At 47.0% G+C, this 574,683-nt stretch overlaps 8 protein-coding genes across 14 annotated transcripts; 5 read left to right on the top strand and 3 right to left on the bottom strand.

The window, feature by feature from the left end:
- Window positions 1-5,550: 5,550 nt before the first annotated feature.
- On the top strand, window positions 5,551-55,013 carry FKBP4 (FKBP prolyl isomerase 4). Of its 2 annotated transcripts, none has more exons than XM_048509977.1 (10): window positions 5,551-5,804; window positions 7,835-7,979; window positions 15,435-15,577; window positions 18,274-18,394; window positions 23,317-23,473; window positions 27,134-27,224; window positions 30,533-30,616; window positions 39,600-39,785; window positions 41,716-41,955; window positions 54,951-55,013. In XM_048509977.1, the coding sequence occupies exons 1-10, from the start codon at window positions 5,739-5,741 to the stop codon at window positions 54,996-54,998; spliced, it is 1,281 nt and encodes a 426-aa protein (XP_048365934.1). In that variant the 5' UTR covers window positions 5,551-5,738; the 3' UTR covers window positions 54,999-55,013. The 2 variants fall into 2 exon arrangements, with proteins under 2 accessions (XP_048365934.1, XP_048365935.1); XM_048509978.1 differs by lacking the exon at window positions 54,951-55,013 and adding an exon at window positions 42,564-43,241.
- ITFG2 (integrin alpha FG-GAP repeat containing 2) lies at window positions 44,732-89,308 on the top strand. Its single transcript, XM_048509979.1, has 11 exons — window positions 44,732-45,101; window positions 46,370-46,411; window positions 50,078-50,255; window positions 50,720-50,859; window positions 55,244-55,395; window positions 63,417-63,511; window positions 72,907-72,960; window positions 74,355-74,446; window positions 76,732-76,849; window positions 80,000-80,173; window positions 87,933-89,308. Exons 1-11 carry the CDS (start codon window positions 45,099-45,101, stop codon window positions 88,070-88,072), a joined length of 1,188 nt encoding a protein of 395 aa, XP_048365936.1. The 5' UTR covers window positions 44,732-45,098; the 3' UTR covers window positions 88,073-89,308.
- Window positions 89,309-111,973: 22,665 nt separating this feature from the next.
- TEX52 (testis expressed 52) lies at window positions 111,974-124,592 on the bottom strand. The gene is made up of 2 exons (XM_048508890.1): window positions 124,075-124,592; window positions 111,974-112,649 (listed from the first exon to the last, which is right to left on the bottom strand). The coding sequence occupies exons 1-2, from the start codon at window positions 124,590-124,592 to the stop codon at window positions 112,412-112,414; spliced, it is 756 nt and encodes a 251-aa protein (XP_048364847.1). The 3' UTR covers window positions 111,974-112,411.
- Window positions 124,593-146,106: 21,514 nt separating this feature from the next.
- On the bottom strand, window positions 146,107-194,350 carry FOXM1 (forkhead box M1). Of its 3 annotated transcripts, none has more exons than XM_048508802.1 (8): window positions 192,960-194,350; window positions 188,802-189,382; window positions 177,186-177,331; window positions 176,868-177,071; window positions 176,032-176,160; window positions 155,062-155,140; window positions 152,957-153,105; window positions 146,107-150,399 (listed from the first exon to the last, which is right to left on the bottom strand). In XM_048508802.1, exons 2-8 carry the CDS (start codon window positions 189,334-189,336, stop codon window positions 149,413-149,415), a joined length of 2,229 nt encoding a protein of 742 aa, XP_048364759.1. In that variant the 5' UTR covers window positions 189,337-189,382; window positions 192,960-194,350; the 3' UTR covers window positions 146,107-149,412. The 3 variants fall into 3 exon arrangements, with proteins under 3 accessions (XP_048364759.1, XP_048364760.1, XP_048364758.1); XM_048508803.1 differs by having other exon boundaries at window positions 193,490-194,350; XM_048508801.1 differs by having other exon boundaries at window positions 193,180-194,349.
- On the top strand, window positions 191,372-230,900 carry TULP3 (TUB like protein 3). The gene is made up of 11 exons (XM_048509530.1): window positions 191,372-191,446; window positions 192,344-192,349; window positions 205,969-206,020; window positions 212,945-213,121; window positions 214,805-214,941; window positions 215,386-215,586; window positions 217,081-217,193; window positions 217,710-217,824; window positions 221,236-221,334; window positions 222,795-222,966; window positions 223,289-230,900. The coding sequence occupies exons 1-11, from the start codon at window positions 191,372-191,374 to the stop codon at window positions 223,420-223,422; spliced, it is 1,281 nt and encodes a 426-aa protein (XP_048365487.1). The 3' UTR covers window positions 223,423-230,900.
- On the bottom strand, window positions 226,068-244,407 carry LOC125440021 (basic salivary proline-rich protein 1-like). Its single transcript, XM_048509529.1, has 6 exons — window positions 244,358-244,407; window positions 236,731-236,772; window positions 236,484-236,619; window positions 236,268-236,283; window positions 233,498-234,305; window positions 226,068-226,339 (listed from the first exon to the last, which is right to left on the bottom strand). Exons 1-6 carry the CDS (start codon window positions 244,405-244,407, stop codon window positions 226,075-226,077), a joined length of 1,317 nt encoding a protein of 438 aa, XP_048365486.1. The 3' UTR covers window positions 226,068-226,074.
- TSPAN9 (tetraspanin 9) lies at window positions 233,588-442,033 on the top strand. 4 transcript variants are annotated; one of them, XM_048508806.1, is made up of 10 exons: window positions 233,588-233,870; window positions 275,667-275,760; window positions 285,536-285,658; window positions 330,880-330,959; window positions 414,017-414,208; window positions 415,905-415,979; window positions 422,201-422,302; window positions 423,384-423,521; window positions 428,979-429,062; window positions 431,893-442,033. In XM_048508806.1, exons 4-10 carry the CDS (start codon window positions 330,897-330,899, stop codon window positions 431,962-431,964), a joined length of 726 nt encoding a protein of 241 aa, XP_048364763.1. In that variant the 5' UTR covers window positions 233,588-233,870; window positions 275,667-275,760; window positions 285,536-285,658; window positions 330,880-330,896; the 3' UTR covers window positions 431,965-442,033. The 4 variants fall into 4 exon arrangements, with proteins under 4 accessions (XP_048364763.1, XP_048364764.1, XP_048364762.1 ...); XM_048508805.1 differs by lacking the exon at window positions 285,536-285,658 and having other exon boundaries at window positions 233,591-233,870; XM_048508807.1 differs by lacking the exons at window positions 275,667-275,760; window positions 285,536-285,658.
- Window positions 442,034-479,744: 37,711 nt separating this feature from the next.
- On the top strand, window positions 479,745-574,008 carry PRMT8 (protein arginine methyltransferase 8). Its single transcript, XM_048509900.1, has 8 exons — window positions 479,745-479,859; window positions 492,406-492,582; window positions 515,685-515,840; window positions 524,794-524,857; window positions 537,937-538,079; window positions 559,026-559,176; window positions 563,488-563,609; window positions 573,515-574,008. Exons 1-8 carry the CDS (start codon window positions 479,764-479,766, stop codon window positions 573,596-573,598), a joined length of 993 nt encoding a protein of 330 aa, XP_048365857.1. The 5' UTR covers window positions 479,745-479,763; the 3' UTR covers window positions 573,599-574,008.
- The last annotated feature ends 675 nt before the right edge of the window (window positions 574,009-574,683 follow it).

Raw genomic sequence — 574,683 nt, 5'->3', positions numbered from 1 at the left:
AATAGTTGGGCCCATCTGCAGAGGCTTATGGACCCGTTTCAGTTCCAGAATATCCTGCAGGAGTCTGTCAGAGACTCTCTTGAGGAGCTGCTAGGGAGCTGGGAGAGCAAGCTCTCTGAAGCGATTGAGATTGTCGCACCAAGACACCAGGAATTGGGACGGCTTGAATGAATGTGGCGGTGGTGTCATGATGAAGAGACGGGACACTTGTATAGGTCATTGATGAAGGCCTATGAGAGGGCAGTGAAGGAGACTAAGAACAAATTCTATGCCGCCTCCATTGCCTCTGCAAGCTCACGCCTGGCACAATTGTTTAGGATAATTCGGACTCTTACAACCTTTTCTATAGGTCCTAAAATGCAGGAATTGGCTTTTAGTGGTGAGGTTTTTGCGAGCTATTTTGTAGACAAAATCTCATCTCTCCGCCACAACCTGCCTGCCACGATTGATACAGTAAATGAACTAGAGGCCCCTTGTCTGTCTTCTGGTCTGTGTTTGGACCATTTCAGCCTGCTCAATTCCACTGTAGTCGACATTCTGGCTGCAGTTTGAGCAACTACCTGTCCTCTTGATCCGTGTCTTTCCTGGCTAGTGAAATCCAGCGGGGATGTGATACGGGACCCCCTGTTGAAAATTATAAATCTCTCCCTTGAGCAAGGAGTGTTTCCAGGGTGGCTGAAAGAGGCAGTGGTACATCCGCTCCTAAAAAGACTAACTCTGGATCAATCTGATCTGGCCAATTACCGCCCAGTTTTGAATCTCGTTTCTGGGAAAGGTAATTGAGAGAGCGGTTGTGGAGCAGCTAGTCCTTCCTGGATGAAGCTAAAGTGTTGGATCCCTTCCAGTCCGGCTTCCATGCTGGTCATGGGACAGAGACCATGTTCGTCGCCATCATGGATAAATTCCGCCTCCAGTTACACCAGGGTGGGTCGGCGCTGCTGGTGTTGTTAGATCTCAGCTCAACATTCGATATGCTGGACCATGATTTGCTGGTCCACTGCCTCGCCGATGCAGGAGTTCGAGCCTTGAGCTAGATTACCTTGTACCTTCAGAATGTAGTGTCGGGGGGAGGTCTCTGGGTGGCGCCCCATTATAGGGGGGGTGCGGCAGGGGGCCATCATTTCCCCACTGCTGTTTAATATCTATATGCAGCCCTTGGTGTGGAGCTTTGGGCTGGGATGTCATCAATATGCAGATGACACCCGGCACATTCTCACAATGGAGGGCCGGTCAGCCTCCCCCGCTGAGGCTCTCCAGCACTGTTTGGAGGCTGTAGCTGGTTGGTTGAGAACGAGCAGACTGAAATTAAATCCATCGAAGACAGAGATTCTATGGCTCGCCCGAGGGGATTGGCCCGGGAATTTCCGGTTGCCAACATTGGTGAGGTTCTCCGCTTTGCCTCAGAAAGGAGCCTGGGTGTGACTCTGGACTCCACCCTTTTGCTGGAGGACCAGGTCATTAAGACAACCCAGGCAGCTGACCTAACTCTCCCGAAGCAAATTGGCCACAGTAATGCATACAACGGTCACCTCTAGGTTAGACTACTGTAATTCACTCTGCGCTGGCCTACTTTTGAAGTTGATCCGGTTGTTGAAATGTGTACAGCATGCAGCTGCTAAGCTCCTAGCTCAGGGGTAGGGAACCTGCGGCTCTCCAGATGTTCAGGAACTACAATTCCCATCAGCCTCTGTCAGCATGGCCAATTGGCCATGCTGGTAGGGGCTGATGGGAATTGTAGTTCCTGAACATCTGGAGAGCCGCAGGTTCCCTACCCCTGTCCTAGCTGGAGCTTCTAGCCGGGACCATATTATACAGGCCTGAAAGATCTACGTTGGCTGACTGTCGAGTACCGGATCGTCTTCAAAGTTTTGGTCTTGGACCTGCATATCTGCATGACCGCCTCTCCCCATATTGCCCTCAAAGACCCCTCCAGTCTGCAGATGGGAACTTGCTGGTGGTCCCGGGTCCCAGGGATGTTCAGCTAGCCTTGACACTGGCCTGCTCTATCAGGTGACATCCGAGCCCTGCGGAGTCTGTCTCAGTTCTGAAGGGCATTTAAACAGAGTTATTCTGCCAGGCCAGCTGGACATCCCTTTCTTTAAAAGATCATTTCTGGTCCTCATCTGGATACAGTCCATGCATCCATTTTTTGAGCTCCCAAGTTAGGTTTCTTTTACACCATTTTCGTAATTTGTTTTAAATGATGTTATGTATAATGTTTTTAAATGCCTGTTTTAATGCCTGTTTTTATACTATTTATCATATTTCTTGTATGGACTGCTTTGTATGTTTTATTGTGAGCCGCCCTGAGTCCTGTTGGGAGAGTTGGCAGAATATAAATATAAAGAATAAATAAATAAGTGCAACCAACAGCTAATGTGTCCTCAAGCACAGGGCTATCGTCTGCAGCACACATACAAACACCTATGAGGCTCACTTGTAGGTGGTTGGGAGTAAGTGGTCCTTAAGGTATACTGGTCTCAAACTTCATAGAGCTTTAAAAGAAGAGTTTGGATTTATATTCCCCCTTTCTCTCCTGTAGGAGACTCAAAGGGGCTGACAACCTCCTTTTCCTTCCCCCCCCCCCCTCACAACAAACACCCTGTGAGGTGGGTGGGGCTGAGAGAGTTCCAAAAAGCTGTGACTAGCCCAAGGTCATGCAGCTGGCATGTGTTGGAGTGCTCAGGCTAATCTTAGTTCTTCAGATAAGCCTCCACAGCTCAAGTGGCAGAGCGGGGAATCAAACCCGGTTCCCCAGATTAGAGTGCACCTGCTCTTAACCACAACTACTTGAATTGGGCCTGGAGACAGACTGGGAGCCAATGAAAGGAGAACAAGACTGGTGCTGATGTGGTCATTCCAGTCCACTCCAGTCAGTATCCTGGCTCAACATTCTTGTAGTACTTGAAAATTCCAAACAAATGTCAAGGGCAGCCCCACTCAGAGCACCTTGCAGTAATCTTATCTAGATGTCATCATAGGCATGCATCACAGTGGCCAAGCCTTTTCTATGTGGGACAGGCCAGAGCTGGCTAGCCAGTTAAAGTTGGTAAAAGGCAGTCCTGACCACAGCCATCACCTGTTTATCCCATAGGAGGCTCAGGTCTAGCAGCACCAAGCTATGGACCAATCCCTTCAGGGAGAATGCAGCCCCATTCATAACAAGAGAAACCTTAATCCCAACAAGATAAAAACACTACTGGCAAGTAGTACCCTGTTTCTCCAAAAATAAGACATACCCTGAGAATGAGACGTAGTAGAGGTTTTGCTGAAGTGCTAAATATAAAACATCCCCCAAAAGTAAGACGTAGCAAAGTCTTTGGAAGCATGCCCGTCGAACAGAACACCAGAGCATGCAGCTGTGCAGCGGAAAAATAAGACATCCCCTGAAAATAAGACATAGTGCATCTTTGGGAGCAAAAACACGGTAGGACTAACCCAAGATTTCAGCTTCAGTTATATGAGTTCACGTTTACCCTAAACTTGTCTCTAGAGCAGTGTTTTCCAACCTTTTCAACGTCACGGTACCTTTGACCTCATTCTTCATATCTCATGGTACCCCTGCCATCCTCTCCCCACCTTCCCCTCCCAGTTCCCCTGTTTGCCACCCCCCACCTTCCCCTCCCAGGGTGAAAGGAAGCGTGGGGGCGAGTGGGAAGTGGCTGCTGACCTTGCAGCAGGTCCTGCCCCCTGGGCCAGCTCCATAACTTTGCTGGTGCCGGCAGGAGACACCACAAAAGTGAGGGGGGCCAGTAGCATTGCCGCGGTACCACTGGGACGTGTCCACGGCACCCCAGGGTACCACAGACCCCTGGTTGGGAATCGCTGCTCTAAAGTCCGGTCCAGGGTTTCTACAGCCATCCTGGAGATCCGGTTGAAGCGTGGGATGGAGCTTAGCATCCTCTTCATATTGGTCACAGCCCAAGTCAGATCTCCATATGCTTTCACCCAGTGGTTTCATGTAGATGTTGAAGAGCACGGGTGACTCTGTAAGCCAAAGGCTGAGGAGCTGAGCAACAGTCTGTCATCTTATTGAAACCAACCTTCCTGGTGGGCCCAAAACCATCCCAGAACAGTCATTTCCAGTCTCAGCTCCAAAAGGGGATCCAGAAGGATACCATGGCCAATTGTGTCAAAAGCTATTGAGGGGTCCTGAAGAATTATTTATGTATGCATTTATAGTTGCCCTTTCTCACTGAGACTCAAACACCAGGATTTCACTCCCTCTGTCCCCTTTGAAGTCAAAAAGAATAGAAATGTTTTAAATATCAGCTGAGTGAGAACTAGCTGAAGCCTGATTTCTCACTGCTGACAGTTCTTCCAGTGAGTTCTAAACTTATATGTCAGATTGAGTTAACAGTTTAAATTGGCAATTCGGTCAGACTTGGTTTGTGTCTCATAGCTATTGTTTGGAACTCTTAAATCTTCCAAAGCATTCCAGAGATCTTTGACCAATATCCTAGATTTTTGATGTTTCCCGTTCCCCACTTTTGCTCCCATTTTTAAATTTTTGATTTTTATTTTATTTTTTACTTTTTGCATATTGACTGTGGATGTGAAATACTGACCAATTTTTTTCCAAGGTCATGACTACAATCCTGTATAGCTTTAACCAATTTTGACATTTTTTCCACTTTTGGGCTCCAAACTGTGTTCATGAGACACTTTTGACTAACTTTGCAACGTTTGGGTTTCCCCCCCAACTTTTTTAGAGTCCTGACAATGGTCCGGTGAAGTTTTGACTAATTTTGCTATTTTTTATGTTTGTTTTTAAACATTTAAGGTCCAGAGAGCTGTGATGTGAAACTATGGACGATCTTTGCGATCCCCCCCCTCCCCTCCCGCTCTCTTTTTTTTTCCCTGCAGTCCTGTGAGACCCGGAGCAAGTGCAGGAGGCCCACTCTCCGCCTGGGTCCAACCACGTAGGACTGCAATCTCCCGCCCTAGGGGGCCGATGGGGTGGGCGTGGTTGGCGTTCAGAGAAGCAACATAGACTTCTACGGGATCTTGGGAAGCAGGCGCGCAAAGATGACGTCGGAGGCTGGAGGATTAATAATCCGGTATCGTTTGAGCGAGGACATGAACGACGTAGGCGGCCGAAAGTCGCAACGCCGCATTCCACGAAGTCTCCAAATACAGGCCTTCGTTTCCGGGGGCGCCACGGAAGTTGGGGCGCTGCCAGGGCCGCCGCCTGCTCCACGAGGGGCGGCCTTCAGGGAGGGAGGGAGGGCGTTCAGCAACCCAGGCCACAGCGAGGCCACCCCTGGCGGAGGACGGCGGCAGGGGAGACGTCCCAGAGCTGCTGCCCGCCGGCCTCAAAACCGGGCTTCCCGTCGCGCAGTTCTAGTCATGAGCACGACGCGCCTGCGTATTGGTGGACGGCCTGCCCCGTGGCGCCACTCCGGGCAGGGAAGGGACTGTGGGGCGCGCGCAGGCGCACATGCCGGCGCTCGGGGGGTTCCTCCCAGGCCCCCGATTGGCCAGAGGTTCCTCCCAGGCCCCCGATTGGCCAGTTGGAGCCCGCGCAAGGTTCGCGCGCCACATCCGGGTTCTTTGCTGGTCGCTCGGCGATGGAGGGCGGAGGCCTCAGCGGGCGCTTCTGAGCATGCGCCACCATCCACCTGCCCCTTCTCCCCGTTCCGACTGCGGTGCGCGGAGGCCGCTCTAGAAGCTTCTGGGGCGCTGTGGAGGCGGAAGACCGGCCGAGTTTCGCTGTAGTCGCCGAGGGTCTCGCCGCCATGACCGCCGAGGAGGCCGAGGCCGGCGTCGACATCACCCCCAAACGGGACGGCGGAGTCCTCAAGGTAGGCCCGGCCTCGTCCTGCTGGCGGCGGCGGCCTCCTCCTCCCTGCGGGGCCGGGCGGTTTCCAGCGCTGGGCCTCCCGCCAGCCGGCGTGTCGCGGGCGCCGTGTCTAAGCGGCCTGCCTGAGGGGGCGGGAGGGCGGACTCCTTTTGACCCGCGCCGGGATCGCGGGTGGGTGGGGATCTGCTGCCAGGGCCTTGTCCCGGGGAAGGATCGGCGGCCTCCGGGGACACCCTCCAGTTCAGGCCTTTGGGTCTCGCAGCGAACACTCGCTGCGCTTGCCCGGGGCTGGCGGGTCGGTGGCGCGGCTGTGTTGGAGCCCCCCCGCCGCCCTGGAAGCTCGCTGGGGGGCCTTGGGCCGATCGGCCTAGACCCCCTCGCAGGGTGGTTGTGAGAATAAAACGGGTTGTGGGGAATTCTCAAGTAGCCATCGTGCTGAAAAGGTATCGAGGCACTGAGCCTTTCGGGGGAGGGCGGTGTACAAATCGAATAATGCAGTACAACACAGTAAATAGCTGTGCACTGCCTGGCCTACTGTCCGGAGGCAACCCAAAATACCTTCCGTTATTCTCTTCTGTTTTATCTTTGCAGCAACCCTGTGAGGTAGGTTAGGTGGAGAGGGCGTGCCTGGCTCATTTGTCACCGTTTGTCATATTTATGCCTTTTTAAAGTATAAACATATTTGCTTTCTATAGCGAAAATTGCATGTTTATCCAGAACACAAGAGTTAAAAACTTATGCTACTATAATATATGTATTTTGATTTCTGCAAATCTGAGAGGAAGGAGGGAAACATCAGAGGTAAAAGAAAATAGACTCCGTAGTAAACAAATGAAAGTGTAGTGCTTGAACAGAAATTTGCTCAGTCACCAATAGAACCATCAGTTAAAACTTCATAAAATGAACATACTATATTTTAGTGTAGTACTAAAATATTGTTGCCCATATTTTCATTTTTAAAAATCTTGACTATTGTTCGTGCCTGCAGTGTTATTACACAATGCTATAAGTTGCCTTATGTAAAATTTGCAAAATTCACATTTTGAATAATATGTTAGCTTTCATTCATTTCAAAACAGGAAAACAAGGAAAGTCCTTGGACTCCTTCATACTTTCCTTTTTGAGTGTGAAAAACCTTGCTTTGAATACTTCACTCATACTAAAATAAACTATTGTGTGCATGTTTGCTAAGTTTCATGTGGCAAACCCATGAATTGAGGCCCTCCAGAACATCCGACCATTAACAGCCTTGCTCAGGGCTTGCAAACAGAGGGCTGTGGCTTCCCTTATGAATTGTTCTACATGTTGGTTCTTCATGTTTTACTGCTGCCTTCAACGTCTCGTGGCATCATTATCTTTTCCAGCGAGAGTTCAGGCTTGATTTGAGCTAGAAGCCACGTGATCTTTGGGCAGTATATGGTATCGATAAAACACTTTCCCAACACCATAGTTCAAATGAATCAACTTTCTTGTCTCCGTGCTTCATCGTCCAGCTTTCATAGTCATACATAGTAATAGGCAATACATAAAAACACATGAACCTGCCTTAGCTGAAGTCATGTCTTTGGTCCATCAAGGTCAGTTTTTTTTCTACTCAGACTGGCAGCAAATCTCCAGGCGCTCCAGTCTTTCATATCATCCTTTAATTGGAGATGTCAGGCAAGGAACCTGAGACCTTCTTGATGTCAAGCACATACTCTTACCACTGAGCCACAGTGCCTCTTACGAATCATCTTGGCCTTTGGTCAGAGCCACTTGTATGAATTACATTGATCTTTTCTAGTTCTGTTCCTTCACAGCTGCCTGTCGCAGTTGCCTGCTCTTCCATATTAGAGTCCAACCCACTTAACCACTACACTTTGTTATCTCTTTAAAGAAGAATTATTATAGCATTGCCAAGAGAAACTGAAAAATTGCTTCCCCCTCCTTGTCATCTAACAAATGTAGCTTTTCTTCTTTTGATAGTTTGGGCCTCTTGATGCTGAAATTACCATTTACCAAAATTCAAAATATCAATGTTTCATTCCACAGATTGTCAAGAAAGGAGGTGTTGGGACAGAATCTCCCATGATAGGTGATAAAGTGATGGTCCACTATACTGGATGGCTTCTGGATGGCACACAGTTTGACTCAAGCCGGGACAGAAAAGACAAGTTCTCATTTGACTTTGGAAAAGGTACTGTTCTTTGTGTCTGGTACACAATAGTGTTTGTTTCAATAATACATGTTACATAGTAAACAATCGCTTGCTTCATAACTTACAGGACTGGTGCTGCTTGTGACACACTTCTGTAGACATCTGTCTGGCCAATCGAGATAGTTGTCTTTAATGTTTATCTGTTGCTACCTATTCTGTGAACTGTTATATTGGCTGTTTTCTATATAAGCGGAAAAGCATCTTTTTCTGTTCACGGTCAGATTCTTTGCAATATAGCAGCACTTGAGATGTACATTGGCCCACACCAAGACAGATCTAGAATCCTGTAAGAGGAAAAGCTTCTGGAGAGGGGAGAGGAATGCTGCTGTTTGGAGTAGGACACCCCCCTTCCCCCATTGCTTCTTAGTTCAGAATGGCTCTCCAACTGCTTTTCATGAAGTAGTTTACAGGCATTTGCACCTAGGTTTATTTATTTATTTATTTATGCTTCAAATTTCTATCCCGCCCCGTCCCCGAAGGGCTCTGGGCGGTTGCCATTCAGAAATGGACAGCTACATACTGTTCGTTTTGCTGGAGCATTTGCTGTACCACCTGTTGCACCCTCATCTAGATGGTTAATAAAAACACACTGGGTCCAAAAACCAAATCTGTGACACCCCATTAAATACTGCTCCAATCAGACTACTCTGATTGCAGTTATCTGACCAATTCCTTACCCGCTCAACCATCCTAACATCAAATCCACAGCCCTCCAACTTGCTGATCAAATCAACATAGAGAACCTTATCAAATACTAAAATTCAAATATACAGCATGTTGTCGAAGGCTTTCACAACCGGATTCAACTGGTTTTGGTGGGTTTTCCGGGCTGTGTGGCCTGGTCTGGTGGATCTTGTTCCTAACGTTTCGCCTGCATCTGTGGCTGGCATCTTCAGAGGTGTATCACAGAGGGAAGTCAGTTACACATTGTGTCCAGTCTTCTCTTATAACAAACTTCCCAGGCCAGAACAATAAATCCTGCTCTTAATATCCCATAAAGGAGAGATTTCTAACAACCTGTGATCACCTTTCCCTAACATACCCTCCATTCTCACCGCATCCACTAGGTTTCTTTATTAAAAATAGCTGATTCCTAGTTGGCTCTTCTACCTTTTAAGAGAGGACGTTACATTGCATATAGATCAAGACACTATATGATCATAGGTTCTTGGAAGAATTAATCTCCCAACAAACATCAGGATTTTTTTTAATTGTGCAGCTTACAAAAAAGTGTTATTCGGACAGAGACACTTTTGTACAATCACAGTGTGTAAAACGTCCAACATATTTGGATTTCAGTGTATAGCCATGAACAGGCAAAACAAATCTTTCTGCAAATCTGAGAAAGAAAAAAAGACTTGCAGAAAAATTTGAAATTTTGAAAAATAAAATACAGATAAATTGAGGGGTTAAACTCCGTCTAGATCAATGGGAACATGCAAGAAGGACCTCAGTGGCTTGTTGCAAAGGTTGCTGAATGACTACAATGCTGCCAACCTTCAGAGTTGGGTTTTTGTCAGGGAGAGGCAGGGCCCCCTTTTCAGGGCTAATTTCTCTTCCACATCTTTTGCTCTTGATCTGGCTATAGATAGATTCTGATACACTTCAGGGTTTTTACATTCTGTAACATCAAGTCTGTTCAAGAACTCTTGTGAGATTAGCTTTGTGCTAATTTGGTTGACCTAATAAAATGTATTGCATTGATTTGTCTGTCTAGTCTAGCATTCTGTTTGACATGTTGAAGAGCCAACAGAGAATGCGGGCCAAAGACTTCTCCTAATATTGCTTCCTAGTTTTGACATTCTGATGCTTTTCATTTTGTCTCTCCTGGACCTGCTGCCTCTCTGCTTCATTGGGAGGAAAAAATCTCCACCTACCTTTCCTACCCTGTTTATACTATTCCCCCGTAGACTTTAAAAAACTGAACTGACACAAATGCTTAGCTTTGTTTCACAGGAAAGGACTTCTAACTCTTGGTTTGTCTCTTCTGAACTTTTTCCAGCTTTGCTGTATAATTCCTAATAATCTGGGGTGGGGATTGCTTTTTTCACTGTACAGTGACTTGACATTTTATTTGAGCTATTGAAGACAAGTCCCACATTGTCTTCTTCAAGCCTGAGGTTTGCATGCCGTCTCAAATACAAGATGGGTGGGTATAGGGGCAGGATTCAAAATGATCTGGACAGATTAGAGACCTGGACCAAAACTAACAAAATGAATTTCAACAGAGTTAAATGTAAGATTCTACACTTTGGCAGAAAAAAATGAAATGCACAGAAATAAGATGGGTGACACCTGGCATGACAACACTACATGTGAAAGGGATCTGGGAGGCCTAGTAAACCACAAACTGAAGATGAGTCAGCAGTGTGATGCAGCAGCCAAGAAAGCCAATGCAATTCTGGGATGCATCAATAAGAGTGTAGTGTCTAGATCATGGGAAGTGATTGTACCACTGTATTCTGCATTGGTCAGACCTCACCTGGAGTACTGTGTTCAGTTGTGAGCAACACAATTCAAGAAGGATATTGACCTAATAAAATGGAAGCTGGAACAGGAAGCTGGAGCAGGTTCAGAGGAGGGTGACCAAAATGGTAAAAGGTCTGGAATCTGTACCCTGTGAGGAGAGACTTAGGGGCTGGGGATGTTTAGTTCGGTGAAGAGACAGTTAAGGGGTGACATGATCGCCACGTTTAAATATTTGAAGGGATGCTATGTTGAAGAGAGAGCAAACTTGTTTTCTGCCACCTCAAAGATTAAGACATAGAGTAATAGTTTCAAGGTGCAGGAAAAGAGATTCCACCTAAACATTAGGAAGAATGTTTTGATTGTCAGGACTGTTTGACAGAAGAATTTACTTCCTCGGAGAGTGGTGGAGTCTCCTTCTTTGGAGGTTTTTAAACAGAGGCTGGATGACAATCTGTTGGGAGGGCTTTGATTGTGTATTCCTTCATGGCCCGGGGTTGGACTTAATGGCCTTTTTGGTCTCTTTCAACTCTATGATTCTTTAAGCTTCCTTTTGAGAGTCTGTTCCACAACCCAGAAGCCATCACTGTGAATTGAAGGGGCAACCGTTGCTGTTTACCACAAGAGCTATGTGAGACATCCATTCATACATCTCCCGGTGTCTTCTCCAGTTAAACCCTCAGTTTGAGAGTGTTGTATGCAGTGTGGTGTATTGTCTTTAGAGGAAGAAATATAAGAGAGGGAGAAAACGAATCAGTCTGGTTGAGTACACTCTGATCTTGACCTTATCAACAGAGCTGCTGGTAGCAATTCTGTGTGCTTTCTCAATAGTCTCACATTTTCAAAAGACATGATTAGTTACACTTTCTCCCTCTGAGCTTGGTGATTTCCACTGACCAACCAAGTACCTCTTCCTGTTTGACTTGGGACCATTCCCCCTTCATCTCAGTTCTTTTCCTACCTCACAGGGCATTGCAGCTAGCTCAATTACCTGCACTAGTTCTTCACTCTTTCTACCTTGTTTTTATTTCCCCTCGCTCCTTTCTTCCCTTTCCTACATTCTGGTGCTTTGATTTCCTCCACTTCTCTTGGTCTCATTGAGGTTGAGGGAAGGATTGCTCTCACCCTGGCTCAGATCCTTGGTTTGTAGGGGCTTCCCTAAAAGAAAAAAGATGAGAAGATATGCAGGATGGCTATTTGTCTGGGGATGACCTAGAAGCTTTGAGCATAGCAAGAGCCAAAGAAGTCTCAGACCCAGGGAGGCCTGCCTCTGCCTCGGAAACAGCTTAGTTGCCACCATCTTGCGACTCTCGTGCTCAGAAGAAGCACGAGAATAAAATGGCCACTTCCACACAGTCCCTTCTTCGTGTGGTTGATGGTGGCTGCAACGTGGAAACCTCTACTCATGAGGAAGTGAGTCGGGGAACTGCTAGCTTCAGAGCCAAGGGTCTACTCGGAGTAGGGGCAACAATAGTAGATTAATGGTCATGTAACTCCCTTTTGGCTGGGTCCCTATTTCTCTCCCCCAAATTCCTGATCCTGCTTACAGAGGACAAGGCAAGATTCTTGCATCAATAACAAATCAGTGTCCAAGGAGAAGGGCTGCCTTTGACTCTGTGCCGAGAGCACTTCTCTGGGCAAAACTGGCTGCCCTCAACATTGATGCCAGACTCCTGCTCTTAATTAGGCAACTGCACACAAATACCAGTTGCCGGATCAAGTGTTCCCACGAAGGCCTTTTGACAGACAGTATTCCAATTTCCAAAGGGGTCAAACAGGGCTGCGTCCTGGCCCCCACTCTTTTCAATCTTTTCTTCAGTGACCTCCCCTCTGCTCTCAGCAGTGAACAGCCATGCCCCAAAGAGCTAAAGTGTACATCCCTATGTACATCAGATTTCCTGCTCTATGCAGATGATGCTGTCCTTCTCTCTCGATCCAGAGTTGGCCTCAGACGCTTAATGAAGCGCTGTGTGGATTACTGTGAATCCAATAGACTGACAATTAATTATGAAAAAACCAATTTATTGGTCTTCTCTAGGTGCTTTAAGAAGCTCACATGGGCAATGAAAAGCACCCAAATTGAACAGGTTAAGTGCTATAAACACCTTGGTCTCTCATTCTCCTTTAATCTTTCATGGGCAACCCAGAGGAAGAGGCGTCAGCTCTCCTTACAAAAGCTACATCCTAACAGGTATGTCATATTGCATTACACTACGTTTCTTTTACAGCAGTGGCCACTCCTTTATCCCTCCTGCCCTCAAATTTTTCAATGCCAAAGTCGCCTCGAGATTGCTTTATGGAGTCCCAATTTGGATTCAAGCTATTAACCACTCCTTGAATTCTCTTCAATTTTTTTCATAAAATAACTGGACTCCCAAATTGCATGCCCTGTGCAGCCCTTTGTCTGGAGTTAGGTCAAAACTCATTGGAATCAGCCACTTGGCTCAGAGCTTTTAGATTCTGGCTGCGAATTCATTTTCTCTTAGACTGTAATTCCCTGGTCCACCGTCTGCTCTCTGACACCCATTCCAACCCCTGGTTTTCCATAATTGAAGAAAAAATGGCTTCTATTGGACTGTCAGTGGATTCACTTTGCCCTTTGTCCTATTCAGAAGCTTATAGAAAATTAAAAGGTCAACTATTGGATAGAGAGTTCTCTGCCCTAATCACCACAGCCAAGAAAACATGCTCCCCCCTGTATTTTTCTCTCCCATTTGAACGGGGCCACTTGGCACACTACCTGTATTGCTTAATAAACCCTGCTCAAAGGAGAGCCATAATGCTCGCCAGGTTTAATGTTATGCCTTCTGCCTTGTTACATGGCAGATTTAATAAGCAAGAAAAGGCTAAAAGATTGTGCCCATGTAATGATGGCTCAGTTGAATCTCTGGCCCACCAATTACTACACTGTCTCAGATTCAAGGAAATCAGATCCAAGTATGTGAATCTTACTCCTTTACATTTACCTGATCTCCCCGATTTAATTAGATTACACTACTTGTTGGACAATCCTGATCCTTCTCTCTGTATGATAGTGGCAGACTTTCTCCTGGAAATTACTAAAAGCCAGTAGATTTCCTTCGACCTAACATTTATTTCCTGTATTGTACATGCTTTTTAATCCGTTTTTTATTATTGTTGTACTGTTGTCTATGCCAATAAAGGCTTGCTAAATAAATAAAAAATAAAAAAAGTCAATGTCCCTCAACTACAGGACATCAGCTGCCCTTTCTCCCTTGTGTGCTCTAGGGACAGCAGCACCTGGAATATACCCCATAAGGGGGCGGGTAATTGAGATTATCCAGCAAGGCTACTCAAAAAAGGAGGAGGAAACAAGATAGAGAGGTCTCTGTTAGGTCTTGAACCTTAAGCTAATGAACGGACTTTGTGTTTTTGATCAGTAGCGTTTATAGATTAGTGTAAGGCTGAACACACTCAAACGCAGTTAATTTAGAGAAAAGAACTTTATTGATTTGCGTCGCCCTAAATACAGGGTGCTGGAACTGAGGATTCGTGTCCTCAGTTCCAGTATTTATTTTATTTCTGAATTCAACAACAATCAATTAGTTTTCTCCCCCACCACCCAGTCTCTGGCCTTTCATTGGCCGTGGAGCTCTTATGGGATGTAGCTTCTTAGTTAGTTTTCCCGCTCTTGTTGGAAAGAGGCAGGAGCCAGTGCATGCTGGGAGTTGTAGTCCTGACAGTGTCAGAGCACCAAAGCCTGGCAGTTCTGACAAACCTGGCTTTTGCTATCCCCTTTATTCCCTAAGATCCCCCACTCCCCGGCCTCCCGAATTCCCAAGAATCAGTGAAAAATAATCTCTGGAGCTTGAGGCGTCCCAGGGTCAGCGGCAGATAGTAAGAGAGAGCCACCTGGCTTCTTGCCCCCATAAGATAGAGGCTCCGCTTTCTGTGGGACCAGGGTGTCAGTAAAAAGCCTAGTGATCTACAAAGTGTGTGAAGCCATAAAGTTAAAGTTAAGGAAAGAATGCCCCAAGTGGCAGTGGTAACATATAGCAGGCTGGTTACATATATCTTTTAGCATCACTGATTTGTAGTGTCAAGCAGTTACATTGAGGCTGGAATGCATCTCAATCACTTAGATACAACCCCCCTGACAGTCTCCCAGTTATCTCACAGTGTTACTGAGTCCAAAGAGGAGGGAAAATTTATCTCTGCTGAGAGGGACAAGGAAGAGATTGGAGTCCTGGAACAACTCCTCAGGTTCTTTAAGGCCAAGGACCTTCAGTATCTTTTGTCCAAGATTTTAGCTACACTGAATTTAAAAGATGAACAGTCAAAGCCTGAAACTAAACCAAGACATGCTGGAAACAAAGGATTTTCTCCTTTTACCTCCATGAGTAAGAAGACCTTTCCCTTCCATCTGTTTTTTGAATGTCAGGTAAGGGCACTGTGGGCCAAGGCAGCGGCCAACAGGAAGATCCCAGGTTTCATAAAAAAGGTTTAATGAGTTTCCTTCATATACAAATGAGCTATTGCAAGGACCCCTTGTTGATGCTCCGGTAGCCCCACTGCAGTCAGCCTTATGGCTTTTGCAGGATGGAGGTGGCTACCTCTGGGACAGAGCTGACCGAAGTGCTGATCAGACAGCCAGAATGGTTCACAACGAGCTAATGGCCATGGCCATCGAGGCATCAGCTACAGCTTCAGTCGTGTCAGGGAGGTGTTGCAGTTTATCCCAGAGAACAAGCGCATCCAGAAGGGAGTCAGTTGACTTATCAAGGTGGCTTCCTTCATGGCCAGCGCCACTCTGGACGTGTAATGATGGATCCCTTTCCCTCAGCCTTCTTTTGGCTTTTTCCATTGTCTCCCTGCCACTGCCTTTTCTCCCTTTCTCTTGTGAGGGTTAAGGGGTGCCGTGACTTACAGTTTCTGAGCAAGAGTGTTGTTCCCTGATATGGAACTTTTTTTATTAATGATGTCATCAATTTCTTCCTTTTTGTGTAGGTGAAGTTATTAAAGCCTGGGACATTGCTGTGGGCACGATGACCGTTGGAGAGCTTAGTCGGATTACTTGCAAGCCAGAATATGCCTATGGGTCTGCTGGCAGCCCTCCCAAGATACCCCCCAATGCCACGCTGGTTTTTGAGGTGAGTGGCAGATGACCTCCTCAGCTTCTGTGGTGGAAACAGCTTGACCTGCTTGTGTGGGTGGGGGGGGGGGGATCACTTGCTGGGGGAAGCAGGATATGGTTTGAAGAGTGCAGGTTATGCAAGGAAAATATATGAAATGACTGGTTCTCAGTATGGAGGAGACTTTTGATTGTACAGCAGTTGGAGAGGGTTGGATAGATGAGAAAGTCTCTCCATTCCCCTTGTGGTATATGTAAATATTTTTGTGTTTTTTATTTCTGTGATTTAATTTGTGCATTTATTATGTATGTTGTGGGTTAAAATGTAGGGAGGTGGGTAGGAGACTGGAAGGTGTTATGATGGAATATGGGAGCTGTACCTGAGGGTTGATGGGTTTGTAGAGGGAACCGTTGGCCCAGTGTGCAGGTGGGAAAGTTATTAGCCTCAGTGGCAAGTAGTGAGAAAATAAGACTTTGTTGCCAGTCCTGTTTAAGAAACTTTATAGAAAGAATGTGCGCACCTGTCTGAAACTGTTAGCCTTGTGGAGCTGTGACACATTCATATTTCTGAACAAACACTACATTTAAGAGAAAACTTTTATTTAAAGGATCCTCTTTTACTTTAGAGCCATCTGCATAAACTGATTGATCTTTTATTCTCCCATTCTGTTATTTGGGTTCAACTAAGAAGTCTAAGGCAAGAGCCCTTGGTCTCAGTGCAAATAAACAGGAAATGCTAAGGGGGTAACATAACAACTGTTGCTTCAGAACACAACAGAGAGCAGCCTTTACAGGTATTATTTATAAGGAGTCTCAGAAAGGAGCAAAGCATTACACTCCCTTTTGTCCTGTGGCCCCCAACCACTCCAGTGTTATCTGATTCCCCATAATTTGTGGGCAGAGGCAAGGACCTGTGTACTCTGATCGTTCCAATGATAAAGATTCACTAGGCAACCGTAACAGCTGGGTTTGCCAGTATTCTAAATTAAATGCTGAAAGGCCTAGGAGGGTGCTGAATTCTGTATCCAGCTTTCCCTAACTGCTTGCATGAAAATTACATGGCCCGGACTATTAAGCAAAGGGCACCAAACTATGTCTCACTGGCCACATTCAGCCTGCTACAATATTTTATCCAGTCTTCAAAGCAGCCTTGAAGGCAGGAAAAATAGAAAAGGCAGACTACAGGAATTCCTTTCTAGGGTCTGGTTTTTACCCCCCGCCCCTCCATTTCCTGCACTCTGTATCCTGCCCTCGTCCCACGCCTTTTCCTCTTCAGTGCTTACAGTGTGAAGGAAATTGCAAGCTTAGTTTGTAGTGCAAATGGTAAGCTTCAAGTTTCATCGGGCATTGAGAGTGGGGTTAGAGGTGTCCCAAAGCAAGGTGGGGAGGGGAATTTGGAAAGGCTTCAGGGGCTCCTAGGCATTCACAGAAAAGCCAAGGCAGGGGAAGTCCTTCTCCACCCAAGTGAGATTGGCTGAGCTGTCTTTGGGGATTGCCACCGGCCATGTGTTCTAGAGCAGCATCACTGCAGCCCCACTGTGATCCATTGAGCTTGCTTTGGAGTTGTCCGCACAGAAACCTCTCTTCTGCATGGAGTAAAGTCTCCTGGCGGCCACAAAAATTCTGACTCGTATTCATAGAGCTAAGGTGCTGCCAAGATCAGTACTGATTTTTAGGGTGCAAACAGGGCATAGGATTGTGCAAGTCTCAAGTTTGGGGAAGCACTCCTGAAAAGCCCACCTTATAAGCTGCTCTTTAAGGGTAGCATTTAAGTGTAAGCATTTAAGCTTTGTAGAAGCCGGGGGAGTCCTTTTAGAAGGATCACAGAGGTCTCCCTAGGGCTGCTCTTGTAAGCTATGAGATATTAGCTGAGGCCTGTGCGTGCTGGAATTTGCACACACCCCCATGAGCTTTGTTTGGTTGATTCCTAGATACCCTGTTTCCCCAAAAATAAGACCTACCCCAAAAATAAGCCCTAGCATGATTTTTGGAGGATGCTTGAAATAGAAGCCCTACTTAAAAAACAAGCTCTAGTTACAGATTCCCTGGTGCAGCTGATCTGGTCACATGGGGGCCAAAATCATGGGGGGGAAAGACATCCCCTGAAAATAAGCCCCAACGCATCTTTTGGAGTAAAAATTAGTATAAGACCCTGTCTTATTTTCAGGGAAACACGGGTAAGAGTGGTCCTCTGCTGATTAGCTTCCAAAGAAATTCTGATAATTTCCTCAACCTTTCTTGCTAACCATGGTGGCTCCAAATTCTTTTGGACTGGGCACTGCCTTTCCTAACCTGCGGAACACATTCCACCGGAGCTTTTATTACTGTGTTTTTAAATAACCTCCAAGCATCTTGGAAAGTTTTGACTCTTGATTTTCCCTTTCAGCTTCCTGCGCACTATCCCCCTCATCTTTGAGAAATTTCCCTTTTTGAAGGCGAATGTAACTACATTAGTAGTTATTTTAATGTTTTCATGGGTGTAGTTTTGGGGATCATGATCAGTTAGAAAAGCAGCATAAGGATGTCTTAAATACAATTAATTTACATTAGAAATAAGTGAGCAGTTCCTCAACAGAGATGTGTTTTCACAGCACTCATCTGTTAATGCCATTTTTCCCTATTCTCTTACTTTATCTGAAGTAAGACTTCCTGCATTCTGCTACCCTTTTATCAGAAGTAAGCCTGACTTTTCAGTGTTCACTTTTTCCTCTGCAGATTGAGCTCTTTGACTTCAAGGGGAAAGACCTCACTGAAGATGAAGATGGTGGAATAATCCAAAGAATCCAGAAGAAGGGAGAAGGCTATTCCAAGCCAAACGAGGGAGCACTGGTGGAGAGTAAGTGCCTTTTGGGAAGACCAGCTGAGGAACTGTGAAGATGGTCATCTTGCATGGGAATATCAGGAATCCAGATCCCAAGGAGCGGATGCTGTTGGAGCCCATTGGGAACCAACTGCCAAAACAGCACCTGGAGTCTGGGGCGTACCTAGACAAACTGGCGCCCAGGGACAAAACCTGAGTTTGGCGCCCGCCCCCCCCAACCCTCCCCCACCATGACCAAACAATGATTTTTTGTACCAGCTCACAAAACACCTCCCACTCCCAGCAAAACATATATGGCTCTCTCCCCACCAACTCTTTTCCTAATTTCCTAATCACAACAACCCTATGAGGTAGGTTGTTAGCCTGAGAAACAACTCCAAGCCAGTGTAAGTCAGTATTAAGCATGTAAATCTCTCACAAATCACCCCCAGCAAAACATTTACCAAACAAATGTCAGCAGCATCTCTCACAAAACACCTCCAGTGGAATCCACCCCCAAACACCATCACTTTCAATGGTGTTTAAACTAGGGAGCTCAGATTCTTCTTTTAAATCCACCTTAAAGGGAGAGTCTGGGGTCCCCGGTTAAAACAAAATTGAAAGTGATGCTGTTTGGGGGTGGATTCTCCCCTACCCTGAAACAGCATCACTTTTGAGGGACATTCAGATGAAACAAATACCATATTTGGCTGGAATCTGGGCAAATTTGGGCACATTCGGACAAAAAATGTCCAATTATGTCCTGCCCAAATATGAACAAATGCGAATGCAAGGTATTTGGGCTTTTGGGGGTATTTTTGGTGTTTTTTAGCCTGCAGGGAGCGCATTTTTAAAGCTAGTGGCACCATGATTTCAGGGCATCATCCAGAGACTGCCCTGATGATACCACCCAAGTTTGGTGATGTTTGGTTCAGAGGCAGCAAAGTTATGGACTCCCAAATGGAATGCCCCCATCCCCATTGTTTTCAAAGGGAGCTAATGTGAGATGGGGGCTACCCATTTGAGGGACCATAACTTTGGTCCTCTTGAACCTAACTTCACCAAACTTGGGTGGAATCATAAGAATAGTTACCAGATGATACCCTGAAATTTTGGTGTCAGTAGCTTTAAAATGCATCCCTTCCAGGCACCCCAAGAAATTTGCCTGAGATTCTTTGTTTTGCAGTGACTTTGCTCCATTGTAGCCAATGAGGAATTTCTGAGGCAGGCTGCACATTTTTGAAGATAGAGACACCAGACTTTCAAGGTGGCTCCAGGAAGCTCTCCTGGTAATAGCATCCAGGCTTAGAGACCTTTGCTTCTGAGGGTCCAATTTTATGGGCCCCCAAAAGGCTTATTTGTTTCCCCGCTCCTGCACATGAAGCCTGATGGCTGAGTTCTCCCAGAACTTCTCAGCGCCCCCACCCACCCCCAAAAGCAAAGCTCACCAAGCTTGAATGCTATTAATTACAGGCCTCTTGGGAATTTAGCCACCTTGAAAGTCTGGCACCTCCTATCATCTCAAAAATGTGTGGTCACTGCTTACACACTTCAGAAATTCCCCAGAATCCGCCAGGCTCTTTCAGCCCAAGTTCTATGGGGCTATAGGACTTCAATGGGGCTTCTTGTTATGCCCAGCTCTGTGGCAGAGGTTTCAACAGGGAGGCACCCTGTAAGTGGTCTTGCTCTGGGTGGGGCACTTATTTCCACTGCAGGGCTGCTGGTGTGGACTTCCTGAAAGGAACCAGCCAACTTTGCTAAAAAAAGTTTTGCTCAGTGATGGCTGTAGATGCTGTGGGCATCGAGGTTTACTCTTCCAACTCAGTGCCTACAGCATTTTCCATCTTCCACACACATATTTCAGCAAATTTGGTTGGTTCAGCTTTTCAAGAGACTGACACTCAGTAGCCCTACAGGAAATGCCTCACCCAGAAAGCTACAAAGACCCCTACCACAGTGCCTCCCAAGTTGGAAACCTCTCTACCACAAAGCCATCTGGGCATAACAGAAAGCCCCATTGAAGTCTAAGCCCCATAGAACTTGCTGAAGAGCCTGGCAGATTCCTGGGGAATGGTCTGGAGTGTGTAAGCACTGGCTGCACATTTTGAAGATAGAGGTGCTAGACTTTCTGCTGTGGCTCCAAGAGGCCTTGTAGTGCATCGTAACCAAGCTTGGTGAGCTTTGCTTCTGCGCTGTGTGTGTGTGGGGGGGGGGGGGGCGAGTTGAGAGAGTTCTGAGAGAACTCATCCCGCACACAGGCTTTCATGTGCAGGAGCAAGGAAACAAAATAATAATAATAAGAGTTTGGATTTATATCCCTCCTTTCTCTCCTATAGGGGACTCAAAGGGGCTTACAATCTCCTTGCCCTTCCCCCCTCACAACAAACACTCTGTGAAGTAAATGGGGCTGAGAGAGCTCCGGAAAGCTGTGACTAGCCCAAGGTCACCCAGCTGGTGCATGTGTGGGAGCTTAAGATAGGCTAACTCCTACAGATTCCCCAGTGATAAGCCTGCCTCCACAACTCAGGCAGCAGAGCTGGGAATCAAACCCGGTTCCTCCAGATCAGAGTGCACCTGCTCCTAGCCACTACGCCACTGCTGCTTTTGGGGTCCCATAAAATTGAACCCCAAGCAGCAAAGGTCTCCAAACCTGGATGCTATTACCAGGAGGCCCTCCTGGAGCCACCCTGAAAGTCTGGTGTCTCTATCTTCAAAAATGGGCAGCCTGCCTACACACTCAGAAATTCCCCATTGGCTACAATGGAGCAAAGTCACTGCAAAAACAAAGAATCTCTTTGGGCCAAATTTCTTGCAGGGGTTCCTGAAGGGTGTATTTAAAGTTAAAGCTGTGACACCAAAATTTCCAGGGTATTATTCTGGTAAAGCCTTTATTCTTATGATCCCACCCAAGTTTGAGTGAAGTTAGTGTTTCAGGGGACCAAAAGTTATGAAAGTGCACTCCAAATGGGTAGCCCCCATCTCCTGTTAGCTCCCATTGAAAATAATGGGGATGGGGTGGGTCCATAATTTTGCTGCCTCTGAACCAAACATCACCAAATTCGGGAGGTATCATCAGGACAGTATCTGGATGGTACCCTGAAATTTCGGTGCCGCTAGCCTTAAAAATGCGCCCCCTGCAGGCCAAAATGTAAAAAAACACTTAAAAAATCTCTAAAACACAGTTCCGACTTTTGAATGTTGGCTTCCCCTACGTGACTGGGGCAAGCCTGGCACATAGGGTACCCCCTGTCCCTAGGCAGGTACGCCACTGCCTGGAGTCACTCCCCACCGGGGCATATTCTGCCCTCCTCTCTTCAGCTACGGTCAATCAGTTGTTCAGCACTGACTTGAGACTGGGATTCAGATTCTAGGTCACCTGTAGCTTCCAGATGCTCAGGAACTACAATTCCCATCAGCCCCTACCAGCATGGCCAATTGGCCATTGTGACAGAGGCTGATGGGAATTGTAGTTCCTGAACATCTGGAGAGCCGCAGGTTCCCTACCCCTGTTCTAGGTTAAGCACGGCACTGGTTAGCTTGGGTGCGGACAGGCTGTTTCCCAGTGGGGAGTTTGCCCCAGGAGCAAAGAGGCTGTGGGCAGATGGTTGGCTGGTTTGATAACGGCAGATGGCAGGGAGGCAGCATGAGCCCCTGGTTCCTGTTCTGTCACTGGCAGGACCTTGGCGTAGGCTACTCAGGTGGCTTTCCAGAGCTATGCAGCTATTTACCTCCTCAGCTTTTGTGGGCTGGAAGAAGTTTCTGTGTGTCAGAGAAGGATTGTCTTTTTCTTAAAAAATGAAGACAATTGCAGTGTTCAGTAGAAAACAGTTGCACGTGTCTGTGTCAAGTGCCATCAAGGCACAGCCAACTAGTGACAACCCAGTAGGGTTTTCAATGCAAGATACTAACAAGTGTTTGCCATTGGCTTCCTCTGCAAAACGACTCTGGTGTTCCTTGGGGGCCGCCATCCAAGTACTAACCACAAGGAGGATATATATGAACAGTTCAGAAAAATGAAAAATTGCCATTTAATCTTCCTCAAATTACAAGAAGCAAAGGCCAAAAATTAATGACCTGCAAGCTTTTATAAATCACCATAATAGCCATATGTACGACCTGAGGAACCCAGTGTACTGGGACAGCATAAAGATCAAATGAGTAACTGAAAGTGAAGGTGATGAGGGTTGGACTTGATGGCCATTGTGGTCTCTTCCAACTCTATGATTCTATGAACATGAAAATGTTTGAGTTCCTTTTGCAACTGAATAGCAGCTACACTCATCAGTGAACTGAGCAGGTTCAGCCCTCAGTCTGACCTGTCCCTCAGTACTTCAGGAGGGCTGCCCTGCAGGGCGTCATCTGCCCTTTGCGGCCTTTGTGTCTGCTGTTGCCCTCCAGGGACGACAGCCCCCCCCCCCCCCCCCCCAGAATTCCAGGTGAAGCGGAAGGGGAATGTGTGAATGCATCCTCACCCTCTGAAATGGTACATTCTCTTGGCCTGGTGAAAGTTAACAAAAACATTCTGCAGTTTCAGAAATTAATCTCTTGCTTTGTGTGGATCCTTGAGTCTGAAGGCAGCAATGCTGTTTGCTCTATTGGGGGTGGGGGGAACGGGGCTTTGAACTAAGGGATATGAGATCTGCAACCCTCCACCGCCACCCCATTCCCAAGGGGCAGTTGATTGTCGCACCACACAAGGTTTAGAGCCTTGCAGTGCAGCCTTCTCTCATCTCACTCAGCAAAAGTGGCAGTAGGAAGTAGAGTTGAGCAAACTATCACCCCACCCCACCCCAGAATTTGACCGTAGCTGCTCATTTTTGGAACCCATTTGTTTTCTTGAAGTGGTCACAGATATGTATAATAATTTTATTTACTGACTGGCAGATTTTTATAAATACGTTGAGCATTTTATGTACTCCGTCTCAACTCCATTTAAATCAGAGGCTCTTTTGTACCAGTTGAGATAGAAGGTCGGCATGGAGACAGAGTATTTGACAAGAGGGAGTTGCGATTTGAAGTGGGAGAAGGAGAAAACTACGACCTTCCCCCTGGCCTGGACAAAGCCCTGCAGAACATGGAGAAATCAGAAGAGTGTGTGGTGTATCTCAAGCCCAGGTATATCCGTGGCCCCTCCTTTCCACATGGGTATGGAAAGTGGGTGGGATGATTCCTCAACTATCTTTAAGAGTGCAATGTCAACATTAACCCAAACAAATTCAAAGATACACACGTTGCACTCTGGCTGGGTCTGCTCTTATATATTGATCTTATATTTAATTGAAACTCCATTCAAACACTTCTATTATTACTTACATTTCCCTTCTCTAATAAGACATCAGTCTTTCAACTCTTATAATTACCAAACATTACTAGTCTCTTTAGTCCATTCCAGTTCTCTATTTAGGAAAACAAAGCTTCCAGTTTCATATATTCATAGCCAAATCAGTAACCAAACTTCAGTTTCATGTAGCAGTTTCATAAATTCATACCAATCAGTAAACCAAAGCTTCACTTTCATCATATAGTCCATATAGAAAAGCTCCTGCCAGAGTAGAACGTTTTTTTTTTCGCATAGCCTTCCCTATAGTATGCCCATATGTTCAAACAACTTCCATCAGTTCCTTTGAGGCTCCTCAATGGGTATATCTGAAATTAAGATTAAGCACAGATACATATATTCTGGAAATCAAAATTATGCCTATTCCCTATCTTTCTTTGCACCAGTCCACCTCATCTATCTGTATTCCCATTACTCACTGGCTCTCTATTCAGAGTTGCTCTGCTTCCATCTCTGCCTTCCGCTTTGTCTCTTGCTGACTCTCATAGACTGGAGCTACATGTACCATTGCAGCCTTAATTGAAACCACCTGTCCAGCAGCCGTCAGCTAATCTTACCAGGGATGACATGCAAAATCCAGCGCTTTGTTAAGGACTCTATTCTATCTGTCTGGAATTTAAAGATATATCTATTTTCCATTTGTAACAACTTTTTTTCCACATTGCCCCTGGTAGAAAAATTCTTCTTCTGCATATGATATAATACACAAAAAACGTGAGGGTCCATTTCCTCTAACTGTGTTGTAGTTCCTGGAAATGCTCCACCAAGGAGCTTCCTGTTTGCCAGTTCTTGATGCAACTGCGATGCTCTGCCACTCCTGGTCTTAATCTGGCGTGAACGCCTTCCCTAATATAAAAGTTTTGGGCAAGGGGCAAAAATATTATATATACATCTCCTCGTGTGTCACATGACGATATAGGAGTTCAATCAGCCATTGCAAATTTAATCCAGGTATATCAATTGTTGCAAGTTGATAGAGAGTATTCGCGACTGTGCAATACTTCTCTGTTACTAAGGAAAATGGGGCGTCCAGATTACAAAGGCCAGCCAGAGCTGCTGGTCCATGTTTATCCAGCGCAAGCCTGCCCTGACCACTGTTTGTCTCAGATTTCTTTTGTTCAAGCGTAGACCTATTAATGGGGGTAAATCACATCCAGGTAAATCTCTAACCACGTGCCAATTCCTTAGTATGCTGTTCCTTATCACTTCATACATAGGTGTATAGTCCATTGACCACATCAGTCTGGATTTTTGTGTCCGTGATTTTGGTCTCAGTAATGCAATTCCCGGCTCATTTTAAGGCTATCCTATTCCAAGCACTTTGTAATAATCCAGTGGGATAACCCCTATTATAAAAATTCTTAAGCTGGTGGGTAGGGCAGACTTGCTGGATAAACATGGACCAGCCCTGACACAATTGTTGCCCTTCTGAGGGTTGTTGGCTGGGCCCAAGCCGGCTGTTCAGTGCAAGGACAGAGATGTCACCAAGTGTTGCTCTGCAGAGCTTGCTTTTCATGTAGCCTAAGAAGAGACTCAGAATTGAGAATCGGTGCTGCATTCCCTAGAGCAGCTGGCTTAGCCAGGCAATAGCTCTGGGAAAGAAGATTCCGCATCATCCTTCCCAGTGCTGCATTCCTGCAGAGTTTTTGTTCCATTTGACAACTGCTTTGTTATTGACAGGTTCACTTTTGAAAGCTCTGTGGAGCGTTTGCACGGACTGCTGTTCTTCACATTAAAACCCATTCATTTGGGCCCTTTTTCATGCATATAACCAGCAAGTCCTTTGGGAGCTGCTTCTCTTTATGGTGAAGTTGCAAGGCTCAAATAAGGATGGGATTTCCTTCTTACTGGAGCCTGAGTTCTTCGGAGTGTTCCTCTTCCTTGTGACTTGGACTGGCCATGCAAATATCATTGGCACAGTACAGGATTATTGGCTCCTGTTTTAAAAAGGTTCCTCAGTGGATTCGGAATATGCTACACGTTTTGACAGGAGCCAGAGTTTTCAGAATAAGCAGCACAATAAACCTCCCCAACCCTGAAAAGCAAGTCAGTAGTGTTCCTGTCTAGCAGCAGAGGGTTCCTTGCTGTTATCTGCATTGCGTTTGGGGTGTCCTGGTTTACAGCTCCTCGTGCTGTCATGCTTTGTAATGCACAGGAGGGGTGGAGCCTTGGTGCAAGGCCAAAAGCAGATTCAGAAAAGCCCCATAAACACAAAAGTGGCCTTTCTGTTTTTCATACCAGTCCTGGGAAAACAGCTGAAAAGAGTGTCAAGTGGCACATCTGAATTTGGTCATGGTACTCTTTGGGTGTTGCTTCATTTATAACACACCCCTTTCTTCCCATTGGAGGATTGTGAGCTGCAAGCCAGCAAGTCCCATGTTCACATTTGCCTTCTGGATTTGCTTTGCTGCCTTGGGCAAGGGTGTGTCTTCAGATAAAGATTTCCAATATACTTTAAATAGTACATTCAACCCAGTCCTTTGCCTGCCAGCTAAGAAATCATTCTCACTCTACTCAGTGGGTTTACTCCTGGCGAAGTGTGTGTAGAATTGCAGTCTGACCTTCAGATTTCACATGTGCTCTAAGAATTATGTTGATAATGTATTTAGAGAACTTTAATCACGGTGCCTCAGAGCAGAATTGTACTTTGGTGGTAAACGCTGCAGGCTGTTTTGGAGCAAGCTGTGTCGTGCTCATGGGGAGGCCTGCAGCTCAGGAGCAGATCCAGTCTCTGTTTACGAGAAACTTGGCAAGGCTTCAGCCAGAATGTCTAGATCAGGGGTAGGGAACCTGCGGCTCGAGAGCCGCATGCGGCTCTTCTGCCCTTGCACTGCGGCTCCACGAGCTGAGCCGCTGGCCCCATCCTGCCCTCGGCCCTGCAAGCAGGGTGGGTTGACTCAACCGCCCGCTGCGTCGCTGTCGCTACGCCATGGCTTCCTTCTCGCCTGCCCCGTTGGAGTGGGGCGGGCACTTTCCCAGCAGCCGGTGAGGCCGGAATCACTGTCTCTCATTTCCTTGCTCCTCTGCAGGCAGCAGGGCGGATTACATCCATGCTTCTCTGTGAATGTGAGCTAGTAAAGCGAAAAACCCCAATATATACAGTGTTATCTTTATTTTAAATGTCAAAAATTATTTGCGGCTCCAAGTGTTTTCTTTTCCCATGGAAAACGGGTCCAAATGGCTCTTTGAGTGTTAAAGGTTCCCTACCTCTGGTCTAGATGTCCCAATTCTGCGTGGCAGCTTCCACACTGGTCGGCTTCACCAATTATGGCAGCCATTTTATGAGTGTGCCTACTGCCACTGCTGCCCTTACTGGAAATTTCTAGGGTACCCAGGCTCAAAAAAGTTGGGCAGTTTTTAGCTGAGGGGTTTGTTTTTGAGAGCGATCAAGAACAGGGCAACCCAGATCTCTCACAACCTTTTCCTGTCACTCATAGCTATGGTTTCGGAAGCACTGGAAAAGAGAAGTTCCAGATCCCACCAGATGCCGATCTACAGTATGCTGTTAGGCTGAAAAGCTTTGAAAAGGTATGTCAGAAGGGTATTTTTTAATGAGAGGGGCTGTGCCTCGGTGGTAGGGTTTCTGCTTGGCAAGTGGTAGACTATTGCAATGCACTGTATCTGGGTCTCCCCCCTTCAGAATCAATTCAGAAACTTCCAATTGTTGCAGAATGCCAAAGTGTGGCAATTATCAGGAGCCAGATGACACGTGCATATTACTCCCATTCTGCAATCTCTCCACTGGCAGCCCATCGGTTACCAGGCTGAATTTGAAGTATTCGCTATCACATGTAAAGCCATTTGTGGCTTTGGACCTTCACATCTATGTCTCTCCCTTTATCCTTCATCTCGTCAAATTTGCTCATCCAAGCAAGGCTGTCTACAATTGGGCAAAATCAATGGTTCCCCATATGCTGTTGTGGCCCCACCTTGTGGAATGGCTCCCCTGAGGTAGTCAGGAAGGCTCCCACTCTCCTTTCGCAAACTGCAGAACTTAATCATTCAAGAGGGCTTTTCTACTCTGGCAAGAGGGTAGTACTGTACAAATTGATTCACAAAATTACTTGGATAAATAATTGGGGTCTGTATAATTTGTTGCAGGTTTGTTTAAGAACATAAGAACAAGCCAGCTGGATCAGACCAGAGTCCATCTAGTCCAGCACTCTGCTACTCGCAGTGGCCCACCAGGTGCCTTTGGGAGCTCACATGCAGGAGGTGAAAGCAATGGCCTTCTGCGGCTGTTGCTCCCAAGCACCTGGTCTGTTAAGGCATTTGCAATCTCAGATCAAAGAGGATCAAGATTGGTAGCCATAAATCGACTTCTCCTCCATAAATCTGTCCAAGCCCCTTTTAAAGCTATCCAGGTTAGTGGCCATCACCACCCTCCTTCTGTGGCAGTACATATTCCAAACACCAATCACACCGCTGCGTGAAGAAGTGTTTCCTTTTATTAATCCTAATTCTTCCCCCAGCATTTTCAATGAATGCCCCCTGGTTCTAGAATCGTGAGAAAGAGAGAAAAATTTCTCTCTGTCAACATTTTCTACCCCATGCATAATTTTATAGACTTCAATCATATCCCCCCTCAGACGCCTCCTCTCTCCAAACTGAAAGAGTCCCAAACGCTTTGTGCAGCCCCTCCCCCTCATAGGGAAGGTAAGTGTTCCGCAGTCCCTCAATCATCCTTTTGTTGCCCTTTCTCTCTGGCACTTTCTTTTTTCTATCTCCCCTCAATATTCCTTTTTTTGAGGATGCGGCGACCATGGTGAACTGGACATACAGTACTCCAAGTGCTGTCAGCGATCTCACTTGCTTTATATAAGGGCATGGACAATCTTTGGCAGTTTTATTCTCAATTCCTTTCCTCTAATTATCCCCAGCATAGAGTTTGCCTTTTTTTCACAGCCAAGCCATGCATTGAAGTTGACATTCCCATGGAACTATCTGGAACTAAGATGCCCAAATCCCCTTCTCCTGGTCTGTGACTGATAGCACTGACCCTTGTAGCTTGTATGTGAAGTTTGGATTTTTTGCCCCTATGTGCATCACTTTGCATTTTGCTACATTGAACTGCATTTGCCATTTCTTAGCCCACTCACCTAATTTATCAAGGTCCGCTTGGAGCTCTTCGCAATCCTTTGTGGTTCTCACCACCCTACATAATTTGGTATCATCTGCAAACTTGGCCACCACGCTACCCACCCCTACTTCCAGGTCATTTATGAATAAGTTAAAGAGCACTCGTCCCAAAACGGATCCTTGGGGGACACCACTCCCTACATCTCTCCATTGTGAGAACTTCCCATTTACACCCACTCTTTGCTTCCTGTTTCTCAACCAGTTTTTAATCCATAGGAGGACTTCCACTCTTATTCCTTGAATTGTTTATTTTGTGAGCTGTCCATTCCCTTATAGGCTCAGGGTACCTTCCAACATTGGACAAATACAATAAGACGATGCATAGCATCTATTGACCTAATTTATTTATAAAACTATATATTCAGTTGGCAGGGAAAACACATAACTCAAGACATAATAAATTGGCTCATTATGTAATTTTACATCATTTAATGTGTCATGTTAACATTTATGCTTTGCTTCAGTTCTGTTTTTTACACTCCTGGATGGATCCACAACCCAAATCCCGTTTCATTGTTGACTGAAGACCTGATTGTCTTTGCTGCCTCTGTGTCATCCTCCTGGAGTCCCAGTGAGAAAGGCCAACTATGCATGAATAGGTGGAAGAGCCCTGGTTGCCTTGTAGGTCATGTGACAGACCCTGGGGAGTCCCAGTCAGAGGAAGTTATGCTGACCTTGATACTCCAGTGGTTTGATTTAGTCAAAGCTGTATCCTGCGTTCATGTATAATAAAAAAGAATGGAGAAAGGTTTTTCTTCAGTTTGCCCTGTCAAGCGCTCTGTGTGTGCATTGCTTCTGGAGGAGGCAGGAGAAATTATATTTCATGTGTTAGCAAATTATTTAGTATATACTAAATGATGGAAAATGTGGCACATAAATTGCTTGTTATGAAATGTTTGGCTTGGGTGCTGTAACTTACCCACAGTTATTCAGCATTGCCCCTCTTTGTCAAGCTCCACTGAATGTAAATTGAAGCCTCTGATTCCTCCCCCCCTTCCCCAAAAAAGGTCTGTACCCTGTTAAAAGTCCTGGCTAATAAAATGGCCATGCGGCACCTCCTGAACTGGGCGTATGGGGGTCATGCAACATTACTGGTGTCACTACCTCACTTCTGGGTAATACCATAGAATTTTTGGCAATTCCTAAAGTTCCCTTTGACACACCTAGGAGTGACATAGCGATGTGGGGGGTATTGCTCCCCCCCTTCCAGTGTCCCTTGGAGTTGTGCCTTGCAGTGGAGCTTGTCGAGGAAGGCTTCCCACCATAGTTTTTCCATGGCTTCAGATTTTCTAGAAATATTGCATGTCTCTATCTGAGGTCCTTTTAAATGAAGATAATGGGACTCAACCTGGGTTCTGCCATTTGCAAAGTGTATGTTTTTTTCTGAGCTGTGTAAGTTGTCGTGCTTTCTACCACCACACTGGTGTGCAAGAGTGTGCAGATATAATTCCAGTGAGGCATATGGCATTCTTTTTAGCCACCAGACCTGAAAATACAATAAATGTGTGTGTAGAGGGAATAAATCTCCAGCCTGCCCTTTGCTGACCCTTGCAGAAACTAGAGGATGCTGCTCACATCTTTGGTGACTTTGTTGTGGCCTGTCCGGAAGCAGCATCAGGCAGTTTGTGATCCACTCAGTGCTCTTGTGAGTTCTCTCTTCAGAAGTAACTGAGCCGCTTGGTCTTTTCCTTGTATAGGCAAAGGAATCCTGGGAGATGAACACTGATGAGAAGCTGGAACAAGGCTTCATGGCCAAGGAAAGGGGCACCCAGCACTTCAAGGTATGTGGTCAGTCCCGGTTCAGTAGGTTTTTGGGTCTTGCACCTTGAATATTATTTATTTATTTATTTATCATATTTGATATACCGGCCCACCCCAAAATGGCTCTGGGCGGTGTACAAACCACAATTAAACATCAGAAAAACATAATAAAAGTTAAAACGACTCAGATGGCAAGCTCTAGCAAAACTTTCCTGGGGGTAGCCCCATCCTACTCTTATGTAGAGAATGGCACACACACATCATCAGCTGTCTCCCCCCAAAGACCCCGTGGAACAACTCTGTTTTACAGGCCCCGCAGAACTGCCCAAGGTCCTGCAGGGTCTGGATGACCGGAGGCAGAGTGTTCCACCAGGCTGGGGTCAAGGCACTAAAAGCCCTGGCCTGGGTAGAGGTCAGCCACATCATAGATGGGTCAGGGACCACCAGCAAGTTGGCCTCTGCAGAGTGCAGAAGCCGCGTGGGGACATAGGGGAAAAGGCGGTCCCTGAGATATGAGGGCCCCAGGCCATGGATAGCCTTAAAGGTAAGTACCAACACCCTGAAGGTGACCCGGTATTCCATTGGGAGCCAGTGCAAGTGGTGCAGAAAGGGGAGATGTATTCCCGTACAGAATTTCCCCTGATCAGCCATGCTGCCGCAGAGTGAACCAACTTCAATTTCCGGATCAACCACAAGGGAAGTCCCACGTAGAGCGAGTTACAATAGTCCAACCTGGAGGTGACCGTGGCATGGATCACTGAGGCTAGCTTCTAGATCTTTCTGGGAGAGAAACCTCAGACAGTGAGGACAAGGACCGGATAATCTGAAACAGTTGTGTTGGGCAAGAGCTTGTGGAGGCGAGAGAGGACAAAAAATGATCCCTTTTCGCCCTCTTCATCACCATCTCATAGGCCTTCATAAATGTTCTATAAGATTATCGTGTAGTTTCATCACGAGACTTCCTCCACATTATCTCTGGCCGTCTGAGTTCCCTCTTCATACAGCGTAGCTCCTCTGTATACCAAGGGGCCAGCCGTGAACGAGGGCGCAGAGGGCGCCAGGGAGTAATCTCCTTGATGGCCTGGAATTCCTGTCCCTAACATTGGTCAATGACATTGGTCATTGAGGGTGCCAATGGGCTCAAGATCCCGCAGAGCATTCAGGAAACCAATTGGATCCATAAGTCTCTGCTGGCGGGCAAAAATAGACCCATCGCCTAAACAGGGTTGGTGTGGTAGGCCCATCCGGACACTCCAGGCATAATGGTCAGACCCTGGCACTCATCAATACAATACAACCATATCAACACCTGAACTGAAGACCAAATCCAGAGTGTAATGTCTGGGGCCAGAGTTGATTAAGGAGAAGCCCAGCGTCACCAGGTCCATGGCCACTGAACATGAGGCAGAGTCCACATGGACATTGAAGTCCCCCAAAATAATACATTTGGGGAACTGCAGTGCCCAATTGGCCACTGCCTCCAGGAGCCGCGGCAGGCTGTCTTGATGGTATGCTAGGCAACCGGTACACCAACAAAACAGCCAGCTTCTCCATGGCCTCCCACACTAAGCCGGCACACTCGATACCGGTGATCCTTGGAACAGGGAGAGCCCTAAAGGGGATCGACTCTTGGATGAACATAGCCATCCCTCCCCCCTGGCCCTGTGTTCATGATTGGTGGATGCACGCGAAACCTGGGGGTGTGGCCTTGCATAAGGCAGCTGTTTCAGCATCATGCACCCAGGTCCTGTTGACACAAGCCAGGTCCATTCCTTGAACTCAAAGAAAATCCCGGAGCGTAGTGGTCTTGTTGTTAATGGATCTGGCATTGATCAACACCAAGGACAAAGCAGAGTTAGTCCTGAGCCCGTAGCCCTCATCACTCGGAATAGGTAGGAGATCAGAGGAAGGCCGAGCATAGCCACATCTCAGCCTGCCTCTCTCATCTGGCCCCCACCTACTGTCATATTTACCCCACACCAATAAAACTGGGATCCCTAGCCCCAGTGGTGCCATCCCTATAGACCACCCCCTAACCTAACGGCTACTAACCGAAAAGTCCTAACCCCACTACACAGCAGTGCCATCGATATAAAGGTCCCAATACTAAGACAACTATCTTAAGCTAATCCTAATACATAAGAATCCAATAAGCTAGCACTACTACTAAACTAACGAACCTACAACTATTGAACTAAGCTCAGTGATTAGTCAGCAAAGGAATACCTGACGTCCATTTATCTCAGCTGAGCAACTAGCTTACACAATCCTAACATAAATTACACAATACTAACTATTTAATAAACAGAGTACCCAACCTAAAAACCCACCACAGAAGGCCAAGAAATAAAGAGACAAGGGTTGTATGGGCTGAAAAGTAAAGTTGTCAAAACAAGCTCTCCAGTGTGAACAGCCATGATTCACTGGCCCTCCCACCATCAGAGAATTCCGACCCTTGGCTTCGCTGACGTCCTGTTCTCCAGGGAAATAACCCCAGCCGCAACTCCCGATCTATGGGTCTCAAGCCTTGGAGGCTTGCAGGCGCTGCCGCTGGCTCCCAAACCTCTTGCTGGTCAAGTGATGGAACTACAACCCGCGAACACCAGCTCTCCCACTGCTGTGCAGCTGTTAGTCTCGCAGTCCTGGATGGAGCCACCAGGGGTCTCTCATTACAGCCATGCAATCTAGCAGTAAACAGGGAGGAAGCCTCTCTCACCGCCCCCCCCCCCTTCCCATCAGTCAATGTTCCAGCTATAGCTGTAGGTCGCCGCTGTCCCAGGCGCCGGCACTGCCATTCTTTCCTTCAGCACAGCCACTGACGCTCTCACCGCCGGTGGGGCACAATTGTTGGTACTGACCAGGATGCCCTGCAGCTCGAAAATAACCTGGCAGCCCGCGCTCAGTGGTCGCTGCCACTGACCCACCTTTGTCAGCTTGCCAAGGTCTCGTGGTCATCCTGGCCCCACAGGTCCCAACGCCATCAGCAGTTCCCCCCACTCCCCTCCCCACTCGCCAAATAACAAGGTTAGGGTGGGTGGCGTCTTTGGCTCTTTGCAGGGCAGCAAAGTCCATGTCATAAAAGGAGGTTTTCCAGGCATATAACCAGTCTCTCTAAGACAGAGTGTGAAGAAAACAACAGCACCTCCCAAGAAGAACCAAGTCTTCTGGGTTAGAGCAGAAAGGGGGGGGGGGGCACACCACAGAGCGCTCCTATTGGTCATCCGCTCAGGGTGCCATCTTTAGGTCAGAAATACCAGAATAAACCAAGCCTTGTTGAAGATGAGATCTGTATCTCATGTTTCTCCTAAATTTAGATATTCTTCAATATTAGAGAATGTCCAAAATTGTGTGACACCAAAACTGCTTTTCTTATGGTTGGAGCTGATTTCTGGTTATGGCAGTCAGGAAATTTAAGGCCATGCAGGTATTTCACTAATTGTTGTTAATATTCTGAAATATGTAGCAGCACAGTGTGATATAGTGGTTAGTATGTTAAGTTTTACTTCCCATTCCACGGCCCAATCCAGGCAGCTAGGGATGGTGCCACTGCACCGCACCACTGCCTCCTCCAGAGGGCTTTCCAGCTACCCGGGGAGGCAGGACAAAAAAATAACACTGCCAGAAAGCTTGGTCACTTATGCCACCTACAATGGTTTTAGCAATGATTGTTTAACTGTTTTAAAATCTTTATTATGATTTTACAGTGTTTGTTTTAAAATGTTGTTGCAGCCCTGGGCTCCTTGGGGAAGGGCGGGGCACAAAGGGGCACTCCTGTGAGAGGGGCCAGCATTAGTCAGCTTCATGGACCCTTTTGGCCCGGAAATACCCCCCTTTGCTGACATAATGAACTTATGCCAGCAAAACAAGGTAACACAGCCCATTGGGCTGCCTCAGGCGCTTGCATGGAGGTCAGGGGAAGGTGCCTGTCAGTTTGCTGGCTACAGCACAGCAAGCATCTTCGGTGGTGCCACTGTTCCATGGGTGTGCTGGTTCCAGCTGCAGTGCACCTACCCCCACCCCTAGATTGCACTGCCCAAAGTGCCTTTCCGAACCTGTGGAATGCATTCTCTCTGGGCTTCAATTAGTGTAGTTTGAAATCGCTTTCAAACATTCTCTAGGGCAGTGGTGGCAGCCATGCTGGCAGGGGCTGATGGGAATTGTAGTCCATAACATCTGGAGTGCCAAAGGTTCGCCACCACGGCTCTAGGGATTTCACTCTCATGTGTTTCCCTTTCAGTTTCCTTGTAATGGTTCCCTGCATTTTTGTAAAGTTCCCTCTCTTGAAACCAAATGTTACAGTTTGGGACTTCAGTGGTAACTTTATGTTGACATGAATGATGAAAATAGCATCAGGGTCGCTGTTCCCAGCTGGTTCAGAAACCTCTACCTCTCACCAGGCATTCTGCTCAGAATCAAATTCATGACTACTCTCCTTTAGGTTGGCTCTGTGACCAACTGTTGCAGTGCACAGTCATTTATGATGTCTAGAAATGTCTACAGGGTGACTCCAGCCATATTTAGTTGAGGTCTGTCAGGATCATAACATTATCTGCTTTAGTCACCTCCCTTATTTCCTTCTCCATCTCGAGATCAGCCTCAAGGATTTGATCAGGTGGATGATACTATACCTCTCTTTGAAGTAACTATTAGGACCCATTATTTCCACCTATATTGCTTCAGTTGGGGAGTTAATTCCCCTGATAGTTTGCAACTTATTTGATTCTATGCCCTCTTTGATATACAAGACAAGTCCCTTCATGTCCTGCCTATAGAGATTACACCCAGGGACGATAGTATCCCATAGATTTTCTTCATTTCTCCATGTTTCTGAGATACCCACTATATCTAAATTGCCACTTAGCACCAATCACTCGAGTTCTCCTATCTTGCCTCTTCTAGCAATGGCACATAGACAACTATAATGTGTTTCCACCTCCAGCAACTCTTGTCTTCCTCAGCCCTTTGGTTGCCACCTATGGCCCTCCTTTGCCGCCACTTGTTCGCCTTACTCCCAAGTTCTGTTGAACTCCTTTCAGTATTCCCGAGTGTTTATGCAGTTCTCCGTTGGGACTGACTTACCTCAAACCGGAGGCTTAGTTTTAAGGTTCTCTGCCATTTTCGATGTTAATCACCAGCAGCCTGGCTCATTTTTGGTTCACAGCATTATAGAGTTGGAAGGGACCATAAAGGCCATTTAGTCCAACCCTCTGCTCAATTCAGGATCAACCTAAAGCATCCCTGACAAGTGTTTATCCCAACGTTGCTCACCTCCTCCCACTGGGAACAACTCTCACTGTCAAAGTTTTTTTCCCAAATGTCCAGTCACAACCTTTCTGCCCATGATTTCAGCCCATTATTGCGAGGCCTCTCCTCTACTGCTCACAGGAGCAGCTCCCTGCCCTTCCAATACCTCTTCTTTTACAGACTGAGCCTCTCCAAGTTCCCCAGCCTTTCCTCACAGGGCTTGGTCTCCAGGCAGGGCCTAACAGATCCGAATTCTTCCTCCTGGCCTGTGCATGGAGCCAGTAGAAACCTTTTTGATCCTGGTCTTGAATTTTCCGCCTAGTAAGCTGAATATTTCTTCCAGGACCACATAATTACATTTCCAGCATCATTCATGCCAGCAGACACCATGAAAGCTGACTCCTTCCCAGCATAGCCTGTCTAGACAACACATGATGTATCAGCCTTAGCTCGAGGCAGGCAGGTCAAAATACCTGTCACAGACCCTCCTCTCTATACTCCTAATAATCAAAAGCCCACTTCGTCCCAACTCCAGAGGAATATCCTTGGTATGAGAGGTTATTGATCTGATCACATCCTCTTGCTCAGACTGGCACCCTCCAACAACAAGACTCTCACTCTCCACAACAGCCGAAGAGCTGTCCGCACAGGAGTGGGACTGTTCTGGTAAGTCCCTGAAGATCTCATCCCCAAATCTCTCTCTCTCTCTCTGCCTCACCTTTTCCAGATCAGCAACCCTGGCCTCCAGGTGACAGTCTCAGTTGAACTGTAGGAGCTGCTTTGCCCTGAGCCACAGTGGTGTGATGTCATGACCCTTGGGGCTCAGGAAACCTACCCTTTTGCTGCCCAGTGGGTGGCTGTAGAGGACAGCTTCTGTCTTGGTCTTCTGCCCTTCTGCAGCCTGGGCATCAGTCAGTCATAGAACCAAGATGCTTTGCTCTGTCTTAAGATTGGTCTGGAGAATTGTAAACAGTATCAGAGGGTGGCTGAATTGAGTTACTTGACAGATAGTTTGAAACCCATATTTCCACATTTTTATTTGCAAATTTGAAAAATTTGATAAGCCTTGCTATTTGTACCTGGGAAACCTGAGTTTTTGAGAGCTAACAGTTTTCAAAATCAACACTTCAATAAGCAATCAAACTTTGAACAGTTTAGGAATGCAAGTCTTTCAAAGCTTTGGGCCAAGGCAGAATATCACATCCCATATTGCAGCCTTATTAGAAAATTTAAATGGGCTTTTGCCACTTTGACATGGAAGTTAGGGGGAGAAGACGAAGATGAGGCTGGCTCCCCCAATCATGCCCGGCACCCCGTTGCAGTCATGACAGAGGCTGGAGTGAGAGCAGAGCCAAGCTCTATCCCTGAAAGTCTCTGTCCATGGCAGCTGCTTCTGCTGCCAGCCCAGCGTACCTTCTTGGCTGCTAAGAAGGGGAGAACAGCCCTGATCTGGTGATAGCATCGGCTGAGCCAGCCTTGGGACATTCACCCACTCGCCCTGGGGGCTGTTCCAGGTAGCGACTGAAAGCACTGCCTTTATGGCCGTGCATTCCCAGGGCTGCCAAGGAGCCCAAGCGCAGTGCTACTGGTCTCGAACCCTGAAGCTGCCAAACAGACCTAGCATTGCTTGATCAGCAGTACTCTATGGGATCGGCCTCGAAGCACCCAGCTTGGCACAGCCAGTTCTGGTGAACCTGGTGTTTGCTGTCCCCCTCTATCCCTCGCCTATTCCCAAGAAATATGAGAAGTAGTTTGGAGCTGAGGCACCAGATAGAGAGCCACCTGTAATTCCTTCCCAATGTAAATAACAGGAACAATCCTGGTCCTCATGAGACCAAAGTGTCATAGCAAAATGAAGAAAAGGGATAGGATAGGGTCACTGCATGGAGAAGATGGTGAAATTCTAACGAGACAGAGAAAAGGCAGAACTACGCAATACCTTCTTTGCCTCGGTTTTTTCCCAAAAGAAAAACAGTGCTCAACTGGGGAGTAGCTTTTGGACTGTGAAGATATAATTAGCACTCCTAGGGACCAAATAAATGAAGAGTTAGTACAGGAATACCTGAATACTTTAAATGAATTTAAACCTCCAGGGCCAGATGAACTACATCCCAGGGTATTAAAAGAACTGGCAGAAGTAATCTCAGAACCACTTGCTATAACCTTGAGAGCTCCTGGAGAACAAGAGAAGTCCCACGGACTGGAGGAGAGCTAATGTTGTCCTCATCTTCAAAAAGGGGCAAGAGGAGGACCCAAACAATTACTGTCCAGTCAGGCCCACTCTCACTACCTGTAGTGACTAAACCTGGGGCAAAGGGTGCCTACTGCCTGGCTCTTCATCCTGGAGAGAAGTGACTAGTGGAGTGCCACAGGGTTCTGTTTTGGGCCCAGTGCTGTTCAGTATTTTTATTGATGACTTGAATAATTAAATAGAAGACATGTAAATAAAATTTGTAGATGATACTAAATTAGGAGGGGTAGCTAATACCCTGGAGGACAGGGGCAGGATTCAAAATGATCTGGACAGATGAGAGAGCTGGACAAAACTAACAAAATGAATTTCAACAGAGTTAAATGTAAGATTTTACACTTCGGTAGAAAAAAATGAAACGCACAGATGTAGGATGGGTAACACCTGGCTTGACAATACTACATGTGAAAGGGATATGGGAGTCTTAGTAGGCCACAGACTGAACATGAGTCAGCAGTGTGATATGGCAGCCAAGAAAGCCAGTTCAATCCTGGGATACATAGTGTCTAGATTGAGGGGAGTGAGGATTGAAATCTTAATTCTACTCTGTAATTACTGATCCTCTAACCTAGAGTATTGTGTTCAGTTCTGAGCACCGCAATTCCAGAAGGATATTGACAAGCTAGGTCCAGAGGAGGACAACCAAAATGGTAAAAGGACTGGAATCCATGCATTACGAAGAGAGGCTTAGGGAGCCGGGGATCTTTAGTCTGGAGAAGTGAAGGTTAAGAGGGGGACATGATAGCCATGTTTAAATATTTGACGGGATGTCATGTCAAAGAGGGAGCCAGCTGGTTTTCTGTTTCTCAGAGACCAGGACACGGAGTAATGGATTCAAGGTGAAGGAAAAGAGATCCCACCTAAACATTAGGAAGAACTTTCTGACTGTCAGAGCTATTTGACAGCGTAATTCGCTGCCTCAGAGTGGTGGAGTCTCCTTCTTTGGAGGTTTTTAAACAAAGGCTGGATGAACATATGATGGGAGAGCTTTGATAGTGTGTTCCTGCATTGCAGCAGGTTGGACTTGATGGCCCTTGTGGTCTCTTCCAACTATCATTCTATGACTCCACAGTGGGTGAAGCCTTAAAAGAAAGATCAAGGAAAGAATGCCCTAGAATGACTGTGGTAACATATAGCAGGCTGGTTACATTTAACTAGTAGCAATTACGTTGAGTAATTAGGAATGCCCCTCAGTCACATGGATACAATCTCCCTGACATGCAGCCTTGCTCCACACAGGAGGTGCCAGTCAGTACTGCAGAGCCATGTCTGATGTGTACCTCACGTCAGGCTGGCTGCAGAGCCGATGGCTGACTGCCTGCTTGAATTGCCCAAATGGGAGATGAGCAATCTCTGTGCCAGCTGCTCCCCACGAGAATCCTGGAATAAAGATTTAGAAAACTTTGGATCTCAGAATCACAGGCACTGGAAGGGGAGAAGAGTTTCTGTTCAGAGAACAGTGGGCAATTTGAGTTTGACATTTTTGCTGCAACTCCATTGCTTTCCAGGAGGGGAAGTACAAACGGGCAACATTGCAGTATAAAAAGATTGTGTCGTGGCTGGAACATGAATCGGGCCTGTCTGGTGCAGAGGAGCAGAAGGCCAGAAGCCTGAGGCTTGCTGCCCACCTTAACTTGGCCATGTGTCACCTGAAGCTGAAAGAGTATTCCCTGGCGTTGGAGAACTGCAACAAGGTAAATGGCCCATTCAGGTAAGTATATATGATCCTTGGCCCAGTCGGTGGCTCCTCCATGCTGGATGTGGCTTTGAGACCAAGGGAGATTGCTTAGTCCATCCCTTCACCTCAAGAGCCTGGCTCTGCCCAGAGGTTGAATTCCCCCTGGGAGCCTGAACTGGTCCTTGGTACAGCCTTTCCTTTTCCAGGGAACGGTGCTCACCTGGCTGGCACTACAGAAACCGAGTTGAGGTACAAGTCAACATGCAGCAACATTCCACATTCTTCACCATTTTTAAGTTGTCCTCTTCAAACTAGATTGGCTTTATAAAGCCTAACCTCCTTGCCTCCTCCTCCCTCCTCATTCCCTCTCTTGTGCTGTAATACTTTCTCCTTCTGAGAGAGGGAGGGTGGGGATGGAGCAACCCTGGCAAGGGATGCATTTGGGCGTGGGTGAGGGGCCCTGATCATCCCCTTTGGCTTTTCAGCTCAGAGAGATCTCAAGATTGCTTTTGATTCTTAAAAAGATTGGGCGAGTGATCCGTTTTGCTGGGATCTTAGCTGTATTTCTAGAGGGATGTGGTGGCAGGTTGCAGCCTGGGTAGCCATGATCATTCTGATCCATCATTAGGATCTAGAAGCCGTGTAATTATGAATGCCAGATTCTGGGGAAATGGTTATTTGCATGGCTGGCTGAGAGCATTCTAGAAACATCCAGCTGATCTGATTCTGCAGGGCACTCTATCACAACATTTCCCTCTTTATTCCTGTTTCCCCATTGCCTTTTCTTGTGGGTTGTCAAGAGTGGTGCCATCTGAGAGGAAAATTCCAGCAGAACTCCCCCCCCCCCCCCGGCACCTGATAGTTGCTAGTCAGCGTCATCTCCCAAGCCTGTTCATTAGCTCACACAGTTCAGGTGGGAATCTGGTAAGGGGCGGGGGGCTTCTGTTCCGTGACCATTTCAGATGTTCCAGGTATCAGTCCGCTATCACAATCCAGAGATGACCTACTTGACTGTGCTTGATGAGGCCCGATTTAGAATGTAAATTTTACAGAACTGGATTTTGAGACAGTTTAATCCAGGGGTGTCAAACTCACAGCCCTCCAGACATTCATGAACTACAATTTCCACTGGTCCCTTCCTAACATGAGTAATTACTTTGCACTGGTGCAAGGGGCTGTACTGGGAATCTGCTATTGCTCATGGATAATCTTGGGAGGGCTGCAAGTAGCTCTGACACCTGTGGTTTAATCCACTAAAGGACCATCAGTTTGTAAAATTATCAGTTCCAAGATCTGGGGGGGCTTTCTCCGGTCCACGATATTCCCTGGAGACAGTCCTGTGACTGGTTGAGGAAGGCCAGGAGGTTATGGCATGCATTTTCTGTAAAATGTAGCCTAGGATGGAAGAAGACACTTCTTTTTCCATTTCACTTCTTACTTTCCTCTACTGAGCCCATCTGAGCTGCCTGAAGACACTTGTTGCATGCTCTAGCACACCATGCTTTAGCTGTAAGAAACTGATATCTGTGCTGTACAAGTTGTAGTTAGCCAGTCTAACTTTCTTATTTTTCTGTGCCTTTTGACTGCTACTGAACGGCATGTGATGCTTTTAAAATCTTTTCTTGAATGTCTTCAATAAATGCTTCATGGTATCTATTGCTGAGGAGGGAAGTTAAGCTTGGTTCTGTTACTGCACCAAGGCAGGGTCTGCCTTGACACATGTAATTGGGGCTGATGCTGTTTTATCAATTCTTAGGTTTCTCCTCTCCCCACCCCCACCCCCCATTTTAGGTGTTTTGTATTTGGAATATGCTCCACACTTGGGCCCTGCCTTGCATCTCAAAGCCCTGAATTTCCCTGCAGCACCAGGGAAGCTTAGCTATGTGCCCCTCCTCACTGCCTGGAGTTCTCTTGCTCATTTGCACCTTGTCTTCCCTGACTACCAGGCCCTGGAGTTGGATGGCAGCAACGAGAAAGGCCTCTTCAGGCGTGGTGAAGCCCAGCTTGCTGTCAATGACTTTGAGTTAGCCAGAGCGGATTTCCAGAAGGTGCTGCAGCTCTATCCAAGCAACAAAGCAGCAAAAGCTCAGCTGATCATTTGTCAGCAGAAAATACGTGAGCAGCATGAGAGAGAAAAGAAGATGTATGCCAACATGTTTCAGAGGCTTGCGGATAAAGAAACCAAGGTAAATCAGAATCATGCTTATTTATTTATTTATTTATTGCTTAAACTTTTATACTGCCCCATCCCCGAAGGGCTTGCGTTTTGACTGGCAGATAGTGAAATTCAATATTTCGCCTCTATCCAGATTTCAATGGAAAATCCGGTAGCGGGGAGTCCAACACCATTCTACTACTGTCATTGCTCTAGGGTTGTGTATTGTGACCTTTTCCTGTGACCTGGCAGACTGGCCATTTATATTCTAATCTCTCTTTACCTTCTCATCTCATGGCCATTACGTTGAAGCGGATTTATGGTGACACCTGGTGAAGTTTTCAGAGGTGGTTTGCCATAGCCTGCATCTGCATAGTGGCCCTGGACCGACTAATCAGGTCTCACCCTGCTTTGCTTCAGAGATATGATGGTGTTGGCTTTATTTAGGTCAAGACATCCTTGTTTTATGCCATGAATATTAATACTGGTGGGCTTTAGATCTATTGATAGTGTTGCTGGTATTTGTCCATGTTACCTGCATTTATTGAATCTCAAGCTTTGAAACCTGCCTCACAAACAGCATGATGGAGGCCAAACAGACTGTCTTTCTCACTTTGGGCTTTTCCCCCCTCTCTCTAGCTGGAGCCGGGATACAGTCTCGTAAAGAAGACCTCGGCATGAAAGATGATACCAAAAACGGGAGCTGATGAAAAAAAACAGATCGCTGATGAAGTTTCTTCTGATACGTAAGATCCTCTTCCACTAGCTCCTGGTAAACCTAAAGAGCTTCCACACCCTAGACCCTTTATTCCTTCCATCCGCCCTGGACAAGGGGCAGAGACGGTGGTATCACTTTGTGTCTGCCTGTGTAGGAAATATTGTTGGCAGAACAGACCTGGTGTTATCTTAGGGACTTTTATTTATTCATTTTTGCATTCTGACTCTGGGGGAGTTCCCTCAGGATCTCTCCCTCTTAGAGTCCATTTCTCTCACTGGCCCTTCTCTCTTGTGCTCGTTCCATCTCAGCCTGATCTCAATCCTGCTGCTTCAGTTAGTTCCCTTGACTTTTTTTTTTAAGTAGTGGGCATATCCGTGCAAGAAAAAGTCATTGTACAGGAGACTTGTGAACGAAGACAACCACTGTGTCCCTCCTCCTGCTCCAGCCTTGTTCCGTCTTGTTTCCTGTCAGCGCAGGCCCTCTTCCTCCCATGGGCAAGTGTTTCCCCTTCTTGTAATGCCTCCTTCTTGGCACATTGCTGAAGGCAAAGACTTTGAAGTCCAAAGCTTGAGCAATAAAGCACCAAAAAATCCTGAGAAGATTGAATGGATTGTATGTTTGTTTGGCAAAATGTTGGTTTTCAATTACTAATTTCCTTTCCCATCCATGAAGTGAGCTAGACTTGCTAAAGTGAACTTCTTTCTGTTTGGTTGAAATGTGATGGAGCCAAGTCAAAACCATAAGTAGGCAGATGTCTATTTGGGTATCACAGACAATGGACATACCTTAAATTTTAAATGATGTATCCATCCGTTCCTCCATCACTATACTGTCAGCAAGTTCCCACTAGTAATTTCCACAGAGTACTTCTTTACCTTGCACTGAGGGTAAAAAATACACCCTAAAATCCTTCTCTTGGATTGGGAGCAAGGGAGCTCTAGCAGCTATGAACGTGTTGCATCTCAATCTGAAGCGCTTTGGAACAAAAGGCATACGGTCAGAGAAGTGAGCCTTCTCTATTGAGAAGGGAAGAATTCTACAACAGTAGTACACCTCAACAAACATCTGAAATGTGCCTGAATACATTAACAAACCCTGCTGTTGCACCTTCCCCCCCCCCCCCGAAAGGATGGTTGGACTATTGGGATTCATTGTGTGAGAAAAGCATAGTGTATAGTGGCTAGCATTGGACCAGGAATTGCTCCTCTGACTGCTTCACTAAAGGATGGGGAAGCATTTGTACATATGTGCAAAGATAGATTTTAGATGCAAAATGTTCTACCGTCCCTGCATTTGATATAAAGCTCATTCCTACACCATAGGAGTGTGTATACTGAGGCCTGTCCGAAGTTATAACAACATTCTCAGTCAGAAGTGATCTAATGCAAATGAGGGAAATGTTGGAAAGGGCCATTTGGCTAGCATGTATCCAGTACAACTGTGCCTGTCATTATGGCCCTGGGTTCAAACAAGTGGTATTCTTCTATTCAGTCCCAAGTTGATTTAGTCGATTTTGTGCTTGCTCCTGCAGAATACCAAAGTGCTACTTGTGAATCTAGGCACACGAGCCTTGCGTGGAGTGGGCCTAAAGCAGGAAGGGCCGCCCAGCCCAGGTTTTGCTCACTGGCCCGCCTGGTATCAAGTCCTAGACCCGGCTTCCTTTGTGGGGTGAGCTGGAGAAAGGCAGCCATATGACGAAGGAGAGGGGGCGCTGGCAGCGAACGTCACCCCCGGGAGCAGCTCTCCCTGGCCAGCGGCCCTCCGACCCTCCGCAATAACTAGTCCCGCCTTGTGCCCGCAGCAGCTGACCGGGGGGGGGGGGTCTCTCTAGGCCCGAGCGCGTCCACGCCGGCAGCAGCGGCCTCGTGCGGAACGAGCCCCCCCCCCCCTTCCTTGCCAGCCAACCGGGGCGGGCGGGCGGCGTCCTCTTCCAGCGAGGGGGCGGCCAGCGCTGGCACTTTAATAATGGAGGAGCTGCACCTGGGTCCCTGCCAGGAGGTATTTCGCTCGGTTTCCCCGTTCTTTGGCCTGGCCCCTCCGGCTAGAAGTTATAAGTAGCTTAAGCGCGGCATGACCCCCGGCAGCACCCGTAGGGGTGGGGCGGGGCTTGCTGTGCGCTGGGCTCGCCCTCCTCGGGCGGCGGCGGCGGCGGCGGCGAGATGCGGTCGGTGAGCTCGGTGCGGCGCCTGGTGCTGGACTTCGCGGGCGGCAGCCTGTTCCCGCACGCCGTGTGCCTGGGCGACGCCGACAACGACGCGGTCGGTGCGGGCGGGGGAGGGCGGGCGGGCGGGGGGGGGTCAGCCAAGGGGCAGCTCACCGCTCACCGCCTCCCTCCCCCCCCCCCCCCCGTGCCGCAGCTGAACGATTAAGTGGTATGCGACCTTGGCGGGAAGGTGCTCTATTCACAAGAGTAAGCCACGAGAGCGTAGTCTCCAGCGCTGCGCCTCTGCCACGGCATGGTCAGTATCGGGTCCTCGTGGCGTCCACAGCGCCTCCCTACTTCCTCCCCACTCGGAAAACCCGGGGGGTTCCTGGCCATGCTGGCAGGGGCTGATGGGAATTAGGTCCGGCTGGCAATCCGGAGTGCCAGCGCGCCCCTTTGAGCGGTGCCAGCCTGGCTCTAAAGCAGTAAGGTCGGCGTATCAGTCCTGGGCGTAAGTAACCGTCCGTTAGCGACCCCGCCGTAATAAAGGACAGCGTCGACTAATCGCCAGGCGCGGGATCTGTGGACGCTGCCGTCCTCCCCAGAGGGTCAGACCCTTTCCCCCCAACCTCGAGAGGCTGGAAGGCCGAGTCAGCCCGGCGCCGGTTGCCTGAAGCAGACTTCTGCCGAGATCCCACTGAGAAGAATTCGGGCTGCGGCCCTGCAGAGATCTCCCAACAAGCGCAGCCCCATTGCAAAGCACCCACTGACTCCCGCCCAATCACGTGACTTACCCGGGTGTCCCTGGTATTGGAAGGCCACAAGAAATCCACAAGGACCCTGGAGGTCCCACCAGCGGCCATCTGTTCCGTGGCACAGCTCATCCTGGACAATGGCGTCCAAAACCATAAGTAATTCCTTGGCTGAGGGTGTTGTGGTAATCCATTCTCCCGCAATCAGTCCCGGGGGTCTGGCTCCGCTAAATCCGGCCCCATGAAATGCTTTTGCGGCTGGAGATGAGGTCCTGCCTGCAAAGCAGAGATATCGTCCTCTCTGTGCAGGGAATTGTGTGTGATGGAATTCAGACCTGCAGCTTCAGACATCCAGCCCAAGAGGGTGCAGTTCATGTGCTGACCTTCTCTGTTGTTTGTGAAAACTAGGCCAGAGCCTACTCTGGGAGGAGGGGATGTGCTTCTATCTCTAGCGGAGCTGCTGTGCAAAAGCGTGAATCTGTAATTTGCGGAGTGGTGACTTTGTGGCTGGCTGCAATTTCCTTGGAATCTCGCCTGTGTAGCCAGGCGTAAGCCAAAGGAGGGGAGCAGCAGCTGAGCTGGCTGCTCCAACTACTTTCCATGTGCATGGAAGGAAACCATCATTGGGGAGGGGAGGTGGCTGATTAATCTTTGGGATAATTTGGATGTCCTGGTAGGGATTCTCGGAATCCTATTCTAGCTGAGAAATTCACTTCGCTTTAGTTTCTTTAGTTCCAGTGGTGGGTGCCTTTTCTGTCTTTCCCACTCTTCTTTAAACTGTTTCATTGACCATTTGTATTAGAATTAATTAAGAGAAAATATTCTCTTCCAGCTCACCTGTGTTGGTGTTGGAGATGTGTGCAATAAAGGAAAGGTAAACACTTTCTCTTCTGTTTTGTATTTGTCTCCTTGGTGTGCAGTGCTGCACTGTCATTGCTGGTCTAGTGGTCTGGAAGCTTCCAGCTCCTTTTCCAGCTATGGAAAAGGAACATGTCCGAGGGAATGCTCAGTGTGTGGGTTGCTGGACTTGCAGCCTCCTTTGGTTCCCTGCCTTTCGCTTGAGAACAGACGCGGCATGAGGTTGCTGCAAGGAGAGTGCAGGTTACACACTGTAATACCGTTATTAGGAAATGGGTCCGGTTGAAATCAGTGGGACCTGTATGCAAGTAGACAGTCAGAATCATTCTGAGAGAAGTGGTGCTTCCACCCCTGAACATCAGTGCTAGAGAGATCTGCAGAACCTCCTGGGTAGGAACTCTACAATCAAAAGCCCTTCAGTTTGCATGCTTTACCTACACTCTCAAAGTATGGGGATAGTAAGTGAAGCCATGACTTAACTACTGCCCTATGTCAGCACAGTACCAATGTATCTAATTCTGAACGTGAGTCCATGTATGGATGCTTAAATCTAGAGACTGCAGCCAAGTGGAATAGATGCTGTGATCTCTTCTAGAAATCCAAAGTTCCAGGGCTTGTGGTGAAAAATCCAAGGGGAAAAAAAGCACTGAGTGGGACCAGTCTCCCTAAAAGAATGGAAGGAACACTTGCAGTTCTAAGAAACAAATACCCTGTCAGTGGCCATTGCCAGGAAACTACAACAGTATTGCCAGCCTTTCAGCCTTGGTTTCTTCCAGTATAAAAACAGGTTGAGGTGTCAGGCCCTTTCTAGAGCTGTTTTGCCTTTGAGGGAGGACTCATCAAGGGGGCCAGGCTACCCTGCTACCATCTGATTTGCATAACTCACTACTTTTCAACAGCAGCCACTGCACAAAAGCCAATGTTCAGATGTTAGTTTCATCCTTAACTTTGCTATGGAAGCTTACTGAGTGACGCTTAGGTCAGCAGTTTTGATGTAAGAATGGTGGTCCAGAGGCAAAGAAATTTCCAAGGGAAATTACAGCACAAGATTGATGAATGAGATTAATTCACAAATGGACTTCACAGGCTGAATAGTAATGTGGGATTTTTATCTCACTACAGATGTTACTTTTCAGTCCCCGAGCAAATCTTCCCTCTTCTCTAATCAGGCTGATTGCAATATGCATTCTACCTTTGCATCTTTTAGGAACATTCTTTACAGCACCCCTTCCATCTTCTGACTGGGACACTCTCTGACAAAGGGAGCTTTGATTCTTGAAAGCTTATACTTTGACATTCTTGAATCTAATATCCTGTACAGTCCCTGTCAGGCGTTGATGTGACATCTTCCCAGTCTTGTAGAGACCCAGAATGACACACTGACATTCAATAGAGGATTCTTCTACAAGTGCTGCATTTTAATGTGGTAGGGTTTATATTCATTAGAGCCTGTATTAACTGATATTTAACGGATTTTAATCTGATATATGTGCTCTATTTTATATGTTGTTCACCGCCCTGAGCCCTTCGGGGGAGGGCGGTATATAAACATTATTATTATTATTATTATTATTATTATTATTATTATTATTATTATTATTATTATTATTAATAATAATAATAATAATAATAATAATAATAATAAATACATACACATTAAATAAATAAATAAATAAACAACAACAACAACAATAAATACAAATAAACAACAACAACAACAATAATAATAATAATAATAATAATAATAATAATAATAATAATAATAATAATAAAAAAAAAGTGCAGAGAATTGTCATGGTGCAAATTTCCGGGGTTTATATCACTTCTGATGATGACTATAGGAGAGGACAACGGTGTAAACTTTTTTTGGGTCTCTGCTGGAGAGAAAAGTGTGGCATAGGTTCAATAAATAAATAATAAATTGGACCTGAGTAATTGATTTCCTGCTGGTGAAACATTCTCTTCTGGCTTTGAAGCAGCAAAAAGATTAGGCTAGAGACATTTTTTGTTATGCAGATTTTTCAAGTGCTGCCTTTCCTGCCTTTGTGGGCCGCCTGTGTGCTTGCTGTGGCCCTGCCTTCAGTTTGAAAAGAACCGTTCTAGCAAGGCTGCTCTATGAGATGGGAGTCTTAGTAGACCACAAACTGAACATGAGTTGGCAGTGTGATTCTGGGCTGTATCAATGGGATTATAGTATCAAGATTGAGGAATGTAATTGTACCTCTCTATTCTGCATTGGTTAGACCTCACCTGTACACTTCAGGGCACCGCAATTCAAGAAGGATATTGACAAGCTGGAATGGGTCCAGAGGAGGGCAACCAAAATGGTAAAAGGTCTGGAATCCATGCCCTACGAGGAGAGATTTAGGGAGCTGGGGATGTTTAGTTTTGTGAAGGGAAGGTTAAGAGGTGACATGATAGTTTAGATATTTGAAGGGATGTCATGTTGGTGAGAGAGCAAGCTTGTTTTCTGCTGCTCCAGAGACTAGGACTAGGAGTAATGGGTTCAAGGTGAAGGAAAAGAGATTCCACCTAAACATCAGGAAAAACTTCCTCATAGTAAGGGCTGTTTGTCAGTGGAATGTACCACCTTGAAGTGTAGTGGAATCTCCTTTGGGAGTTTTTAAAGAGAGGCTGGATGGCCATCTGTCAGGAGTTCTTTAATTGTGTGATCCTGAATTGCAGGGGGTTGGACTTGATGGCCCTGGTGGTCTCTTCCAACTCTATGGTTCTATGTCTCTGCATATACATAAGAACATAAGAAAGAGCCTGCTGGATCAGACCAGAGTCCATCTAGTCCAGCACTCTGCTACTCGCAGTGGCCCACCAGGTGCCTTTGGGATCTCACATGCAGGAGGTGAAAGCAATGGCCTTCTGCTGCTGCTGTTCCCGAGCACCTGGTCTGCTAAGGCATTTGCAAACTCAGATCAAGAAGGATCAAGATTGGTAGCCATAGATCGACTTCTCCATAAATCTGTCCAAGCCCCTTTTAAAGCTATCCAGGTTAGTGGCCATCACCACCTCCTGTGGCAGCATATTCCAAACACCAATCACACGTTGCGTGAAGAAGTGTTTCCTTTTATTAGTCCTAATTCTTCCCCCAGCATTTTCAATGAATGCCCCCTGGTTCTAGTATTGTGAGAAAGAGAGAAAAATTTCTCTCTGTCAACATTTTCTATCCCATGCATAATATTATAGACTTCAATCATATCCCCCCTCAGAGGTCTCCTCTCCAAACTAAAGAGTCCCAAATGCTGCAGCCTCTCCTCATAAGGAAGGTGCTCCAGTCCCTCAGTCATCCTCGTTGCCCTTCTCTGCACTGTACATATTGGCTCGGCTTTGTTTGGTCTTTCAAGTTTCATCACTGGACTTTTGAGCTCAAAGGCTGAGATGAAAAACTGAGCCTTATTAGAACACAGGTTGTATTAAATGCCTTCCTCCTTCTCCTGATAAAATACAAGAAGCTTTGTATGTGAATCCACCAAATGAAAGCTGGTGCTGGTGCAGGGACTGATTCCACTCGTCTGTTTCTGCTCAAGGCTTCAGCAATCCCCCAGGCTTCCTTCACCTGGCCCTGCAGCCTTGTTAGGCTTTGCCTCACTGTTATCGCTCATTCCTGTCCTGCATGGAAGAACTGCTGCCTGTTTGTGTTGCTTCACTGATCATGAAACTTCTCTGTCAGAACCTGATTGTTGCAATGAGTGCCGAAGGCTGGTTTCATCTGTTTGACCTCACTCCCCCACCTGTGAAGCACCTGGATGCCTCTGGCCACCACGAGCCCCCAACAACTGAGGACCAGAAGCTGGGATTCAAGCAGCACATTCCTGCCAACACCAAAGTTATTTTGATCAGTGACATTGGTGAGCAAGGACTTTGGGGCACACACTATGTAGAAACGGGGAGGCAATTTGGTGTAAAATGCGGGGGGGGGGGGGCGGCAGAAGCCCAAGTGGGAGCAGAGTTCCCTCCAAGTGTCCCTTCTGGTCATGACCTCAGCTGTTCTTCCGAGACTTGGTCAGGAATGTTACTTGGGGTCCTTGGTCAGTGATATCGATCACCTTTCTGTAATAGAACAGAATTGGCATCAACAAGCCTGCCTTCCTCTTCTCCCACTAACAAAAACTAGTGACCCACTGATTAGTTTACTAATTGAGCTTTGCTGCTATATGGGATATATTTGCATACCTTCAGTTTCTTTGTTTATGGAATGTAGCATTTTGTGACGGCGTGAGCCACTTTTTCTGCCTCTGCCATGAGCACAAATTGTAATATTGCGATACTGACTTGAGACGAGGTTTTTGACTCTGTTTTGTGCTGTCAACAGATGGAGATGGGAAGAATGAGTTGGTGGTGGGCTATACAGACCGTGTCGTGCGAGCCTTTCGCTGGGAAGACTCACCTGAGAGTTCAGAGAATATTTCTGGTCAACTGGTGCTGCTCAAGAAGTGGCTGCTAGATGGACAGGTAGCAAATGCTGAGTGTGATCCAGGGTGGCGCAGTGGTTGAGAGCTCTAATCTTGCCCGGAGAACCGGGTTTGATTCCCCATTCCTGCACATGAATGGCGGGCTCTAATCTGGTAACCCAGGTTTGTCTCCCCACTCCTACATATGCTGGTATTAGGTCTCAGAACCTTAAGACAATAAACGGACTCTGAAGCATCAGTCAGCAGCATTTACTGATGAGGTTTCGAAGCACCGTACTTGGCAAAGCCTGTTCTAAAGAAACCGGCACTTGGTCAGGATGCCGTTTGCTGCGAGGGGGAAGTGTTGGGGAGAGCTTTTGCTTTTGCGGGTGCTGCTTATCTGTTTCTCTGGCCTTGGAGCTCTGTGGCTGGGACAAGCTCTCAGTCTGGGCTCTTTCTACTGTCTTCGTTCACATGGGAGGGGGGATTTGCTACAACATATTATCAACAGTTTTGGTGCCCTTTTGCCAGAACTGTCTTTCGCTGTTACTCCCATGTCTTCAGTAAAATCTTTGAACCCTTCAAGCGAGTTATTGTCTGAGCGGGGAGTTTGACACATTTACAAGCCCATAGATCCCCTAACGGATCCCCCTTCTCAACTTCCCAGAGGTAACCTCTGGAACAGAGACTGCCTCAAGGTCAGCAACAGATAGCAAAGGAGCCACCTGGTCTCCTGCCCACAACAGGATAGCAGTTGTAACTCTTTTCTCACGGGGCAGGAGACGCAGGGAATGCCTAGTTTACTACAAAGCATGCAAAGCCATAAAGCACAGGTCAAGGAAAGAATGCACAGATGGCAGTGTTAACATATAGAAGGCTGGTTACATATATCAAAGAGGCATTGATTGGTTATATCTGGCAAATACATAGTTTCAAGAATGCATTTTTTTCACTCAGATACACATCCCTGTTCCATTGGGTGACCTCGGGCCAGTCACTGTTCTCTCAGAACTCTCTCAACCCCACCTACCTCACAGGGTGTCTGTTGTGGGAGGGGAAAGAAAGGCAACTGTGAGACACTTTGGGATTCCTTGTGGTAGGTAATAGTGGGGTATAAAAACCAGCCTTCTTCTTTGCATACCTGTGCAGAAACAGGCTCTTCATAATCAAGGATGCCCCAGGTACACCAAGAAGAAGCAACCTAGGGGATAAAACCACATCCGTGTAGATGCTGAATTAAAATAGCCAGATCAGCCTAGTCCACTGATGGCGAACCTATGGCACGGGTGCCAGAGGTGGCACTCAGAGCTCTCTCTGTGGGCACACGCAAACAGGGGTGTAATGCCCATTGGGCAAGGTGGGCAGCTTCCCAGGGCGCCACCTTGGGGTGGGCACCAAAAATGCAGGGGTCGTTTTGGGGTATTTTTAGTGGTTTTCCATTTTTGGCCTGCAGGGGGCGCAGTTTTTAGGCTAGCAACACCAAAATTTCAGAGTATCTTAATGAGACTCTACTGATGACACCCCCCAGGTTTGGTGAGGTTTGGTTCATGGAGTTCAAAGTTATGGACTCCCAAAGGGGGTGCCTCATTGTTTCCAATGGGAGCTAATGAGAGCTAATGGGAGCTAATGAGAGCTAATGGGAGCTAATGAGAGATGGGGGCTACAGATTTGAGGGTCCATAACTTTGGCCCCCCTGAACCAAACTGCACCAAACCTGGGAGGTATCATTAGGGCAGTCTCCTGATGAGGCCATGAAAGTTTTGAGACTGTGCCTTCAGAAATGTACTACTCCTCGAAGAGTTTTCCAACCCCCATTGGATTAGAATGCAGAAAACTCGCAGAATAAAGATTCTTGATAGCCAACTGGTATGTTGCTGATTCATTTGGACGTATCAGCACCAGAATTTCAAGGTATCATCTGGATACTGTCCTGATGGCATCCCGCAAGCTTGGTGGAGTTTGGTTCAGGGGGGCCAAAATTATGGATCCTCAAAAGGATAGCACCCATCTCCTTAGCAAAGAATGGGGGATGGGGCACCCCCTTTGAGGGTGCATAACTTTGGTCCCCCTGAATCAAACTGCACCAAGCTTGGGGAGTGCCATCAGGATAGTCTCCAGATGATACCCTGAAAGTTTGGTGCCGATACGTCCAAAAATGCGCCCCCTGCAGGAACATCCCAGAAATTTGTCCAAGAATCTTTGTTCTGCGTTGAGTTTTCTGCATTGCTGTCAATGGGGGTTGCAGGCGGGGCGGGGGGGCACATTTCTGAAGGCACAATCTCAAAACTTTCAGGGTCTCATCAAGAGACTGCCCTGATGATACCCCCCAGGTTTGGTGCAGTTTGGTTCAGGAAGGCCAAAGTTATGGACCCTCAAAGGGGTGCCCCCATCCCCCATTCTTTCCAATGAGAGCTAAGGAGATGGGGCAACCCTTTTGAGGGTCCATAACTTTGTCCCCCCATAACCAAAATGCACCAAACTTGGGGGGTAGCATAAGGACAGTCTCCTGATGATACGCTGAAATTTTGGTGCCGATATATCTAAAAATGCACCACCTGCAGGCGCCAATGACCTGGTGCAAAAATGTTTTGCCTCATTACACCCCTGCATGCAAACAGAGTGCCCCCCCCACACACACACACACCCATCTAGGCTGGCCTGGGCCGCTGGGCTCGATTATTACCATTAAACCTATGACCTACTTTTGGGGAAGCAGTGTAGGTAACCCTGTTAAGCACTGTTAAACCCCACTGATTTTCATGCGAAGAACTGAAGCGCGATCCTTTACCTGAGAGTAAGCTCGGTTGCTGGCAATGGGGCTTGCTTCTGAGTAAACCCTCCTAGGGTCGTGATTCACCCATTGAAAGAGTTGCAGATTGCTTCAAAGCAAAGCAGCCGACTACCACCAAGCTTACTCTCGAGTAACGCACGCCTCGGAGCCAACCGTTTTTTCTAAACTAAAACCTCAGTATTCAGGTTAAATTGCCGCATTGGCACTTTGCGATAAATAAGTGGGTTTTGGGTTGCAATTTGGGCACTCGGTCTCAAAAAGGTTCGCCATCACTGGCCTAGTCGTTCATCCAGGCCAGCATCATGTTTTTCTCAGTGGCCACCAAATGCCCTTGAAGGCCCACAAAGGGAGGGGGGGCATAACATAGGTGCCAGATTTTGAAAGAACTACGGTGTTCTGTGCAAATTGTCATAGCTGTGAAATAGAGCCTTTAATTTCTGTACCTAACATACCCCAAATTCAACTTTCAAAACAAATCATAGAATCATGGAGTTGGAGGAGCCACCAGGGCCATCCAGTCCAACCCCCTGCAGCCATGCAGGAACACACCATCAAGGCACTCCCGACAGATGGCCTCCAAAGAAGGAGACTCCACAAAACTGCAAGGCAGCCTATTCCACTGTCAGACAGCCCTGATGGTCAGGAAGTTTGTCCTAATTTTTAAGTGGAATCTCTTTTCTTGTACATTGAATCCATTACTCCTTGTTCTAGTGTCTGGAGCAGCAGAAAATTAACTTGCTCCATCTTCAACATGACATCCCTTCAGATATTTAAACATGGCTATCATGTCACCCCTTAACCTTCACATCTCCAGACTAAACAATACCCAGCTCCCTCGCTCTCCTTGTAGGGCATGGACGCCAGAACTTTTACCATTTTGATTGCCCTCCTCTGGACCCGTTCCAGCTTGTCAATATCCTTCTTGAATTGTGGTGCCCAGAAGTGTATACAATGTTCCAGGTGAGATCTGACCAATGCAGAATAGACAGGTACTTGCTACGTCCCTCAATCTACTAAGATCCCTTTCACATATACTGTTGTCAAGCCAGGTGTCACCCATTCTGTATCTGTGCATTTCATAACCATAACCAAGGAGCTGTGCTAGCTATTGGTAGTTATGTGCTCATCATTAGTAGTTATGGTAGTTAGCTGTTCTATTAATTGGTAACTATGTGAACTTGCTGCAATATCTAGCATAGGCTGGTAGACTGATCTCTTGTTAGGGAGAATTATGTGGGCCCTGGAGTTTTTTTTCAGAGGAGGGATGGTAAGTAAACCATATGGCTGTGGCTGGTTGGAGAGATAAAGATGTGATTCCTTTCTTCAGCTGTTGAGACCTGGTGTGGCATTTCCTCTTAGAGCTGGAACCTGAATTAGCTTGCATTTCTGTGATTTTACCATTGTTGTGACCCTGCTCAACTACACGGACTTGCTCCTAGAAACTTGTGAACCTGTTTAGCCTGTTCTAGGTAATGCAATCGGCACTGCAGTTTGTCATTTCAAACCCTTCTTTGTTTTTTTCTTTTCTGATCAAGTTTCCATCCTTGTAGGAGGCAGGTGTTTGTGCTCTCACTAGCTCTCGCTGTTCCCTCTTTTCCAGAAGGCAAATGATATTTTCTGCTAGCGTTGTTTCTCCCTTTCTGTGCTAGAACAGGTAGACAGCCTGTCTGTGAATCCAGGCCCTGATGGTGCTCCCGAGATGATCATTTCTCAGCCTGGCTGTGGCTACGCAATCCTTCTCTGCACTTGGAAAGTGGGTCACCAGCAACCGGCAGAGGGGGAGGCAGACAGTGCTGCCGCTGGCCGGTAAGTCTTCCAGTATCCAGTGAAGGCAGGTGGGGACACTTCTAGCAGTATCTCTGTAGTTAGGTTATATGTGTTGTTACTGAATTTGGGGGGAAGAACTGTGGCTGTGTTTGTCATTGTAGTGTCTTTGGATTATGCAGTGTGTAGACATTGCTTAATCATTACTTTTACATGTCTAAACAAGAGGGGGATCCACAAGGAGTTATGGGGGAATCTCATTTTCCCCTCCCCCAGTATTTCCTCTTTCCCTTCCCCCAAAGCCCTCAAACCTCTCCCTTTTCCATACTTCCTGTTTTCTTCCCATCTACCAACCAGTCTACCTTTTATCTGCCACCCAACTTCAACAATACTTATTAAATTCATTTATACCCCACTTTTCTCTACAATGTGGACCCGAAGCAACCTGCGTCGTTTTTCTGTCATCCATTTTATCCTCACAACATTACTGTGAGGTAAGTTAGACTGAGAATGTGTAACTGTCCTAAGGTTACCCAGTGAGTTTCCTCAGCGTAGTGGTGATCCAAACCTGGGTCTTTCAGATGCTGCTCTAAAATGTCAACCACTTCCCCACACTGGCTTTTTTGAACAGTAGCCAGCATCTGGGCCTGGATGAGACATGCAGGTCGGATGATAGCAAGACTTCCACTAGTTGCTTTCTGGCCCGGCCCAAATGAATCCTCCTTCACAGCTGAAAACTGACAGAAGCTAAGCCTGGAGGTCTGACAATGTTGTTGTGGTTGCCTAGCAGTAACCATTGAGGGGTATTCATTTGTTAAAGCTACAAGCATAATATTTCTATTATTTGGGAGGCAGACTTTCAATATGTTAGGATTCCAGATTTTTCTGCAAACCAGCAACATTTTTCCAGTTTGCAGAAAGATGTGTTTTGTCTTTTTACAGTTCTGATCTGTGGATTTAAGTGTCCACAGATTTGGCTTTGTTGAGAATTAGATGTATTGGTGACAATGTATTGGTGAAAATCTTTTCAGTTAGTCTCTGGAACCAGCAGAGAAGAGGAGCAGTGGAGAAGAGGAGTGGGCCAGAAAGGGCTGAGTGAGCTCTGGTTTTTCTTTACAGAGGGCTTTTCTCAAAGCTACATCTTTTAAACAGTGTATTTTAAACAGGGGTTTTCTCTTTTTTTCTCCTTGTCCTGGGGCTGCTGATTGGTGGAGGCTGTTGAAGCTGCTGATTGGTGGGGCTGCTCAGGGGTGGGGCTTCTCAAATTTTTAAATCTTTTCAGTTAGTCTCTGGAACCAGCAGAGAAGAGGAGCAGTGGAGAAGAGGAGTGGGCCAGAAAGGGCTGAGGGTGCTGTGGGTTTTCTTTACAGTGGGCTTTTCTCAAAGCCACATCTTTTAAACAGTGTATTTTAAACAGGGGTTTTCTCTTTTTTTTCTCCTTGTCCTGGGGCTGCTGATTGGTGGACCTGCTGAGGGGTGGGGCTTCTCAAATTTTTAAATCTTTTCAGTTAGTCTCTGGAACCAGCAGAGAAGAGGAGCATGAGTGGGCCAGAAAGGAGGAGCTCTGGTTTTTTCTTTACAGTGGGCTTTTCTCAAAGCCACATCTTTTAAAACAGCGTATTTTAAACAGGGGTTTTTTTTTTTTTCTCCCTTGTCCTGGGGCTGCTGATCAGGACCCAAGGGGGGTGGGGCTTCTCAAATTTTTAAATCTTTTCAGTTAGTCTCTAGAACCAGCAGAGAAGAGGAGCAGTGGGGAAGAGGAGTGGGCCAGAAAGGGCTGAGTGAGCTCTGGTTTTTCTTTGCAGAGGGCTTTTCTCAAAGCCACATCTTTTAAACAGTGTATCTTAAACAGGGGTTTTCTCTTTTTTCTCCTTGTCCTGGGGCTGCTGATTGGTGGAGCTGCTGAGGGGTGGGGCTTCTCAGATTTTTAAATCTTTTCAGTTAGTCTCTGGAACCAGCAGAAAAGAAGAGCAGTGGAGAAGAGGAGTGGGCCAGAAAGGGCTGAGTGTTTTACTTAATAAAACATATTTTAAGGGATAGTAGAAGGTATAGAAACCTTAAGAGGGAGGCACTAATTAAAATCAGTATTTGAATATCTAAACAAAATTAGATATGAAGACAGGAAGCCAGCAGGGGGATGGGGGCTTTCCAGTGTTTTGCACTGAGTGTCACATGTATGGAATGTGTTCTGTAGGTTAGGAAAGGCAGCGCCCAGTCCAAAAGAAAGCCACCATGGTTAACAAGGGAAGTTGAGGAAATTATTAGGAAAAAAAAGATGTCTTTTAGAAAATGGAAGTCCAACTTAACTGATGAAGAATACCAGAGAGAACACAAATGGTGGCAAAAGAGAAGCAAGTTAGCTTTAAGGGAGGCAAAAAAAGGATTATGAGGAACGCATGGCTGCGAACATCAAGACCAGCAACAAACAGTTCTTCAAGTACATCAAAAGCAGGAAGCCAGCTAGGAAGCGGGTAGGTCTCGCTTAGGATGACGAAGGAACAAACGGTGTGCTAAAAGACGAGAGGGAGATTGCAGAGAAGCTGAATGAATTCTTTGCATCTGTCTTCACCCAAGAGGAGGTGAGGAAAATTCCTGCACCTGAACCAAGCTTCTTAGGAGGTGAATCCGAGGAACTAGCGAAGATAGTGGTAGACAAGGAAGAAGTTCTGGCAGCCATTGATAAACTAAATGCTACCAAATCCCCTGGCCCAGATTGCATTCATCCAAGAGCATGAAATTGCTGATGTTCTCACTTTAATATGCAACTTATCCCTGAAATCTGCCTCCATTCCTGAAGACTGGAAGATGGCCAATGTCACACCAATCTTTAAGAAAGGGTCTAGGGGGGACCCAGGAAATTACAGTGCTACTGCAGTTTGACAATCTGTTCCTGGTAAATTAGTAGAATCTATCATTAAAGGATAAAATTATAAAACATGTAGAAAAGCAAAGACCTGCTGAGGAAGAGTCAGCATGGCTTTTTTGCAGAGGCAAGTCCTGTCTTGCCAAACGTTGGAGGGTATAAACAGCGCATGTGGGATAAGGGGAAACCACAGTGGACATTGTCTACTTGGATTTCCAAAAGGCTTTTGACAAAGTTCCTCACTAGGGACTGTTGAGAAAACTCAGCAATGAAGGAGTAGGAGGGGAAGTCTTCCTATGGATTAAAAACTGGTTGAGGAACAGGAAACAAAGGGTGGGTATAAAATGTGGAAGTTCTCACAATGGAGAGATGTAGGGAGTGGTGTCCCCCAAGCGATCCGCTTTTGGGACCAGGTGCTCTTTAACTTATTCATAAATGACCTGGAAGTAGGGGTGGGTAGCGTGGTGGCCAAGTTTGCAAGATGATACCAAATTATGTAGGGTGGTGGGAACCACAAAGGATTGGCGTTGTTTCCAAGCTCATCCTTGACAAACAGCGATTGGGCTAAGCAATGGCAAAATGCAGTTCAAAGTAGCAAAATGCAAAGTGATGCACATAGGGGCAAAAAATCTAAACTTCACATACAAGCTGGCCAAGGGTCAGTGCTATCAGTCACAGACCAGGAAAGTATTTTAAAGCATCTTAGCCGATAGTTCCATGGGAGTATCAACTCACGCACGGCAGCTGCTAAAAAGGCAAACTCTATGCTGGGGATAACTAGGAAAGGAATTCGATACAAACTGCAAGGATTGTCATGCCCTTATAAAGTGCCGGGGTGCTAATTCACCTACTTGGAGAGTACTGTGTTCTCAGTTCTGGTCGCCACCCCAAAAAAGTGATATTGAGGAGATAGAAAAAGTGCAGAGACGGGCAACGAGGATGATTGAAGGATTGGAGCACCTTCCTTATGAGGAGAGGCTTCAGTGTTTGGGACTCTTGCGTTTGGAGAGGAGACTGAGGGGGGATATGATTGAAGTCTATAAAATTATGCATGGGGTAGAAAATGTTGACAGAGAGAAATTTTTCTCTCTTTCTCACAATACTAGAACCAGGGGGCATTCATTGAAAATGCTGCGTTAAGAATTAGGACTAATAAAAGCGATTATTGGTGTTTCTGGAATATGCCGCCACAGGAGGTGGTGATGGCCACCAACCCGGCGCTTTAAAAGTGTCTTGGACATATCTTTGGAGCAGTTCCATCTATGGTTACCAATCTGGATCCCCTCCTTGACTTCTGACGGTCAAATGCCTTAGCAGACCAGGTGCTCAGGAGGAGTGGCAGCAGTAGGCCATTGCTTTCACCTCCTGCATGTGAGCTCCCACTGGCACCTGGTGGGCCACTGTGAGTAGCAGAGTGCTGGACTAGATGGACTCTGGTCTGATCCAGCAGGCTAGTTCTTATATTCTTATGTTCTTAATGAACCATATAGACCATAGCTAAAGATTGGCTGCAAACCAGGATCTGAAATCATGATTTAAAGTGGGTTTGCATGAACCAGGAAATGTTATATCTGTTCTGAGCAAACCGTGGCTAAACAGTTCTTTCATGTACATACAGAACTATACAATAAAAGAAAGAAAAGAACCATACAGTAATCTCATACACCGTATAAAAGATAATACCATCAAGTTATGGTAAAGAAAACACAGAACAAAAAACAAGGGGTCCTTCCCTCCAAGATGGCTGAGACTTTACACGTTCATTTCTTTTAAAAAGACAAAAAACTATATATCCTCTGATAGAACTATTCAATATCTTTCCAAATGTTAATACTCCAACTACTAAAAAAAATCTTTAACAAGCATAGTATTTGCATCCATAAATGTTATTTGATTTATAAAGGAATCTCTACATCTAAAAAACATTTTTTTTGCTGAAGCAAATTTGGGATGGTGTCCAGTGGGAGTCAGTGGAGAGGTCTGTGGTTGTAAATACCGTTTTCCATTTCTTCCATACCAGTATAGGGCCATAAAGGATTTTAAGCAATTCTTCAGACACTATCATATAATAACTGAAACCCCCCCCCCCCAAAAAAAATTACATTTTTGTATAGCCAAGCTATTTCCTTGGGAAGAACAAATAAGAGATTAGATTACTCAATTGATATAAATCATAGTAGGGATAGAGAACTGGAATACCCCATCCTTCTTCTCAAATAGGGTGTTACCTGAGGAGTTCTTGACTTTTTAGAATTCTTGACTTTTTAGGATTAGAAATAAATTGGTCTAGTCTTAATTTCCAATCTTTCAGATGTTCTTGTGAAATATGAAGAGGTAACACATGGAATAGAAAGGATAATTTGGAAAAACAAACATTCTGATCATAGCAGCTTGAGTAGACGTGGTGGTTTTTGCTTTGCCCATTTCATAAGATCCTTTTATATCTGATTCCACATTTTTAATATGATTGTGTTGATAAGTTCTGTTTACATTTTTAGGGATGGATATTCTGAGGTATCTAAAACTCTTGTATGCTGGTGGCATATTTAGGGTTTGAGAGGATTTCAGTTGAATTATAGGGGGAAATGTTAAAAACAAAGTGATATTCTGAGTTGAGGAATGTGTATGTCAGCAAAAAGACTTAAAGGTCAGCCTGCGTCAGTCCAGGTGCAGATGAGATCACCTGAAATATGATCGGTGGAGACAACTATGTCACTAAACAGAATCCACTCCTGCTTCTTCTGCTTAGTGATTTTGGTGGAGTGTGAGTCACGTGTAATACTGTTCTACCGGAAGAAATATTTTGTACAGCACTGTGTTCTTGTTGTTTGAAACTGAAGATAAAGCCTTCCTTTGTTTGGAACAAGACCTGCTGTTTCTGTGTGGTTCTTTCATGCCTACTGTTGCCTCCTGATATACCAGATGTTTGAGTAGCTTGCTACGTTGCACATACGGTGCCAACAGAATATTACAGCAAAGCATATTAGATTTTGTGCAATTTACCCTAAGACTAGAAATTTGATTACATTTTGAAAGTTGTACACATTTTGTCAAATCTGTCTTCACAAGAGCAGATCATCTGCATACATTGTTAGCTGGACCTGCAGTGTGGGATGGTGTTAAAGAGCAGGTGCACTCTAATCTGGGGAACTGGTTTTGCCGCTTGAGCTGTGGAGGCTTATCTGATGAACCCACTCTGCCACTTGAGCTGTGGAGGCTTATCTGGTGAACTAGATTAGCCTGTGCACTTCAACACCAGGGACGTAGGTAAGGGGGGGTTATCGGGTTTAAACCCCCCCCATTGCATGTCCAGCAGGGGCGGGTGCTCCTGTGCGCCCACACAGGCACAGCCCGCATCGCACATTTGCAAGCTGCAAGCCAGCCGGAGCCCAGGAAAGAAAGTCTTGCCTCTTGCAAAGCAGGCCTCACAAGAGGCGAGACTTTCTTTCCTGAGCTCCTGCTGGTTTGCAGGCTGGAGGAGGGGCTTGGGGAGATGGGGTCACTCCCCCAGGGGTGGTTGGGGTAGGGTCCGCCCCCCGAACCCACCCCATAAAAATTCTACACCTACATCCCTGTCCAACACATGCCAACTGGGTGACCTTGGGTTAGTCAAAGCTCTTCATAGCTTTCTCAGCCCCACCTACCTCACAGGATATTTGTCGTGGGGGGGAAGGCAAGGACGTAGGTAAGGGTGGGTTCTCGGGTTCAAACCCCCCCATTGCATGTCCGAAACTCCGCCCCGTTTGTAGTTTTTTTGTATTTTTTGTGTTTTTTGGTTTTTGGCCTGCAGGGGGCACTGGTTTTAGGCTAGAAGCACCAAAATTTCAGGGATTTGTTGGGAGACTCTCCTGATGATTCTACCCAGGTTTGGTGAAGTTTGATTCAGGGGGTCCAAAGTTATGGACTCCCAAAATGGGTGTCCCCATCCCCCATAGTTTCTAATGGGAGCTAATAAAAGATGGGGGCTACACTTTTGAGGTTCCATAACTTTGGCCCCCATGAACCAAACTTCACCAAACCTGGGTAGAATCATCAGGAGAGTCTCTTACTGATACCACCCAGGTTTTGTGAAGTTTGGTCTGGGGGGTACAAAGCTATGGACTCCCAAAGGGAGTGCCCTTATCCCCCATTGTTTCCAATGAGAGCTAATAGAAGATGGGGGCTACACCTTTGAGGGTCCATAACTTTGGACCCCATAAACCAAACTTCACCAAACCTGGGTGGTATCATTAGGAGAGTCTCTTAAAGATACTCACTTCAAAAGTTCGGTGCTGCTAGCTTAACAATTGCACCCCTGACAGCAGGCACACCCCGAATTTCCCCAGATTCTCCTTTTAAATCCACCCCCACCCATTGGGGGGGTGGGCCCAAAACTCAGATTTTGCACCGGGCTCCATTTCCCCTAGCTACGCCTCTGCCCAGAGGGGAGGGCAGAAGGGGCTGCTGGCTGCCGGCTGGGAGCCCAGCTGGTGGGGCGGCGGGGGAGGGTAGGGCAGGGGAGTTTGCCATCCTCGACCTTGGTGAGCTGCTTTTATAAGCACTGAGGCCGGGGGCAGGGATTGGGGATTGTAAGCCTCTTTGAGTCTTCTTACAGGAGAGAAGGGGGGGATATAAATCCAAACTCCTACTACTACTACTCCTCTTCTGCATTTCCCCTGTATCAGAAAGTATCACTCCATTTCAGCCTCGTAAACATCCTGTCTCTTCTTCAAGTTCCTGGTGGTGCTTGTGTGGACCTGTGCTATGAAGTAGACAAAAAGTCCCACCATTTTCCTTGCTGTAACTTCTGTCTTCTTAACACAACTGTCACCCAGTTAAGCAAGCATTTTTTACCTTTAGTGATTCGTGGTATCTATTAAACTCTTCTCCAGCACCACATTTCAAGTGAATCAGTTTTCTTCCTGTCAGCTGTCTTCATTGTCCAACTTTCATAGCCATAATGGAGCATACAATATTAGTATGAATCATTGTGATCTTGGTATCTAGCCACAACTCCTTACAAAAGGGTCTTTTCTGGTTTCTTCATAGCTGTGCTTCCTAAGCTCAGTCTCTGATTTTTTGGATGCAGTGTAGCTTTTGATTGATGGTTAAGCCCAGGAATCAAAACATTTTAATAATTGTAGTTTTTTCATTGTCCACCTTAAAGCTGTGTAATTCCAATCAGATATCCTGTATAACTTTAGGCATTGGTTTCTTCTAGGGAAACCCCAGTTCGGGATGTGATTGTCCATCAGACATCAGGTAGAATTCATAACAAGAACGTTTCAACTCATCTTGTTGGCAACATTGGCAGAGGTGAGTGGCAGAAATTCTGGACCTGGCAAAACGAAGAAGCAGCCTCGGCACCGCCTGTCCATGAATTCCGGGCTCATGGTCTTACTTTTTTACATGAATGTAATTAATGTAATATCTACCTTTTTGATGTGGATTCATGGCAGATTACACAGAGGAAATACAATTGATGGGTAGAACATTTATTAAACAGTGCAGTCGGATTAGGGTTGTAGAACCAACCAGAAGTATAAAAACAGAACTGAATAAAGCATAAGCATTAATATGACAGATTAAATGATGCAAAGATGCATAGTAGGATTCTAGTTTCAGCAGACTACACGCAGTAGTGCACACCACAGTCTCTAATAATTTTTCCAAGTAACTTGTTCATTTGGTTTGGTGCGTCTCTGTTGCCTGTATAGAAAAGCCCTCCTGAAAATTCAGTTTTGCATTGTTTACACAAAGCCATGGGAGCGCGGGAGCCGCCTTGACCTGCTTAGGCAAGCTGCTCCACAAGGCAGAGGCCACAACAGAAAAGCTACTTCTCAAGGCCACCCCCAGATAAAGAAGCAGGTGCCCGGCCTGAGAAAGGCGCTGCAGTGAAACCCACACATTCCTACATAGCCCAGCTCTGGTTTAAACCACAGAACTCAGTACAGACAGACACAACCTCCTGGCCTCCCCTGGAGACATGGCAAGACCATTCAGCAAAACAGCTGGTCTTGACAGACAGGTCAGTACAGGCAGTTGTTGATTTTGTCCATTTGCAGGTTGGCACCTGATGAGCAGAATTGTCACAGTCCAACATAGGAGGTGATGCGGTCTCGCAGATAGGAGGGTCCGAGGCAATGGCTGTCGGGGTACATGGATTTGAGTTGTTCAAAAAAAACCCAGAAGGGTCGGAGAGAAGGCGGATTGGCCCTGTATGTGATGAGAGGGTTTGCTTGTCAGGAGACACTGGAGGAGGGGGACATCACCGTGGAAAGTATCTGGAAGAAGATAAGGGAAGGAAGGATGCACCACATCGTGGCTGGAGTCTGCTACAGACCTCCTGACCAGGGTGAGGAGGAGGATGGTGTCCCCCTCGAACAGCTTGACAGAGCATCCAGAAAACATGACGTGTGATTTTAACTTCGCTGTTGTGTGCTGGGGAACTAACTCTGAAAAGCATCCACAGTCACACAAGTTCCCGATCTGCCTGGCTGACAACTTCTTTCATTAAATGGTGGAGGAAGCTATGAGGTGCTCAGACAAGAGATGGGGACCTTGGGGAGAAGTGACTTTGTCCTTCTAGAATCGTTTTTGCTGTGGGGGACCAAGGAAGTTTGAAGCCACGCTTGCCTTTTAGATTCTAGTAGGGCAGATGTTAGTAAACTCAGAGGTACAATGAGAGTCATTCCGTGGACAAGATGGATGGAAAGGAAAGGAAGGGTCAGCTCTCCTAAAACAGGAGCTCTTGCTCAAGCCACCGCTTTTCCAGCAAGAAGGAAGTATGATAGGGGAACCAAGACTCGCTACAACAAGGAAGACTTCTTCAGATATGTGAGGAGCAAATGCAAGGTGAAGGAGGCAACAGGCCCACTGTTGCGTGGAAATGGAGAAACTCAAGCAGAAGGCGTGGAGAAAGGCGTGGAGGGATGACCCGGGAACTCACAGGCCAGCCAGTCTCACCTCTGTCCCAGGGAAGATACTGGAGCAGGTTTTGAAGGGATCGATCTGCAAGCATCTGAAGGACAACCTGTTGGTCCAGGGAAGGCAGCACGGATTTGTCCCCAGCAGGTTTTTCCTTCTATAATTGGAAGAAAAGAGAACTACATAATCAGCAAAAGTACAAGAAATGGAGGGACAGGGATACCTCTGAAGAAGCATATCTGTGGGTTGCCGGACACTGTAGGTCAGCCATCACAGAGGCTAAAGCTCACAGTGAGCTGATGCTTTGTAAGACTCGCTACAACAAGGAAGACTTCTTCAGATATGTGAGGAGCAAATGCAAGGTGAAGGAGGCAACAGGCCCACTGTTGCGTGGAAATGGAGAAACTCAAGCAGAAGGCGTGGAGAAAGGCGTGGAGGGATGACCCGGGAACTCACAGGCCAGCCAGTCTCACCTCTGTCCCAGGGAAGATACTGGAGCAGGTTTTGAAGGGATCGATCTGCAAGCATCTGAAGGACAGCCTGTTGGTCCAGGGAAGGCAGCACGGATTTGTCCCCAGCAGGTTTTTCCTTCTATAATTGCATTACGAGTCTACTAGATCGAGGGATGCTGTCGATGTTGTTACCTGGATTTCAGTAAAGCTTTTGACAGGGTTCCCCATGATGTCCTGATCAGTAAACTAGAAGATTGTGGACTGGATTCCAGGATGATAAGCAAATAGGGAACCACACTCGAAGAGTCAGTGGCATTTCATCCGAATGGAGGGAGGTGTCCCGTGGAGTGCCACAAGGCTCAGTTCTGGACCCAGCACTCTTCACTATTTGTATAAATGATAGATGAAGGTGTAGAGGGACTGCTCATTAAATTTGCAGATGATACCAAATTGGGAGCAGCAGCTGATACACCAGAATGTGGAGATAGAATTCAGTGAGATCTGAACACACTGGAAAAGTGGACGGATGTGACCAAGATGCAGTTCAGCAAGGATAAGTGCCGAGGTCTGCCTCTGGATGAGGGAAGCACTACTGAATATCAGTGTGTGCGAACAAGATCTTAGGATACAGGTGGACAGTAAGTTAAACATGAACAGCCAGTGTGATGCAGTGGCAAAAAAGGCTCCTGCAATCTCGGGGTGTATCAGCATCCCAATCACAAGATGTCACAGTCCCACTGTGCACCGCATCTGTCAGTCCTCACCTGGAGCGTCGTGTGCAGTTCTGGAGGCCTCACTTCAAAAAGGACGTGGGCAGAATGGAGCGGGTGCAGAGGATGATCAGGGGCCTCTCAGAGGAAACTGGGGAATGTCCACTCTGGAGAAGAGGAGGCTGAGCCGGGACAGGATTGCTCTCTTTTAAGTATTTGAAGGGCTGTCACTTTGAGGAGGGCAGAGAACAGTTCCTGTTGGCAACAGAGGACAGGACTCGCGACAATGGGTCTAAATCAGGGGTCCACAAACTACGGCCTGAAGGCATTTTTCCGGCCCGCGGGGCATGGCAGCGACGGCTCCATTCACGTGCAGTGGGGGCTCAAGGGAGAGGAGGAACCGGCCCCAACGGCCGTTGATGTGGGGCGCGGGTCTGGCGGTGAGGTGGGGCGGCTGAGGCCTCCCCGCATTCCAGTTCAGGAGATGCTTCCTTCCCCCTCCCCTTCCCACAGCGCATGCTCCAGCCCACCAACGGAACCCGCGCGCTTGCAGCAGCCTGGCCCTCCTCTGCCTCACGGCCTCCTCAGATCCATTTGCCACTCACCCCCCCCCTCCATAGCACGCTAAACCACTCAACGAGTGACCTGCTCACTGGGAGCCACCTGGCCCTCCACGCCCCCTGCCCGCGCCAGCTCTTTCTGGGAAGACACGAGGCCTCCGCCTCTCCCAGGACGCCTCCTCGCCCTGCTTTGAATTAGGGAAGCGAGAGGGATAAATTTGCACCCTGCCTTTTCCTTCTCTCTTTTGGAGGTGAGTTTGACTGGGCCCTCCCACTGTGTTCTCCTTGCCAGGGGGCAGGCGGCGAGCGATGGAGGCGGGGGGGGGGGCGGGGGTCCTGGTCCAGGAGGGCTGCCATCCTTGCAAAAGTCTTGCAGAGCATCCCTCCCTCCCGCCCGCATGCTCTGCATCCCTCCCGAGTCCCGCCTGCATTGTTCTGCAAGACTTTTGCAAGGACGGCGCCCTGCCTCCGTCATGGGTGGCTGCAGAAGGCCCCTGGCCAGCTCGGGGGAGTGGTGAGGTCAACGGGCGGGCGGGAGGTAGGGCTGTCCCCGCGTGAGTGCAGCAGACTCCTCGAGGAGGGCTGGCGCGAGGCGCTGCCTAAGGCGGGTGGGGATGTGAGTGAGCAGACCAGCTTGGAAGCGGCCGGGAACAGCACCCCTGGCACCTCCTGCGGCCCTTTGCCTGTGGGAGGAAGCGGGGGGAGGTGTGGGAATAGGGCAGCACCTGGTTGTCCTGCGGAGGGGGGGTTGGCCGGGAGGTCCCCAGGAATCCTTCTGGCTCCTCCTTGGCCAAAGCCCCCCACCCCACCCCCCCCACCCCCGCCGTCGCTTTGATCACAGGCGGCTGGTCTGTTTTCAGACACGCAGGAAAGTGTCTACTATGGAAACAGCCTCAAAGTGCTGGGGGGGTGGGGCGGCTGTGCAGAGGCAGCAGACCCCTCCTACGGCCCTAGTTCGGTGGTGCGCTTCCAGGCCCGAGTTGGGTGGGGTGGAGACCCGGGCACGGTCCCCGTGCGATGCTGCAGGCCCCCCTCCCGCCAGGAATGTCTGCGGGCACCAGCTCTGCTCTCTGCCCTTCATCCTGCAAGCGAATCCTTGGGCAGGGCGCTCTGCAGGCCGCGCCAGGGCAAAAGAGCGGGCCTCGTAGCAGCAGCAGCAGCAGATCCCGCTGAAACAGAAGCTCCGCGTGTCACGTGTGCCTTCAGCCGTTCTGCTGGGGCTGCGCGCTTGGAGCACGTGCTGAAGAACCAAGGGAAAATCAAGCTCATAGCTGGGTGGCAGGCAGGGAGAAGGAGAGGAACTCTGGGTCTGGGGTGGTCACTGCCGGGCTGTGGGCTCCAGTGGCACTTGGGGGGGCACGCGACTGCGACCCTGCAAGGCGAGCCCTGCATCTGGCAAGGAGCCAAGGAGTGGACCGAGGTAAAAACTTAGGAGCTGGCTGCGTTCATTTCCCCTCCTTGTTCTCTCCATTTCCTTCATTCTTCTGCCCTTTCTCTCTATTCCCTTCTTTCCCCCCATTCTGTTTTTCCTTACATTCCACCCCGCTCGTTCTGCTGCCCTTTCTCTTTATTTCCCTTTCTCTCCCTTCCGTCCCTCCATTATGTTCCTCCCCCCATATGCGCCGTGAAAGTTTGCTGGGTTACCTTATGCCAATCCCTTGGGAAAGGAACCCTCCAGAGTCACTGCTGCCTGCAGGGGGGGGGGGGTGTCAGAAGTTGGCAAAGATGGCACCCAGAGCAGGCGTGGCGGTCTGGTGCTCCAGTATTTTTGAAACCTTTGTAGGATTTTTGGCAATTAGGCAGCGTCTGAGGGGTTTTTTTACTTCAAAATAAGATATGTGCAGTGTGCATCGGAATTTGTTGATAGGTTTTTTTAAGTCCGGACCTTCAACAGTCTGAGGGACAGTGGACTGGCCCCCTGTTTAAAAAGTTTGGGGACCCCTGGTCTAAATGATGGACAAAAGGGACTGGATGTTAAGAACATTCTTGTCACAGTAAGAGTTGTGCAATAGTGGAATCAGGTGCCTGGTAGGTGGTGAACTCCTGCTCACTGGCAGTCCGCAAGCAGTTGGCCAGGATGCTCTAGGCCAGGGGGCGGGAACCTTTTTCACTCAAAGAGCCATTTGGCTCGCTCGCCCGCCCCCCGCTTGCCCCCCCGCCCGCTCGCCCCCACTCCCCCACCCGCTTTCCTGCTCACTGCTTGCTTGCCCCCCTGCCCACTCCCCCGCTCGCTTGCTTGCCCCCCCACCCGCCCCCTGCTCGCTTGCTCGCCCCCCCGCTCACTTGCCTGCCCGCTTGCCCCCACTCCCCCACCTGCTTTCCCCACTCCACTCCACTCACCGCTTTGCTTGCTCCCCGCCTCGCTTCCCGCCTCTCACGCTTGCCCTCGGGCCCCGCCACTCACTTGCTCCTCGTTCCCCCACTGGCCGCCTCGGGCTTTGCTTGCCCCCCACCTGCTCCCCCGCCGCTCACTTGCCCCCCCGCCTGCTCGCTTGCCTGCCCCCCCGCTCACTTGCCCGCCCACTCTCCCGCTCGCTCCCCTGCCTGCTCGCTCGCCCCCGCTCACTCGCTTGCCCGCCCACCCGCTTGCTCCCCCGCCCATTCGCTCGCCCTCGCTCGCTTGCCCACCCGCCCACCCGACCCCCCGCTCACTTGCCCGCCTCCCGCCCACTCGCTTGCCCCCGCCCCCGCTCCGCTCGCTCGCTCGCTTACCTGCTTGCCTCGCTGCCTTTAATTTCTGCCTGGGCTTGCCCGGGAAGGGGCAGCCACGCTGGGAGCCGCAGGAGAAGCAGTGAAGAGCCGCTTGCGGCTCCCGCAGCTCCCGACCCCTGCTCTAGGCTGACCCTGCATTGATGGCCTTTACAGCCCCTTCCAACTCTGTGATTCTGTGATTGTATTGATAGCACAACTTTAGGGATACCAGGATCAGGTCTTGGCACCAGTGCTCCTAGTATACCACACTAAAGGCGAGAGGTTTAAGTCTTTTATTTGGCAGTTGTCAAATAGATAAGATAAGGTAAACTTTAATGTCATTGTGCACACTCAACGAAAATACAAACATCCCTTGATGCACATTTCTGAAGTCCTCACGCCCCGTCTTCCACAATCCCTCTTCCAACCATCCCTACGCGGCCACAGCCATGTCAACGTGACACCGTGGAGTTCAGCACAGCCACAGATCTAGAATAGAAGCTGTCTCTGAGCCTGGTTGTCCTTGTTTTTATGATCCTATATTGTCCGCCGGATGGTAATATTTCAAAAGAAGAGTATGCCGGGTGAGACGGGTCTTTCAGAATGTTCTGAGCTTTCTTTAAGCACTACAAAAGGCAAAAGCCTCAAAACCACTCAAGGTCTCTACATTTCTACAGTCTGCCATGTTCTATTTTGATTACAGAGCTACTGACATCACTGTTTGCCCCCCTTCTATACATGCTACGTCGCCTGCATACCTCTTCGGGCACTGCATGTGAGTGGAGGTGCAGTCTAACTTCTAGCAGGGGTGTGAAATGTAAGATGCTCATGTGACCTCCGTGACTCCGCCTCTTGACCTGGGGTGCTTGGTGGTTATCACCACCAACTGACCTTGCCAGGCTCTGATGTCACATTCTCAGAGTTACTCCCCAGCTCCTCTGTGCCTACTTCACGCCCAGTGGTATTTTTCAGCACTATGAAGGGTTTTGAATGGGACAGCTGATCCCTGTAACTGATGGGCAGCCAGTGAAGTACCTGCAGGGTGGGAGTTCCGCCTGTGCTGCCTCTGGCTCCCCATGGTAGCCGAGCTGTGGTGTTCTTCAGTCATCCAAGTTGCTTCTGTTCTCTCAAATGCCATGAGCTTCCCCTGGTTTTTCACTGGGATCCCTTCCCCATTGCCTTCTCCCTCCAGCCTTGCTTGGACTTGACTGGTGGTGGTTTACAAGTGACACTCTTTTGTGGGAGGCAAAACAAAGCTGAGAGAGCAGGAGCTACGGAGGCAAAACACAGACAACCTTTTGGGACAGGCACACTTGCTCAGCAGTGTAGATCTTCATGCCAGTGGCAAGGCCCTCATGCATCCATAGCACAAGGAGAAGCAGGTGATGGGTGGGGAAAGAGAAGCAGAAGGGGGTGGGAGAGGAGCCTGGCTTCCTAGCATAGCCCATGCTTAGCAGAGGTGTGGGGCCCCCTGTGTCTTGGGCTGTTGGTTTTGGAGGATTCCCTGATTCACAGGCCTGGAAAAGGACCTGGGGGATGGGGGAGCAGTAGCTTCAGTCTGCTGCTAACAAGTCAGAGCAAAATAAATATGGGTTAAGTGGTACTTTCCTCAGAGGACGGCTTCTCTCTTGACCCTGATTTGAATAGTTTGCTGTAAGTTGGATCCTACTTTGTAATTTTACTGGATAACAATTAGATGTTGTCCTCAGGAAGGCTTGCCCTTGCGGATGAAGCCTGGGTGGGTCTGTTGCTTCGCAAGTCCTCCTGGCAGTGGCTGGGCATGCATCAACCAGAGCCTCAGCCACTCGTTCGCACAGCCTGAGAAGCAACGGTCACTTCTGCCAAGCAGGGCCTTGCTGCCTCCTCAGTTGTTTGGCAAAGCAAATTTAGCCAAGATGGAGTCAGAGCAGACAACACACACCTGGGACAGGAGTCCCTGGTGACCCCACGCTTCTTCCAGAGGACCTGTACAATGGCCAGGCTCTCTGTCCGCAGAACAACTCGCTTGGTGGGTTCAAGGATTTTATTCATGACGGCAGAGTAACAGCAGAAGTCGGTTCTGGCGAGATGGCGCCCAAACTGTTGATAATATGATGCAGCCATCCCCACCCTCGTGTGAACCAAAGTAGCAGTGAGAGTCCAGCCTGAGAGTCAGATTCAATCCCAGAACTTCAAGGGCAAGAATCGAAAGCAAAGCTCATCCCCACAGCTCCCCTCCCCCCGTAGGAATGGCATCCTGACAATGCTTGCGTAGCCCAAGCAACTCCACAGCCACGGAACTTCAGAGAGCAGCCTCACCCCAGCTGTCAACGTAAGGTATCCGCCTCCATACAGCTTACAGGTGTCTGCGAGATCAGGTTGTAACAACATGGCCTCTTTCACTTTTTGTAACATCCAGCATGATGTAGATTTCTTGTAAGCTTGAATGCTTGCAGAGGTTTTCGCGGTGACTTAGTTGATCCTGGAAAAGGTTTTTCATGGATTTCTTCCTTCCTTTTGGCATTTGCATGGGCCAGTCTGGCGGGCCAACTTTTCCAGCCTAGAATGGACCTTCCATCTTGAGGTTGGCTTTCCAGTGGGGCTGCCTGGGAGTAAGGGCCTCTTTCCGTGCCACTGGAACTCTCGCCACAGCCCTCTTCCTGGGGCAGAAGGTGGCCTCCTCATCCTCCTCTGGGCGTTCGTTGAGTCTTCTGCTCTTGGCTTGCTGTTGAGAGCCCCCTTGATTGTCTGCTTTTTGGAATTCTCTCTCATCTAAGTATTGAAATAGTGATCTCACCAAGGTCAGCAGTCCATTTTTGTTATTATGTGATTTTTTTTTAAATGTGGTGACCTGTTCTTTGTCCAGGGGGCCACGAGCAGACTGGCAGCTGTTTCAAACCTGCCCCGTTCTGCTGTGTTGCAGCAGGTTGTGAAAAGCTGAATTGTCCACTTTCAATTCCACCTGAGCTCTGTTCTCGGGCGCGGCCCTCCTCCTGCTCTTGCATCTTGAGCTTTTCCCGTTTGCCTGCAGGGCTCTGTCTTGAAATGTTGATGTTGTACACATTTTATAGCAATGGAAGGATCTGGTTAGAAGTAGTACTTTGCTTGAGAGACAGTAGAAACAGTGAAATTATTTTGATCTTAAAATGTTCTACCTGCCCTTGTGCACTGGAGCAAAGGCAGCAAATACAAATTTGAAAGCCATTGGAAGGTACAGTGTGAATGGGAAAGACATGAGCCGGAGCCCTTCCAAAGACAGAGGAGTTTGCTGGCCACTGCTCTGTAATGCAAAGGGATGGGGAAACTGCTTTCTAGCCATTGACCCTCACAATGCAGAAGGCTTTGGTTCTGCTGCTTTCTCAACTGTACCTACTTGTGTTCTGTCTCTTCAGGGGGTACCAAACAGCGCAGTGGCTCAGGCCTGTTTGCACTCTGCACATTGGATGGTAAGCCTTGCTGATTCCCTGGGGACAAGCAGAGGGGAAGGATTCTGTAGACTGGGAAGGCCAGAGTTCAAAATATCTTTCCAGCCTTGTCCTGATTTGGATAGCCCAGACCAGCCCAAGCTCCGCAGATCCCAGCAGCTAAGCAGTGTCGGCCACAGCTAGGACTTGGACGAGAGACCACCAAGGAGGTCCGGGGTTGCCAAGCAGCGGCAGGCAGTCTCAATCCCCTCTCGGCGTAGATTGCCTTGAAAACCCCACAGGGTCACCATAGTCAGCTGTGACTTATGGAGCAGGATGTGTCCACGTGCTCTGTGCACAGTGACTCCTTGCTCTTGTTGCTACCCTGTTTCCAAGAGTTCCGCTTTCTCCACAGGAATTAAAGGCAAATAAGTGGGATCGGGTCTGACATTTCCTGCCTTTAGTGACCGTGTCATTAAGAAGCCAGAGCCTGGATATTCTCTCTCCCACTCATATGAAGGGTTGGGGCCAAGTGGTTCAACCTTGATCTCTTTCCCCCTCAATGTATCACCCCCATACCGCAAGCATTCATTCCCACAGCTTTCAAATGCTGCAGTTGCTGAATGGGATGTTAACATCTGGGAACGATTCCACGTGCTTGAGCTTGTTGAGGGGAGTGGTGTTAGACTCCCTGACCTTCTGCAAGGACTAAAAGTGATTTTATTGGACACAGCTGTTGAGAAAGCAGAGAAGCTCTTAAGGTCCAAGCTGAGGCATAAGCCCAGAAGCAGGGCTGGACGGGTTGCACAAGCAGAGTTCCAGTCACTACTGAACACCTTTGTAGTTCTACCCCTTCTTGGTGCATTAGTGGGACTTCTTACACCTGATCAGGAAGAGTGTGCCGAGCCAATGGGCTATGAGCTTCAATTGGGAGTTGTTGCCATCTTGGATTGGAAGATGGGGAGCCAGAATCTGAGAGGCGGGTCCAGGCAGGAGGCCGTGGCCTCCAGGAAACGCAGGTTTTAAGGGTGGAGGTTCGTTCAGTAGCGGCTTCCCTAAAGTTCCCCACATTGGCATGGTCATCTTGAGGTCCTGAAGTGGAGTTTCTCTTTTCTGATCGTGCCTTGTGATATATCCCAGGTCCTGACAACTTAGCAAAGCAGGGATACCAGGACAACTGCTCCTGACAAGCTAACCTGCGTGTTTTCTGTGAAATACAGCCCTGTTTTGTCCTATCAGGCCTTGTGCTCTTAGGATTCCCTTTTCCCTCGTGTCCTGTCTTGCGGGTGCAAGAGCCCCAGAATGGAAATGGACAGTCTCCTGCAGTAACCTCCCTGCTATGTACTCTGTGCCATAGCTTTGAAGCAGATTGTTAGAGTTTTATTTTGTTAGAGCTGACATGTGCCCTCCTTCTCTCTTCCCTCACCCTTCTCCAGGAACACTGAAGCTGATGGAAAGAGCAGATAAGCTGCTGTGGTCAGTTCAGGTCGACCACCAACTTTTTGCTCTAGAAAAACTGGATGTTACCGTGAGTTCTACTCTAGGTTTGTTTCTAGGCTAACAGGATTAGGACTTCTGATCAAGTTGGTGCGTCTCCCGGTTGGGGGCGGAAGTAAACTGGGTCATTTGTCAGACAGAAAGGTGTAGATCAATGTGGGCCTTTTCAACCTCCTTCCCAGAGGAGCGTTGTCACCACCACCTGCTCACTGTTATGGTAGCGGCTGTGTCTTCCCTCCCTCAACTCGCGGGACAAGGATGTGGTAGGGCTGGGGATTAGGCAACTGTGGTAGCAGCATTCTCTTTGGGAAGAAGCAGTCTAGCTGAGCCCTACAGGCAGACCAAATCTGTTCAGCGAATCCTGTAAATGGGCCATGGTGACCACACCCCCTTCAGCAAAGAGCTGTGAGATGGGGGAGTTTCTGATTCATTGTAGTACTTATTCAGTATTTGTAGAAGGGCCAGAAATAGAGGGTGCCAATGAAGAAGACACGTGTCAAAGTGGGTTTGGTTTAAATAAAATGTATTTAAATCATTTGTCAGAAGACTTGATTTGAATCCTGGTTGCCTACATAAAAATTCATTCTTGCTGGGTGTGTACCCTCATGCACATTCATAAAGATAGGTGGAGGTACCCACATTTTTAGAGGGTACCCACTGTGCACTTTTACACAGTATACTGTCGAAGGCTTTCATGACCAGAATCACTAGGATGTTGTGGGGTTTCCGGGTTTTATGGCCATGTTCCAGTAGCATTTTCTCCTGACTTTTCTCCTGCATCTGTGGCTGGCATCTTCAGAGGCTTAGAAAGTTTCAAGTTAGTTTTGCAGCCAAATGAGAAAAGAATGATTGTCCCAGTTATTGACCAAAGGGAGCTGGAGCTTTGCAGTCGGCTTCCTTTTGCTGCTTCTGCTCCACTGGAAGGCCCGTGGAGCTGCCCCTGCTGCTCCACCTGGTCCTGCTGCTCTGGGGGGCCCTGCCCGACTGCTCCCTCTCTCGGTTTTCCCCGTGGTTCCTGAATCCTCTCCAGTCCAGTGAGTGGTAGGGAAGTGCCCAAGCTGACCGTATTCTTGCCTTCACAGCGACCTCACCTGCTCTCCTGAAAGGCCTGGCAGGCATCAGAGAGCTTTCTTGGGAAATGCCGACCCAAATAATCTGTGTAGAAGCCTCTGGGACAGCACAGAATCAGGCCCTTAAGAGTGAATGACTTACTGGAACTCATTTACAAAAACTTTCTTTAAGCATGATATGAATATATTGCCTCATACAGTACAAATTCCAAATTTGTTATCATTGTTTAAATTTTCTCAGCATAAGAAAAAAACATAAACACTTTCACACCACCACCACATCAATACGAAACCAAGTTGTTGTTGTTGTTGTTGCTGCTGCTGCTGCTGCTGCTGTTGTTTAGTTTTATATGCCGCCCTTCCCCAAAGAGCTCAGGGCGGTGTACAACATGGAAAATATAGACACATATAAACAAATAGAGCACATAACAACATACAAATATAAATATATATCAACACAGCTCTATTAGCATTAAAATAACTAAAAACCCATTAAAATACAGTGTTTCAATATATGATAACAACAAGCAAGTAGCACCCAACAACTAAACCCTCTTTGGAGGGGAACGGAAGATCCCATCGATGTTATAAAGAAAAATAAACACACACAAAAGAATTAAAACATAACTCATAAAATAACTAGACTCAACCTATTATTATTACTACTACTACTACTACTACTACTAATAATAATAATAATAATACACTTAACAATACAGCACAAGTGTCTGGAATTCATCATGTTGTTTTTGAGTGGCAGCTTGAATGAATGTTAGGCAGGGAAATCATGTGGCTGGATGGGAAAAATAAACCAGTCCTGCTCCCGATTGGTTTTTGCACGGTAGCAGGCACAAGCAGGGTCACACCAGGATTTTTGAAAAGAACTCCTAACTGGTGATTTTTGAAAATCCTGGGCTAAGGTAAATATCTGGGCAACTGTAACTGTAAACTGTAAGGTAAATATCTGGGCAACACTTGGGCAGACCCACGTTAGCACCAGGAACCGTGCGGAATTCTCGGCTACACAGGGATACTGTTTTTTGTCGTCATCCCCCTCTTCCCCATTTTGCAGGTTGCAGCTCTTGTATTTGTGATTGTTATACTTTCTTTTTTGAATCAACACTTCTGCTAAGTTGTTAACAGTGTGTCTGAGTGGATGCAGGAATGGGGATCCCTCTTACAGACCTATGGGATTTCCAACACATCAGAGAGAACTGTGCTAATTAGATACTTGGATCTCTTCCAGGGAAATGGCCACGAGGAGGTGATTGCTTGTGCATGGGATGGTCAGACGTATATCATAGACCACAGCCGGACAGTTGCCAGGTTCCAGGTTGATGAAAATGTGAGCGCCTTTTGTGCAGGTGAGCTGCAGATCTGTAGCCCAGGTCAGAATTTTTTGCTCTGAAGGGGCCTCAGGTGAGTGGTGATGTTTTGGGTCTTGGGAAGCAGAGATCTCAGTTGGGAGAGTTGCTGTGAGTTGGAGGAGACAGTTATTGGCACGGATGGGCCCATGGCCTCATTCAGTGTGAATGGTCATGAGCAAAGAATTGACTACAAGAATTGTCTCCTGCAGTTAGCAAGAGTTGCTCGCTATGTCAGCATCATCCACTGATGAATTGCCTGATGTCTTGCCTGACTTCCTCTGCCTGACATCTTGGATGAAGCTCTGTCAGGTAGATCCGTGACTGGGAAGCCCAGGAGTTGCTTTTCCCTGTCCTTTTGTGATGTAAAAAAAAAGAGTGATAGAGTATCCAACACTAGCATGGCTACTTTTGGGGCCTAGTGGGAGTCAAGCCTTTGCCCCAGCTTAGGTTACATCCAAGGGACAATTTGAAGGATGTGGAGTCCTTCCCTGTGCATCTCCCTCCCAGGCTACAGGGATAGCTGGTTCTTTGCTGTGCTTTTGTTTTAGGGGACTGCTTTGACATACGGTGTCAGCTCAGCATTGCCCAGCATCACCTCAGCTGCGCTGTCTCCCCATGAAATTCTATCAGTTGTGGCCCATACTCAGCTGCTCACTGTCTTGTGAGCAAATTTCCATCCAGCTCTGCTCCCATTCTTCTGCTTCAACAGAATCCCAGTCTGCTCAAGAAGGGCTTGTAGCCCACTCACTTAGCCAGTTCTTGTCTTTCCAAGAGGCCTGTAGGCAGGGTCCCATCCATGATCGATAGAAGATGATACGTGAGTATCCAAGGATAAGGCTGGCTCCTGATGCTCCCCCGGTCTATAGACTTGCTTAGAATTCTTCCCCTTGCAAGTTTGCCAAAGTCCTGCCCCCTGAGCAGCTGAGATTTGCACCATGGGACAGGGAGGGGGGTGTCTAGACACAATCAGGAGTTGTGCTAAGGGCTTCAGTCAGTAGCAGGGAGTCGGAGATGGGATGCCACACCCAATGAGAGCCTTGTGGCCATTCTTACCAGTGGGCACCTGCTGGAAGGGGTGGAGTCCCATGCAGGTGCCCTGTGGCATGGGCCCATCGTGTTGGCCTGGTGCTGTCGAGACTGTGCCTTCTAAAGTGGGCAAAACCCGTGTCCAGATGCTCAACTAGCAAGACATCTGCACTTCGCTTCAGTGCATTCATTCTCCTCCAGCCTGTTGTCATCTCCAGGCACCTGTTGAACGCACCCAGCATTCCAGCTTCCTCTGATGAAAAAGAAGACATCAGGGGGTCATCAGGACACCAGTGACTGACTCCCAATCTCCTGATCCTCAGATGGTCACATGTAGGAGTTAAAAAAAAAGGATCTAAGATCAGGTGTAATTTGTGTTGGTCCTCTATCAGTGCTCTCAACTGTCATCCTTGTGTCTTCATTCCCTTAAACTCCCCTAGATACCTTAAGTACCAGTTATGTCAGCTGCCTGCCATCTTCCCACTCCAGAAGTCAACAAGGGCTTCATTAGAAATCTTACAAGGGTTGTGTGAAAATCATCAGGATCCTGCTGTCTCCCAAGAGCAAACTAATTTACCTCTCTGATCTGCATCAGCCTATATTTTAGTATATAGTGATCTGTCCAACAGTGAGAGAATTTAAACAGTCTCTTCTCTGGATCATAATGTCCATGTTCAGTGGAGATAATCTCCAACCTGAGTGCCCACCCTGCATGTAGAAGCTCAGGTTGGGTAGCTGTTCACCAGTGTTCTGTCCCTGGCCACCAATGTGAAGAGCAAACAATGTAAACAAGTGTTGTGCTGGCCAAGGAACCTGGCAGGAGAGGTCTGGGTCTGTGCAGCTCAAATGGGAGGAGAACACACGGGACCTTCAGTCGCCTGCCCCATGAGGTTGCTTGACTCCACTGTGGCCCACACGACTGTTGGGAGCAGCGACTCAGAACCCCATTTCTCAACTGTTCCTTGAGATGAGAGTGGGGACTTGGGCTGTACACCCTTCCTCCCCCGCCCTGCCTTCAGTTTCTCCTTTTGCCAGTTTTGATGCCAGGGTGTTGCGGGAGCCTCCCTTATGCTACTTTGGTGAAATTGGAGCCTTCTGGCTAACAGTGGGGCCTAGAAGTAGATTGGCCTCAGTGGGAAGTGAAGTTTGAGGACCAGATAGGGAGTGGGAATGGCGACATGGGTCTGATGGAACTGTCCATGGCAAAGTGGGCCTTTGAGCTTGGAGCTGCTGCTGCTGCTGCTTGGGGTTGGGGGGTCATTGGTGTCTGGTCTGCAGTCCTGTGGCTCACCTCAGTGAATGGACTCCATGTCTGTTGTGGAATTTCTTCTTTAGATTTATTTGATTTGTCTATGATGAAGTCTCCACTGAAACTCCTCCGGATATTACAGAGTATACCAAACCTATTATAGAAAGCAACTTGGCACCCTTTTATTTGATCCAAGCTGTTCAGGCCCAGCAGCAACAGCAGCGTCAGAGGAAAGACCCCCCTCGGCCACCCTCTTGTCACCACAGGCTGTACATGGGCTGTTCTGCTCTTCCTGGAACGTGAAGGGCCCAGTGGTTATTTTTTACTGTCCGTTTTCTTCTGTACATGAGCACTCTTTTAAACTGCAGGCTTTATATCTTTTTTTTTCTGAAATGACACAAGAAGGACGAGAATTTGGATCCTGTTTATCTTCCTCTGACTTGTTTCCTACCCCCACCCTATCATGTTCTCTGTCTAACTGAAGCCAGGTCCAGACATGGAGCAGAACTGAGTGGTGAGGTCGGTTCTGTCCCCACAGATTTTGGATGGGGTTAGTTTCATGTTTAATGCTCTCCATGTGAAAACTATTTGCAAATTAAAACACACACATACATATCCGAGTGAATGGTTGTAGCCTAGCTTTTGAATGCTTTACAATTACAGGAGACAATTAATATGCAAAAACTTAGACAAGTATCATCCCTCCCCTGCAGTCTGGCGTGGTACAGCCTGCTTTGTCTCCTCATTCTGCTGCATATCTGTAGACCAGGTCCCCTTCGCTTTTCTGGAGTTCTCTGAGCCATTTCCTGGATCTCCCTGGATGTATCTGTTGGTTCTTCAGTAGCAGCTTCTCTTTGTCCTCATTCTTCCAGGTCTGTATGCCTGCAAGGGAGGCCGCAATAGTCCTTGCCTGGTCTATGTCAGCTTCAACCAGAAGATCTATATCTACTGGGATGTCCAGTTGGAGAGAATGGAGTCCACCAGTCTGTCGAAGATGCTAGATAGCAATTCTGAATACACAGAACTCCTGCAGCAGCTGGGCGTGGGTGCGTGAGTCGTCTCCGGTGACCACAGGATTGGGGGGAGGAGAAGGCCTTTAACCAGCACATTTAGCATTCCACATTGAAATTAACCAAATGTTTTGCTTGAAATGGCAGCAAATGTTAAATAGTTTCTCTAATACACCTACTCCAATATTCATAAGCAGAACTTTTGTATAAGAACCAGACTGTTAGAATCTGTAGCAAATGGGATGCATGGGCCGTTCTGCATGAATGGGATGCTTTTTAATACATCTGCTGTGCCACTGGTTTGCAGGCAGTTCTTGCCTCTGGAGTACAGGCCCAGGGCGTTGGAGGAGCCTTTGCATCAAGTTGCCTGCAGAGACCATGCTCTGTGCTCCACTCTCGCTTGAGCACACCAGCGAGCTGGCATTCCCTCCCCTTCCTGGCTCTGTTGGTGCCACAGACGAGCATCACTCATCAGGGAAGCCCTTGGTTTTCCTTGGATCCTGGTTGAGTTTTGTTCATCTTCCTCCTTCCCCACAAACTGATTTCTGCTATTATGTATTTTTGGGACTCCTGGTTTAATTGTGGGTTGGTCTTAGATAGTTTTCCTGCTGTTTGATAATACGGCAGTGTTTTTTATTATCTGCTGCATAAATAACACTGGCTTGTGTTTTTTTTTTTTAATTTTTTATTGTATCATTTGAATTTTACAATTTATGATAATAATTTCTTTCTTCATACATTTTCAAACAATACATTTTCCCCCTTTTCTCCCACCCCCCATTGCTTCTTCTTAGTTTTTTCACACAAACAGCAGTAAGTTCATTCTTTGTAGCCTCTTCTCCCATTTTTCTTCGATGACTCGAACTTCTTTCATCCAGTCCACGTATATTATCCATATTTTCAAAATTTCATTCTGTTTGTCTTGCCACGTCTTATTTTTGGTTAGTATATAAAAAATATCCAATGTCACTTGTTCCCAAATATATTCTAACCATTTCTGAATTGTCCATTTTTTCTTTTCTTTCCAGCCCAAGGCTATTGTTGCATGGGCTGCTTTAATCATTATTTTGTATATATAACTATATTGTTTTTCCACCCTTCTGTCTTCCATTACTCCCATAAACATTAAGTCATTATTTAAATCAATCTTTATCTTCACCAGTTTCTCGATATATATTAATACAGTTGTCCAAAAATTTTTTACTTCTGAACATTCTATCCACATATGGCTATAATATGCCTCTTGGTCTCCACAGTGCCAGCATTTTGAACTAAGTCGTTTTATCATGTAGGCTAGTTGTTTTGGTGTTCTATACCATTTTAATATCACTTTTCTTTCTAACTCCATATATTTCTCAATCTTTATATTTTTCCAACTGTCTATTAATTTTTCAATATTTCCAGTATCTAGAGATCCTTCCTTCTCCCATTTTTGTTTCAGTGTTCTTATCATAAAATCCTTATCATCTACCATATGATTGTATATGTGCCCCAAAATTTTCCCTTTATATTTTCCATATAATTCCAAACATTTCGACATTATACATTCTCCTTTTATCCGTGGAAGCCTTAATCCTTTCCCAAATGCCTCTCAAAACCAACCAGTTCTCATTTCCCTCGCTCTATAAAATTTTGTAGTGTTATAATTTCTCCTCCTTCCCTGATTAAATTTGCCACAGTTTGAATTCCTTTTCTTTTCAATATTTTTATAACTTTTTTTCCTTCTTTGCCAACCACACTCCCCAAAGGTGCCACATCCAGGGTGCCAGGCATCCATTTACCTCTCCATTTTTCCCATATATCTAGTAAGACCTTTCTTGGTCCTATTGCTTTTTGATTTCCTTTCTTCAACTCTATATTGAAGATACCATGTACGGCAACCTCCTTCATTTATTTTCATTTTCAAACTTAATCCATTTTTTTCTGACATTATCCTCAGATTTATACTCTCATCAGACTCTTAATCTGGAACGCCTTTCATAGTATTCTTTGCATTTTGGGATCCCCCAACCTAGAGAATTTTTTTGACATATATATAATCTTTATTCATGATTCTTTTTTTTTGGTTTTTTTTATTATTAAAATCACCTAATCTTAAGCTTTCAGCTTTCTATCCCATTCCTCAAAATTGTTTCCCCTCCTTAATTTCCAATGGAAGAGTTCGAAATAAATACAGAACATTTTCGGCATTATACACATTTTTAATGCTTTGATTTTCCCTGTGATCTATAAAAGGTCTTCTTTTATCCCATTCTTTTTTATTTGTTTTAATATTCTTTTTTTCCACCTTTACTTCATAGTGTTATATTTAAACATCTTCTCCTTTCTCTGTGTTATTATGATACCCAAATATTTAATCTCTTCTTTTTGAGTAATCCTCTCTCTATTTGACTTTTTTTTCCACATTAACCCCCCATTATTTCCTTGTTTTCTCCATGTTGACTTTTTAATCCTGAGTATTTCTTGAAAGTCTTCTAAAAAATTATTTTTAATTCTTTTTTATTGTATCAGCCAGATCTCACCTCTGTTATTACTGAGTATATCATCTGCAAATAAGTTTAGCCTCTTATTTCTTCTTAGTTTCACTTTATAACCTTTTATCCTTCCATTATTATTTATCCTTTCTGCCAAATATTCCATTTGCCAATATAAATAGATGTGGTGATAATGGACAACCTTGCTTTACTCCTCTTTCAATATTTACAATTCCTGACCACCCATCATTAATTCTTATTTTAGCCCTTCCTCCCTTTATAAATCTCTTGAATAAAATATTTATAAATTGTTTTCCCAAACTCAAAGAATTTTCTAGGAGTTTGAAATAAATAATTATGACTAACTGTATCAAACGGCTTTGTATACATCTAACTTTTATCATTGCATATTTTTTTTTTTTCATTTTGCCATGTTCTATTACATTGAGTACATTCCTTAATGGGTTGACTAATGTCTCTACCTCTCTCTTATAAAAGCCATATTGCTCTTGTCCAATTAACTTTTTGGAAGGATGTTTTTTTAGTCTATTCATAAAATTACTTTTCTAAAAAATCTTATAATCTTGGTTTAATAAACTTATTGGCCTATATGACTCCTCTAATACCTGCTCTGGATTCCGTCCTGGTTTTTAGCAATTGTTATTATTTCCGTGATCCCTCCATGTTTCTGGCACCCTGTGCTCCTCTTAGAATATGGTTAAACAATACCTGCATCTCTTGGGATTAATACTTCCTGACATATTTCTTTATAATATTCCGCGTTGAACCCATCTAACCCTGGGGATTTATTGGTTTTCAAATCTTTAATAACACTCTTGCTATTTCCCTCATGTGTAATACTCTTCTTGCATTTGTTCTCTCTCTTCCTGTGTTAACACCTTTTTGGGTTTCTCTCTCACTCATATTTTTCTCATTCTGGACTTGACTAAATAATTCTTTTATAAAATTCTCTCAAATGTCTTTCTTATTGCTTTCATTTTCTGTTATATATTTGTTACTGCCATCTTTTTATCCCTTTTATTCTCTGTTTCTCTTTCCTCTTTTCAGATAGTTAGCCAGATCTCTTTCATTGAATTTATATTTTGATCTTTGAAATTGGTTTTAACCCATATTTCCTTTTTCCACATTTCTACTTTATCCTAAATCATCTAGCTGTGCCTTGTAACTTATTTAATTCATTTTTATTCCTTTTTATCATATTTATCTTGAAGTTGAATCCTTCTAATTTTTAAATCCCTTCTATTAAATCTTTCCTTTCCCTGTTTTATTTCTTTTATTCCATCTTTACTTCTCTAGCTTATACAATACCCTCCTAATTACTGCCTTTAGATAAAGGAGTCCCAGAGAATATCGTCTTTTGACTGTTCCTTTTTATTCCCTCCTGGAAAAAAATAATGTCTTATTTTTTTTCTTTCAAATCTTTACTATCTTTCTCTATTTTTTCCATACAATGTTTTTGTATCTCCATCTATATTGTTTTTCCTCTCTCTCCACCCTGAATGCTTGGCAACCTAATTGGGGCATGATCTGAAACCCATTCCTTATGCGTCTCTATTTTCTGCGCTGTGAAGGTTACTCATATTTTTTTAATAAAACATATAGTCTATGTATGTAAATTTGCTGTGTCTATTTGAGAAGTGCAGGTTGGCTGTTTGAGATTCACCCAGTTCACTATACATATTTGATATGTTCCATTTTCTTTTTAACATTTCATGTCCCCTTAAATCCATATTACAATCTCCCGTAATTAACATTATCACCTGAAAATAATCCTTGAAGTTTCCTCAAATAGTTTTCCCAAGAACGCTCTTTTTTGTTTTTTATTTGGGGCATACACATTCATAATTGTTAACTGAAATCCATATAAATTCCCTTTAACAATGATCCAACGTAACCCGTTCCTGGATCTCTAGTTAACTCTTCTAACTGAAAATCCACATTCTCGCATTAAAATGGCAACTCCATTTCTTTTTTGCACTGCATCTAGATTCACCTATAATTTTCCACCCCTGGCACTTTTATTAAGTCTCTCTCATCTGTCTTCTTTTTTGTGAGATTCTTGAAGGCAGATAATTTCTGGGCTGATATTCTTGTTTGATAAATCTGGCAAGTTTATATCTTTTCGAAATGTCAAGAGTTTAGACCATTTACATTAATTGAAGCTATTTTTATCTTATTACCTGCCATAAGGTTTTTTGTAGACTTGATTTGTCAGACCTCTGCTGTTTGTGAAGTTTCAATTTCTTATTTCCCCTTTTCCCTTTCTTCCCCCCTCCCTTTCTCCAACTGGTCTTGTGGAGGCAAACTCCTCCCTCCATGTTGGAGTATTTCTGTTGGCCATTAGCGCACCCCTTTTAATCCCTCCCAGCATACACATACATCATAATTTTTTGTGGTACATTACCAACTATATAAAAACTTTTCTCCTAGCTGTTTATTCACTAAAACGCCCTTGTATCCAATTGTTATTGTTTACCATTATTTTATTTTTTACAGATATATGTTATTCTTTCTTGGCCGAAGTCTTCTGGGCATCCGGCCAATATCTATGTTTAGTCTAAACCACAGCTGGGTGTTATTTTAGCAATTAATTCAAGTTAGAAAACATAACACACCAAGTTAGATTGTTAGACATGTCTGTTAATATAGTTTTAAGTTGTTAATAATAGAAGTGAAAAAAGTTAATATAGACATATATAGCTTTTAAACCAGGGAAGAAGTCTTTAACTGGCTATTTCTGCTTCTTTCTTTGTTTCCATCTTTTCCCTTTTTTTTCCTTACTCATGCCGGGCCTCTGGAGTTAGTGTTGTCTATGTGACTGCTCCAGCCTCCCATAAGCGCATACTCTGCATCTGAATTTCTTGTATCGGGTGCTGCAATTCTGCCTTCTGGTAGAAAAAAAAAAAAAAAAAGTTTCTTGCTTTGTTCAGTCTTTTTTTTGGGTGCTTAATTTCTTTTTTCTCTTTGAGATGTTCGGATCTCTCAAGCTTCCCCTGTTTTCTTTATTTTTTTTCAGAACTGACTTCTCCAGCCCCAGTCCAGCTTTCTGCTTTGTAGGGTTTTTTTTTGAGAGTCCCATCCTCAACTTATCATCTTTTTCTTTAAGCTTCTCCCGGGATCTGATCCATTTGATCTCTCTATCATTTCTAAGCTTTGCCCAAAAAAGCACTGAAATTCAAAAGTTTACTGTCTTTACAAGCAAAGACCTTCAACTATCTCCTTGTATTTTGTTGTTCGGAAGTCTGCCCAGTCCCGTTTAGTGACCGGCTTGTTATTCTGCGTCATGTTCATTCTTTCTAGTTAATTGGCTTTTTAATGAATTATAAATCACTCACCGGCTTACTTCTTGCTTGGATAGATGCCCAGTGTCTTCTTGTTATTGGGGTTTCCAAGTATTTCCTTTGATTCAGCTATTTTTCCATTCTTTTTGCAATGTTTATTTTTGTTCTGCCGGGAGGATTTCGGCTTGTGACTTAATCTGAGTCACGCATGCGCAAAAGCCTCAACACTGGCTTGTGTTACACTTTTTATGCTATGTGATGAGTAATGATTTTGGCCATTTTCAACCGATAGGTTGTCTGGGCTCAGCCGCAGTGCCCGGACTTGCCCAGCTGGGTCACGCACGAGCTGGCACCGCGGGAGATGGGAAGGCTGCAGAGGAGCCTCTTGCAGGGACGGTGGAGGCCTTAGAGGCCTTGTTCAAAGAGGAAGGCAGAGAAGAGAGGAGTTTTAGGCCCATCCGGAACCGCCCGCCTACAGCTGAGGCAGATGCAGGAGATGGGCTGGGGAAGCAGCTGGGACAAGGAAGAGAAATGAGAGGGCAGAAGGGATATAAGGAAGTGGGAAAGGGCGAGTCTGGAGCTGCCGCAGCAGCAGGGAATGTGGGTGGGGGTGTGAAATGGCAAGGGAAGGGGACAGCTCCATGGTGGGAAGTGGGAAGGAGGGAAGAGGACCCTGGAGCCCAGACCCCCTGCCAGAACCTAGAGCACTGTTTAGGCTGGTCCCCACCCTGTGCAGTAACAGGGTGGGAGTCTTTCACACAGGCTGGAAACCCCTCTCCCTGTGAGGCCACAGGGGAGAGACGAAGCCCTGGAAACTCCTCTCCCTGTGAAGCAACAAGGGAGAGAGAGGGGGAGGGTGTGAAAGCTCAAGCCAGACAGGGGAAGGGGGCAAGGAGGCCTGCTAGGAGGAGGGTGGCGTGGGCAAGGGCTGCCACGTACACCAGGCGCCTTGTGGGCACGGTTGTCTCTTGGCCCAATTGGGAGAGTCACCGTCTGGGGAGACCAACCCCCAGGTTAGGGTAGGAGGGAAGGATATGCCACCCAAAGGGCCCGGGTGAGGAGGGGGAACGCCACATACGTATATCTTAAACAATAAGCAAAAGAGACCAATTTCTGTTGCAAGGAACTTAGAAAGGAAGTGGCACGTCTGGAGGAGCGAGGGCAGTCCTCGTGGGCAGAGGCTTTGTTGAAGGTGACTGGGGATGTGAATCTGGATTTCCCAGTCCCTGGTCTGACTCCTTCACCACCACACCACACAGACCCCCTGTCTGGGTGAAGGGAAGTCGCAGCCCTGGAACACAGCGACCCCTTCAAGCACCATCGTTCCACCTGAGAGCTTCTCTCATTGGCTAGGCTAGGCTAGGAGAGCGGCTTTGCTTTGTTAAACTAAAGGCCACCTGGTCCGTCAGTCAGTTTCCAGCTCCAGCCAGGAGGGGAGCTCCCAAGAAGGTCCCGGCGCAACCGCTTTTCCTTCTTACTTGTTCCAAGTGTCTGCTGTTCAAGGACTGTTGAGTTGACCTGCCCTCCACAGAACTTTTTTGTTCTAGAAAGGAAATACAAGGTTGCATTTATCCACTTGCCTGTCTGAGCACATACGACCAGACTTCTGCAGTCGCATCATGTTGCAGCTATATAGGATATTTAGCCTTGTCAGTGGATTGAGCATGGATGTAGTCACGCAGGGGCCATTTGGCAGGGGCTGATGGGAATTGTAGTCCATGAACATCTGAAGAGCCACAGGTTGCAGACCCCTGATCTAGTGGCCCAGTAAAGCTAACAGCTGCACCCATTCACAAAAAGAATTTTCCCTGAGGGGCCTCTTGCATATGGACGGCCTTCTGAATTCAACCTGATTATTACCAAAGCTATTGCCTGGCTTCATAGCAAGCAGAAAGTTACCCCACCTCCATGTATATTTAGATGGTCTCATGCGAAGGGGACAACATGCAGATTCTTAAATACATGTGTATGGCATCAATACTTGGCATTAGTATTAATGTGTGCACTTCTCATTCATAGCTGAAGATGATGTTTCTGCTATCAAAGATCTGATTCACAAGACCCTCTACTTTCCGGAACATCCGTCAAATATTCATCGACAGCAGAAGCCTCAGGCCAAAGCGGACTCCAGCTGCCACACAACCCCCCAAGCATCCTGACGGGTCAACTGTGCTGCTGCTCCTCTCTCGTCAGCCACTGTTCCCGGGGCCAGAGTGGCTGAGCAACATTCAGAAGGTGGATGTCACAGAGTGGAGCCACCGGCATTGATTCCAGAGGGAAGGGAAACGCCTCTCGCTGTCATGCTTGTCACTGTTTACATTGACTCCTCTTTTTTTTCCTCTTTCACACAAATTTGAATTGTAAAAATTGAAGTGTACAAAAAAGACAGTAATTAAATCAGGGCACAAAACTAGTTCTACGTCCCGAAGTGTGAAAACAGACTGGGGAAAACCAAGAGGTTGTTAAAACTGAAATTCATATTCTAACTTAAAGAACTTAAAATTTGAAAAATAGTAAAGTTTAAAAGGGTGGGGAGGGTTATATTTTAGCATTATAGACTCCAACTTAATATAATCTCACTTGAGAACCAACTGTTGTTTCAAAGGTCAGAATCCCACCCTTAATTGGGTCTAAGTCTGAAATGGCGATCCCCTCCCCAAATGTGAAGCTGAATTGAAAAGGAAAATTAGCCCACGTGTTTCAGCACTGAACCTGATGCGCCCCCTCCTCCGTCATGCAGCGCTTCTCCTGCACTTGGTCTCCAGGGAGCCTCAAGGAAGGTAATAGCCAAAAGCTGCTGAGGGGAAAATGGGCAGTAGAAATGAAGACTTGTGCTGACCCCATTTCTCTTCATCACAAACTGATGTGCACAGATACTTGACTGGGGAGGCTCATAAGAGAGGGGAGCGCCCGAGGGGAGCACCCATGAAGATTCCACAGTGGCCCTTGAGGCAAATCGGTTGGGCTGGGCAGTTGCAGTAAAAGTGCCCGGTGTTTATACTTGGAGCAGGGGTGAATGGGTAGCAACTTGAGGCTCCTCTTCAAGGATGAGTGTGATTTGATGAGGAATTTGTTGACGTTCCAGGGAAAAACCACAATATGAAGGTATCCTAGTTGAAGAATCATTTTGCAGAATCTAATCCAGACTCTTGAGAAGTGCCTCCATATTAACACAACCCTACTCAGGAACCAGCAGGAAAAGGGGATGTTTGGGACAGGAATCTTAGGGACCCTTCTGCCGTGTTAGGAATGAGATTTTTTTAGTAGTATTGTGCATTTATGAATCCCAAGTCCTGGAAAGCTCTTTTGGAAATGCCATTGGTGGAAAAATATTTTGTAGTATTGTGATATAATAAAGCTGGATTCTTATTTGTGAAAAAGAAACACAGACAAAAGGAAGTTGGTTGGTACATTGGTATTTGATTTGCAAGAGGCTTCAGTTCTTAGCCACAATGGAAGCCACCATAGAAGCATTAAAATGCACGATACCTGTCCTCTGATTTCTGGTTTCTTCCCTTGGCTGTTGTTGCCAAGTCCTGTTCTGGGTCAGAATCAGGCCGGAGATTCTGTTCTCTTGAATTACGTTGAGCTTTCATGTTTTCATCCTAATGATCTAACTTCTGTTTCCATCACAGTGATTTGGGGGGGGGGGGGGTTCACTCAATGGGAAGATGTTCTCCTGGACTGCAGTTGCGCCTGAAAATGATACAATCCAGATACTACATTGCCTCCGACAAATCTCAAATGCTCGTTCATATGATTATAGTGAACAAAAAAAATCTGGCCTAATCCCTGTGTGATTGAACCTGTTTTTTAAAATATATATATATTCCGCTCAGAGATGTGAAGGCCCAAGGAAAAAATGGAGAAATTCAGAGCTAGCCTGTTTTTTTCTATATTATCAAAGGCTTTTACAGCCGGAATCACTAGGATGTTGTGGGTTTTCTGGGTTGTATGGCCGTGTTCCAGTAGTATTTTCTCCTGACGTCTCGCCTGCATCTGAAGATGTCAGCCACAGATGCAGGCAAAACATCAGGAGACAATACTACTGGAACACGGCCATACAACCCAGAAAACCCACAACATCCTATTTTTTCTGGGCTTTTTCCTCTTATAGTCCTTTTTCCCAGTTTTTTTCTGGTTGGAAGAATTGCACAGTTGGAAAAGTACTGGGGGGCAGACTTCCAGTGTAATTTTTTTCTTTTAGAATGAGTGAAATACTTTTTAAAGACCAGATCTTAAATACATCTGTGCTCCAAGAAACCTACCCAACCCCGCAAGGGCAGCGAGCGCGGCTTCCACTGCTTCTGTGTGGCCCTTTTTACTTGACTCCCCTTGTGGTTGACCTTTTCACCTCTCCCTCAAGTAGGATTCCCAAACTCCAGGTGAAAGTGATAGTTTCCCCTGGAGAAAATGGCTGCTTTGGAAGATGGACTCCATGGCAGCATATCCCATTGAAGTCTTTCCCCTCCTTAACCCCTCCCACTGTCCACCCCCAAAATCTCCTGGTCTTTCCCAACCTGAGCTGGTAAACTTACCCTCAAACCATGGTCTTCTTCATAATGAGCTGATAGAACCTGGGTGCAAACCCTGATAGAAGGCCTGCTCACATCACCTATCCTTAGCAGAGTTGAATGATACACGCAGCAGAGATAAGAAATGTATATAGAGTTTTAAAAAGAAAGCAGGCTACAAAACATATATACAAAAGAAAGCAGTAAAAAACTTGAGTGCATAAGCACTGCCATAAAACATGAAGTCGTCACGGGCGACGCAACGAAGAGACGAGACGCAGCGATATCATCCGGTGGAGAGAAGCCAGTAGCGGGCTGATCTGGCTAATCTGCTGTGCTCTGGTCCCTGGCACCTTTTATTAGGGTTTTCGGGAGGCGGGAGAATATTGGGCAATACATGAATCATGCTAGGGGGGCTAGCAGTCACGTGCGGGAGGAAACGCAGCTCCTGTTCACAATAAGCCTAATCCGCACCCTGAGGGGGTGTGCACCTTTTGTCCCTTTGTCCAGGACACCTGGTGACCCGTGAGTCATGGGGGTCTTGTGATCGGTGAGTCTGCTTGCCCGGAGGGTAACAGATGGCGCAGGCATTCCCGTGCTCTTTCTGAGACCCTACGAGGTTCGCTGGCTCACCCCAACATCTCCCCATGTCTAACAATTTAAGGCAAGGACCGAATCAGCTAATAATTTGGAGGAGCGTTTACATCCCTGGGAACTCTCAAACTGATTGAGCTGTTTGTGTAGCATTAGAACTTGGTTCCTACGCAGAGGAAAGTCAAAGGGTTTCTTACACATATTACAAGCAAGGCTAGAAATACATTGAACGAAGCAAGTTCCAACAACAAAGCATACAAGAACTCCAATGAAGAACTGAATGATAACATGCCACCACCCACCAGGCAGCCAACTCCAAATTGCAGACCACCAGTGGGGTAGCACATCGTATTTCAAATTAGACACAATATTTTGCAATTCACGCACCTTAGTATGAATCAAATGAGAATTATCGGAAAGATTAAAACAACACATATTATTTACACTCTCACATCCTTGGTGACGCAACAACAACAAGTAATCAATAGCGGCACGATTATCTAAGGTCGCCTGGCAAAGTTCCTGTTGCTCGGAAGCCAATGCATCCAGAGCGGTTGAAGTGGAATCAATGGACTTAGCGAGAGCGCAAGCCAGGCGGCCGATAGTCTTAGCATTATAAGAAGCAAGTCCAGGGACTCCCACAAGGGAAATCGCGAGGGAAGCGTATTCTGCCATGGAAAGGGTTACCGCGTCGCTCCGGCAAGAAGGGTCGAGGGGGAGGGCGGAGCGGCTCCGGCTCCTGGGCTCCCTGGGCGGAGCCTGGGGCAGCACGATGGTGAGGTGGCTGAGGCAGCAAAGAGTCCCGGCAGAAAGATAGGTGGGGATGTAATTGAAGGTTCTTTCCCCACAAGTCCAAAACCAACCTTTAGGCAACAGGATGATTCCGTAAATGGAAGGGATGTCTTCGGTATGGGTGCAGTTCCAATTGGCTGAGCCGGTGAAAGGGCTGGGGCCGGCCTGTGCTCCCGCAGGGGCAATGATGTGGGCACAGGTGTTGGACTCGTGGTTGGCAACAGTCTTGGTGATGAGGGAGAGAGCGCCGACAGGGAGGGTTCTCACAACAGGCCCCCAGTCAGCGCTCATAGAATACTTGATAGAAGAAGCATTCATGAAGGGACTCAGGCCGGATTCTTCCAAGAAGTCCCCAGGGGCTTTGCAGACGCGAAGCAAGCAGGAATTCAGCAAACTTCCCACCCCTAGATACTGGCCCAAGCAGAAGGAGGAGACATTGGCGGCGGCGGCAAACCGCTCCCAGATGTTAGCTTGATTTAGATCCAAAAGGGGGTGACTGATTGTCACCGGAAGCAGGCAGCAAAACAAGTAGATGATGGTGACCGCGGAATTTCCAGTAATAACCGCAAAGATCGCAGCGCAGAGATTCTCGGGTGTCTCGGGGCGGCCTCGTTGTTGCAGCAGCTTCTGAGCCTGGCTGGTCATGGCCTTGACGTCCCCCCAGGTAATCCGGATCTTCTGCTCGTTCTGGCGCTGGTGGCGGTTCCGTCGGGGGGGCTGCTGGACTGGATCCTCCAGGGAGATCTGTTCCATCTCCGGGATGGGGTTGGTTTCCATCTGGTGCCACTCCATGTGCTGGCCGGACGTGGCAGGCAGGAATCCACAGAGGACCTGTAGGGAGAAGGACTCAAGCATATCCCCTCCCCCAGGTTATCAGGGGGGCTGGGCCCCGCCAGGTTCTATCTGGTAACTGGCGGTAATAGACTTGAGCATGGGGAAGAGGCTCTGATTGTCTGAAATACCTCTCTACAGGAGTGGCTTGCTGCCCTGAGGGGAGGGCGAGCAAATTTAAATGATTTATAGTGAAGAGTACTTTGAGCCACATGAGAGGAAGGGCGGTGGGCATGGTGTTATCCATCCCAGACTAAGGTCGTTTTGACCTGGCTCATAAGATCCCTTCCCCACAAGTTCACGTGGATGTCCAAAATGATGGGGCGGACTGTGAGCTGCCGCTCAAGTCCGGGGCTGCAGACCGTGAGTGGGCGGATGCTCTGTCTCGCGGTTTGCTTTCCCCCCACCCCCCAAACCCTGGGGCAAGCTTTGGCTGGCCACTGATCAGGCCAGTCAGCTGCTCTGATGACGGTCACGTCTGCGCCCGTGTCCACCAACCCCCGAAAAAGGCACCCTTCGATGGTGAGCTCCAAGTAGGGGCGAGAGCTACCAGTGGGTGTCTCCACCGCTGCTACGGTGGTTCCAGCTGCGCTGCGTTGATTACCTGTGCTCGTAGCCTTTATTGAATTGGATGCTGGCAGCGCGTTGGGCAAGAGGATCAGGTGGGCGCAGCTGATTCCGCTGGGCAACTCCTGGGGGATGTTTGTCCACACCTGGATGTGAATGGCGCCTTGGTGTGTGGAGTCAATGACCCCTGGAATCACAAACAATCCCTGCTCAGCGGCTGAGGCCTTGGGCAAGACCAACCCAATGGCCTCTGGGGGAATTGGATCGTTGTACTGAGTGGGGGTGATTACGATTTCATGAGGAAATTTGAGGGAAAGGGGTTGGAGACAGATGAGAGAAATGCCAGCAGAAAGAGGTCGTTCTGGCTTTTGAGCTGCAGGTTTTGGGTCCTGGGGCTGTTTTAGTACTCCCCTGTTTGTTCCTGGGCCAGGGAGAGGCCCGGACTCGAGTTTCCCGACCTGCACTCGCTTCTCCAGTGGAAGCCCTTTTGGCATATCAGACATCTTGTCTTGGGCTTCTCCTGGGGTCCCTGCCGTTTCGAGGTGGATCCTCCTCCGTCGGGGCGATAGGCCCCCCCTCCGGGAGACCTATAGTCCTTTCAGAAGTGTCCCTGCCTGCCGCAATTGAAGCATTCTCCTTGGGGCTTTTTACCGGACATGATGGCTGCGGCCAAGAGACTGGCTTGATGTGAGGGCGACCCAATATCCTGGCAAGCTTTGAGCATGTTGGCCAGTTCCGGGTCCTTCCCTAAGCCTGTGATCGCCCTGCGGCATTCGGTGGAGGCGTTCTCCTTAGCGAGGCGCATGAGAAGTTCTGTTTGAGCCACATCATTGTCAACTTGTCTCCTAAGAGCTTCCTGGAGCCTGTTCAGGAATTCTGCATAAGGCTCCTGAGGCTTCTGCCTGATGTTAGAGAAGCTGTGTGTTGGTCGTCCGGTGTTGGGTACCTTCAGAAACGCTTTGTAAGCGCCTTCAGAGGCAGCTGTAAGGGTGGCAGAACGATTTGATTGAGAGGTTTGGTGAAGTCTCCAGCGCCATAGAGCTGCTCTGCGGTGTAGGCTCCACCAGAAGCGGCTCCTCTAGCTTGGCACTGCTGCCGGAATTCACTTTCCCAGACCACATATTGTGCTGGGTTCAAAAGCATATGGAAAGTTGTTTTCCAGTCCTCGGGAACCATTAGGTGATTCCGCATGACCGCTTCCAACATGCCTCTCACATAGGGGCTGGTAATCCCCACGTCCCGTATCGCTTTACGAGTTCAGTGAGCACATTATAGCCTATCAGGCGATACTCAACAACTCTACGGATGCCACCATTTCCATCATCATGGTCAGTAAAGTGGACGGGGCATGCTGCTAAAATGTCGGCATCTTCTTCCGTCAGGGTCTCTTTTCTCTGCAGATCGGTGCTTATGCGTTCTGCTAGAGATTTGAAACGCGCGCCATTATGTGGTGCTGACAGAGGCATGATGGCTTCAGAAAGAGAAGGAGGCAGCAGAGCGGAAGGCAGAGAATGAGAAGGAGGCAGACACGCCACGAGAGTAGGAGCGGGAGAGTTTGAATAGGGCAAAGTAGCAGGCAAGGCAGGAGGAGGACAGACATCAGATTAGCAGCAGAAAAGTATTCCGGGGGTGAAATTGAAGGTGGAGGATCGAAAGGAGGGAGATTCTCGGCTGAGCGGCCGAGGATTTGCTGACTGATGGCGGCAAAGCATTGCCTCCACGTCAGTTACAGTTGTGCCGGCGCACGGGGTTCCTCATGCAGGATCCGCCCGATACTTTCCCAGTCCTTAAGATTCAATGTCCCCCTCTCAGGGTACCATGGACATTGCCTATCAATCTCTCCAACCAATTTGCGCAGATCCCTTTTCCTTACTGGGATTCTGGCGCTTTTCATCAGCACTTTCAAATCGTGGACGTGCTTGTCATAAGCAGTGCTTTGGCAAGCTCCCATCGGATGAGAGAGAGAGTCCTAGAACACGGGTCCGGGAACGTGTAGATCCGACGGACAAGAGGGTGCACCCTTGGGGCCTATTCCAGGCGACGGTAAGCGGGCAGCGGTTGGAGATTTCCCAGGTTTCGGCACCAGCATGAAGTCATCACGGGCGACGCAATGAAGAGACGAGACGCAGCGATATCATCCGGTGGAGAGAAGCCAGTAGCGGGCTGATCTGGCTAATCTGCCGTGCTCTGGTCCCTGGCACCTTTTATTAGGGTTTTCGGGAGGCGGGAGAATATTGGGCAATACATGAATCATAGGGGCTGCATACGTGCGGGAGGAAACGCTCCTGTCTGGGCCTAATCCGTACCTGGGGGTATGCACCTTTTGTCCCTTTGTCCAGGACACCTGGTGACCCGTGAGTCATGGGGGTCTTGTGATCGGTGAGTCTGCTTGCCTGGAGGGCAACAGATGGCGCAGGCATTCCCGTGCTCTTTCTGAGACCCTACAAGGTTCGCTGGCTCACCCCAACAAAAACATACACAGCAATATAAGGAAGAAGAATCATACACAGTAACATGCATGAACAGAGAGGTAGCAAAAGTAGCAGTAGGTGGGGATTTTTGGCAGAGGCGATTTAACGCAACAGTTGTACTCGTGGCAAGGAGAGAGTGGTGTAGTCTTCTTGCACACAACAGGAACCTTCTTCACTTATGGAAATAAACACTCTTCAGACATGTTCTTCTTTCCATAGGAAGGCCTTTACTTAATAAGTTGCAAGAATGTACAAGACTACCAATATAAACTAATCTAACTATGCAGAACACTTCTAATCTATGCAGCACACAGCTTTCTTTAAGCACACAGCTTACTCTACAGCAGTGGTTCTCAACCTGGGGGTCGAACGACCCTTTCACAGTGGTCGCCTAAGACCATCGGAAAATGGTCTTTTTATATTTTATATATACCAGTTTTATGGTTGGGGGTCACCACAACATGAACTGTATTAAAGGGTCGCGGTGTTGTGTCTCAAGAAGTCCAAAGTCAGGAGGATAAAATACAAGCCGTTTATTCTCTAACAGCTTCTCACAACAAGCATGCATCACTCTGCAGCTGCACTGGTTACATACAGATTGCGAACTGCCAATTACTGGCCCAACAGCTGCAGGCACTTACAGCCAATACATTACACCCCTTCCCCCTAACTCCGATAGTCTGGCGGAACTCTCTTCTGTTGCGACCGTCTTAATTCCCGTTCTGGTTCCTGGTTCTGTGTTGGTTCCTGATCCTGCATCACTGTTGGACTTTGCAATGCTTCCTCACCCTGTGTTGCATTCTGTATGGGTACCACCCTTGGTTCCTCGAGTACCTGGGCCCCCTGATCTCCATCTTGCCCCACCTTTTGGGCCTCACTCATTTGCTGCTCATCTCCCTGATCTACTGCTACTGTTGGGCCTAACATCCTTTTCCTCACTTGGTCCTCTTTCTTTGGTCGCTCATCAACCAAATCGGGATGCATCCGGTGCAACAACGTAGTCAGCCTCCGATTTCTCCCTGTGGCTGTACATGGTGTTATGTGCTGCATCAACAAATAGTTTGCCAACCTATGATGCCAATTCTCCTCTACTATCCACTTCAAAGCATCCTTTGTTCTATCACCATCCTCTCTGCCTGTCCGTTCGTAGCTGGGTGGAAAGGGGCTGATGTAACCTGGCGAATAATGGCATCTGCCAAAAATGTCCTAAACTCCTCAGACACAAATGATGTCCTATTGTCTGATACCACAGTATGCAAGAGGCCATGGGTTGCAAAAAGCTTACACAGTGCTCCAGTCACTCAGCACACACATATTTAAACTCTTCAAATAGTACTTCCCACCTTCGTCGCCAATATGTTATGTCTCAAGGAGGATAAAATACAAGCCGTTTATTCTCTTACCAGCTTCTCACAACAAGCATGCATCACCCTGCAGCTGCACCGGTTACATACAGATTGCTAACTGCCAATTACTGGCCCAACAGCTGCAGACACTTACGGCCAATACATTACACGCAGCATTAGGAAGGTTGAGAACCACTGCTCATTACAAAAGACAGCTCATTACAGAAGAACAAATGTGCAGAGTAGGAGGTAACATATAAAGGTTCCCAGCTCCAGTTTAGGCTCAGTCTCATACATTGGATACATTATCCTGCCTCAGCAACAAGCCCCCGATTGGTCCATAACTTTCCACCAATCCCTTCAAAGGTCTAAGCTTGTTACTTTTTTACTAAAGCCTAACTGTCATCTTGAACTTTTCATAACTTATAACTTTGTGATGCTTTCTGCTAATCTAGGAAGCTGAACATATCTCAGCCATCTTGTTTGTCAGCCATTTTACAAATCCTGGCAGGGATGAATGTAGAAGCCAAGCCCCAATTAAGCAGCTGGTAAAGGACACTCCAATTAGGCAGCTGCTCAGCCTTAACCCCTACAAAACTTAAATGTACATGGATGCCAAATATTATAACATGAGCATCAGTTCCAATCCTCACCGATCCTCTGTCCTTTTGCAGAGGTTGCAGTCATTGTATTGTCGAAGGCTTTCATGGCCAGTTTCAACTGGTTGTTGTGGGTTTTCCGGACTGTGTGGCTGTGGTCTGGTAGATCTTGTTCCTAATGTATCTGTGGCCTGCATCTGTGACTGGCATCTTCAGAGGTGTCTTCAGAGGTATCACGGAGAGAAGTCTGTTAAGGCCACACAGCCTGGAAACCCACAACAACCAGTTGAATTCTGTGTGGTCTGGAATTCAGGGGAAAATGGAACAGAAGATACAGTAGGGGGAAATCAGCACAGAATAAACAAAGAGGTGGTACAGGAATATTTGGCTACCTTATATGAATTCAAATCTCCAGGCCCTGATGAGCTACATCCCAGGGTATTAAAAGAACTGGCAGATGTAATCTCAGAACCAGGGACGTAGGTATAGATTTTTTTATGGGGGAGTTGGGGGGCTGGGCCACGCCCCCACCCACCCCAGGGGGGTGGCCACACCTTGCCAGGCCCCGCCCCAGCCTCAGTGTTTATAAAAGCAGCTCTCTGAGGCCAGGGATGGCAGACTCCCCTGCGCCACCCTCCACCACCCCCACCAGCTGGGGTCTCAGCCGGCAGCCCCTTCTGCCCTCCCCTCTGGGCAGAGGCGTAGCAAGGGAATATGGAGCCCGGTGCAAAATCTGAGTTTTGCGGGGGGGCCCCATGGGCAGCTGCTGTGATGCTGGAATCCACCCACAAACAGCATCACTTTCAATGGTGTTTAAACTAGAGAGCCCAGATTTTTCTTTTAAATCCACCTTAAAGGGAGAATCTGGGGTCCCCAGTTAAAACAACATTGAAAGTGTTGCTGTTTTGGTGTGGATTACCCCCCACCCTGAAACAGCATCACTTTCAATGTTGTTTTAACTGGGGACCCCAGATTCTCCCTTTAAATCTATGCTGAAGGGGGTGGATTTAAAAGGGGGTGGAATCTGGGGAAACTTGGGGGGTGCCTGCTGTCAGAGCTGCAATTGTTAAGCTAGCAGCACCAAACTTTCAGGGTATCTTTAGGTGACTCTCCTGATGATACCACCCAGGTCTGGTGAAGCTTGGTTCAGGGGGTCCAAAGTGATGGCCCCTCAAATGTGTAGCCCCCATCTTCTATTAGCTCCCATTGGAGACAATGGGGGATGGGGCACCACCATGAGAGTTCCCCAAAACATCCCTGAAATTTTGGTGCTGCTATCCTAAAATTGCGCCCCCTGCAGGCAAAAACCCAAAAAACACTTTAAAATATTAAAAAAACCCACAAATGGGGGGCCGGGGCTTCGGACATGTAATGGGAGGTTGAAACTGAGAACTCCCCCTTTACCTACGTCCATGCTCAGAACCATTTCTGAGAACTCCTGGAGAACAGGAGACGTCCCAGTGGACTGGAGGAGGGCTAATGTTATTCCCATCTTCAAAAAGGGGGAAAAAGAGGACCCAAATAATTACTATCCTGTAAGCCTGACATCAATACCAGAATGCTTTTGGAGCAAATCATTAGACAAGAGTGTAAGCACTTAGAAGGGAACAGCGTGATCACTGAAAGTCAACCAAATCATGCCAGACTAATCTCATCTCTTTTTTTTGATAGAGTGACACTCTTGGTAGACAAAGGGAATGCTGTTGCTGTAATATGCCTAGATTTTAGTAAAGCCTTTGATAAGTGTCCCCATGACATTCTTGCAAGTAAGCTAGTAAAATGTGGACTGGACAATGCTACTGTTAGATGGATTTGCAATTGGTTGACTGACAGAACCAAAGAGTGCTCATCAATGGCTCATCATCCTGGACAGAAGTGACTAGTGGGGTGCCACAGGGTTCTGTCCTGAGACCAGTGCTATTCAATATTTTTATCAATGACTTGGATGATGAAATAGAGGGCATGCTAATCAAATTTTCAGATGACACCAAATTAGGAGGAGTAGCTCCCCAGAGTTAGGATTCAAAATGACCTGGACAGGTTAGAGAGATGGGCCAAAGTTAACAAAATGAACTTCAACAGAAATAAATGTAAGATACTCCACTTAGGCAGAAAAAAATGAAATGCACAGATATAGAATATGCACCTGGTTCGACAACAGTAGATGTGGAAGGAATTTGAGAATCTTAGTAGACCGCAAACTGAACATGAGTCAGCAGTGTGACAGTGCGGCAGCCAAGAAATCCAATGCGATTCTGGGCTGCATCAACAGGAGTAGAGTGCCTAGATCAAGGGACGTAGTCGTACCACTCTATTTTGCATTGATCAGACCTCACATGGAATATTGTGTCCATTTCTGGGCACTGAAATTTATGAAGTATATTAACAAGCTGGACCGTGTCCAGAGGAGGGCTACCAAAATGGTAAAAGGTCTGGAATCAGGAGAGACGTTGGGAGCTGTATTTGTTTAGTCTGGAGAAGAGAAGGTTATGGGGTGACATGATAGCCATGTTTAAATATTTGAAGGGATGTCATGTTGAAGATGGAGCAACCTTGTTTTGTGCTGATGCAGAGACTAGGGCACAGAGTAGTGGATTCAAACTAGGAGAAAAGAGATTTCACCTAATCATTAGGAAGAACGTCCTGGTGGTAAGGGCTGTTTGACAGTGGAATACGCTGCCTCAGAGGGTGATGGAATCTTCTTTGGAGATTTTAAACATTAGCTTTAGGGGGCCATCTTGTCGAGAGTGCTTTGATTGTTCCTGCTTGGTGTGTGCGTGTGTGTGTGTGGGGGGGGCCTGATGGCCCTTGTGGCTTCTTCCAGCTCTATGATTCTAGAGTTGATCTGACTAAGGATAGTAAATAGTCGTTTAAATCTGGTTCACTTTTTTTCAAATTGGTTGATGCTGAACAGCATCATGAAATTTGTGATGTACTGGACTCTCTTATCTATTGCAAATATTTGCAATATTTAGTGTCCAGGACACACTTTTTCAGCTCAAATGAGTGAGTGGATGCCAGTCAAGTTCAGGCCCCCCGCTTAGTTAAAGTACTTCATAAAGCATACCTGTACCACCTGGGGGGAGTCCCTTAAGGGAGGCAGGAATGTCAAGACTGCATTTCTGGAAGGGGGCATTGTGTGGAAAGTTACTTTTGCTTTGGCAGGTACTTGGCCATCTTTGGTTTGGCCTTGGGAATCTACTGCTGGGATGGGCCTCTTGTCTGAACCTTTCTATGTTCCCCTGTTCCTATGAGGGGGTTGGGATGCACCAACTATATTATCAACTGCTTGGCTCCTTTTATGCCAGAATCGTCTTTCCTTGAAGTCAGTCAATAAAATCCTTGAAAACTATTGAGTGGTTTGTTGTCTGATTGTGCGCAGGGAAGGGGGTGCTCCACCCCCAGGGTGTAGATAAATGTAAAGTGATGCACATAGGGGCAAAAAATCCAAACTTCACATACACGCTACAGGGGTCAGTGCTATCAGTCACAGACCAGCAAAGGGATTTAGGTGTCTTAGTTGATAGTTCCATGGGAATGTCAACTCAATGCATGGCAGCTGTAAAAAAGGCAAACTCTATGCTGGGGATAATTAGGAAAGGAATTGAGAATAAAACTGCAAAGATTGTCATGCCCTTATATAAAGCAGTGGTGCGACCGCACTTGGAGTACTGTGTCCAATTCTGGTCGCCGCATCTCAAAAAGGATATTGAGGAGATAGAAAAAGTGCAGAGAAGGGCAACGAGGATGATTGAGGGACTGGAGCACCTTCCCTATGAGGAGAGGCTGCAGCATTTGGGACTCTTTAGTTTGGAGAGGAGGCGGCTGAGGGGGGATATGATTGAAGTCTACAAAATTATGCATGGGGTAGAAAATGTTGACAGAGAGACATTTTTCTCTCTTTCTCACAATACTAGAACCAGGGGGCATTCATTGAAAATGCTGGGGGGAAGAATTAGGACTAATAAAAGGAAACACTTCTTCACGCAACGTGTGATTGGTGTTTGGAATATGCTGCCACAGGAGGTGGTGATGGCCACTAACCTGGATAGCTTTAAAAGGGGCTTGGACAGATTTATGGAGGAGAAGTCGATTTATGGCTACCAATCTTGATCCTCCTTGATCTGAGATTGCAAATGCCTTAACAGACCAGGTGATCGGGAGCAACAGCCGCAGAAGGCCATTGCGTTCACATCCTACATGTGAACTCCCAAAGGCACCTGGTGGGCCACTGCGAGTAGCAGAGAGCTGGACTAGATGGACTTTGGTCTGATCCAGCTGGCTTGTTCTTATGTTCTTATGAGGGGGAGGCTGGAAAGAATGTCTGCCAAACAGATTTACCTGAAGAGAAATGGAGAGTAAAATCAAACTTCGTAAAAAGTCCTCCCGCTGCAACTGCTTGGCAGAAGGTTTCCCATGAGCTTTAAGAGCCGCCAAGTTCTTGTGATCAGTTCAGACCTCAGACTGCAAGGACGACCCCTCCAGCCCATGATGCCAAGTGGCTGAAGCTCTCTTAATAGCTCCTGTCTCTTTATCCCCCAGTGTCCAATTCAACTCAAGGCCTATGAACTTTCACAGCAAATAGGCACGAGGTGTAATTTCCCATCCTCCCCTCTCTGCAAGGGAGCCGCTCCCATTGCTTGGTCCAAAGCATCAACATGGACCACAAATGGTTTAGAGGGTCAGCATGACGAAGCACCAGCTCAGAGGTAAATGCCTCCTTAAGTTTCAGAAAAGCAGCCTCACACTGAGAATCCTACTTCAGCAGAGCCTCCGCTCCTTTATCTTTGGTGTAGAAGAGGCTGGTGATGGGGAGGGCGAACTATGCACAGTTCAGAATAAAGTAACAATAAAAATTAGCAAACCCCAGAAACATTTGTAGTTGTTTGTGCATTTGGGGGGCCGGCCAAGCTAAGACATCCTTGGGTCCATTTCAATCCCTGCTCCCGAAACTCAATATCCCAAAAAGTCAGGTTTATCTTTGTGAAATTCACATTTGGATAATTTCACATACAAGTCATTGTCCAAAAGCCTCTGAAGCACCTTCCGGACCAGTAGTACATGCTCCTCCATGGACTCCGAATAAATCAAGACATCATCCAAATATACAACCACTCCTTCAAACAATAAGTCCTGGGGGATCCCATTGATCAGATTCACAAAAAATCCCAGGGCCCCACTGAGGCCGAAGGGTACTTGGTACTTAAACTGATCTAGCGGGTGTTGAAAGCCATCATCCACTCCATTCCCTTGGCAATCCACACTCTATAATAAGCTTCCTGTAAATCCAATTTAGTAAAAATTCTCCCCTTGCCCAAACTTGCCAACAGGTCTTTGATGAGCAGCAGGAGGTATTTATTACACGTAGACTGCATTAAGACCATGATACATAACCGGAGGGACCCATCCTTCTTTTTCCGGAACAGTACTGGGACCACAAATTTGCTGGTGGCTTTGCAGATTAATTTGTGAGCCAAATTCTTATCCAAAAACTCCTTGAGGGCCACCACTTCCATTTGACTCATCGGGTACAACCACCCCTTAGGCAACTTGGCACCTGGAATTAATTTGATTTTACAATCCGTTTTTTGGTGAGGAGGCAATTTATCATACTCCCCCTCCTCAAAGACTGATTGCAAATACATATAGGATGCTGGGATAGCTGGCCCATCTTCCACCCCACTGGCTAACCCCGTCTCCAACTCCCCAGGCTCATGGGTTTCTGCCACATCTGAGCACCCCCAGCACTTCTAGATGGGAACCACCGGGGGGGGGGGGTCTTGGAAGTGGACAATATGCGATGACCACTCGATCAAAGGGTCGAGGTTCACTAACTAGGGCATTCCCAAAACCACTGGATATTTGACAGCATTGGCAATAATGAAACTCCGCCGATCCCTGTGTTGGCCACATTTCACCAACACCTTTTCTATTTTCTATTTTGCGCACCCCCGCATCCCTTTGCCATCCATCTGCTCAAACTGGATTGCTCATTTCAGTGGGATTCTCATCAATCCCAAACCACCTACAATGGTAGGATGCATTAGACATTTGGAGCAACCAGAGTCTATGAGGGCTTGAACCAGCATGTGGGTCCCCGTTCCCTGATTCATCAAAGTTAAGGGCAGGAGGGGTCCAGAGTTATTCATCCTTTTCTGCGTGCCCTTTGGAGGGGCCTGGCTGTGGGCACCATCTAGACCAGGTCGCTGTTGTTCCCGCCGGCTCTGCACTGGAATCTGATGCCTCCTCAGAGGTGGATGTATCCTCAGCCAATTCCAGGCTCAAACCCCTCCCACTGGAGGCTTTTTTCAAGCCTGATTTCTTAGGGGGGACTTCCTTCGGGTTACATTCCTTGGGAGCTGAGGTAGACGGACTCTTTTTCTCTGGGCAATGAGCTACCAGAGGCCCCGCTTCTCTGCAATGCAGACACAATCCTAGATGTCAGCGCCTCGCATATGGGGACTTGGGCGCCTCACATTTTTTGACACTTCTCGGGGCTGCCCGGTATGTCAGTGGCGACTTCCATTTGGGGCTGGTCCTATGCTTATATTTTTGAATTGAATGTCAGCCCACCCCAGCCTCTCCAGCTAACATAATCCACCCCATCAAAGTACAGTCATACCTCGGTTTTTGTTGGTAATCTGTCTGAATTACGTCGGCAAAAACCGAAACCAACAAAAACACCTGCGCCATTTGCGCAGGTGCAACGCAAATGGCGTAGCAACTTATGCAAAAGTCGCCTCGGATTTCGTTGGCATGCTGATGAAATCCAGGGCTACCGACGAAAACCGAAAGCAACAAACGGCTGGATCCCATCGGCAAAAACCGAAAGCAACAATTTGCAAAGGCAATGAAAACCTGTATGACTGTATCGGTATGACTGTATCGGGGTTATCAGCGACTATAGCCCAGTGGGCCATCTCCTGGTCCAGCACCTCATTAAACGTATGTACAAACCCATGCTTGGGCCAGTCATTGATGTGGCTAGCAAGCTGCCAGAATTCTGTGAAGAATTCGGCCACCAAGCAATTACCTTGCTTAAAGTGCTGTAGTTGTCACTTATCCTTTTCAGTCAAGAAGGGGTCCTTGAATCTCCGGCGCCGTCCCATCATAAACTGGTGGAACGATTGCAGCTCTGGGGACTGATTCCAAAACAGGCCCATATACCAGGCCGCAGCCTCACCTTTCAGTAAGGCCCCTACATTGTGGATTTGATCTGCCTCCTGTTCATACTCTGCAGCATTACTCTGCATATAGGTTTCCACCTGCACCAGGAAATAAGGGTTCCCATCAAATTTCACCTTCAATTTTCTGCACCGCCAGGACACTGGGGGGAGCGTGGGCCCCAGTATCGGCGGCCCAGAGGTAGCAGGGGTGGCCCCAGAATCAAGGGACCTGGAGATGCTGAGATTCCACCAGCTCTGGAATCCGGACCTCCAGGTGGGAGCCCTCCTGGCAGGAGCCCTGGTACTCCTGTGGTGGAACGGGTGGTACGGGAGGCTCTGCGGCACATCCCAACAGCAACTCGACCTGTTATTGAAGGATCCAGATCTCCTCCAGCATCACCTCCTTCTCGCGCCTCCAGCGGTCATGTCCCCTCCACGGGGCTTGGAACCCGAGCTCGCCATTCAACTCGTATCCCATCCAATCCATGACCTGGCTGAACCAGTCAGACTCTCTGATGTCAATACGTGTGTGTGTGTGTGTGTGTGTGTGTGTGTGTGTGTGTGTGTGTGTGTGTGTGTGTGTGTGTGTGTGTGTGTGTGTGTGTGTGTGTGTGTGTGTGTGTGTGTGTGTGTGTGTGTGTGTGTGTGTGTGTGTGTGTGTGTGTGTGTGGACTCCCTCCCAGATAGATGGGCAGAAGTGAGGAGACCAATGTCGGTGATCCGGTGAGGCTTGAGAGCGAGCCCATAATTCATTTCCTCTCTGCTGGGTCTGTTGGGTCGACTGGCTTGTCGACACTTCCATCAGGTTGACCAGGGTCTCTCGGCGTCGAGCCGTCATTTTTCTGGTCACCCTGTGAGGGGTCCGGGGGTTGAAGGAGTCCCCCAGCCCCATTGGTTCTGCCTGTGGCTCCATCCATCGGAGTGGACATGGAAGCAAGTGCGGAACTTAGGGAGAATTGGCTTGATTTCAAGTCCTGGATCTGAGACTATCAGTTCAAAATACTTTATTGGAAAGCATCAATAGCTAGCAGAAGAAAAGCCAATTCTAAATTGTCTTTTCCCAGACCCCCAATATATCACTCCAGGGCTCATCCCCTCTCCCATCTTTTCCCGCGCTACCCAACTGCAAAGGACAACTGTTAAATGGCGAGTCAGAACTCCCTGGCCAAAGGACGAGATAAGCAACCATCTGGCCTGGACACCCCTCCTTGTTTCAGCTGGGCAGAAGAGAAAGTGACTTCCCATCCAGACTCCTCGCTCCCCCTCCCAGTTGCAAACAGGCTTCCCTGACGCCAGGCTCCCGCTTGGGCTAGTAGCCACAGTTCTCTCGGAAGTCTGTCATCCCCACCGACCTCACCAGTGTCTGTTGTGGGCAGAGGAAGGGAAAGGAGCTTGTCAGTCACCTTGAGTCTCCTAACAGGACAGAAAGGTGGGGTATAAATTCAAAATCTTCTTCTATAGATGAATGCCCCCGTCTGAACTCGGTTCCATTCTGAGCATCTGTTATCTGCACGGGTCCTTATTAGGTACGGGATTTGATATAGTTGGCATCTTCTGATTGTGAAATTCCTGGAGATTTGGGGGCAAAGCCTGGGTAGGTGAAGTTTGAAACAGGGGGCAGCTCAGCAGGGATGAGAGACCATTCGGGTCCACCCTCCAAAACAGCCATTTTCTCCAGAGGAAGCGATCCATAAAGTCAGGTCAGTTGTAACTCTGGAAGTTGTTCAGGCCCCACCTGGAGCTCCGCAGCACCAGGATTTGAATATGTAGCATTTCGGTGTGGCCTGTTTTTCTCCTTGGCGGTCTTTGATTTGAGGCCATTTTAATATGATTTCTGCTGTTGTATGAGGGAAAGACAGGTGGGGATTTCCAAATGTTTACCTTGGTTTAGTTTGTTTTGCTGTTGGCAATTAGGGGAGTTGATGAGGCATTAATAATTATATTATGCAGAATTGGATTGTGGCGCAGTGATAACATTTTTCAAAGCATGACTGGTTGACAAAAGTAAGGTTCAAGGGCTGTGTAGCGACTGCGTTAGTTTCAATGCTGCAGTTCTTCACAGAGCAGACCACAGCTGGCAGAACACGTGTCCACTACTGAGCAAACCAAAAGAGAGTTTGAGAGTTTGAGAGTAGGAGGGGGCTGAACTATTAGACAATGTACAAGTGAAACAAATGCTCTCTCTCTCTCTCTCTCTCTCTCTCGCACACACACACCCCCTTGTAAACCCTAGGTATGGCCAGAGGTACAAATCTTACAAGGCAACACATAGTGTCATAGCTTTCCCAATAAACAGACTCAAATCCAATCAAAATTGATTGAATTGGAGCTCAAGCAGGTTACACGATAAGGTCTTTGCCAAGACTAAACGTTCGTACCAAGCTGTCCCACTTCCTCCTACTATCCCCTGTTGCTGGGCAGCATCTTCCTCTGTTAGCTCATTCACAAGCCTGCTCCACTGCTCAAGGCAGTCTCCAGGTAAAGAAGCAGGTGCCCGGCCTGAGAAAGGCATTGCAGTGAAGTCCACGCATTCCTACATAGCCCAGCTCTGGTTTAAGAGGCAGAACTCAGCACAAGCAGGCCCGACCTCCTGGCCTCCCCTGGAGATGTGGCAAGACCACGCAGCAAAACAGCCAGTCTTGACCCAGAGAAGTACTTGTTTTGGGCTGGTTATTTAACGTATATTGGTTTGTTCATGTCTTTTCCTTGTAAGCTGGTTTGGGACCTTTTAGGGAAAAAAGCAGGATATCGCTAATGCAATTGAGGAAGAGCTTTGCCAGGTGGCAACATCAAACTCCCAGCCAATCACCACGTACCAGTGAGGCTCGCAGCAGTCCCAGGGGGCGTGGCTTTGGGAGTGAGGCATGCGCCGATTCACTCCCCACTCCCACCGATCGGTGCCTCATAACTGGAAGGCAGCTGCTTTGTCATTCCCTCCCGCCTTTCCTTTCTCTGCCCGTTTGACCAAGATATGAGCCTGAGGCAACATTCTGAGCACAGGAGACAAACCTGCACACATGGGGGGAAGGATGAGGACGGCACACAGAGAAGCGAAAGAATAAGGGGGCGGGGTGAAGAATCCGTGGCTGGGAGCAGAGAGACCCCCCCTGGGGATGGGAGTGAGAAAGAGAGAAAGAAGCAGGCAGACAGAGGGGGCGAGTTCTTGTCTAGAACCCATGTTCTTTGTTCATAAAATGGGCTTTACTGCTAGTAAATAAGTAAAACACCAGTTGGTATAAAACAGTGGTGGCGAACCTATGGCATGGGTGCCAGAGGTGGCACTCAGAGCCCTCTCTGTGGGTACGCGCAGAGTGCCCCCCCCCCACATCTAGGCTGGCCTGGCCTGCTGGGCTCGATTATTAGCATTAAACCTAAGACCTAGTTTTGGGGAAGCAGTATAGGTAACCCTGTTAAGCACTGTTAAACCCCACTGATTTTCATGCAAAGAACAAAAGTGCAATCCTTTACCTGGGAGTAAGCTCGGTTGCTGGCAATGGGGCTTGCTTCTGAGTAAACCCTCCTAGGGTTGTGATTCACCCGTTGAAAGAGATGCACGGTTGCTTCAAAGCAAAGCCACCAACTACCCCCAAGCTTACTCCCGAGTAACGCACGCCTCGGAGCCAACCATTTTTTCTAAACTAAAACCACAGTATTCAGGTTAAATTGCCGTGTTGGAACTTTGCAATAAATAAGTGGGTTTTGGGTTGCAGTTTGGGCACTCGGTTTCAAAAAGGTTCGCCATCACTGGTATAAAATGTAGCAGCAAGACCTGTCTGGGCTCATTGACTCAAATCATCAACCATTCCAATTTGCTTCTGTATACAGTTTGCAGTGTAGATACCCTTCATAACCTGGGCTCCTGGTGCTTGTTTTCATTCTGTTTTTACATGTTTGTAGCTAGTTTTTTTTTAGCTACCTTGAATCTCAGGAGGTAATAACTCAAATGCATTAAACAACAATTATGTCCTCTTAAGGCTTCTCAGACAATAAATTGTGGATAACTTCAATGCCTGTGCATAGAGCAGTTTGCGTGAATATCAGACATTCCGGTTTTGGACCTTGATTAATTCAGGGTTCAGTGCATGTGGAGTGTATCTAGTTGCTCCCTGACCCCTTTTCTCAATATGTTCATCTGGACTAGTAGGAATGCATTAGAAGTTATATATTGTGAGGGGAGACTCCACAGATACAGAGGGGCACTGCTGACCCCAAAACTAGGTTTCTCGGTTTCTTAGTGGATAAGCCTCTGCTAGGAATAGAATGTTGAGGTATTTTTAAAAACAGATGGCTGTCAGTCTCTCAAAAGTACACACGCACACCTGCAAAAAAGAGTAAGAAAGATCATTGCTAGCACAAAAGCACCTCTCTTTGAATGAGGCTAAACTCTTGCTTGTGCATAGGATTAGCTCCAACTGCCAACCCCAGATGTAGGGGACAGATCAGGATGCTGGTTCTCTGAATCTGTGGGGAAGCACAAGAGTCCAGTAGCGCCTTAAAGACTGACAACATTTCTCGGAAGGTGTGAGCTTTCATGAATCCCAGCTCTGCTTCTCCGGGCCTGCCAGGGGTAATGGCTGTGCTCTTCTGGACAGAAGGTTGAAACATGGCAAGCAGATGCTGGGCTGCTGCTGATCTGGATTGGCCCAGCCTTGCCTCAATTCCCCACCCGACCCCCAATTACTTAAGGAGCATATAGGAAACAGCTGCTGGTGCAGGAAGAGGAGGGAGCCTGGGAGCATCAGAAGGTAGCAGTGGTGGACCTGCTGACCCTGGAGCGCAAGAGCTCACACTCTTTTTGAGCCTTCTGCCACCACCCCTGAAAAACGAATCCCTTCCTGATCCACAACTGGCTGCCAGAAGCCCCACTCTCCTGCACAGAACAGCTCCTGCCCATTCATGACATGCTAAGGAGGACAGCAGTGGGGGAGGGGGGGAGATTTGCCCTGTGAAAGAAGGTGGGGGTGTGAGCGTGGTCTCTTGGAGCTTGAGTACTACTGGACAGACCGCCCTGGATGGCAGGGCCACATCTATCCTAGGTTCAAACTGTAGGGAATTATATGAAGAAGTGCCTTGGTAGCTGAAGTTCTAACTATTTTTATTACACAAGTACATTTCTATGTGATTTATGTGTTCACGGTATTTTAATGGACAGTTGCACTGGTAATGGGGGTGGAGGGATCCTTGAAGGTTGGCAGTGGTAGGGGACACTGGTGGAGGATCTTTCATAGACAATGGCAGTGATGCTTCTGCCAGCCTTGGTTACTACTGCACAAAAGTCAGCAATGGCAACCCACTTCTGATCATCTCTACCCTGAAGACCCTATGATGAGACCAACCAAAAAGATAGATCAGTCGGTTCTAGATCAAATCAAGCCTGAACTCTCCAGACAAGCTAAAATGACCAGACTGAGGCAATTGTACTTTGGTTCCTTCAGGAGAAGCAAGAGTTCAGGAGAAGACAATAACACTATGAAAAGTTGACAGAAGCAACAAAAGAGGGAGACCCAGCATGAGATGGATTGGTTCAGTCCCAGCCCTTCACAAGGCCAAAGCAAGACTGATAATAATAGAACATTTGGGAACTAATTAATTCATAGGGATGCCACAAGTTGGCAGTGACTTGATAGCACTTCACACTCACTCACTCACTCACTCACTCACTCACTCACTCACTCACTCACTCACTCACTCACTCACTCACACACTCACTCACACCACTGAGTGCTGACTTAGGCTGCTTTGGACACCTCTTGTGCTGGCAAAGTGATTTAATCTTCTATATATATAAAAAGCTAACTGTTTTTGTTGATGATAGTATACCTCAGTAACTGCTGGGCCAATTCCTCTGAAAATTCCCAGCCACTATAGTCAGCTAGGCGAGAGTGTTTTTAGAGATTCACATACCTGAAATTTCACACCTGGCCCAGGTAAAACGCCTTTTTCCTGGTGCTTCATGGTGAAGGACATGCAGCTGCCTGTGTGTAACTGTCACCCTTAGAATGTTCGTGCTGCTTAGAATGTTCGCTCAGATGGCTAAATATGAGCAGTGGAAACAGTACATAGGCAGTAACTCGAGTGGAAGTGAAACACATACACACACATACACACGAGGGAGAGGGAAAGGAGGGAGAGGGAGGGGAGGCATGCAAGGGAAGAGAAGTGAGAGAGGGGAGAGAGGGAGGGGTGGCATGCAAGGGAGGGGAGGCAGGGGACCCAGCATCTTGATATGACCCACCCACCCTAGCGGAGGGAAAGGGAAGGGAGGGAGGGGGAGGGGTGACATGCAAGGAAAGAGAAGTGAGGGAGGAAAGACAGTGAAGGGCGACATGCAAGGGACGAGAGGGAGGGGCCTGGCATCCTAGATTCCCTGAATACTGCGGTTACAGTTAAGAAAACCAGGCACGCATTACTTAGGAGTGAGGTCAGTACACCAACCGTGACATACTTTGAATGGCTGCATCGCGCCCCTCAGAGGGTTTCCTCAGAAGCAACATCCATTGCCACCAACCAAACTTACTCCCAGGTAAAGGATTATGACCAGCTAGCCCAGATGTATGGGAGGGGTGCCTTTCCATTTCCACACCCCCCCAAGGAATGCGGGCACACACATCAATGACATCGCACAGTATCAGGCTGCGTGTTTCCATGAGCATGTACTGCTGGCCTCTGCAATTGATCTGCTGCTACTGTTCCTTTCCCATTTCACCACAATAAGCCACAGCAACGCGTGGCCGGGCCCCGCTAGTAACAAATAACATTATATAAGTGAATGGGGAAAATATGAAGCACCTTCCCAGTCTTGTAATGATGGTCACCACCAACTCTGATAGATGCCTACTGGCAGCCAGAAGACATCTTTGCACACAGAGGATAGGGGAGGTCCATGCAGACTTCAGGGCTGTTCCCTTTACACATATCCTGTGTTTTACTGGCAGTGCTTTCCAATAGGACCACATCTGTCCATGTAAAACCATTCTGGAATTAAAACTCCTGTGCTCAACACAGTAAGGCTGATCATTGACGAGAAAGTCATATAGCCCATTTACAAGAGAGATGAAGGCCAACTTAGCATCAAAACTGCTGAGAAGTGGAAATCCTCAAGAAAAAAATCTATTATATTGCACCATTTTTAATACTACAGTGGAAATTGAGAAAATTGTAAGCAACACTATCTCAGCCCTGGGGACAAACTACCTATTATGCAAATGTCTTTTATGAATTAGCTGACACCAGGTGGATTGTGAAGGACATGTAAATAGTTCAGAGATCTCTCCCTTAACCCTTTCCACTCCCAGCTGCAGTCAGCAAAGCCGCTCATAGTCCAAAGTCCTGGGTGAAAAGTAGACATTTTAAAACAGTTTCTTCTTAAATGTGGTGCCTTTGCTGAGCCCCTCCCTTTGGGATGGATGGCTACAACATGGCCTTCCTATTCAATGGCCCCAAGTCTGGAGGTGCTGGGAAGTGAGCAAGGATGGCTGTTTGTGTAGCTGCTGCAAAAGTCCAGGAATTGTCGATTATCCTGCAGTGATAAGTGTGATCTTCATTTTGAATATGTAAAAGGTAATGTTGGAACTCTCTATTGAAGCCATGAATTTCAGTTTTGTCCTCTTGTACGTATTTAGCTGGTGGGCGTACAGGGCCGGATTTTGCTGCCAGAAAGGAACAGTTGCTGATACTTCTCCACCACCTCCTGGTAAATCAGACTGCTATTCTTCAGGGCAAACTTGACAGCTGCTTCCTGGTAATGAGGCTCCAGACTTGGACACGGATGATCCCAGAAGTCTCTAGAAGGAGGCATCACTGCCTCCGGTTGGACACAGGAGGCCGGGCTTTTCCTTGAAAGTGCGCGCTTGTATCTGTTGAAAGGAAAAGTCATCATCACAGCCACAGTAACAGAGAGAGAAGTAACAGTATGCTTTTAGCATTTGTGTAGTGCATGTATGTGGGGGTTCAAAGCACTCCACGTGTATTATTTCTGTCATCTTTATATTGGCACCCCAAAAGGTAAAATTACATATTACAGACAGGAACACAGTCTGAAAGAATTATACGTTTTGCCTCAAGTGATCTGGTATCTTCTCTGCATTGTTATCGTTGAGCCAGGGACTCGCCAGGTCACACTCTCAGTCCCCGTGCATCACACAAGTTCCTTCTGCTGCCTCACCCAGCTGAGGGGCCTTTCATTTGCTGACCGCTCACTTGCCTTAGAATTAAAGGACTGACCCAAGTTGCTACTTAGAGCCAAACGGACAGTAGAAGTCTATAGAGATGGAATCCTTAAATTAGATCAAGATATGGGAGGATTTAAAAACAAAAAACACTTCTGATCATTTTGTCAATTTAAATTGCAAACGGTAACTTCAGGTTGAGGTATGAGAAAAGAAGACACTAAGATGACCACACCTTCTTTCTCACACTTTTACCAGGCACCTGAGTGCAAGTACAACGGCTTTATTTTTGCTCACTGTTGGTCTAAGGCAGGGATGGCCAACCTATAGCGCTCCAGATGCTCATGGACTACAATTCCCATCAGCCCCTGCCAGCATGGCCAATTGGCCGTGCTGGCAGGGGCTGATGGGAATTGCAGTCTATGAACATCTGGAGTGCCATAGGTTGGCCACCCCCGGTCTAAGGCCCCTTTTGGGCAGGCAGACTTCAAGAATCCTGAATCCATAGTAATTTCCCACTGTTGCAAGTGACAGTAAATACATTATATTAGCAGCGTGTTCAATGGAATCCATGTTGCCCATTGTAAAACAACAGCTGTATGTAACTTCTGGAAGACTTCCTAAGGTAGCACTCATGGACTTGCACAGTGTGGGGGCACTGTTGGGAACAAGCCAGATCTAGCTACAGAGGACCATGCACACTAAAATGAGGCAACCACCAATTGGTGTAAGGACCTTAGCAAGCACATATACTGCTGAAGGGAGAAATGCTCCTTCAGATACATGGGACCCTAGTGATAAAGGGCTTTATAGGTAAGAACCAGCACCTACGACTGAGTCCAGAACAAATAGTTAACCAATGCCTTGTGTGTGTAAAGTGCAGCCAACTTGTCATGAGCCAGCCCCTGGGTACTTACCAGGATACAAAGGACTATGAGGCAGAACCTGACAACATGGTGCAGTAGAGCCAACTCCCAGCCTTTCCCTGCCTGATGCTGTGCAGGTGGAGGAGTCTGCAGATCCTCCTACGGAACCCAGCAATGAGTCAGCTGTGCACAGGAGGCAGAAGCAGAGGCAGCTGCTGCAGGAGCAAAGGAGGAGTGCTCATTTTGCAGCAAGATATGGGAAGATAGAAGTGTCTGCATCTGATGAGGATTAACTCCTTGCAGAATCCCAACTCCTTGGACAAGGCTTGCTGTGAGCTTGCTTACGTCTGGGTGCAACCAGTGTGTTTCCTGTCACTGCCATGTGCCTGGTTCATCACTGATTCCCAGCCCGTTTATTGGTTCTCCTGTGGACTGTTATCTGACTATGCCTTGCCTGCCACCCGCCTTGACCCACTTGACTGTTATCTGACTATGTTTCACCTACCGCCTACCTTGACCCATTGGACTGCGCTTTGCCTGCTGCCCGTTTGGCCCTGCAAGGCTGGCCCTGACCATGCCCTGCCTGCCAGCAGCACACAACTCATGGCAACCCAGTAGGGGTTTCAAGGCAAGAGACTCACAGAGGTGGTTTGCCAAGGCCTTCCTCTGCACAGTGTCAGAGTCCTGGTTAATTACTTCCCACCTAATTCCTTCATAGCATCTTTTTACAGCTGCTGGCCATTTCAGCTACTAATCGCCTAATCCCTTTTACAGCTGTAGCAACCATTCCAGATTACTCATTGAGAGCAAGGGTTGGCCCAAGAGAATGCCCCCAAATGTATATATTGTTTGATAAAGACAGCTGTCAGGACTGCAACTCCCAGCATGCACTAGTTCCTGCCTTTTTCCAAAAAGGACGGGAAAACAAACTGAGAAGCTACATCCCACCGGAGCTTCAGAACCAATGAGAGGCCAGGAGCTGGGGGGAGGGGAAAAGTTGATTGGTTGCTGCCTATTTTTGTAAATAGAATAAATACTGGAACTGAGGACAAGAATCCTCAGTTCCAGCACCCTGTAGCTAGGGTGACATAGTTCAATAAAGTTCGTTCTTTTTTATTAAGCTGACTTTGTTTGAGTGTGTTCAGCCTTACATCAGCCTTATCCATACAGAACAGGTATACAAGGAGAGAGATGGCACCACCTGGAGCTTTTGTCAGAGACTTTCAGATGAACATCTGGAGCAAATACATGCTCCAAACAATGCACGAGAGAAATGTTTTGATTTTTTTCCAATCTATATTGGACATTAAATTGGACATAATTATTTTTGGAGTTATGCATAAGGTAATAAATCCAATAAAGACACAGATCATTGAAAAGCTGAAGGAGGCAGACTTCCCCAGAATGTCTTCACTTATATAGACAAGTTACAATTATAAGATGCTTGGCAGATTAAAAATCTGAATAGAAGACACGATATCTTTTTCTCTGACAAACATCCATCATACTGAAGGACGGATTTGCATTGGGTATCTAAAATGCTAATCAACAGCCCCTCTAACTGCGGTAGAGAACCACACGGAAGTTCCCTACCTCTGAGTGGAAGTGAGCCACCTGTGGGAGCTCCCCCTGCCAGCAGCAACCTAAGTTGTGCAGCACCAATACGGTGTCTGCATGGCCACGTGGCTGCACAGTTTACAAGGAACATTGACTCTAATGATTAATCTAGACAGTGTGAATATACAACCAAGGGGATTTGCAGATCACAAACCAGTAGAAGTAATTTGGCAAGGAAGGGAAGATGGAGATTAAACGATAATCTTTTTTTACAAGAAGAAATAGTAAAAAACTGCAGAAAAGATACAGACGACTTTAAAAAAAAAATGATTTCCCACTTGCAAATGATTTGGAAAGCCAGAAAACCCTATATGAAAGGGAGTTTAATAGCGATAGCTGCATAACAGAAAAAAGTAAAACTGAAATAAACTTTAAAAATTGGGTAGATTAAGAGCACTGAACAGAATAAAAATCACCTCATAAAACAACTCTAAAAGAGATTAAGCAATTAAAGAACCAATTATATCTTTTCCCACCAAAAGAACTCAGGAGATATGGGAATCAACCCACTACATCTTCCTGGATCTTCTTTGTGGTGCACTGCTCCGCTGAGGATCTAGTGCAGTGGCGGCAAACCTATGGCACGGGTGCCAGAGGTTGCACTCAGAGCCCTCTCTGTGGGCATGCACAAACAGAGTCCCCCCGCCCCCCCATCTAGGCTGGCCTGGGCCGCTGGGCTCAATTATTAGCATTAAACCTAAGACCTAATTTTGGGAAAGCAGTGTAGGTAATCCTGTTAAGCACCATTAAACCCCACTGATTTTCATGTGAAGAACTAAAGCGCGATCCTTTACCAGGGAGTAAGCTCAGTTGCTGGCAATGGGCCTTGCTTCTGAGTAAAGCCTTCTAGGGTCATGATTCACCTGTTGGAAGAGTTGCATGGTTGCTTCAAAGCAAAGCCACTGACTACCACCAAGCTTACTCCCGAGTAATGCCCGCCTTAGAGCCAACCGTTTTTTCTAAACTAAAACCTCAGTATTCGGGTTAAACTAACGTGTTGGCACTTTGTGATAAGAGGATTTTGGGTTGTAATTTGGGCACTCGGTCTCGAAAAGGTTCACCATCACTGTTCTAGTGCCTGTCTGCCAGAAGCGTATCTAGGCAAACTGGAGCCCGGGGACAAAACCTGAGTTTGGTGCCCCCCACCCCCTTATGGGCGGCCACCCTCCCCCACCATGACCAAACAATGATTTTTTGCACCAGCTCACAAAACACCTCCCACCCCCAGCAAAACATACATGGCTCTCTCCACACCAACTCCCTTTCCTAATTTTGTCCTCACACCAACCCTATGAGGTAGGTTGTTAGCCTGAGAAACAGCTTCAAGCCAGTGCAACTGGGTATTAAGCATGTACATCTCTCACAAATCACCCCCCGCAAAACATTTACCAAACAAATGTCAGCATCATCTCTCACAAAACACCTCCAGTGAAATCTACCCCCAAACAGCATCACTTTCAATGGTGTTTAAACTAGGGAGTCCAGATTCTTCTTTTAAATCCACCTTAAAGGGGTCCCCAGTTAAAACAACATAGAAAATGATGCTGTTTTGGGATGGATTCTCCCCCACCTTGAAACAGCATCACTTTCAATGTTTAAACTGGGGACCTCACATTCTCCCTTTAAGTCCATGCCGAAGGTAGTGGATTTAAAAGGAGAATCTGGGGAAATTTGGAGTGTGCCTGCTATCAGGGGTGCAATTGTTAAGCGAGAAACACCAAAATTTCAGTATATCTTTAGGAGATTCTCCTGATGATACCACCCAGGTTTGGTGAGGTTTGGTTCAGGGGGTTCAAAGTTATGGGCCCTCAAAGGTGTAGCCCCTATCTCCTATCAGTTCCCATTGGAAACAATGGGGGATGGGGCACTCCTTTTGGGAGTCCACAACTTTGGACTCCCTGAACCAAACCTCACCTAACTTGGGTGGTATCATAAGGAGAGTCTCCCAAAAAATCCCTGAAATTTTGGTGCTGCTATCCTAAAAATTGCACCCCCTGCAGGCCGAAAACTGAAAAAACACTAAAAATACAAAGAACACACAAACAAACCTGAAATTTTTGCACCCTCCACTAGTGGGAGCCCGGGGACATGGGCTACCCCATGTTCCCTAGGCAAATACGCCACTGCTGTTTGTCCCCTTCTGATTCTCATGCGGTATCTGATAATCATATTCAAGTGCCACCTCATCAAAATCATCGTATTGTGAATAAAGACATTTTATAGTGCCCCAGATGGCTATTACCTTTCTCTATAGTTGCACGGCACCTGCCATTTTTCTGCAAGAACCTAAATGATGGGTGCAACTATAGAGAAGGGTAAGTAATAGCCTTTCTTTACAGTATACAATATATGCTCTTTCTTTACAGTTTACAACAACAACACAACAACACAAGCCTTTATTGGCATATAAAACAGGACAAAATTTTAAAACAAAACAAGGTTAAGAAATACAGTTAAAATTACTAATTTCCAGTATAAAATTTGCAACAGTTTCACAAAAGAGCACATCAGAGCTGTTCAGGAGATTGGGTATCTTATAACACTCATGCCACTGAGAACATTGCAAGAAAATGGAATTCATGTATTTCATGCGTATCTTATTGTATTTAGGGCATAGAAACAGAGAATGGTCAAGTGTTTCGACCGTAGTCATATCACATGAACAAACTCTTTTAGAACGTTCCATATTCTTAAATCTTCCCTCCAGCAGAGCTGATGGCAGCACATGACATCTTGCAGTAGCCAAGGCTCTCCTCTGGGTGGGATTAATCAGCAGACGAAGATATGCTGCCATAATTCCACGCTCGCATGGGATTAATAAAGTAGTTGGAGAACAGGTTGTCTTGGCAGCACGAGTCAAATTATGAAAATCAAGGTCCAAGAGCCAGGACTTAGTACATTACTATTTTACTAGCATAGGGAATACCGATATTGATGAAGGTAGCACTGCAATAAGATTGTCAAACACTGCATGAAAATCTGCACTACTTTGAAGTGTGGAGACGTGCTGCTGTGACTTCCACTGCAGCACACACAGTTGTCATGTTCCCAAAGGCATTCTTATCATTTTATGCGGAAGCCTTAGTTGTCCCTTTATATAGAATGGGTTTGGCTGTGTTTTGTATAGCATTCAAAGGGAGGGAACCTCAGTTAGTTCTGTCCCTTTAAGAAGCCCTAGGGCTGGTGTTCTCCAGCAGTTTATTATCCAGCAACCCCTGTTTGGTTTGTCAGTTAGGTGCAACGGAAGCTGGGTGGCAGCAACAAGTCAGACAGTCATAGATGTTACAGGCTCACAGGATTTAAGTTAATAAGTTTCAGTACAGTGAAAGTCAGTAGTGTTACAGTTACAGCAAGTGGAAAAGAAGACAAACCCAGAAAGAGAATGGCGGGGAGAACTTGAGAGGACTCAGTCAGCATAATTTCCTAAAAGAAACCACAGAAGAGAGGGTTTGAATCCAGAAGACCTCCAGAAAGTTTCTGTAACAAAAGTAACGTTTATTTGGTTAGACCTGGGAGGAGTCTGGGTCTTTCCATATTGTTACAAATAAAGCTTTAAATGTTGAACTGAGCCAGTGAGTCTTACATTCTGCTTTAGCCGGGTGTGGACACCTAAACCACCACCTGGGGAGCAGAACAACAGTTGCACTTGGTTCTTGTATAAATATGTCTAAAACCAGGGAAATACAGAAGAAATTGATATTTTAAAAACCGGACATTTTGATCATGTACACAAACTTGTAAGATATCTGGCACACCACATAAGGAAAGAAACTGAAAAAGAATTCTGGACAATTCAGAAGGTTACTTTGTCAGATTGCACAGGGAGGCCATTGAAATTCCCAAACACCAAGACAACTTCAACAGGAAAGAAGAGACTCTGAGAATTAACAAAGCTTGGCTACCAGTACTTAAAAACATGCCCAAGGGCATGCTAAATTCATGAATAATGGACTCTACCCAAACACAGGATTTGCATTCACCAATAGAAGTATTTCATGCTGCAGGGCATGAAAATGTGAATCACTCCCTGGACTGATAAGCCCCACCCGTAATACAATACTATCAACCACATAACAAGAACATGGACAATATATACCCCACTAAACATTCCTTTCTCACTGACACAGTGTGTAACAGACTTCTCTCTGTGATATACCTCTGAAGATGCCAGTCACAGATGCAGGCAAAATGTTAGGAACAAAATCCACCAGACCACAGCCACACAGCCTAGAAAACCCACCAGAACCAGTTGAAAAAGAATAATTACATGTGTGAAGAAGGGAAATAGATTTACACGTGTAGAAAGAAATACAGGAACAGTTCGCTCTCTTCTTGCATTTATGAAGAAAATATCTTTCAACAGAAGATGGAAAGGAGGAGTATATCAAAGAAATGTTAATTGATACGTTCATTCATGAAAATGGAGATGTACTAAACCAATCTATTACAATTCAAGAAATGTCACAACCTATAAAAGAACAGAAAAAAAGACCAAGGACTGAGCCCAGGTGGACTTGCAGCTCACATAGGAACATCTGGAGGAGAATTTAATGCTACTTCTACTGAATAAAATAAGCAAAGAGAAAAATTTGCTGCCACTGCGGCAAGAAGCTTACCACAACCTTATAAACACATTTGACTATCAGATGTGGACCATAAACTTATTATTTCAATAATGGCAAAAAGACCAAGGAAACATATAGAAAAACTAATCCATGAAGATCAGACAGGCTTTGTTCTAAAAGATACATGAAGGACATTAACTTTGTAGTCAATGCAGTAGAATTTGTGAAAAAAGAGAAGAAAGCAGCATTTTTTTAGATACTGAAAAAGCTTGGTCCTTGATGCAAAGCTTGATGCAAAGCTTGATGCAAATTTAATCTGCTGCTCAAGACATGAACTGGATATAAAGTATGATGTACAAAACAACATACAAGAATCTTAATAAATGGAGCTTTAACTGATAGATAGTGTCCATCATCACCACTTTTGTTCACTCTTACGTTGGAAGTTTTGGCTACTAAAATTGGACATAATCCAAAATTAAAGGATTGAAGGTGGAGAAGAGTTTAAAATTAAAAGTTATGCCAATGATGTGGTACAGACAATCTCAAACCCACAATTGCCAATATAATGGAACTAACTGAAATATCTGGACAAAATGACACATTATAATAAAGATTATTGCCAAATGAAAAGGACAAAGATACAAGAAAAAATACAAAGATGGTTCAGATTAAAAATCTCATTAAGAAGTTCCACTGTCAAACTGAATATCCTGTGGATTTTTTTTAAATTTCAAAAATACCCATTCAAATTCTCTTGTGGGTTCTGTCAGCCAATCAGGAGTCCTCCATTGAGGAGCACTAGCAGGATGACCCCACTGCTCTGAAGCACCGGTCGACCGGGCCTCACGGGACACAGCCGGAGCTGGCCCAAGTCAAGAGTGCTTGCAGAAGCACCCCCAGCCACTGATGGTGAACATCCAGAGTTGGACACCCCTGACCGAAGGCATCACAGACAATGTTGTGAGTCAGCTCAGGATCAAGACATGAAAGACAGAGCTCTGGGACGTGGGCGTTGCAGGAGCAACCTTGTTGGAAGCCTTCCAGCCTCCTGCCACACCTGCTGGAAGACTCAGAACTCAGACCGGGCTGCCTGACCTGACCTGCATGGAACTTATTCCTCTGGACTCAGCATAAGGCTGCTTTCTCCCTCCTGCCAGCAGCTGTAACCTGACTCCCTGTGACCCTGGCAGGCCAGGACAAATGCAAGGGAAAAAATCTTGAAGGAATGGAAGAGATAAACAAGCTTATTTGGAAAGGCAAAAAGCCAAGGGTCAGGTGAGCAGTCAATCCAGAGCTGTCGGGCGGACAAGGATGGTGCCACTGGAGCAGCACCCCGCCCACGCCAGAGGGCTGTCAGCAGACCAGGAACCCCAAAAAGGTTCAAAACAAAATCCTACCTGAAACTCCCCCATAGGGGAGAATAGAGATACACTGTGGAAATGGCAGCTTATCTCTGCCGGCAACCAGGCCAGCGTACGGGGCCAAGAGGGCTCTGCAGACTAAGGTCACCCCCGCCCCCTGAAACATCCCTGGAATTCCCCCCAGAATGCCAGCATAACTCAGGGCAGTTGCAGGCATGCTAGCGAGAAGCTGGGCACCATGGCCGGGCATCCCACTGCAGCTGGGTGCTGGTGGATTTGCCCCTCTGTCGGCGTAAGTGCCCCGGAGAGGGCAAATGTGCTGGCATAAACCTGCACTACCTTCAGCAGGGAATCCACCCCCCGCCCCCGCCCCCTGGATCACGCTGTTAAAGTTTTACAAGATGAGAGAAAAAGAGAAGGCCTAGCAGGATCCAATATTAAATGATATCACCAGGCAGTTGGCCTAGTCTAGATTGTAGATTACAGTAAAAACCTAATAAAGTTAGACATGGCAGATTTGAAAGAAGGACTATGTAACCCCTCTGTTCAGAATGGGTTGACCCAGAAACGGGTGGAGACTCAAAGCAGCAGAAGGCTGCAAAAACTGGTGAAGTTGGAGGAAGCAAGGCTACCAGGCTGGGACCTTGATTGAATTCTTTATAAGCTCTTAACACCTTGTTTAAGAATTTATTGTTTCAGGGCTTGCTATGTATGTAGTTGGTGGGAGTTCGTTTGGGGACCTTCATCATCTTGGATCCCATTCACCAAGCCTCTGAAGTCTTCATAAGCCAACCACCAGCAGGAAGAATTGGACTTGGCATTTATCAGTAGATTGTCAAGATAAGGATCTGAAATGCAACCTAGAAGGACTGTAAATTGTTAATGTTAAATGTTAATGTTAAAAGGGTTATTTGTTAAGGAAGTAAACCATTTTGTTTTAAAATTTAGTTCTTTGCAACTCCTTCCAAGTTCTGCCCCACAGAACCCACAGTTAGAGGTTACAACTACACAACTGTTCATGAACAGGAAAAAAATCAGTGAAGGAAAGAAATACAGTGCAAAACGTCAGCCATGTAATCAGAGATGAATTGTTTAAAATTTGGAGGGGAAGGAATGAAGGAAAGAAATACAGTGCAAAACGTCAGCCATGTAATCAGAGATGAATTGTTTAAAATTTGGAGGGGAAGGAATGTGCCCACTCTGCTGGCCCCGGCTGAGAGCAGGCGAAGTTTCCCCCCAGCTGGGAATCAGACCTCCAGCATCTCCACTGATGTCACCAACATACGTTTATTATGACTTATGGAGATATGATAGATACTTTAGGAGAAACAAAGTCCTGGCAAAAAATAAAACTGGATATTGTAAATATATATAATGGCTGCTATATTTCCAGCTAATCTCAAGATTAAGGAATGAAATTAAGTCTGCAAGAGGTGCAATCAGGGGCCCTATAGAGTTTGAGAAGGCAGCTACAGAGCAGAACAAACATTTACTAGGATGGATTTATTTTTTTCCCCACTGGACATGCAACCTCATCTTGTGGGTTCTGTGGGGCAGTACTTGGAATGAGTTTGCAAAGGAGCAAATTTAAACAAAACAGTTTACTTCTCTTTACAAATAACACTTTAAAAACATTTAACATTTACAATTCAAGGTTCTGTTCAGGTTGCATTTCAAGTCCTTCTATTTACAGTCTACTGATATTGCCAAGTCCAAATTCTTCTTTGCAAGTTGGCTGGCTCCTGAAGACTCCAAGGGCTTGATGAACAGGTTGCAACATGATAGAAGGTTTCCAGGAGAACTCTCACCCATTACAACCACAAAAGAAAACCCTGAAACAATAAACTCCAACATTTACAACATAGCAAAAACAACAACTACCTTCCCAGTAGTTTCCAACAATATTGCAATTACCTTAACAAGGTGTTAAGGGCTTATAGAAATCAAGGTCCGAGTCTGGTAGCCTTGTCCTCTGCAAAAGAGCTCTTGCAACCTCTCTGCTGCTCCGAGTCTCCACCCCCTTACTGGGTCAACCCATTCTGGGCATGGGGGTTACAGACACATAACAGAACAAGTGAAAATGTTTAGATGGATGCAAATTTTGGAAGAAATATATTTCAACAATGGGAAGCTCTAAAGACAAAGCCCCCAGAACTGTAAAAAGTGAAGTGTAGTTGAGATGGTGGGTGCATGTTATTAATAATTTCTTAAAATATAGAAAATATTTCATTTAAAATGGATCAAAAGGAGAAAGATGAATGGAAAATGGACAATTGTGTTAAATTAGATGGTTATAATTTGACAATGAGTTATACTCAGTGAGAACATTTTTTGGAAATTATAATAGCAATCATATATTGGTGGTTTTTACCATTTTGCCATTTGAGGCAAACATTCAAACGGTTCCTTTCACAGTGATAGATAAACTTAATCAGTGGCCCTCTGTTGCCTTTTAATGGAAGTCCCAAACCTGTTATGTGGGGGCAGATGCCTTACAGTTGACACAGAGCTACGCATCCATATCATGGGCCTACAACTCAGAAAGGTGGTCTGTTTGCTCCAGGTAGCTCGTCTCTGGGGAAACCCCTGGGGTTGTTCAGGGTTAGGGTTAGGGCAGGTGCTCCCACACGGCTGCAGTCGCATCTGACTTGCACCCACATCCAAAGTGAAAGAATATGTTGAGGAGGGAACGACGTCTTACCGCTTGAATTCTTTGGGAGGCATAATATTTCCCTCAGTATCTAGAGGAGGGGCTCGGCATTCACTCCTCAGTTTGAGTTGTTCACACTGCTTCATTTCTTTCTTTGTTCGGGTCAGAACTCTTTCTTTGTGCCTCTGACTCACAAACAAGGCTTCCCCTTCGATGAACCTAATGTAGGTATTTCCATCCAAGTGTGATGGAGGGGGGACCGGGGGCTCGGCCATGGCGCCTGCCCTGGGAGCTGTGATCCATCGCCAGGTGTTGCTGTCAAAAGGCTTGTCAGGTCTTGGACGATAGATTGGTGGCAGTCTTCCAACATCTAGCCATGTGTGGTATCCCCAGATATGCCAGCGGGCGCTCTCTTCTGCTGGACAGCGCATTTTCTGACTAACCATGATTTTTGCATCTGTACATGGTGGTTTTTCAAAGGCTAGCTTATGGTAGGGTCTTGGAGAAAATCCAGGCCATGAAATATTTTTATCCTTATGCAGGAAGTGCATCTCTTTCCATGTGGTCATTTTGAGAAGAAATTCAGAAAATCCTGGAAAGGGGGGGGGGGTGTGTGAAATGAGGTTGGAGATATAATGAGTCTTCCCAGTACTGGGGTATCCTTATTGCTGTATTGTCAATATCCATTTGTTGAGGAATATCAGTTGTGACAAAAGTTGTTTATGCCCAATAAAGGTTTTTGGATTGGATTGGACAAAAGTTGACTTCAGCGTGTCCCTTTAATGCTACTCTGCAGCCCTTTTTGAAATAGCTTTCATCATCACACAAATTGAGCCTCAAATTATGTGCAAAGTTGAGTACATCATCAGTATGTGAGTACAATGAAAAGGCTCAGTTTTGATTATCTCACCTATCAGAGTTAAAGTCACAGTCGGAGCATTTTTAGTTAAAAATAGGCCATGTCCTCCTTAGTTTTATGATACTGCTCCATGAAAGTGCATTCTTTTTTCCTCAACTCCCCATCTGTTTTTCTGTACTACAGCACAGTTGGATAAATCTACTCCTGGGCTGCACCCACACATAGTTGCATCACTGTGCTAGCAAACATTTGCAACTGAATTGCCTGGTCCACACACAAGTATTCCGTTATGAATCTTTGCTATAGCACAACTGCCGCACAACATCCAGTGATGGGCGGATGGAGTCCTGGTGGCACACTCCCCAGCTGACAATACAAAGTCAATACAAAGTAACATGGTTATTTTACAGCATTTTTTCCAGAAATTTGTCTACTTGACAGTACTCACAGTGTGGCAAGTAGTGGGCATATAAAGCTACTCTACTCCTTCAGCCATCTTTGTTCTCCAAGTGATGCAGGACCCGGGCATGTTCAGAATAGCTAGTCTCATCATGCTATCTCATTTCCATCTGAAACATGAACTGGGGACATGCACACAACCTGCCATTAGGATAGAACAGGAACCTCACCCCACAACACAACTCTCCTAGGAGTGGGGCAGGTTTCATAAAACCAAAACAAGCATGACCTTTGGAATATTTGTGAATTTTTGACTGACAACAAAAAAAATGCAAAATACTAAAGACAAAAAGACAAAGCCTGTTTAATGGCTTGTTTTATTTTCATACTGATAACATATGATTTTATGATGTTTTAGTTGTAAGGTGCCTTGGGTAAGACCAGTGGTGGGATCCAAAAATTTTAGTAACAAGTTCCCATGATGGTGGGATTCAAACTGTGGCGTAGCGCCAATGGGGCTGGGCGGGGCACGACGTGGGCGTGACCGGGCATTCCGGGGGCGGGGCATTCCTGGGCGGGGCTGTGGCAAGGACGCAGCCGCTGTGCTGGTCCTTGGGCGGGAAACGGATGCACGCAGGCGCAGACTGCCACACCTCCTGCTAGACTGCTTCAAGTTCTGCGCACTACTGTTGAGAGGAGGGGCGTAACTAAGGCAAAAATCACGTGGCAAAATCACCAATTAGTAACCCCCTCTCGGCGCACACAAATAATTAGTAACCTACTCTCGGGAACCTGTGAGAACCGGCTGGATCACACCTCTAGGTAAGACTGCAGAGATTACTGAAGTTTTCTAAATAAATGTTGCCAACTCTGGAAGCAAGATCACTGTAAAACTATCGTAACTAGCAGTTTTAAACAGATTTTTTAAAAATGTGCCCAGAAGAGGTTTTTTAAATGAGTGCTACATCTCGAGATGATGCAACTATTGTCTAAATCCCATGAAGAATAGTGTGTACAAGCAGGGGACCTGTCAGGACTTGTGGGGGGCGGGGGAGCATCTCACCCTCCCTGGCAGCCCCCAGAGCCTCTCACATTTTCCTGCATCTTTTTCTCTTTCCTACCCAGCAGCCAACCTGCCTTTAGTGGCCCCTCCTTTCCTCCACTTGGCACCTTCTCCCTAAGAAATGTTTGGATCAGTTGTGTGGTGCAGATCCTCAGACCAGGCCTAGTCACACAACTGGAAACTTGCAAGGATTTGTGGGAGCATCTCATGTTCCCCTGCATCCCATCCCCCACTCTATTTCTTCTTTTTCTCCTCTTGGCAACCTCCATTCTTTTTCTACATCCTTCTTTCCTTCCCAGCCACCAACAAATCGACCTTTCATCAACCTCCCCATTTTTATCTATATTTAATATTTAATTACTTAATTTATGCCCCACCTTTCTCTATAGTGGGAACCCAAAGCAGCTTGTGTCGTTGTTTTCCTCTATTTTATCCTCACAACAACCCCATCAGACAAGTTACGCTGAGAATGTGTAAATGACCAAGGACAAGACTGAGATTGGTGAGCGCTCAGGAAAATCAGTTCTGGTGGCTGGTGAGCAAGGGACACAGCTGGGTGGAGGCTAACAAGGTGCGATATTTTTGTGATGGCCTGAACAAAAAGATATTGCAGTGGGCCCTCATGCAAGGCAACCCCCAAACTACAACGGGGTGGGTGAGGCTGGCCTGGGAAATGTAAAAGTGCACCAAGACAGTGACGCTGGTGAAGCTACCACTACAAGGGGCACCACCCAGAGTCCAAACCCTGGGGGTGGAGTGGGGAGAAAAGCGACACCTTGGCGAAGGAGCAGAAGATGTGGATGGGCCTGGGCCTGAAGTGTGAGGCTGAAGGACAGCTGACGGTTGCCTGTCTGCAAGTGAAGGCTGCAGAGAGTCTCAGGTCTCAGGGATACCAAAGGAAGTGACCCAGAGCACGGCCGCCAAGGGCAACCACAAAGCCATCTCATTCCAGGGAGCGACAGCATGGATGACCAGACGGTGGGAGCAAAATGAGGAGAATAGCTCCTCCTTGGAGGATTCCTCAGATGAGGAACCAGGAACTCTGCAACTGATGGGAATCAGATAAGACCTGCCCTAAACAGCACTGGTGGGCAGGTCATGTGGAGAAGTGCCCTGCGCTTGGTGAGTGGCTCAAGGGGTCTTTTTCATACAATTGCAGTTAAAGGATTTGGAGGAGGGGGCCAGTGTGGTCCTGCAAGGGATCACTGACTCAGGCAGTCACTGAAGCTTAATAAACCCAGTGGTGACCACAAGGCCATACCACCCAATCCAGTTCGAGCAAATGGAGGAAGGCATCCAATGACTGGGCCCCCTCTGCAACAAATCACAGACCCCGTGGTCATAGGAGTGGGAGACTACTGGGAACTCCTCCAGATTATGATTGTGCTGGTGGTAAAATACCCCATGGGGCTGGGGCTGGAGGGGTTAACAGGCCATTCACACACTCACATGCATTCCCCAAACAGTGAGTACTGGAATGAAAACACTCAGCTCCACCCCCCACCCCCTTCTCTGCAGCTGCAGGCTCAGATAAAGGGAAACTGGTACTGTGGGAGATGAAAGATAAGTATTCCCAGGCCTGCTTAAGCAGTAAGCGAGCAGTAGAAAGAAATATGGCAGGATCCAGGCAAAGACATTAGAGGGTCATGACTTTCTGCCCCTCCAAAGGCCCATCACCCCAGAGCAGGACAAAGAGGGTAAGAGTTATGAAAGGCCCAAACCAACTGGGGTGGGGGTGGGGCAGATACTTCAGAGACATCCATCCACTCCCGGTTCCCTTCAGGGAAATGTTTCCAAGGGACCAGATATTGTAATCAACCCCTCCAAATCCAAGAGTTCAAAGAGACTTCACTTTAGAGACTTCATGATGCTCATGTCCCCCCTTAAGCAAAGGAGGGGGGCTGCATATCAGGATGCCAACAGTCTGCAGGAGGTGCCTTCTTCCTGTGGAAAACAGGATGCACATGACAATTCATTTTAGGCAAAGCAAACCACTTCATTCATAACCCGAGTCACTTGGAAGGGTCCTAAGTATTTGTAGCCCAGTTTGCGGCTAGGCTGTAAAGTGGAACTTAGAAAAAAATCAGCCCACTGAAGTTGCATTTAGACAGGAGGGATTTTTTTTACTGCTTCCAGGTTTTTATCATCTGTCCAAACTTCAAATGGGCCAGCTGCCCCCTCCCGCCAATGCCTCCAGACTGTTAGGGCCACTTTAATGGTGCTGGCTTCTTTTTACCACACCACCCAATTATGTTCAGCCTCGGTGAATGTGAGGGAGAGGTATGCGCATGGGTGCAACCATTCATGGTCCCCTTTCTGCAGCAGAACGGCATCCATGGCATCAACCTGAACTGCAAGAGGTTTGGTGGGATCAGCATGGCGAAAACAGGCTCAGAAGCAAACAGCTTTTTCAGGTTATCAAATGCCTGTGGGCAGCTTTCTGTCCAAACCACTTGGTCCTGGGACTCTTGGCGTTTCCACCCTTCCTTTTAGTTTTCAAGAGATCCATCAGGGGGGAGGCAGCCTCAGCAAACCCAGGGATTAAATCTCTATGAGAATTGCAGAATCCTAAGAAGGCCTGTAATTGTCTCCGAGTTCTAGGAACCTCCCAAGCTAATAAATCTTGCCCTTTCCTGGGGTCCATCTCCAGGCCCTTCCCAGTTACTGGTTGGGAGTAAGGGCTGCGACTCCCCTACTGCTGCTGCTGCTGCTGCTGGTGGAGCACCATCGCGGGAAGGGGGCGGGCCCCCCCAGAGCGCTGGTGGCGGGTGCTGCTACGGTCTGGAAATGCGCTGGGGCCGGCGGGATGGTCTCGCTGGTCCTGAGCTGCGCGGTGCTTTTGACGATCATGTGGGGGGCCCTGTTTCCGAGGCTCTCCCCCCTCTGATTCTGGACCACTGTTGCGTACACCCTGTCGGCCAGCTCCTTGGGCAGGTTGCTGGGATAGGGAGGGGGAGGGGGGAGCCGCTGCTGTCCCTCTTCTTCCTCCTCCTCCTCCTCCGGTGGGGGGGTGGGTGGCGGGAAGGGGTGGGGTGGCGGGGTGTACCTGCGAGTGTCGTCCTCGCCTCCGATGGTGCTGCTGGATGAGGATGAAGAGGTTTCTTCTATGACAATCACCTCTCCTCTCTTCTTTTCCATTGTTGACTCTTTGGTTGGTGTCATTTCATTTTTCATTTTTTCCTTGTGAAATTCATTTAGACAACTTAGTAGAAAGAAAATTGTCTCTCAATTTGCTCAGCACTTCACGCTCTAGAGGCACGTGCTCTCCAATTGTCTTAGTATAGATCAATACATCGTCCAAATAGACGACCACTCTCTTATAAAGGTGATCACTGAGGCTGAAGGGCATATCTGTAGTCCCCTAGTGGGCAATTAAATGTGGTTCGCCGCTCATCTCCAGATTTCATTCTTACACGAAAAGAAGCTTCCCTCAAATTCAGCCTAGTGAAACTCCTCCCCTCAGCCAAGCAAGCCAAAAAGGAAGGGGATACTGTCGTTGAAATAGCATTCAAAACCTGGTAGTCTGTACACAGCCTCAAACTTCTTTTTGGGAACAACCAGAGCCAGCATCAGAGTGCCAGACAAAAGCAACAGTGTGAAGTCCTTAAAGGGCTGAAGGACCTGCACTGTGTGAGAGACCGTCAACCACGCCTCCTGGTTGAGCTGACTCTCTCTCTGCACCACCCTGGTCTCTCAGAACAAGGCAATGAAGGCTTCCTTAAGCATGACATAGGTCCTTGGTGGCGAACCTTTGGCACTCCAGATGTTATGGACTACAATTCCCATCAGCCCCTGCCAGCATCGCCAATTGGTCATGCTGGCAGGGGCTGATAAATTAATGATCCATAACATCCTAGTCTCAGAACCACTCCTGCATAGGAGGAGTTCCAGCAAGTGGCTACATTGATGATCAGGCTGTGCTCTGGCATGCCTGTCAATGCCTGCTCTCCTGCAGCAAGTGAAGGTCCCTCACACTGCATGAGAAGTGACCCATGAGATGCCAGAATGTGCAAGCCTCAGCGTCCCTCCTGGGATTCTCTACAGAGCCCAGACCAAGAGCATCCTGCAACACAAGGTGCAGAAGGCCGGCTGCACAGTAAATGCACTTCAGGCCCAATGCTGCTGCCCTCATGTTTGCTGCACCGTTGATCCTCATGAAGTCCAGGGTGAGGTCCTTGCCTACCCACTCCTGTAGCTGTGATTGGATGGCCACAGCAATGTTGTCCGACGTGTGCACCTTGTTGAGCACCTCAGCATGGAGAGAAAAATGGCAATAGCTGACCCATCGGCCCTGTCCCCTACTTGTCACTGGAGCCTTCCCCCCAACTCAGAACTTTGTCGGGTTGCCACCAGTGTGACATGAGTGCAAGGTGGGCAATCTCCACATGCCTACAGGTCCAGATGTCCATGGTGAAGTGCACAATTCTCCTGCAAACATGGGACAACTGAGCCTTCACATAGGCCCTAAGAACATAAGAACATTAGAACTAGTCTGCTGAATCAGACCAGAGTCCATCTAGTCCAGCACTCTGCTACTCGCAGTGGCCCACCAGGTGCCTTTGGGAGCTCACAGGCAGGATGTGAAAGCAATGGCCTGCTGCTGCTGCTGCTGCTCCTGAGCACCTGGTCTGCTAAGGCATTTGCAATCTGAGATCAAGATTGGTAGCCATGGATCGACTTCTCCTCCATAAATCTGTCCAAGCCCTTTTTAAAGCTATCCAGGTTAGTGGCCATCACCACCTCCTGTGGCAGCATATTCCAAACACCAATCACACGTTGCGTGAAGAAGTGTTTCCTTTTATTAGTCCTAATTCTTCCCCCCAGCATTTTCAATGGATGCCTCCTGGTTCTAGTATTGTGAGAAAGAGAGAAAACTTCTCTCTGTCCACATTTTCTACCCCATGCATAATTTTATAGACTTCAATCATATCCCTCCTCAGACGTCTCCTCTCCAAACTAAAGAGTCCCAAATGCTGCAGCCTCTCCTCATAAGGAAGGTGCTCCAGTCCCTCAATCATTCTCGTTGCCCTTCTCTGCACTTTTTCTCTCTCTTCGATATCCTTTTTGAGATGTGGCGACCAGAACTGAACACAGTACTCCAAGTGCGGTCTCACCACTGCTTTATATAAGGGCATGACAATCCTTGCAGTTTTATTATCAACTCCTTTCCTAATTATCCCCAGCATAGAGTTTGCCTTTTTCACAGCTGCCATGCATTGAGTTGACATTCCCATGGAACTATCAACGAAGGCAGCCCAAATCCCTTTCCTGGTCTGTGACTGATAGCACTGACCCTTGTAGCGTGTATGTGAAGTTTGGATTTTTTGCCCCTAAGTGCATCACTTTGCATTTTGCTACTTTGAACTGCATTTGCCATTTCTTAGCCCAATCACCTAATTTATTAAGGTCCGCTTGGAGCTCTTCGCAATCCTTTGTGGTTCTCACCACCCTACATAATTTGGTATCATCTGCAAACTTAGCCTGCGCTTACCTACCCTACTTCCAGGTCATTTTATGAATAAGTTAAAGAGCACTGATCCCAAAACGGATCCTTGGGGGACACCACTCCCTACATCTCTCCATTGTGAGAACTTCCCATTTACACCCACCCTTTGTTTCCTGTTCCTCAACCAGTTTTTAATCCATAGGAAAACTTCCCCTCTTATTCCTTGATTGCTGAGTTTTCTCAACAGTCTCTGGTGAGGAACTTTGTCAAAAGCCTTTTGGAAATCCAAGTAGACAATGTCCACTGGTTCCCCCTTATCCACATACCTGTTTACACCCTCAAAGAACTCTAGTAAGTTTGTAAGACAGGATTTGCCTCTGCAAAAGCCATGCTGACTCTTCCTCAGCAGGTCTTGCTTTTCTACATGTTTAATAATTTTATCTTTAATGATAGATTCTACTAATTTACCAGGAACAGATGTCAAACTGACTGGCCTGTAATTTCCTGGGTCCCCCCTAGACCCTTTCTTAAAGATTGGTGTGACATTGGCCATCTTCCAGTCTTCAGGGATGGAGGCAGATTTCAGGGATAAGTTGCATATTAATGTGAGAACATCAGCAATTTTATGCTTGAGCTCTTTAAGAACTCTTGAATGAATGCAATCTGGGCCAGGGGATTTGGTAGCATTTAGTTTATCAATGGCTGCCAGAACTTCTTCCTTGTCTACCACTATCTTCGCTAGTTCCTCGGATTCACCTCCTAAGAAGCTTGGTTCAGGTGCAGGAATTTTCCTCACCTCCTCTTGGGTGAAGACAGATGCAAAGAATTCATTCAGTTTCTCTGCAATCTCCCTGTCATCTTTTAGCACACCCTTTGTTCCTTTGTCATCTAACGGGCTAGCTGGCTTCCTACTTTTGATGTACTAGAAGAACTGTTTGTTGCTGGTCTTGATGTTCGCAGCCATGCGTTCCTCATAATCCTTTTTTGCCTCCCTGACAGCTAACTTGCTTCTCTTTTGCCACCATTTGTGTTCTCTCTGGTATTCTTCATCAGTTAAGTTGAACTTCCATTTTCTAAAAGACATCTTTTTTTTCCTAATAATTTCCTCAAACTCCCTTGTTAACCATGGTGGCTTTCTTTTTTGGACTGAAATGCCTTTCCTAACCCTCTGGCAGACACATTCCAGCTGAGCTTTTAAGACTGTGTTTTTAAATAACCTCCAAGCATCTTGGACAGTTTTGACTCTCCCTTTCAGCTTCCTGCGCACTATCCCCCTCATCTTTGAGAAATTTCCCTTTCTGAAGGCAAATGTAACTATATTAGTAGTTGTCACTTGTTCGCATGCAGAGATACTGAATCTGACAGCGTTGTGATCGCTGTTCCCTATCGGCTCAACAACACAGACTTCCCACACCAGGTCCTGGGTCCCACATAGAATTAGATCTAGGATCACCTCTCCCCTGGTTGGTTCAACCGCCATCTGCTTTAAGCCACAGTCATTTAGCATATCCAGGAATGTTCTCTCCTTACTATGACCTGAACATGCATTTTTCCAGTTTATATGGGGATAGTTAAAATCTCCCATTACCACTACATTTTTGCTTTTGTTGGCCTCTCTAATTTTTTTTCCATCTCAGAATCCTCTTGTGCGCTTTGGTCAGGGGGACGATAATATATTCCTAATGTTAAACTATGCTTCACCCCTGGTATTGATATCCACAGTGCTTCTGTAGAGGAATCAGCTCCCCCTGCATTGTCTATTTGATGTGACACTATGCTCTCTCTTTGATGTAGAGGGCCACCCACCCCAATCGCCCTGACCTATCCTTCCTGTAGAGCCTGTAACCTGGGAAAACAGCATCCCACTGGTTCTCCACATTCCCCCATGTCTCTATGATGTCCACTATATCAATGTCCTCCTTCAAAACCCTGTACTCCAGCTCCGCATTTTAGGTTGAAGGATTCTACTATTAGCATAGAGACACTTGTATACTCTGTCTCTGTCCCTAACCTGGGATTTATGTGTTTTGCCCTCTAGCCTTTTGTAGACACTATCACTTATCACATTGCTATGCTCCTCGCTTGTATGTGGTTGATTTAGAAAAACCTCCCTTTCTGTCTGCATCCCCATGGACTCTGTATTCCGAACCGAAGTCACCTCAGCTCCTGTCGGCTTTCCCCCAGGGATCAGTTTAAAAGCTGTTCTGCCACCTTTTTAATGTTGAGCGCCAGCAGCCTGGTTCCTCTTTGGTTAAGATGAAGCCCATCCCTTATGTACAGGCCTGCCTTGTCCCAAAAGGTTCCCCAGTTCCTGACAAATCTGAAACCCTCTGCCTTACACCACCTTCTCATCCACGCATTGAGACCCTGTATCTCTGCTTGCCTAGCTCGCCCTGCGCATGGAACAGGTAGCATTTCGGAGAATGCCACCTTGGGGGTCCTGGATTTTAACCTGTTTCCTAGCAGCCTAAATTTAGCTTCCAGAACCTCCTGGCTACATTTCCCAATGTCATTGGTACCAATGTGGACCACAACTGCTGATTCCACCCCAGCTGTAATGTTGCTGCTTAGCCTTGCAAGGTTTTCGTCTGACGAGGTTGGCGGGACGCCCAGATTGGGGAGTGCTTCTAGTATCTGCAGTTTCTAGTATCTGTATCTCCTGTTTCGTTGGCCTGTCTGTGTGAAACTGTTTCAATGTGGTTTTTGGATGGGAACTACAGGTGTTTATCTAACTTTGGCGGAAACTGGTGGGGTGCCCGTAAAAGAGGTTGTTCGAACGTTGGGAGGTCAGTTCCCGCATTGCTTGTGATCAACTTAGAATGCCAGCTCAATAAAGAACTTGAAGTTACTTTTGGCCTGGAGTTACTGGTTCCTTACACCAGCACTGTCTAACAGGCCCTCACAGACCTGTACACTGCAGGCATTGCAGTCCTCTTTAGCCGGAATTGAGAGGGGGGCATGCAGGGACGTAGGTATAGATTTTTTATTGGAGGGGTTCAGGGGGCAGGGCCCCCCATCCCTGGGGGCACGGCCACACCTCCCCAAGCCCTGCCCCCGGCCTTAGTGCTTATAAAAGCAGCTATCCAAGGATGGTGACGGCAGACTCCCCTGCCCCGCACTCCCCACCAGCTGGGCTTCCAGCCGGCAGCCGGCAGCCCCTTCTGCCCTCCCCTCTGGGCAGACGTGTAGCTGGGGAAAATGGAGCCTGGTGCAAAATCTGAGTTTTGCGCCCCCCCCCCCTCTGGGCAGCCGCTGTGATGCTGGAATCCACTTCCAAACAGCATCACTTTCAATGGTGTTTAAACTAGAGAGCCCAAATTCTCCTTTTAAATCCACCTTAAAGGGAGAATCTTGGGTCCCCAGTTAAAACAACATTAAAAGTGATGCTGTTTGGGGGTGGATTATCCCTCACCATGAAACAGCATCACTTTCAATGTTTAAACTGTGGACCTCAGATTCTCCCTTTAAATCCATGCCAAAGGGGGTGGATTTAAAAGGAGAATCTGGGGAAATTTGGGGGGGTGCCTGTCTTCAGGGGTGCAATTGTTAAGCTAGCAGCACCAAACTTTCAGGATATCTTTAGGAGACTCTTCTGCTGATACCACCCAGGTTTGGTGAGGTTTGGTTCAGGGGGTCCAAAGTTATGGACCCTCAAAGGTGTAGCCTCCATCTTCTATTAGCTTCCATTGGAAACAATGGGGGATGAGGCACCCACAGGCCTGCCCAGCCCACAACAAGACCTACCACAAAAGCAAACAAAAACCAGCAACAAAAGACACTACTCAGGAAAAGCAAAACCTCCAAGCAGTTTGCAGTGGGAAACTAAAGAGTCAAACTTAAAAGGAGAAGCAACAACAGCCAACGTGGGGAGAAAAATGACCCAAAGGAGAGAACTCAGTTTGGGAGATCTGTCCTTAACCAAAGAAACAGAAGTATTCAAACCAAAGGAAAGCAAAGCAAGAACAGAAGCAGCTGGACATGGGGGTGGGGGTGGGGGGTAAGAATTAAAGTGGGAGGCAGTTATACAGAAATTGTAACAGGATGCAAGAAAGTCTTAAAAGTTAGGGACATGTTTTTTAAAAATAAAACTTGGTTAGTCAAATTAAAATCAAATCCTTTGGCATCTCCTCCTGTCCATGCAGGGCTGGTATGTCCCACCAAGGCAGGCTCTCAATGACCAGTCACCAGGTAGAGCTCAAGGCTCTTGAACGATCACTCTGGTACAAAATGGCTAGGAACCAGAACTGCAATTTCTGCTTTTGGGCCAGTCAGGCAGGCAACCCAAATCCAGGAGTTTGAATATCCTAGAGAATAAAAACCTTCCCTGATTGGCCAAGGAGCAGTTGGGCAGTTTTGCCCATGCTTCATTGGTCAGAATAAAATTTTCCCCTTCTCTTGTGTCCTGTCTCTAAGGAGCAAAACTCTGCAAAGACCTAGCTAGCTTGCATGGCATGGCAATCGTTGGCTGAGTTACTCAGCTCTCCTTTGTCAAAATTATCAAAACAACAGAGTTCCAGGGAAGGAGGGAGGGACGGCAAGAAGAGCATCTCAAACACCAATGGCTGCTGGGCTTTAAGCTGCACCCCCCCCCCCCCGCCCACCGCCCCAGAGAGCCCTCAACACACACAGCAATGGTAAGTAAGGTGATGGGGGGGGGCAATTCTCAGGGGGAGGGAGATTTTCTAGTTTTAAGTAGACATGAGAAAAAAATTAGTTTGAAGGAAGTCCAAGGTGGCTGGTCACTATTGAGGCTCTTTGAATTCCCTGAAAGTGTAATTCTGAATATCTATTTGGCTTTTGGGACTATTCAGCTCAACTATTCTGTCTGAATACAAACTGGAAAAGTAAAATATGGCCTGATGTTGGGTTTTTGTGTGATTCAGGTTTACCAAATTACCCAGCCTAGTTGCCGCAGAAGGGTTATTAAAAGATCTCCACTTCCTGAGTCAGTTACTGCCCACAGGGAGTCAGCTCCAGAGGCTGCTCCAGGGGTCCCGCTCTGTTGAGGAGTATGAGCCAAGTTCAGAAAGCTGGCCATCTGACAGCTACCCCTGCTGCATCTGAGGAGACGGTCACCTTCAGGAAAGAGGGGTCATCCACCCACCTGTTAGCACCACTACCTGCCACCTGACCCTGGTGCCATTTCCCTGAGTCAGGTCAGACTGCCTCTCAGCCCCGTCGTCACCTGAGCTCTCACTTCCAGCATCGGAGATGGGCCCTTTCACCAACAACAACCCCGGCTGGGCATTTGGTGCCAGGCCTTTCTGCAGCCCCTTCTTTCTATCATCCTCCCCTCCCCTTTTTGTGAGATCCCCAAGGGTATAAATGGCTATTAAGTGCCCCTCACCTCCATAGCGGAGGCACAACCCCAGACGCCTACGCTGTTCACACTCTGTCTCAGTGGGTGAGAGAGGTCTTGTCCCTTCAGGCTAAGGGTGGATGCTCTTTTTCCTGCTGGGGCTGTGCTGTTGCTGACCGCTTCTGATGGATTGTACCCTCTCCTCTGAAACACTGGCCAGCTGGATCCATTCAACTAAGGCGGGGGGGGGGGGTTGTCTTGCACAAGGGCCCATTGTTGGACCTCTGGATCAAGGCCTCCCTGAAACAAATTCACAAACAGTGCCTCTGGCACTCAGATGGCCAGCTTTCTGAACTTTGCTTATACGCCTCAACAGGGTGGGACCCCTGGTGCAGCCTCTGGAGTTGACTCCAAGCTTTCTCCTCCTGCCAAAGCGGTCACACAGAGCCGGCATAAATTGATGCAGTCACTGGATCTTAGCAGCATCCACTTCAAACAGCCTGATCTCCCAGGAAGCTGCTGTCCCTCCCAACAGGCTCCCACACATCATACCCGGCTAGCATCAGAAGGGAAATTCTGGTCCCAATCTTCCATGAAGTCACTATAAAATAGGCCAGCCTATCCGGATCTCCATCAAATGTGGCTCATAGCTCACAGTTCAGTTGGCGTGGTGGTGGTGGTGGTGGTGGTGGTGATGGTGGTGGTGGTGGTGGTGGTGCTTGGGGGGCCAGTGGGGTGGGTGGCTGGCCCACTGATGCAACACATTGATTCCCAGGGCCCCCTGCCACTGGTGGAGCACGTTGAGGTCTCTGTGCCATCTGCACAGGCAGCCTGGCATCGCTGGGTAAGGTCTCCCATCCCTCTGCTGGAAATGCTCATCTGATGCCAGAGAGCCCCATTCTCAGCCTCCGGCCATCGGAATCTCGTTCTCAGCTTTCTGTCTGGATCCGTTCCCTGACATCCAGGAATTCAGTGGACGAACCAACCTAGCACTGTGTAGCTAATCAGGAATTATGGGAGCCTCTATATGGGGTTTGTAGCCAGTCCAATCCTGTGTATTCCTTGGAAGAGGGGTCTGGGAGGTTGTCACTCCCTCCGTAGTTATCATCAGGGTTTTCTCCAGTCAAAAGGTCATCCATTTTGGTTCTGTTCCCATCTTGGTGCCCCCCAGTTACTGGCAGTGTCACCTCCATTCGAGTCATTGCCCCCAAACATAGTTGTAGGAGCTGCAGGACAGATCTCCATGGGATAAACACAAAGAGGGAGTTCTGACAAACTGTCACAACCCCAGACTTGGTCAATGAAGGAATCAGTACTTCGAAAGCAGATTGTTGATGGAAGCAATTGTTGATGGAAGCAATTGTTGATGGAAGCATAGGAAAGCTGTTGACTTATGTTGTCAGAACTGAGTACATTACAACAGGCAAAGTATTATATCCCCCAGCATAGATATGTCAGGCCTACAACCCCCACCCCCCACCCCCAAACATGGCAGTAAGGTACTGTCCCACACTCACACACATTCCTCAGACAGTGAGACCTGGGATAAAAACACTCAGCTCCACCCCCTTCTTCCCTGCAGTTGTGGGCTCAAATGAGGGCAGACTGGTACAGAGGGAGATGAAAGATAAGCATTCCCAGGCCAGCTTAAGCAGAAAGCATTCAGCAGAAAGAAATAGGGCAGGACTCAGGCTAAGACGTCAGAGGCTCATGACAGTCACAACCCTGATATTGGGTGGAACACCAGGAGTATTATCTTCCCTGCACTGCAGAGTGGAGAGCGCACAGGGCCCTAATGCCAGGGTGTAGAAGCTGGGCCAGACAAAAACTCTGGGGGCGAGCCCGATTTGGTTGGTATTGCTGGACAGGGTGGAGAGTCAGTACTGACAGAATATATGGACCTGGAAGAGGTATTTGCAGAGTGAGAGTGTGATAACTTGCCGCCTCTCTGTAAGATGGACTGTGCTATTGGGTTTGCGCAGGGGCAATCTTGCCCAAAGTGAAGCTATATTCGATGGGACCCAAAGAGATGGGAGCACTTAGAGAAATTTGTGGACAAGAACTTTGAGCAGGGGTTTATACACCTGGTGTCCTCGACTGTGACTGATCCAGGGCTGTTTTGGAAAAAGAACTATGAAACATGAAGACTTTGCTCAGATTAATGCTATTTCAATGATGAATACCTACTCGCTCCCACTAATTAAGGATCTACTGGCTTATTTAAGGGGAAACTCTTTTCCAAACTGGATCTCAGGGAAGTCTATTACTGGGTATGAATCAAATTTAATGGAACTGAACAGAACTGGACTGTATGAGAAAAAGAAGCTACATCTGTTCAGCTTGCCCTGTTGACCTGGAGACAGTGGTTGGGGGGAATCAGTCGGCCCTTTGAGGTGTGGACTGACCACAAGGACTTAGAGGCTCTTCAAAATCCTCACAAACTCAGTGACAAGCAGCTGCAATGAGGGGAGTTCGTGCCGGCCCCAGATGCAGGCAGAACACCAGGAGAAAAGGCTACCAGAACACGGCCACACAGCCCGGAAGTCCCACAACACCCCAATGATTCCAGCCGTGAAAGCCTTTGACAATACAGTACCAATATAACTGGCAAAAAAACAGCAAAGACTTGAAATTACTACTGTTGAAAGTTAAAGGAGAAAATGCCAAAGCAGGACTACAGCGGAACATCAAGAAGACAAAAGTAATGGCTACGGGGGAATTATTCAGCTTTAGGGGGGATGATGAGGAAATAGAATTTGTTGTGGACTTCCTATTTCTTAGCTCCATCATCAATTAAAAGGGAGTCTGTAACCAAGAAATCAAAAGGAAACCCATGACTAGGAAGGGCAGCCATGAAGGAGCTAGAAAAGATTCTTAAGTGTACGGCTGCGTCACCACCAACGAAGGCCAAGTTAATTCATGCCATAGTCGTCCCTTTTACTATGGATGTGAGAGCTGGACAACTGAGAAAGCTGACAGGAAGAAAGTTGATTGGTTACCATGGATAGCTCCCACGACCCGCCCCCAAACCAACCTAAGTACAGGTGTTCTAGATCAAATCAAGCTTGAACTGTCCTTAGAAGCTAAAAGGACTAAACTGAGGACTAAACTAAACTGTCATACTTTGGTTATGTAATGAATAGGCAAGAGTCACTGGTAAAGACAACAATGCTAGGAAAGGCTGGAGACCCACCGGGGGATGGACTGGCTGTATAAAGAAAGGCAAGCGCCCTCCGTTTACAAGACCTGAGCTAAGCTATTAATAACAGAACCATTTGGAGGGCATTGATCCGCAGGGTCGCCATGAGTTGGAAGCAACTTGACAGCACTTAATAGACACATGGAAAAGAAACAAATCACCTATGGCTTTATAGAAAAGCCAGAAGGAACTGCTTGCCTTTATTCTGTGGCCGTCTTTCTCTCCTGTTTCTTGATGTGCTTTTGTGTTTTGAAGTTGGTTTCCCTTTTTTGAACAAAATGACAGCTCTTCTACAGCACCTAGTTGTGATGTCATGTGCCAGGAACTATGACTTCAGCTAAGGTTTGAAAAGTGACACGTCAGAAACCTTGACAAGGAGCTGGACATATATAGACATATGACGTGGGGGGGGGGGGGGGGGAGATGAAGAAACCTTCACTTCTGAATCAATGAGAAGGTTTCTAACAACCTCAACAACAAAACATAGAAATGGTGGTAGATTTCAGGAGAAACCCTCCCATCCTACCTCCTCTCACAATACTAGACAACACAGTATCAACAGTAGAGACCTTTAAATTTCTAGGCTCCATCATATCTCATGACCTAAAATGGTCACCTAATATCAAAAATGTCATCAAAAAAGCACAACAAAGAATGTTCTTTCTGCGCCAACTCAGGAAGCTCAAACTGCCCAAGGAGCTGCTGATACAGTTCTACAGAGGAATCATTGAGTCTGTCATCTGCACCTCTATAACTGTGTGGTTTGGTTCTGCAACCCAACAAGATCGACACAGACTTCAGAGAATAATCAGAACTGCAGAAAAAACAATTGCTGCTAACCTGCCTTCCATTGAGGGACCTGTATACCTGTGGGTCAAAAGGGCTGTGAAAATATTTACTGACCCCTCGCATCCCTGGACATAAACTGTGTTCCAACTCTTACCCTCTAAGCGATGCTACAGAGCACTGCACACCAAGACAACTAGACATAAGAACAGTTCTTTCTAGATGCCATCACTCTGCTAAACAAATAATTCCCTCGATAATGTTAAACTATTTATTATATACTTATTATATAATTACTGCACTACTTTTTTCATCATTCCTATTACCCATCTCCTCCCACTTATGACTGTATGACTATAGCCTGTGCTGACATTTTATTACATTTTATTTTATTTTATGATTTTACATTTTATGTTTTCATTACTACTGATTGTTTCCTGATTGCTTACTAGACCTATATGACAATCATTAAGTGCTGTACCTTATGATTCTTGACAAATGTATTTTTCTTTTATGTACACTGAGAGCATATGCACCGGAGACAAATTCCTTGTGTGTCCAATCACACTTGGCCAATAAAGATTCTATTCTATTCTATTCTATAACAAAAGTTCAGTGGCCTCCCAAATTAGTCAAATTCATTTCTGCATCTGCTTTTATGAGTCAGGGGGTGTACATCTTTTTGAAAAGATTTTATCAGCAAAATTACAGAAAAGGTGAGGAAGAGAAGCAAATCCTGTTGTAAGGAGGAGAGACCTATTATAACTCCTGCTGTAAATCATTCAGGTGTGAGTTCCTGCGCAAGGAACTAGAATAGATGCAGTTGTCACATCTAAGTAATGAGAGATGTCAGCATTTCCATCCTCTCAAGGGGCACAAATTCAAACAGATAGCAGATGAGCAGAATGCAATAAAGCAAATGGGATAAACAATGTATAGAAGATGCAGTATGAAGAATGAGAAAATTTAATCAGCCTTTGTGAAGATTCACCTTATGCAGGGGTAGGGAACCTGCGGCTCTCCAGATGTTCAGGAACTACAATTCCCATCAGCCTCTGTCAGCATGGCCAATTGGCCATGCTGGTAGGGGCTGATGGGAATTGTAGTTCCTGAACATCTGGAGAGCCGCAGGTTCCCTACCCCTGATTTATGAAACGGCACAATAATGGCAACCTTATCTGCAGAACTCTAAAGAGTGTTCCTTTTGAGCTGCTGGTACTGATAGGGAGGGAGAAAACCCAGGTCTCTGTTTTTTGCCTCACCTGCTGGTTGAAATTAAAGGTTTGGGGGGAATAAGGGAGGGGTGGTATGAGGGAGAGCGGGAGCAAGGAAGGGAAGGGGCCGCAGACATCTGCAGGCTTTTCGCCCTTCCGGTTCCTCCTCCAGCCCGTATGATGCTGGTGACAATAACTCCATCCTTTGTTGTTGTTGTTGTTGCTGCCATCAAGTCACACAAGATCAGACTAGCCTGAGTTATCGCCATTTTGCTGGGATTTAAAAGCATGCTATGAAATGTTAGATCAGTCCCGGGCAAAATAGCAGTGATCCAGATTCAGTTCTGGATGAGAGGGCCGACCTGGCATGTCTTACCAAGACCTGGTCGCGGGAGGGAAAGGAGTTCCCGTAAGCAGTGAGAAGGGTTATGTATGCCAATAGTTATGCTGTTACCAAGTCTGGGGGAAGCAGCAAAGTGTAAACTCTGTGGCATATAAATGAAGAAGAAGAGTTTGGATTTATATCCCCCCTTTCTCTCCTGTAGGAGACTCAAAGGGGCTTACAACCTCCTTGCCCTTCACCCCTCACAACAAACACCCTGTGAGGTGGGTGGGGCTGAGAGAGCTCCAAAGAGCTGTGACTAGCCCAAGGTCACCCAGCTGGAGTGTGTGGGAGTGCACAGGCTAATCCAGTGGTGGCGAACCTTTGGCACTCCAGATGTTATGGACTACAATTCCCATCAGCCCCTACAATTGGCCATGCTGGCAGGGGCTGATGGGAATTGTAGTCCATAACATCTGGAGTGCCAAAGGTTCGCCACCACGGGGCTAATCTGAGTTCCCCAGATAAGCCTCCACAGCTCAGGCGGCAGAGCTGGGAATCAAACCCAGTTCCTCCAGATTAGATACACGAGCTCTTAACCTCCTACGCCACTGCTGCTGCACATGTGTACTCACTCTGTGAAATTATTCCTGAGTGCCAAATGCTCCTTTGTAGCTGCAAATAAAGTTTTATTTGCCTTTCCACCCTTGGTGTGGTTATTGGCTCTCTCAGCGTCAAGCTCCTATCTTGGTTACTGAAAATTGGGTAACAGTGTTCTGGCTGCTTAGTCCAGAGCTCAGGCAGGTCTGCCCTCTCACGCTTCTTTCGGCACTCCAGCAACCAGTTTGGGGTCAGGAGCTGTGAGTGGATTCAGCCCGAGAACAGAACAACTATCAGGGTTACCAGATAAAGGCTTGGTGAGTGGGTCCCGTGGGTGACTGTGACTTCCTTGAAGACCTGAAATGAATCCACAGAAGGTAAGTCAGGTTATAAGTCCTGTGAGGTCTAGCTGCTGCCTGGGCAGAGTTGGGCAATCAGGGGTGTCAGTGCAGATGTGTTTGCTTCCCTGAACTTTTCCGGCTGCTGACCAAGTCTAAGATTCTCTCCCACCTGATTGGGCGATGCGAAGGTTCTGCCCATTCAAGGCTTGGTCACGGGTTTGTTACGTAATGTCAAGAAAAGCAGCACAGCCACCTCTCTGGCCTGCCAGCATGCACGTCCCAGTCCAGCTGCAGCTGGGCTCGCTATCTCTTTGCCCCAAGGCCCCGGGGCCTCTGTCTTTGGTTTCACATGTACCTAGTTCAATAGAGCTTGCCAATCTTTCTTTCACAGGGAGTAACTTGGCTATTTTCAAAACAATGTAACTGTATTACTGTCCTTTTGTTACTGCCAGGAAAATAAACAAAATATTTTCCTGAGGTCAGGCTGCCTGGCTACACTGGCTCCATGCCCGGACACGGAGACTTGTGTGATTCAGAAGCCTCCATAAGGTTCACAAAGAATGTTTGTGCCAATGCTATATGGTTTCCCTTGTGCTTGTGTCATTCTATGATGTAATAAAAGCCCCTCTTAGTTGAGTTTATGCCTGCAATTTAGAATTTTAGTTTAACAAGGTTCTTTAGTTAGGTTAAGGTTCTATTAGTTTTAAGCAAGCCCTGCCAATAGGTATATGTAAAGTCTTGCCTATAAGTATAAGTATGTGTGTTTATCCTTTAAGGTTTTCTTATGCTTAAGGTTAGAAACGTTGTTTTTGAAATTTGTGTCTGATATTAAAAGCAATAGCCTGTAAAGGTCTGATATTAGGGGACAAGGAAGTTGGTTCTGGAATGCAGCTTAGACCAACGCCCAGCCGACTCTTCGGGGGTAGGGCGGTTTATCAAATCGAATTAATAATAATAATAATAATGACAACGACCCTCTTTGGATTTACAAATCAAATCTGTTGCCAGCACCCAAAGGTCCCCCAGCCGTTGGGAGGACATGCAGGGACCACCATTGGACAGTTTGAACTTCCCTTTGTTGCAACAACACGGGGTGGGAGCCTCGGGGAATAACAGCCATCTGAGAGATAGGATTAGTGAGGTGCGGCAGCAAGCCCACCTGGATTTTATGAATGGACTGTTATCGGCTCTCCTTCAGCACCATCGTAAGATCTTGTGGGAAGACGGCTGACAGCGGGATTTGGTGATCCCATTCAGAGAAATGTAACTGTATCTTGCTTTGGAACTGTTTTGTATTGCGATTCGTATTTTGGGTGAGGGACTCGCCCCCTCCCCTCCTAGATCCCTGCCCCTTCTGAAGTTGGTAAATAAAAGTCCTTGCAACGCACGATTCCCTCCTGACCGAGCTGTGACCACCATCTGCAATAAAATCCTTTTGCTTGGAGGACATTGGCTTCCTGCGCCCTCATTATGTTGCTGAGCTGAAATCACTTATTGTTTCCTGGCAAACAGCGGTAACACTTTCTCATGCTGCTATTGGCGGGAATGCAAAGGTGGGGGGGTTTATGGGCTGAACCAAACTGTAACCTTAAGGTATATACAGGGGCCAGGGAGCTTGGATCTCAGATTCAGCTACCTGGCCGTTGGGCTTGACACAGTTCTAATAAAGCTCTTGGACCTTTCTTGAGACAGACAATGCGAATTCTGACCAGCCTCTCCCAAACAGCCGCTTTTTATGGGCTGACGTTTTCCCGTGAAAACCCCAACACAAACAACTCTTCTTTCCCACCTTACTATTCCCACCAAGAGCAGGTTCACACAGGACAGTAGCAAGCACGCAGCAAGGCTAAGCAAGAGAGAACGATGGTTCCGGGCAAGACGCCCAGAAGGAGGAATGTGGTGCCAAGGTTGAATCAAGCTTCTAGCTAACTGAAACAACCTTACATCCTCTTGAGAGGATGTGGAACAAAAATGTTGTTGGAGCAAGCAATAAGTGATGGAAAAGGAACTACCCAATGGCAAGGAAGAATTAGTGTCACATGGCATACTGCAGCAAAATAACTACCAAGAACCTATTCTTAATGTTACACTAAACATTTACACAAGACCTACTAAGTGCAGCCCTACAAGGCAGGAGTTGCAAGGAAGGCATCAAATCCCTCCAGGTTGCCTGGAGAATATTTAAAGCTACACTAAATAAGGCCCATCTGCACAATGTCTTATCGAAGGCTTTTGCGGCCAGAATCAACTGGCTGTTGGGAGTTTTGCAGGCTGCGTGGCCGTGGCGTGGTGGTTTTTGCTCCTCATGTTTTGCCTGCATCTGTGGCTGGCATCTTCAGAGGCAGGCCATGTGGAGGCACCTGCACCGTTTACAACCCCAAGGCAAGGAAACCATGAAAAGCTTCGTTTGGAAAGTAGAAGATTTCCCCAAATGAGGTAAACGGAAAGGAGCAACGGGAAAACAGGCAAAACACATGTAAGTTTACAATAATGTAAGCAAGAAAACAACTTGAGGAGGGGTGTTTTAACAGACAAATCATTTAAAGGAAACAAGCTTTAATAACTCAAGACTTTATTATAAGCAACTGTGGAATAAACTGGAAATGAAGCATAACTTCTCCCTTAGGACTCTGACCAGGAATCATTTTCAGGTATGTGCTGATTAGAGACAGTCTAGTCTAACTATCGATTTTTAACAAGAGGATTGGCTAAAAAAATTAAAAGGATAAACAATAAGTATTTCTTCAAAAACACCAGGAGCAGAACACCAGCTTGGGAAGTTGTACCTTTGGATTACAAAGGAAGGCAATTATTAAATTAGAAAGGAAGATGGAAGAAATGGAATTGATTTGTTGCATCTGTTTTCACTGTGGAAAATGTGGGGCCCACATCCATACCAGAGTCAGTTTTTGAGAAAAATGGAGTCGAGGTGGTCAGAGATAAAGTTCTAGGCAAACAGAAAACAAATAAGTTTGCAGGCCTAGATGGTGTACAGTGCACCCAAGGGCTCTTGAACTCAGACAATCCAATAACCAGTGTATATAATTTGTCACTACAACTGGGCGGCGTTGACAGCTGGGACATAGCAAACGATACAGTAATTTTTTAAAAAGGACCCCAGAGCTGAACCAGGGAACTACAGTACCATTAGCCTAACACCAGTTTCAGGTACATTAGTAGAAATTGTTAACAAAGAGAATTATTAAGCACATCAAGGAGCAAAAACTGGACAAAAACTGGCACGGCTTCTGCAAAGCAAAGTCCTGCTTCACCAACCTTTTAAAATTCTTTGAGCAGGTTAACTTTTAATATATTTGAACATCCCAAAAGAATTCTCATCCAACTACTGACCATGGCTGACCTTGCTTAGCTTCTAAGACCAGCCAAGCCTGGGTTGTCCAGGTCAGAAAATCCTTACAACGTTAGTGTTGCGGGTGGCAGGCCTGAGTGCCCTCCACTCAGAAATCTGCATAAAATCACGCTGTTCACCTTCCTAATTGAATTCCAGCAGTTTTCCCAGCTGATTTGTACTGATAGCTGCCACAAGAGGTGTGTGTGTGTCCTTACCTGTGTTTTTAAAAGGGGGGGGGGTCCTGCTCCTTCTTTTGTTCCAACACAAGAATTCATTTGGGGAGGCCAAGCTTTATAACTTCCCCAGAGGGCAAGTTTGCAGGCAAGTTTGCAGGCATCCACTTTCTTCACCCCCTTTCCTCTTCTGTAAATTTACAAAATGGCAGCAGACAGTGAGTGGGATTTGTCAGGTGATAAATTCATTTAACTCTCCTGAACATCTTAAGATTTTGCTATTATCAGCAAAAAGCAGCTATTGCACTGGGCAGGACTCCTCCTCATGTGGACATTATTTAGATGGCAATCTTCCTTGCGCTTAGAAGTAGTGTTCAGATTTATATCCCGCTTTTTTCAACCGTCAGGAGTCTCAAAGTGGCTTAGAAGCTCCTTTCCCTTCCTCTCCCCACAACAAACATCTTGTGAGGTAGGTAGGGCTGAGAGAGTTCTGAGAGAACTGTGACTGGTCCAAGGTCACCCAGCAGTCTCCCATATTTTGGATGCGTGCTGTCGTTCCCTCACCCATTCATATTCAGTCAAATTGGTCACAGTTTGGGGGCAGTATCTCAAAATGACATAGAGAAATACGCCTATTAATTGCAGAGCACACAATATGGCACATGCTATGAGAAAAAGTTTCACATTTTTATAGTGTTTGGGTAAGGCTAAGAGATGAAACCGACCCTTTAATGTAGTGAGGACTGAATATGCACCTCTCCGCTCTGCCTGAGCATGAGGGTGTTTGGCTTTCTCTTTTCTGAAGGGGGTCTGGACCAGGACTGCCAGCAAGAGGGTCTCTGAGAGCTTAGCAATGGTTTTCTCTCTAACGTCACTGGCTCTTTTGCAGGAGGCAAGTGCCACACATTGTCGAGTGGTTGGATACAAGCTGTCCTTTGAAGCCCAAATGCATACACGCTTATTTGGAATCCAGCCCTACTGTCCTCATTGGTGTTTTCTCCTGAGTAAACCTGCATAGGAGTGACAGCATGACAGCTTGCTTTAATCAAAGGTGACTCATTGCTTGCGAATTACCAGAAGGTCCTTGGGAAATGCTCAGGGAACAGACACCACTCCAAGGGGCATCTTCTGTGACTTTATTGCATAGGTTGTTACGACACACACAGCTGGAGAACACGGTTGAAGCAGTTCCATGTGGGTCCTTTTTCAAAGAGTTCACCTGTCCTCAATACACGTCACACACTCTTCATTTTTACATACACAACACAGAGAACGGGCCCAATCATGTGAGGACAAATGCCTAGATGCTAACTTAGAACAGCTCACTCCCTCCCGCTCGGATTTTAGGATCCATCTGTAAAGCCTCACGTTCCACAACATTAATTTTGGCCACACAGACAACACTTGGCTGCATGTGTGAGGTTTCTAAAACCTTTCTGTAGCCTGGCCCTGCAGAAGCCGCCTCTGAGCCACTGGGCTTGACCACCAAACAGGCGGGGATGGCAACAGGGAAGAGAAAGGGAGCCCTGAGGCGACGTGGTGTTGACCCGGTTGTGCAGGGGCAGATACTCAGGGGAGGGGATCCAAGAGCATCTGGACCAGGCCACTGTTCTGCTGACCTTTGATGTGCTCAGGGTGGGGGGCTCAAGGGGAAATTACGCTGACGTTGGGCCTCGACTTTAAAGGCAGCAACTTCAAGGACTGGAAGGTCCCATCCAGGCCTTAGAAGAAAGTCTCTACCCAGTCATTTCACTCACATATCCTCTTCAACTGTCATGAGCAAATCCAGTCCTCTGTTAAGAGACATGTTTCCCCCAGGCCCAGACCTCTGAAGGGTTGGAAGGCACAGGGTAAATGTGTCAGCAGCTCAATTTTTTCAAGGCTTGAAGGAAAGAAAGAACATGAGTGGCTCTCTAATGTTGGGCTTTGTGTGCCAATATATGTTTCTTCATAAACTGTGCCTCAAATACTCTGGGTAAACAGGGCCAGGTTAACCAAAAACCACACGCACCACCGTATGTCTCCTTAGTGCATGGTTAGACATGCTTACAGATGCTTGAGGCCCAACGGAGATTTCAATTCTACTCTTTCAGCAAGTTAAATCCACTCAATTCTCCTTTCTGACCCAAAGATTCAGGGTCTGTCTGGCCCTCAAACTATTTAGAGACCAGGCACTCATGGAAACAGAAATGCAATGAACAGGAAATGTCCATTTTGCTGTGGCCAAACCTATGAATGAGTCACACTCTAGCATGTATCACAGCAATGGAGCTTGTTCAACAATCTGGGCTTCTTTAACTAAGTTGACCTCAGAATTTGAGCTGCATTTGATTATTTCAGACTAGGAATGAACCTGACCAGCTGAGGTCAGTGGCCAGACTGTCCTCATCAAAGCCAGGGAAACTGGCATCAAGCAGGATTTTGCTCAGACTCTCATTCATGGTGTCCAGAAATAGGCCCTCTTGGAGCGAACAGTTTTCAGAGAGGACAGAGGCTTGAAGCTCTGGAGGTGATGGGTTGCTGGATGCAGGAGAGCTTATCAACTGTCCCAAGACCACATCATTAGCTTCTGTATTTAGTAGCAGTGGCTGAGGGGAATCAAACATGGATGGCCCCAGGTCTAAATTCTGCTGGAGAGCCAGTAATGGCATTGGAGGGGTTCTACTGGGGCCACAATCTTGTGCACTAGTTTCCTTGACTAAGGGCACCAGTCTCCAGGGATCAGTAACTATCCGGGAAGGGGTGGCAGTGGGCATTTTAGAAGGGGTGGAAGAAGCTGGCAGCTGGCAAAGCATCTCCTTGATTGGAGTTTTAAATGGGCCACACGCTCCCTGGGATATGTTCTCTGGAGGATGACCTTCTGGCCCAGAGGGAAAACTGTGTTGCAGAATGAAGGACTCTGAACCACTCCTGGATGGTGGCGGCGGTGGCAGCAGCAGGACTGGCTCTTCCTGGTGAGGCTGGACCAAGTGCTGCTTCCTTCTGGATCGGCTCATCTCCTGAAATCCGTCCCTCTTTGGGTCAAGCGTCTCCTGGGATGGCTGCTTGAGAGCTGCCAGCAGCCGCATCTGCTGTTCTGGCTCTTCCTCCCACGGCGTGGGCGGCTCTTCCACAGGCAACACTGATTGGGATGGAGTCATCGCTTTGTCCCTTTCCTCTTTTATGGACCAGGATGCGGGGAACAGTTCCTTGTTGATCTGACAGGTGTCCTCCTTTGTGGACTGAAGGGAAGCAAATGAAGATGATTCTTCCTCACAACAAACCTCCTCTTTTATGGAAATTTCAGGTGAGAGTAAAGTTGGCTTCACACTAGTTGGCAACACCTACAAATGAAATGTAGAAATGAGGATGTTATAGCTGCAAACCAGGGATTGGTTCCAAAATCAGGTTTGGTGGTATGAAAGGTTAAGGGTATCATTACATATTATTATATTAGAATGACTTTTTTCATAGTGACTGTGTGATCTGCTAACTTCATTTTAAATACTCGTGTAACCAAGTTTCCACTCGTGGATCTGCCAGTGGGACCCTGACAAAGAGGAATCTCCATCCCAATCAGAAAATGTCACCATAGGAGACTTCAGGAAATCTGGACACCGTGTGTAGCAGACTTCCCTCTCTGACACACCTCTGAAGATGCCAGCCACAGATGCAGGCCAAACGTTAGGAACAAGATCCACCAGACCACGGCCACACAGCCCCCTGGAAAACCCACCACAACCAACTTCAGGAAACGTTTCCTTGACCTGGCCAGTGAGAGGGAATGAGAGATAAAACTCCTGGGCGCAAGGAGAAGGAGTCTATTGAGGCAGGCAGAGCTCTTACCTGAGGTCTGCTGGAGGCAGCCACTGCCAAGTGCAGAAGGGAAGGCCTGAGCAGATGCTCCCAAGGTAATGACAACCACTTAGACCCACTTTTAAGGTAAAGATCCTGCAGGTGCAGAGGAATTGCCTTGACCACACCACATGGACCCAAGGTCAGTGGCTGGGCATCTTCACTGTTATCTTTCTTACAATCACTTACAATCGCTTTCCCAGGATGGGGGGTGCAAGCTGCTTTAATTACTGGATTTTGCGTGGGCAAAATCAGTTCTGGCTTTGTCCAGAGAAGATCCTCAACTCTGAATAAACTGCTGTTCTTACACATGAGTTTGTCTCAGTTTTTGGGATGCTGACAGTGTTAGAGTGTGTGAATTTGAAACAGTACCTTCCCGCTTCTGAGGAGAGAAGGGGGAGTTGTGGGCCTGGTGTATCTTTGCTGAGGAACATAATGCTTGGCCTGTTTTAATGTACTCAGTTCTGACAATATAAGTCAACAGCTTTTCTATGCTTGCCATCAATAAATGAGAATTCTACTTTTGAAGTATGGATTCCTTTATTGATCAAGTCTGCGGTTGTGACAGTTTGTCAGACCTCCCTCTATGTGCTGATCCCATGGAGATCTGTCCTGCAGCTATGCTTGGGGATGATGACTTGAATGGAGGTGACATGGCCAGTAATCGGGGCACCAAGATGGGAATAGAACTGAACCTGGATAACTCTTTTGAGGGAGGAAATCCTGATGATAACTCCAGAGGGAATGATGGAATGTTTTAAAGGAAAGGATTCTCCTTTATTATGAAATTACCGCTGTTTTAATGAAATTCAGTATGTTTTTATATCGGAGTTTTATGGGCTGCTGTTGTTTTATTTGTATGGTTTGCCCCTAATTTATTTGTATTAATTGTTGTACACCGCCCGGAGCCCCTCGGGGATAGGGCGGTATAAAAATCGAAATAATAAATAAATAAATAATAAATGTAGGGGAAACAAATCCAGTTCACCAGATAAAAGTCCACCTGCTCTTAACCACCTTGCCACGCTGGTGATTTTATCATTATAAATGTAGAATATTGTTAAATTTGAAGATTTCTAAGTTATTATTATGATTTTATTGAAGTTGGAAGCCACCTTGGGCCTGAGATTTGCCATGGTAGGCGTGCTATAAATCAAATAAATAAAAAAGTCTAACTTCTAACAGTCCAATGCAGACCAGGCTGGCGGGCAGGGGTGGCATTGGTCTGGCACTGCCCCGCCCCTTCCAAAACCAGAAATCCCCTATAGGCAATGATGGAGCTATAAGGAAGTGGGGGTTGCGCCGTGCACTGGGCGCGTGCTAGTGGGGGTGGAAAATCACTCCCACCCCGTTTACCTTAGTTCCTCCCTCCTGCCCCTTAGTTCCTCTCTCTTCCCCCTCAGTTCCTCTCTCCTGTAGCCTGGTGGGAACTATGGCTACTACGAGGGGGGTCTTGAGGCAGGCCATTGCTGCCCCCCGCCTCTGCACCACAGGGATAGTGCGGAGATACACCACAAAAACATGGCATATCTCTGGTGGCGGCAGCTCTGCCAGCGCAGGGGGGCTGGGCAGGGAGTGGAAGCTGACTAAGGTCGGCTCCCCCCCCCACCCCGCCCCCAGCCACACCAGCACAGCTTTTTGTGCTGGTGGGCTATGGTCAAGCGGCAACCTCTGGGCTGGGTGCTGCAGTGCCCAGCTAAGTCGCCCCTCAGCCAGCAGAGTGGGCACCCATACCTGCACAAAGCTGCACCGCTTCTGGAAAGAGGTCTGCCACCCCCTCTGGATTGGGCTCCCTGTGCCATTTACTTTATTATCATCGAATATGTTGGCGTGTGAAACAGTGCATGTAAATGGTAAAGTAGATGTAAATGAAATTAAAATATATACTTAGCAGTTCACACTCTAGCAATGGAAAGAGCCTGGAAAAGCAAGCTGAAAATAATCTAAGGCAAACAAAAGTTTAGAAACAGCAAATAAACACACTTAGAGATAAAAGATTCCTAAGAAGTCTTATTGTATGATTATAGTTTGATTAACATGACTGACCTTTGGAGCAATTCGTACCCGCTTGCAGCTTGGCACAAGTTCAGACGTGCTCTGGGGCACAGGCAGAGTGACGAGAGCCTGGCTCAGGGGAAACTGGACTGGCACCAGGTAGGAATTGACACGGGGCAGCAACAGCTTCATTTTGTGGCCTGAGAAGGAAGGACAGTGATCGGCAGCATTCAAAGTTGGCCTCCCCCCGTCCCCTCCGAGCAACCTTCACAGCAAATTAGTACTTCGATCATCTCAAATTTTCAGAAAACGAAGCACTTATGGATATTTAGAAACATCTTTGGAAACAAGGGAGGTAAAATAAAGCTCTTTTTATAAGCTTACAAGGTTACAGCTGCCACTTTGAACCAAGTGGATAAAGATAGCAACTGATTATTGGAAATGCCAGAAAGCTGGGAGTGGGGTAGAGTTCTTCCATTTGCAGAAGCTCCTTTGCTAGGAAACTCTAGGAGAAATTCAGAAGGTAATAGGCAGGATTAAGGTAAACAAACTCTGTCTGAATCTACTGCTTTGCTTTCTGTCTTAGGCCAGGCATGGAAAGTGGTCTCAAGACAAAGGACTACTTTCCTGTATAGGTGGATAACTGCAGCTACAATTATTTGCACAAGGCAGGGAGGAGATTTGCAGTGATTCTACCTCCCACTCTTTCTAAGAGTTCCCCTCCACAGAGATGGCTTCGGCCTTAGTACAGAGGACCCCATTCATGCTGAGACTGCCTTGTCAGGCCAGGTTCAGGACTCATGGCTGCCATGACAACCACGAGTCTGCCACAGATGGCAAAAGGCCCAAGGCACGAGAGAGGGCGCATGCTGGACCTTTCTGCACCAAGCAGTGTCCTGGTGAACCGATTGGCAGGCTGGGGGTCTGGCCTTTAGTGAGGGCTGATCACTGCTGTTTGAAGGCATGATTAAACTGGTGCTCTCTCCCTGGCCAGGGCAGTGCACCCTCAGAGAGTAACAGATCTTGTTGTCTTCCAGGTGGTTGTGGGGGAATCTGGGAGCTCCCCCCTCCCCCTGGAGGCCCCTGCAGCTGCATAGAATGATGGGCTGACGGGGCAACGAGCGGGTGCTCCTTGGCGCCCTCTGCCAAGTTCCATGGGCCCTCCGGTTCCGTGGTTCATCAAGCAACTGGGTGACATGACGTGGACTGGAAGACCATTAGAGTGAGGCTGGTGGGAGACTTGGGAGGAGCACTCCACAGAGCCCATTGCCAGGCCTACGAGGGGCAGTGATGCAGCGAGAAATCCCTTGTTAGCAGAATCTTGCCCAACTCAATTGTTCAGAGTGGTTTGTGACTTGGTAACACCAAAGCTGACCCAGCAGGTGATGAAAACATATGAAGACACACGTGTCACGCAGCTGCTGCGGTGCGCTGTCCTGCCTGTGGCCAGGGAGGCCCAGATTCAAGCACTGGGTGGCCTCTGGCCAGTCCTCCTTCCTGGTGAGCCAGCCTCACTCGCTAGGGAGAAAGACCACCCTGTCATCCTTACAAAAACAACAGGATAAAAACCCTAATAAATAAAAAAACCCCTTGATATTCTTTTAATTCCTTTAGCGAAATTCAGGGCAACTCCGGACACGTGGGAAGTCGCGGTTCCTAATGGGGTTTGTCACGCTACCACCCAGGGATGTGGAGGGGGGAGCTCAGAAGAGTCTGTATGCAAGAAGATGCCTCAGAACAGTGACCAGCAGTGACTATTGGGATTAGCAGCATCTCTGCTGGGTTCCTGGAAGAGGTCTTCTCAAGCCTTGCTCTTTACAGGGCTCTTTCCATCACATTCTCTTCATCACAAGTTGCTAAATTTAACCAAGGACAGAGCAGGGCGCCTTCTGCATGCAAAGAATGTCCTTCTTGAATAACTGGCTGCAGACGCTGCTGGGTTCTGTGGGAGTTTTGTCTTAGGACAAGAATTCAGTCCAGCAAGAGCTCCTGGTTCTAATCCCTCTTTCCTGATTCAGTCCTTACCCATGTACCTGCTCATCAAGTGAACACCTGCGTAAGTAGGCAACACCCTTATGAAGCTACCAGTTTCATCCACAGTCCTTTAGGGAAGACAGTCTGGATGGCTGGGGCAGAAGGGCAGGACACACACTCACGTGCAGGCTGTGGGTCAGTCTTGTCCCCGCCTTCGCCACCAAGGTTCCCTTGCAGGCCTGGAGTGTGCCGCTTTTGCTGCTGTGGTTGGTTTGGGTCAAGAGAGAAAAGAGGAGAAAAGTCAGAGAGCTCACCACTGCCCAGCTGCTTTCTGCAGAATCCAGAAGACATTGCTGAGCTACGAGGAAAGCAGCACCCAAGCACCACCTTGGCAGCATCAGTGCCTTCAGAGACAACGTTGCCAGCAGCCACCCAACAGCCCAGGAGAAGCAGAGCAGGCTGGCTTGGCAGGAGGGGAGGGAGGGGCTGCTCTTGGCTCAGCCAAGCTGTTCCGGGACTTGCAGGGATAAAGAGTTTTCTGCTTCCAGCCAGCCAACATATGTGCTGCTGTCAGGGTGAAGGGCAAGATGTCATGGACAGAACTTCAGAAGGAGAGTTCTTCAGGAGGACTCAACAGCTCAGCTTCATCTGCTTTACTGCTTGTGACAACTGTAATAATAAACGTGTAAAAATACACTTTTGGATTTGGGAGGTGTTTTTTTAAATAAATGTATAAACCTCTTTTGACCCTCAGCCTGCCCCCCCCCCCCCCCCAGTAATACAATGCAAATACTTAGAAGAGGAAGAAGAGTTTGGATTTATATTCCCCCTTTCTCTCCTGTAAGGAGACTCAAAGGGGCTGACAATCTCCTTGCCCTTCCCCCCCTCACAACAAACACCCTGTGAGGTAGGTGGGGCTGAGAGAGCTCCGAGAAGCTGTGACTAGCCCAAGGCCACCCTGCTGGCGTGTGTGGGAGTGCACAGGCTAATCTGAGTTCCCCAGATAAGCCTCCGCAGCTCAGGCGGCAGAGCGGGGAATCAAACCTGGTTCCTCCAGATTAGATACACGAGCTCTTAACCTCCTACGCCACTGCTGCTCCTTACCACTTACCAGTTCAACCAAGTCTATTTTTAATATCTTTGGAGGCAGCTAAACAATCCTTTCCTTTCTCCTAAATACCGATGGCAGAGAAAGGGAGTCTCTGTTTCCCCAGGCAAAATGTGCCCTTCGCATCTGCAGCAATCAAATCAAGCTGGGCAAAGGAAGAGCCCAGCGCAGGGAAACAGTCTTGGGAGATGGTGCTGCTGACCTTGCAGCCAATGACTGACGGCAGCCAGGGAAACAGAAGGCATTAAAAAGACACTGCCAAGCAAACGGGAACAGAACCACCTCTTGGTTCTAGGATCTGTTGAAAATTCCATTTCCCAACAAGCTTCCTCAGAACATCCTATTATTAGAAAGCAATCCCTGACTGAGGTTCCCCTAGTGAGAAAAATATGTGCCCCGCCACCCGCACTTCAGAGCTCTGAGATGTCACAAAGATTTATTTCTTCTGGTATGCTTTTGGAGATGAAAGCATGGGGTAGAAAATGTTGACAGAAATTTTTCTTTCTCACAATACTAGAACCAGGGGGCATTCATTGAAAATGTTGGGGGGAAGAATTAGAACTAATAAAAGGAAACATTTCTTCACGCAATGTGTGATTGGTGTTTGGAATATGCTGCCACAGGAGGTGGGGATGGCCACTAACCTGGATAGCTTTAAAAGGGGCTTGAACAGATTTATGGAGAAGTTGATGTATGGCTACCAATCTTGATCCTCCTTGATCTGAGATTGCAAATGCCTTAGCAGACCAGGTGCTCGGGAGCGGGAGCAGCAGCAGCAGGCCATTGCTTTCACAGTCTGCATGTGAGCTACCAAAGGCACCTGGTGGGCCACTGCAAGTAGCAGAGTGCTGGACTAGATGGACTCTGGTCTGATCCAGCAGGCTCTTTCTTATTCTTATTCTTGAATTCTTATTCTTATTCTTGAATTTGATATATAAGGGGTTCTTTTTGCCAGTTGACACTTTAGTTACTGGCTCTAGCTTTTTTCTCTTTCAGCATGGATTTACTAGGGCTGTAATGTTTGGTTGATTGGCCAATTAAATTGATTAAATATGCTCCTGAAAGAGCCACCAAAATAATCTGCAGCTCAACAGATTTTTTAAAAATTCAAATACAACTATTTTATTCCTATGCACGTTTAATGAAATAATGAACAGACTGCCATCGTATGGATAAGAAGATTTTCAGGAGGTGGCCAGATCCAGAGGCTGCTTTTGGTCCTTGCTGATGTTAAAAGCTGTCACGATCAGCCTGTTGGATCCGGCCATGTTTCACCTTCTGGGCGGGAGCTGGGAACCTGTTTCTGTCCAGACTCCTCTTCTGCTCAGTTAAACTGCTTTAATTTTTCTCTGGCTGGTTATCAGCTCAACAGCCACCTGCTATTGCAGCTCTCTCAGTATGGAAGGGAGGTTGTTTTGAGCCAGGTGGGGGGAAGGCAGTTCCTTCTTCCAGCAGACCGCGGGAAGGGGTGGGGTGGCAGGATGTAGGGGGTGATGTCAGGTACAATGATGATTGCCATATTGGCTACACTTAAAGTCCTCTAGAGGGGAGCTGCCACCTGGCATGTCTCACCCCCTCCCACCCCCAAAAAACAATAAAGTCCACATAATCAATTATTATTTATGGTTCTCCAATCACATTACTGAGGAAGATTTCTATTCGAAACGGCACATTAACGCATATTCCATCGTGATGTTGATTGAAGCCAAGGATGTTTATTTAAATTGATGTTTCTCCTTGCATCACAAGGACTGGATTACCTGTTAATGGATGGTGAGCTTGATTACAGGAAAGACACTATTATACGTGACGTGATTACAATACGCTGAATTCCTAATCTTCATTGATGGACTTTCCTCCACTTCACTGGACTTGCTTCAGAGCAGCCTGGGAGTATCATCTTTGTCTCTATGGGGAAAGCTCTCTACCTTTCTCCTTTGTGGGACCTTGAACAGTTTGTGGCTGGACTGAGGAGCTCCGAAATAATTTTGCTGTACTATGCCACACTGGCTCTGCTGGCAAGCTACATGACTGAGAACATGCTCTGAGTCATACTTGCTTCCCTGAATCCGTGCCTGCCAGATGAAAGCTTGCGTGCAGGAGAAGATTCAGACCTACAACTGCTGTATTTCCTGGATCATATTTACCCCAGGGTTCCTCCTGGACAAGCAATAGTGCTCTTTCCAGTGAGGGGTTGTGCATACAGGCAGAAGCGGCCTGACAATGGAGGTGGGGCATGTTCTGGCTTGCCTGACATGGGGTGTGTGTGGCAAACCACTCTGTCACTGATGGGAATGCTGCTGTGAAACTCCTCATGGGCAGGACTCAGGATTGCTTCTGGACACCAGTGGTCATGAGTGTGGGACTTCTCTCTTCCATCTCTTTGTAAACTCACAGTTTCGGAATAGGCTGTGATCATTAGGATGACACTCCGCTCCACATTTCTTTCTCCAAACTGCCTGATAATGTTGTAGGTTCCTGAACCAGGCTACACTGCTGGGTTAAAAGGCTAATGGTGAACAGGCTGAAACAGGTGAGGTCTTGAAGAACATGCTGCACTTTCCATTTTTCATAGGATTTAGCTGACACTCAGTTAAGAGCCTAGGAAGTATGCAGGGCCCAGGATGTCAATGCAGCTGCAAAAAAGGCAACCCTTTATCTTCATCAAGGCCAGAATATGACCTCTTATTTTGACTAAGCTTACCTTGTCCTAAAGGTGCCACCCTTCAAATGAGTCAGACTGACAACTGTACGAGGTTAGGAAGGATCCCACAGTTCTGCCATTCTGCAGAATATGCAAAGCAGAAATATTCTAGGCAGGCTTTTGATACAGGGATCACAACTGCAGAGGAAGAGAACAGTCGGGAGAGGGTTGCCTTTATAATAGAATAAGACGGTAGGCCGTGGCAAAGGTCATAATAGGTATCAATTTCACTTCTACTGCATTGTTTTCTATTTTTGTAATTCCATTTCTGCCTTAGGTCATTTGTTCTTACCATCTTATGTTCTAATAGCCAACCTGGCCCAATCTGCAGATACTTATATCTGTGGTTCTGGAGCAAGTAGAGAGAAGGGAGATTTTTCTGCAAGCGTGGGGGACCACGGAGTTTGCAAAAAAAAAAAAAAGAAGGGGGGGGACCTTAAAAACACACACACAGGGTGGGGTTGTTAAAAATCCCCCAAGCAGGAGCCATGGTCTGCACATGTGTACCCAATGCACCTTCAGTGGTGTCAGGACCATGCCTGTCAGTGCCTTAATGTCTTGCTGTGTGTGAATTGTAAATGTTTCCCTGTTTTCTCTTCCCTACCTGGCAATCTCCTGGCGCCAGCCCACCTTCAAAGAGGTGTGAAAGGTTCCCAGGTCCTTTGAAGCTCTGTAGTGTAATTGTAGTAGAAACTGTAGTAGACATTTGGTGTGGGACGAAACCGGGGTGGGGTGGGGGGGTTGAAGGATATAGGTCCTGGATCTGAGCTCTCTAGCTCAGATCCTGCTTTACATTGTCACTCTTCGTATTATCTGGAATAAACTGCTTTTGGACTTTCCTACGGTCTCTGTTATTTCCACGTTTGAGAGTCTGACATTAAGCAGGATCTCCCAGTTTGACCCGCACTCGGATCCATGGCTGGAACGAATGGAACGACAGGCGGGCCCCTCACTGGCGAACCTGATGAGGGAATGGGGCAAGTTCTAGACAAGGACGAGACACCCCGTGACCCAGGACTTAGGAGACAAGGAGAAGGATGCTCTCGTCCCCAACCGACACGATCCTCACTTGGGTGCTGCGCAAAACGCCAACCGTGAGGTGAGCATGGGATCGCCCTACTCTTGGGCCCCCTCTCGGCGACCATGCTGGGGGGCCAAGGTGGCTGGGTGGCAGGAGGCCACTTGGCTCACGCAATTCATGGACCAGGACATTTACTCGGAGTGGGACTCGGCAGCGCAAAGCGAGTGGTCACGGGTCCAGGTCCAGGCAGGGGCGTGAGCCACAGAGCGAGGCGCAGTTGCCTGGCGGCAGAAGGAAGACGAGATGTGGCAGGAGATACACTTCCTACGGCGCAACATCCTCTTGGCCTGCACCAAGGCAGCAGAGCGGGACCGCCAGGATCCGCCGCAGCTGCCACCACCGCCTCCGGAGGGGGGGCAGCCTGTGCCCGCGCCACCCAACAATGTACCGCCTGGGCAGCCGGACCCGCCCGGTCCACAGCCGCCGCAGTGGCGGCGTTTGAAGGCCTGTTTCGATGGGACGACAGACGCTGCCCTACTTCCTTGTGTAGGTCAAGGCGCATATGGAGAAGTACGGCGATGACTATGAGGACGAGGTCGAGCAAATACATGAGGTGGGGGCCCTCCTGGGGGAGCGGTGGCCGGCTGGTACGTGGGAAAGGCCAGGCGCCCGAGCAGCACTCCTTCCCCCGCTTCATGTTGGCACTGTGGCAGCAGTTCGAGGATCCATTCGAGGAAGAGAAGGTGTCAGGAGGCCTGTTTATTATGCGGTTTGCGTTTGCTGCTTTCTGGATGCTGAGGGTGGTGGAATGGGTTAATTGCACAACTCCAGTCCTTTCTAGGTTTTGCTAATTTCTACCGGGATTTCATTCCTCACTTCTCCTCTCTGGCGCTCCCTCTAACGGACCTGCTGCGCACAAAAGGGGGGACGGCGTGCAGCGGCTTCCCACCCTGGAGCTCCTCTAATCTGGGCCCCCGCTTGCCAGGCTGCTTTTGATTCCCTGAAGGCCGTTTTCACCTCTGAACCTGTTCTTGCCCGGCCCCTCTTTGCCTTTTGTTGTCCATGTTGATGCTTCGGACAAAGCTCTGGGGGCTGCCTTGCTCCAGCGGGGGTCGGACGGGCATCTTCACCCCTGTGCTTACCTCTCCCGCAAGTTTTCGGGTGCAGAATTTAATTGGACTGTTGGTGATAAGGAAACCTGTGCTGTCAAAGTTGCTCTTACTGTGTGGAGGCATTTCTTGGAGGGAGCGGAGCACCCCTTTGAGGTCTGGACTGATCAGATGACCACTTGCTCCTCCCAGCCACCTCCTCTCCGCCTTTTTGGAGGCTGGAAAATGCTCGGTTCCTAAGGAGGAGGGCGGTGATGGGTTAATCTTGCGTGACAGAGTTTGGTGCCGTGGCTCGCTGCTGTATGTGCTGCCCCAGTTGCGTTCTCAAATCCTCCACCAGGGGTACGATTCCAAGTCAGCCGGTCATTTTGGTTTTGTGAAAACGCTACATTTGCTTCGCAGGCAGTTTTGATGGAAGACGATGCATAAGGACTTTGAGGCTTATATAAAAGGATGCTCTGTCTGTGCTATGGCTAAAACAATTCCAGGAAAGCCCTGGTTACAGGATATAACCTTGCCCAATGAGCCCTGGCAGGTGATTTCAATGGATTTTATTACGGACTTGCCTCTGAATCATGACAAAACTGATTTGGACTGTGGTTGATCTATTCTCTAAGCAGACTCATTTTATTCCGTGTGCTTCTATCTCCACTGCTCAGAAACTGGCCGAACTGTTTATGTTGCATATTTACAGATTGCATTCTACCCCCAGGAAAATAATCAGACAGAGGTTCACAGTTTGTCTCCTGCTTTTGGAGGACGTTCATGAAATTGTTGGGCATTGAACATGGGGTGTCTTCAGCATTTCACCCCCAATCCGATGGAGAGAGTGAGAGATCCCAACAGACTTTGGAACAGTATCTAAGGTTTTATGTGAACTATCAGCAGGATGACTGGGTTGACCTTTTGCCCTATGCGGAATATGCCTACAATAACTCTGTTTATAGCAGCATAGGCAAGACTCCTTTTGAGGTGGTTCATGGTCATTCAGCACCCCCTCTGCCTATGCTTCAGTTGGGGGATGCTCCTGGACCTGAAATTACAGATTGGATGCAGTCCGTTGCTGGTCAATGGCCCCAGATTGTGCAAACATTTCAGGAAACTAGAGACTCTTACAAGCGACAGGCTGATAAACACAGACATGACTTCCCTCTTGCGGTAGGAGATATGGTGTACCTCTCCACAAAAAACCTTTGGGGCATACATAGGCCCTCAAAATTAAGTACCAAGTATATAGGGCCCTTTAAGATCATCCGGGTGATCAACAAGGTGACTGCTGAACTGGAACTGCCTAATGCCTTACATAAAATACACCCTATATTTCATTGCAGCTTACTGAAGAAGACGAGTACACCCGATGTTTGGCATCTCGAGATGACGGTTCCTCCTCCGGTTCTGATTAATGGGACTAAACATTATGAACTTTCTGACATTCTTGATTCTCGCATCTATCGGAACCGCTTGCAGTATTTGGTCTCCTGGAAATGTTGTCTACCTGGGCAGAATCAGTGGATCTTTGCTGAAAATGTTAATTCCACCCCCGCCTCATTAGAGCATTCCATCAACACTGCCTAAGTAAGCTGGGGGAAGGGCCCTAGAGGGAGTGGAATGTCAGGAGGCCTGTTAATTAAGGGATTTGCTTTTGCTGCTTTCTGGATGCTGAGGGTGGTGGAATGGGTTAATTGCATTTCTAACTGACTTTTCTCTGTCTTCTGTGTGATGCTATACGGTACCAGGTGCTGCCCAAGGTCAGTGCCTGGCTGTCTTCACTGTTATCTCATTTGCAGTTCTTTTGGGTGCGCATTCCCACGATGGGGTGTGTGTGTGCACTATAGGGGTTGTGCGGGCAGACCTCAGTACTGGCATTGACCAGGGAAGATCTCATTACCAATAAACTACTGTTCTTCTACATGAGTTTGTTGCAGTTCTTGGGATTCTGACAGAAGGCCTGTGCCCGGTTGTGGCAGATCCAGCAAGGGTCCCGATCCGTGAGTGAGTACGTCTCAGAGTTCCGCCAGCTAGCCAGGGTGGTCCAGGACTGGCCGGAGCAGGTGAAGATTCACTTCTTCCGAGAGGAGCTTCACCCAGAGATGGCACAGTGGGCCATGGTGACTGCGGAGCCGACCTCCCTGGCCGGGTGGTACATGCGGGCTGGCAAGGCAGAGGTCCGTCTGCATAGAGTGCAGCTACTGAAACAGTGGGGCAACCCCCTGCCAGCTTCCCCCCATCCCGGGGCACTTCTCCAGCTCGCGGTGGCAAGGAGGCAGGGGAATCTCTTTATGCCCGGCGGCGGCTGGGACTTTGCCTGAGTTGCGGCGGAGAGGGGCACATGGCGGCCGTGTGTCCTAGCAAAAAACCCAACCCTCCGGTAGTCCCTGTCAGCGATGCAGTGAAGGCTGGGACGGCTAAGGGTCCAGGGAAAAAGTCCCCATTCAAGAAGGGTTCGGGACTTCAAGTGGACAGGGGCACATTGGGGAGCACACCGGCCACGCATTGGACAGAACCTGTCCTTCTCCAATGCGGGGAGAACTGGGAGGAGTGGCGGTTCATCATCGCTGAGGTGGCCAAATATTCCCTGGTGCTGGGAGTGCCTTGGCTACAGGATCACGACCCCAATATCTCCTGGTCCTCCAACTCTATCCGATTTGTTGACCCCCTTGCCACCCTACCCTACGACTGACTGTAAGATCGAATTACTGCCCGGTGCTAAACTCCCGAAAAACCGTCTTTACCCCATGAGTCTGTTGGAAGCCTGGGTGCTTCAGGAGTTTTTGGACAAATACTTGAAACGGGGCTTCATAAAAAGGGTGACCAGTGATTTTGCCGCACCTGTACTGTTTGTGCAGAAGGACGGCTCCCTATGACTGTGCACTGACTATCGGGGACTGAACACAGTCTCCGCATGTAACAAATATCCTCTACCCCTAATCAAAGACTTACTGAGTTGCTTGGGAAAGGGCAAAATTTTCACTAAGCTGGACTTACGGGAAGCCTACTACCAAGTGTGGATCGCCAAGGGGTACGAACATCTAACGACTTTCAACATATGGTTAGGCCAGTTTGCCTACCACATTCTCCCATTCGGGTTATCTGGGGCCCCTGGGACTTTCACGTGCTTGATAAATGAAGTGCTTCAGGATTTTCTGTTCAAGGGGGTGGTGGTGTATTTGGACAATGTACTAATTTACTCCCAGACGGAGGAGGAGCATGTTAAGACTGTACGGGCTGTTCTGCAGCAGCTCCTTGACAATGACTTGTTTGTAAAGCTATCCAAATGTGACTTTCATAGGGAGAGACTTGATTTTCTGGATTACCGGATCTCCAGCCGGGCTGGAGATGGACCCGGGCAAGATGCAGGATGTGTTGCAGTGGCAGGAGCCCCACACCAGGCGTCAGTTGCAGTCGTTCCTGGGCTTTGCCAATTTCTATCAGGACTTTATACCTCACTTTGCCCAGCTGGCCCTACCCCTCACGGATTTGCTGCGCACGAAGGAGGGGGGCCGGCGGCAACTAAGCGTTCGGCTCCGCTTACATGGTCCCTGGAGTGCGGGGCGGTGTTCCATGCGCTTAAGTGCGCCTTCACGTTGGAACCTATCCTACGCCATGGCGACCCCTCCAAGCCCTTTGTTGTGCATGTTGATCCTTCATACAAGGCTATGGGCGTTGCCCTGCTACAGAAGGGGGAGGATGGGGGGTTGTATCCCTGTGCCTATCTCTCCTGCAAGTTTTTGGGGGCAGAGTGTCACTGGACGGTTGGGGACAAGGAGACGAGGGTGATCAAGTGCGCGTTGACTGCCTGGCAATACTGGCTGGAGGGCGCGGCCCTCCCTTTCGAGGTGTGGACTGACCATAGGAACTTGGCGGTGCTTTGGGCTCTGGGGAAGCTGTCCGCCAAGCAACTTCATTGGGCTGACTTTTTCTCCCGTTTCAACTTCATGCTGCATTTCCTCCCCGGGAAGTCGAATTGCTTGGCTAACGCCCTATGTCGGTTGCCCGACCCTTCCCCAGGGACCCCGCTCTGATCGGTACAGTGTTCTCTCCCTCTCAACTGGGCTTGGCGGTCGTCACCCGCAGTCAGGCAGCGCTTCGCTCCAGTCCCCCCGCCGTGCCCGCACCGCTGGAGGAGGTCATCAGGGGGGCAGGGGCCCTTGAGATGCCACAGGAGGAGGGTGGTGACCAACTGGAGAAATGGGGGGAGTTCTGGTGGAAGGAGGATCGACTCTATGTGCCTTCGGAGGCATCCCTCCTAGCTTTGCAGGGTTCTCATGGTGTAAAATCGGCAGGTCACTTTGGGTTTGTGAAGACATTGCATTTGGCCTGTAGACAGCTTTGGTGGAGGACACTGAGGGGGGGATGTGGAGGCTTATGTTAAAGGTTGCCCCACGTGTGCTATGGCCAAGAGGGTGCAAGGGAAGGTACCTGGCCTCCTCCAGCCCCTACCTGCACCTCCATGCCTGGAAGGTGATTTCTATGGATTTCACTACTGACCTCCCGTCCAGCAAAGGGAAGTCGGTGATCTGGATGGTCATGGACTTGTTTTCAAAGCAGGAGCACTTCATCCCTTGAGCATCGCTGCCAATGGTGAGCAAGTTGGCCCGCATGTTTGTTACCCACGTCTACAGGCCTCATGCTGCCCTTGATAAAATAGTATCAGACCGGGGCGGACAGTTTATTTCGCAGTTCTGGTGGCACTTTCTGAAGCTGCTGGGCACTGAACAGGCTCTCTCTTCGGCTTTTCACGCAGTGACTGATGGTCAGAGCGAACGTACAAACGCAACTCTAGAACAATATTTACAGTGCTACATTAATTTCCATCAGGACTATTGGGTTGACCTGCTGCCCTTTGCTGAATTTGCCTACAACAACGCGGTGCATAGCAGTATGGGAAAGACCCCCTTTGAGGTTTTGTCGGGACAGTCGGCTTAACTGTTTCCATTCCTGGGGGAGGTCCAGCAGGGGCCCGTGGAATTTCAGGAATGGGTGCAGTCCATCTGGCAAGCATGGGGACCAATGCCCTGGGGAAGGCTAAGCAGGGTTACAAGCGGCAGGCCGATAAGAAACGGCAGCCGTTCACCCTTGCGGTAGGGGATTGGATGTATTTGTCCACCAAGAACTTGCGGGGATTGCAAGGGTGTAGGAAACTGGGGAAGAAGTATATTGGACCTTTTCAGGTGCTCATAGTGATTAATAACGTGACAGCCGAGTTGCAGTTGCCTAAGAACTTGAAGTCTGTACATCCTGTTTTTCATTGCAGTCTCCTCAAGAAGGCACCTCCCCCAGACGACTGGCACCCTCAGCTGCCAGCGCCTGTTTCGGTGAAGAGCGAACCTCACTGGGAGGTGGAAGAAGTCCTAGACTCTCGGGTGTATTGTGTCCGATTTCAGTACCTGATCGTGTGGACCCATTTCCTGGCCGGGGACAATGAATGGGTTGATTCTGAACATGTTCAGGTCCCTTGCTTAGTGAAGGCATTTCACCGGGCTTACCCCGATCACCCGAAAGGGGGTGGGGAGGTCTTAAGGGGGGCAGAATGTCAGGACCATGCCTGTCAGTGCCTTGATGTCTTGTTGTGTGTGAATTGTAAATGTTTCCCTGGGCACCAGCCCACCTTCAAAGAGGTGTGAAAGGTTTCCAGGTCCTTTGAAGCTCTGTAGTGTAATTGTAGTAGAAACTGTAGTAGACATTTGGTGTGGAGCAAAATGGGGGGTGGGATTAAAGGATATAGGTCCTGGATCTGAACTCTGTAGCTCAGATCCTGCTTTACCTTGTTACTCTTCGTATTACCTGGAATAAACTGCTTTTGGACTTTTCTACGGTCTCTGTTATTTCCACGTTCGAGAGTCTGAAGAGTGGCAGCATCCACCCCCTTTCCAGTACAACTTCTCCCACGAGGCTTCCTGACTGCAGACACAGCCAGGTTGGGCACCATTTCTCCGAATGCAGTCGGGCCCAGCACACCAGACCATTCAGGGCCTTGTACATCAATACTAAAACCTTGAACCTGATCCAGTGCTCCGTCTGGAGCCAGTACAGCTGGCAGAGCACAGGCTGCACGTGTGTCCACCATGAGGTTCCAGTGAGGACCCTCACTGCTACATTCTGAACCGATTAGAGTTTGCAGATCAGGGCCAAGGGTCACCCTGCGTAAGGGGGGTTGCAATAAACTAGTCTAGATGTGACTGTTGCATGGATCACTGTGGCTAAGTCAGTCTGGAACAGACAGGGTGTCAGCTGCTTTTCCTGGAAAAGATGCTAAAACGCCATGAGAGTGGCATGGTTCACCTGTGCCTCCATAGTCAAGGAATATGCCTAAACTCTTGATGGTCAGTGCAGCAGTAAGCTGTACCCACTCAAGTTGGCAACCAACAATCTCCCACCTGCTCTTTTCAGCTCTGTCTTTGCTTCAGTCATCCATCACCACCTCCAGACAGCTGGCCAAAATAGTTGGGGCAGCATCTGGATGACAGTCCAGGAACAGGAACAACTGGGTGTCATCTTAATGGCCTAGTCCAAACCTCTGGCTCAACCTGGCAAAAGGGCACAAGACCTTAGCCACAAAATAAGTCTGCATACTTGTCACAGCTAAATGCCAGTTCTTTACCATTTTGGGAGCTTTCCATTGAGGTTGTCAACTACTGCATTATTCTAAAGAATTGAGTTGGATGCAAACTAGTGGGGGCAATGTCAGCTGCAAAACAATCCTTTTTCATGGCTTTCGTCACTATCTCATAGACTTTAATAAGTGTCTTATAAGATGATCTTGCCTCGTATTCAAGAGTCCTCCCCCAGACTCAGTTTAGCTGTCTTAGCTCCCGTTTCTCCTTTCCCAGCTGGTTATACCATGGGACTGGTTTGGCATGAGGGCATAGAGGGTGTTGGGGTACAATCTCATTGATGACCCAGACAGCTGGCTGTTCCAGACCTCTATGAGTCACTGGGAGGCATCAGGTCCTGCAGAGCATCCCAAAAAAGTAACAGTTCTATAAGTCTCTGCAGGCAAGCATAAATCGCTGCTAATACAAGAAGGGTTTGGCATGTTCAATCAGGCCTCAAGGGCTTGGTGATCCGACCATGACACTTGAATATTAATAATCGGCTCACCCCATCCCTGCTCCAGATATTACATCCAGGGTACGGCCTGCTCTTTGTGTGGAACTTGAAACAAATTGGGAGAGCCCCGGTGCCATCACGGAAGACACTCGGCCTGAGGCCTGCTTAGAAGCAGAATCATCTGCATGAGTGTTGAAATCACCCAAGACTAAAAGCCTGGGGAACTCCAAGGCCTGGCCAGCCACTGTTTCCAGCAGCCTTGACAGGGTATCTGTTGGTGCACGAGGCAGTCAGTAACCAGAGAGCCAGACTGTCCTCAACATTTCACAACAGGCCAATACATTCAATACCTGGTATTTCTGGAAAAACTTGACAGAAATTTTAGTACAAATATAGAAGAAAGAGATTTAATAAAGTATTTTGATGTGATTTAAATGCTATGTGCGCAAAGACGTAGATGTGATATATGTAATGGATATGTGTAACGAACTTGCCCCACCCTGAAGGGCTGGTGTACAGCAGGCCAAAGGGAGAAGGCCTTAGCAACAGCCAGAAAAAGAAAAAAAGGCTCCACAAGGAGAGAACCGACCTGATTGGCTGAAAAAGGTCCAGTAACGTTTGGCAAGAGCTAGGGGGAGCCAGTGGGCTTAGAGCACTGGGAGGAGAGTTGAGGGCTGATAGGAGTCGGTCAGAGAGAGCAGAGCAGAGTCTGGCAGCAGAGGAGTCTGTCAGCTTCTGGAAGAAAAAGGATTCTGTGTCTCAGCAGAGTTGGCTGACAGAAGTCCAGTCCCTGTCTAAAAGCGGTGTATGCTTGACCCAATGCAGAGAGAGGAGGAGGCTCCTGACTGGGTGCAGATTGAAGTGCCCTTCAGGAGCCTGCTGGGCCGGTTTTAAAACTGCCCAGACCTATTATCCTAGTCTGCCCACTTGGCTCCCTGGGTTGTATCCACCAGAATCACCAGTCTGGGAGAAGCCGGTCCAGAGGCAGTGGAAGCCATATTAGGACTAGTTAAGGAGAGAGGGAGGCCAAGTGTGCCAGTAGAATCTCCTGGAGCTTGGACTGTGTGCTTGGAATTGTTATGATCAGTGGTGGGAGTATTGGAGCAGTGTGGAGATAGTGTCTGTGTGCGTAAGGGAATTTATTAGTTCAAAGCTAAATCTTCCCTTAAGAGACACCTGCGTGTGTCGGTGTGCATATGAATCTGAAGTAACATCTTAAGACAAACTTATTCTGAAACCAACAAGCGTTAAACCTCTCCAGTTTACCTGAGAAGCCTTTGTTAAAGCCAGCAAATAAACGTTTCAGTTTTTGTTCATTATAAAAACCTCTCCAGTCTTTATTATTTGTCTGTCAGTGTCTGTGTGTTCCCCAGTCAGGGTGGTGTCCCCTTTACGTTACATTGGTGGCAGCACAGTAGAATAATAAGCCCCTTTTCCGTTACAATATGCAACCTAGGGGTAGTCATTTGAAAAACGTTATTGATGAGATTGAGACTATCCAATTTGATTGGTGCTGTGTTCATTCAGTTGAAACAAGGCGTGTTTAGATATACACAATTATTTACCCCTCATCTCTACCTGAAGCTATGTGGGCAGAGTCTTTTCCAGGGAGCTATCACTGATTTTTAAAGTTATTTTTATGCTGCCACAACCATAAACTTCACACCAACATGACTCATCTACTTTCCTTAGAATTGAAACAGCTACATACTTCAGAGTGTTGGAATGGGGAGGTGACTTTCCTTCCTACGTGGACCATACGTACTGTCATGCTCTGCCCCTTTTCTGGCACGATCCTGTCAAGTCTCCCAGCCAGGATGTGGGATCCTCTGTTTTTAGGCACTGGCTAATCAGCTTGTCAGGCAGCTCAGGACTTCTGCACTTCAAAGCATCGGGAGTCTGGGTTCTGCTCTGGTGAAGGCTGTGCCACCTTCACTTCCCATGAGAATGGAGGGGGGCTATTCCCCCCAGGGGAACTGGCACCGAAAGGGGAAATGGAGTGAGAGTGTAACGGAAGCTGTTTTGGTGCTAAGTTCTGTCCACGGAAGACTAAATGCTCAATCCTGATGCTGTTTTCAATAAAGGAAATCATTTGAAGTCTCGTCCAAAGGCGTGGCAGTTTGACAGAACTGTGTGTCCATCCTGTGGGGAATTTAACATGGCCGGGGTGATGCCGTGGCCCGCAATCCCAATGCAGGCGGGGGCACCACTCTGCTTCCTACTGGTGAGGAAGACAAGGGGCGGGGGCAGAAAAAGTTGAAGGCATCCTTCGATGGAACCACTGAGAAGTTGCCATATTTTATGATGCAAGTGGTGGCCTTTAGGCACAAATGGGTGGCCTCGTTTGCATCCAAGGAGAGGTGGCTGCACGACGTGGGTCTGCTGCTGGGAAGGGAGGTAGCGGCCTGGCTCATGAGTGCACCTGAGCTGGGAAACTTTGATCAGTGTATGCTTGCCCTGCATGACCAATTTGAAGATTCATTCCAGGAGGAGAAAGCCAATATGTTGTTGACAACTTGCTGTGTTCATACCTGGCCTGAGGCGACTTGTGTTAATTTCTGCAAGGATGGGCTGGATGCAGAGGCCTGCATTGGTACAGGCAACCCTGGGATGATCGTGGGATGGATCTGGCTGGCTGTGGGTGCGGGAGGGCACCTAAGGGCAGTGAGGCTCCAAACAGCACCAAGGAACCCTCATCTGCCCTAGCTGAGCTGGGATTCGGACGAAAGGAGGAACTCCACGTTTGAAGCCCAGAGAAGAGTCGGAGTGGGACTGCCGTTGATGCCTTGGTGTCAGGAGGCCTGTATTTGGGACTTTGCTTGTGCTGCTGTTTCTTTTCGTTGGGGGGAGGTTGGTAGGGGTTAACTGTATTTCTAACTGCTTTTTCCTTACTGCTGTAGAATGTGTAGTGATAACAGGTGGCGTCAAGGTCGTTGCCTGCTCATCTCCTGTTATCTTCTTGCACTTACTTCTGGCAGGCTTTCCCAGGCTGTGGGGGGGCTGCCAGTTCTTTTATTATTGCAGTTTGTGCGGGTATTCTCCAGTCTTGGCTTTGCCAAGGTAGACCCTGAACCAATAAAGCTGCTGTTCTACAACAAGAGTCTTTGTGGATTTTTGGGGTTCTAACACTTGGTTTATGTCTGCAATGTGGGGGTGAGGGCCATATAATTGCTTTCTGTCCCAAGGCTGGAGACTGACCCTCCATGTGGATGGGGGAAGGAGTAAGAAAAAGAAGAGTGTGACCAAACCAACCAAGAAGGACCTGGAACCGGCCTCACAGCCAGGCCTGGGAACTGCCGTGCAAGGCTCCGTCCCAGAAAGTGAGATCTCGGGCAAGAACCTGATGATCAAGGAGGCAGGCGTCCCACAGCTGCAGGGAAATGGGCCCGACTTGGCCTAGATGGCAGGGAAGGCCAGGTTGGGAAGCAAGGCACCAAGCCGTGGGTGAGTGGACCTTTGTTGCTCAGGTTACACTTGTGGAGTGTACAGAGAGAAACTTGTATGACTTTAGTAGCAGTAGTGGATTCTGGCTCTGGGCGTTGTCTGATGAATGGTGGCTGGGTCTCCTGAACTTGAAACCCCCGATCTTGTTCAAACAGGTGAAGGCAAGGCCCTCGCATCTTAAGTAACTGAGCCCGTGTTAGTGGGATAGGCTCCCATAGGGAATGGATCCAATTTATAATAGCACCTGTGGCAAAGTATCCACTGGCCCTGGAGCTGAAATGGTTGGCAACACATGACCCAGGTATTAAGTGCAGCCAAGGGATGATTGCAAGACCCATGGTTGGAAAGCCCTGGCGAAAGGCAAGTGACCCCAGGCATCAGAACCAGTTTAGGCTGGGATGACCAAGGAAATGCTTGAGGCCATTCCCAGAGTACTTAAAGGAGGTGTTTGAAGAGACTGAGTGTGACGCTCTCCCTCAACGTTGCGTGTCGGACTGGTATTGAGCTGGTGGAGGGGGTGAAGCGTCCCAAAGGGTAGTTATACGCCATGAGCCCAAGAGAGTTGGAAGTGCTGAAGGAACTCATAGACTTGAAGGGGTGGGGGGGGAGCAGCTACATTGGACATTTGAGTGTCAACAGGCTTTTGAAGACTTAAAAAAACTGTTCACCTCAGGGCCTATTTTGCGCCATGCAGACCCTTCCAAGCCATTCATTGTGCAGGTCAGTGCCAGCGATGTGGCCGTGGGTGGGGCCCTCCTCCAGTGAGGGGAGGATAGTCGGATCATCCCTGTGTGCTTACTTGTCTCGCAGGTTTTCTGAAGCTGAACCGAATTGGGCAGTGAGCGGGAAGGAAGCTGGAGCCGTTAAGCTGGCACTGATGGTGTGACACCATTGGCTGGGGGGGGGGAGGGGAGGGAGGGCTCATGCCCATTTGAGGTGTGGACTGATTATAAGAATTTGGAGGCATTGAGGTCCTCTGAGAGACAGAATGCAAAGAGTTCTTCTTCAAATTTAATTTTTTATCCATAATATCTCCCGGGAAAGAGCAATTTTTCTGGCTTATCCCACCTTCCAGAATGACAGTAAGCGAGAGAAGGTGGTCGGCCGTGTTCACTCCAAAGAAGTTGGGGCTGGGCGTGATGATCCGTGGGCAAGCTCAAGCCCAAAGAGTTGCCACCAAAGGGGGTAGGGAGCCAAACCATTCCATGTTGAGAGCCAGGGTGGAGCAGATACAATTAATTCAGAATGCCCTGCAGGGGGATAGGGCAACAAAGGGAGGTGGGAGAACCAGGGTGGACTGTTCTGAGGCTCTGCTTTCTGTTTGCCATGACTTCAGGTTTTCTGGACAATTTGGATTTGTCAAGACTTTGCCTTTGACCTGCAGACAGTTTTGGTGCAAAACTCTGCAGAAAGATGTGGAGGCCTCTGTGCTGGGGTGTCCTGTGTCACTACGGCCAAACGGGCCTGGAAAAAGCCCATGGACTTCTTAAACCTTTGAGACTCCTGGTTGGTGATTACCATGGATTCTATAATCAACCTGCCCCCCAGCCAAGGGAAAACAGTCGTCTGGGGTTGGGGGTGGACACTTTTTCAAAACACGCCCACTTTGTGCCATTAAAGCAGCTCCCCACGATGCAAAAGCTGGCTAGGCTGTTTGTAAGGTTACATTAAGTTTCAAGCAAAATAATTTCTGACAGAGGAGCTCAATTTGTGTCCAAGTTTCTGAAACTGTTAGGTGTTGAGCAAGGATTTGTTAGGAGCTGGACCGCAGTCTACGGCAGTTGGAAGAGTTGGGAAGAGCTGAATGGTGATTGGTGGGAACTGCTGTTGTTGTGTTGCTAGGCTACCATGTTGGAGCCTATAACTGTTAAAGCAGAAGAGCCTGATCACTGATTGGCAGTGGTCGTGACAGTTGGCATATAAAGGGGGGAGCTGAGGGGCGGAGCTCTCAGGCCTGGCACCTTGTGCCTTGGATTCACCAACTCAATAAAGCCGATGAGAACGAAGCAGCGTGGTTGAGTGGAATTGATCCTAACATTGTGCCACAACTCCTGATAAAGTACCCAGCATCGCTTAAAGTCATGCCTGGGACAGAATCGTATTTTCGCTACCAGGGACTCTCGCCAGAAGGGTGAGGGACCCCGGTGAACAGCTCCTCAATGAACATACTAACGGACACTCCAGCCCGCCGCATGTCTTGGACGGGGGTGGGGATGTTGCGTGCAGAGATGAATGACAACCATGCCCAACTGACAGTCAGTTTGGCAGTGGCTCAGCCACTCACAAAAAGATCTACATGGGAGACGGAGAAACTACAGAGAGATTACAGGGCCCTCCAAGTGCACACCGAAAGTGTGAGTTGGGAGAGAGATCAGCTGCGGGAGGAGCTGGGAGGGTTTCAGCTTCAGGTAGCGCTTCTTCTGGCCAAAGGAGCAGCGAATCCCCCTATGCAGAGTGAAGCTGCAGCAACGGATGTTGCCATGACCAGGAAAAGTGAAGAAACGTTCCAGGGGGAAGCGCAACCATGGAGGAGGCAGAGCGCGCAGATAACTGGCGGTAACGGCCCCCAAACCCAGGGTTCCGAGGGAAGGAGTGGGGAATGCCCTGCCCAAACCCCAGGTGCCATACAAAACCCCGACCTGCGATTGCCAAGGAAGGGGCTGAAGGCAGAATTTGCAGGCGATCCAGAGGAGCTTGCCTTTTTCATGATTCAGGTTGGATCATTTATGGACGTGTATGGGTCAAGCTTTAGATCGGAACAGGAGAAAGTCTTATGGAGGGGGACAGTGTATATTTGTTGACTAGAAATCTAAAAGGCCTCCCTGGGACTCACAAATTAGAGGCCAGATTCATTGGACCTTTCAATATCAAGCAGGTGGCTAACCCAGTGGCTGTCGAGCTGGATCTACCTAGGAACCTATCCACCCGGTTTTTCATTCCAGCTTGCTAAAAAAGGCTGCAACTCCGGATTGCTGGCACCCATCCCGACCTCTGGCTCAACTATTTAGGGTCAAGGATGAATACCACCAAGAGGTGCGCGACATTGTGGACTCCCGCATGCATTGCAGCAAGCTGCAGTACTTGGTAGCATGGGCCGACCTTCCGGATGGGTTCAATGAATGGGTGGTGTCTGAACATGTCCTCGCTTCACGAATGATCAGGAACTTTCATCGAGCTTACCCGGACAAACTGGGGGGACGGGCTTAAAGGGAGCGGAATGTTAGGAGCTGGACTGCAGTCTACTGCAGTTGGAAGAGTTGGGAAGAGCTGAATGGGGATTGGTGGGAACTGTTGTTGTGGTGTTGCTAGGCTACCATGTTGGGGCCTATAACTGTCAAAGCAGGAGAGCCCGATCACTGATTGGCGGTAACCGTGACGCTTAGCATATAAAGGGCGGAGCTGAGGGGCGGAGCTCTCAGTCCTGGCACCTTGTGCCTTGGATTCACCAACTCAATAAAACCGTTGAGAACAAAGCAGCGTGGTTGAGTGGAATTGATCCTAACAGGATTAAGCTCTGCCCACCATCCACAAATGGTTGACCAATCATAGAGGGTGAACCAGGTGCTTGAACAGTACCTGAGGTGCTATATCTACTGTCATCAAGACAACTGGACTGACCTTCTGCCATTTGAAATATGGCTACAATAATGCTGTGCATCAGACAGTCCTCCTTCAATGTGGAGGGGAAACCGTTGCCATTGCTTGAGCGGGAGGGGCCAAAAGACTTGCAGAACAGATTGGAAAACATTCAGAAGTCTTGGCCTCATCCCCACAAGGCTCTGGTTGAGGCCAAAGAGACTTTTAAGTGTCAAGTCAACAAGAAACACAAGGATGTCTGCTTTGAGTAGGGGGTTTGGTTTACATTTCCACCAAGAACCTGCGTTGTGCGTAGCCAAGCCACAAGCTGGGCGAGCATTATTTAGGGTCCTTTAAGATGGTACAAGCTATAAACAAAGAGACTTCAGAAATTGAGTTGCCTAAAACTTACAGATCTGTACACCCTGTCAATCTTCCTGAAAAAAGCGTTTCCTGTGGCACCCATGAGTGGTGGTGCCTCCCACTTCTTACTGATCAACATAGTTGACCACATAGTTACCCACATCCTGGATTCTAGAGTGCACTGTGGCTGCTTGTAGTATTTAGTTGTTTGGAAGCATTTCCCTGAGGGGGAGAATGAGTGGGTTAATGCCTTGGATTTCAAGCCCTTTGTTTGGTGCATGAGATTCTCCACAAATATCCTCAACACCCTTGGGACCCCAGGAATGGAGCAGAATGCCACGATCTGGCCCTGGTCTGCCCAATCCTGTCATGTCTCCCAGTCGAGAGGAGGGATCCTCTGTCTGGGACTGTTCTGCTTTTTAGTGTCACTCTTAGGCATGGGCTAATTAACTTGTTAGGCAGCTGCTGACTTCTACACTTCAAAGGATTGAGGAGTCTGGGTTGTTTTGCTTTGGAGAAGGCTGTGCCTTTGTCTTCCCATGAGAATGGAGGGGTGCTATATCCGCCTTGGGAACTGGCACCAAAAGGTGCTAAGTGACGTAGAAGCAGGGTGTGTGTATGTAAATGGAGTGGGGGTATAATGGAAGCTGTTTTGACCTTTAATCCAAAATTCTGTCAATGGAGGTCTAAATGCTTAATCCTGATGCTGTTTTCAATAAAGGAAATCGTTGGAACACCAAGTCTCATTAGTGAACAGTCCAAGGGCAGGACACGTACCTTAAACACCTGGTCCAGCGTAAGGTAGCGGTTTGCTTCAGGGTGAATGGTCCAGAAGGAGATTTTGCTGTTGGCGGGTGTCTCCCGAACAAACATGTCATGAAGAGAAAGATTGTGCCGAATGGAGTTCTGAATCAGAAGGGAAGAACCTTTATAGTTTCCAGTTACATGATAGAGGCAGAAATTAAGGACTCTCAGAAATATCTTTATACATCTACAACCGAATTCAGAATCAGCACACGAAAACAGTTCTGCTATTGTTGACTGTGAATGATTACGAAGCTGAATGTTTCCCTCTTGGAAAGTAATCTCTGGAAACACACACACACAAAAGATATCTAGCAAAACCAGAGTGCTTATCCTTCCTGCTGTGAATTAAGCCAAAAATCAACACTCCAGCCATTAATATGAAAGAGCTGGTTCAGGCATGCACCTGCTTCCTTTGGGAATTCAGCACTTATGAAGTGAACGGAGAAATATTGCGTCTGAGACAATATCAGACAACAATAAAATAGTCTCCAGTAGTTAAAAGGCAAAATATCACAGAATGCTGCAGTCTCCAAAAGACCACCAATCTTTAGTTCTCACCCACCAACCTATCATTCATCCTCATATGCCCACATACTCTGATGTCACCAGAGCGTGCTGCTGGAAAAGATCCCGTGCCAGGCAGCTGAGATTCTTACTGTGTCCTGGCAGCACAGGGTTCGCTTTGCAGCTCTGTCTCTCCAAATCTGCTTGCATAAAACCAAGGTCAGTTGGGAGATACACACTTATCACTGGGCCAGTGTTGCAACCATAGATACCCCCCCCCCTTTTAAAACAGGGTTTGTTACCTTCCAGCCTGGTTTTGCCACATGCTTAAAGTAAGGGAAATGGTCCTCAATCCAGGAGTAGATGTCTTTCAGTGTCATGCGCTTCCTCTCAGTGCTGTTGATAGCAAACTGGATCATGGCCATGTAGGAATAAGGGGGTCGCTCAGTGAAGGACTTCGGCCACGAAGCAGTAGAGGAGGAAGGCCCGGGACCTTCCTCGATTGGCTGAGCAGAAGAGAAGGGAGCCACATGAAAGGCGCAGGGTCCACAGATCCCCTGCCACAGAGGAGGACCAAGGCGGTGGCGTCCCCGCAGCCCAGCTTCCCTTCCTTTGCTTACCTCAACAGCTCCTTCCTGGCGGGGGGTCTGGTTCTCCTTCTCCATTTCCTTTTTCACACTACAGGGGCTCAGGTCATTGGAGCTCATGCTGCCCAGCCACTGGATGTTGGTCAGGCTGTTGTCCAAGCTTGGAGCTTCCCCACTGCCTGTAAGGGGAGAGGGGGCAACGGCTGGCAACATCACAGGTCTTGTGCTGCAACCCCAGAGGAGACACAAGCCTGCTCTGGAGGGGGGCGCAGCCATTCAGAGGCAGGGCTTCAAACAAGATGGGAACCCCACGTGAAACAGAAACCCCTCAGAAGCACCGTAAAAATAAGATCTGTGCTTTGTATATTCCCTGCATGATGCAATCCAATCCACAGCGTTGGCTGCCGGCGTCTGAACTGGCCTTGCTCCTACGACTGATAGGGGAGGACTTACATCTCTGCCAGGAAAAGCTGCTCCTGCACCATTTTTCCACTTGAGTACAGGAGCAAGGCGGGTAAAAGAGAAAATAATGGCAAAACTCAAGATTTCTAAACTGTCATGCCACAATTAGGGACAGCACAAAGCATAAACGAACAGACATCCAACCAAATAAAACACAGTCATTAATTCTATTACAAAACCTCTACTCCCTGACCTCAATGCAAAGATTCACAAAACAGCTCACAACAACAAATGTACAAAGCAGCACATCAGCCTGCGAAATGTTTCCTCTCGTCCCAGTAAGACCCCTGGTCTGACAAAACATTTCAGTCCCTCCAAATGTATAGCATTTTAAAGTCTCAGGACTTCCTCAAATTTTGCAGTGGAAAAACAGAGACATTTCGGAAGCCTCTTCCACAAAAAGCTACACTGCAGAAATATACAGGATTTCCAAGATTTGTTCAAAGTAAGTAATTTAATCAACAATTAATATGCCTTAGTGTTAGTGGTGGGATCCAAAAATTTTAGTAACAGGCTCCCATGGTGGTGGGATTCAAACTGTGGCGTAGCGCCAATGAGGCTGGGTGTGGAACGATGGGGCGTGGCCGGGCATTCCTGGGCGGGGCTGTGGCAAGGACGCAGCCGCTGCGTCGGTCCTTGGGCGGGAAACGAATGCACGTAGGCGCAGGCTGCCACGCACGCCGGGGCACCTCCTGCTAGACTGCTTCAAGTTCTGCGCGCTACTGCTGAGAGGAGGGGCGTAACTAAGGCAAAAATCACGTGGCAAAATCACCAATTAGTAACCCCCTCTCGGCACACACAAATAATTAGTAACCTACTCTCGGGAACCTGTGAGAACCTGCTGGATCCCACCTTTGCTTAGTGTGTTTAAACCGCCTTTTGGATACACACTTTAATGTGGTTCACCACTGAAGCTAGAAGCAATACCGTAAGGAGTCCAGAATCAGTCAGGAGGCCAAACACCTACCGTGTTTCCCCGAATATAAGAGAGTGTCTTATATTAAGAACATAAGAACAAGCCAGCTGGATCAGACCAGAGTCCATCTAGTCCAGCTCTCTGCTACTTGCAGTGGCCCACCAGGTGCCTTTGGGAGCTCACATGCAGGATGTGAAAGCAATGGTTTTCTGCGGCTGTTGCTCCCGAGCACCTGGTCTGTTATGGCATTTGAAATCTGAGATCAAAGAGGATCAAAATTGGTAGCCATAAGATTGACTTCTCACTCCATAAAATCTGTCCAAAGCCTTTTAAAGCTATCCAGGTTAGTGGCCATCACCACCTCCTGTGGCAGCATATTCCAAACACCAATCACACGTTGCGTGAAGAAGTGTTTCCTTTTATTAGTCCTAATTCTTCCCCCCAGCATTTTCAATGAATGCCTCCTGGTTCTAGTATTGTGAGAAAGAGAGAAAAATGTCTCTCTGTCAACATTTTCTACCCCATGCATAATTTTATAGACTTCAATCATATCCCCCCTCAGACGTCTCCTCTCCAAACTAAAGAGTCCCAAACGCTGCAGCCTCTCCTCATAGGGAAGGTGCTCCAGGTCCCTCGATAATCATCCTTGTTTGCCCTTCTCTGCACTTTTTTCTATCTCCTCCAATATCCTTTTTTTTGAGGAATCGCGGCAACCAGAGAGCGCTGGACACAATTACTCCAAGTGCGGTCTCACCACTGCTTTATATAAGGGCATGACAATCTTTGCAGTTTGATTATCAATTCCTTTCCTAATTATCCCCAGCATAGAGTTTGCCTTTTTCACAGCTGACATACATTGAGGTTGACGATTCCCACATGGAACTATCAGCAAAGACGCCCAAATCCACTTTTCCTGGTCTGCTTGACTGAAAGTAAGCACTGACCACGCTTGTAAGCGATGTTATGTGAAGTTTGGATTTTTTTGCCCCTATGTGCATCACTTTGCATTTTGCTACAGGTGATGAACTGCATTTGCCATTTCTTAGCCCACTCCTACCCTAATGAATTTATCCAAAGAGGTCGGCTTTGGAGCTCTTCGCCAATCCTTTGTGGTTCTCACCACCCTACCATAATTTTGGTATCATCTGCCAAACTTGGCTACCAGCTACCCACCCCTACTTCCAGGTCATTTTATGAATAGGTTAAAGAGCACTGGTCCCCAAAAGAACAGATCCTTGCCAGGGACACTCACTCCCTACATCTCTCCATTGTGAGAACTTCCCATTTACACCCACTCTTTGCTTCCTGTTTCTCAACCAGTTTTTAATCCATAGGAGGACTTCCCCTCTTATTCCTTGATTGCTGAGTTTTCTCAATAGTCTCTGGTGAGGAACTTTGTCAAAAGCCTTTTGGAAATCCAAGTAGACAATGTCCACTGGTTCCCCCTTATCCACATGCCTGTTTACACCCTCAAAGAACTCTAGCAAGTTTGTAAGACAGGACTTACCTCTGTAAAAGCCATGCTGACTCTTTCTCAGCAGGTCTTGCTTTTCGACATGTTTTATAATTTTATCTTTAATGATATAATTTTATCTTTAATGATAATTTTATCTTTAATGATTTTATCTTTAATGAGAGGAGATGTCAAACTGACTGGCCTGTAATTTCCCGGGTCCCCCCTAGATCCTTTCTTAAAGATTGGTGTGACATTGGCCATCTTCCAGTCTTCAGGGATAGAGCCTGATTTCAGGGATAAGTTGCATATTAAAGTGAGAAGATCAGCAATTTCATGCTTGAGCTCTTTAAGAACTCTTGGATGAATGCCCAATCTGGGCCAGAGGGATTTGGTAGCATTTAGTTTTATCCAATGGCTGCCAGAACTTTCTTCGCATGTATCTACCACTATCTTCAGCTAGATTTCCCTCGGATTTGCCTCCCAAGAAGCATGGATTTCCAGGTGCAGGAATTTTTCCTCACCTACTCCTCTTGGAGTGAAGACAGATGCAAAAAGGAATTCATTGTTCCAGTTTCTCTGCAATCTCCCCTGTCATCTTTAGCACACCCTTTGTTCCTTTGTCATCCTATAACGGGCTAGCTGGCTTCCTACTTTTGATGTACTAGAAGAGACGCTGTTACATTGTTGCTTCGAAGTGCTTAACCCGATGTTTAAGCAGCCATTGCGTTCCTGCATAATCCTTTTGCCTCCCTGACAGCTAACTTGCTTCTCTTTTGCCACCATTTTGTGATTTCCCTCTCATTATTCTTCATCAGTCAAACTGGACTTCCATTTTCTAAAAGACATTTTCTCTTTTTCTGATAATTTCCTCAACCTCTCTTGTTAACCATGAATTTGGCTGGCTTTCTTTTTTTTGGACTGGAGTTAGCTTGCAGCTTTTCCTAGCCACCTACAGAACACATTCCAGCTGAGCTTTTTTAGACTGTGTTTTAAATAACCTATCCAAGCATCTTGGACAGTTTTGACTCTCTTGATTTTCCCTTTCCAGCTTCCTGCCACACTATCCCCCTCATCTTTGAGAAATTTCCCCTTTCTGAAGCCGAATGATGCTTAACTACATTAGTAGGTTGTCTCACTTGTTACGCGCATGCAGAAGATACTGAAAATCTGACAGCATTGTGGTGGCTGTTCCCCTACTCCGGCTCAACAACACTGACTTCCCGCTTTACCCAGGTCCTGCAAGGTCCCACATAGAAATTAGATCTAAGGATCAGCCTTACTCTCTCTCCTCTGGTTGGTTCCACAACCATCCTGTTCTAAGCCACCAGATCATTTTAGCATATCCAGGAATGTTCTCTCCTTACAATGACCTGAACATGCATTTTTCCAGTTTATATGGGGATAGTTAAAATCACCCATTACCACTACATTTTTGTTTTGGTTGGCCTCTCTAATTTCTTTTTCCATCTCAGAATCCTCTTGTGCACTTTGGTCAGGGGGACTATAATATATTCCTAATATTAAACTGTCCTTCACATCTGGTATTGATATCCACAGTGATTCTGTGGGGGAACCAGCTCCCCTTTCATTGTCTATTTTATGTGACACTGTGCTCTCTTTCATGTAAAGGGCAACACAAGGTACAAAAACTCCACCCCCAATGCGCCCTGTCCTATCCTTCCTATAGAGCCTGTAACCTGGGATAACAGCATCCCACTGGTTCTCCTCATTCCACCATGTCTCTGTAATGCCCACTATATCAAAGTCCTCCTTCAAAACTCTGTACTCCAGCTTCCCCATTTTAGGTCGAAGGCTTCTACTATATAGCATAGAGACACCTGTATACCCTGCCTCTGTCCTTAACCTGGGATTTATGTGCTTTACCCCCAAGTCTTTTGTAGACACTATCCCTTGTCACAGGCACATTGCTATGTTCCTTGCTTGTATGTGGTTGATTTAGAAAAACCTCCCTCTCTGTCTGCATCCCCATAGATACTGTATTCCGAACCGAAGTCACCTCAGCTCCTGTCGGCTTTCCCCCAGGGGTCAGTTTAAAAGCTGTTCTGCCACCTTTTTAAAGTTGAGCGTCAGCAGCCTGGTTCCTCTTTGGTTTTTTTGCTCCCAAAGATGCGCTATGTCTTATTTTCAGGGGATGTCTTCTTTTTCTGTGTTCGGTTCGTCAGGCATGCTTCCAAACAAAAACTTTGCTACGTCTTACTTTTGGGGGATGCCTTATATTTTGCACTTCAGCAAAAACTCTACTACGTCTTATTTTCCGGGGATGTCTTATATTCAGGGAAACAGATGCCCTCACTAATTGCTAATGCTTTCTTCATGGTTACTTACATGTTAAGTAGAGTAACTTGGTCACAGTCTGGTAGATACATCTACCACCTTCAGGGATCAATGGACAGATCAGCAGAAGAGAACAAACAGTTTCAGTGGTGATGGGAACAAAGGAATCCTTAAGGACCAGCTACTGGGCAGCAGGAATAGTGAAAGGTGAAACTGGCGGATGATCTTTTGTAGACAACAGCAGTGCCACTACAGCTAACCCTGGCTAGTATTGTGCAGAAGGCGGCAACGGAAAACCACTTCGGACCAACCCTTACCTTGAAAACCCTGGGATGAGACAATCTAAAAGGATAGAAGAATCAGTGCTGGAAAATGGCACTCAATCCACCCCTGGGGAAGAGTGGAGGGCAAGTGAGAGCAGCAGTATTCTTAATGATGCAACTTGTCTAAAGCCAAAAGGACCTCTTGACACAAATCAAAGGAGGCACTGAGGCTAATTCAGCTGGAAAAATCAGAAGTAGCAGAAGACGTGATGAACCAAGCTGGGCACAGAATATTATTTGAAAACACAGAAATTCTGGACTACTCTGACAACCAGACAATGTCGGACTACACAGAGAAACCACTGAAATCCACAAGCACATGGACAATTTCAACTGAAAGGAAGAAACCATGAAAATGAACAAAATTTGGCTGCCAGTACTGAAAAATGCTAGAATTAAGACAGTGACTAATGAACACCACCCAGACAAGGGATGTCTCCAGGCAGTAAGCAGTCAAATGACTAGTGAACACCACCCACCACTCTAGACAGTAAGCAATCAAAGGGATCAAAAGGCCAGGCTACTACAATGCAGATGCCCTCACTAATTGCTAATGCTTTCTTCATGGTTACTTACATGTTAAATGGGAGGATCCCACCCAACACATGCAAATCAAGATTGCTAATTGCACCCTTTACACTTGTTAACAGTTACAATATTCCACTTGCTTTACTACCATCAGATCCTCTGAAGATGCCAGCCACAGATGCAGGCGAAACATCAGGAGAAAATACTACTAGAACACTGCTATACAGCTGGAAACCACACAACACCCCAATTTAAGGAAAATTCCTGAAGAATTTAAATTCCTAAAGAATTTAAAGACTGTGTAAAGAACTAAGAGAATGTAAACCAGAAGAACTATGGGTTGGAACTAGAGGTCAAGGGTTCCACGCAGACCACTCTGGATTTCATCAACCAGAAGTGTTTATTGAACTGGACACCTGATGCCTGGCTTTGCACAAGCCAGTTCTGAAGAAATCCCCAATCCCCAATTCCCCCCCAGTATAATTTCACTGACACCACCCCCCAACCTGTCCCATTCCCACGTATGCAAAAAGCAGGAAAAGTGTGTGAAAACTGATGTCTCCCTCCCAAGATCAGGAGGGAGATAAGGAGCCATCTGGCTAGAAAAAGAGAGCCAGGGATGCTACTGCTAACTATGTCTTAAGCAAGCCCTTCGGGGATAGGGCGGTATATGAAATTTAATAAATAATAATAATAATAATAATAATAATAATAATAATAATAATAATAATAATAATAATAATAATAAAGCAGAGCAAACAACAGAAATGCCCCAGTTCAAGATGACTGTTAGCATCCCGCTAAGAATTATCAGGGAAGAATGTGCAAAGACTATTCCTGTAGCCAAAGAAAATGAAAAGCTTCAATGAATGATTGAGAAAACTCTTCAAAATTGCTGAAGATAAATGAGAAGCAAAAATAAAGATAACAGAAATGGAATAAAAAGTCTAAAAAAGGCAATGAGGAAGTTAACATTGCTGACGACTTTTTATCCCTTGACTCCATCATCAATCAAAAGGAAGACTTCAACCAAGAAATCAGAAAGAGATTGGGAATAGGAAGGGCAGCCATGTAGGAGCTAGAAAAGATTCTTAAGTGTAAGGCTGGGTCACTGGCAACCAAGATCAAGTTAGTTCATTTCACAGTATTCCTTATTGCTGCGTATGGGTTTGAAAACTGGCCACTTGTCAGGTCTGCACCATTCTTAGCCTGGCAGCTTGCACATCCACACCAAGCCCACAGCTGGCCCAGCCATTATCATTGCCCGAGGCGAAGGAGGCCTCCCCATCGGCATGAGCCCAGGGTTGAAGGGGGACAAGCTCCCCCTCCGGGCGAAGGTTCTTGTTGGTTGCACCGACATGAAATCAGTGGGCCACTTTGGGTTAGTCAAAACCTTACAGCTGGCCCTCCAACAGTTTTGGTGGCAATCTCTTTGTAAGGATGTGGAGGCTTATATAAAAGGGTGCTCCACTTGCATCATGGCGAAGCATGTCCTGGCAGGCAGCCAGGCTTGCTTCAGCCCTTGCCCACACCCAAGGCCCCATGGAAGGTGATCTCAATGGACTTCATCACAGATCTCCCCTCCAGCAAAGGGAAGACTGTCATGTGGGTGGTAGTGGTGGAACTCTTCTCCAAACAAGCTCCCTTTGTACCCTGTGGGGGGATCCTGTCAGCGCAAAAACTGGCAAAATTGTTCATACAGCATATCTATTGCCTCCATGCTGCCCCGCTCAAGATAATTTCCAACCAGGGTAGCCAATTCGTGTCTAGATTCTGGAGGCAGTTTCTGAAGCTCTTGAGCGTCGAGTGAGGCCTCTCATTGGCGTATCATGCCACCACAGACGGCCAAACTGAATGCACCAATGGGGGTCTAGAGCAGTACTTATGCTGCTATGTGAACCACCATAATGATGATTGGGCAGACAATGCCGTGCACTCCAGCATGGGCAAGAGCCCCTTTTCATGTGGTCTACTGTAAGGACAGCAAACCTTTCCCTCTGACGGGAGACCTCCTGCCCGATCTCCATGAAAGGGGGGCAACCATCCAAGCCTCCTGGAAATCAGTACAAGAGGCATTGCGGAAGGTCCAGGAGGACTACAAGAAGCAGGCTGACCGTAAACGCCACCCCATGTCTTATGTCATGGGGGACTATGTCTATGTTTCCACAAAGAACTTAAGGGGCCTTCCAGGTACCCGCAAGTTGGAGCACAAATTCATTGGACCTTTTACAGTGGTGCAAGTGATAAATCCAGTGGCAATGGAGATTGAACTGCCTAAGAACTTATGAGGTGTGAACCGTTTTTCATTTCAGCCTTCTCAAGAAAGCAGCCCTGAACGACGGTTGGCATCCAGCCCCAAAGCCTTTGGAGCCCCGCCTGGTGAAAGGCAAGCTGCATCACGGAGTCGCCAACATCCTGGACTCCCACCTACACCATGACTGGCTACAGTATCTAGTGGCATGGACTAACTTACCTCCCAGTTTCAATGAGTGGGTCCATCATTCTCATGTGTGTGCCCTTCGTTTAATAAAGACATTCCACAAAGCACACCCTGACTGCCCAGGGGGGAGGGGGCCTTAAGGGGAGCAGAATGTCAGGCCTGCACCATTCTCAGCCTGGCAGCTCGCAAGTCCACTCCAAGCCCACAGCTGGCCCAGCCATTATCATTGTTCGAGGCGAAGGAGGCCTCCCCGTTTGCATGTAACTAGTCAATAGAGCGTAAATGTTCACTCTTATTTGCCTTCCTCTGAAGGAGTGAACCGCCTGTCTGTAAACAATGCTTCTGTTCCCACCATCCTTTATAATGCTGATATTATGGGAATGCGAAGGTGGGGGGATTATGGGTTGAACCATACTGTAACTTACAGGTATATACCAGGAGGCCAAGAGGAGCCAAACTTTGGATTTTACATTGCTTATCTGAGTCCCTGGAGCTGACAACCGCAGTTCCAATAAAGCTCTTGAAACCTTCTTGAGTCTTTTTTGATGACCGAAGTTACAGACCCTAACACTACTGAAGAAAGCCAACATGAAGACAGTAGATCTCTTTGAAGCATTGGAAGAGAATGTTATGGACACTGTGAAGCTCCAAAATCAGTGGGTTCAAGATCAAATCAAGCCTGAACTCCCACTAGAAGCTAAAATGGCTAAATTGAGGCTGTTGCACTTTGGCGACATAGTGAGAAGACAAGAGCCACTGGAAAGACAATAATTCTAGGAAAGGTTAAAAGAAGTCGGAAAAGCGAAGATTGACTTTATAAAGGAAGTCAAGACCCTCCGTTTGCAAGACCTGAGCAAGGCTGTTAATGATGAGATGTTTTGGAGGACATTGATTCAGAATTGCCATGAGTCAGAAGCAACTTGAGAGCACTTAACACACAGAGTGAGTTTAATAAGTTAAGAAACTATTAGCTCTTTATGTTGCAAAGTTTAAGCTAATATCCAAAAATGCTGGTAGTCTTACCTACTGTGTCTCTATGAGAGAGATTCTGGCCAAATACTACTTCTTCAGTTCCTTCAGTTTCAAGCCTTGTCCCCTCACTTTTCTGCCCACAAAGGACAAGGAACTCACATGTGGCCGTCATACTTGCATGTGGCCTTGTTTAAAGGGGTTGCTACCTGGCAAAGCAGCTGCACATGCCAAGCCCTGGGGAAGGAGGGGGGACAACACCACGCCAGCCTCTAAGGATGCTTGCAGAACTGCTTTAGCCAGGTGACGGCTGCATTTAAATAACACGCTATCCAAATCTGAAGGCTCAACCCCCCCACCCCCCTGCGCCGCATTCCACACAAGGCCTGGCGTATGCGCTGCCCCAGGTCTTTCAGCCAATGAATCAAGGACTGCACGCAGGATTTTCTGAGAACAAAGTCGGTGTTCTCCCTGTTGAAGGATCAGTGCTCTCCTCAAGGAAATGCCAGCAACAAATGGCTGAGCTGCAGCAGTTTGGAGTTTCCTGGGGTGCAGGGGTTCTGTTTTGGACAGTATGTGCCTGTCAAATCTCCAGTGAAAGAAACAACACCTTGTAAAGAACAGAGGTTTATTCAGGCAATTCTTGGGAAAAGCAAGAATTTACTTTTCTGCATGCAAACATCAGTAATAAGAAGTGAGGAGACACCCCTTGAACAGACAGAGAAATATGCAATCAGTTTGATAAGTGCAAAAGTAAGTTGGAGCTGACCTTGGCCAACACCTGGTGGTAAGCTGCAAGAAATGAAATACAGACCAATATTTCCAATCCCCCATAAGCCCAAAGTGCTAAGCAGCCCCGGCACCCCTACAGCATCCTGACAGTGCCCTCACTGCAAACGTACTTTGATTCTCCTTCGCAGTAAACAACAGAAGTTTGTGATACTACAGGGCTTTGTCTCTCATTGTTTTCGGGGAAAAACATTACATGAAGTTTCAAACTATTTCAAACAGAAAACCATGTAAAGGCAATTATGTAACACTCATCTGGGAGGCTTCTGAAGAGCAGAAATGTGAGGAGGAAGTACTGGAGAATGTTTGACTGGGAGGTTTGTTCTTCCTGGCTGCAGATTCTTTTGCAGAAGAAAAAATAGTCCTTGCAGAACTGATGTGTGCTGAGCTTAGCTCTTGGGGGCGGAGAGACAGACCGTGTGTGTGGGAGTGACGGCTAAGAGAGGTGGTGTTCCGGTTGTGTGCTTGCAAGAGGAGCCACAATTACACACACAGTCAGTTTTGAATGGGGCTTACAACGTACATAAGATACAAATCTAAGGGCACCTTGAAGACAATATTTGGTCTCAGATAGAGATGACAGTATGGCCAGTTAAGGTGCAGCGGTTGAGAAAACTGCATGATTCCATATTAGAATATAGCTCTGAATAGATATGGGAACTATCATTCATTTTTACACACTGCCTTTGTCAACACCATTATTTTGTGCATGATTGAACATGGTACTTTGATACAAGAGCTTTTATGGTTCACTGAATGACTATCATCAGACTTTCAAAGAGACGGGGGAAGCAGGGCTAGAGAGACACTTGAACCCAGGCAGTGCATTCTACAACAAAGGTTTGGCATGTTGAGTTCTGTGGTGGAGGAATATACAATCTACTAATAACTTTTTGTGAGACAGAGCGAAGCAACATTTATTTCAATTTGAGATTAAGATGCACAGTCTACTCTGTCAGATCTAGGTGGTGCCACTGGATTTTGATTTATTTTGTTACACCACCAGATCAACATAACAGACTAAAAAAATCTCAGTGTTCTGCTTATGTGATCTGAACAACCCATAGAACCTGGAAAACCCTCCATTTTCACCAGTTCATTTACACCTGTTTCCTTAAATTACTGAAGCATCATTTTTTTTCTGAATCAAAATAAGAGGCACACCAATCTTATATCCCCAAAAGCTTTATTCTTAGCATGTGAAACTATGAGAATTATCTGCCTTCCAAGAGGCCAGCCACACTGCCTCTGCACGTGCGGTCCAACAGCCTCTTTGGGGATAGCAATTGATTTATCTGATCATATCCACTCACAAGGACAGGTCATGTGAAAGCCCCCACAGGCTCCCAGATCATACCCAGATGTAGCACGGAGGTCTGTGGCTCACCACAGTAGCCCTTCATTCCTGTTCTGGGACATAAGCCTTGCTTCTACTTCTCATTGCACATATAGAAGACAAAGATCTACATACGGTTTCCAGTCTGTTCTTGTCGCTCCATAGATTGCGATTCCAAGGCCCAAACTGCTGTTCCTTTCATTGCCCCAGAGCTTGATCCCGCATCCTCTTCTTCCTGGACTTTGCGGCAGGGAGAGTTGGGCTTGTCTTCCGATCGTAATAGCTGGGGAACGTCTCTTGCTCCCACAGCAGGAGTGTTGCTACCACTACTGATAAATATACATTTGTTAGGCCTGGAGCTACCACCTTTGTTTTCATTGGCTGCCAGCGCTTCCATGATAGTTTGGGCATCTGTCCCTGCAGAGATGGCCAGTGCTTGAGTGTCTGACACTGTAGGATGGCTCCTTATCTTATCTCCAGAAGGGAACTTCTGGGTTCCAGGTGTCTTGCTGCTCAGGCTGTGCTCCCTGGTCCTTGCATGCTGGTGGCTAAGGGACCCATTGCCCTGTCCATCAGAGTCCTCTCTGGCTAGAGCAGTAGATGGATCTCCAGGCAAGAGAGGCGGTTTCCGTCTCTTGAGTATCAAGGGCCTATGAGGGTTGCTCTTCATCCTTGGCCAGTGTATTCGACCTCCATTGAAGACACATGAACAGACCCTACAAACACAAGGAACAGCATTTCAGGACAACTTACCATACACTTGTTAATCCCAATGAGGACCCAGAGCATTTTTTAAAAATCTCCTTCTCCATTTTATCTTCACAACTGGTGTGAGGCAGGTTAGGCTGAAAGAGGATAGAAGAGAGCCCAGGCTCACACCGTGAACGTACATTCTGGGATGGGGGATCTGAGATGGTCTCCCAAACACTAGTCAGGCACTCATACGTCTCCTATGGAATGTTTCTATGAAAGAATCCCAATTTATAGCAAAGGCTGTCATGAAAAACCTTGACTTCTGTGGTAAGAATGCAATCAATGCATTTCAAACAACCGACAAAGAAATGTATAAACAAGCAAATTGTTGTTGGCTGGTAACTTATGCAAGCTTCTTTATATCCTGGCAACATGAGGGCAGGGATGTGAAGGGCTGAGGGAAAATCAAGAAAAAAATTGGAAATTTAGGGAGTTCTGGGGAAAAAACCTCTGCAATGAAATATTTCCTCTTTTAGAATGAGTGAGATACTTTCAAAGACAAGGTAAGTATGCTGTAGACATCTATAGCTCCTAAATACCAGATGCATTTCTGCACCAAGAAGGATACCTAAACTCTGTGTGGGAATGCCCTTTTGACCCTGTGTTAGGCCTATTCACTTCTCCCTGGAACCACTGTGATACAGATAACTAGATTATTGCCCTGTAGTTTTGGAAGGAAAAGAGAATTCAGAAGAATGTGGGAGCAGAAACTGAGCCAAAGCTACAGAAGATAACTCTGAAATTTCATTGAAAATTGAGCTCATTCTAATTGGTAGTCACAGCAGGAAGAAAACAGCTCCCTTTATTATTAAAACTGCTTTAAATTCTGACCACTGGATTCAAGAATTTGTTTCTCCTGAACCTGGCAGGGCAGGTTGCAGAAAGTCTCTTGAAAGCCTAATAGAGTGGGTGACTAAAAATATTTATAACAGTAGCAGCAAAAACTATAATAAAATATGAACAAAAATTCAAATGCCAGGAATGCAGGGCAAGCTGAGGGGGGCCTGTCATCTGGTTTGGGGGGAGGGAGGGGGCTTGGCATCTGGTCATGGTATGCCACCCACCCTGTGGAGGATGGGGGAAGGGAGTGCTCATTTGCTGTGCCTCCCACTACTACACAATACACGCAGAAGAGAAGAAAGCCCTTTCTGAATGCTGTTGGGACATCAGGAAAAAACTGTCTCCAAGATATCTGCAAAAAAGGTACTCAGTGGTTATTTGCTTTCACAGCTGTTTCAGGGAAAGCAGAAGTAATTGATCAAATGAGATCGGCAACCATAGGAAACCATGTTTGGGCTGTAAAAGGGAAATAAGGCCCAGAGCTCATGAACAGCCACCATAGGAGACATTTATTAAAGGAACTGGACCAGATAGGAATAAAATGCTATCACTAGTTCTTTTTATAATCAGATACATCATCAGCAATGTAAAGACGAATGCTAACCTGCTCAGGATCTAGTGCAACTGATATGTCCAGTCATAGCCTCTCTGTAGCTGTTACAGATGCAAGCCAGTAGACACCCGCAACATTCCATGGAGGTGATAGTTTGTCTCCTGTTCTAACATACAGAGCCACTCCAGGTTTCTCCAGCATCCCATGAAACAACCTCAAAAATACTGCCAGTTCGCTTCCCCTTAGACTTAAGCTATGGTGCTCCCCTTGAGCTATATACATTTACTGACTAGTAGTAAAGCGTATCCCCATTTTGGATACACACTTTAACGTGGCGAGGGAGCTTTTGTGTGTCAGCAAAGCTGGGAGCAATACCATAAGGCACAGATGTCAAACTTGCGCCCCTCCAGATGTTATGGACTACAGTTCCCACCATCCCCTGCCAGCATCATGTTGGCAGGGGATGATGGGAACTGCAGTCCATAACATCTGGAGGGCTGCGAGTTTGACACCTATGCCATAAGGCATCTAAACTCCAAGCAGAGTCACTCAGGGCAAAATGGTGAGAGCTGAGCCACCAGACGAAGATGCGCCTACCCCATTCAGGGATGAGCAGCCTCATAAGCAGAAGACAGTTCCGAGGGCACGGAGGAGTTCTCAAAGGCTCACTGCTGGGCATCAGCATCAGCAGTAGTGGAGGATGACACCGGCAGAGGATCTTCCATAGACAACAGCTGTGCCACTGCAGCTAACCCTGGTTAGTACTGCACAGAAAGCAGCAATGGTACTCCCCAGGTCAGGTGGTACTTAGCAGCTACTGGTCAAGAGCAGAGAACAAGTGCGAATAGTGCTATCCTAAGTAACGTGACTAGACTGAAACTGAAAGGATGTTCAGTTGTTGACGTAAATGGATGCAAAAAGAAACTCCAAAGCCATTTGATGCAGATAATAGGATCATGGAATGTGAGATGCATGAATCAAGGAAAACTTGAAACTATAAAATGGGAAATGGGAATGTGAACTAAAGTAGGCTGGAGTAGGACATTTTAAGTGTTTTACTCAAAGAATGACAACAGAAGAAATGGAGTTGCTTTAATAGAGAGGTGACATGTAGCACATCCAGTCAGGAGTTATAATACAAAGACTGACTGAATAACATCAGATTCAGCAAAAGCCTATCAACATAACCAACATAAATGGAATCAAACATCTAAATGCAGCATTCCAGCAACCTGCATGCAGAGACTAAGAGGACTATTATAATAACCAGTGTAAAGAAACAGAAGAGAACAACAAAAAGGAAGAACAAGAGATCTGTTCCACAAGATCCAAGAAATGAAACAAGATCAAAGCAAGGATAAGCATGCTGAAAGATCAATGTGGAAATACATTAACTGAACAAGGCAAAACTTTAAAAAGTGGGAACAATATACTTCCAAGGAGAATCTTTTGAAGAACCTACAGTTTTAGAAAGTGAAGCTGCACTGAGACCAACTGAAAGAAACAGTGGGATAACAGTGGGATATCATAGGAGCAGGTGGGATATCAATAGAGCCATAGAAACAGTCCATCAAAATCTTGACAAGAATATGCCAACAAATACAGGAAACATAACAATGGCCCACAGACTGGAAATGGTCAATTTACATTCCAATTCCCCCACAACGAGACATCAACGATTGCAGCAACTATTGGAGAAAAGGAACGTGTTCATGTTTTGGTTTAGAACTGCAATTACTTGTTTAGGATAAGTCATTTCTCCCCACCGCACATACACAACCATTGTACCAAATCTCTCAATAAACTCTATATTCATTTTAAATGCCATCTTCCTTTTCTTACTGAAGACTTACTACTCACAGCCACCTCTTTAGGTTAAAGACCCCAGTTTTGTGGCACCCTCTGCAAATTAATTACCCAGATTAATCTGAATGTATGGATGGATGTTGGTGGGGTGTGACCACAGGCAACTTAGATAGTGGCGCTCATGTGTCTGAGGTGTGGCCATCAGTGACATCTGTCACATCAAATGTGAAGCTGCCCTGAGTGCCCCTGAAATCCATAAGGGGCCAGGCTTAGAACTGCAAAAATCCCAATAATTTTGAAGCCATCAAAGGGGAAAAAAAACACTTTTTGTCAAAACCCACCAGTGAAAATCCGGGGGGGGGGGGGGGGCGGAAATACGCGCCCTGCTTCCTGTTCTAAAACTCCTCCGCCGATTTTCCAGCTTTAACTAATTCGTCGCGTAGTGCACAGAATCGCCACCTCTGACATTTTTAGGAAGTTTATAAATTGCAAATGCTTTCGTGCTGTCCGAGCAGAACTGGAGCCACGCGCCACACTTGAGCGAAGACCGCCGGCCCCTACCTCCGTCCGCCTTCTTCCTTCTGCGCCTGCTGGCCGGCCGGCTGGCCGGCCTCCGGGGCTTCTGCGGGGTTTCCGGCCGCGCTCTGCCCCAGCCGCTCCGGGAGAGGAGGCGGCGGCGGCGGCCGGCCAGGAGCAGAGGTGCCAGCCGGCTCCCTTCGCGCGCGCAGCCTGGAGGGGGGCGGGAGGGGCTCCGCTGCGCCGGCGGGAGGGAGGGAGAGACCCGGGGTGGGCGGGGGTCAGGCTGCCGGTCGACCCGGCCGGGAGAGAGGAGACCCTGGAGCCGCCGGCGGGACTGCCCGGCCCTACTTACCGGCGCGCCCCCGCCGCCCGCGGAAAGCCACTCCCCGCCCGCCTGCCCGCCCGCCCCGCTGCCCCAGCGTTTTGAATTTGGCGCCCGGCAGGCTCGTTGGGTGTGACGTGGCCGCCGTGGCCAATGGGGGCCGGCCCTCGGAACCGGGCGTTCCCGGCCAGGGCCGCGCCGGGCCAATCGGCAACAGCAGGCCTGGAGGGGCGGCCCCTACTCCGCCGGGTGACGTAGATACCCCGCCCCCGCGCAGCCCGGATCCGGCAGCAGGAGCAGCCGGGCAACGCAGCGCAGCCCGCGGAACCTCATTCCAGGTCCACGGAAAAGCCCCACAAGGACACGCCCGCCCCCGCCCCCCCGCCCCAGTGGGCTCAGGAAGCGGACTGCGCGCCCGGCCTGTGCCCCCCCCCCCCCCCATGGACACGAAACGTCCCGGCAGCTCCCAGGTTCGCAGCCCTGGCGGGCGGGCGGGGCGAGCGCGCACTTGGGGAATGCGCCGCCTGCAGGCCATCTGCAGGGCCCGTTGGCTCCCGCCCGACCCGGAGTGCAAAGTCTCCCCCTCCCCCCCCGCGCAAGCAGAGGCCCTGCGGCGTGGATCAGCAGGGGGCCATGGGAGGGCCACGCCGGGACCCCCCCCCCGCTGTCGGGCCGCGGGAGGGGGGCGTTGGGTGGAGGGGGGGCTCTCCAGGGCGGCACGTGGCGAACCTGGGGGGAAGGGAAGGCTCGGGCTGCGCCCCAACTCCGCGGCTGCCCCGCCCGAAAGGCCTCCGCGGCTGCAGGCAGAGGGCGGTGTGGGGAGGGGGCGGCCGGCGGCCGTGCTCGGAGGCGCCCTCGAGTCCCCCCAGGACGAGCGAGGCGCTCCGCCCCCTCCCGCCGCCTGGGCAAGGGAAGCCCCGCCCCCCACGCGGGCTCCGCCTCCAGAGTGCCTCCCCGCCCCCTTGCCCGGGGCTCAGTGATTGCCGCCGCTCCCGCACCTTCCGAGTAGCCTATCAGAGGCCGCGATGTTGGCCTCGGCCAATGGCGGAAGAGCTCCGGGCTGGTTGCTAGGCTGGCGGCTGCCGCAGCACTCCCCCCTCGGCTCGGTTTCCATAGCGACAGCGGGATGGCGGACACGCGCGGGATGGCTGTTCCTCGCAGCGGGGCCGGGTAAGGCCGGAGAGGGGGGAGGGGGCGTGATTCGGCGGGGCGCCCTTTGCACCTGGGCAGAGGCACCGCTTGGCCGCCGTTCCTTCTCCTCCGCCGCGGCGGGGTGCGCGCTGTTGGGTCGCTCTTCGGGCGGGGGCCTGGGCTGGCTGAGAGGCGCTGTCGCCTCCGTTGGCCGCCCCGCCGGCTCCTTCTCCGCCACAAACAGTCCCCGGCGGCGGCGGCGGCGGCCCCGGGAGCGCACGCCCTGGTGCCGCCCCTCCCTGCTGTGGGGCGGTGGGCGGCGGGGATGCCCAGCAGCAGCAGCAGCAGCCGTACCCGTGGGACTTGCCGCCCTGGGCTCTGCCGCCCGCCCGTCCGCCCGTCCGCCCGTGAGTATCGCAGACACGGTTGGAGCTTTGAAATGTGAACGTTCAAAAGACCCGTGTGCGATTCCCCTCCACAGTCCTCGGGGCAGAGGCCACGGCGCCCCCACCCCCACCCACGGCGCGCCTGCCTGCCTGCCTGCCTGCCTGCCAGACTCAGGTCGCCCTCTCGGTCCTCTGCACGCGCCATCGCCATGGGAGCGCCTGCACCTGTGCACGCCAGGGACGCCCCGCTGTGTGTGGGGTGCGGCATGGCGGAACCGCCATAGAAGATCTCCAAGCTGGGATAAGTGGGCGCAGCGTGGCGGCACACGCAGTGGTGGGATTCAGCAGGTTCGCACCGCTTCGGCAGAACAAGCAGTTGTTGAATTATTTGAATCCCACCACTGGGTACACGTGTATATGTGTGTGCGTGCATGCAGGCGCGCTCTCTTCTTGCGCCTGCAACACCCCAGGCAAGAGTGCTTGGAGCAGTTTGCAGGATCTCCTCCCCCCCATTATATAAGGGCATAGCTGGGGTGGGGGGTGCACACAAAAATTAGGTTAGTTTGTGGTTTTTGTATTTTTAGTGTTTTTCAGGTTTTTGGCCTGCAGGGGGCGCAGTTTTTAGGCTAGCAGCACCAAACTTTCAGGAATTTTTCGGGAGACCCAGGTTTGGAGCGGTTTGGTTCAGGGGGTCCAAAGTTATGAACTCCCAAAGGGGGTGCCCCCATTGTTTCCAATTGGTGCTAATAGGAGGTGGGGGCTACACCTTTGAGGGTCCATAACTTTGGACCCCCTGAACCAAACTTCATCAAACCTGGGTGGTAGCATCAGGAGAGTCTCTTAAAGATATCCTGAAAGTTTGGTGATGCTAGCTTAACAATTGTACCCCTGACAGCGCCTAAGGCAGCATCACCCATGGCACCAATCCACATTGTGTACACCTGGGCATGGGTGCCTTTTAAAAGTGACTGTTGACATCCAGGGTGAGGCGTAGAGGCCTGGGAATAGGGGAGCCCTCTGATTGGCTGAGGCAGCCCTGCACTCGGGTTGGGTGAAGTAGATCTGATGTCGCCAGGAGGGAGGAAGATCTCTCCTTGCCTAAAACAACCTGAGGGACACCAGTTTTGCCTGTGCTGGGCCAAAATCTCTCTAGGGAAAACCCTGGCAGTCTGTGTGTGATTCTGGCTTGCCCTACTGCGGGGACAGCCCTGCTTGCTGTGGTTCAAACAAATGATATGCAGACCAGACTGTATTGGTGGTTGGATTATTGAGGGACTCAAACTGAAGAGCCATAGATATAACCAGTTAGAGATATCTCCTTCAGGAAGAGGGAAGAAGAATCCTAAAGACCAGTTAGTCTGGCGCATTGGGTTTTTCTTTTCTTTTCCTCAAGAGGCTGTTTTATGTTCTGTTGCGAGGGTTTTCTATATGCAAGGGCTGAGTGAGGGTACCGAAATTAATGTCCCACACCTGATAGGACCCTGTGTGTGTGAGAAATAATCCATTAGCCAGAATAACATCTTATATAAGGAACTGTACCATCTAAGTAACTGTACTATCTCAAACACCTAAGTTTACTGAAATGAAAGAAACTTATGTCTGTGCCTGAGAACAAATACTGCTTCTTCCCAAATTTTTCTGTTGTAAATTTATTTCTGCTGCCATCCATTTCTTTGTCCAAGTTAGTCATCTTCCATTCCCATCTCCCTCTGTTAAGTAAACCTTTTTAATCTGTTAAGTTGTCTCTGCCTCAATATTATTATTTTGGTATGCCTTATAAAAGAGGTTTGGCAAGAAAAGTTTTAAAATAACAGGCTTCTTTTCCCTTCTGGATAATTACAGGGCTGAGGGAAAGTGCTTCTTGTCTCCAACCACTACCACTGCTTCTAAAAGCAGCTCAGTTCCTGGTAGGAAAGTCTGACAAGCCAGGTCAGAGAGTGGTGTCCCTGCCTTGTTGTTATTGGAAGGTGGTGGTAGTGAGGGTCTGTCGCTGGCGCTTTTGCCCAAACATCAAGTAAAGCAACATTCACCTTTCGCTTGAAAAAGAGCCCTTATTGTATCAGCAAGTTCCTTACAAGTTCCTTCCTACAATCATGGCTGGGTGCTTTGGGGATGGTGTATGTGATGGCCTAACAACCCCCAAATGGCAGCAGAGATTTCACAGCATGGTCCCAAGAGTAGTGAATATCTGGAAATTCCCACACCTTCATAGCTTGAGCAGGTACCCCGCCCCTCAGTGCCTCCTCCTTTGCACTGATTCTCAACTGAGCTCAGTGTCTCCTTGAGAATGTTACATATTTCTATATGTTTTAGCAGTTAGAAGTTGCTTTTAAAATTGTGTCCTAGCTGTGCCCATGCGGATTCTCTGTGTAGGGTTTTTAAAAAGAAGGCAAGTCTCTAGCCCAGGGGTCAACAACCTTTAACACCCAAAGAGCCATTTGGACCCGTTTTCCACGGAAAAGAAAACACTTAGAGCCCCAAATACTTGTTGACATTTAAAATGAAGATAACACTGTATATATTGTTTTTTACATTTATGTATTGTATAAACAATTATAGTGTGTTGCTTATGAAATCCATGAAGTCCTACAGAGAAAATTATATTTTATTTATGTAAAGAACACATTTTGAACTCTTAAAAAATAATAACAGACTTCTATGTCTGCCATGGAGGGTGGACTTGACAGCCATATTCCTGACTGAGCATGGCCCCCGCCCTGGTCCCAAAAGCTACCACTTCTGAGAATCTACCCTCAAATGTCCTGGGAGTTGGCAACCCGCGACAACCATGGCTGAGGATCTGCCAGGAAAGCCCCTGAAGCTCAGTGGGGCTGCTGGGGGGGGGGGGGTCTGCAACCCAAGGTGGCGCTGATGGGGTCCCCCATGTGGTCCGCCCCCCAAGAAAGACCTGGGGGAGGGAAAAATGAGGCCACCCAAATCAGGGTCAACCCCTGACCCCCCATTCAAGGAGGGTGGACTGAAGTTAGGATTGCACTGAAAATCTGCGCTCCTGCAACTCCCTTCCATTTCCCGCCCTTCGCTGCTCACCTGTTCAAGAGGATCCACCAGCGGTGCTCCGCCCCCACCATACGCCGGCATCAGCCAACCAGGCAGCTGGGACAGGGAAGCCGGAAGTGGCTTGGGATAGCCGTCTCGGGCTATGCCTCTCTAGGATTGGGGACTCTTTCCCATTAACCGTTAGGGTGATTTTCCGAAGGAGGCTGAGAGGACCCAAGCCACGCAGAGCCGCAGTACGAAAGAACCGCATGCGGCTCTGGAGCTGCGGGTTGCAGACCCCTGCTCTAGCCCTTTTGGTTGTGGAAGTATAAGTGGAAAGGTAGTGGCAGCACACAACCAAAAAGGACAGAAACTTAAAAAAGAATGAAAACTGGGAACTAGCATATTGACTGTTGGCTGCTGTTGAAACTACTCTGAAAAGCTAAAAAATCAGTTTTCACCAAACGAAACAGCAAACATGTGGAAAACTCTCAAAAATATCACCGGTTACAGCAAACCACCTTCCCAAGCTGAAGGAAATCAGCAATTGGCAGACGACCTGAATGTGTTCTACTGTAGGTTTGAAAACAATCTACAGTCACCTTTCTCCACAACCTCTATCTCAGACGCACCAACAATAGCCAAACTTCCTACAACTGAACCCATTTCATTGGGTTTACAACCCCTGGTGATCTCAGAAAAGGAAGTGCAAGATCTATTTCACAGACAGAAGCCTGGAAAAGCACCAGGCCCAGACTAAGATAACACCTTCTTTGTAAAAGTCTGTGTGCTGTCCGAAAAGAATTGGTCTCCCCATTTTCACCCCAAATCTTCAACAAATCACTATAGAGATGTGCTATGTTCCTTCCCTGTTTCAAACACTCCACTATCGTCCCAGTGCCGAAGATGTATGCCTTCCATCAAGGAACTGAACGACTACAGACCAAGGTTGCTCCTAACATCTGTAGTTATGAAAACTTTTTTGAAAGGCCTAGTGATGTACCATTTGAAAACCATCCACGGATCCACTGTTGGACCCCTTGCAATTTGCATACCGAAAGAACAAACAGATCGACAGACGATGCTCCATTAATATGGCTTTGCCACTATATCCTACAGCATCTTGAATCGCCGTAAAGAACCTATGCAAGGGTCCTAACTTTGTTGACTTTAGTTCAGCATTCAATGCTTATCAGGACCGGACAGTTCTTCTAACCAAACTAAATCAGCTTCATGCAAGTACCTGAGCATATTTTGTAAAGTGGATCACAAGCTCTCTAACAGATAGGAAACAGCAGGTGAAGCTAGGAAAAGGTACATCAAGACACCTGTAAAATGAGCACAGGGGGGCCCCCCCTAAGGCTGTGTACTTTCACCACTTTCTCTTCTCTCTTGTATACCAATGACTGCATCTCAAAGCGATCCATCCTGTTAAAATACTGAAATTTTGCAGATGACGGCAGTGATTGAGTCTCATTGAAGTTTCTTGATAAGAGCCGCGCATACGAGCCGGGAGGTTGAACAACTAACCTGCATTGAACTTATGGAACAATCTAGAACTGAACACACTTAAAACCGTGAAATGGTCGTGCCAGATTTCCAGGAGAAACCCTCCCATCCCTGCCTCCTCTCACAATACTGGGCAACACAGTATCAATAGTGAGAGACCTTTAAATTTCTAAATTCCATCATATCTAAAGCCTAAAATGGTCACCTAATATCAAAAAATGTCATCAAAAAAAAAAGCACAGCATGAGTATTCTTTTCTCGCGTAGCCAACTCAGGAAGCTCAAGAGCTGCCCAAGGAGCTGCTGATACAGTTCTACAGAATCAGTGAGTCTGTCATCTGCACCCTCTATAACTGTGTGGTTTGGTTCTGGCTTAACAAAGATGCGACTGAACTTCAGAGAGAATAATCAGACAGAAAAACGTTTCGCTTTAACCTGCCTTCCATTGAGGACCTGTATGCTGCACGGGTCAAAAAAGGCTGTGAAAATATTTACTGACCCCTCATCCTGGACATAAACTGTTTTAACTCTTACCCTCTAAGCGCGATGCGGCTACAGAGCACTGCACCACGAACAAGCTAGTACAGTTTTTCCCGAATGCCATCACTCTGTTAAATAAATAATTCCCACCGATAATGTTAAACTATTTATTATATACTTGATAATATAATTACTGCACTACTTTTCATCATTCCTATTACCCATCTCCCTCCCGCCCACTTATTTCCTTCAACATTTATAGCCTGTACGGCATTTATTACGACATTTTATTTTTATTTTATGATTTGTTTTATGTTTTCATTACTACTGATTGTTTCCTGATTGCTTACTAGACCTATATGACAATCATTAAGTGCTGTACCTTATGATTAAGTGCTGTACCTTATGATTCTTGACAAATGTATTTTCTTTTATGTACACTGAGAGCATATGGAACCAATTTCCTTACATGTGTCCAATCCTTATTGTCAAAGATTCTATTCTATTCTATTCTATTCTATTCTTTAAAAAACACCCCTCCAGTACTGAGGAAAATAGCCATCACAGGGGCTGGAGGAAAATAGTGCTGATGCAGGCAGGACTTTAAAAATGTGCATCTTCCTAGCCATATAACATCTGAAAGTATTATGGTATCATAGCAAAGTGGGGGGGAAACATGAAAAAAGAATGAATGATTACTTGGATCCTCCCCCAAACAGTAAGGAAGCCAAGGCAGATCAGCTTATTATTGTATGATGAGGCTTAGGTTTACTAATACCTGCATTTCTGTCCTTTCCCAGTGGCTTGGATGATGAAACTTTGAAACTGCGGCAACTGAAACTGGAGAATCAGGTAATCCATGGGATAGAATTTATCATGTTTTAAATTGTGGGCAGATGCATTTCACTGGTCTGTCTCTTGCTAACTGGGAGTTTTCAGCAGTTGTGCCTGGGCATAGCTAAGAAGAATTTTAACCCCTTAGGGCTGGTTTGAACTGTTGCCTGTATATGGCTATAGTTGAGATTTCCTACGTTCTCTTCTTGTTTTGCCCTGTAGACAGTCACGGGTGACCAAACAGGTTCATGCACTTTAGCCTGCACAGCAGCCGGGCGCCTGGCAACAAAAACATTTGTTCTGATGAAGTGACCATTTTCCACGACCGCACTCCTCTCCCAAAGCGAGAGCTTAAGTACATTAGTGTAGTGGTCAAAAGCATATGGACTCTAATCTGGAGAACTGGGTTTTGATTTCCCTTCTCCCATATGAACAGCAAGGAGTCTTATCTGAATTGCACACCAGATGTGTTTCCTCCTACGTTCCTGTTAGCAGGAGTGACATGGAGCCAGTCACAGTTCTTGTCTCGGCCCACCTACCTCTAAAGGTCTTCTGTGTGGGAGAGGAAGGGGAAGAAAGGTTTGTAAACCCCGAGGTCTTCTTACACAGGAGAAAGGGTAAGAATTATAAATCAAAAGCGGCTTCTTTTCTTACACTGGATAATTTTAGAAGTAAAAGGCAAAACCAAGTTTATCATAAAAGGAGACAGCCCAGTCCTCCCCATGGATTGAGTCTCTGAAGCAGGCCTCGCCACCTGGTTCTCTTAACTGCACCCCTCTCAAAGGCACAGATCTCATAACTATAGAGTGGGTATTCCCCTCCAGTCTCTCTTGCCCTCTCCCAGCTTCTCTTTCACTGCTGCTGCTGGAAGGCTGGATTTTTTAAAAAAGCGCTTGTCACAGAAGTTTTAAAGCCCTCCCAGTCATGTGAGGGAGGTCAGGAAACTGTGAGAGTGTGTGGGAGGCAAGGTGGGATGAGAAACAGACCCTGCTCATGCTGTTCCTTGCAAAAGCCAACTGTTGTATCAATACATTGATATATTGAAATGAGCATTCGAGAAGCAGAAAGGAGCCAGCAGCAGCGGGGTAAAGGGGAAGGCATGGGCAACCGTGCGAGGATTGGGAAAGGCGAAGCTAGGCAGGCTGGGGAGCGGCGAGGGATCTGAGCCATGGAGACCCGTCTCGTTACCTGCGCCCATGCCTCCGCACTGCGGCAGGGGCAAGGCAGCCCTCGATCCCTGGCAGCTACTGCGTCCGCCCAGGCTGGCCATGGGCAAAGGAAGAGGCCAGAGTAAAAGCTGCAGCTCTATTAGAAATCTTCTCTGGGTGGCCGGCAGGAGTACATTTGGGCTACAAGTGGTGCTTGCTCAGGGAGACTAAAAAGTGAAAACGGGAGCTTGAAGAAATACGTTGATGCAAAGAAACCCTCGGCAGACATCCTATTGTCCTTGTGAAGGTGGGATTCTGGGTTCATAATGAGGATAGGAGCAATCTGGATGGCAGGTTGCTGCCGAGATGGTTTAGAGGCTGGAGTGTTGGATGAAGACTGGATAACCCGGGTTCCAATCACACCCTTCCAGTAACCTGCATTGGGTAAATCACAGGTCTCTCACAAGTTGCTGTGAAAGTAAAATGAAAGAGATGAGCTTCCTGTCTACCCTCCTGAGCTCTTTGCAGGAGTGGCCTGGTTAACAGACACTTCAAATAACAGCTCCCAGTAGAGAGGTAGGGGGCCAACTGCCTGGCCTGTCGAAGATGGAAAAAGGCCACCCAACGACCCGGAGGAATCCAAGATCACACCCAGGTTCTCGATGGATGAAGCAGGTTGTAAAGCCACTCCGTCAAATCAGGGCAGTTCAAAGCTCTCCAATGTCTTCCCTCACCCAGTCACAGTAGCTCCATCTTTGACTCTTTCTCAACTGACCAGTCACGGCCCCAGGCAGCTGCTTCAGAACACTCCATGTGTGTGTGATAGTTTGACCTCTGAGGAAGACCAGTTTGTTTGAAATGAATTTGGTCTTTGCATTATGTGCTTTGTGTAACCATTTATGTGTTCTAGTGACTGTCTTTTTCATTCAGCTTTTAATGTCTATAGTTTTTAACTTAAAAGTATGTGCATAAGGCAATAAATGTTCATGGTATAATTTTATTTTCTTGTTCGTTTCAACTGGCGTAGGAGGTTAAGAGCTCATGTATCTAATCTGGAGGAACCGGGTTTGATTCCCAGCTCTGCCAGCCTGAGCACAATGAGAGCTTATCTGGGAATTCAAGATTTAGCCTGTGCACTCCACTCCAGCTGGGTGACCTTAGGTCAGTCACAGCTTCCTCAGTCTCTCGAAACTTCCCTGCCTCACAGGGTGTTTGTTGTGAGGGGGGAAGGGCAAGGAGATTGTCAGCCCCTTTGAGTCTCCTTACAGGAGAGAAAGGGGGGATATAAATCCAAACTCTTCTTCTTCTTTAATAAGTTTACCTGGCCCAAGAGGGTGCATTTTACCCCATAGTTCTGAAAGACCATTTCCTTACTATCCTTCTGCCTTGTATTTCTGCTTGGAAACATTCAGTTGACATTTCCAGATAATAACTTTGGAAGCTATTAAGAATCTGTTTTAATGTACAGTGGAACGTCGGTTAACGTTGCCCTCAGAGATCACCAGTTTGGTGTTGCCAATGCAGCCCCCCAGCTGTTTCGCTGCGGTGAGTGTTGTCGCAGCCGGATTCTGTATTTCCGAGGCTGACTTTTCGCGTAAATCCGGTCGCCATTTAAGTTACGCGATGTAGCGGCATGCACATGCTTGGACTATGCCGATTTTGGTTTTCGTTGTGTGATAAAGGTAACAAAGATGTAGGTAACGTCTAAATAAGCATTAACATACAAACCACGTAACCCGCAGCGTAGTTTAAGTGTGGTATTTCTTGTTTAATAATAAGGAACAATGTCATAACATGCAATATTATAATTCATATTTGTATCATCCACGCAGATTATTTTTCTCTTTTTTCATTCAATAATCTAAACTAAACCTTTTCTCTTTTTTCATTCAATAGTCCTTTCAAAGGTGTATCCACATTCATATAAATCCAAATTCATATAAATCCAAGTTCTTGCAATTGATAACGAAAGTTCAGTCATAAATATTGCAGTCTTCAATTCATTGCTGGCAGGAGCATCGCGCGAGGAAATTAGCTCTTGATTACCTTCATCCGTGCCTTGATTTGCCATTTACTTACATGCATGAGGTGTTCTATATGGGTAATCTGTCAATGGATATTACATCATATCAATTCATAGCTTTCAATGTCTTATTGAATCCATCACTTATTAAACACATATATATACAATTATAATACATATGCTGAAATGAGCAATTATTAAGCTCACTAATGTTATTAGTTCTTACAAGCGCTTTCCAGAAGCTGTTAGATCCTACCACACCTTCCTCTGGTAGCTGACTCTCTCTGGATTTGAGCTTCGTGCACAGCTGATAAGTAACACCTGTTCCAGTGTTCTTAAGAACACGGTATTAAAGATGACAGAAAATCAATGACCTGTTTAATCCAATGGAATCTGTTCTAAACTTATATATGAGGCGGTTTCTGCTTGGCAGGGGGGATAATTCTTGTCCTATAATTCATGTAGGAGGAGAATCTCCCTGAAATTGCTGTAGCAGCACAAAAGCGGAGGTCAGTGTGTCGTATGGTTATCGTCAAAAAATGTTCCACCAGTGGTGCTTCCATTTTCTGCCAGCCTGAGTACCAGCTTCTGTGTTCTACGGCACTCTTAATTTTAAAGAAATTAGCGTTTTCCCACATACATTTTAGGACATGGGCACATAATGCATACACACATTTTATCTGAGTCACAGTTAGTGAAATTGGCGTAATGTCCATACAATCTCAGTATTAGGAACCTTCCAGAGCGAACAGACATAGAAAAATTACATTGTATACATTTTTCACATGGAAATGTCCATATGATGTTGGTGTAGAAGGCTGTTTCACTAATAAATATGCGTACCAATAGCACAACCGCGTTGGTTGGTTGAGGACAGTTGGCCAGTGCGTTTAATTTCGCCGAACAATGAACCATAATAATACGTATTTTCTGTCTCGACAGATAATTAACCTGAATTGTATGGTCGTCTTTGTGACAGATAAATATGACGTACTGCTCTTGTCAACAATGAAAAATTAATCGAATATAACCGAAGAACTAAACAATTAATACGGCGGCTTCTATACCACTGACCTCGTTTTAATCAGCGTTACATCCCCATAATTGTCAAAGCAAATCTCTGGTTAGAACAGGTAATTAAACGAATCGTCCCTGTGATAAATCTTCAACTCTGTCTTTAAACGCTAGTCAGCTGCGAAGATCAGCCTGCGTAGAGATCTAACAACTTCTTCAGGCGTTCAGCAAAGATGAAAGAACTAATAACGTGGTGAAATATTATAAATTTCGTATATGTTATAATTATGCTATTTAATAAGGAAATGATGGATCAATGAACATATATAATATCCGATGACCACACCTCAACCTTCCCAATAAATGACAATTAACCGCTGTTCAACTGAATGCGAACTTCCTGAAACTGAACATTATCGAACAAACGGATTGCAGACTATATCCTGCTATTGAAAAAAGAGCTGGTTAGATATTGATGAAAAGAAGAAGGTCGTAATGATGGTAACATGTTAACCTTATTAAATGAAAACACTTAATGATATTAATATACCGTTAATAATGATTCGACTGATACAGGCGAAGAAATGAGGTTCCGCTGTAATATAGGAGGGAACCACAGGTAAAATGTAGGAAGTGAGTATTGGTTGATTTCTTATTTTTGGATTTCTTAGCGTTTGTTCTTGCCCTGTATTAATCTTCGTTGTTGCACAAACCGCGGAAGTCTGTTTGCTGTCTGGTCTGAATTGCCAGGGTGATTAGTAGAGCCTTCCAGAAGTAGCTAGGATGTATTGGAAAGTCAAGAGTTTAAATGAAGGCATCTGTCTCTTCTTATAGGTTAATTAAATCTTTTTCCCCTGTGGCGAGTAGAGAACGGCTTCTAGGAAAGGAAGCCTTGAGGGAAAAGCTATTGAACCCGCTTTGATGGTTAGCCAAATCCTGGAAACCAAAGTTGCACGGGTCAAAACCTAGAAGGGTCCAGGCTTGAGAGACTCCCTTAGTGGGGCTGCAGGCCCCTTCCCCCAGCAATGGTGTCCTGAATGGTAGGTACTGTCTTTTGTCGGTTAACCACCGCTCTGTCCTTAGTACCTTTTCCAAATGATAATCAATAAATGAAATGGGAAGTTAGCAGAGTCTAAGAAATCCTGTATTAAAAGGAGTGGTGAAACTCATCATGTTCTATATGTTGAGAATACTGATAGAAATAAGCAGACACCTCAATCTGGATACCTGGGCAGGGGCTTTGTGGTGTTGGCACAGGTAGTTGACATCCTGTGCTCCCAGTGCAGGGAAAAAAGACCTACATTCAGCTCCACAGATGGAGATCATAGACTTCCAACACATCAGCCATCAGAGCAGTAGGCTGATTACCCTCCCTCCCATGCCAGCTATACGCAGAAGCTGCTGACCAACATGAGCTGAGGCTGGCAGGCCTCCTGGCTCCCACCCAACTGAGTAAGGGAAAGGACAAAGGCAATTAAGAGTCTGTGGTGTGATGCTCATGCTCTTGAGGGCTCAAATTGCATAGGCAGATACACAGGAGAGTGAACTGTGGCCATATCACAGGCATATTAATGTATGCTTCTGCAGTTCACTTAACAAGGGAAACGTATGAAGACAAGCTACAGTCTCTCCCTTGCAAGGGGTGGGGTGGGGGAAGCGTTCCCCAAGGAGCAGGCATTTGTAAGGCAAGGGATGCATGTGTGTGCAGTGATAAAGGATGGCGCAGCAGAACAATCTGTCAAGACTTTACAATCACCCTAGGAGCTCTTTGAAGAAAAGCACTTTGTGGAAACAGTGACCACCACAGGGAAAGATGGGAATGAAGCAAAACTCATCAGCAATATGGGAGAAGGCAGCAGTCAAACCCACACCTCACACGCCGCAGAGCGTCCTCCTGACTATGCACCTGCCCAAGCCCATGTGGAGCGTGTGGAGTCCTCCAGGGCAGAAGAACTGCATAGGATGGCATGGCGCTCATGCATGGAATCACGGCTGGGAAGGAGTGCCGACCATCGCTGAGGTTTTGCACCTTCAGACTAGCCCCTGGGACAGGCTGCCCTTGATTCCTGTTGGGAGAGGCAATGACTGGTCTGAGATCAAGAGTGGGAATTCGAATCCAGACCTCTTCAATCTTAGCTGTACGCTATTCTTACTGCTGTGCTATGGTTCCTCAAATGCCTCTGGCCAAGGTGAGGCAGGTGTACTTCTTTGGGAACTTCTAGGTCACCAAGAGTTTAAAAGATACTTTGTGTGTTCAAGACTTTGACATGTAGATCATATTTCCATTTTTGTGGGGTGGAGGGAGGAATGGGCGTTGGTGAAGCTGCCATGCCTTTTTTTTTTTTTTAAGGGCATTATGGTAATTTTCTGGTTTGTCACAAGGTGGTCGTGGCACACTGGAGGCTCTGTGGACTGAAGCCACGAATTAATTGATTAACAGATTCTTAATCAAGTCCAGGCTATGCCTGGGGAGTTGCTTGTGCAGTGGGTGAGGCTGGTCTGCCATGAGGTAGGCATTTATTTATTTGTATCCCACCCTTCCTAAAAGGTCTCAGGGCAGCATTTGTATTACATTTAATACAAATAAATAACAGCCAATAAAACAATGATTACAAACAATAAAAACCAACAACAGATAGCAAGAATTTCCACCCCCCACCCCCCATGCACCCGTGGGAGGCCAATGTTGGTACTGATTAGGCTGGCTGGCTGGCTGGGTGGAAATGCCTGGTGGAAAAGCTCCATCTTACAGACCCTGCAGAACTCATTCCAGTCCTGTCGGGCCCTGGTCTCATGAGGGAGTCTGTTCCACCAGGTAGGGTCCAGGGCTGAAAAGCCTGCTGGGCCTCTTTCGGGCCAGGGATCTCCAGTAAATTTCCCTCCGATGAGTGGAGGGATCTAGTGGGGCAATGCGGGGAGAGGCAGTTTCGTAAGTATTCAGGTCCAAGACCGCTCACAGCCTTAAAGGTTAGTACCAACACTTTGAATATGATCCGGTACTTGATCGGCAGCCAGTGAAGCTGGTGTAAGACTGGCGTAATCCAGTCTCTGCTTGATGCTCTGAAAGGAGCCTGGCTGCTGCATGTGAAACGAGTTTTAATTTCCGGATCACAGACAGGAAGGCCAGCGTGAAGCGAGTTACAGCAACCCAGTCTGGAGGTGACCGTTGCATAGATTACTGTGGCCAGGTCAGAATGAGAGAGATACGGAGCCAGTTGCCGTGCCTGATGCAGATGGTCAAAATTCACCTGAGTAGTCTTGGCAACCTGGGCCTCAAGCAACAAAGCTGAGTCCAAGGCTAACCCCCAGCTTCTGACAGATGAGGCCGTCCAGCACAGGCAGACAGAAGTCAACCGGTCTCTCTCCTCGACCCACACATAGAACCTCTGTCTTCACTGGATTCAGCTTCAGTCGGCTGGCTCTCAACCAGCCAGCCACGGCCTCTAAGCAGCGCTGGAGAGCCCCAGGGGCAGAGACCAGGGGCCATCGTGAACACGAGCTGTGTGTCATCCGTATATTGGTGACACCTCAGCCCCAAACTCTGGACCAGTCCAACTAGGGTTGGATTGTAGATGTTTTGCATGTAGATGTTGAAAAGTATTGGAGAGAGGATCGCCCCTTGCGGTACCCCACAGATCAGGGGGTGGCGTTTGGAGTTCTCACCCCCTTGACATTACCTGCCAGTGTAAGGGCTAGTGCCCCAGTCAATAACAAGACTCAAGAATGGCTTCAAGAGCTTTATTGAAACTGTGTCTGACCCATCTGGCCAGGTAGCTGAGGTCCCAGCTCCCTGGCCCCCAGTATAAACCTTATAGTTGCAGATAGCCCCCACCTTTGCATTCCCCATATCAGCATGAGAAAGGATAGTTGAAGACAGTTGCGGTAGATACATTGTTTTGAGAATGGCCTAGCCATTGACGGAAGAGGAGAGATTAGGGGCCGGTGAACTCTATTCACTACCTTGTTGTAAAAGCTGGCCCTCTGGCCTGGGGCAATGCTGATACAAGACCAGTCCCAGCAGGGCATGCCCAGGCATGTCTCAGGCGCTTTGGCAGGCCCAGAATGGCGGGGCCTGACATTCTGCTCCCCTTAAGGCCCCCTCCCACCCGGTCGATCGGAGTGCGCATTGTGGAAGGCCTTTATTAAATGGGGCGCGCACACATGAGAGTGAGAGACCCATTCATTGAAACCAAGGGTAAGACCCGAGGGTCCAAGCCACCATTGTGGTATTGGAGGCTGACTGGCCTCTCGAGGTACGGCGGGAGTCCAAGATACCAAACAGCTTAAGTGATGGGTTTTGCCCTTCACCTGGATGGGCTCTGGAGCGGGGCTGGGGCCAGGAGCCACTTGTCGTCTGGGGCTGCTTTCTTTAGGAGGCTGGAATGAAACACAGGGTGTCCACCACGTACGTTTTTAGGCAGTTCTAGTTCCATAGCAACGGGGTTGACCACCTGGATTACTTTGAATGGCCCCAGGAACTTAAGCCCCAGCTTCCGGGAGCCTAGCAAACCCCTCAAGTTTTTTGTGGAGACATCGGCTAAGCCTCCCACTTCGTAAGTCACTGGTCTACGCTTGCGGTTGGCAAATTTCTTGTAATCCGCCTTTGCTTTGGCATCCCTTTTCTATTATTGTACTACTAATCGCTGGCTAACAATACAACCTTTGAAGTGTTGACAGTTATTAAATTCAATTGTTAGATTTCACCATAATATATCTTTGCTTAATTTGTGTGTACCTCAATTGCACCTTCCCTTATGGCTGGGAGCTAGCTCTTTTTGCAGACAACCATTCTATCATGTATTCTCATTTGGCAAATGTAACTTTCATGCTTTGAATATTCAGTAAAAATTGTTGAAAAAGGGAGCTAGCATGGTGTAGTGGTAAAGATCAGGTTGATTTTAATCTGGAGAACTGGGTTTGATTCCCCACTCCACCTGAGTGGCAGAGGCTTATCTGATGAATCAGATGTGTTTCTGCATGCCTGTATTCCTGCTGGATGACCTTGGGCTAGCCCAGGGGTAGGGAACCTGCAGCTCTCCAGATGTTCAGGAACTACAATTCCCATCAGCCTCTACTCAGCATGGCCGAATTGGCCATGCTGGTAGAGCTGGCTGGAATAAGAGTCCCAAAAAATCTGAAATCCTGGGTCTCAAACCCTAAAGAACTCTCTCCAGTTCTCTCAGAACTCTCTCAGCCCCACCTGCCTCACAAGGTGTCTGTTGTGGGGAGAGGAAGGGAAAGGAGCTGGTAAGCCACCTTGAGTCTCAGCAGCGCTTTAGAGGTAAGGTGGGATATAAATCCAAACTCTTCCCTCCTCCTCCTGACCTCTGATGAACAGTGTAATAGCACTACGTTTACTGAAATCTACATGAGCAGAAAATATAGGCATAGCACAGAGTGTGGGTGCAGTCACGAAAATGTAGAAAACAATGAAGAGGATAATATATGCAGCAAGTTAATAAGACACTATTTCTTCCCCTTTATAAAGCACCTTTCTGAACTGTTCTATTATTGTATAGCCCTTTTACTTTTACGGATAAGCTCTCACGGGCAGAATGGCTGGGGCTTCCTTGGTCTCTTCAGGCAGGTGAGGTCGAACTGAGAAATGCCTGTTGTTTGGGGGGTGGGGTGGGGGGCTGGATGACTGGTTGGCACCTACAGAAGGCCCTAACAGGATCAGCAGACCTATCTCCTTATTTAATTCTCATGCACTTCGTGTGCTTTTCTTTTGTACGTGTGGTCATACTCTTAAGGATCTAAAATGTCATTTTGACAATAAGGAAATGTTGCGTCTCTTTCCTCTCAGGGTCCATGTTGCTCTTTAGAAATGACCAGTGGGAACCCACAAGGACTTCTGCGTGGTGTCTCTTTCCCCTCGCTCCCCATGTCCTGTCCCCTTTCCTGAAAATTCCCCGGGCCTCTCTCCTTTTCCTGCTCCCGTCTCTCAGTCTGGGGTTGCCAGCATCCAGGTGGGGCCTGGAGATCTCCTAGGATACAACAGATCTCTCAATGACAGAGACCATTTCTCCCACAGGGTTGCCAGCTCCAGGTTGGGAAATTCCTGGAGATCTGGGGGTGAACACTTGGGAGGGTGAGGTTTGGGGAAGGAAGCAGGGTACAATAACGCCAAAGCAGCCACGTTCTTTGCGGGAACCGATCTTTGTCATCTGTAGAACAGGGGGCCTCCAGCCCGTACTGGAGGAAATGGCTGCTTTGGAGAGCGGAGTTTGTGGCATTCCATCCTTCTAAGATTCCCCCCCCCCCCAACTCTACCCTCCCCAGACTCCTCCTCCTTTCTCCTCATAGCAACCCTGTGAAGTATGCTGGTGAGGCTGACAGTAAGTGGCTGACTCCAAATCACCCAGGGAGCTTCCACACGAAGACGGGGATTGGACCCTGCTCTGAGTCTGTAGCTGCTGGGCCACACTGGGTTTCACGGGGCGGCTGCTCTTGAACAGTAGCTGGCATCCAGGCCGAGATCGAACCAGGTCCCATTTAGTGGCAAATGTCTTCTGTGTGTGATTTTGCTGTCAGTCACAGCTGATCTATGGTGGCCCTGTAGGGTTTTCAAGGCAAGAGATGTTCAAAGGTGGTTTGCCACTTCCTGCCTCTTCATGGAATGAGAGAGTTCTGAAAGAACCAGGACTGGACCAAGGTCACCCAGTGGGCTTCATGTGGAAGAGTGGGAAATTGAATCCGGTTTTCCAGATTAGAGTCTGTTGCTCTTGACCACTATGCCATGCTGGCTGTCCTTTGCAAATATCAAAACTGTGGTAGAGGATTCAATAAAGGTCTCATGAGCCAGTCCCTGCCAGGACTCTTGCCAGCTGGGCAGCTTCTGAAAGATGCACGCGGTGGGGCCAGGAGGCCTGGCTCCCTCTTGCAAGGAGGTCCAGGAAGCAGAGCCAGCTCCAAGACCTTCCCTGCAAGCCAAGGCAGAGCCTGTTGCTGTTCAACGGGGAGAGCCATCAGGCATCTCAGAGGAGCCAAGGAATGAGCCAGCTGTGCAAAGGAGACGGTGGCAGAGGCTGCAGCTGCAGAGTCCAAGGAGAAGTGCTGGCATGGCTGCAAGGTCTGGCAGAAGACCCTGCGAGATGGAGGCATCTGCATCTGAGGAGCACTGAGTCCTTGCAGGTTCCCAGCCCCAGTAACCGGAACTCCCTCTATAAACCCTGCCTTGGGCTTGGCTCTGCCTGCATGCAATGAGGGCACTTCCTGGCAAACTCCATGTGCCTGGTCTCCCTCTGATCGCTGACTCTCAGCCTGCCTGCCTGCCTGATCTTCTGACTGTGCCCTGACCCTGGACTGCCTTGACCATGCCTGTGCCTGCTGCCCGCCCTGACTCCAGACTGGTTGACCACGCCTCACATGCTGCCCGCCTTGACTCGGGCTCACCTGGCCACACTCTCGCTCCTGTTTGCCTGCAGCACAAAAGCATTAGAACAAATACAAGTTTTCTATTTTTTTCCTCTGGAATAATCCGTCCAGAATGGAATATTAATTAAATGATTTGATTTTTATCCAACTCTCCCTGACATAGAGTTGCTTCCAACATCTTCAGTAAAAACTTATACAGCACATTATAGTGCCTAAAAATCCAGCCAGGATAGAATAATTTGAACTAGACAGTCCCCCCCCCTCCCCCATCTCACTCAACATGCCAGAAATGAAGGGAGCGGAAGCGCGGGGAGGCAGCTGCCCTGAACTACAGGCCCTGTGCAACTGAGCTAAATCCTGCCAGGCCCTGGTCTCATTAGACAGGAGCGTCCCAATTAGACCAGGCCCAAGGCAGCTCTGACTAGTCAAGGACAGCCAAACACTTTTCAGGCCAGGAGTCACTAGTAGGTTGCTGTCAGCAGAGCCCAGTGAATAATACTTCCATAACTCCCTGTGGATTACAGAAAATATTTGGAAAATGACTGCACATCATATACTTCAGCAATCTGTTTTGTTGTACCTTACAGGCATTGATGGCCCAGCAATCTTTTTGAAATCAGAGATACAAGGCTTGGCTACTGAATGGCAAATAATTTCAGTTGGATCACCCACAACAGAAGATGACTCCAAGCCAAAAAACACGGAGGAAACCTCAGTGCATACAGTTTCTAAGATGAATCTGCAAGACGTTCTGCAGAAACGAGGTGATGACGAGATGTACCGAGTGGGGTGTCAAAGATCTAAATCAGAATTCTTTCAGCATTAACATTTAAGTAGTTATGAGAAGAGCAAGAATTTTCTGTATGTAAAAGGAAAGTGATCTATTTTCGATCTCATACTATTGGAAAAACCAGTGGATGTACTCTTTTCTGTTTTATCCTGCCCCTTCCCCCGTTGAATGAGGGAAAGGAAGGGAAGGTTTGTTGGAAATAAGATCAGAGTTATTTGAATAACAAAATGGAGCTGCTTTTCTGAAACCACAAACAGATGGTGGTCCTTCTTGTAGTGAGTTTCATTGTCTGCCCTGTGCTGTTCCAGGTGCATGTCTCCACTGAAGGTGCAGAAATTAGCTAGAGACAGAGGTGGGAGAGGGAGGGGCTGGATACAAGGATCTGTGTATACCAGGATTGTCCCAGGAGGGAACTCTCAAAATTAACAGGCAGTTGTTGGAATGGAAAATATTTTCATTAAGGATAAAAGGAATACACTAAATTTAACTCTTATAAATTACACACAAACGCACACACACACATATACACAACACATTATCTAGAGAAGGAGGAAGGAGACTGGATAGCTTTTTAGAGATGGGTGATAATTACTAGTGAGAGGAAGAGACATCCACAAAAGCAGTGCTAAGGAGGGAAAACAACCAGTGTTTTGGGGAGCAAAGAAAACCCACATTCAAGAAGCGGTCGGTGCATAGATTCAGGATACACACAGGTATATGGGTGTGCCACCCTAAAACAGTTCTTGTGGTGATGAAGTTGATTGACACAGTGGATTGCTTTTCTGGATTTCTGAACAAAGGGGTGGGGTAGCTTTGATGGTTTGTAAATGTAAGTGCCTGGACCTTTTTGGATGTAGATTTGGTGGGAATTAGTTTGCACAGAGTGCAGATTAAGCCACCTAAAGATGATCCAGTGGGCTTTAACTAGCCCTTTCTTTCTGAAGTCGTCAGGTACACCTTTTGACCAGGGCAAAAAGTCGATGCCAATCCCTTTCTGCCCTGATTGATGTTCAAGGAATGAATGGAGACGGCATGCCACACATGCAGGTAGACGCAGAGATTGAGAGAGAACAAATTCTTACTAACAGTTTTGAAAACCCCTTGCATAGGAATTTTAAAAGGAGCGTAGTCAATATTGCAGTTTTACTAAGGTTAGTCTGTGCTTGGTATAAAAAAAATAATGAAGGGCTGCACTGAGCATCTTGGGGAGAAATTCATCTGAAAAAAGGCATAATGCACATAACGTTTCTGGGTGATTCTGAACCCCATTCAAGAGAGCTGTGACAGATGCAAAGAGGTAAAATTAATTGCCCATCATGTGTTTTTTTTCATACGATGTTGGGGACTGAGTGAGGCTGTCCCTTAGTGGTAGAGAGTCTGTTTTGTATGTGGCGGGTCCCAGGTTCAGTATTTGACAACAGGCAGTAAACCTTCACTCAAGACCCTGGCAAAGTGCTGCCAGTCAGAGTAGGCAACTTGGATAATACTGAGCTGGACAGACCCAGATGAAGGCAGCCTCAGGGTGTTGACTGAGGGTGACAAAGACGTCTTTGCCTAAGAGATCTGCAAGGCCCAGGGAAACAGCAAGTCCCACTGAACTGACCCTTGAGTAAAAGAAACTAGGATTGCATTATAAGTTAATCCTGCATTTTGCCAGGTATCTCCGGGAGTGTGAATTTTGATGAGGAGGATGCCGAGGAGGAGAAGGAAGAAGTCAGGAATCCTACTGGACCGCCTTCACCCTGTTCTGAAGTGGAGAGACCAGGTTCTGCCATGAGTGAAAAATCTGCAGCAGTAAGCATAGACGCCTCCCTTCCCAGCAGGAACTTTGGCCTCTGGGCAACCCTCTGAATGACCGGTGCTAATGCCACGTGGGAAGTGTAGCCATGGGTCTGCTCATCCCCACTTCAGGGGGAGGTTCTTCTTGAGGGGATGCTGTGGGTTTGGCCTCCATGTGCTATTTTCATCCTGACTACAGAGTTCCCCACTGCACTGATGCTTCGTCCTGAAGCAACTTTTATTATAGATTCTCCACTTTCTTCAGTAAGAGTTTTAGATATGTGAAGTAGAGTTTTCTTGTCTTCCTTTCTTTTTCTGCCTCTAGACATGAGTATTCTTTTTGAAATTAAGACACAAGTCAGGCTGGTGCTTTTTTTAACATGTATGTGGATGTTCCTTTGCGTGTCTCTATCTGGTGGGGGAACTTTGTGAAAAACAGCGTCTTCATTTCTCCAGCAGGAATTGGGTGCTTCCTCTGCTGTGCCACCGAAGACAGACGCGCAGATGCCGGGAGAAATTGAGAACCTAGAGGAGTTCGTTCTGCGCCCTGCACCTCGTGGCATCACGGCAAAGTGTCGGATCACAAGAGATAAGAAGGGGATAGACCGAGGCCTCTTTCCTACTTACTACATGCACCTGGAACAGGATGACAACAGAAAAGTACTGAGAACAACAAAAACGATGTTTTCCATCAATGCACAGGGTGTAGTGTAGATTAAAAAATCAATAGATTCAAACCCCCCTCCCCCCGACAGAGGACTCAAGCACTGAATGTAATACAGTGGAAATGAAACAGCAAGAGTTTATAAAGGTCTAAAACACCTTCATAAATGTAATCTAAATCATCAGTGGCAGCATTCACTGAAGTCTTTGATGTTGCATATTTCCTTCCTTGGTCAGTAATGTGCAACAGTTTGTTACAACTTTCAAAGTAAACAGGATGACAAACTACATCTCATTTCTTTCTTACGAACTGTAACCCAAAGTAGATTGTGTTCTGATTTAGATTTGTAAGCAAGAAACAAGCCATCCTTTGTCATTTCTTCAGCACCAGTATTATAGCCAGTCAGCCTCAGAATGCATCATAATGCACTCTCGTTGCAATTGTTTGGATGATTTCTAGTCAGTGCAGTCCGATGTGAAGAAGTTGTATCCATGCTTGATGCTTGGCCACATCTACCGAAGGGGATTGCCTGGCTAAGTTCTGGGAATGGAAATGACTTTGCTCAGGGTGGACTGTCTTCTCATTCAAAAACCTTGCATGGTTGTAAAGAACTGTTAGCTGTTTATCATTATCTCCTTCTTCGGGAAGGTGCTTAAGGCTGATGATAAAAGCAAAGTAGAAAATCCTCACTATGTAGAAGGGCCCTTGATCAAAGCACCTTTTCAGCTTTAACCAATTGCTATTAAAATGTCTGTTTTTCCAAAAGTAACCTTTAATTTTGGCTGTACCAACAGCTTATTTTTGAATCTCTGACTGAATGGCAAAAAATTATTTGATTGTATCTGTGCAGATTACACTCCCCCCCAGATTAATTTTTGAGAAAGAATGTATCATCCAGAGTGTATGTTCATACTATAATGATACTAAATTTCCTTGGATATTGAAATATTTATAAGCAAAACCATTGTGTAAAGAAGACAGTAATGTTATTTTAATTATTATTACTGGCACATTAGCTTAATTATCCCCATCTGTTCCTCCATCTGGCCTCTGCCCTGAATTACACAGCATTGCAATATATAATAATCATCTTAGTTTGTGAGGAAACTATAATTGATTCTGTTTTGGGGAGGGGTAATCCTTTCTACATCATACTGTTTCCCTGATTAAAAAATCTTCTTCAAGATTCTGTTAGCCCTGCTTAGGGTGAGAAATATGGGTCACATTTTTAGTTTACTAAGTAATAAGGTCATGGAATAGCTTTGTGTACATAGATCTGCCGGATAGGTCAATATTCGGACTGCAAAGCAGAGTTTGAGGTCTTGACAAACTCCTCTGAAAATCCCCTTCTCAGCAATGCAGAGCTGTGGGGATATTTCCCTATAGTAGTGTCAAAATTGGAGGGAGGGATAAAAATCAAACATAAATTGCTGTTCATGATAGACTTGTGTCCATAGGTCTTACCTTGATAACAATGTTTGTATTTCTAGATATTCCTTCTTGCAGGGAGAAAAAGGAAAAAGAGCAAAACATCAAATTATCTAATTTCAATTGACCCAACAGATTTATCCAGGGAAGGGGAAAGTTTTATTGGCAAACTCAGGTGAGATCCATAAAGGGGTGAATAAACAAACATTTAAAGTTGGCCTCTCAGCCATTTAGTTCACCTGCCCTTGTTCTACTTGGTTGAATAGCTTGCCAATGGCCAGGCCCTTCTTTTGCCTATAGACTGAACTTGGAACGTTCAGAGTGCAAAGCCTGTGCCCCTCAGCTGTGCCCCCTCTCCAATTAAGACATTTGGGGATGTTTTCCCCTGTAGTAAGAAGAGTTGCCATGCCTGGACTTGTGTCTTGGTTGCACCAAAACAGCTTGTTGTTTGTTTCCAGCAATGTGTGGATTTCTTATTGGCATCTTGTGAAAGTGCCTGTTTATATAAGGAGGCCTAACTTGGCTAGATGGTCATCGTTGGTCTGACTGCATTTGTGATGCAGGAGGACGATACGTATGCTTTTCAGTGTTTTGTCTAGAGCACCAAAGTTTAAGGCCAGCTTTGGGTGAAGAGGTGATAAAATTTCAGTGGAAATATATTGTGAATGACTCTTGTGCTACCTTATCCTAGGTCAAATCTTATGGGAACTAAATTTACTGTCTACGATCATGGAATTAATCCGGTGAAGGCACAGGGTCTTGTGGAAAAAGCACACACCCGGCAGGAGCTGGCTGCTGTTTGTTATGTAAGTGATTGATGGTTGGGAATTGAAGGCTGAGGCTGGGCTGGCAGTATCCTACAGGTCTTCCTTCTGGAGCTTATTCAGGGCCAAGGTGAAAATTTCTATCTTTTAAAAAATAATGTATTTGTTCTAAACAGAACAGAAAGGACAAAAGGAAGAATCAGAACAGCCTTACTTCAGAATAAAAGATTTGTACACAAAGCCCAGATAATTCAATTTTTGCTGTCAGATTATGACACTGGAACTTCTGGTAGCCAAGTTTTTAGCTATATTATTAAAGCCAAAAAAACTGAAATCCTTTTGGTATTATTAACTTTGCCTGTTAGGACACCTGACTGCTGTTCTACTTTTAAATTGTTAAATCTGTTTTATTTATATTGTAATATTATATCACTCATGTAGAGGATTTTATTGATATATTTATTCTTCTTAGCAATTTTCTTTCAGATTTGATGCTGTTCTGGAGCTCTCAGATCTGACCGTTAATCCATGTAGATTGTTTCCTTTTTTCCTGTTGTTAAACCATATTTGAGGTTCCAGAGTGTGTTTATGTAATTTTAAATTTATGCCTATTAAAGGTTAATGAAATGAAGGAAAGAATCAAAACAAGTATTAGAATTATATTGGAAGACTTAAGAAAAAAGAAATTGTGCACTTGATATTATGCACAATAATCTGATGAACATTAGATACTTAATTATAAGAGCTGTTATTGCCAATACCAAATGACATAATAATAAACATAAAGTAATGCTTATAATCTAATAAAATACCTTTTGCAATTTATGATAAACCTGATAATGTTAGATAATATTGTTATATAAATTCAAATAGATGAATTGACAAGTGATTATTATTAATCATTTGTAATAATAATTCTCACATACCATTTCTCCAAAAATAAGACATCCCCTGAGAATAAGACGTAGTAGAGGTTTTGCTGAAGTGTTAAATATAAAACATCGAAAGTAAGACGTGGCAAAGTTTTTGTTTGGAAGCATGCCCATCGAACAGAACAGCAGAGCATGGAGATGTGGAGCGGAAAAATAAGACATCCCCTGAAAATAAGACACAGCGCATCTTTGGGAGCAAAAATTAATATAAGACACTGTCTTATTTTCGGAGAAACGCGGTATTAAACATTGAATACACATATTTTCATTTATTCATAATACATTTGTTTTATGTCTTCTTTCCTTTAGGCTGCTTTTCAATATTTAGCTATCATGAGGATTAGTAATTTATGTACAACATTTCAACAACCTTTCTCAGTTGATCATTTTTAAAGAATAAAATAGCTTTCCATTTATCTTAATTCTTTAATTGGTCAAGATTAAAATTTCCTCCTATGCTCTTCTGTGTGTGAAATCTTAGAATTGTTCCAGGCAACTCTGATCATGGCTGATTCAGTTAGAGGGGTACAATTAAGAAACCTTCGGCATCTTTTTAGCTTTCCTACTTCCGATCACTAATCTCCTGGCAAGAGGAATTGCCAGCCCAACAACATTTTTGGTTCAATTTGGGTGTAGTACAGAAGTAAAAACATTTCTTGAAAAAAAATTTTTTTTGTTAAAAGGTCTACCTTTTAACATTGTGTAGCTTAAAAATAGATACCACTATGCATTCATTTTACATAGATCATTAATGGAGAGTAAATATTAGTTCCTTGCAAGTTATAGTCAAGGAGTGTCTTCAGAGAAGATGCTCCTGAACAGTTCAGTTTTCCATATTTTTGTTCTGGAGCTGCCTCCTTTTCGGGGAGGGGCAAAGGTTCTGGGATTTTCTAGGATGGAAGTTCAATCATGAGGAAAGCTTCACATATTGCTTACCTCCTGTTAAGAGCACAGAAATTCTGTCTCGAAATATATAACCTTAGCAGTTCTTATCTCTTTGAAATTACGTAGATGGAAGTCAGCCTTCATTGGGGTGTGATTGCTACTGTTTCTGAGATCAGAGTTAGGAAACCAGAGAAAAGGAAATTTGCTTCAGCGGTCACTGTTTCTTCTCAGCTTCTTAGGAGATACTAGGTCTGCTCTCCTTGAGCTGGTTCTGTGTGAACCTCATCAGACCCGGAGCGAGGGGGAACTGCGCCTGGGGCACTCGTGTGCCCTGTGCCCCTGCCATGCCCCCTCCCACCCTGGAACGTTTTTGCACTGGTGCACGCATGGTGTGGCGCGCTCCCCACCCCCTTGGTGCTATGCCACTGACCACAGTGGTGAGTGAATCCCCCTGAGTTCTGGCACAGATAAACTAAATAATTTGCTTATAAATCAGCAAACAGCTTTATGTTTTTTCTGGTCCTTTGAAGCAGAGGTAGTTGGGAGTTGGTGGAATTTCTGAAGCTTCCCTTCCTGTGTGTGTTAAGTGCTGCCAAAATCTTCTGACTTATGGTGACCCTTAGTGTCCTCCAAAATGTCCTATCATTAACAGCCTTGCTCAGGTTTTGCAAACCAAGGGCCCTGGCTTCTTTTATTAGGTCAGTCTATCTCAGGTTGGGTCTTCCTCTTAACGTGCTGCCTTCCACTTTTCTTGGGATTCTTGTCTTTTCCAGTCTTTTGCCCTACAATCCAATAAATTTGCTGTTGCTCTCAAGGCAGGTAACAGGTTACTGGGTGGGAGGAAAGAGTCAACTGTTTCCTGCTTTCCCCTCCGTTGCGTTGAATGTTATTTAGCAATGTCTGAGGTGTGGCTGATGCAGCCCAAGAAATATAATTACTGGCATCAACATTAAGCTGTCAGGCTCATCCAGGGTATGCTGGATGTGGCCCTGTTGAGACAGTGTCCAGGGTGGAGGGTGGGGGAAGGAAAGGGGGAAAATGTCATCCTGATGGTTTTCAACTTGGGTTGAGAAGGAAGAGGCAGAAAAGAAGTAAAAAGGGTATAAGGTTGCCTTCTTATTAAATCCAACCTTTACAAGTTGTGGAAAAATGTAAGTGCAAAGAATATGAGTTTTGGAGGCATTGTTTTGATAAAGTATTCTTTTACTATTAATTAGTGGACTGACCATCTCGCTGATCAGTGCTTCTATGAGTGTGTGGGTGTGGGGGGTATGTGTGTAGGGAGTACTGTTGTGGGTGTGGAGCTGCAGTTTGGGGTATACTTGCAGGGGGCATGCACATATTGTAGTACTTTGCCAGATCAAACAGGGCCATGAATGGAGGGAAGATGTTATTCTTAGTTGTTAGTGTCTCCAAATGCAGCTGTGTTACTTATAAGGGAGAAAATCAAGGAGTGCACTCTGGGAAACCTGTTTCTCCCTCTTCGTGTCTCCATCCTGCTTTCTCCTTTTGAAATTCTGGAATGTGAGAGGATGTTCAGAATCGCTGGGAAAGGCATCTTTGAGGAACTGGGGAAGACAGTGTAAGGTTAATTAATCTTTTTGTTCAACTTCTATTTCCTTTTTTTCCACAAAAGGAAACCAATGTATTAGGATTCAAGGGGCCCAGGAAAATGTCAGTCATTATTCCAGGAATGAATCTAAATCACCAACGAATTCCAATCAGACCACGAAATGTAAGTCTCAGTTTCAATTACAATTGCAATAGAATGAGAAATTGGAATTTCAGGTATGAGCAACTCCAATGGACATCCAGCTTTGCCCTTGAAAAATGTGAGAAGGGGCTTGCCCATGATATACGTGACATTCCTTTTCTGGCCACCATTCTGTGTGTCATCTACTGTGACCCACTAGTGCCTTTAGATTCCAGAAAATGAATGGATAGTGTGTATTTGTATGTATATAATTAATGGTTTGTGCAAAAGATTCATAAACCTGCCTTTCTTCCAAGGGGTCTGGAGCCCGAGGTGGGTAGCCACACGGAATTAAAGCAATTGTACAATTAACAGAAACCAGATGCAAAATTCTTGAGCTTGTTTGCCACCTTAAAAATCTCCACACTTTGGGATGCTCGGGTTCTCCTCCCAAGAAAACCTGGAGACAAGGAAGGACTCCCCACTTCTGTGTATTTTCCTGCTGCCTCTGGAAGAGTGTCACATTGAGAGACCTCCTGGATTTTATTTTATTGCATTTATACCGTGCCCATTCCATGCCATGGTCAGACTCAGGGCAGCTTACAAACATATAAAATAATACACATTAAAATATAATATTAGTGTAATAATACTGGAATTACTAAAATCAAGACCTTCAACTTCTTTGCCGCCCCACCCCCCGCCCCCCATTGGCAAACAAACCCCAACCAGTTTCCCAAGTCTCCAGAAATGAAGCCTGGTGCTGCTTTCCCCATTTTAAAAAAATGCAACTCATCACTGCGAGAAAAAAAAGCTCTTTTCTGTTTTTTGGCAAAATCCATGCCTTGCTTGCTCCTCCCCCCTCCACCTGTTTGCAAGTGCTGCCGCTGAAGCCACCACCCGGTGGTTTGCCTTGCAAATGCCAAACCTGCCCTCGACCCCACCCATGTCATCTTCGACATGGTCAATGGCTCTGCCCCCCCCCCGCTGCCGCCCCCCCGCCAACTGGGCTCCCAGCCAGCAGCCCCTTCTGCCCTCCCCTTAAATATTGCTGTAACACTCCATTTGTGCATTCAATTTGGCTGTCTGCTGCTGCATGGTATGCTGATGAAATGCCTTGCTCAATGCTCAGGAGTTTCACGAATTGCGGCAGAACCGGGATGCGAATTGGCTGCCCTGATCAGAAATGGTCTTGTCCAGGGCTGTGTGGAGGTAGCAGATATGCTGGATAAACAGCCGGGCCAATTTCTAGGCTGAGTGTGCAAAGTGGGCAAACACACCCGCACAGACCTTCGCTGCTCTCACCATCTGTAATGGGCTGTTAGCTTATATATTTTGGAGGTCTTTCCCCTGCTGCTACTTGATGTATGTAGTTAATTATTAAATCATATATCACAGAATACATTAAAATAGGTACATTGCCATAAATACTAGAAAAAGTGGGATATAAATGGTAGATTCTAATGAGGAGTGTTTTATCTTCTGTTTATTCTGTTGCACAGGAGCTTGACAGTTTGTTGTCAAAATGGCAAAATAAAAACCTAGATAACCTGATTGAGCTACACAACAAGGCTCCTGTGTGGAATGATGACACCCAGTCTTATGTCTTGAACTTCCATGGGAGAGTCACCCAGGCCTCAGTGAAGAACTTCCAGATTGTTCATGAAAATGACCGTAAGAGCTCTGGCAGGGGTTGGGACTGACACCTCTGGGAAAGGGGGGCAGCAACTCTGGCAAGAGAAATGGGTGGGGCTCCCTTGCAAAGGGAGCAAGGGGAGCAACAGACGGCCTGCTTGTCAGGCTCCAGAAAGAGAATCCGTGCATCGAGACCTCCGGGCGGACAGACAGAAAGAAATGGGAAAAGAAGGAATCGTCTTGGACTGCAGGCCTACCCCAGTTTAGAGATATTCCTGTGTGTGGGTCTAGTCAATAAAGCAGTATCCCTTCCATTCTTATCTGAAATGGTGAGATTCTAATCTTCTCTTTCTCTCTCCAGCGGACTACATTGTGATGCAGTTTGGCCGTGTTGCTGAAGACGTGTTCACTTTGGATTTTAATTATCCCCTGTGTGCCCTTCAGGCTTTTGCCATTGGACTCTCCAGCTTTGATAGCAAGCTAGCGTGTGAGTGACAGAAATGGTGGCATTCCCAGCCTTTCATTTCTTTTTCTTCTTGCGCTAATGTCCAGGCTGTCTGATGTATGTATGTGCGGAGGATGGTAAGCGGAGTTGCCAGCTCCAGGTTGAGAAATACCTGGAGATTTCGGAGGTGGAACCTGAAAAAGGCATGTTTGGGGAGACGAAAGACTTCAGTGAAGTCCAACAGCCATTTTCTTCATTTGATTTCTGTTACCTGAAGATCAGTTGTAATCCCAAAAGAGCTCCAGCTCCACCTGGAGTTGGCAACCCTAACCGAGATATATCTGAGGGCACTGAAGGGACATCGTGAGCTTCTGAAGGCAGATGGAGGTACAAGAGCAGCCCTCTGGTGAAGCAGCCCTCTGTTCCGCCTGCCAGGTGCCAGAAACACACTCAAGCAGGGAAAAGGAAACGTGGGATGTCATTGTTGCTGATGGAAGTGAAAGTAAGGGAGGCTGTTGGCCAGAGAAGGCTCTGTTGTCAGATTATTCTCCTCTGTCTGTTCTGTTATCCTTCACTGGCTGCCTGCATTTTTAATGTTCCTTCAGCTGAAGGCCTGTAATAACTGTGTGTCTTATTACTGTGCAGCCCAGTTTTTCAGTGAGTTTGATGGCTCAGGCTTCTTGTTGTTGCTCTCGTGTGAACATTATTTGTTGTAGGACTTTGTTCTCCAGGAAGAGATGTGAGAAATTTAAAGTCTTTGGTTGGTTTGAAGACTCCTGTTCCTGCATCCTGTCTGCTTGGCAACTGTTTTGGAAAATGCTGACTGGAATCTAGAAGCTGATCTAGACGTGTCCCTAAGAGCTGCAATTGAGTGAAACAGAATTTGAAAACCCAATGACAATTTTAAAAAAAATTGAACTATAAGAGTTTTTTGACACTTTAAAGATTGACAAGTTTTGAAGTTTCTGTTGAATCTTTCTCTTTTCTTTTGGTTTTTAGGTGACACAAGTCCCTTGTTTATTTTTACTGCAATAAGATATCATGGCTATTGCTCAGGAATGTGATCTGTTTCTTGGTGAGAAGTTGTGAAAAAAGCACCCTTATTGCTGGTCTAGGAAAGAACTTTTGGTGGGTAGAAGGCAAGTCTTCTTTGTTGTCTCTGTGCAGCTTGACATATTGGTTGTGCATTTGAGCAGAACATTCAGAAAGTTCTGTAGTTAAAACCCACAGTAAACTCCTTCCTTTGAAGGGTGTTGTGCATATCAGCTGCATTCCTATAAGCCACCTTTCTTGTGCAGCGTACAGTGGGGATGAGTTTTGTGGGTTTCTGATTGGATGGCTTAGGGGACAACATTTTTAGAACCTTTAAGGTTGATCTCAGTACCTCTTGTTTCCACATTCAGTCTTCTGTCCAATCAGGCTCCAGCTTGAGAAAAATCTGACCAAAAAGCAATCTAAAGGTAAAACCAAGGGAAAAATCATAACTGAGGCTTTTTGAAGACGTTTACCCAGGACGGAACCTTCTTTCTAAGCTACCAGTTTTGTCCACTTTGAAAAAGATAATGAGTACTGCTGTTGACTTCAAAGTACCAATATCTGCAGATTCTCCAGTAGGATTTTTGAAAACTGAAATTCATCATTAAGCACAAGGAAGAGGTTGAATACAATTCCTAGACAGACTGGTAGACATTGGTACGCCGACCTCCTCTTTTGAGCAGTGTCATGTCTCATTGCTAAGCTGAAGCTCCACCTGTGGACCAAGTTGGCTTGAATTCCTTGTCAGCTTCTGAAGGGAAAGATAGATTTCCCCCTTCATTGGTCTTGTGCTCCACCAGCTGGGCTTATTGACCATTGTTGTAGTGCCATCCATCAAAATCTTATTCAAATAATGGCAGGTTTTGCTACTGGGAATACGATGGGTGGAATGACAGCTACCTTTGTGTGCATTTTTTATTTTACCCAAGAGAAGACTGTTGCTCTCCCTTTGGGATGATCACAGCGCTGATGCTCTGGACTGGGACCACTATTCCTTTGCTTCGTTAGTCTCCTCATAGTGATCTACAGCCTTTCTTTTCTGGGGTCGTGGACAGTCCTTGAGCTGCCTGGACAGTCTTGTCTGAGGCCCTGGCAGGAGTCAAGCTCCACAAAGGGCTGAACACTTCCTGTGGCCACCAACTAGGCTGCTGCTGCTGCTGCTCACCTGTGTTTCGGTGCCATCACACCAGGTACTTGTCCTCCAGTGCATTTATTTAGAGGATCTGCACGCCACCTTTCTATTCTAAGTGAACACCGAGGGCAGTTAGCAATTGTAGAAATGAAATATATAAAACATCCTGTAGTACATCCTGTAGTTAAAAGCATCATTGACAGTCAAAATCCAGCAGTGTCAGATCCCCAATGATTGAAACAACACCTTGTAGGGAACAGAGGTTTATTCATCCTGAGGACACCTTTGAAAAGCCAGAATTGGCTTTTCCCCACACAAACAGCAGTAATATCTTCCAGGGTTCCCCCCCCCCCCCCATGTGAACAGTGTGAAGAAATATGCAGACAGTTAGATAAGAGCAAGAGTCCGTTGGAGCTGGCCTTGACCAGCACCTGGTGGTGAAAACAGAGGCACACAATATGATTCCCATCCCACCAAAGCCCAGAACAGCAAGCAGCTCCCAGCACCCATGTGGCATCCTGACACTCCGCTTCCCCTAGGGCCCTCCCCCCAGTTTGCTTGGACAAGAACGATGGAAGTCTTGTATGAGTTTGGGTGCTTTGATGTGTTCTGCCGCCACCCACTCATCATGTCCAGGTAAACATCCTTTCCAGGACACCAAATACTGCAAGCGGTTACTATAGATGCGAGCATCGCGGATAGCAGAGACTTCATAGTGCTTCTCTCCATTAATCAGAATTGGCTGAGTTGAAGTAGTCTCTGGATGCCATAAATCCGGGGGAGGTGCTTTCTTGAGCAAACTGCAATGAAACACAGGGTGAATTTTATGTAAAGCCTTCCTTAGGCAAAACTAATTCAGCAGTCACACCATTAATAACATTAATGATTTTATATGGCCCAATGTACTTGAGTCCCAGCTTTGTAGGTTTGTGAATGTCTCTTAAATTTTTAGTGGACAGGTACACCATATCGCCAGCCACTCCTGTCTATGCTTATTGGCCTGATGTTTGTAAGCTACTTGTGCTTTCTGAAGAGCTTTCCGAATAGAAGGCCACCCTTCCAAGAGACTGTGGATCCATTCCTTAAGTTCAGGAGAGACAGCCAAACCCTGAGGCAGAAAAAGAATAGGCTTTGCCGAACGACTGGAGACAATTTCAAAAGGGGTCTTGCCAGTACTGCTATGAACCACATTATTATATGCATATTCCGCAAAAGGAAGCAAATCCACCCAATTATCCTGCTGATAGTTAACATGGCATCTTAAATATTGTTCCAGAGTCTGGTTGGATCTCTCGGATTTCCCCATCCGATTGTGGATGGTAGGGGGAGGAGAGGGCTTGATGAGGGCTACCCATATTTGGTCATTGACCGTAAATAGAATATTCTATTCTATTCCTAATGCTACCCATGGAACTTTTCTTCTGATTCCGGCACCAGTATTTATTCTGATCCCCGCATTGAGAAAATGCACCAAATTTGTTTCTGGGTGAAGTGGTGAGCAACCATAAGCCTGCACTTTCCACGGAAGACTTGCAATTGTATGTGAATGCAAAAGTATGTGAATACTTGCAAGTTAAAACATGATAGAACATCCTTTTCCTTTATATTGCTAAGTTGATCTTTTTGGGTTCACCTTCTGAAAAGTAAGTGAGAATTAACCCTGGTTATTGTTGTTGTTTTTAAAAGAGGGATGTCATGTGGTGTAACCACAAATAAACTTGTCGGGAATTATGACTGCAGATCAAAAACTGGCTGGGTCTATTGCCCCATGGCAGCATAAGTATCTGAAATTAAAAGTATCTTTTAATTTCAGAAGTCACATCTGCCTAATAGAGAGAAGTCAGTTCAGAAATTGTGCAGCTTAGAACATAGGCGTCTGCCTGGATCAGACCAGTGAGGGTCCATCTAGCCCAGCAACCCGTCTCACACACAGTTGGCCACCCAGTTCCTTTGGTTGTCCAACCACAGGGCACAAAGGCCGAGGCCTTCCCCCTGTTGTTGCCTCCTGGCACTGGGATTCAGAATTTGGCTGCCTCTGAATGCGGGGATTCTTTTCAGTCGGCATGGCTAGTAGTCACTGGTTGATCCGTTCTCTGTGAATCTGTCTAGGCCCTTTTTAAAGCTGTCCCGGCCTGTGGCGCTTTCTCCATTATTTGGCAGCAAATCCCACTGTTAAGAAACTCACTGTGTAAAGAAGTATTTGACCTGCCCATCATCAGCCTGGTCTCACAGGAAAGTGCTCCAACCCCCTCATCATTGTGGTTTCCCTTTTCTTTTATTTTTTTCCTGCTCTGTGAGACCCTTTTTGAGATGCAGTGACCAGAATTGGGCACAGAATTCCAAGTGAGGCATCACTATTAATCTATACAGGGGAATTTATAAAACCAGCCATTTTATTTTCAATTCCTATCCTAATAATTCTCTTTTCACTGCTCCAACACAATGGATTGGCACTTTCATTGAGCTCTCGACTATGACCCCAAGTTCTTTTTCCTCCGTAGTCTCAGCAAGTTCAGCCCCATTTTCCTACCATGAAGGTGGATTCCCCCCTCCCTTTGCACATCACTTTATATTTAGCAAGATTGAACTTGATTTGCCACGTTCTTGCTCACTCATTCAATTTGTGCAGATCCTTCTGGAGCTCTTCACAGCCATCCTTGGTTATCACCATCTGGAATAATTTAGTGTCCTCTGCAAACTTGACCACTATTCTACTTACTCCTAGTTCCAGATCATTTGTGACAAGATTACCTAGTACAGGCCCTAATCCTGATTGCTGTTGGACCCACTGCTTGCCTCCTGTGGCTGAGTCTTAAAAGACTGAGATCTGGGCCTTTTTTCTCCATTGTGAGAACTGATTGTTCGCTTTGCTTCATGTCATTTAACTAATTTTTAATCCATAAGAGAGCCCATCTTCTTATCCCATGACTTCTAGGTTTACTCAGGAGTATCTGGAGAGGTACCTTGTCTAAAGCCATTTGAAAGTCCCAGGCCACTCTTCTCTACATGCTTGTTCACTTCCTCAAAGAACTCCCAAGGATTGGTGAGGCGGGGCTCCCCTTTGCAGAAGCCGCCATACTGACTGCACTTCGGCAGGCTTTGTTTCTGTACATGCCAAATCATTCTAGCGTTGATTAGTTTCCACTAATTTTCTTCGAACAGATGCTAGGCTGTCTGGCCTGTAGTTCCCTGTTGAACCCCTTTTAAAAAAAATAACATTTGCTATTCACCAGTATTCTGACAGAGCTGCTAAATTTAGTGACGGCTGATCTGCTAAACTGTATATGTTTCCCTAAGAGCTCTGGGTGCCATCAGCACCTAGAGAGGCATCAGTTGTTAATTTCCTCTGTGAGTCTAGAGCTTTACCTCTCGTCACCTCAATCGACTCAGTTCTTCAGACTGCCTTTCTGCAAAGAGTGGTCGTGGCCTGGATGCAGGCCATACACTTTCTCCAGTGAACACAGAGTCCAAAAAGTTATTGAGCTTCTTTTCCTGATGAGACACTGGAGTGGATCCAGATTCACTGCTTGTGCTGCGGGTATCATCCCTTGACCTGCATGAATGCATGAAACTCTCGGAGGAACTAAGGCCAACATCAGCGCCCGGCTCTGTGGCATTCATCAGAGGCTACTTTTTTCCTGGCTGTTAAAGCTAAAGGCTCGAGAAACCATCTCTGTCTTCCAAGTTTCAGTTGTCCTTGATAGTTGAAGGTGGTGAGACTCCCATGAACACAGCCAGATCCTTCACATCAGTGTTTTCATTCTGAAACTAACTGCCTGGAGTAGGAGAAACTTCATTAATGTTCAGCAACATCTACTGAAGGATAGTCCTGTTACTATGTCTTTGCTTGAGGCCTGTTGCCTTGAGGCCTGTTACTATGTCTTTGCTTGAGGCCTCTTCTCTGACAATTTTAGACTGTTATCCTTGAATAATCATGGCATTGTGATTTCATTGGTGTAAATACATTTGGCTGCTCTCTCTGTCTTTTGACCTACATAACCCTGCCCAGGACTGTTCTATATCTCCCCATCCAGTGGCAAAATATTTCCTCAAGGATCTCATGTATCATCTGCATCTACAAGGAACCTGTTTTTGGTACTGACAGAACTCTTGTGCAAAGCCCTTGAGCAACAGGTGGTCTTCATTTGCTGTCACTCTCTATTGCTCTCACTTGGAACGTCTACGTTTTGCTTTTAGCAAACATTTCTTTTTCAGTTTAAGGGAAAGTTGGGTTCTCAAGAGGCCAAGACTTTCTGGATGAGGTGCAGCTGCCTTCTAAATGTTGTCATTCATAGCGGTGCTCACTTCTATAGGAAGGAGGGGAAAGATTCCTCCCCAGCTCATGGCTGCTCTACTGGGCAGCCACTGCTGTTCAGGTACCTCATTTGCTTGGAAAGTAGGTTTGTTTCCATGGCTGTTTCACCCCCCCACCCCCACCCCGTTGTACCAAGTATTAAAAAAATCTTATTCTTTCTGTCCTTATGCCTAACATAACTTCTGGAATTTTAGTATTCAATTCCCATACACTTCAACAATATCGTTGTCTTTCCTGAAGTTCTTTCAAGTTTATTGGTAACTTGGCATTTGGTGTCAGCCTGTTTTAAAATATGTGGTAACATTTACATCACAGGTGAAGTGGTTTAACATCTTCTGTCTTCCATAAGCAGAGCTAGAGAAAGCTCACCAGGTTACAAATCCAGGATGCTTTGGAGAATATCTTGATAGTTAAACTACTGTAATATTAGCAAAACTTTGTAGTGTAGGCAAAATGTACACTATTGACTCTACTGTGACATTTTTAAATAAAGGATTGCATCCCATAGTTTTGCCCACACCAGCACAAGAACTTGGCAGGCGATTCATTTTCCTTGTGAGTTCAGTATAGAAACAAATCGAATGAATGCATGTGATCAAGCTTGGCGATATGATTTTTAAAAGATAATTCATTTAACATATACTGTTGATGGCCTATGGACTTAAGTTATATCATGATTTGAAATGAAACTAAACAGTGCTGACTGAATTGTTGCATATCGGACATGGCCGGCCTGGTTTCATGATTCCAGTAGATTTTGTGTCATTTCTGTTGTGCTTGCTGTAGCAGTGCAGAGAACTAGCATTCACACACATTGGTGGTGATTTTATACTGTCTTATCCTACTGCACTTTGAACCTGATCTACCAGCTTTTGCTCCTTGAAACTGGTCCAGACCATGCAGGAGCTGACTGTCTGCTGTCTTGCTGCTTTGTGTTTGTGCTGCAGAGAACTCCACTGTGCCTTGTTTTACATCAATTATATTTATATCTTTTGTATGACAAGAAGATAATTATATATGTGTATTAAAATGTGAAATTTTGAGAAGCTTTCCTCTTTTGATGGTTTGCTTTGGATTTTGTTGGAATATTTATTTCTGTCTCATTTTTTAAACAATTACCTCCCAAAGTGGCCACAGCAAAGAAACAGAGAGAGACCTTTGCTGAAATTTACGAACCAAAAGAAAAAGATCCCCAAAGGAAGAAGAGGAACATGAGAAGGGATTATTCTCAGCCTGCCTGAGTTTTTGCTTGAATGGTGGGGGCATAACTCTCCTGAGCCCAGCCCCAGAAGCCTCAGGGCAGCCGGACCATGGAGTGGGATGCTGCTTGGGAGGGAGGGAGCAAATGAGCCAGCTCCTTGGTGCAGCCTTCCAGGGCCTGGGGACCGGCCAGGGGGCCCTTTCTCAGTCCTCAGCAGCCTCCAGATTGCAGTCCTGACCTACTGCTGATGCCCGAGGTGATTTTGCTGTCTGCTTTCTCCTTGTTTTCAAGCCTCGCCTCCTCCCTAGTCAGCTAAACACAAACAGGAGCACAGTTAGGCTAACAGACCAAGGGCAGCAGCTTCCTGCTTGGCCCGAGACCATTGCTGTGTTCTCAGTCCATTGGACAGCTGGCCAACGCTTCTGAAGCCCGGCTGCATCACCTCATCTAAGGACCTATGAAGTAAAAGAGAGCCAGAGCAATGTAGTAGTGTCAGACTAGGATCCAGGGGGACAAGATTCAAGTCCACACTCTCCCATTACTTTTGGTGGGCTGCAGTGACGTAGGTATAGATTTTTAATGGGGGTTGGGGGCGGGGCCATGCCCCCACCCACCCCTGGGACATGGCCACGCCTCCTCAAGCCCTGCCCCCGGCGTGAGTGCTTATAAAAGCAGCCCTCCAAGGCCAGGGATGGCAGACTCCCCTGCCCCGCCTGCCCTCACCCCCCACTGACTGGGCTTCCAGCCTGCAGTCCCTTCTGCCCTCCCCTCCGGGCAGAGGCGTAGCTAGGGAAAATGGAGCTTGGTGCAAAATCTGAGTTTTGCGCCCCCCCCCCCCCCCAATGGGTGGCCACTGTGATGCTGGAATTCGCCCCCAAACTTTCAATGGTGTTTAAACTAGGGAGCCCAGATTCTCCTTTTAAATCAAAGGGAGAATCTGGGGTCCCCAGTTAAAACAACAGTGAAATTGATGCTGTTTGGGGGTGGATTCTCCCCCACCCGGAAACAGCATCACTTTCAATATTTAAACTGTGGACCTCAGATTCTCCCTTTAAATCTATGCCGAAGAGGGTGGATTTAAAAAGAGAATCTGGGGAAATTTGGGGGTACCTGCTGTCAGGGGTGCAATTGTTATACATAATATAATATTAATAATAATAATAATAACACCATCTTTAAAATGCCTACAGATGTGGAGGGGCCAGCCTGCCCAGGCACGGCGAGGGGGGTATTTCTGCCAGCCACCAGGTAGGACTAGCCACCCCAAAACCCCCTTGGAGGCGGGGGTCACCGCGCCCCACTCTTAGCGAGGAGACGACTGTGGACTTCCAGAGGAGGAGCCTACCATGCAGGGCCAGCCGGGCAGCGGCCGGTGTAAGAAGTGTTCCTTCTGCACAGCTTCTCCAGAGGGCTTTCGGGTAGGGGGCGCCGCACCCCCCCCACTCTGATGGACCGAAGCCCCAGAGGGTGCCCTGCATGAGGCTCCACTGGGGTGGGTGCAGGGACATAGGTATAGATTTTTATGGGGGGTTCAGGGGACAGGGCCCTGTCCCCCATCCTGGGGGCAGGGCCACACCTCCCCAAGCCCTGCCCCGGGCCTTAGTGCTTATAAAAGCAGCTGTCCAAGGATGGGGACGGCAGACTCCCCACCAGCTGGGCTCCCAGCTGGCAGCCCCTTCTGCCCTCCCCTCTGGGCAGACGTGTAGCTGGGGAAAATGGAGCCCGGTGCAGAATCTGAGTTTTGCTCCCTCCCATGGGCGGCCGCTGTGATGCTGGAATCCACTTCAAAACAGCATCACTTACAATAGTGTTTAAACTAGAGAGCCCAAATTCTCCTTTTAAATCCACCTTAAAGGGAGAATCTTGGGTCCCCAGTTAAAACAACATTGAAAGTGATGCTGTTTGGGGGTGGACCCCCCCACCCTGAAACAGCATCACTTTCAATGTTTAAACTGTGGACCTCAGATTCTCCCTTTAAATCCATGCCAAAGGGGGTGGATTTAAAAGGAGAATCTGGGGAAATTTGGGGGGGGGGGTGCCAGCTGTCAGGGGTGCAATTGTTAAGCTAGCAGCACCAAACTTTCAGGATATCTCTAGGAGACTCCTGATGATACCACCCAGGTTTGGTGAAGTTTGGGTCAGGAGGTCCAAAGTTATGGACCCTCAAAGGTGTAGCCTCCATCTTCTATTAGCTTCCATTGGAAAAACATGGGAGATGTGGACACCCCCTTTGGGAATCCATAACTCTGTACCCCCTGAACGAAACCTCTCCAAACTTGGACAGTATCATTAGGAGAGTCTCCCCAAACATCCCTGAAATTTTGGTGCTGCTACCCTAAAAACTGGGCTCCTTGCAGGCCAAAAATCGGGAAAAAAACATTCAAAATACAAAAACCTGCAATTGGGGCGGAGCTTCAGACATGTAATGGGAGGGGCCCTTACCTACGTCTTTGGGCGGCTGGGGGGAACTGCGCAGCCGTCATCCAGGGAGGAGGGCTCCAGGGGCGCATCCCCCCAAGAGGGAGGAGGACGGCAGCCGGGCGGGGGCGGAGGGGGGGCGGGCCCGTGGACTCCTTGCAGGACCCCGCCCACAACCGGCCGCCGCTTGGGAGGCGACTGCGCATTCGCGCGGGGTCGCCCGGCCCCTCTGGCCTGTAAGCCTCGCCCGCCTGGGGCGGGGCAGGGGCGGGGCAGAGGAGGTCGAGGCCCCACCCCTCGCTTCCGCTGGCCGCGCCCGAAGCCTCAGCCCGGAGGGACCAGCCGCCGCCGCCGCCGCCCCGCGCGGAGAGAAGGGAGGGGGCACCTCCAGCAGGCGGTGAGTCCGGGCGGCGCCTCTGGGCGCGTGCAGAGCGCGAAGGGCCCTCCCTCGGCACGGCGGGCCTCGCGGGCTCTTCTCGGGGCGGGCGGGCGGGCGGGCTGGGTCCGGCGGGCGGGACTGCCCGTGGCAGAGTCCGCGGGGCGCTATCGGAAGGTCCCTCACCTTCGGCCCCATTGGTTTCCTCAGAGCAGCCCCGCGAGGTGGGACGGTGCGGGCAGAGCTCGGGGATCGGTCTCGGGCGGGGGTCGCGGGGGTGCCGTGCAGGGTCGTCCCGGTGCCTCCCTCCGAGCGAGCGGCTCCTCCGCCGCGCCCCCCTTTCGGGCGGGATGACGCGCGGCCGGGCAGGCGCCCTTGCAGCTGGGCGGCTCGTGGCTGTTCCGCTCCCGGGCCGGGAGGCCCTCTCCTTCGACCCCCCTCCGGACGTCAGCCCTGCTGGGGGCGGGGGGGAGGGGGATGCTTGTGTTCCAGCAGGAGCTTCAGGAGGAGAGGCAAAGTAGCGCGAGAAAACTACCCGGCAGGGGAAGAGTTAAACATCCCCTTTCTTTCCCAACAAAACTAGCAGAATCTGTCGCAGTTGTTTGGGGAGAGAGGAAGGCTTCCCGGCCAGATCTTCCTCTTCCTCCCTTTTTTGACTTGCTCATCTGAAGAAGGCGAGGAGGCGGAGGCGGAGGCGGCGGCTTCAGTGTTATTAATGTTCTGTGCGTTTTCTGTTATTTTCCCTGTAAAGATATGTTTTTATTTATTTACTTCATTTATCGCCCACTTCTCTCCCCCCCCCCCGGCCCCCCCCCCAGTGGGGTGTCAGTTAGTGTCTTGTGCAGGTTGCTTACTTAGAAGTTTATGTGTGAGTTTGTCTTTAACATACATTAGAGACTGGATCAAAGTAGTCAAGAAATGGATCAGGTGCGAGACTCTACAAATCTGTTTTGTACAAGCCGTGTTGCAGCTAGTAAAGACATCAGAATGTATGCAAGGGATTTATCAGTTAAAACCTTTGCAGAAGCATCACTTGTTCATCTGGCAATAAATGGTCAGATTGAGGAGTTGGCATATGCTGAGATTCCTTGAACTGGGGTGTTGTTGGGTTTCTGGGCTGTATAGCTGTGTCCCAGTAGTATTTTCTCCTGATGTTTTGCCTGCATCTGTGGCTGGCATCAGGAGAAAATGCTACTGGGACGCGGCCATACAGCCTGGAAACCCAACAACACCCCAGTGAGTCCGGTTGTGAAAGCCTTTGACAATACATTCCTTGAACTATTCAGATCACAGAAATGGAAGTGATATATTAAACAGTGCAAGGAATGGTATTACATAAATAGAAATATAATGCAGTGAGACTAGGAAAGACATATGACAAATGGGAAACCCACAAGGGCCTCTGGGAAGGTGTCAGATCCCCAATGATGGAAACAAAGTCTTGTTAAAGCAGTCCTTTATTCAGCATCGTGAGTAGTGAGTACAGCGTGGAAAAACCAAAGCTACCTTTTCCCTGCGCAAACTGCCAGTAATATCAGTGAGGGTGCACCCCCCCCCCCCCCCCCGGAGAGCTCAAAGCATGAGAACCAAAAGCAGAAATATGCAGACAGTGAGATAAAAACACAAGACAGTTGGAGTCTGCCTTGGCCCACACCTGCTGGAGAAAAGAAGCAGGAAAACACTACACAATATTCAGCTAAATGCCCATCCCCCAAGCCCAAAGCTGCAAGCGGCCCCAGCACCCTGGAGGCATCCTGGCATCACTTCATTTCCTGGAGGTGACTTTGTTTCCTTTGCATCCCATCCCTCTGCGCCTTCTCTCCTCTTATCTTCTCCCCTTTCCCTGCTTCCTTCTGACCTTCCCGTTCACCAGCCACCCTCTTATTTGGCTCCCCACCAGGCTGCGGCTACCTTTAGTGTTTGTTTGCTACAGTTATGCCCCTCTTTTCTCCCCACTGGGGACCCATCGCTCTCCCCTCCTCCATGTTTCCTTCACAAGAACTCGGTGTGGGTCAGAGTGCCCAATCCTGGTTCACCACCCTGCCCACTATACCAAACTGACTGAACAGAACAGCCCTGGAGGTGCTGTGGTCAAGCAGGAGGTATTTAATCAGCTGGCCCAGGGCTCATATTGCTGGACCACCAGGAGGATGAGTTGGCCTCTCCAGCTCCCCACCCCCCAGCCATTCTCTTTCAGAAATAGGGGTCACGCTCTGCTTCCACATGTAGTCTGAGAGCAGACTTCATATTGCAAATTTACATTTCTTACTGGGCTATAAGGGAGAATTTCAGAAGAAAATCTGTGTTTTGTAGATTACAGCAAAACTTTTGATTGTGTGGATCATAAAAAGCCATGGGTGGTTTTAAAGGAGATTGTGTGCCATCCCCCTAATGATTGTTTTGATGCGCAACCAGTACGCTGGGCCAGAGAGTACTGTTAGGATGGAATAGGGAGAAAAAGAATGCTTTCCGGACAAGGAAGAGTTTTATCTCCTACTGTCTCTTCAGTTTCTATGCAGAATGTATCAGGAAAGGTGGATTAGATTTAGATGAAGGTGGAATGAAAATTGGGGGGGAGAAACATTAACAATTTGAAATATGCCGGAGATAATGCAGGAAATGAGGAAGACCCACCAGGAGATGGGTGGTCCCCACGGTGGCCCTCCGCTGAGCCGGGCCTGAGGCCTGAGCCAGGCCGTTAACGAGGGGATGTTTCGGGGGATGACGTTGATTCACAGGGGCACTATGAGCCAGGAGCAACTTGGCAGCACTGAGGCACACGCAGTCTGACAGCACCCTGCCAGACTCCGCAAAATCCCAGAATTTCCTCCTTTTGTTCAGTCAGGTTCTCATCTAAGATGACTTTCCTTGCATCGCTTACCCTTGGATAACCATGAGCCAAGACATGAAACCTTTTTTGTAGCTGCAGAGACCGAGAAATTCCAGTTTCAGAAAAATGACTGTTTTTAATTGCAAACAATGGATCCATGAGTAAAAGCAGACATTTGGTAATGGGAAGGGGCATTAGGTCAGCTTGCCACCCTGGGAGCGTGATGGCTGGAATGTGCAGTCGCCCACATTTGCTCGTGGAGGAGGATGCTGTGACTAGGCGGAGCCTTTCAATGGCAGAACAGGTACAAAGCGATGCCTGGCTGAGTCCATTTAGCTGGAGGGTTGGTGGCAGTGAAGAGATGGGGATGGTCACCAGGCCACCTTTGAGGCTGGCCGCTCTCTGCTGCCCAGGTGTGGCCAGGCTATTGGCCTAGTTAGCAGCTGGCATCGCAGGCCCCAAACTCTGCAGCTTGGACTTCGGAAGCACAGCCAAGAGAACTAGCTCTTTCTTTTGACCACACTACCTGCCAAGACTGTTTGAGTCTAACCCCGAAGCACTTGCAGAGTGTAAACCCAGCACTCATAAAGCAAAGCAGAAAATCCATACACAGGTACTCGGGTGAAGTGCTTTTTACCTCTCGCTAGAACTGTTCTCCTTTGACTTGTTATCTCTTTGATGTGTACAATTGTGTGTCTTCTCTGTTCTGCCTGCCTGTTCCACCTCACTCCCTGTGGCATGAAGAAGGCGTACTTTTTGGCAAGGAAGCGTGCTTTCGGGTATCCAGGTGGGTTTTTGTATAGAGTCAAAAGGGGAAATATTTTTGTTCCAAGGAAGCCAGATTTTTATATAATGTTTATGTTTTTATATTCATAAATCAAATTGGAATATACTTGATGTTCTTGTGTAATATCTGTTATCAATATTCTCAATTTCTTCTTTCCTCCTTAAGTGGAGCATCAATTTACAAGAGATCTGTAAAATAATAATAGAATGGATATGAGGGAATCTGGTCCTGTCTGGCCACAGCGGATTCCAAAGAAGTTTTTAAAAACATGCCCCTCCCCCATCATTCTCCTACAGTCCATCCTCAACATTTGAAACTTTCTCTGAAAAGTGATGGGAGTCAATTAGATCACTGTTAAACGACCCCCATCCAGACACAAGCTCTCATCAGCACTTTGATTTGTGGTTGAAGGAACAGGTATGTGAGCCATGGGATCAGGGTCATGGGGGGTCATGCCAGGCCTAGGCCACCAGGCCTCCCCCCCCCCCCGGTTGTCTTGCTGCACTGTAAATGGCAGGTCTTCGCCCATTTTTATAGTTGTATGTAAAATTGTGACAGTTGTCTTGCGAGCCAGTTGTGTTTGCAAACTGACTGACTTGATGTCTCAAACTGACGTCTTTGCCTGTAAGTGGAGTGTGTGGAATGCTTGTTAGAAGCATAGGGAGGCTGTGCATCCTCTATAAATAGGCACCATTATTGTGTTGTGCCCACACTTCCTCCAAATAAAGCAGACTCAGGAGTTAATGAAATCTGAGTTCATTGGTAGAGAAATCAAGATTTATCTCACAACTGTCTATTGCCAGAACTGATATTCAGTTAGCATAGCAGTAAATATAACACTGAGCTGAAACCCACCCCATCCCTTGCTCCTTCAGCCAAAAGCGGAACTACTGCTGGACACAGAAGTCTCCAAGGGCAGAGGATGAGATGACCACATGCCCCAGGTGGGCAGAAGAGCAGTTCGCTCTGCGTGCCAAGCAGGGTCTCTACAAGGTGCCAACGTATTCTGGGAGGCCTGGCCAAACTGCTTGGCCGGCTTGAAGACAGGGTCACACAATCTGCTGCCCATATTTTTGTTCTCACCTTGCATGGATCTGTACTTACGCTCCTTGTATGAATGTTCTTTGAATGTTTCCTTTGATAACAGCCAAGGACAATAAAGGGACTAAGCGCTTTTGATAGTTTTAACAACAGTTTATTGTCCAGAGAGAGTGGCCAGAGTTGGCCAGTGCCAGCCATCTACAACTGCGTGGTCCGAGGCCAGGTTCAGGGAGCCCAGCCAGCGCAACACAAGCTCCTGTCTGTTGAGGCACAGAATATTTCTAACTGGATGTGTTTCAGAGCGGTTCAGAGGCTTGACAGTGGGTGAGCCTGCTGCTGGGCCAAGGAGCAGGAGAGTTTCCATCATCTGGAGTTGAGGCTCATTTGCACGGCCATTCTACATGGAGTTCCAAGCCTTCAATGCAAGCAAGCCTTTATTGGCATAGACAGCAGTACAACAATAGTAAAAAACTGATTTAAAAAATATACAGTACAGGAAATAAATGTTAGGTCAAAGGAAATCTACTGGCTTTTAGTAATTTCCAGGAGAAAGTCTGCCACTATCATACAGAAAGAAGGATCAGGATTATCCAGCAAGTAGTGTAATCTAAATAAATCGGGGAGATCAGGTAAATGTAAAGGAGTAAGATTCACATACTTGGATCTGATTTCCTTGAATCTGAAACTGTAGTAATTGGTGGGCCAGAGATTCAACTGTGCCATCATTACATGGGCGCAATCTTTTAGCCTTTTCTTGCTTGTTAAATCTGCCATGTAACAAGGCAGAAGGCATAACATTAAACCTGGCCAGCAGTATGGCTCTCCTTTGAGCAGGGATTATTAAACGATACAGGTAGTGTGCCAAATGGCCCTGTTCAAATGGAAGAGAAAAATACAGGGGGGAGCATGTTTTCTTGGCTGTGGTGATTAGGGTAGAGAACTCTATTCAATAGTTGACCTTTTAATTTTCTATAGGCTTCTGAATAGGACAAAGGGCAAAGTGAATCCACTGACAGTCCAATAGAAGCCATTTTTTCTTCGATTATGGAAAACCAAGGGGTTGGAATGGGTGTCAGAGAGCAGACGGTGGACCAGGGAATTACAGTCCGAGAGAAAATGGATTCGCAGCCAGAATCTAAAAGCCCTCAGCCAAGCGGCTGATTCCAAGGAGTTTTGACCTAACTCCAGACAAAGGGCTTCATAGGGCACGCAATTTGGGAGTCCAGTTATCTTATGAAAAAACTTGGATTGAAGGGAATTCGAGGAGTGGTTAATAGCTTGAATCCAAATTGGGACTCCATAAAGCAATCTTGAGGCGACTTTGGGATTGAAAAATCTGAGGGCAGGAGGGATAAAGGAATGGCCACTGCTGTAAAAGAAACGTAGTAATGCTGACATACTGTTAGATGTAGCTAGGAGAGCAGCCTTCCTATGGGTTGCCCATGAAAGGTTATAGGAGAATGAAAGGCCGGGGTACTTATAGCACTTAACCTGTTCAATTTGGGTGCTATTCATTTCCCATGTGAGCTTCTTAAACCACCTAGAGAAGACCCAAACCTTGGTTTTTTCATAATTAATTGTCAGTCTGTTGGATTCACAGTAATCCACACAGCGCTTCATTAAGCGTCTGAGGCCAACTCTGGATCGAGAGAGAAGGACAGCATCATCTGCATAGAGCAGAATTGATACATGGGATGTACCCAGTTTTGGGGCATGGCTGTTCACTGCTGAGAGAGCAGAGGGGAGGTCACTGAAGAAAAGATTGAAAAGAGTGGGGGCCAGGACGCAGCCCTGTTTGACCCCTTTGGAAATTGGAATACTGTCTGTCAAAAGGCCTTCGTGGGAACACTTGATCCGGCAACTGGTATTTGTGTGCAGTTGCCTAATTAAGAGCAGGAGTCTGGCATCAATGTTGAGGGCAGCCAGTTTTGCCCAGAGAAGTTCTCTTGGCACAGAGTCAAAGGCAGCCTTTAAATCAATAAAGGCAGCGTAGAGTTTGTTATCTGCATTGATTGAGTATTTACAGGCTAGGTGTAGTAGCACCAAGGCATGGTCCAGAGGAGATTTCCCCTTGCGAAAGCCTATTTGTTCAGCCCCCACTGCACCAGAGTGAGAAAGCCACAGCTGAAGTTTCTTCAGTAACAATTTAGCATAAATCTTCCCTATCACTGAGAGGAGGCTGATGGGGCGGAAGTTGGCGGACTCTGAATGACTTCCTTTTTTATGAATGGGAAACACAGTTGCAGACAGCCAAGTCTTGGGTATCATACCTGAGCTGTTTACTTGGGTAAAAAGAGTGGCCAGGATGGGGGCCCACCAGTCAGTATGAAATTTCAGAATCTCTGGAATTATAGAATCAGGGCCAGGGGCTTTCCTTCCTTTGAGGTCCTCTAACAGCTCAACTACTTCTTGAGATGAGACAGGAGGCCAACTTGGCAAATCTAAAGGGATAGGTGAAGGAGATCCATTGCTTAAAATATCATTGTTAAAAAGTTTGCTAAAATATTCATGCCAAATATCAGGGGTAATACAGGTAGGGGTAGGAGGCTTGCTTCGGTTAAAATTATTCAGGACAGCCCAGAGTAGCTTGGAGTTGTTAGAAGTTACTGCAGAGTGGAGATGTTCCCATTGAGTGATGACATGTTCCATTTGGTTCTTCCTGATTAACTGGCGAAAGTTGTTCCTACAATTTATTAGTAGGACGAGGAGGTCCTGGTCTCCTGAAGCCCTAAAGTTTCAATATAAGGAGCGAATTTGGCTATTGTTCTCCATACACTCTCTATCAAACCAAGGTGTTCTCTTTCTGCTTTGGTGGGTTTCCCCACAGTGGACTTCGAAAGATATTGAAGGGTGTAGCCCCATTTCGGATGGCACTGTTCATATCCTCTTGTGAGAGTGGGCGGTGGAGTGGTTGAGTGACCCAGTTGATCCTGATGCAGAGAGGGACAAAGTTCTGGCCGGTGAAGGCTAATTGGAAGGAGACGAGGCCAGGCAGACCGGCAGGGACCACTCTCCTTGGGTGGGTACTTTGTGCTTGCAAGTATTTCAGTCACCATTTCTTGCAGTATAACTTTCAGGAATTACTACATTAAAGATAGTCTGTATGTACACACAAAAAGTTGAACTTTGTGTACAGGGTGGGGGGATTATTTTCGCAAACATATTTTTTTCCACATGAAAGGTACTCCCAGAAATATTTTGAAAGTGTAGTTGGTGTCAGAAATCTTGACGGTCCATAAATACCTTTTTTCCTACAAACAAAATAATCCAAAACAGCCACTTTTAAGAGAGAGTTCTGTTCAAACAGTTTCTCTGCTTCCTTCTGTAAAGGATTCAATGGTGTTGATGGTGAAGTAACCTTGAGTGCATTCCACAGCCCGGGCGATGGGCCAGATGCATCGGCGGAGACTTTATCTCTGCGCGGGAGATGAAGCCTCTGTTCCCATGGGAAGCAGGAAGGGGGGATGGGGTGACTGGTATTATAACCTGTGCTTCTGGCGGGAAGTGTCATTCCTGCCACTGCGTGTACTTGAGCTTTCTAAGATGTCTTAATAAATGGACTTTTACTCCCAAAGCCTTTTATTTCTGCGTCTATGGAATTCCTTACAATAGTCTTATATGATCACAATAGGACTAGCAGCATATTGGGATATAAAGTTTATGAGACTGAAGGGACTTCTGTCACGTCTCCAGTTAGTCATTTCTTTTCTAAACTGAAAAGTCCCAGATTCTTGAGCTTTTCTCATTACTGTCATGTATTGTACGTGCCTGTTATGGTGGCTTGGAAACTTCTGTTGGTGCAAAATCCCATGTCCAGAATGTTCATAGAGATATACCACAGAAAGTGTAAGTGTCATGCCTGCTGGCAATCCCGCCCCCCCCCCCCAGAAAACATCTAGTTTAAAGGGTCATTTTTGATGTTTGGGGTCCTGATAAGCCAGAGTCCAAAGGCCCTCCTCTCCCCGTTCCTGAGATCGTTGTCAAGCCCCTTGTCTGATACTGGGCTGCCCATCTGGGAGGGGCCCTGCCTGGAGTTGCTTCCGCTTTTGCAGGTGCGCTGCTATCTGACGGTCCGGCCTTGAGGGCCTGCTGCTGGGTCTGCTGCTGGGAGGGGCCTCGTGTCTGGATCCAGCTGTGCTTTTGTGTTTCCATGTCGGGGTGGGGAACCTGCGACAGATTATCAATTGGTTGGCGTGTTTTTACTGAGCATCATCTTAATGTCAGACTCCCTGGATCAGGACCCATAAATGCTCTGGTTGATGAAAGGATTTTATTGGCAGACTTCAGGGCACAGTGAAGAAGACGACTCTGAGTAAAAACGCGCCAAGCAATTGATCACCTGGCCCTGGTTCCCCACCCCCACATGGAAACACAGCAGCACAGCACAGCTGGATCCAGCCACGAGGCCCATCTCAGCAGCAGACCCTCAAGGCCGGACCGTCAGATAGCAGCGCACCTGCAAAAGCCAAAGCAACTCCAGGCAGGGCCCCTCCCAGATGGGCAGCCCAGTATCAGGCAATGGGCTTGACAGTCGTCTGGGAAACTGGTGTCTTGGTGAGAGAGAGAAGCTCCTTTGCCAGAGCTTAGGCTGGGTGGGATCTGTGGGTAGGAGCGACTGCCCAGCACAGGGAATTCTCCTACCCAGGAGGTAGCATGTTTGTCTACTTCTTTGCAGGCATTATTGAAGACCTGTTTATTCTGGAAAGATTTTGGTAGTTGTTGATGCCATAATTGTTCTGTGTAGGTGTTAAAATCTGATCTGCTTTATGATTTTATGGACTTTAGTGATTTGGGTTGTATAGTATGTATTTTTGTTGTAAGACACTTTATGTACGTTATGGCTGTGGTTCTTGTAGCCCATCAGTTGGAACACACTGGTGGCCATTGGTCTTCACAACATTACTGTTCCCAGGGCATCCATTATCGGCTCCAGGAATGTGTATTCTTAGGACTGTGAGACCCAGGTGGAGTGACAGCTGCAGGAGTCAATGGGCTGATTTGGGGAGGGAAAGGGGGGGAAAACCCCTTTCCTGCATCATGTGTGAGTGAAGCTCTGCTAATGGAAAAAGGAAAAGGGAGTGATCTTTCCCCTTGAGCCACAAAGTCCCAGACCTAGAATAAACTGTCTTGGGAATGCCTGCATCGACCTCCCATGATCCTTGCCCTGGATCCAACCTATCATGAAAAAGCAAAGCATATATCTTTCCCCCTGTCAGAACTCCTCTGCATAGACAATGAAAAAATTGAAAGTTCAAAGATTTTATTGCTACAAGCAGAAGGAAGGCAGAAGTCTGTTCTGAGCAATTCTCTCAGAACAGACAATAATATGTTCTTATGTTCTTATGTTCTAATATGCATCTGTGTGTGTCCCCCATGTGAGAAGCCAAACAGCATCACTTCCACTGCAACTTACTGCCAAGGTTACAGAGGCAGACACCTGTGGGAAGCAACAGTAAAGAACAGCAAGCACAGCAGAGCAGAGCAATAACCCAGTAGCCTCCCATCCCCCATGGCACACATCCTGACACCCCCTCGGCTGTGTTTCACACGGACTTTATAGGTGGAGCCAGCAGTATAAATAGCTGAGCTCAGCATGGCCAGGTCTAGCCTAAAACTTTGCAAGCCGTTTAATGCTGGACACAGGTCAGGCTGGGAGGGGGGCAGGGGGGGAGGGAGGGAAAGGGGAGAGAGGTTTCTAGTGCTTGCTGTAGGAACTGTTTTCCATAGGTATGCTGCTGGTTAAACAGCAGAGCAGCTCCTTTTTCTGTCACAGCTTCCTGGCTTTCTCTTCTCCGCTGTCTATCTCAAAGGGCTCCATCTTCGTCGTTGCAGGAGCAGGGTTGGGCATACCTCTCCCCCTTCACTCCAAGGTTCTCGCCCTGGGAGGGGAAAGATGCCATTGGGCCTCTCTGCTGTGGCCAGGAACTTCCCCTTTTGTTCCTTCGGAGCCAGTGAAGGAGCATTCTTTAGGACTGAAGAGAGAAACACCTGGGTCTGGTTTAGAGTCTTTGTGATTTTCTCAGCCTATGGCTGAGTGTAGCCTCTCTCACCAGCATTGTCCAGAGTGGTGAACAAAAGGGTGCACATTTAAAGCCAACGAGAGAGGAGGTCCACTCCCCCCCAGTTCTCTTGGAGGCGAAGACCTTCTCGGTGGGTGATTTCCACCCCATCTCAGGGAGGAAGGATCAAAAACGTCACTTCCTGTTCAGGCTAGGACTCCAATTATCTCCAGTTCTATTTTCTGCCTGAACAGGGAGTGCATGGATCCTTTGGACTCCTTAGCTTTCTACCAAAAAATTCTTTATTTTGTCTTCTGTCGTGAGTTTTCTTTTCCTCTTGTGTTACCCTTGTATTCGTGTTATTTTGTGTGTGTGTGTGTGTGTGTGTGTGTGTGTAGGCTTGGGGAGTTTCTTACTCCCCCTGCTTCTCCCTTCCTGCTCAATTCTCCGTTCCCACCAAAATGGCAGATCAGAACTTCTCCCTTCCTAGGGAGATCCTCCAGGGGGGGCGGGCGCAGAAGCCACTAGGGCTCCTTCCAAGAGGAAGTGGTATCTCCCCCCAGCAGCCGCGTCTCCTCCTTCGGAGCTCCAGCTGCGGCCAGCAAGACTGCCTCGCAGGCAGTCAACTGTTTTGCGTGCCGCATCGGCTCAGCAGCCAACGGAAAACGCGCAGGCGTGGACATTCAGCCAGAGCCTCCCGCGAAGCAGGGGAGGATAGCGCCCACCCACGCACTACCAGAAGACTCTCATGCGGGCTCAGAGGGACACTCCTCAGCGGATTGCCCAGCAGGGAACTTTTGGAGCGGCAGTCTCGGCGCACGCAAGGCAAGTCCGCTCAGCGGAGGGGGAGGGAATTCCCCCAACTCAGAGACAACTGGCCCTCCCTTCTTCTACTAGGGAATGGCAAGCCCTTCCCTCCACTGAATTTCCAGCATGCCAGAGGGCCATCGAGGAGCACATTGAGTGCTACCTCCAAGGCAGGGGATCCAGCGTTACTGGTAGTCCACCTGTAAGGAACTTGCAAAGTCCAGACCAAAAGTAACGTTTAGCTCTTTATTGATCTGGCAATCTAAGTCACACACACGGAATGTGGGAACTGGGGCCCCAACGCAAGAACAGCCGCTTTTACAGGCTCGCCTCCCAATTCCCGCCAAAGTTAAACAGCTATAGTTCCCATCCGAAAACTACAGCAAGACAGTTTCACACAGACAGGCAAGGAAAAATCAAAGCAGATACAAGGAGCACTCCCCAATTCCGGGCTGCGCGCCAACCTTGGCAGACGAAAACTCTCCAAGGTTAGACAGCAACCTTACACCACCTCCCTCTAACTCACCAACTCTGCCTGCTATTGTCGAAGGCTTTCATGGCCGGAATCATTTGGGTGCTGTGTGGTTTCCGGGCTGTATGGCCATGTTCTAGCAGCATTCTCTCCTGACGTTTCGCCTGCATCTGTGGCTGGCATCTTCAGAGGATCTGCCTGCTATGCTCCAAGGGCATGCTAGAGGTTACCTAGGTCCCCTGAGCATGCACTCCCTCACTCCTCAGCAGGAGGAGAAGACAGCCATGTAAAAGGGCTGGATCCCAGTTCCTTCGAGCACCTTCTGATAATGAGGAACCCGTGAAACCCAGGGCAGGGGATCCAGGGTCACCGGTAGTCCACCTCCCTCTAATGCACCAACTCTGCCTGCTCCGCTCCAAGGGCATACTAGGGGTTACTTAGGTCCCCTGAGCACGCGCTCCCTCACTCCTCAGCAGGAGAAGACAGCCACGTGAAAGGGCTGGATCCCAGTTTGGATCTTAGAGCGCCTTCCTGATTATGAGTAACCTACCATTCTTCCTCTGATCAGTCCTTTAGGAGTTCAACCAAGAGAACCAGGAATTCCTCTTCGCCAAAATTGCGACAGCTCTGGAGTTCTCAAATTCTCCACCAGGGGCATGATGTCAAATCTGCAGGCCATTTCGGCTTTGTGAAAACCCCTGCACTTGTTAAGAAGGCAGTTTTGGTGGAGAACCATGCGTAAGGATATTGAGGATTACATCAAAGGGTGTCCTGTGTGTGCCATGGCCAAGACAATCCCTGCAAAGGCTCAGGGCCTGTTACAGGACATTGCCTTACCTAGTGCCCCCTGGCAAGTGGTTTCCATGGATTTCATTACTGACCTGCCCCTGAGTCATGGCAAAACGGTGATTTGGACTGTGGTAGATTTATTCTCGAAACAAGCCCACTTTATTCCATGTGCTTCTATTCCCACTGCCCAGAAATTGGCTGAACTGTTCATGTTGCATATCTACCGTTTACATTCGTTTCCGAAGAAGTTAATTTCGGATCGCGGCTCCATGTTCGTGTCTCGTTTCTGGAGGGCCTTATTCAAATTGTTAGGGGTGGAGCAGGGGGTCTCATCTGCCTTTCATCCACAGACCGATGGCGAGGCCGAGAGAACCCAACAGACGTTGGAACAATATCTTCGTTGTTATGCCAATTATCAGCAGGATAATTGGGTTGACCTGTTGCCCTATGCTGAATACGCCTATAATAACTCTGTTCATAGCAGTACGGGCAAGACTCCATTTGAGGTGGTTCATGGACAGTCAGCACCCCCCTTGCCCCATTTGCTGCTGTCAGATGCTTCACCCGCACCTGAACTTCAGGATTGGATTCAGTCTGTGGCTCAGCAATGGCCGGAAATCCTGCGTGCCCTTACAAAGGCTAGGGAGGCCTACAAGCGTCAAGCAAATAAGCGCAGGCGTGATTTCCCGTTGGTGGTGGGTGACATGGTCTATTTGTCCACTAAGAATTTGCGTAGTCTGCACCGACCCTCCAAGCTGAGTGCGAAATGTGGGCCCCTTTCGAATTGTCAGGGTCATTAACAAGGTAACCGCTGAACTGGACTTGCCAAAGCTTTGAGTAAAATTCACCCTGTGTTTCATTGCAGCCTGCTGAAGAAAACCAATTCCCCGGATGTCTGGCATCAAGAGATGAAAGTGCCTCCTCCGATTCTGATTGATGGTTCCAAGCATTATGAACTGTCTGATATTCTTGACTCTCGCATCTATCGAAACCGCCTACAGTATTTGGTCTCCTGGAAAGGTTGTTTGCCTGGGCAGAATCAATGGATCTTTGTTACAAATGTAAAAGCCCCTGGTCTTATAAAAAAGTTTCATCAACGTTGCCCAAACAAGCCGGGAGGAAAGCCCTAAAAGAGGCAGTATGTCAGGAGGCCTAAATAAAGGGATCGCTTTTGCTGCTTTAAGTCTCACTGTGGGGAGGGGGGTAAGGGTTAATGCTGTTTCTAACTGTCTTTTCTAGCTGCTGTGAAATGTCTGCACATCGCAGGTGTCTTCAAGGTCACGGACTGGTTCTCTCACTGTTATCTACATGCATTCTATGTGGGGCACTCTTTCCCATAGGGGGTGGTGGTGGTTGTCCGTTTGACTATAATTGCTGTGTGAATACTGACTCCGGTATTCTTGGCTTTGCCAACTGCAGACCCATCGTTTCAATAAACTGCTGTTCTACAACACGAGTTTGTCGTTTTACTGGGGGTTCTGACATTAGAGGAGCCCAAGACTCCTCTACCCTCCGGCAGCGGTGCGACATCTAACATCATAGGCTGTCCTAAAGACAACAAGATCTTCTTCCCACAGGATGAGCATTCTAGGTTCATCCTGCCCTTACCGGAATATTTCATTAAGAGAATCAGGAAGGAATGGGAGACCCCGGTCTCCAACAACACCTCCTGTCTAATGCAAGCAAGCATTATGTGGTGCCCGAGTTGTGGAAGAGCTCCTCAAGGTCCCATTAGCAGATGCCTCCATGGTGGCCGTACAATCCTTGGGATTGACTTCCAAGGACAGGGAGGGCAACCTCAAGGATCCCTTCGATAAAAGATCTGAGGCTGCGCTCAGATGCTCCCATTAGTCCTTGCCGTGGCCATGAAGACCACCGATCCTCCCTCCACCGTATCTAGAGCTACCATAGTTGGCTAGGCCGCATCATGGAAATTCTACCCCCCGAAGCCCGTGGCACCAGGGGCGGTCTGGAAATAGTTACAATAGCGGCTTCTTTCATAGCGGACTCCATGGCCTCCACTGTGGTCGTATGGAGAAATGCCTGGCTGAGGACCTGGCAGACGGACAATCAGTCTAAATCTATTGTGGCTGCCTACTCCTTCAAGGAGGGGTAGGCCATTCGGTAAGGAACTTGACGACATCTTGGTGGAAACCAAAGACCATAGAGACTATGCCCAAGTCCGTTCGTCCAGAGAGATCCCCCTCCTGGTCCAGAACTAATTTCCACACTCAGAGGTACTTCAGTGCACTGCCAGGGAGAACAGAACCACAAACTGGCAACCTAGAGGGTCCTTTCATAGGAGGGGTGACTTCAGATCCCAACATAAATTCAACAAGACTCCTAGGACAGACGTCACTCCTCGATCCTGACTCCAGCGATTCACTGGTAGGAGTTCACCTTCTCAACTTTTGGGCTCAGTGGAGAGGAGACCACATCGTTGCATGGTCCCAGGAGGTGGTCTCCTTAGATTACATTATAGAATTCATCACCTTCCTCCATCCAACTTCTTCCTCTCTTTAATCAGTTCCAGACCAGAGAAGGTGATCAGTAATCGTGCCGCTGTCGATCATCTTCTGGTCCTCCAGGTCATCAGAGAAGGCCTCCGGTCACTACTCACACTTCTTCACGGTGTTGAAGAAGAACGGAAATTGATGGACGTTCCTTGATCTTTGTACTGTGCACAAGTACATCCACCTGAAGAGTTCAAGATGGAATCCCTGAGGTCCATCACAGAAGCTCTTTTCCCAAGAGACTTCTTCACTTCACTGGAGCTCACGGAAACTTATCTACATGTACCTACTCGACAGTCTCACGCAGCCTGAGGGTCTTCTCGAAATTGCTCCTAGGTCCCATAACACTCCTTCACCAACAAGGGTACCGCATACACTCCTATTTGCCGCATACACTCCTATTTGGACAACCTACTATAAGATCCAAATCTACATCAGCAGCACTTCAGGACTTACATCTGACCTGCAGGTCCTACAAGACCACGGTTTCTCGTGATTCTGGGGAAGAGCCATCTGCAACCTAACAGCTCATTTACCTAGGGGTAATGATTGACACCGTCAAGAACACCTATTCGTGCCAGAGGACAAGATCCAGAAGATCATTATGATGGTGTCCATGGGGATCAAATTCAGGACAGTTTTCCCTTCTCTTCCTGTCCAAGTTTCTAGGAGTCAGGACAGCCACATTCGACACGATCTGGTGGAGCAGATTTCACTCCAGAGGACTGCAGTTCTTCCTCCCACCTCACCAGTGGTGATCCTTCAGAAACTGGACAGGCCCCTCAATATTCATCAGTCTCTCAAAACAGAGCTCCGAAGATGGAAATGCAGGACCATTTTGACACAGGGTAAGATCTTTGCCGACAAAGTGCAGATCTTATGTGCAGATCTTCATAGAGTTGAACCTCCAGGGCTGGGGAGCCACATTGGTGGAAGAATTCACGCAGGGCAGGTGGTCCAAACCAACCTCCTCTCTTCCCATCAACGCACTAGAGATGCGAGCTGCCTTCTTGGCCCTACAACATTTCGAACAGAAGGTGATTGGCAAACATGTGCTTGTTCGAACCGACATCGTAGTGACCAAGACCTACCTGAACCATCGAGGGGGGTCATGTTCAGCTTGCCTTCACAAGGAAGCAAGCAAGATTCTTACCTGGGCAGAGGGGAATGTCCTGAGCATCCAGGCCGAACACGTCAAAGGGAAACTCAACCTGAGCGCTGATTGGCTGAGCTGGCAAACTGTTTCCCCAGCAGAGTGGTTGCTCAACAGGTCAGCATTCCTTCAGATCACCTCTCGCTTCGGCAACCCGATGGTGGTCCTCTTTGCCACAGTAGAAAACGTGCAAGTCCCGACCTTCTCCAGGTTCTTTCATTGTGCACAGGAAGTAGATGCTCTGATTGCCCCGTGGCCTCAGAATCTTCTCTACGCCTTCCCTCCAACACCAGTAATACAAGGCTACTAAGACGCATCCGGGCTGGAAAGGCAGAGGTCATCCTAGTCTCCCTGTCCAGGCCTAGGAGACCGTGTTTCTCTGCAATAATGGATATGGTAGTATCTTCTCCATCCCAGCTTCCAGGGCTGCCAGATCTTCTGCCCCAGGGTCCTCTGCGTCATCCTGACCCAGGATGTCTGTGTCTGGCCACCCAGCTGTTGAGCGGGGAACAATAAGGTGCAAAGGTTACTCGAGGACATCATTGATACCATGCTGGCCTCCTGCAGGCCTTCCACTATGAGGCTATATAATTCCACATGGAGGTCATTCGTGAACTGGTCCAGGGAAAAACTGCGGGACCCAAGTAATCCTTCCTTGACCTCAGTCCTAGAATTTCTGCAGGACGGATTCCGAATGGGCCTCAGGAGTGTCACTCTTAAACGTCAGGTAGCTGCCTTGTCCACAGTCTGTCCCCAGTTCCAAGGTTTTGGCTTAACGCAATACCCGGATGTGTTACGTTTCCTTAAGGGTGTTCAGCAACAGCAACCTCCTGTGAACCACAGTTCCCATCCTGGCGCCTCCACACTGTTTTTATGGCTCTTACCAATTCCCCCTTAGAACCGGTTCAGTCCATTCACTTGCGCTGGCTCCATGTGAAAACAATATTCCTGGTGGCAATTACATCAGCCCACAGAGCCTCTGAAGTTAGACCCTCGTCTGTCAATCCAATCTTTCCGTATTCCATCAAGTTAGAGTAGTATCATCGCCAGATCCTGGACAGGCAGTCATGTCGACTGTTGGACGAGGGAGGTAGTCTCCACAGGCTATCTCATAGAGTTCTACCGGATCCCGAAACCTCATTTCCACCAGTTCCCAGCCCACTCCAACCCAGTCAAAAGACTGCGAACTCAAAAAGCCATTCAGCATCTACTCAAGATTCAGGCCATAGAACCTGTGCCTCTTTCGGAACATTTCTGTGGAGTCTACTCCCACTTCTTTACCGTTCCCAAAAGGAACGGGGACTGGTGGGCCATTCTGAACCTCTGGTATGTAAACAGACACATACGTCTACAATGGTTCAAGATGGAAACTCTTCACTCCATTATGGACAGTCTTCGACCAGGAGACCATCCTCACATCTCTGGATCTGACTGAGGCCTACTTACATGTGCCTATCAACCCCCGCCACAGAGCCTTCCTCAGATTCGCTGTGGGGAATCAACAGTTCCAGTACAAGGCTGTCCTGTTCGGACTGGCCACGGCTCCCAGAGTCTCTACAAAGGTCCTCCTCGTTCCCCTCACAGCCCTCAGACAACAGGGGATTCATGTCCATCCTTATCTGGACGACATTCTCATGAGGTCGGTGTCCAAACAACAGAATGCCCTGGACCTTTCATCCATTGTCTCGACCCTAACTCATCATGGGTTCCTCATCAACTTCCAGAAGAGTTCCTTAACTCCTACCACTCACATGCAACATCCTGGAGCGATAATAGACACCATACACAACTCCTTGTTCATTCCCCGCAACAAAACCATAAAGATACAGAGGATGGTAACCATCTTTTTAGCAGCAAAAAGAGCGTCCATTCTTCAGTTGGCCAGATTGATGGGGCTCTTCATCTTGATCATCGACATGCTGCAGTGGGGAAGATTCCATGCGAGGTCATTACAGAGATTCCTGAAGCCTTACCAACTACAGATAATGTGGAAGCAAGACCGGTCTGTCGTGATCCCCCCCCACCCCCCAACTCAAGAGCAGCCTACTTTGGTGGTCCCATCAGAAGAACCTCACCAAAGGCAAGGTTTTCCTACACGACAATCGGATCCACAGGTATTCACAGACGCCATCGGCCCGCAGAGCCTCTGAAGTTAGACCCTTGTCTGTCAATCCAATTCACAGGCGCCAGCCTACGGGGGTGGGGAGCATCCTGCCAAGGCCACCTCGCTCAGGGCACCTGGTCGCCGGATCAGTCGTTACTCCCCATCAATCTACGAGAGATGAAAATGATCCACTTCGCTCTGCAGCACCTGCAACCTCATGTCCAGAACCAACACATCTTGATAAGGACAGACAACGTCGCAGTAAAGGCCCATGTCAACAACCAGGGAAGATCTCGGTTCGTCCGTTTGCATCAGGAAGCGTCCCGAATTCTAACCTGGGCAGAGTCTCACCTAGCCTCGCTAACGGCAAAACACATCAGCGGAAACCTCAACATAGAGGCTGACTGGCTCAGTCATCAGACGGTGTTGGAAGTGGAATGGAAGCTGCATCCTTCAATATTTCATCAAATTACACAAACATTTGGGGTTCCGGCAATAGATCTGTTCGCCTCAGAAAAGAACCATCAACTTCTTCAATTCTTCACGAGGTATTTCCATCCTCTAGCACAGGGGTAGGGAACCTGCGGCTCTCCAGATGTTCAGGAACTACAATTCCCATCAGCCCCTACCAGCATGGCCAATTGGCCATGCTGACAGAGGCTGATGGGAATTGTAGTTCCTGAACATCTGGAGAGCCGCAGGTTCCCTACCCCTGCTCTAGCACAAGACACAGATGCTCTGACGGCACGGTGGCTGAGAAAGCTATATGCCTTTCCACCAATTCCAGTAATCCCCAAACTCTTGAGGAAGATTTGGAAGGAGAAGGCGGAAGTGATTCTGGTAGCACCCTGGTGGCCCAGACAGCCGTGGTTTTCCTCCATTCTGCCGCTGTCCATCGATCCACCTCTTACTCTACCCACACCAATAGACATGTTTTCGCAGGGTCCAATCCAGCACCAGGACCCCCAATGGTTCTGTCTAACCGCCTGGAGATTGAGCGCCAATCGTTAGCCAAAAAAGGATACTCAAGACGGGTAACTGAGACCATCATCGCTGCACGCAAACCCTCCACCATACGTATCTATAATTCCTCTTGGCTGACCTTCGTTAAGTGGGCAGAGAAGAACGCTACCGATTCTACTTGGCCCAGGGTTCCACAGATCCTCCAGTTCTTGCAAGACGGTTTTGACAGGGGCTTGAGAAGTTCAACCTTGCGGCGACAGGTGGCTGCACTCACCACCGTATGGCCACGATTCCAAGGAGTAACTGCTTCTCAACATCCCGACATTCTAAGATTCCTTAAAGGAGTTAGGCAAAAGCAGGCACCTGTTGTACATAGATTCCCTTCATGGAAGCTAAATGTAGTTTTAAATGCGCTCACAAAACACCCATTCGAGCCTATTCAGACTATTGACCTCAAATGGCTTCGTATGAAACTTCTCCTCCTGGTCGCCCTTACGTCGGCCAAAAGAGTGTCAGAACTACGTGCATTATCCATAAACTCTCAGTTGTGTATTTTCCACAAGGACCGGGTGGTGATGCGTCTCGATCCCACTTTCGTCCCAAAGGTGGGTTCCTTATTCCGTTTGAAGCAGAAAATAATTCTGCCCACCTTCTTCCCTTCCCCATCTCACCCGAAGAAACACCTATGGCAGGGGTAGGGAACCTGCGGCTCTCCAGATGTTCAGGAACTACAATTCCCATCAGCCTCTGTCAGCATGGCCAATTGGCCATGCTGGTGGGGGCTGATGGGAATTGTAGTTCCTGAACATCTGGAGAGCCGCAGGTTCCCTACCCCTGACCTATGGCATCAGCTGGATGTACGTCGGGCACTCAAAGCCTTCATCATCAGAACCGAATCCATCAGACACACAGAAAGTCTCTTCATCAATGTGTCCATGCCAAATCTAGGAGGGACAATGTCACGGGCGGCCATCAGTTCTTCCATCAGATCCTGCATCATAGAGGCTAACAGGGCAGCCAAAATTCCTATACCTCCTGGCATCACAGCTCATTCAACCAGGAGCGCCACCACCAACACAGCCCTTAGACGCCAAATTCCTGTAGAGGACATTTGCAGAGCAGCTACATGGTCATCAGTGACCTCATTCATTAAACACTACAGGCTGAACACCGTGGCAGCAAATGAGGCTGCATTTGGATATAGAGTATTGGAACACATTTTGGGGGATTAAGTTACCCACCCTATAAGGGATGCTGCTCGGGGGGTCCCAATCAGGATGCCCAAGGTCACCTCCAGGAGAATGGTCCATTGGTAGACTTACCCTGAAGGGGCCTTCTCCTGGACGGCGACGGCATCCTGGCCCCCCCTGGAGCTTCACAACACACAATACTCTAAAAAACTCTTAATTTACATAACACGACAGAAAACTGATCTCTAGTACCAGGAATCGGTCAGTGACAGGGGCACCTCATTCCCCTAATGTTTCACTTTATGTCAGTTCCTCTTGTTCCATTACGTTATGATAGTTAAATAATCTGTTGTCGTTTTCTGGTAGTTGTTACTTCCTGTTATTATCTTGTTGTAGTTCTTTCTTCTCTCTTACTGCTGTGTTAGTCAAGCACTGGGGCAAATGGGCGCCCAATCCCCCACAGGAAGTGGCAACAAATTAGTTCCTGCCTCCCTGAGACTGGATTGGGAAATCACCCCAATCAGGATGACCTCGTTGCCGTCCAGGAGAAGGCCCCTTCAGGGTAAGTCTACCAATGAACCGTTATTTCTTTGACATTCAAAGACAAAGTACACTCTCTGCAGCTTCCACATTTAAAATGCCCAGTCAAAATAGCTTTCACAGTCTTCCTTACGTTTAAATTTGCTGCCACCAGTCTCTGTTTCAAATTGGATGTCCGTCTATATCCAATGCGGGGTGGAATGGAGCATCCAGGAATCTCCTTGACTAAATCCCAATGCTTGTAAATTATCTGCTTGATATCCATGGCTTTGTTGGTAAAATCCAAAGCACAAGTGAGTCGTGATACTGCAGGTCGATCTCTAGGTGTCAGCAAATCCCTTCTATTAACATTTTTGATGCTTTGCCATGCTCTATTCAAAACCTGCCGTGGATATCCTCTGGAATAATAATTTTGCATGATCAGCTCAGCTTCTTGTAAAAATGCCTTCTCCTTGGTTGAATTCCTTTTAGCCCTGATGAGTTGAGTAAATGGTAAATTAATCCTTTGATCAGCCATTCTCAACCAGGGTTCCCTGGTACCCTGGGGTGCCGTGAGCATGTCCCAGAGGTACCGCGGCAACACTACCGCCCCCCCTCATTTTTGTGGTGTCTCCCACCGGCGCCACCCCGACCCCCAGTGCTACCCTTCACCCTGGGAGGGGAAGGTGGGGTGTGTGACAAGCAGGGGCAATGGGAGGGGAAGGTGGAGGGTGGCGGCAGGGGTACCGTGAGATATGAAGAGTGAGGTCAGGGTACCCTGGTTGGGAAACACTGCCTTAGATGTTTGGGGTGGAAAGATGCAAAATGTAATGCCTTATTCTTATCAGTGGGCTTGTGATATGGAAGAAACTCGATTCTCTTGTCCTCATTAATGTATATTGTTATGTCCAAATAATGAATTTGAGTCCAATTTGAACAATCAGGTGCCCAGATTCTTCTCTTGTTTTCATCATCCGAGGGCTGAAGCGATGGATTCCTTATCTATCAGCTGGCCTTTAGCACTGCTGAATGCCTTTCCCCCCATTTTTTTTCTTATCCCTAGGCTTCTAAGGGAGATCTGAGAGGAGAAGGCGGATGTGATCTTGGTAGCCCCCTGTTGGTTGCATTGGCCTTGGTTCTCCAACATCATGCAGCTGTCAACCTGCCAACCGTTCCCTCTCCCGCTGTCCAAGAACCTTCTCCGCCAGGGCCCAGTCCTCCACCCAGAATCAGAGCGATGGAACTTGACCTGGTGGAGATTGAACGGTGGGACTTGATGGCAAAAGGATATAGCCAAGCGGTCACCAATATTATGTTGGTCTCTAGAAGGGCATTTTAACAAGAGAATATACAACACTAAGAGCATAAGAACTAGCCTGCTGGATCAGACCAGAGTCCATCTAGTCCAGCTCTCTGCTACTCGCAGTGGCCCCCCAGGTGCCTTTGGGAGCTCACATGCAGGATGTGAAAGCAATGGCCTTCTGCGGCTGTTGCTCCCAAGCACCTGGACTACTAAGGCATTTGCAATTTCAGATCAAAGAGGATCAAGATTGGTAGCCATAAATCGACTTCTCCTCCATAAATCTGTCCAAGCCCCTTTTAAAGCTATCCAGTTAGTGGCCATCACCACCTCCTGTGGCAGCATATTCCAAACACCAATCACACGTTGCGTGAAGAAGTGTTTCCTTTTATTAGTCCTAATTCTTCCCCCCAGGATTTTCAATGAATGCCTCCTGGTTCTAGTATTGTGAGAAAGAGAGAAAAATGTCTCTCTGTCAACATTTTCTATCCCATGCATAATTTTATAGACTTCAATCATATCCCCCCTCAGACGTCTCCTCTCCAAACTAAAGAACCCCAAACACTGCAGCCTCTCCTTATAAGGAAGGTGCTCCAGTCCCTCAATCATCCTCATTGCCCTTCTCTGCCCTTTTTCTATCTCTTCAATATCCTTTTTGAGATGTGGCGACCAGAACTGAACACAGTACTCCAAGTGCGGTCACACCACTGCTTTATATAAGGGCATGACAATCCTTGCAGTTTTATTATCAACTTCTTTCCTAGTTATCCCCAGCATAGAGTTTGCCTTTTTCACAGCTGCCATGCATTGAGTTGACATTCCCGTGGAACTATCAACTAAGACGCCCAAATCCCTTTGCTGGTCTGTGACTGATAGCACTGACCCTTGTAGCGTGTATGTGAAGTTTGGATTTTTTGCCCCTATGTTCATCACTTTACATTTTGCTACATTGAACTGCATTTGCCATTTCTTAGCCCACTCACCTAATTTATCAAGGTCCGCTTGGAGCTCTTCGCAATCCTTTGTGGTTCTCACCACCCTACATAATTTGGTATCATCTGCAAACTTGGCCACCATGCTACCCACCCCTACTTCCAGGTCATTTATGATTAGGTTAAAGAGCACTGGTCCCAAAACGGATCCTTGGGGGACACCACTCCCTACATCTCTCCATTGTGAGAATTTCCCATTTACACCCACCCTTTTCGCATGAAAATCAGTGGGGTTTAACAGCGCTTAACAGGGTTACCTACACTGCTTCCCCAAAACCTGGTCTTAGATTTAATGCTAATAATCGAGCCCAGCGGCCTAGGCCAGCCTAGATGTGTGTGTGGAGGGAGCACTCTGTTTGCACGTGTCCACAGAGAGGGTACTGAGTGCCACCTGTGGCACCTGTGCCATAGGTTCGCCACCACTGACTTAGACGGATGGGCTCCATCTTTTCATCCGCACATCAAATGTTTCCCTAGAGGGTCATCCTTTAAGACTGTGTCCACCAGACATCATTTTCCTACCTGGAAGTTACATTTAGTCCTGCTTGCCTTGACCAGGCATCCTTTTGAGCCAATTATGGACATTTCTGTCAAACACCTCAGGATGAAGATCATATTCCTTGTGGCAGTCACCTCGGCCCAGTGAGTCTGAGAGTTAGCTGTGCTGTCAGTCAAATTATAATTGTCCTTTTTCCATAAGGATAAGGTGGTCCTCAGAACAGATCCCACCGTTATTCTGAAGATTAACTCATGCTTTCATAGGCAACAGGGAATCTTCTTGCCTCCCTTCTGATTAAATCAGAACCAAGGAGGTCTTTTGGCACAAGCTTGACGTGTGGTGTACCATTCAGGTGTTCCTCATCCCAGGAGATCTGAAGCAATGTCTATATCAGTGGCCAACCACAGCAGAGGCTCCAAACAGAGTCTGCTCAAACCATCAGCAGGTGCCTTTGGGAGTGCATCGCCGAATTTTACAGGGTGAATTCATTCAGTTCGGTGGATGCCAGTTTTGGATGCAAGGCGATACAGCAGATTCTTGAAGAGGAAAACGATCCCGACCCATAGCGAATAGTGACACTGCTAGGGGAGGTAACCCAGATGTCCTCAAACTCAAGTGGAAAACAGTAACTGATACTCGCCTGTGAAGGGTCCTTCTTCTTTGGGCGGAAGAGGGCACTTGCCCTCCCAAGCAGCGTTTTCCCTCTCTTGTATACCAGGTGCTGTGTTTGTAGTCAACTTTCAGCCAATGTTTACTGGGCTGCTCTGTTTCTTCTCCAAGTTGTGCTCCTTCCTTGTTTTGTTCTTGTTCTTGTTAAGTGTTTTCTCCAGGAGGGGAGGTCCGCTCTCACTCCGATCTGGAAGGTGAAACTGCTTGTCAGGGACCCAGAACTGGAGGAGAAAGGGGTGGGCCCCAGCAGCCAGGAAGTTCAAGAATAATTTACTCCTGCCTCCCTGATTGGGTGCTGGGAAACACTGATAGATGTCCTCTTTTGCTCAGAGGAGAAGGACCCTTCATTGGCTCTGAACAATTGCAAAGTGTTGCCTGTTGACTTCTGCAATTTGGGGGGACTTCGCTCTTTTCTTATGAGAAATTGATTTTAATATCGCTTTCTTGAAGTGTGATTGAACCCTCTGCTCATTATTTCCAGGGAAGATTGTAACAACGATGAATTTCAGTACTTGCAGTCTTGATGAATGTTGAGATTGTGATTTGTACCCAAAATGATGCATACTGATAACTGAGAGGATGCACTTCCCCCCTTTTGGGGGAGGGTGCTGTCAAGTCACAGCTGACTTATGGGTCATCCCATAGGGCTTCTTTTCTGAGATGGTTTTTCCATTGCCTGCCTTCGCGTCGTGACCCTGGTATTCCTTGGGGCGGGGCGGGGGGGTCTCCTTTCCACGTACTTGTCATGGTGGATGCTACTTAGCCTCTGAGATCTGACAAGATCAAGCCAACCTGGCCTATCCAGGACCGGGCTGCTGTTAGTTAGGCATAATAAACTGGAATTCTCCTTTTAGAGCCGTGGTTCTCAGCCTTCCTAGTGCCGCAACCCTTTAATACAGTTCCTCATGTTGTGGTGACCCCCAATCCTAACATTTGTCCATTTTACAGATGGAGAACACTGATGCAGAGAGTCTTAGGCAACCCCTGTGAAAGGGTCGTTCGACCCCTAGGTTGAGAACCACTATTTTAGAGGGAGAAAAAAGCCCTGAAGAACAATTCACTGAGGTTTGTTTAATCATCTCCTCATCCCCCTAAGGAAAATGGCAAGTTTAACTGCAATTCACATCAAGTATTCTGTGGAGTAATATCATTCACATGTTCAAAACTTCCTTGAGTCTAAAATAATTCATGTTAATTGGACCTTACTCTGAAGCTGTTGTTTCCAAACACCTCAGCCCTGGGGGGATTTGCATAAAATGGCAACTGGAATTTTACTGTTTTGCTTTGCTAATGTTGTGCAGCTACATAACTGCCTTCTATCTCCTGTTTGGCATGTTTCCAGCTGTAGTAAATCAGCTCAGCTGCTTGTGGCCGTCCTCCACTGAAGCACCATAAACACAAGGGGGAGATCTCTGTATGCAGCTGGTGGGTTTTGTTTTTTAAACCCCACTACAGCCATTTTCATTGCTGAAGAAGAGAGAGAAGATTTTTGGTTTAAACTATGATACTAAAATAAAAGAGGAAGCCCCAGAAATCTCAAGCAGCTTCTCTGTTATTTTCAGTGTGGCCACAGGGATCCCTGAAGTGCATCAGGACTCACTGGCAATGCCCTCTCGGCAATTTAAGGACCCTGCGCTTTTAAATTATCAAAGACTGATAATTTATTCAGACACATCAGGAGGGGACATTGTTACTACTACCTCTCCACCCAATGCACCAAGAGGAGAGCTGTCTGTGGGGACGAGGGGTTGGAGTTGAACATGTGCTTCCCAATTAGTGATGCCCACAGTAGCTACCACTTCGTCTTCCTTCCCATCATGATTGCCTCTGCTGCCACCTCCCCTGCTTTCCACTACAGCTGCCACCTGCTCCATCTCATTCCACTACAGCTGCCCCTTTCTGTGCAACTTCTGTTTCCCTCCCACCATCTTGGCCACTTTCTTGCTTCTTTCCCCCGTCCTCTGGTCATTTTCACCCTTTCACTTCAGATGTTGTTTTCCTTTCAGACTTCCTGTCGTCTAGTGAAGTGTTAATCTGCATTTTTTAACTTTGCAGTGTGTATTCCTGCGCACAGGCTGCTTCTTTGTTTTGGGATGGTTTCCTGTTTAATTATTTTGGATTCTCCCACAAACCTGGGGTTTCCACCTTGCAGAGACATCTACCCCTATCCCTTACCTGGCCCTATTGTGCAGATTTTTTGATCTGCATACTTGGGCCCAAGTTTGGAGAATAGGGAATAATGTAAATAGTGGACTAAGCAGCAATGAAAGAAAAAAGCTACAGTTTGTGAAATGTCTCTTCAAAAAAAAAAAGGATACAAGATAAGCACATGACCATTCACAATAACTGTAACTGGCAAGACAATCATGTGACACATTTAACTGGAAAGTGCACAAGTGCCCAGTCACTCGCTGTTTTGGGCCTTTTCTGTAATAGGCTCAACATGGAGTACTAGTTTGGCTGTGCCAGTCTTGTTCTTCACATTATTGAGTTGATCCTCTAGTTTTGAGAATGCAAAACAAATTTCAGGTGAGGAAAGTAGTGTGGGGGAGGAATGATTATGCCCTGCTGTCAGGATGCCATTGCTGGGAGGGGGGAATAGCTGGGGATAGCGTTAGCTGCAGGTGCCGCATCTCTGGCCTTGGAGCTTTGAGCAGGGAAGAGGCTCTGGGCTGGACTGTTGATATTGTCCTGGATTGTTTCAAATATGGGAGTGGGGATTGCTACATTATATTATCTACTAGTTTGGCGCCAATTCGTGAGGAAAGTCTTCTGCTGTCTTTCTTTCATGTCTTCAATTAAATCCTCGAACCCTTCAAGCGAGTTATTGTCTGAATGGGGAAAGTGACATTAAGACTGTTCGCTACTGTTACCAACTTCATGCTCCCATCAGCAGCTGAAGTTGCAAACGTTATAGTGGCGATTATAACTTTTCTTCAAGGACTTTCAGGCATGCGGAGGAGGAGGGCTGGGAGCCCCTCTTTGCAGGACATTATTGCACAGTGAGAAGAGTCGGACAGAGACTTTAAGGTCAGACACTGCTTCAGCTGCAGGCCTTTGAGCCACGACGGAGCACGTGCAGGCTGGCTCGAGGTGCAAGCTTAAGCTTTCTGTGTGAGGAGCCCCATACTCCCGGCCGGGAGCTCTTGGATTACAGAACTGTGACGTGGGATGATCCTGGGGGAGGGGCACAACCACAAGGAGTTGTGGAAACGAGACCCGGATGCCGAAAGAGTGCAGCCTGGCTCACCCAACCTGTGGCCATGGTTGTGGGTTCTGATTCTGATTCGGCACCCACCAGTGACACTTCAAAGCAACAACAGCGGTGGGAATGAGAGAGGTACGAGTACCAGGCTGAGATTAGTAAACTCTGCCATGACATGGAGTTGCTTCAAGTTTGAGCGCAAATGGCGGAAGCTGTACAAACTCCACCAGCGGATGGGAACCAGACTGGGCCTGCTGCCTTTCTTTCATGGCTTCAGTAAAATCCTTGAACCCTTCAAGCGAGTTATTGTCTGAATGGGGAAATTGACACCTACTTCTCATACACAGTGGCTTCAGTATGACCCCCACACACACACACACACACATACACACACACACATACACACACACAAGTGCAAAGGGAATCAGAGTTTTTTCTGATTATTTTCTCCACATGTCTGGTTGATATGGGGACAGACTCGGGAACAGTGCATCACGTTTATTAGTTAGTTAGATTGACAGGTCGAGGTTGGCTGCTGTAATGTTTCTCTGTGTTTTACTGTGTAGCTAAAAATAAAGAAGCCTTTCTGATGGAGTTTTATGTGGAAGATACACACAAAATAAAATTTTGTCATCTGAACTGGGGACTTGTTTGGGATCTCCAGACTGGAAAAGTACCACTCTGAGGGACTTTCATGCCCTATTAAACTCATTCATCTGGGAATAACAGGCAAGTTCCCTTGGCCTGTTATTGTTTTATATAGGGCAGGCACATTGGCTATGACAGAGTTTCAGAAAACGGGTGGCATGTGTGTTCATACAGCATAAGAAAACAAATTAAGGAATTTGCTTAACATTTTAGTCGATGCTATCACAACAAATGGAATAGAATTCCCACATTACTTTACATACAAGGGATTGTTGTTGTGGAGTCACGAATATTACTGTGTTTAAAGCATTCATAAGTGATCTTACTGCTATGGGGCTTGTGGAAGGGATTTTCCAGTCTGAGGACTACTGTGGGGACTGGAGGAAAAGCTGTCTTAATAGCTGCGATGGAAATTCTGAACGAACTTGTTCTGACAAGGACAATATGGAGTCTGTCTAGGAGTTTTGTGGACAGCCCTCTTTGAAATGAATGGCAGCTGTGCAAGTTGTGTCTGGTTTATGTGCATACTATGATACTTCATAAAATCTGCAAAATATATTAAAGCATTTTGAAAATATTTGATCAGTTTGTCAGATATTGATCGTTAGGGTCTTACTTTAGGAAGAAAAATGGCTGGTAGGTTTGTATCACAGATAAGGTCCCTCTCAGGTTGAGGAGCGGAGTTCTCTAGGTTCACTGCCTGGAAAGGTCTCGTAAACAAACCTAAGTCCCTTAGGCCAGAATAGCCTGAAGACTGGCTTAGGTAAGGGACTGCCAGTACCATACAACCTGTGTTTACTTGGAAGAAGTTGACTATTAGGTTGCAGCTTTCTACTGGCATAATAGGCAAGTGCATATCCTCCCTGGTTGCCATCCTTGTTGTGTAAGGGCGACAGCTGGGTGGTGTATCAGAGGGCATTTTGTACTTGGTGCCGTCTCCTGTGGCAGCCATTTTGTAGTGAACATCATCACTTTGTGTCAGAATTCCAAAGGTGCTGAGAGGCTTACAAGAGCTGGGGATTCCTGAACGAGACATTCCCCAGGTGTGTTGTTATTTATTCGCCATGAAGTGATCATCTACATCTTGGAATGGGCCTGTTTTTCATCTTTGCCTGAGTTCTGTATGTTCCCCCATCATTCCTCTCTGCTGCATCTTCTACCTGGTTTTACCTTCACAATGAAGACGTTTCTCATCTCGGTTGAGGCAGACCAGATCCATGTCCAAACCGTCTCAAGGCCGTGCCAGTTTCAAGCCATTTTTGTTCATTTTGAACATGTCTGGATGTTTGCTTGCACAAGCAGCAGCTTGCAGAAGTGCTTTAAAAATGTTTGCATCAGTTCAACAGATTTGGCTTTTAGCTAAATCTGTGGCAGGTGTTCTTGGTTGCTCTTGGGGAGGCTGGCTGAGTTGGAACTTTGCTTTGGAGGTTTCATTTTTACCTGGCAGCCCATGTTCAGGAGGGTTGACCTTCCCATGAAGGTCCTGCGAATGGCTGAGGGGGTTTGTAGCTTTGGGTGTGGTTGGTTCTGACTCACCCTTGGAGACTCAGGCCTTCTCCGTGGCACACCACGGCTCTTGTTCCCTCCAGATGAGATGCCGTTTAAAAGCACAATCTGGCTACAGTGATCTGTGCCTTGGTCACATCAGTGTGAGATTACTGGCGTGCACTTTTTGTGAAGCTGACTTTGAAAACTGTCTGGAATCTTCCATTAATCCAAAATTTGGCAGTGAAGCTGTTGTCAGGGGCTGAAGAGGGATCGTAGCACCCCAATGCGGAAAGATCTGCTCCGGTGACCTGTTTGCCTTGGGGCACAGTCCAAGCGTCTTTGAATCCTGCGACAGTTTGGGGCCTCGGCAGGGCCTGCAGGACAGGCTCCCCCCCCCCCCCCCCCGCCCTCTTCCATGGAAGTGCAGGCGCAGATTCCCTCGGGTGGAATTACTGAATTGAGAAGATTTTGAACATTACTGGTTCTGGGAAGCCAATACTCTGGGCAGCATTCCATGCTGTGTATTCTGTAGATTATTTTTCCCCTCAATGCCTGTGCATAATCCCATAGAAAATCTCCGTGTACAAAATGCTGTTGTCAGAGAGAGTCTGCGACAGCTGTGCCACCTCGGTTGTAGCCAAGTGGCTGCACGGTGGCTTCTGACCTCAGGGTGGCCCGTGTGAATGGGACCTAAAGAATTTGTTCCTGACTGTTTCAGGGAGGTTCCCATGGGGCTCCCGGTGGCCTCCTGCCTGGGCCTGGAGCACATCTGCACCCGTGACAGCCTCCCATGAGACTCGTGGGCACCTGGTTTGCAGTTCCAACAGGAGAGAACCCAGGAGAGTTGGGAAGGATGAATTTGACCAAGGACAGCTTGGACCTCGCTATGCTTCATATCAGCTGAGGATGAAGAGTAATGTTTTATGGGACTGGAAGTTTTGAGGAGGCCTTTGAAGGCCAAGTGAGAGGGGGCGACACAAGGGTTCCATACCAAAAGGGGAACAAGGGGGTCGAGTGGCACTTTTTGAGCAGGCTGTTCCCCACAGAACTGATTTTGGGGAAGCAGGCTGGGGTGCTGGGCTCCGTTCAGAGACTTGTGTGGTTTCTTTTTTAAAGCAATATGGACTGAAATAAATGCTTGGTGAAGTCTTGATTGTCTTTTCCTCTCATGTAATCAATCACATGCCTGGAAATCCTATCTTTCCATTTCTAGCACATGTGCTGGCTTAAAGTGGGATTCAGCTTGCTTGTTGGAAACCTGTTCTTTTCAGCGCCCCAACTATGCTGATGCTCGCCCCAGGAAAGCACTTGTGGTGGTGGGGGGGGGGAGGGCTGGAGGGGCTTGTTTATGGGAACTTCTGTGAAACCCAACCCTGCTTGAGCTCCAGCTGCTACAATGGTTCCAGTCAGCCCCATCTCTGGCCTCCTGCAGCTGCTGCCATTCCATCATCTTTTCAAATGCCATATCACCCCTTAGCCCCTTCTGCTCCAAGGAGAATGTCCCTTTTTCATTATTGCTAGGTAACCATCACCACCAGAGAGACTTCTATCTCCGGGTGCCAGGAAGTGGGATTTTGCATGCATGCAAAAGGAAGCACCAGACTAGCTGGCTGCATGCAGTCGTGGTGTATTGTTCTGCGTTTCCTTTCTTCTTAATGCCATTGCAGGAAGCAGGATGTGATCAGGGAAGCTTCTGGTTCTGCAAAAGTCAGCTGTTAGTTAGATTCATAGAATCATAGAGTTGGAAGAGACCACAAGGGCCACCAAGTCCAACCTCCTGCAGTGCAGGAACACACAATCAAAGCACTCATGACAGATGACCACCCAGCCTCTGTGTAAAAACCTCCAAAGGAGGAGACTCCACCACCCTCCGAGGCATCGGATTCCACAGTCAAACAGCCCTTACTGTCAGGAAGTTTGTCCTAATGTTTAGGTGGAATCCCTTTTCCAGTATGTTGAATCCATTACTCTGTGTCCTAGTCTCTGGAGCAGCAGAAAATGAACTTGCTCCATCTTCAACAGCCCTTCAAATGACACCCCTTCAGATATTTAAACATGGCTATCATGTTACCCCATAATCTTCTCATCTCCAGACTAAACATCCCCAGCTCCCTAAGTTTGTCCTCAGGGCATGAATTGTACCAGTCCTTTGTTGAAAGATCAACACTGGCTGCCTGTTTGTTTCTGAGCACAATACAAGGTGCTGGTCCTTCCTTTTAAAATCCTAAATGGCTTGGGCCAGACAGCATGAAGGAGCACCTCCTTCATGTGTTCCCATGATGTGCCACCCTCCAGTTGAGAACTGCCTTCCAAATCTGCTCTTTGTGGCGTCCCCAGTTTCAGAGATGAGGTCTGGGGAAACAGAGACGGGCGTTTGAAGGGATTCCCTTCCCCTGGAGGCTGACCTGCAGTTCTCTCTTGTAGGCACAAAGCCAAACAGTTTCCGTTTACCCAGGTTTTTAATCTTTTAACACCATTTTTATAGTGTGCCTTTAGCATGGAAACTGGTGTATTAATTTTAAGCTGATCGTGGGTTGTATGCTGGAATTGAGTTTTTAATGCTGTGCTTTTAATTAACAACTTTTAACATTTTGTTATATTTTGTAAGCTGCGTTGAACAGGTTCCTTGGAGAGGTGGCACAAGTTTTTTCTAAGTAAGATATAATTTCTGGGTATACTTTTTTCAAAAGGGGACTCCTACTTTACACATGTGCTACCCATCTTAACCATTAGATAACTTTGAGTTACATGGGATCTTCAGTCATCATCTTAAAAGAAGCAAAGTCCTGTGTGGAAGGAACCAGACACAATCCAAATGTTATTTAGCTGTTTTATTTTTGCTATGCAACCATGAAGATTTTTAGGCAACAAGTTTTATTCCATTATTTCAACTTCTTATTATAAAATCCTCAGTCCAAAAGGGCAAATTTTCCAATCAAATACATTCCACAAGATCTCTGCTGGTTCCTCAAGCAAGAGAACTGGCCCTTGAAGTAGAAACTCTCCACTGGTTCCTCTAAACTCAGAAGGACCTTACCCCTCACCAAAAACAAAAAACACCCAAATACATTTTGAAAGACAAGTTCACCACTAGTCCCAAGCCCAGAAATCTGAATAAATTCATCTTACCTCAAACCTGACTTTTCTTACCTCAGTGGTAACTCTGTAACCCCAGATTACAACAGTCTCACCAGTTTCCAAGAGCAATATAATAAAATGAGTTGTCCTTAACAGGGGAAGTCTGGCTGAGAGATTTTACCCCAGCATCCTTTTACACTTACTCAGAGGAGGTAGGCAATAACCTGTAAAGAGAGCGGTGGGGTGGGGGTAGGGTTTTTAAAAATTAATCTTTATTCATTTTATATAAATTGACAACATAAACAATCATTACCACCTATCTAACCCTAACACCATTCCCACCACAATTTGAGACGGTTTTCTCCCCTTTCTTCCCTTTTGTGTTGTACTAACTTACACATATTACTAACCTTTAAAAAAAGAAGAAAAACCTTCTCACCTTCTGCCTTTATTCTATCTTATTTTCACTACTCATTTTAACATTAACAAATATTCCTCCCTGACCCTTCCTCTCCTTCTTCCCTTCTCCCACCATTATCCCTCCATTTCCCACCTAACTAATCTTAATTATCCGTTTAAATTATTGCTAAGATTTAAACACAGTTAAACACTTGTTAAACAAACTTATAAAACACAAATTGGAACAGTCTAACTACAGACTCCCCCCTAAGCATTCCACTTCTGCTTATATTCAATAATTAATTATACACTAAGGCTTAGGTGTAGATTATTTCCTTATCTAAGTCTTTCCCCTTTAAATACAATTCTTAAACATTTGTCATTTATCTCATAGAATTATGTCTTCTAATAGTCTCTTTTTTTCCCCCTCCTCAAGATATTGTAGTTAATCTTGCCGAGTCCTCTGGAAGTTGTTCCATGGTAATTCTTTTGTTTTAGATGATATTTTGTCTAAATGGAGGTACTCTGAAAGTCTCGTGGTCCAGTCGTCCACTGATGGTGCCTTCTCATGTTTCTAAACCCTCGCGATTGTCATTCTTGCTGCAGTTGATATGTAAAGAAACCCAATAAGTATAATTCTGGTTGTAGCTTAAACAATGTCTTTAGAATCATTTTGGTTATTTTATGTACTCCTTGCCAGGTGGGGGGGTGGGGTGTTGGTGGTGGCAGCAGAGGCCATCATCTCTCCCCACACTAGAGCCCTGCTCCTATTTTTATACCTTATTGTTGGGTCCACCCCCCCCCCATTTGACTTCTTTGATTTGGCAGTTTTATAAAAACCTCCATCAAAATCCACATCATAGCTAAGTGTATTTTACCAAGCTAATGTGGAGGATCTTCCATGGAATTTGGCGTGAACTCTGCATGAAAGTTCAGCATTATGGGGAAACATGCAAATTCCATGTGGTAGAGTCAGTGTGGATTCCCTTAACCGGTGTCAGGGCATATTATCTTCCCTGGTACCCTTCCAGAAACCATTAACTCTTGTTAAACAAATTATGCCCCATTGGAAATACCTCTCAGACACATAACTCTCCAGAGCATTCCTTTAGAATCCCCCGACTATTAAAATGAGGATTCAACAAATCTTCAGATGTTTATGGAATTGATTTTCTGTAGCCCAGGAGGGTTTCTGCCTCCCGAATCTCAACCAGATTCAATTTATCTACATTGGATTACTTAACTCTGATATCTTCAAATTAATCATGAAACCTTTGGACACAGTGTCAACACAGGCGAGACTATCAGTCAGAACGTTTCACTCTTCTTAAATTTGTATAGTTGTATTACTTTAAAATGTCCTTTTAAAATGTTAGGTTTTTATTAGGAATCTTTCTCCCCACCCTTGGCAAAATTCACGGATCCCTTTTTTCCTCCAGTTATTTGCTGTCTTCTTGTTGGCCTGGTACCCTAAAATCATGCTAAGGTGCTATACAAACATTTTGATATCTCTGGGGCTTCTGCCCAGTCTGTTGACTAGTTACATGGCAAGCAAGGGAGGCCTCCTTGGCCTCGAGCGGTCATAATGGCCTGGGCAGCTGTGGCCTTCATGCGGATGTGTGAGATGCCAGGCCGAGGATGGTGTGGCCTGACGCCAGGACCAGGTTCCCACCTGTAATGTTGTTTTGCATATTAGGTCCTGGTGTTGAAGGAACCTGAACTCGAGCAGAGAGCAGGAGCTGACCAGAGCTTAGGGCAGCTGTCAGCATTTCTAGCATTCTGACACCAGATAGAGGTCCCGATGTGTGAATTTACATGGGAAACATGTGATAAAACACATGAACAGGCAAGGATGCATGACAAAAGATGAAGGTTGCTCACCTGGTTGGAGAGAGATCAAGAGTCCATAAAGCCAGTTATGATGACATCTCTATGTACTGTTGTTACTTAATAGTTTGTGGTTGGCTTCATGCAGATTGCGTGTGGGGAGTTTCTAGGATCCTGACTTGGTATGGGTAGGGAGAATCATTGTAACCTACCAAATGGAGTTGCTTCCCACCTAGAAGGCAAGTCTGTCTGATTTTACAAAGGTTTGTTATTTTCCTGGTGTTAAATCTTACACGGCAATTTCTGTAGACATCAATTTATATTTGTGTTCTCTGTAAAACTTGTGGATTTTGCTGTATGATTAGCAGCAACAACAATAAATTATTGCTTATGTCAGCAAGATAACTGAAGAAATCTGAGGGTATCTTTGCTCTGTTCTAAAACCTGCAACACTTTGCTCCAGAGACGTTGCTTTCTTAGTCTTAGCTTTTCCTTGTTCTCAGGAGAGATTTCAGGAGCGTTGAGGGAGGGTCTGTGAGGCTTTCAATCTTTTCAGCTGCTGTCTCAGATTTCTAAGAAAGTTTTTTTTCTTGGCAGAAGGTAAGTTTGGATTTCTCCTCTCAGTGCAAGAGCTCATGATGTATGGAGTTGACATTTGAGCAGATTTCTCCAGGGTCTAGTTGCATTCTTCCCATTCTTTTCTCATGGAAAAAATGTAACTGACTTGCTGGCTGAAGCATCTGATTTTGCCAGGTTTCTTTTCAGCCTCACGGACACAAATGGTTAATTTCATGGGAGTGGGGAGGGGGAGCCAAGTCTGAAGAGTAGCCAGTCCCCAGGGGTGGGGCAGATATGACCTGCTTGCAGCCACGCTGGTCCAAAATCAAAATTTTGATCCAAAGACTGAGGCACATGAACCCTACAGAATTTGAATTCTGGGATACGTCCCAGCAGTTCTAAATATGTACTAGAATGATAAAACAGTCTTAGATAGCAGCAAACAAGGAGCATCAGGACTAGGGAACAGCATTGAAATAAACCAAGATCATGAGGTATTATCAAAATAATTAATAGATCTTGGTTAACCAAAGCTCAATCAGAGCAAAACTGGCTTGGTGTAAACACCAGTGATCTGGTGCGGGAAGTCAGTGTTGTTGAGCCGATAGGGAACAGCGACCACAATGCTGTCAGATTCAGTATCTCTGCATGCGAACAAGTGACAACTACTAATGTAGTTACATTTGCCTTCAGAAAGGGAAATTTCTCAAAGATGAGGGGGATAGTGCGCAGGAAGCTGAAAGGGAAAATCAAGAGAACCAAAACTGTCCAAGATGCTTGGAGGTTATTTAAAAACACAGTCTTAAAAGCTCAGCTGGAATGTGTTCCGCAGGTTAGGAAAGGCAGCGCCCCGTCCAAAAGAAAGCCACCATGGTTAACAAGAGAGGTTGAGGAAATTATCAAAAAAAAAGAAAATGTCTTTTAGAAAATGGAAGTCCAGTTTGGCTGATGAAGAATATGAGAGGGAACACAAATGGTGGCAAAAGAGAAGCAAGTTAGCTGTAAGGGAGGCAAAAAAAAGGATTATGAGGAACGCATGGCTGCAAACATCAAGACCAGCAACAAACAGTTCTTCAAGTACATCAAAAGCAGGAAGCCAGCTAGGGAAGCGGTAGGCCCGTTAAATGATGAAGGAACGAAAGGTGTGCTAAAAGATGACAGGGAGATTGCAGAGAAGCTGAATGAATTCTTTGCATCTGTCTTCACCCAAGAGGAGGTGAGGAAAATTCCTGCACCTGAACCAAGCTTCTTAGGAGGTGAATCTGAGGAACTAGCGAAGATAGTGGTAGACAAGGAAGAAATTCTGGCAGCCATTGATAAACTAAATGCTACCAAATGCTCTTTAACTTATTCATAAATGACCTGGAAGTAGGGGTGGGTAGCGTGGTGGCCAAGTTTGCAGATGATACCAAATTATGTAGGGTGGTGAGAACCACAAAGGATTGTGAAGAGCTCCAAGCGGACCTTGATAAATTAGGTGAGTGGGCTAAGAAATGGCAAATGCAGTTCAATGTAGCAAAATGCAAAGTGATGCACATAGGGGCAAAAAATCCAAACTTCACATACACGCTACAGGGGTCAGTGCTATCAGTCACAGACCAGGAAAGGGATTTGGGCGTCTTAGTTGATAGTTGCATGGGAATGTCAACTCAATGCATGGCAGCTGTGAAAAAGGCAAACTCTATGCTGGGGATAATTAGGAAAGGAGTTGATAATAAAACTGCAAGGATTGTCATGCCCTTATATAAAGCAGTGGTGCGACCGCACTTGGAGAACTGTGTTCAGTTCTGGTCGCCGCATCTCAAAAAGGATATCGAAGAGATAGAAAAAGTGCAGAGAAGGGCAACAAGGATGATTGAAGGATTGGAGCACCTTCCTTATGAGGAGAGGCTGCAGCGTTTGGGACTCTTTAGTTTGGAGAGGAGACGTCTGAGGGGGGATCTGATTGAAGTCTATAAAATTATGCATGGGGTAGAAAATGTTGACAGAGGCCCCTTCCGCACACGCAAAATAATGCGTTTTCAAACCACTTTCACAACTGTTTGCAAGTGGATTTTGCTATTCCGCACAGCTTCAAAGAGCACTGAAAGCAGTTTGAAAGTGCATTATTCTGCATGTGCGGAATGAGCCAGAGAAATTTTTCTCTCTTTCTCACAATACTAGAACCAGGGAGCATTCATTGAAAATGCTGGGAGGAAGAATTAGGACTAATAAAAAGAAACACTTCTTCACACAACGTGTGATTGGTGTTTGGAATATGCTGCCACAGGAGGTGGTGATGGCCACTAACCTGGATAGCTTTAAAAGGGGCTTGGACAGATTTATGGAGGAGAAGGTGATCTATGCCTACCAATCTTGATCCTCCTTGATCTCAGATTGCAGATGCCTTAGCAGACCAGGTGCTCAGGAGCAGCAGAAGCAGCAGAAGGCCATTGCTTTCACCTCCTGCAGGTGAGCTCCCAAAGGCACCTGGTGGGCCACTGCGAGTAGCAGAGAGCTGGACTAGATGGACTCTGGTCTGATCCAGCAGGCTCGTTCTTATGTTCTTATGTTTTTTTCCTGATGCTGTTTCATAATAAAGAAATCATCTGATTTTGGAGTCTCATTATTGAACAATAGAACGTCCAGGGGCATGAGAATAATTTGGATAGTTTTTTCAAATCTGAGGGTGCTGCCCCCAATTTCTACTTGAACTGTGATTCAAACACAGGAATGATTAAACATCTCTGATAATTTCCAGTTTGAAATGGGGACACTGACATTTCATAACTTAGATTTTCACCAAGCCACTGAAGTCACTTGGAAATTCGACAGTTTTGCTGAAAGTGGAAGATATATATTTTTTGGCCATCAAGTCATCAATCAGTGTTTATTAGCCTTAGGCCATATACACATAAAAAGGTACTTCAGCCAAAGCCCTACTCCCCTCAGATTACAAAAGTATAAAACATGTTATGAGAGTTTTTCAAGCATTAGAGTACAGAAGCAATGCAGCCATACAACATCAAGCGGAATATCATAAATCTAGCCACAACAGGACTGTAATTCTAGGAATCTCCAACCACCTTCATTACAGCTTAGCTTCTGTGGTTTGAACATCAGTTGAACTTTCTCTGATTTTTGCTGCTAGAAACATAAATATCGCTACTTTGGATGTAACCTCAGCATACACATCAGCCATCAGAAAGCAAACTTTCTCCTCTTTGCTGCCTGTCAGGCCTGACAGGATATAATTGATATATTTGTTACGGATAGCAGAATAAAATGGACAATGAAGTGTGTAGTGTATTATGTCCTCACACTGATTTAAGCTACATCTGCATACTCGTAGCTCTTTTGGTATTTTAGCAAATTCCCCAGTAAATGTTCTGATTTAAACGTCTGATATCTCAGGGAAGTGAATGATTTTCTTAGGTTTGCTTCCTTGAGATTTGTAAGATATTGTGCGTAACATTTGTTCTTTTTAACACGAGAGAACCATGGGGAGTATTTCTGGATGGCAGCAAGTTGGTTGTCTTGTAGAGCATCTTTACTATAGAGCCAGTCACGAATTTTGCTGACGTCCCATATATGAATAGTTTCCAGGTCAGGAATTTCATAGAGAGCTAGTATGGGAGAAATTTGGTCCTTCCACCTATTTGTTCTCATCATGTGTCTGTAACTCAGATTTACTAGTTGGTTGGGCTTTAGAGTTGCCAGGGTTTTATAGTACAGAAGTATTCTTACATGGATTCTAGTCCTGATGGAAGGTAGTCCTACTTCCATTTGGAGCAACGGGGCGGGGGTGGAGGGTGGCAGGGCCAAAATCTTTCTCAGAAAGATATTTTGGACTGTTTCCAGTTTTCCTACTGTGGCGATGTCCCAACCCCAAATTTCTGCTCCGTACAGTACTTGCGCCAGCACTTTACTCTGAAACGCTTTAAGAATTGGAGGAATCAGTAGGCCTCCTTTGCCAAAGAAAAATCTAAGTAGCCCATAGGACAGACAAGTTGCGCTGGAATTTTTTGGGCCCTCCAGGATAAAGAATCCTGAAAGGTTAGTCCTAAGTATTTATATAGGGAGGTTTGCTCAACCAGCTGCTGCTCTATTTTCCAGTTTTGTTTCTTATTTCTGCTTCCAAAGACAACTATTTTTGTCTTGCTGCCATTAATTTTTAGTTTATTGATGTTGCAGTACATTGCTAATCTAGAGAGCATTCGTTTCATTCCTACTTTGGTGATCGACATGACAGCCATGTCGTCGGCATATAAGAGTATTGGTATCTGTCTCCCTTCCAGAACTGGAGGGAAAAAAGTAGGGTCTCCCATAGATTGTACACAGTCATTTATAAAGAAATTGAATAGGAATGGGGCTAACAAGCAACCTTGTTTTACACCCTTCCTCAACTGGATTGAATCTGTCAGTTGGCCCTTATTTCCTACTCTCACTCTTGCGGGCCATCAAGTCATATCTGCCTTAAGGCGACCCCAGGGCCCAAATTGATGTCACAGATGGGTTGGGTGGCCTTTGGGGAGGTCAGGGCTCTGAGTTTCTGTTGGTAGGTCTCTGGTGCAATCACATAACAATCAAGGATGGCCGCTTTCAACCAGTCGCAGTCTGCCACCACCTGCTCCTTAGGTAGGATCTGTAGGGCTCCTGTGCCTCTCTGGCCAGGTGGGGCCCCATGATGATGAAGGCCCACTGGGGTTTGGGCCCCCTTCTGCTTCCACCGTCTTCTCAAATACTTCACGGGATCCTTCGACATAAACATCTGGTTCCAGTTTAAAGAGTGGGATGTAGGGAAGTCAGCTGGTCCCAGGTGCTGCACATCCCACTTCCACCCCCACCCCCCCATTGCGGCTGTCATGGGGCCTCCTGCCTGGTCCCACTCCAGTGTCCTGCATAAATCTTGCATCAGAGCCTCCTGGTCTTGTTGCTGCTGCTGCTCAGGAGCTGACCCTGCTGCTCAGCCAGGCGCTGCCTGAACTGTCTGCAGGGGTTCTGTGGGGCCGATTTGGAGAGTATCCCGTGTTTCTCCCTCATTAGGCCTGCTGGGTGACCTTGGGCCAGTCATCGTTCTCTGCAGACTCTTGGCCCCACTGACCTGACAAGGTGTTCATTGTGAGGAGAAGGGGAGGAGTTGTAAGCTCTTTGAGACTCCTTACAGTTAAGAAAAGCGAGTCATAAATCCAAACTCCTCTTTATCTTTTTCAATCATTGTCCAATTTCCATACCCCATACATAGGGCTGGAGCGTGTTTGCTTCCTCTTTGAAATGGCTGACAGCAGTTGAGAACTGCTTTTCTGTGATCAGCTAAATTTATATCCAGAAGCATCTTAGAGATCAACAAAATTTTTGCGGTATACGCTTTTGAGAGTCAAAGTTCCCTTCATCATCCTTGAATCTAACTTTTTTTACTGCAGACCAGCACAGCTATCTTCTGAATGTGCTGTATTATGACTGATCTCAGTGCACACTCTGGGGTTGTGGATTAGGAGGGGAACTGGCCACGGAGCCCTCTTGCATTCTTTGGACAGTGGAGATTCACTGGGTGGTCTGCATCACGGACCTCTTCTCCCTAACTTGATCAGGATGTAGGTGCCTTCCCCTCATGTCATCTTGGAGTGAGATAGAAGTTCTAAACTGTAATTATTCTCATATCCCATTCAAGGTATTTGTCTGATTGTAAGGCTGAACACACTCAGACAAAGTTCACTTGAACAGGAAAACTTTATTGATTGGTATCATCCTAGCTACAGGGTGCTGGAACTGAGGATCTCCCCCTCAGTTCCAGTATTTAAGGCATGATTGAATGCTCGTACCACCTAATCACTGTAGTCCCTTCTCCTGCCCTGGGTTCTCATTCGCGGAAGTTTCCCAATCCTACAGCATCCCGGTGGGGACTACTGCATGTTGGGACTTGTAGTCCTGACACTAATTTTGCTGAGTTATAGGAATTTTGATTTTTTCCTTAAAAAACAACAGCATTTGTGTTGGTTGGTTTCCAGGACAGAACAACTGAAATATAAACAGATGACGATAATCTCTAGTGGCTAATCTTTGGAAGAAACAACTTTAAAAGAACAAGAGTAACCATCAAAAGTAAGAATTTCTTCTTTGCTACTTTCCCCTAGTTGTCTGGTGGGTGCACCTGAAACATGTTCTTCACAAACAGTTGTCTTTAATCTTTTTTTGCATGATCTTGCCCCCACATTGAATAGTTTCAACTTTCATTGCCCCTATCTGAATGGTGTGCCTCTGTCTATCCTCCTTTATGCCGATGATGCAGTTTTATTATCAAGAACAAGATCTGGTCTCAGAAACATGCTGACTAAGTGTGGTGAATACTGTTCAAACAACAGGTTGGTCATTAACCCAATTAAGTCTAAAATTGTGGTTTTTTCCAATGTTTTTAGACCTTCGAGATGGTCTATCCAAGGTGCTGACACCGAGCAAGTTAAATTGTTCAAATATCTTGGGATAATATTCCATCATAAGTCAACCTGGACCACACACAGAGATAACACCCTTAAAGCCTGCAAAAATTTATCCGCTGCAGTACTGAAATTCTTTAATAACAATGGTGGTAGATTCATACCAGCAGCGTTGAAGGTGTTTAATGCTAAGGTGGCCCAGCACCTTTTGTATGGTATCCCCATCTGGATCCAAGCATGGCACCAGAAATTGGAACGCATCCAATCCAATTTCCTATATAAGATCTTTGGCACCCCGCATTGTGTCCCCTATGGTGTTCTTTGTTTGGAATCAGGGCAACATTTATTAGAAACAAGGGCATGGGTTGTAACTTTTAAGTTTTGGCTGCGTCTTTGTTTCTGCACGGACCCTAACAGTTTGTCCCAGTTAGAAATGAGAGAGCTTCAGCTTTCGAAATGGTGGCTACACATTGAAAAAAAGATCTTTTCCTTGGGCTTCTCTTGGGAGGCCCTACAAATGCTCACCGCTCCGGAGATTTACCATCGCTTAAAGACTAGATTATTTGATCAAGAATATTAATTTCTCCTGAGCAAAGCGCAAAGCTCTTGCTCTCTAATATTCTTTGGGATTATCCCTCAGAAATCTAGCCCTGCTATATACCTGGAACAACTTGTTAATTACAATTGCAGATGGGTCATGACTAGAGCAAGGTGTAACTCTTTTCCGTCAGTACATCTTCAAGGTCGCTTCTCTAATATTCCACAAAATGAGCGTTGCTGTCGATTTTGTCCTGATACAACTGATTCACTTTCTCATATTCTGCTTCACTGTTCAAAATACAACAACATCAGAACTGATTTGAGAACTGTATTACCAACAGGATTTATGCTCCTTTCTGATAAGATAAAAATGGCTAAGCTTCTAAATAACTCTAATGTTGAAATCTCTGAAGCTGTTGCTATATTTTTACTTTGTGTACTGCAAGTTGTGCAATAACAGTCTTATTGTATTTGGAATTCTTGACACACACCGGTTTTATGCCTAACAAAGGTTTTGGATTTGGATTTGGACAAACAGTTATATTGTTTTTATCATTTAAAAAGTCTAAGCAATTTAATAAAAAGAGGAGGGAATAGGGAAAAAACATACTTCATTCATGACTGGAGATTTTTGTTTTAATTTTGAAACTGGTGTGCAGAGTTAATCACCAGAGCAGCACTGCTGTATGTCTTTGGTTGTCCCTTCCTGATTCTTTGTGTGTGTGTGTGCGCGCGCGCGCGCGTGTGTGTGTGTGCATCTGTTTCTTTGTATTCACTTAGAATATTTGCATTCTGCTTATCTCCCCAGTGGGGGCACAAAGTTGCTAACAACCCACAGAGAAGGAAATACAGTCATGAACAAGGAGGGGAGAGAAGGCTTCCGATCGCTCAGTCAACTTTTTCTTCCTCCACTCACTGATCTTCAGCCCAGTCCCAGGCGAAGGGCTGAAGACGAGAGCTTCTTTGGCAGGCATCTCTGGGCTCCCCCTGGCCTGGAGAGCACTTAGCAAGATGTTACTCAGCTGCTGCCGACTTCCCCAGTTCCTCATCATCCGCCTAGTAGTGGGAAGGGGTGTGTGAGGTAGATTGAGAAAAATCACATGGGAAGTAAACTAAATACCCCTTCCCCAATCACTATTGCACTAACTCACCCAGCTATGTTTTACAATACAAACATAAACACAGCCACACACACCCCTTTTTGTACATCACATGACCAGTGGTGTAACTGTGAATCACATGACCAGTGGTGTAGCTGTGAATCATGTGACCAGTGGTGTAGCTGTGGGGTAGTGCTGAAGTCCCAGGTGACACTTTCTAGGGGCACACAGTAGGGCAGTGCCCTCTCATGCAACAGGGCAGCACCCCTCCTCCTCCCAATCCTCCGGGGAGTTCAGGTGGGGCGCAGTTGAATGCCGGTGAGCAGGGCTCACCCCAGTAGTGGGATTCAACTGGTTCTCACCGGTTCAGTAGCTGAATGAATCCCACCACCCCAGGGGAGGGGGAGCGTGGGCTTGCAGGGCCCCTGAGGAGCAGCCGGATACAAGCAGGCTTCTGTCTCCCCCGAAGGCTGCACCACTGGCCCAGAGGGGCGCAAATTCACCCCCAGCACTCCCCCCTGCCTGGCCCCACTTACGGCAGCCCAGCTCCCTACTCGCCCCCGGGAGTCCGGACTGGGCGGGGAGCAGTGCTTGAGCCCCACCGGCCTCCTGCTCTGGCCTTACAGAACTTTCCCTGCTTCTGGAACTGGCCCTATGGTCTCTGTACCTGCCTCTTTCCGCCTCTAGCGTGCATCGCTAGAGGTGGGAAGAGGCAGGTGCAGAGGCCGCCAGTCCAGTCTTGGAAGCAGGGGAAGTTTGCAGGAGGCCGGTGGAGGCTCACGCGCCACTCCCCACCCAGACAGGATTTCTGGGCACCCGGAGGCACATAAGGAGTAAGTGAGTCCGGGCCTTTTCATTTCAAAGTGAAATATTTGGTCCTTTCCTATCAAACCATTAAGGTGAATGAGATCAAATTTAGAACAGATATTAACAAAGTCTAAACTTGACCCATTTATAGTATGATCCTTAGTACGCCTTGGGAGAGAGAAAAACCAGGGTGCATCGTCCAGCTCCAACCCTGATGCCGCCTGTAGGCCAGGTTCACACTCCCCCCCCCTCACATTAAAATCTCCTGCTATGAGCCAATTTGTACATTCATGTACTAATTGCAGTTCTTCTAGATAGGCCGGTAGTTTATTCCAAAGAGAAGTTCTTTCCTCCTTCAATGTACAAGGGGGAAGATAAACATTAACCAACAGTACCGCAAGGTGGTCCCAAGAGAAGGCTACGGCCATGGCCAGATTGCTGCATGTTGACAACATTTCCACGGATGCGTGGAGATTGGATCTGATGAAGATGGCAAGTCCAGCTTGATGGCATCCTCTAGAGCAGGGGTCTGCAACCCGCGGCTCCAGAGCCGCATGCGGCTCTTTCAGCCTTATACTGCAGCTCCACGTGGCCTGGAGGTCGGAGGATAGCGTGGCGTGACTCTCCAGCCCTTCAGAGCAGCGCTGGAAGGAAAGGTGAGTGGAGGAGCTGAACCGGAGGCAGCTCCGTGCGTGAGGATGCCGCTTTTTGCATCCCCTCCACTCACCTCTCCTTCCAGCGCTGCTCTGGAGGGTTGGAGGGACATGCCCCTGGAGGTTGGAGGGTAGCTTGGGCATGTCCCTCCAGAGCAGCCACCATCCCCCCTCTGTCATCCCCACAGCCACCATCCCCCCTCTGCCCCATGGAGCAGGCAGCTGCCTGCTCTGTCGGGCCGAGTGGGTTTCCCTGCCTGGCGCTGCTGCCTCCCACAGCGCAAGAGGCGGCGGCACCGGGCAGGCCGCAGATGCCATTCCCCATCTGCCCCATTGAGCAGACGACTGCTTGCTCTGTTGGGCAGAGGGGGTTTCCCTGCCCAGCGCCGCTGCCTCCTGCAGTGCAAGAGGCGGCAGCACTGGGCAGGCCGCAGACGCCATCCCCCCTTTGCCCCATGGAGCAGGTGGCTGCCTGCTCTGTTGGGCAGAGGGGGTTTCCCTGCCTGGTGCCTCCATCTCCCAGCGCTGGAAGGAAAGGTGAGTGGAGGGACCGAACCGGAGGCGGCTCTGTGCGGAGCTGCCTCTCCGGCTCGGTAGATCTTTGGGGCCGTGGAAAACGGGTCCAAATGGCTCTTTGGGTAGTAAAGGTTGCCTACCCCTGCTCTAGAGTGCAATTTGTAGGCAGGTAAGACTGTGTACTCTGGAATGATAATAGTAGAGGGGCACCAGGTTTCCTGAAGAAATATTATGTCAAATATTCTTAAATAAGGAAATCCTGGTTAGATAGCTTATTGTGCCATTCTGCTATATTCCAGGAGAACACTTTTCCTAGTGTTGCCTGAATTGATCTGATCCAATTGTCCCTGGTTATTTTTAAAAATGCATCCATTTTGTTGATGTTTGGTGTTTGTGGCTGAAGGCAAGTACAGTGTATCATATAAAACTAAGTCATAAACGATTACACACACACACACACACACACCTCTCTTTAATGGCATAATTAGAACAACAACAGCAATATAACAGCAACAATGGCAACACCAGTGTGATAAGTATGATCTCCAATACAGTTATGCTAATGACAGCACAAAAAGTTAGCCAATGCTTCCAATACTCTTACAGATACACAATCCGACATAATTACCACAATTGATAAATCAGTGTTATCAATGGAGGTTCTTAACCACGGGTCTAGATATTTATTTCTAGCTAAGCTATGTAACAGGCAATGTAATATCACGTGTTGGATCGATTCTTCATAAGCTGAGCTGCAGGGATAGTCTTTCATTAAAGGGCACTTTCTGTATTCTACCCTGAGTGGCAAGAGTCAGAACTCGTCACAGTTTGGGTTCTAAAACCAAATGGAAATATCTAGCCATGGTATGCGATTTTAGCGGTATGCCCAAGTGTAAGGGAGAGCAGCATTTATTTGCCTGCTGCATCAGATAGCTATACTCGAGATCATATCAACTCTTTTTGATAGTCAGCTTTAGCTCGTTGGCATTCACTAGGGCCAATGTGTCCAGGGATAAACCCAGTTCATGAATTTTTTCCTCAACAAAGGACCACCATTCAGTTTTGATTTTGAGAGAAAGAGCCTCATAAGTGAAACTCTTGTCGCAGTTATTAATGCGCAATCGTATCCAGAATTAGAAAGTCATGCACCATGCTCTTGAATGGAATGAATGTTGGCCCACCTCCAAACAGACCGCAGCATATGGGACTGAGTGAGGTAAGCCAAGTATGCTATAGAGAAAGCATGATTTGAACTCTTTCCATGTCACATCTCCATGCTTGTATCCACAGTGGGATTCCATATAGTAATTGCATGGTGATTTTAGCATTAAATGCCTTAATAGCTGCAGGTACAAATTCATGACCTTTGGTGCGAAAATAGCGACTGAGTTTGCTTGATTCAATAGCCAATTTCCTTTGGGTAACCCAAGAGGAATTGTAATTAAAGTGGAGACCCAAGTATTTAAAAGGTTTGACCTGTTCAAGCTGTTCATTGTTTATTGGCCAACTGAATGGTCTCCAAGAACAAGCAAAAACCATTATTTTTTACTTGCGAAATTAAGTGTCAGGTTACTATGACTACAATATTCAACACATCGTGCCAATGAACGTTTCAAGCCAGCTTTTGTACGGGAGAGTAATATAGCGTCATCAGCATACAAAAGTAAAGGTATACTCGTATGATTAAAAGTAGGACAGTGTGAGGAACCCTGCAGCAAAAAAGAAGCCAGATCACTTAAAAATAGATTAAATAGGGTCAGGGCCAAAACACACCCCTGTTTGATACCCCTGTTAATTGGTATGTGAGAAGTAAGTATACTATCAGGAGAGCATTTGACTTGACAGGTAGTATCATGATGTAGGGCCATTACTAGTGCAAGCAGCCTTCTGTCAATTCCTAGGTTAACAAGTTTTTTCCAAAGTAGATCTCTGGAGCCAGAGTCAAAAGCCCCCTTTAAATCCAAAAAGGCTACACACTGGGATGATTTACTTCTGCTAGTGTATTTTGTGACTAGAGTCCTAAGGATCAAACAATGATCTAAGGTAGATTTTCCATGTTGGAATCCTATTTGTTCTGGGCCAATGATTTTGTTTTCTATAATCCATGAAGAGAATTTATTGTGCAAATATTTGGCATATATTTTGCCAGTGATGGATAATAAACTAATAGGACGGTAATTGGAAGGGAGCAAAAAAAATCTCCCTTTTTGAAGACAGGGATTATAATTGCATGGGTCCAATCTGATGGTACAAGAGCTGTTTGATTAATGGATGTAAAAAGGGCTACTAGTACAGGGGCCCACCAATCTACAAAGATCTTGAATAACTCTGGGGGGAACCTGTCGGGTCCTGGAGTCTTGTGGTCCTTTGGTTGGAGCACAATTTCATGCACTTCTTCTGCACAGACAGGGGGCCACTCTGGACTGTCATTTACATAGACAGAAACATGTAGGTTAGGAGACTGAGGGGCCTTGTTAAAAACATCAAAGAAGTACTTCTGCCAGGTATGACTAGATGTACAAGCTGCGTGGAAACTAAGTGAACCTGAGTCATTGGATACAAGGGACCAGAACTTCCTTGAGTCATTACAGCTTATTGCCTGTACAAGTTGCTCCGAGTGATCATTTAGTGAGATGAGTTTACGTTTTTTGAGAATACTATATAGTTGGTTCTTTAGGGAGAAGTATGTACCCAAAGTGTTATTACAGGAGGTGTCTCTAAAGATTGCATAAGTCTCCCGTAAGAGTTGCTTTATGCGATAGTATTAATTATTTAGTGCTAGATCATGTTGGCTACTTGATTTAGTTCTTTCCACGTGGTTGGTGGTCAGAATAGTGGCAATAATCTCCTGGGTTAACTCTTCAAATGTGCGTAAAATGCAAACAGGATTAGTAGTTTGGAGAGTGAGTGATCTTAGGGCCATGAGCTTCTGGGAATAAAGTATGGTGCTGACTTTCCCAGTGTTATTTTTAGGCCAGCTCATTCTAACAATATGTAACAGGCTAGCTAATTTGGCTTCATAAATGATGATATTAAAACAGTCTGATCAAAAAATGCTAGTCATTAAATATATTAAATGTTCTCATTAAGTACAGCTTTAGCCTACATTTTCTTGGCAAAAGGTGGCACTCTTTAGGAAATAGATTGACATTTGAAAGGAAAGAGCAGCTTCTCTGAATTTGAAAAGGAAATTAAGTCATTTAAAAATGCTTTAAGAAATTTAGTCCTGGGCTGTATATGAAGAGGACAGACTGTAGTGCAATAGGTCTTCTGTACTGCAGCTCCACGAATGCATAGACAAATGGCCCACAGTGTTTGGGAATAATGTCCATCTAGCAAAGCAGTTCGCATGGTTTGAAAGTAGGCTGAGGTGAAAGTTATACTGAGGTTGTGGAAAGGGATACTGGCCAGATATAAGGATTGGACATGATCCCTTTTAAACAGTTCAAACCACAAGTAGAATAGCTGAAGCGAGGAAAACATGCTCTCCTCTAAATTTGCTTATCCCTTTTGAACAAGGACATACAGCCAACTACCTTTTCTGGCTTACCAATCCAAGGCACAGAAGAGCAATATCCTTGGCCCGTTTCAATTTAATGCCCTCTATGCTCCTTAAAGGCAGATACCAACGCATAGATAAACAAAAGAGGCTATGCCCATGCAACTCAGGCCAAGTAGAGACACTGGAGCACACTCTGTTTCATTGTGCAAGATTTGCCAAGATCAGAATGACCCAACCCATCATTGCTTCACTTCTATACAATCATCTAACTGATGCTCTTAGGATTCCTTTAATCTTAGATAATCTTGATCCTTACTTCTGCGAAAGCGTAGCAAAATATCTTTTAAAGATTATAGACGCAACGCTAGATGGATACTAAGCACTAGATTGCTATCATCATAACAACAACAATGCTGCTTACATTAACTATCTGCTACTGGCACACAGTGCCTACCTCTGCCAGCAACCTTTGGGTTCATGGTCACGGTCACCCAAAGTCAAATGTGGGTGATTCATTGAGGGATGTCGTAGTTTTGTTATTGATTGCTAGATGGAGTGAGTGACAACTGAAGGCTGTGGCAACCTATGGGAGTCAAATCAATTGTTTGCCCATTTTCTCACCCCCTATCCCTTGTTCTGTGTTAGGTGCCACTCTAACAAACTCTGCGTTTCATAGTGGAGGGTTGATACTGTATGCTGTTGTGGTGCCTGGGCTCTGTTGGTGGGTTTGTAAGGAATTCCAACGAGGCAGAAATAAAAGGCTTTTGGTTGAAAGACCATTTATTCAGACATCTTAGAAAGCTCATACACACGGCATGACTGGAATGGGACCTCCCGCTTAAACTACAGAATATAACCCCCTTGTCCCATCCCCCTCCCGGTGTCTCCAGTCCCATTCTCATGGGAACGGAATTCTCATCTCACTCTATGAGATAAGCCCTCTAACAGTGTGGTTGCTGTGGATTCTGGCCCGTCGCCCGTGCCAGGGAACTCAGTCAAGGCCAAACGGCTGTGAAGAGATTCAGCACCACTGAGATCTTTACAGGGTTTTCAGTCAGGTCTGTGGAGAGGTGTATAGGAATGGCACTTTTGATGAGTCCATTTGGACTAAACTATTGATGAGACTCTGAATGGCTGCTGTAACTATCTGTCTTTTATGGACAATTGTTTTATTGTTTTATTGTTTTACTGTATTTATTGTTTTATTGTATTTATTGTATTTTGGAATGCCAATAAAGGCTATCATGACTATAAGTAGAATTTGGACTGGGAAATTGATTGCCTGTCTGACAGAGTCACAATTAAACACTTAATCACAAATGATGGTAGCTGCCATGGGGACACTGTTGGTTATTATAATAGTTCTCTTTATCTCTACGGTCAAGTTAAGCATTTCCTCAGTCATGTATCAAGGCTTTTCTACTCTTTTGGCTACAGGAATTGTCTTTGTGCATTCTTCCTTAATAATATCTCTGCTTTCAACCCATAGTTCTTCTGGTTTGCATTCACTTAAACTTAATAATGTAAATTCATTCTTTACATGGTCTTTAAACTTTTCAGGAATGTTGCTTAGATATATTTTGGCAGTGTAAATGTTCTGATGTTTTTCTTCTGCTTCTTCTGATTTTTTAATATTAGCAGTTCATGGTCTGTACCACAAGCATCTCCTGGTCTTGTTTTGTCGGAGACAATAGAGCTTCTTTGCATTCTGCTTCCAATTATGTAATCTATGTGATTTCTATATTGACTGTCCAGTGATGTCCATGTATGCAAGTGTCTATTTAGTTGCCTGACACTTGTGTTTGCAACCAATTGTTGTCTTCACAGAATTTTATGAGTCACTCTCCAGCTTCATTTCGTGTTCCCAGCCCAAATTTGTCAACAATTTTTTATTCCCCTTTTTCCTGCTTTTGTGTTCCAGTTGCTTATATCAGCACATCTTATTTAGGTGTGTGAGCAATTTTTTCCTAGATATTTGCACGAAAGCTTCCAAAGTCTTGATAGACTTGCAGCCAGTTCTGTTTATCAACTCTCTGCACCATATGTATAATTCTGTAAACCTTTATCATGCCCCCCCACCCTTTAGTTGTCTCTTTTCTAAACAAAAAAGTCTCAGACTTTTCAACCTTTCCTCATAGGGAAGGTGCTCCAACCCCCTAATCATCTTGGTTGTCCTCTTCTGTACTTTTTCCAGCTTTCCTTCTTGAGATACAGTGACCAGCATTGTCCACAGTATTCCAAATGAAGCTGCATAATTGATCTAGTTAGGTGCATTATAAGATCGACTGGTGTATTTTCAATCTCGTTCTTTTTCCCCTGCTGTAGCACAATGGATTGATACATTCATTTCATAGTTGAATGAACCTTGGCGACCTTAAGGAACGTTGAACACTCCCTTCTTGTCTCACATGCATCCAGCTGAATAAGTTCTGGGTTCAAAACAAAACTGTACGTAATTTTCTGTGGTATCTATACTGGCAAACTAGGGTTCATACTTTCCCTCCAAATAAAGATTCTAAACTGGTAGTACCTTGTTATTTAGAATTGTAGCTTGCACGAATAAGGCAAACTGCTTCTTCATTTGTTTTGCTTTGAACTTAGAAAAACCTAATTATTGGACTGTGTGTTTCTTTGTGTAGTGTCAGATAGGTGCTTGTCTCAGTGCTATTTGAGTTGTTTTAAATGTAATTAAATGTAATTAAATTACATTTAATTATAATCCAGTTATCTCCGATTCCAAACCTTCTGTTCCAGTAGGTAAAGTCCAAAGAGATTGTGTTGTTGTTTGACTTGATAATTTCTAGAAGTGCAGGATTGTATTTCAGACTTGTCCTTCAGTGGGGCTTTAGTTATCAGGGCTGGTTAGGTCATCCCGCAACTGCTTCAGGCAGGACTATGCAGATTTGCAGAAGCTCTTCTGAATGGCCAGGGGTTGTCCCTTCCAGTCATGGGCAATTTAGCCGTCTTCTTATTTGACTCATTAGTCTCCTCTTCAGGACTGAAGAAAGAGGCAGGCAGACAGAAAAGTTCGCGCAACCAAAGGACTCTGGCATGGCTCATGGACCATTGGAAAGCCCGAAGGATTTGGCCTGGGCAGGGCATTCCAGGGCTCCAAATCTTGCTCTTGCCCCAACAAGCACCTCGCAAGGAGCATCAGATTGAAAGAGGACTAAAGAGAGCAGTGCGAGGAGTAGCACAGAGGCAGCTGGATAGAATGCTATTGGTAAGCCCCCCACCCACCCAATTCAGGAATCCCCCTGCTCTTTCATCCAAGCAGCTTCGGGGTTGACAGTTTGGGCTAGCATTCATACCCCAAGTACCTTGGGGGGGGGGGGGGGTGTCAGCAGTACACAGTCCTTCCAAATATGGCAACCTCTCCATTTTTCCTACCTTTCACTGCTGTGCAAAATCCCAACTCAGTCTATTCACTATGGCAATTCCCCTGAGCTCCCACAAAACAGATGGGAAGCTGTTTGGTGGGAACTGGAACCTATTCACCCTTTGCTATGGGATATGGCTATACAGGAGAACAATTGAGGCACAGAGACGTTCCCCGCCCCCAGTCAGATCAAGACACTCCTTCCTAACTGAGGATGAGGTGCCAGCAAGCAGGACCAGCTGGCTCCCCAGTAAGCCCTGGCCTATTTGTGAGTCAGAAATGGATAATAATGTGGAAGAGGCCACCTTTCCCCAGACTATTTGCTATGGTGGCAAAGAGGGGTTTCTCCTCACACAATAGTGAACAGATGGCTTAGTGTCCCTCAGATCTTGACTGCTCTGGATTCTGACGAGGAGGGGGAGGAGGAGGAGGAGGAGGAGGAGGAGGAGGAAACTCCAGGCTGTTCCAATCAGAAAAATTTCCGACTCCTAAAAAAAGTAGGAACCACATTTATTTTATTTTATTTATTTATTTTTTCGATTTATTATACCGCCCCATCCCCGTAGGGCTCTGGGCGGTGTACAATACAATGCACGTATACAAATAAAGATGCACGTATACAAATAAAATAACTAAAACCATTAAAAGCAGCAGTAAAATAACTGGTATAGAGATTAAGACTAACACGCAATGGCGTCCAACAGATCCATTCCCAAACCCTCTTTCGGGGAAAGTCAGCAAACCCCAGATGGCAGAGGCACAGATGTAAAGGCCACGGGGGGGGGGGGGGGGGGAATTATCATTGAATTATCAAATAGATGAGTCTAAACAACCTTGAATTGAATTATCAAATAGATGAGTCTAAACAACCTTGCTCTTGGCCTCTGCCAAGTTAGATAACAGAGATTTTTAAAAGTCAACGAAGCCCATTACAAGGTGTCCCTTCCCCAATATCTTCAATAAGGTCTTAAGGCAGAATGGGCCAGCCCAGACCAAAAAAAATTATGTGTTGGCGCAAGAGACAATGGAAGACCTGAAGGTTCCTTTAGAGGACACTCGGATGTTGGTGTTACCTGCAGGGGCCGAACTTTCTAAGGATGCAGAAAATGTCCTTAAGGATCAGCTAAATAGTGAATCCAGTCTGAAGAAGTCACATGAAATGGTTTCCCTAACCAGCCAAGGATTTGTGGATTGATTGATTGATTGATTGATTGATTGATTGATTGATTGATTGATTGATTGATTGATTCATTCATTCATTCATTCATTCATTCATTCATTCATTCATTCATTCATTCATTCATTCAATTTTATAGGCCGCCTCATCCCCAAAGGGCTCTAGGTGGCTCACAACGATCCCAAACAACCACAAAACAATGCAGTGTTTCCAGTTTCATCATCACTTGGGTGGATGTCAGATTCCCTGTTCAGACAATAACTCACTTGATGGGTTCAAGGATTTTGTTGAAGACATGAGAAAGACAGCAGAAGGCTGTTCTGATGAATTGGCGCCCAAACAGTTGATAATATGATGTAGCAATTCCCAACCTCCCACCTGTGAACCAAGACAGTTAGGAAAAGTCCAGCCTGAAGTCTTGTCCCAGCTCAGAGCTCCAAGGCCAGGGAAACAGATAAGCAGCACCTGCAAATGCTAAAACTCTCCCCAGCAAATCCCCCCCCCCCGCCCGCCCGCAATGGCATCCTAACCATCTGTTGCGAACCAACCTTCTTTATGCCTTTCTCCCATTGCCTCTGATAGGGAAGGCATTCATCAAGAACAGGGTGACAGTAATTTCTGCTGCACCTCACTGGCTGAAGTGGTTCCATCCATGGAGGCTGCCAGGTTGGCAGGATCTTCTGTTCCAGGGCCTGATAGAGCACCCAAACCGATTCTGGCTACAGCTGACAGCCTGGTTCCTGAGAGGTTTAGGTTTCCCTAGAGAGGTGATAGATGTTATGGTACAAGCAAGCAGACCAACAACTGGAAACATTTATGATTACTTGTGGTTGGCTTTCAAAAGATGGACAAGGAAAAAAGGGATAAACTCTTCCTCTTGGAGGGCTGGAAACTGGGACTGAGGCTTAACACATTGAAGAGTCAGGAAGGAGCAATAGTGGTGGACTTGGGAGACAGAGGTTTCTGTTACTGTAACACCTGTGTTAGGAAATTTTTGAAGGGGGGAGGCACACAGCTAGTCCTCTCCCCCAATAGAGCATCACTTCCCAATGTGGAGTTTTGGGAAAGTGTTGCAAGCACCTTATTTCCCTACCTTTTGAACCTCTTAAGACAACAGAATTTAAGTATCTGGAAAGTAGCCTTTCTGATAGAAGAGGAGTTCGGAATTACACCCCACTTTTTTCAACTGTCAGGAATCTCAAAGGGGCTGACAAACTCCTTCCCTTCCTCTCCCCATAACAGACACCTTGTGAGGTAGGTGAAGCTGAGAGTTCTGAGAGAATTGTGACTTGTCCAAGGCCACTCAGCAGGATTTAGAAGAAGAAGAGGAGGAGGAGGAAGAGGGGGAGTAGTAGTAGTAGTAGTTTGGATTTATATCCCCCCTTTCTCTCCTGTAGGAGACTCGAAGGGGCTGACAATCTCCTTGCCCTCCCCCCCACAACAAACACCCTGGGAGGTGGGTGGAAGAGTGGGAAAACAAATCCAGTTCATTAGATAAGAGTCTGCTGCTCATGTGGAGGAGTGGTGAATCAAAGGGCAGTGGTGGCAAACCAATGGCACTCCAGATGTTCATGGACTACAATTCCCATCAGCCCCTGCCAGCATGGCCAATTGTAGTCCATGAACATCTGGAGTGCCATAGGTTCGCCACCACGGACTTAGGGCATACACACTAGCAAGACTAAATGTGCTACCCTTGGCAATATTGTATGGGAGATTCCAGAAAATTCCACAAATAGCTAGGCTATGCCCCTGTGGCCAGCACTATATAGAATAAATAACATATATTTTCCCATACTGCTTATTCTATCAGGTGATCTGGTCCAGGCTTAAAACCCTGTTGCTTGGGATTAAGAAATAGCACTCTGATGAGTATATGGCATTTTTTCTTATGACTGCCCAGGGTACGGATATAATAGATTCAGTTGCTAAGTTCTTGCAGCAAGCAGTGAGAAGTAGTATTTATAATATATCACTCTTTTATTGCCTAAACCTTGGATTTTATTGACCTGATTTTATCCTATTCATATGTTAATTCACTGGAGTTTATATGCCAATAAAGATCTTGAATATGAATGTCAGATCAGTGTTTTCAGGCTGTTTTTTCAGCTGTCTTTTGACTTCAGCCAGTGAAGTATTCATGAGAAGGCCTTAGTTAAATATAAAAAACACCTCAGGGTAGTCTACTGCCAACACAGTTCCCTTCCCCTCCCTTCCCCCCTCTTTTTAGTGCCAGATAGCAAACTCTGAGCAAGTAGTAGGATTGCCAGGTTCCCGCTTCAGACAGAGATATCCCACCCCCATCTGGCCCTTCCTGTGGCCTCTCAGCTGGGCGGAGGGAGAAAACTGGAGATGTGGGAGGGCAACTACTGGGCTCTTGGCATTATTGCATCACTGCAGGCTCCCCCAGCATTAAGTCAAAGCTCTGTGGTTAAAGCATAGTGTTTTGGCCAAATACTTTGAATCATAGAATCATGGAGTTGGAAGAGACCACAGGGGCCATCAAGTCCAATCCCCAGCAATGCAGGAACACGCCATCAGAGCACTCCTGACAGATGGCCATCGAGCCTCCCTTTAAAAACCTCCAAAGAAGGAGACTCCACCACATTCGGAGGTCCTGAATTCCACTGTTGAACAGCCCTGACAGTCAGGAAGTTCTTCCTAATGTTTAGGTGGGATCTCTTTTCCAGCACCTTGAATCCATTACTCTGTGTCATAGTCTCTGAGGCAGCAGAAAACAAGCTTGCTCCCTCTTCGACATGACATCCCTTCAAATATTTAAACATGGCTATCATGTCACCCCTTAACCTATTCTTCTCCAGACTAAACAACCCCAGCTCCCTAAGCCTCTCTTCATAGGGCATGGACTCCAGGCCCTTTACCATTTTGGTTGCCCTCCTCTGGACCCGCTCCAGCTGTTCAATATCCCTCCTGAACTGCGGTGCCCAGAACTGTACACAATATTCCAGGTGAGGTCTAACCAATGCAGAATACAGAGGTACAATTACATCCCTTGATCTTGACACTATACTCCTATTGATACAACCCAGAATCGCATTGGCTTTCTTGGCCGCCGCATCACACTGCTGACTCATATTTAATTTATGGTCTACTAAGACTCCCAGATCTCTTTCGCTTGTAGTGTTGTCAAGCCAGGTGTCACCCATCCTATATCTGTGCATTTCATTTTTTCTGCCTATGTGTAGTATCTTACATTTATCTCTGTTGAAACTCATTTTGTTTGTTTTGGCCCAGCTGTCTAATCTGTCCAGGTCATTTTGAATTCTGACGCTGTCCTCTGGGGTGTTAGCTACCCCTCCTCATTTGGTATCATCTGCAAATTTGGTGTCATCTTGTTAGGAGCAGATCCTGGCATATGTAACCCAGTTGCAACTTTCATGTAACTCGATTGATGTGTACTCTGATTGATATGTAAAGGGACTTTCTCTCTTCCTTTCCTTTCACATGTTTATTGCTTTGACACTGATTGTAGATCACTAGGCTGAATGACAGGATGTGCTTGTTGGCCTGAAAGGGTGGGGAGAGGCGAGGCAGGTGGCTGCATCTATCCCTGTCAAGGCCTTAGAGGCACCTAAGCTTCAAACTACTACTTTTTATACTTTCTCTGGGAAATTGGGAGGTGGGAATTGAGCAAGGATAAATGAGGCCAGAAAGCCAGGCCAAGCGGAACTGGCTTTCTACTGGAGGCGGGGGATATCTTGATAGGGTGTCTTCTTCACCAATTGCAAGGAGGCAGGAACCAATTAACAAATTAACGTCCTCTTCCTGTGAGGTCACTTTGCCTTCTAGCCCCAGTATTCTTTCCTGCCTGCAAGGAGTGCATGCTTTTCGGCTTAGCTCCATAGGTGCCTAGCATTTAGACTGTGTGTGTAAGTTGTTTGTGTGTGTGATCCGTGTGTTCTCCCTTGTCATCCCCCCCAGGTAGAGAGCTCTCTTTAGCAAGGGGAAGGGGAAGGGGAGTACAGAGGACAGTTGGTTCTCAGGGCGAGGAGTGTGTTAAAGCCTCCTGCCTTTTTTACTGCCGAGTGAAGTTTCCTGCCAAGATGGCGACCGGCTCTTTCACACACCCCCGGGAGGGATTTGTACGCTCCGCTGCAGAGGGAACCAGAGCAAGCAAGGCAAAAGCCAGCGCTTCCACTGAGGCCACAATGGAGACACAAAGCAAGAAGAAGAAAGGAGCGGCCAAAAACGACAACGCGCCCGCAAGCAAACGGCTGCGCGGCAGGACGGCCACAGGGAGCTCGCCGCCTTCCACCACCGGGTCCTCCTACCCCATGCGGGATTCGGAGTCCCCAGTGCTCCCCCCCGACCCATAAGACGGCAACTCGTGTCCGGCAACCACCTCCACCGCAAGGCAAGAGCCGGGGGGAGGGGACGGAGGCCAGCATAGGCCCCAATTCAGTGCCAGACCCCGCGGCAGAGGCGGTCGCGGCCTGGCAGCACGGTCCCCCAGCAGCGTTTGCGCGTTTTCTGAGGGAGGAGATTGACAAGGCCCTCAAAGCCAGGGAACAGCAGACCTCCCAAGCAGTCAGGCCGCAGACAAGCTGCACTCCCGACCATGCAAATGGAGGAGGAGGGAAGACGAGTTCCCTGAGGAGGAAGAGAACTCTTCCGATGGAGAAGAGGGGGCAGGGGAAGAGAGGTTCTCTGACTCGGAAGAGACCAATATAGAGGCCACCGAACAATCGCCAAAATTTTTCAAACTAGAGGACCTTCAGTTGCTGATCACTAAGTCTATTTTGGCATTGGATCTACAAGATCAGGAGGGTGCAGAGGACCCCCCAGTCAATCCAGATTTGAATATTGTGCCATCTAAACCAATTAAGGGCTTCCCCAAAGGGAAGGCAGACTACTTTCCACAAGAGCAGGTGGGAGAAAAGGTTTTCCCAATCCCAGAATACTTTGTGGGACGCATGAAAAGAGAATTGCTTAAGCCTGCGGCTCATAAAACGCTTCCACCATCTTTCAAGAAAACCTATCTAGTACCCCAGCAATTCCATAGCATGTTACAGGCACCACCAGTAGATGCGCCAGTGGCTGCACTGCACTCTGGGGACCTGGTAGTGAAGGAGGGGGAAGGGAATATAAGAGATCCCCTGGATAGGAGATCAGAAGCAGCTCTGCGGAAGGCACACGAATGGATGGCCGCAGCCATCAAAACCCTCACCCCGGCTTCTACGGTCTCCAGAGCCAGCATGGTATGGCTTAAGAGGATCCTGGAGAGGATCCCAGCAATGGACTCTGCTACCAGAGAAGGAGTGGAAAGGGTGCTCATCGCATCCGCCTTCATAGCAGACGCCCTGCTGGATGCCATCGCCTTAATAGCCATGGCCATGGCCTCAAGTATGGTTGCCAGGAGCAACGTGTGGATCCGCCCGTGGCAAGTGGACGCACGCTCAAAAACGTAGTAGCTGCCTACTCGTAGTTTGGAGAGGCGTTATTCGGCAAGCACCTCGAGAGGGTGCTGATTGAAACAAAAGATAAAAAGAAGGCAATGCCTAAATCTGTAAAACAGGAGAAAAACAACACCAACTCTAGAAACACCTTTCGATCTAACAGAGTACTCCCCAGATATTCTGGAGAAGGAAATAAAACTAGCTGGCAACACCACCAACAACACCAACAGAGCTCCTTTCGGAACGAAAACTTCCCAAAACAGCACAACAAACAAGGGAAGCCGTTCAAACCAGACTTCAAGAAACAATGACTACCCGGACTACCTGGACACCCTGTCCAGGTTCAAGTCAGCCTGGCAGGGGCCACATATAGACAGGTGGGCAAGGGAGGTCATTCAAGAAGGCTACGTGATAGAGTTTGTACGGTTTCCAAAACAGCAATTCATACCATCTCCACTCTCCCTAAGGTCGACCAAAGCTACCAAGACTCTTCAGGCAGTTAATCATCTCGTAGCTATCCAGGCAATAGAACCAGTTCCGACCCAGGAGAGGTTCTTAGGCACATATTCACACTTTTTCACAGTCCCCAAAGGAAATGGGGACTGCAGAGCAGTGTTGAACCTAAGGACGGTCAACAAGTCCATTCGTCTACCAGAGCTCCGCATGGAAACACTTGGAACTATATCACTGGCCTTAACGTCACAACGAATTCCTCACCTCTCTAGATCTAAGGGAAGCATACCTGCACATACCGATCCACCAGGCTCACAGAAAGTTCCTGAGATTCGCTGTGGGCCAGCAACACTTCCAATACAAAGCACTACCTTTTGGACTGGCCACGGTCCCCAGAACGTTCTCAAAAATTCTGCTAGGACCCAATAATTCGCCTGAGAGAGGAGGGGATACATATTCATCCCTACTTAGACGACCTGCTCATCAGGTCAAGGTCCAGACAACAAGCCACGACGGACGTGAACAGAGTACAGGCCACACTACAAGCTCATGGATTTTTAGTTAACCTGGAAAAGAGCTCAGTGAAACCAACAAGAAGACTGGAGCATCTGGGGGCCATCCTGGATACTGCCAAGGACTCCATGTTCATACCAGAAGACAAGATCCAGAAAATCCAACAGGCGACCTCTGCTCTGCTAGCGTCACGGCGACCATCCCTCCTCAAGGCAGCCAGTCTCCTGGGACTGTTCATATCAGTGATGGACTTGAACCAGTGGGCGCGATTCCACGCCAGGCCATTACAACAACTTCTGCGCTGATTCCAATGGAACATAATCCAAAAACAGGACAGAAACATCACCATACCGAACACGGTCCGCCAAAGCCTCAGATGGTGGCTCATCAAAAGAAACCTACAGAAGGGCAAACATTACCTACACGGGGAACGTCCACAAATCTTCACAGACGCCAGTTTGCGGGGATGGGGAGCCACCCTTGACCAAAAGTTTGTTCAAGGAAGATGGTCGGAAAAGGAAACCAAATTGACCATCAACCTACTAGAAACCAGGGCCATAGCCCTGGCCTTAAGCCACTTCCAGAAAGATCTGCAACAACAACATGTGATAGTCAGGACCAACAACGTAACCGCCAAGATGTACATAAACAACCAGGGGGGCTCAAAATCCCCGAGGTTACATCAGGAAGTAGAAAACATCTTGACCTGGGTGGAAAAGAACCAACTATCCATGGAAGCGCAGCACATCAAGGGAAAACTAAACTATCAGGCGGATTGGCTAAGCAGGCAACAGGTGCAAGAAAGCAAATGGCAGCTGAACCCACGAGAATTCCAACAAATCTGCAAGACGTTCGGAACCCTGATCGTGGACCTATTAGCATCGCTGGACAATGCTCAGACGGCCAGGTTCTTCTCACGATTTTTCCAACCAAAGGTGGAAGAGACAGACGCGCTGATGGTGAAATGGCCACCGGGACTGCTCTATGCTTTCCCACCATTCCCATTAATCCCACGCTTGCTGAGGAAGATTCATTTGGAACAGGCGACGGCTATACTGGTGGCACCCAGGTGGCCAAGGAGACCTTGGTTCTCAACAATCCAGGAGATGTCCATCAGCCATCCATTGACGCTACCAGCAGTTCCAGATCTGTTAATGCAGGGACCGATCTACCACCCCGATCCCGCCTGGCTAAACTTGACCTTATGGCTTGTGAAAGGCAAAGACTAGTAGAAAAAGGATATTCTGAAAAGGTCACTAACACCATCATGGGCGCACGTAAGAAATCCACGATAAACATATATAACGCATCGTGGAGAACCTTCGCTTGCTGGACCAATGCCAGGGGAATAGATCCGGAGAAACCATCAATCAGAGACATTTTAGAGTTCTTGCAGAGAGGTTTTGACCTGGGCTTGAGAAGTGCGACGCTGAGACGACAGTTGTCAGCACTCTCCACAGTATGCACACATGTCAAGGGCATCCCCATCGCTAAACATCCGGACGTGATACGCTTCCTCAGAGGGGTGACACTCTCACAACCCCCAGTGATCCACAGGTTTCCCAACTGGCGGCTACATGCTGTCTTATCCGCTTTAACTAAACCACCATTTGAACCCATTCAGTCAGTTCCGCTGCGCTGGGTGAGGATGAAAACACTGTTCCTACTGGCCATTACGTCAGCCAGACACGTATCAGAACTGCAGGCCCTGTCAGCCAACAAAAAGTTTTGCGAACCATATTCAGACTAGGGAACAAAACCTTCTCAAAACCAGATATCTTTCTCAACCCGGATCTTGTCAGAATTCAGTTTTAGACAAACTTGAATGGAATAATAAATGTCACACAAAGAGCACAGCTGCCCCCACTATGAATCCCAAGTAAGTGGCATTTTGACACATTCCGCCTTGGCATGTGGAGGATACATTCCAGCCTTTGACCACCCGCTTTTCCTCCATTAACCCCCCCTAGTTTCTAAGCAACTCACTCTAGTAACTATCAAGACATGTTTTACCTAGTCGACATGTACATGTAATGAAGAAAAAAAATACCAGCTAGCGGAAGATACAGTTTCCAGGGTTAGATCTTGGTTTCCAAAATACAAAAGAGAACAATGGAAAGGGTGGGGGCAGCCAGTAGGGAGGGCTGACCCACTTTCGGAGGCCTTGGGAGCCCGTTGGAAACTGTGCTCTATACACTTCTGCTCCCCGATAACCTACTAATTTGCTTGCAGGGGCAAAAGGAATCCTGCTTAATGACCCCTTTCCTGCTAGAGCTTTGCTTGCCCCCCTCCTCTGCCCTGTCTGGTCAGCCTCCTCGACCAGATGGATTTAGTGAAGCTTCTAATGACTAATCCCTGTGTTGTTTTTCTTGGTTTCATGGGGCTGGGGGGGAGCAGTTGGTCGTTTGTACAAATATGTTAGAGGTTATGATCCTGCAATTACCTTGATGCCTTCCATCTTTCCTGGGTCTACTCTATTGTAGTTCAGAGGATGGCAGCTTTGTGGATGCATCTGATTCTTTCTCTGTTAACCACAGAACTGAAAATCCTGGCCAAGATGGCTGTTGACACATTAGTAAGAATCATTGCCAAATGAATTCACCAGATCAGAGAGATTATTGTTGTTCAGGTGCTTAGGTAAGAAGATACTACTACTAATACATTTCAAGCACGAGTTACAGTTTAACATTTATTTTCTTTTCCTTCCCTACAGTGATCCTGCTTGTTCTGTCTGCCACGGGGTCCTCCATCTAATAAAATTTGGCCACGTGTGGTTGTATTAAACTGGCATTACCTCCCTGATCCGTCCTGCAAATCTCTTAAACTGCATGGAATTACGGGCAGGCTCTTCAAGTAGTGGTTGCTTTGATTCTTTTTGTTTTTGATTCTGAAAATGTGAAGGGTCTTGTTACTCATGAGGAGAGCCAGTATGAGTTATGGTTGGGGCCAGGGTGGCATATTCCTAGTTGTCACCTTGTTGCTCATATACATTGTTCAAGAAAAAAAAGACTGCGCTGAAATGCCTGATGCTCTGGTTTTAGCTCAGCGATCTGCGCAAGGCGCGCCGTGGGTGTGGCCATCTGCTCTTCTGCAGGAATCACTTGCTTTATGTACTTGCTCTGTGTCAAATTCCCATAATTCCCATATTTCCATAATTCCCACCATGTGAGAGGAGTCATATAAATAATAATTCTTGCATCTTGATTTGCTCTACTCAGCCGATCCGATGAATTCATAACTTCATTTTTTAATTTGGTTATTATATTTGTACTTTTGTTCCTGCAACAGTGAAGCATACACACACTCTTGTGCATAATTTCTAGGTCTAATATCTGTAAAACATTAATGAGATAGGATACCATTCATTTTCATGAATTTTATCAAACAGTGAATCTTTAAACATTGAAAATTTTCCAGGATGAAGAATGAAGTCCTGGGAAATGTTCTGCCCCACCTTTCAGTGCTGAGATAGGATTCTGGCTCCATTGCTGATCCTACTTGACAACTGTGATAGACAATAACTGTTTCCCAACACCTTTAGCACAGGAATGCTATATACAGTCTTGTGATGGTGTCAGGTATTCTAGATTGACCAGCGGAGTTACTTCTTGGATGCTCTGAGGATAGTGATAGTTAGCAGCCCCATCCAGATTGGGTAGATGCCCCAGAATGCCCCCAGTTACGCCAGCCTAAGGAAGGACAGAGATTCCTGGTGAAGCTCCACGGAGCTGCCCATCACCCGCCCAGGTAAATCACTCTTCCACCCGTGTATTTGACCTTTGTGCCAGGGTGGGCACCCATGCCAGTGCAAGGCTGCGCCAACCCTAGAGGTGGATCCACCCCCTCCTTTGGATTGGGCTGTAAGCTGCACTATGTGGCAGCCCACTGGAAAGAAGCCCTCCTTGGATGCAGAGCTGGGAGGGCCAGCTTCTACCACAAGGCCTCTGCTGTCTGCTGGGGGTAAGGGCTGTTGCAGTATATTATCAGTATCAAACAGGAGAACTATACCTGGTAAAAAGTCTGGATTCCATGCCCTATGAGGAGAGACTGAGGGAGCTGGGTATGTTTAGGGAAAGTTAAGGGATGACATGATAGCCATGTTTAAATATTTGGAGGGATGTCATGTTGAAGAGGGAGCAAGCTTGTTTTCTGCTGTTCCAGAGAATGAACAAGGAGTAATGGATTCAAAGTGGAGGAAAAGAGATTCCACCATAACATTAGGCAGAAGTTCTCGACAGTAAGGGCTGTTTGACAGTGGAATACACGACTTCAGACTGTAGCGGAGTCTCCTTCTTTGGAGGTTTTTAAAAAGAGACTGGATGAACATATGTCGAGAATGTTTTGATTGTGTGTTCCTGCATGGCAGGAGGTTGGACTTGATGGCCCTGGTGGTCTCTTCAAACTCTATGATTCTAAACAATAAATCACAATTTATAAATGTATGCACATTGTAATAATGAAATATGAAATAGAAGTTCATATTACAAAATAGAATTACAAAATAGAAGTTCATATTACAAAAGTGTCTTCCAGCCATGAAGGACACTTTCCTACGTCCAAAACAAATCTTACATAATTATTGGCCAAAGTTCAGCAGTTAGAATCGTATCCAAAAATCTTGTTTCCAAAACGGCTTTATAATTTGCTTTCTTATCCCATGTATTGTTACACTGCTTATATTTTACAAGCATCCAGTAATGCCTGTTTTAGCCATACTGTCAAGATCCCATGTGGGGTCTTGCCCTGCGTTCATGATCAAGTGAGCCCACGAGAGTGTGACACCTGACAGATATGTATTCCTTTCAATTGCTTTGCATTAGACTTTGCTTGTTGTTTAAAGTAACGATTTCATTTCTCTGGCTCCTTATCAGGCTCTGACCTTGGAGAATTGGAGAAGTGTCATGGCCTGCTAATGGACAACTGCTTTGCTTGGATGAGATGCTGTGGGAGGGGGCAAAGAGCAGGGGTTTAGCTAGTGGCAGGGACATTTCAGTTTTGGTTTCAGCAAAAATTTGAGTGCAGCCTCTGATGCAATCAGCTGATTTTGTTTGAACCCGAGTCTGGTTATTAGAGAGGTGGCCAATGCTCAACACACACTTCCTCCGAAGGGAATTATCTTTCAACTCTGCTTCTTGTGAAAACTAATTTCTAAATAACAAGATTACAGTATTATAGAACATTATGTATAATAAAGCAAATAGAATTTCAGATAGAATATCAGATTCATAGAATATCAGATATACACCTCGGGTCTGTGATGGCTAAGCTCCCATCAATCTGAATTGCTCGCATATGTCCTGAACTTAAATTACAACACTTCACTTAAATACTATTACAAAATATGACTCAGCTGTAGTTGCATGAATAAAATACTACCAACCAAGATATAGTTATCCTACAATAACTTAAATAAACTAAGAAAAACCTAAATGGGAATTAAGACCATACATTCCATGGTTCTTATTATCCTTTTTGGTGTAATAACCATTTTTGTAGGTCAATGCGATTGTATTCATGATCTATTTAACTAGTACTAAAGATTGGATATAATCTGGCTTGTGATTCTCAGTCAGAAAATCCAGCACTAACGGAGCCTCCATAACTTTGTTCCTGATTTTAGAAGTATGTTCCAAAATCCTTATTTTAATCATACTACCTACAGCTGATAACATTGACATTTAATTGTATAAATCACATTTTTAATATTACAATTCAAAAAGTACTGTAAATCTTATACAGAAGGAAAGGATGTGTGAAACAGTTATAACAAAATGGCATGCTGCACATTTTCCACACTTTAAAGAGCCCCTTAACAGCAGGACAGATTTTCTCAGCACTTTTTAAGTCAGAATGAACTTAAGAATCACCTTTTTAAATCTCCTGAATCATATCAAAAGTTACTCCTCACAACCTGAAATATTTGCAACTAGGATCCAATATTTATAAATGATGTTTTTAATTTGTGCACTCAAACCTGAATCTCTGAAGGCACAAGGCTGTTGGAGCTTATATACTTCTTAAGTATAAATAAAGAATCTCTCTTTTTTAGCATCCTTAATTATTTGCCAGTGATACTTCTAATGATCTAGTTCCTTTTTACATAATCCCTGCTAAAGGTACTATTATGTTTCAAGTGCAAAAATTGTCCAAACGGTAAATTATTTTTTAAATGCACTACTGTGTCCAAAAAAAGACACTTGAATATAGCTTTAAGTTCCTGTAAATGTAATACTGCTGTGGATGGTGTTAATCCATTTAAAATGGTTCTATCTGTTGCCCATCATTAAAAATGAAAAATATATGAAAAATATATTTTAAAATGGATTAAGGTTTCTATTACCAATAAGGATTCTTTCTAGTTCAGTCATAAATAAATTGGGAATTCCCAGTGCTACCCCTTTAATTTGAAAATAAAATTGACTACAGAATGTAAAATATTTTTTCCCAAAATTAAATCAAGCAACTTCTGCAGAAGAAAAACGGGAGCATGGAGCTCCACCCGTGAATCCAGTGTGTTCTCTATTGTGACGTGTGCTTCATCTTGTGCCATGACCAAAACTGAGCCTGTAGGAACGCTTAATCTCTCTATTTTGGAAATGAAATCAGGTGCATCTTTAATGAATGATGCTGCTTTTTAAACAAAAGATTGCAGGAAGCTGCTGATGCACTGTGCCAGCGGTTCCAAACACTGAATTAATCCCCAAAGCAATTCCTGGGGTGGATGTCCCTTTTTTAATGAATCTTTGGCAACTTATAAAACACTAGGATACATGGAAATTTATTAATCAAAAATTTAAAGACATAATAATCTGAATAACCAAGCATGATCTTGCCCTGTTATTTCAATGATTTTCATAACACATATAGTAGGATCATGCTTAATTAAGCATAAAAAAACCTCAATTCTCCAATTGTTTGTAAACTTTGGTAACAGACAATTGTTTGTTAATTTTCCTTATCCATGATCATTATTGCCCCTCTTTTATCAGCACATTTTGTAATCAATGATTTATGTGAAGAGATTTCTTTGATCAAGTTACAATGTTCTTTTGTAATATTATGCCCATGCCCCTTATACAGTGTTTGTACCCTTTCTATCTCTATATTGAACCCTTGATGAAAAACATTGATTGCTGGACTATCATTACTCAGTATAAACACAGATTTCTGTCTAAATTAAAAGAACTTCGATTCTGAACCTGTATTTCCCCAAAAAGCTTTAAGTTTGATTGAACGGATAAGCTTAAACAAATCCATGAGGATTTGAAACACTACATAACCTGGTTGATTTACATTCTAAGAAGAATTGAATCTCTGAACTTTGGCCAATAATTGTATAAGATTTGTTTTGAACAATGGAAAATACCTTTCATTACTTAATTACTTTTTTGGGTGTATTTGTCTTGACATTAAGGACAAGACTATTTTGTAATATATGGTCATTTATTTCATTTTTTATTAATACAATGTGTATATATAAATATTTATTGTTTGAGGTGCAGTTCTCTTGTGAGGGGACAGGTGAAAGTGGCTCCAGTTGGTACAGTGGGCAAAAGATTCTTTATTTTCATTTGTTAAGATGGTGGATTCCAGCGGGGAGAGAGAATTTCAGCCAGTGATGAGAGAGGCCGGCTGTTCAGACCCACTGTCCTCTGTTTCGCAGGTAAAGCAGATTTGCTTAGAAAAGCAAATAGGTGTTTAAAAAATCAAATAAAGCAGACAAATTGTTAACTTACTGTCTTGCACATGACCAAAAAAGTCAAATAATATGACCTATGTTCTCTGCACAGCTATCTAGATTGTCAAGAACGAATGCGGGGAAAGGTGGCGTGATGCCCATGGGTACCATGTTGGGTATAGAGCTTCATCATTATTGAATGTAAATTACAAAATCTTTACATCCATTGCAGCAGATAGAATGAATAATGTTATTGGAATTATGAAACTTGGTTTGTTGAAGGTCGATATTTAGTAGATGAGTTAGTTGCATGTTAAGTTCAGAGGAGAGCGAGGTCAGAATGCTGTTGGATGCAGAAAATGCTGTTGGATGCAGAAAACACTTTTGACTACATTGAATGGAGTTTTCAAAACCCTTAAGGTGGCTAATATCAAATGTTTTTTTTTCATGTTATAAATGTTCTATATAGTTGTCCTGCTCATGAGGTCAGAGGCATGTCCCAGGCCACAATAGGTCTCAGTCCAAAGTCAAACTCCAGAGTTAAATATCACAGTCCAGAATCATAGCCAAAAACAAGTCCAGGGTCAGGTAGCAAAAGGTTCCAAGAGATGGAACTGTGTGGACGACTGGTAGGTTCATCAACAGGGCTGCAGAAAAGCTGGTCTCACACTGATCACCACAGCCTTTTAGAGGGAGTTTTGCCACAGATGTTGCTGGTTCCCCATCACACTTCTCCTTGCAAGCTGAGTCAGCTCCCCTACTCATGAGATGTACTAGGGCTCAGACCCTATGGTGACTTACCTGCTTCTCCTGGCAATTCTTCAGCAGAGGGTAAATCACAGGCCACTCGACATATACTTCTGCACCTGGTCCATGTCTTGGATCTAACTAGGCTTGCCGGCCTCTAGGTTGGGACTCCAGACAAGGTCGTAGGTAAGGGTTTTTTTTTCTCGGTTTCAACCCCCCATTACATGTCCAAAGCTTCCCCCATGGGTAGGGTGGGGCTCTGCCCTCCACTGTCCCCCTGGCCAGGGACGGCAGACTCTTCTGCTCCTGCTCCCCTCCGGCTGGACTTCCAGCCAGCAGCTGTCCCGGCCTCAGGAGCTGCTTTTGTAAGCGCTGGGGCCAAGCAGCAGGGATCAGGGGGTGGGGCCACACTCCCACTTGCCCCTGGGAGTGTGGCCACACCTCCCCAAGCCCCACTCCCAGCCTCAGTACTTATAAAAGTAGCTCTCCGAGGCCAGGACGGCTGCCAGCTGGGAGCCCAGCCGGAGTGGGGGACAGGGGCAGAAGAGACTGTCATCCCCGGCCAGGGGGTGGGGCTTGGGGAGGTGTGGCTATGCCCCCTGAGCCCTGCCCTCCAAACCCGCCCCATAAAAATATATATACCTATGTCACTGACTGCAGATATCCCACCATTAAAACTATGATCTCCAGGTGATGGAGATCAGTTCACCTGAAGAAAATGGCTGCTTTGGAAGGTGGATTCTGTGGCATTAGACGGCACTGAAGTCCCTCCCTTCTCAAAACCTGTCCTCCTCAGGTTCCATCCCTAAAATCTCCAGGTATTTCCCAGCTTGGAGCTGGCAGCCCTGGTCTTAGCACTTGGGATGCTTGGGGAGACATGTGTTAGGTCTCAAACCTTAAGCCAATAAATGGACTCTGTGTTGTTGATCAGTGGCGTTCATTGATAAGCTTCAGAGCTCCAAAGCTTGGCAAAGCCAGTTCTGACAAATCTGGCTTTTGCCGTCATCTTGATCACTAACAGATCCCCCCTCCAAAATTCCCAAGAAACAGTGAAAAACAGTCCCCAGAGCTGAGGCGCCCCAAGGTCAGTGGCAGAGAGTAATAGACAGCCACCTGGCTTCCTGCCCTCACAAGATAACGGATACAATGTCAGATGCAGACACGGGGGGTGGCAGCAGGTGGCTGGTCTATTGCTTCTCTGGCTTTGGGGATGCTTGTCTCCCCAACGGCTCTCTCTTTCTGCTTTGTCTTCCTCACATTCCATGAGAAAAGGGAGGGGAATTTATGGTTACTGTGAGTGTGGCTTTCGCAGAGCCACCGAACTGGCTTTTGCAAAGCCAAGTACGTTCTGTTGTTTCCAATAAAGACTTCTGATCAAAAATCCAGAGTCCCTTATTGACTTCAGTCACAGAACCAGTTCTACTTCAAACCTCGCAACCAACTCCATACCAATGTCCGTGGATGGAGCAATGGGCGGGGCAACTGGACCATCCAAGGGGGATGGGGCGATGGCAGCGAGAAACCTGTTGCTCCAGTGGGGAGCGGCCAGGAGGCCACTGACCTGCTGGGAGATGGTGTCGGGGCGGCGGGAAGGGTGGGGTCCCCTAGTCCCCTGTCATGAAGCTGGTCACCCATGTGGCCAATATCACCCTAGACATGAGCGGCTGGGAGCAAATTCAAACCTCAGCACCACAGTCGGTATCCGCATGGTTCATGCAACCCTTGGCCAGCGAGTGAGATGGATTACGAACAAACGACTCAAAGACCAACAGTCCGGAGAAAGTACAATGACGTTGAAGAGGGTGATGGCCCCCCTGCAGATGGACCGTCCATGTACTGCTGCGGATGGAGGAGGGCTGGCGTAGAGGGCAACAAGAGATGCAACGGGAGCTGCAAGCCCTCCACCAAGTGGCCCTCTTACTGGCGAATCCCAGTCGCAGCTATGGTGGTGCTGGTGCTGGGTGTGGCGGCCCCTGGGGCCCAACCAGGTGGCCAGCCAAACCAGCCACCAGCCCTAGTTCCACCCAGCCACAGTTCCAGCCCCAGACCTCGACAATGGAGGAAATTGACTACCTTCAACGGAAACCTTGACAATCTCTCGTACTTCATGGTACAAGTCATGAAGCAAATGGGCAGTGAGTTTGAATGAGATGCAGGCAAGGTTTTCGAGATTTGGGCTCTTCTTGAAGGAGAAGCGGCAGCCTGGTACGCAGGGCTCTTAAGGGAAAATGGGCCAGAGCTGGACGACTTCGACCTGTTCATGACAAACCTCTGCCATTGGTTCGATGACCCCTTCCTGTAGGGGAAGGCCAGAATTTGGCTACAACGACTGAAGCAAGGCAACTGCTGTGGCAGATTACGGAGCTGAGTTCTGACAATTGGCCAGTCAGCTGTGCAACTCGCCAGACCATATTTTGATCCATATGTTCAAGGAGGGGGTTAATTATGGTGGTCCTTGGTTACCTGATGGGATGGATTTGCCTAGCAGGGGATGTGGAAGCCTGATTGCAGGCTGTACAACTATCAGAGCAGAAGGGTGGAGGTCGTGGTTAAGAGCAGGTGAATCCTAATCTGGAGGAACTGGGTTTGATTTCTCGCTCTGCCCCCTGAGCTGTGGAGGCTTATCTCGGGAGTTCAGATTGCCTATGCACTCCGACACATGCCAGTTGGGTGACCTTGGACTAGTCACAGCTTTTCGGAGCTCTCTCAGCCCCACCCACCTCACAGGGTGTTCGTTGTGAGTGGGGAAGGGCAAGGAGATTGTAAGCCCCTTTCAGTCTCCTACAGGAGAGAAAGGGGGGGTATAAATCCAAACTACTCTTCTTCTTCTAGTCGTAGGTGACGGCTTGGATTGTGTTTAAATTGCGGGGAAGGACACATCATTGTGAACTGCCTAACCTGACAACAGAAAGCAGCACCAGGCCCGGTGAGCTGTATTTCTACTTGCAAGGTTACCTCGAGGAAAGGATCGAAGAAAGGGGGTGGCCTGGCTCTGGAAGCCCGCGAACCTGTACATGTCTCTGCCTCTGAGACAACGGGCAACGAGTCCAGTGATGAGCCAGATAGAAATGCCAGCAACCTGGCCTAACCGGCACCCATGGCCAGGTCAACCAACGAGGTGCCAATGATTGGGTGAGTGATGATTCCAACTCTCTGGTCCTTCCCCTCACCCTGATAAACTGGGCAGAAAAGATGAAGATGACCCTCAGGGAGCTAATTGGCTTGGGGTGTTCTCAATGCTTGGTGCTCAATGCACCCTGCGGTAGTAGAAAGGCTAGGACTATGGCTCAAACAATTAAAATGGCCGATCCAGTTTGAACAGATAGATGGGAAAGTGATGGGGGGCCTACCAACCAAACATCGAGTAGAAAAGGTGATGGTCGGCTGTGGATCCCTATCAGAATCCCCAAAACTGAAACAAACTCATGTATAAGAACAGTAGTTTATTGAGTATTGAGGATCTTCTCTGGTCATGCCAGAACTGAAGTTTGCCCGCGCAAAACCCAGTAGTTAAAGCAGCTTGCACCCCCCCCCCCATCCTGGGAAAGTGCGCCCAAAAGGAACTGTGAAAGAGATAACAGTAGAGATGGCCAGGCACTGACCGCAGAGCAGCACCTGGTACAGTATAACATCATACAGAAGACAGTTGAAAGTCAGTTAGAAATGCAATTAACCCATTCCTCCACCCCCAGCATACAGAAAGCAGCAATAGCAAAATCCGCATAATAAAAGGCCTCCTGACATTCCGCTCCCTCTAGGGCCCTTCCCCCGGCTTGCTTGGGCAGTTTTAATGAAAAGCTTTAATGAGGCGGGGGGCTTTAACATTCTCGGCAAATATCCACTGATTCTGCCCAGGTAAACAACCTTTCCAAGAGACCAAATACTGCAAGCGATTCTGCTAGATGCGAGAATCAAGAATATCAGAAAGTTCATAATGTTTAATCAGGACCGGAGGAGGAATCTTCTTCTCTGGATGCCAGACATCCGGGGAACACGTCTTCTTCAGTAAGCTGCAATGAAACACAGGGTGTATTTTATGCAATGCATCAGGCAATTCCAGTTCAGCAGTCACTTTGTTTATCACCCTGACAATCTTAAAGGGCCCAATATATTTCACACTCAGTTTTGAGGGCTGATGTATGTCCTGGAGATTCTTGGTGGAGAGGTAGACTATATCTCCCACCACTAGGAGGAAGTCACGCCTGCACTTATTGGCCTGTCGCTTGTATGAGTCTCTAGCATCCTGAAGCGCTTTCAAGATAGGGGGCCATTGATCAGCAACGGATTGCATCCATTCCTTAACCTCAGGTCCAGGGGCCTCCCCTGATTGAAGCATGGGCAGAGGGGGAGCCGAATGACCAAGGACCACTTCAAAAGGAGTCTTGCCTGTGCTACTATGAACTGAGTTATTGTAAGTGTATTCCGCGTAGGGCAACAGGTTGACCCAGTTATCTTGATGATAGTTCACATAACATCTCAGGTACTGTTCCAAAGTCTGGTTGCACCCATCAGATTGGGGGTGGAAGGCCGAAGACAACCCCTGTTCAATGCCCAACAACTTCATAAAGGCCCTCCAAAAGCGGGAGACAAATTGCTAGCCCCTGTCCATAATTATTTTCTTGGGGTCAGAATGCAACCTGTAAATATGCAGCATAAACAGCTCAGCCAGTTTCTGAGCAGGGGGAATGGAAGCACAAGGGATAAAATGAGCCTGCTTAGAGAACAGATCAACTACAGTCCAGATCACCGTTTTGCTGTGACTCAAAGGCAAGTTGTAATAAAATCCATGGAGATCACCTGCCAGAGCCCACTGGGCAGCTCAATGTCCTGCAATAATACTTGGAGCCTGCCCGGAATGGGTTTTGCCATAGCACAGATAGGGCAGCCCTTGGTATAAGCCTCAATGTCTTCACACATGGTTTTCCACCAAAACTATCTGCAACGCAAATGCAAAATTTTCACAAAGCCAAAATGTCCCGCTGACTTGGAATTGTACCCCTGGTGGAGGATTTGAGAACGCACATGGGGCAGCACGTACAACAGTGGGCCACGACACCAAACACCGTCAACGTAAGATTAAACCATCACTGCCCTTCACAAGAGGCACCGGGGACTTTCCCGCCTCCAAGAAGGCAGAGAGGAGATGTCTGGGAGGAGATACCAATGGCAGGGGCTCCGCCTTCGCCTGCAACCAGGTAACAGCCAAGCCCAAGTGGATGGGGGAGAGAATAGTGCGGGAAAGCGAAGGATCCACCTTGCGCTCCTCCCCCTCTGGCAAGCAGGAAAGGGCATCAGCTAAACGGTTGGTCTTGCCTGGGAAGAAATGAACTGTGAAACAAAAGTGCGCGAAAAAGTCCTCCCAGCAAATCTGTTTGGCTGAAAGCCGGCCCGGGGAGCAGAGAGCAACTAGGTTTCTATGATCAATCCAGACCTTGAAGGGGTGTTCCGCTCCCTCTAAGAAGTGCCTCCACAAGGGCTTGGACCACTAGCTTTGAGCAACTGGGCCTGTTAGTAAGGACAAGGGGCAGAATTATGGCTTCACTCACCTGCTTTGGTTTGGGAGGTTCCCAAGGAATCGGCTGGTCCCCCCCCCCCATCAGTGTGGAGAGCTGCTGCACAGGCGCCTCCTTTTGGCGGCGGTTTGGACATCTTGGCTGGCTTGGCAATCGGAATAGAAGTGGCTGGAGCAGGGTGCGCTTGCCGGGACAAATCGCAGCAATATGGTCCTCCCCGCCGCAATACAGGCAGAGATTCAGGTGGTGGCAGCGAGCATTTTCTTCCGCTGAGATCTGGCGCTTCAGAGGAGCAGGGCATGTAGGTTTAGGACTTGGTGCACCCCCCTCCCCGGTGTGGCTAGGCAAGTGGGGACCGCCTGACTTGAACTCCCAATGTGGCTGCTTCGCCCATCCGGGCGTCTGCAGTACCCGCGAGTACAATCCACTCCATCAGGGTCTGAGGGCTGTCCCAAACAAGTCCGGGTGTAAGGCTTTCTTGAAAGCGAAGACTTTCACGGGGTCATCCCAATCTGGAATCTTACTGGCCACGGTGCTGAAATTTTCCACAAACTCTGCAAATGGTGTCTTGCCTTGCCGCATTTCCATGAGCTCCATGGTGGGTATGGTCATAAGCAGGTCCATGCTGGGACCTCCAGGCCTGAGGGCTTTGGGGGATCACGGGACAGTGGCAGTTCTGGCTCAGGGTCCCTTTGGGCAGGCATTGGAGTCTGTCCCCAGGGGGGGGGGGGCTCTACAAAGGTAGGATTTGGGGACACGTTGCTCTCATTTAAGGACTCCTTTTCGCATGCTAACTAATTCAGTGCAGTCCATGACAATAGTCAACCTTGTGCATGTCTTCAGGTAAACTGGACCTTGTAAGCACACATCAGGTTTGTCCATTGTTGGATATTTTATTTGTTACTAATATTGAACCCACAGCTGAACTAATTAGAAGTATCTCAGGAATTACCGGAATCAATTTGGCTGGAGCAGAACTTAAGATAATCCTCTAGGCAGATGACATATTGTCACCATGATCCCAAGAAATTAACAAATTTTAATACGCATGGAAGAATATAGCAACTTTTGGATTATAATGTTAATAAATCTGAAATTGATTGAATTTAATTTAACTGAAATACATAAAAATATCTCTCTGCAGTGTGACCCCGGGTGTTGGTTTAGCTTGTTTAATAATAATTATCAGAAAGTATGCCTTGATGGGCCCTGTTAAATTTTAATTGGTTTGATAAGATTGCTGCTGTAAAAATGTTAGTAGTCCTGAAGCTTTTATTATTATTTGAAAATATTCCTATTTCTTAACAACATACCTGATTGGCAAAAGGAAACTATGAAATTTATTTGGATAACTAAAAGACCTAGACTAGCATTAGAAATGCTCCAAAGGAAAAGGAGGTCTAGCATTTCCTAATTTGTTGAAATTGTATCTAGCAGTGATATTTAAAACAATTGTTAAATGAGTTCATGTCCTGAAGGATGCTCCGTGGCTCCTTACTGGACAAGCTGATGCAAGATTCCGTTGGTTCTATTACTGTTATATGCTAAAAGAGCAGCAGTGGTGTAGTGGTTAAGAGCAGGTGTACTCTAATCTGGAGGAACCGGGTTTGATTCCCCGCTCTGCCGCTTGAGCTGTGGAGGCTTATCTGGGGAATTCAGATTAGCCTGTGCACTCCAACACATGCCAGCTGGGTGACCTTGGGCTAGTCACAGTTCTTCTGAGCTCTCTCAGCCCCACCCACCTCACAGGGTGTTTGTTGTTGGGGGGGGGGAAGGAAAGAAGATTGTCAGCCCATTTGAGTCTCCTTATAGGAGAGAAAGGGGGGGATATAAATCCAACTCCTCCTCTTGCTCTTGCTCTTCCTCCTCCTCCTTCTACTTTGTAAAAAGAGAAAAAATGAAAAAGTCTTAAATATGATCACCTCTTAATAAATAGAAATCTTGCACAGAAAAAATGAATTCACCCTTTTCTTTGTTACTGTCATATATAACCAAGACTTTAAAATGTCCGTCTTTGAAAAAGTTGGATTTTCCAAATGTCCAGGAGCCATGAAGTTTTAGTTGGATTGGACACAATTAGGGACAGTAAACAAGTATTAGGAATAACCTGAGCAAATAGGTCTAAATGTTTATTATTGGGAATTTTACCTAGAGATGTACCTGTATATATAAAAGTGTGGTTCTTGATTCATTGACAGCTGTCAAAATGCTGTTATTTTAAAAACTGGGAAAAGACAATAATGTTATCTGAATAACATTTGCCATGTTATCTGAATTGATGGAGTTGATTAAGTTGGGAGATGATTGGGCAAAATGTACTGACTTCTCTGACGCTTGAAAGCTCTTTTTGTTTTTTTGGAATATGGAACTAGGTTTTCAATGTGATGCTTTTAACTGTGCAATTTTTGTATGGCATGGCTGGATGCCTGGGAAAAGAAGACTATGATACAGAATTGATCTTGCAAGGAATGTCCTCACCTGATTTTTTTTTGGGGGGGGAGCAGGGGCAAACCATCCCTCAGTGTCTCTTACCTTGAAAACTCCAAGGACTGCCGCAAGTCAACTGTAATTTGATGACAAAAGAGAAAAATGCTGGATGGCCCAGGCTGGTGTCCTCTCACCGGAGCTCAGAAGCTAAACCGGATTGGCCAAGAGCAGTGTGCCCCCGTGGGCAATGGCCAACCAGCTCGGCTCACCTTGTGGACTGCCCAGGGTCACCACAGCTGGCTGCAGCTTGATGGCCCTTCCCACCCCTCCCATTCGAGGCATCTTAAAGTGTGGTAGACAAAATGGATTAATTTAGTTGTGACTTGAATGTTGCTTGAATATAGACATTTATGACCTTTTGTGAATTCACTATCTGTAATCTCACTGAGTCTAAGCAAGATATGATATGCATTTTATTTATAAACTGCCTGACTCACTTAGAGCTAGTTTGTACAATTGTGCGCTCTATCATGTATTGTATTGCATGTATGAAAAACTAATTAAAAATCATTGTCCTGCATATTCATTCTTGAATTCAAACTAAACAAAACGCAGCGAAGGGGCTAAAAGAATACAGGCAACTCACCTGACAGCTCAGCAGCAAAACTCTGGACCTGGAGGTCTTCCCCGCTGCTCCCCTCCATGCCTGCTTGCAGGGTGGTTCAGATGCTAGCCAATCACCTCCACCCGCTTCAGGCAGCCCTTTCTGCTGCTTCACAGCTGGCAGGAAGCACTGCAACGTACTGGCCTTCAGGCAGGTCCTGGCAGCATTATGAAGTGGTTCAGCATCTGGGCCCAAAGATCCTCTCTGCAGCAAGACACATGGAAGGGAGATGGCACGGAGGCCCATGCGGGAGTCTCAACCCTCTTGCCATCCCAAGCCACTGGGCTCCATCCTCTCCCAGCCCATCCCTCACCTTGCTGCCCACCCCATCCCAAGCCACTCCTATCCACCCTCCCCATATCCTCATCTTTGAACGTATCCCAACCCACACCTCTCCAGCCTGTCCCACCTCTTAGCCACAGACCCAGAAGCACGTAAGTGTCACACTGGGAACAGGAGGGGGGGGGCAGGGGACAATGCAGTCCCACTAAAACCCACTGCAGGGGGAAATGCTTCCTCTTCGACCCTTTGCTATGGCCCGTTTCATCTCCCCCGCAATGGGCTTTGCTGCTAGTCTACTGTAAAAGGGGTTGGTAGTCAGGCTGTATTGTGGCAGCAACGTTGTGCATGGACTTGCAAGCCACTGGTTGGGTTTCTGGTGCCTGAATCAGATTTTGATCTTGCTTTGGACCCTGGACTCGGTTCCATTTCACCCTTGTGTACTTCGTGCTTGATTCTATTAAACTACTGACCCAGCTGTGAGCTGCTTTTAACTCTGCTTGGTGAGGGCCTGTCTAAGACAGTAGTGTTGTCTGCACAACTTGGCCAAGACAGTAGAAACAAAGGGGTGGATCCCAAGAATCCCCCTTAGGGAACATTTCCCAACTCCCCCTTTCTACAGCAGCCTCCTGAGACCTCTCAGACGCAGGTGTTGGTGGTTGTGGGACCCTCCTGAACTGTAGCCTGGGAGTTTGCAGTTTGGAGGGGGAACTAGACAAGGTTGCTCCACTGTCCTCGCATGCCTGCAGAAGCACAGGTGTGCAGAACTGGGCAACGTTCATTTTCATGGGTTCAGGCCCACCTCTGCCTTGTCCTGTGCTTGGCCGACATCACTCTGTCCCAAGCTCAGGAGCAGCTAGGTCCCATTCCTGGCTTTTTAGAGCCATGGTTCAGTGAGCTGAAGTAAGAATTGCTGATCCTATCTGAACTGCTTAACTTTGGGTTGCTGGCCAAGTTCTCTTCAGACCTAGCAACCCTCAAAATAATCCCATCACCCTCAAAATAATGCCTGGGGGAACAGAACACCATTCACCACTTGATCTGTCCCCTCTGTATCTCCACTCCTGCAACATTCTCAGAGTTTCTGAATTTATTTATTATTAAATGGGAGGGGCCACAGCAGAGGCGTGATGCCCGAGAGACCCTCCCCGCCCAATGCCGTTTTCTCCAGGGACACTAACCCGCACCACTTGGAGGTCAGCTGCAATCCCGAAAGATCTGGAGGCCCCTTCTGGAGCTTGGCATCTTGGAGGCACACTTGTGGGTGTAGGTGAGGAAAAATCCAGCCGTGACCGAGCACCTCCGGGCAGAACGGCTCTCTTGGGCACAGCCTGCAAGTACACTAGCACAGCCTGCAAGTACACTAGCATATATAGAACGCTGGAAAAGTCATTTTTTCAAATTCAACTCCTGTGCAGAGTTTTCAGTCTATTAACTGTCACTAAGAAGATCAAACTCAGGACAAGAAACTTATGAACAGAAAATGAAAATATCTTAATACAGTTTAGTGAAATAAGCCTTGAAGATGTTTGAACATTTTTAACATGCCCTGGTGAATTCACACAAAGACCCAGCAGAGACAAAAGGTCCATATTTAGGCACCTGCTTAGGTTTCAGATTCTCTGGCTCACTCCAAGTTCTCTCATACCCAAATATGGGTGCTGGAGCCAATCATCGTGCTGCTGTTTTGATAGTAAAGTGAGAGCAGCCATGAAACAGATGTCTGGTACTCACATTTATCTGGCAGAATTAAAAAGCTGTTACAAATGTTGAAGATGGTTTACAATCAGTAGCGTTCATTTTGGAAATAAATCAAAATATGATTAAAACATTTTGTCTAGTCTTTTCTAACCTAATGAGACTATGAATGCCATCTTTTGGATCCCGCTGTACTAGGACAGAAAGGGGGCATCAGGAGGTCCCTGTGACTTTACGTTTCCTTGTTTATTTACACTCGCTTGCCACACTGCAGCTGCAGGGAATGGCTTCTTGCTACGAGAGGAGAGCCCAAACAGGCTTCAAGGGGTGCTGCAGGGGGGCAGGAGGCTCCCCCGCCCCGCAAATAGTTTTGTTATGTAAGAACTGCACGGGGTCATTTGGCTGCTCCACGTGGAGCATCTGCACTTGTGAAGCAGCAAAATTGGTGAAACAAGAAAACCTCTCGGGGGGAGGCAGGGCCCTCCCTCTGCAGGGCCATTTCAAACATATTTGTTTTTGGAAGCAGTTCCCCACTTCTGTGTATCTGTGGGGGACACGGGCAAACTACTGTGAACAGGTGAGGAACTTACTGTGCACTTTGACTCTCAGATAAATACTTGACTGTCATGACATACCACTCCGCTGAAATACTGACACCTTCCCTCCATCAGCTCTTCCTCACTCTTCTGTTACCCTGAAGGGCATTTCGCTGGCATCTTAATATTACTCTTAGTACTAGAATGCAACAAAGATAACATGATTAGCTAGAAAGCTAGCACAGCAGTAATCCTAACCCAATTGCCACAGGAAATGAGAGGGAGGGGCAAGTTTGAATACTGGAGAGGAGGGGGAAGAGGTGGAGGAAGGGCAAGGCGCAAGCCACCTCTTTTCCAGGAGTTTCCTGGGAGCCCCAAGCAAATTGAGCCAAGTAGCCCCTCTGGCACTAAGTTTGCCTAGTTCAGTTTGTGCCTGTCGCTGGTGCCTGACCATGGGACCCAGGAAGCAGGGGGCTGTTGAGGAGCAAAGCGAGGGTCTTTTTTGTGATGCTGAATGGAATGACAGAGAATAGTCTTTGTTCAGTCTTGCTTGCTGCAGTCAGGCCCCATGAAGTTCCTTGAGGGGGTACCGTGCCCTGGGCCCCGGGCTGGACAGGCTGGGAGCTGGAGGCTGTGACAGAGGACTGGTTACTCCAGCAATGCTGTCTCCCCAGGCCTCAGCCAGAGAAGGCTAGGAGGGAATGGATCCCCTGGAGAGAATGGAAACAGATGGTTGGGGTTTCCTTGGTGCTGACAGAGACTGTCCGTCCTCATAAACATTCTCAAAAGTTGAATTCTGGTTCTAGGATGGAATATTGTTGGTCACAAACTAATTCATGTTTATTAGATTTACTAGCGGGGCCCGGCCACGCGTTGCTGTGGCAATTGTCCTTCTCATCACAGTCCGCAACCCACACAGATGTCCATGCAGGTCCAATGATCCGCAGCATAGCCTTTTGGGGAGGTCAAATGGAATCCCTCTTTCCCTTTTCAATTCACATTGTTATATGGTGGTGTCTTGTTTTTTTAGTATAAGGTAACCCTTTCCATTCCACAACGGAACTGTCCAGAGTGCGAATCCCGCTGTCCATGAGGCTGGTTGACATATGCACAGTCCTGGCTTGGGTAAGGCAGAACTGAGCAAGGAGGCTATCCCAGTCAGGCAGCAGAGGCAGGGTGGTGAGGCATTCAGATCGAGGCCAGCTCCCTGGGTTCTTAAAGGGCCATGTGCAAAGCTGAAGCCGGAGCCAGTAGTGTTGGTTCGCCCCCACCCTCCGTGGGATTTTCTTAGAAGAAAAAAAAGGCAAACCTCCTGCTCGCTTTTACTAAAAGCGAGCTGTGGCGAATATGGGTGAGGAAGTGGGTAAGTGGTGGTTGGATGTGAGGGAGGGCAGAGTGAGGTGTGTGAGGATGAGCTGGATGTGTATGCAGTGGTAGCAGTGGGTGAGGCACAGAGAGTGAAAGTTACCTGCGTGTGATGGGGGGGAACCCCACCTGACGTCTCACACGGCAAAGTGTGTATGTGTTTCACTTCCACTCATATTACCTAACAGTGTTACCTATTCACTGTTTTCACTGCTCATCTCTGCCCATCTGCACAAACATTCCAAGCCCTCATACCAAGCCCTCAGGCCACAGACAGACAGGCTGCACAAACATTCTAAGGATGACAGTTAAACACAGCCAGCTTCAGGGCCTGGTGTGCCAGGAAAAAGATGTTTTACCTGGCTCAGGTATGGACTTTTGGCGATTTGAAGGTCCAATTACCTGCCCAGAACAGGTCTTGTGAAAATTTGGGGCCGATCCGTCCAGCCGTTTCAGTGTTAGGGCGTGACTAACAAAGTCACTGTTAGCTTTTTTATATAGATAGATAGACTAGCAGGGCCCAGCCACGCGTTGCTGTGGCTTATTGTGGTGAAATGACACACTCTGGCTTTATGCCTAATAAAGGTTTTGGATTTGGATTTGGAAATGGGAAAGGAATAGTAGCAGCAAATCAATTGCAGAGGCCAGCAGTACGTGCTCATGCAAACACGCAGCCTGATACTGTGCGATGTCATTGATGTGTGTGTCCGCATTCCTTTATAATGGGGCCGAGGAATGGAAAGCGCACCTCTCCCAATAATATCTAGGCTGGCTGAGATCATGATCCTTTACCTGGGAGTAAAAGTTTGGTTGAAATTGGCAATGGGCGTACGCTTCTGAGGAAACCCTCTGAGGGGCGCTGACGCCAACCATGCAAGTATGTCATGGTTGCTTTACCGAAGCTTACTTGAGAAATGCGCCTGGTTTTCCTTAACTGTAACCCGCCCAGAGTATTCAGGAAATCCTAGGGTGCTCTGGTCAGTCTCCCTTTGCATGTTGCCCCTCACTCTCTTCCCTCCCTCACTTCTTTTCCCTTGCATGCCACCCCTCCCTCCCTTCCCTTTCCCTCTGCTAGGGTGGGTGGGTGATATCAAGATGCTGGGTCCCCTGCCTCCCCTCCCTTGCATGCCACCCCTCCCTCTCTCCCCTCTCTCACTTCTCTTCCCTTGCATGCCACCCCTCCCTCCCTCTCCCTCCCTTCCCTCTCCCTCGTGTGTATGTGTGTGTATGTGTTTCACTTCCACTCGAGTTACTGCCTATGTACTGTTTCCACTGCTCATATCTGGCCATCTGAGCGAACATTCTAAGCAGCACGAACATTCTAAGGGTGACAGTTACACACAGGCAGCTGCATGTCCTTCACCATGAAGCACCAGGAAAAAGGCGTTTTACCTGGGCCAGGTGTGAAATTTCAGGTATGCGAACATCTAAGAACACTCTCGCCTGGCTGACTATAGTGGCTGGGAATTTTCAGAGGAATTGGCCCAGCAGTTACTGAGTTATGCTATCATCAACAAAAACACTGTTAGCTTTTTATATAGATAGATAGTCTGCCTCAAAAGTGACTTAATGGCAGGAATACACACATAACCTGACTCAACCAAAAAGTGCTGCCTCAACTAAGAAAGTGTTGTTTTTGTTTCATAACAATGTCATAAGGTACATTAAGATTAGGCCCCTTCCATACAGCAAATGTATAATGGGTTGCAATTGGAGATAAAGGAACCTGTTTTCATGTTCTCAGGCATCTGTGCAGACAGCAACTGGAGCCCACAGAAATAATCCAGCCATGCTGATGTCCCACTATACAACCAATTGCACCTGCGTAGCTATGCAGCTATAAAGATGCAAGCTGCAAAAATTTTTTTTAAGGAAAATGGAGGTGACTAAAGCGCCTCCTGCCCAGTCGTTCGTTTGCAAGTGGAGACAACCTGGGATTTTTGAAAAGACTCGTTTGTTCAGTGATTTTCAAAAACCCTGGTTTGGAGGAAATAACATGGAGCAGACTCGTTTTAGGGGTGGGATCTGTATGAAGTCCACCCCCCATGGGTTTTCGAGTGTCCTGCATCCACATTTTTGGGCCCGTGCAGAAGGCGCCCTAGAGAGGCAGTTGGTATGAGCAAGTAGGGACCCTGTCCTGAAGGCCTCCTCCAGGATCTTCTCCCTAGGAGAGGCTGTAACCCTAAACAAGTGTCTTACTCCAGAGTAAACAGGCAGCAGACAATGCTGCAAGTCACTTCAGAAGCTGGTCTGAGAAGTAGAAAACAAAAGCTGCATAATGCTTTGCTTCCAAGCCGGTTCTAACTGTTCTGTCCCACTGGGAGCTTCTGTTGGATTCGGAGCTCCCCTGTGTTGAAGTCTTCTCCCAAAATCTGTTTGGGGAAGCTGTGAATCTGCCGCTGCTTCCTACTTAATTCTGTTTTTATAAATTGGAGTCAGAACTAACTTTTTATAAAGGGATGCTGTTGTGATGAATACTGATAGACTGAAATCCTTTGCACATGGAAAACTGCATAGGGGGTTGCTGAGGTGTACACAAAAGTGAAATAGAGGACAGAGGTGGCATTCCCCCAGATTTTCCTGCATTTTGAGAACGTGTGGAATAGCTCATGAGGCACCGGAGAAGAGATCATTTGAAACATGTTTTGACTTGAAAACAAGGACATGAAAGCAAGCAGATGTGTTGTGTCAGTGCTGGATTATGTCTAGTAGTACTTAGTCCAGTATGGAAGACAAGACATTCATACTTTGGGTGCATTTAATAGATTAACAGATAATTAAGATGCATCTGTCTTGTGTGCATTTCTACATCTTTTTGCATTCTGCAGTTATAGATTAGTCCATTAAAATAAATGTACAGCTAAACACCAGTTTAATCTTAAGGATTTCAAGTAAAGACTATTATCAACAGGAGATTTTAAGCTTCGATATGAATGCAGTTCATATTCAAACTGCTGTGTTTGAAAAACTCGTTTGAAGCTCCATATCTCCCTGTGGTTCATTTTGTCAGTTTTAGCCCAGCTCTTTAATCTGTCTAGGTCATTTTGCATTCTGACCCTGCCTTCTGGGCTATTAGCTAGCCCTCCTAATTTGGTGTCATCTGCTGATATGATTAGCATGTTCTCTATTCCATCATCCAAGTCATTGATAAAAATTTTGAATAGCATTGAGCTCAGAACAGAACCCTGTAGCATCCTGCTAGACCAGGGGTAGGGAACCTGCGGCTCGAGAGCCGCATGCGGCTCTTCTGCCCTTGCACTGTGGCTCCACGAGCTGAGCCGCCGGCCCCATCCTTGCCCACCCTGAAGGCAGCAGGGCGGGCGCATCCATGCGCTTCTCAGAATGAGCGGAGTAAAAGGTAAAAAACCCCTATATATATAGTGTTATCTTTATTTTAAATGTCAAAAATTATTTGCGGCTCCGAGTGTTTTCTTTTCCCGTGGAAAATGGGTCCAAATGGCTCTTTGAGTGTTAAAGGTTCCCTACCCCTGCGCTAGACACTTCTGTCCAGGGTGAAGATAACCCTTTAGGTTCAGTCGGTTAACCAATTACAAATCTACCTAACAGGACCATTGTCTAGTCAAAATTTTAATAGCTTTTTGCAGGAATGTCGGGGGGGGGGACCTTGTGAAAGGCCTTACTGAAATCAGTGAATACTATGTCCACAGCATTCCCTTCATCTACCAAGCTTGTCACTCTATCAAAAAAGATATAAAATTAATCTGGCAAGACTTGTTTTTGAGAAAGCCATGTTGACTTTTAGTGCTTACAGACTGTCTGTTTAATGATTTGCTTTAGAATCTTTCCTGGTATTGATATCAGGCAGACTGGGTGGTGATTCTTTGGGAATTCTTCCCTTCATGAAGATGGAGGAAACATTTGCCCTCCTCCAGTCTCCAAGGATTTCTGTGCTCCCCGGATTCTCCAAGATTATTGCCAGGGGTTCTATGATCCATTTCTTATTCTAGCTTTTGCTACAGATATAACCAAAAAAAAAGGCAATTTGAATTGTTTTTAATTTCTCTAGCAAGCCTGAGCTCATTCTATGTTTTAGGTTTTCTGACTTTCTTCCTGCATGTGCTAACTATTTGCTTAAATTCCTCTTTGTTGAGTTCCTGCCCTCTCCCCATTTCCATTTCTTTTATATGTCCCTTTTAAATTTTAGCTCAGTTGAAAGTTCTTTAGTTCCTGGTTTCCTTAGACAACTCCAGTTTTTCTTCCTAATTGGAGCTGTTTGAAATAGTGCCTTAAATAACTCAGTTTTAAGAAGCCCCCACCCATCATGCACTCTCCTCTTTTAGTATTCTTAACCACTGGCTCACACCCCAGTAGTTTTCTAAGTTTATCCACGTTAGAAAGTTCACTTGTCCCCATCCGGACTTTCTACTTAACGTGTTCCAGGAGTTTCAGTTGGGACCTGGGTTCCCAGGTGTGTGCAGAGCCAGTTCAAAGCAGTAGGAGAGGACACTTAAGCCTGACCTGGACAGCCCTGAGGAGCTACTATTTGTCCACATCAGGGTAGAGAAAAATCAATGATTTAAAAAAAAATTGTTGGTTTAAATCAGACTTTTTATTTAAATCAGCTCAGTTCTGTTCAGTTTATTGTTATAGTTATCGACCAGCGTAAAAGAACAGTAAAATGTTGAAATGTATGAGTTCCGAGATGACGCCTTGGAAGATCATTTCTGGCTATTTTCCTCTGTGAGTGCTTTCCAAGCTGGCTTAGGTGTCCTAACACCATTAGCCTCTCTGATGGAGTCAGAGACTCAAATAAGATAGGTGGGGAAGGGGAAAATCTGACAGGTACTCTCATCTTTTAACAGCAAGGTCAGTGGACTATGGTGACCTAGGAAGTCAACAAAAGGCAGCCTCCTAACACTTAATCTACTGTCCTTTCGTTCTCTTCTACCCTATATTCAGTTTGGATCCCAAATTTGTAACAGAGAAACCCAACTAACAATTTAGGCTGTAATTCTATCACCAAGCAAAAAGTAAACAGATAAACAGGGGCCTATTTCTGAGCAAGCTCACCCACTCCACATGCAGGACTCAAAAGTGAAACTAACCTTTGAGAAGCGGCAGTTTCTCCAAGCATGTGGGTGAAGTTGATTAAATCCTGAGCATAATTCTTCCTTTGCCAGCAAAAGGATATTCCGGCCACTGAATGGAGGAAATAAACTGCTAGTGGAACCGAAAGAGAGAGGCGGCGGTTGGATCCAGCAGCATTGCAGGGGTTGATCTCTCCCTGCAAGCTAACTGCTGGTTACAAGCAATAAACTGGTTTTAAAATCCACCCTTATTTGCAAGGATTTCACACCCAGCTTTGTTAGCTGGATTTTATAAACTGTGAAAGGTTATTGCTGCTCCCCGCAACTTCTTTGAAACAACAGCCGTTGAAGGGAGAAGATTTACAACTGAATAGAACACAGCTAATGGCTCCAGGTAAAGCTTTACTGATGCTCCACTGGAACAGAATCAAAGCCCTCCTGCCCCAAAACAGCAGGTTCCTGACCTCTGAAGATTGGTCTTGAATGCATTATTGCACTCAAGTATTTTGCCCCTCTTTTCCTTTTTTCCTTGACTTTTCAGTTTTTTGGACTGTGGCATTATTAGTTACTAGCAGTAAAGCCCATGGTACAAAAAATACAACAGGCTCTAAAAACTGTTTGTGGGTCAATGGTACTCCCCCCCCCCCCCGGGCACTGCATCACCAGATTCCTCCTTGTCCTCCACCTCTTCCCAAGTGCCTGTATTGTCATGTGAGGGTTAATGGTGCCCACCAAGGGGGTAGACCACTCCTGCCTTTCTTCCCACTTTGGCCCCATTTCACCAGCTTCCTCCTCCTTTTCCTCCTCTTCCTGGATACCTGCCCCTCTTCCTATATCGTGCAGCTCTAACAAGAGAAAAAGCATCTGAAGAGTTAAGCCGGAGCTCCACCTGATTGGCTGGCTGTAGATGCAGCTATCTATAAAAGCCAGAGGGTTTGTGCTCATGAGGCAGATAGGGTGCAGATAGGGCACGGATAGGGAACAGATACATAGAATCATAGCGTTGGAAGAGACCCCAAGAGCCATCAAGTCCAACTCCCTGCAATGCAGGAACACACAATCAAAGCACTCCCAACATATGTTCATCCAGCCTCTGTTTCAAAACCTCCACAGAAGGAGATTCCACAACTTTCCGAAGCAGTGAATTCCACTGTCAAACAGCCCTGATAGGAAGTTCTTCCTAATGTTTAGGTGTTTCTTCACCTTGAATCCATTACTCCATGTCCTAGTCTCTCAGGCAGTAGAAAACAAGCTTGCTCCCACTTTGACATGGCATCCCTTCAAATATTTAAACATGGCTACCTTAACCTTCACTTCTCCAGACTTAACATCCCCAGCTCCCTAAGTCTCTCCTCATAGGCCATGAATTCCAGATCTTGTACCATTTTGGCTGCACTCCTCTGGACCCGTACCAGCTTGTCAATATCCTTCTTGAATTGCGGTGCCCAAAAATGTACACAATATTCCAGGTGAGGTCTAACCAATGCAGAATAGAGAGGTACAATTACATCCCTCAATCTTGACACTATACTATTAATACAGCCCAAAATCGCGTTGGCTTTCTTGGCCGCTGCATCACACTGCTGACTCATATTTAGTTTATGGTCTGCTAAGACTCCCAAGCCAGGTGTCACCCATCCTATATCTGTCCATTTCATTTTTTCTGCCATGGAGGGTCTGCCATGTCTGCCATGGAAGGTGGACTCGACAGCCATATTCCTGACTGAGCATGGCCCCTGCCCTGGTCCCAAAAGCCACCGCTTCTGAGAATCTACCCCCAAATGTCCTAGGAGTTGGCAACCCGCGACAACCATGGCTGAGGATGATCCCGGCCTTCCTCCCTTCCACGATCTACAAGCTTACCCTCCACTGGCTTACTCTGACATAAACCTTCCAAAATCCACATGCAAGGCTTTCCCCATGCACTCCTGCCCTCCTTGGCAATGCAGAAGCAAACAATTCCCACCCACCCCCCGCCTCCCCATCAAACAGCCCGACGAGTGCAACCTTGCAGGGCTGCAGGTAACAACTCCTTTAAAACCTGACATCCTCTTTCTCACCTGGACTCAGCCAGGCTGCCATCTGCCAGGAAAGCCCCTGGAGCTCAGTGGGGCTGCTGGGGGGGTCTGCAACCCAAGGTGATGCTTCTGGGGTCCCCCATGTGGTTCCGCCCCCCAAGAAGGACCTGGGGGAGGGGGAAATGAGGCCACCCAAATCAGGGTCAACCCCTGACCCCCCATTCGAGGGGGACAGACTGAGGTTAGGATTGCGCTGAAAATCTGCGCTCCTGCATCTCCCTCCTGTTTCCCGCCCTTCGCCATTCACCTGTTCAAGAGGATCTACCAGTGGTGCTCCGCTCCCGCCCCGCGCCGTCATCACCGGCATCAGCCAACCAGGCAACTGGGACAGGGAAGCCGGAAGTGGCTTGGGATAGCCGTCTCGGGCTGTGCCTCGCTAGGATTGGGGACTCTTTCCCATTAACCCTTAAGGCGACTCTCCGAAGGAGGCTGAGAGGACCCAAGCTACATGGAGCTGCAGTACAAGGACGAAAGAGCTGCATGTGGCGCCGGAGCCGTGGGTTGCAGATCCCTGATCTAGGAAAAGATAGAGCCATCTGGCCATCCCCCCCGCTTCCGCTTCGCAGGAACGGCCAGAGATGTCACTGTTATTTATAGTTGCTTACACAGAGAACAAGATGAAATGAATGGAAAGAACCAGCATTCTAAGGATGCCCCAAAAGGGCACTAAGATCCATACATTAGGCCCCACCCCCACCCCCACACACATATGCTGACATGGGTGTTTTGATTGTCTGTTCCTGCATGGCAGTGGTTGGTCTTCCAAATACAATACCAAAAAAAGAAGTGAATTTAATTTTACGACAAATATTAATCAACAAACAGCTAAAATATTTCTGGAGAATTCCATTTGTACTAGAGGTGATCTTGCCTCCTGAGAAAAAGATATTCTCAACACTGCAACAGGCACAGCAACTAGCAGAACATCTTTCAGGAGATGCAGAACACAGAAGTACACCAGGAAAACCCAATCTGAGCCATGCCCCGCCCACTGCACAAAGAAACAAGCTGAGACAAGAGATGAAACCAAAGTATACATATTCTATAAAAAAATTAAAAATTACCAATGATGGCTATTCTTAATGTAAATTCTAATAATCAAAAGTGTCTAAAGGACACCACTAGTGACGTCAGTTATAACTGTCTAAATTTCTTCTCACAAAGTAAAAGTTGTATTGACATATCATTTTTTAAAAAAATGTTACTGTTTCCCTTGAAACACCTTCTCAAACCTGTCTATATAAAAGTCACGGCGTGTTGGCGATGACTTTTTAAAGCGGAGGTGCTGGGCTGCGCTGATCTGAATGTGCCTGGCCAAAAGCTAGAGAAAGCAGAATTTGACTGGACAACAACAAGGCTAGCCAGCACTATACAACATCTGCCGCCGCAGCAGCATCCACCGCCTAGCGCAGCTGCCTCTGGCCCTGTGTGCCAGGTGTCTCTTCAGCACTGTCCTTTCCTGCAAGCCATTTGGAGACACCTCCGCCCCAGAGGCCACGGGAGATGCACTCCAGAGGAGCCGTCAGGGCCAGCTGGGCTTAGAAATCGTGTGCACACAAAGGAAAGGGCTCAGCTGAGCAGGAATTCCTTCCTTCTCCATTGTGGGAGGTGAAATAATTCCCTGCAGAGCCTTCCACCATTGCCATGTCCTCTATTGCTCCTGAGGTGAGTTGGGTGCAAATGCTTGGGACTGTTCCCAAGCCAAGACTCCCCTTTTTCCGTCTGGTTCCCCAGCCAGAGCACAGCACGGCCACACCCTTCACTTGCCTTTCTGATAGCAGCTGGGGAAGGCGATGCATGCTTGCCTCCTCCATGGTGCGGGCTCTCCTCTTTCTGGCCCGTGGAAACAGTTTGAATGGGAAAGGAAAAAACAGCCACAGCTTCGTCCTCCTTTGCCTCACCCGGGCCCTTTCTTTTCCATGTCGTGGAACACTTGGATGTTACCCTTTTCAGCAGGAAAATTCTTTTTATGTTTGTGTTGACATGGGGTGCAACCAGACCAACAGTTTTCTAGAGCCCGTTGTATTCTTTTATATATCAATATGGTTATTGATAATTTATATACATCATTTCAACAATACACCTCACTTTTCACCATTATCCTTTTTTGGAATAGTAAATCCTTTGATGTTGAAATTCTTTGATTGGTTGCTTATTAAGAAAGTTTGTCCATTTTGCCATTATTGCATAATCCACTAGAATATTTTCTCATTTCTCTGGGCTTGGACATTCTTCAGTCTTCCATTTTGATATAAATACTGTTCTGTCCACTATTATCAAGTACTGAAAATCATTTTATTTTTATATTTGTCCAATTTTTACCCCACTCTTCCCCATTGGTCAGGCTCAGGGTGGCTTCCAATAAAAATAGAGCAATATGCCAATTAAATATATAAATCCATTAAAACACCAGTAATAAAAAAACCAATAGCACCAGGCACAAGAAGAAACCCAAACATAAGACAGGGACAAAATTAATAGAAATAGGAATAATGTAATAATAAATAAGGAAATAATAAATAGGGGAAAGGGAGGGGAGGTCACCAAGATGGAAACCATGACAGTCTTAGAGAACCTGTGGAATTCCATCAGTTCCCACAGGACCAGGGTCTCACTTGAAGGAGAATTCCACCAGATTGGGTGCCAGAGCCAAAAAGTCTCTGGCTCTGGTTGACTTTAAGGCCTACCAGTAGATTGTTTCCTGATGAATGAAGTGCTTTTTGGGAAGTGTATCGAGAGAGGTGGTCCTGCAGATGTGAGGGTTGTGAACCATTAAGGGCTTTAAGGGCCTTGAACTTGATTCAGTACTCAACCTGAAGCCAGCACAGCTGGTGGAACACTGGTCAAATATGTCCCAGCCATGGGGTGCCCATAAGGACTCACGCCACTGCATTCTGGACCAGCTGGAGTTTCCATAGGAGTCTCAAGGGTAGCCTTGCATAGAGCAAGTTATAGTATCTAGTTGCGAGGTAACTATTGCTTGGGTCATAGTGGCTAGGTCAGAGTGAGGTGGGTATGGGGCCAGTTGCTGGATCTGGCAAAACTGGAAAAATGTTACCCTGGTGTGATGGAGAGATTCAGAAACCAAAAGGTAACATAGGCCTGAGAAGTAGCTTTGATCTCAGGAGAGAGATCCAGAAATCTTATGCAAATGTACCAGAGTAAACTTCAAAAGGCCTAAATTACCTCGTGGCCGGAACAGAATTTTCCTGAGCCATGAGAGACAAAGGCTAAGGAGATTCCACCTTGGGCCAGGCTAAGGGAAACAGCTCCCTGCCATGGCTCAGAGTTTTGAAACAAAGGAATCCTATGAGAATGTACTGTGCTGAGGAATCTATGTAAAAGCAATCTTTTTTATTTTATCATTTGAAATAAAGACTTTTAAAACTCAGCCGTTGGAGTGCCTGGTTGGAAAAGAACCCGGATTTGTAGAGGAAAGGCTGGAGCCCGCAGTCTGGATCTCGTGACACCTGGCAACATGAGTGACCTGTGACTCCATTGATAAGGAGGCCTCCAGGACCACCCCCAATCTCCTGACAGTTGGTACAAGTGTCAGTTGCACCCCATCAAGAGTGAGGTGCTTGGGAAGCCAAGATCTCCTTCACCCAGCCAAAGGACCTCTGTCTTTGATGGATTCAGTTTCAGCCAGTTCTGTCTCAATCCTTTTGCCTAGGTCTCCAGGCTACTGGCCAATATAACCATGGCCATCCATTTCTTTACATTTCCAGCATTTCCCTTTGTAATTCTTGTCCATCCTTTCAATATTCTTTGGAGTGACATATCATTGATAGAACATTTTGTACCAATTACCCCTTAATGTTTGGCTGGCAATAAATTTTAGATCCTTGGTCCATAAGGTTTGCCATTGTTGAAAAGACATTTCTTCCTCAGATTTTTGCATCCATCTGACCGCAGATGTTTTGACTTGTTCTTGTTTGCTTATTCTTAGTTTATATCTTCATACTAATCAGTGTTCTTTTTTGTTGCAAACTCCTTTACGAATTCTGTTCCCTTCTCATACCTCTTGCTGTATCAATTCTCTCCCTTAGTCTTGAAATGAATTGAAAGTATAATAGCCACTGCATTTTTTGCCTTTGTCCTTAATTTCTTGCCAAGACTTAATTTATCATAAGTTATAAAGTTATTAAGTCAGTGTTGTTCACCACAATTGTATCATAATAAACCTCTACAGGGGATATTGGTAGAGACATTGGAGGGCTAATTTCCACATTTTAAACACTTCATCTCTGATTACATGGATTACATTTTGTGCTATTTTTTCCTCATTGACTTTTCTGTCCATAAGCAATTGTGTAAACTTTCTTCTAAATCTTCCATTTTAATTTTATTACTCTCTGGTCTGGTTTTCTAATCCAATCTGCAAGTCAAACAAGACCAGCTGCTTGATAGTGTAACTTAATATTAGCTACTACTGGTCCTCCTCTCTGTTTGCTGTCTTGTAAAACATTGAACCTGATTCGGGGTTTTCTACTGTTCCATATAAACTTGTTTATCTGATTCTACCATTCCTTCAGATTTTTTTCCTTGTATCTGATCAGTAACATTTGAAATAAGAAATTCGATTTTGGCAATGTAGGCATTTTTACAGTGGAAATTTTTCCTAGCTGTGAAATTTTTAGTTTGGACCATATTTGCATATCCTTTAGATCTTCATCCATGTCTTAGTTTTTAATTTTGTTCCCTCAACTTTATTCCCAAATATTTAACTGAATTTAAGATCACATTGCAGCCTGTAATGTTACTAATATTTTCATCTTCCTGTTTCATTAGCTTTCTGTTAATTTTATAACTTGAAAAGGATCCAGATTTTTCTATTTGTTCCATTATATATTGCATCAACAGTTGTGGGTTTGCAATTGTCAGTACCGTGCCACAGTTGCAACACCAAAGGTTCAACCACAGGATTTTATTTTTAGGACCGTGAGTAATGCGGAAATAAACAATACAGTATCTTTAAATTTTTTTTTAATAAACCCTAGTTAGTATTCAGGCATCTCCACACACCTCACCCCGGCCAAAGTCAGGGTGAACTCTGAGTGATCCTCTTCCGGGTTTTTTTAAGAGCATGAGTAACACTGGATAGAAATAACTCAATACCTTTAACAAGCTTAAAAACTGATAACTGCACCACCTCTGACCATTCCCTCCCCTCTGTCTAAAAGGCAGCCCGTTTTTTTTCTTGTGCAAATTATTGCCATGGGTTGGCCCCTTGTGGTCATCTGCAAATGGAAAGAGTAACTGAAGCATACTTAATCTGAATCCTACAATTGTGCAGAAGCCCCTCCTGCTGGTGGCATCCTGCTCACCCTGAGGGCTCTGACTGAGGCGAGTGCTGCTGCCCATCCCTTCTGCACCAGACTTCTCCGCCTCCTTGCAGAGTAGCCAGGTTCAAATCTCATTTAGTATATCCTTTAGTGAGTCACTCCCTCCCCCTGTGCTGTTGTGTGTGTTTGTCCTGAGCGCTGTGCTGAGCGCTGTTAAGTCAGTTCCAACTTATGGCGACCCTGTGAGTCAGAATCTTCTTGGCATTCTGTGCTATCTACAAAACTCTCCTCTAACACCACGTTTTAGAGTAATCTGCTTTCTTCATTGTCTAACTTTATTGGCTAACTTTCATTATCTAACTTTTACATAGTCATGGGGAATACTGAGGCATCAACTGATCTTGGTTGCCAGTGATACATCTTTACATCGAACAGTCTTTTTAGCTCCTTCATGGCCAACTAGTTTCAGGCTCCTTTTGATTTCTTGGTTGCAGTCTTCCTTTGTATTGAGAATGGAGCCAAAGAATAGAAAATCTTTAACCATTTCAATTTCTTAATTGTCAGCCTTAATTCCCTAATAGTCATTACTTTTGTCTTCTTGATGTTCAGCTGTAATCCTGATTTGGTACTTTCTGTTTTAGCCTTAATCAGTGGTCATTTTGGTAGTTTCTCTTTTTGCCAGTAATGTGGTGTCATTGGTATATCTCAAGCACCAATTTGTACTCATCACCTAAATCAAATCCCTCTTTCCTTATGTTGTATTCTAAATGCAGATTGGATATGGAGATAAAATAAATCCTTGTTTGATACCTTTGCCAACTGGAAACCATATTCTGCTCCAACAGTAGCCTCTTGTCCAGAGTAGAGGTTGGGCATCAAAACAACCATATGCTGTCGAACACCCATTTCTTTTAAAATTGACCATTGCTTTTCATAATTCACACCATCAAAAGCTGTAATCTGTGAAACACAAGATGATTGTTTTATGAAATTATCTCATATGCTCCAATAACCACCATAAATTTGCAATATGAAAACTAGTTCCGCTTCCTTTTCTGAATCCAGCTTGAACATCTGACATTTATAATTCCATATATGGCAACAGTCTTTATTATAAGATTTTGAGCATCGCTTTACTCGCATGAGAAATTAGTGCAATGGTCTGGTAGTTGCTGCAGGAGTGTAAATTGACTGTTTGCCATATTTGTTGGCATATTTTTGTTGGACGATGGAATTTGATGGACTCTGTTCCCGTGGCTGGGAGTGGCTTCATTGATGTCCCCTCAGCAGCTTCTGGTGATTTGTTCCTCCCAGTTCCTCTTGGTGCCGCTTTCGCTTCACTTTCTACAACTGCCGTTCCTTTCTCAGAAGAGTGTTCTTGGGCGGAGCCTGTCATCCCCGCACCTCTTTTGAAGAGCTCTTCCTCGTCCAGTTGCCACCTTTTCTTTATTTTTCTCCTGTTATTCATAGTCGCATTTTTACAGCTATTCATCTGTCTGTTCACTGAAGGTCTGTAGAGCGCAGTGGGAGCATCACTCCCTGTGGCGCCACCCTCAGAGGTCCAGGTGCACCTCTGCAGTGAGCCTGATGGGCGCATGCCGGTCAGTACAAAGAAGCTGCTTCAGGTGAACAGGAGCGCTCCTGAAAACCGGCTCCGGATCCTGTGAAGGTGCTGAGGCACGCACAGGTGTGTGTGCAGAAGGGCTCACTGCAGGCCTGCAGCTGAATGTGTCACCATCCTTTTTGCAGGTAAATGTCTGAGGAGGGTTCCAGTCATCGCTTGATGTGTTAGTCTTCACATGATGAACATGGATATATGAACCAGTCTAGTGTATCCAAGATTGCAGACATGTTTTTCTACTACTTTCCATTTTCAAGCGTACATTCTAACCATCTTGGGTGTGTATCTTAAAAACAAAGTGTCAGCAGTCTTGTTTATATCCTTTTAACATTCTAAGATGTGAATACGAACTGCTTGGATTCTGTATAGGTTGTAGATCAGCATTTTGAAAATGTGCGTGTGTGCGTGATGCTGCGCTGGATGGTGTCACGCAGCAGACCTGGCAATCCGGGGACACACTGCTGCCTGCGAGCTCCACAGTGCGACTGAGCCGTGTGTACCGCTGTTGCTAGCTCCTTGGTGTTTGTTTTAAGCTGCAAGAAACCTGAAAGGATATAGTTACTGTCCATTTAGTTTGAGTGGGGGACAGAAGAAAGCTTTGGTACCCAATGCTCATGCTTTACAGTAGAAGAATATAGTCACCCACCTTGCAGTTCAAATGCTTGAATAGCTAACAACACTTGACATTTAAAAGAGATTTTCTTGTTATGCACTTGTATAGTCAAAAGAGTAACACTAATCCTATTAAAGATCTTATGTCATGGAGGAGGGGGGAAGCCTCTGTGTGTGCGTGGGGGGGGGGTTTCTCCTGATTGGCAGGATGCAAAGCAGGAGGGGAGGGGCTTGTGAAGGGGGGGATTTATGACCTGATATACTTAGATCAAGGATTTCTGTGGGAAATGCCAGCCACGGCAGTTGCTGATGATTTCACACTGGCGGCAGCAGCGGCAGCAGCGGCAGTGCAGTGCTGAGAGGAGGGTGACCTAATAGCTGAATGAGATACAGCAAAGGGGAGGGGGAGCAGCCGCAGTCGCAGCAGCAGCAGCAGCAGCAGACAAGGAGAGAGAAGGGAAAACGAGTGCCTTAAAGGCGTACTCAAAAATCCAAAACCCAGTGGAAATGGATACAAGGACCATCTGCTGCCTATAGATCAGGGTTTGTGGACAGGGCAGGCGACAGACCTTAATGACTCTTTAAAATGCAATGCTGAGTTATGCATAACTGATCTGGCAAGGCAGCCTGCGCAATGGTGCTGCATGAAACCTGGGCATGTAGATCCTGGGCACGGCTGCACGCAGGACAGGCTGCTTTGGTGTGAGGGCAGTTGAGCAGAGAGGCCATGCGGGGAATATCGCCATCAATGTCTGGCTTGGGTCGCCTGATGGGATAATTGGGTGAAGCCCAGAGAAACCGGCCAGCCTCTCATGAATGGTGGAGTTAACACAAAGTGTTGTTTTGAATGCCAAAAGAGATGCTAAACCTTCCACCTGAACACTTTGCAAAGAGAGACCATGGAGAAGTCAAGTAGCGAGGATTCCTCCATTCACCGGAGTCCATCTTTGGATAGCAAGGACTCTGATTTCACAAAGCCTTCTACCTCGGGCAGGCAGTTTGGCCGCGGCTTCACTGCCGGAGCTTTCTACGGTACTGCTGGATCTCGCAAGAAGAATCCCAGTGCAGCTGGAACGGGGACTGCCGCTGGGGCTGGCTTGAAAAGTGAAAAGGGCAATGACCCCAAAGGCAGCAAATACGTGGTCTTTTACCTGGATCTATCCTTTGTTTTCCTTCTAGAATTTCAGAAGTGCAGCATGGCAAGAGGCTGCTTGTGTTGTTTGAAATACATGATGTTCCTTTTCAATTTAATATTTTGGGTGAGTACTGCATTTTCTGTTGTCTGTCTGTCTGTCTGTCTGTCTGTCTGTCTGTCTGTCTGTCTGTCTGTCTGTCTGTCTGTCTGTCCCTCCCTCCCTCCCTCCCTCCCTCCTTCCTTCCTTCCTTCCTTCCTTCCTTCCTTCCTTCCTTCCTTCCTTCCTTCCTTCCTTCCTTCCTTCCTTCCTTCCTTCCTTCCTTCCTTCCTCCCTTCCCTCCTTCCCTCCTTCCTTCCTTCCTTCCTTCCTTCCTTCCTTCCTTCCTTCCTTCCTTCCTTCCTTCCTTCCTTCCTTCCTTCCTTCCTTCCTTCCTTCCTTCCTTCCTTCCTTCCTTCCTTCCTTCCTTCCTTCCTTCCTTCCTTCCTTCCACATCCGTGAGCAGAGGGTATCTTTTTAGCTTGATAGTTCAGACCCACACAGACCCACAACTGCCACCTGGTTCTTGCTTCCTGTCTCTACCTGCATGGAATCATTACTGTGCTAAACTGATGCTGGGGAATATGCGCCAATCTCCCCAGGCTTTTGGCTTCCTCTGATCGTCCTCTGGAGAGAGATGAGAGCAGTGGGAGGGGCACGGGGCCGACTGCATTCAAGGAAACTCCTCTTTGGAGTGGTCAAAAAGACCCACATTAGTGACCTTCTGCATTCCCTCTCCATCCCGTGGGAGCCGCAGTCTCCGTTTGCCTCTCTCAGCTGTCCCTGTTTATCTGGCCAACTGGCCTAGAGAAGGGGCGCATGTGCCAGTCTTTCACCTTGGTCAGTTGTTCTGAACCTCGCCTATCCCTATTGTCAGCCCGAATGACAAATAGTTTGGATTCTGCCTCAGCCTCCCAGGCTCATATTACCGGGTTAGCTTGGAGGGGAGTATAGGCTCCAGGGAAGAGTTTTGGGCGCTTGGAAAACAGCAGTGACAAAATTAAGTGACCTTCACATGAAAAGCCCAGCTGATCCTGCCAATCAGCAAAATATTTTAATTAAAAAACCAAGGAAATTAATTTAAGTTTTAAATTCTTGACACGTGGATGCAGTTTGGTGTTTGTTGAGCTAGAGCAAAAGCCGGCAGGTTTGAATGACCAGGAAGAACCATCTTGATGCTCAGTGTGCAAAGCTGAAGGCCAGTGATGAGTTTCGTGTTTGTGTCGTGATTGCTTTGTGGAGCAGCATCGTTTAGGCTTGAGACTGAATTCAGAAGATGCTTGTGCTTCTTGGTAGGTGCCCTTTTTTGTCTGGGGGCCGAACTGGTTATGAGGGCAGAAGGATCTCCTCTTTTTCCAAGCTTAAGAGCATCCATGGGGTGGAGGAGACCAACCCAAGCAGGACTGTAGCATTTCGTGGGGGTGGAGTCTCTCTGCACCGTTGGAGTGATTTCAGTCCCCCCGCCCCCCAGCTCTGTTTGTCCCCATAGGAAGAATTGTGAAGGTGTCTCCTGGGCACACAGGCCCTCTCTGGTGCTTATGAATTGGAAGGAGGGGCAGAGATTTGCGTTATGATTACCCAGATGGGAGTGTTTTCCCCTTAAAAAAACCAAAATCCTTAGGGCTGCCTTCTGTTCTGCCTTCATACATCAAGGGCGGTGTTTTCATAAGCAGCAGAAATTCATGCCATTTGTTCGTGGAGTAATTTCATAGCAGAATAATTGTTGGCCGCTGGCTTTGCTGGGTTTGCTGTTTCCTCTGTGAGCAGTTTGTGACTGTGGCGTGTCCTGGGACTGCAGGTCTCTCAACTGGAAGAGATTTGAAAATGGTTTGATCTAGTAATTTTAAATATTTTGTGAAGGACAAATGTTCCATGCTGCAGGCTGTTTGGGGACAACCGTGACTTCTTACTTTGTGGCTAGGTTGGGGGTGGAAGGTGACACTTAAAATTTAAAACTCCGTTACTGTGCATTCCTGTGGTCCACTGAAGGCGCATAGCTGAGCCCCTTTCCCTGCTGAAGAGACCGTTCAGTCTGAATAAAACCGGGGGGGTGGGGGGCTGCTTCTTCATTACAACTTCTGATTGTTTAGTGGTCCCCCCCCCTCACCACCACCACCGCTGACCGCGGAGGCTTCAGAGTGGCAGCAAGAGCTCCCAGGGCCGCGGTTGGTCCCTGCACGACAGCGTAAGGATGGCTGGTTTAGGCCAGCTGTTTCATTTGGGAGTTCTGCCAGATGCTCCAAATAGGTGAGTTTGGCTCATGGTGGTAATAATGGAGTTCCACCATTGAATCTCACACAGAGAATATGCAGGGCCAAAGAATCCCAGGGATTGCAATTAAAGGCAAGAATAAAGGTGGCCAAACAACATCCGTGGAGTTGGGGGTGCAAGTTAGGCCACCTGCAACAGAGGAATAACCCCCCCCCCACTCCCTCCTCCCACTGCGTCCCTGGGATCACAGTAGTCTCTCTGAACACAGACCCTCCAGGAACAGCAATTTGCCAGGATTTTTGTAGCTGACAATATTACGTAGACTCTGGAGAAAGAAATGAGTTGAGTTAAAGTGCAGGGCAATGTTTCATTCTAATGTGGAAATATTGTCATTAAAGGCAGTTAAGTTCCCTTCTGTGTCATGTGAGTGGTGCTGCCAGTGTATAGTTATGCATTTTCAGCTGGTTGACAGTATGATATTTACAGCAGTTATCTGTCCCCATCTGTTTGATTCGCCCCCTCCATTGCTGTGATTCCCGGTCCTTCCAGTGGACATTCTGGGTCATTAATCTCATTGTGCACTTCCATGCTGAATAAGCATTTCCAAAACACTGAGGTGACATTTAGGATTGCAGCCCCAACCTGATATGGAAGACAGTGGGAACTGAAAAAGCAGGTAGCACAAAACTGCCTCCTGGACAACACCCAGCCTGCTTGCCAAATGACTCCCAGTTGGACTCTGAGGCTTCTTCTTGGGTGTCTGGCCAACATGCTTGAATGATAGATGTAAGGATTTGTAGGTCCCAGAGTGTGCCTTCTCAGACTTCCTGGAGTCCTCGCTGTATGTGGCTAACTTAATGACTCCATGCCATCTCCAGGTATAGTTCTGGGGCATCAGGTGAGCTAAGTCTGTCTTTCTGCATTTCCTATAGTAGTGCAGCTCTGGATAGAAGATCTGTTCTGCAAATCTCATTTGTTTGTTTATTCTGTACTTCTGTGGAACTGTGTCGTCACCTGGGCGGGGTAGTTTGGAGCTGGCCATAACAGCTTCTGAGAAAAGGTTTCTTGGCTTTGGGTTGAGGTCATCCATCTTTCATAGGTGTTTTTATAGCTTGCTTGTGGCCTAATAATTGCTTTATGGACATCATTATAGGCTGCTGAATGTTTTATGCTGTGTTTGTTCCCCAGGATTGTTTTCATGGCTTGTTTTATCACTGATAATACTTGTGTTGCTGCTCTTAGACTTCCATTGTATTTTTTTAACTCTGTGAGCTGCCTCAAGCAGATTTCTGTATAAGCTACAGATATATGTTCCAAACTAGTAAAGAAATAGTCTTTCAGATTACCACTAACTACCTCTGACAGTGGGTCGGACCTCAACGATGGGACCCCCCTTCCAGACCCCTCTGGGGCAGGGGCACAACTGCCTTTGGTCGGGGAAGTGGCCACCCTGGCTGGGGTGTATGGCTGGGAGCGCCTGGGCTGTTCCCTGGGGGCCCAAGATTCCTGGACAGCAGGAGGCCCATGGCGGTGGACCTGCGACTGCGAACTTCCTGCCCTGCCCTGCGACCAGTGGGAATCCTGGCTATTAGAGCAAGGACCTCAGAAGAGAGAACTTGGAGCGTGGGTTGATTCGCCCCACCACGACTCACATGGGAGCCCCAGTCCCATTCCGGAAGAAAAAGGACAGCTCCCTCTGACTCTGCATGGACTACCAGGACCTCAATGCAGGTCAGTTTCCCACGGGGAAAATAAAAGTGTAACAGACCTGGTAGCTGTCCTGAGACAACTGGAGAACTCCCTACGGCTCCTGGGTTGAATTCAGCTCAGTCCCGTGTCAGCCCTGCGATACCAGGGTTTTTCAGAAGCCGCCAGGAAGGTACACCTTTTCTGGGGTTTTCTGGCAAACACAGCATGAACCCGGTATTGTGGGGAATCGTTTGGTGCGTTCCTGGCCGCCCTGAGTCTTCGTTCGTTCTGGCAGCCAATCACAGCTACGTGTCCTGGGCATGCGCAGAATGGGAGACTCAGGGCAGGCAGATTGCACACCATTTTAAAAAATTCTTCTTGCATATGAAGGCACAGCCATGCAACCAATGAGCGCACGTTTATGCGCTGTTTCTAGCTACGTAGAGCACTGCTTTGTGACGACGTAGCTACTTAGCCATTATGTTAAAAACAAAAAAAAGGAACGCCCATTCACGTTCCTAAAGCAACAGCCCTAAAGCAACAGCCAATTGGGAATGAGGAGCAGAAGAAGTGCTGAGATGATCCTGGGCTCTGATCACGGTTTCAACACGAACTCGGCTGCCGTGGGGAGTGACATGCCAGGATCAAGAGGTACTAGTATTTTATGGTCCTGGTTCAATCCCAGGATATTTCTCCCCGTGGGGAATCAACCACAGTCTCCCTTTGCAACAAATACCCCCTCCCTCTCATCAAAGATTTGTTGGCCATCCTCTCCAAAGGGAAGATTTTCACCAAGCTGGACCTTAGAGAGGCTTACTTTGAGTAAGGATCGCCAAGGGCCAAGAGCACCTTACAGCTTTCAGCACCAAACTAGGTCAGTTTGAATACTTAGTCATGCCTTTCAGCCTCAGTGGAACACCAGGGGTCTTTATGAACGTAATTAATGAAATCATTCATGATCTACTGTATAAGGGTGTTGTTGTGCATCTTGATGATGTTCTGATTTACTCTGACAATGAATGGGACCATGTGCGGCTGGTGAGGGAGGTCTTGAAGTGGTTAAGGGACAGTGAATCCTAAGCTCTCCAAATGTGAATTCCACAAGCCCGAATTTCTGGATTTCTTGGGTTATAGAATCTCAGCGGAGGGGGTTGAAATGGACCCAGGTAAAGTCCAAGCATGGACATGCAAGCAGCTGTAGTCCTTCTTGGGGTTTTCCAACTTCTGCTGAGACTTCATTCCCGACTTTGCTGAGAAAGGTCTCCCCCTGACGGACCTGCTCTGCACCAAGGGGACCGGCCCAGGAGGGGGGAATCCCAGGGCCCCTTAGACTTGGGATGACCATTGTCAAATGACCTCCCAGAACATGAAAAAGGCTTTCACTTCTGGCCCTGTTTTGCAGCATGCCAACCCCGAAAAGCCTGTTGGAGTTCACGTGGATGCCTCAGATGTTGCCATGGGCCCACCCTCCTCCAGGCAGGAGATGATGGGAGACTCCATGCACGTGTGGTCCTTTCTGGGTCCGAGTTCAATTGGACCATGGGTGACAAGGAAATCGGGGCCATCAAAAAAGCTTTGACAGTGTGGCACCACTAGCTTGAGGGGGCCAAACGTGAAGTCTGGACCAATCACAAGAATTTGGCCACCCTTAAAATGCCCAGCAAATTAACCGTGAAACACCTCCACTGGGCAGACTTTTTTGTGCTCTTTGACTTAACCCTCCATTTTTTCCTGGGCAAATGCAATTGCCTCACTGATGCACACTCCTGCCGCTGCATTTGGGGGGGGGGGGATGAATGGCCAATGCGCACAATCTTAACTCCCTCGCAGCTCGGTCTCCAAGTCATCACCTGCATTAGAACACGTGGTGATGCCCCTTTCCAGCCCAAGCCCTCCTTGCCACTTTCCCTGGAGGCAGAGCTGAAGGCTGCCCTCTCAAGCATCTCTGATGCTGAGAAGAGGGAGGGGGATCTCAAACAGCGGGGGGGGGGAGGAGGGTGTTCATCCCGAAAGCTCTCAGAGGTAAGGTTCCAGCCCTTTGCCGTGATGTTAAATCCGCAGGCTACTTTGGGTTTGTCAAAATGCTCCATTTGACCCGCCGGCAATTTTGGTGGCGCTCCCTGCGCAATGATGTTGAAGCTTATCTGGAGGGGTGCCCAACTTGTGCAACGGCGAAGCATGTCCCCAGCAAGCAGCCAGGCATGCTTCGGCCACTTCCCAGCTGCGCTGCCCCCTGGCGTGTGATCTCCATGGATTTCATCACGGATCTCCCCACCAGCAACGGCAAAACAGTCATATGGCTGGTCGTGGACCTATTTTCCAAACAGCCCAGAAAGTGGCCCGGCTCTTTATCCAGCATATCTACTGTATCCATGCAGCCCCGGACAAAATAATTTCTGACTGGGGCAGCCAGCGCATGTCCCGATTCTGGAGGCAGTTCATGAAGCTCCTGGGCATTGAGCAAGGCCTTTCGTCGGCATACCACGCAGCAACGGACAGCCAAACCAGACGCATGAATGGGGTGTTAGAGCAATACCTAAGGTGTTATGTCAACCACCACAATGATGATTGGGTGGAACTCCTGCCTTTTGCAGAATTCGCCTACAATAATGCAGTGCACTCCAGCACCGGCTTTCTTTCATTCCAGCCTCCTCAAGAAAGCTGCTCCAGGAGACGGTTGGCACCCAGTTCCTAAGCCACCAGACCCCCAGTGGCGGAGAGGCGAGCTGCACCAAAAGGTGGCCAACTGTAAAGGTTTCAATGGTGTTGATGGTAAGGGCAGCCGCCTAACCTTGAGTACATTCCACAGCCCGGGCGATGGGCCAGCTTCATCGGCGGAGACTTTATCTCTGCGCGGGAGATGAGGTCTCCGTTCCCATGGGAAGCAGGGAGGGGGATGGGATGAATAGAGTTATAACCTGTGCTTCTGGCGGGAAGTGTCATTCCTGCCAAGTACTGCGCGGTACTTTGAGCTTTCTAAGATGTCTCGAATAAACGGCTCCTTTTCTGGCACCAAAGAGCCTTTTATTTTCTGCTTTCTGGCGGAATTCTTTACACGTGCGCAGGAATCCTAAATTCATCTATATCCCTAGTGCAGTGGACCTCTGGTGTCTCGGCATGGAGAGGTTGAATATTACTGCGAAGGCTAAAAAGCGGTAATTCCCCCAAAGAGGGTTCTCCTCACCTTTCCTTCTGGATCTGGAGGAACCGGGCGGGAGAACTGGGCCTCGGGCTGGTGACTTCTTTTCCCCGGCCCCTCGTATCAGCACGAAGTCTTCAATTACTCCGCATGGAACCAGGGACGGATCGCATCATCTAATTCATGGGGACTTACATTTAGTCGCTTTGGGGCTTGTCTATGGATCGAAATACTCAAGCGGATCGGATCTCTACCCAAATTGCTGTGATGGGATTACAAACCTCAGTGATGCAACCTGTTATGGAGGAGACGGGCCTGACCCACCTTTCATGCGGCAACCCAGGGAGTCCATTGAATCCATTCCTGACCTCGTGATTTTGGGCATGCTCCCAAAGCTAACCACCGTAGACAAAGCACTGGGGCCTCGGGTCCTCAAGGCGACGCTTTGGACTAAATCCTGATTGGGAGGGTGTCCGTGCACCGGCTTCCGGATCGGACCCCCCTGGATCCTCGGTCAGCGGCTGCACCTCGAGGTGCCTCCCGGGAGCCACCGGTGGCTACGGTGTAACTCCGGGATGTCTCGCTTCCAGACCTAATTTCCAGGAGTCCGAAGAAAGCCTGCACTCCCAGCCGGATTCGGGTTCCCTCTCCCATCGAAGAAAAACTGGGATGGCGGAAGCGGGCCTAATTCTGGGCAGATGCTCCAAGAAGCTTAATGGACCCGCGGAACGCCAGCTATGGGAGGAGGAACAGCTGGGCACAGTTGCAGCAGAGCCGCCAGTTCCGCAGAGGGACCGGGAACAAAGTAACGCAAAGAAAGAAGTCCAACCTCGAAGCTGGACTGGGTAGCTAAAGATGCGCTTCCAACGACAATATGCGTACAGAACCTGCCAGTGTCCATGATAAGGTCCTGGAACACTCCAGACTGGATTTACAGCGGCAACGCTGAAAAGCTGCTTCAGGCCTTGCGCGACGCTAAAGTGAGCTTACCTGCAGCTATTAAACGGGATCTAACTGGCTAAATTGAACGAAAAAGCAGCCCCGCATGCCATCACCAGGATGCAATTTCGGACCCTCGCTAAGGAGAGAGAGAGCTGGCTGGCGTTGAGAGGGGAACTGAGGAGGCAGCAAGACCAGGAAGCCCCAAGTTGGAGTCTATGTTGTTGAGCTGGATAATACCTCGCCGGCCAGAGGGGCAACGCGGGCTGGGTCCTGCCACCCAAGCGTTTCAGCCGCACCGGTATTGATACCGCCTCGGATTCCGCCCCTTGGTGCAAACCGCTGCCCGGGCCTAACCTGTTTCAACCCAGCGGTAAATCGCCGCCTCTTCGCCGGGCTTTCAAGAGCCGCGGAAAGTGGGGTTACCAGGTAGGCCCCGAGCACATTCGCCTGCTCGTTTTGATGGGACCGCTTCCAAGCTTCCCTACTTCATTTCTCTTGCAAACTCGATGTGCCCACATGGAGGGACTATGGATGATTTATACCGGGTCTGAGCGCCGAAAAAATATCGGGACATCGCTCAGTCCTGGATGGTAGCAGCAGCCGATCTGGTTTTGTGACCCTTTTGATTTGCAAGATGAAGACTCTCGCGACGGTGCCCGTGATTCCTCCAAGCCTTTAAGAGCGCCGCCCTTTCCAAGATCCAGGTATTAGCGCCGTAAAATGAGCGCTATCCGCGACTATCAAAACTATTCCAGCAGGGCAAACTCGGCCCGCTTGCAGAATTTTGCCCGTGAATTTCCGCGGGCGCGGCTCGACTCTCCTGAGGGCCTGAACGCATGAAAATGCTTAATACTTCAGATGCTGTTGACGGCAAGCCGCGCGTGGAAACGGTGTTTTTTAATTCGGTTCCTCGCGACTGTTGCTGATTGGATCCAGTTGGGATCCCAGGTGGCGCCTTCGGGCTTTGGAATATCGCCGCGTACGGAGGCCGCCTTCACTGAAGCCTGCCACTGCGGCTCACCTCGGCAAAGCTCCAGCCGCCTCTACCGGTGACCACCTCACTCTGGAGCCGCCGCCGAACTGATTGTGCCTTTACTAAGTGGAGGACCAGGTCATCTAGCCGGCCAACTGTCCGAAGAAACAAAACCAACCGGGCTTCCAGCCACGCTGCGAAGACCCTATCTGCTGCCATCACGAAGTCGGGTCACGGCCGGACGGGTACTCTTCTAAGGCGGTCATCGGCGCACCCAGAGGAGGGGGAAAGCAGCTGTTTGCCTTTCTTCAGCCCCCCATGGATATGGGTCCGGACTCCTGACGCTGTGAGTGAAGGCAGCCCCATTACTGTTCCAAGCCGCTTCTTTGGCCAACCCTCGCTAAACATACTCGCATTATGCAGCTCCTCGCCCTTGTGGATTCTGGCTGCCCCCATTGCTTAATGCGCCCCAGGTGGCAGAGGAGTTTTGTGGTCTGGACCAAATCCCCCCTCCCTGGCTAAGTTCCTCCTTATACCATTCACCCATCTAAATGGGACGGGCAGGCCCCCTCGGAACGAAGGACCGCCCAGTTCAAAACACACAAACTGTTCTCCTCCGCTATACCCACCATTGAGAGAGAAAATTAGTTTTATTTTGGCTTCAGTGGCCAAACACTCCATAGTTTTGGGCATGCCATGGTTATTGGTTACATGAACCAAAAGTTCATTTGGAAAGAACGGATCTTAGGAATTCACTGACCCTCCCTGCGGTGAACACATGGAATTGGGGAAAACTCAACTTCTCCCTGATCCACCCTCCCTGGTTTCTTCATCAGCAGTGATTGCTCCCGATTCTATTGGCATCCCACCGGGCGCATCCAAGATCTAGCCAGAGTTTTTTTCAGGGAGCAAGAATGCATCAGTTGCCACCCCATAGAGACATCCTCGACTGCAAAAAATCGCTATATTGACAGCCAGGGGCGCAACTGCCCAAAGGTAGAATCTACCGCATGAGTCCCAAATGAGGGAGAAGGGAACTTCGCGGCTCTTCTTGGACAAGAACCCGCCAAGGGTTCATACCATGGAAGCGTGGCTACCATAAACACACACACGCCGTCTCCCGCTTTTGTTTGTAAAAAAGAAAGATGGGTCTTCTACCAGGCTTTTGCACACAGATTATTATCGTAGGTCTTCAATGCAGTCTCCTGTCCAATAAATATCCTTTGCCTTTTGATCAAGGACCTTTAGATGTGATTCACTGGGCAAGGGCGATCTTTACTAAATTAGACTTGAGAGAAGTTTCTACTACAGGGTCAGAATTGCTGGAAGGCTGGTGAACACTTCCTGATCATGCTTAACACAAAGTTTGACAGTTTGAATACTTAATAATGCCATTCGGTTAAGTGGGGCCCCGGGCTTTTTTATGGCCCTCATCAACTAAGTTCTCCATGATTTATTGTACAAGGGAGTTGTGGTATACTTAGATGACGCTTTAATTTATTCACAAAACCATGGAAGAGCATTGTGCTTACTGGTTCGAAGTATTGAAACGCTTTTGCTCAACAACTCTCTCTTTGCCAAACTTTCCAAATGCTGTTTCCACCTCAGGACTCTCCATTGACTATTTAAGTTACCGGATCTCACCCCAGGCTTAAAAAATGGATCCTGCTAAAATTGACGCTGTCCCTCCAATGGCCTGCCCCTACCAACCGCAAAGAACTCCACCTTTCTGGGTTTTGCTAATTTCTCATCGTGTGTGGACTTTATACCCTAACCGCTGAGCTGACTCTCCCTCCTCACAGACCTTCTTCACGCACTAAGGGTAAAGAGATCCACTGTCCCGCCAAGCCCGGGCCCCCCTTTCCTGGTCTGAAGAATGTCAAGCAGCCTTCAGCTCTTTAAAAGTTCATGCTTTACCACCGTAACCCATCCTAAAAGCACTCTGACCCAGATCTCCGCTTGTGGTTCAATGGATGCCTCGACAAAGCGCTTGGGGCAGCCCTGGTTGCAGAAAAATAAAGATGGTAGGCTGGTTCCGCGGTGCTTATTTATCAAAAGAAATTCTCCTCGCGCTGAACTCAACTGGACTGTGGGAGATAAAGAGACTGGCAGGCCATCAAAGCAGCACTCTCCACTTCTTGGCGCCACTCTCGGCTGGAGGGGCTAAACACCCTTTCAGGTTTGGTCGGGATCGGGCCAAAACCTGGCCGCTTCTTTCCACCCCCCCCCTCAAGATGTCCGCAGAAAACAACTCCGCAATGATTTCTTTTCTCGCTTTCTTTCACAGTCCATTTTTCCCCTCGAAACTAATAAACTGGTTACCAAGGCCAATTCTCGAGGCCACCGAGGTGGAGCTGCTCCACGGTGACATTCCACGCGACTGTTCTCTCCTCCCAGTTGGGGACTGGCTGTCACCCGATTCTCAGACGGCCCACCTCCTTCTTCACCACCCATCTCCTCAGTCTCGCTCTCCTTTCCCGCGGGAACTCGAGGGAGGCGGCTTCGCACGAAGCCTCCAGCGAGGAAGGTGGGATTCCCACCGCGCTTTTGGAGAATGGGAGTTTGGCTGAGGGGGGAGTGTTGGTACGCGGCCTCCCTCCCAGCAGGTTCTTGAAGCTCGCCACTTCCATGCCCTCGGCCGGGCTGGACACATTTTGGCTTTCTGAAAATCCTCTGCATTTGGCCTCGCCACAAGTTCTGGTGGCGCACAATGGCGCAAGGCGACATTGGAGGCGTGCATATTAAAAGGCTGCTCTGTTTGTGCAGAAGCCAAAACCATTCGAAAAAGCCCCACTGGATCGTTGAAACTTCTCCTCGTGGCCTCCCGCCTTTGGAAGTCATCTCCATGGATTTTGTATTACAGATTTGCCCTCGAAAAGTCATGGCAACACTAAGTCTTTGTGGGTGGTGGTGGACTTATTTTCTAAACAAGCCTACGGCCCCATGTGCTTCCATCCCTCCGGCCCTAAGTTAGCACGGCTGTTCATTCAACATGTTTACCGGGCTTCCACACTGCTCTCGCTAAGGTGTAGGTCTCCGAATCGCGCCCCCAATTCATTTCTTAAAGTTCTGGAAGGCGCTTGGGTTGTTAGTCATGTCGCTTCCTACCACGCTCTTCAAAGTGACGGTGAGTCGGAGAGAAATCGAACAGAACCCTTAGGAGCAGTATTTACGCTGTTACCAACTACTACCAAATTAAGACAATTGGTGCGAAGCCTATCCCCGCTTGCTATGAGTACGCCTATAACAATGCGTCTATAGCAGTACAAAGAAAACCCCTTTGAAATTGTGTCTGGTCGCCTGTTCTCATTGCCAGCCGGGCAGAATCAATTCGCCACAGCTTTGGATCCTCCAGGGTTTCAACAATGGATTTCATCCCTAGCCGAGGGATGGAACGGGTCCAGACCGCCTTTACAACAGGCTAAGGACTCCTTAAAAGCAAGCATGGATAAGCACCGCTGGATTTTCCTCTCATGCAGGGCTTGGGTGTATTACTTGTTCACCAAAAATCTCAGAGACGTATAAATTCTTCCAAACCAGGCAAAAGATCTGCGGGACCTTTCATAGATTACTAAAGTGATTAATGATGTCACTGCCCGATTGGATTTGCCTTTAACTCTCTTAGCAGCAGTAACATTCATCCTGTCTTCCATTCCAGCGTTTACTCAAGTGAGGCTCCCTCATTCGATGCCTGGTACCTAATTCACCGGAGAGACTTCCACCAACTATTATTGGATGGCCACAAGCACTACGTAAATTGACGCCATATCCTGACTCTCGCTTTAATCGCAAACGCTTGCAATATTTAGTCTCTTGGGTGGGATATTCCTCTGGGTATAATCAATGGGTTTATTCCTCAAAATATTGACGCCACCTTTATTTCTGTCTTTCCAATCACTTTTCCGCGATAAACCTGGGAGGGGTCTCTTTAAGGGAGGCAGAGTGTAAAGGTTTCCAATGGTGTTGATGGTAAGGGCAGTCACTAACCTTGAGCACATTCCACAGTCTGGCGTATGGGGTTGTGGGCTTCATCGGGCGGAGACTTTTATCTCATGCGCTGGAGATGAGGTCTCCGCTCCCATGGGAAGCTAGAGGGGATGGGATGAATAGAGTTATAACCTGTGCTTCTGGCGGGAAGTGTCATTCCTGCCACTGCGTGTACTTGAGCTTTCTAAGATGTCTGAATAAACGGTCTTTTTCACCAAAGAGCCTTTTATTTCTGCTTCTATGGAATTCCTTACACCAACATTCTGAACTCTCTTTTGCAACGAGGCCACCTTCAATATCTGGTGACCTGGACTAATCTCCCTCCTGGGTTGAATGAATGGGTCCACCGTTCCCATGTGCAGCCCCTCCAACTGGTTAAGGCTTTCCACCGAGTTTACCTCGATCGCCGGGGGGGGGGGGGCTTAGAAGGAGCAGAATGTCAGGCCTGGCCCTCCCTGCCTCTAGCCCAAGGCCACACCTGGCTTGTTATGGCTGCCTGGGGTTTGGGTGGCCCTACTGTTGTTCTGCTTTATAACTCGTGATTCAGGCATATCCTTATCTCGCATTTCTTGGAACTGGAGGGGAGTCTTTCGCAGGCTCTTATTCCATAACAATGCCTTCTTTTACTCTTTCTTGTCTGTTGCAAATTGTATTTAGAAAGGTGGGGGGGGGGGAAATGCCAATGATTCAGTGTTTTCTGATATATACCAGGGACAGGAGCAAGAGCTCCCAGCTTGGGGTACTTGTCAGTGGGATTTTGACACAGTTCAATAAAGCTCATAAATGCCTTCCTGAGTCTCAATTATTGACTGGAGTAACAGACCCTTACAAGCAGCCGGTGAGAGCCTCTCTCTGCCTTGACTGCTGCTGCTGCTGCCCCTTGAATGGTTAGGTGGGGGGGTGGGGGGTCAGCATGGATGTGGAGAAAACAGCTGTGTTCTCTCCAGTTCTTGAATGGAGAAGGAATCATCTCAAGATCTGGTCCCAGCCATTCTCCAACTGCAGAGATCACAAGCTTTTTGTATTCCTTTGCGCTCTGGTTCTTACCAGGTGTTCTGTGGCCATCTGGCCTGACTTTCAAGGAGAGATGAAGAATTGCTACATGTGCAGTTTTGGGGCCTTCAGGAAAGCCACTGTAGTCTCCTCCCATCCTGCAAATCTGCAAAACAGGAATAATAATATTGACTCACCTTACTATGTCCTTGTAAGGATATTAACCAGGTAATGTGAAGCATTTTGAAAACACTATACAAACACTAGAGGTTATTATTAACAGCAGCTTGCTTGGCATATATGGTGGCAACTTATTTTGCTCATCCAATTGAAAGGTTATTTTGGTACTTAGGAAAAAGTAAGTGGTGGCTGCTCTCAAGAAAGTCTATTCTATGCAATGAGTCTCGAGGGCTGAAAAACACCATAAGCTAAAGACTGACATGTCCTAGTTTTAAATTAAGGCTTAGTAGATACGTGCCCTTTGCCACATTCCACAATACAACTGCACTGCGCCCCGGCTGCTGTACAATAAACAACTTAATGTTGTATTGTGGCTTCCAACTGTGCCCTTGGTTTCCTCCCTCCATTTTTGAGTGGTATCTCTGCTACATTGCAGCCTTGTGAAGCAGGGAACCATTATTCCCAGTATGCAGATGGGGAAGTAGCTGTCTATCAACCAGTTTGGGACTGAGGTGTGCGCCCAGTTTGGGATTTGAGGCCTCTGTCCTTCTCCCCCTACTTGCAAGAGCCAGAAATGGTTTTCTTCCTGTCTGCCTGTTGCGGGGTGAGCAAAGGGCCTGAGCAGGAGTCATCTTGTGAACCAGGTAACAAGGCCATTCCCTGAGAAGGCTGGAGGAGTCAGAAATCTGCGGACTCTGGAGAGGCCTTCCCGACAAAAAGGAAGTGGGGGGGGGGGGTGGAAACCCTGAGGTGATATATTTTTTGTACATCTTGTTTTTAATTTATTGATACACACAAACATGTACATACAGCTATAAATACATCCACCAATTATTTCTTTTGAGCAGAGTTTGGTAGCAGTCTCTCAAACCACTGTTTTTTAAAAAAATTCTGCCAGTGGTTGCTGATTGTACATCAGATTATCCATTTTGACTGTAGCCCAAACTTTTAATAACCAGATCAGAATTTCATGCTAGGCAGGATTTTGTCTCTGTGATTTGAATGGCCTGACAGGTGCAGAAGCAGAAGGGCTATTTAACCTAAAGGCCCTGCAGGATCAGATCAGGGCCGTCACTAATTTCTTTTCCATGGGGGTGCAGAGCACTGAAATCACACCCTTCTTCACTGTTGTCCCCCACCCCACCATATATCTTTCAGTGTTTCTTTCTGGGTCCCCCTCCCTTCAAAAAAAGGGAGGCAAGAGCTAAGTTGACAGTTGGCCAATTTTCTGTCAGCATCACTGATTTTTCTGCCCTCTGTCAGTGGCCATTTAGTTTTTAAATGTTTAGTGTGTTTTAATGCTTCACTTTTAAGACTATTCTAAGACAGGGCTTGAAGCTGATTTTAACAACTGTTTTCAGTTAATTTTTTAAATAGCATTAAAAGTAGCTTCCCTGAACACTGTTTTCTGCTTTTTCTGCTTTTTGCAGTGTTCTCTTCTCAGCCACACACACACACACACACAGAGAGAGAGATGTCTTCCTTACATGGATTATTATTTTCTGTTGATTCTGCCCCAGACTCTCTATGTGCTGACCTTTGACCACTGTTTTTTGTCCTGTGACTCACAGTGGATTCGCTCTCCCCCTTGCCAGGTTTGTGTCTACCTGGGAGTTGGTTGGCCTGGAAAGGAGAAAAAATTGTAAAACAGCCAGACAGGTTCATTCAGAATCCCAAAACAAGCTCAAGAGGGAAGAAGGGTGGGCCAGTTTTTAATGCTGCAATAATAGCACCTGATCTAACAAGCATTCTCTCTGGGCTGTGCACAGGCAGATGGTGTCACTTGGTTTGACAGTGTTTACTCTTTGTTCATTCACTGAAAATACAGAGATCAGCTAAAGTCCATTCAAAATCTGATCAAGTGCCAATGAAGAGACACAGCTCCTTTGCAGGCTGAGAGAAAAGACAGCACCTGCTAGTACATTAACAGTATTTGAGATAAATTTGCCGCTGCATCTCCAGAGAATGTGCTGCAGCCTCACACTGGCCATAAAATGAAGCTACCTGCCTGGCTGCAGCTCACAGAAGATGCTTGCAAGATCTGGTCATACCATCTTGACCTGACAAATCTCCTCCCACGCAGAAACATTTTGTTTTTGTTTTGTTTAGACGTTTTGTAACATCCAGACTGACGAAATGTTCTGGTGACCATGAACACTTGCAGACTATTTTGTGTCGACTTGAGTTGGTCCTAATAAAAGGTATTCGGTGAGTTTCAACTTGGCATGCCCTAGAGAGCTCCCTCAGAAACGTTGAAAGTCATGCAGCAAGGGTAATCGTAATAAGAATTGTTTAATTGGAGGAGTGAAACAGAACTCTGAGACGTTATAAGATGCAGAAAAAATATTTTGGCATTTAAGTTCTGAGTTTTGAGTCTTTGTTAGCTCCAGAACCTTGTGCTGGGGATTACTCTGACTTCTTTAAAAGATTCTAAAGAAATCATAGAATACTTTCACAAACTGCATTTCCCTTCTACTAATGATTAATTGCTAGATTCAAATTGCTTGCTAATATTTAAGCTACTGGGGTGCTATGTGGTTTCCAGGCTGTATGGCCGTGTTCTAGCAGCATTCTCTCCTATCTGTACTTATAAAGGAAAGAAGATGAAATACATTCAAAAGTCTCTGACCGTTACTGCTCTATGGAGGCTCCGAAGCAAATTGCTCAGGGATATTGTTCTTTGTACAAATAAGTAGCTTAAATATATTGGGGTGCTGTGTGGTTTCCGGGCTGTATGGCTGTGTTCTAGCACCATTCTCTCTTGACGTTTTGCCTGCATCCATGGCAGGCATCTTCAGAGGCTCTGATAATTGGAAAGGAAAGCAAGTGGAGTATATATACCTGTGAGTGAAGGTCAATAGGTGAGGGCATCTGAATAGGAGTGGCCTGGCAGCTGAGTAACAATGAAGTGTAGCATGTGAGTAACAATGGAGATAGCAAGGTCAATAGGTGAGGCATCTGAATAGAAGTAGTCTGGCCTTTGTTCCCTTTGATTGTCTATAATCATCCCGTGTCTGTGTGGAGCTGATTAGTCACTGTCTTGACTCTAGTGTTTTTCAAAACTGGCAGCCAAATTCTGTTCATTTTCATAGTTTCTTCCTTTCTGTTGAAATTGTCCATGTGCTTGTGGATTTCAATGGCTTCTCTGTGTAGTCTGACGTAGTGGTTGTCAGAGTGGTCCAGAATTTCTGTGTTTTCAAATAATATTCTGTGTCCAGGTTGGTTTATTATGTGTTCTGCTATTGCTGATTTTTCTGGCTGAAATAGTCTGCAGTGCCTTTCGTGTTCTTTGATTCATGCCTGAGCACTGCGTTTGGTGGTTCCTATGTAGACTTGTCCACAGCTACATGGTATGCGGTAGACTACTGCAGTAGCTAGAGGATCCCTCTTATCCTTTGCTGAACGTAGCATTTGTTGAATTTTCAAGATGAATTGAACCACTTAAACCAGGCTCTACAGGCTAATGGCTACTCTACTACAGACATCAGAAGAGCTGCAAGACCAAGAACAAGCCACATGAACAAAGATAAAGAGCCACCTAGAGGGAAAGTATTCTTACCATGCATCAAGGGAACCACTGACCGCATGGGAAAACTGATGAAGAAGCATAACCTACAAACAATCTACAGACCCACTAAGAAAATTCAAAGGCCAAACTACTTCTATTCAGATGCCTCACCTATTGACCTTGCTATCTTCATTGTTACTCACATGCTACACTTCATTGTTACTCAGTTGCCAGGCCACTCCTATTCAGATGCCCTCACCTATTGACCTTCACTCACAGGTATATATACTCCACTTGCTTTCCTTTCCAACTATCATATCCTCTGAAGATGCCAGCCACGGATGCAGGCGAAACGTCAGGAGAGAATGGTGCTAGAACACGGCCATGCAGCCAGGAAACCACACAGCACCCCAATATATTTAAGCTACTTATTGTACAAAGAACAATATCCCTGAGCAATTTGCTTCGGAGCCTCCATAGAGCAGTAACGGTCAGAGACATTTGAATGTATTTCATCTTCTTTCCTTTATAAGTACAGATAGTCTCTTCTGGAATTCACTTATTTCAGTGGAAACTCTTAAAATTACCTGGCACATGCAGTTTTGTGTCTTTGTCGCAGTCCTGGTTAAGTTTAAACCCCCACCTATCCTTGTGTCAGCTCAAGTGCTGATGAGAGCAAAAACATTGATTTGCTTTTGCCTTTTGGAGACTAAGCCTGAGAGTATCGATCACATCCTTCTCTCTAGTGGAGAAGATGGATTTCACACAACAGGTCTGTGCATTGGAACCGCTGGCTGCAGAGAGGCCTTCCTGAATGATGTGGGTGTTCTGATGGGTAAACTGCAGGGCTGTGGGCTGGACGCTGGGATAGTTAGGTTGGAGAACTCAAAGAGTAGTTGTCAGTGGCTTTTCATCTGATTGGAGGGGGGAATAGGAGGTTGAGGGGGTGCACGATTGCTTCTTGAAATATGACAGGGAGCTGTTCCTTGTGGTGGCAGAGGAGAGGACTTGCTATAATGGGTGTAAATTACAAGTGGGATGGTACTGACTGACCATTGGGAAAATATTTTTTTGCAGTGAGAATCGTTCGGCCATGGACTTGGTGGCCTAGGGAGACAGGGAGCTCCCCTCCCTAGCAGTCTTCAAATAGCAGTTGGACCAATAATGGGTTTTCCTACCGGCTGCAGCCGTCTCTGCATAGACCTGGCCTGCAAAGCTGCAGCAACTTCTTCCTTGGGCACTTTTACCAGACACTTTTGCACACCATGAGAGACATGGTTGAGGGAAGTGTGGTGCTTCAGTCTGTTTCACTAAAAGCGCACTCCTGCTTTCCTAGACATAGTAAGTCATCTCACTTCCTCTCATGTGGGGCAGCATAGGTGCCATGATATGAGGCCTGCACAATTCCAGGCCTGGCAGTTTACAGGCCCACACCCCAGCTGCAGATGGCCCAGACATTATCAACAATCAAGGCTGTGGAGGCCTCCCCCTGCTTGCAAAGTCACTCGTTCAATAGAGCTTAGCCATTCACCCTTATCTGCCTTCCTGAAGGGGTGAACTTCAGAGGATCCTCTGAAGATGCCAGCCACAGATGCAGGCAAAACGTCAGGAGAGAATGCTGCTAGAACACGGCCATACAGCCCGGAAACCACACAGCACCCCAATGCCGTTGTCCTCACTGTCCTTTCACATGCTGATATTATGGGAATGCAGGGGTTGAACTAACTGTCAAAGCATGTCCCAGGGGCCAGAGAGCCAGACCCCCGGTTCCGGCTATCTGAGCCCGAGATGACACAGTTCCAATAAAGCTCTTGAAACCTTCCGGAGTCTTGTTGATAACTGGAGTAACAGACCCTGACACATGACGAGGAGAACAGTGTTGCACTTACGTGCCACGGTCATTCATTAAGCAGTCACCTGTGCAGTCAACAGCCTCCCTTCCTGCCTGTGAAAAGGTACCCAAGGCTGGGTACCTTACCAGTAACATGTTGAAACCAGGGTTCTTTATTCAGATACTTTCACACAGCTGAGATTTTAAAATTTTATTAAAAAGAAATAAAATAAAATAAAATCAGTTCTCTCTCAGCTCTAGACAGTTCCAAGAATAAAAAACAATACAATACAAGGCTATTCAGCCTAAGGCAGAAGAACAGCCATGAGAAAATATTCAGAAGAATCCTTTATGCATCTCTATAGGATTAATCTCTCTAAAATGGTGTCAGAGGTTTTATAGGATTGGCTCATCTAAACCATTTCATCAGCAATTAGCCAATTGGGTGTCGAATGGAGCCGAATCTTCTAGATGACGAGGGAGGGGGCCCCCACCTGAGCACTCTTGGCAATTGAGCCCTGTCTGTCCAGTTTAGAATGGGGCCTTGGAAAAGCCAATCCCACTTTCTAAAGAATAACACTACTTAAACTAAACGCAAACACAGTTTACAACTTTTGTGAGGCCAAATGGTTGTATTGTAAATGACCTAGCAAAACCGAATGGTTGCCTCATAAAGGCCCAATATACAAGATAAATGATCTCTTAGTAAATGTAAAGGAAATGTAAACACTTTCTTCACACTGCCCTACTGTGAGCTCTTTGTTTATACGAGATGGCCAGGGGGGCAGAGAGGACCAGAGGGAACCGTGACCTCCCCCCCCCCCCCCCCCCCCCCCGCCTTTACCATATCATGCTGAGAAAATGCAGGAAACGTTGTGGAGGAGGATGAAGCACTGTCAGGTGTTTTTAAGCTTCAACATCTGCCTGTGCTGGGCCTCTGTGTGTGTCGTACCCATATGTGACCACACAGTTGACCATTTGAAGAGCAACCATTACAAGTAAGTCCAATCCTGTTTTACTTGAGTGCCAGTTCACAGCCCAAGAGGTTGTTCTGGGCACTGGGGTGGTACGCGTGGCACTTTTGCCCCACGGCCCCAACCTTTCTCCACCGCCACCCTCCCTGCAAGAGAACAGGACTTGCAGAATCACAGGAGCAGTCTGAGGAGGTGCGCTGTTTCCTTCCCCAGGGAGGGGGATGCTGCAGCAGCAGGAACTGCAAGAGCCGGATGTGCCCCCCACTGCCCACCTGACTTTCTCTTCCTTTCTTTTACTGCTGTGCATGCCAAGGTCAGGTGGAAGAAGGGAGGGGAGGGGAGGATAGGCAGCAGCTGGAGCTCTCAGGAAGTTAAGTCGAGAGGGCAGGCAGCCTGGAGAAGAACTCCTCCTCCCCCATTGCTGTGTATTCTGAGTGGAAGCCAGCTGCTGAGCGGAATGAGTCCGTGCGCCTGCGCTGGACCGTCAGGACCACAGGAGGGCAGCAAGGGAGGGGCATTCCCTTTTGGGGGAGGGGCATTCTCTTTTGGGGGGAGTGGGGGGAGCAGGGAGACCTTTCTCTCTTTTTACTTTTTTGAACATTTGTTTCATTAGGTTTGTATCCCACCCTTTCCTGACAATTGCGGGCTTACGATAGCTAACAAGTTAAAATGCAATCGAATAAATACATAGTATACAAAATGCAATGTATTGTCGAAGGCTTTCACAGCCGGAATCACAGGGGTGCTGTGTGGCTTCCAGGCTGTTTGGCCGTGTTCTGGCAGCATTTTCTCCTGACGTTTCGCCTGCGTCTGTGGTTGGCTTCTTCAGAGAGGTAGGCAGCCTGGAGAAGAGAAACACAATGAAAAGCATTATCAATTTTTTTAAAATCCCAGTTGGCGCTCCATCAATTTAATACTACAGAAATGTAGTATCAGATCCTCTGAAGATGCCAGCCACAGATGCAGGCAAAACGTCAGGAGAAAATGCTACTAGAACACGGCCACACAGCCCCCCGGAAACCCTCAGCTGTAGTGGATGTCGTCCACTACAGACATGGCTCAGTGAGGGGAGGGACATTAGAGAAAGGCAGTTACCTACAAATCAGAAACAGCTGTGGAACTGAACGGGGTGGGGGCGCCAGCTGAGAGGTTGCTGTCGCTGCTTCAGCTATAGGCCTGACAGGTCTTGCAGGTTGCCCTCCTTTCCCAGTCCTGGGATCAGCATGTGCCATACAAAGTGATGGGGATATTGCAGGGACACAGGAGGAAGCTTGAATGGCTACCTCAGGCTGTCTGGTGGATTCATGGCAGGTGTGAGATCCAAATTGGTGGTCCTCCTGACTTGCATACCCTCTGTCAGCGCCATGTGATTGCTGAGAGATCCAGCATTAGACATTCTTGCTTGCTTGCCAATTAAGAAGAAGAGGAAGAGGAAGAAGAAGAAGAAGAAGAAGAAGAAGAAGAAGAAGAAGAAGAAGAAGAAGAAGAAGAAGAAGAAGAAGAAGAAGAAGAGGAGTAGGAGGAGTAGGAGGAGGAGTTTGGATTTACACCCCACCTTTCTCTCCTGTAAGGAGATTCAAGGTAGCTTACAAGCTCCTTTCCCTTCCTTTCCCCATAACAGATACCTTGTGAGGTAGGTGAGGATGAGGGAGTTCCAAAGAACTGTGACTAGCCCAAGGTCACTCAGCAGGAACGTAGGAGTGCAGAAACACATCTGGTTCACCAGATAAGCCTCTTCCACTCAGATGGAGGAATGGGGAATCAACCCCATTTCTCCAGATGAGGATCCACCTGCTCTTAACCACTACCCCACGCTGGCTCTCCAGATCAGTGATTGTATTTGTGAATTAGATGCTCCCCCTTCTTCCCCTTTTCTCACCACTGTTCTCACCCACCGGCCTCCCCCTCTGCAGAGCGGAGTGGTCAGGGCACTGCCGTCTCGGCCTGTGCATGTGTGAGCACCTTGGCAGAATGGCAAGCACTGTGCGTGTCTTCTGAGGAAATGCCGCCTCAGCTCTTCAGGGGCTGCCACTTCCGCAGTTGTTGATCTGTTCTGGCATGTGCCCTACTTGCAGCTCTTCGTGTGCTTCAGCAGAATCTCTGAGCCACCACTGCTGCCGGGGAAAGGAGCCTGCGCTTGGCCTGCTTTGGGGCTGACAAGCACCAGCTCCTTGGTCCATGAGAGGCTCGGATGCTCATGTGTCCCTTGGAGGCTGAGATGCCCAGCTGCATTTGAGCCACGTGCAGTGACAGGACAGAAGCCACGAGGGTCTCCTGGACTGGCCACAGCAGGTGTCTGGTCCCTCTTGCCCCTTGGAAGCTGTGCTGCAGGGCTGACCCAATCCCACGTGACAGCTTGTCAGGCTGATGAATGTGGACCCCAGAGAGAGGCTCTTCGCTGTCTCATGGACTCATTTGACCGGTCTAATTCGCACAATGCTCGGCAAAGGGTATTGGCATGCAGGGAATTCACTCAACCATCTGCCCTCTCATCAACCCACATTTCAGTGTATTTCTCATTTGTCGAAGATCTTCACAGCTGGAATCAACTGTTGTGGGCCTGGTAGTTTTGCTCCTAATGTTTTGCCTACATCTATTGCTGGCATTGTTAGAGGAAGGTCATGGCAAAATGTGTTTCTCTTCACTCTTCTCAGTATGCGACAGAGAAACACATCCTGTGACGTGCCTCTGAAGATGCCAACCATAGAGGGGGCAAAACTACCAAACCACTGCCACACACAGGCTGGAAAACCAACAACAGCTAGTTATATATCATTTGTTCTTCAAATAGAAATCTTTTGGCTGCTGCTTCAGAGAACATGTTTCTCTGTGTGTGTGTGTGTGCGCGCGCGCATGCGCGCTTCACTGCCACTGTGAGGGTCACAGGGCCCCGATCTCGTACACCCTCTGCATCATTCTCATGCTCATCTTCCATCATGCGCATGTATGCCCCTATTTGTTCAAGGAAGTAGGGGAGTTTCTCCAGGTCACATCAAATGTAGCTTTTAATTCTTCTCTCCTGCTCAGTCTCAGGACTGGAGGTACTGGTCCCGGCTATCCAGCAGCAGTTTCCGTGCCCTGCAGCAGTGCCGACTGAGGCGCCTCCGCCTTGCATGGGGCCCTGAACTGCTTGGTTCTCTGCTCTCGCTCCCTGTGCTGGCGGGGGGGGGGGGGCAGTAGTCAGCCCCTCTGGCGCTGGAGGGCCCATACCTCTTGGCGCATCTCGTCCCATTCTCTTTGGATGTTGTCCTGCTCCTGGTAGAGCTGGAATCATGGCTCCTGCAGTATTGGCCACTGTAACAGCCCAATAAAGACTACTGATTTCACATCTAGAGTCTGAATGGTTGGTCATTGTACCAGAACCTTCCATTAAGCCAGATCTGGGAATCGTGGCTCTTACAGACACATTTATTTTTCACATTTCCCGCTCGAACTCGCTCGAACTCCCCCTTCCAATCTTCCCATAGATTAACAGAACAACAAAATAATGAGGTGTGAATAGCTTTGTTATGTGTTCTAAGTGTCTCAAGAACAAGCGATAATCTTTGCTTCAAATCTCCCTCCTCCCCCCTTCTGGAGGCCTGAGTAGGCGAGGATGCCTGCCTACTATGTTGCAAAGCACAGTGGTTGGAATGTGAAGGTCCATTAACATATGACCAATAATAGCAGGTCCAGGTGTGATCTTGGGCTCCGACCAGACCAGTCGGTGCTTGACAGCAAGGCTATTAACAATAGGGGTCAAGCGAGTGTCAGCCTAATCTGCTTTTATTGAGTTGAGAATAGTGTCCACCTCTGGCATTGCCAGAACTGAGACTTCCTGGGCAAACCAGGAGCTATATTCCCCTGCTGGTCCCCCCACTCCACCCCAGGGCTTCCCTAAACTAAAACCTCTTGCTTGTCAAGGTCAGGGAATGAGATAACCCGTGCAATCAGATGCCACAAGCAGCTGTTATACTTTGCAGGCCAAGCAGAGCGATTTGAGGGGGTTGTTATCTCCTGGCCTCCCTTGTAGGCATGGCAAGACTGTGTGAGGATGGATCAAAATAGCCCAAATGCTTAAATTATGTCTTTAATTCATTTCCTCTGCATTACCATCCAGCCTCTGTTAAAAAACCTCAGAAGAACAAGGAGACTCCACTACTCTCCAAGGCAGCAAATTACGCTGTCGAACAGCCCTGACGGTCAGGAAGTTCTTCCTAAAGTTTAGATGGGATCTCTTTTCCTTCACCCTGAATCCATTACTCCATGTCCTGGTCTCTGAGGCAGCAGAGAACAAGCTCACTCCCTCTTTGACAAGACATCCCTTCAAATATTTAAACATGGCTACCATGTCACCCCTTAACCTTCACTTCTCCAGACTAAACAACCCCAGCTCCCTAAGCCTCTCTTCATAGGGCATGGACTCCAGACCTTTTACCATTTTGGTTGCCCTCCTCTGGACCCATTCCAGCTTGTCAATATCTTTCTTGAATTGCAGTGCCCAGAACTGTACACAGTATTCCAGGTGAGGTCTAACCAATGCAGGATAGAGAGGCACAATTACATCCCTCGATCTTGACACTAGACTCCTATTGATACAGCCCAATGTCTTCATTTGGCAGACCCCAGGAAAAGTTTGTCAGATGCTGGAGTGCCCTTTCCCAGAAGTCACTTGCATCTCAAGGTTGTGGAAGTAAGCAGCCACAGAACTTCACTTTTGCTCTTCAGTTTCCATAGTTATTGTGAACTGCGCGTGCGGGGTGGGGGGGAATTTGAAAAAAAAAAACCAACCCGTTTTCCTGACTGCTCATTGTGGATTGAGATTTGATCTGAAGAGCCACTTGAAGTGAGGGTTGATTTGATTGCAGTAAAATTAATTTAATTGGCCTACATGATCATCCCTAGAGTCTTGCACTAGCCTTGTGTCATACAAGAGCTCCAGCATTGATGGGCGGGTGCATTGTCTTGACATTGATCTGTGAAGCTCTTCCTCTCCAGGTGACCCATAGCCAGGCGGAATCGGCAGCAGCACCTTTTGTCGGGCAATCTGTGGCTGATGTTTCTGCCGCTCCATCCACAGACTTGCAAAGGGAGCCGTGCCCCCTTGGTCACAGAATCACCTGGGATTTGTGCTGCACTTGGACAGCCCATGGACACTGTCTCGCTTGCTGGGACAAGGGCGATGTTGGCTGTGAGGTGAGGGATGCTTTGGATGCAGGTGGTGCTCTGGTGGACAGTTATTACTCTGGCAGCAGCTGGATGAAGTTTAGTCAGACATCTCATGAGGCAATGAAGGCACTGCTGCGTCTGAAAGCCTCATTCCCTCATTGTCTGTTTCAGTGCTGGCCAACTCACGACCAGGAAAGACTCTACATTGAGAGTGTGTGTCTGTGCGTGTGTGGGAGAGGGGGGGAGGGAGACAGAGAAAGAGAGACTTTTTTGTTCTTGGTTGGCCTGTTGATACAGGAAGAAAGTCTAAGCCAAGAGTCGTGGTTATAAGACATATTTTGAAAGACTATCCAACTTGTCTCTATGTCTGGCAGCCTTTTGTGTTACATCTTTTGTGTTACGTCTTTTCATCTTGGTGCCCGCAAAATATATGCTGCTCAATTGACATCACCGTCACTTTCTCAGCCAATAATGTGTGGGAAGGCAAATTATTCAGGTGGTTCTATTGTTGAAAGAAGCACATGATTTGCTTGAGCAGCTGCCTTTGTGAATTCAATTGTATTTCAGGTGAACAGGAATACAAAAGGTATAATTATAGTTATGTTCAGATGCTGAATTCTGAAATAGTCTGTCATGAAAATTGAGATGGCTTAATTAAAAAAAATTGAAAAAATTAAAATTCCATTCTTTTTTAAGATGTCAGATTACTACTGATGCTTTGTTTCCGTTCCTATCATCCCAGAGCTGGCAACTGTGTACTGGCTGCCCACCTAACTCTAAGGCACAATCCGAGGCACTGGGTCTTATCTGTCAAACTGGACATAATGAGGAGCCCGGCTGCTTGAAGGAATGTCCCCAGCTTGTCAGTTAAAATCCTTTGCACAAACTCTCCTGGCACCTCATTTCTGGAATGCCCCTCCCCCTTGAAGGTTGCCTGGGGCTTACCCTTCTCTCTGTCAGATGCCAGGCAATCAGATTACACACACACACACACGCACGCGCGCGCTTCTGGCTAAGAGGATTGACGTTTTAAAATTCTCCCGCATGTAGGAAAGCTTTTCCAGTTAAATGTATGCAATCTGAACATACCTGTCATGCATAATTACAGTGCAACTGGAAGCCAGTGGAGGAGTATAACACTACAGGCCTGACAACATTCCACTACAGGGACGTAAAGGGACTTCTGCGTTCTGTACTTACGCTTCTGAGTAGTAAAGAGTGAGCAGAAAAGACTCCCTACACGGGGCAGCTTGTGAGCATTGCTGCAACTAGGCGTTTAGTTTAACCTGACTATTCTGTGAAATATTCACAATGTAACATTGTTCTTTTATGACAGTCAGTGGTTTTGAACAAACTAGTCACAACTGAATTTAACTTCAAGTATCTCACACAATTAAAAAGATGAAATCAAGACACGCTTAAAAGGAAATGACAAAGCAGTCATTTAGAGACAGAGGTTGAGAGACAGCTCAGCCCTGTACTTGGAAGCCTTTGTCACCTTCTTCTGCTTGTTTGTGTTGTATTTTTGTTCTGTAAGCTGCTTTGGGTTCCCATTGGGAAGAAAGGATGTATAAATATTCAGATAAAAATAAATGAAATATCTCAGCTCAAAAATCTGTTTCAGTGGGGCACACCAGGCAGAAGGAACATATTTATTTTCACTCAGCTATCTGTTTATGAAAAAGCAGGTTTAAACATTGGAGAACTGATACTATTACTATGTGTCTAAATTAGTTTGGTCAGGGACACAGAACTGTAATTGCTTGTGTTTATTCCAGAGATTTCTACTACAGCAGATAACTCCCGTGAATGCCCTTAAACTATTTCTTGCAATGATTTTAAAAGAAGGCATAGCTTGGCACATGAAGACCTCGAATTTGCAAGCAAAAAGCATCAATAAATAAACCTGTTAATCTTAAAAGTCACTTATTGAATCATTTGCTCATTGTAAGGTCATGGAGAACATGCGCAGACATGGACTTTGGGAAATAATACTAATTTATGTATTGTCAAAGGCTTTCACGGCCGGATTCAACTGGTTCTGGTGGGTTTTCCTGGCTGTGGTCTGCTGGATCTTGTTCCTAGCGTTTTGCCTGCATCTGTGGCTGGCATCTTCAGAGGTGTATCACAGAGAAAAGTCTGTTTCACACTGTGTCTAAGTGAGAAGGGAAAGTTTAGTGGGGTATATTGTCCATGTCCCAGGGTGGGGAACCAATCATTAAGTGTTTGGGCGGAACTTGCTATGCAAATGTGTGGTTGAGTGCATTGTATTGTGGGTGGGGTTATCAGTCCATTTTTTAAGTACTGGGAGCCAGGCTTTGCTAATTTTAACATCTCTTCTTTCTTATTGAAGTTGTCCTGGTGTTTGTGAATTTCAATGGCCTCCCTGTGCCGTCTGACATAGTAAGCTTCTGAATTGTCCAGAATTTCAGTGTTCTCAAATAAAATATTATGTCCAGTTTTGTTTAACAACATGTTCTGCAACTGAAGATTTTTCAGGATGGTTAAGCCAACAGTGTCTTTCGTGTTCCTTAATACGGGTCTGAATGCTGCATTTTGTGGTTCTGAACCACCTCAACAGCATCTACCCAAACGTACAATTTACCACGGAAACGGAAAAAGAAGGCAAACTGCCTTTTTAAGATGTCTTGGTCTTTCGCAGACCCAACCACCAATTGGGCCACACAGTATACAGAAAACCAACACACACAGACCGGTATTTACATAAAAACTCCAATCATCATCCACAACAGAAAAGAGGCATAATCAAAACTCTGACAGATCGTGCAAAACGAATCTGTGAACCTCATCTCCTCCCTGATGAAATCAACCATCTAGACTGGGCTCTGCAGGCTAATGGCTACTCCACTACAGAAATCAGAAGAGCTTTAAGGCCAAGAAAATCCCAGAGGACTGAGGAGAAACAGCCCACTACCGGAAAAATTTTTCTACCATACATCCAGGGAATCACAGGTCAAATAGGGAAACTGAATGAAAAAGCATTACCCACAGACCATCTTCAAACCCACCAGGAAAATACAGCAGATGCTCCGCTCAGCAAAGGACAAGAGAGACCCCCTCACTTCTGCAGGAGTATATTGCATACCCTGTAGCTGTGGAAAGGTCTACATAGGAACCACAAAATGCAGCATTCAGACCCATATTAAGGAAGCTGGTAAGCCTCAGGTAAGCAGGTCCAAGGCCACTAATGGCTTTAAAGGGTTAGGGTCGCTCGCTCCTGGCTCATCTGCAGTTACTACTATGCTCCTTCTGAAATCCTCTAGAGTGACCTGCAGCTCTGCCTTCTGCCTTTTCTGTGAGGCTGACTGGCATGGTCTAACCACTGGGACATCCTCCTGCATGCATGAATCAGAACTCTGACCTTCCATGCTAGCTTAACACTAAATCTTTTGCTTGCCAAACAGCTACTGAGTGTAAAACAAATCCCACCCCTGCCACCAAGTAGAGCAAGAGGAACTCTCTGCTACTGCATGGATTCTGATTTGGTTGATATAAAGCACTCAGAGCCAATTTAAAAAATATTTCATTTATTGTGAGGTAAAATATTCCTCAAGAAACAATCAACATCAAATTACTGTATCTGAAGCTTGTGTTTGTTACAATAGACACTAAGCTAAGTAACTCTTTTAGTTACAGTTCATTTGTTTCACATTCAGGTTCTAGCTGAACAGTAAACGATCTCCACTGAACTAAATACGCTGAACTAAATATGGAGAGACTCTTCTTTTCCACCCCTCAGTCTGAGGGCTCAGCTCAACTGCCTTAACTGCCGTAACTGCTGCTGACGGAATGTTTGTTCTTTTAAAAATTCCTCCCAGCATGCACTCCTCAGGTGCCACTGACTGCAACGGATTGTTGGAATGCAACATGTGGATCGATGGTGATAGCTGGGTTGTGTTGGCCTTCAGCTAATGAACTTAGTCAGCTTCTGCCTGGGAAGGCCAAAGAAAACCAAAAGCAACGTTTTAATATAAGAATCAACATTTCAAACACGTCTTCCATGAGGCTAAATTAAGCCTTTCTCCACAGGCACCCAGCAGGGGCAACAATTCCAGTTCACCAGTTTGCCACTCAGGTGGAGGAGTGGGGAATCAACCCCATTTCTCCAGATTAGAGTCCAGCAGCTCTTAACCACGACACCACCCTGGCTCTCATCTGGCAGAGAAGTCACCGAGATGTAACCAAGCACAGTGTAGGAGTTTATGGGACATGTTTAGAGCTTTCTCGGCTCTGGCGCTGCCCTGATGGAACATTCTGCCAATGGCAATGTGAGCCCTGTGAGATCTTGCTTCATTCTGCAGGGCCTGTTTACATTGCTGCAGGCCTCCCTGTCCTTATCCTTATTTCTGTGTTATCCTTACTGTATTGTATTTCTGTTGTTGGATATTAGGTTCTTTCTTCCTTAATCACGGGATAACGAATGGGATGTTATTGGAGTCCCAGAGGATGTTGTTATAATATAAGGTCTAATATTTGTAAATTTTGGATTGTTCGAGATTTTAAATTGTTAGCCGCCCTGAGCTGACTCCTGTCAGGAAATGGTAGGATAGAAGTAAAACGAACGAACGAGCGAATGAATGAATGAATGAATGAATGAAGCAACCTCAGAAGAGCCCAGCTGCATCAGACCAGTGGTCCAGCTGGTTCATCAGCCTGTTTTCCTATAGTTGGGTTGGGGGAGACAAGGCTCAAAGACCAATGCTGTCTCCTCGCACTGGTATTGCTGCCTCTGAATATGGAAGTTCCCTAGGTATGAAACTTCTAATGGTGCAGAAGTTGTGTCATGCCGTAACTTACCTTGTTTGTTGGTTTAAGTGAATTTCTTAGCAGCTAAATTGAAGGTTATAACTTCTCGCCCTGCTGTGTCACACTAATGGATTCTGCATGGAGCAATTATTTGGAACTTCTAAAGCTTTGCTTCCAGCATGAAAACCCCTGTCCTGCAGAGAATGTCCCCAACCAGAAGGAGGGAATTGCAACTCCACCCCCCCACCCCTGCAATTTTGTCCTTCACAGCTGCCGGAAACTTCTTTTTGAGATTTCTCTTTAAAGAGTTATTTTCTCCTTCAGCATTTAGTAGAGTCTATACTTAGTGTTCCAGTCCTGACTGTCACGTTCACACAGTTTTCCTGGCCTTTTCTATGCGGCTCCTCCTTCCTTGGAGGCACTTGGGGCCTGAAGCCTGAGCCAAAAACCATCTCTTTCAAACTGGAGGAGGGCTCCTTTTCACCAGCAGGAATGACGACTGCCATTGTTGCCTTGGAGAGGCTCATTATACGGACTCCTGTAAACTTTGCCTAAACACCACACAAGTGCAAAGAAACTGACTTGCCGGACTCTGTACCAAAGGATCCTCCCTTCTAGAACAGCAAAAATGCCAGGCGAAATGGCTACCTGAAAAACCTAAGCAGCACAGAAGCACCAACGGAAAAGCTCTGCTCATTCCATTCCAGGAGCTGTTACGGATCTGTCTGTTTAGGTGCCTGCTCTCCCTCTCACTGTTGGAGATTTTTTTTAGGACCAGAACCAGTTCCACAAACCTTTGCATCCCAGGAAACAAGAGCCCCTTCCCAGAGTAGGCAGACACTTTCCCAACCTCTCTATCAGAGGGCCGCTTAAAAGACGCTCTCAGAGTTCAGCCATCATGTCCCTCGGCTCCTGTGCCACCTTCTCCTGGCCCTCAAGCAGAAACACCAAGTCGTAGACACCTCAAAGGCTTGACAGCAGGCTCTGTCAGAGTCGGCCTGGGTTTGCCACCTACAGTGCACTGGACATCTGCCAGCATTTATTAATACACCGAACTCTCCCACAAGCCAAAGGGTTAGAACACTATTTGAAAATGAAGGACCCTGATGAGCACTGCTGTACATTATCAGAAGGCGCCCGTCATTCCAGAATCCTGCCAGTCCAGACTTCCCACAGAGTCACAAGTTTTCTTTGTGGTCCCCAGATCTCCCATTGCTTCTTTTTGTTTATTTAAAATATTTGTATTTCATTGTATCAACAGACTAAAGGTGGCTAACAAAGCAGCAACACAGAACAATATGGACAATACACACAGTCTGTCAAAAGAGTTTACCTCCCACTGATAATCACACCAATAAAACTGCTTTACAGTGGAATGAAGGTGCGCCCTCGGCATCCACTCTGGTATGCCATTCCAAAAGACAACCTGCCATAGGATTAAACCTATAATCCATGGAGCGCCATAATCCATATGATGTCAGTGGTAGATTTTCGCTTTGTCTGACATATTTGAGTAATCATCCCTGCATCTGCTTTGAAATCTCTGCCATGTTTTTGTGGTTTATGAGAACAACTGAGGATTGTATTCCACAGCTGTCAGAAGCCACTCTGTCTTTCCTCTCTGGTTTCCTTTCTGCCAGAGTATGATGAGGATAACAAGAACGGAGAGTGGTGCATGCCCACTGCATTTGGAATATGCTGCATGCCTACCACCTTTTCTGAAACACAGAATAAACTGAAGATCAGTTTATCCCTTATCTTACAATGTGCTAAGGCACGCAATGTTGCAAACACACAGTAGAGTTAAATTCCACTCTTGTTGTTTTAATGTAATCTTTAAAGCCTCAACCAATGTTTGAAAGAACAAGAGCCTGTATATTGAAATGTTGTTTCATTTATTTTGTCTGATCCAAACAACATTTGAATCCCTCCACAATTGCAGAAACATCTTCCCTGTACATTATTTCTGTATATCTCTGATACCATTATGTAGATTTTTTGATCTGCATTCTGGAACCAGGTTCAGAATCAAATATACAAATATCCTAACGGTAAGAGCAGATCAACAGCAGAACCAATCAGCTAGGGAGCAGGCATGGACTGTCCCTCACCTGGAGTCTTCAAGAATAGGCTAGAGACAATCCTCCTGTCTTTCTTTGTGAATCCTTCCATTCCTTTGCCATCAAATATTCTAACAGTCTCCCTGGCCAGTTTCCCATTTCAAATATATTTTGAAAATGGCGACTTTTAAATCTTTTTTTGAAGCAGTATACTCTTCCTTCTCATTTTGTTTGCTTTACTGTCAACTTAAATTTGACTGTATATCTGTACACATTTTAATTTTCCTCACAAGATCGTGGCTCACTTCCATTTTTCAAATGAAACATTCAGGCTTTTAGTAACTTCCTTGCCTTTCGGCTTTAACCTCAGTCTTGATCGTACCTTTCATAACATGTGGTGTACAATCTAGCCAAGCTTCCATTCCCAATTTGCCTAGGCAGCTCTTTATGCTCTCCTCTGCATGATCCCCTCAATTTTAAGAGGTTTTTTTCTTCTGGAACGAAATGTGGACAGTTTGGACAAATTTCCATGTACCGGTATATGGATATTCATCTCAACAGTAGGGCTGTGTATCTGGATGAACCCGAGCCCCAAATAAACCTGAAAAATCTATTTTGTTTTTTTGGGGTTTATTGTCAGCCGAAAAGTGGCAAATCTGAGTGAGCTGATAAGAGGATCCCAAAAAGTGCCACATTTTCCCAGCAAAGACCCCAAATTTTCCAACAAAGAGCCATTTTTTTCCCGAAAAAGCTATATAGAAGTTCAGATTTGGGGGAGGGGGGGCTTTCTCAAAACATTTTGGGTGTTTTAAACCCAAGGCGCTCTCTCTCTCTCTCTCTCTCACCACACACACACACACACACACACACACACACACACACACACACACACACACACACACACACACACACACACACGTGCACATTGCTGCTGAACAGCATTGTGGTCACTATTTCCAGCTGAGTTAATGACAGTGATTTTGTGTCCCGGATCCTGATCTGGCCCCTGTCTAGTCTAGTTTATTTATTAAAATTATTATCCTGCCATTTTTTAGTGAAAGGCCAGGCTCAGGACAGCTTACTTGTGTGGTTAACAAATAGCAAATCAGTATCAAATTCAACAATCAAACCAATAATAATAATAATAATAATAATAATAATAATAATAATAATAATAATAATAATAATAATAATAATAATAATAATAATAAGCCTTTATTTGGCATAACAATAATCATAACACAATAAAAAAACTGAGATAAAAGGTATACAAATACAAAGGTTTAAGATAAAATATAAATTATTGATTGTGCATCACCTCCAGTAAAAATTGTGCAACCAATTCACAAGTTTCATTGTCAGAATTGTCCAGAAGGGAAGGAAGTCTACCTGATTCTCCCATTTCACTCAGGTATCCTAGAAAGAATATTGGAATATTTTTTGATCTTGATATTAGCAGAGGATTAGGGCAGCAAAGCAGTTGATGCTAATGTGCTTCAATTTGTTGTTCACCACAAGAGCATTACCCTTTCGCTTTCATTTCCAAGTTGTTAAATCTACCACTTAATAAAGCTTTTGAGGGGGGGAAAAACATTGAAGCTGTAGCAAGTGTGAGGGCTCTTCTCTGCATTGGATTAGTCAAAAAAATACAAATAGGGAGCCATCCTTGTTTTGATATAGGGTATTGAAAAGATGTAAGGGTGAACAAGTTTTCATAGCAGCCCTAAATAAATTAATCCATTCGGCTTCCAAACAATTTTTGTTTTAACAAGTTGTCAGTGGATTCTGAACTAGATAGCGGGAAAAAAGCTTGAAGTCGGTAGAGATATACCCAAGTGATTCAATCTTTTCTTTCGATCAGAGAGAACCATGGATTAGCCTGAGTGCATCAGATGGCCAAAAGTAGGTGAATCAGCGAAAGTGCTCATCATGATAGAAATGCAGGCTTAAGCCAAAATTTAAAAGCTCTCAACCAAGCTCCTATATAAACTAATGAATTTTTGGCCCAGTTCTAAACATGAGGGCCGATACGGTACACAGTTTGGCAGGCCCATATTTTCATTTTTACGGAAAAAAATTTGGATTGACAGTATTCTAAGGAGTCGGGCTAACTGCTTGGAGCTCAGATAGGTACTCCCATAAAGTAACTGCTGCTTCTATCTTAGAGAGTTAAAGATTTTTAGTGCTGCTGGGACAAGGGAGTGGCTCTCTTTCCATAAAAGAAGTTGCAATGGAAGAATAAGTGATGGTAGGAGCTGCAATAGCAAGCTTTTGTGGGGTAAAACCAGGAGAGGTTATAAGAAAATGTAATTCCAAGATATTTGTATTGGTTGAACCTGTTCCACTGGCACTTTATTAATTGCCCAGTTATGTTTTTTTGTAGCTTTGTTTGGCAAAAAAGATCGCAAAATCTTGGTCTTTTTTGATAATTGCATGACTAGTCCTAAGCTATCTGTACAGTACTGCCCACATCTATTCGCTAGAAACAGCAGCTCGCACTCAAGTCCAACTTTTGAGCGAGATAGAAGGATGGTATCATCAGCATATAGAAGTATTGGAATATGCCTTGAGCCTAATTTAGGGGCATGGTTATTAATTTCCAATAAGGCTGATGGAAGGTCACTCAAAAATAAATTGAAAAGGGTTGGTGCTAACACACAGCCTTGCCTCACACCTTTAAAGGTAGAAATAGAATCAGTCATGAGACCTTCACGTGAGCACTTAACTCTGCAGTTAACCAATAATAAACAACACTGAACATCAGATCAAAGATGGCGAGTGACAAATTTAGATCACTGATAGGGTATCAATAAATGGCCCCAAATAACCTAAAAATTATTTCATCCCCCACCCCATTGTAATTTAATTTATAGCAGTTGAGGGTGGAGTTATAGTTGTTTCCACAACACCTTGTTCCAAACAACAATCAGCTTTTGCCAGCCTGGCTGTCCTTCCACAAAGATCTGACCTTCCCCCCACAAACACCTTTGTCCCTTCACTGCAACATCAGGATCCCATGCACCCAAATCTCTGCGGTGTGGGGGTGGGGTGATGGCTGCCATTGGGGAATGCACAGTCAGAGTGAGGCTGGCAGCTACTTCCTTGCCTTGCACTCCAAGGCAGCAGCTGGTGGGTGAATGACACCCTGCACTCAGTGCTGCCCCCTCCACCAGTCAGCAAGTTGTGAGTCCTCCCCCCAGCTGCCTCCTGCCAGAATTTCTGCAGCTTTGTTGCCTCTCCTGCAGCACTGGAGGCATGGACGTAGGTAAGGGGGGGCATCCTCGGGTTTGAAACCCCCCCATTCATGTCCGAAGCTCCGCCCCTCCGTTTGTGGGTTTTTAAAACATTTTAGTGCTTTTTTGGTTTTTGGCCTGCAGGGGGCGCATTGTTTGGGCTAGCAGCACCAAACTTTCAGGGATTGTTTGGGGGACTCTCCTGATGATACTACCTGGGTTTGGTGAGGTTTGGTTCAGGGGGTCCAAAGTTATGGACTTCCAAAGGGGGTGCCCCCATTCTCCATTGTTTCCAATGGGAGCTAATAGAAGATGGGGGCTACACCTTTGAGGGTCCATAACTTTGGACCCCCTGAACCAAACTTCACCAAACCTGGGATGTATTATCAGGAGAGTCTCTTATTGATACCACCCATGATTTGTGAAGTTTTATCCAGGGAGTCCAAAACTATGGACTCCCAAAGTGCCGAGGGTGCCTCCATCCCCCCATTGTTCCCAATGGGAGCTAATAGGAGATGGGGTTACACCTTTGAGGGTCCATAACTTTGGACCCCCCGAACCAAACTTCACTCAAACTCTGGGTGGTAATCATTGGGAGAGACTCCTAAAGATACTCTTAAAGTTTGGTGCGCTTCTAGCTTTTAACAATTGCACCTCCCTGACAGCAGGCACCTCCTCACTTCAGATTCTTCCTTCTTCTAAAATCCACCTTCCTCGGCATGGATTTAAAGGAGAATCTGAGGTCCCTCTCAGTTTAGAAGAAGAAGATTTCGGATTTATAGCCCCCCTTTCTCTTCTGTAGGTGACTCTAAGTGGCTTAAGCAATCTCCTTTGCCCTCTTGCTCCCTCACAACAAACACCCTTTGAGGTGGGTGGGGCTGAGAGAGCTCCGAAAAGCTGTGACTAGCCCAAGGTCACCCAGCTGGTGTGTGTGGGAGTGCACAGGCTAATCTGAATTCCCCAGATAAGCCTCCACAGCTCAAGTGGCAGAGCAGGTGGGAATCAAACCTGGTTCCTCCAGATTAGAATGCACCTGTTCCTAACCACTACACCACATTGAAAGTGATGCTGTTTCCTCAGGGTGGGGAGATAATTCATTCTTCAAAACAGCATCACTTTCAATGTTGTTTAACTAGGGACCCCAGATTCTCCCTTTAAGGTGGATTTAAAAGGAGAATTTGGGCTCTCTAGTTTAAACACCATTGAAAGTGATGCTGTTTGGGGGTGGATTCCAGCATCACAGCGGCTGCCCGGAGGGGCGGCTTTTAAACTCAGATTTTGCACCAGGCTCCATTTTCCCTCTATGCCTCTGCCCGGAGGGGAAGGGCAGCGGAGGGGAGTCTGCCACCCCCGACCTCAGAGAGCTGCTTTTATAAGCGCTAGGGCCAGGGGCGGGGCTTGGGGAGGTGTGTTCATGCCCTAGGGGCGGGTGGGGGTGTGCCCCCCTGAACCCCTCCCCTAAAAATCTATACCTACGTCTCTGACTGGAGGGTTCTCCCTACACACACAAACACACAGCTACGCTGCCCTATGGTTCCACAGCACTGTAGGCTGGCAGGTGGTTGAAGTGCTCCTCCTCCATCATGCCACCTCAGCTATCCTCCAAAATGCTCTCTCACCCACAGTGCTCCTGTATTCCCCACCGCCCCCCCCCACACACAAACTCAAGCAGCAGCTGCTCTTCCTCCAACAGAGGAGCTTCCAGAGATCAGGGCAAAAATGTGCATTGGAATGTACAACAGGGAGCCCCCAAAACTCACGGGAAAGGGAGGAATCCTATCTCCCCTCCTCAGCTCACCTTCCAGCCCAGCTGCAAACTTGTAGAAGCAGCCGTCTGATTTAACTCCATCCCCTTTTTTTCTTCAGGCTTCCCTCTCCCCATTCCTGCCAGTGGCACCTTCTCCACAACAGTCCAGGCAGCTCTCTCTCTCTCTCTCTCTCTCTCTCTCTCTCTCTCTCTCTCACTCACTCACTCACTCACTCACTCCCAGGCTGTGCTGCCACCGCCAGCCTGAGATAAGTGTGCTTTTTTATTTTGAGGGGCAAATTCAAACTCCCCATTAATTAAAGATTTTTCTGCAGAAATCATGGGGGTCCCTGAGCCTGCAGAAAAACCAGTTGGGCTATCACAGAATCAATGAGTTGGAAGAGGCCACAAAACATATTCCACTATCGAACAGCCTTTACTGTCAGGAATTTTTTCCTAATGTTCTAATCTCTTTTCCTGTATTTTGAATCCCTTACTCCTTGTCCTGGTCTCTGACGCAGCAGAAAATAAGCTTATTCCCCCTTCAACATGATGGCCTTCAAATATCTAAACATGGCTATCATGTCACCCCTTAACCTTCTCTTCTTCAGATGAAACATACCCAGCTCCCAAAATCTCTCCTCGTAGGGCATGGATTCCAGACCTGTGGCCATTTTGGTCACCCTGCTCTAGACACACTCCAGCTTGTCAAAATATTTCTCGAATTTTGACACTCAGAACTAGACCCAGTGTTCAAGGTGAGGTCTAACCATTGCATGGTACTATTGGTTTCCTTGATCTAGACACTACAGTCCTACTGATGCAGCACAGAATCACTTTCTTGGTGCCACATCTCACTGTTGACTCATGTTCAGTTTGTGGTCCCTGATTGTGTCAGACAAGAGCACTGCAGAGGAGTGCTTTTCAAAAGGTGCCAGGAGACCAGACTCTGCTCTTGTGACCTTGGAAGGTTTTTGACTTGCTTTGGTTTGCTTTGTTCTCTTTTTGGTGCCTGTGCAGACACCTAAGCATGGTGGTTCTAAGCCTCACAATTTCTAAAAGCTAATAACACTGTGAGAATGCACTGCATAGCCCCAGGAACCCCACTTGTGATCTCTTCATTGTGCTCTTCTACTTGTTTGGAAGTGCCCGATTTCAGGCATGACCACTGGCTGCAGCACTATTTTAGATGTAATGGGAATGGTAGATTAAGCCATGGAAGCACATTGCAACGCCCTGTCTACTGTGCTGCCCTGCTAATCAGGCTCTAGATCCCGCCCCCTCCTTCCTTCGCTCTTCAACTTGGAGTGGAGCTTGGGGGTTACAACCCTCATCTCTGCACCATCATTCGAGTGTCTGGAAAACTTGTCAAACAGATTTGGGGCGGTGCTGCTGGCTCCAGAGTCTGTTCTTTTCTAGGTGAGCAATTCTGATTTACGTGTCATTTTCTCTGCTCAGCTCTTCTCTGTGCAGCTGACTTCACTCTTTGGAGAAAAGGGGCTATTAGAAGCACGGTGAATCTGTCATCACTGTCCATGTGGGACCTGATGGGGATTTTAATATGCCTGTTACAGCAGAGCTTGGGATTGCTTATAACTGGGGCCCATTTTCCACTCACGAAGCTGAGCCTTGCTTGATAAGACTCCAACGGCATGCTGGTTCCCTCCTAGACGTTTTCGTGGACTTTTTCTGGAGCACAAGCAGTTTCCATTATGGTTGGTGTCCTCCATTCAGCAAAGGGCTGGGGAGGCACTCCTAGGACTCCAAATGGTCACTTCACGTAACTTGCTTAATATAGACCCCAATCCCATAAACCTGTATAGAGCCAGATTTGAAAACAAAGGAGGTCTGTTGTGCTTTGTTTGGTAGCTGCTTTGATATATGGATTGTGGCAGGTATGTGGTCATGTGATACAGAAACCATCATTATGAAAAAGATTGGCACTGATTTTTTTTCTATTTCGGGCGACAGTGTGATTTCATAGGCACTGGACTGCGCTCAGGTATTTGTCTGCATAGAAACATCCTGCTGTACAAGGAACACACTGGGGTCAACTGTGCTAGACATGATTTATCTTCACATGTAAATCTATATATATAAATGCAAAATGCCACTCACTCACTGACTGACTGACTCATCAAAAGAACTCAAAAACCACCGAAAGTACAAAGTTGAAATTTGGCACACCGGTTCGTTATGTGCTTCAGGTGCTCGCTAAGAAAGGATTTTCCAAAATATTCACTTCCACTTGACTTATTAGATATTTACTGTTCAACTCTTTACTGGCCATCTGCACAAACATTCTAAAGGTGACAGTTTAACAACATGAGTTTCATGTTCTTCAACATGGTATTTTCGATGTTTTTTGAGTTCTTTTGATGAATCAGTCAGTCAGTTAGTGGTATTTCTCGTTTATATAAATAGCTTCGTTTCACAGGACATTTTAATGAAGGGCACTTTGAAGCGCTAACTCCATTTGTCGCATCAACAAGTTCTGCTAATGCCCACCAAACAATAAGCACGATTGATCCAATGGTGCGCCAACTGCATTCTAGCACCGCCCTTCTCCACGAATACGAACCTGTTCCTTCTGCTGAAACCGCTAAAGGGAGAAGAGGAATTAAACGCAGAAAGCGATTTACCCATTGCATTAGAAAAAGACAACGACAGGAAGCTGCTGCAAAATATGCGAACACCACAGACAGGCTATGAGGAAATATGCTGCATGTCTTCCCAAAGTTCACAAACAGGCTGTAAAGATATATGGTGAATGTCACCCTGAAATTCATAGAGAAGCTGTGATGAAGTATGCATAGCGAAGCATGGGTATTCTGGTAGTATGTCTATATAAAAAATGAATTTGAAAGAAAACTGAAGATATTTATGTGCAGCAGCTTCTCTGCCTCTCTTTGTGTCTCTTCCATCTACTCTCATGTATACACCTAAATTATTATAATTTAAAAATCAGATTGTTAAATTTTAAACTGGATTATTAAAAAGATGATTTTTGATGAAAAATCTACCTAGATAGTATAAATAGTTTTCTACTTAAAAGACATTATAGTTCAAAGATTTGTCATCATGATATAATAATTAGTCTTTAATTGTGTAGCATGAGACTGTATATTCATGCAGTGTTTCAAATTTTTAGTTAATGAATTCCAGTAATCCATTCACAATGTCATACTCTTCCAGAGGTTTCTATAAGATTATTTTGGGCAGTTTTTCCACCTAGAAGATGTTATTATAGATACTTGATTTTGCAGTGCTCAAAACTGAATCAGTGGTCTGCAGCAGTGGTGAAGTTACCATGGGGACATCCGGAGACAATTGTCCCAGGTGCCCCCCCCCCCCCGCTAAGCCACATGGGAGGCTGAAAATTGCTCCCTCAGACCCCTCCCCCTCCACCCTTGGCTTGGCCTTGCCCCAACAGACTGCTGCCAGCAGAGCTGGCTGAAGGAGCAGTCTGACGGGACAGGGATGGGCCAAGGAAGGAAGGAGGCCCAACCCTGCAGGGTGCCCAAGACCACTGCAGTGCCGTAAAGGTAAGTGGGGCACGGGAGGATGGGGGCGCAGTCTGGGCCCCACAGAAGCCTTTCCTCCCACCACCAACCAAAAAAGCGAACCAGGCCTCCAGTGGCCCGGCAGAACCCTTTCCTCCCTGCCCCACGCCAAAAACAATCCATGGGCAGAACCAGTGCTTCCGGCCCCCACCCCATCCTCAGTAGGCTGACTCTGCTCATGGGTCACAGGATGCATGGACAGGGCCAGCTCTCCCAGCCCCCGCCCCCCAAATCTCCTTTGGAAATGATCTGGTTCAAAAAATCATTGCTTGGTTATGTTGGCCAAGGGCACTCGCCCATGGGGGGGCAGTGTGTGTGTGAGATTTTGTCCTGGGCTCCATTTTTCATAGATCTGCCTCTGGTCTGCAGAGATAAAACAATTCTTCTTCACAGCAAACATTTTATAAAATAAGCAGAGAAAGTTGAGGAAAAGAATTTAATCCCATTGTCCCTTTGCATGGCTATGTATATAGAATCCCCCCGTTACTTCTTCAATGCTATGTTTTAAGAAGTTCAACAAATATACCCCATATTTGTTCAATATTTTTTTTCCCATACAGTAAACAAGCTAGTTTAATCATTGCTGACCAGTCCTTTAATTTCCCCAGCCACAGCTGCAGATTTGGGGCAGATGATTGTTTCCAGTATCTTGCTAACACTAGACGAGCTGCCATAATCACGTAATCCTCTGAGAATACCTTGGGGTCGTTGCCATATTATTAAGAAGTGGATTTTGTGGTTTTAGCAGATCTCTTTTGAGTCCAGTTTTTATTGTTTCCCAATTTCCCCCCAAAACTCTTTTGCACACAGACACCACAACAACGTATGCATGAAACTGACACTGGGGTTTCACAGTACTAACACTGGCCTGGACCTGCTTTACTGATCTTGGTTACTTTGTGTGGAGGCGAGGTGTCCCTGGAGGACCCTTTCCATAGATGTCCAGTAAATGACAGAGGCACCCTGAAAAATTGGAACCACCAGATAATACTTCCAGACGTAATCTGGAATTGCACAGTCTTTTCCATTTTTGTTGAAAAGTAGGACTATGACTGGTTCTAATTAATATACTGCAAGAAACCTGCGGGACCAGCTGTCCCCTCCCCCTGCCTTTGTTTCCTCCCCCTCCTCCCATCTTGCCCAGCCTCTCGCTCTTTCTCCCCCCAGGCCCCCTTTCCTACTCTCTCCCTCCTCCATGTCTCTTTTTCTGCCCACCCACATTGTCGCCTTCTCATTCTGCCCCGCCATCCTCCCGCTTACTCTCCCCTCACACCAGCAAGGGTGACAGCAGCTCTCCTGGGATCACAACAGATCTCCCGATGGCACAACTCCACCTCGCTCAGGGTTGCCAGCTCCAGGTTGTGACATTCCTGGAGATGTGGGGGTGGAGCCTTGGCAGGGGAACGTTGGGGGGGGGAGCCACCTCTGCAGGTTATCCTGCCACCCTCCAAAGCAGCCATCTTCTCCAGGGGAACTTGGCTCGGTCATCTGGAGATCAGTTGAAATTCAAAGTGATCTTCAGCCCAAATCTGGAGGTTGGCAACGCTAATTCGCCTTGGAGATCTCTCCCTTTCTCTGCCACACCTTCCCCAGGTTCCTCTCCTCAAATCTCCAGGGATTTTTCCACCTGGAGATGGCACCCCTATCTCCTTCCCAACCAATAGCCAACCTACCTTTTTCTGTTCAAGCTTTCCATCTACTCCTTCCGCACAGCCTCTTCTTTGGAGAACTACAATCTTTCCCCACAGTGGGGGGCAAAGCAACTTGCTCTTGCACGCAGTGGGACCAGGAGCTCATCGAGGCAAGGAATCTTGTCCCAGCACACTTCCTCTTTGTGACGTGCATCGGGGCAAGATTTCTTGTACCGACGCCCTTCCTCTTGCCCCGTGCGTGGTTCTCACTTGCTGCAGAGAAGGCGAGAGCACTTCTGGCATGGCTTTTAGCGCCAGAGTAGGGCAAGGTCGGAGAACAGCCAGCAGTGGGCAATCGGCCACATTATTCTCCTCTCCTCCTTTTTATCTGCACAACAACTCTTCAAGGCAGGTTTTGCTGAACGTGTGTGACTGGTCCAAGACCCACCAGTGAGCTTCCTTAGCAAGATGGGAATCTGTCCCTGTGCCCCACAGGTCTCAGGCCCTGCTGCAAACCACTATGTTGCACTGGCTTTCACAAGGTGGCTCCTGTTGAACAGTAGCAAGCAGCCAGGCCTCGTTGAGACAGGCAGGTTGTGTGCCATCAGTTCACTCAGAGGCTGCTGCCAGGTGGGACCTGGAAAACCCCTGAAGTTACAACTGAACTCCAGACAACAGAGATCTATCCTCATGACGAACATGGCTGCTTCAAAGGGTGGACTCTTCCCTCCCCACCCATTCCCTCCTCAGACCTCAACAGAAACTTTCTAGGAATTTCCCAACCTGAAGCTGCCAACCCTAGCCAGGCCTGGTGCCAATGAATCCTCTTTCAAAGGACCTGTGTGTAAGGGATACGTATAATCTTTGCGTGTGGGGTTGCAACATGATCCTGGATGATTGGGTTGTGAATGCAGCCCTGTGCACACTTGGCCCAGGAGTAAGGTCCACTGAACCTTTGTATGTAGAGTAGAAGAGCTTTATTGTAGAGCCATAGGCCATTACAATTTTAAAACATGAAGTTGACATAAGATACAATAAAAGTTTTATCATAAAAATAGATTTTATAAACCCTCAAACCTTCACCATTCTCCCTTCCAATACGACAGAGCTTAAAATCAGACATGACTAATACAAATTTCAATTATACTGTTTCCTTCTGTATTTTCTTAGCTCGAATCTTTGAGGCTGCCAAAGCAAAAAGGCCAACCTTATAAGAAATATAGGGATCCGAGTCTGGGAGAAGGACATTTATTTTATCTGCCGCAAGAGTCCATCTGGTACATGGATGTGAGACTAAAAAGGAACTTGGCCCTTGGCTCATCATACAAGGGGCAGTTCATAACATAGTGAGGAAGTTCTTCCACTTCGCTCCCGCAAATTCAGATTCACTGCTCCAATGGTATCTGAGCATATCTGCCTTCCCAATACATTGTTGGCATTGATTGGAAGCATAATGCTGTCAGAGTCCTTCTTATATTATATTGTGTAATGTCGACTAGATAAGAGATTCTGCAGTGGTCTTTTTTGATAAGGCTATATAATGGAGCAAACTTAGAATGTAAAATTGTTTCTCTGTCCACAAAATTGTCTCCTCTAAAAAAGCCAGTCCTGAAGATCAAAATTAGTATTTGGTGAAAGCATTAGATCATCTGGGGCTGCGTAGCTATACAGGATATTGTTTAAGGAAATAGCACGTGATTTGGAATCTTTTTGTAAAATCTGCAGACTTTTACCTTTGTGTGTGGAAGCATGCATAGGCGCATGCTGCCCGGTTGCAGCCCTGGACACATGAATGTACGCATGGCCAGGAGTCAGTCCCACTGAGTTTTCTGCAGCATATTTGAATCTTTGCGGGTGGCTCTGAGTGTGCGTTTGCAATCTCAGTCTCCAGCAAAAAAGCTTTCAGGACTGTGGCCTGCTCCCTCAGCCTGTTCTTGCTTTTGACCCTCTGTGCAAGTCATGGCAAAGATGGGCTATTTGGTCCCTCTCCCGGCAAGGAATGGCTGGTTTGCCCCGCAGTGACTCTCTGCAAAGACAGGAGGCTCACACGTACGGGGAGGCTGAGGGAAGGCAGACCTGGTTCCCCATCTATGTTTGCAGTGGGAGGAGGAGCAGCCTGGATGGAAGATGCCCCATCTGTCTTGAGTGACAACTCCCCCCTTTAGAAGGGGGTCCTGAGTTCCCTTGGGGGGCTCTCTGCCTAGAAACTCTCACTCCACCCACCCCCTTTCCTAATGCCAAGGCCAGGCCTTATGCACACAAGCGGATTGACCCATGCCCTCGGGACGTGTGATTGACATGAACCACCTGAACAATAAATATCATTAGTCTTTTCAGGTGTCACTCAACTTCAGTTTTATTTCATAGCACAATCTACCACCTCACACTTCAATTAGCCTCATCAGGACAAAAACTTCTTTAGATCAATAAGGGCTCTTGTAAACTTTGCGGTTAGAAACCTGTCCTCTGAGGAACAAACCAAACTTTTTTTAAAAAAACGGGTGTCGCTTCTGAGTAAACCCTTTGAGGGGCGCGACGCAGCCAATCAAAGTATGTCACGGTTGCTTTACTGAGCTTACTCCTGAGTAACGCGTGCCTGGTTTTCTGAACTGTAACCACAGTATTCAGGGAATCTAGGCTGGCTGGCCCCTCCCTCCTGTCCCTTGCATGCCACCCCTCCCCCTCCCTCCCTTCCCTCTCCCTCTCCCTCCCCCTCTTCCCTTGCATGCCACCCCTCCCCCTCCCTCCCTTCCCTCTCCCTCCCTCTCTTCCCTTGCATGCCACCCCTCCCCCTCCCTCCCTTCCCTCTCCCTTGTGTGTATGTGTGTGTATGTGTTTCACTTCCACTCGAGTTATTACCTAAGTACTGTTTTCACTGCTCATATCTGGCCATCTGAGCGAACATTCTAAGGATGACAGTTATGCACAGGCAGCTTCATGTCCTTCACCATGGAGTGCCAGGAAAAAGGTATTTTACCTGGGGCAGGTGTGAAATTTCAGGTATGTGAATATCTAAAAACACTCTCACCTGGCTGACTACCGTGGCTGGGAATTTTCAGAGGGATTGGCCCATCAGTTCCTGTGTGAGACCATCAGGAATAAACTCATGGTTTGATATATATATATAGCCAGAGATAACATCTTCACAACATTCTATTCTCCAGTTTGCTTTCAGAGTTACTTGGAGGGAGAATAGTGTTTGTGTGTGTTGGGGGGTTATTGCTGCTTATATGTACGTTAGCCCAGTTTTTGGAGGCATTCCATACACAGAGAATGCATATAGCTTGTGCTGTCTATTTACCAGTAGGCTCTTAAAAATTGCTAGTTTTGGCAAAGTTTCATCCAAGGAGTCGGGTTGTTTTTCAATATATAGAGGGAATGTTACACAATTTTCCGTTACTTGGGTGGGGCTCTGGAACCTAGATGCTTTCCTGTTGGGTTCCCCTGATTCTGTGATAAATATATGACAACTAGGGTAAGAATTTGTCCTTCTAGATGTGAATTGGCTTAACAAGAAATTGCCTCCCCTCCCCTGTTTTTGTTGAAAACTCCTTGGCTGTGGGAGTTGGGGAAATTTTCCAGGGGTGGAATCTGGAGCCATGCCAAGAGGGTGACTTTACTTTTCTCTGCCAGCCAATTGGAATTGCATCAACTTGTGGAAGATAGAGAGAGACTGCAGCAACTAAACACTGATATATGGGAATCGGATGTTTGCGGGATACAATTTCAGTGCTTTCCTCGGGAACCATTTTCTGTAGCTTCACCCTCTCGAAACAATCTACAGACACACTAAGAAAATTCAACAAATGCTACATTCAGCAAAAGATAAGAGGGATCCTCTAACTTCCGTAGGAGTCTACCGGGTACCGTGCAGCTGTGGACAAGTCTATGTAGGGACCACCAAACGCAGCACCCAGACACGAATCAAAGAACATGAAAGGCACTGCAGACTAATTCAACTGGAAAAACCAGAAGTAGCAGAACGTGATAAACCAAGCTGGGCACAGAATATTATTTGAAAACACAGAAATTCTGGACCACTTTGACAACCACTATGTCAGACTACACAGAGAAGCCATTGAAATCCACAAGCCCATGGACAATTTCAAAAGAAAGGAAGAAACCATGAAAATGAACAAAATTTGGCTACAAGAATTGAAAAACACTAGAATCAAAACAGTGACTAATTAAGACCATACAGTAATACGACAAGTGTGAAGACTCAAGTGGAACGAACGAAGAAAAACGTTACACACTAATGCTGACCAGTGGCTTAATTATTTTAGCGATGTTCTACACACATAACAATATTACAAATTATCCCCATTAGTAAAGTGTATATACAACAATGTTAGTATTCAATATCAAATATCTGAAATAGATTGTGCAATCTTTCAACAAGTAGATTACTGTCAATGTTGTATGACCTATTAGCTTATTATCAACTTTAGGAAAACTCTATGCAAAATATCTTGAGAGCAAACTAATGACATGGCAAAATAAAAACAGGATTATAGGTCCAGAACAGGGTGGATTCAGAGCTGGGAAATCTACAATTGACCACTGTCTCACTCTCTCTTTTCTTGTGGACAAATATACCAACTAAGGACAAAAGAAACTATACGTAGTATTTCTGAATCTGAGTAATGCCTTTGACAGTGTCTCTAGGACCCTTCTCTGGTCCAAACTAGACCAAATGGACATGGATCCTCGTTTATTCATGTTAATTCGGAAACTGTACAGTGCAACCTCCTGCCAGGTAAAATTGAACCATTCGGGCTCACTCTCTAACAAAATACCTACCACAAGTGCTGGCCCCGCACCTATTTAACTTATATATAAATGACCTGCAAGACCATCTCAACACGGTAGAAGGACATCCACCGAAAGCAGGAGGCCATCCAATTCCATTGCTACTGTATGCCGACGATACTGCTATTCTATCGCAAACCAGAGTTGGCCTTATGAGATATTTAAAAGCATTCTTCAACTACTGTGATATAAATGAACTAAAGGTTAATTATGTAAAATCCAAAATAGTAGTTTTCTCAACTCGCTGGAAACAGATGATATGGAAAATCAATAACATCCATCTTAATCAGGTCAAATCTTTTAAATATTTAGGCCTAAATTTCCAATACAATTTCCAGTGGTCACTACAAAGATCTTGCTCCATAATTTCCGGGAAAAGGCTGCTATCAGGTATCGCCCAATTCTATTACGGGAAGGGTTTTCAATCCATTATTGCTGCCCTGAAGATCTTCCAAAAATAAATTTATAATTTTACAAACAGTAAAATTGTAGCCTGTTGGTACAAGTTTTCTTCATTTTCACTTTGGTGTGTACCTTCCCCTCTTGCTTAGCATGACTGAAGATCTTCCAAGCAAAGGTGATTCCAAAGACTCTTTATGGGATCCCCAAATGGATCAACGCTTTCAACTCTGAAATCGATCAAATCTAAGCCTCATTTTTGAGAAGAGTAATGGGAGTCCCCAATAGTATCACCTTCACTACTCTGTGCCTTGAATGTGGACTATCCACAGTCGAAACCCTAGCTTGGATTTTCACAATAAAATTCTGGCTCAAGATCTACTTTAGATCCAAGGATGATGACATTACCGTACACCTACTCAAAGATAACTACATCTCCAATTGGTCCAAGGCAATTACCAACAAAATTAGGAGCATTGGAATAGATCTAACTGTCCTTCAAAACAGCAATGAGAACTTTATTTTCTGCCAAATCAAAGACAGACTGAAAGATCATGAACGGCAGGCTTTCTATTCATCAAAAATTCCAGTCTGTTCTCCTTGGGCTTTGGGCATCCCTCCCAAGTACCAAAAAAGCTCCAGCATTATCGTTGTTATGGTCTAGAGAAATGCAGCTGGCTGGGTAAGTTTGTAACCTCGAAACGTAATCAACGATAAGAGCAAGGGCAAGGCACGTCATTAAAACTTGTAGGCAATAAAAGAATTTATCTTCAAAGGCTGGTGTCACATTCTGGCACAAGCATTCAGTAAGCCACGGTTGTTATTGTTGTTGAAGGCAGTCAATTAATAGTAAAAACAGTCAAATATTTACTGGGTAGCTTAATCTTGCGTCAGCCTTCTCCCGCGGCAACCGGAAGTCTTCCCCTTCCCCTCAAACAGCCTGGGGCAGTGTGCCTTCTTGTATGCTGCTTGTCGCCAACCTGTCTGCCTGGAGAGAAGTGTCACACGTACTCCACCTAGCCTCCTTCAACACCGCCCCTAACATTGTTGTATATACACTTTGCTAATGGGGATAATTTGTAATATTGTTATGTGTGTAGAAAATTGTTAGAATAATTAAGCCACTGGTCATCATTAGTGTGTAACATGGGGTGCTGTGTGGTTTCTGAGCTGTATGGCTGTGTTCTAGCAACCGTGCTGCTAGAACATGGCCATACAGCCCATAAACCACACAGAACCCCAGTGATTCCGGCCGTGAAAGCCTTCGACAATACAGCGTGTAACATTTTTCATCATTCGTTCCACTAATGAAGATCACTCAGACAAAGGATGTCTCCAGGCAGTAAGCAGTCAAAGGGCTAGTGAACACCACCCAGAACACCACCCACCACTCTAGGCAGTAAGCAATCAAAGGGATCAAAATGCCAGGGTGATTCTTCATCCGCCAATCAGGGAGGCAGGAACATTTGATTGATTGCAGCTCCTTGGTCACTGGTCACTGCCCCTTTGCTCTCCAGTTCTCTTCCTGCCTCAGGGACAAGCAGGATTTGTCTTTTTTGCTAACTTTAAACTTTTCTACTTCTATTCTTCCTTCTTTCCTGTCTGCAAATTGAAAGAGACGTCTACAGGAGGTTACTTTGGTTAAGAATCTGGCAAATAGTGGGGGCAGTAGAGTAGCGAGGCACCTCCATTTTGGATGTCTCTCACTGGCCACTGCCTCCTTGCTTCAGCTCAGGCAAGGGCAGAAAAAGGGGGGGTGCATCTACTGCTATGCCCCACAAGGCAAAAGCTTTTCTTTCCTCCAAAGAGGACACGCTGACTGACCCCAGTGGATAGCCGGTCAGGGAAGGTACATCCCAAAGCTGGGCGACCCGTACCCTTTCCACCACACCAGAGTCTCACCCGGAGGCACACTCCAGCAACGAGTCTTTAGGCGCAAAAGTTGCGGTCATGCCTAAAATGGTGGCTGTGGGGAGGCGCGCTTTGGAATAAGACCTATCACACTCTGGAACCCTTCTCGAGGTCCCTGGTGGCCTTGAATCAGCTTCCAACATTCCCCTGTCTCCAGCAAAATCTCTGGAAGGCCAGTAGATGGTGAGAACCTCTCCTCTTTTAAAGCTGAAATACTAAAGTTCATTAAGGATTCTAATGAGAAGACAGCCATGAAGGAGAAGATGGTTTAGGAACCATCTCCAAACTGTAGGGGCACCAATCCTCTCCCTGCATTCCCAGGAGAAAGCCTTACCCCCCCTGAAAATAAACGGGTTCACTCCCTTTGGAAAACCAAGGCAGTCGTTAAAAAGCCCAGAGTGAGTCCTGACTGTGCTCCCTTCAAGTCCTCAGATTCAGATTCCGCCCCAGGGGAAGTTGAACAGCCCTCCTCAGGGGAGGAAGTTTCAGAGGACATAGCTGTCCTGGAACAAGCAGCACATTTCTTTAACCCTGAAGGTTACAAAGATCTATTGTCAAGATCTATTGCAGCCCTCCACCTGGATGAGGCCCCTGGGGGAGAGGACACTGGTAAACCCAAATGTAGATCCAGATATAGAGGGGATGCACAGTATTTCCCATCATCTCAACATCCAAAAAAGGTTTTCCATTCCTAGAGCTTTTTGAGGATCAGCTTACTAAAGAGTGGGAACAACCAGCTGCCCACAAGCAATACCCTAGCTTATTTTGCAAGCTTTATGCACCTCCTGACTATGCCAATGACATGCTGCAGGTCCCCCTTATAGATTCCCCTGTAGGAGCCATTCACTCCTCCGGTTTGCTCACCAAGGATGGTCAAGGGCAGATTAAAGACACAGAATGACCAAGCTGTTTAGCAAGAGAGCTCACAAAGCCATGGCTATGAGCATTAAGTCGGCAGTCACTGCATGAATAGTGTCTAGACCTTAATAGTCTGGGCCAAGAAACTCTTGGAACTCATTCCCCCTTCTGAACAGAGACTTAATTGAAGGGATCAGCAGAATCCTAATGGCCTCCGCATTTTGTGCAGACGCCATCCCGACAACCTCACTTTTTCAGCCAGAGCCTCTTCATTAGCAGCCAGGAGGTTACTTTGGTTAAGAATCTGGCAAATAGTGGAGGGCAAAAGCCAGACTAATTGAATTTGCATTCCAGGGCGATAGGTTGTTTGGAGAAGAGCTGAATAGCATTCTGGTAGAAGCTAAAGATAAGACCGAAGTATTGCCCAGACCTGCCGCAAGTTTGATAAACGCTTTAATTATTCCTTTCACCCCCAACAGAACTTTCCACGTTCCAGGACTGACTTTAGCTCCCCTTCCTGGGGAAAGTTCTCTTCCGGGAGGTTCTCAGATACTGGACAACCCAGTCAGCACCAACAGCAGGGCAAGTGACGCCAAGGTCAGCCAGGTCGGGGCCAGATTGCAGCTTTTCCACCACGTCTGGTCCCTCTCAAACACGGACATTTGGGCACTAGACATAGTCACTGTCATAGGCATAGGCTGTGATGGAATTTCGTTCTATGCCCCCAATCAGATTAATTTCCTCTCCCTTACCCAAGGACCAAGGAAAGAGCCAGAAAGTTAGAAGCGGTCTCCCACCTTACCAGCATAGGTGCAATAGAACCAGTACCCCCAAATCAAAGAGGGCTGGGGGTCTAGAACGGGAAGTGGCAGGCAATTCTAGATTTGAAATTCATAAACAAATTCATAAGATTGCACCACTTCTGCATGGAGGGCCTACGGTTCATTGCCAATTCCCTCCAGCCAGGTGAATACCTCACCTCCATAGACCTATTGGAGACCTACCTCCACATCCCAATATTCAATACGCACCACTGCTTCCTCGGGTTTTCAATAGGGCCAGATCATTTTCTGGTGAAGACTCTACCATTCGGCCTTTCCATGGCATCACGAGTATTCTCAAAGGTGTTAATAAACCTGATCGTACACCTCAGAGAACAGGGAATTCACCCATATTTAGATGATATCCTCATCAGATCAGACTTCCCAAGTTAAGCCTAGAGGGATTGCTCCCTAACCATCCAGACCTTAGAGAGCCATGGGGTCATTGTCAATCTCAAAAAGAGCTCCCTAGAACCTGCCCAAAGCTTGGAACACTTAGGGTTCTGAATAGACATGAGGTCATACAAACTGACCATCTCCATAGAGAAACAAACTCTGCTGAGGAACAAGATCAAGTCAATCTCCCCAGCTTCAGATCACACACAAGTCTCACTGATTATTTAACGGCCTCAAGGGAGGTCTGCTGTAGCCAGATATGGTGGTCCAATCCAGCCAACTTGTCATAGGGCAAGCACTTCTGGATAAGCTCCAGTGTTGTTAAGCCGATAGGGAACAGCGAACACAATGCTGTCAGATTCAGTATCTCTGCATGCGAACAAGTGACAACTACTAATGTAGTTACATTTGCCTTCAGAAAGGGAAATTTCTCAAAGATGAGGGGGATAGTGCGCAGGAAGCTGAAAGGGAAAATCAAGAGAGTCAAAACTGTCTAAGATGTTTGGAGGTTATTTAAAAACACAGTCTTAAAAGCTCAGCTGGAATGTGTTCCGCAGGTTAGGAAAGGCAGCGCCCCGTCCAAAAGAAAGCCATCATGGTTAACAAGGGAGTTTGAGGAAATTATTAGGAAAAAAAATTGTCTTTTAGAAAATGGAAGTCCAACTTAACTGATGAAGAATACCAGAGAGAACACAAATGGTGGCAAAAGTGAAGCAAGTTAGCTGTCAGGGAGGCAAAAAAGGATTATGAGGAACGCATGGCTGCAAACATCAAGACCAGCAACAAACAGTTCTTCAAGTACATCAAAAGCAGGAAGCCAGCTAGGGAAGCGGTAGGCCCGTTAGATGATGAAGGAACAAAAGGTGTGCTAAAAGATGACAGGGAGATTGCAGAGAAGCTGAATGAATTCTTTGCATCTGTCTTCACCCAAGAGGAGGTGAGGAAAATTCCTGCACCTTAGGAGGTGAATCCGAGGAACTAGCGAAGATAGTGGTAGACAAGGAAGAAGTTCTGGCAGCCATTGATAAACTAAATGCTACCAAATCCCCTGGCCCAGATTGCATTCATCCAAGAGTTCTTAAAGAGCTCAAGCATGAAATTGCTGATCTTCTCACTTTAATATGCAACTTATCCCTGAAATCTGCCTCCATCCCTGAAGACTGGAAGATGGCCAATATCACACCAATCTTTAAGAAAGGGTCTAGGGGGGACCCAGGAAATTACAGGCCAGTCAGTTTGACATCTGTTCCTGGTAAATTAGTAGAATCTGTCATTAAAGATAAAATTATTAAACATGTAGAAAAGAAAGACCTGCTGAGGAAGAGTCAGCATGGCTTTTGTAGAGGCAAGTCCTGTCTTACAAACTTACTAGAGTTCTTTGAGGGTGTAAACAGGCATGTGGATAAGGGGGAACCAGTGGACATTGTCTACTTGAATTTCCAAAAGGCTTTTGACAAAGTTCCTCACCAGAGACTGTTGAGAAAACTCAGCAATGAAGGAATGGGAAGGAATAGGAAGTCCTCCTATGGATTAAAAACTGGTTGAGGAACAGGAAAAAAAGGGTGAGTATAAATGGGAAGTTCTCACAATGGAGAGATGTAGGGAGTGGTGTCCCCCAAGGATCCGTTTTGGGACCAGTGCTCTTTAACCTATTCATAAATGAACTGGAAGTAGGGGTGGGTAGCGTGGTGGCCAAGTTTGCAGATGGTACCAAATTATGTAGGGTGGTGAGAACCACAAAGTATTGCGAAGAGCTCCAAGCGGACCTTGATAAATTAGGTGATTGGGCTAAGAAATGGCAAATGCAGTTCAATGTAGCAAAATGCAAAGTGATGCACATAGGGGCAAAAAAATCCAAACTTCACATACACGCTACAAGGGTCAGTGCTATCAGTCACAGACCAGGAAAGGGATTTGGGCGTCTTAATTGATAGTTCCATGGGAATGTCAACTCAATGCAGGGCAGCTGTGAAAAAGGCAAACTCTATGCTGGGGATAATTAGGAAAGAAGTTGATAATAAAACTGCAAGGATTGTCATGCCCTTATATAAAGCTGTGGTGTGACCGCACTTGGAGTACTGTGTTCAGTTCTGGTCGCCACATCTCAAAAAGGATATCGAAGAGATAGAAAAAGTGAAGAGAAGGGCAACGAGGACAATTGAAGGATTGGAGCACCTTCCTTATGAGGAGAGGCTGCAGAGTTTGGGATTCTTTAGTTTGGAGAGGAAGCGTCTGAGGGGGGATATGATTGAAGTTATAAAATTATGCATGGGGTAGAAAATGTTGACAGCGAAATTTTTCTCTCTTTCTCACAATACTAGAACCAGGGGGCATTCATTGAAAATGCTGGGGGGAAGAATTAGGACTAATAAAAGGAAACACTTCTTCACACAACGTGTGATTGGTGTTTGGAATATGTTGCCATAGGAGGTGGTGATGGCCACTGACCTGGATAGCTTTAAAAAGGGCTTGGACAGATTTATGGAGGAGAAGTCGATCTATGGCTACCAATCTTGATCCTCCTTGATCTGAGATTGCAAATGCCTTAGCAGACCAGGTGCTCAGGAGCAGCAACAGCTGAAGGCATTGCTTTCACATCCTGCACAACCATTTTAAAGTGCTAAAAGACCTTGGTGAGTTCCGCAGGGCCTGTAAGATGGAGCTGTTCCGCTGGGCCTTTGGAGGAACCGGCCGTTGATGGTGCCTCGGCCCGACCCTGACATCTGGGCCAACTGCCATCTCAGACTCGCCATTCCTCCCTTTTGGAGGGGGGAGGGAATTTTTAGATTAGAATATTGGACGCCTTTCTCCCCCCCTTTGGGGGAGGGGAGGGAATTACAATAGTAGATTATTGAACGCCATCTATTTTACTGTAATTTAGTATATTTATTAGGAATGTTTTTTATGGTTGTCGCTGCTTTTAAATGTTTTAACTACTTATATTGTTTTTTCTTCTGCTGTACACCGCCCAGAGCCCTACGGGGATGGGGCGGTATAGAAGCTTAAAAAATAAATAAATAAATAAATAAAATAATTTATTCCCATTTTATTACTTTTATATATATATATATATAATATCAGTACACTAAACCAAATTGGTTCATTATTATTTGGCACAGAATCAAATTTTTAAATATCAAATATGATACATAAAACAAACGTAGAACTTATAAAAGATAGGTATCTTCTCCAATCTGTCTAATATTCGGCATGGTAGGATACCTATTGCTGTATTATTTTGCTTTTAACTTGCTAAACAGATCTATTTTTATGGCAATTTTATATTAGATTGTATTTTTACATTGATGTGTAGGGGTATTTACTGTCATTTGCTCTGGCTATTTCTTTAAAAAAAACCTAAAGTGATTTGAACCCCTCGAAGTCAACCGTCAGGTTATGTGGACTATTTCCTTGCTACTGAACTATACTTGAGACTGCAGAATGTGTCTGTGTAAATCTTGATCTATCTATGCCTATTAAAGGTTAATAAAGATAAAGATAAAGACATCCTGCACGTGAGCTCCCAAAGGCACCTGGTGGGCCACTGCGAGTAGCAGAGTGCTGGACTAGATGGACTCTGGTCTGATCCAGCAGGCTAGTTCTTATGTTTTTATGTTCTTATGAGGACATATGAACTAAAGGGTGTGGGGGTACCTCCTTTCTAATCTTGGTCTAACCCTAACCATGTATGTTTTCGCATTGATTGAATACTTACCTTAAGGATGTTGAACTGATGGGAGAGTATGAACTAAATACTTACCTGAATTAATACTGATGACCCTGAATCTATTTGTTATAATTGTTAAAAATAAGTTGAACTTACCTGTTGGATGTAGTCGACAAGAAATGATTGTATTTATAACTAATGAAATATAAAAAATATGAACAATGATATAAATTCATGTATATAGATATATGCATTTGAAATATTAGTTATAGCCAGAGTGCAACAGTAGTGGTAGCTCTCTGTGACTCAACAATTTTATGTCATTTCTTTATATATACATTTATATGAACAAGAACAAGGCAGGCACTAGGATGTCTGCAAAGTGTTAAATTACAAATAAGATCCAGGAAGAAGTTGTGAGTGAATTTAGGATTCTATTTATATCTTTTGGTGGAAAAAAAGTATAGTCCTTGAGGTGCCACTGGGCCTTTGTTTTATACAAGATACATCACAGGAGTGATGCATTTGTCCCTGCATTCCCTGCAGGAGCCATGCATTTGTCCCTGTGAGTGGGCTCCTGGGAAGCCCTCAGGCATCTGCATTTGCTTGAATGTCAGAAATGTATTTATTTGCAGAGAAAGGCATTGCTTGGGACACAACTCTACTGTGTTTTTAAATGGAATATTAATTTTTGATTCAGTTTTAATCTAACCCTTGTCAAGGTAAAGATGGCTGAATCTGCCAGGCATGAAGAGGGCATCAGACAACCTGCTGAAATCACAGAACAGCCCCTCTCTTATTCTTTGTGGTCTCCATGCTGATTGCCAAAGTGAAAGACCTTCCAAATAGTTTTGTGCTCAGTCTCTGGGTAGGAATATAAGGGAATTGCTGAAGTGCAGAAGGCTGCTGCACATCTCTACGGTCCACCCCAAAGGATTGAGAAGAATGTCAGCCTTGGTGCCAAGCTGGTCTCCAGGGAAACAGGAAGAATCTGACACCAGCTGCCTTTGCCCCATATATAGGCGATCCTTGTGACTAGATAGGTGCTTGGCTGGACTCAAACTGACCTTTCTCTCAGTGGCCTTGCATGAGGCAGATATTTTTACTGTGTGATCAGTTCTAAGAAGCCTGCATGAAATGCTTAATGAAAGGGATATCGCAGGCTTAGGCAGAGTAACCACATGGGAAGAGGATCAGAATTAATAACGTTGGTTCAGTAAAAACTCAGCTGTTCCCAATCTTCACTGCCAAGCATTGCAGAAACTGTTATAGAAAGATTTGCCAAGAATTTCAAAGTAGCTTGGCAATGTTTCCCATTCTAATTTTAAACTCTGCCAAGTGAAATGGCTGCCTTATTGTCTGCACAGCAAGATCACTGCATGTTTGTGAGAGCGGAGAAGGAAGTTCTCTAGAATCTCAGAACTCAATGAAGCGGGCCAAAGAGAAAGGATCCTGGAGCCAGGGGGAGTTGCTGCCTTTGGAGTCTGCCAAAGACCGTTCATTGGGGGGTGGGGGGAAGCTAGTGAAAGGGATGCCATAGCCTTGCTGAACTGAAGCAGAGACGGGCCTGGTCGAACTCTGGGAACCCCAGCCAGCTCCGTGAAGGGCTAGATTAGAAGATCCCCTGCCATTCCCCAGCACCTTTGGCTTAAAGCAGTGGTGGCAAACCTTTGGCACTCCAGATGTTATGGACTACAATTCCCATGGCCAATTGGCCATGCTGGCAGGGGCTGATGGGAATTGTAGTCCATAACATCTGGAGTGCCAAAGGTTCGCCACCACGGGCTTAAAGGGTCTGGCAGTAAGAGGATGTGGATGGCCTTTGCTGGAGGCCCTTCAGAGCTGCTGCCCGCTTGACCATGATGGTCTGAGGGTCTGATTCAGTATCTGGCAGTTTCATTTGTGTTCATATGTGAAGGAAAAAAGGAAGACTCAGTAAAAGTGCAGTATATGTGCACATTAATAAGTCAAAGCATTCCTATGTCATTAACCCATCTTTCATATATTCATGTTTACAAGAAGGCAAACAAAGAGGCCTCTAACTTCCTGTAATCTTTATTGAGCTGTATCACTGATTTCTGCTGCTGCTGCTCATTTGGCTGATCGGCAGTTGCGAAGCTGCAAGGGGACGGGGTTGTGCTGTGCACCGGGTGCACGCCTGGGGGTGTGGAAAATTGGCCCCAGGCCACTCCCCCTTTCCCTGCCCCCACGCGGCGCCCCCACCCCCATTCCCACACTTACCTTAGTTCCTTTCCTTTTTCAGAACTTTTTCAGGCTGCAAAAGGCCTGTTTGCAGTAAAAACAGCCTGAGGAACTACAGTTCCCAGGAGACCTTGGGGCTCACAAGGTCTCCTGGGAAGTATAGTTCCCATCAGGCCGTTTTTACTGAGGACAGGCCTTTTGCAGCCTGAAAAAGTTCTGAAAAAGGAAAGGAACTAAGGTAAGTGTGGGAAGGGGGGAAGGGGAGATGGGGAGGCGCCACGGGGGCGCCACGGGGGGCCATGGGGTGGAAAATTAGAATGCTCACCGGGCGCAATTTGGCCCAGCTACGCCTCTGCTGATGGGCATCCTATGAAACCTGCGGGATTCATAATATATCACAAAGGAGATGGAAGCAGAGAGCAACAGCAGCAGAAGGCCATTGCTTTCACACCCTGCACGTGAGCTCCCAAAGGCACCTGGTGGGCCACTGCGAGTAGCAGAGAGCTGGACTAGATGGACTCTGGTCTGATCCAGCAGGCTTGTTCTTATGTTCTTATGGAAGGTTTCTGTGGAAACATCAATGAGGTTCTGAAGTCAGCCTTTCGCTTGGGTAGTGTGAGCTCTGCAGGGTGAAGTAGGATAAGATTGAGGAAGCATTTCAAATTATTCGGGGCCTGTAACCAGCAGGTGGCCATTAGCCTGAGCCGAGACGAACTTAATAACATTGGACACATGCATAAATGTTTTAGTGTTTGGGTAGCCAGTATCTGGATAACAATGAATTTGTAATGAACTATCTGAAGCCCAGGATTATAAATGAGAGGGGAGGAGCAACTGATGCTAGAGCTCATTAACTGGGAATGGAAAGACCTGAGAGGAGCCAGAGGAAATATGCCACTTAGAAAAAACATTTATCCCTCCCCTCTTGCAGTAGAAAATTCCCTTGACAACCTAATAATACTGTCAGACCCCGGGTCTGAAAAGAAGAGAAACTGTAGATTTGGTCTATAGTCTTTAGCACCTAGCATCAGCAAAGACGATTCTGAAGAACCCGCGCAAAACCTCTGCCTATATCCCGTAAAGCTTCCTGCCCCCCTTAGCCAAATGGCTCTACTGTATCCCTAGAACAAAGCACAAAAACGCTGGGAACAGTTCTCACTTCATAAGCGGCCGCTCTTCCTGACTCCAAGGCCGCAGACAGTGGAAGAGGGATAGCTGGACACCTGCAGAGAAGAAAGCCTTCCAGTTCCCTTGCAAATGCCCAGGCCTGACATTCCGCCTCCTTTAAGGACCCCCTCCTGAGCGAGGGCGATCCGGGTAGGCATGATGGAACCCTTTCACCAGCCGTGGGGCCTGCACATGAGAAGAGTCCACCCACTCATTATGCCCACCCTGGAAATGGGTCCATGCTACTAAATACTGCAGTTTTTTTCGATGCACACTAGAGTCCAGAATAGCTTCTACTTCATGGTGTATTTTTCTCCTCATGTGTCCGGGAGGTGGGGCATCCGCCCTGGGATGCCATTCATCTGGGAGAAGCGCTTTCTTGAGAAGGCTGCAATGGAAAACAGGGTGTATAGATGTTAGATTTTTAGGTGAATCTAGTTCAACGGTTACACGATTGATCACCTTGACCACCTTAAATGGGCCCATATATTTTTGTCCCAACTTTTTGCAACCCCATAGGTTTTTGGTGGACAAATACATCCGGTCTCCCACCACCAGCTCCAAAGGCTGTCGTTTTTTAATCAGCCTGATGTTTGTGTTCCTGTTTAGCTTTGTGCAACGCTTTCTGCATGGGTTCCCATGCTTGATGGATAGACTGCACCCAGTCTTAGAGCTCTATAGGTCCTTGCACTGTCCCCCCAAAAACCAGGAAAGGCTTAGCCAATTGTCCCGACACCACTTCAAAGGTGTTTTTGCCGATGCTGCTATGCACCGCATTATTGTAAGCGTATTCTGGGAATGGAAGCAAGTCCACTCTATTGTCTTGGTAGTAGTTGATGTAGAAGCGCAGGTATTGTTCCAGAGTAGTGTTGGCACGCTCTCTCTGGCCATCGGTTGCCACGTGATAAGCTGAGGAGAGGGCCTGCTCAATGCCCAGGAGCCTCAGGAAGAAGTGCCAAAACCGAGACATGAACTGGCTGCCCCAATCCAATACCATCTTGTCTGATACAGCATGAAGCCTGTCAATGTGGGTCACAAATAGCTGTGCCAGCTTTCTTGCAGATGGCAGGAAGGAGCAAGGGATGAAGTGTGCTTGCTTTGAGAAGAGGTCTACTACCATCCATATCACGGTCTTTCCCTTACTTTCCTTACACCCATCCTATATCTGTGCATTTTACTTTTTCTGCCTAAGTGTAGTATCTTACATTTATCTCTGTTGAGACTAATTTTGTTTGTTTTGGCCCAGCTGTCTGATCTGTCTAGGTCATTTTGAATTCTGACTCTGTCCTCTGGGGTATTTAGCTACCCCTCCTAATTTGGTGTCATCTGCAAATTTGATTTGCATGCCCTCTAATTTCTGACTTTCTCCCTACACATACTGCTTATTTGTTTGAATTCCTCCTTGGTGATTTCCCCCTTTTTCCATTTCTTGTACATGTCCTTTTTACAACTTAGCTCAATTGAAAGTTCTCTAGACAGCCATCTTGGTTTCCTTAGACACCTTAGCATGCCCTCTATTCCATCATCCAAGTCATTGATAAAAATATTGAATAGTAGTGGGCCCAGGACAGAACCCTGTGGCACCCCACTAGTCACTTCTTTCCAGAATGACAATGAGCCATTGATGAGGACCCTTTGAGTTTGGTCAGTCAAGCAATTACAAATCCATCTAATAGTAGTATTGTCTAGTCCACATTTCACTAGCTTACTTGAGAGAATATTATGGGGCACCTTGTCAAAAGCTTTGCTAAAATCAAGGTATGCTTCGTCCACAACATTCCCTCGAGGCCAAGCTTGTCACTCTATAAAAAAAAAGATAAGATTGGTCTGGTATGACTTGTTTTTCAGAAACCCATGCTGACAGTATTCCCTTCTAAGTGCTGGCAGACCGTCTGTCTAACGATCTGCTCCAGAATCTTCCCTGGATTGATGTCAGGTTGACTAATATTAGGGTCCTCCTTTTCCCCCTTTTTGAAAATGGGAATAACGTTAGCCCTCCTCCAGTCCACTGGGACGTCTCCTGTTCTCCAGGAGTTCTCAAAGATGATAGCAAGTGGGTCTGAGTGTACTTCTATGAGTTCTTTTAATATCCTTGGATACAGTTCATTAGGCCCTAGAGATTTGGTTTAAAATAGCCAGATATTCCTGCACTACCTCTTTATTTATTTTGTGCTGAATTTCTCCTACTGTATCTTCTGTTTCTTTTTCTCCTGGATGTGCAGTGTTTCCTTTTTGGGAAAAGACTGAGGCAAAGGAGGTGTTGAGTAGTTCTGTCTTTTCTCCATTCCCTATTAATATTTTGCCATCTCCTCCATGCAGTGACTCATTTTTCTCCCTTTTGCTACGGACATTAACCAAAAAGCCTTTTTTGTTGTTTTTAACCTCTCTGGCAACCTCAGCACATTGTGAGCTTTAGCTTTTCTGACTTTCTCCCTACACATCCTGCTTATTTGTTTGAATTCCTCCTTGGTGATTTCCCCCGTTTTCCATTTCTTGTACATGTCCTTTTTACAACTGAGCTCAATTGAAAGTTCTCTAGACAGCCATCTTGGTTTCCTTAGACACCTCCCATTTTTCCTCTTCATTGGAACTGTTTGAAATTGTCCCCTGAAGATCTCACTTTTAAGAAACTCCCAATCATCATGCATTCCTTTCTCTTTTAGTATTTTTGACCACAGGATTGCACCCAGTAGATTCCTAAGCTTACTGAAATCTGCTTTCTTAAAATCTAGAATATCTGTATGACTATGCTTAGCATCCCCTTTCCACTGTATAACAAACTCCAGAAGAACATGATCACTCCCACCTAAGGATCCTAACACTTCCACTCCACTAATCAGGTCATCATTATTGGTTAGGAGCAGATCTAAAATAGCAGTCCCCCATGTTGCTTCTTCCACCTTCTGGACCATGAAATTGTCTGCAAGGCAAGTGAAGAATTTGTTGGACCTGATTATCATGGAAGAGTTTGACTCCCAGCAAATATCCAGATAATTGAAATCTCCGATTACTACTACTTCTCTTCTTTGTGCAAGTTTGGTCATCTGTTCCAAGAATGCATCATCCATCTCTTCAGACTGGCATGGGGTTCCATAATAGACCGCCACAATGAGATCAGTGTTGTTTCTCTCCCCCTTAATTTTTACCCAGATGCTCTCAACCTAGCTTAGAGGATTTAAGTCATGGACCTGCTCACAGCTGTAATAATCTTTTACGTATAATGCTACTTTTTTCCTTTCCTATTTTATGTGTTTCTCTAAAATAGGTTATACCCTTCAATTCTCATAAGACTCATTCCATCAGGTTTCAGTGATGCCTATAATATCATATTTGTTTTGCTGTATTAAGAGTTTGAGTTCATCTTGTTTATTTCCCATACTCTGTACATTGGTGTAGAGACATCGAAGGCCATGGTGCATTTCCTCTGGCTGCTTCTTTAAGGTTTTTTCCCTCCCGCTGTTGCCTTCTTGAACTATTTGCTTAGTTTTCTCTGTAACTTTTGGACTACCATCACTATCATTTGTTGAGCTCCTTTCTGTTTGAATACTGTCTCCCTCCCCCACATAACTCAGGCCCCTTCCGCACACGCAAAATAATGTGTTTTCAAACCACTTTCACAACTGTTTGCAAGTGGATTTTGCCATTCCGCACAGCTTCAAAGAGCACTGAAAACAGTTTGAAAGTGCATTATTCTGCATGTGCGGAATGAGCCTCAGTTTAAAGCCCTTCTGATCAGGTTTGTGAGCCTCCTGGCAAAGATGTTTCTACCTACAGGTGTGAGGTGCAACTCATCCCTTGCCAGCAGTCCCTCTTCATGAAACTGTTGGATAATCTTCCCTGTGAGATTATGCCAGTTCACATCGAGCAGAGTGCAACTGGAGGCTACAGCGCAGCAAAGCCTTTCCCAAACACGCATGTAAACTTTCATCACAAAGAAAAGTCAGAGTCAATTGTAGTTTCTAATCTAATAAAAATTATTTATTAGTGAACTCCATTCTGGATCAGTAGATAGGTTCACTAATCTATTCTAATCTTGCTGGATGGAAATGGATGCGAGGAACATCCATCCTCCCTCTGGGCATGTTGGAGTAAGATGGAAAAGAGTGTGAGAAGAAGGCGGAAGGAAGTCCCTGAGAGTATCAGTCTAACTTCAAAGGCATAGAATCATAGAGTTGGAAGAGACCCCAAGGGCCATCAAGTCCAATCCCCTGCAAAGCACTCCCAACATATGCTGATCCAGCCTTTGTTTAAAAACCTCCAAAGGAGGAGACTCCACCACTCTCCGAGGCAGTGCATTCCACTGTCAAACAGCCCTGACGGTCAGGAAGTTCTTCCTGATGTTTAGGTCGAATCTCTTTTCCTTCACCTTGAATCCACTACATAGAGCCAGCATGATAGAGTAAAGGTGTCAATTCTTAGGTCCCTATCTAGCCACTGGCTGTCTAGTAAAACCCCCTCTGTGGGTTGAGGCAGGAAACAGCGTAAAGCCCTTCTCTTCCCACAGAAACCACAGGCCGTGGTCCAAGAACCCAAATCGTTCCTGGCGGCCCCACTTGCGAGGCCAGTTGTTCACCTCCACTGTTCTTCTTTCTCTCTGTGGGCCACGTCTTTCAACCAGGAGTGGAGATGAGAAGACATGTTCTTGCCACCTTTTCTAGAGTCTCAGTTTCCCATTTAAAGACAAAAGATGGGTGTCCTTGAGAGATATTTGGCAGACTGAACAATAGGGGTGTGCATTCAGATTTGCTGCACCTCTTCCCCAAAATGGTGCTATTTGAACGAAGCAATATTTGGAGAAGCTGGTGAGGGAGTGTCTCCAGTCAAAGGGCCCCTTCATACTCTTTAAATTGCTGGTCCCACAACCCAATTCATGCTGAACAGCAGGTTTGGCAGCTCTCTATAGATGCAGCTATATTGAAACCTTTGGGAAATTGTTACAGGGCTGTTTGGGGGCTGCTTTTGTAAGGCAGGGGCACCAGATTTGCAAAAGAGATGCTGATAGCTCTGCTGATGCCTTTGCTTACAAGAACCCCTGAGTTTGGTAAAGATTGGATTGGCAAAGATTGGATCGGGGGTCCAACTTTTAGGCAGGTAAATTTTAGGCAGCCCCCTCCCCCTTCTGATTTGTCTATTTTATGTATTATACCAGTTGTGCAATCCAGTTTGTATTTCCCTGTTTTCTAAGTGTAGTCCAGTTTTATTACATTATTTACTTATGTATTTACTGGTCTTTGTTGTGTTATATCATTTTAACTACTTTAATGAGATGGGCACACTAAGATTGACAGCTGTTGTATGAGGAGCACCATTTGATGCAGGGCTGCAGCTGCGTCTCCCCCCTGACAAAAGGGAGGAGCTGCACCTTCCCCCTGTTCTGTTTCAAGTACTAGGAGAGCCCATGAGCGTTCAGCCACCAGAGTCTTTTCATGGGTTCTGCGATGCAGCTCCTGTTTTGGCCACACTCTTTTGGCAAAATGTTTGCATATTAGCCATCCATACGGATCATGAGGTGTGACTCTGTTTCTTAATGATGAGGCATCCCTGTGTTCTCCCAGGAGGATCAAATGGAGTGGCAGGGGGTCTTTTGTTCTGGAGTGCCCTGTCCTGCTCATTGTCAGACTCTCGAACGTGGAAATAAGAGACCGTAGGAAAGTCCTAAAGCAGTTTATTTCTTGCAACGCAAAGAGTAACAATAGAAAGCAGTATCTGAGCTAGAGAGCTCAGATCCAGGACCTATATCCTTCAATCCCCACCCCCCGTTTTGTCCCACACCAAATGTCCCTTACAGTTTCTACAACATTTGCACTACAGCGCTTCAAAGAACCTGGGAACTGTTCACACCTTCTAGCAGATGAGCAGGCGCCAGGAGGTTGCCAGGAAGGGAAGAGGGAAACAGGAAAGCATTTACAGGAAAACATTTGCAATTCCCACATAGCAAGACATCTAGGCACTGACAGGCACGGTCCTGACATTCTGCCCCCCTTAAGACCTCCCCCCTCCTAAGTGATCGGGGGTAAGCCCAGTGAAACGCCTTCACCAAGCGAGGGGCTTGAACATGTTCAGAATTGACCCACTCGTTGTCCCCAGCCAGGAAATGAGTCCATGCGATCAAATACTGTAGCCGGCCACGGTGCACCCGAGAGTCTAAAACCTCCTCCACCTTGTGGTGAGGCTTCCCCCCCTCACTGTTACCGGTACCAGTACCACCAGCCAAGAGTGCCAGTCATCCGGGGGAGGTGCCTTCTTGAGGAGGCTGCAATGAAAAACAGGATGTACAAACTTCAAGTTTTTTGGCAACTGTAATTTGGCTGTCACATCATTAATCACTCTGAGCGCCTGAAAAGGGCCAATGTACTTTCCCCCCAGTTTCCTACACCCTTGCAGCCCCCGCAAGTTCTTGGTGGATAAGTACATCCAATCCCCCACCGTAAGAGTAACCGGCTGCCGCTTCTTGTCGGCCTGCCGCTTGTACTCCTTCTTCGCCTTCTCCAGGGCCTGCTGCATCGGCCCCCACGCTTGTCGGATGGACTGCACCCATTCCTGAAGTTCCACGGGCCCCTGCCGAACCTCCCCCAGGAATGGAAACGGCTTAGCCAATTGTCCCGAAATGACCTCAAAGGGGATTTTCCCCATGCTGCTATGCACTGTGTTATTATAGGCAAATCCAGCAGAAGGCAGCAGGTAAACCCAGTTGTCCTGATGGAAATTAATGTAACACCATAGATACTGTTCAAGAGTCGCGTTTGTGCGTTCGCTCTGACCGTCGGTCGCTGCATGAAATGCTGACGAAAGAGCTTGTTCCGTGCCCAGCAGCTTCAGAAAGTGCCGCCAGAACTGCGAAGTGAACTGCCCACCGCGGTCTGATACTATCTTATCAGGAGCAGCGTGGAGCTGGTAGATGTCAGTCACAAACAAGCTGGCCAACTTGCTCGCCGTCAGCAGCGAGGCACAAGGGACAAAGTGCGCCTGCTTTGAAAACAAGTTCAAAACCATCCAGATCACCGACTTCCCTCTGCTGGATGGGAGATCGGTGATGAAATCCATAGAAATCACCTTCCAGGGCGTGGGGGGTGCCTGCAGGGGCTAGAGGAGACCGGACACCTTCCCTTGCGCCCTCTTGGAACATGTAGGGCAACCTTTCACATAAGCCTCCACATCCCCCCTCAACGTTTTCCACCAAAATTGTCTACAAGCCAAATGCAACGTTTTCACAAACCCAAAGTGACCTGCCGATTTTATATCATGGGAGCCCTGTAATGCAAGAAGGTGTGCTGCCGGAGGCACGTAGAGTCGATTCCCTTCCACCAAAACTCCCCCCGCTTTTCCAGCAGGTCACCACCTTCATCCCGCGGCATTTCGAGGGCCCCCGCCCCCGTAGGGCCTCCTCCAGCAAGGCAGGAATGGCCGGGGGGCTGGAGCGAAGTGCCACCTGGCTATGAGTGACAACCGCCAAGCCCAGTTGAGAGGGAGGAAACACTAACCCGACCAGAGCGGGGTCCCCCGGGGAAGGATCCGGCAACCGAGACAAGGCATCAGCCAGGCAATTGGCCTTCCCGGGGAGGAAATGCAAAGTGAAATTGAAATGGGGGAAGAAGTCAGCCCAACGAAGTTGCTTGGCAGACAACTTCCCTGGGGTGCGGAGCACAGCCAAGTTCCGATGGTCAGTCCACACCTCGAAAGGGAGGGCCGCTCCCTCCAGCCAGTGATGCCAAGTAGTCAAAGCACATTTGATTGCTCCCGTCTCCTTGTCACCAACCGTCCAGTGATGCTCAGCCCCTGAAAACTTGCGGGAAAGATAGGCGCAGGGATACAACGTCCCATCCACCCCTTTCTGCAGTAGGGCCGCACCCATAGCTTTGTCCGAAGCGTCAATGTGAACAACAAAGGGCTTGGAGGGGTCGCCATGGTGTAAGAGAGGCTCAGACGTGAAGGCGTGTTTGAGCGCCCAGAACGCTGCCTCGCATTCCGGTGACCACAGCAACAGAGCCGAAGGCCTCGTCACCACTGGCCTCTTCTCCTTCGTGTGTAGCAAATCGGTGAGAGGGAGCGCCAGCTGGGCAAAGTCCGGTATAAAATCCCGATAGAAGTTGGCAAAGCCCAGGAATGACTGCAACTGACATCGGGTGCGGGGCTCCTGCACCAATCTTGAACCTTATCTGGGTCCATCTCCAACCCCCGGCTAGAGATCCGGTAACCCAGAAAATCTAGCCGGTCCTTATGAAAGTCACATTTGGAAAGCTTCATGAACAGGTCATTGTCGAGGAGCCGCTGTAGCACAGCCTGCACAGTTGCGACGTGCTCCTCCTCTGACTGGGAGTAAATTAGTACATCGTCCAAATACACTACCACCCCCTTGAACAGAAAGTCCTGAAGCACCTCATTTATCAAACACATGAAAGTCCCAGGCACCCTGGATAATCCAAATGGGAGAACGCAGTAGGCAAACTGGCCCAGCCTCATGTTGAAAGCCGTCAGGTGCTTGTAGCCCTTGGAGATCCGCACCCGGTAGTAGGCTTCCCGCAAGTCCAACTCAGTGAAAATCTTGCCCTCGCCAAAGCATATTAGTAAGTCCTTGATCAGTGGGAGGGGGTACTTGTTACAAGCAGAGACCGTGTTCAGTCCCCGATAGTCAGTGCACAGCCAAAGGGAGCCATCCTTTTTCCGCACGAACAGGACAGGTGCGGCAAAGTCACTGGTCACCCGTTTTATAAAGCCCCATTTCAAGTTTTTGTCCAAAACATCCTGAAGCGTCCGACGGACTCATGGGGTAAAGACGGCTTTTCGGGATCTTAGCCCCAGGGAGTAACTCGATCCTACAGTCAGTCTTATGGTGGGGCGGCAGCTTGTCGCACTCCGTCTCCTCAAACACCCTCCGGAGGTCCCGGAAGGGTTGAGGGATGGCTGAGACATCCAGTGCACTCCCAGCCACCTCGTGGGAGACCCCGCCTGCATCTGCAGGGCCCCAGAAATATGGTCACCGCAAGGGGGGGTCAACAAATCGAATAGAGTTGGAGGACCAGGAGATATCTGGATTGTGGCCCAGCAACCAAGGCACCCCCAGCATCAGGAAATATTTGGCCACCTCGGCGATGATGAACCGCTGCTCCTCCCAGTGCTCCCTGCATTGGAGTAGGACTGGCTCTGTCCAATGCGTGGCCGGTGCGCCCCCCAATGTGCCCCCGTCCATCTGCTCGAACAGGATGGGGCAGCACAGGGGGACCTGCTGTAGCCCTAACTGGGTTACAAGGGCCGGCTGCATTAGGCAGCGGGTGCATCCTGAGTCAACGAGAGCCTGCGTCTGCACACTAGTCCCACAAGTCTGGTTTGACACAGTCACTGGGAGAAGGAACGGGCCTCTGGTTCCACTCACCAGCAGTTCTGTGCCCTTCAAAGGGACCTGGCATCGGGCGCGCTTCAGGCCAGGTCGCTGTTGTTTCCCGCTGACTCCTTGCTGGAGTCGGGACCACCCACCTCCTCGGAGGCCGAACTTGCCTCGCGCGACACCACTTGTAGTCCTGCACCCTTCTTGAACGGGGACTTCTTCCCCAGACCCGTAGTTGTCTCAGCCTTCACTGCGCTGCTGACAGGGACCACCGGAGAGTCGGGTTTCTTACTCGGATACACAGCGGTCTTGTGCCCCTCACCACCACAACTCAGGAAGAGTCCCAGCTGCCGCCGTCAGGCATAAAGTGATTCCCTTGCCTCCTTGCCACCACGAGCTGGGGTGGTGCCCTCCGACGGGGGATGGGGGGAAGCTAGTGGCGGGTTTCTCCGTTGTTTCAGTAGTTGCACTCTACGTAGATGGACCTCCGCTTTGCCCGCTCGCGTGTACCACGCTGCTAGGGAGGTCGGTTCTGCAGTCACCATGGCCCATTGTGCCACCTCCGGATGAAGTCCCTCTCGGAAGAAGTGGATCTTCACCTGCTTTGGCCAGTCCTGGACCATCCCGGCTAGCTGGCGGAACTCCAAGACGTACTCACTCACGGATCGGAACCCTTGCCAGATCTGCCACAGCCTGACCCAGGGCTTCTCCTCCTCGAATGGGTCCTCGAACTGCCATGGCAGGGCCCACATGAAATGAGGAAAGGAACGCAATTTGGGCACCCGGCCTTTGTAAAGTCCCACGTACCAACCGGCCGCCACTCCCTCCAGGAGGGCCCCCACCTCATGTACCTGCTCAACCTCATCCTCATAGTCACCGCCGTGCTTTTCCATATGCGCCTTGACCTGTACGAGGAAGTAGGCCAACTTCTCCATTGTCCCGTCGAAAGGGCCTTCAAGCGCCGTTGCCGCTGTGGCGGTTGCGGCCCGGGTGGGCCTGGTGGCCCTGGCTGCCCAGGCAGCCTGTTGTTGGGGGGCGCAGGCACCAGCCGCTCCCACCCGGATGCTGCGGCGGCGGCAACTGCGGTGGATCCTGGCAATCCGCTCTGCCACCTCTGCGCGGGCCAAGAGGAGTTCCATGTTGCGCTGTAGGAAGTGTATCTCCTGCCGCATCTCATCTCGCTCCCGCCGCCAAGCACCCATGCCTTGCTCAGGGGCCCAAACCCCTGCCCGGACCTGGGCCCGCGACCACTCACTTCGCGCCACCGGGTCTCACTCCAAATAAATGTCCTGGTCCATGGGCTGTGTGAGCCAAGTGGACGCACACCGCCCAGCCGCTTTGGCCCCCCAGCACGGTTGCCAAGAGGGGGCCCAAGAGTAGGGCGATCCCATGCTCTCCCCACCGCTGGTGCTTCACGTGGCACCCAAGGGAGGATTGTGTCAGTCGGGGATGAGGGCTTCCTTCTCATCTCCTGAGTCCAGGTCGCAGGGCTCCTCAACCTTGTCCGGGACTTGCCCCGTTCCCTCATCAGGTTCACCAGTGAGGGACCCACCAGTCATTCCATCCTTTCCGGCCATGGATCCAAGTGCGGGTCAAACTGGGAGATCCTGCTTAATGTCAGACTCTCGAACATGGAAATAACAGAGACCGTAGGAAAGTCCTAAAGCAGTTTATTTCTTGCAACGCAAAGAGTAACAATAGAAAGCAGTATCTGAGCTAGAGAGCTCAGATCCAGGACCTATATCCTTCAACCCCCCCCCCCATTTTGCCCCACACCAAATGTCCCTTACAGTTTCTACAACATTTGTACTACAGAGCTTCAAAGAACCTGGGAACCGTTCACACCTTCTAGCAGATGAGCTGGCACCAGGAGGTTGCCAGGGAGGGAAGAGGAAAACAGGAAAGCATTTACAGGAAAACATTTGCAATTCCCACACAGCAAGACATCTAGGCACTGACAGGCACGGTCCTGACACTCATTTCCTCCATCACATCCTCTGCAAGAATTCCTTCCAAGCACAATAATCCTGGACTCTTCATACCAATGGTCAGACTAGGCATTCCTTTCACCATCTGTCTTGCCCCATCTCACTAGAATTTGCTTGAGTTCAAATGGATATACAGTGCAGTTGCTCAGTGTAGCATCATTCTAGTACTTTTACCGAGCAGAGTCATTCTATTTCACTTGTCCAGTGTAACCAGATACCCACATTCGCAGCTTAGGTAGTTGCTGCAACCAGAGAAGAAACAGCCTGTCTAGCCATCTTTAGAGATCTTTCTCAGTCTATGTTACAGACAGTAGCACCTCTTTTCTCAAATGTACTTCCACTGATGCAATAATATAAAAATAGTTTGCTGCTCTTTTGCAGTTAATTTGAGAAGTAGATACAAGTATCATAAATAGACTAACCCAATGTTTCTGTTTTGCTGTCATAGACCCCAATCTCTTTAGTGCAAATTGTGCCTTACAAAAACCTCCAGACTGTATATCGTGGAAAGTCCATATGAAGGTGTGAAGAAACCTGATCCATATTCAGTACCTCATGATCCAATTTCCAGGTTATCTAGTAATCCCAGTCTAATGGGGCCGCCATTTTTAGAAAAGTGAACCCAGGAAACGTTTTCTGATCTGGAATAGTAATCAGAACTCATCAGAGAGGAGATATTAGAACTCAGTGAAAAAGGATTAAGGATGAGGACTAAGCATTATGCTAGTCTATCTCTGTGTTATACTGATATGTCTGGAGATTTGTTGGTAACAAGCTGTGCTAGTGTCACACCAGTTGAGCTGGTACGTCAACATAGAAGAGGGTAATACTGAAGGTATATCATGGGTGGAGCAGGACTTTGTCTTCCTAAGCACCTGCTGGATTTATCCCCCCCCCTTCTCACCAGGATGGAGACTCAAAGGGACTTACAATCTCCTTTCCCTTCCCCCCCCCCCCCACAACAAGCACCCTGTGAGGTGGCTGGGGCTGAAAGAGTATGTGCCCACCCCCAGCACAATTCAGGACGCTAACTAAATGAACAACTCCTCCTTGGCAGCTAGTTACACAACACCCATAGCATCCAATCCCAGTCCTCTCAGCAGTATTTATAAATCCCAGCCAGGACAGCTGCTGCTCAGTTAGGGCACACAGCTTGGGGGTACATCATTGCACTTCAGGGATAGGAAACATGTTTTTCCTGCTGCCTAACTTTTTCCTAACTTTTCCAGTGATTCTTGTCTTATATTATGACCAAAGTACGATACTTTCAGTTTAGTCATTTTAGCTCCTAGGAAGAGATCAGGCTTGATTTGAGATAAAATCCACTTTTTGGTGGTCCATGATATCTGTGAAACTTTCCTGCAGCACCACATTTCCTGATGTTCAGATGTAACCCTGCTTTGGCCCTTTCTATTTTAATCTTCATCAATAATCTTTTCACGCCTTTGCTATTTTCTGCTAGTAATGTGGATAGTAATCTGCATATCTCAAATTGTTAATGTTCCTTGCATCAGATGTCCACCTTCATCTAAATCTAATCCAGTTTGTGAATTTCAATGGCCTCCCTGTGCAGTCTGACATAGTAACCTTCTGAATTGTCCAGAATTTCAGTGGTCTCAAATAAAATGTTATGTCCAGTTTTGTTTAACACATGTTCTGCAACTGCAGATTTTTCAGGATGGTTAAGCCGACAGTGTCTTTCGTGCTCCTTAATGCGAGTCTGAATGCTGAATTTTGTGGTTTCTATGTAGACCTTTGAAGAAGCCATGGTTCAAGAAGCCAAAATGTTCCTGGTGGCACCGCCTACAAAGCATCACCCCATATGTTCCCACACGGCCTCTTCGTTCGGTAGAGGCCAATCTACTGGTGGTCCCCGGCCCCTCGATGATGCGGCTGGCCTCCACACGGGCCAGGGCCTTTACAGCCCTGGCCCCGGCCTGGTGGAACGCTCTTCCACCAGCTGTTCGGGCCCTGCGGGACCTTGGTGAGTTCCGCAGGGCCTGCAAGACAGAGCTGTTCCGCCGGGCCTTTGGAGAGTCCAGCTGCTGATGGTGCCCCCCCTTCCGCTGGCCCCTACATCTGGGCCTATAACATCTATCTAGACCTGCCGTTCCTCCCTGGGGGGGGGAAGAATTTAATATTAGGCACTGGGCGCCACCCATGCCTATATTTATTTTACATTTAAATGTTCATGTTTAGCCAGTTTTCGCTGCTTTTATAAGTTTTAGCCTATTTATGATGTTTTAAAATTGTATCTATTATCTGCTGTACACCGCCCAGAGCCCCTCGGGGATGGGGCGGTCTAGAAGCCCAAAGTATAAATAAATAAATAAATAAATAAATAAAGCCAGTTGTAGGCACCTCCAGTATTCCTCTTTTCCTCTCTGGGCCATGTCCTTCAACTGGGAGTAGAGATGAAATGAGAGCCTTTGCGTCCAGATCCTTCAGTTTCCTTCCCGGAGCCTCAAAATCCCTTGTGATGTCCTGAAAGCTACATTTTGCAGTATCATTTGTTCCCATGTGGATCAAAAGGAAGGTTTAATGGTCAGTAGACTTGACAAGTCTTGTCAGCCTCTCAGTGACATCATGGATGTTTGCCCTGGGGAGACAGTACATCGGCTGAGGCATCTTGTCAGGCCTGCAAATCACTGCTTCTGTTCCCCTCAGCAGGGAGTCCCTTGCCACCACCACACATCTCCTCTGAAGACTGGCAGGAGTCATTCCATGGGCTTGCCCTTCTGACACTTGCAAATTCTCTGAGGGCTCTGTTGCTGCTGTGTGTAAGGAATTCCATAGAAGCAGAAATAAAAGGCTCTTTGGTGTAAAAGACCGTTTATTCAGACATCTTAGAAAGCTCAAGTACACGCAGTGGCAGGAATAAGATCTCCCGCCAGAAACACAGGTTATAACTCTGTCCATCCCATCCCCCCTCCCGGATTCCCATGGGAACGGAGGTCTCATCTCCCTCGCAGAGATAAGGTCTCCGCCGGAGAAGCTGGCCCATCGCCCGGGCTGTGGAATGTAGTCAAGGCCAGGCGGCTGCCCCTCTCATCAACACCATTGAATCCTTTACACTCTGCCTCCCTTAAAGAAGACCCCTCCCGCCCAGGTTTGTGCGGAAAGGCACGGTGGAAAGCAGAAATAAGGGCGGGGGCGTCAATATTTTCGGAATAAACCCATTGATTATACCCAGAGGAATACCCCACCCAAGAGACTAAATATTGTAAGCGTTTGCGATTAAAGCGAGAGTCCAGGATGGCGTCAATTTCGTAATGCTTGTGGCCATCAATAATAGTCGGTGGGGGCCTCTCCGGCGGGTCGTGCCAGGCATCGGAAGCGGGAGCCTCCTTGAGTAAACTGGAATGGAAGACAGGATGAATGTTACTAAGAGAGTTAGGCAAATCCAATCGGGCAGTGACATCATTAATCACTTTAGTAATCTGAAAAGGTCCTACGAATCTTTTGCCTAGTTTAGAAAATTTATGCACGTCTCTGAGATTTTTGGTAGACAAATACACCCGAAGCTTCACACGCAGAGGGAAATCCGAGCGGTGCTTATCCGCTTGCAGCTTTTGGGAGTCTTTAGCCTGTTGTAAGGCAGTGTGGACCGTTTTCCACCCCTCGGCCAGGGATGAAATCCATTGTTGAAACTCTGGAGGATCCAATGCTTCCGCAGGTAGCTGGTTCGCAACGGCGGGAAGGAGCGACCAGACACAATTCTCGAAGGGGTTTTTTTTTGTACTGCTATGAACCGCATTGTTATAGGCGTACTCCAAACGGGATTAGCTCGCACCAATTGTCTTGGTGGTAGTTGGTGTAACAATGTAAATACTGCTCTAGGGTTCTGTTCGTTCTCTCCGACTCACCGTCACTTTGAACGTGGTAGGGGCGGCAATCGCCGGGGCGGCCCCTAACAATCCTAGAAAAGCTTTCCAGAACTTTGAAATGAATTGGGGGCCGCGGTCGGAGACCACCTTAACGGGGGCGGAGTGCAGACGGTAAATATGCTGAATGAACAGACGAGCTAACTTAGGAGCGGAGGGGATGGAAGCACATGGAATAAAATGGGCTTGTTTAGAAAATAAGTCCACCACCACCCACAAGACCGTGTTGCCATGACTGTCTGGCAAATCTGTAATAAAATCCATGGAGATGACTTCCCAGGGGCGGGAGGCCACCGGGAGAGGTTTCAACAGACCATGGGGTTTTCCCGGAATGGTTTTGGCTTCTGCACAAACAGAGCAACCTTTAATATACGTCTCAATGTCCTTGCGCATCGCGCGCCACCAGAACTGACGGCGGGCCAAATGCAGAGTTTTTAGAAAGCCAAAATGTCCAGCCGAGCGGGCATCATGACAGGCCTCGAGAACCTGCTTACGGAGGGGGGGAGGCACGTACCAACAATCCCCCCGCCGCCAAACGCCATTCTCCAAACGCAATTGGGAGTCACCTTCCTCCGCCGGAGGCTCGCGCAGCCCCGCCTCCTCGAGTTCCCGTAGGAAAGGAGAGACCAGGCTGGGAATGGGCGGAGGAGGAGGAGCGGATGTCTGAGATCGGGTGACAGCCAGCCCCAATTGGGAGGGGGAGAGAACAGTGCGCGGAATGTCCCGTAAGGCAGCTCCACCCCCCTCCCCGGGTAGGCGCGAAAGCGCATCAGCCAGTTTATTGGTTTTTCCGGGGAAAAAGTGGACCGTGAAAGAGAAACAAGAAAAGAAATCGGCCCAACGAAGTTGCTTCGTGGACATCTTGAGGGGGGTGGAGAGGGCGGCCAAGTTCTTGTGATCCGACCAAACTTGGAAGGGGTGTTTAGCCCCCTCCAGCCAGTGGCGCCAAGTGGAGAGTGCTACTTTGATGGCCGCAGTCTCTTTATCCCCTACAGTCCAGTTGAGTTCAGCACCGGAGAATTTCTTTGATAAATAAGCACACGGAACCAGCCTATCATCTTTATTTCTCTGCAACAGGGCTGCCCCAAGCGCTTTGTCCGAGGCATCCACGTGAACCACAAACGGGAGATCTGGGTCAGGGTGCTTTAGGATAGGTTCGGTGGTAAAAGCAGATTTTAAAAGCTGAAAGGCTGTCTGACATTCTTCAGACCAGGAAGGCCCCGGGGGCCCCGGGCTTGGCGGTCAGTGGATCTTTACCCTTAGTGCGTAAGAGGTCTGTGAGAGGGAGAGTCAGTTCAGCGAATTGGGGTATAAAGTCACGATAGAAATTAGCAAAACCTAGAAAAGATTGGAGTTCTTTACGGTTGGTGGGGGCCGGCCATTGGAGGACCGCATCAATCTTAGCAGGATCCATTTTTAGGCCCTCGGGCGAGATCCGGTAACCCAAATAGTCAATAGAGGTTTGGTGGAAACAGCACTTGGAAAGCTTGGCAAAGAGGGAGTTGTTGAGCAAGCGTTTCAATACTTCCCGAACTAATGCTTCATGCTCCTCCATGGTTTGTGAATAAATTAAAACGTCATCTAAGTACACCACTACTCCCTTGTACAATAAATCATGGAGAACTTCGTTGATAAGGGCCATAAAAGCTCCGGGGGCCCCACTTAACCCGAATGGCATTATTAAGTATTCAAACTGTCCAAACTTTGTATTAAATGCAGTCAAGTGTTCATAGCCTTCAGCAATTCTGACCCTGTAGTAAGCTTCTCTCAAGTCCAACTTAGTAAAGATGCGTCCTTTGCCCAATGCGTCTAAAAGGTCCTTGATCAAAGGCAAAGGGTATTTATTGGACAGGGAGACTGCATTGAGACCTCGGTAATCTGTGCAGAGCCGTAAAGACCCATCTTTCTTTTTTTACAAACAATACAGGAGCAGCATGTGTGTGTTTGGTAGCCCGCCGTATGAACCCGCGAGCGAGGTTCTTGTCTAAGAAGGCACGAAGTTCCTTCTCCTCATTGGGACTCATCACGGTAGATTCTACCTTTGGGCAGTTGCGCCCTGGCTGTATTACGATTTTGCAGTCAGTGTCTCTATGGGGTGGCAACTGGATCGCATTCTTGCTCCTGAAATACTCTGGCTAGATCTTGGTACGCCCGATTGGGATGCCAGTAGAATCGGGAGCAATCGCTGATGAAGCCAGGGGGTGTGTGTGTCAGGAGAAGTCGAGTTTTCCCCCAATTCATGTGTTTCCCGCAGGGAGGGTCAGTGAGTTCTAAGATGGGTTATTTCCAAATGGACTTTGTTTCATGTAACAATAACCATGGCTTTCCCAAAACTATGCAGTGTTGGGCCACTGTCGCCAGAATAAAACTAATTTTCTCCCAATGGTCGGCGCAGCAGAGGAGAACCGGTTCGTTTTGAACTGGGCGGTCCTTCGCTCCCGAGAGGACTGCCGTCCATCTGGGTGAAAGGTATGGGCTTAGCCAGGGGACTTGGTCCAGACCTAGCTCCTCCGCCACCTGGGGCCGCATTAAACAATGGGAGCAGCCAGAATCCACAAGGGCTGAGGCTATAATACGAGTATGCTTAGCGGGGTTGGCCAGAAACGCTTGGATTGTAATGGGAGCGCTGCCTTCACTCACCGCGTCTGGAGTCGAACCCATGTCCATTGGGGCTGAAGAAAGGCAAACTGCTGCTTCCCCTCCTCCGGTCGCCTTCGATGACTGCTTTAGACGAGCCCGTTGGGGGCGGCCCTGATTTCGTGGTGGCTTGGCAGATGGGGTGCGCGCGGCCGGAGTGGTTGGCTTCTGTTTTAGGGCAGTTGGCGGCTAGATGACCGGGACCTCCGCAGTAAAGACACAATCCCAGTCGGCGACGGCGCTCGGAGGTGGTCTCGGTAGGGGCGGCTGGAAGCTTGGCTTGGTGGACGCAGTGGCCGGCTTCGGTGGGCGACCTCCGCACGAGCGTACACCAAGCGAGACGCCACTTGGGATCCCAATTCAATCCAATCAGCAATAGTGCGGGGACCCGAATTAAAAACACCGTTTTACGCAGCTTCTGCCATCGACAGCATCCGAGAAGTATTCGCATTTCATGCACTCAGGCCACTCAGGAGGGAGTCGAGCAGCAGCCGCACGAAATTCACGGGCAAATTCTGCAAACGAGCGGTTGCCTTGCTGAATAGTTTTGATGGTGCGGATAGCTTCATTTTCCGCACCTGGATCTTGGAAGCGAGCCCTCAAGGCTTGGAGGAATGCGGGTACCCGTGCGAGTATCTTCATCTTGCAGGTTCAAAAGAGTCACAAACCAGTCGGCTGCTGCCCCATCCAGGACTGAGCCGATGTCCCGTATTTTTTCGCGCTCAGACCGGTATAAATCATCATAGTCCTCCATGTGGGCATCGAGTTGCAAGATGAAGTAGGAAGTTTGGAAGCGGTCCCATCGAAACGGGCAGGTATTGGAGGTCTGTAGTAACCCCTCTCCACGGCCCTGCGCCCGCCAGGGGCGGCGGTTGCGCAGGTTGAGCGGGTTGAGGCAGCGATTGCGCAGGGGGGGCCGGAATCGTTGGAGGTATCAACGCCGGAGCCGCTGGTGTTCGGTGGGAGGCGGTCCTTGGAGGGTGGGGGGACCCAGCAGCGTGGCCCCTCTGGCGCCCGGCTGTACCGTGACAGCGTAGACTCCACCTTGGGTTGTCCTGGTCTGCTGCTTCTTCAGTTCCCTCTCCAAGGCAGCCAGCTCTCTCTCCTAGCGAGTCAATGCATCCTGAATGCGCATGCAAGGCTGCTTTCTCCGTTCCAATTTAGCCAGTTCGTCCCATTGTACAACTACAGTAAGTTCACTTTGTGCATGCGAAGGCCTGAACACTTTCGTGTTGGCGCTGTAAGTTCAGTTTGGAGTGTTCCAGGACTTTATCATGGACTGATAGATTCTGCGCATATTGCCATTGTTCTTTGGCACGGTCCAATCTCGGAAGTTGGACTTCTTTGCGCTGCTGCTCCCGGTCTCTCTGCAGGTTTTCACGCTCTTGCTGCAGCTGTTCCCGTTTCTCTCCCCACAGTTGGCGTTCACGGGCCCATGTTTCTTGGGAATATCGCAGTCGGCTCCCTTGCTCCTCCCTGCTATCTTTCGATGGGAGAGGGAACAGATCCGCTGGGAGTGCAGGCTTTCTCCGGACTCCTGCGTCGTCTGGACGCGAGACATCGTGCGTCGGCTCGGTGGCTCCACGGGGCATCTCAGGTGCAGTCGCTGGTCCGGGATCAGGGGTCCGATCGGAAGACGGTACGGATACCCCTCCCAATTCCTGGTATAGTCCCAGTGTCACCGGTGGTCTCGACGGGCCCCAGTGCTGTGCCACGGTGGTTCTTTGGGAGCATCACCAAAATACGAAGTCCAGGAATCGTTCAATGGACTCCTGGGTTGCCGCATGAAAGGTGGTCAGGCCCGTCTCCTCCGTGACAGGTTGCATCTGAGGTTTGTAATCCATACTAAAACGGGTAGATATCCGATCCACAGGCGCTTCGATCCATAGACAGCGCCTCAAGCGACTCATGTAAGTCCCCATGGTCGTCTTCACGTCCCTCGTTCCAACGGAGTAAAGGAAGACTTCGATGCTGATACGAGGCGGACGGAAAGAGTCACCAGCGACCCGCTTCTCCGCCGTCTCCTCCAGATCCAGAAGGGAAAGGTCGGAGCTCCCTTCTTTGGGGCTACCGCACCTTCCCCAGAAATATCCAACCTCTCCATGCAGAGACACCAGAGGTCCACTGCACTAGGAATATAGATGAATTAGGTTTCCTGCCACAATGTAAGGAATTCCATAGAAGCAGAAATAAAAGGCTCTTTGGTGTAAAAGACCGTTTATTCAGACATCTTAGAAAGCTCAAGTACACGCGGTGGCAGGAATAAGATCTCCCGCCAGAAACACAGGTTATAACTCTGTCCATCCCATCCCCCCTCCCGGATTCCCATGGGAACGGAGGTCTCATCTCCCTCGCAGAGATAAGGTCTCCGCCGGAGAAGCTGGCCCATCGCCCGGGCTGTGGAATGTAGTCAAGGCCAGGCGGCTGCCCCTCTCATCAACACCATTGAATCCTTTACACTGTGCCTGTTCCTTATCCTCACTGACAAAAGAGAGAACTTCAAATTGATTCTCTAGCTTCCAACTCACAGAATGCTCCCTGGTCCCTCCACTTCTATATGTCACATTCCTCCAATTGCCCATCTCCTGTGTTTGAGAACTGCCCCCCTCCTCAGAGAACTCCCAGATGTTTTCCCCACCCAGTCCTGTCAAATTCAAATTCTTTATTGCAGTCAAAGACCAGCACATAATAATACAAACTGAGAAGTGCACTTAAACACAGTCGGTGACCGTTTACTAAAAGGTCAACTCGCAAAAAAGCAAGTAGTAGATAAAATACATTTGATTATGTCAAAAGATTAAAAAGTTAATATAACTACACTGGTGAAGTGCCTGTGCAGTCTTGCTAAAACCTATAGTGACATTACTAGAAAACTCCGGCCTCCGACCATATCTTCTAAGGATCATAGTTTCTTCACAGTCTTTCCCTCCCTAAACTATTCAACCGGCAGATGTCTCTTATTGTGTTTGTAGATTAAAGAACAAAAACGGGCCATTGCCCGTGTAATTTTCTGGTCCCTACCTGTCAATATGTAGGCCAGTACATCTTTGTAGTTTAGGCCTATTAGACCTGTCATGGCTGGGCTGAGGATTTCCTTTCGGGGCTTTTCAAAAGTGGGACATCTAAATAACATGTGTTCTAATGTATCTGGCTCTCGCCTAGAGGGCAGGGCAGAGCCTCTTTTCATATGATTTTCTTATATTTTCCCTCTAACAGCCAGGAGAAGAGAATTACATCTGGCCAATGAGAAAGCTCTTCTTGTGTTGCTGTTTTCAAGGAAAAACAGATATGGTGCTGTTGTTACTTTTTTTGCCATCTTAGGTGTTCCGGTGCAATGTACTTAGGTGTTTTTAGGAGATCTGTTTATCTCTCAATATCAAAAAATTCTCTGCTTGACCTGTATATTGGGCCCTATCAGCTCCCATGGCTATTAGAGCTTGTATGGAGAGTCCCATCTGTTGTATGGTGGTTTGGACTTTCTTATGCCAGCTGGACTGAAAATTATCCTGAAGGACCAATGGGAGAAGGCCTTGTGGGTTATGAATGCAGCCAAGCCATTTTTTGATTGCCCAGTCCTGTCTGTTCCATTCTGTCCAGGAAATCCTCATTCTTTTTAATGTGCTGAAGAGTAGATATTTGCGCCTCCAGCTGTTGGACCTTCTCTTGGAACAACCAACTTGCACTTGCTGCAGGTGGAGCAAGTCCACATCCTCCAACAAAAAATCCCATCCCACAGCTGTTGCAGGTGATGCAGCAATTCCCTGACCATCCATATTCAGTAGTCTTAAACAGTACAGAAATGGACCTCTGGGCCTCCCTTTCAAAAGTCCCCCACTAAACTCCCCCACAAAATGAGTGTTGGGCTTGCCTGTTTAGCCAAGCTCCTGTTCACAGAGCCCCAGGCAGTGGTGGGATTCAGCAGGTTCGCACCACTTTGGCAGAACCAGTTGTTAAAATGGTGCCTCTAAACAAACAGCTGTTAAAGTACATAAATCCCACCACTGGAACCAGTTGTTAAATTATTCGAATCCCACCACTGGCTCCAGGGACTGAGACCTCGTGGCTACAGCCGCTGCCCCCAACCAAGCATGCTCTCTCCTGAAAGGTTGGTGGCTGCTGATGAAACTGCCTCTGCTCAAAAGATCTGGATGGCAGTTGGATTGTGCGGGTGAGTCAGCAGAAGCCCCGCCTCTCGGAAGCCTGAGGGCAGAAGCCCCGCCTCTCGGAAGCCTAAGGGCAGCACACAGCCACCAACAACAGCCCTCCCAAGCTCCGTGGGGCTATCTTGGCTTCAGCAATGTTCTTAAATAAAGCCCTTAAACTGCTTTCAGTGAACAATAATGATACACTCTAATTATGAATTGCAAGCTATACGTTCTATCATCTGTCTGAAATCAACTTCAATCCATTTCACTGGCTCTGAGTTCTAATGCTGAATATAGTGAGGTGCTGATCTGGCCATATTTATTTTTTCTTGGTTTTTGTGCTGTTGTCATTGGTTTTGTTTTGCTTTATTTTTGCTTCTCTCCTTGTTGATTCTTTTATAACTTTTCCTCCAGTGATATGCCATTTGTATCCCATTCCTCAATATTTCTGTGCAAGTTTCTACCATATGTCAGAACTTAAGAGACCTGAAGGGATGTGTGTGTGTGTGTGTGTGTGTGTGTGTGTGTGTGTGTGTGTGTGTGTGTGTGTGTGTGTGTGTGTGTGTGTGTGTGTGTGTGTGTGTGTGTGTGTGTGTGTGTGTAGGGGGCGGGGGGGGGGGATTCCATTCCTACCTTCCCCTTCACAGATCCCGGCTTCTTTCCACTTGCTCCATGACACTTTCTCAACCTTCTCTCCTTCCTCCCCACACTTACTTTTTTAACGTTGCCTCCCCTTCATTCTCTGCCCTCCCAACCCTTGTTCTTCCGTCCCATTTGCCATAGGGCTGGCGTGCTCCCCCACCCACTCATCACCTCTGCTTGCCTCTCAGTCCCCATGGCTTCACCCTCCCCTCTGCTCTCGCGGCTCCACATCTCTCCCCTCCCCCCTGTTTTTCCTTGAAGTGTGTGTGTGGGAGGCTTCCTGGTTGTTGGACAACCCAATGTTGTTTTTAAGAGACAGTTTCTGTTTGGGGTGGGGTCAGTTGTTTTTTTTAAAGGAAACTATTCATGTTCTTCAAATCTGAGGTTTCCTCTGCCCCCTCCCCCGCCTTTGTTCTGCTGTGCCCTAAGAGCATCGATTCATTATTCTTTTATACATGATGCTCCTGGTGACACCCAAAACCCCAATGAAAAGGCATTAGTGTTATAATGGTATAATAAACCAGTAATTGTTATAAATTGGAAATTCTTGTATTTCAATGTTTTAGTAAGAGTAAGTTTAGTAAGTTTACCCCCATATATTTTTGTAGACTGGGAGATAGATTTTCTTTTTTTTCTTTCTTTTTTTCTGCTATCTTAGAAAGAAGAAATAAAATTGAAGTAGTAGGTGAAGTTATCTGAAGGAGAAGCACAGAGGGGAGGGGAGAGGGGGAGGGGATTTGGGGGGAATGGATAGCAGTGTTATTCCGAGTAGCTAGAAATGCGTCAAGTATTTATTGTTGACTTGACTCTCTACCCCACTTTTTAAAAAAAATGTTATTTCAATATGATTGTAAAACAGTCTGTGCCATGGGGGGGATGGTGCCTGGAGCAAAATGGCCCCCAGCCCCCTGATTTCCGCCTGCCCCCCACGTGATCCCCCACTTCTACCTTTAGTACATTAGATATCCCTAGCAATTTATGAGTTTGCTGCTAAGTTTGCTGCTACCTTAGAAAAAGCAGCCTGGTGGGAACTACACTTCCCAGGAGACCTTGCGAGCCCAAACTCCTGTGGGACTCACAAGGTCTCCTGGGAAGTGTAGTTCCCACCAGGCTGCTTTTTCTAAGGTAGCAGCAAACTCAAACTAAGGGGGTATAAGGGAGAGGGGCGTGGGCGTGATCCCTCCCCCCATCCCGTTGCCTATGAGTGCAACATACAGGGAGTCTGAGTACGATTTTTTGTTCTGTTTCTCTCCTTATACATAAATGTATCTATATAAGTTCAATAAATAAAAATATTTTTGAAAAAGAAAATGCATTAATTTTAATGGGGAAAATATGATGAGAGGAAAAAAGTCCCTCTCCTGGGACTACTCCCTGTCATTCATATGCTAACATTTATAAACCTTTCCTTGTGGCCCTACCAGCCGCCTCCAGTTGTTCCACATGTCAATGACCAGAGACTGGAAGGTGCCTGCTCTTGCTTGTGCTTTGTTGTTCAGTGCCGTCTCTGGATGGGCAGTTGTGCTGCTGCCTCCCTACAAGTTGTTGTTTGAAATGCCAGCACCAGAATGACCAGGGGTGGAAACCAAGGATTTCCTGTCCTGGGTTCCAATCACCCGTAAACCAGAGAGCGAAATGCTTGCCACTTTCATTTCTGCCTCAGTTCAGGCTGACAAAGATGACCCCTAATATTTTCCCTCTTTTCCTGTCTTTTCAGCTATGCGGCTGTGGCCTCCTGGGTGTGGGAATATGGCTGTCAGTGTCACAAGGAAACTTTGCCACATTTTCTCCCAGCTTCCCGTCACTGTCAGCGGCCAACCTGGTCATAGCTCTTGGTGCTATCATTATGGTGACTGGCTTCCTGGGCTGCTTGGGTGCTATCAAGGAAAACAAGTGCCTCCTCCTCAGCGTAAGTGGGCCAAGCAGACGGCATGGTTTGCACGAGCAGGCTTCCGGGGGGGGGGGGGGGGCTGGCAATGGGCGTGTCTCTCAGGCCCCGGCCTCCAGCCAAGCAGGTCAGGGCACAGGCCCCTGCCTCCCCTGTCCAGTCCGGAACCCCAAAGGCTTCACTTGGACGGTGTGTTCCTGGACTGCAGGGGCTGACCCTTTTGGTCTCTTCCGGCTCTATGATTGTACTGTTGGTGTCTCACTCACCCAGGGAAGCTTTTTTTAATGAATTGAAGGCATCAGAGTTATTCTATCTGTTGGGGAGCAGATGCCGCTAGTTTGCAGTGTCTGTTTTCCCATTATCAAGGGTGGGTGGACTTAGTCTAGTGAACACTCCCGGAAGCACACCAGGATTCCATTTTGGTTTTGCTTGCCACAGGCATTGAAGGACCAGCCACTGGAAATCTTGTGACAATCCTACGCTTACGTTGCTGTGGGAAATACTGATGTAGCACAAGTTTCATCCTGAGCTCCTGAAGTCTTGAAATCCATGTATGTGGGAAGCCTGATTGGCCCAGGCATCTCACATGCTTCTGTTGTGTCCAGCGTGTATCTTACTTCCAGATTTTGTTTGCTGTCAAAACCAACCATGTTTCTTGCAGCAACCTTAAAATACATATTGTCGAAGGCTTTCACGGCCAGATTCAACTGGTTCTGGTGGGTTTTCCGGGCTGTACCAGACCACGGCCACACAGCCGGGAAAACCCACCAGAACCAGTTAAAATACATATTCAGCCATAAAATACATTAGCCACTGTGGTTTCAGCAGATGTCTCTAACACAGATTTCAAATATATTCTATCATTTGTAAGAGCTATAAAGCTGCTTTTTGAAAGATAAAAGTTGAGATTCTCAGAAGACTAACTTCTGTGCCTGCCAGCTGGCTTTTCTTCCCTCTGCACAAATCATGGTAGACAACCCAGAATATACACTGTGGAGAGGAGGTGAAAAGACCACTCTGATGTGGAGCAGGTTTCCCACGCAAAGCCCAGGGACAGCCAGGCCAGTCTCTTGTAGCAAAATAAAGCGAAGCCCTGCAGCAGCAGCAGCACCATAAAGACCAACCGCCTTTATTTCAGTCAGAAGAGAGATTATGCCCATTTCTTCAGAAGGAGGTATGAGAAATGGTGCTGGGAAATCCTATGGGGAAGGTGGATTTATGATGGGGCTCACACCATGCCTTTCTACATTAGCTCCTCATTTTTTCCCTTGACAGGCTCATCATATTCCCACCCAGCCTTGACACCCTCCCCCCACCTTCCACATAAGACATCCCAGTACAATTTCCCTTCCCATGCCTGTCTAAAGATGTGAGCTCTGGCTCAGGAAAGCTCCTACTGAAATAAATGTTCTTAGTTTTTAAGATGCCACAGGGCGTTTATTTTATGGGCATAGATCTCCATTAAAAAAAATATCATAAATGTTTCAGATAAAATTAAAATCCCAAAATATTCAAATAATGGCAACAGAGTGGCATTTGGGAGTTCATACAGAAAGTGTCAAAAGAAGTGGCAATATGTCAGCTGTTGTAGATTTTCAGAATCACTTACATGGGGTTTCCATTGCTGTTTTTATTGGCTGCCATTTAAGTGAGGCTCACTCAAACCTCTCTCCTTGGATTGTAATTTTTTTCTTTGTTCCTTGCCCTTTTCTTCCAGTTCTTCATTGTTTTGCTGATCATCCTCCTGGCTGAATTAATATTGCTCATTTTATTCTTCGTTTACATGGACAAGGTAAGCATTTATGCAGCTCTGTGAAGCAGGGCAGAAGGGAAGCTGTTTTTTCACTCCCGCCCCTAGGGAAAAATTGTTTATTTTCCTCACCGACAACTGGGGCCAGGTCAGTGAAGATATGGAAGGTAGACAGATGAGAAAGAGACAATCTTTAATGAAAGAGCAATCCTGTCACCAGATACTACATTGTGTACTAAAATACCACAGCCTTTGTGTGTAAGCCCAGGCCAGCCCCAAGGCAGGAGGGACACTTACAAGTGTTCTACTGGCTGGAGTGGGATGCTGAGGCCTTGCCAAACCAGGCATTATAGTTTAGGGCAAGTGGGAACCCATAAAGACTTGTGGGAGGCGTTTCCATTTCCCCCTCCCCCACTATTTCTTCTTTCCCTTTCTTGAAAGCCCCCCCCCCCCCATCCTTTCCCTCTAGGATTGCCATCCAGGTGGGGGCTGGAAATCTCTTTGGATCACATAAGATCTCCCAACTGCAGAGATTGGTTGCCCCTTAGAGTTGCCATCTCCAGGTTGGGAAATTCCTGGAGATATGAGAGGGAGCCTTGGGGGAGTTGAGGTTTGGGGAGGGAAACGGCTTCAGCAGAGTATATTGCCATTGGGTCCACCCTCCAAAGTGATTGGCAACCCTCGTTCTCATGGAGGAAATGGTTGCTTTGACTGCTTTGGAGTCAGTGGAATGATGCCCTTCTGAGGTCTCTGCCCTCATCAACCCCCTCGTTCCCCCAGGATCTACCCCCCTATCTCCAGATATTTCCTTTTTTCTCCACAGATTTCTGCTTAAATACTTTTATTAAAGTTTATGAAATTTTATTAAAGACAAACAGCATCTAAAGATGTACAAAGACAAGAACTCTACTATAAAAGCCAGCTTCCACTCAGTGCCAACTATAAATACGATTTAAAAATTACCATGTGTTCTCTAGCTGTATATATAGAAATAAAATTTGTTAAGTTCTTAATTATTACTTATTAAATATGAATCACTATTTTCTGTATTATATCCACTTTCTTATTCTCCTTGTCCTCAAATCAACAAATCATCAGTTCATTTTTTTCTGTTTTAAGCAAAAGTCCATCAAGAATTTCTAACTGTTTATACGTTTAGATAAAATATTTTATCTGTAATCAAGGAAATAAGTTTAGCCAATCTTTTCACAAACTGTTCTTCTATTATGGGTACCTACTGTCAGGAACAGACTGAGTCCAGATCAAAGTAACTTCAAACAGTTGTCCAGATCAAAGTAACTTCAAACAGTTCTTTATTCACTGGCTTAGACAGATCCATAGGCAAAGCAGGAGAACTCTGGAGCCCCAGAGTTCAATCAGTAGTATAAAACCAGACTAGCATCCCACCCGTAAAGAGATACCCAAAACAAAAGGTTTTCACACAGAAAGAAGAAGGAAAGAATTCACACAGAAAGTGACACTCTTAATGATAACACACAAGCACACATATCTCATCCCAGCGCAAAGTCCGGGCAATACACCAAAAGTCAAGTTGGCGCTCAAACGGATGGGAACCAAGGTCAATCACACAGAGCACTTGACACCTACGAAGTTTTCAATTTTTGCACATACAATATTCGTGCTACCAATGTTCATTTATAAAACAAAGTTCCATATCTTTTTTCAAACTTTCTGTCCATATGACCCAAAAGGTAAGCCCCTGGTTTCATTTGTATATTAGTCTTTAAAATCTTTTGAATTGTTGAATGTACTTGTACCTAATTTTTTTAGCTTTACTACTTGTCCACCAGAAATTGTAAAATGACCCTTCAAGATGTTCGCACATGTTCAGAACATTTTTAAACATTTTTGCTAATTTATCCAGTGACAGACACCAACAACTCATCATTTTATAGGAATTCTCTTTATAGAAATTCTCTTTAAGACTGGAACTTGTATGAATTTAAGGTTCTTTAACCACATATTTCCCACTGACCCAGCCAGCAGGGAGTAGTTGTTAAGGGTGGGTGGACAGAAAACCAGGTTTGATTCCCCACTCCTCCACATGAGCAGTGGACTCTTATCTGGTGAACTAGATTTGTTTCCCTGCAGTGTGAAGCCTGAAGGTGCTTTTGGACTAGACATGAAGCCTGCTGGGTGCTTTTGGACTAGTCGTAGTTCTCTGGAACTTTTTTAGCCCCACCTACCTCACAAGGTGATTTTTGTGCGGGCAGGGGAAGGGAAAGCAGTTTGTTAGTTGCCTTGATTCTCCTTCCAGAAAGAAAGGTGAAATATAAATCCAAACTCCTCATCACCATCTTCTTTTTCTTTATTGTACCCAAAGTTTTTGGACCATTTTATTATACACTTGTAAATATAATAGCTGTTGTATTTTTTGTTTATTTAGTTTTTACCTGGATCCTTTATTTTTTTGCCAGGGTTTAATTTCTCCTTGAATGTCCATCATGTTTACATATGTTATATAATCAGTATTTTCACCAAATTATTATCATGATAGACTTTATAAATGACATCACAAAAGATGTTAGAGGGCTAATTCTTTGTCATGTATCTTCTCCAATTTTAAACAGTCTGTCTCTAATCCCATGACTTTTGTTTTGCACTAAAAAAATTTCCTAGTTGATTTTTCTGTGCATAAACAACATCACCCTTCTTCTAAATCTGCCATTTCTAATTTTATTATTCTCTGGCCTGGATTCCTAATCCAATCTATAATCCAAACAAGACCATCTGCTTGATAATATAATTTAAAACTAGGTACTGCTGGTCTGCCTCTCTTTTTCTTGCCTTGTAAAACTTTGAATCTGATTCTTATTTTTTTGCTGTTCCATATAAACTTGTTTGACTGTCTTTTCTTCAGGGTTTTTTCTTGTATTAAAAATTCAATTTTGATAATACATTTATTTTTAAAGAGGAAATTCTTCCTAGCCATGACATTTTTAGTTTGAACCACCTTTGCATACCCTCGTGTATCTTCATTCATGTCCTTTTATGTCCATCTTTAGGTGCTCCCCTTTTGAAAAATGTCTCCAGGGATTCCATCACCAAAATCCCTACTTGTGTGTTCTCACTCTGCCTATCACTATGCCAGAGAGAGAGAGAGAGAGAGAGAGAGAGCACTTTGTGCCTTGCATCCTGTTCTGGGAATTTTATCATGGGCTTCATATGCTGTGGTGGCTAAGCTGGAATCATCTGCTGCTCCCTTATGGCTGTGAGCAGTGAGGATAGGGCAGGCACAACAGTGTTTCCTCCTGTTGAACTTTCCTCCCATTTCTGCTTATTCCATCTCTTGTATGACACTACACCAGCACTAGAAGTAGGATTCTGGGCCAACAGAACTTAAGATCCCAACTAAACCTCTCCTGATATACCACTAACAAGATCCATATATGTGTTGAGTACATTCATATGTACTCCATACATTTGTTGAGTAATTCTCATGTTACATTCATTGCATGTAACATAAGGGTGCATCAGTGGTGTAGAGGGGGGAAATTGGTGGCCAGGGCAAAATGGTGCCGAGGCACTGCCCCCCGTGCCCCCCTGTGGGGGCCCATTCCCCCCACTTATCTTAGTTCAGCTGAACTGTAGGCTGAATGCAGTTCATTGTGGCATATAAACAGGGCTAGTGCATTGTGGTTACACTGTGAGACATCATTCTGGTCTGGCCCAGCCGCTGTATCTTCAAGTTTCCCCAAGATGGGGGATTTACTTAAAATCATGGATTTCTTTACCTTTTATGGGAAGCACATTTTTATTTGTTATATGTTTATCACACTCTAACATTGAGCTAATATTGAGTGAGTGACCAGCCCATGGTCCCCCCAAGAGTCAAGTTAGAGTACAAATGCCATTCTCCTCAGTTGTCAAGACCTGAGTTTTCCGTGGAAAGCAGGAGATGTGGCATCTGGGGAAATGCCTGCCTGTATTCAGTATGTTTACTTCCATTGATCTGAGTTACTTTGTCTATGTGGGCTTGTTAAGGAACAATCTCCACATGAAAACTTCACAGCATTTATCTAGGACTTGTTTGGGGGGGGGCACAGCTGTACCAACCTGGAGAGAACCGTTGCTGTCTAACTGCAATTGGGAGGGGCGGGGGGGCTGAGGTAGTTATTGCTGGGATTTTTGTGCCTATTTTCATATTGGACAGTGATCCTGACCTGAGTGCAACTCTTCTGATTTTTGTCAATAAACCAGCTTTCATTCACAATGGAGTCTGCTTTACTGGGAAATTTAGGGAACATAATACCAGTATAGGTAACACTACATCCACAGCAGTACTGGTTCCTGGAAGGATACTGGTTAACATACAGACACCACTTCTCTTTACTGAAATGCATATTTATATAATATGCAACTTATCCCTGAAATCAGGCTCCATCCCTGAAGACTGGAAGATGGCCAATGTCACACCAATCTTTAAGAAAGGATCTAGGGGGGACCCGGGAAATTACAGGCCAGTCAGTTTGACATCTGTTCCTGGTAAATTAGTAGAATCTATCATTAAAGATAAAATTTTAAAACATGTAGAAAAGCAAGACCTGCTGAGGAAGAGTCAGCATGGCTTTTGCAGAGGCAAATCCTGTCTTACAAACTTACTAGAGTTCTTTGAGGGTGTAAACAGGCATGTGGACAGGGAGTGAACCGGTGGACATTGTCTACTCTTTGGATTTCCAAAAGGCTTTTGACAAAGTTCCTCACCAGAGACTGTTGAGAAAACTCAGCAATGAAGGAATAAGAGGGGAAGTCCTCCTATGGATTAAAAACTGGTTGAGAAACAGGAAACAAAGAGTGGGTGTAAATGGGAAGTTCTCACAATGGAGAGATGTCAGGAGTGGTGTCCCCCAAGGATCCGTTTTGGGACCAGTGCTCTTTAACCTATTCATAAATGACCTGGAAGTAGGGGTGGGTAGCGTGGTGGCCAAGTTTGCAGATGATACAAAATTAGGTAGGGTGGTGAGAACCACAAAGGATTGCGAAGAGCTCCAAGCGGACCTTGATAAATTAGATGAGTGGGCTCAGAAATGGCAAATGCAGTTCAATGTAGCAAAATGTAAAGTGATGCACATAGGGGCAAAAAAATCCAAGAAGCTTCACATACACGCTACAGGGGTTTAAAGTGCTATCAGTCACAGACCAGGAAAGGGATTTAAGCGTCTTAGTTGATATTAGTTCCATGGGAATGTCAACTCAATGCATGGCAGCTGTGAAAAAGGCAAACTCTATGCTGGGGATCATTAGAAAGGAATTCGATAATAAAACTGCAAGGATTAAGTCATGCCCTTATATAAAGCAGTGGATGCGACCAAGCACTTGGAGTACTGTGTCCAGTTCTGAGGTAGCACAAGATCTCAAAAAGGATATTGAGGAGATAGAAAAAAAGAGAAGTGCAGAGAGAAGGGCAACAAGGATGATTGAGGGACTGGAGCACCTTCCCTATGAGGAGAGGCTGCAGCGTTTGGGGGACTCTTTAGTTTCTTGGAGAGGAGGAGGCTGAGGGGGGGGGATTATGATTGAGAGTCTACAAAATTATGCATGGGGTAGAAAATGTTGACAGAGAGACATTTTTCTCTCTTTCTCACAATACTAGAACCAGGGGGCATTCATTGAAAATGCTGGGGGGAAGAATTAGGACTAATAAAAGGAAACACTTCTTCAATGCTAACGCGGTGATTGGTGTTTGGAATATGCTGCCACAGGAGGTGGTGATGGCCACTAACCTGGATAGCTTTAAAAGGGGCTTGGACAGATTTATGGAGGAGAAGTCGATTTATGGCTACCAATCTTGATCCTCTTTGATCTTAGATTGCAAATGCCTTAACAGACCAGGTGATCGGGAGCAACAGCCGCAGAAGGCCATTGCGTTCACATCCTACATGTGAGCTCCCAAAGGCACCTGGTGGGCCACTGCGAGTAGCAGAGAGCTGGACTAGATGGACTTTGGTCTGATCCAGCTGGCTTGTTCTTATGTTCTTATGTTCTTATTTTCATATTGAAGAAGTTGTTTTCTCCAGTGCATATAGCCATGAACATTGTGTGAGTCCTTCCCTCGCCCATTCTAGTATGTGATCAGCTTTTAGAATGACGGCCAATATGTGGTAGGTATTTGGTTTCTTTAAATGTCCCTAAGTTTCCCCGATGTCTAAAGTATATATGTATGTATAAATAAATAAAAAACAGATCATCTGTCATTATTTAAAACTAACACAATCTTGCTAATGTTTATCTGTATGAAACAGGTCAGTGAAAATGCCAAGGAAGATTTGAAAGAAGGACTCAAGCTTTATAACACAGACAATAATGTTGGATTGAAAAATGCTTGGAATATCATTCAGGCAGAGGTAAAGACGTTGGCATTTTTTTTTTGTAAAATCTGGAACACAAAAGTTCTACAACTGTGCTCTTCTCCCTCATCTTTAGCCTCCCATGGTGTTTGTTTTCTTCTGTTTACTGACCGTCACAGCAGTCACAGGAGCTGATTGGGGGAAATTCATCTTTCAAGAACTTGGAGCTTTTCTGCTTACTTCACACTTTGAAAGGAAATGAAACCATCTTTTGGAATAAATGGTGTTTTTTCACAGGATACACCAAGACATGTCTTTATTTAATTATAATTCTGCAAATCTCTGAAGCAACTAATATGGATCAGAACAACACCATGGCTTTCACCTGGTCTCTATACAGGGAAATAGATGATTCCGCTGTCAAAACACAGATGGCAAGAAAGAAACTGAATGAACTGAAATGGGTGGCAGGTTTCAGCATTTAAGTGGAGAAATTAAGTGGAGAAAGTTGGACTGAAGCTCCTTAATGTCTCAGGTTCTTCAGTCATATGACTGCTTTTGAAGTGGATAGGCTGATAATGTGGCGATACATCTAATTTATTAGCAGGAATGTATTGTCAAAGGCTTTCATGGCTGGAATTAAGTTGGTATTGTGGGTTTTTTGAGCTATGTGGCTGAGGTCTGGTGGTTTTAGCTTCTAATTTTTTGCCCGCATCTGTGACTAGTATCTTCAGAGGCATGTCACAGTAAGATGTGTTTCTCTTTGTGGCACGGGTGTGGAGTGATTTGTGTGGTTGGGTATCAGTTTTGTCCTCCTCTCAGGTGGGAGGGAATGAGGCGCATTAGCACGTGTCTGGGTGGAATTCATTTGAAGTTGCACCTTGGTAGTTTGAATGTGTGTGACTCATCTCACATACCCAACCACACAAATCACTCCACACTATGCCTCAGAGAGAAACATATCTTACCATGACATGCCTCTGAAGATACTAGTCACAGATGCGGGCAAAAAATTAGGAAATAAAACCACCAGACCTCAGCCACACAGCCTGGAAAACCCACAACAGCCAGTATTACCAGGAGCATTGTAAAACATGCTGCGAATCTATGTAAGGCCTTTTTTGTCTTTGTCCCACAGATGCACTGTTGTGGTGTCACTAGTTATACAGACTGGTATGAAGTGCTTGGTGACAACACGGTCCCAGACAGATGCTGCATGGAAAATTCCCAAGACTGCGGTCGGAATTCTACCAACACAAATTTGGTGTGGAAAATGGTAAATTCTAGTTTATGTATAATCTTAATTTTCTCTTTAAAGTCACTCAGGACATTAATTAAATTAAGTTCACTTTCTTTCCTGTTTGTTCAAGAACATAATTAATCATTGAGCATAATTGCAAACACAGAAAGAAATAGAAATGTCCATGTATAATAGACAGCAAAAACTGATTCTCAAAAGTAAGGATATGGGCCAATATAAATTCAAATACTATCTGCCTTTGATATGGACCAGAGCATGACTTCTCCTCACCAGGCAGCAGGGCTGAAGATTTGGCCAAGGAGGAAGCTGAATATCTGGACCACCCTAGAAGGACACTGGAAGAACAGAAGGGGAAATGACCCAATCTCAAAACAAAGTTGGGTACCCAAAAGATTGGGGAAATAATATCAAATTAAACAGTTAAATTATACTTATCAGAAGGAAATATTACGATGGCATTCCTCAGATGTGTGCCTATACAAGTCTAAAATACTTTATTAACACTCCTATTACATAGGCATGTATTCCTTTTGGCTGATACAAAAGTCAAATCATTTTATTTAATTATATGCAGGTTCACATAATATATTATTATTAGACCATACTGAAGAAGACCTGGAGGCTGTATTTGGTGTTATAAGGGCTAAAGGGACCCTTGTTTTTATATATATATATATATTGTTTAATATGATTTAAACAATATATATATATATATTGTTTAATATGATTTTATTTCATTCAGCCTTTTGGGTAGACACCCTAGAAGGAGGCAGCTGAGATAACCCCAGGAGCCCCCTTTGATTACCAAAATGATTCCCCCAGAAGGTGGGTTAGCTCTCTTGCCTTGGGGTAAGCCTTGCCTTCCTTCTGACCTCAACCCAAGAGCTTGCTGTAGCAACTACCCAAGACTGAGAACCACCCCAACTCTTTCATCAGGTCTGCTTCTTCTTTGCATGAGTATTTGCATCAGCCCACCTTTGTTGGAACAGCAGGGAAACTGTTTGACTATTAATTCCAGTCCCAGTGACTGTTGCCTTGACCTCAGCCTTGACTTAGCCTTTAGGCTGAATAAATGCAATGAGTTCTGGGCTGGCTCAAAGGTTTTTGGTGCCCTAGGTGAGCTGTGTAAATGTAGTACCCCTCCCCAAGGATCCGTATTGGGACCAGTGCTCTTTAACCGATTCATTAATGACCTGGAAGTAGGGGTGGGTAGTGTGGTGGCCAAGTTTGCAGATGATACCAAATTATGTAGGGTGGTGAGAACCACAAAGGATTGCGAAGAGCTCCAAGCGGCTAAGAAATGGCAAATGCAGTTCAATGTAGCAAAATGTAAAGTGATGCACATAGGGGCAAAAAATCCAAACTTCACATACACACACATACACAAACTTCAGTGCTATCAGTCACAGACCAGGAAAGGGATTTGGGCGTCTTAGCTGATAGTTCCATGGGAATGTCAACTCAATGCATGGCAGCTGTGAAAAAGGCAAACTCTATGCTGTGGATATTTAGGAAAGGAATTGATAATAAAACTGCAAAGATTGTCATGCCCTTATATAAAGCCGTGGTGCGACTGCACTTGGAGTGTTCAGTTCTGGTCACCACATCTCAAAAAGGATATTGAAGAGATAGAAAAAGTGCAGAGAAGGGCAACAAGGATGATTGAGGGACTGGAGCACCTTCCTTATAAGGAGAGGCTGCAGCGTTTGGGGTTCTTTAGTTTGGAGAGAAGACGTCTGAGGGGGGATATGATTGAAGTCTTTAAAATTATGCATGGGGTAGAAAATGTTGACAGAGAGAAATTTTTCTCTCTTTCTCACAATACTAGAACCAGGGGGCATTCATTGAAAATGCTGGGGGGAAGAAGTAGGACTAATAAAAGGAAACACTTCTTCACGCAACGTGTGATTGGTGTTTGGAATATGCTGCCACAGGAGGTGGTGATGGCCACTAACCTGGATAGCTTTAAAAAGGGCTTGGACAGATTTATGGAGGAGAAGTCAATTTATGGCTACCAATCTTGATCCTCTTTGATCTGAGATTGCAAATGCCTTAGCAGACCAGGTGCTCAGGAGCAATAGCCGCAGAAGGCCATTGCTTTTACATCTTGCATGTGAGCTCCCAAAGGCACCTGGTGGGCCACTGCAAGTAGCAGAGTGCTGGACTAGATGGACTCTGGTCTGATCCAGCAGGCTAGTTCTTATGTTCTTATGTTCTCTATTTTTTCTCGACTTACAGTGACCCCTGGTAGAGTTTTCAAGGGTTTCTTCCAAGGCAAGAAGCATTTGGCGGTTTCCTTGGGGGTCTCCCATCTAAAAACTGGCCAGAGTCCTCTCTGCTTAGCTTATGAGATCTGATGAGATCAGGTTAGCCTGGGCCATCCAGCCCCATGGAGCACCCCAGCCATTGGTCCCATCTGTGGATACTTCAGTTAAGAGACTGGAACCATTAGTAGACTGACAGCCCCATTCAAGAGACAGATGCCTGGCTGTGGCCATGCCCAGCCATCGTCTCAGAGAAGCATCCCAGTGGCTTGGGAAGGCTTGCAAAGTAAAAAAGCCTCCCCACTGCCAGAAAGTCTCCATGGGGCTGAATAGGTTTATGCCAGTCAAAGGGCGCCATAAGTCTGATTTCCCAGCTGCCAGCGCAATGCTGCAAATGTATGGGAGGGAGCTGACTAACCTCAGGTCCTCCCTGACCCCCTCCTTGTACGCCAGCGGTGGCACTGGGAAGCTGGAGACCTCTCCGGCACCATGTCCTAGTGCTGGGAGGGGGGAGTGACTACATGCTGGTGGAATTGCCAGGGTAAGTACCCTGGAGAGGGCAGCTCTGCCTCTTCCACCAGTGGGTTCACCCTTCCCCTTTGGCTCCCGCTTTGCCTGGCATCGACTGGCCAGAGGCCAAGGTCACACCTGGGCTTGTTGTTATCTGCCTTATGTTAATGGGCCTTTCTGTTCTAATTGCTGCGCTGTGCAACATAGTGAAACAGGCCTCCTTGCCCCAGGCCTCCGGAAGTGGGGTTGGGGCGAAGACTATCGCATGTTCTTGAAACACTTAGAACTCATAACAAAGCTCTTCTCACCTCGTTATTTTATTGTTCTGTTAATCTGTGGGAAGATTGGGCGGGGGGAGGCTGAGTGGGAAATTGTGGAAAATAAATGTGTCTGCAGAAGCCACAATCCTCAGATCTGGCTTTCTGCAGTAATGGTCACTGTGACAGCACAATGAAGACTACTTTCATTTAGATTCTAGAGTCTGAATTATTGACTGTTGTACCAGAGATTTACACCCTTTTGGGTGGGGCTCTAAGACTGACCTTACCACAAACCTGATATAAGCTCCAGATTTGCTCCAGAAGAAAAATATGAAAAAAAGCACTGGGGATTAAAACTCTGCAAAATAATATGCATCGTTAAGAAACAAATACTGTCAAGATCCCATCCGTAGAACATACACATCCAGGGGAATCCGGTAAACAGTGGCACTAAAGATTCCTTATTTATACTAGAGTTCGACTTGTTTAGAGCTTGTAGTCATGGATTTCCCTCCCTAGCCAAACAACACCTGGTCCTTATCAGGATTCTGAGTTTGGAGGGACTGTACAACCTGTGAACACTTTTGCTTTTAGTTTTTTTTCTGGATCGAACATTCTCACAATAAGCAGCAACATATATCCTCCACTATGCACCCCTTCCCTCTAAACGACAAATAACCTCTGAGATCTCAGTGCCCGATTATTATTATTATTATTATTATTATTATTATTATTATTATTATTATTATTATTATTATTATTATTATTATTATTATTATTATTATTATTATTATTATTTATTGGGTTTATAGACCGCCCTCCCCCGAAGGGCTCAGGGCGGTTCACAACATATAGAAGGAGCACAATATCAGATTAAAATACAATAAATATAGGTTAATACGGCTCTAATAAAAATAAACCCAACCACATTAAAATGCAGCATTATTAATTGATTAATTTAATAACTTAAGATGGCGCCTACTATCAATTCCCTCAAAACCTCGCAGAACCCCAGGGAAGGGGGCGGTAGGGAGCCACATGATGTTATAGGCAACAAAGAAGGAAGAAGGAGGGTTTCTCATCAACGGGCTAGTCTACTCTAAAAGCCCGGTGGAACAGCTTCAGTCTTTCAGGCCCTGCAGAACTGAAGCGAGATTCCAAGAGGTCTGACAGCTGAGCAGGAGAGCTGCCCACCAGGCGTGTGGGGCCAGAGATGCAGTGCCCTGGGCCCGGGTGGGAGGCCAGCTCGTGACATTGAGGGGCCAGGGATCACCAGTAGGCTGGTTCCCGCCGATGCAGAGACCGATTTTGGGACATATGGGGTAAGACGGTCCGTGAGGTACGGAGGTCCTAGACCGCTGTGAAGGCCTTTAAAGGTTAACACCAACACCTGGAAAATGATTCTCGGTATTCAATTGGTAACCTGCGCAAGCGGCTAAGCACAGGCAGTGTAATATGTTTTCAGATGGCACCTCCCTGTAAGCATAATGAGCCGCTGCATTCTGGACCATTTTCAGTCTCCCAATCAGACGCAAGGGAAGGCCCGCCAGATGAAGGTGCAATAGTCTAGCCTGGAGGTGACCATTGCATGGACCACAGTGGTTAGGTCGGCTTGGGAGAGGAAGGGGACCAGCCGCCGGGCCTGACGAAGATGGTAAAACGCTTAATGGGTTATGTGGGCCACCTGGGTCTCCATTGAAAGAGACGAATCCAGGTGGACCCCCAGGTCGCGAACAGAGGGGGCCGGTGCCAATATAGCCCCCTCCCACACCGGCGGCTGAAAATCCTCCACCTCCCCCCCCCCGCCTCAGCCAGAGGATCTCCTGGCCTTTTGATGGATTCAGTTTCAACCTGCTCTGTTTCAACCAACCAGCCTTCAACTCCAGAGTACAGGGTTGAAACAGGCAGCCTCAACAATATTACCCAGCCTCTGTCCCTTGACTTCCAGTCCGAGCAACAGCAGGGGGAGCTCCCTTCCAGGGCTCTTTGATGAAGTAGGCTATGACTCACATTGAAATTGTTATTCTTCTAGGTGTTGCTGGACTTTTGTTTCATTCTGCTGTGACTGACTAACATAGCTTCAGCTGTGCTACTATTTTTCCTGCCCTGGAGGACTCCTCGGGGCAAGCAGGGCCTGTTCCAGCAGTAGCTTTCAAACATCTTATACAGTCTAGCTGGGCCTCACAATGTCCACCACCCAGCTCCTACTATGTTGGGAATACAACTCATGTTTTCATGTATTCTTTATAGATATATTTGTAGATATTCTTATTTTAAATAGGCAAGTAGAAAGGCCAGTGATTTATAATCATGTTTAGCAGGGAGAGAACAAGAGGACGCTGTTCTTTTCCATCTTTTCTGTCAGTAGTTTCTGAACTTTCTTCCATGTTTATAATGCTTCTTCAATCAACATATTGTTTCAAAATCTTTTTCCCCAGGGCTGTTTTGAAAAAGTTAAGATGTGGTTTGATGATAATAAGCATATTTTTGGGACCGTTGGGATGTGTATCCTCATCATGCAGGTATGTGTGCCCTAAGTGAGTAACATGATCGTCGCTGCCCATGATGGGGGAGCTAGGAAGGACAAATGGCAGGGCTTGAATAGTCTCTCTTCCTTGTAAACACCAAGGCAGCCCATGCCCATCCATGTGCAATCTGGGCTTTGAGAATCTGCCTAGCAATGTGGGTTATTTGGGCCAAATACCACAGATGCAGAAAAAGGTGCAGCAAAGAGGTGTGTCAGGATGTGTGTCAGGGGGGAGGGGTTGCTACTGGGATGCTTTGCAGTGCCAAGCTCTGCCTGCTGTTTTGCTACGTTTCTCTCCTGCAGCTGTGTTATCTTTAACCGTGGGATGGAAGATCCGCTTCAGTGAATCTTGTTCTGTTTTGTTTCACACATTTGGAGAGGGGGAAACACTGTTGAGTATTATCAAACTGTTCCGAGCTAACGCCTCAGAACAGGCTTCTGCCTTTCACCTGCCATCAGCTATAAAATCTGTGAACTTTCAAATGCTTCACTGTCTATACAGGGGAGTTCTGACAAGGAGGTTGGTTGGAGGAATCTGTGCACAAAAATGGTTGAGGAGAGGAGGCCTGATGGGCAATGAGGGTCTGTGAAGGTTTTTGAAGGAAAAACCAGCAAAAAGCAGGCAGGGTAGATGCTGAGGCACATGTTGATTTGGTCAGGGATTGAGCACATTAGCAAGAACGGACCTTGGATAACAGAGCTAACTAAGCGTAGTTTAAACCTGTGCATGCATCTGCCAATTCTTTGTTTACCTGATGGAGTTAATGACTTCTCATTCCTGGGTGGCCAATTATGCACAGAACGCTTACCTCACACTCTTATATGTGCAGTGGGCTTGAAGTAGGCTCTCCTCATGTTTCTCTGTTTACATGCCAGGAGACCCTCACTTCTTGCCATAGAGCTTCCCTTAACACCGCCCATCAACTAATTATTAAAGTACACCTGGTTATCAAGATTGCTGGCTTAACCCTTTAAACTACACTTATATCAATATTACTGTTCCAAAAATAATCCCCTCCCCACAAATGAAAAAAGCAAAGCAATTCATTGGACCCACATGCTGCTGAGGAAGCATGTGGGTCCATGTCTTACAGCTGATTTTCCGCCCCCCACCAACTGTTGCTGCTGCCTCAGGAAGACCGAGAGGCTTGTTATTTCCAATCACTCTCTGTTATTATTACCTTGATGTATCAATATGAGAATTAGAGGTCAGTGTGTTTTAGCTAAGCCCATGTGAGTGGGCCTCTTTTCTGTGAGTTGAAGCTGCCGGCAACATGGGGTGTGTGTGTGCAAGGGGGGAAGGTGTGGATGGCAGCGCAAGGGAGTGGGAAGGCTATCCATGAGCGGAGAGATGTCCAGGGCAAAGCTGTGCTCACTGGCAAATCTGTCCTGCCAGGCAGCGAAGCAAATTAAAATTGTGGTAGAAGTGGTCTCGCTTACCACAGAGAGAATGGAAAGTGAAAATGGGGCTGGAGGAAATACAAGAAATCCTGTCGTGATGAACATTTGGCTGGCAGTGCCGCAGACAACTTGTGCCTAATCAACCGGTCATTTGCGGATGATTCAGCTGTCCATGATCCTCTGGTCATCTGTTGTTCTGGTCAGATGGTTCCAATTAATTTTGTGTGGATTATCAAGAAACCAGATGGATATTACATGGTTAGTATGGATGTTTTTCTAGACTTGTTGGAATCTGCAAATGTGATCATAATAGTACATCTGTGTTAGGGCAAATGGTTCCAGAGGAAAGGCCCAAAGGTATTTTATCACCCCTCATACCTTTAGAGGCCAGATCACTCCCATGTGGATTCTGGAACTCATTAACATCCTTCCAGAGAGTGCTGGACAGTTTCTTGATTGGAATTGGGAAATCGACTGCTGTGTATATTGGGCCCCTTCTGCACATGCGGAATAATGCACTTTCAGTGCACTTTGCAGCTGGATTTTACTGTGCAGAATAGCGAAATCCACTTTCAAACAGTTGTGCATGTGGATTGAAAGTGCATTATTCTGCATGTACGGAAGGGGCCTTGATGCTGCTACAATTTGCAATAAAGTCCATTTGTAGTTTACTTTTGTAATTTACTGCCATCAGATGGCAGATCTCACTATAAAATGAAGCAAGTATCAGTTTGCCATACTAGAGGTTGTGTGTTTGGGGTGCAGAGTGGGAAGTGACAGCATCACATCCATGCAAGATAGGGTGAAATAAAAAAGGGGTTGAGAACCCTCTTGGACTAAGGCATTCTGGGGTTTGGCGCACTGTGACTATTGATCTGTGCCTACGCTTGGGACTACTGCCACTTTATGTTCTAAGAAAAGGAAGACCAACAACATGCTTGGACTCCAACATGTCAAGCTACGTTTGACCAAGTTTAAGGAAGGTTTGATTACTTCGCCAGTACTGAAAACTTCTGACAATGGCAAATACTTTTAATTGGCAACAGATGTCTCTGATATGGGTATAGGAACTGTCCTGCTGTAGGAATACAAGGGAGTGAAAGACCCAGGGCACTCATTCCTCAAATCTGTCTTTTGTTTAAAGAAGTTTGTGGAGTTTTGCCTCTTTCATCTCAACTCTACCGACTGCCCTCAAAGTTCTTCATACGTGGAGGACCCCCTCCCCCATGTTTGCTTTGAATTTTGCTTTATGCATGGAAGCCACAATTCTCCTCAGTCTCCTCTCCATGGCCTGTGATAGTTGATTGATCCTGCTAGTCTACCAGAAGGTTGTTATAAGAATGAGTGAGCATGTGAAAGTCTTTGAACAGAAAGAAATCTAAACCGATGTACTAAAAAGGTCTCTCTCTCTCTCTTTCTCTCAGATACTTGGCATGGCCTTTTCCATGATTCTCTTCCAGCAAATTCACAGGACTGGTAAAAAATTTGATGCCTAAAACATCATATTATGAACTGCAACAACACTTCTCTCTTGCCATTAGAAAGGAAATGATGAACAAGAGAATCCGGCTAGGCCCAGTTTGGGGCCTCCTTCCCACCGGTCAGTCGACAGCATGTGGTTGATAGGACCTGAGCACAACATGTGACTGGATTTACTTATTTGTTTCTTTTTATTCACCATTTTTTTGCCAAAGAAGAAGGGAAACTTATCAACAGCTAATCAGTTTTCTACACTAATTCAAAGGTCTCTGGTCAAAACTTTTCTCTAACACCCTTTGAGAAACAACCTTTACTGTACTAATATCTTTAAGACTTGTGACAGTAACCCCACCAATGTGTGTTGAGCTTCCTGAGAGAATCCTCTTAAAAGTCTTCTAGTAGGTCAATAAATGGCTTGTGCCCAACCCTACACCCTACAGGGAGACTTGGAAAAGCCACTTAGCTGCAGGTTTTTTGTACCTTACTGTGTATACTAGAATTTATAACCTGATTTATAACTTTCTACTGTTCTTCCTCTTTTCCTGTGCTATTCTCAGAGTAACTTCATGCAATCTTTGAAGGATGCTATTTTTAAACTTTGCAATTTAAATGCAGAAAGGAAAAAAAATGCAGCCTGTTTCCTGACATCTGTATTATGGCTGCAATGCTGCTCTCAGCTGTGATGTAGTGAAACCATGCTGGGGCTTACGCCTGATGTGCACAGTTTACATATGACGATATCACATACTGCATAGGTGTGTTCATTAGAGAGCTAGGATTAGCAGGAGAGTATCCACTTGGAAACAACATTAGATTTGCTGCTACATAACATGTGGGAGGAACCCAAGTGTCATAAAAATGCTGGGTTGGCTCCATTGCAAAGATTTTCCTTGCACTAGAGTTCTTGTGCGGTCAGAAATAGAAGAAAACGGCAGGCACTTACGCGGTCAAACTTACTGCCTCTCCATTTGTATTTCTGCTTATGCAAAATCTTTTGCAACCAATTTCTGGGCACTATAATTTACAGGAAGGAAAGCTCTTGAGAAAGTGGAACTATGTGTTTGGGACTGCCATTGCCTGCTTATATTTCCACTCACACATCACTGGATCCAACCCTATTTCTTGCGAAGGCATTCCCCAGCTCTCCTGGACTACTACTTGTTTCTGGGTAGTCTTACAACACACCAATAATAATATATTTTGCAATTCTACTAGTGCCCTGATCTGGCTATGTCCTGAAAAATCCAGGCTGGCCGTGGTTGGCCGTGGTCAGTGTTTGGATGGAAGGCCGCCAAGGAAGTCCAGGGTTGCTGTGCAGAGGCAGGCAATGGCAACCCATCTCTGAACATCTCTTGCCTTGAAAACCTCCTAGGGTCACCATAGATAAGCTGGGGCTTTATGGCAAAAAACCCACCGTTAGTATGCATTGGGCAGCCATGAGACAAGGGCTTCCATGTGATTTACTGTAATAACTGAAGCAGGAAGAGCTGGCCTGCCAGAGGAAACAGCCGTCCACAGAGGAAACCAGCATTTTCAGAATAAGGTCCAAGGTCATGTCAATTAGAGAACTGCATCTGTGCTGGAAGAAATGAATGAAGTAATTAGACAGGGCTTTGAACTCCTTAGGATCCGGTCGTGCTGGAGGTGGAAAGTTCCTTCAAGCCACAACTGACCCATGGTGACCCCCTCGTGGAGTTGCCGAGGCAAGAGATGTTCAGAGGTGGACTGCCATTGCCTGCCTCTGCATAGCAACCCTGGACTTCCTGGTTGGTTTCCTGGCTTCTTTTTCCAAATTTGACAAGAGTGCGCTAGCCTGATGGGGTTGGGCCAGGAGCAATTATTCCGCATTGTTTCTGCACTGGATAGGTTTGGATCCTTCAGTCACTCCTGCTTGCAGAGGTGCAGCTGAATGAGGCAGCCAGCCATTTGAGATCATAGCTCCTTTCCAGTTAGAAGGTATGCTCAGAAACCTCTTGGATCTTTTGTACACTACTGGCACTAAAACCATTTTAAATGAAAAAAAAATGGGCTCAAGAAGAGGGAGGGAGGGGGACCCCCCCCCTCCTCCTCCTTTCCAGAAGTTCAACCTGTATTGCTTGGGGTGAGGGAAGCTCCTGGGATGGGTGAAGGTGGGCAGGGACGGGACCGGACGGAATGTCATGAGTCCTGCACACCCATTGGCTAGGGGTTCATCGTTGGAAATTCCATCCCTTAGGCAATTGTGTATAACGATAAAAGTAAACATTCTGGAACGTAAGGATGAAATATTTCTCCAGTTTTAATTCAGAAGAAGTGTGCCTCTGGTATTAGAAGCTTGTGAAACGCTGCATTCAGCCAGTCTAATTTTCTGCACAGACTGTAGGTGCCCGCTTTCTCCCAAGCCGTGGGGTCTAGAGCATCGACAAATACTGAGGAGAATGTTCTCTCCTTCTTCGTAAGTCAAAGGTTGGAGGAACGGAGCTTCCCCTGGATGAAACCACAAGACAAGTCCTTCAACAATTCACTGAAGATGAGCATTGCATTTTAGTGCCCAACCATGAGACAGAGGAATTTTCCTTGAAACATGACATATTTAACACCATCGCTACATGTCAGAGAATGTTTCTGTTTGTAGTAGAGAATATGGGGGCATCAACTGCAATAAGTAATTGTAATGTGGCTCTGCCACATTCACTCATGTGTAACCCCCCATTTTCTACCGTAGACATTAGTCCAAGGCCTCTAAAAATGCAAAAAGAGTTTCCGCATCATGTTTTGATGTGAACAGTGACCTGGCTCTTGCACAGGGAAAGGCACCGTTCCCTTTAAGAGCTTCCTGCTTGTAATGTAACCACCTTTTGAGTCCATGGACACCCACTGGGGAGTAGCTACAGGTGCAAGCTGATCAGTCACTGTGTTTGTGGCCCAAATGATAGCTCTGTCCATATTTTGATATTCCTGAATGCTCCTTTATCAACCCATGCTGCCTTTCTAAAGCAGAAACAGTGTGTACGAGTGGGTGCTGTGCTAAACCCTTCAGACTGACACGCTGCAGGAATCCACACCTCCTCCCCCCCACCAGGAGACTCCAAATACGCACACCTGTAATCTGAAGCTGCCCCATGCAAGGATCCATTTAACTGTAGACACACTCCTGTTAGTGAACAGCCCATGAAGTGCATTGAGAGTTCCCACTGGGATCCTTACGAGGTTGCTGCTGGACCAGACAATCTAGTCCAGCATCCTGTCATACTCAGTGGGCAGCAAAGAAGGCATGGAGGCCGTGGCCTTCATTGGAACATAAGGATCAGACCAGCGAGGGCCCCTCTAGTCCAGCAGACAGCCTCACGCAAGAGCCAGCAACAGAGGCCAGGACATTGCCCCAGCGTTGCTCCCAAGGACTGGCCCTCAGAGGTTTGCTGCCTCTGGCTGTGCAGGTGCCCTTTACTTGTAGCCACTGATGGCATCTTCCATAAATGTCCCTCATCCACTTTTAAAGCCATTGGTATTGTGGCCATCACTAAATCCTTTGGCAGTGATGTCCACACTTTAATTACTCATTGAACAATAAAGTTTTAGGTTGAGGGTAGAGTAGAATGGCTGGATTGGAGTCCGGCGGCACTGGAGAGGCCAACAAGATTTGTGCCGCATCAGCTTTCAAAAATCATAGTTCCCTCAAGAGTCAAAGGGAGTTTGTCTTTTGAAGGCTGATACCCCAGAAATTTGATTGATCTCTAAGTTGCTACTGGATTTGAATCTCATCCGTCCTGAATCTGTTTCCGATCAACTTCATTGGGCATCTCCCCCCACCCCAAACATCTAGCGTTTGGGGAGACAGATAAAAAGTTCTCTTTGTCTACATTCTCTGCTCGATGTGTAATTTTTTTAATACGCTGGTTTCTATTCAGATCGTATAAAGGATTTTATAAGCCTTTATTAGTCATAGTTTTTAAACCGAAAAGTTCCACACGTTCTGCATAGGAAGGGTGCTGCAACACGCGAATCATCTTGGTTGCCTCTTTCATACCTCCAACTCAGCCGTGTCCTTTTTGAAATAACAGCAACCCAAACTGCACAACACGATTCCAAAGAAGGCTGCACCAGGAATCTATGTAGAGATATTATAATATTGTCATTTCTATTTTGAATACCTTTCCTAATATCTTTCCCTGGCATGGATTATTCACCGCTGCTACTTGCTGAGTCAGCATTGGCATTGAATTGTTCACTGTGACTCAAGGCGACCCCAACTATGCACTGTGACCCCTCTCAGTTTTAGCAAGGTCAGGCCTCATCTGCATATACTGGAAGTTTAGTTTCATAGTGCATCACCTTCCCCTTATCTACATTGAATGTCATTTGCCACATCATTGCTCACTCACCCAGTTTAGATGGATCCTCATGTAATCAATTTTGAATAATTATTGTGGCATCAGCAAATTTCCTTCAGGTCCAGATCATTTATGAACAAATTAACCAAGGCTGGTGGGATTCCACTGCTCACTTCCCCCCATTCCAAGAGCTGCCCACTTAATCCCACTCTCTGCTTCTTCTTGTTTTAAACAAAGTTTAGCTCATAAGAGGACCTGTCCTCTCACCCCCAACTGCTGACCTTACTTGGAAGTCTTTGGTGAGGTACCTTTTGGAAGTCCAAGTAGCCCAAGTAATCCAAGTATGAAACAACTATTGGATCACCATTATTTACATGCTGGTTCATTTTTTAAAACAACTACAAAACTTTGGTGAGGCAGGACTTCTCTTTGTAAACTCAATGTTAATTTCTCCCTTGGCAGACTTTCTTCCTCAATGCACTTAATAATTCGGTCTTTGATTACAGTTTCTACTAATTTGCCTGGAATAACACTGAGCTGTAATTTCTTGACTCTTTTTAAAAATTGGTGATCTATAGGCTGTCTTAATAGCGAAGTGTCTACAGTCAGTAGCTCCCTAGTTTCACATTTGAGTTCCCTGAGAAGTCGTCCTGGATCTCTGTGCCATCAGGACCTGGGGACTGACAGTTTTTCCATCTGTTGTTTCTTCAGACGCCCTTCCTGAACACCGTGGGGGCCTGGTGTGGGACCGTGCCCCTCCGCCCCCCCCCCCCTGGTGCTCCCATTTCTAGGTCATCTGATGGCCTAACTGCTTCTCTGACCTGTTTCTTGTTCCTAATGTATTTAAAGAAATGGCTGCTTGTGTTGGTGCTCTTAGTAATCTACTCTTCAAATTCTCTTTTTGCATGAATAATTGTGAATTTGCATTGTTTCTGCCAGCCCCTGTGCGTGCTTCTTTTCATTTTGTTTGGGTAAATTTTCACTTTCCAAAAGAAGACATTTTGTCTTTTATGGCTTCTTTGACTTGGGCTATTAATTATGCAGGATTATTAATCATGCAAATCTTTTTAGACTTGGTGATACTTTTCATGACAAAGTATGCATTGTATCTTGGTCTCAGTGTAGTTTTAAATAGCTTCCAAAATCCTTTAGAGATTTGATTGTTGAGTTTCCTTTTCTGCTTCCTTCTAACTAATCCCCCCATTTCTGTAAATTTCTGTCCTTTGCATTCATGCTTGACCTTTTTTTTACTTGAGGGGCAACTTTCCATTGATATGAATGCATTGCATTCATTGTTCCCAACTGGTAAAACAACATGCATTCCTAGCACTGGGACCCGAGGCCCTCCCAGAACCCAGTCCAAGATCACTGCTAGGTTCTGTGACCAACTGTTCCAGTGCACAGTCATTTGTGATGTAGAAGGACTTCATGCCTATAGAATGACTCAAGTACACGTTTAACCAATCGATGTTAGGGGAATTAAAGTCACCTATGTGACAACAACATTCTACTTCAGCCACCTCTCTTATTTTCTCTTCAACCCAAGATCAGCTGGGTGGGATGATACACTTTTAAGGAACCCAGAAAGCCCAGTAACTCCCCCCTCAGCAATTCTCTGGGTGAGGTTGTTCCCCAGATGTCTTCTAGTGCTTTGACACACAACCTCCCTGACCTCCTATCCAGGGATAACAGTATCCCTTTGATTTTTCCCATTCCATCATGGTTTTGATGCTCCCGCTATATTTAAATGGGGATCTTGGCCCAGAGGCTTCTGTGATTGAGAGGATACACTTATAATGTGTTTTCCTCTCCATCAACCATTGCTTCCCTCAACCCCTTTGTCTTCCCACGTGGCTCTCCTTCTCTATACCACTCTTACTCCCAAGTTTTATTTTACTCCTACTAATAGTCAGTGTTGCTATAAGTCAATACTGCTGCGTCTGCAGATGCCACCTGCCCTTCTCTCGGATTCAGGCCCTTCACAGATCCTCAAAGTGCTCTGCAACTGGGAAGGAGTCTCCCCTGGCTGCCCACTCTGGCAGATGTCTGACCCTACATCAGGCCAAAACCTGCCAGCAGTCTCCTCCCCATCCCACTAGACAATTCACCTTAAATCCCCTCTTTCTGCCGCCATCCTTTTGCTGCCCTGTGCTAGCCTGGGGCAGCCTCTTTGATGATGTCATCACCCCTGGCCCTCCAGCCAGCAGGTAAAGGGCCCTGGCTGCATCCCAGGGTCGTCACTGCTGCTGCAGGGTTCAGGGAGGTCCAGGTAGTGGGGCCGTGGACAGTTACACCATCATTTCTTTGTACTGAGCTGTTCTGATCCCTCCTGTTGGCTTTCCCTCTGAGCAGTTAACAGTAGCTGAACTACCTTTTCGGTATTAAATGCCAGTAGCCTGCTTCCCTTTCAGTTCTCAAAGGAATTCTGTCTCATTTGTACAGGAGTGGCATAACCCAGAAAGTTCCCCAGTGCCTAACCAAACAATTTCTCCTAACAATACTTTCCCATCTACAGATTGAGACGCCTGACCTGTGCCTGTCTAGTTAGTCCTGTGTGTGGAACAGGCAGCAACTCTGAGAATGCTGTCTTTCAGGTCCTGAGCTTCTCCCTGGTAAATCTGTTTTTTTCCCTTCTGGGGCACCCAGCTTCTCTGATAGTGTCGTATAGCAATAGTATTCAGTGTTTTCTACCTCTAAATGTGCAGGTTCCCTTTCATCACTATGAATAATAGCTACAGATAGTGCTGTGTTCCTCTATTAATATGCCTAAATCTTTTGTTGTAGCAAACCAACAGCCGTGGATTTCACCATCTGACTCCTTGTTTGCTAAGGAAGTACTTCCTTTTGTCTGTCCTGAATGTAGCGCACATCATTGGGTGCCCCCATGTTCTTTGAGAGAGGGAGAAAAAGTTCTGTGTGTCTCCTGAAGTAAAGTCCAGATTGCAAGTGTGAGGAACCTCGACTATTAGTTGAAAACTAGTTTTGGGCTGCTTCAAATAGGGAGCATACCATCCTGCCAGTCAACTAATTAACTGCTTTTCTGGGGGGAAAAGTTCCCTTGATGATGTCTACAAGTATTCCAAGTGTTGACCTCTGAAAAAGATGACGGGTGGGTAAAGATGGAAAAAGGAAAGTAGAGGAATTGTCTGTGGCAGGTTTTTGTGGAAATTGTGAGATGAATTGTGCGTTTTGCTCAATAATCACCAGTAAAACAGTGTGAGACTCTTTGGTTCAAACTTAGCAGGATCTTTTCACACAAAAGATATGCAAAGATCTGCCTTCTGTTTTTGGAGTTCATTCAACATTTCCTGTTATAAATGCCATACCTTTTTGCTGACATTCCTGTTCGCATACTTAAATATATACCTCTCTCGGATTGTTGCTGCTCCTCTCAGTGAGGCCCCTGTTGATATCTCTTGACCAAGGGCTTTATGTTGCTTTACAAGAAGAAGATACAAATGGAAATGAAAACTGAGCAACTTATGTGGATTCATTTAGTATGGTTTTGCTTATATGCAGAACTTGCTATGGTGAACTAAGCCTTGTCCTCTTTCCCTCAATGCCCAAAATTTAGTATAGAATCTTAAGAGAATGTTGGTAATCCCTCATGTTCTGTTAAATGAGCAGAAATACAGACAGAGGCCAGTAAATACAGGCAGATGACTAACTGTCATTGTTAACATTCACGTATATAATTCCATGATCTCTAACATTCAACAGGTGTGAACTGGATTATCAGCATAATCCTGTGATTGTTGATGGTTCTGAATCATATCCACGTCCAGAAACAAAAGGGAGAAATCCCAAAGCATTCCTCAGGGTACAGCGCTGATCTGATTCAGAAGTTGCACGGGGCATCTGGAGACACCCATCGACGTAAACAGTGGGGTGTCTCCAAATTAAGGGTTTCTCTGGTATTCATTTTGTATTTTTTCTTGTATAACCGTTTTGTTTTGTACATAAATATTTCCATTTAGTTTTTGCTTTCATTGTGACCCATATCAGTTTTCACTGTTAATTTTTGTATTCATTTCTATTGGCTTCATTTCCGTGTATTTTTTCATGTATTTTTTTAATTTGTTCATTTCTTATCAAGTTAAGGTAGAATTCTTCCTACCCAAATTTCAAATAGATAAATGTTCCCAATTCATAGTAAAAACATTCTGACTTGATGGGTGTGCACATGGAGACGGCGAAACACTGAAGGCGAATGAATGTGTCCTCCTCTCTTCATGCACAATTAAGAGATCTAAATGCCGCTACGCATCACCTGACTTGGCAGCACTCCGTTTAATTTGCCATCCCCTTTCAACCAGCTTCCATCTACTGTCAAAGCTGGCCTGGGAGAAAAATGCAACTGAGTATAGTGAGATGGGGGCAGGAGCAGGGGGCAGAGAGTCATTCCTCTTGCTGCCTACCAATGTGCTCTGTTTTGCTTTAAACTTAGAGCCACTCACCCGAAGCTACCTTCTTCTTTTGCTTGTTAACTCATGTTGTTTAGGCATGTTCCAGACATTTTGAAGCCCGGGGGGCGGGGGGGGGGCATTGGGGAGGTGTGTATGGAAATTTCAGGGGGGGATTGAAACACATCATTTATAATTTACGTAGCATTTAAAATTGCAATATCTGAAATATTTATGGAATTCAGATGTTATAAATGCCTTTGTTTTCTACAAGCGATAATTGCTAATATACCCAATGCTTAAAAGAAAACCTCAACCTGGTGCACCCCTTACTACCGTAGCCCATATACCTTAATTTTTGCTCTCTGAAAAGTAGGGAAAAAATACAAAAAGTAGAAAAACATCAAAATTAAGAATTAAACAGAAAACAGAAGCTTTGTGCTAAATAACACACAATCAAATACAGTAAAAAGCCTGTAAACAATAATGAATATCAGAATAAGCTAGTCGGAATCTAGATCATATGCCGACCTCATAGTCACAACTTCAAGGCTTATTAGATTAATTAGTACTCAAGAATCTTAACTTGCTTAACTTGTGTTTCTCACAAAAGTCCTTGAAAGACAAAAAAAAAACCCCTGCAGATCTCCATGACTGAGAAACCAGGTGTGATGACTCTTATTATTATTATTATTATTATTATTATTATTATTATTATTATTATTAATTGGGTTTATAGACCGCCCTCCAAAAGGAAGTGAGTTTCAAGAGTGATTCATATGAAGAAAATGTTCAACCAGTGGAACATAATTAACATGTGTTTCTTTTCCTCATGTTAATTATGTTAAAGATTTGGAGAGTTTTTCAAATTGTAACTCAGTGAATGTTATACTTTATTGTTTGTCCTTGTAAGAAATATTATATCGGCAAGACACACAGAAATTTAAAAGCACGCATTTTTGAACACGCCTCCCGCATCAGGAATGCGATCAAGAATATTCCACTAGTTGAACATTTCCTTCACATGAATCACCCTTGGAACTCTCTTTGTTTCTGAGTATTGGCTCTGATCCCCGATATGCCGCTGCCTGGAGAGTTTTTTTGTCTTCCGGCTGGGCACATTGCAGCCTGTAGAGCTTAACTTACAAACTGACTTTTGTCCCTTTTTATGATAATGAATGAGTCATCACACCTGGTTTCTCAGTCATGCTTATAAATGGTTCTGCAGGAGGGTTTTTTATCTTTCAAGGACTTTTGCGAGAAGCATGAGTTAAGCAAGTAGAGCGCAGTCTGACTTGGATTATCCTTATCAGTATTATAAATGTGATTATTGGAACCCCTCCCCCCCAAATTTTCCCCTTCACATCCATTAAGAACATAAGAACATAAGAACAAGCCAGCTGGATCAGACCAGGGTCCATCTAGTCCAGCTCTCTGCTACTCGCAGTGGCCCACCAGGTGCCTTTGGGAGCTCACGTGCAGGATGTGAAAGCAATGGCCTTCTGCGACTGTTGCTCCCGATCACCTGGTCTGTTAAGGCATTTGCAATCTCAGATCAAAGAGGATCAAGATTGGTAGCCATAAACCGACTTCTCCTCCATAAATCTGTCCAAGCCCCATTGCCTAAACAAGGTGGCCTGTCCGCACCTCCATCCACCTGCCTCCCCAGTGCTGCTTTGAAACAAAATTAAACATCATGATTTTCATAAGATTTTTATTCACATCTCGTTCATCACTTCTGGTTTGGTGCCACTTTTCATGGGAGGCGGACTATTTGCCTCTGCTGCCCCAACCCATCATTGCACAGCAGTAGCCAGCCAGCCTGTATTCCAGAGGGCACAAAACAACATCTGTGTTTTTGCCATTCAGCCTGGGAAGCCATCAGATATAGCTCAGTCTTTGCCCTTTTCCACCACCCCTTCAGCATCTACTTTCCAGATAGTTCAATAAATGTTTGCCTCTCTACCTACAGGCAAGTTGCTTATCATGATGTGGATGTGGCATCTGCTTGTACCTTGTATAACATGAGTCTTCAAAAATACAAACCAATTTTTTATCCCTGGCTTACAAGCAGGCAGGCATAGCCCCAGAACAGAATAAAGAATAGAATAGCATTGAAACAATCATTTTCTTCACATAGAGAAGCAAGAAAGCTCCTTTCAAGACAGAGGTAACATTTCAATGATCCAAAGAAATTGGAACCATTGTGCAAACATTGTTCTAAAGGGATGATCCTTGTTGGTGGGGACATCTGTTAACACTTCCGGTTGGATGAAGTAACTGGCATTTGCATGACACTTTCCCACTTCTTCTTGCTTCTGTGCAACTATAAAAGCAGATAGCATAGGTGCCATAAGATATAAAGGTTATACATGGGAAGTGCCTCAGAATATTACTATTTACTTTAACCAGCACATGATATCGGATAAGTCCTTCTTCCAGGTAATGATATTGGGATATATGTATGTAAAGTTGGGACACTCATACTACAAGTTCTGTTTGATTTGTTCTGGATGTGTGGTATTTGAATAGGCAGGCATCAACCAAATTTCTTGCTATGTGTATGAAAAGGGGGATTAATTTTTAAACCTTATTTTTATTTTTCAGTCTTATGACCTGGGTCTACTTCATTATCTTCTCATTTTAATATAATTTTTCTTCCATTAAATCAAGTTAAACAAAGTATTCTCATTCTTTCTAGACTCATGTAAAATGCTTGTATTACTTTGAAAAGCCATTGAAAAGGATTGCATTACTTCTTGAATAAAGTATTCAATAACTAAAGTATCATGTGACTTGCTGCAGAAATGTCTATCAGTGTCAGTTGCGAATGAGAAATTAACGCCGTTGGAATTGAGGGGACGTTGCCATTGATTTGCTTTCCCAGATGTGAAAGCACATCACAAAAGGAGCGTGGCCTTGTGGCCCAGCCCCAGAGGACCAATGAATGTGAAGCTGAGCCTTGCGGGTTGGTTGGTTTGGAGGCTTTTCTTCAGGGTGGATGTGGCCCACCCTGAGTCTCCTCCCCCCTTCTGAAGTGGGGTCCTGGAAACATGCTATTCTTGGCCATGCATTTTCTGGCTACTGTTCCGCCTTGCTGCCTCTCATGGGGCGGGGGGCAGTGGCTGACTGCACAATCTATTGGCATCACTTCACATGTTTCTGTTACTACACATGAGCAGGGAGGACGACTACACAATATGGTTTGGGTGCAAATCTCATGTTCTTCATGCCTTATGCTACCTTCATACCACTGAACTTAATTTGTGTTGGCGTGTGTCTTGCCTGAGCAAACCATTCACCCTGGTACTGTTGGGTTGTTGGTAGCATGTTTAAGAATCACTCCAGGGGAGTTCAGTGTTTTTTTCGTAAGCCAGTGCTTGCACACAAGAAAATTAGCACTAATAAAAGGTGGGAAACTTTTCCAGGCTGCCCAGGGACACCTGCTAAATGGTAGCATTTTTATCTGTGGGGGGTTTTTTGTTTAGAAATTGAAATACATTTGTACATGTCAGCTTGAAGGAAGAAACAAGCTTGTTCTGCCGATAAGTAGTTCTGCTTTTTCCATGGCAAAATTTGGTACTTTGGTGTTTGCTGCAGCAGCACATGAAGGGTAAACAACAGATACAGAACCCTTAAACACCCTTGTGCATCTGTTGAGGAGTCACAGCTCTCCCGTCCATGCCAAATGTGGTTGCATATGCAGTGTAGTGCTGCTCTCCACCTGGCCCTCTTGGCTTCTGCTTGCAGTGCTTGGATCACATCAGACACGTGGCCTTTGTCCCTCTTGCCCGAAGAATTCCGTTCTTGACAGTTGAGTCAGAGGCAAGTCTGTCTTTGCAGCCTCTCCTTCCAGCCGCTGTTGCAGCCTCCTCCCACTATGGAGCGTCTCTTCGCATATACAAATAAAGGTCCAAGTAAAAGCTGGATGCTGGGGCAGGGGTTGCTCGCAGGGAGGAATATCCTCTGCCTGAGCCCTCAGTTGCAATCTGGAGTGTTATGGCTCTCATGCATGCTTCTCCTTCCCTTAGAAATTGCCAGGATCCGGCCGCCCCTTAGGCTTTTTTTTTTTAAATTGAGAGAGCATTACACTTGAATTTACTTTGTATGATTACACGGATATTTCCTGAAGTGTTTCAATATTTTGAGCAATCTTACATATCACCTGCTGAATCCAGCTAGTGCTGCTGATCAAGAGGGAATAAAACAAGTACCCCAAAGCCACTCTTTCTGTAGCCACAATAGTGGCATCATGTGACCATGGCCCTGTTCCTGGGGAAGCAAAGGGAAGAGAGGAGGGAAAGGTCAGCTTTGGGAAGGGAAGGACTTCCCTCTATTACTGCAAATGGGACGGCTAGCAAATGGGACGGGAGCACAAGCCATCCATAAACGGGAGGGGGGGGGTTTTTTCATTGGATGAGCTGGTACGTAGTGTTGATACTTAATTGCACTAACTGAAACTATTCAGTAGAAGGGATACAAATCTTGTTTTGACTATGCAGCTATATGTTTTGCATTTGGTGGACAGGTGACTGTGTGCATTTAATTTCCTTTTGTTTCCCCATCACTTTGGTTATTTACATAGCATGTTTTTAAATAGAATCCAATACTGAATAAAATATTTTAAACGTACAAAATGTTGTGTTGTTTAAATCACCACTGAAGCTTAATTAAGCTGTGTTGTTGTTGTTGTTGTTGTTGTTGATGATGATGATGATGATGATGATGATGATGATGAAATGGCCATGCTAGACATCTGCAAAGGTTTTCCTTAGTGTGCTTTCTACATATGTAGTCGTATATAATAAATGTTTATTGGTGGGGTGTCCACATAGGGAAGGAGAGCTCAAGTATCAAGTCATTACTGTGTGGGAAAGGGGACATTCCAGTGTCACGCAAATCCCAGTTCCTCCATCAGACCAAAAGGCCGCCTCCTCTGTGCCCAGGAGTTTTATAACCTCTCTCTTTCTCTTCCCACTGACCAGATTAGGCCAGGTCCAAAAAGCATTTCCTGAAGTTCCTAGGAAAGTGTCATTTGCACCCCTAGTGGGTGCTGGGGCTGCTTGACACTTTGGGCTTTTGGGGGGGGGGGTGGGGGGGGGGGGGGGGGGGGGGGGGGGGGGGTGGGGGGGGGGGGGGGGGGGGGGGGGGGGGGGTGGGGGGGGGGGGGGGGGGTGGGGGGGGGGGGTGGGGGGGTGGGGGGGGGGAGGGGGGGGGGGTGGGGGGCCAGGGGTGTGGTGGGGGGATGGGGCCATGGGGGGGGGGGGGGGCGGGGGGTGGGGGGGGGTGGGGGGGGGGGGGGGGCGCGGGGGGGGGGGGTGGGCGGGGTTGGGGGGGGGGTGGGGGGGGGGTGGGGGCGGGGGGGGGGGGGGGGGGGGGGGGGGGTGGGGGGGGGGGGGGTGGTGGGGGGGGTGGGGGTGTGGGGGGGGGGGGGGGTGGGGGGGGGGGGGGGTGGGGGGGGGGGGGGGTGGGGGGGGGGGGGGGTGGGGGGGGGGGGGGGTGGGGGGGGGGGGGGGTGGGGGGGGGGGGGGGTGGGGGGGGGGGGGGGTGGGGGGGGGGGGGGGTGGGGGGGGGGGGGGGTGGGGGGGGGGGGGGGTGGGGGGGGGGGGGGGTGGGGGGGGGGGGGGGTGGGGGGGGGGGGGGGTGGGGGGGGGGGGGGGTGGGGGGGGGGGGGGGTGGGGGGGGGGGGGGGTGGGGGGGGGGGGGGGTGGGGGGGGGGGGGGGTGGGGGGGGGGGGGGGTGGGGGGGGGGGGGGGTGGGGGGGGGGGGGGGTGGGGGGGGGGGGGGGTGGGGGGGGGGGGGGGTGGGGGGGGGGGGGGGTGGGGGGGGGGGGGGGTGGGGGGGGGGGGGGGTGGGGGGGGGGGGGGGTGGGGGGGGGGGGGGGTGGGGGGGGGGGGGGGTGGGGGGGGGGGGGGGTGGGGGGGGGGGGGGGTGGGGGGGGGGGGGGGTGGGGGGGGGGGGGGGTGGGGGGGGGGGGGGGTGGGGGGGGGGGGGGGTGGGGGGGGGGGGGGGTGGGGGGGGGGGGGGGTGGGGGGGGGGGGGGGTGGGGGGGGGGGGGGGTGGGGGGGGGGGGGGGTGGGGGGGGGGGGGGGTGGGGGGGGGGGGGGGTGGGGGGGGGGGGGGGTGGGGGGGGGGGGGGGTGGGGGGGGGGGGGGGTGGGGGGGGGGGGGGGTGGGGGGGGGGGGGGGTGGGGGGGGGGGGGGGTGGGGGGGGGGGGGGGTGGGGGGGGGGGGGGGTGGGGGGGGGGGGGGGTGGGGGGGGGGGGGGGTGGGGGGGGGGGGGGGTGGGGGGGGGGGGGGGTGGGGGGGGGGGGGGGTGGGGGGGGGGGGGGGTGGGGGGGGGGGGGGGTGGGGGGGGGGGGGGGTGGGGGGGGGGGGGGGTGGGGGGGGGGGGGGGTGGGGGGGGGGGGGGGTGGGGGGGGGGGGGGGTGGGGGGGGGGGGGGGTGGGGGGGGGGGGGGGTGGGGGGGGGGGGGGGTGGGGGGGGGGGGGGGTGGGGGGGGGGGGGGGTGGGGGGGGGGGGGGGTGGGGGGGGGGGGGGGTGGGGGGGGGGGGGGGTGGGGGGGGGGGGGGGTGGGGGGGGGGGGGGGTGGGGGGGGGGGGGGGTGGGGGGGGGGGGGGGTGGGGGGGGGGGGGGGTGGGGGGGGGGGGGGGTGGGGGGGGGGGGGGGTGGGGGGGGGGGGGGGTGGGGGGGGGGGGGGGTGGGGGGGGGGGGGGGTGGGGGGGGGGGGGGGTGGGGGGGGGGGGGGGTGGGGGGGGGGGGGGGTGGGGGGGGGGGGGGGTGGGGGGGGGGGGGGGTGGGGGGGGGGGGGGGTGGGGGGGGGGGGGGGTGGGGGGGGGGGGGGGTGGGGGGGGGGGGGGGTGGGGGGGGGGGGGGGTGGGGGGGGGGGGGGGTGGGGGGGGGGGGGGGTGGGGGGGGGGGGGGGTGGGGGGGGGGGGGGGTGGGGGGGGGGGGGGGTGGGGGGGGGGGGGGGTGGGGGGGGGGGGGGGTGGGGGGGGGGGGGGGTGGGGGGGGGGGGGGGTGGGGGGGGGGGGGGGTGGGGGGGGGGGGGGGTGGGGGGGGGGGGGGGTGGGGGGGGGGGGGGGTGGGGGGGGGGGGGGGTGGGGGGGGGGGGGGGTGGGGGGGGGGGGGGGTGGGGGGGGGGGGGGGTGGGGGGGGGGGGGGGTGGGGGGGGGGGGGGGTGGGGGGGGGGGGGGGTGGGGGGGGGGGGGGGTGGGGGGGGGGGGGGGTGGGGGGGGGGGGGGGTGGGGGGGGGGGGGGGTGGGGGGGGGGGGGGGTGGGGGGGGGGGGGGGTGGGGGGGGGGGGGGGTGGGGGGGGGGGGGGGTGGGGGGGGGGGGGGGTGGGGGGGGGGGGGGGTGGGGGGGGGGGGGGGTGGGGGGGGGGGGGGGTGGGGGGGGGGGGGGGTGGGGGGGGGGGGGGGTGGGGGGGGGGGGGGGTGGGGGGGGGGGGGGGTGGGGGGGGGGGGGGGTGGGGGGGGGGGGGGGTGGGGGGGGGGGGGGGTGGGGGGGGGGGGGGGTGGGGGGGGGGGGGGGTGGGGGGGGGGGGGGGTGGGGGGGGGGGGGGGTGGGGGGGGGGGGGGGTGGGGGGGGGGGGGGGTGGGGGGGGGGGGGGGTGGGGGGGGGGGGGGGTGGGGGGGGGGGGGGGTGGGGGGGGGGGGGGGTGGGGGGGGGGGGGGGTGGGGGGGGGGGGGGGTGGGGGGGGGGGGGGGTGGGGGGGGGGGGGGGTGGGGGGGGGGGGGGGTGGGGGGGGGGGGGGGTGGGGGGGGGGGGGGGTGGGGGGGGGGGGGGGTGGGGGGGGGGGGGGGTGGGGGGGGGGGGGGGTGGGGGGGGGGGGGGGTGGGGGGGGGGGGGGGTGGGGGGGGGGGGGGGTGGGGGGGGGGGGGGGTGGGGGGGGGGGGGGGTGGGGGGGGGGGGGGGTGGGGGGGGGGGGGGGTGGGGGGGGGGGGGGGTGGGGGGGGGGGGGGGTGGGGGGGGGGGGGGGTGGGGGGGGGGGGGGGTGGGGGGGGGGGGGGGTGGGGGGGGGGGGGGGTGGGGGGGGGGGGGGGTGGGGGGGGGGGGGGGTGGGGGGGGGGGGGGGTGGGGGGGGGGGGGGGTGGGGGGGGGGGGGGGTGGGGGGGGGGGGGGGTGGGGGGGGGGGGGGGTGGGGGGGGGGGGGGGTGGGGGGGGGGGGGGGTGGGGGGGGGGGGGGGTGGGGGGGGGGGGGGGTGGGGGGGGGGGGGGGTGGGGGGGGGGGGGGGTGGGGGGGGGGGGGGGTGGGGGGGGGGGGGGGTGGGGGGGGGGGGGGGTGGGGGGGGGGGGGGGTGGGGGGGGGGGGGGGTGGGGGGGGGGGGGGGTGGGGGGGGGGGGGGGTGGGGGGGGGGGGGGGTGGGGGGGGGGGGGGGTGGGGGGGGGGGGGGGTGGGGGGGGGGGGGGGTGGGGGGGGGGGGGGGTGGGGGGGGGGGGGGGTGGGGGGGGGGGGGGGTGGGGGGGGGGGGGGGTGGGGGGGGGGGGGGGTGGGGGGGGGGGGGGGTGGGGGGGGGGGGGGGTGGGGGGGGGGGGGGGTGGGGGGGGGGGGGGGTGGGGGGGGGGGGGGGTGGGGGGGGGGGGGGGTGGGGGGGGGGGGGGGTGGGGGGGGGGGGGGGTGGGGGGGGGGGGGGGTGGGGGGGGGGGGGGGTGGGGGGGGGGGGGGGTGGGGGGGGGGGGGGGTGGGGGGGGGGGGGGGTGGGGGGGGGGGGGGGTGGGGGGGGGGGGGGGTGGGGGGGGGGGGGGGTGGGGGGGGGGGGGGGTGGGGGGGGGGGGGGGTGGGGGGGGGGGGGGGTGGGGGGGGGGGGGGGTGGGGGGGGGGGGGGGTGGGGGGGGGGGGGGGTGGGGGGGGGGGGGGGTGGGGGGGGGGGGGGGTGGGGGGGGGGGGGGGTGGGGGGGGGGGGGGGTGGGGGGGGGGGGGGGTGGGGGGGGGGGGGGGTGGGGGGGGGGGGGGGTGGGGGGGGGGGGGGGTGGGGGGGGGGGGGGGTGGGGGGGGGGGGGGGTGGGGGGGGGGGGGGGTGGGGGGGGGGGGGGGTGGGGGGGGGGGGGGGTGGGGGGGGGGGGGGGTGGGGGGGGGGGGGGGTGGGGGGGGGGGGGGGTGGGGGGGGGGGGGGGTGGGGGGGGGGGGGGGTGGGGGGGGGGGGGGGTGGGGGGGGGGGGGGGTGGGGGGGGGGGGGGGTGGGGGGGGGGGGGGGTGGGGGGGGGGGGGGGTGGGGGGGGGGGGGGGTGGGGGGGGGGGGGGGTGGGGGGGGGGGGGGGTGGGGGGGGGGGGGGGTGGGGGGGGGGGGGGGTGGGGGGGGGGGGGGGTGGGGGGGGGGGGGGGTGGGGGGGGGGGGGGGTGGGGGGGGGGGGGGGTGGGGGGGGGGGGGGGTGGGGGGGGGGGGGGGTGGGGGGGGGGGGGGGTGGGGGGGGGGGGGGGTGGGGGGGGGGGGGGGTGGGGGGGGGGGGGGGTGGGGGGGGGGGGGGGTGGGGGGGGGGGGGGGTGGGGGGGGGGGGGGGTGGGGGGGGGGGGGGGTGGGGGGGGGGGGGGGTGGGGGGGGGGGGGGGTGGGGGGGGGGGGGGGTGGGGGGGGGGGGGGGTGGGGGGGGGGGGGGGTGGGGGGGGGGGGGGGTGGGGGGGGGGGGGGGTGGGGGGGGGGGGGGGTGGGGGGGGGGGGGGGTGGGGGGGGGGGGGGGTGGGGGGGGGGGGGGGTGGGGGGGGGGGGGGGTGGGGGGGGGGGGGGGTGGGGGGGGGGGGGGGTGGGGGGGGGGGGGGGTGGGGGGGGGGGGGGGTGGGGGGGGGGGGGGGTGGGGGGGGGGGGGGGTGGGGGGGGGGGGGGGTGGGGGGGGGGGGGGGTGGGGGGGGGGGGGGGTGGGGGGGGGGGGGGGTGGGGGGGGGGGGGGGTGGGGGGGGGGGGGGGTGGGGGGGGGGGGGGGTGGGGGGGGGGGGGGGTGGGGGGGGGGGGGGGTGGGGGGGGGGGGGGGTGGGGGGGGGGGGGGGTGGGGGGGGGGGGGGGTGGGGGGGGGGGGGGGTGGGGGGGGGGGGGGGTGGGGGGGGGGGGGGGTGGGGGGGGGGGGGGGTGGGGGGGGGGGGGGGTGGGGGGGGGGGGGATACAATTCCCATCAGCCCCTACCAGCATGGCCAATTGGCCATGCTGACAGAGGCTGATGGGAATTGTAGTTCCTGAACATCTGGAGAGCCGCAGGTTCCCTACCCCTGCCCTAGAGCTTTGTCAGAAGCATCAACATGAACAACAAAAGGCAAAGAGGGGTCAGGGTGGGCAAGGACAGGTTCAGAGGTGAAAGCGGCCTTCAGGGAATCAAAAGCAGCCTGACAAGCGGTACCCCAGGTAAGAGGAGCTCCCGGGCGAGAAGCCGCTGCCCCCCCCTTTTGTGCACAGGAGGTCCATTAGGGGGAGTGCCAGGGAGGAGAAGTGAGGAATGAAATCCCTGTAGAAATTAGCAAAACCCAGAAAAGGCTGGAGTTGTTTGCGAGTCCTGGGGGAAGTCCAAACTACAACATCAGCCACCTTGGCTGGGTCCATTTCCAAACCAGCGGCAGAAATGCGGTAGCCCAGAAAATCCAACTGAGGCTTATGAAAGGCACATTTAGAGTTTTACATACAGGGAATTTGCCAACAGCTGGGACAAGACCTCATGAACAAGGGCAATGCGAGACTGGAATAAATCAGAACATCATCCAAATAAACAACGCCTTTAAACAACAAATCATCCAAAATTCCATTGATCAGGCTTTGAAAAACGGACGGAGCCCCAGCCAATCCAAACGGCATAATTAAATATTCATATTGTTATTAAAGGCAGTCAAATGTTCATGGCCGTCAGCCATCCGCCCCCATTAGTAAGCCTCACGTAAGTCCAATTTAGTAAAAATGCTCCCAGAACCGAGATTTGCAAGTAAATCCTTTATAAGGGGCAACGGATACTTGTTAGAGGCAGAAACCGTGTTGAGACCTGTGTAACCGGTGCAAAGCCATAAAGAATCGTCCTTCTTCTTAACAAACAGCACCGGGGCGGCAAAACTGCTCCACGCCCTCCGGATGAACCCACGTGCCAAATTCTTATCTAGGAACGCCCGGAGTTTAGCATCCTCAGCAGGGCTCATAGGGTAAAGGCGCCCCTGTGGCAGCTTAGCCCCAGGAACTAGTTCAATTTTACAGTCAGTTTCACAATGAGGTTGGCAAGGTATTACACTCAGTCTCCTCAAAAACCTGCCACAAATCCCGATACGGCAAGGGAATCAACGGAAGGTTGTGAAACCGCGGAAGCAAGCCCTTCCGGTGGATGGAGCAAGTGTTCAGGTGGATTAGGGCTTATGTGATCTCCACAAGGAGGATCGGTAAAAGTCAGAACACGTTGAGACCATTTCACAGGTTGAGGGACCCATGGTCCATGACCCAAGACAGTCCTAAGATCACGGGGTACTGAGAAATGGGGGCAATTATAAAGCTGTGGCATTCCCAATGCCCCTCACAATTGGCCAGAATCTTTGGAATGCGGGAAGTAATGGGGGTGTCACCCAGGGGACTGCCATCCATTTGATCAAACCGAATAGTCTCTGTTAATAAAACCGGCTGTAGACCAAGTGCTTCCATCAAGCGGGGAATTAGAGCAGCCGGTGTCAACTAGGGCTTGAACCATTAATTTTGGGCATCCAGGCCCGTTAGTCAGAACAAGGGGCAGAATTATGGCTTCACTCACCCGTTCCGGTTTGGGAGGCTCCCATCAGCATGGGGAGCCACTGCACAGGCACCCCCTTTCAGTTGCGGCTTTGACTGCTTGGCTGGTTTGGCCACCGGGGTGGAAGTAGCTGGAGCTGAAGTGTTTTTGGCCGGACAAGACGCAGCGATGTGGCCCTCCCCGCCGCAATACAGGCAAAGATTCAGGCGGTGGCGGGGGGCGCTTTCCTCTGGCGAGATCCGGCACTTGGAAGAAGCAGAGCGTGCAAGCTTGGAGCTCGGGGCTCCTCCCCGATGTGGCTGGGCAAGTGGGGACCGACTGGCTGGAGCCCCCAACGTGGCCACTTCGCACATCCTGGCTTCCGCAGTGCCCGCAAGTATGAACCACTCCATCAGGGTCTGCGGACTGTCCCGAACGAGAGCCCAATTTAGCAAGTCCGGATATAGAGCTTTCTTAAAGGCAAACAATTTCACAGGGTCATTCCAATCTGGGATCTTGCTGGCCATGGTGGGGAAGTTTTCCACAAACTCTGCAAAAGGGGTCTTGCCCTGACGCATCTCCATAAGTTCCTGTTTAGCTTGCTCACCCACAAATGGGCTCTCAAAGCGGTGACAAAGGGCCATCATGAAGTCCTGGAAATTGCACATTCAGGCGCGTGGAAACAGATTCACGTACCAATTGGCAGCAGGGCTATCCAGCTTTGACCCGACCTCACACACATGCTCAAAATCGTTCAGGTCCTGCCGCCCATACTGCAACATGTGGGCATTGACCTGAACCAGGAAAGCAGGGAGCAAGTCCTGAGTTCCATCGAAACGAGTGGATAGCTGGATCCTGGGCATGAACAGAGGGGGAGCCACTCCATAGGGAGGAAAGTTCGGCACCCTTCCACCCGGGACTCCCCACTCGGGCGGCATGAACAGAGGCAACATAGGCCTCCCTCCAGGGCCCGGCTGAAAAGGCGGCTGGCCTGGCACTGGGGGAGGTCTCGGTTGAGCTGGCTGAGCAGGCGCCGGCGGAGCAGGCGCTGGCGGCAGAATGAGAACTGGGGCCGGCAGGGCTGGCGGAACAGGTGCTGGTACCGGGGCAGCGGCGGCCACTTGTTGAACCTGGGCGAGAGCCACTTGCAGGTGCTCAATATCCCATTCCCTCTGGCACAAGGCCCGGCGATATTCCTTGTGCTCTGAGTCCCAGGCTTCCTCTGACACTTGTAAAAGCCTCCAGGCTTCTGCTTCCGAGGAGTCGACCCCTTCCGACGGGCAGCCGGCCAACAATACATTTCCAAGGTGCAGTAGCCCATGCCGCACTGCCAAAACCTGACAGTTGAGATTCTTGAAAGTCCAGACCCCGGCGATGGCGCACAGTAACTCCCTGTGAGCCATCTAACGGGGCAGTCAGGAACGGGTTGATGGAGCCCAAACTTCCACCTGCAGTAGGGACATCTCCTCCTGTCGCACCGCCGAGGGGAATCCAAGGTCCCTCTGCTGGGTCTGAGGCTGAATCAGATGTCCCCGTCAAATCATCAGAAATGGGGCGCCCCAAATCTGCGGCTGCAGAAGCGTTCCCTGGTTGGGGCTCCGAAGCCATGCTGATGGCAAAACAAAAAAGTCTCCAAGTAAATTTGTAAAGCAGAAGGTGAAATCCCAGCAATGCACAGCTGCATGGAACTCAACCTAAGAGGAGTTCTGGCATAATGTCAGAATCCCAAAAACTGCAACAAACTCAAGTAGAAGAACAGTAGTTTATTGGTAATGAGGATCTTTCCTGGCTAATGCCAGAACTGAGATTTGCCCGTGCAAACCCCTATAGTTAAAGCAGGGTGCACCCCCCCCCCTCGTGGGAATGCCGGCCAAAAGAACTGCAAACGAGATAACAGTGAGGACAGCCAGGCATTGACCTTGGGCAGCACCTGGTACAGTATACACACAAAAGACGGATAAAAGTCAGTTAGAAATGCAATTAACCCATTCCACCACCCTCCGCATCCAGAAAGCAGCAAAAGCAAACCCCATAATACAGGCCTCCTGACAGGTAGGCGATATGGTGTACCCGTCAACAAAAAACCTTTGTGATATCCACAAGCCGACCAAATTGGGGCTTAAGTACTTTGGACCTTATAAAGTCATTAAAGTGATCAATGGAGTTACTGCTGAACTAGACTTGCCTAAGGCTCTGCATAAAATCCACCCTGTGTTTCATTGCAGCTTGCTGAAGAAAGCGCCCTCACCGGACCACTGGCATCCAGAGTCTTCTTCAACTCCTCCTGTTCTGATCGATGGGGAGGAGCACCATGATATCTCTGCTATTCGCGACTCACGCATCTATTATAACCGCTTGCAATATTTAGTATCCTGGAAAGGCTGGCTACCTGGACATGATGAATGGGTCAACGTTGAAAACATCAAGGGTCCATGGTTCATTCAGGACTTCCATCGTTCCTGTCCAAGCAAACTGGGGGGAGGGCCCTAGAGGGAGCGGAATGTCAGGATACCTAGTGGGTGCTGGGGCTGCTTGGCACTTTGGGCTTTTGGGGGATGGGAATTATACTCTGTATACTGTCACTAGCTGTTTTTTCCACCAGGGACTGGCCAAGGTCAGCTCCAATGGACTCTTTGCTCTTATCAAACTGCCTACATATTCCGTTGTCTGTTCTCATGGGGCGGGGGGTTTCCTCTCATGATATTATTGCTGTTTGTGCGCAGAAAAGTCAATTCTGGCTTTTCCAAGCTGTCCTCTGGATGAATACACCTCTGTTCTCTACAAGGTGTTGTTTCAATCATTGAGGATCTGACAGTGGGTGGGGGGACTTCACACAGGTTTACCCCAAAACGAATTTGCCCCATTTTTTTCCCCTCAACCCAGGATTTTCAAAAATGATTAAAGCAGCTTTTGCAAAATCTTTTGCACAATCCTGGGTTGAAGCTGCTCCTGTGCAAACAGCCCGGCAGGAGACGCTTTATTTCCCTCCCGTCCACCTGTTCACTTTAAGTCCTGAACTATCCACTGTCAGCGAGAGTTGCCCACCCGCCATTCTGTGCAGGTCACCCAGCTGGTTATGGTCAGATTCTCTCAGCCCTGAAAGGATACAAAGTCCCCCAAGTACATTTTCTCCCCATGGCAGTGAGGCTCCTTCTGCCCATGCAAAATAATGCACTTTCAATCCACTTTCACAATTGTTTGAAAGTGGATTTTACTATTCCGCACAGTAAAATGCAACTGCAAAGTGCATTATTCTACATGTGTGGAAGGAGCCTTAGTATGACCAATTCACAGCAACAGATTCATTATTGCCTTGCTATTGCATGGAGGTCCTTTTTCCTTTTCTTTGCAGGGAATTGAGAGAGAGAGAGAGAGAGAGAGAGAAGTGTCTCCATGTGAAGATGCAAAAGCAACCCGGATTGTTTCCATGGGTTCCAGTCGCTGCCTAAATGGCATGCATGGGAACAGGAAACAGGAAAACAGCTTCCTTTATAATGACTGCAACCCATTATACATTTGCTGTGCAGAATCCACCGGATACAACTGGGTGTGTTTGCTCTCATTCTCATGATATTCTTAATTTCTTTCTGTTTACTGTTCTGTTTTTCTTCTCTGTTCCTATCATGGTTTTTCTCCTTCTTTCCTTCCTTCCTTTCTTCCTCTCCTTTTCTCTCTCCCACCTGTCCCCAAAACTCAGAGAGAGCAGTTGGAGCTTGGAACTCCCTCCATGGGGCTGCTTTTTGGTGTTTCCAGATGCAACTCCTATGTCTGAATACTACTACTACTACTACTACTACTACTACTACTACTACTACTACTACTAATAATAATAATAATAATAATAATAATAATAATAATAATAATAATAATAAACGAATACTACGCCAATACATTACAACTTCCTAGGCCTCTGGGTGAGGCTCGAATTGTAATGAAGGCCAACAACCAGCTAAAGATCTGGCAGCTGTGAAATCTACAATAATAATAATGATTGATTTGATTTGATTTGATAAACCAACAATGCTGCGGTTCTTGGGAACTGAAATAAGCACACACAAGCACTATATAAAAGACAATGTGCTTTCATGGCCATGCTCCAGGTAAACTCACTGAGCGGTGGGTGGGAGAGGTCTATTATTCTGGGATGATGAGTAGGGATCTAGTGTACTATTATTCTGGGAACTCCAGTAAGGCTAAGGTGAGTTGCCATTTTGATATATAAAAATCCCACATGGATGTACTTGATCCCAGAGTAGACACTGAAGGGAGATTTTTTTCCTTTTGGTTAAACAGGAACAACTCTCATTTCTGCTGCATGATGAGTAGGGATCTAGTGTACGGGAGGCTGATTTTTTCACTCTGCCAGCGTTGACAGGTCCCCCAACCGGTGGTAGGGGGTGGGCTAACTCACAGAGAACCCTTCTGTTCATGGGCAGGGATTATAATATAGGAATAGACCCTGTTTTAAACAGAAGTGGTAGGGGCCCATGACCTCAAGTTGGTCCAGAACAAGCCTACAAGGCCATATTTTTGGCACAGAGTTGCACGTTGCCTGGTACTTACAATATCTGTTAGGTAGAAATCAAACGTACATTTTTCAAACTCACACAGTCAGCTCTCAATTAAACTAGTGTTTCCATCACAAAAGTGGGTCACAAAGTCTCTGAAAGTGGGTCTCAGGCCAGCCCTCCCGAACGGCGGCTCCTGCCCTTTACCTCCTTCTCTTTCTTTCATCCTTGCCAACTTCTCATGTTCCCATCCCCCTCCCCCTTTGTGACAAAGGTGGTGGGGGTGGGAGCCGTCCGATAGCTAGAATCTCCTAAGTCTTACTAAAAAGAAGAGGGGGAGGTTGGACAGCAGGTGAGAGCTGTTCATCTTGGCTGGGAAAACCAGAGGAGGAGATGAAGATGTCCTCGCTCTCTCTTGGTGCTGCTCCTTCTTGCCTGCCCCCCAGCGGTGGCTGGCTGGCTTCTGGTTAACTGCCTGAGCTGTACTACACGGAGCCCCTTGCTTCAAACCCCTTCACCACCATCTACTACCTTCACGTATCTCCTCAGCCCAGTGATCTCCACACACACCTCATCAAACTCCAGCTCTGGCCCAGCTGGCAGCTGCCCCCTTTGTGGGATGTTTGTTGGTTTCTCAAAAACATCTAATTGGGCCTTTTAAAAAGTGAAATGCTAGAACAGGGCCCTAGTTTGCCGGGGGGTGCTTAACAACCTTTAGCCAGTCTTGGTACATTTGAATTTGAGGATCACCATTCCAAAAACAGTGGGAACCACTGAATTTAGATTATTTTCTTGTTCTGTTGTTACCTATGTTGTTTCTGACTACTCTGTTACCTGAATTAGTCTGGTCTGTTCCCTTTTAGTTAGGAGAATTAGCTGGAAACACAGGTGGGTAGGATATCTACAACAATCTGTATTGAGGTCCGGGCCCCAAAGAAATCTGCTCAAAAGCCAGAATGGAAGAAGTTACAATTTTATTAAGGGATTAATTTTTTTAAATACACACACACACAAGTTGCATACTCACAGAGTTTTGAGAAGTCTAGGGCATAGAGAGATGATCGATAGCGGGAATAGGAGAGGGTATTGAGGGATGGGCAAAGTTTCTTTGTTCTTTCTCTATGACACTCACTCAACCCATCCTAAAATGCTTCCTGAGAAGAGGCAACCCAGGGTCATCCTCCCCTCACCCTGTTCCCCCTTCCTTCCTTCCTGCCTAGTCTGCTTCTCCATTCCAGAGGCTGTCCTGCAAGTTGCCATCTGCCAGCCTCCCTTCCCTCAAGAGCCCTCCCCATCACCCTTCTGCTGGGCAGCAGCACTTTAGGACAGGGTGGTGGTGGCACCATCACAAGCCACCATGTTGCCCTCTGCTGTGGCTCCAGGCTCAGTTGGGCCTCAGCCACTGCTTCCTGGCCTGCCACCATCTGTCTTCCCAGAATGTTAAGTGCCACCCCCTGTATGTTGGATGTAGCAGTGTCTAATGTGCAAAGGTACTTAGAAGAAGACCCAGCAGTGGGTGGGCTAGAGAGGGCTGTAGACCTCCATCCTTTTGTGTCACCTCTTGGCTGTCTTTAGACTGATAGTCTCAGGTCTAACATCCTGCTTCTAATCAGAAGTTAGTTGCAGAGTCTCTTCCTAGTTAGCAAGGAAGCACCATGCTATCTTTCCCTCATTCCTGTCCTAAATGTGGGCTGTTTCTGTACAGCCTAATAACAGCACCTTAGAGATGGTAAAAACACCATCCCTGGGGCACTGTTCGTGCTGCCCAAGCGGCGCAGAAATGCCACTTTTGAACCTTGCTGAGGGAGCGAGGTTTTTCAAAAGCAGTGTCTTTCACCTGCTGCCATGCCAGCCCCAAATGGCTCCTTACCTCCTCCTGGCTTCCATCGCTCTGTGGAGGCCAGGGGACATGCCTCCTGGCCTCCACCCCTGCAGCCGTTGCTCTGGCCATGGGGGTGTGTCCCCTGGCCTCCACAGAGCGATGGAAGCCAGGAGGAGGTAAGGAGGTTTTTGGGATGCTGCGTGGCTGTGCGGAGCCTGCTATGCCAGCTGCGCAGCCAGTGGGGCCATTTGTGTGAGTGGCCCCGGGGCTTGCATTGGCATGGTTCATGGTGATGCAGCCCTGCTACTCTGGCTGTGTGGAAACAGCCGTGGTTTCTAATAAACATTTACCATTTACCCTTTTAATCAGTATGTTAGCGGCTTCTTTGTATGATAAACTCCAACACTGTACAGAGGTTAAACATATCCCTGCTCCTTGACAAGGCCTTTAAAAAGGGAATGGATCTTCATATTAAAGATTTCATATCTGCCAATGTTACGATAGCATCACCTGGCCCATTTTAAAGTCTACTCCAGGGGCTTTTTCATTGCTTATGCTGATCACAAAAAAAGTCAATGCGTTGAAAGGCTGAATAAGTTAGAAACTAAACTGCAAGATTCCACAATTAACTCTGCTTCTACTTCTGAGAACTGAAACTCAAATATGACATTGTTTTCATTGCAAGCTGAATGTATGTTGGCACATATTGAACAACTTTATTGGGAGTCAGGAGAAAAAGCTGGCAAATTACTGACTATTTTGGCATCAGAGAAATATGTACCTGTTAGGGGAGATGATATCAAAACATTTTGGGGCGGGGGGGATGTCAGGTTCAGGTTTATTGGAGCCAAAAAATTTCAGCAAAGCTGAAAAAAACCTGAATACCAATATTGGCAAGTGGGATTGTTCAGCTTTCCCCTGAAAATCTGGAAATATTTGGCTCTATTGTAGCTTATAGTGAATTTTTTTTGATGCTGGGGGGCGGGGGTGTCTTTTAAGGTAGATGGTCCAGATTTACAGCATGGCTGCAGGTGACTTTCCTTAGAGGAACTCCCATGGAATTAGATCCACCACCCAAACTTTACCAAACTTTGGGGGTTCTTCTGAGGAGAGTCACCAGCAGCTGTGCTGCAAATTTGGTGAATCTGCCTAGAAGAACATCCCTCCAGAGCCCCTCCCCTATCTCCAGCACAATGCAATTTGAGCAAAACAGCCACCCCTCCCCCACCCCTACACATCCTCCCACTGTTTCCAATGAAGGAAAAAGCCCAGCATATTTCTACCAGAGGTGCCTACGGGCACCCACAGGTCAATGCCTCCCATTCCAAGAACCAACACTAGCACAATCAAGGAACTCAATCCAGCACAACTTCCATATGCCAACCAACCCATCACAATGCCTAACAGAACCAAAGTCAGCAACACACACACAACATGACCACCAAAATGGGACATTTTTGCCTCCTGAGACAAAGGTGCAACCCGATCCATCACAAAGTGAAATGAAGAGAAAAAGGGGGGACCTTACTGCTCTGAATAAGATGGAAGGAAATCACCTTCAAGCAGGGGCGTAACGAGGCAAACTGTAGCCCTGGGCAAAACCTGAGTTGGATGCGCCCCCATGGGTGGCCACTCCACCACGACCAAATTTCAAATTTTTTTGCACCAGGACATTGGTGCCTGCAGTGGGTGCATTTTTAGACATATCAGCACCAAAACTTCAGCGTATCATCAGGAGACTGTCCTTATGCTACTCCCCATGTTTGGTGAGGTTTGGTTCAGGGAGTCCAAAGTTATGGACTCCCAAAAGGGGTGCCCCATCCCCCATTGTTTCCAATGGGAGGGTCCATAATTTTGGCCCCCTGAACCAAACTGCACCAAACCTGGGGGTATCATCAGGGCAGTCTCCTGATGAGACCCTGAAAGTTTTGAGACTGTGCCTTCAGAAATATGCCCCCCCCCCCAGCCTGCAACCCCCATTGATGTAGTCTGGAAGGAAGCAAGGACTACAAGTTCCAGCATGCACTTGAAAGCTGGGCTGGGTGGATGACGGTGTCAGAACCCCCAGTAAATCCACAAAACTCGTGTTGTAGAACAGCAGTTTTATTGAAACGATGGGTCTGCAAAGGCAAAGCCAAGAATGGCGGTTTTCGTTTCACACAGCACTTAAAAGCAAAGACACTTCCCCCCCAAGCCTGGGAAAGAGCGCCCAACAGAAAATGCATATAGATAACAGCGTAAGGAAGCAGTCCATGACCTTGGAGACACCTGCGCTTCGCAGACATTCTTCAGTAGCTAGAAAAGACAGTTTGAAACAGCATTAACCCTTACCAACCTCCCTCCAGTGAAACAAAGTGCAGCATAAGCAACACCCCTAAACATAGGCCTCCTGACAGACGGGAATTGTAGTTAGCCCCATGACAAACATCTACAAATCCTTTTGAACTGTTTATTTTTCTAAACGTTAGTTTTTAAGTCAGTCACCCAAGCAGTTTACAAGATATGGATTAAAAACTGGTTCAGGAACAGGAAACAAAGGGTGGGTATAAATGGGAAGTTCTCACAATGGAGAGATGTAGGGAGTGGTGTTCCCCAAGGATCTGTTTTGGGACCAGTGCTCTTTAACCTATTCATAAATGACCTGGAAGTAGGGGTGGGTAGCGTGGTGGCCAAGTTTGCAGATGATACCGAATTATGTAGGGTGGTGAGAACCACAAAGGATTGCGAAGAGCTCCAAGCGGACCTTGATAAATTAGGTGAGTGGGCTAAGAAATGGCAAATGCAGTTCAATGTAGCAAAATGCAAAGTGATGCACATGGGGCAAAAAATCCAAACTTCACATACACGCTACAGGGGTCAGTGCTATCAGTCACAGACCAGGAAAGGGATTTGGGCGTCTTAGTTGATAGTTCCATGGGAATGTCAACTCAATGCATGGCAGCTGTGAAAAAAGGCAACCTATGCTGGGGATAATTAGGAAAGGAGTTCATAATAAAACTGCAAGGATTGTCATGCCCTTATATAAAGTAGCGGTGCTACCGCACTTGGAGTACTGGTGGGGTTCAGTTCTGGTCGCCATCTCAAAAAAGATAAGCTGAGTAGAGGAAAAAGTGCAGAGAAGGGCAAACAAGGATGATTGAGGGACTGGAGCACCTTCCTTATGAGGAGAGGCTGCAGCATTTGGGGGTTCTTTAGTTTGAGAGGAGACGCCTTGAGGGGATATGGGATTGAAGTCTATAAACCATGCATGGGGTAGAAAATGCTGACAGAGAGAAATTCTCTTCTCACAATACTAGAACCAGGGCATTCCATTGAAAATGCTGGGGAAGAATTAGGACTAATAAAAGGGAAAACACTTCTTCACGAACGTGTGATTGGTGCTTGGAATATGCTGCCACAGGAGGTGGGTGATGGCCAATTAACCTGATAGCTTTAAAAAGGGCTTGGACAGATTTATGGAGGAGAAGTCGATCTATGGCTACCAATCTTGACACTCCTTGATCTCAGATTGCAAATGCCTTAGCAGACCAGATGCCTGTGGAGTAGCAGCAGCAGAAGGCCATTGCTTTCACATCCTACATGTGAGCCCCAAAGGCACCTGGTGGGCCACCAGGAGTAGCAGAGTGCTGGACTAGATGGACTCTTGGTCTGATCCAGCAGGCTAGTCTTTGTGTTCTGAGTATTTATGATAAGCAATGTCTTATCGTAGAACAGATTCTTGGCAATTTCTTGATAAGTTCCTGCAGGTATTTTGATGGATTAGCAATTCGCAATTAGGTATTATCTGAAATCAGTCTTATTACCCCTAAGCTAGTGTTTATTTAGGGGTCCAGTTATGGACTCCTGGGGTGTCCCATCCCCATTCTTTGGTAAGGAGATGGGGGCTACCTTTGAGGGTTCATAACTTTGGACTTTCTAAACCAAATGTACCAAATTGGGGGGTCCTCTATCATCAGATGCTCCCAGATGATACTCTGAAAATTTTGGTACTGATACATCCGAAAAAATGCACTTCTGCATGAACATCCCAGAATTTGCCCAAGAATCTTGTTCTGCATTGAGTTTTCTGCATTGCTGTCAATGGGGGTTGCAGGCACATTTCTGAAGGCAGTCTGTAACTTTCATGGTCTCATTAGGAGACTGCCCTAATGATACCCCCAGGTTTGGTGCAGTTTGGTTAAGGGGGGCCAAAGTTATAGACCTCAAACTGTAGCCCCCCCATCTCCTACATTCCCATTGAAACAATGGGGGATGTGGCACCCCCTTTGGGAGTCCATAACTTTGGACTCCCTGAACCAAACCTCACCAAACATGGGGAGTAGCATAAGGACAGTCTCCTGATGATACGTTGACATTCTGTTGCCGCTAGCCTAAAACGCCCTAAAACCACTAAAAATACCCAAAACGAACCCTGCATTTGATGCCTCCCACAAGGTGGTGCCCTGGGCAGCTGCCCACATTGCCCAATGGGCGTTACGCCCCTGCCTTCAAGTGTGTGTCTCTGTAACAAAAAAGTAGTGTCTGGGGGAGATTAATATATGAGCTATTCCCAGTTATAATATTCATCACTCAAGGAGACAAAAATGATACTGAAGAACGGACTTGTCCCTGTCATCTTTCTAAAATTAGTGCCAGCCTTTTCTGGAGCTGCACCATCCTTGTTTGGCCTGGTTTGTTACAGCAGGCTATTTTTCGGCAGCTCATTTTCCCAGGTCCCATTTTGTTAGTGCTGCAGCTCTATTTTTAGCTCATGCCACGACACTCGGTAATGAAAATCTATTCTGGGCTCTCCTTTGCTTCTCAGTCCTTTACCCCCATCTTTAGCACACGCTGAATCACCAAAGGCAAAAGGTAGGCTACTGTTTTGATACCTGTGTGATTAAGAGCTGTGGAAATTAATCTGGAGAACTGGGTTTGATTCCCCACTCGACTGAAGAAATGGACTGGTCAGCTGGATTTGTTTCTCTTGTCACATGGAGCTGGCTGGGTGACCTCTGGCCAGTCACAGTTCTTCGGCGCTCTCTCAGCCCCACCTGCCTCACAAGGAGTCTGCTGTGGGGAGAGGAAGGGAAAGGAGTTTGTCAGCTGCCTGGAATCTTCTTACAGGAGACAAAGGCAGGGTAGAACTCTGAACCTCCTACATGCTAAGCATTTAAAGAAACAAACCCTTCTCCTCCACATCTGCAATCTAGCTGCTTCATGGATGGACACTAAAGTGTTATTATTTGTATTATTTTCTTCTTAGAATGGTACAGTGCAGCCACCACTTGACGCAGAGCACATACGCGTCATCTATTTTGCAGACATTCTCTTTGCTGCCAATATTCTACTGAATTCAATTCAAGGTCCCGATTTCCAAATACAAAGCTCTTAATGGTTTGGTGTCAGGCCTGGCCAGGCATCTCACACGTCCACACCAAAGCCACATCTGGCTCACCATTATCATTAGTATAAAAAGGATCTAGTGTGCAATGGAATATATGAAAAGAACGTAACAGAGAAACGCTGTACACTCGTACTACTATTGGCAATTTTATACATGAATGTAAACACCGAAAAAACTCTATATTCCCTCCACCTACATACCACTATATATATTCTAAAGGGGGTTTCTAAAGTGGCTTTGAGGCCAAATCCAGCCGGCTCAGACTCCGAGGAGGAAGTGATGGGAGTTGGATTCATGACTGATGCTCGCTGCCAGGACTCGCTGCCAGACACACCTTCAGGGTGGCCCACCAACTCCCGGACCTTCACTCCACCACTGCTACCCTCTCTCCCAGCGTCTGTTGTTGTCTGATTTCTTCTTGGAGGCGGGACTACACCCCAATCCTGAGGATGAAGGCGGCCCCTCCCTGGTGCTTAGGGATGGGTGGTGGAGGAGGCGTGACTGCTTGTTCGTGCTGCTTGAGCTGCACAAGCAAATCATCCAGCAGGGGCACGATTCCAAATTGGCTGGTCATTTTGGCTTTGTAAAAACACTTCATCTTGTACGAAGGCAGTTTTGGTGGTGTTCTATGAGGAAGGATATTGAGGCTTATGTGAAAGGATGAGAACAACAAAGCAATTGAGTGTGTGTCAAAAAACCAGCGAACAATGTAACGTGACACACACTGGGCTCTGGCAATACAATTTTATGAACACATAAATCCAGAAGTCATTCTGTAAATATAGTGCAACAGCACTTGTAAACCAATTATACAATCATGAATTAAGGCAATTAGAAGCAACAAATAATGTTACCACAGTTGAAACACCTGACAAAAGATAAATAATACTCCGACACTGGAGTGTCTTGTTTGTCTATTCAGAAGTCTTATTTATTCATGGTCTTCGACCAGAACATTTACAGTACAATTTAAAATAAACCATTTTAGAACCTTCTTAACTAATATAAAAATACAATTTAAATAATACTCCTGCATATTTCAACAGCCAAGATGACCAAAACTTATAATGGCATTTCCCAGTTTCTATTTTTTTAAAAGTCACTTCACCCTATTTTTCATTGTTCTTCAAAATTTTAAATTTACACAGGTGTGTAAACACAAACCGTGCAACTGCTGATGTAATGTTACGATCTGTTCCCTGAAGCAACTGCTTAATATATATATGTTATTATTCTAGCAAATTCTTTTATCATCGACTACCATATCTTTTAAGTAGGCTCTTCCAGCAAAGGACACCTGAAAACCATATGTTCCATCGTATCAATCTCTTTTAATGGACAATCACACAGCCTTTTTTCAAAGGAATTTTCTTGTATCTTCCCTCCAAAACCCTAGAGGGGAGTGAGCCACTTCTAGCTAAAGGAATGCTCTTCTTTATTACATTCCTTCTAGAAAATATATATGTAGGGTGCTGGGTCATTTTTGTATTTTAGGTGATCTGGAGATGGATACTCTGAAAAAGCCGCTAAATCAGACTGATGCTTAATATCAAAAATTCTTTGCTTGATAAATGATTTAGCCCGCGCAGGTCCCAGCTCTAGAATAGCCAGGGTGTGGGGGGATATACCTATCTTGTACAGAGAACTAACGATTGACGCGCATCTACCTAGATTGGAAAATTATCCCGCAATATTAAAGGGAAAAGACCTTGGGGATTGAAATGGCCTGACAACCATTTGTAGATGGAGTCGCTGGAGTGTAATGGCCAGTAGAATTCAGTTCATTCATGTCAATGCATTTGTTAATCAGTTCATTCATGAAAACAGTTCATGATAAGTAACGTCTGTTCCAAAGCAGAATAGCTCTTGCTGGGAAATCTTCCAAAAGTAATCAGTTTTAAACAACGTGAATTAGATAATGAAACCCTTTCTTGGGTAACCTCCAGCATCGTGGAGAAAAAAGGAAAAGTTTTTAAACCCGACGGAACTCTTATCTGAAGGACTGTACTGCGTGGGTAAGTGGGCATATATCCAACATCAATGAAGCTCTATTCTGAACGTCTTGTACGTAATTGACGTTTTTGAAAGTACTCTTCTTCAGAGAAATCCTCTTGTACTATTTTTAAGCTGCCCAAATTGCAGGTGTTCTGAAATCATAAGTACAACGTAGTATACGTATGTAATATATGAACAATGTATTAAATCATAAACATCATGTTCATGCTATGCTCTATGCACTGTTATATTCAATGACTAATATCCAGGCTTTATGCAAATTTGTTAGACAATAGTTTATATTTTTTATCTGGCTAATAATGTTATCCTAAGTCATCATGAAAAATTCACAATTGTTTATTAAACTGTTATTTAGTTTCATCCTAAATGTCCATCTTCACTAGCTGTTAAAGGGCTACTCTTTATTTTGATTTGTATTTTTATTTTTGTAGTGAGATGGAACAAATACATTTATAGATGACAGGAAAAATCAATGTTGTGGTCGAGTCCTATTACATCGCTTTTGAAATAAAACGGTTCTCACATTGTAGGATTTATTTCCTAATATCAATGTGTTTGATGTGGCGGTATGTTGCTAATGCTGCAAATCTTAGATCCTTATTAGAATGTTGTTTTTCTAAAAAATGCTGAACTACAGGGGCATCTATATTCTTATTGCATATTGAACTCCTATGTTCACTGACTCTGACCCTAATCGGGTGTAATTTCATCCCAATATAGACTTTTGGACATGGACATGTAGTGATGTACACACAGTGGGAGGTATTACAGTTTGTAAATTGGGATAAGTGCCACTGAAAGCCTGATAAGGGATCTGAGATCTTCTTTGTCTTAATAGCAGGGCGCATTCTTAGCAACTGGTGCCTAGGACAAACCTGAGTTTGATCACCACCCTGCCCGGGCGATGGGCAGCCACCATCCCCCCCACCATGACTAAACAATGATTTTTGTACTCACAAACACCTCCTAATTCCCATCAAAACATACATGGCTCTCTCCCCACCAACTCTATTCCTAATTTCCTAATCACAACAACCCTATGATGTAGGTTATTAGCCTGAGAAACAACTCCAAGCCAGTGCAAGTGTTGGCATGCAATCTCTACAAATCACTCCCCAGCAAAACATTTTACCAAACAAATGTCAGCATCATCCTCTCACAAAGCACTTTCCTTAGTGGAATCCACCCCAAACACCATCACTTTCAATGGTACTAAACTAGGAGCTCAGATTCTTCTTTTTAAATCTACCTTAAAGGAGAGTCTGGGTCCCCGTTAAATAGGGTCTTGAAAGTGTTGCTGTTTCTTTGGGGTGGATCTCCCAACCTGAAACAGCATCACTTTGAGAGTTGGAGATTCAGATGAAACAAATACCATATTTGGCTGGAATCTGGGCAATTTGGGCACATTCGACAAAATGGTCCCATTATGACTCGCCCAAATATGACCAAAATGCTAATGCAAGATATTTGGGTCTTTGGGGTAGCTTTTTATGTTTTTTCGCTCAGATGGAGCGCACTTTTAATGCTACCGGCACCATAATTGCAGGGCATCATGCAGAGACTGTTCTGATAACACCATCTGAGTTTGAGATGTTTGGTTCAGGGCAGCAGTTATGGACCCCAAGTTCCCCATCCCCATTGTTTTCAATGGGACCTAACCTGAGATGGGGGCTACCCATTTGAGGGTCCATAACTTTGGTTCCCCTGAACCTAACTTCACCAAACTTGGGTAGAATCATAAGAATAGTTAACAGATGATACCCTGAAATTTTGGTGTCACTAGCTTTAAAAATACACCCCTTCCAGGCACCCCAAGAAATTTGCCCAAGATTCTTTGTCTTGCAGTGACTTTGCTCCATTGTAGCTAATGAGGAATTTCTGAGGCAGGCTGCACATTTGTGAAGATAGAGGCACCAGAATTTCAGGGTGGCTCCAGGAAGCACTCCTGGTAATAGCATCCAGGTCCAATTTTATGGGCCCCCAAAAGGCTTATTTTGTTTCCCTGCTCCTGCACATGAAGCCTGCTGGCTGAGTTCTTTTGTGAACTTCAGCACCCCCCACTCCACCCCCAAAAAGCAAAGCTCTCACCGCTTGGATGCTATTACTCAAGCAAATTCTTGGAGCCAGCTTGAAAGTCTGGTGCCTCTGTGTGGTCACCAAAGCTTACACACACTCAAAAAATTCCCAGAATCTACCAGTGGCTCCTTCAGTTAGTTCTGTGGTGTGTTACCATTATTTTCCCACCATAGACTTCCAATGGGGCTTCTTGGCTATGCCCAGCTCTGTGGTAGAGGTTTCAACAGGAGGCACTGTGAGTAGTGGTCTCTTTCAAGGGGTAATCTTTCTTTTGGGGCACCTATTTCTCTGTAGGACTGCTGGTGTGAGTGTCTCTGGAAAGGAACCAGCCTACTTTGCTAAAGATTGCTCCTGTGATAGCACGTGGAATCGCTGTAGGCATCAGATCTTCACCACTCAACTCGGGTGCCCGGCTACATTTCATCCTCTTCCACACACATTTTGTAGCAAATTCTGGCTGGTTCCTTTCAGTAGACTTCCACACCCAGCAGTGGTAGACTCCACACCAGCAGCTGGGTGAAAATGGCCCCTCTACGCAGAGCAAGCAAGATCACTTACTACAGTGCAAGATCACTACCTGTTGAAACCTCCTACCACAGAGTTTTCATCTGGGCATAACAGAAACCCTCATTGAGGTTCTCCAAGTGGTGGAAAAGTAAAATTTTTCCCAAGACAGAATCCTGCTGAAGAGCCTGGCAGACTCTGGGGAACGTCTGAGTGTAAGCGCCACAAGCATTACATTTGAAGCCAGACTTTCTCAAGGTGGTCTCCAAAGAGGCCTTGAGTAATAGTTTTCATCCAAGCTTCTTGGTGAGCTTTTGCTTTGGGGTGCATGGGGGCACCGTGGAGGAAAGTTCTGAGAGAACTCCTGCCAGCAGGCTTCATGTGCAGGAGCAGGGAAACAAAATAAGCTCCCTTTGGGGCCCTAAGTAAAATTGGACCCACAGTGAAGCAAAGGTCTCTAAGCCTGGATGCTATTACCAGGAGCGCGCTTCCTGAGCCTTTCTGAAGCCTTGGTGCCTCTATCTTTCAAAATGAAAGCCTGCCTCCACACACCTCAGAAATTCCCCATTGGCTAATGAAGCAAAAAGTCACTGCAAAACAAAGAATCTTGAGCAACTTTGGGTAAATTAAAAGCTCTGGCAAGGTGTATTTTTTAAAGCCAGTGACACCCAAAATTTCAGGGTATCATCTGTTAACTATTCTTATGATTCCACCCAAGTTTGGTGAAGTTAGGTTCAGTGAGGACTAAAGTTATGGACTCCTCAAAATGGGTAGCCCCCATCTCAGGTTAGGTCCCATTGAAAACAATGGGATGGGGCACCCTTTGGGGGGTCTCATAACTTTGCTGCTCCCCTGGAACCAAACATCACCAAATCTCAGGTGGTGTTATCAGAACAGTTCCTGATGATGACTCAGGTAATTATAGGTGCCGCTAGAGTTGTAAAATGCGCTCCATGCAGGCCGAAAAAAAACACCCAAAAATACCCCCCCAAAGGCCTTAAGATATTTTGTACCGTCAAAAGATTTGTGTTTCTACATATTTAAGAGGGTCATAATCGGACCTGAATTTCATTTTTGTCCTAATGTGCCTCCAAATTTGCCCAGGTGATTCCAGCCAAAAATATGGCATTTGTTTCCATCTGGAATCTCCAACTCTCCAAAAGTGATGCTGCTTCAGGCTGGGGAGACCAGTGGCGTTCCTGCCTATGGGTGGACAGGGGGGTACTTATAAACTCTCGGCGCCCCCATTTGGTCAGCTTGGGGCTAAACATTCCCAGGGCTGTCGCTCTGTGTTTTTAAATTTTAAAGTGTTTTTTTCACGCTCTGGCCTTCTGCAGAGGTGCATTTTATATTAGCTATGCAAGTACCAAAAAATTTCTGTGGGTAATCATCCAGAGATCAGTCCTTATAATACTCACCCAAATTTGGTGATGTTTACAGGGGAGCAAAAGTTATGGGACCCCTGTAGGCGGCCCCTATCCCTATTGTTTCTCAATGGGAGCTAACTCCTTGAGATGGGGCTACTCCATTTGAGGGACCAAGCAACTTTGGTCCCCTGAAATATTAACTCTTCACCTCAAACCTGTGGCATCATAAGAATAGGTTACCAGATGATACCCTTGAAAATTTGGAAAAGTCACTTTAGCTTTAAAAAAATACACCCCTTCCAGGCACCCCTAAGAAATTTGGGGCCAAGATTCTTTGTTTTGCAGTGACTTCGCTCCATTGTAGCCAATGGGGAATTTCTGAGTGTGTAGGCAGGCTGCACTTCAGACTTTCAGGGTGGCTCCAGGAGGGGCCTTTGCAATAGTGCATCCAGTGGCTTGGAGACGTTTGGCTTCCTTGGGGGGGTTCCACCTTTATGTGGGCCCCTCAAAAGGCTTATTCTTTGCTCCCCGGCCTCCTGGATATGAAAGCCTCCGTGGGCTGAGTTCTCTCAGAATCTCTCTCAACTCCCCTCCCCCCACTCCAGAAGCAAAGCTCACTCAAGCTTGGATGCTATTACTCAAGGCCTCTCTGGAGCCACCTTCCTTTGAAAGTCTAGCCTCTATCTTCAAAAAAATGGAGCCTGGGCCCTCAGAAATTCCCTCATTAGGGGTACAAATGGAGCAAAGTCACTGCAAAAACAAAGAATCTGGGCAAATTTCTTTGGGGTTCCTGGCAGGATGTATTCTTTAAAGCTAGTGACACCAAAAAATTTCCAGGGTATCATCTGTTAACTATTTCTTATGGTGCCACCCCAAGTTTGGTGAAGTTATGTTCAGGGGACCAAAGTTATGGTCCCCTCAAAATGTAGCAACGCATCCTCAGTGTTAGCCCCTATTGAAAACAATGGGGATGGGGCACTCTACTTCTGGGGGTCCATAACTTTGCTTCCCATGAACCAAGGATCGCCAAACTCGGTAGGTACTCACTAGGCAGTCTCTGGATGATGTCCCTGGAAATCATGGAAAGCCAGCTAGCTTTAAAAAAATACACTCCCTGTAGGCTGAAAAACACTGGTACCAATTCCCCAATCCAAATACCTTGCATCTCGTGATTTGTTCATATTTAGCACAATTTCTCTCAATTTTAGTTTATCTGGGGACCCCTAGATTCTCCCTTTGCATATGGACTTAAAAGAAGAATCTGAGTCTCCCCTTGTTTAAACAATTCATTGAAAGTGATTCTGTTTGGGGGTGGATTCCCACTGTGGAGGTAAAGTTTGTGAGAGATGATGCTGACATTTGGTTTGGTAAAATGCTCTTTGGTGGGGTAAGATTTGGTGAGAGATTTTACATGCTTAATACCCACTTTTTGCACTGGTTTCTTGAGTTGTTTCTCAGGCTAACAACCTATTCCCTACAGGGTTGCTGTGGATTAGGAAAAAGAGCTGGTGGGGAGAGAGCTTCTGCTGTATGGCTTTTGATGTAGGGAGGTGTTTTGCAGAGTTTCTGGTACAAAAAAAAAAATCATTGTTTGGTCATAGTAGTGTGGATAGGCCGCCCATACACGTCATGGAAGTGCAACCTCAGGTTTTGTCCTGGCTACCAGTTTGCCTCTAGGCATTCGCTTCTTGGGAGAATCCATGACTCCTTAAACAGCAACACTTTCACCTCCTTGCTTTAACCGGGGACCCTCTAGACTCTCCCTCTCTTTTACATGTAGATTTAAAAAATGAAGAATCTGAGCTCTAGCTTTAAACACCATTGAAAGTGATGGTGTTTGGGGGTGATCTCCACTGGAGGTGTTTAGAGAGATGATGCTGCTGACATTTGTCTTGGTAAAATGTTCTTGCTGGGGTGATTTCAGAGAGATTTACATGCTTTAACACCCACTTTGCACTGGCTTGGAGCTGTACTTGGCCAATACATCAACCTACACTGGTAGGGTTGTTGTGATTAGGAAATTAGGAATAGAGTTGGTGGGGAGAGAGCCATGTATGTTTTGATGGGAGTGGGAGGTGTTTTGTGAGCTGGTACAAAAATCATTGTTTGGTCATGGTGGGGGATGGTGGCCGCCCATACGCCGGGCAGGGGTGGGGGCCAAACTCAGGTTTTGTCCCCGGGCGCCAGTTTGCCTAGGTACGCCCCTGATAGTGAGAACACATTGCTTACATCTTCCACTTGGGTAATGGCCCCGAAGTATTGATCTTTGTAGGGGTCTCTGTATGAAAATATCTGCCTTGGTGAGAGCCTGTCAAAGATTTTTTGTTCCTCTATAACCTATCAGTGGAGGTTGAGAGCACCCGGCAATATCAGATATGAGATTCCAGTGGCATTGTACTGTCTGTTTAATTTGAGGTGCTACATTAGTGAAGTCAATGGCCCACCAAATATGGTCTGGAGTTGGGCGTTGGTGTGGCTGTAATACTGAAACTGGTCCAACGTGCAGTGGCATGCTTGCTCACAGGGGGCGCCTTTCGAGATCATATTCAGCCTGTGTTGCGCCAGCTGCATTGGCTCCCCATGGAATTCTGAATCATCTTCAAGGTGTGGGTTTTGACCTTTAAGGCCTTACGCGGTCTGGGACCCTCGTACCTTAGAGACCGCATTACCCCATATGCCCCTATTCAGCCTCTGCATTTAGCAGAGGCCAATTTGCTGGTGGTTCCTGGCCCCTCAATGATGCGGCTGGCCTTTACGGCCCAGGCCCCGGCCTGGTGGAACACTCTTCCTCCAGCTGTCCAGGCCCTGCGGGACCTTGGTGATTTCCGCAGGGCCTGCAAGACTGAGTTGTTCCACCGGGCCTTTGGAGTGTCCAGTCGCTGAGAATGGTGCCCCCCTTACTCACTTACTTTTTACCACCCTACTTTTGTCTACATCTATGTTACCCTCCTAGGGAGGAGTCCGGCCGTTCCCCCCTTTTGGGGAGGCTTTTTAATAAATTGGGTTATGGGACGCCTGTTATTATTGTATTGACTGCTGTTTTATTGGATTTTAATGGATTTTAGTAAATGTAATAATTGTTTATGTGGTCACTTATTGTGATCTCTTGTTATAAATTGTATATGCATTGACTTTGTTGTGCACCGGCCAGAGCCCCTTGGGGATGGGGCGGTATACAAATCTAAACAATCAATCAATCAATCAATCAATCAATCAATCAATCAATCAATCATTCAGCACAGTTTAAAGCTTGTGCTCTGTGCCATGCCGGATTCAGGACGGGGATGGGATAGCGATGCACCTGGTAATTTCGTAAAATAGTATTGGCCTCCTGTTGAAAAGAATCATTATTGGTGGAGTTCCTTTTGGCACGGATCAATTGGGAGAAGGGTAAGTTAACCCTAAGGTGCCAAGGGTGGAAAGATCGGAAATGAAGGGCTTTGTTTTTATCTGTGGCCTTCTGGTACATCCGAAAAGAAATTCTAGAGTCTGTATCAAAAGGTACCATAGTGTCTAAATAATTAATTGAATGTGTATTGGCCTCACCTGTGAAATGTAAAGATTGGTGTAAAGTCCAGGAAGTTCTGGACTCTTGCTTTTTCTGCAAACACTTGCAATACTTGGTCTGGTGTGCTGTTTGGTTTCCGGGCTGTATGGCCGTGTTCTGGCAGCATTCTCTCCTGATGTTTTGCCTGCATCTGTGGCTGGCATCTTCAGAGGATCTGATAGTTGGAAAGGAAAGTAAGTGGAGTATATATACCTGTGAGTAAAGGCCAATAGGTGAGTAACAATAAAGTGTAGCATGTAACAATGGAGATAGCAAGGTGAGGCATCTGAATAGAAGTAGTCTGGCCTTTGTTCCCTTTGATTGTCTATAGTCATCCTGTGTCTGTGTGGAGCTGATTAGTCTCTGTCTTGACTCTAGTGTTTTTCAAAACTGGCAGCCAAATTCTGTTCATTTTCATGGTTTCTTCCTTTCTGTTGAAATTGTCCATGTGCTTGTGGATTTCAATGGCTTCTCTGTGTAGTCCTGTGGATAGGTAGTGGTTGCCACAAAAGTGAGTGGTCCAGAATTTCTGTGTTTCTCAAATAATATTCCTGTGTCCAGGTTGGTTTATTATGTGTGTTCTTGCTGTTGCTGATTTTTCTGGCTGAAAATAGGTCTGCAGTGCCTTCTCGATGTTCCTTTTTGCTTTGATTAGATGTCTGAGCGCTGTGTTTGGTAGCAGTTCCTATGTGGACTTGGTCCACAGCTACTTTGATATGCAAGGCAGACTGACTGCAGTAGCTAGAATAGGATCCCTCTTATCCTTTGCTGAGCAGTAGCACGTAGCATTTGGTTGTATTTCTCTTAGTGTGGGTCTGTAGATTGTTCATAGGTTATGCTTCTTCATCAGTTTTCCCATGCGGTCAGTGGTTCCCTTGATGTATGGTAAGAACACTTTCCCTCTAGGTGGCTCTTTATCTCTGTTCATGTGGCTTGTTCTTGGTCTCTGCAGCTCTTTCCCTGATGTCTTCGCAGTAGAGTAATCCATTAGGCCTGTAGGAGCCTCCAGCTTTAGGGTGTGATTCAATTCATCTTGAAGGAGGTGGGGTTCACAGATTGTGTTTGCACGACCTACCAAAGTTTTTATGGTGCTCCTTTTTTTGTCCTGGATGATGGAGTTTTTGTGTAGATATCTATCAGTGTGTGTAGGTTTTCTGTATACTGTGTGGCCCAATTGTGTGGCCTCACCTATTGACCTTTACTCACAGGTATATATACTCCACTTGCTTTCCTTTCCAACTATCAGATCCTCTGAAGATGCCAGCCACAGATGCAGGTGAAACGTCAGGAGAGAATGCTGCTAGAACACGGCCATACAGCCCAGAAACCACACAGCACCCCAGTGATTCCGGCCGTGAAAGCCGTTGACAATACAATACTTGGTCTCTTGGAAAGGATTTGCACCTGGGCATGATGAGTGGGTTTACGCTGAAGATGTCAGCACTCCAAAGCTCGTCAAGGCGTTCCATTGCACATGCCCAAGCAAACCGGGGGGAGGAGGGCCTTGAGGGGGCGGAATGTCAGGATGTGTGTTGGGGGGGATGGGTGTGCTGTGTGGGATGCTTTGCAGTGCCAAGCTCTGCCTGCTATTTTACTATGTTTCTCTCCTGCAGTTGTGTTATCTCTAATCTTAGGATGGAAGAACCATTTCAGTGAATCTTGTTCTGTCGGGGGGTGGGGGGGCGGGGAGGACACAATTGTATATTATCAAACTGTTCTGAGCTAACGCCTCAGAACAGGCTTCTGCCTTTCACCTGCCATCAGCTATAAACTCTTTGAACTTTCAAATGCTTCATTGTCTGTGCAGGGGAGTTCTGATACATTCCAATCATGAGACTCGTCACACCAGGTTTCAAGGATGCCTATTATATTGTATTTGCTTAGCCATGTTAAAAGTTCAAGTTCATCTTGTTTATTTCCCATGCTCTGTGCATTAGTGTCCTCTAGCTGCTTATTTAAGGTTTTATCCCTCACAATGGTGGGTTCATGAACTATTCATTTAGTTCCCTCCATAACCTTCAGACTATAATCTCCAGCACCTGATGAACTCCTGCCCACTTGAATACTTTCTCTCCCCACCCCCGCCACCCTTAATCAGTTTGAAGCCCTTCTGATCAGGTTTGTGAGCCTCCTAGCAAAAATCTTCCTTCCTACAGGTGTGAGGTGCAGCCCATCCCTTGCCAATAGACCCTCTTCATGAAACTGCAGACCATGATCCAAGAAACCAAAACGTTCATGGCAGCACCACCTGCGAAGCCAGCTGTTCACCTCCATTGTTCTTCCCCCCCCCCCCCCCGCCCCCGGCCCGTGTCTTTCAACGGGGAGTAGAGATGAAATGACCCCCTCTGCATCCAGATCCTTCAGCTTCCTTTCTAGAGTCTCAAAATCCCTTCTGATGTCCCGAAAGCTACATCTTACAGAGTCATTTGTTCCCACGTGTCCTGTATTCAGTGCTTTAGGAACTGTGAAAGTTGCTGCATTGGTGTGGCATTGAATTACCTAATTGCAGAGAACTACTTCTGTATCTAATGGTCACAGCATTCTACTGAGGAAGAGCTCACAAAATCGTCTCAATATCGCAAATGGTGTTTTAGAATGCCTCATTCTGGATTTTTGCACTCGTAAGGAAGGTATACAGCTATTATGACCAATAACCAAATCCCTCATGTATGCTGACAGTAAAGGACTATAATTATCTCTGTTTTGTCACACAGCAAAACAAAAAGAACTCATAGAATATAATTGTTCCTATGCACACAGTTGTATTTTCTGTATATGTGTATTGTTAGTGGTTTGTATTTTTGTAACTTTTGGCATTTATGTATATTCATAGCCGTTTTAAACTTTTCAATCCACTTAGTAAGTATCAAAGTTTGTGTATTTGTGTTCTTAAGCAGCAGGACTGGCGATGTTTTTTGTCTCTTGTTAACCGCTATTTAGTATGCTTCAGTCCTATTTCCTGCACTACCGCTTTAGTCTGTGCTGAATTTCTCCCACCATTTCTTCTGTTTCATTTTTCCCTGGATGAGTACCATTTCCTTTTTGGGAAAAGACTGAGGCAAAGAAGGTGTTGAGTAGTTCTGCCTTTTCCCGATCCCCTGTTAGCATTTTGCCATCTTCTCCATGTAGTGACTCTATCTTATCATTTTTCTTCCTTTTGCTATTAACATAATGAAAAAAAGGCTTTATTGTTGTTTTTAAACTCTCTGGCAAGCCACAGCTCATTGTGAGCTTTAGCTTTTCTGACTTTCTCTCTACACACCCTGCTTGTTTGTTTGAATTCCTCTTTGGTGATTTCCCCCCCTCTTCAATTTCTTGTACATGTCCTTTTAAATCTTAGCTTAGTCGAAAGTTCTTTAGACAGCCATCCTGGTTTCCTTAGACACCTCCCATTTTTCCTCCTCATTGAAACTGTTTGAGATCTCACTTTTAAGAAACTCCCAGCCATCATGCACTCCTTTTTGACCATGGGATCGCCCCCAGTAGATTCCTCAGCTTACTGAAATCTGCTTTCTTAAACCCTAGGTATAGAGCAGGTGCAGTACTAGACTAGGGTTTAGAAGACCGAGCTTTGAATCCTCACTTTGCCACAGAGTCTTGATGGCTGACTTTGAGCCCGCAACAGACTCTCAGTGCCAACTATCTCACAGGGTTGTTGTGAGGATGAAATAGAGGTGGGAGAAATGTTGTAAGTCACGTTAGGTCCCCACTGAGGAGAAAGGCAGGGTCCAATCCTGACTGGGTCAGCGGGCGGGGCCAGTGCTGAGGGAAGTTAAAAGTTTTTAAAAGAGAGAGTTGAAAACCTCCCATAGAGGGGAATAGAGATACACCATGAAAATTGTAGAATATCTCCACCAGCAGCTCCGAGGGCACAAGGGAATATCTCTACCAGCAGCTCCAGACCAGGCTCTGGAGGCTGACTAAAGCCCCCCCCCCCCCGCGCGCACGTGCCCCCAGAATGTCCCCAGCCATGCCAGTGGAATATTTTGTGCTTTAGGGCCTGGGAGGCATCTGATTGGGTGCCATGGAGCTGGGTGCCCAGGTAAGTTGTCCCTCCTCTGGAGCATTTGCCCCTTGCACTGGTGGAAAGAGTATTCCCACAGGTGCAAGGAGGGACCTGCTCCAGAGAGAGGCTGTTAGTAGCATCTGAAAATCAGCAGTCTGAAGTGGGCCTCCTCACTCTTCCTCATGGCAGGAAAGCCTGTGCTCTGCACAGAGGCCGAAAGGTAGGGGCATTTCCTTTGTTCCCTTCCCTATTATTTCTGTCCCCTAGAGATGACCTTGCCTCTTCTCCCTATACTCAAGGAGCACTTGGGCTGTTTGTTGTTTGTGGTTGGTTTGTTTCCTTGCTGGAGGGATCAGAGCAAGGACGGAGGTAAGGGTGGGGGGTTCTCAGGTTCAACCCCCACATTATATGTCCAAGGCTCTTCCCCCCTTTTGTGTTTTTTTGGTATTTTTTAGTGTGTTTTTTATTTTTGGCCTGCAGTTTTTAGGCTAGCAGCACCAACATTTCAGGGATCTTTTGGGAGACGCTCCTGATGCTACCACTCAAGTTAGGTGAGGCAAACCTTCAGGGGGTCCAAAGTTATGGACTCCCAAAGGGGGTGCCCCATCTCCCATTGTTTCCAATGGGACCTAATAGAAGATGGGGGCTAGACCTTTGAGGGTCCATAACTTTGGACTCCCTGAACCAAACCTCACCAAACCTGGGTGGTATCATCAGGAGAATCTCCTAAAGATATCCTGAAATTTTGGTGCTGCTAGCTTAACAATTGCACCTCTGATAGCAGGCACCCCCCAAATTTCCCCAGATTCCCCTTTTAAATCCACCCACTTCGGCATGGACTTAAAAGGAGAATCTGAGGTCCCCAGTTTAAACATTGAAAGTGATGCTGTTTCAGGGTGAGGGATAATCCACCCCAAAAGCATCACTTTCATTGTTGTTTTAACTGGGGACCCCAGACTCACCCTTTGAGGTGGATTTAAAAGAAGAATCTGGACTCCCTAGTTTAAACACCTTTGAAGGTGATGCTGTTTGGGGGTGGATTCCAGCATCACAGCAGCCGCCCATGGGGGGGAGAGGCTGCAAAGCTCAGATTTTGCACCGGGCACCATTTTCCCTAGCTACGCCTCTGCTGGGGTGTGTGGGAGGGAGGGCAGAAGGGACTGTTGGCTGCCGGCTGGGAGCCCAGCAGGTGGGGGGGGCAGAGGCGGGGGAGTCTGCTTTCCCTGGTCTCGGAGAGTGCTTTTATGAGCACTGAGGCCGGAGGTGGAGCTTGGGAAGGCGGGGCCATGCCCCCAAACCCACCCCATAAAAATCTATACCTACATCACTGGATCAGAGGGCAACTTGACCTAAGGGGCACAAATGTAAATCAACTTACCTTGTGGGGTTCAGCACAGAAAGGTGCGCAGGGAGTGGCCTTTACAATTATGGCCCTTTAAAAATATATGTTCTCCCCCCAACGCTTATTAATTTTTAAAATTTCAGAACATCAAGATGGAGAAAGATCTAATGAACTAAAAAGTCTCTGTGTACACGTGTGTGTGTGTGTGCGTTTGTGTGTGTTTTAATGTGTTGTGTGGTAAAGGTGTCCAAGTAGGACAGGGGAAAGCCAGATTGGAATCCGCTCTGGTGCCACAGAAGAGCCCTCTGGGTGACCTTGGGACAGTGGTCCTCCCTCAGTCTTGACCCTGGCAAGTATTGGGATGGGGGACCTCCACGGAACCCCCGGGGCGCAAACCACGCCCCTGCCGCCTCTCGCCTTGGAAAGGCTTCCCCGGGGCCACCAAGTCGCGGGCTGCGGAGGTTTCTGATCGGACGCCAGCAGAGGGCCCGAGTCCCGGGAGGGAGGACGAACCTGCCGCTGCAGGAGCTGGCGGGGAGCCCCCTCCCCCCCCACGTCTTCGGGCGCCCCCTCCTCCTGGCCCCAGCGGCAGAGAGCGCGGGAAGGGCCAAGGGCTGGCCGGGCGGCGGCGGATCCCCCAAGGGCGGCCGAGCCCCGTTCCCGAAACTGGGGGGTGGGGGGGGGGGTGAGGGGCGCGCCGTCCGGCCTTGGGAAGCCGCCCCGCGCTCGCCTGCCCCGGACTCCCCGCCCCCCTCCCAACCACCATCCCGCCGCGGGAGCCCGGCTAGGGAGGCGCGGCCAGGGAGGCGGGCGGGGGGGGGGGACGCGGGGCGTCGGGGGCGAGCACGGGGAGGAGCCGGCAGCCGGCCGATGCGGCGGGGGCGGCCGATGGGGCTGAAGCACTCGTCCCGCTGCCTGCTGCTCGGGAGGAGGAGGAGGAGGAAGGCGCCCGAGGGCGCGGCCCAGGTCAGTCTGCCGAGCGGAGGCGCGCGCGGGCGGGCGAGCGGGCGAGTGAGCTGTCCAGGGTGCTGCTGCTGCTGCTGCCGCTGCCCCACCTGCCCACGGCGGCTCCCCGGGGAGAGCCAGGAAGCCCCGCCGCAGCGGCGCGGTCGCCTCCACCTCCACCATCCTCCGAAGCCCCGCCAAAGAGGCTCCACAGAGTCACCGCCACCAGCCAGGCAGACGGGGGTGGGGTGGGGGCAGGGTCAGGAGCCTCGGCCTGAGCTGAGGGAGGGGTTTCCCGCTGACCCGTTGGGGAGGGGGCCGAGACCCTGGCAGGCGGGAGGGTTGCTGCCGAGGCTGCTCCCGAGGCTCCCCAGCAGCTGGGCGGGTGGGTGGAGGGCGGCCAGTTGCCCCCAGGCCAGAAGACCCGCCAGGAAACGAGCGGCCCAAGGGGGCATCCCGGCTTGCCATCCTCGAGCAGGGGCTTCAAGCGGCCGCAGTCGACCGTGGAGCCCTGCCTGGACCCCTCCCGATCCCCTCTCCGCCAGGGCTGCCGGCGGAGTGCCTCTCGGACAGCCCAGCCCACCTGCCACTCAAACAAGTGAAACAAGCAAAGAGCTCTGATGTCCTCCAGAGTGAATAAAGGCCCATATTGCCAGCCTCACACAGGTGAATTTCCGTTTAATTAGCAAGAGCGGACTGACCCTGCCCTGCTGAAGGAAAGGCCAGGCCGAGTGTTTGCGCGGGGGGGGGGGGGGGGGCAGCGGCAGCTGTTGCTCACTCGACCCACTAGGGCTGCTTGCCCTTTTGCTCGGCGGTCGGGGAGAGGTGGCTGCCGCTTAAGGCAAAGGGGGACTTCGTGGTCACAGCAGTCAAGCAAGTTCCACCCTCAGCTGGACACTCGTTCATGAGGGCTTCCCTCTCGGAGTCTCCTGGTGCAGAAATGTCATGGCTACGTGTACCACAGCCCCAGTGATGTCAAACGCGCACAGAGAGACAACAGTCAACCATCAAAGCACCCTAGTCTTTACTCACTGGCATCAAAATCAAGTGGGGGGTAACACAACCGACACACATTCAGGAGTTCAAGCCCAGGCCAGTACCCAGCAATAAGCACCTTTGTCCTCATTTGCAGTCGCCTCCGTTGCATTTTGCCTCTACAAGTGGTATTTTCATGTCAGTAGTTAAGTAGCTTCATGTCTGTTAATGAACTGATGCTTTTCTTGATTAATCCAGCATTTAATTAAGTAAACCTGTAGTTGGCTAATCTGTAGCAGGTGCCTGACATTCCCTTAAAAGACGGCTGGGCTCTTCCCTAGTTTTGAGTCAAGGAACTGGTGATGAGTTTTGATTCTTTTGCTGGGGAAAGTCTCTCAGATGTGTTCTACTGGGGATGGCTGCTGGCTGGCACATAACTGAAATATCCAAAATCCCAGTACATTCGTCTGGCCCACGAATGGAACACTTTGATGGAGGCCAGCAGGCTCCTGAGACCTGTAAAGACTCCCATTTGTAGTCTGGCTCCTTGCCAGTCCTGCTTACTTGAATGCATATGAGGATCATCACATTAATGAGTTCCTAATGTCTATTATAAATCCATCACAGACTCAGGGCGCCCTCCCCTGGACTCTGGAACAGGTAACCATCTGTCTGTTACTTTAAAAATGTTCACTGGAGAAGAAAGATGTATTATTATTATTATTATTATTATTATTACTACTACTACTACTACTACTACTACTGCTACTGCTACTACTACTGCTACTACGTTTATATACCGCCCTCCCCCGAAGGGCTCAGGGCGGTGAACATAGAATATACAAGCAGAGTACAAATAAAATCAAACCACCCACCAGAAATAATTAAACTATGACTCTGCACATTTTAAAACTAAGCCCCTTAAAATGCAGTGTGCTAATTATACAACACAGTGACACAACAACACAACAGATGGCATCTCATGACTAAACCCCCTAAGAGGGGGGGACGGCAGGGTCCACTGATGGGATGTGGGGGGCAATCAGTGGCCAGCCTCCCCAAAAGCCCGGTGGAACAACTCGGTCTTACAGGCCCTGCAGAACTCAACAAGGTCCCGCAGGGCCTGGACAACTGGAGGGAGAGCGTTCTGCCAGGCAGGGGCCATGGCTGGTAGTGCTGCCCTGGCCCGAAAGTGGAGGGCAGCCAAGCGATCATTGCTGAGGGGCCGGAACCATCAGGTAAATTGGGCCTCTGCCTAATGCAGAGGCCTACCAGGACATGATGGCAGGCAAGACGGTCCCAAGCAGGTAATGGAAAGAGGAGTCCTAAGCTGCATAAGGCCTTAAAGGTTAGCTCCAACACCTTGAAAATGTTTCAGAACTCGACCAGTAGCCAATGCAGACGGCGCAACGCAGGTAAAATGTAGCCAGTTAGTTCCTAGTCTCTGTTTTGCCTTTTGCAAGGAAGGGGGGAAAAAGACAGCGAGAGCAGGAGAACAGCTTTCTGGACCACTCACCTGCCCTGCACACCTTTCCAGCTAGTTTCAGCTCAGTCATGATCTACCACCTGAATGTAGACAAGGGCTCAGCCTCATTGTGGCTTTTGCGGGATCTATCAGCAGCCTTTGACACTGTGAACCATGTGACCTTGTTGAGACCTTTGGAGGTAGTTTAAAATCATTCCATCCTGGGAGTGTTGGCTGAGAGCCCTGCTGCCCGACAGAATGTTCTTTCCCCACAGAAAAGCGAGTGTGAGGAACCGGTTGGTGCCTGCCTGGGATTGGGGTGGCCTTCTGCATGTTCTCCATTGACTGGCTCAAGGTCCCATGCAAATGACAGAAAATACGCAGCCTGCTACAGAAGTCTCCAGGCGTGGAGGTCTGGAGCCTTTCAGTGTCCATTTGCTGGAATCCAGGGACATAGGTATAGATTTTTTTATGGGGTGGGTTCAGGGGGGTTGGGCCCACGCCTCCCCAAGCCCCACCCCTGGCCTCAGTGCTTATGAAAGCACCTTGTCAGGATGCCTAGTGGGTGCTGGGGCTGCTTGACACTTTGGGCTTTTGGGGGATGGGAATTATGCTCTGTCACAAGCTGGTTTTTCCACCAGGGACTGGCCAAGGTCAGCTCCAACGGACTCTTTGCTCTTCTCAAACTGCCTACATATTCCGTTGTCTGTTCTCATGGGGGGGGGGGGTGTTCCTCTCATGCTATTACTGCTGTGTGCGCACAGAAAAGTCAATTCTGGCTTTTCTAAGCTGTCCTCTGGATGAATACACCTCTGTTCTCTACAAGGTGTTGTTTCAATCATTGAGGATCTGACATTAAGCCAGAATTCTCATCGTGTCGAACTTCATGCTCAAATCTGGCGCTGAAATTTCACATGTTAAATATTTAGTTGCTTTTCTTCAAGGACTGTCTAGGCTCTCTTTTGATCCTCATGCTATGGAGGCTGCGGCTGGCCTTCATGAGGAGGGGGAGTCCGGGACGACTTTGGATTCTACCAAGGCTGCTTCTGCAGGGTCAACTACCCTTCGGCTGGATAAGTCGGGACTCGCCGCCTGCGACCCCTACCTAGGGCCGGTCGGGAGTGGATGAGCCACTGCCTCCCCTTTGCAGCATGCTGAAGGCCCTTCTGCAGGAGCTACTCACTTCCTATCTGCTCCACTTGACACAGGAGTCACAGATTGTCGGAAAGAAACGTCTATAGTGCCAACTGATTCTTTGCTGGATTTGGACGAGGCCCGAGGGTGGGTTACAGCTCCCCTTACAAGGGGGTCTGTGGTACCCAATAAGCTGGTGGATCCTGCTAACAAAGCCACTTGGGAAGAAGAGCAGATGGAGCCCCAACGTGCTTTGCACCAGATGCATTGAGACATGGAGGCGATGTGTATGACTGTTGGTCAGACCCGCACTGAACTACTGAGAGTTGAGGACGAGGCCCAGTTGGCTCAGATGCAACAGGTTCCACCTGGGCAGCCCCTGATCCCGGCCGATGGGGTGCCAGGTGGGGGTGGAGTGCCAGTGGGGGTGCCAGGACAAGCAGCGGATGGACAGCAAGGGGCTGGAGCCGGTCAACTGGCTCTTCCTGTAATTCCTGCTCCACCTGTGCAGCCGGTGCCAGCACCACCTCTGATTCCTCCACCTCTGCCACTCCTGTACCCGCTTCGGATACCCGATGGTGCCTCCGTTTGGATACCCGCATCCTATAGCCCCCTGTGCAAGATTGAATGTGCGCTACAATGGCTCCCAAAAACAGCTCCCGGCTTTTTTGGTGCGAGTCAGTTCTCACATGCAGCAATACGACTGGCAGTACCAGCATGATACTGAGCAGGTTATGAAGTGGGATCCGCATTGGATGAGGCTGCGGCGAAATGGTATGTGAGTCTGTTCCAGCGAGGGGCTGGTGAATTACGGGACTTTCAAGAATTCGTGATGGCTCTCCACCAGCGCTTTGAAAACCCCTTTGTGGGGGAGGAGGCGAAGAAGGAACTTATGATGATGCGTCAGGGGAATACGCCTTTCATTGAGTTTGTGGAAAACTTCTGCACAGTGGCCAGCAAAATCTCTGATTGGGATGAGCCTGTCAAGATTTATGCCTTCAAACAGGCTCTGCACCCTGAATTATTGAAATGGGCTTTGCAACAAAGAGTCACTTTAATGGAGTGGCATGTCAAATGCATATATGCATGAAGCCAAAGCCCATGCTGGTAAACCACTGCAGCCTCCCAGGGTTGAGTAGTATAGGTGCTTCAAACGAACAACTAAGGGGAGAAGGAAGGCGAAAAAGAGACAATGGAACAAGGCATGGGGCAGGAAGCTGCGCTCAACCAGCTCTGTCTTACAGGCCCTGCAGAATTGGGATAAGTCCCACAGAGTCCTGGTCTTATTTGACAGAGAATTCCACCAGCACCTTAAAGAGTGCCAAAATTTATTTCAATATGAGCTTTGGTGAGTCACAGCTCACTTTCCCAGAGGTGTGGTTTTTGAAGGAAAACCAGTTGCAGAACTAGGTAGCAATAATTCAATATTGCAATATTGTTTTTAAAAATGTTGTTTGAGGGTTGTGCCTCAAACAACATCTATTTATACATCTGTTTGTGTATGTGCAACATCCATTCCAATGATTTGCAAATAAGAGCCAAGGTGTTTTTTTAATTGACCATCGTGCTTTCAGGACCTTACAAGGAACACTGACTGCTGCGTTGCCTCCAAAGGGGCTTCAAGCAGCACAAGAAGGCCAGAAGAACAGCAGCTACCAACAACCGTGGTCACCTGAAAGAATCCCATTGCTCAAAATGCTCATGTGTCCTGAACCAACTGGTTCCATTCAGCTACTAATCACCTAATCCCACTTGCAGCTTCTTGCTGCTTCTTAACTGTCCTCCTGTCGGGAGCTTGGGTCTCAAGGGCATGGGCACGTCATGTTTACCTCACAGTTTCTCGGGCACTTGGCTACTATTTGTACTCAGTCTCTGTTCTCACTCTTCCTGCCCCACATTCCAAGACTAGTAGTGCCTGGCCATCAGTGAAACTCTCCTAGCTAACATGAACATCTGAACGTTTCTTGTCTTTTCCAGCGGCAAGGAGGGAAAGGTGGGGGCTGTATGGGCAATATCTCATCCCGATTTTCCCATGTTTCTCAGATCTGGCTATAAAGCAGTATGGTTAATTGCCTTGCATAGAACTTCAGTAAAGACTACCATTATCAATATTGGAGTCTGGTTAATGTCTATTGACAGGTAACCTTACAGTATGCCACAATTTCTGGTGGGGTAAGTTCAGATTTCAGAGACCTTTAATAGGCATTAGAAAAAAGCCAAAACAGTTAAAACTAAATGAAGTTACAGTTAGAAGAGTGTTATTACAAGGCATGCAAAACACGTATTAAGAATGTGGCTACAGCTTTGGATATTTCTACCTGGTGGGGTAAGTCTGTAGCTGGGGGGAGGGGGGTATTCCCAGGCTAAAAGTAGAAGCCAACAAAAGTCGGCTCCACTCCTGGGAACACCCCCAGCCTGACTCACAGTGTGCTCGTGTGGCCACAACGTTGCCGAAGCTGTGGGACAGAAGGCTGCTCTGTGTTTGGATGTCAAATACAAATACAAATACAAAACCTTTAATGGCATATAAAGAGTGGTAAAATACAGATTATGTTAAAACCAATTGACTAAAATTTACACAAAGGTTTCACTCTTGATCCAAGTGCCTTTGTTAAAAACCTGGCAACTGATTCAGTAGTGTGGGGATGATGGTCACTAAGCAGGTGTGAAACTATTTCCTTGTCTGATCTCACTGAAAATTTCTTCAAGATGGCCTCGAGAAAAAGCAACCGATAGACTGCCAAATCTTTACAATGAAGGAGCACGTGTTCAGCTAATTTCGGGTAGGCTCCGCTGCATTGGTGAACAAGTCCTGTTCTCCTGTGGGCTGCCATGATATTCGCCTCCTTGTTTGGGCAGTCGGTAAATACATTTGAATGGAAGCAAGCATAAAAAATATCTGGCGAGATGTGGATCGGTTAAATTACCTACATATTTAGCCATAAAACCCGGCAATGGTGGTGAAATGTTAAAATGTGGGAGAACAAGTTCTTGCAGGCTCCAGCTGTGAGAGAAGCTGCCCTTCAATGTCAAGAGTACGCTTGTTTCAAAACTCTCGAAAGCTCGTCTTCTTCGGCCCATCAGTAGGAGTTGGTCAAAAGATACACCTATGTTGTTTATTTGCTTGATAATTTTGGTGCGCCAGGTGGAGTCGAACTGGTCGCTCCACAGAAAATATGTGCGACTGCCCGCAAGGGCTCTATAATGAAGGGCGAAGCTTTATTTAAACAAAGAGAGCCAAACCCGGGAAAAAATTGTCTTGCCTCGGGTTTCTAAACAAAGAACTTGATACGCACTGAGTTTGGAAGACCCACTGAACTTACTCTAAGAAACAAAGATTGAACACCCTCTAATTTCTCAGCGGTTTTTGCTCCCCAGATTGGAGCTCTGTAAAGTAATTCGTGGCAGTAGTTTTAACTGAAAACCTACCATTGCGTATAAAAAACTGACCGCTTCTGGTGTGAAAAAAATCCGGATATTGCCGCCACTTTGGATTTTACTTGTATTGAGAGAGTCTGGGTGGATAAGTGAGAGGTCCAGGTTAAGGAATGAAGGAAGGTGATTCCTAAATATCTGCATGAATGGACCTGTTCAAATCAATGTACCGCCTATTTTCCACGCGCTGAGTTTCTTTTGAATTCAAAAAGACTGAAGCACTTCGGATTTGTTATAATTAATCTACAGGGCACTGTTTGTGCAGTACGCCGCAAAGGCTTGAAGTAGTGTCTTTGCAGGCCCACCTTGGACCGAGACAGTAACACAGTGTCGCCTGCATAGAGAAGCGCACATGTGGGTCTCTTTGTCCCAAAATGGGTGCATGACTTTCAGTATTCGAGATAAAATGAGGAGCAAGGTCGTCATTAAATAAAGATTGAACAGGATGAGGAGCAAGAATACAACCCTGCTTGACTCCCTTTGTTAGAAACTATAGGCGAAGCTAGCTGCCCGCGCGACGCATCCGCCAACGAACTTGACAGGTAGAAGTTGAGGAATACAACTGGCTAATCAAGAAACAGAAAGTAATCTCTGGCCTTATTCCCAACACAGTCAATTTTTCCCACAGCTGATCTCCTGGGGATAGAGCTCTAATGCGCATTTCAAATCTAGGAAAAGCCAAGCGAAGGAGTTTCCCACCCTTTGGGGTGGCAATATTTCTCCGCCTAAATGGTTTCAAAACCCAGACAATGGTCTAAGGGTGGATTTACCTGTGGCATATCCTATCTGTTCCGGGCCTAGCACCAGGAAGAGGAATTCCAGGCAGTGAGACGATCATAAGGCAATCTTCCCGAAGCGTAAAGCTTACTTAGCCACTTGAAAGCAAGCTTTATGGGGCGATAGTTAGATGGATTTGATGTAATCGCCTTTTATGTAGAGAGGTACAATGATAGCTTCAGTCCAATGCTTAGGATACAGCCACTGGGGTTGTTAATTTTGGTAAACAGGGTAGCCAAAAATAGGGGCCCAGAACTCCGGGAAATTCTTCTTTAAAGAGTTCAGGTGGCAGGCCATCAGGGCCTCATGCCTTTCCCTTGTTTTAGGTCAGATATATAAGTGATCACCCTGTCGCAGCTGACAGGGAGGCCATTCAGGTAAATGCTTTGCTTGCTCCAGTTGCACATGGAGTATCCAAAAGTTCTTGGATTGCAGAAAATGGCTGTAAAATGTGTCCTCCCATGCTTCCCACTGAAATCTGAGAAACTGGATGGGCCTGTATATAGGGCTCGCCTGCACTTGAATTAATTCATGCGCCAAAAAAGCTTTTGCTGTCTCTGGAGCAAAGCGCTTGATGGAGATGGTTCCAAATCTTTGTAAGATGTGTAATTTCTTTTTGGTCTTTAAAAGATCGAAGTGATAGGACTTTCTAGCCACAGCGAGGTACTCTCTTTGATAGCTTATTACACTTTTCCTCTAAGTTCACAATAATGATGAAATAACTCCCGGAGTTGGGACTCTGCTGCTCATACATTCTCCGCTTCAAACCAGGTGGAGGGATTCACTGAATGTGAAAATTTATGATGTGATTGATTACTTCGGAACCCTGAATGGTTAGATAGTGAAACCATAGTTCATTACAGATTTGACAAACCTCCTCTGCTGTCCTTTGCAGCAGTTTAACTGTTGAAGAAAGTTAGCCATCCGATCATCAGAAATAGAATGAGCTGACGCTTTAGTTCAGTTTCTTGCGTCCAGCGAAGCCGACATTTTACATTGCGGGAAGACCCCTTCTTCCTGAGCTGATTTGCTTTGAAGGGATTTGTTTTATTAGTCTAAGAAGAAGGGGAGAGTGCTCACTTTCCGTTCGAGCCATACATTGCAAAGTGATCAATGTGGTTTGTTAGTTCAGGCGATATTATTACATTAATCAATCACACTCTCACCCCACGTGCAGATCTAAACGTGAACTCTTCCAGGGTAATCAAAGGAGGAAGACCATTTAAAATTACTCCTCATTTGCTGATAGGCAAAAGGTCTATCAAATGGGGAGCTGCTTGATTTATGGTGTGGATCGCTGGACAACCTGCATTGAGATATGGTGTCAGATTGAATTTCATCCAAATTTAAGCCACATCTTTGACTTAGGGCTGAATCATTTTCTCCGATCCTGGTGTTTAGATCACCAGCAATGACGACGGGTGTCAGAGGGTGTTCTTGCTGTGGAGAAAGTATGTATTGATGGAATCGTGACCAGTTCTCTACAAGAATGCTTGCCTCTTCTGCGGGTGGCAAATAAACATTTACTAGTAAAAATTTCAGATTGAGCTGCGAAATCAATAGGGCTTGGGCCAAAGGCGGGCACGAGTTTAGTGCTACTGCATTGATTTCTGCGTTGAGGTGTTTGGATGTCATGGAGCTGTACAGCACCTACCTGCTTGCATATTTGATTTTCTGCTAACATGTTTGCTCCTCATGCTAGTGAAGTTGGAACCCACATTGCCTCAAGCTTGTGCCACTTCATAACTTGATTCCCCGCCCCCACCCACACCCCCAGACTCTTCTGTTAGTTGTACTGAATCCCGTGGACAAAAGTACTTCTGGTAAGGGAAGTTCAAGAGGGTTCAAGCCAATGCAATTCAAGAGTTCAAGTCAATGCAATTCTGGGCTATATCAACAGGAGTATACTGTCTAGATCAGGGGTAGGGAACCTGCGGCTCTCCAGATGTTCAGGAACTACAATTCCCATCAGCCCCAATTGGCCATGCTGACAGAGGCTGATGGGAATTGTAGTTCCTGAACATCTGGAGAGCCGCAGGTTCCCTACCCCTGGTCTAGATCGAGGGATGTAGTAGTACCTCTCTATTCTGCATTGGTCAGACCTCACCTGAAGAAGAAGAGAAGAAGAGCTTGGAGACTCAAAAGGGCTTACAATCTCCTTGCCCTTCCCCCCTCACAACAAACACCCTGTGAGGTAGGTGGGGCTGAGAGAACTCCGAAAAGCTGTGACTAGCCCAAGGTCACCCAGCTGGCATGTGTGGGAGTGCACAGGCTAATCTGAATTCCCCAGATAAGCCTCCACAGCTCAGGCGGCACAGCGGGGGATCAAACTTGGTTCCTCCAGATTAGAATGCACCTGCTCTTAACCACTACGCCATTGCTGCTCCTGGAATACTGTGTCCAGTTCTGTGCACCACAATTCAAAGATATTCACAAGCTGGAATGGATCCAGAAGAGGGCGACCAAAATAGTTAAAGGTCTGGAATCTATGTCTTATGAGGAAAGACTTAGAAAACTGAGTATGCTTAGTTTGGAGAAGAGAAGGTTAAGGGGTGACATGATTGCCATGTTTAAATATTTGAAGGGATGTCATGTAGAAGAGGTAGCAAGCTGCTCCTGAGACTAGGACAAGGAGTGATTGATTCAAGGTACAGGAAAGAGATTCCACAAACATCAAAAAGAACTGTCTGACTGGCAGGGCTCTTCGACAGTGGAATATGCTGCCTTGGAGGGTGATGGAGTCTCTTTCTTTGGTTTTTAAACAGAGGCTGGATGGCCATCTGTCAGGAATGTTTTGACTGTGTATTCCTGCATGCCAGGGGATTAGACTAGATGGCCATTGTGATCTCTTCCAACTCTATGATTTAAAAAGAGGGTGGGAGTTTCATAAAAGTGAGATGTTGAAGGATATATCTGGCTGAGTTAGAGACTTCTGTATTTGTCTACAGAATACCATCATCTGACCCCACTGAAAACAGGAACTCCTAATATAGGATCACAGAGATATCACCAGGGTTACTTTGTGAAGATCAAGCCCTCATCTTCGTCTGAGTGCTATTTAACCTACTAATTGGATACTTTTAAGGTTATGCCTCGACCTGCACCAAAAAATATGGGAGGGTGTCAGTCTTGCCATCAGAATGGGCTTTCAGTTCCCAGCACCATAGTGGCTTGCCTGGCAGCAGCGCAAGAGGCAATGGAGGTCCAGGGGGCAGCAGCGGCAGTGGCTTAGGCTGGGGGTCTGCCGGCTACCCCTGGTTAGTTGTGTCTCCCCCTGGTGGGTCCACTGGTGCTGGCTAGTCCCGCTGCCGCGCCCGCAGTTGCTCTACCTCCTGTTGCAGTTCCAGCTCATTTGCCGACCTCTCCCTCTCCCTTGCATGCAACAAGTCCATATCCCGGGAGAGTAGGTTGACCTTCAGGAGCAGCTCTTCGCATCCTCCCTCCAAGCCTCTGTTGCTCACCACGGGGCTCGCCCTTACGCGTCCCAGTCCACGTCCTCCTCCTCCTCGATGGGATCTCGCACAAACCAGGCTGACTCTTGTCACCCCGACTGATGATGCCAAACTCAGCCCAGCTCGTGGGTTGGCACCGCCAGTTGGAAGGGCAAGCCATACGGGTTGCTGAACCAAGAGGGGTGACCTGAGTAATGCTGGCTCAGTTGAATCTCTGGCCCACCAAGTATTACACTGTTTCAGATTTAAGGAAATCAAATCCAAGTGTGTGAATCTTACTCATTTACACTTACCCGATCACCCCGATTTATTTAGGTTATGTTACCCACTGCCGAAGTAACAATTAATGCTGCTGAACTGAAACAGGATCGACCGGGCGGCAGCGAAACCCGGCCTGGCAAGAAGAGAGGGTCTCCCAATGGAAGTTCTGAGGATGACATGCCAGAATCCTGAAACGGTGGAGCATTCTGATTGAAACTAACGCATCTAACAAGGTATGTGCTCACAATTTATAGGGGGGAAATGTAAACACAAAGGAAAAGGGTAAATAATGAAAAGTCCCTTTTTCTCATTGGTGGAAGGCAAGTCCAGGGGTGGAGCCCCTGGCTCATCAGCTGTGGGTGATCTCATAGGTGGCCCAAGCGGGAGCCCTGGACCTTATCGGTTTGATCCCATCAGGAAGCAAAAGGTGGCAGCCACTGTGTTCTTCCTGGGTGTGGTTGGTAAAAGCACTCACAAGTCCTGCACCCTTTTGTGATGTTTCATGAGTCTTTAAAGGGAGCTCCATGAGCCAAGCCTGGATGCCTCCATAGTCGCATACACGATGGGGACCTTAAGGAATAAAAAACCTAACTAAACTACCAAGCAAATATGGCTAAATAAACATAAGATAATAAAAGAAATAAGATTAATAAAATAAAACTGAGCTTCTTTCATTTTATTGCAGGTATCATTTACACAACTTGCTGGACAATCCTGATCCTTCTCTCTGTATGATAGCGGCAGACTCTCTCCTGGAAATCACTAAATGCCAGTAGATTTCCTTTCACTTAACATTTATTTCCTGTATTGTATATTTATGTTTTTTAAATCAGTTTTTTACTGCTGTTGTATTGTTGTCTATGCCAATAAAGGCTTGAATAATTACTTTTCATTAGCTGCATGAAGTAGGAGTGTTAGTTTAGCAATGGTTTTCAAACTGGAAAAGTTACACATGCTATGAAAAACAGCATTCACAGGAGAAACATACATAACTGGAAAGCTGGACATTGAACAAGAATAACCAGTTCTTTGACTCTGCTTTACTAATACGGACTAATGCCTTTCTAGGTTTGCAGTGATCCTTCCCGGTTTCCTCAGCCTATTGCAACTTTAAGATCTGTTCAGTCTGTGATTCATGCTCCTGTCCAACCAGGCCAGGGAAAGATGGCAAAACTCCTGAGTCCGGAAGAGATGACATCAAGAGATTATTATTTTGATTCATATGCCCACTTTGGGATTCATGAGGTAATTACACTTCTCTCTCTCTCTCTCTCTCTCTCTCTCTCTCTCTCTCTCTCTCTCCCCCCCCCCCTCCTAACCCACCTTTGTCTCATGTTCTGAAATTATAATTCTTTTGGCAACATATAACAATTTCAAATTATATGTTCAATAGTTCTCCACTCTTTAAACTCTATGATTTCTTATTACCCAGTAGGTAACTGGATGCGATGAATGAAAACAGATTCACCTACCGGCTTCCCCAGATGGCCATGACTCCTGGCGTGGCCCAGCAACACTAGGCTAGGCGTTGCCTCCTGGCTATTGGCAGTGTGCCTTGATGTGGAGTGCATAATACTGCTGTTTAACTGCTTGTGGGGGAGGGGAATAGTGTCTCAGTCCTTTGATTTCTGTATTAATTCATCTTCATGTTTGGCTGTTGAGGGTTTTCTGGGCTGTGTGGCCATGGTCGAGTAGTTTTTTCTCCTAACATTTTGCCTGCATCTGTGGCTGGCATCTTCAGAGGCATGCCACAATAAGATTACTTTCTTTCTGTGGCACAAAACACATGTTACTGTGGCAAGCCTCTGAGGATGCCTGCCGCAGATGAAGGCAAAACATTAGGAGCAAAAACTACCAGACCATGGACACACAGCCCACAAAATCCACAATTTTCAATTGCTTCTAGCTGTGAAAGCCTTTGACAATTCTGCCATGTTTCTTGGCCCAATTGAGAGTGCTGGGTTGATAGCTCTCAGTGGCTTAGGACTGAGGAGTCTTAAAGACCACTTTCTCCAGCCTGAATTTACCCATTTACCTGTGTCATCAGGAGACATCCTGGTTCATGGTTTCTAATATCACCCCAGGAAATCCTGAGGAGGGCATGCACAAGAAGTTGGGCAGTGCCAAACCTTTGACACTCCCTACTCTGTGAAACTTTTTTGCCCCAATTATTTTTAGTTTTCACAAAAAACAGTCAAGACTGTGTCCAATAAGGAGGGTATGAGCTGTGTACTAGGATTGTGATAGTGGTATTGTATTTATTAGTATTGTATTTAGTTTCTTATCTGTGTTGGTTTGGATCATTGTTTTAATACAGCTTTGAAGTCCAGAATTTATACCTTATTGTTTGTAGCGGCTTTATATGCATACTTTGAGTATGCTACCAAATCCCCTGGCCCAGATTGCGTTCACCCAAGAGTTCTTAAAGAGCTCAAGCATGAAATTGCTGATCTTCTCACTTAAATATGCAACTTATCCCTGAAATCTGACTCCATCCCTGAAGACTGGAAGATGGCCAATGTCACACCAATCTTTAAGAAAGGGTCTAGGGGGGACCCAGGAAATTACAGGCCAGTCAGTTTGACATCTGTTCCTGGTATATTAGTAGAATTTATCATTAAAGATAAAATGATAAAACATGTAGAAAAGCAAGACCTGCTGAGAAAGAGTCATAAAAGGAAACACTTCTTCACGCAACGTGTGATTGGTGTTTGGAATATGCTGCCACAGGAGGTGGTGATGGCCACTAACCTGGATAGCTTTAAAAAGGGCTTGGACAGATTTTTGGAGGAGAAGTCCATCTATGGCTACCAATCTTGATCCTCCTTGATCTCAGATTGCAAATGCCTCAGCAGACCAGGTGCTCAGGAGCAGCAGCAACAGAAGGCCATTGTTTTCACATCCTGCACGTGAGCTCCCAAAGGCACCTGGTGGGCCACTGCGAGTAGCAGAGTGCTGGACTAGATGGACTCTGGCCTGATCCAGCAGGCTAGTTCTTATGTTCTTATGAATCCCACCTCCATGGGAACCTGTTACTGAAATTTTTGGATCCCACCACTGATGTAGAGGGAATAAAGTAGAAATGTCTTCTGCTACTAAAATTTATCAAGTACCACAATTTAAAGGAATCCTGCACAGAGGAGGCCTGGAGTAATTTCACCTAACATAATTTCTGATAGACACTTTTTCTTAACCTGCTATATTTAGTAAATTGATATTTAGCTGGTAAAAATCTCAGAAGCATAGAATGCTGATTTATTCAGTGAAAACTAGACAATTTCCTCCTCTTCAAAGCTTTTCAGAACTAATCAGCAAGATTTTCAGAACTAATCAAAGCTTTTCAGAACTAATCACTATTCCTTTTTACAACTCATATTGAAATTGTAAAAAAAGGTTGCAATAATTCCAGTAAAAGGGATTTTTTAAAAAGGTCCAGAAAGATTCCTATTCCTTATATCCATCAACACAGAGAGTTTAACACCAACTGGAGTTCTTGAGTGAATTCTGGGGACCATCTCCTGGCCCTAACACTGGGAAAACATCTTCCTATACCATCTGTAGTGAAACAAAGGTGGCTTCTCCACAGCCCAAATATAATGAGCTGAGGAAGCTATTTATCCCATCTTGGGGAAGAACATCACACAAGGCTCTTTCCCAAAATGGGGTCAGCCCATTACATTTCCCTCAATCCGGGTTTTACAAACATCACTAAATTAGCAATCTTTTTGGAGAAACCTAAGGAGTCACAGACACCTGGACTGTTTGCAATCATAAGAACATAAGAACATAAGAACAAGCCAGCTGGATCAGACCAAAGTCCATCTAGTCCAGCTCTCTGCTACTTGCAGTGGCCCACCAGGTGCCTTTGGGAGCTCACATGTAGGATGTGAAAGCAATGGCCTTCTGCGGCTGTTGCTCCCGATCACCTGGTCTGTTAAGGCATTTGCAATCTCAGATCAAGGAGGATCAAGATTGGTAGCCATAAATCGACTTCTCCTCCATAAATCTGCCCAAGCCCCTTTTAAAGCTATCCAGGTTAGTGGCCATCACCACCTCCTGTGGCAGCATATTCCAAACACCAATCACACGTTGCGTGAAGAAGTGTTTCCTTTTATTAGTTCTAAGTCTTCCCCCCAGCATTTTCAATGTATGCCCCCTGGTTCTAGTATTGTGAGAAAGAGAGAAAATTTTCTCTCTGTCAACATTTTCTACCCCATGCATAATTTTGTAGACTTCAATCATATCCCCCCTCAGCCGCCGCCTCTCCAAACTAAAGAACCCCAAACGCTGCAGCCTCTCCTCATAGGGAAGGTGCTCCAGTCCCTCAATCATCCTTGTTGCCCTTCTCTGCACTTTTTCTATCTCCTCAATATCCTTTTTGAGATGCGGCGACCAGAACTGGACACAGTACTCCAAGTGTGGTCGCACCACTGCTTTATATAAGGGCATGACAATCTTTGCAGTTTTATTATCAATTCCTTTTCTAATGATCCCCAGCATAGAGTTTGCCTTTTTCACAGCTGCCATGGACTGAGTTGACATTCCCATGGAACTATCAACGAAGATGCCCAAATCCCTTTCCTGGTCTGTGACTGATAGCACAGTAGCGTGTATGTGAAGTTTGGACTTTTTGCCCCATGTGCATCACTTTACATTTTGCTACATTGAACTGCATTTGCCATTTCTTAGCCCAATCACCTAATTTATTAAGGTCCGCTTGGAGCTCTTCACAATCCTTTGTGGTTCTCACCACCCTACATAATTTGGTATCATCTGCAAACTTGGCCACCACGCTACCCACCCCTACTTCCAGTTCATTTATGAATAGGTTAAAGAGCACTGGTCCCAAAACGGATCCTTGGGGGACACCGCTCCCTACATCTCTCCATTGTGAGAACTTCCCATTTATACCCACCCTTTGTTTCCTGTTCCTCAACCAGTTTTTAATCCATAGGAGGACTTCCCCTCTTATTCCTTCATTGCTGAGTTTTCTCAACAGTCTCTGGTGAGGAACTTTGTCAAAAGCCTTTTGGAAATCCAAGTAGACAATGTCCACTGGTTCCCCCTTATCCACATGCCTGTTTACACCCTCAAAGAACTCTAGTAAGTTTGTAAGATAGGACTTGCCTCTGCAAAAGCCATGCTGACTCTTCCTCAGCAGGTCTTGCTTTTCTACATGTTTAATAATTTTATCTTTAATGATATATTCGACTAATTTACCAGGAACAGATGTCAAACTGACTGACCTGTAATTTCCTGGGTTCCCCCTAGACCCTTTCTTAAAGAGTGGTGTGACATTGGCCATCTTCCAGTCTTCAGGGATGGAGTCAGATTTCAGGGATAAGTTGCATATTAAAGTGAGAAGATCAGCAATTTCATGCTTGAGCTCTTTAAGAACTCTTGGGTGAATGCAATCTGGGCCAGGGGATTTGGTAGCATCTAGTTTATCAATGGCTGCCAGAACTTCTTCCTTGTCTACCACTATCTTTGCTAGTTCCTCGGATTCACCTCCTAAGAAGCTTGGTCCAGGTGCAGGAATTTTCCTCACCTCCTCTTGGGTGAAGACAGATGCAAAGAATACATTCAGCTTCTCTGCAATCTCCCTGTCATCTTTTAGCACACCCTTTGTTCCTTTGTCATCTAACGGGCCTACCGCTTCCCTAGCTGGCTTCCTGCTTTTGATGTACTTGAAGAACTGTTTGTTGCTGGTCTTGATGTTTGCAGCCATGCGTTCCTCATAATCCTTTTTTGCCTCCCTGACAGCTAACTTGCTTCTCTTTTGCCACCATTTGTGTTCTCTCTGGTATTCTTCATCAGTTAAGTTGGACTTCCATTTTCTAAAAGACATCTTTTTTTCCCTAATAATTTCCTCAACCTCCCTTGTAAACCATGATGGCTTTCTTTTGGACTGGGCGCTGTCTTTCCTAACCTACAGAACACATTCCAGCTGAGCTTTTAAGACTGTGTTTTTAAATAACCTCCAAGCATCTTGGACAGTTTTGACTCTCTTGATTTTCCCTTTCAGCTTCCTGCGCACTCCCTCATCTTTGAGAAATTTCCCTTTCTGAAGGCAAATGTAACTACATTAGTAGTTGTCACTTGTTCGCATGTAGAGATACTGAATCTGACAGCATTGTGTTCGCTGTTCCCTATCGGCTCAACAACACTGACTTCCCGCACCAGGTCCTGGGTCCCACAAAGAATTAGATCTAGGATCACCTCTCCCCTGGTTGGTTCCACAACCATCTGCTCTAAGCCACAGTCATTTAGCATATCCAGGAATGCTCTCTCCTTACTATGACCTGAACATGCATTTTTCCAGTTTATATGGGGATAGTTAAAATCACCCATTACCACGACATTTTTGCTTTTGTTGGCCTCTCTAATTTCTTTTTCCATCTCAGAATCCTCTTGTGCTCTTTGGTCAGGGGGACGATAATATATTCCTAATGTTAAACTATGCTTCAACCCTGGTATTGATATCCACAGTGTTTCTGTAGAGGAATCAGCTCCCCTTGCATTGTCTATTTTATGTGACACTATGCTCTCTTTGATGTAGAGGGCCACCCCACCCCCAGTATGCCCTGTCCTATCCTTCCTGTAGCACCTGTAACCTGGGATAACAGCATCCCACTGGTTCTCCTCATTCCACCATGTCTCTGTGATGCCCACTATATCAATGTCCTCCTTCAAAACTCCATCTCCCGCATTTTAGGTCGAAGGCTTCTACTATTAGCATAGAGACACTTGTATACTCTGTCTCTGTCCCTAACCTGGGATGTATGTGTTTTGCCCTCAAGTCTTTTGTAGACATTATCACTTATCACATTGCTATGCTCCTCGCTTGTATGTGGTTGATTTAGAAAAACCTCCCTCTCTGTCTGCATCCCCATGGACTCTGTATTCCGAACCGAAGTCACCTCAGCTCCTGTTGGCTTTCCCCCAAGGATCAGTTTAAAAGCTGTTCTGCCACCTTTTTAATGTTGAGCGCCAGCAGCCTGGTTCCTCTTTGGTTAAGATGAAGCCCGTCCCTTTTGTACAGGCTTGCCTTATCCCAAAAGGTTCCCCAGTTCCTGACAAATCTGAAACCCTCTGCCTTACACCACCTTCTCATCCACGCATTGAGACCCTGTATCTCCACTTGCCTAGATCGCCCTGCGCGTGGAACAGGTAGCATTTCGGAGAATTCCACCTTGGGGGTCCTGGATTTTTAACCTGTTTCCTAGCAGTCTAAATTTAGCTTCCAGAACCTCCTGGCTACATTTCTCAATGTCATTGGTACCAATGTGGACCACAACTGCTGATTCCACCCCAGCACTGTCTAACAGCCTATCTAGACGAAGCGTGACATCTGCAACCTTCGCACCAGGCAGGCAAGTCACCATGCGGTCATCACGCCTCTTACAAACCCAACTCTCTATATTCCTAATGATCAAATCATCCACTACAAGGAGCCCCCCACCTCCCTGAGGGGTATCCTCAGTGTGAGGGGATATCTGACCACCAGCTAAGGAAGGGGTCCCATGTAAGGCAGCATCTTCCACCACCTCAGACTGGCACCCTCCATCACCCAGACTCTCCCTCCAGCTGTCCGGGCCCTGCGGGACCTTGGGGATTTCCGCAGGGCCTGTAAGACTGAGTTGTTCCACCGGGCCTTTGGAGAGACTGGCCACTGAGGGTTCCCCTGCCCCCCCCTCTTTACCCCTATGGGCCCTAATACCATCAGGACCCATTATTTCGTATTAGGAGGGTTTCGTAAGGGCGCGGGCGATGTTTCAAGATATGACTGTTGTTTTAATTATATGTATGTTTTTAGCTGATGTTTTATCTGTACACCACCCTGAGCCCTTCAGGGATAGGGCGGTATACTAAATTTAATTACTACTACTACTACTACTACTACTACTACTACTACTACTACTACTACTACTACTACTACTAATAATAATAATAATAATAATAATAATAATAATGATGATGACATTTGAAGAGGTGTCACCTTGGGAGTGGGACCCAGATGTTAGGTCCCTGAAAGCCTCGTTTGTTGCCCTCCCTGCCCCTCTCAGTTTCTCCAGGTCTGCCACCTTGACTTCAAGAGAACGCACATGTTCCTTGAGTGCCAGGAGCTCATTGCAGCGAGGGCGCAGCCACAACTTCTGTCCTAGTGGCAGATAGTCATAGATGTGACACTCAGTGCAAAACACTGGAAAGCCCCCATCCCCCTGCTGGCTTCCTGCCTTCATATCTAATTTTGTTTAGATATTCAAATACTGATTTTTATTAGTGCCTCCCTCTTAAGGTTTCTATACCTTCTACTATCCCTTAAAATATGTTCTTATTAAGAAAAACACCTACACGCTCCTCTTCTCCACTGCTCCTCTTCTCTGCTGGTTCCAGAGACTAACTGAAAAGATTTAAAAATTTGAGAAGCCCCACCCCTCAGCAGCCCCACCAATCAGCAGCTTCAGCAGCCTCCACCAATCAGCAGCCCCAGGACAAGGAGAAAAAAGAGAAAACCCCTGTTTAAAATACACTGTTTAAAAGATGTAGCTTTGAGAAAAGCCCACTGTAAAGAAAAACCAGAGCTCACTCAGCCCTTTCTGGCCCACTCCTCTTCTCCACTGCTCCTCTTCTCTGCTGGTTCCAGAGACTAACTGAAAAGATTAAAAAAAATTCAAACAGTGACGTAGCGCCGATGGGGCTGGGCGGGGCACGACGGGGGCGTGGCCAGGCATTCTGGGGGCGGGGCATTAATAATTTCTCTGTTACTGTAAAAAACTCTTACTGTAAAAAAAGTTCCTAATTTCCAGCTGGTATCTTTCTGTCCATAATTTAAACTCATTATAGCAAGTCCTATCCAGGGGGCATTCATTGAAAATGCTGGGGAGAAGAATTAGGACTAATAAAAGGAAACACTTCTTCACGCAACGTGTGATTGGTGTTTGGAATATGCTGCCACAGGAGGTGGTGATGGCCACTAACCTGGATAGCTTTAAAAAGGGCTTGGACAGATTTATGGAGGAGAAGTCAATCTATGGCTACCAATCTTGATCCTCCTTGATCTCAGATTGCAAATGCCTTAGCAGACCAGGTGCTCAGGAGCAGCAGCAACAGCAGAAGGCCATTGCTTTCACATCCTGCATGTGAGCTCCCAAAGGCACCTGGTGGGCCACTGCGAGTAGCAGAATGCTGGACTAGATGGACTCTGGTCTGATCCAGCAGGCTAGTTCTTATGTTCTTATGTTCTTATGTTCTTATCGTCTACTGCCAACAGAAACAACTACTTCGCCTCTAACTGACTGCCTGTCAAATACTTAATACTTTCAAATACTTAATTTTGTTTCTAGAAATGAAAAGAAGGATACTTTCCTTAAACAAGGAACTTTACCATATTTCTGAAACATGTTTTTAAAACAGCCCAACAGGGAGAATTATCCCGTTTTCTACCTTCGCTAACCAGCCACATAGGAAACAACAGGACTTTATGATTTTTGGACACACAAATAATTAGTAACCCACTCTCGGGAACTGGTGAGAACCTGCTGGATCCCACCTCTGCTCTACATAATTTTAATGATGACTCCTTTTTGCCTGATGTTGCAATTGATGTAATCTCTGCTCCTGTGGCAGAATTGAAAGTAAGGAAGACCTTTGGCACTGACTGGGTCTCTGCTGAGCCTTTTAAGTTAGATACCAATTGAGGGGCTCATATTTTAGCAGGTCCATGCACTGCCATTGATTATTCAGAAAAAATACCAGATGAATGGCATCAAACTATAATTGTTCCTGCCCATAAGAAGTGTTTAATCTGCCATCTAATTATTGCCCCATTAGTTTACTTTCAGTTTCTATGAAAGTATATGCTGTCCATTCTAAGTTAAGACTGTATAAATGTTTGGTTTTTTTTCTGTAATTGGTCCTAAACAAATTGTTTTCATGATGGTACCTCTACACTCCACCATGCTAATTTTTTGGTCGATAAGTAAATTTCTATTTTTAATTAAATCTTTGTATTGTACATCTTTTTATTAAGTTTAGATGCTATGTCACTGGAAATTAATTTCAGTAATGAAAGGAGTTTGACAGGGCTGCATTTTGGCCCTAGATCTTTTAAATTTGTGTTTATACAATCTTCTTCTCAAGTTAGTCACAGTAATTTCCATTTTCTTCAACTGAATACTCATCACCTACCGATTTTATTGTATGCAGATGATGCCGTGTTATTATCTAGCATGACAGTAGGGTTGAATCACACACTTTGAGCTATGGTGAACTTTTGTCAGGATAGCCATTTGGTTATCAATTATAGTAAATATAAGATTTTAGTTTTTCAGAAAGTGGGTATATGTAAAAAGTTAGTCAGTAAAGAGCATCTGATTGAGCAAGGATGCTCATTTTGTTATTCTGGATTTCATTTTACTGCTTCCCATTCTTGATTATGACAGAGAAACTTATTTTAAATACTAAGATGGTCAGATATATTTGGCACTGAAGAGGCTTTTTGAAATACAACTTACAAATAGTTTCATTAGTCTCTTTTAAATTTAATTTAAAAGTTAAGTTAGCAATTCTTCAATAGGCAATGTGGATTGTAACAATTACAGAGCTGAGACATTACAGAATTACAGAACTGAGACTAAGACCCCAATCCAAATGGGAGAGGGGGAATGAATCTATGGAGCCAGTTCAAGCTCACCAGTGCACAAATTGGGAGGCAGGTGGGCACTGCAGACGTCGGCAGCACCTAACTCAGAAGGGAAGTTGGCCTTTTGAGCTGCATTGGGATCCAGGAGGCATTTCTGGGGGTGGTGCTGAAAGCCCTCTGGAGAAAGTAGGGAGGTGCAGCAGCGGTGCTGTCCCTGGCCACCTCAGGCTTTGGATAGATCTGCCCAATGATAAATTGGATAGATCTGCGCAATGTTAAGTTAAATTATAGATTGTGCATTCACTATAAGCAGAATAACAATAGCAGTATAAGACCAAACAGCAGCTCATGCCAACACAAAAGCATCACAGGCTCCAGTCCATGAAATCTTACCCTTGAGTAAAATGGTGTTAGTCTTTAAGATGTCACAAGATCCTGTTTATAGCCCTAGAATGTCAGCAATATACGGCACTGTGAAAATCCATCTGGCATTGACTGTTAGTGAAGCTGAATCCAGACATATGGCTGGCACAAGCATGATGGACATGCCAGGAGGGGAAGGAGGGAGAATCTTATGACAGGACTCCTAACTCTCACATTTCTTGAACTTCTTGGTCTCTGTCCTCATGAGATTCTTCCTTCTTCCCCTTCTGGCATGTCCATTATGTGTTGCACTAGTGGGGTACATCTGGGTGTTCAGAAAACAACTTGGCAACATTTGCTTAGGAAGGTCAATTCCCTGACTGTTATAGTTCCCTTCAAGATCCGCCTTTGTTGTTCTGTAATCTTAGGTAGGTTTTATTTTCGTCTATTTTAGCCAAAGGTATCTTATGTTTTTATATAGATTCTGATAATAATTATAGGCTCATTCCGCACATGCAGAATAATGCACTTTCAAAATGCTTTCAGTGCTCTTTGAAGCTGTACGGAATAGCAAAATCCACTTGCAAACAGTTGTGAAAGTGGTTTGAAAACGCATTATTTTGCATGTGCGGAAGGGGCCATAAAATACTTTCTGAATTGAGATTTTGTCCATTATAGTCTTGTTCCCTCCTTGTGGTTTCAATATCGTTTCCTTTTCCTTTTCTTTTCTCAGTTTATAGGTCAATCATTTTTCCAGTTTATTTGCAAATTCAAACTTCTTTTGGTTAGCAATTTTCAGTCCCCCCCATTTTTCTTACTGTTAACATAGACATCTGATTCTGTAAAATTTGTAACTGTTGTAAAATATTTCTGTCCCTTGGATGCTGTTTCAACTGTTCCCTGAAAGGGATAGGGCAGGATATAAATAATAAACCAACGAATTTCCTCCAAAGCATTCTGCATTGTCTCTTTTTCTTAAGCACAGAGTTATACATAAAATTTCTCATTAATATTTCTGATAAAATTTCTCTTTTGTGGAATTTAAAAGTTAAGTTAGTAATTCTTCAATAGGCAATATGGATTGTAACAATTACAGAACTGAGACGTTACAAAATTACAGAACTGAGACCAAGAGCCCAATCCAGATGGGAGAGGGGGAATGAATCTCATAAAATTCTCATAAAATTATCACATAAAATTATCTCATAAAATTATCTCACAAAATTTTACTTGCACCCAAAACCTACATATCTGTTTCCTTATTCAGATTAAGTAAAAAAAAAAATTTTTTTGGTCTTTTTCATACAGTCTTGAACACTTGAATCTTTTGGGTGACTGGATTAATTTAATCTCCACTTAAATATACTAGATGTTCCTTGCAAATCACAGGATAAAATTTCTGCTGTAGACACTTTAGAGTCCCAACCCCCAGAACCCATATCTTATCAATCCTTTTTTAAAAAAAATTTAATTAATATTTTGGATTGTTACAGATTTATATTCTACATCTTTAGATATATATTCCAACCATTTCTGCATTGTCCAAATTTTTTGGTCCTTCCACCCTAATGCTATTACTGCATGGGCCGCTCTGATCATAAGTTTAAATAGCATTCTCTTTCTTTGTTCCATTATTGTATAATCCAGTATGCCTATAAATAATAGATCTATATTTATCTTTATTTTTACATTCACATATTTTTCAATATACATTGTAACATTTTCCCACAGATGTTTTACTTCTGGACATTCTAACCACATATGGGTGTAAATTGCATTTTTATCCCCACAATGCCAACATTTCGGGCTAAGTCCCTTTATCATATATGCCAACTGCTTCGGTGTTCTATACCATTTTAATATTAGTTTCTTCTCCAATTCTGTATATTTTTCTATTTTTATCTTATTTACATTGGCTATTATTTGTTTTATAGAATCTGTGTCTTTTACTCCATCTTGTTGCCATTTTTCCATTATTCCAATTCCAAAGCCTTTATTGGCATTATAAATATTTTTCCATTATAGCTCTTACCATAAATTCTTGATCTTCTATCATGTATTTATATAAAACTCCTAACATTTTTCCTTTCCTTTCATCATATGTTTTTATACAATTTTTCATTTTACAATCTCCTCCTATCCTGGAGGCTTTTATCTTTTCCCAAATTCCTCTTAGTCCTAACCAATCAGCCAATGTTGCAACTAGAATGTATTTGTAATTTATTAATTGTAATTGGGATTGTTATTGTGGTATTATAGGCATTAGTTGTAAGTAGTTGTTTGTTAGCCTGGTTGTACACCAGGGTTAGATAGATAGACTAGGGCTAGATAGGTTTTTAGGGAGAAGGAAGTTGCATAACCATGGGGGCACCAAATTTGGGGCTAGGGATCCCTGTGTTAATGGGACGGGGTAGATACTGCGGTAGGTGGCGGCCATATGATAGAAGACGTACGAGATATAGTTATGCTCGCACGCCTTCTGACCTCTGACCTATCCCAAGATACGATGGTGGTCGGGATCAGGGACACTCTGCTTCGTCTTTGGTGTTAATTAATGCCAGGTCCGTCAACAATAAGACCACAGTGCTCTGAGATTTTCTCGGTGCCCAGCAGGTGGACCTGGCAGGTGTCACCGAAATCTGGGTGCACGAAGGTGAGACCGTTGCCTTGGGCAAAGTCGCGCCCCCGGGTTTCGCGTGTCTCCACCGATCACGAACACAGGGCCGGGGGGTGGGGTGGCGTTGTTCATCTGTGAGTCTATTCCCTTTAGGGCAGTCCCCATCCCAGAGGTCACTGGCATGGAGTGTGTCGGCCTGGAGTGGTTGGCCTTGGACAGGGTGGCTGTTCTCCTGGTGTACCAGTCACCTAGCGCACCGAGACAGCCTGTCGCAGCTGTTAGAGGTGGTGTTGGACTGGGCGTTGCGGTTCCCCAGACTTATTGTCTTGGGTGACTTCAACATCCATGTCGACGACGCCTCATGTATGACGGCCGCGGACCTAGTGTCATCCATGGCGACGCTAGGCCTCTCCTTAATAAACTCTGGCCCCACTCATGAGGCCGGGCACACGCTGGATTTGATCTTTGGGTCGGGGATAAATCTGGTCGTATCCTCTACTGACAGAGTGCCATGGTCCGACCATTATGCCTTGAAGGTCCGGATGGACTCTTGCCAATAACACTTCCGTTTAGGGCGACGGGCAGATTTTATGCCCCGCCTCGGAGCATCTCTTATGGATCCACTTGGTTTCCTGAACGCTCTTCGAGACCCTGAACCCGCCAGCACACTCGATGAGCCGGTGGAGGACTGGAACGCCTGGCTCTCCGATGCCATCGGGATACATATTGCCCCCGGAAGCGTCTTCTACGCCTCTGTTCTCGGCCCGCTCCGTGGCACACGGAGGGAGTTAAGCGCCAGATGAAACGTGGGTCTTAGGGACGACTAGAGCGAAAATGGAGGAAATCTCGCTGAATAAGCTAAAGCGCAACATCTTATAGGATGCTTATGAAAGTCTATGAGATGATGCGACGGTTGTAGCCAAGAGGGTTTTCTTCTCCTCCTCGCTGGCGTCCTTAGTTCCCGCCTGGCTCAACTGTTTCATATAATTCGGTCATTGACCTCCCTGTCAGAGAGGTCATCACCCCAATTGGATTTCAGCTGTGAGGCCTTTGTGAGGCGAGCTTTTTTTTAGCGGATATGCTTGCATCGCTCCGCCATGACCTTCCACCTATGTTGGCTACACATTAGTGCGAAATCCTGGAGACTCCCTTGTCACCTTCAGGCCCTTTTGTTTGGCCCAGTTTTCCCCAGTTCGCGGAGCCGCTTTTTTGTCAACAGGACCTTTACTGCTGCTAGGACCTTTACTACTCCGTCCTTCTGGATCCATGCCCGCCTTGGCTGGTGAAAGCCTGCCGAATGGAGCTATGGCCCCATCTGTTGAGCATCATCAATATCTCCCTTGAGTAAGGAGTTTTTCCGGATGGGCTGTAGGAGGCAGTGGTCCACCCACTCTTGCACCATCTTTAGATCCTGGGGATCTGGCCACACTACCGCCTGCCTCGAATCTTTCGCTTCTGGGGAAGGTAATTGAGAGAGTGGTGTTGGAGCAGCTTCTGGTTTCCTGGATGACGCACGGGCATCTCGACCCCTTCCAGTCCGGCTTTCTCCATGCTGGGCATGGGAGGGAGACTGTTCGCGTCGCTGCCACAGATAATGCTTCAGATGCAGCTTGACCAGGGCGGATCGGCACTGCTGGTATTGCTGTGATCTCACCGCGAGCGCTTGATGCCCACCCGCGACCTTTTGACCCACCCGCCTGGCTTGCCTCCAGAGGTGCGGGGCACTGTCCTTCAATGGATTGCCTCTGCTTTCTCCGGGTCGGAATCAGCAAGTGAGGTGCAAGGATGAGGCCTCCCGGAAGTGCCCGGCCCATTGCGGTGTACCCCAGGGGGCATTATTATCTCCGCTGTTATTTAATATCTACATGCGACCCCTCAGTTCAGCTGGCAATGAGTTTCTGTGTTGTCCTGCCACCAATATGCGGATGAGCACTCAGCTCATTCTCAAGTTGATGGAGGGGGGAGCAGCCACTGCCCTGGTGGCAGGCCTACAACATACGTTTGGAGGCGGTCATTATTGGTTGCTACAGAGCAGATTAAAACTGAATCCATCGAAGATTTGAGATCCTCCCACAGGGCCGCGATGGGGAGAGGGGCACGTTTCAGCCAGCAGTGTGGAAGGCAGTCACATTGGTACCCCACCCCTCCGTCCTCAGATGAACCTGGGGGGTCCACCTGGATTGGCTCTCTATCAATGGAGACTCAGGTACCAGTATAACCTGTGGTTGCTTTTTTCCACCTTCATCAAACGCGGCGGTTGGGTCTCTTCCAGACCGACCTGGCCACAGTGATCCATGCAACGGTCATCTCCAGATTAGACTATTGTAACTGGCCATACGTTTCCCTTGTGTTTGATTCGGAAGTTAAAACTCGTCATTCAAAATGCAGCTGCTACTTGCTCACAGGCAGTGCCACCTGGGATCATATTCAGTTCAGTGCTGCGCCAGCTGCACTGGCTCCCAGTAGAGTTCCGAATCATCTTTCTGCAGTTGGTGCTTGACCTTTAAGGTCTTACGCTGCCTGGGACTTTCTCAGATCTCCTGGAATCGCATCACCCCACATGTCCCAACACGTCCTCTTCGCTCAGCAGAGGCCAATCCTGATTGGCAGTCCCAGTCCCCTCGGAAGGATACGGGTTGGTTTCCACGCGGGCCAGGGCCTTTACAGTCTCATGCCCCAGCCTGGTGGAACGCTCTAATTAGCTGTCCGGGACCTGTGGTCTCAAGCAATTCCTCATAGGCCCCAAGATGGAGCTGTTCCGGCTGGCCTTTGGAGGTACCAGCCGCTGACAGTGCCCCCTCCCATGGCTCCTAGCATCTGTGCCTTTGTTACTCTGGGATTTGCTGTCCTTCCCTCCTTGAAAGAGGATTTGGAAACGAAATTGTCGGACGCCATTTTACAAATTAATTTTAACTATTATATTTAGTCTCTCATTTTACCGCTGCTTTTAAAGGTTTCATCTGTTTTTATTTGTATATGATGGCTATTATGTTGTACACCGCCCAGAGCCCTCAGGGGATGGGGCGGTCTATATAACTGAAAAATAAATAAATAAATAAAAACCAGTTCTCTGTACCTCCTTTCTCCATAAAATGTGGAAATGTTATCAACTCTCCTTTTTCATTATAGAAATGTGCTACTTTTTGTAGTCCTTGTCTATGTAGAGATCTTATTACTTGGCCTCCCTCCTTGCCGACCATGCTCCCTAATGGTGCCGTGTCCAGACTCCCTGGCATCCATTTCCCTTTCCATTTCTCCCAAATCTCCGATATCACTTTTCGAGGGCCTATTAGTTTTTGTCTTTCTGTTTTTGAACAACTTGAGTATATTCCAAAGCTACCAATATTCAGATTTATCTCATTTTCAAAATTAATCCAGCTATCTTTTTTATCTATTTGGATTCCCGTCAAACTTTTTATTTGAAATGTCTCATAATATTCCTGTAATTTTGGGAGTCCCCAACCCATTAGTTTTTTAGACAATCTTATCAATTCTTGAGAATGATCTATGTCATTCTGGGAAAAAAGTAAACTCTCATGAGTTTCCATTTTTTTGTCTCTGTGTATCAACCAAATCTAAGTTATCCATTGTCAAAAAAAGTTTGGTACTTTACCTTGTGTATCTATATATATAAAAAGCAAACCATGAGTTTGTTCCTGATGGTCTAGCACAGGAACTGCTGGGCCAATCCTGCTGAAAATTCCCAACCACTGTAGTCAGCCAGGCGAGAGTGTTATTAGATGTTCACATACCTGAAATTTCACACCTGGCCCAGGTAAAATGCCTTTTCCTGGCGCTCCATGGTGAAGGACATGAAGCTGGCTGTGTGTAACTGTCACCCTTAGAATGTTCATGCCCTTAGAATGTTCGCTCAGATGGCCAGATATGAGCAGTGAAAACAGTACTTAGGTAATAACTTGAGTGGAAGTGAAACACATACACACACACATACACACGAGGGAGAGGGAAGGGAGGGAGGGTGAGGGGTGGCATGCAAGGGAAGAGAAGTGAGGGAGGGGAGAGAGTGAGGGGTGGCATGCAAGGGCGGGGAGGGAGGGGGCCCATTCTGGATATGACCCACCCACCCTAGTGGAGGGAGAGGGAAGGGAAGGGAGGGAGAGGGAGGGGTGGCATGCAAGGGAAGAGAAGTGAGGGAGGGGAGAGAGTGAGGGGTGGCATACAAAGAATGGGAGGGAGGGGCCAGCCAGCCTAGATTCCCTGAATACTGTGGTTACAGTTCAGAAAACCAGGCACGCGTTACTCAGGAGTAAGCTTGGTAAAGCAACCATGACATACTTTGAATGGCTATGTTGCGCCCCTCAGAGGGTTTCCTCAGAAGCGACACCCATTGCCACCAATCAAACTTACTCTTTTTTTATTTAGGAACAAATTAAATCCCCACCTACAGTAATGATTTTTACCTTAAAGCTGTGATAACAATCTTGTTGATGTGTCAAGTTTCTCACTCTCTTATCTCACAACAGTTAACCTTAACAACACAAACCTTTATTGGCATATAAAACAGGACAAAATTTTAAAACAAAACAAGGTTAAGAAATACAGTTAAAATTACTAATTTCCAGTATAAAATTTGCAACAGTTTCACAAAAGAGCACATCAGAGCTGTTCAGGAGATTGGGTATCTTATAACACTCTTGCCACTGAGAACATTGGTAAGAAAATGGAATTCATGGTCATGCATATCTCATTGCATTGAGGGCGTAAAAACAAAGAATGGTCAAGTGTTTCAACCAGGAATCATATCACATACGAACAAACTCTTTTAGAATGTTCCATATTCTCAAATCTTCCCTCCAGCAGAGCTTGATGGTGCACATGACATCCTGCAGTGGCCAAGGCTCTCCTCTGGGTGGGATTAACTAGCAGATCAAGATATGCTGCCATAATTCCTCGCCAGGTATGGGATTAATAATGTAGTCGGAGAACAGGTTGTCTTGGCAGCACGAGTCAAATTATGAAAATCAAGATCCAAGAGCCTATTCTTAACTAGTCTGAAGGCTTCCACCTTTGTGAGCATAAGGAGTGATTCCAAGGGGAAACCAATAGCTTCAACCTTTCTAAAGATCAAAGTATACCATTCTGAAATAAAGTGATCTGATAACAGAGAGAATCAAACTTACTCCCAGGTAAAGGATTCTGACCAGCCAGCCCAGATGTGTGGAAGGGTTGCCTTTCCATCCCCCCCAAGGAATGCAGTCACACACATCAATGACATCGCACAGTATCAGGCTGCGTGTTTCCATGAGCACGTACTGCTGGCCTCTGCAGTTGATTTGCTGCTACTGTTCCTTTCCTATTTCACCACAATAACCCACAGCAACGCGTGGCTGAGTACCACTAGTTTTTAATATTTTTTAAAGAAAATCTGTCCAAGTGTTGTACTGTTACTCTGTTCCAATCACCTTGCTTTCACATGAAAATTCTAAAAGCTTATCCAAAAGATATTTATAAAATACACTTTTGTCTTCATTTGAAGCATAAATTTCCAATACCATAGTTTTAACCCCACATAAATTTGCTTCCACCCCACATGGTCTCATGGTTATCCACCCCACATCATCAACCAATAGCAATTTAGGTTCTAAATGTGACAATACATAACACCACCCCATTTTTTTTATTACTGGCTGAAAAAATTCTTCCCCTAGAACTTTGTAAGGCAATTATTTTATATCCTTTTTCCTGATGTGATGGGAGTTTCTTGTAAGCAATTTATCTTGTTTTAACTTTTTCAAATTATGAAATATTTTTCTACTTTTGGGTGGCACATTAGCTCAATTTATATTCCAGGTTGAATATTGTAATCCATACTGAGTGTAAAGTTGCCGCTTAACCTTGGAAGATTTTCGTCTGACCAAGTTGGCAGAATGCCCAGATTGGGGAGTGTTTCTAGTATCTGTAGTTTCTGGTATCTGTATCTCCTGTTTCTTTTGCCTGCCTGTGTGAAACTGTTTCAATGTGGTTTTCGGATGGGAACTACAGGTGTTTATCTTACTTTTGTGGGAACTGGTGGGTTCCTGTAAAAGAGGCTGTTTGAACGTTGGGAGGTCAGTTCCCGCATTGCTTGTAATCGACTTAGAATGCCAGCTCAATAAAGAACTTGAAAAGTTGCTTTTGGCCTGGACTTTATTGGTTCCTTACACTGAGGCTTTTGATTATTCACAGTTCTTTTCATCCAGTCCAGCAGTTTCCTCTTCTTTTTCTTGTTGAAACTGCTCAATTTCCAGGTCATCTTGATCTGGGTTCTCAAAAACTTCTATCTTACCAAAATCCATTTTATATCTTTGAAGATTTCTTATGCCTTTTGGACCATAGTCAGTTTGAATCTGTGTTGTTTAAAGATAAATGAAACACCCTCCAGCTATACCCAACGAAATCTTATTTTCTTTTATTTCAGTTTTTCATATTCTTTCTCTTGCACAGGATTCTGATCAGTATCTCTTTGAAGACAGTTATATCCACATTGCCAATGTATAATCCAGAAACAAAATGCTGTTGTAAAACTTGATCACTGATATTCTTCTTTACAAGCGGGACCAATATATCTGTTGCTATTTTTCTCATTATAGGAAATATAGAATTTAATCTGTAAGTTTTGAACTTCACTCTCCATGTTTTTCAACTTCACTCTCCATGTTTTTTCTCCTCAAACCCCCCAAAATCTGCCAACACAGTTATAATCCTTTATCTAATATTTTAATCTTTTATCTCAGGAACAGATCTGATTCTCAGAACTCTTTCTCTCTTGGTTCCAGTGAAGCTATGTTGTCTCTTTCTCAAGTTGTATATTGAAAATCTCTATTCTCCTTTCCATAGTTTCAACTTGGTCCTTGGTTTGTGTTATTTCTCCAGCCACTTGATTTACAGAGCTTTCTAATTTTTTTTAACTTTCAGTCCCATCTAGGATGCCCCCATTGGGCTTAATAGACTTATGTCACCTTTTCAGTGGCATAAGCCTGAAGCCCTGGCCACCAGCACAATGGAGCTGATAGTCAGGAGGAAGCCAATTAATATCAACTCCTCCCTTGGCCATGACCCTGGGCCAACCCTGCTATACCACCAGTGGGGCACAGGGACTGTGCAGCATCTCACACTGTGTTCCACTGATAGGAAAGGCCATGGTGGCTGCCCACTGGCATATTCATCCCTCCGCCAGGGCAAGTGCCTCAGGGAGGGCAAATCTACTGGTGCGGTCACATATTGTTCCCACTGGTGAATTCACCCATTCCTCCCAAAGGGGCTATTCATCTGCTATGTCTTTATTCACTTTCTGTAACTTTTTGACCATCCTATTATATTTGTCCTCCATCCTGCTTTGTAGGTTCTCCAGTGTATTTGTTATTTAATCAAAGTACTTGTCCATAATCTCTGCCATAATTGGTTTCCCATTCCCAGCATCTGGACATGGCCCACCCACCTTAGTGGAGGGAGGGGTTGGGTTGGCATGCAAGGGAAGGAGAGTGAGGAAGGGGAGGGAAAATCAGGACTGAACTGGCAGTGAGGGAAGGAGAGAGCAGATGGGACTTTAAGAACAGTCCCTTGGGGTGGCATGCAAGGGAGGGGAGGGGAGGGAAGAGGAGGGGGACTGAAATGATAGAAATGGAGGGAGCCATGCAAGGGAGGGGAGGGAGTGAGGGTGAGTGGGTGGCATGCAAAGGAGGGGAGGGAAGGGGAAGGATTTAAATAATTTTTTTCCTAGTAGTTGCCACAATCATAAAATTTCTGGGCATTTCAGTTAGTTCAAATTATATTAGACTCTTTTGTAAACCAATTATATTCTGTGTCTGATAAAATCCAATGTAACTTTTCTCTACTTTTTATATTATATGAGTCTCCATAAACAACACTCCTGTCATCAAATGTCAACAAAGCTAATAAAAAAGAGGACACCCTTTCATGTATAACTGGTTTAGACTTTTTCCATAGAAAGTCATTTCTCAAAACACTTTCATGACCAAAAGAAGTAAATGATAAAAGAGCCACTTTTAAAAAGATTAATGGAAAATGAATGTCCCTTCCTGTGGTTCTTTAATTTTCTTTCTTTTTATGCTACTATTTTAGGTCTCTCTGTTTTGTGTTTTAAAGGTCTCTTCTGACTTATAGTTGTTTTTGTAAAGGCTTGTCTCACTGCAAGGAATTCATCGTAGAGGTGAGAAGAACTCTCTCCTCATCTCCAAGCTTAATTACATTCAGTAGCAAAGACAAGGAGGTGGGAAGTATTTAAGATCTGATTAAATGCTTCACAGTCGAGAGCTCGAATGGAATTCCCATCAACTTGCACTCACCTCTGAGTCTGTCACAGAGACCTCCATCTTCATGCTTTACTCAGCATGAAGCCCCCTTCCTCCTGGCCTGTGGTGGCCAGGTATGCCATCCCTCCTTCCCATTCTTGATGGTCTCTGGCCTGTCTTCACTCCCATTGGTCAGGAAGTGGGTGGTGCAGGTGGCTAGTCTACGGAGCCACAGGGCTGAACCTTATGGCCTGGCCAATCATGTTGGTCTTGAACAGACAGCTGGCCCTGCTATCCCGAGCCTGCCAGAGCTGGGGTTCACTCGCACCAGTGTTGAGGGGGGCCTGCTTTTGTTCCCTGCCCTTCCACCTTCTACTCTTTCCACTGCTGTGGGTTTTTCTCTGTTTGTCCCTCCTCTGTTACTACCAGTACTACTGTCTGTTTCCCTCCTGCCTTTTATTCCCTCCTCCTTCCAGGACTGGCATCACCCCCTTCTCCACTCCCTCAAAGCCCTCTGAGCCATCTGTCTGGCCCTGCTGGGGTCCTGATTGGTTGGGCAGTGCCCAGTTCCTCCCCCCTTCTAGGTGCAGGTGGGGCAAGGTGCTCCTGCACTTCCCTGCCATGATGAAATATGGGCGTGGCCTGCTCAGCGTTGGAGGGCCTTGCTCTCATGGGGGCTGGCTGTGTCTGTGGCCTTCTCTCGCTGTTTCTCACTAGCCTCCCCTGCCATGTCTGAGTGTTTGCAGGGTTGGACTGGCCATGATGGGAGCCTCTAGCCTGGTGCCTTTGGCGAGGGCAACTTGGATACCCAGAATTCTCCCACAAAAGTTGTGAATTTCATAAAAAAATAAGGAAATCCCCCAGATCCACATGGTATATCCAATTTATATTATAAGTGCTTTAAAGAAGAAATTGTGCCACCTTTACAAAATACAATGAACCCCATTTTACAAGGAGGAATGATGCCAGAATCATGGAAAGAGACCAATATAATGTATTGTCAAAGACGTTCATGGCCGGAATAACTGGGGTGTTGTGTGGTTTCCAAGCTGTATGGCTGTGTTTGTAAGGGTCTGGTACTCCAGTCAGCAAACAAAGACTCAGGAACGTTTCAAGAGCTTTATTGGAACTGTGTCAGCTCAAGGTTCAGATAGCCGAAACTGAAGTTTGGCTCTCTAACCCTGGTATATACCTGCAATTTATAGCATGGCTCATCCCATAATCCCCCACCCTCGCATTCCCATAATATTAGCATAAAAAAGAATGGTGTGAACAGAAGCATTGTTCTGGGACAGGCAGTTCCCTCCTTTGGAGGAAGGGAGATAAGAGAGAACCGTTAAGCTCTATTGACTAGTTACATTGCAAGCGAGGAAGGCCTCCTTGGCCTCAAGCAACGATAATGGCCTGGCCTTCATGCGGATGTGTGAGATACCAGGCCGAGAATGGCACGGCTTGACAGTGTTCTCGTAGCATTTTAGAACATGGCCAAACAGCCTGGAAACCACACAGAACCCCAGACCAGTATAACATTAATACCTAAAGAAGGTCAAGACCGATATTTAAAAAACCACCCAAAACCCCACTATGGACCAATATCACTGCTGAGTTTTTATATTTGTGGTTTTGAGGAAAGGGGGGATATAAGTCCAAACTCTTCTTCTTCTGGTAGTGACCAATGAGAAGACATCTCAGCTGCAGCACCAGGCCTTTGAAATAGCCTCCCCTGTTTGGTTTTGGTGGCACCCTCATTACTTGCATTTAGATTGTTAGCCATTTTAAGCAAATTAATTTAGAAAAGAACATTACAAATAAATTAGTAAATAGAAACAATCAGAACTATAGATGGTGAGAAACATCTATATGACTAGAAAGGTTTTTTTTAAAAGAGTGAGTTATTTATTAATTTATGATATATATATGGATAGATAGATAGATATAGATATAGATGATATAGATATAGATAGTTTGGGGGATTCAGATAATGTGGCCCAGGAGGGAGCTGGATTCAGTGGCTATTTCTGGCTTTTACCAACCACGGATGAATGTAAATGTCTGGCACAATCAGTGACATTTTATCGTTGGCAGCCGTACAGCACACCCTCTCCTCAGTATTATGTTGATGTTGCCCCAAGACAATTTGGATGTGTGAGGCAAATTTAATCTTGTATTGTAAAGAAGGCTTCTGCAAAAGGCTCCACCGAGGCAGCACATGAATGGGCACTGGTGGAAAAACTTTACTCGAAATACCTCTCTGATGATCTGGGTCATATTTGAGCCAGCCAACGGTAGTGTTAAGCATGAGACTGCCCTCATATCGACTAATCCTTTCACATTGCTTTGATATATTGCAAGTTCTGCATGTGTCCCTGCACAGTGGCAAACAACGTTCTTGTTATATGTGATTTTTAAAATCAAAATTACATTTGTTGTGTACTGTCAAGTAAACTGCTGATGCCTTTTTCTAATACAGGAAATGTTGAAGGATGAGGTGCGCACATTAACATATAGGAACTCCATGTATCACAATAAACATGTATTTAAGGATAAGACTGTCTTGGATGTTGGAAGTGGCACAGGGATCCTCTCAATGTTTGCAGCAAAGGCAGGAGCGAAGAAAGTGTACGGGGTAAGAAGAGCATTTCCAAATGCTTTCACGCATACAGCTCATGTGCATATATGTATGAAATACATACTTAGAAGTAGGGTTGCCAACTTGACATTTCAAACATTCTGGAGGGGCCTTAGGGGAACATTCCAGGGGATTTTTACAGATCAGCAAGTAGGAGCCGCATGCAGAGGGATTTACAAGAGCTGTTCCTTGTTGCCCTGCAATTGCAGGCCCCTGTTCCTTTTGGTCTTCTGTATCATTTCTTTGATCAGCTCAATAGAACCTGTGTGGGCAGATACAGAGGAACAGGAAAACCACACCCACATACACAATACTGACAGTTTTGTGACCTGCCTTGAGCCCTTCAATGATAGGGTGGGATATAAATTTGAAAGAAACAAACAAATACAAACTTGAATACAGACTGATGGGAAATGGCCTACTGGGCAACCTCAACAACATGGTTGCTTGTTACCCAGGCACAGCTCAAGCAAGTGCACTATAGGGAACAGCAGCTGCTTTTCACACGGGGAAAAAATCCAGTTTTATTAAATAAATTCTAACAATATGCCCAAATTTCTGGCATCTGTGTGATATATTTATGCAAGGAACAAAGGATGCACGGGTGCACAAAAGCCCGAGGGGGGTGGGTGGGTGGGAGTGTCAGGTGAGTTGGCAACCCTACTTAGGAGGGATGTGCATGAGATACGGTTCCTGTGTTTTCTGTTGATTCTGTGTCATTTTTATGTGTATTTGATCTGGGTGCCAACTTCAACTGGTGCCAATGAGGCTGGAGTCAGAAATTCATCCTGAGGGGAGGGGCATCAAGGCGAATGGACCGAGGGGTGACTGGCTTCCCCTCCTCCTTCTGGCTGATGGTGGGCAAATGCTGAAGCAGGGTAGCCGCACGTTGGGAAAGTGCCCCCCCCCCCTGGGAGCCCTTTGGCGGCTTCATGTGGAGCTGCAGTCTGAGGCTGATCTGAGCAGCACCTATAAAGAAAGATCAGGGAAAAGACAAATATGTAATTGTTGTTGGTCGCAAAAATATCTTAATACAGGTAATTCATGGATAATATAATAATAGATAAGTGATGGCCTGCATACAAGCATTTCTGCATACAAGCATTTCCACGGCTACCCAACAGTCCAATCATAAGGCTCTACCAGCAGAGGTGTAGGGGGGCCAAATGACGCTCAGAGGCAAAACCCTCTCCGGCACTCCCCCCCCATGCAGAGCACTGCTTACTCGCAAGTAAGCACTGCTTACTCGCAGCCCCTCTTCCCATCCCAGCAGCCGGTTTCTCTCTTCTCTTCCTGGGGAGCTTGGTATTGGATTGATATACTGGCACATGGATTGCTATACACTGACTGTCCGGCGTGCACTCACCCCACAAAGTCCTGAAGCTGCAAACGGGAGACAGGGAGGGAAAGCAAGCAAGCAAAACCCTGCAGGGCTCACGGCGGTGGCTGAACGTGGACTGGAATAGACCCTTTGCTGGCAGGAAGGTTCAAAATAAATGCTGCACATTCAATCAGTATATCCCGCTGCAATCCAATCTGGGTGGGAAAAGTCCTTTCTCCCTGCCTCCCTGCGCTCTTCCTACCTTCCTCCCTGCGCTCTCCCAGTGGCTTCATATAGATCAGGGGTCCCCAAACTACGGCTTGGGGGCCAAATCAGGCCCCCGGAAGACATTTATCCGGCCCACTGGGCAGAAGCGGATCTCCCCCTTCTCTATCTCCTTTTCCCCAGGTTTACAAACAGGATTAAGCGCGGGCGACTCGCTGCTCATTCCAAGCGGCCGGAGAGGACCGTACCAATGCGGCAAGGGGGGGGAGAGAGAAAGGCGGCAGAGCTGCCTTTCTCCTCCCCCCCTTTCAGTCAAGATTAGGACACGGTCTTTTTTCCGTTTGGAACGAGTATGAGTCAGCCTGCGCTTGAGGCTGTTTGTAAATTCAAATCGGGGTGCCAAACTTCAGGCGGCCCCTGGAGCTTGGCACCTCGACCCCCAGGTTTACAAACAGCCTCAAGCGCGGGCGACTCGCTGCTCATTCCAAGCGGCCGGAGGGGACCGTACCAATGCGGCGAAGGGGAGAGAGAGAAAGGCGGCGGAGCTTCAGGGCCGGATTGGAAGGGGACCGCGGGGGTGGGGGGCTCGGCCAGGGGTGGGTCGAGGGCGGATGGATGGTGCCCCCCCCGCGGGCGGCACTTGGTCCGGCCCCCGGCTGGGCTCTGGCCATGCGTGAACTGGCCCCCTGTTTAAAAAGTTTGGGGACCCCTGATATAGATGTTAAAAAGCATCAAAGACAGGACTGAGCCCTGGGAAATCCCACAAGAACTGCGAGCACCTGTCTCCCAATGCCATCTTCTCCAAAGGACCCTGGAGATAGGAGGAGAATCACTGTAGTACAGCACCCCAACCCTGTTCCCTATGATCAGTCCAGCAAGACACCATGGTCTACGGTAGCGAAAGCCACTAAGAGTTCCAGGTGAATCAACAGGGCGGTATTCCCCCTGTCTCTTTCCTGGTACAGGTCATCTGACAGGGTGACCAAGGCCGTTTCCATGCTACGACCACACCTGAAAACAGACTGACAGGGGTATAGAAAATCAATTTCCTCCAAGTACGTTTGCAGTTGAGCTGCCACTACGGTCTCCAAGACCGGTCTCCAAGGAACAGCAGTGGCGTAGTGGCTAAGAGCAGTGGCTAAGAGCAAGTGCACTCTGATCTGGAGGAACTGGGTTTGATTCCCAGCTCTGTCGCTTGAGTTGTGGAGGCTTATCTGTGGAATTCAGATTAGCCTGTACACTCCTACACCCGCCAGCTGGGTGACCTTGGGCTAGTCACAGCTTTTCGGAGCTCTCTCAGCCCCACCCACCTCACAGGGTGTTTGTTGTGAGGGGGGAAGGGCAAGGAGATTGTAAGCCCCTTTGAGTCTCCTACAGGAGAGAAAGCGGGATATAAATCCAAAACTCCTCCTTATCAAAAATGGCATGTTGGCCACTGGGCAATAATTGCTCAGTTCTGAAGGGTCCAAGGAGGGCCCCTTCAAAAGGACCACTGCCTCTTTAAGAGATGCTGGCACCACCTTCTCCCTCCAAGGGGCATTCACTGTCTCCTGAATCCACTGGGCCAACCCCCTCCCCCCAACTTTTATTAGCCACAATGGACAAAGGTCTAGAGGACTAGTAGTAAGCCGCATCCCTGCAAGCAACTTTACTTGGTAACATCCTTAGACCTCAAAAACTGAAATTGATCCAACGAACAGGATGAGATGGTGCTCCAGACATCTCCACAAAACACTGTCCAACAGTGGAATTTACTCCTGTACAGATCTGAGCAACTTTATCCTTAAAGTGCACAACAAAATTGTCACAGCAGATACCAGGGGGAATCCTGGCCCCTGGCCCCTGAGGAGAGTGCAGTAAGTCATTCACTACTTTAAATAACTCTGCTGGATGGCTACTTGTGGATGCAGTGAGCATGGAGAAGTATATATTCTGTGCCACAGCTGCCACTTGGTAGGCCTGATAATGGGCTCTCGCCCGTGTCCAGTCAGATCCTCAACACGATTTCCCATCACCTGCACTCAAGCCATTGCTCTCAGTCCCCCAGGATACCATGGGGGCTGATGGACTCTGCCAATGGGGTGAGGGTGCTTAGGAGTGATCGTGTCAATGGCCCTCTTGATCTCACCATTCCAAAGGGAGACCAGGACCTTGACAGGAATGCTGGTCACATCAACAGGAAAGTCCCCCAGAGCTCTCAGGAATCCTTGGGTTCATCTTTGGTCTTCAGCGCAGCCCCACATTGAGACTACGCCTGTGTGCAGGCCTGCCATGTGGCAGAGTTTTCTTCAAGTCCTGAGCAACAGGAGGGGGTGCCTTTTCCCTCAGACCGTGATACTACGGCTCCTTCCCGCTCAGACTGTCACGTGGCCCCCTCAGTTTGCCTTTTGCCACCATTTGGCAGAGATGTCTGTTTGAGAGCTCCATGAGTATTTTCCATTTCTGATTGAGTTCCCTTCCTGCCGTGGCTTTTGGCAGCCCAGCTTGCCTTGCTGAGGTGGCTTTTGCTGACCTCGCCTTCCCAACTCTACTTGCGGTGGCTTTGGCTGGCCCCGATTCTACTTATTCTACCTCCTTGATTCTACTCATTCACCAGATGGGGTTTGCCTGTTATGGCATCAAACGGGTGTTCAAGATGTGCACCCAATGCTCTAGCAAGAGCAATGAGCATGACTTTTGCCTCCTATGCTTGGGAGACCCACAATGCTCAGACCTGCCAGATCTGCCAGGCTTTCACTCCTAAAACCTGCTCAGGTAGAGCCTTCCAGCTCAAAGCAGCTCTTTGGGAGAGGGCTTCATCCGTGCGTAAGCCCCTTGAAGGCTCCAGTACCCCTGGTGCTCTCAGCACCCCCCCTGAGGCCCTGATCCTGGCCATCTTCAGATCTGAACTGTTCAGCACACTCGGTTCAGTTGGATCCTTCTTCCCTTCCATCCAGGCATGCACAGTCAACAAATGCAAACACAGCCTCATCTAAGCGCTCCGTTCCATCCTGCTCTACGGAACTGATCGCTAAGGAAAAATCCAAGACAGACAAGCATAGCTCCAAGAAACATAGGGAGCCTGTGGCTGGCCTTCAGCTCCCTACTCCAGAGGAGGCATTCATTCCCCCAAAGACCTGAATCCCCAGAGCCTGTACTACTGGTTCCCAATTCTGGGGTGTTGCCTGATCCCCAACCTCATTTTCCCAACCAACAGGGCAGTGGGCTCCTTGGCCCACCAGATCTGGAGAGCTGCAGAACTGATGCCTTGGCCAGGAAGGCTGACTCGCTCCTCTGCTGCTCTGAACATTATCAGCTACACCTGTGGGAGACCATTTCCCCACATTCACATCTCCTACCCGATGATGCCCATGCTGAGGTGGCCACCTCCCAAGGCAGACTATACGCCCCTTTAAGCTGCAGATAAATGCAGGGAAGCATGCGGCTGAGGCCTCTGCTCGCTCCTTGGCTTCTGCAATTACCACGACATGCCACACTTGGCTCCGTAATACTGTGTTACCTATCAAGACACGAGCTAAAGTCGAGGATCTCCCTTTTGAGGACACATCCTTATTTCCCTCCAACACTGATGAATTCCTTGTCAGCATCAAAAATAACCTCCAGTCTGCTAAGTTCTTCGGCATTGTGCAGCCTCCTGCACCGCAGAGACCGTGTTCCACCCCCCGACAGCACGGCTGTGTGATTCCGTCTTCATTCCAGGCTCCTCCTTATCCGCAGTCTCCTATTTATAAGGGGTATCAACACATCCAGGTTGGTAAGAGGAGCCCCCCCCCCAATCCAGACAGGGCAATGGCAGCCCACATCCAGCTGCTAAGGAGGCTTCTCAGCCCCCTCAAATATTCTTGACTACTGACCTGCACCTCAGAGGACGGCCCAGGTTCCTTGCTCATTTTCTCCTTGCTCGTGAGGCTATTTCTCAGGACTCCTGGGAGCTTGGAGTGTTTCAGAGGGGCTGTTGATTGGAGGTTGCCTCCTTTCCACAGTGTTTTTACTGCAGTGCACCAAGGGACAAACCCTTTTCAAAACTGGCTACCCAAATTGAAGAGATGCTCTTCGAGGGAGATATAGAGGAGATTGATCCTAAGTTTGACCCCTGGGGTTTCTTTTCTAAGGATTTTATGGATGAAGAGGAAGATGGAGGTTTCAGACCCATCTTAGAGAGGTTAACAAGTTTCTTGTTGTGTCAAAGTTCAGGATGGTAACACTTCCAAGTGTCTTAGAGTTACTTGCAATGAAAGAAAGGTAATACTTAAATGGTATAGAACCCCAATACAGCTAGCTTATATGATTAAGGGATTGAGCCCAAGATGTTGGCAGTGTGGTGAACAGGGATCATACTACATCCATATGTGGATAGAATGTAAAGAGGTAAAAAAGTTTTGGAAATTTTTTTTGAAGTATATAGAACAATTAGTAAAAGTGAAAATCGATATAAATAATGATTTATTAATGGTAGGAATAATAGAAGGTAAAAGGGTAAATAGAACTCTGGGACCAATGGACAAAATTATGATCAGAGCTGCACATGCAGTGATAGCAGGGTGCTGGAAAGATAATAAGAAATGGACAATCTCAAAATGGCTGGAATATGTATGGGAACAAATACAGTTAGGAATTTTTGAGATGATGGCAAAAAATATGCCATGGCAAGAGAAATTAAGAGATATTATGAAGAGATGGACAATGTTTGTGAACTGGATGAGAGAAGCCGGATTTAACGAAGAATTCTGGAAGAAGAGAATACGGAGAATGGATCTTCTGCTGCTTGCTTGAACAACAGAGAAAAAGAAGAGGGGGAGGGAGGGAAAAAGGGGGGAAAATGTATAGTTAGAAAAATGTATGGTATGTAACGGTTACATAAACATTCTATACAATAAATTTTTTTAAAAAAGAGTTACTTGCAATAACTACATGGTTCACTGTTGTTGATTTGAAGAATGCTTACTTTCATTTGTCCATTCACATAGATCACTGGAAATACCTCAGCTTTAGGTATGGTGAGTGGGCCATCTGCTACACTGCGCTCCCTGTTGATTTGGCCACTGTCCCAAGGGTTTTTAGCAAATGCATGGCTGTGGTAGAGGCATTCCTTTGCACCAAGCACTGTTCCATTTTTCCCTACTTTGATGACTGGCTCATTACAGTGCAGTCTGCCAAGATATGTGCCCATATCAAGATGGTTGCTTCCGCATGCAGTAGATTATGCATGGTTATTAATTGGCCAAAGTCCATCCTGACGTCCTCTGCCAGGATTTCCTTTATTGGTGCGATCCTTGACTCAGTCTGCTAGCGCATTTTTGCCTGAGGACAGGGGGTCTTCTATCATCAAGATGGCCTGGTCCTTTATTGCTAACCAATGGCAGTCTGTTCATCTAACTCCTCTTAGGTCTTATGGCCATCCACTAATGCCGTGCTAAAACATGTACATCTTAGGATGCTCCCTTTACAACTCTGGTTTGGAAGATGCTTCAATCCTATTCTCCATTCCCCTCAACATCACATGGCTATCCCCAGGGTGAGGATTAACTTATTTGAAGGAGGACCCTTTGGGATAAGGTGTCCCCAAATTCCACGCACCACTGATGGTTCCTTACAGGGTTGGGGGGCCCATTGTCAGGGTCACACAATTCAGGGCCTCTGGGGGTCAGACCAGAGCATGCTCCATATTAACCACCTTGAGCTAAGAGCTATCAAATTTCCCCTTACCTTCTTCGTAAATATCATTCGCAGATCCTGATCCAATCAGACAAAACTTATGCTGTTTTCTGTCTGAACAAGCAAGGGGGAACGGGTTCTACCCCTCCATGTCAGGAGGCATTAGAGATTAGGGAGTTAGGCCTGTCGTACAATGTCTTACTCAGGACAATTCACATTGCAGGAAAGAACAATTGACTAGCAGACAACCTCAGCCAGCATTTCATTACAAACCACAAATGGGGCATACAGGACCATTACCTATTCCCTATTTTTCAGCAATGGGGTTTCCCTCAAATAGACCTTTTTGCAATCAGGAAGTCAGCAAAGGCTCAGAGTTTTTGCTCCTGGCAGGCAGTGATCTGATATGCCTGAGAGAGGCTTTTCAAATCCATTGGGTGAGGCATCTACTCTATGCTTTTTCTCCCTTTCCTCTGGTATCCAGGGTACTGGGAAAGATTATTGCAGACGATGCAGATTGCATTCTGATAGCTCTTCACTGGCCAAGACAAATTTGGTTTTCCACTCTGCTGAATATAGCAGACTCTGACTTTATCACACACACCCTGTCCTGCCCCGAGAGGGATCTGCTGGTGTGGCGCGATTTGTATCACCACAATATCCCCAGGCTTCACCTCACAGCATGGTGTATACAGCCGATAAGGGAATGCTCTCTGAGGGCATCCGTAAGGTGATTTTGCAGGCTCGCTAGCCCTCCACATGTTATTCCTATGACAGAAAGTGGGACTGTTTCTCACTTTGGATCTCTGCCAGGGGTGGTGACCACTCCAGCTGTTTGTTGTCTTTCGTGTTGGACTATCTTTTGGTTTTAGCCAAAAGGGGATTGGCTGTCTCCTCCATTAGGGTGCATTTAGCAGCCATCTCTGCACACCACAACCTTATAGAGGGTTCTTCCATGTTCTCTGAACCCTTGGCTAAGGGGTTCCTGAAGGGATTCACTAACATGTTTAATCCCTTGCCCTGGAATAGTCCTGCAATGGTCACTGACCCTGGTTTTATCCAAGTTAGTGGGTCCTCCATTTGAGCCCCTGTGGTCATATGAATTCCAATATTTATCCTGCAAGGTTTGTGGACATCACTTCTACAAGAAGACTTTCACGGCCAGATTCAACTGGTTGTGGTGGGTTTTCTGGGCTATGTGGCAGTGGTCTGGTAGATCTACTACAAATGTGACTACAAAAACAAAGTGGACTGATAACCCCACCCACAATGCAATGCACTCAACCACACCTTTGCATAACAAGTTCCATCCAAACACTTACTGATTTGTTCCCCACCCTGGGACATGGGCAATATACCCCACTAAACATTCCCTTCTCTCTGGACACAGTGTGTAACAGACTCCTCTCTGTGATACACCTCTGAAGATGCCAGCCACAGATGCAGGTGAAATGTTAGGAACAAGATCCACCAGACCACGGCCACACAGCCTGGAAAACCCACCAGAACCAGTTGAATCCGGCCATGAAAGCCTTCGACAATACATTCAGAGTTCTTTTTTTCTTAAATGGGATCTGAAGCTAAAACAGATCCCAACTTAGAAAACATTCCTTTCCTTTTAGTGGTATGCTTTTATGTACCTTTGTTTTTAGGTCTATTCTCTGGTTTTGAAAGGCTCAACACAAACTTCTTCCTTTCTGTACACTTTCCCCTTTATTTTTCTCACTCCCTTTTCCTATTCTTCTTTAGATCGAATGTTCCAGTATATCTGATTACTCAGAAAAAATCATCAAGGCCAACCATTTGGATCACAGTAAGACATTTCTAACAAATGTGGTTAAGTCTACTGTTTGGTTTTCTTGTACATTGTTTATATAGCAATAATGGTTTCTGCCTATTCAGTTGATGGGTTCACTGCAATATTTAAAATGCATTCAGAACCACAGGAACACATTCTAACTCAGACATCACAAATTCTTGCATAAATGGAGGAGAACCTGAAAGCAGCAGCACATGCTGCAATTCCTTCAGTAGCAGTGGAGAGGAGGAGTGGGGCAGAAAGCACTCGGTGAGCTCTGGTTTTCTTTTTGGAAAACTTTTCTCAAAGCCAAATCTTTAACAGTGTGTGTTTCTGAGGGCTTGTGTGTTCTTTGAGGGCTTGGGAAGGCTTTTGTTTGTGTGGGTTTTTTTCTTGGTTTTCTTGTTTTGGCCGTGTGCTTGCCTCAGGCTTCTGAGGGGTGGGGCTTGCTATTTAAGTGCCAATCAGCTCTATTACTCACTCTCTGAAAGCATGCCTAGAAGCATGCACAGTTCTTTTACTCTTTTACTTTTGAGGGAGAGTAGAAGAAATTCATACAGGACTTTTTGAAAGTAGTGTTTTTGCACTACTTAGCTGCTAAATATGGCTGGTGAGGGAGTTGCTCGAGTTACTTGCAACTGTTATGGGATGTTTGTTTTTTCCAGAGGATGTGTGTACCTACATCTGCAGTAACTGTAAGTTGGTTGCTGTCTTAGAAGAGAAGGACCAGCAGCTGGAGGCACAAGTCTTCAAGACATTAGGGAAAAGGAGGATTTCCTCAACAGAGTGGAGCAGGTGGTACTGGTAAACACATCAGGGATCTCTCTGAGGAAGATAGCAGCTCTCAAACAATTGGTGGGCAATTGGAGGAATGTGACACAAAGCAGGAGAGAGACTAGGGAGCATTCTGTGAGCTTAAAGCTACAAAATCAATGTGAAGATCTCTCCCTTCTCAGTGAGGATAAGTAACAGGCACAGGAGGAACCAAGTCAGACCTCAGAAAATGTGCAAGCGATAGAAGGTTCAACCCATACAGTGGCCCCTGCAAAACCTCAGAGGAGACATGTAGTCATGGTTGGGGACTCCCTGCTGAGGGTAACAAAAGTAGTGATTTGCAAGCCTGACAAGATGTTGCAGGAGGTATACTGTCTCCCTGGGGCAAAAATCCGTGATGTGTCACTGAGAGGCTGACAAGACTTGGTAAGCCCATTGAAGAAGAAGAAGAAGAGGAAGAGTTTGGATTTATATCCCCCCTTTCTCTCCTGTAAGGAGACTCAAAGGGGCTGACAATCTCCTTGCCCTTCCCCCCTCACAACAAACACCCTGTGAGGTAGGTGGGGCTGAGAGAGCTCTGAAAAGCTGTGACTAGCCCAAGGTCACCCAGCTGGCGTGTGTGGGAGTGTACAGGCTAATCTGAATTCCCCAGATAAGCCTCCACAGCTCAGGCGGCAGAGCTGGGAATCAAACCCGGTTCCTCCAGATTAGATACACGAGCTCTTAACCTCCTACACCACTGCTGCTCCTTGGCCATTACCCCTTCCTTTTGATCCATGTGAGAACAAATGGTGCAGCAAGACATAGCATTCGGGGATTTTTTGGCTCTGGGAAGGAAGCTGAAGGATCTGGATGTACAAGTTGTAATTTCATTTCTACTTCCCATTGAAGAGAGAGAAGAATAGTGAAGGTGAACAACTGGTTTCACAAGTGGTGCTGCCAGAAATGATTTGGGTTCTTGGACCACGGCCTGTGGTTTCATGAAGAAGGACTGCTGGCAAGCTATGGGCTGTACCTCATGCCTGTAGGAAGAAACATCTTTGCCAGGAAGCTCACAAACCTGATCAGAAGGGCTTTAAACTGAGTTATGTGGGGGAGGAAGACAGTATTCAAACAGACAGGAGTACATCAAGTGATAGCGATGATAGTCCAAACGTTATAGAGAGAACTGAGTGAATAGGTCAAAAAGGCAACAGCAGGAGGGAAAAATCCTTAAAGCAGCCAGAGGAAATGCAGCAGGAAGGACAAAACCTTAAAGAAGCAGCCAGAGGAAATGCATCATGGCCTTCGATGTCACAGAGCATGGGAAATAAACAAGATGAACTCGAACTCTTAAAACAGCAAAACAAATTTGATATTATAGGTGTGGCGGAACAGACTTGCTTTGCCTGGCAGACCCTATTCTGCTCTGAAGCCTCATCTAGGAGTTGCCAACTTTTCCTAGGGAGGGCTTGCTTTCTCTCTGGGTAAACCGCTGCCACCACCTGACCGAGAGGAATTGTCTGCTGGGGAAGACCAGGGTTCTCCAACTTCCTTTCCAACTGTGAGGCCTCTGCCTCAGTTTCCCTTGGTTCCCTTCTCCTGGGTTCCACAAGCAGAGTGGAGGTCCCAGAGAAAAAGCTGATTGCCAGCTTCCAGCCTTCCTCACCCCACCTAGTTAGGTAGTGCATCCAAGACAGTGGGGCATTCGTGGTACAGAAAACTGTTCTCCACATCTAAGGTTTAAAGGTATTTATTAAAAATAAAATAGTCACAAGTATCTTTTAGCACAGCACCAGATTGAGCAAGGGTTTCCAAAGCAAAGGATATATAAACGCAAATCCCCTGCCCCTATCTCTTAACATACCCTAGCTAAAAGTTGTTGAAAATAGGGTAGGCCCATAAAGCTTAGAAGGTTGCAATTCCCAAAGAGTTCACATTATCTGGCAGGCTGAGTGAGCTCCCTGGATGAGCAAATGGTCCAACAATGGCTGCTCTCTGCACAGCCCTGGCAAGAGCTCTGCTTCCTTCTGTGTCCCAGCAGAAAAGCCCGAGAAAGAGGCCTCACCCCTCTCCTCTCAGCAATTTATCAGATCCCAGACCCCACCCTCCTTTGACCTGGTCAGGCTGGGTCAAGATATCTTCCCCCCTAGGTCAGGTAGCTCTTCCTGATATTCATCTGGAATTTCTAAGTCCTCCAAATCTATGGTATCTGGTTGGAGAAGGGAAGGAGGAAAAAAGAGAGGGAGGAGCCATTTTTCCACAGTAGGCATCACTGAAACCTGGTGGGATGAATCTCATGACTGGAACATAAGAATTGAAGGGTATAATCTATTTCAGAGAAACAGATCAAATAGGAAAGGAGGAGTAACATTACATGTAAAAGATTATTACAGCTGTGAGCAGGTCCATGACTTAAATCCTGCAAGTCAGGTTGAGAGCATTTGGGTAAAAATCGGGGGAGAGAAACAGCACTGATCTCATTGTGGGGATCTATTCAGTGGTGGGATTCAGCAGGTTCGCACCACTTCGGCAGAACCGGTTGTTGAAATGGTGCTTGTAAACAACCAGTTGTTAAATTATTTGAATCCCACCACTGGGTCTATTATAGACCCCCATGCCAGTTTCATAGCACCAAGGGGGTGGAGGGTAGGTGACGTACCAGGCACATGCTGGTGTAGGGGTGTGGCCAGGGCATTCCAGAGCATGGCAGGGGCATGTGTGCAGTTCCCCCTCCCTACGCCTCTACCCATGCCAGTCTGAAGAGATGGATGATGCATTCTTGGAACAGATGACCAAACTTTCAGAAAGGAAAGAAGTGGTGGTCATGGGAGATTTCAATTATCCTCTTCCATGACAATCAGGTCCACCAAATTTCTCACTTGCCTTGCAGACAATTTCATGATACAGAAGGTGGAAGAAGCAACAAGGGGAATGGCTATTTTAGATCTGCTCATAACTGATAAAGATTACCTGATTAGTGGAGTGAAAGTGGTAGGATCCTTAGGTGGGAGTGATCATGTTACCCTGAAGTTTGTTATACAGTGGACAGGGCATTGCTAAGTGTAGTCATACATGCATTCTAGATTTTAAGAAAGCAGATTTCAGTAAGCTTAGGAATCTACTGGGGGCGATCCCGTGGTCAAAAATACTAAAAGAGAAGGAAGTGCATGATGGCTGGGAGTTTCTTAAAAGTGAGATCTTGAGGGCACAATTTCAAACAGTTCCAATGAGGAGGAAAAATGGGAGGTGTCTAAGGAAACCAGGATGGCTGTCTAAAGAACTTTCAACTGAGCTAAGATTTAAAAAGGACATGGAAAAGAAATGGAAAAGGCGGGGGATCACCAAAGAGGAATTCAAACTAATAATCAGGATGTGTAGGGAGAAAGAAAGAAAAGCTAAAGCTCACAATGAACTGAGGCTTGCTAGAGAGGTTAAAAGCAACAAAAATACATTTTTTGGTTATGTCTGTAGCAAAAGGAAGAAAAAAGATAGTTCCAGTCTCTGGAACCAGCAGAGAGGAGTCGCAGTGGAGAAGTGAACTGGGCCACGAAGAGCAGAGTGAGCTCTGGTGTTCATTTTGGAGGGATTTTCTCAAAGCCACATCTTTTAAAACAGTGTATTTTAACAGGGGGTTGCAGGGGTTATCTCTTTTTCTCCTTGTAAGGCTGCTGAGAGCTGAGACTGCTGAGGCTGCTGAGAGGTGGGACTTAGCAGGGCTTAACAGAGGTTATATCTTGTTCCTCTTTGTCCTGGGCTGCTGAGAGGTGAGTCAGTCAGTCTTTAGTTCAGTCTCTGTAATTTTGTTTTTTTGTTTTTAAATAAATAAGGATATTTCCTGAGGGATAGTAGGTACAGATAGCTCCGGGGGGGGGGGGGCACTGACTAAAAGTTTAATATTTAAATATCTAAACAAAATTAGATATGAAGGCAGGAAGCCAGCAGGGGGATGGGGGCTTTCCAGTGTTTTGCACTGAGTGTCACATGTACAACTATCTGCCACTAGGACAGAAGTTGTGGGTGTGCCCTCACTGCAATGAGCTCCTGGCACTCAAGGAATGTGTGCGTTCTCTTGAAGCCAAGGTGGTAGACCTGGAGAAGCTGAAAGAGGCAGAGAGGGTGACAGACGAGACTTTCAGGGACCTAACAGCTGGGTCCCACTCCCAAAGTGACATCTCTTCAGATGTCATGGAGAATGAAGGTCTTGGGAAAGGAGGGTGCCAGTCTGATGTGGGGGAAGAGGCTCCCTTAGATGGGACCCCTTCCTTATCTGGCGATCAGCTATCCTCTTGCACTGAGGATACCCCTCAGGGAGGTGGGGGGCTCCTTGTAGTGGGTGATTCGATTATTAGAAACATAGAGAGTTGGGTTTGTGAGAGGCGTGATGACCGCATGGTGACTTGCCTGCCTGGTGCGAAGGTTGCAGATGTTATGCTTCGTCTAGATAGGCTTTTAGACAGTGCTGGGGTGAGTCAGCAGTTGTGGTTCACATTGGCACCAATGACATTGGGAAATGTAGCCGGGAGGTTCTGGAAGCTAAATTTAGGCTGCTAGATAACAGGTTGAAGTCCAGGACCCCCAAGGTGGCATTCTCCAAAATGCTACCTGTTCCACACGCAGGGCGAGCTAGGCAAGTGGAGATACAGGGTCTCAATGCGTGGATGAGAAGGTGGTGTAAGGCAGAGGGTTTCAGATTTGTCAGGAACTGGGGAACCTTTTGGGATAAGGCAGGCCTGTACAAAAGGGATGGGCTTCATCTTAACCAAAGAGGAACCAGGCTGCTGGCGCTCAACATTAAAAAGGTGGCAGAACAGCTTTTAAACTGATCCCCTGTAAGTTTCGACAGGAGCTGAGGTGACTTCGGTTCGGAATACAGTATCTATGGGAATGCAGGCAGAGAGGGAGGTTTCTCTAAATCAACCACATACAAGCAAGGAACATAGCAACGTGCATGTGACAAGGGATAGTGTCTACAAAAGACTTGAGGGTAAAGCACATAAATCCCAGGTTAAGGACAGAGACAGGGTATACAGGTGTCTCTACAAGCACAGTGTAGAAGCTCTTCTAATTTAAAATGGGGGAGCTGGAGTACAGAGTTTTGAAGGAGGACATTGATATGGTGGGCATTACAGAGACATGGTGGAATGAGGAGAACCAGTGGGATGCTGTTATACCAGGTTACAGGCTCTATAGGAAGGATAGGACAGGTTGCATTGGGGGTGAAGTTGCCCTTTACATGAAAGAGCGCATAGTGTCACATAAAATAGACAATGCAAGGGGAACTGGTTCCCCTACAGAAGCATTGTGGATATCAATACCAGGTGTGAAGGACAGTTTAATATTAGGGATATATTATTGTCCCCCTGACCAAAGTGCACAAGAGGATTCTGAGATGGAAAAAGAAATTAGAGAGGCCAACAAAAGCAAAAATGTCGTGGTAATGGGTGATTTTAACTATCCCCATATAAACTGGAAAAATGCATGTTCAGGTCATAGTAAGGAGAGAGCATTCCTGGATACAAGCTAAATGCACCTGTATTTAGAGCAGATGGTTGTGGAACCAACTAGGGGAGAGGTGATCCTAGATCTAATTCTTTTGTGGGACCCAGGACCTGAAAAGGGAAGTCATGGCTATTGAGCCGATTAAACAGCGACCACAATGGGTTGTCAGATTCAGTATCTCTACATGCGAACAAGTGACAACTACTAATGAAGTTGCACCACCCTTCAGAAAGGGATGTTTCTCAAAAGATGAGGGGGATAATGTAATAGGGAAACTGAAAGGAAAAATCAAGAGAGTCAAAACTGTCCAAGATGCTTGGAGGTTATTTAAAACACACAGTAATAAAAGCTCAGCTGGAATGTGTTCCTCAGGTTAGGAAAGGCAGCACCCAGTCCAAAAGAAAGCCACCATGGTTAACAAGGGAGGTTCAGGAAATTACTGTGAAAAAAAGAATGTGTCTTTTAGAAAAATGGAAGTCCAGTCGACTGGATGAAGAATAAGGAGAGGGAACAGAAATGGTGGCAAAAGAGAAGCAAGTTAGCTGGTAAGGGAAGCAAAAGAGGATTATGAGGGAACGACATGGCTGCGAAACATCAAGACCAGCAACAAACAGTTCTTCGGCATATAAAAAGTAGGAAGCCAGCTAGGGAAACGGTAGGCCTGTTAGATGACAAAGGAACAAAGGGTGTGCTAAAAGATGACAGGGAGATTGCAGAGAAGCTGAATGAATGCTTTGCATCTGTCTTCACCCAAGAGGAGGTGAGGAAAATTCCTGCACTGAGCCATGCTTCTTAGGAGGCGAATCCAAGGAACTAGCGAAGATAGTGATAGACCAGGAAGAAGTTCTGGCAGCCATTAATAAACTAAATGCTACCAAATCCCCTGGCCCAGATTGCATTCACCCAAGAGTTCTTAAAGAGCTCAAGCATGAAATTGCTGATCTTCTCACTTTAATATGCAACTTTTCCCTGAAATCAGGCTCCACCCCTGAAGACTGGAAGATGGCCAATGTCACACCAATCCTTAAGAAAGGATCTAGGGGGGACCTGGGAAATTACAGGCCAGTCAGTTTGACATCTGTTCCTGGTAAATTAGTAGAATCTATCATTAAAGATAAAATGATAAAACATGTAGAAAAGCAAAACCTGCTGAGAAAGAGTCAGCATGGCTTTTGCAGAGGCAAGTCCTATCTTACAAACTTACTAGAGTTCTTTGAGGGTGTAAACGGGCATCTGGATAAGGGGGAACCAGTGGACATTGTCTACTTGGATTTCCAAAAGGCTTTTGACAAAGTTCCTCACCAGAGACTGTTGAGAAAACTCAGCAATCAAGTGAAATAAGAGGGAAGTCCTCCTATGGATTAAAAACTGGTTGAGAAACAGGAAGCAAAGAGTGGGTGTAAATGGGAAATTCTCAAGCGAATGGAGAGGGTGCAGTAGGAGAAAAGTCCCACAAGTATCCCTGTATTGGGACCAGTGCTCTTTAAACTCTATCTATTACATAAATGACCTGGAAGTAGGGTGGTAAAGCGCGGGTGGCCAAGTTTCGGCAGACATGATACCAAATTTCAAGTGTAGTGTGGTGAGAACCACCGTAATGATTGCTAAGAGCTCCAAGTGGACCTTTGATAAAGCCTTAGGTGAGGGCTAAGAAAATGGCAAATGCAAGTTCAATGAAGCAAAATGCAAATTGATGCACATAGGGGCAAAAAATCCAAACTTCACATTAAGACGCTACAGGGGTCAAAAGTACATCAGTCACAGACCAGGAAAAGGATTTGGGCATCTTAGTTGATAGTTCCATGGCAATGTCAACTCAATGCATGGCAGCTGTGAAAAAGGCAAACTCTATGCTGGGGATAATTAGGAAAGGAGTTGATAATAAAACTGCAAGGATTGTCATGCCTTATGTAAAGCCGTGGTGCGACTGCACTTGGAGAACTGTGTTCAGTTCTGGCCGCCACATCTCAAAAAGGATATTGAAGAGATAGAAAAAGTGCAGAGAAGGGCAACGAGGATGATTGAAGGATTGGAGCACCTTCCTTATGAGGAGAGGCTGCAGCGTTTGGGACTCTTTAGTTTGGAGAGGAGACGTCTGAGGGGGGATATGATTTAAGTCTGTGAAATTATGCATGGGGTAGAAAATGTTGACAGAGAATTTTTTTCTCTCTTTCTCACAATACTGGAGCACCTCGTTGATCAAACACATAAACGTCCCAGGAGCCCCACTGAGCCCAAATGCTAAACTTCTATAGGCAAACTGACCAAACTTCGTGTTAAAAGCCGTGAACTTCTCATAACCCTTAGCAATTCTCACCCGGTAATAAGCCTCCTGTCAGAACCCCCCAAAATCCACAAAAACTCTTGTTGTAGAACAGCAGCTTTATTGATTCAGGGTCTACCTTGGCAAAGCCAAGACTGGAGATTTCCCGCTCACACTGCAATAATAAAAGAACTGGCAGCCCCAGCCTGGGAAAGCCTGCCAGAAAGTAAGTGCATGAAGATAACAGAAGATGAGTAGACAGTGACCTTGACGCCACCTGGTATCACCGCACATTCTACAGCAGCAAGAAAAGACAGTTAGAAATACAGTTAACCCCTACCAACCTCCCCCCAGTGAACGAAACAGCAGCACAAGCAAAACCCTAAATACAGGCCTCCTGACACCTCCCTCAAGTCCAACTTTGTGAAGATCTTGCCCTGCCCCAAACAACTCAAAAAGTCCTTGATCAATGTCAGGGGGTGCTTATTGCTCACGGAGACTGCGTTCAGTCCCCCATTAGTCAGTGCACAGTCTCAGTGAACCATTTTTCTTCCACACAAAAAGCACCGGATCTGCAAAATCCCTAGTCACCCTTTTTATAAAGCCCAGTTTCAAGTTTTTGTCCCAAAACTCCTGTAGCACCTGGGCTTCTGAGGGGGACATCGCGTAAAGACGGCTTTTGGGCAGCTTGGCACCGGGTAACAGCTCTATCTTGCAGTCAGTTTTGCGGTGGGGGGGCAGTTTATTGCACTCCCCCTCTTCAAACACTCTCTGGAGGTCTTGATAAGGTGGAGGGATGGCCGAGACATCCAGCACACTCCAAGCCAACCCCCGCGCTTCTCCCACCTGCAGTGGGCGGCCTGCCAAGTGATCCCCACAAGAGGGGTCCACAAACCGGATCAAGTTGGAAGACCAGGAGATTTTGGGATCATGGCCACGTAGCCTCGGCACACCCAGCACTAGGGAGCATTTAGTCACTGTGGCGATGATGAAATGTCCCTATCATTGCAGGAGGATGGGTTCGGTCTGGTGTGTGGCCGGTGCACTGCCCAACACCCCCCGTCCATCTGCTCAAAATGTATAGGGTGGTGCAAGGGGACCCTCTTCCGTCCCAACTGGTCCATGAGAGCCGGCTGCATCAGGTATTGGGAGCACCCAGAATCGACTAGAGCCTGTGTCAGCATTTTAGTCCCACAAGTCTGATTGGAAATGGTGATGGGGAGAAGGAAAGGTTTGCAGTAGTCACTCACCCTCAGTTCCGCGCCCTCAGAAGGGACCTGGCCCCAGGTGCTCTTCAAGCCAGGTCGCTGTCGTTTCCCGCCGACTCAAGCTCAAGTTCAAGTTCAAGTTCAAGTTCAAAGACCTTTATTAGGCATTAAAAACGTAACAAAAACTAGGTAATCCAAATACAGTTTAACGAGATAAAACAGGTACTCCTGTTTCATAAAGTGCATACTTCAGAGAGAAAGAGGAACCCAGGAAATTATTTCATAATAGTGAGCAAGAATTTGGCCACTATGTCCAGTTGCTTAGGATTCTCTGTATTCAGGAGATGGTTCAATTTAAGATTTAAAAGGCTTGGGTAGACCAGTAGGGGATCCCCTAAAAACAGGTTTGGTCCAAAATGGTTAAATTTTGGACAGCCTCCCAATAAAAATGTGGCGCTCCAAATGACTCCTTCAGAGGTTTGACAGTATTCACAAAGTACGCTTTTGTTGTGACGGTACTCGGGTGAATCTCTCTGGGGAAGCAGATTAGTGGAAACGTTGTTGGTCTCCTGCCTCTGGTAAGTAAACCACCCCCCCAACTTAGGGTCAGACAAGATGTTTACGCTGCCAGTACGCGCGCTGTCCTGCATTTCCTGGGCATGATGCTAAAATGGAGGGGGAGAGAACAAGCTCCTTGCTTTACTAACTAGATGTTGGTGTTCCTGATCAAATAGCCATACCTTGATATAATGTTGTATCTCACTAGGAGAAAGCATAAGGAGCTGGTCCCAAGAAAGACCCAGGGAGGAAATCTTTGATTTGATATGGGCCCACCAGGTAGAAGATTGGAGTTCGTGGAGGGCGCAGTAAATGAGACTATTAGGGTTATTAAAGAAACATAACCAAATCCAAAATCCAAAGGTGGCCCACCATGCTTTTGTTTCCAAGAGGTGTTGTCCTTGCCTCGAGGCAGAGGGCAGCGTAGGGTACACAATGGGGGACCCCGAAAAGCTTATATAAAAATTTAGATTGTATTCGCTCCAAGGATATATGCCAGGCTTCAATCCATAGGGAAACCCCATAGAGAAGTTGTTGGGACACCTTGGCATTAAATACCCTTAAAGCGGCCGGAATAAATCTGCCAAATTCTTTAGTAAAGAAACCAAAACCTTTCTAATGGTCAGGATTCTTCACTCTCGGACTCCTCGTCCCCACCTCGAGAGGCTTTCGAACTCCGCTTCACATCGCCTACCACTCAGCCCTCCCACTCCTTCTTGAAAGGGGGCTTCTTCCCTGCTCCATTGGTCTTCAGTGGCTGCATTGCCTCGCCTGAAGAGGCCCTCAGGGGGCTGGATCTCTTACTTGGGCAAACGGCCGCTTGGTGCCCTTCCCTTCTGTAATGCAGGCAGAGCCCCAGCCGTCGATGCCGGGTGTAGAGGCTCTCTACTGCGCCCTTGTCACTCCGAGCTGGCGTGGCTCCCCCTGTTGGGGTACGGAGGGTGGCCGGCTACTGAGCCTTGCAAGGTGGGCTGCTATGCCTCTTGAGTAGCTGCACCTTGCGCAGACGGATCTCCACTTCCCCAGCTCGCATGTAGCATCCTGCCAGGGTAGTCGGCTCTGCTGTCATCATCGCCCACTGGGCAACTTCTGGATGCAGCCCTTCACGGAAAAAGTGGATCTTCACCAGCTCCAGCCAGTCTTGGACCACCCCGGCCAGCTGGCGGAACTGGAGACGTACTCGCCTATGGATCGGGACCATAGCTGGATCAATCAATCATTTATTTACAGTCAATGACCAGTACAGCAGAGCAAAAGTACATCAATTTCACAGTACTCTTGCCGGATCTGCTGTAGTTGGGTGCAAGCCTTCTCCTCCTGGAATGGGTCCTCGAACTGCCACCACAGTGCCAACATGAAGGGAGGGAAGGAGCGCAACTCAGGGGTGCGGCCTTTGTATAGGCCCACATACCAACTGGCCCCGCCCCCCCCAGGAGGGCTCCTACCTTGTGCACTTGCTCGACCTCAAGTTGCCGCTGTAAAGTCAACCCCCCATGTCAGCCCCCCTTGTCCTGCTGACAGGATCCATCCTGACAAAGTCATGCTTTGAACTATGAAGTGAAAGACAGGATAAGAAAGGGAAGGCTGTCCCTGAATTACAAAATAATGAATGGCTTCAAGATCTTGCTTATATTGTGAGTATCACAGAACACATGAACTATCTCAACACGAAGATGCGGGGATGAAACAAAGTTTTATTTGTGACTTTGAGTTGAAGGTATTGTCGAAGGCTTTCATGGCCGGATTCAACTGGTTGTGGTGGGTTTTCCGGGCTGTGTGGCCATGGTCTTGTAGATCTTGTTCCTAACGTTTCGCCTGCATCTGGGGCTGGCATCTTCAGAGGTGTATCACAGAGATACAGTCTGTTTCACACTGTGTTTGAGTTGAAGCTTCAGCTTTGGGGAAAGTAACTTCAAGAAAATAATCTGGCACACTTTCTCACTGTGAAACCCCTGTCTAATGATCTCATATCCACAAAGAAATACTGGGGGGAAATTTCTGAACTCAGAAATGAATTCCATGAAAGGTTTTTTGCCTTCAGAAACCTACACAAAGATTTTGAAATTTTGTATAATCCACTTTCTGTGTATGAGCCATAAGAGATATCTGTCAGGTGCTGTCAAAGTGTCAGACTAGATGTGCAAAATCAGTCAGAAACCTTTAATAGCATATATATAAATTATACAAGTCTATTTTTTTTTAAAAAATGTTTAAATAGAATGAGGAGGGTGTCACAGGAGAGGTACATCCTTGCATGATCCCTGCCACACAGCTGAGCCTGGCCGGGCAGCCGGGACCATACAACTGGGCCATACTTTTCTCATGTAGAGGCTGGCAGCAGGGAGGGAAAGCTGAAGGTGGGGGGCAGATAACGAAGAGAAGAAAGTGGAGAAACAGGGAGAGGCTTGATGGACTCCCATGGAAGAGAAAGAAGAAATGGGGGGGGGGGGGGGGGACTACCATCTGTAAGTCTTTGCATGCTCCCTATTGGTAGTCTAGTAGTATACCAAATGAATAAAGTGATCCAAATAAACACATGATCCTTTCTTTGTGTAAACTGCATACTTTTTATTTTAGATCATGACATTATATTTTTCTGCAAAGAAAACATTAGAAGTTTCATGTAGCCTCCCTAAATAGACAAGGGGAAAGGGTGCGAATGGGATCCAGTGGGCATGAGGCTGGTGCCATGGTTTCTGTTGTTCACCAGACCTTTATTTGTATATATAATTGGAAATGCTAATTATGCTCAACAGCAAAGGTTAGCATATTACTATGTGAAATGTATTTGTTTTGGGTTCTTTTTGCAGTAATCACAATATTTAAAGCTAAAGTAGAAGAAGTTGAGTTGCCTGTCAACAAAGTAGACATTATCATCAGCGAATGGATGGGCTATTGTCTTTTCTATGAGTCTATGCTGAACACAGTTATCTTTGCTCGAGACAAATGGTTGGTAAGTGCTTCCTATTCTAATCTGGAGAACCTGGTTTGATTCCCCACTCCTCCACCTGAGTGGCAGAGGCTTAACTGGTGAACCAGATGTGTTTCCACACTCCTACATTCCTGCTGGGTGATCTTGGGCTAGTCACAGCTCTTCAGGTGACCTTGGGCTAGTCACTCTCTCAGCCCCACCTATCTCACAAGGTGTCTGTTGTGGGGAGAGGAGGGGAAAGGAGCTTGTAAGTTACCTTGAGTCTCCTTACAGGAGAGAAAGATGGGTTATAAATCCAAACCCTTCTTCTTCTCGATGTCCCACTTCTTGCCAGAGGGAATTGCCAATGATTTTTGGAGGATTATGTTACCTTCTCCTAATTATCACCAAAAGAAACAGTTTACATTAGAGTATCAGCTGTGACTGATATAAAAGGTCTGCACAGAAGTTGTGATCAAAATTAAGATGTTGCAGCTTTGGGTTAAAATTTTGCAGTGTGATTTTGCTGTGTGACTGAATGACTCAATGTTCTGGAAAGGCAGCTTTGGGGTAGCCATCCCAGAAGCCCACCTCTTTAGAGAACAACTACCTTACGTACATTTTTTGTGCTGAAAAAAGCCCCCCTCGACTTGTATGCGAGTGAACGGGTGGGGAGCGGGTGGGGGGAAGGGGTGGGGGGAAGGGGTGGGGAGCGAAAAAAGGCTGGGAGCTGAGGGTGTTTTTCTGCACCTGCTCCCTGCTATGGGGACACAAAGGCAGCTCCCAGGTAAGCCTTGGGCTGTTGCTTCGCTGCACTACAGGTGGCCAGGAGTGTAAGGAATTCCATAGAAGCAGAAATAAAAGGCTCTTTGGTGTAAAAGACCGTTTATTCAGACATCTTAGAAAGCTCAGGTACACGCAGTGGCAGGAATAAGATCTCCCGCCAGAAACACAGGTTATAACTCTGTCCATCCCATTCCCCCTCCCGGATTCCCATGGGAACGGAGGTCTCATCTCCCTCGCAGAGATAAGGTCTCCGCCGGAGAAGCTGGCCCATCGCCCGGGCTGTGGAATGTAGTCAAGGCCAGGCGGCTGCCCCTCACATCAACACCATTGAATCCTTTACACTCTGCCTCCCTTAAAGAAGACCCTCCCCCCCAGGTTTCCAGCGGAAAGGCGCTGTGGAAAGCAGACAGTCATAAGGGCATGGGCGTCAATATTTTCGAATAAACCCATTGATTATACCCAGAGGAATACCCCAAATCTAAGAGACTAAATATTGTGCGTTTGCGATTAAAGCGAGAGTCCAGGATGGCATCCAATTTCTGTAATGCTTGTGGCCATCAATAATAATAGTCGGTGGGGGCCTCTCCGGCGGGTCGCTGTGGCATCGGAAACGTGGGAGCCTTCTTGAGCAAACTGGAATGGAAGACAGGATGAATAAGTTACTAAGAGAGTTAGGCAAATAAACCAATCGGGCAGTGACATCATTAATCACCTTTAGTAATCTGAAAAGGTCCCACCTAATCTTCGCCTAGTTTAGAAAAAAATTTATGCACGCCTCTGAGATTTTTGGCAGACAAATACACCTGTGTTTCACACGCATGAGGGAAACTGGAAAGCCGTGCTTTCATCCGCTTGCAGCTTTTGGGAGCTCTTTAGCCTGTTGTAAGGCAGTCTGGACCGCTTTTCCACCCCCTCCGCCAGAGGAGATGAAATCCATTGTTGAAACTTCTGAGGATCCAATGCTTCCGCAGGTAGCGCTGCGGCAACGGGCGGGAAGCGGGGAGCCGACCGACACAATTTCGAAGCGGGTCTTTTTTTTGTACCGCTATGGAACCGCATTTCGTTATAGGCTTACTCTCGCAAACGGAATTAGCTCGCGCACCAATTGTCTCTTGGTGGTAGTTGGTGTAACAACAACGCAAATACCGCTCTAGGGTCTCTGTTCATTCTCTCTGACTCACCGCCACTTTGAACGTGCAGTAGGGGGCGGCAATCGCCGGGGCGGCCCTCTTTAACAACCCTAGAAAAGCTTTCCAGAACTTCTTTGAAATGAATTGGGGGCCAAGGGGTCGGAGACCACCTTTAACGGGGGCGAAGTGCAGACGGTAAACATGCTGGAATGAACAGACGCTTAACTTAGGAGCCGGAGGGGATGGAAGCACAGCTGGAACAAAATGGGCTTATTTAGAAAATAAGTCCACCACCACCCACAAGACCGCAGGTTGCCATGACTGTCTGGGTAAATCTGGTAATAAAAAAAAAAAAAAAAAAAAAAAAAAAAAAAAAATCCATGGAGATGACTTCCCAGGGGCGGGAGGCCACCGGGAGAGGTTTCAACAGACCATGGGGCTTTCCCGGAACGGGTCTTGGCTTCTGCACAAACAGAGCAACCTTTAATATACGCCTCAATGTCCTTATGCGCATCGCTACCACCAGAATTGACGGCGGGCCAAATGCAGAGTTTTTTAGGAAGCTAAAATGCCCAGCCGAAGCTGGCATCATGGCAGGCCTCGAGAACCCGTTTGGAGGGGGGGGGAGGCACGTACCAACAATCCCCCCGCTGCCAAACGCCATTCTCCAAACGCCATTGGGAGTCATTCGGCCGGAGGCTCGGGCCAAGCAGCCCTCGGGCTTCCCTCAAGTTCTCGTGAGGGGAAAGGAGAGACCAGGTTGGAAATGGGCGGAGAAGGAGGAGTGGATGTCTTGAGATCGGGGGACAGCCAGCCCCAATTGGGAGGGGGAGAGGAATAGTGCTGAATGTCCTGGGTAAGCTGGCTCCACCCCCCTCCCCTGGTAGGCGCGAGAGCGCATCAGCCAGTTTATTGGTTTTTCTGGGGAAAAAATGGACCGTGGAAAGAGAAACGAGAAAAGAAATCGGCCCAACGAAGTTGCTTCGCTGGACATCTTGAGGGGGGTGGAGAGGGCTGCCAAAAGTTCTTGTGATCCAATTCAAACTTGAAAGGGGTGTTTAGCCCTCCCCAGCCAGTGGCTCCAAGCGGAGAGTGCTACTTTAATACCGCAGTCTCTTTATCCCCTACAGTCCAGTTGAGTTCAGCACCGGAGAATTTCTTTGATAAATAAGCAATAACGGAACCAGCCTATCATCTTTATTTCTCTGCAATATTGCCTCTAAGCGCTTTATCCGAGTAAGTAATCTAATGGAACCACAAACGGGAGATCTGGGTCAGGGTGCTTTAGGATAGGTTCGGTGGTAAAAGCAGACTTTAAAAGATGAAAGGCTGTCTGACATTCTTCGGACCAGGAAAGGGGGGGCTCTGGCTTGGCTTAACAGTGGATCTTTACCCTTAGTGCTGCAGAGGTCTGTGATGAGGGGAGAGTCAGTTCAGCGAATTGGGGTATAAAGTCACCGAGTAGAAATTAGCGCGCAAACCTAGAAAAGATTATTGAGTTCTTTTCGCTTGGTAGGGGCCGGCCATTGGAGGACCGGTAGATCAATCTTAGTGCAGGGATCCATTTTTAGGCCCTCGGGCGAGATCCGGTATCCCAAATAGTCAATAGAGGTTTGGTGGAAACAGCACTTGGAAAGTTTGGCAAAGAGGGAGTTGTTGAGCAAGCGTTTCAATACTTCCCGAACCAATGCTTCATGCTCCTCCATGGTTTGTGAATAAATTAAAACGTCATCTAAGTACACCACTACTCCCTTGTACAATAAATCATGGAGAACTTCGTTGATAAGGGCCATAAAAGCTCCGGGGGCCCCACTTAACCCGAATGGCATTATTAAGTATTCAAACTGTCCAAACTTTGTGTTAAATGCAGTCAAGTGTTCATAGCCTTCAGCAATTTTGACCCTGTAGTAAGCTTCCCTCAAGTCCAACTTAGTAAAGATGCGTCCTTTGCCCAATGCGTCTAAAAGGTCCTTGATCAAAGGCAAAGGGTATTTATTGGACAGGGAGACTGCATTGAGACCTCGGTAATCTGTGCAGAGCCGTAAAGACCCATCTTTCTTTTTTACAAACAATACAGGAGCAGCATGTGTGTGTTTGGTGGCCCGCCGTATGAACCCGCGAGCGAGGTTCTTGTCTAAGAAGGCACGCAGTTCCTTCTCCTCATTGGGACTCATGCGATAGATTCTACCTTTGGGCAGTTGCGCCCCTGGCTGTATTACGATTTTGCAGTCAGTGTCTCTATGGGGTGGCAACTGATCGCATTCTTGCTCCTGAAATACTCTGGCTAGATCTTGGTACGCCGGTGGGATGCCAGTAGAATCGGGAGCAATCGCTGATGAAGCCAGGGGGTGTGTGTGTCAGGAGAAGTCGAGTTTTCCCCCCAATTCATGTGTTCCCCGCAGGGAGGGTCAGTGAATTCCAAGATCCTTTCTTTCCAAAGGAATTTTGGTTCATGCAACAACAACCATGGCATGCCCAGAACTATGGAGTGTTTGGCCACTGGCGCCAGAATAAAACTAATTTTCTCCCAATGGTCGGCGCAGCGGAGGAGAACCGGTTGCGTTTTGAACTGGGCCGGTCCTTCGCTCCCGAGAGGACTGCCGTCCATTTGGGTGAATGGTATGGGCTTAGCCAGGGGGACTTGGTCTAGACCTAGCTCCTCCGCCACCTGGGGCCGCATTAAGCAATGGGAGCAGCCAGAATCCACAAGGGCTGAGGCTATAATACGAGTATGCTTAGCGGGGTTGGCCAGAAACGCTTGGATTGTAATGGGAGCGCTGCCTTCACTCACCGCGTCTGGAGTCGAACCCATGTCCATGGGGGCTGAAGAAAGGCAAACAGCTGCTTCCCCCTCCTCCGGGTCGCCTTCGATGACTGCCTTAGATGAGCCCGTTGGGGGCGGCCCTGATTTGCGTGGTGGCTTGGCAGATGGGGTGCGCGCGGCCGGAGCGGTTGGCTTCTGTTTTTTCGGGCAGTTGGCGGCTAGATGACCTGGACCTCCGCAGTAAAGACACAATCCCAGTCGGCGACGGCGCTCGGAGGTGGTCTCGGTAGGGGCGGCTGGGCTTGGCTTGGTGGACGCAGTGGCAGGCTTCGGCGTGGGCGGCCTCCGGCACGAGCGTACTCTAAGCGAGACGCCACCTGGGATCCCAATTGAATCCAATCAGCAATAGTGCGGGGGACCCGAATTAAAAACACCGTTTTACGCAGCTTGCCGTCGACAGCATCTGAGAAGTATTCGCATTTCATGCGCTCAGGCCACTCAGGAGGGAGTCGAGCAGCCGCCGCACGAAATTCACGGGCAAATTCTGCAAACGAGCGGTTGCCTTGCTGAATAGTTTTGATGGTGCGGATAGCTTCATTTTCCGCACCCGGATCTTGGAAGCGAGCCCTTAAGGCTTGGAGGAATGCGGGTACCGTGCGAGTATCTTCATCTTGCAGGTTCAAAAGAGTCACAAACCAGTCGGCTGCTGCCCCATCCAGGACTGAGCCGATGTCCCGTATTTTTTCGCGCTCAGACCGGTATAAATCATCATAGTCCTCCATGTGGGCATCGAGTTGCAGTAGGGGAGTTTGGAAGCGGTCCCATCGAAACGGGCAGGTATTGGAGGTCTGTAGTAACCCCTCTCCACGGCCCTTGGCGCCCGCAGGGGCGGCGGTTGCGCAGGTTGAGCGGGTTGAGGCAGCGGTTGCACAGGGGGGGCCGGAATCGGTGGAGGTATCAACGCCGGCGCCGCTGGTGTCCCGGTGGGAGCCGGTCCTTGGAAGGTGGCTGGACCCAGCAGCGTCGCCCCTCTGGCGCCGGCTGTACCCGTGACAGCGTAGACTCCAACTTGGGTTGTCCTGGTCTGCTGCTTCTTCAGTTCCCTCTCCAAGGCAGCCAGCTCTCTCTCCTTGCGAGTCAATGCATCCTGGTGCACATGCAAAGCTGCTTTCTCTCGTTCCAATTTAGCCAGTTCATCCCGTTGAACAGCTGCAGTAAGTTCACTTTGTGTACGCAAGGCCTGAACACTTTCGCGTTGACGCTGTAAGTTCAGTTTGGAGTGTTCCAGGACTTTATCATGGACTGATAGATTCTGCGCATATTGCCGTTGGAGCGCATCTTTGGCACGGTCCAATTCGAGTTGGACTTCTTTGCGCTGCTGCTCCCGGTCTCTCTGCAGGTTTTCACGCTCTTGCTGCAGCTGTTCCCGTTCCTCTTCCCATAGTTGGCGTTCACGGGCCCATGCTTCTTGGGCATCTCGCAGTCGGCCCACTTCCTCATCCCAGCTCTCTTTCGATGGGAGAGGGAACAGATCCGGCTGGGAGGGCAGGCTTTCTCCGGACTCCTCGTCGTCTGGACGCGAGACATCGTGCCCACCGGTGGCTCCACGGGGCATCTCAGGTGCAGCCGCTGGTCCGGGATCAGGGGGGTCCGATCGGAAGACGGTACGGATACCCCTCCCAATCCCTGGTATAGTCCCAGTGTCACCGGTGGTCTTCGGACGGGCCCCAGTGCTATGCCACGGTGGGTCTTTGGGAACATCACCAAAATACGAGTCCAGGAATCGTTCAATGGACTCCTGGGTTGCCGCATGAAAGGTGGTCAGGCCCGTCTCCTCCGTGACAGGTTGCATCTGAGGTTTGTAATCCATACGAAAACGGGTAGATATCCGATCCACAGGCGCTCGATCCATAGACAGCGCCCCAAACGACTCATGTAAGTCCCCATGGTCGTCTTCACGTCCCTCGTTCCAACGGAGTAAAGGAAGACTCGTGCTGATACGAGGACGGGAAAGAGTCACCAGCGAGACCCGTTCTCCCGCCGGTTCCTCCAGATCCAGAAGGGAAAGGTCGGAGCCCTCTTTGGGGGCTACCGCACCTTCCACAGAAACGTTCAACCTCTCCATGCCGAGACACCAGAGGTCCACTGCACTAGGAATATAGATGAATTAAAGTTTCCTGCCACAATGTAAGGAATTCCATAGAAGCAGAAATAAAAGGCTGTTTGGTGTAAAAGACCGTTTATTCAGACATCTTAGAAAGCTCAGGTACACGCAGTGGCAGGAATAAGATCTCCCGCCAGAAACACAGGTTATAACTCTGTCCATCCCATTCCCCCTCCCGGATTCCCATGGGAACGGAGGTCTCATCTCCCTCGCAGAGATAAGGTCTCCGCCGGAGAAGCTGGCCCATCGCCCGGGCTGTGGAATGTAGTCAAGGCCAGGCGGCTGCCCCTCACATCAACACCATTGAATCCTTTACAAGGAGCTTCATTCACAGTGAATATTCCGTGAATAGGTGTGAATATTAAATATTAAATTTATGTGTTACAGAATTGTTGTTCAGGCCAGGAAGCTCCATGAATGCTAGGGAGCAGGGGCGAATCTAGGCAAACTGGAGCCCGGGGACAAAATCTGAGTTTGGTGCCCCCCCACCCCAGGTATGGACGACCATCCTCCCCCACAACGACCAAACAATGATTTTTGAGAGATGCTGCTGACGTTTGTTTGGTAAACCTTCAGATGGGGGGTGACTTGTGAGAGATTGACATGCTTACAGGAAGAAGAACAAAGTTCAACACACACAGAACTCAACTCTCTATCTCTGCTGTAGCATATACAACAAGGATACTTTTCTCCTTGAGCAACAACCTCTCATTAGTCTAAATTACAGTGAATTCATAATCATGTTAAAGGTCAATTATTGCTACTTTTTTTGTCCCTAGACTGACTGTCTCTGTCCTCGAGTTTTCAAACTTCTGCTTACTAAGAAGATGACCTTTTAGTGAACCTTTACTCTTTTTTTTATATACCATGACATTCTACAGGTCTTTGACCAGCTAGCAAGCAAGCAACTGAATAAATAACCACAATAACATAGTAGATGAGTTGTACCCATAGTGAGCAAAATAATTAACATTAGAAAGTTAATTAATATGTTATAATTAGAACTTCCCTACTGCAAAAAAAATACATTTAAAACAGGGCTTCAATGAGACCAGCTCTCTTTGTTCTACCCACTCCTGCAGTGTGCTCCTCCTACTCCCCATTGCTTACCTCCTCCAATTGAAAATGAGAATAAATCATGACAAATCTAATAAGATGCTGATGACCATTTGCATTGTCTAGATGACAAACCCTGCTGGCAAGGGTCACATCATTGGGACCCCATACTAGACTTTCTGGAAGAGGTGGTATATGGGTCTCTCGTGGGCCCCTATTTTAGAATATCTTGTTTTAAATTTTTATGTTTTATGTATGATTTTGTGTTGTTCTGCTTGGAGCCAGCCAGGGATAGAGGTATATAAAGACTAACAAATAAAATAAATAAATGAAAATAAATAAATAAAATAAGTAAATAAATAAATAAATAAATAAATAAAATTAAAAAAAAACAACAATGTTGATGGGTGGCTAAGCCATAAGTTGTCAGCCAAGATGTCAATACTTTTAAAACTGTTTTGTCACCTGGAGCAGGCATCATAGGAGGGCAGTATAGTGCTAGGGTGTTATGGGTTTTCGGGTTATGCGGCCATGTTCCAGTAGCATTTTTCTCCTGCCAGCCACGAATGCGATTGAGAGCATCGGGAGAAATGCTGCACAGACCTACTTCCTCCCACAACCTGGAAAACACCTAACTAGTGATTCCAACGTAAAGACCTTCAACAATACAGCACGTTTCTTGGGTGGTGAAATGGGGATTATCAGGGTTCAGAAATTAGGGAGGCCAGAACCCGGCAAGGGAGATCCATAGCAGTCTAAAATAAAGAAGACAGTTAACTGAGTCTGTCAGTGACCAAAGACTCACCAATATCAGATGTGCAGAATTGCTGCTGGAGGTCTGTGGGATTCTTGCATACAGTTGCAGGCTGCAGAATCTGTCAGCAGAGTGAGGATAGGAAGCTGACTGCCACAAATCCACATGGCTGAGCGAGCCCATTTTCTTACAGAAAGAAGATATCTCAGATGTGACCACGGAAGGCAGATATGGGTGAAATTCAGAATGCACCTGGCAGACCATGCCTACCCAGCTGATGTTATTTTGTGATCTCCCTTCTCCTTTTGCAATGCAAGGTTATCAAGAAAAATAGGAAATATGATGAATTAAACTTTTTTTGCTTAGTTTAATTTAAAAGATGTTTCTTTGGGGCTTATGGCACATTATACTTGTTGTCTGGATTGTGGTACATTGGCCATATACTTTTGGAGGCCTTCCGTCTTTTAAAGTAAAGGAATTCTGCCCCATTGATAGAACCACTGTTTCTAAAAGAGTGAAGCAAGGGTCTGATGATGTTCAATGAGTGAAAAGCACTGGAACATAGTCTTCATCTGGGATAAAAAAGAAAAATATTTATTTATACATGTGGGGATGTGAAATGAGGATTTATAGAAAATACGGCAGGATGAAACATGAGCGGTAAGAACATAGAACAAGCCAGCTGGATCAGACCAGAGTCCATCTAGTCAGTTCTCTGCTTTTCGCAGTGGCCCACCAGGTGCCTTTGAAACCACATGCGGAATGTGGCCAATGGCCTGCTGCTGCTGCTGCTCCTGAGCACCTGGTCTGCTAAGGCATTTGCAATCTGAGATCACGGAGGATCAAGATTGGTAGCCATAGATCGACTTCTCCATCAATCTGTCCAAGCCCTTTTTAAAGCTATCCAGGTTAGTGGCCATCACCACCTCCTGTGGCAACATATTCCAAACACCAATCACCGTTGGCAGAAGAGTGTTTCCTTTTATTAGTCCTAATTCTTCTCCCCAGCATTTTCAATGCTTATGCCCCTGGTTCTGGTAGATAAGAGAGGGAATGCAGTATATATGACTGTATGGTCAGCTTAGGTTGTCATATTTGTGTAAAAGGCTCTCCAGGATGGTTCAGCCCAAGATAGTAGGTTGTATGAGGCTTTGAGTGGGACAGGGGACCTGAGACAAAATGGACAGAAGGATGATGATAGGAGTCCAAAGATTGAAGGTTTGGCCAGACAGGAATTTCAGATGTTTCAGTAGCAGCATAGAAAGGGGCAAAATTGAATGAGAAGGAGTCTTGAACATAAGAACATAAGAACATAAGAACAAGCCAGCTGGATCAGACCAGAGTCCATCTAGTCCAGCTCTCTGCTACTTCACTGGCCCACCAGGTGCCTTTGGGAGCTCACATGCAGGATGTAAGCAATGGCACTTCTGCGGCTGTTGCTCCTGAGCACCTGGACTGTTAAGGCATTTGCAATCTCAAGATCAAGAGGATCTTGGGAAGCAGGCTATGAAGATCTTGTAAGGTTGAAACTCCTGATGGATAGGAGGCGGAGAGGGTTCTTGCCCAAGCACAGCAAATAAAGAATCTGAATGGGGTCTGGCAGCAGAAGAGTTAGGAGTGTGTTTGCTCACCTTGTTCTGTTGCCTCTTAGTGTCCCTTAGCAGTTCAGGTTCCAGTTCTAGTCCACTGGCTGATATATATAAAGCTCAAAGATATAAGGCCAGCCAAGCCTAAAAACAAGGACTGTATATATAGGGATACAAGGCAGTAATGGTATAAGCAGTTAGTTTGAGTGTAATTTCAACAGATGCTTCATAAACCGTTCATAAAGATTATTCATACAGATATGTGTGTGATTTATTTAACTGGATAGAAAGGTAATAAACACACATATAATGAAGCATGTATCATAAAGCATTGTCCATGAGAGCCTGAAACCTGCAATGAATAATATTAGTTCCAGTCAATGAAAGAGTCAGTATCTCCAAAATTCAATGAATCAAAAATATTTAGATGAGTTGTGGTATATATTTGCTATTCTGTTTGATATATAAAGCTCCTTATTTCCATTTAGTACTTCCTGTTCTTCCTGTTCTTGCAGTCAAAGGGAACATTCAATGTAATCTGTGGTTTCCAGCTCAGAACTTCATCCATGCCAGTTTGTTGTATGGATAATGGAATGATGGGTGAAGAGAATTTAGGGGAAGTAGAAGTGGCCATCTTCAAAGAAGGATTAGGACCAGTGGTGGGATCAGAAATTTTAGTAACAGGTTCCCATGGTGGTGGATTTCAAACTGTGGCGCCAATGAGGCTGGGCGGGCACAAAGGGGTGTGGCGGGCATTCGGCCGGGGCGCTGTTGCAAGGACGCGGCAGCTGTAAGTCTAGGCGAGGAAAGCCGTGCAGGCGCTGGGTGCCATGCGCTACGGTGCACCTCCTGCTGAGCTGCTTCAAGTTCTGCGGCTGCTAAGAACATAAGAACAAGCCATAATAATAATAATAATAATAATAATAATAATAATAATAATAATAATAATAATAATAATGCATCAGCAAGTTTGTTGGCTGCTCCCGGGAAAAAGTGGATGGTGAATTGAAAACATGAGAAAAAATCCACCGACTGTAGCTGTTTGGCTAACAAGTGTCCTGGTGTAGAGAGGGAAGCTAGATTCTTAGGATCGGTCCAGACCTCAAAGGGGTGAACAGCCGCTTCAAGCCAATGCCTCCAGGTGGCTAAAGCTAATTTAATTGCTCCAGTTTCTTTATCACCAACAGTCCAATTAAATTCAGCGCCCAATAGTTTTTTGGACAAGTATGCGCACAGGTGCAAACAACCCAGGTCATCCCTTTGGAGCAGTGCGGCACCAAGAGCAGAATTGGAAGCATCAACATGCACAATAAAAGGCCAGGAGGAATCAGAATGCAATATGGGTTCAGTGGTAAAGCCTTGCTTGAGTGCCACAAATGCCTTCTGGCAGGTGGGGGACCATTTCAAATGAGCATTTGGCCGAGTTGCATGCAGACCCTTCCCTTTTGTTTTTAAAAGTTCGGTAAGGGGTAGAGCCAATAATGCAAAGTCAGATATAAAGTTCCAGTAGAAATTGGCAAAGCCGAGAAACAACTGAAGCTGCTTGCGGGTGGTCGGGGGTAGCCAGTCAAGTACAGCTGCCACTTTGGCGGGATCCATTTCTAAGCCCCCTGCTGAAATACACTAGCCCAGAAAATCCAATTTCTCTTTGTGGAAATCACATTTAGAGAGTTTCACCTAAAGGGAGTTGCCCAGCAATTTCTGCAAAACTTTTCAGACGAGGGCAATATGATCCTGCTCATTGGCAGAATAAATAAGAATAATCCAAATACACCACAACATCTTTGAACAAGAACTCCTGTAAGACCTCATTTATGAGGCTCATGTACATTCCAGGAGCTCCAGACAAACCAAAGGGTATTACTTGATACTCAAATTGGCCATAACAGGTGTTAAAAGCAGTTAAATGTTCAAAGCCTTTGGCAATGCGAACGCAATAACATGCTTCATGCAAATCCAGTTTAGTGAAAATCCTGCCCACTCCTAGAGAAGCCAGGAGGTCCTTGATAAGAGGAAGCGGGTATTTGTTGGAGGCAGAAACAGCGTTTAAACCCTGGTAATCTGTGCATAAACGAAGGGAGCCATCCTTTTTCTTGACAAACAAAACCGGAGCTGCAAAAGTGCTTTTGATTGTTTTCCGAATGAATTGGTGCACCAAATTCTTATCCAAGAACTCCCACAAGGCAACATCCTCCACACGACTCATCGGGTACAATCTGCCTTTGGGGAGTTTGGTCCCAGGCAACAGTTCAATTTTACAGTCAGTTGGTCTATGCGGGGGCAACAAGTCACATTCGGCCTCCTCAAATTCATGATGTAAATCATGATTTGGCTCCAGGATACCGGATCCAACAACCCCCCGGGCATTGGAGACAGGTGCCGGAATCACAGGCTCCATATGTTTAGATAGTATATGGTCACCACAAGGAGGTACTGTGAACCGTACGATGCGACCCACCCATTTGATGGTGGGATCGTGGTCCTGTAGTCAGGACATGCCCAACACTACAGGGTGTTTAGCTATGGGAACTTCAATAAAGCTGCATCGTTCCCAGTGTTGAGCACTTTGCAGCAACATTCTTTCTGTCTTGAACAAGGCAGCTGCTGCCCCCCCCCCCCCCAGTGTGCTACTATCCATCTGGGAAAAGTGAATGGGCTGCCTTAAGGGAATAGTTTTCAAACCCAAACCTTCCACCACCAATAGGTGCATAAGACAATGGGAACAGCCATAGTCAATGAGAGCATGTACCAACATTCTGGTGTTCATAGGGAGGTTAGTGAAAGTCATTTCAATTTCCAAGGACTTGCCTCGATCACTCACCCACATATCAGAGGAAGGGACATCAGTTTGGATAGTCGGCGTAGCACCCAAACTTGTAGCATAAGAACATAAGAACAAGCCAGCTGGATCAGACCAGAGTCCATCTAGTCCAGCTCTCTGCTACTCACAGTGGCCCACCAGGTGCCTTTGGGAGCTCACATGCAGGATGTGAAAGCAATGGCCTTCTGCGGCTGTTGCTCCCGAAAGCACCCGGACTGTTAAGGCATTTGCAATCTCAGATCAAAGAGGATCAAGATTGGTAGCCATAAATCGACTTCTCCTCCATAAATCTGTCCAAGCCCCTTTTAAAGCTATCCAGGTTAGTGGCCATCACCACCTCCTGTGGCAGCATATTCCAAACACCAATCACACATTGCGTGAAGAAGTGTTTCCTTTTATTAGTCCTAATTCTCCCCCCCAGCATTTTCAAAGTATGCCCCCTTGTTCTAGTATTGTGAGAAAGAGAGAAAAATGTCTCTCTGTCAACATTTTCTACTCCATGCATAATTTTATAGACTTCAATCATATCCCCCCTCAGACGTCTCCTCTCCAAACTAAAGAGTCCCAAATGCTGCAGCCTCTCCTCATAAGGAAGGTGCTCCAGTCCCTCAATCATCCTTGTTGCCCTTCTCTGCACTTTTTCTATCTCTTCAATATCCTTTTTGAGATGTGGTGACCAGAACTGGACACAGTACTCCAAGTGCGGTCGCACCACTGCTTTATATAAGGGCGTGACAATCTTTGCAGTTTTATTATCAACTCCTTTCCTAATTATCCCCAGCATAGAGTTTGCCTTTTTCACAGCTGCCATGCATTGAGTTGACATTGCCATGGAACTATCAACTAAGACGCCCAAATCCCTTTCCTGGTCTGTGACTGATAGCACTGACCCCTGTAGCGTGTATGTGAAGTTTGGATTTTTTGCCCCTATGTGCATCACTTTACATTTTGCTACATTGAACTGCATTTGCCATTTCTGAGCCCACTCACCCACTTTATCAAGGTCCGCTTTGGAGCTCTTCGCTAATCCTTTCATGTTCTCACCAATCCTACATAATTTGGTATCATCTGCAAACTTGGCCACCATGCTACCCACCCCTACTTCCAGGTCATTTATGAATAGGTTAAAGAGCACCTGTATACCCTGTCTCTGTCCTTAACCTGGGATTTATGTACTTTACCCTCTAGTCTTTTGTAGACACTATCCCTTGTCACATGCACATTGCTATATTCCTTACTTATATGTGGTTGATTTAGAAAAACCTCCCTCTCTATCTGCATCCCCATAGATACTGTATTCTGAACCGAAGTCATCTCAGCTCCTGTCGGCTTTCCCCCAGGGCTCAGTTTAAAAGCTGTTCTGCCACCTTTTTAATGTTGAGCGCCAGCAGCCTGGTTCCTCTTTGGTTAAGATGAAGCCCGTCCCTTTTGTACAGGCCTGCCTTGTCCCTGAAACCCTCTGCCTTACACCACCTTCTCATCCACTCATTGAGACCCTGTATCTCCGCTTGACTAGCTCGCCCTGCGAGTGGAACAGGTAGCATTTCTGAGAATGCCACCTTGGGGGTCCTGGACTTCAACCTGTTACCTAGCAGCCTAAATTTAGCTTCCAGAACCTCCTGGCTACATTTCCCAACGTCGTTGATGCCAATGTGGACCACAACTGCTGACTCCCCCCCCCCAGCACTGTCTAACAGCCTATCTAGATGAAGGGTGACATCTGCAACCTTCGCACCAGGCAGGCAAGTCACCATGCGGTCATCACGCCTCTCACAAACCCAACTCTCACAAACCCAACTCTCTCTAGCAGAGTCATCTGCATCATAGGCAGCTGATTCATTTTCAGGTACAGTAGCCACCTTAGAGGTACCCTTCCTGGTGCTTGGGGGCTTTGCTGTTGGAGCCTTAGCAGACTGAGAAGGCTTGGCCGATGATTTGGGTGCCCTGGTTTAGCTGGGCAAGCTGCAGCCATGTGGCCAGGCTCTCCGCAATACAGGCACAACCCCAGATGTCGACTCCGAGTAGAGAGGGTTTCCACAGGCGGTTGAACTGCTGGCACCGCAGGCTTATGAGGTGGAGGTGCAGTACGTCGAGGTCCAACAGGTTTGGATTCCGGTACTTTGAAGCGCCGAAGCCGAACATCAGCATCCGCTGCCATAGTGATCCATTCGGCTAAGCACGTTGGCTCGCCTCTCATGAGAACCCATTCCTGCAACTTCGGGTTGAGACCTTCTGAGAAGGCAATAGCAAACATTTGAGCAGGCCAATCAGAGATCTGGCTGGCCAAAGCATGAAATTTGCTGAAGTATTCTGCAAAAGACAAGGAGACTTGCTTGAGATTTCCAATGTCCCGTTTAACCTGTTCATCCATATGGGATTGTTCAAAAAGTTCATGGAGGGCCATCAGAAAGAGGGGTAATGAGGTGGGTTCCGGAGCACCCCGGCCAAAGAGCTCCACATACCATTCTGCCGCATCACCCTCAAATGTAGTGACCACATCCCTAACCCATTCACCATCATTGCAATAGTAACGGCCGAAGTCATGCATGTGGGTATCTACCTGAATCAAGAAGTAAGGACGATTCCGAGGCTTGCCATCAAAATGTACCGACAATTTAGGACGAATCGCAGGTACTATCGGTGCTTGCTGTAAATACGGATAGGGCATGCCCACCTGCGGTACTTGTTGCTGCTGAGAGGGCATTTGTTGTGGAGCGAAGGTACTATGGGCCCTGGGGATTATGTGTGGAATCAGTTGTTGAATAGGAGCACTCCAGACGGGAGCACTCTGAGTCATCTGGTCTTGGTAGGTCAGAGTAGCCAGAGGTGAGATCTGCACGGGTCGACTGATGGAAGCACGGCTCATCGACTGCGAAGCAGAACTTTGCCGCCTGTATTCTAACACTTTAGCCTCAGCCTCTTGCGCTCTAGCCTCCATTTTTTCCAGCCAAACCTGCATGCTAATTGCAACTCCAATTCTTTGCGGCCGGTTCTGTCAGACCCCTCCAAGTCTGACCGAGATGGTGGCCACACCAGGACCTCAGAGAGCCGCAACCCCCAACTCACGTCAAGTTTGATACAGAGGCGTTCGTGCTGGAGGAAGCTAGCGGTTGATTTTGGCCAAGCACCTCTGGGGAAATCAGTTGAAAAACGAACACTCATTTGTTTATAATCCAAGATCTGTGTCGAGTGGGCTCCACCCAGGTTCAGCAGTGAAGGATCTGTTGGCACCGGTAAATCCAACAAAGGACCCCCAGCGAGAGTCTGGAATGCGAGAGTCTATAGGTAGAGTGCTTAACTGGTGATCACGAGTCACAAAAGGAGGCCAGACGGCCGAAATGTCAATCCTAGGATTGGACAACGTTAAAGGGTCGTATGACAGTCCACCAGTAGCTCCAAGGAGCTGTGGTCCCAGAGCAAGACCACTTGCCACCCGTAGCACAGGGTGAGAAGACTGAAGAACCAGCTGTCATGACAACCTGGACAGCGGTCCCGATTTGGATTGGTAATTCAAAGCACTCCTTACAGATGGCCATCAAGCCTCTCTTTAAAAACCTCCAAAGAAGGAGACTCCACCACACTCTGAGGTAGTGCATCCCACTGACAAACAGCCCTCACAGTTGGGAAGTTTTTCCTGATGTTTAGGCGGCATCTCTTTTCCTTCACCTTGAATCCATTACTCCGTATCCTAGTCTCTGGAGCAGCACAAAACAAGCTTGCTCCCTCACCAACATGACATCCCTTCAGATATCTAAATATGGCTAACATTTCACTCCTTAACCTTCTCTTCCCCAAACTAAACATACTCAGCTCCCTAAGTCTCTCCTCGTAGGGCATGGGATCCAGACCTTTTATCATTTTTGTTGCCCTCCTTCTGGACCCAATCCAGCTTGTCAATATCCTTCTTGAATTGCGGTGCCCAGAACTGTACACAATATTCCAGGTGAGGTCTAACCAATGCAGAATAGAGAGGTACAATTACATCCCCCGATTTGGACACTATACTCCTATGGATACAGCCCAGAATTGCATTGGCTTTCTTTGCCACTGCATCACACTGCTGACTCATGTTCAATTTGTGGTCTACTAAGACTCCCAGATCCCTTGCGCATGTAGTGTTGTCAAGCCAGGTGTCACCCATCCTATATCTGTGCATTTCATTTTTTCGGCCTAAGTGTAGTATCTTACATTTATCTCAGTTGAAATTAATTTTGTTTGTTTTGGCCCAGCTCTCTGATCTGTCCAGGTCATTTTGAATTTTGACTCTGTCCTCTTGAGTATTGATTCAAATTCATGTTTATTAGCCATGGGCCATACACACATAAATAAGACTTCAACCCTAACCCAACTCCCAAGGGTTTACATAGGAATTAAAACTCGATATGAGATTTATACAAAGCATTAAAATCCAAAAAGAGGCTATTATATAAGCTTGACATACAAATAGAATAATTGTATGGCATTGAAATACATCAACAAAGTAATAATATATTTAATTATATAATTAAGACAAAGTCAAGTTGAAACTATGAGGGCATTTGGCCACCTATGTTACAACATAGCTTTTAAAGTTGGAGCTTTAGTTAAGTTTTCTCTAATTTTTGCTGCTAGAAACATAAAAGCCGCTACTTTAGTTGTAATCTCAGGAAAAACATCAGTCATAAGAAAGCAAACCTTCTCCTCAACATTGCCTGTCAGGCCTATCAGGATGTCATTGATATATTTGGTACGGATAACAGCATAAAAAGGGCAGTAGAGTGTGTGATGTATTATGTCCTCACACTGCTTTAAACTACATCTCTTGTAGTTTAAACTCGTAACTCTCTTGGTGTTCTGGCATATCTCCCCCGTAAATATTCTGATTTAAACGACTGAAATCTCAGGGATGTGAATGATTTTCTTAGGTTTGCATCCTTGAGATTTGTAAGATATTGGGCATAACTTTGTACTTTTTAACTCGAGAGAACCATGGGGAGTATTTCAGGGTGGCAACTGCATTGTTGTCTAATAGAGCATCTTTACTATACTATACAAATCCATCAAACAGTAGCTTTGCCTAGCCCACATTTTACCAGCTTGCTTGCAAGAATGTCATAGGGGATCTTGTGAAAAGCTTCACTAAAATCAAGGTATGCTACGTCCACAGAATTCCCTTCATCTATCAAGCTTGTCACTCTTATCAAAAAAAGAGATAAGATTAGTCTGGCATGACTTGTTTTTCAGAAACCCATGCTGACTTTTTGTGATCACAGTATTCCCTTCTATGTGCTGACAGACTGCCTGTTTAACAATCTTCTCCAGAATCTTTGCTGGTATTGATGTCAGGCTGACTGGATAGTAATTATTAGGGTCCTCCTTTCCCCCCTTTTTGAAGTTGGGGATAACATTAGCCCCCTTCCAGTCCACTGGGACTTCTCCTGTTCTCCAGGTGTTCTCAAAGATTATAGCAAGTGGTTCTGAGATTACTTCTGCTAGGGATTCATCAGGCCCTGGAGATTTGAATTCGTTTAAAGTAGCCAGGTGTTCCTGCACTACCTCTTTATTTATTCTGTGCTGAATTTCTCTTACTGTATCTTCTGTTTCATTTTCCCCTGGATGAGCACCGATTCCTTTTTTGGAAAAGGCTGAGGCAAAGAAGGTGTTGAGTAGTTCTGCCTTTTCTCCAAGCCCTGTTAGCATTTTGCCATTTTCTCCACGAAGTGGAGAATTTTACTTCCTTTTGCTATGGACATAACCCAAAAAGCCTTTTTTGTTCATTTTAAACCTCTCTGGCAAACCTCAGCTCATTGTGAGCTTTATCTTTTCTGACTTTCTCCCTACACATCCTGCTTGTTGGTTTGAATTCCTCTTTAACGATTTCCCCCCTTTTCCATTTCTTATACATGTCCTTTTTAAACCTGAGAGCTGGAAGTCCTTTAGACCGCCATCCTGGTTTCCCAGTCATGTAGCTGCCACAGAGGGGTGGGTAGGTACCACACAAGGATGTAGGTAAGGGGGGGGGTGTCTCGGGTTCAACCCCCCATTACATGTCTAAAGCTCCGCCCTATGTTTGTGTTTTTTGGTATGTTTTAAGTTTTTTGTTTTTGGCCTGCAGGGCCAAAATTTTTAGGCTAGCAGCACCAAAATTTCAGGAATTTTTTGGGAGACTCTCCTGATGATACTACCTAGGTTTGGTGAGGTTTGGTTCAGGGGGTCCAAAGTTATGGACTCCCAAAGGCTGTGCCCCATCCCACATTGTTTCCAGTGGGAGCTAATAGAAGATGGGGCTACACCTTTGAGGGTCCATAACTTTGGACCCCCTGGACCAAACTTCACCAAACCTGGGTGGTGTCATCAGGAGAGGCACCTAAAGATACCATGAAAGTTTGGTGCTGCTATCTTAACAATTTCATTCCTGACAGCAGGCACCCCCTAAGTTTTTCCAGATTCTCCCTTTGGCATGGATTTAAAGGGAGAATCTGAGGTCCCCAGTTAAAACATTGAAAGTGAGGCTGTGTCAGGGTGGGGGATAATCCACCCCAAAACAGCATCACTTTCAATGTTGTTTTAACTGGGGATCCCAGATTCTCCCTTTAAGGTGGATTTAAAAAGAGAATTTGGGCTCTCTAGTTTAAACACCATTGAAAGTGATGCTGTTTGGAAGTGGATTCCAGCATCACAGATGCCGCCCATAGGGGGGGCAAAACTCAGATTTTGCATGGGGATCCATTTTCCCTAGCTATGCCTCTGCCCAGAGGGGAGGGCAGAAGGGGCTGCCTGCTGGGAGCCCAGCTGGTGGGGGGTGGGGGATGGCGGGGCAGGGGAGTCTGCCATCCTTGGCCTCAGAGAGCTGCTTTTATAAGCACTGAGGCCAGGGCAGGGCAGTGGCCCCGCCCCTGTACCCCTCCATAAAAAGTCTATACCTACGTCCCTGCTTAGTACTCCTCTCTTCTGCTGCTACTCTTTCTCTGCTTCCAGAGAGTAAGCAACAGAGCTAATAGCAAACCCAACTCTCAATTAGCCCCATTTTCCAGCAAGCACATGACCTGAACAAAGCCCTGCCTCTCAGCAAGCACACAGCCTAGTCCTCCTTTTCTGCTGCTACTCCTTCCGCTGCTTCCAGAGAGTGAGCAGACATGTGCACATGCTTCAAGGACATGCTTCACTCCGGGGCCCAGATGGGGGCTGAGTGAGGATGCCTGATTCACTATGTTACTAAGCACAGGGCTTAGAATAGAAAAGACAGATAGACAGATAACATCGATAGATAACAGCAAGCCCAGGTGTGACCTTGGCTCTGGACAGCCAATGCCAGGCAAGGCGGGAGCCAGGGCTGACACTAAGAAGACAAAGTGCTCTGGGATTGGAATGACAGGTTACAGTGTGGAATGACAGTCCTTAGCAATAAAGACCCCTCAATGAACAATAGTTACAGCTAAGCAATGTTGTTTTTCTCTCTGCCTGTCCCCAATCCACAGAATTAAGTATCTGCAGGTTGAGAATTCAGATATATAGATTAGTGGTCCCTGGTTTGAGAACAGAATACTCTAAATATATTATTGAAACATATTATTGAAATATATTTTTTGAAACAGTGGAGATATGTAATGAATATGCTGCTTTTAATTTTTGTCCTGAATTTATCCCAAAGCAGGCTGTGGTACATTTTGGCCCTCCCCTGTGCTGTAAATTGCGATGATGCCTTTCTCAGCTTTATTTCAATGGGGCTGACCAAAAACGAAACAACCCTGCCCTTTGGCTTATGCCCTGCAGTTAAAGAAAATCAATTTTTGTTCTTTTTTAAGATTTCCGATTTTTTTGCTAGCCTGAGGGATTTTTCAGGTTCATAGAAAGGTTACAGCTCTATAGAAGTGTAAATATCCTAAGATTTGGTCATGAAAATATTGATAGACATTTGTCTAAATGCCCTGCTTTCCTTCCTTTACAGGAAGTGGATATTTACACAGTGAAGCCTGAGGACCTGGCATTTGTGTCTGCATTTTGTCTCCAGGTTCAGCGCAATGACTACGTACACGCCTTGGTTACCTATTTTAATATAGAATTTACAAAATGCCACAAGAAAACAGGATTTTCTACAGGTAAATTTTTGTACTGTTTTCATATGTTCATGTTCATATGAAAGAATATGGCTACAGTATTCCCAGAAATATGCTACCCCGACACTCCTGAATCCCCAGTTCTCATTTAAAAAAGAGGCTTGTAGTCTTTTTTCATTGTGGAAACAATAAATCTAAGTGCAGTGGTGGGATTCTAATTGTTCAGTTACCGGTTCAACTCCCCTGCCACACACACACCCTGTCAGACCCTCGAACGTGGAAATAACAGAGACTGTAGGAAAGTCCAAAAGCAGTTTATTCCAGGTGTAAAGCAGGATCTGAGCTAGAGAGCTCAGATCCAGGACTTATATCCTTTAATCCCTCCCCCCCGTTTTGCCCCACACCAAATGTCCACTACAGTTTCTACTACAAAGCTACAAAGAACCTGGGAACCGTTCACACCTCTTTGAAGATGGGCTGGCGCCTGGAGATTGCTAGGAAGGGAAGAGGGAATCAGGAAAACAATTGCAAATCCTGGGCCAATACCAACAAAGCACATCAAGATACACTGGACAGGCATTTTGAATCCCTGACACTCCACCCCTTTAAGACCCTCCCCCCCCCCTGCTTCAAGTGGGATTCGGGGTAAGCCCGGTGAAACCCCTTTACCAAGCAAGGGGCTTTGTCAGGAGGCCTGTCATTAAGGGGATTTTGCTTTTGCTGCTTTCTGTATGCTGAGGGTGGAGGAATGGGTTAATTGCATTTCTAACTGACTTTCAACTGTCTTCTGTATGATGTTATACTGTACCAGGTGCTGCCCAAGGTCACTGTTATCTTACTTACAGTCTCTTTTGGGCATGCATTCCCACGATGGGGGGGGGGGTGCAGTCTGCTTTAACTCCTAGGTTTTGCGCGGGCAAACCTTAGTTCTGGCATTGACCAGAGAAGATCTCAATACTCAATAAACTACTCTTCTTTGACATGAGTTTGTTTCAGTTTTTGGGATTCTGACAGGCTTGGACATGTTCGGAATCGACCCATTCGTTGTCCCCAGCCAGGAAATGGGTCCAAGCGATCAAATACTGTAGCCTGGAGTCCAAGGCGCTAAAAACCTCGTTGTTCCCTCTCCAAGTGTTACCGCTGCTGCTCGGGTTCAGCTCAGCTCAGCAACGTATTGAGCAACGTATTTCAGCTCAGCAACGTATTGAGGCGCAGGAAGCCGGTGTTTTCTTCAAGGCAAAGCATTTTATTCGGAAGCGGTGGTGACAGCTCGGGCAGGAGAATCGTGCTGTCTTAGCCAAGCGCAAGAACTTTTATACACAAACATCAAAGGGGGCAAAGGGGGCAGGTAGGGGGTAGGTCCCCTACCGAACACCAATAAAGAAACATCAATACAAAAGACAGATACAATTTCAACTTTTGTGAATGGGATCACGAAATCCCGCTGTCAAGCGTCTTCCCGCGAGACTTCGCAATGGTGCTGAAAGGAGAGCGGAGGAGGTCCATTCAGGGAATCTGGGTGGGCTTGCTACCGCACCCACTTATCTACTTTATCAGATGGCTGTTTCCTTGAGTTATGACCTGAGGCTCCCGCGCCTCAGTCCAGTAATAAAAGAGAGTTTAAAACAGGTCCAATGATCGCATCCCGGCCTATTGATCGCTTCCAACAGCTGGGACCCTCCTGGGCGCTGTCATCAAATCCTCAAGGATTTGCAAAACCAAAGAGGGTCTTTGTTTCAGCTAGGAAATCGGGCTGGGTGTTATTCTCGAATCTGAATTTCCAGCAGAGCCAACTTCCTTGTGCCTCTAATATTCACCATTCTAAGCCATTACATTTTTCCAATACAGTTTACCTAAAATGACATTTTACTTAACTTAACCAAGGCTAAACTTAAGCAGGGCATACTAGACCTAATACAAGAAGCATAATACATATTTAACAGAGCAGATCAGGGGACAAAACCTATTTGGGAACTTCAATAAAATTACATTTGTGGGTCATAGGAGCTTCTGGGCTACACTGGTCTCTGCGTCTTGACCTGGAGCCAGTGTAGTCAGGTAACTAAGCCCCCATAGCCTCTTCCCTTTTCCTGCTTTCTTCTCTCCTTGTAGGGTTGTCAACCTCCAGGTGGGGCCTGGAGACCTCCCAGAGTCTTAGAGTTGCCAACACCAGGTAGGGAAATTCCTAGAGATTTAGAGGTGAAGACTTGAGCAGTTGAGGGTTGGGGAAGGAAACAGCTTCAGCAGGGTACAGTGGCACAAAGTCCACCCTTGAAAGCAGCCATTTCCTGGAGGTTGGCAACCCTAATTCCCCCTGCATGAAATGGCTGCTTTGGAGGGGTATTTTCTAACTTGGAGTTCCAACCCAATTTACCTTAATCTGCCTTCTGCTTTCACTGTCCTGTTTGCCTAGCAAAATTTTTTATTTTTTTATTTTATTTATAATTCCACTTATACACCGCCCTCCCCCGGGTCCAGATGTCTGGTGGTCCAGATGTCTGGTGCCAGCTTCTGAGCTAAGCCCACTTGCATTGGAGGGATTCATCAAGGACTTGTGGGGTGGCACCTCACTTTCTCCTGTATCTCCCTCCCCACACATTTTCCTTTTTCCACCTTCCTGGTAACTGCCAATCCTCTTTTCTTTCCCTGCCTCATGCTCTCCTTCTCCAACTCACCTCTCACCTTTCTCCCATCTTCAGCTATATTTATTGTTTGTTTCCTTCATTTAAAGCGCCATCTTTCCCATCAGTGGGAACCAAAGTCTCCTCCCCTCCTTTTTATCTGCACATCAACTTTGTGAGGAAGGTTAGGCTGGCTCATTCCGCACATGCAGAATAATGCACTTTCAAACTGCTTTCAGTGCTCTTTGAAGCTGTGCGGAATGGCAAAATCCACTTGCAAACAGTTGTGAAAGTGGTTTGAAAATGCATTATTTTGTGTGTGCGGAAGGGGCCAGCGGCTGAAAGTATGTGCTTGCAACAAAATCACCCCAACCTCTTCCATAGGGTCTTCCAGGGTCTCTCTGACCTTACTCTCAAGCTCTACTGCTACACCATGCTGGCTTCCGTGAGGTGCGCTGGTTGAACAGTAGCGAGCAGCCAAGCCTGGCTGAGTAATGCAAGTTGCGTGGGATAAAATCACCCAGAAGTTGCTTCCAGGCCTAGAGCTGCCATTATGTGGACTACAGGTGCTCCTATCATCTTTTTCAAAAAATTTAAAAAAACCACAATGTATTTTTTTAGATTTCCGAATTTTCTACAAATATGAGACTCTTTTCCCATTCTTAGGAAGATGTGTCTTGCCAGTTCACAGCTCTAGTCACAGATTTAATTTTCCAAAGATATGGCTGACTTCTGTATTAGAATTCAAGACAAGTGGGGGCCTGCAAAACTTGCAGGGGGAACCCCATATCGCCCATTGCTGCTATCAACCATCCTGGGCCCAACAAGGCTCCCATCCTCTGCTTCTGAGCCTGTTGCTTCCTCTCCCTGCCCCCCCCCCCCCCGCTTCTCTGCTGACACCAGGCCCAGTGAGGCTCCCAGACTCTGCTGCTGAGGTTGTTGTTACATCCTTCTCCCCTCCCCCCTGCCAATCACCACTTACGATCATGGGCCTAGCAAGGGCCTTACCTGGAGAGAATCCTGAGTTTGGAGAAATATCTGTTTGGGATGAGTGTGTCCCCAACTGCAGTAATAAGTATCCACAGGTAAGGGGCACACTTTGGAATTAGATAAATCAGAAACGTGCAAGCTGTTTTTATTTCCTGGGAAGGAAGACTGAAAGGGGAATTGAACAGCTCTTGGCAAAATTCATTCTATCCTGCTTTTTCTCATCAGCTTTTCTACCTTGACTATTTGCATCTTTTCTGTCTGCTTCAATGTCCACAGTTAAAAATGAGAACATTGGCATTGACCACATGCACAGACTGCTTTAAAACTGGATTAGACAAATTCATGGAGGGGAGATCTATCAGTGGCTACTTGCAGGGATGACTAAAGAGAACTCAGCCTCTGAATCCCAGTAGCCAGAAGATAACATCGGGGGGAAAGCCTTGCGCTCTATGCATGGGGAACGTCCAGAGGAATTGGCTGACCACTGGGTGAAACAGGATGCTGGACTAGATGGACCACTGGTCTGATACAGCAGAGCTCTTTTCATGTTCTTATGTTCTATGTGATGAAATGCTAATTGGTTTGGGAACCCAAAATGAGGAATGGATGAGCACATGCAGAGGTTGCTTAAAGAAGGAAGTCAAAAGCAGGCAAGTAAGCAGGCTGGCAGAATGCCCAGATCCAACCTAAGGTCTTCAACATTTGTTGCTGTGTCTGCAAGCCCTATTAATGTCTTCCTTAGCTCCAGATGCTCCTTATACCCACTGGAAGCAGACTGTATTCTACTTGGAAGACTACCTGACTGTAAGAAGAGGGGAAGAAATCTTTGGTACACTGTCCATGAAACAAAATGAAAAGAATGTGGTAAGTTGGCTTGGCTTATTTGAATTTCAAAGATTTTCCATTTGGGAAGTTTCATCACAAACAGGGACACCCAGTTGGTTTGAAATGCCTGAAAGCAGTTGGCATACACATCCATTTATGGCAGCATGTGAATATCTGGCTAACTCTGGGATCTTCCAGTCTTCAGGAATATATCACATATCAAGGACTGTATGTGTCTATTTTTGTGATTAAGTTGATTATGGATCCACCATTTCCCTCTGTCATTCTGTCCATATGGGTGGTTTTCATCTGAAATTAAATCAAAGTTTCATGAGTTAAATATGCATGCTCCTGTACATGCTCAATAACTCCTGTACATGTTATTGATCCAGGCAGGTGTCTTGAAACAGAAGTGACAGAGATTTTAAGTGATGAGTTTGGTATTGTTTCTCTAAAACACAAGAACACTGCCTTTTCCAATGATCTTTTTCTAGTTAACATAGCAATTCTAAGCAAGGCTACTCAGAGTTGTACTCAAATTCAGGGGCATACCTACAGAACATGGAGCCTGGAGTAGGACCTGATTTTGTGCCCGCCTGGGTCAGGAGAAAGCCTAGTTATCTACTTTGTGTGTGAAGCCATAAAGTAAAGATCAAGGAAAGAATGTCCCAAAATGGCAGTAGTAACATATAGCAGGCTGGTTACATATATCTTGTAGCAATTACATTGAGTAAGGAATGCCTAGATACAATTCTCCTGACACTGCCCCCCCACGAACATTCAGTGCCCCCCATTTTGCAGAATTTCTTCCCTTTCTTCCCTCCCTCCCTCTCTGTATGCATGGTGAAGAAGGGAGGAGATGATGGAGAGATGGTGCATGTCAGAATGGATGGACCAATGATCTTATTTGATATAAGACAGCTTCATGTGTTCATATACTTATACGACGGAGTCATGGGGATTGTGCCAAGGAAACACAAGGAACATATTCCACAAGTTGCTTTTCTTTAAAAGATTTCAGAAGTTCAAACACACACATACAAAGCTTGATTCCCCACTTGCTGAATCGACCTAGGTTTGACCTGGGTTCGACCTTGTTACTCCCCACAGCCGCTGAGTTTGACACGGGTCCATCCAAGCTTCACCCCCTGTGTCAAATTTCCAACTCCACCAGAGAGGTACAACTTTGGGGGTGAACCTAGGTTGAACTCAGTCGAAGCTGGTAAAGTGTGGAATTGTCCTCGCCGTGACTCTCCCGTTCAGCCAATCACAGTTCAGTGTTTTGGGCATGCACAGAACGGGAGACTCGTGGTGAGGAAAAGTGCGCCTTTTAAAAAACATTTCCTTCTTGTATAGAAAGCGACGACCATACATATAAGCAGAACACGTTTACATGCTGCTTTTAGCTACATAGAGCGCTGCTTTGTAGCTAAAAACAGCATGTCAAAAAGGGATGCATGTTCACGTTTCCCGCTATACAACAGCAGCCAATCAGGAATGAGCAGTGAAGAGGCAGCAAGGTGATCCCGCCCTCTGAGCTTGGCTCCGGTGGAATGACCTCGGCTGCTGTGGGGAGTAACAACGGAGTCGACCTAGGTCAATACTTTTCAGGGACCCAGGTCGAACCTAGATCGATTCTCAAGTGCGGAATGGACCAAAAGTAAGATAAAGTCAGAATAAAAATACACTGACATTTATTCCTGTGGCATATGGCAACTCAATTACCGAAAACAATTCATTGGAGGAGGTGGAATTCCAAGTATTCACGTTTGCTGACATAACAAAAAAAGCACCCTTTTTTGTTTTTAAATTCTCTGGGAAGTCTGAGCTTGTTTTGCACTTTAATTTCTCTGATTGTGTCCCTGGCTATTGTGTCCAGGCTATTTGTTTGAATTTCTCTTTGTTGATTTCCCCCCTTTTCCATTCCTCCTGCATGTCTTTTTAAAATCTCAGCTCAGTTAAAAGTTCTTTAGACATCATACTAGTTTCCTTAGACACCTCCCATTTTTCCTCCTAATTGGAACTGTTTTAATTGTGCCTTCAAAGACTCCCTTTTAAGAAACTCCCTTCTCTTTTAGTATTCTTAACCACAGGATTACATGCATTAAGTTTCCTAAGTTTCCTGAAATCAGCTTTCTTCAAGTCTAGAATGCAGGTCTGACTACACTTGGCATCCCATTTCCACTATATAACAAACTCCAGGAGAACATGATCACTCTCACCTAAGGATCCTACCACATCCACCCCATTCACCAGGTCATCAATGTTAGGGAGAGGTCTAAAATAGCTAATCCCCTTATTGCCTCTTCCACCTTCTGGACCATGAAACTGTCTGCAAGGCAAGTGAGGAATTTGTTGGTCCTTATAGCCTTGGCAGAGTTTGACTCCCAACGAGGAAGGCATCATCCAAATCTTCAGTTTGGCTGAAAAGCATTCAGTTCTTCACAATGAGATCACTATTTTATCTCCCCACTTAATTTTTACCCAGATGCCCTCAATCTGGCTGTCAGGATTTAAGTCATGGACCTGCTTACAGCTGTAATCATCCCTGATGTATAATGCTACTCCTGCTCTTTTCTTAGTGGTGTATTTCTCTGAAATATGTTATATCCTTCAATTTTTACATTCCAATCATGAGACTCATCCCACCAGAGTTTAATGATGCCTATTATATCATATTTGCTGTGCCATGTTAAGAGTTTGAGTTCACCTTCCTTACGAGGAGAGGCTGCAGTGTTTGGGACTCTTTAGTTTGGAGAGAAAACGTCTGGGGGGATATGATTGAATTATGCATGGGGTAGATAATGTTAACAGAGAAATTTTTCTCTCTTTCTCACAATACTAAAACCAGGGGGCATACTTTGAAAATGCGGGGGGGGGGGGCAGAATTAGGACTAATGAAACACTTCTTCACTCAACGTGTGATTGGTGTTTGGAATATGCTGCCACAGGAGGTGGTGATGGCCACTAACCTGGATAGCTTTAAAAAGGGCTTGGACAGATTTATGGAGGAGAAGTTAATCTATGGCTATCAATCTTAATCCTCCTTGATGTGAGATTGCAAATACCTTAGCAGACCAGGTGCTTGGGAGCAGCAGCAGCAGCAGAAGGCCATTGCTTTCACATCCTGCACGTGAGCTCCCAAAGGCACCTGGTGGGCCACTGCGAGTAGCAGAGTGCTGGACTAGATGGACTCTGGTCTGATCCAGCAGGCTCGTTCTTATGTTCTCACGTTCTTATCTTGTTTATTTCCCATGCTCTGTGCATTAGTGTAGCGACATCTAACTGCTTATTTAAGGCTTCCCCCCTCCACTGTAGGGTTCTTGGGCTATTTGCTCAGTTCTCTGTATAAACTTTGGTCTATTATCTCTAGATAAATTCCTGCCCATTTTAATATTGTCTCCCTCCCCCACATAATTCAGTTTAAAGCCCATTAATCAGGTCTGTGAGCCTCCTTGCAAAACTCTTCCTACCTACCGCTGTGAGGTGCAGCCCATCTCTTGCCAGGAGTCCCTCTTCATGAAACTGCAGACCGTGGTCCAGGAAACCAAAACGTTCCTGGCAGCACCACCTGTGAAGCCAGTAGTTCACCTCCACTGTTCTTCTTCCTCTCCCTGCGCCATGTCATTCAAATGGGAATAGAGATGAAATGACAACCTTTGCATCCAGATCCCTTGTGATTTACCGAAAGCTACATCTTGCAGTGTCATTTGTTCCCACGTGGATCAAAAAGAAGGGATAATTGTCAGTGAGCTTGACAAGTCTTGTCAGCTTCTCAGTGACATCATGGATTTTTGCTCCAGGGAGACAGAACATCTGTCAAGACATCTTGTCAGACCTGCAAATCACTGCTTCTGTTCCCTTCAGCAGGGAGTTCCCTACCACCACCACCACTCTTCTTCTGTGGGGTTTTGCAAGACCCATTCCTTGGGCTGAACCTTCTGTCACTTGAACCTTCTCCAAGGACTGGCTCTGTGGTTCCTGTGCCTGTTCCTTATCCTCACTGACAAGGGAGACAACTTCAAATTGATTCTCTAGGTTTAAACTCCAGAATGCTCCCTGGTCCTCTACTTCCATATGTCACCTTCCTCCAATTGCCCATCTCCTGTGATTGAGAACTGACCTCCTCCTCAGAGAACTCTCCAGTGTGTTTTCCACCCAGTACCTTTTGTTCCACTCTCTCCAGGAAATCCTCATTATTCTTAATGTGCTGAAGAGTAGATGCTTGCCCCTAAAACTATTGGACCTTCTCTCCAAGACAGTACCAATTTGCACTTGCTGCAGGTATAGCAAGTCCACATCCTCCAGCAACAAAACAAACATACCACAGCTGTTGTGCAGGTGCTTGCAGAAACTCCCTGACCATCCGTTGAGAGGGAGGAGTTAAGATGGTGGTGGTGAAGCTGCGTGCTGTAAGCTGGCTCTGATTTACAAAATACAAACTCAAAAGCTTGCCTTTGAATCTTTAACCACTTATGGATTTGGCATAGTATTGCTAGTATTTTGAGCAAACAGATGAAATTGGATGATCTCTTAAAGGTGTATCCTTCCTCCTCAAGAGCCTGCTGTGCTCTCTGAGATTTCTGCTCAGAACAGATTCTCACAGTTATGCTGTGAGGGTGGCATAGAGGAGGAGGACTCTGATTTAATCCAGGCTCCATCTGCAAATGGAATCTCTTCTCCATCTCCTAGTCAGTGAAGAGATAATACAGAGATGGTTGAAACCCGAATGTCTGACCTTTCCATTATGAATAATCTTTTGACAAAGTTAGCTGATGAACTGGCTGATCAATCTTCATTGAGAAGGATGTCAAGGATTATGCAATATCTAGACAGAAGTCTGAAGCAAACATTTGGGCAATTAAGCAATATTTCTAACAATATCAAACTCTTAAATTCTTTTCAGTCTTCTGGTAACCAAACAAAAGAGTTACAAAATGAAATAAATATTCTTTCAAAGCAACAGGCCCAAATAAACAATAATGCCAGAGACAAATCATGGAAAAAGTCCAGCATTTCAACAATCCAAGACTTTTGCCATTATGAGAGACCTTACACTCTTAATAAGCATTCTCAGTCGAAATTGCTCTTATTGCCATCCCAGATTGTTCTGGATATACTTCCTGATAAAGGACAATTTCCACGTTGGGAGTCTCTCCAGGAAACAAACCACAATCTAAAGAAGATTCTTTTGCAGGTGCTGTTTTATCACTTCTAGCTGTGGCCTCGGAGTTCTGAGGCTGAGATGAGACTCCAGGCCAGACAATGAGAACTGCCTGCTTCTCATGTGTGGGTGGGGACCTTGCACTCATATTATCAAGAGTTTGGTGTGGTTTTCGCCAGAACTCTCTTTCTATGTTCCTGATGTCTTCAATAAAAGCCTTGAACCAATCAAATGAATTATTGTCTGAATGGGGAATCTGACATTAGGGCACTTACATCTACTGCCTATCATAACAGAGTACTTTTAAAATTTCCTAGTGCATCTAAGGTCAATCTGCTTATGTAAAAGAAAAGGCTTTTCCAAACTTATGGCATATATCCTGCTTGCCTCTAAAGATCTGATAATCAGACCACTCCTTTTAAATAGACAGGAAGTCCCTTCACAAATGGACATAACTCCAAACCTAAGTACAAAATCATCATCAGAAGGTTCTCAAGCTCAAACTAATTTAATTGAATTCAACCTTGAGACAAAAGGAACTGAGAACATAGGTTCTAACTATCTTATTCCATCTGAAGAATTGCTTGGTGTAAGGACCAATCATCACAAAATAATCATGAACTCTTTTCTACTTTGGGCACATGCCCTTCAATAAAGAGAAATTACATAAACCTATACGATCCTTATACTATCTCTAGCATTAAAAGCACAAATGGATGTATTTTCCAAGACATGGATGGCGGCCTGGATAGACTGGAGCAGCTAGACTGACTAGCCACTTCAACTATTCCTCTAAACCCAAACATCAAATTTTTAGCATGGAATATTATTGGCTGGAATTTTAAAAGGGAAGATCATGACTTCATGGATTATTTGCTCAAATTTGACTGAATATTACTTCAAGAAGAAGAAGAAGAGTTGGGATTTATATCCCCCTTTCTCTCCTGTAGGAGACTCAAAGGGGCTTACAATCAAGAAACATGGACAATCGAAGCATCAAGAATAAACTGTTATCTTTCCTTTTACCTACCTGACTTTAAAGTTAAGAACAAGGGCAGATATCAAGCCGGTTTTTGCTTCTTGATTAAGGAGACATTAGATGTCTCCTTGCAATACCTTGAATCTTGCAGCCCAATTGCACAGGCTATTCTAATGACCCTGAAATCTTCATTACTAATAAACACTTATTTACCTCCAACAGAATCCAATACAGAACTTTATTCCTTGTGGAATCAGCTTACAGACTATATAACTACTTTGGAGTCAAGAATTTCTAACAACCTCCTCCTCATATGGGTGACTTTAATGCTAGAATCAGCTATGACACTGACATGCCCTTTGCTCAGGAAGAGGGCAATAACCCAATGATGTTTAACCTAGGCAATATCAAAGATACTAAATCAAATAAATGTGGCAAGCTACTGATTGACTTCTGCCAATCTTATAACAAATTTATTCTTAATAGTTCAAACCAATTCCCCAATTCTGGTGGTTATATCTCCACCAGAGGTTGCAGCACTATTGATTTTGGACTTTGCTCTTCTGAATCTATGGACTACATCTGCTCTTTTTTCATTGACAACTGTACAGAGAGCAACCATTTGCCATTGATTTAAGAAGTCCAGAATTTGAGATCAAACAATTTCCCCAACACAGAAATATCTAACACAGGGGTCTGCAACCTGCGGCTCTCCAGAGGTTGATGGACTACAATTCCCATTAGCCAATAGGCCATGCTGGCAGGGGCTAATGGGATTTGTAGTCCATGAACATCTGGAGGTTGCAGACCCCTTATCTAACAATTCAGGTAGGGCAATCTATAAAAGGATTCACTGGACTCCTAAAATGGCCAGCTTTCTGGCAACAACCCTAAACTCAATGGCCTTTCAAGACATGAGAGAATCGATAATCAATGATGGCAACTTTTGAGTGATGGGACACTTTATTAAAATAACTACTGAGCTATTGATTCTGTCCCAACCTGTTCACATGAAGGCCGAAACTGGCTGGTTCGACAAGGAATGTGTTCAATCTAAAAGACATCTTCATGAAGACTTTAAAAATTTGCTCAACCCAACCCATCACTTTTCTTTTGAAACCTATAAACAATCTAAGGAAAAACGTCAACTACCGGTAATCATTAAGAAGAAAAAGCTTTATCAAGCCAAATTTTGACTTGCACTTCATGATGCACTAAATTCCAACAATTACAAGAAATTCTGGTCCATTATAAATGGTTCCAACAAATTAATTCCCCTCGCTTCAATTGCAGAGCAGCACTGGATCAAGCATTTCTTAACCCTTTTAAGTGAACCCAGCACACTCACCAACAAAGGATCTCCCATTATGGGCCCCTCCAGATGCCAATGAAATGTTGGCCTTTATCTGCCGTCTTAAGAAAAACAAGGCTCCTGGCCCTGATGGGATCCCCAGTGAAGGGCTATCCAAACATGTAGACTGGTGGACTCCAATACTGGTTAAACTATTTTCCTTCATTGATCAATACGGCATAATCCCGGAAAACTGGTTATTATCAATAGTAATACCAATTCATTAAAAAGGTCCTACAAACAACCCAGGAAATTTCAGACCCATCAGCCTCTTATCTATAATTGGGAAGATCTACACCAAATATCTTGAATGAAAGCTAAAATCATGGATGTCTGAAAACAATATATTCGGTCCTGAGCAAGGTGGTTTTAAAACTGGGAAAGCCACCATTGACCTCTGCCCAACTCTTTCCTTTTTGGCAAATAAATACCAAACCAAGGGTCAAAGGAAACTGTACATTGTTTTTTTTTTTTTTGGACCTAAGCAATACATTTGACACAATTTCCAGAAACATCCTTTGGTCAATGTTAACACACCTCCAGATGGAGCCATGTTTACTCATGCTTATATGCAAATTATACAGTGCCACTACCTGTCAAGTGAAATTGGATCAAACTGGCTCCCTATCCAATAAAATATTAACTACCAGAGGGGTTAAACAGGGATGTGCACTGGCCCCCCATCTGTTTAATCTTTATACAAGCAATCAAGTCTCCAATTCACCTTCAACTCTCTCCTGAAAGATTGGTTATGAATGATTTAAGGCTCACCTTCTGCTCTGTGTTCTGCTTCCTTCTGCCTCTCAGAGATTATGCAGCATTCTGCTGCCTCTCAGAGGTTGCTCAGAGGTGAGTGTAAGCCTTGCCTCTTTAGCCAAGCCTGTGTTGACTGAGCTGCAGGAACTGAGACCTAGTGGCTGAAGACTCCACCCCCAATCAAGCCTCTAACTTACCTTCTACTCTTTCCTGAAAGATTGGTTCTTACTGATAAAATTGCTTGTGCTGCTAGGTGCACACTGCTGCCTCTCAGGGACTGTTCAAAAGAGCTGGAGGGCAGTTAAATAGAACCTGGTGACTCATCAGAAGCCCCGCCTCTCAGAAGCTTGAGGCAAGCACATGGCCAAAAAGAGAGAAAAACCTTCACACAAACAAAAGCCCTCCAAAGTCTTCAAAAACAAACACACAGGCCCTCAAACACACACACACAATTAAATTATTTATTTATTTATTAGCTTTATATCCCACCCTTTCTGATTTGCTTTTAACCCCCCCTCCCCAAAAAAAACACAAGTGTTCAACTTTTGCTCTCTGCTCAGCTGGTTTCTGTTCCCTTTTGCTGCCTCTGAGACACAAAACGGGTGCTGTGATGCCAGTGATGTCTCCACAGATAACAACAGCACATTTTTTTTTGAAAATCATGATTATTTAAAGCAGCACAGGAAAAAATAAACTGATTCTACAACTGTGAAAATGGGGGGGGGCAGGGATAGAGATGGAGAAGAACTGTGCCCAAACCATTTCCAGTGTTTGTGGATCAACCCTCAAGTAAATCACGAGTAAATCAAGTGTGCAAAAAAGCCCCAGTGCCAAATCCTATACCAACTAACAGCACTATAATTCCAAATTTATCAATTTATTTTACCCAAAAAATGACCAGTTAACAATTAGGCAGATGTCAACATTCACATGAATGCTAAAAACTGGAGCATAATCGCCTAAGAACTCAGTTTCAAGGCAATTCATTCCTTGGCAAATTATTATTTGCATTATAAATTACTGAATTTTATTATCATACAATACTTTAACGCCCAATGTTTTCCAGCAGACCTTGTTGTCACAGGCTGGCCACAAAGGAGGCACGAGGCAAGATGTATTGAACACTCACAGCTTTAGCTGAGTTATTAGGCGATTATGCTCCAGTTTTTAGCATTCATGTGAATGTTGACATCTGCCTAATTGTTAACTGGTTAACTAGGCAGAGAAACTCACCGCTCTGTTGGTACAGCTGGGTCCACTCAAACTAAGTCCACAAGCCCCAGTGCAGCAAAGTCCATACAGAGCAAGTCCACAAGTTCAGCAAAGGTCATACAAGGAATCAGTTCAGCAAAGTCCACAAGCAGAGTTGTTACCCGAAAGTCAGGTTGTCATCTGCAAAGGCACGAAGCAGCAACCAGCCCTTTTTATCCATGTGGGAATAATGGCCAAGCTTCAGGGAGCCGAGTCTGAAGCTGAGCCTGCATTGAGTTGCAGCAGGGGCGGGGTGGATTAGATGGCCTGTTCGGCCCCTTCCAACTCTATGATTCTATGAATAGAATTTGTTATAACAAAAAAAAATTATGAGAGTTCTGTGGCACCTTAACAATGTTTATTCCAGCATTGGCTTTTGGGAGCCAGTTGTGTCTTTATCATCTGCTTAAATATTACTGCATATATATATATCTTCATTACAGCGAGATTTGGATTTCACAGTCGATTTGGATTTTAAAGGACAACTATGTGACGTGTCCATATCTAATGACTACCGAATGCGCTAGCAAGAGGCTTTCTTTGGAAGCAGAAAAGGACATTGATTCATGATCTGCTGCAATTCATGCTGGGAACAATCCCGTGCAGGACTTTCAGTTGCTGATGAACAGTTAATAGGACTGTCCCACCTGCTTGCAGCAAAAACAACTTCGTACTAATGTACAGTTCAGATAATATTCACTTATGAATTTCAGGGGTCTCCCATGCGTACTGTAGTATTTTGCTTTCCAGAATTTTTAAGAGCAGAGGGTTCTCAATAGATGGCCAAAAGTGTTTGCAGTATTAAAATATATACAAATACTGTCTATCAGAAGAATTCTGTTGTTTCATAATAGAATTTTGTTGTGATTGGTTGGTTTGTTTCTCTTTCAGTTTTAGCTGAGACGATAATTACAGTAAATTTCAAGTACCCTCACAGTTCTACCGAAACCTTTATTTATTTATTTATTTATTTATTTATTGTATTTGTATACCGCCCTCCCCGAAGGCTCAGGGCGGTTTCCAACAAAATAAAAAGTTAAAACATCATATATATAAATTAATTAAAATACATAAAATATTAGACTAAAGATGGCTTCAGCTATTCTATTCCCCCTTTTATGAACCCACGGGAGGCCAGATGTTTGCTTTTTGTTGCAGTTGATATCATCCCGGCTGGCCAAACGCCTGGTGGAACAGGTCCGTTTTACAGGCCCTGCGGAAACTTTGTAAATCCCGCAGGGCCCTGATCTCACCTGGAAGCCTGTTCCACCAGGTAGGGGCCAGAGCCGTAAAAGCCCTGGCCCTTGTAGAGGCCAGCCGGATCGCCTTGGGGCCAGGGATCACCAGTAGGTCCGCCTCCGATGAACGGAGGGGCCTAGAAGGGCGATATAGGGAGAGACGGTCTCTTAGATATGCAGGGCCAAGGCCACGAATGGCTTTAAAGGTCAAAACCAAAACTTTAAACATGACCCGGTACTCGATCGGCAGCCAGTGCAGTTGGTATAGGACCGGAGTAATCCGGTCCCTTGCTGTTGCTCCGGAAAGGAGTCTGGCTGCCGCATTCTGTACGAGTTTCAGTTTCCGGATCATGGCCAAAGGTAAGCCCGCGTAG

This window comes from Sphaerodactylus townsendi, linkage group LG10 (genome assembly GCF_021028975.2).
Source record: "Sphaerodactylus townsendi isolate TG3544 linkage group LG10, MPM_Stown_v2.3, whole genome shotgun sequence".
Lineage (NCBI taxonomy): Eukaryota > Metazoa > Chordata > Lepidosauria > Squamata > Sphaerodactylidae > Sphaerodactylus > Sphaerodactylus townsendi.
The sequence above is the reverse complement of the archived record's forward strand: the minus strand, read 5'-3'. Positions and strand labels throughout refer to the sequence as shown.

Excerpts from the sequence above, each read along its gene's own strand:
- TEX52 (XM_048508890.1), bottom strand. The coding sequence starts at position 124,592 with ATGACCACATGGAAAGAGATGCACTTCCTGCATAAGGATAAAAATATT. Across the intron at positions 112,650-124,074 it reads CCTCCCAAAGAATTCAAGCG|ATACAAGCGCGCACTTTCAA; the intron begins GTAAGACGTCGT and ends TCCTTTCAACAG.
- TULP3 (XM_048509530.1), top strand. The coding sequence starts at position 191,372 with ATGGTGAGAGCTGAGCCACCAGACGAAGATGCGCCTACCCCATTCAGG. Across the intron at positions 206,021-212,944 it reads CAGCAATGGTGTCCTGAATG|GCATTGATGGCCCAGCAATC; the intron begins GTAGGTACTGTC and ends TGTACCTTACAG. Across the intron at positions 214,942-215,385 it reads TGAGTGAAAAATCTGCAGCA|GAATTGGGTGCTTCCTCTGC; the intron begins GTAAGCATAGAC and ends TTTCTCCAGCAG.
- ITFG2 (XM_048509979.1), top strand. Across the intron at positions 46,412-50,077 it reads ATGTGTGCAATAAAGGAAAG|AACCTGATTGTTGCAATGAG; the intron begins GTAAACACTTTC and ends CTTCTCTGTCAG. Across the intron at positions 76,850-79,999 it reads TGTGAGCGCCTTTTGTGCAG|GTCTGTATGCCTGCAAGGGA; the intron begins GTGAGCTGCAGA and ends TCATTCTTCCAG.
- TSPAN9 (XM_048508804.1), top strand. The coding sequence starts at position 330,600 with ATGGAGAAGTCAAGTAGCGAGGATTCCTCCATTCACCGGAGTCCATCT. Across the intron at positions 414,209-415,904 it reads ACAAGTGCCTCCTCCTCAGC|TTCTTCATTGTTTTGCTGAT; the intron begins GTAAGTGGGCCA and ends CTTTTCTTCCAG. Across the intron at positions 423,522-428,978 it reads CAAATTTGGTGTGGAAAATG|GGCTGTTTTGAAAAAGTTAA; the intron begins GTAAATTCTAGT and ends CTTTTTCCCCAG.
- FOXM1 (XM_048508802.1), bottom strand. The coding sequence starts at position 189,336 with ATGAAGAGCAACCCTCATAGGCCCTTGATACTCAAGAGACGGAAACCG. Across the intron at positions 176,161-176,867 it reads TGGCAAAACCAGGCTGGAAG|AACTCCATTCGGCACAATCT; the intron begins GTAACAAACCCT and ends CTTCTGATTCAG. Across the intron at positions 153,106-155,061 it reads GACTGACCCACAGCCTGCAC|GCCACAAAATGAAGCTGTTG; the intron begins GTGAGTGTGTGT and ends CTTCCTTCTCAG.
- PRMT8 (XM_048509900.1), top strand. The coding sequence starts at position 479,764 with ATGCGGCGGGGGCGGCCGATGGGGCTGAAGCACTCGTCCCGCTGCCTG. Across the intron at positions 515,841-524,793 it reads GAGCGAAGAAAGTGTACGGG|ATCGAATGTTCCAGTATATC; the intron begins GTAAGAAGAGCA and ends ATTCTTCTTTAG. Across the intron at positions 538,080-559,025 it reads TTGCTCGAGACAAATGGTTG|GAAGTGGATATTTACACAGT; the intron begins GTAAGTGCTTCC and ends CTTCCTTTACAG.
- LOC125440021 (XM_048509529.1), bottom strand. The coding sequence starts at position 244,407 with ATGGCATCTTTCCCCTCCCAGGGCGAGAACCTTGGAGTGAAGGGGGAG. Across the intron at positions 236,620-236,730 it reads TGGCTCATGGTTATCCAAGG|TGCTGCCAAGTTGCTCCTGG; the intron begins GTAAGCGATGCA and ends CGTGTGCCTCAG. Across the intron at positions 226,340-233,497 it reads CCAGCCGCCCAAAGACGTAG|TTTGCTCAAGAAAGCACCTC; the intron begins GTAAGGGCCCCT and ends GTTTCATTGCAG.
- FKBP4 (XM_048509977.1), top strand. The coding sequence starts at position 5,739 with ATGACCGCCGAGGAGGCCGAGGCCGGCGTCGACATCACCCCCAAACGG. Across the intron at positions 15,578-18,273 it reads ATGCCACGCTGGTTTTTGAG|ATTGAGCTCTTTGACTTCAA; the intron begins GTGAGTGGCAGA and ends TTTCCTCTGCAG. Across the intron at positions 39,786-41,715 it reads CGTTGGAGAACTGCAACAAG|GCCCTGGAGTTGGATGGCAG; the intron begins GTAAATGGCCCA and ends CCTGACTACCAG.